The 576,716-nt window shown below is 46.0% G+C and overlaps 1 protein-coding gene across 1 annotated transcript; it reads right to left on the bottom strand.

Annotated features, from left to right (window-relative positions):
- Window positions 1–97,728: 97,728 nt before the first annotated feature.
- Window positions 97,729–350,234, bottom strand: LOC138261651 (zinc finger protein 84-like). Its single transcript, XM_069210820.1, has 6 exons — window positions 349,064–350,234; window positions 297,718–297,765; window positions 212,759–212,885; window positions 202,292–202,390; window positions 135,820–135,939; window positions 97,729–101,096 (listed from the first exon to the last, which is right to left on the bottom strand). Exons 1-6 carry the CDS (start codon window positions 349,739–349,741, stop codon window positions 98,761–98,763), a joined length of 3,408 nt encoding a protein of 1,135 aa, XP_069066921.1. The 5' UTR covers window positions 349,742–350,234; the 3' UTR covers window positions 97,729–98,760.
- Window positions 350,235–576,716: the final 226,482 nt, after the last annotated feature.

Raw genomic sequence — 576,716 nt, 5'->3', positions numbered from 1 at the left:
GGAATTGAAGAGCTTGAACCGTTAGGCTCTTTTTGACAGTCGATGGATGTAACAATTTGTGAAGCAAACCACTCCTACAAAATGGCTCTGGTTTGTATGTTGTTTTTAGGGTGCGTAGGACACGTAGCGTAGAGCGTTTTGCTTCTCCATGTAAAGCCTGCCCTTGACACTGCAGATCGTAGAAATCAACCTTTAGCACAGCTTTGGGCGTGTCGGAGCGAAGCTCGTCTGATAATAGCACAGACTGCCGCAAATCACAACGAAGATGTGAAGAAACTGCCAACCTGGACGATCTGGACTCAGCATACATGTGGGCTCTCACCGCTCGGAGGAACAGCTCATCGCCAAGATGAAATGAGGAGAAGAGGGTTCTTGACTTCAATATTTTTATTAATATTGTAAGTTATTACAATAATCCTCCGAGCGCTCCGACTCAGTCAGGAAAACCGCCCGGCACCCAAAGCGTCCGTTTCACCCTCGCGCTCCCGTTCCAAACCCGATGCTTAGCAACCCCACAAGATCGAACATTCCTCCCACTCCCACCCAACGTAGTGTAAGTATAACACCCTGATTGATTGATAAACCCTGATTTCATTCTAACCATTTTTTGGGTCCTTTGTTGTGAAAAAATTGAAAAAAGAGTGTAACTGTCTACCTTTTCCCAGTGGATGGGCCTCTGCATCAAAATATGTTATGCCTTGGCTAACAAGGATACTGCTGAAGGCCTTAAGCTCATTCCAGTAAAAGACAGAATGTGGCAGTTGATTTAGCTTGTGAGTGTGCTGGCATATATCATCTGTGAGGCAGCCATGTGGGCACTTCTCCTTACTTTCATCAGGCACTAGGGTACTTATTTTCAGATCCACTGAAAGGGCCCTTTTGTTCACTCTGTTCTGTAGGACTTCTGGGCGTAATGTTTGCTTCTCATACCCACCGTGTACAAGGGGGTATTGCTTTGACATCAATTCACAAGTTAACAAATCTGTGATTAGAAGCATCAGTCAGAGGAATAAATTACCTTCAGTAATGATCTTTCTTGTTGATATGATAAGCACAGATTCTTCACTATAAACCTTACTCTCCATTCCTTAACTTTGAAGTAATCAAGGTATGTTTTGCCCACTGTTTTTGTGCTGATCTGCTGAGGTCGTGGGAAAAGTCCTTGATTAAACTGATGCTAGCATGCTGGGGTGGCACGATATGAGGATGAGACTGAGGCCAAAGGCACGAATTTCCAGTGCACAGCAGCTATTGCAGACAAACGTTTCTGGATCTAGCCTGGTGTCTGGGAGGCTTCAAGAGATGAGGAACCTTCAGTTACATTTATCTATCAAAAACAGCTTTCTGGTATCTTGGCATTAATTTAACCCACATAAACTTACTGGCACAAAGCCTAAGGCTTCTACACAATCTAAAGAAGTTCAGTAAATTTTGGAAACAAATGGCCTGTCACTCTCAGAGTTGAAGTGACCAAGATGATAGTATTTCTAAGATGTGTGGATCTGTTTCAGTGTTGCATGCAATACCACTCAAATGCTTTAAACAAATTATTTAATTAATATTGTGGGTGGGAAAATGCAGAGTTCAGTTAAATACACTTAAATTATGTTACACAGGTGGTGGTTAACAGGTGCCTGCGATGTAATTACAATTTGTAGAGGGATGGTTTTCAGAAGTGTGGAGATTAGATAACAATCCTGTGAAAGGCCTGTTTCCTTTTTGGTATGTTATTGGTGTTATTCAGTACCTCTCAGATCAAAAACTGAATACAGTTTTTGATGGTGGAAACTCACTGGGCAAAGAGGTTAGCCATATTAGACAATATCACTGAGTCCTAAGCATCACCAGAGTGCTTATGACTTCTACTCAAAATTAGCCAAATCCTAAACGTTATAGATATTTCACAATTGACTGCTGGTATCTGTATTAACATGGATGGCCTAAGCATTGGGCACAGTTTGTTACAGCTACAGAGGCCCAAGTTATTCATTCACATTACCCTCAAGACAGTTTTACAATATTTAGGGATACATGAAACGAGGGCAAAACATGACAAACTATAGGCTAGCAATGAAGCACTGCATAAGGGAAAAGCCCCAAAGGGGATACATAAGGTGGGAGTAGACAAAGGGAGGCGTAGAGCTAGCAGAAGGGGTGAGAAGCCAGACTATCTGATGTAGGGTTCATTTAAGAAGTGAGCTTTCAGTTTCTTCCAGTTATAAGTGGGTTGCTGCTGTTCTGATGTTGGAAGGGATGGTATTCTAGATCCTATAGAGAATAGACTGAGAAGGATTGCTGTCTCCTTCCTGTAGTGCTTTGTCTCCCATGTGGGGGTGACCTACACCTTTTGTTAGTCTGCCAGCTAGGTAGACCAGAGTCTTGGACTTTTAAGTCAGCTTAAAGATTTTTCAGGCTTGCAGGAGGAGCCAGTGGAAATCCTGTAGTATGCGAGTGACATGTTCAAATATCTTCTGCTTGCTGATGAGCGGTGCAGCTGCACAAAGGATGCCTTTCAGGGGAACAGGAGTGGTCACTAGGACGCTGTTGAGCAGAGGCTTAGTCCATTTAGTTAGGAGAATGAGGCCTTTAAATGCTATTCCCAAGTCTTCTTCAGGAAAATATGTTGTTTCTAGGAGAGTGAGTTCAAACCAAGCTGTTTTGGTCTTTTTGGCAAGGTGAGAGATTCAAATTGAGGATCAATCATGTCATGCCAGTTGAGACGTGAAGCCTCGTAGAATTAAGCTGGAGAGCCATAACTGAATCTGAAAATATTTGGAATTGCTGGTAAGCACGAGGAATTCAATCTTCGTGGGATTTAGCATCAGGTAGTTTGTGGACATCCGGGATTGGATATGTTTGAGACAGTCTTTGAGTCTGTATGTCGCTGTTTGAAGATAACTAGAGACATTTTCCATAAAATAAACCAGAATAGGCAGCCAAAGATGGACTTGAAGCTGCGACTTCCATTCATGTGACCTGGATTTCCTATTGATATAACAATATAGGAAATCTGTGACAGTCCTCTACAAATCACATACTACTTTGTCATGCAAGAGGGCTGTAAAAGCTGGTCTTTAAGACATCTAGCCATATATTCCAGGCTCATAAATAGGTAGCAGACTTTTCGCTGCTGGCAAAAAAAAATAGCTGTTAGTTTTTATGGCAGCAAAGGTACCCAAAATAAGTAGCTGGATTAGAGAAGTATTTAAATGGACAACTGCAGAGAAGGTACACACACAACTATAGAGATTACAAACGGTCTGGTGAGCTAATTATCTAGAAGTCATTTATACAGCAACTGACACACTTAGAGAACAAATACTCTCCAGTGGGTGTAAATGAAAGGGTATAAGAACATATTTCTGATGTTAAGCCAGAAAAAGCACAGCAACTCTTTTTTAATGGCAGAAATATTATCTAATTGATAACATTACAATTTAAATGTAAAGGAAATCAAGTTCTTGGATATTTTTCTGTTACTCAAGTGGATGAGCTATAAGTTAATATTTTGAGTCAAAAAAATAACTGCACGTTAATTATGCCACTTCTGATGGATACTTATACCTGCAAATTCCTCACCTTTTGAATATCCCAGAGGCCAGTTTGGAATAGAAAACTCTTCAATAACTCTTCCATGCCAGTAGGAAGCACAAGCTCCAATATCGGCGCTGCATGCAATTCCTTGTAACATCATTGGCGCTAGAAAACTCCCCCATCAATGTGTACCAATACAGAAATAAGCAACTGAAAGATGACCAGCCAACCGTTGTACAGGGCCTTCCACTGCATATTGCCAAATTTTTTATGCATTTTGAGCTACTTTTTAACATAAATCTGCAGATTACGCAGGGATAATAGATTATATGGCTTTAAAATAAATAAATGTGTGATTCCTCTGGGGGCACAATGACCCTCTCACCGGGGGAAAATACACATTTAAATTAAAAAAAAACAAAAGCTTTTAAAATATGCCACAATCTGTAATTCCTGCATAATCTGTTTAATTATATAAAACAAACGTAGCTCAAACAGATCTACTGTGGTACGACTCATGTATCAAGGGCCAGTCCCCTACCTACTTTTCTGTTACTTCTTTTATTTTGATATGTGTGTTTGCCACCTGAGGGCGCTGACAGAGCCCATGTATTAGGCACAGGGGAGTGGTGTCACAACAGATACTTTAAAAAAAAAAAAGGCATAATGCAAACTACTAGACGTTGAAGTGCCAAGTCTTTACTGCTTTCCTACATTGAAGTAAAGAGGGGATTTTCCACCGGATGCTCATTCCACAGTTTTGCTGTACAGCTGGAGAAAGCCTGACCTCCTGTACAGCATTGAGTGACCGGCGGCAGAACCAGCAATTGTGTGTCAGAGGAGTACAGCAGACAAGATAAATGTTCCTCTTGAATTTATCAGCGAGATAGACCAGGCCCTGAGCAGTCAGGCTTAACTTAGAAGGTAATGTGTAACGTATTTGTGCAATAAATCTTGCAATAACACAGTATAGCACCACAAAAATACACCACACAGTGTTTAGAAAAATATATAATATTTATCTGATCAAATGCAGGTCAAAACGATTAAAACGCAATAAGTATATGTTGAGATATCACTGTGAAAGTGATATAAAATGTCTTTTAAAAGCAAAAAATGTGTCTTTCAAGCACAAAGTACGTGGTTTGCGTTCAAAATCTCCGCAAAGAACCGCAGAGGAGGAGATGCGTGGAAAACAAGGGGGTGTGTGTCAATTTCTCCAGCCGCACACGGTGATGCGCTGTTCAGTTTTCACGCTGGGGCGGCTGTGCGTCGATTTCCGGTGCTAGGTCGTGGATCCTCTTCGGGTTGTGGGGTTTCGGATGCCCCGGGGACGATGCATGGATTTCCGGTGCTGACAGGACGAAGTCACAGGGGCTGCGTCGATCCGGTGGCCGTTGTGTGGAAATTTCTACTGCACGGCAGGCGCTGAGGCAGTTCCTCTCTGGAAGTCGGGCTGCGTCATTCCGGCTCAGCTGTGCGTCGATCCAGTGGGCCATGCGTTGAATTTCTGGTCGCTACGATCTTCTCATTGCGAAGTCAGGCTGAGTCGTTCCGGTCCGGCGTGCAGTGAATTTGGCACCGCGATGCAGGCTGTGCGTTGTTTCTGGCAGGGTGTGCATTGATTTTCACCGTACAAGGCGTCCTTCTTGTAGAGATTAAGTCTTTTTGGTCCTGAGACTTCAGGGAACAGGCGGCAAGCTCTATCCAAGCCCTTGGAGAGCACTTCTCAGCACAGCCAGCGAGTAGTAAGGCAGCAGGGCAACAGCAAGGCAGCAGTCCTTCACAGAAAGCAGTCAGGTGAGTCCTTTGGTCAGCCAGGCAGTTCTCCTGGGCAGGTTGCAGATTCTAGTTCAGGTTCTCTTCTCCAGGAAGAGTTTTTTCAGGTAGCGTGTCTACCTCAGAAGTGTCTAAATTGGTAGGGTCAGAGACCCGGCTTAAATACCCAAATGTGCCTTTGAAGTGGTGGAGATTTCAAAGAGTAGCTTAGAAGTGCACAAGGTCCCCTTTCAGTTCAATCTTGTCTGCCAGGGTCCTAGTAGGGGGTTTGGCAGTCCTTTGTGTGAGGGCAGGCTACCGTTCTTTGACATGTAAGTGTCAGGCACTCCACCCTCCCAGCCCAGGAAGACCCATTCAAAATGCAGATGTATGCAAGTGAGGCTGAGTATCCTGTGTTTGGGGTGTGTCTGAGTGAATGCACAAGGGAGCTGTCAACTAAACCTAGCCAGACATGGATTGGAAGGCACAGAAGGATTTAAGTGTAGAGAAATGCTCACGTTCTAAAAGTAGCATTTCTAAAATAGTAACATAAAATCCAACTTCACCATTAAGCAGGATTTTGTATCACCATTCTGGCCATACTAAATATGACCTGGCTACTCCTTTCAGATCAGGATTTACCACTCGAACTGTATATAAGGGTAGCCCCAATGCTATCCTATGAAAGGAGCAGGCCTCACAGTAGTGCAAAAACAAATTTAGGAGTTTTACACTACCAGGACATATAGAACACACATGTTCATGTCCTGCCTTTTACCTACATAGCGCCCTACCCTATGGGCTATCTAGGGCCTACCCTAGGGGTGACTTATATGTAGAAAAAGGGGAGCTTAAGGCTTGGCAAGTACTTTTAAATGCCAAGTCGAAGTGGCAGTGAAACTGCACAAACAGGCACTGAAGAGGCAGGCTTGAGAAATGGGTAGGGGGCTACTTTTGTGGGTGGCACAACCAGTGCTGCAGCCCACTAGTAGCATTTAATTTACAGGCACTGGGCACATGTAGAGCCCTTTACTAGGGACTTACAAGTACATTAAATAAGCCAATTGGGTATGAACCAATGTCACCATGTTTTAAGGAGAGATCATATGCACTGTAGCACTGATTAGGTAAAGTGTGCAGTCCTAAAGCCAGAAAAAATGTGGTCAGAAAAAGAGAAGGAGGAAAGAAAAAATTCTGGGGGTGACCCTGCAGAAAGGCCATTTCCAACATATCCCCCTTCCAGCCTAAAGCCAGGGTAGACTAATCAACACTCTGATGGACTTCCCTGCTTAAGGCGATAGAACATGGACAACTACGGCAGGGGCACTTGCCAGTTCTATGCTTTTCTGACTCATTGAGGCTCCTCTGTCTATACTTCCTGGGGCCACTCAACCGACCCATGGGGAACCCTTCTCATCACATGAGAACCCCATCTGTGAAGCTCCTAACTTTAATTTGATCACAGAAGCATCCCAGTATGCAGACAGTACCGCCATGGCCAACAAAGTGATGTGGCCCGTTCCATTCCTTGGGACTGACTTCTCTCCCCAACCCAGGGAAAACTCTGTCCACAAGGACAGAAACCAACAGACGCCACTGACAGTTGTCAGTGTCAAGAGCCAGGTCCCAGACCATTCACTGCTATGTGAAGACCCCCGAGTGTGGCCTTTGGATGAGCTTCTCCTCCAGTTGGGGGGCCGGTAGGGAGCTCCCAAGGGGCTCCTGAAGCATTTCAGAATGGGGGGCAGTAGCCCCAGGGGTCTTGCAACCATTCTCCATGCTCATCAGTTCAGGGGTGGGTCCCTGATACTGGCCACACAGCCCAGGGTCTGTACCCTGAAGCTTAACAGGGAACAAGGGTGAGTCCTTCATCACCTTGCCTCCACATCTGGGGTTGTGTACCCTCCTGTGGGGAGTGGTACTGCCAGACAGCTGAACTGTCAGGGCACCCTTAGGTGCCAACCCTCTCAGTTCTCCTGACACTAGGGGTGACTCATTCCTCAGAATGCAGTCAGTGGGCAGCTGGGGACTAACTATGACCCGCCTCTGGGTCACCTCCCCACCCCACTCTAGGGACACCAGGGCCATGGGGCGGAAGAAATCCTCCCCAATGGCTGGAGTCACTCTACACACCTGGCCGGTGTACTGCTCTGGTGACCCTGGTCTGTCCACCATCATGGTAAGACTAGCCCTTGTGTCTCTCAGAGCGGTGACTGGGACCCCATTGACTCCCACCTGGTGGAAGTGATGACTCCCACCCTCAGGGATCACCAGTTTACCCTCTGAGTCCACCTCTCAACTAAAGGAGATGAAGGCATGGTCTACGACCTGCCCCTGGGGACTACTTTCCCCTAAGGCCACATTGTCCACCCCTGTGGAGGTCCCACTAGTGGGTGATTTCTTTGGACAGGCAGAGTCCCCTTTGTTGTGTCCTAGCTGGGAACACTCAAAGCAGCGGGGTTGGGAATGGGATGCTTTGGGCCACCGCCCACCAGAACCACCACCCTGTTTATCAGATGGGGCATGAGGACCCTTTCCTCCCCTCCCTACTCTGGGACTTGTCTGGGTCATCTCTAACCTCCCCCTCACTCTGTCGTGGGGAACCGGAACCACCCTTCTTGGGGTCACTCCAGGTACCTTTTTCAACACACTGGTACCATTCCAGAGGTCGGCCTCCTCAGCAAGCTTCCTGGGATCAGTCAGCTTACTGTCAACCAAGTGCTGGCGCAACTCTGTAGAACAAAGACTGAGCATATGCTCTCTCAGTATTAAACTAAACAACCCTTTGTAATCATCTACTTTGCTGCCCACTCCTATCCATTCAGTGCCTTATTGGGGAAATCAGAACAGTCTACCCAAGTTTGTGTGGAGAGTTTGGTGCTGTCCCTAAACCTCTGACCGTATTTCTCAGGAGTCAGGCCAAATCTGGCAAGTAAAGCAGCTTTCATGGGTGCATATATGTTTTGCTCCCTAGGATCCAGTGTAAGAAGTGTGTCCCTCCCCACAGATGGGACATACCATCACAAGGCCGCCCCATTGCGCTACATGAACCCCATGAGCCCTTAGTGCAACTTCGTAAGCAGACAGCCACTTATCAATGTCATCCCCCACCACATAACTGAGAACAAAATGTTTAGGTATACAAACCTTTCTTTCTCCAGCTGGTTCTGCATGTATGCTGCCACCATTACTGCTGGACTCAAACGGTTTTGCCTTAAGATCCAGCTCCTTGAGACTCAGTTCACGAGCCAACAAAAGTTTCTTTTCAGCCAAGGCTCTCTCAACTGCAGCCTCAGCTCTCCTCTCTTCTGCCACTCTTTGAGCTTTCCTTTCTTCTGCCTCCATGTTTACCTTTGCCATTTGCAGTTGAAATTCTCTCTCCTCCCTTCTTTCCTCTGTGGTCAGGCCACGGTCAGAGACACTGCTCCCTGGTTTACCAGGAGGCACAATTCCAGGGGGAACACCCCCTACTACTGGGGAGAAATCCTCTGAGGTGCCACCCGCTGGACCCTCCTCCTCAACATTCTCCTCAGAATGGGCTTCTGCCCAGGCCCTCAGCGCCTTTTGGAATTCCTCCTTTCTGGAGGCCTTCTGGGTAGGTACATCCATATCCCTGCAGAACCCCTTTAGCTGTTTGACACTATGGGCCTCATTACAACATTGGCGGGCGTGTAACCGCCGTGCGGCCGCACTCCCGCAGTGTCCATTTTGATATCCCCGCTGGGCCGCAACATGGGAGCCGGCTCCAAATGGCGCCGGCGGTGTTGCGGCCGTGCGACGGGTGCAGTTGCACCCGTCGTGCTTTTCACTGTCTGCAGAGTAGACAGTAAAAAGCCGCATGGGGCCCTGTCAGGGGGCCCCTGCACTGCCCATGCCCAGGGGCCCCGCGACTCCCCGTACCGCCAGCCTTTTCCTGGCAGTTCAAACCGCCAGGAAAAGGCTGGCAGTACGGGGACTCATAATCTCCTGGGCAGCGCTGCTAGCAGCCCTGCCCTGGCGGATTACTACCGCCAGGGCCATTGTGGCGGGAAACCGCCAGCCCCGGCGGTGCGACCGCGGCACTTCCGCCGCGGTCGTAATGACCCTGAAAGCATGCCAGCCTGTTGGCGGTGCTTCCGTCATTTCAGCCCTGGCGGTCCTGTACCACCAGGGTTGAAATGACCCCCTATATGTCTTCAGCATGGCTAGGTCAAAATGTTCATCTCCTGCTTGAGACCCACTCAGAGACATGTTGAGTGAGGATTTTAGTTAAACAATGTCAAGCAGAAAAAACGAAGTTGCAGAAAAAAAGATAAAAATCAAGTTAACCTTCAACTGTGGGTAGTTAGTGAACACTTAGCTATTGTATGTCACTGCACAAATACAAGTCCTATCCTCACCGCTGATCACCAATGTTAGAAATGGGGTCTTTGGTTGGCAGTCAGGTTACCTCCTGTCCAGGCAAGGACCCTCACTCTAGTCAGGGTAAGTCACACACAATCCAAATTATCCTGTGCCCCTGCTCTGGTAGGTTTGCAATGAGCAGTCAGGCTTAACTTAGAAGGAAATGTGTAAAGTATTTGCACAATAAATCATGCAATAACACAGTATAGCACCACACAATGTTTAGAAAAATATATAATATTTATCTGAGCAAATGCAGGTCAAAAACAAATAAAATGCAATAAGTATATGACGAGATATCACTGTAAAAGTGATATAAAGTGTCTTTAGTCTTTTAAAAGCAATAAATATCTCTTTCAAGCACAAAGTTCAGTTTTCACACAGGGAAGGCTGTGTGTCGATTTCCGGGCGAGGCCTGTGATCGTGGAGCAGGAATCCACCCACTAGGCACCAGAGATGTTTTTTGTTGATTTTGGGGAGTGACTCCTTAGGCAAGGGTCGCTCCCTGGGGGGGCAATTATCGGTCGGTGTTTTGTCTCCCCAGGGGCTAGATTGGCTGTTTTTTTGGCCAATCTGACCCCCCCCGCCGGGGGGTCAAAAACCACTAGGCACCAGGGATTTATGTTTGTTTTTTTATTTTAGGGCAGCAACCCCTTCGGCAAGGGTCGCTGCCCTTGAGGCAAAATTATTTTCCATGTTTCGGCTCCCCCTGGGGCTAGATGGGCCATTTTTTTGGGCCAATCTACCCCGGAGTGGGGGGTCGAAACCTATTAGGCCCCAGGGATTTCTGTGTGTGTGTGATTTGTGTTTCTTGGGAGCACCCCTTGGGCAAGGGTCCCCCCCCCCCAGGTGGGGGCATACAGCTGTTGGCCATTTCTGCCCCCCTCCCTTGGGGGCAGATCAGCCTATTTTTTGTACACCCATCTGCCCCCACGGGGGCAGAATCCACTTAAGCACAAGGAATCTTGTGTGTATGTTTTGTGTGGGGGGGTGGCCCCTTTGGCAAGGGTCGCCCCCCTAAAGGGGGTACATTACTGAGGGCCTTGGGGGCAGATCAGCCTATTTTTTGTAGGCCCATCTGCCCCCAAGAGGGGGCAGAAACCACTAGACACCAGGGAAAAATTTTAAATGCTTGGTGGCGGGGTGTTTGGCAATTGGCGAAGTATTTGCATTTGTGATTATAACAGTTTATTTCTCCTTTTCATTTTAGTTCAAAGCTTTTGCTTCCTTTGCTATGGCTCCTTGTGGTTCTGGCAGTGGTTGACCTGCAGTTTGCATAGTTTCATGTTTTAGGTAACAAAATTTACTCCAAAAGAGTATTGTTGCCATGGATGAATGACATATTTGTAGGTGGTGTACTAAATGCAGGATTGTGTGTGAAATTGTCCTTAGATTTGTGTACAATTATATTTGTGTTGTAGTATGTCTAATTTGCTTTTCTTTTTAGTGGGATATCATTGGTGATTGCTGTGTCTGTGCAGAGTGGTTGCTGGGGAGTCTAGTCTTTTCAGGTGAGTGGTATGGTTTTTGAGTACATAACTCTGTGATAAAGCCACACTTTATTTATTACTTATTTTAGACAGTGCTGGTTGTTGTTGGCACATTTGTCAATTTACACTTCTTAGAAAGGATCATGGCAAGCCGCAGAGTGACCACTCAACAGGTTGTTGGTATGCCTTTTGAGTCCTCTTCTGATCATGATTATGAGACTGACTTTGCATCTGAGGCAGAGGAGGAAGTGAGAGATTCTGGCAGTGAGTTTTCTGTTCAAGAGGAATCTTCTGATGAGGAAACCACTCTCAGTGCAGTTGAAGGGCCTGTTTTAGAGGACAACACTGATGTGCCAATAGTGCAGCAGCCTGGGGCTGAAAGGTCTCCCATTGGAAGACCTGAACTCTGGGTTGCCCGAAACATGGAGCAGTCACAATTGCCTGCCTTTACTGGTCTCCCAGGGTGTACAGTGAAAACAGAAAACGTTTTGCCTGTCAATTTCTTTCTGTTGTTTATGGACAATGTATTTTTGGAAGAGATTGTTGAGCAGACTAATTTCTACATGGAGCAGTATTTGAGGGACAACGCTGCCAGACTTCGACCTCAGTCTAGAGTTACCCAGTGGATTCCCACAAATCTGGAAGAGTTGAAAAAGTTCTTGGGTTTGACTTTTTTGATGGGGTTGATAAGGAAATTGTCACTGGCTTCTTATTGGTCTACTGCCCCCTTGATGGCAATGGCTATATTTCCTGCAACCATGACTCGTAATCGGTATTTGCTTCTTCTTCGGATTCTGCATTTTGTTGACAATGCTTTAGCCTTGCCACGTGATCACCCTGATCGTGACCGTCTTTCTAAGATTAGGCCTGTCCTTGATCATTTTGTAGATTGGTTTTCAGATGTCTATGTTCCAGGCAAAGAAATATATGTAGATGAGTCTTTGGTCCTGTTCAAGGGGTATTTGTTTTTTTTTTAGCAGTACATTCCTAGCAAGAGGGCACGGTATGGAATTAAGATGTCTATGCTGTCTGAAAGTAGTACAGGATATGTGTATAATTTCCAGGCCTACACACTGTTTGGGATTCCAGTATTGAACCCCCCTGGTTGTCCGCCCAGTTTTGGAGTTAATGAGAAAATGGAGTGGGAACTTGGTAGACAACTGTTTAACAAAGGTCACCATTTGTACATAGATAACTTACACTGGCGTGCAGTTGTTCAAGGAATTGTTCAGAGTGGACACTGTTGCTTGCTGCACAATCCGTTCTAACTGGAAAGGCTATCCAAGGGAGCTTGTCTCTAAAAAAAAAACTAAAAAAAAAAACTTGAAGGGATAGTACAGTGCCTTGCGTAATAATGAGCTGCTAGCTCTGAAATTTGCAGACAGGAGGGATATGTACATGCTGACTACCATCCATGATGAAGGTACTTCCCCTGTGACTGTTTGGGGTCAGGTGGCGGAAGTGCACAAACCTGCGTGCATTTTGGACTACAGTAAGCACATGGGTGGTGTTGATAGAGTAGGTCAGAGATTGGAACCTTACACTGTCGTTTGTAAGTCTTACGTGTGGTGTAAAGAGTTGGCCATCCATTTGTTTCATTTAGCAACTTTTAATGCTTTTATTGTGTTCAAGGATTGTTCCCCTAAGTCAAGGATGAAATTTGTTAAAATTCAGGAGTCCGTGTTAGAGAGCCTTATTGCGGTGGAACAGGTAAGAGTTCATAGAGAAGCAGTGGTGGAGGATGTGGCTAGATTGAAAGATCATCACATTCCTGAACACATTCCTCCCACTCCCAAAAAAGATTTGCCCACTAAGAAATGTAGAGTCTGTGCCCAAAGAGGTATCCGGAGGGAGAGTCAGATGTACTGCCCAGATTGTTCTTCAAAGCCTGGGCTGGGTGTGGCTGGCTGTTTCAGGTGTCACCACACCCAAAAGAATTACTGGGAACTACTGTGAGCGTAAACTACCTGTTTTATATTTTCATATGTTCAGTTTCACGGTTGGCATTACTGTCATGTATTTAGTTAGAGCTTTTGTGTTTGTAGTTTTGTACTTATTTATAATTTGTTAGTGGTTTCTTTGTTGTTTTAAAAAAAAAAAAAAAGTGATGGCGGTGTGCATGGAGTGACGCTTGGCCGTGCAGTGGGCGTGGAGCGGTGCTTGGCCGTGCGGTGTGCGTGGAGTGGCGCTTGGCCGTGCGGTGTAAATAGTGTCTTGCTGTTGGCCACTGCAACACACTGCTAGCCAAACGCCAGTCCACACACTCCCATTATCTGGTGTGATTGCTGCATCAGGCATGCATATGAAAGTGATGGGCCCTTGAATAGCACTGTCTGTTTATGCAAGTGTTGTAATGTGCTGGGCCCGCAGCTGGCAGCATGAATGGTTTTGTGCAAGTCATGTATGAAAGGTGTGTGAATAGACTGTAAAGCGGTTGGTGCCTTGATGCTGCTTAACAGCTCACAAGCTGCGAGTCATTGGTTCAGTTTTTTGGCCTCTTAGTTATAAACAGTGAATTTCATTTTTATGAAATCTCTTGTTAATAAACTTTGATCTACTGAACCATCACTCATCCGTGCGCCAAATCCAACCAGTATGTGTGGTAAAAATGACAAAACCTGCTCCGCTGTAATCAGGCGTCGAAGCACATCCATGTCATGCTAGGTGTCTTGAATGGGACCCCGATGATGAAGCATGCTACCAATTTGGTTGGTGGGTGAGGGGCCTTTTTTCACAAAACCGAAGTGAGTTTCTTTTCACAATTTTAGTGTTTGGAACATCAGAGATGGATTTGGATACATCAAAATGATCTATTACAAAACTATCAGTTTTTACCGGGGGGGGGGCACCTGCAGTTATGGTCCCAGGTGCAGCAGTCATCTAGAGAAACCTACCAAACCTGGACATTTTTTTAAACTAGACACCCGGTGGAGTCCAGGGCGGTGTGGCTTCTGTGGGCCCCCAGCATTATCTTACCCATACTACCTGCAAACCTCAAAATTTGCTTTAAAAAACATATTTTCCTAATTTTTCTGTGTAGGATCACCACACTGGCACAAATTTACTACCACCCAGCATTCACATCAGTCTCCCAAGTAAAATGATACCTCACATGTGTGGATCCCCAAAGCAGAGCCAACCTAAAGATGAATAAAAGAAAAACATTTGCTTCTCAACTCACAGTGCTGTTCTACAAAGAAAAGTGTGGAAAATGTGATTTTGTTTTTAGCTATATTTGAGGTTTGCAGAGGAGTCTAGGTAAGAAAATGTTGGGGGATCCATGCAAGCCACACCTCTGGTCTGGTTTAAAAAAATGTCTGGGTTCGGCAGAACACAGGTGCACCCCAACCCCCACACCCCCCCAAACAGGTAGTTTTGCAATAGATCATTTTGATGTGTTCACATTGACTTTTGGGGCAACAGAATGTGGTGTGAGCCCCACAGGTGACCCCCATTCTGAATTTCCCTTGGTGTCTAGTTTTCAGAAATGTTCAGGTTTGCTAGGTTTTCTCAAGTGCCGGCTGAGCTAGAGACCAAAATCCACCGCTAGACGCTTTGCAAAAAAACAGGTCAGTTTTCTTTGGGAAAATGTGATTTGTTCATGTTGTGTTTTGAGACATTTCCTGTCACGAGCACTAGGCCTACCCACACAAGTGAAGTACCATTTTTAGCAGGAGATTTGGGGAAATGCTGGGTGGAAGGAAATTTGTGACTCCTCTGAGATTCCAGAACTTTCCATCACCGAAATGTGAGGAGAAGGTATATTTTTTGCCAAATGTTGAAGTTTGCAAAGGATTCTGGGTAATAGAACCTGGTGAGACCCACACAAGTCACCTCATTTCTAGATTCCCCCCTAGGTGTTGGCTGAGCTAGAAGCCAAAATCCACAGCTAGGCACTTTGCAAAAAACAGGTCAGTTTTCCCTGGGAAAACATGATGTGTCCATGTTGTGTTTTGGGGCATTTCCTGTCGTGGGCACTAGGCCTACCCACACAAATGAGGTACCATTTTTATCGGGAGACCTGAGGGAATGCTGGGTAGAAGGAAGTTTGTGGCTCCCTTCAGATTCCAGAAATTTCCATCACCGAAATGGGAGGAAAAAGTGTTTATTTTGCCAAATGTTGAGGTTTGCGAAGGATTCCGGGTAACAGAACCTGGTGAGAGCCCAACAAGTCACCCCATCCTGGATTCCCCTGGACTTCTAGTATTAAAAAAAAACAAAGGTCTGGTAGGTTTCCCTAGGTGCCGGCTGAGCTAGAGGCCAAAATCCACAGTTAGGCACTTTCCAAAAAACACGTCATATTTCAATGCGTTTCCTGTCGCGGGCATTAGGCCTACCCACACAAGTAAGGTACCATTTTTATCGGGAGACTTGGGGGAACACAGAATAGAAAAAGAAGTGTTATTGCCCCTTGTCTTTCTCTACATTTTTTTCTTCCAAATTTAAGACAGTGTGAAAAAAAGAAATCTGTTTGAGAAATGCCCCGTAATTCTCATGCTATTATGGGGACCCCGTAATGCAGAGATATGCAAATAACCACTGCTTCAACACCTTATCCTGTGCCCATTTTTGAAATACAAAGGTTTCCTTGATACCTATTTTTGACTTTTTATATTTTACCAAATAAATTGCTGTATACCCAGTATACAATGAAAACCCGTTGCAAGGTGCACCTTATTTCTTGATGAACCTACAAGCCCTATATATCCCCGCAACCGGAAGAATCGGGCAGACGTAAACGTATATTGCATTTGAAGATCCAACATCGCAGGAAAAAGTTACAGTGGAGCGAAATGGCTGTTTTCTTACCTCAATTTCAATTTTTTTTTTATTTCCGCTGTTATTTATATATGAAAATCTTGAAGGATCTACACAATGACCCCTTGCTGAATTCAGAATTGTGTCTGCTTTTCAGAAATGTTAAGCTGTCTGGGATCCAGCATTGGTTTCACATGCTTTTCTGTCACTAACTGGAAGAAGGCTAAAAGCACAAACAAATTGTAAAAATTGGGTATTTCCTAGTAAAATGCCAAAAAATGTGTTGAAAACTGTGGTTTCTGATTCAAGTTTGACTGTTACTGAAAGCTGGGAAGATGGTGATTGTAGCACAGCAAACCTTTTGTTGATGCCATTTTCAGGGAATAAACCACATGCTTTCTTCTGCAGCACTTTTTTACCTGTTTTTTTCAGAAAAACAAATAAACGTTTGCTTCATTTTGGCTAATTTCTTGGTCTCCTCCTGGGGAGCCCACAAACTCTGGGTACCTCTAGAATCCCTAGGATGTTGGAAAAAAAGGATGCAAATTTGGTGTGGGTAGCTTATGTGGACAAAAAGTTATGAGGGCCTAAGCACAAACTGCCCCAAATAGCCAAAAAAAGGCCTGGCACCTGAGGGTGAAAAAGGCCTGGCAGCGAAGGGGTTAATATTTTTTAAAACAAACATATACAGTTAGCAGTTAACAACAAACCTGTGACCATCTGTATTTATAAATTCCTGAGGAAGACAGTTACTTCAAGTTCAAGACAGCATGAGAGGAAGTCAGAGGTTTCACTAGAGGATTGGATAAGCATAATGCATTAGGCAACAAAAGGCTATATTTGCATACAAGGAAACAAAGTGAGTATAGAATTACTCTTTAAATGACACTACACTCCACCTCATGTACCCTGGGACCACAATAAGTGTTTTCCTGGCTGGAACACTGGAATGAAATGGCTAATAACTTATAGTAGTTTTGCAACTGGAAGATTGTTCTGGATTCCAATACTGTGCATTAGCCCACCATCTAGTAATTGGGCCAGGGATTATGTTTGTATTTTTCTTTCTCTGGGTGGGTGTTGTTGAGTACTGCCTACTAACAAATGCTTTATAAAAACAAGCACTACATGTACGACCTACTCACTGGCACACAACCTGACTTGCTCTTCATAAGTGAATTATAGTTGTGAGATGACGTGGCCCAAGTGTTGCATGAAGCTATTCCTCCAGGTTATCAAACTGTCACACAAAATCACATACACAGAAGAGGAGATTGACTAGCTGTTATGGTCAAGGAAGCACCAAAGCGAATGACATTTTCATACATGGTTGTGAGGCCCTCATGACCAGATGCAATCATTTGCCAACTTCTTCCTGTACCTGCCTCCTTCTTTGCAGACCATCATCTAGCAATACAACATTCACAGGCACGTTTCTAGACAGTCTTAAGCCTTATGGCATTACAACACAATTTTTTGCATCCGTAGCAACTTAAACATATGTTTTGACAACCCAAATATGCAGCATCAAAGAATTATCATCACTGGCCTATACACACTGGAACTACATCATATCACCTGCAGACCCACCCACATCGCTGGACACATCCTAGATGTCATCCTTGCAAATCTAGAACTAGTTACCTTTCAATGGATCACTCCATTTACATGGACAGACCACCATCTGGTAGCTTTCTGACTCAAATCACCACAAATCAACATGCCTAAGGCCATAAAACATACATCCACATATCGACCATGGAACAAACTCAATTTTGAACACTTAGAAACACAACTCATTTCCAACACAGATATAGACACACTAAACTCAGTGGCCCAGGAAGCATTTGACATCCTGATACAACTAAGAACAACAAAACATAACATAAGAAAACAAGCACCTTGGATGAATGCAACTAAAAAAATAAAAAACAAACTGAAAAGCTGGAACTCACCTGGCTCAAAACAAATAGCAAATGAGACAAACTATATACACAAACTTAACAGAATATACAAGTCAACAATCAAAAAAAGGTACTATTCAGACAAAATGCTCAATTTGTAAATTAATAATTTTATACATTTCTCACTGAATTTCGTAAACCTATGTGCTCAGAAGGAACTCATCCCATAATTCAAGATTTTAATAACAAACTGACAAATTATACGCAACTAAAGCAGACATGTTGGCCTACACTTATAACAAAGGAAAATCACCAGCAACAACCCATTTCCAAAAATCCCTTCCAACAGCAGGCTAACCCATCCTTTGCATTCCTTCAAACAACTGTCACAAAGTGAATTTAAGGATCTGGCCATAGCAAGCAGGCCAGCCGGCTGCCCTTCCGACCCTCGTCAACCACCAATCTTCAGGAACATTCTTTTAACTTCCTCTGCTGGCACACCAGTATGAAAAATCATCAATACTTATTTAACTACAAGAATTTCTCCAGAAGACTTAAAAAAGGCATACATGCGTCTATTAAAGAAAACAAACTTGGACCCACTTGACCCAAACAACTACAGTTATTACAAATGGACCTTTCCTGGGCAAACTGATAGGAACAGAAGCATTTCCCCAGATGTCACAATTCATTAAAGATAACTCTATACTTTCCAACTTCGAAACAGGATTCTCTCCAGGAAGAGGCACAGAATCTGCCCTTATCGCCATCTGTGGTAGACCGTAGTGGGGTCGCTGCACTACTTCTCTTGGACCTTTCAGCTGCCTTCGACACAGCTGACCATGACACTCTAATCCAAAGACTATGAAGCCGGCATAGAGAGGATTGCGCTCAACTTAATCACATCCTACCTTCAAAAATAGGACAAATGCCATCCACAATCCTCTCTCTCATTCAAACAAAAGCCGGGGCCCCTCAAGGCTCCATCATCTCACCCCTGTTTTTCAGCATCTACATGAAGTCATTGCTGGCAGTGATCAATGAATTTCAGCTCACATGCTATACGTATACAGATGACACATGTAGGAAGTTGGCTCTGTATGTGCTATTTCAAAGTAAGGAATAGCATGCACAGAGTCCAAGGGTTCCCCTTAGAGGTAAAATAGTGGTAAAAATAGATAATACTAATGCTCTATTTTGTGGTAGTGTGGTCGAGCAGTAGGCTTATCCAAGGAGTAGTGTTAAGCATTTGTTGTACATACACATAGACAATAAATGAGGTACACACACTCAGAGACAAATCCAGCCAATAGGTTTTTATATAGAAAAATATCTTTTCTTAGTTTATTTTAAGAACCACAGGTTCAAATTCTACATGTAATATCTCATTCGAAAGGTATTGCAGGTAAGTACTTTAGGAACTTCAAATCATCAAAATTGCATGTATACTTTTCAAGTTATTCACAAATAGCTGTTTTAAAAGTAGACACTTAGTGCAATTTTCACAGTTCCTAGGGGAGGTAAGTATTTGTTAGGTTAACCAGGTAAGTAAGACACTTACAGGGCTCAGTTCTTGGTCCAAGGTAGCCCACCGTTGGGGGTTCAGAGCAACCCCAAAGTCACCACACCAGTAGCTCAGGGCCGGTCAGGTGCAGAGTTCAAAGTGGTGCCCAAAACACATAGGCTAGAATGGAGAGAAGGGGGTGCCCCGGTTCCGGTCTGCTTGCAGGTAAGTACCCGCGTCTTCGGAGGGCAGACCAGGGGGGTTTTGTAGGGCACCGGGGGGGACACAAGTCCACACAGAAATTTCACCCTCAGCAGCGCGGGGGCGGCCGGGTGCAGTGTAGAAACAAGCGTCGGGTTTGTAATGGAAGTCAATGGGAGATCTAGGGATCTCTTCAGCGCTGCAGGCAGGCAAGGGGGGGGTTCCTCGGGGAAACCTCCACTTGGTCAAGGGAGAGGGACTCCTGGGGGTCACTCCTCCAGTGAAAGTCCGGTCCTTCAGGTCCTGGGGGCTGCGGGTGCAGGGTCTCTCCCAGGTGTCGGGACTTAGGATTCAAAGAGTCGCGGTCAGGGGAAGCCTCGGGATTCCCTCTGCAGGCGGCGCTGTGGGGGCTCAGGGGGGACAGGTTTTTGTACTCACAGTCTTAGAGTAGTCCTGGGGTCCCTCCTGAGGTGTTGGATCGCCACCAGCCGAGTCGGAGTCGCCGGGTGCAGTGTTGCAAGTCTCACGCTTCTTGCGGGGAGCTTGCAGGGATCTTTAAAGCTGCTGGAAACAAAGTTGCAGCTTTTCTTGGAGCAGGTCCGCTGTCCTCGGGAGTTTCTTGTCTTTTCGAAGCAGGGGCAGTCCTCAGAGGATGTCGAGGTCGCTGGTCCCTTTGGAAGGCGTCGCTGGAGCAGGATCTTTGGAAGGCAGGAGACAGGCCGGTGAGTTTCTGGAGCCAAGGCAGTTGTCGTCTTCTGGTCTTCCTCTGCAGGGGTTTTCAGCTAGGCAGTCCTTCTTCTTGTAGTTGCAGGAATCTAATTTTCTAGGGTTCAGGGGAGCCCTTAAATACTAAATTTAAGGGCGTGTTTAGGTCTGGGGGGTTAGTAGCCAATGGCTACTAGCCCTGAGGGTGGGTACACCCTCTTTGTGCCTCCTCCCAAGGGGAGGGGGTCACAATCCTAACCCTATTGGGGGAATCCTCCATCTGCAAGATGGAGGATTTCTAAAAGTCAGAGTCACCTCAGCTCAGGACACCTTAGGGGCTGTCCTGACTGGCCAGTGACTCCTCCTTGTTTTTCTCATTATTTTCTCCGGCCTTGCCGCCAAAAGTGGGGCCTGGTCGGAGGGGGCGGGCAACTCCACTAGCTGGAGTGTCCTGCTGGGTTGGCACAAAGGAGGTGAGCCTTTGAGGCTCACCGCCAGGTGTGACAATTCCTGCCTGGGAGAGGTGTTAGCATCTCCACCCAGTGCAGGCTTTGTTACTGGCCTCAGAGTGACAAAGGCACTCTCCCCATGGGGCCAGCAACATGTCTCGGTTTGTGGCAGGCTGCTAAAACTAGTCAGCCTACACAGATAGTCGGTTAAGTTTCAGGGGGCACCTCTAAGGTGCCCTCTGTGGTGTATTTTACAATAAAATGCACACTGGCATCAGTGTGCATTTATTGTGCTGAGAAGTTTGATACCAAACTTCCCAGTTTTCAGTGTAGCCATTATGGTGCTGTGGAGTTCGTGTTTGACAAACTCCCAGACCATATACTCTTATGGCTACCCTGCACTTACAATGTCTAAGGTTTTGTTTAGACACTGTAGGGGTACCATGCTCATGCACTGGTACCCTCACCTATGGTATAGTGCACCCTGCCTTAGGGCTGTAAGGCCTGCTAGAGGGGTGTCTTACCTATACTGCATAGGCAGTGAGAGGCTGGCATGGCACCCTGAGGGGAGTGCCATGTCGACTTACTCGTTTTGTCCTCACTAGCACACACAAGCTGGCAAGCAGTGTGTCTGTGCTGAGTGAGAGGTCTCCAGGGTGGCATAAGACATGCTGCAGCCCTTAGAGACCTTCCTTGGCATCAGGGCCCTTGGTACTAGAAGTACCAGTTACAAGGGACTTATCTGGATGCCAGGGTCTGCCAATTGTGGATACAAAAGTACAGGTTAGGGAAAGAACACTGGTGCTGGGGCCTGGTTAGCAGGCCTCAGCACACTTTCAATTGTAAACATAGCATCAGCAAAGGCAAAAAGTCAGGGGGCAACCATGCCAAGGAGGCATTTCCTTACAACACACAAATACTTCTTAAACTGGAAACCCCCAAAGACATTGGAAACTCAAAAATCTTCAATTGCCTTAGAGCCTTAGATCAGTGGATGATATGGCCCCACCTAAAACTGAATGCTTCCAAAAGTGAAATACTTGGAATTACCATTGATTCCATATTATCAATGAATGCCCAAGTGGACAAGTTAGCAATATCAAGCTTCATTACTATGAAAACTCTGTGACACATCTTCCCCCCATCTAGGCTTTCCACACAAGGTCCAAGCTACTATCTCTCGCTACTATCTCTCTTGTACTGTCTGAACTTGATTATGCCAATGGCCTCTACCATAGATCATCTTTATCAACTATGAAAAAACTACAACGCATTCAGAACTCTCCTACATGTAAAGCTAAAAGCACACATCTTCCCTGCCTTGAGGGCCCTACACTGGCCTACATGTAAAGCTATAAGCACACATCTCCCCTGCCTTGAAGGCCCTACCTTTGTTAACAGTTTCCACAAGATCCACCTTCAAGCTGCTTTGTATCACCCACAAAGCAATACATAGTACAGGACCACTTTTATGAGGAATAAGATCACAAAATACATAAAACAAAGGAACCTCTGCTGAATGGTAATAGTGAACAAATCACTTCCACTTTGCTACATTACAAGCTCTTCAGTGGGTCATCTTGCTTCTTTAAACAATATCCTTACCCTGCTGAGGTAAATTTAAATATCCAAAATGTAAGACCTCAGGAGCCAGCTCGCAAAATTGAGAGATCTGGGATTTGGATGTCTTGCTGCTCCCTGGTTTTTGGGTTAGAAGGTACTGCCAATTAGGAAGTACATGGTGTGGGACTACTTAGAGTTCCAGTAGTGTGGTGAACCATGGTTGCCTGGCCCATGTGGGAGCTATCAAGATGAGAGTTAAAAGACGTCTGCCAAAGTTTACGTATCACAAAGTGAAGCAGTGGGAACAGTGGAAAAGCGTAAGTAAATATCCCTGATTATCTCATCAATAGTGCTTTGCCCATGGACTGAGGGTGTGGGAACCTCGGGAACCTGGAGGCGATGTTTGGCCATTTGGCTTTCTCTGGTGTGGCGAATAGATCTGTGATTGGGTGACCCCACTGTTGGAAGAATGCGTTGAGAATTTGCGAGTTGAGTTTTCACTCGTGGGCTTGTTGTTGTCTCCTGCTGATGAGATCCGCAGGTGTTGTCCATCCCCGATTTGTACTCTGCTAAAAGGTAAATGTTGGTTTTGAGAGCATACCTCTAGATAATCTGGGCTAATTGAGATAGCTGAGGTGACCTTGTACCCTCCCTGTTTTTGCAGATAATACATGATTGTCTGTTTTGTTGAGAACTATCTTGCCCCTGAGATGAGGAAAGAATGCTTTCAGTGCCAGATGACCAGCTAGCAGCTCTCGGAGACTGATACTAAGACTAGCTTGACAATGTCCCAGTAGAGTCAACTCCCGTGAATGAGCTCCCCAGCATGTGAGTGATGCTTGCGTTGTTATGGCTCTCTGTGGAACTGGATCCAGAAAAGGATGCTCCTTGAGAAGATAGTTGGAGTTCTACCATTGCAGTGATTGGTAAGCCTGATGGCAAATCAGCGCTTGAGACCACTGATTCTCTAAGCATTCTTGTAACAGGAGCATACAGAGTCTGGCATGAGGAACTATGGCTATGCAAGATGCCATGATTCCTAGGAGACGCATAACAGTTCTCACTGTTACAGGCTCTTGAGACTGAAACTATGGCATAAGTGTATGGAAGGATTGAATCTTTGCTGTATTTGGGGAAGCCATAACCCTGTGTGAGCAGTGGATAGCTCCCAGATAAGGTGTTTCTGGAGTGGTTGCTGGTGAGATTTGACTGCGCGGATTGTGAAATCTAGCTGGTGAAGTAGGTTTATGGTAGTTTTGAGCGTGTTGGAAACCCTTTTGATGAGTTGTGCTCTTAACAAGCCAATCGCTGAGATGAGAAAAAACATTTATGTTTTCTCTTTGTAGGTGAGTTGCTCTTACTGCTAAGCATTTGGTAAACACCATTGGCGCTGTGGCGACTTCAATCAGGAGCACTTTGAACTGATAGAGCTGTTGTTTAACAGAAACCTGTAATTCTGAGTGTGCTGGGTGAATTGGAATGTGAAAGTAGTGGATCTCCAAAGGTTCTCTAAACTTAATTGTCTCTTGGCTGGATTTTCCTTTGCCTGAAGAGATGTAGCCAGGATGCGACCAGTGTACAGTTGTATTACCAGCTGTTTTTGTCTATAATCAAAATGTTACTGTAACCGTTAACCATACCAACATTTAAAGTCCCAACTAGAATTTTAAAAAAAGACGATGCTCAATGGAGCAGAGGGGCACACTCTGAACCCGACGGCAGAAAAAATACAATCCAACAATGGAGTCAAGGACCATAACTATACCTCATGACTCAAAAGGCTTCTTCAAAGAAAAACAACTTGCACATGTCCAAGCCCAACACTAGATGGCAGACTTATGCTAAGCATGTGTATCTACAGCCACACATGCCATCAAACATACAACTACTATTTGGTGGTATGTCCTTGTACCATGACGTCAGATGTACACTCCAGAAGACACTGTGCATGGTTGCCATCTTCAGATTCTTTATTTCCCCTTGGCAACTTAACCAGTGCCTTGGCTTCCTGCTTTTCCTGTTTCAAGTCCCTCTACCTTTGTAGGAAAATGCAACTGTTGGCATGGTTACCCCCCACTTTTTGCCTAGTTTTGATGCCAACTTTGATTGAAAGTGTGCTGGGACCCTGCTAACCAGCCCCCAGCACCAGTGTTCTTTTCCTAAAACTGTACCTTTGTTCCCACAATCGGCACAGCCCTGGCACACAGTTAAGTCCCTTGTAAAATGTACCCATGGTACCAAGGGCCCTGTGGCCAGGGAAGGTCCCTAAGGGCTGCAGCATGTATTTTGCCACCCTAAGGGACCCCTCACTCAGTACATGTACCCTGCCTTGCAGCTTGTGTGTGCTAGTGGGTAGAAAGACTAAGTCGACATGGCACCCCTCTCAGGGTGCCATGCCCACAAACCACTGCCTGTGGCGAAAGTAAGTCACCCCTCTAGCAGGCCTTACAGTCCTAAGGCTGGGGGCACCATACCACAGGTGAGGGAATAACTGCATGGACAATATGCCCGACAGTGTCTAAGTACATTCATAGACCCTGTAAGTGCAGTGTAGCCATATTAAGTATATGGTCTGGGAGTTTTTCATTATGAACTCCACAGCACCATAATGGCTTCAGTGAATACTGGGAGGTTTGATATCAAACTTCTCAGCACAATAAACCCACACTGATGCCAGTGTGGGATATAATGAAAAATGCACACAGAGAGCATCTGGGAGATGACCCATGTATGTTAGCCCAACTGCTAGTGTAAGACTGACCGGTCAGTGCCAGCCTGCCACTTTCAGACGAATTTCTGACTAAATGGGGTGAGTGCCTTTGTGCACTCTGTGGTCAGGAACAAAGCCTTTCCTGGGTGGAGGTGCTTCACACCGCCCCCTGCAGGAACTGTGACACCTGGAGGTGAGCCTCAAAGGCTCAAACCTCGGATTACAGTGCCCCTCAGGGCACTCCAGCTAGTGGAGATGCCCACCCCCGGACAAAGCCCCACTTTTGGCAGCAAGTCCAGAGGGAACATTAGGAAAAACAAGGAGTCACCACCGCCTCAGCCAGGACCACCCCTAAGGTGTCCAGAGCTGAATTGACTCCCTCATTGAGAAATCCTCTATCTTGCTTTGGATGATTAGGACCAATAGGGTTAGGAATGCGCCACCCTCTCGAAAGGAAGTGGGCAGAAGGAGGGTGTGGCCACCCTCAGGGACAGTAGCCATTGGCTACGGCTCCTTGACCTTAACACGCTCCTAAATTTAGAATTTAAGGGCCTGCCTGAACCCAGCTCACCAAATTCTTGACAACCTCACAAGAAGGAGGACTGCTGCGCTGAAAACCCTGCAGATAAGAGGAGACCACACCTGATTCGGCCCCAGCCCTACTGGCCCGTCTCCTGCTTCAAAAAGCGGCAAAAGAAGAGTGATGCGTTCTACAGGTCCAGTGACCACTAAAAAGCCTCCAGGGGACTGCCTGTATTACAGAGGACCAAGAAACTCCTGTGGACTGTGGACCTGTCCAGCAAGAAAGAAGAAACTGCTTCTAAAGGACTCCCACCTCACTCCAGAAGCGTGAGTCCTAAACCACTCTGCACCCAATGCCCAAGGCCCATGTCCAGGTGGCCCAACTAGCCCGAGAGGATCCCCAGGCGATTCTGACCGAGTGTCCACCCTGGGCTGACCTCTCCACCCCTCCATGATGCTGCCTGCAGAGGGAATCCCGAGGACCCCACTAACCGTGACTGCCCCAGACGAAAATATCTGACACTTGGAGAAGCACTGCACCCACAGCCCCCAGACTCAAGAGAACCTGACCACCGGTGCAGCTACGACCAGCAGGCGGCCCGCCACCCTGTCCAGTCTGTGGCTTGCCTGGGATGCCACCCTGTGCCTTGCCTGCAGCAACTAAGTGACCCCCGAGGTCCTCTCAGAGTTTCATTGGAAACCCGACACCTGTTGGCACTCTGCACCCGGCTGCCCCTGTGTCACTGAAGAAGTGGGATTGGTGCCTACTTGGGGCCCCTCCAGTGCTCCTCTAAACCCCCCCTGGTCTGCCCTCTGACAATGTGGGTGCTTACCTGCAAGCAGACCGGAACCGGAGTATCCCCCTGTCTCCATAGGCACCCACGTTATTTGGGCTCCTGTTTGACCTCTGTACCTAACCGGCCCTTTGTTGCCGGTGTTTGGGGTTATCTTGAACCCCCAACAGTGGGCTACCTATGCTTTAAAGACTGAGTATGTAAGTCAATTACTTACCTCTAAATCTGTACTGTATTTTCCTCCCCCAGGAACTGTTGAAAATTGCAGTGTCCCCTTTTAAAATAGCTTTTTGCCATTTAAAAAAAAACTGTATGTAATGTCGATTTGATTCAAAGTACTGAACTTACCTATGCAAAGTACCTTTCATTTAATGTGCTAAGGTCACAAAGCCTCCCCAGGGGACAGGTGGTGAGACATCCAAGGACAAAACTAAAGAGACTTCTCAAGGGTCCCAAAAACCTGCTCGGAAGGGTGGGCCTGACTCTCTACACAGTCCATAAGTGGGTATAAGGGTAAAAACTTTGATCCCAAGAAGGCCTGGTGTCACAACTGTAAACAGCATGGACAACAAACTGGAGACATGGCCTGTCCCAAAAAGAATCCCACTAACTCTACTCCAGTTATCACCGGAATAGCCAGTCTCCAGGTTGTGTCAACAGTGTGCCCAGAGCAAATGAGGGTTCACACTGAAGCTACTTTAGTCTCTGAGGGTGGGGTGGATATAGCCACACTGGCTGCCTGGCCACCTAACATGCAAAAATACAGGCAGCAGCTCTTGATAAATGGGGCAAAAGTAGAAGCCCTGTGGGATAGAGGTGCCAGTGTCACCATGGTGACATAGAAACTGGTTTCCCCAGGACAGTATTTGGCTGGACAAACCTATCCAGTTACCAATGCTGACAATGTGACTAAAGTCCATCCCATGGCTATAGTGACTTTAGAAAGGGGAGGGGTTACTGGCCTGAAACAGGTAGTGGTCTCTTCTGCAATCCCAGTAGAATGCTTGCTAGGGAATGATTTGGACTCCTCCGCATGAGCTGAGGTAGAACCCATGCAGCCATGCTGGGTGTCCCTGAACTGGTGTGTGTAAAAACAGGAGCAGTGTTGGAGCCTGGAATAATGGCCCAACCTTCCAAGAGAAAATGTAAGAGGACTGGGGGACCAGCCTCTGAACAGCACAAGAAACCAGACCTCTCTTCCCAGGAAGATGTCTTATCTCCTGAGGGAACAGAGTCCATGGAGCTGGAGCCTTACCAGGTAGAGCTCTTGGGCCCAGGGGGACCCTCATAGGAACAGCTGTACCAGGGACAAAAGACTTGTCCCACTCTTGAAGGCTTGAGACAGCAAGCTGCTGAACAGGAGAAGGGAGAAGGCTGTGGCTCCCACAGGGTCTATTGGGACGATGGACTCCTTTACACTGAGGGAAGAGAACCCAAACCTGGTGCCATTAGGAGAGTGGTAGTGCCTCAAGAGTTTAGAGTTTATCTTCACATTGGCCCACGACATCCCCTTAGCTGGGCATTTGGGACAGGCCAAGACGTGGGACATATTAGTGAACCATTTCTATTGGCCCAACGTCCCAGAAAGTAAGGGAGTTCTGTAGCTCCTGTGCCACCTGTCAAGCCAGTGGTAAGACTGGTGGCCATCCAAAGGCACCCCTCATTCCAGTTCCAGGGATAGGGGTCCCCTTTGAAAGGGTTGGTGTAGACATTGTGGGTCCCCTTGAACCTCCCACAGCCTCAGGGAACCAATACATATTGGTAGCAGTGGTTCATGCTACCAGATACCCCGAAGCAATTCCCCTTAGGTCGACTACTGCCCCGGAAGTAGCTAAAGCCCTAATTGGTATTTTTACCAGAGTGGGTTTCCCTAAGGAGGTGGTTTCTGACAAAGGTACAAACTTCATGTCAGCTTACCTCAAACATATGTGGAATGAATGTGGGGTGACTTATAAGTTCACCACATCCTATCATCCACAAACCTATGGTCTTGTTGAAAGGTTTAACAAGACATTGAAGGGCATGATCTTGGGGCTCCCGAAAAAACTCAAAAGGAGATGGGATGTTCTCCTGCCATGCTTGCTTTTCGCCTACAGAGAAGTGCCACTGAAGGGAGTACGGTTTACCACCTTCGATCTTCTGTTTGGCCATCGTGTAAGGGGACAACTGGCACTTGTTAGAGTAGGCTGGGAGAGACCTCTCCATGAGCCTAAACAAGATGTGGTGGACGATGTACTTGGCCTTCGCTCAAGGATGGCTGAGTACATGGAAAAGGCATCCAAAAACCTTGAGGCCAGCCAGCCAACAACCCCAGAAGTCGTGGTATAACCAAAAGGCTGCAATGGTTGAATTCCAGCCAGGGCAGAAAGTCTGGGATCTGGAGCCTGTGGCTCCCAGGGCACCTCAGGACAGATGGAGTGGCCCTTACCCAATTCTTGAGATAAAGAGTCAGGTCACTTATCTGTTGGACCTGGGCACTAGCAGTACACCCAAGAGGGTGATTCATGTTAACCGCCTGAAACTCTGTAATGATAGGGCAGCCATAACCATGCTGATGGTTACTGATGAGGATCAGAAAGCAGAGTGTGACCCTCTCCCTGACCTCCTCTCAACTGACCCTACAAATGGATCAGTAGATGAGTTGTCTACTCAGACACCCTCTCTGCCCAACAGCAAGCTGACTGCAGGCAAGTCCTACAGCAGTATGCTGAGCTCTTCTCTTTGACCCCTGGTCAGGTTCACCTGTGTGCCCATGATGTGGACACAGGAGACTGTATGCCTGTCAAAAACAAAATATACAGACAGTTTGACCAAGTCAAAGAGAGCATCAAGGTGGAAGTCCACAAGATGCTGGAGTTAGGGGAGATAAAGCAAGAGGGAAATGAAGTTCTGCATGGACTACAGAGGACTCAATTCTGTCACTAAGACAGATGCTCACCCCATACCCAGAGCAGATGAACTTATTGACAAATTAGGGGCAGCCAAATTTGTAAGTATCTTTGTCTTAACTGCAGGGTACTGGCAAATTAGGATGCCACCTGCAGCCAAAGAGAAAACAGCATTCTCAACACCTGATGGGCATTATCAGTTCCCTGTTACGCCATTTGGCTTAAAGAACGCCCATGCCCCACCTTCCAAAGGTTGGTGTATCAAGTCCTGGCTGGGTTGGAGCCCTTTAGTTCAGCATATCTAGATTATATTGCAGTCTTTAGTTCCAGCTGGCAGGATCACCTGGACCACCTGGGGAAGGTTTTGCAGGCCCTGCAAGCAGCACACCTCTCTAGCAAAGCATCTAAATGCCAGCTAGGGCAGGGCACAGTTGTATACTTGGGTCACCTTGTCGGTGGAGGCCAAGTACAACCTTTACATCCCAAGATCCAAACAATTCTGCACTGGGAAGTTCCAAAAACCTCAAATCAAGTCAGGGCATTCCTTGGCTTGACTGGGTATTACAGGAGGTTTGTGAAGGGATATGGGTCCATTGTGACTCCCCTCACTGAATTGACCTCCAAGAAAATGTGCAAGGTAAATTGGACCATCGACTGTCAAAAGGCCTTTGACACCCTAAAAGAAGCAATGTGCTCAGCACCAGTTCTAAAAGCTCCGGATCATTCTAAGCTATTTATTGTGAAGATAGATGCCTCTAAACATGGGATAGGAGCAGTCCTGTCTCAAACCAATGATGATGGCCTTGACCAGCCTGTTGCTTTTATTAGCAGTAGGTTACTACCCAGGGAGCAGCGTTGGAGTGCCACTGAGAGGGAGGCCTTTGCTGTGGTTTGGTCACTGAAAAAGCCATACTTGTTTGTCACTCACTTTGTTGTTCAAACTGACCACATACCTCTCAGATGGCTAATGCAAATGAAAGGTGAGAACCCTAAACTTGTGAGGTGGTCCATATCCCTAAAGGGAATGGATTTGGTAGTGGAACACAGACCAGGGACTACCCATGCCAAAGCAGATGGCCTTTCCAGGTTATTCCACTTAGACAATGAAGACTCTCTTGGGAAAGGTTAGTCTCGTGCTCTTTCATTGTGGAGGTGGGGAGGAGGGGGTATAGGAAAATGCCACTGTTGGCATGGTTACCCCTTCACTTTTTGCCTAGTGTTGATGCCAGCTTTGATTGAAAGTGTGCTGGGACCCTGCTAACCAGGCCCCAGCACCAGAGTTCTTTCCCTAAAACTGTACTTTTATTCCCACAATTGGCACAGCCCTAGCACACAGTTAAGTCCCTTGTAAAAGGTACCAATGGTACCAAGGGCCTGTGGCCTGAGAAGGTCTCTAAGAGCTTCAGCAGGTATTATGCCACCCTGGGGAACCCTCACTCAGCACATGCACATTACCTTGCAGCTTGTGTGTGCTGGCGGGGAGAAAAAGGCTAAGTCAACATGGCACCCCTCTCAGGGTGCCATGCCCACAAACCACTGCCTGTGGCATAGTAAGTCACCCTTTTAGCAGGCCTTACAGCCATACGGCAGGGTGCACTATACCTCAGGTGAGGGCATAGCTGCATTAGCAATATGCCCCTACAGTGTCTTAAATCTATTCATAGACATTGTAAGTGCAGTGTAGCCATATTAAGTATATGGTCTGGAAGTTTGTCATTATGAACTCCGCAGCACTGTTATGGCCTCACTGAATACTGGGAAGTTTGGTATCAAACTTCTCAACACAATAAACCCACACTGATGCCAGAATGAGATTTGTTGAAAAATGCACACAGAGGGCATCTTAGAGAGGCCCCCTGTATGTTAGCCCAACTGCTAGTGTAAGACTGACTGGTCTGTGCCAGTCTTACACTTTCAGATGAGTTTCTGACCACATGGGGTGAGTGCCTTTGTGCACTCTGTGGTCAGAAACAAAGTGTGTCACCGGTGAGGGTGCTTCCCCAGCAGGAACTGTAACACCTGGCAGTGAGCCACAAAGGCTCAAGCCTCTGATTACAGTGCCCCCAGAGCACTCCAGCTAGTGGAAATGCCCGCTCCTAAGGACATAGCCCCACTTTTGGCAGCAAGTCCAGAGGGAAAATTAGGAAAAACAAGAAGTCACCCCCTCACCCAGGACCACCCCTAGGGTGTCCAGAGCTGAAGTGGCCCCCTCCTTGAGAAATCCTCCATCTTGCTTTAGAGGATGAGACCAATAGGGATAGGAATGTGCACCTTCCCCAAAGGGAATGGCACAAGGAGGGTGTACCCACCCTCAGGGACAGTAACCACTGGCTACTGCCCCCTGACCCGAACACACCCCTAAATTTAGAATTTAAGGCGCCCCCTGAACCCAGCTCACCTGATGACCTCACAAGAAGGAGGACTGCTGAGCTGAAAATCCCACAGAGAAGAGAAGGCGACAACAACTGACTCTGCTCCAGCCCTACCGGCCCGTCTCCTGCTTCAAAAAGCTGCAAAAGAAGGGTGACGCGTTCTACAGGTACAGCGACCCCTGAAGAGCCTCCAGGGGACTGCCTGCATTACAGAGGACCAAGAAACTCCTGTGGACAGCGGCCCTGTCCAACAAGAAAGAAGAAACTGCTTCTAAAGGACTCCCACCTCACTCCAGAAGCGTGAGTCGTAAACCAGTCAGCACCCGACGCCCATGGCATGTGTCCAGGTGGCCCAACTAGCCCGAGAGGATCCCCAGGCGATTCTGACTGAGTGTCCACCCTTGGCTGACCTCTCCACCCCTCCACGACGAGGCCTGCAGAGGGAATCCCGAGGACCCCCCGACCGCGACTGCCAGGGGACGAAGATATCTAACACCTGGAGAAGCACTGCACCCGCAGCCCCCAGACTTGGAAGGACCTGACTACCAGTCCAGCTACGACCAGCAGGCGGCCCTCCACCCTGTCCAGTCCGTGGCTTGCCCGAGAAGCACCCCTGTGCCTTGCATGCAGCACCTAAGTGACCCCTGGGGTCCACTCAGAGTTGCATTGGAAACCTGACACCCTGTTGGCACTCTGCACCAGGCCGCCCCTGTTCCGCTGAGGGAGTGGGATTGGTGCCTACTTGGGGCCCGTCCAGTGCTCCTCTACATCCCCCTGGTCTGCCCTCTGACAATGCGGGTACTTACCTGCAAGCACACCGGAACCAGAGTACCCCCTGTCTCCATAGAGGCCCATGTTATTTTGGCTCTTGTTTGACCTCTGCACCTAATCGGCCCTGTTACCTTGAACCCTCAACGGTGGGGTACCTGTGCCTCGGAGACTAAACCTGTAAGTTTGTTCCTTACCTCAGAAATGGTACTTTACTTACCTCTCCCAGGGACTGTTGAAAATTGCAGTGTCCACTTTTAAAAGAACTTTTTGACATTTTTAAGAAAACCATGTATTGTCGATTTGATTCAAAGCCCTGAACTTACCTATGCAAAGTACCTTACATTTTATGTACTTACCTGCAAACTGAATCTTGTGGTTCTAGAAATAAATTAAACAATATTTTTCTATATAAAAACCTATTGGTCTTGAGTTAAGTCACTGAGTGTGTGTTTATTCTATTGCTTGTGTGTGTACAACAAATGCTTAACACTACTCTCCGATAAGCCTAACTACTCAACCATAATACAACAAATAGAGCATTATTATTATGCATTATTACCTCCGTCAAGCATCTGGGGAACCCCTGGACGATGTGCACACCATATATCATTGTGACATAGTATATACATAGCCAGCTTCCTACAACCCTTTAAGCTTAAAACCTCAATTCTGGGGAGATGGGAGAGTTTCAAGTGAATCCAGAAAATTCCTCAAGCTGCCAAACTACTTCTGCAGGTAAGTAACTGTTACGTTTTGCAGCATGAATCTGTTCTGGATTCACATGCTGTGCACTAATTTTGTAGTGGTAGCCTTTACCCCTATTAAGCTGGGTTGAACCAGTCTTTGCTAGCAAGCAGGTGTATTAATACCTCTGCCCCGCCTGTGCTTCTCTATTTACTTGAATGTTGACATGTTTGGTGAAGGCACGTATGGATGACCATACAGCTGCCATACATATGATATTAATGAAGAGTCACTAAAAGAGTAAGGATTACCCCCTTCTTCCTCATAGTGTAAGCCATCAGTTTCTCTCTTCTATTACTACTACTTTTTTGTAGCATGGTTGGATTGGCTGTACTATCCATCATCCAATGGTCCCCATGGATATGGGTGAGTCTTTTTTGTGCAAATGAAATGCAGAACTGGCTCCCCTTTCTGACTCATTTGTTTTCCAATAGTAGTACATGACTTCCTCCTTATCAAGGTTGTAATTAGTCATTAGAGAAAGGCTGCTGATAATTAGTGATATACTGGTCTAGACTTACCAAATATCTTGTAAGCCTGCAGCCTAGCTGCATGTCTGTTGCATTAAAGCTGGCTAATACTGCAGGCCTGCACCAAGGTAACCCCCCCAACCCCTCGGTTCCAAGCTGACCTTAGAATCAACATTTGATCTTGTTTAGTAGCCTTGCAAATGCAGATCTGGTGGTCCAAGGTTTCCGGAGATTCTCCAAAGCCGCCAAAGATCTCCTGTGCTAATACGCTTCCAAGGAGGTAGATATAGAAGTGAAGGAAGGCAGTCCATTCTGAACTTCATAAAAGTTACTTTAAACTGAGCTTTAATGGCTTTGCCCAGATGGGCTGGGGAGTTTAATGTAGGATGCCAGTGTGAGCCAGATATGCCATCCCTGTGAGAATGCTGCTTTATCCAAAAGCAGTGAGCTGGATTTAATAGGTTTGATGAACACACTTAGCCTGAGAGTAGTTAGTGAAGGTCTCCCATTGTTCAGTCAAGCCTAGTAAAGCCAGGTAGCTGGTGAGGTAATCTCCGGCCACCGAATAAGCTCTGTCTTTGATTTCTGACCATAGGCAGAAGATTAGTGTTTCACAATTGGCTGGCATTAGCTTATAACAAAGTTTAGCACAAGCTCCCAGCCTAGCAATAATTTGAGTCACCAGGGTGAGTTCAGGATGAAGCTGAGCAGGAGATACATGTACAGGCAGACGAAAAACAGCCTTATACAGTTTAATTATAGCTTATCCAAATGGACAATGTCTCTCCCTCTTAAAAGCTTCACTACTATAGGTGATGGTAGGAATTAACATGGCCTAAATTATTTTTTAACAGTGGTAAAAAAAAAAAGTGAGTGCTCCTGTAGCCGCTTTAATGCAATTGAAGGCGACATTGAGAGTGATAGCCTTCTGGCTCATTGACTCCAGATGAAGTTTAAAGGAGCCCTGGCTATTCACCAGCACGCCCAGGTATTTGTATTCTCCCATCCGCTCAGTTTTGTCCTTGCTTATATACCACTGATATAGACTCTAAGTAGATTTCCCCATAATCATTATTTTTGACTAAGCTAATCTCCGTGGCGTTGCTAACAGAATATTGAACTGTGGCTTTCAGAAGCCTTTGGAGGCTTATTTTAGTTTGGCTGAGTAATACTAGGTCATACACATACATCAAAAACAAAAGTAGAAAATTGTCCATCTTTAGAGCACAAGGCTTGACCTGCGCTAGATAGCAGGGCAAGTCAAATAAAAAAAAACAACAAAAAAAACATTTAAGCGGATCGGTGCTAACACACACCCTTGCCATAACCCTTGGTAGGTTGGGGTCCTTCTAGATAGGTGGGCGCCATCACCCAGCTTGATCCTGACCCAGACATCCATGTGAAGTAGAAATTACGGCTCTCAACAACGAGTTAGGGACATTCCAGTTGGCCAGTTTGGTCCACATCAGCCACCTATCTACTAGATCAAACACAGCTTTGTAATTTACGAATGCAAGACAGAGGGGTTGTTTTGAAGCCCTGCTTTGATCAAATATTAGCAATACTGCCAACAGTTTTTAAATCATGCCCTCGCCTTTAGTGAACCCTGTCTGGTTGTATGGGATAGGGTTGTTCTCAGCTGCCCAAGTCACTAGTTCTTCTAACAGACAACCAGCAAAATATTTAGATTCAGGGCAATAGAGCCAATAAATCACAGGATCAGAGCCAGAACCTCCTTTATAAATAGGGTAAGTGTTGAGCTTCTTTAAGACAACAGAATGGTATTAGAGATGATTAGGCTTTCGTATACAGACTCCAGATGCCTTGCCCAGTATGATTAATCTTATTTGAACAGTGCAGTTGGGATACCATTCTTGCCAGGTGCTCCCGCTCTTAGGCTTCTCACAATCTGCTGCTCAATTGTTGCTGCCAGGAGAGACATGAAGCTGGAGGTCGAAGGTCCTGATAGGGCAGCCTTAGAGAGGGGGGCACCATCACTGGGATGGTGACTGACTCAAGCAGGGTGCGGCTTGAGACCTTGATGGCCAAAATGGTTCGAGAGATACTGGTACCAAGTTTCTTCCGAAATATTAACTGAGATCTGGTTTGTGATAGATCATTTAGGTTGTTTCCAGTTTTCCAAAATTTGTTGTGCCAATTGGACTTGAGATCATACAGAGGTTTCACCAATATTTTGTCAATCACCTCTCTTTTCAAGCCCCAAAGATGCTTTTAATGGGCTAGCCTTGAATTAGCTTTCAGTGTGTCATCACTAGGTTGCTTTTGAAATGCACAAAGGGCTTTGTTTACGCTCAGTTTGAGCTCCTTGATTTTTCTGTTTACAACCAGACAGCTGTCCACAGGCAGAGCAAGAGAACGCTTGCAGCAAGTGGTTGCTTTTATCCCCGGATTTGATTTGAAAGTTTGAGACTGGACGAACTAGTGGGGCAGAGGGCACAGTAAAGTCCATTAATGTGCAGACATTGTGGTTGTGATGAGAAAAGGACGGTTGCTGGTCATTGCAGAAGAAGCCCTTAATTGCACTCTAGTTCTCTGACAAGTTCTCTGCCACTTTTGTCTTGCTTGAATGCCAGGTTTAATACTTAATCTGGAACATGCCAGAAAACATTCTGCCCCATAAGTAGCTCCTCATCCTTGGTAGACCCCAGCAAATTCATGCTAATGTCACCTAGTCATAAGGTGACGGGCTATCCTGCAGGGCAGAAATCTTCCGTATCAGGTGTGCCTTGGCCTCTAGCTTGAATTTCACTTTTGATGGTATATAATGTTCATGAGTGCTAAATAAAGGTTCTAGGGGCTCTGTTTCATGCTAAAAACTACTTGCAGGCCGCCCAAACTGCTGGTTTCAGGGTATGGCTGCCTTGCGGGGCTGCATGGATGAATATTGCTTGCCTGCCACTTGGACATCCCTAAAGTGCTTCTTTTGTGGCCAGGACTGTATAACTGATGTATCCCTGAAAAGTCAGAACTGTATAATTGATGTATCCCTGAAAAGTCAGAACTTTTCTTAGCCCATGTTTCCTGTAGCACAATTGTATTAAAAGGTAAGCAAATAATTGAATGTCTCATTATCTGCAAGTTTATCTAGCACACTTAATGTTCCATGGACAAATCTGAAGATTACCAGTTTGGGTGGCTGGTACTAAGTGCACAGGGCTGGTTCCTGGCTTATTCAGAGCACCTGAAATCCAGATCCAGTCATAGGTGCAAGGGAGGTCTCTTTGTGTGTTCGCTTGCTGCTGCTGGTTTTGCAAGGAGGAAATATTGGTGATTTGCTCCACGCGTTCCTTAGGATGGAAAAAAGGCCGTTGAGGGGAGGAGCAGAGACACTGTCTCCCTTGAGCGGCATCAGAACCTGGGAGTATGCTGGTTCTACATATGGGAAGCATATGTGGTAGCAAAGGCAAGTAGAAGTTATTTTTCTGGAAAGACAAGAGTTTGTAGAAGGAACTCTGCTAATTTCTCCTCGATCTGCAACCTGCACGTGTTTCCTATCCATTTTATTCGTTGTAGACCTCAGGGTCTGGTGGCGAGCTACAAGGGATACAAGAGCACTTCCTCCTATGGAAAGTCAGAGTCTAGGAATTACCAGTCACCTTCTTACGTGCTATGGTCTTCAAAAGTGATGTTTTTGTTTGTTCTCATAGAAAAACTCTTTCTGTTCTTCCACATGTGGCTCAGACATAATCAGATGTCCCAACTCCATATGTATTCTCTCAACTGCTTTTGACACTGTTGGTTTTGTTGGAATTTGAAATATAAAGTTGTTCTTTTCTTTGCAAGAGGGCTGTAATTTCGGCTGAGTTGATGTTTCTTTCACTAGACCTCGCATGTCCGGTTTAGGCTTCCTCTTCAGAGTTAGTGGCTCCCTGCTCCGATCACCTTTTGGCATTGATGCGGGCTCTGAAGGTTTGCCTCCCACAGTGCCCTTAGTCTTAGACCCATGAGGCCTTTTTTAGGTTGAGCGCACAAGCGCTTTCACCTGTTGTAAGTGCTGTGCGCTTTCAACCACGCCCATCACTTTCATTCATTCCTGGGCTTGCTTTTCAAAAATCCCTTGATGTCATTGGTAAATGCTTTAGATTTATCCCGCCTTGAGGCTGTTTTTGTCAAGCCTTGCAGACTGCCCCTGTTACATGGATTTTTGCATGATTGACGATATACTTTGGTGTGAGAGAACTATTTTTTCTTTTGTCTCTTCCCTTCATGCTGTATGGCGGCCACGGCGCCCACAGTGTGAACAATCACAACAGAGTGAACTATCAGCGGTACTGGAGCGCTGGTCACATTGTTCACAGTCACCTATTCAGAACAATTTCTTGTGGATCTCCCCTTAAAACACTTGAAATTGGTAAATGCTTTATGTAGACCAGAAATTCTCAAAGCGAAATCTCCCGGCACAGCAGGAGAGACAATAAGACAATATTCACTGCACTTCTTTTTCTCAACATTTTTGCCCATAACTCAGCCTGTGGTGGCCCTAGGACAAGATGCCCACCATCTAAACGTTCAGCACAATGCACTGTTTAGGTCATGTTTGGGTCCCCACACTAGGTTAGTGGAGGCCCCAAAATAATAACCCCTCCCACCATTCAGTCTCTTGTTAAGCTCTCTTACAGCTGGAACTTTTGTTTGCCAGCTGTGAGTAGTTTATGTTCTGAGGGGCTTAGTATTGCAGTAGGCCTTAACATATATAATGCACTTTGCCCTCTACGGACTAAATATATGGTTGCATTGTATTACTTTCTGTTATTCTGTTTTCATATACTTATGCCCTCCAGGGACTAAATATATGGTTACATGACCAGGTTTCTTACAAATTATATTTTTATTGTGGTGTCCTCTAGGGGCTGTTCTGGGCATTACAGTCAACATACTACAATATTTGCTGCACTCGGTCGTCCCATAATGCTTTGAAGGGCATTCTTTTACAAAACATTTCTCATAACTCAGTCTGTGGTGGTCCTAGGACAATGAGACCACCTTCAAAATACTCACCACAACCTGCATGTTCTGTGAAGACCATTTCTGGGTCCCCACACTAGGTTAGTCAGGATCCCAAAATAATAACCCCTTCCACCATTCAGTGTCTTTTTAACCTCTCTCATGGCTGCAACATTTGTTTTACAGGTGAGAGTAATTTGTGTTTTAAGGGTCTTGTTTGTAATATCAGTGCAGTATACCTGCTAGTCCTGAAAATGTGTAATGCACTATGCTCTCTAGGGGCTAAATATATGGTTACACTGCATTACTTTTGGCTTTTTTCATGTGGTTATGTCCTCTAGGAGCTAATCATTTGGTTACATGACCAGGTTTTTTTTTTTTTTTTTTTAACAAATGCTATTTTCATTGTGGTGTCCTTTAGGGGCTGTTCTGAGTATTACAGTCTAATGCAAAAAGTGTATTTCTGATAAAGATTTTTATTGGGTTTATATGATGATTGTATAAATGTTTTATTAATCTCTCCTTATTGCAGTTATGACCATGATTCAGGCCAACATGACATCCTTATTTCACAATGATTGTTTGAACACTCTTGATGTATTTGGGTGACCATTCTAGTTTCTCTCTCTCATTACTCTGTGGCTGTCTTGTGTTTTTTTGGGAGAATTGCATTAGCTAGCCAGCAACTCTGATGGTGAAAGTGGTATTCCATTTGAATTAGCATGGCAGATTTAAATTAGGATGCTAAATGGTAACATTTTAATTTTTGGCTGCAGATACAGGAAGAAGATAAATGGAAGTACTTTAGTTATATGCAGGGCCACTGGAAATATGTGGCAGGAAAAGACCAATTTATGTGGCACAAAAAGTCCATTTATGAATTTACAACGCCAATAGCTCAAGATTTGCATGGCCCACTGCACTGCAAATGCTTGTTTGCTTTTACCCTTTGATCGTCGAGTGTTTCAAAACCGAGGGGTCCTTTGAAGACTTGGAGGCCAGGTTTGTTGGTCGGCCCCACTGTGTGTCTTGTTACCTGATGCAGTTTCTTCCTCTTTTGAAGCACTCCTCGGTGCTTCCAGCCTCTCAAGGGTTTTAGCTGGAACTCATACAGGGAAAACCAGACCATACAAATAGGTTTTCACAAATGTAAGTTGGAATGCAAGGATTCTGCCATTATCTTTAAAACTTTTAAAATTTGACAAAATGAAAGAACATGGAGAATGCCTCTTCAGTTCTAACAGGCACGGCAAAAACTAAGGAACAAAGTACAACCACCTGCAGTGCAAGATCTCAACTGAAGAATGATGGTCACAAAGTTAAGAACACAAAATAAACCACATCCTGAAGGCTTCATTTTGCTAAGGGTCAGGGTTACATTTTGATTTTATTGAGTGTTAAACATGATCCATTTGGTTTTCTTTTTTTTCCTGAGACCGCAGATACATCTGTCAAAGTTTTGAGAAATGTGCATTTTTGTTGAGGTAATTGTGTACTATTCTAAAGCAAATTTTTAAATGTAAAGCACGTTGTAAATACATTAAAAACATGCATTCTAAAATGTACTACAATTACACTATAAAGTAGGTTTAACAAGACACATATAAAGAACAATGTAACAGTGTTAACTTTTTGTTTATAAAGTTCTGTATTTGCAATGTTTAATTTCAAATACTAGGCAGAAGGGGGTGTTTACTGGTAGATACTTGCATCAAAACGTTAAGTTATGTTTTAACCCCTTCACTGCCAGGCCTTTTCCCCCTCAGGTGGCAAGCCTTTTTTGGATATTTGGAGCAGGTCGCGCTTAGGCCCTCATAACTTTTTGTCCACCGAAGCTACCCATGCCAAATTTGCGTCCTTTTTTCCAACATCCTAGGATTCTAGAGGTACCCAGACTTTGTGGGTTCCCCTGAAGGAGACCAAGAAATTAGCTAAAATACAGCGAAAATTTCGTTTTTGTTTTAAAAATGGGAAAAAAGGCTGCAGAAGGCAGCTTGTGTTTTTTTCCCTGAAAATGGCATCAACAAAGGGTTTGCATTGCTAAAATCACCATCTTCCCAGCTTTCAGGAACAGGCAGACTTGAATCAGAAAACTACATTTTCAGCACAATTTTGGCATTTTACTGGGACATACCCCATTGTTGCTATTTTTTGTACTTTCAGCCTCCTTCCAGTTAGTGACAGAAATGGGTGTGAAACCAATGCTGGATCCCAGAAAGCTGAACATTTCTGAAAAGTAGACAAAAGTCTGAATTAAGCAAATGGTAATTTGTGTAGATCCTACAAGGGTTTCCTACATAAAAGAACAGCTGAAACAAAACAAAAAAATGAAATTGAGGTGAAAAAAACAGAACTTTTTCTCCACATTTTACTCTGTAACCTTTTCCTGCGATGTAAGATTTTTTTAAAGCAATATACTGTTACGTCTGCTAGACTCTTCTGGTTGTGGGGATATACTGGGCTTGTAGGTTCATCAAGACCCCTAGGTACCCAGAGCCAATAAATGAGCTGCACCTTGCAATGGGTTTTCATTCTATACCGGGTATACAACAATTCATTTGCTGAAATATAAAGAGTGAAAAATAGGTATGAAGAAAACCTTTGTATTTCCAAAATGGGCACAAGATAAGGTGTTGAGAAGCAGTGGTTATTTGCACATCTCTGAATTCCGGGGTGCCCATATGTAGGAAGTTGGCTCTGTATGTGCTATTTCAAAGTAAGGAATAGCATGCACAGAGTCCAAGGGTTCCCCTTAGAGGTAAAATAGTGGTAAAAATAGATAATACTAATGCTCTATTTTGTGGTAGTGTGGTCGAGCAGTAGGCTTATCCAAGGAGTAGTGTTAAGCATTTGTTGTACATACACATAGACAATAAATGAGGTACACACACTCAGAGACAAATCCAGCCAATAGGTTTTTATATAGAAAAATATCTTTTCTTAGTTTATTTTAAGAACCACAGGTTCAAATTCTACATGTAATAGCTCATTCGAAAGGTATTGCAGGTAAGTACTTTAGGAACTTCAAATCATCAAAATTGCATGTATACTTTTCAAGTTATTCACAAATAGCTGTTTTAAAAGTGGACACTTAGTGCAATTTTCACAGTTCCTAGGGGAGGTAAGTATTTGTTAGTTTTACCAGGTAAGTAAGACACTTACAGGGTTCAGTTCTTGGTCCAAGGTAGCCCACCGTTGGGGGTTCAGAGCAACCCCAAAGTCACCACACCAGCAGCTCAGGGCCGGTCAGGTGCAGAGTTCAAAGTGGTGCCCAAAACACCTAGGCTAGAATGGAGAGAAGGGGGTGCCCCGGTTCCGGTCTGCTTGCAGGTAAGTACCCGCGTCTTCGGAGGGCAGACCAGGGGGGTTTTGTAGGGCACCGGGGGGGACACAAGTCCACACAGAAATTTCACCCTCAGCGGCGCGGGGGCGGCCGGGTGCAGTGTAGAAACAAGCGTCGGGTTCGCAATGTTAGTCTATGAGAGATCTCGGGATCTCTTCAGCGCTGCAGGCAGGCAAGGGGGGGGTTCCTCGGGGAAACCTCCACTTGGGCAAGGGAGAGGGACTCCTGGGGGTCGCTTCTCCAGTGAAAGTCCGGTCCTTCAGGTCCTGGGGGCTGCGGGTGCAGGGTCTCTCCCAGGCGTCGGGACTTTAGATTCAAAGAGTCGCGGTCAGGGGAAGCCTCGGGATTCCCTCTGCAGGCGGCGCTGTGGGGGCTCAGGGGGGACAGGTTTTGGTACTCACAGTATCAGAGTAGTCCTGGGGTCCCTCCTGAGGTGTTGGATCGCCACCAGCCGAGTCGGGGTCGCCGGGTGCAGTGTTGCAGGTCTCACGCTTCTTGCGGGGAGCTTGCAGAGTTCTTTAAAGCTGCTGGAAACAAAGTTGCAGCTTTTCTTGGAGCAGGTCCGCTGTCCTCGGGAGTTTCTTGTCTTTTCGAAGCAGGGGCAGTCCTCAGAGGATGTCGAGGTCGCTGGTCCCTTTGGAAGGCGTCGCTGGAGCAGGATCTTTGGAAGGCAGGAGACAGGCCGGTGAGTTTCTGGAGCCAAGGCAGTTGTCGTCTTCTGGTCTTCCGCTGCAGGGGTTTCAGCTAGGCAGTCCTTCTTCTTGTAGTTGCAGGAATCTAATTTTCTAGGGTTCAGGGTAGCCCTTAAATACTAAATTTAAGGGCGTGTTTAGGTCTGGGGGGTTAGTAGCCAATGGCTACTAGCCCTGAGGGTGGGTACACCCTCTTTGTGCCTCCTCCCAAGGGGAGGGGGTCACAATCCTAACCCTATTGGGGGAATCCTCCATCTGCAAGATGGAGGATTTCTAAAAGTTAGAGTCACCTCAGCTCAGGACACCTTAGGGGCTGTCCTGACTGGCCAGTGACTCCTCCTTGTTATTCTCATTATTTTCTCCGGCCTTGCCGCCAAAAGTGGGGCCTGGCCGGAGGGGGCGGGCAACTCCACTAGCTGGAGTGTCCTGCTGGGTTGGCACAAAGGAGGTGAGCCTTTGAGGCTCACCGCCAGGTGTGACAATTCCTGCCTGGGAGAGGTGTTAGCATCTCCACCCAGTGCAGGCTTTGTTACTGGCCTCAGAGTGACAAAGGCACTCTCCCCATGGGGCCAGCAACATGTCTCGGTTTGTGGCAGGCTGCTAGAACTAGTCAGCCTACACAGATAGTCGGTTAAGTTTCAGGGGGCACCTCTAAGGTGCCCTCTGTGGTGTATTTTACAATAAAATGTACACTGGCATCAGTGTGCATTTATTGTGCTGAGAAGTTTGATACCAAACTTCCCAGTTTTCAGTGTAGCCATTATGGTGCTGTGGAGTTCGTGTTTGACAGACTCCCAGACCATATACTCTTATGGCTACCCTGCACTTACAATGTCTAAGGTTTTGTTTAGACACTGTAGGGGTACCATGCTCATGCACTGGTACCCTCACCTATGGTATAGTGCACCCTGCCTTAGGGCTGTAAGGCCTGCTAGAGGGGTGTCTTACCTATACTGCATAGGCAGTGAGAGGCTGGCATGGCACCCTGAGGGGAGTGCCATGTCGACTTACTCGTTTTGTCCTCACTAGCACACACAAGCTGGCAAGCGGTGTGTCTGTGCTGAGTGAGAGGTCTCCAGGGTGGCATAAGACATGCTGCATCCCTTAGAGACCTTCCTTGGCATCAGGGCCCTTGGTACTAGAAGTACCAGTTACAAGGGACTTATCTGGATGCCAGGGTCTGCCAATTGTGGATACAAAAGTACAGGTTAGGGAAAGAACACTGGTGCTGGGGCCTGGTTAGCAGGCCTCAGCACACTTTCAATTGTAAACATAGCATCAGCAAAGGCAAAAAGTCAGGGGGCAACCATGCCAAGGAGGCATTTCCTTACACAACCCCCCCCCAAACGAAAGAGGATGAGACTAACCTTTCCCAAGAGAGTCTTCATTTTCTAAGTGGAAGAACCTGGAAAGGCCATCTGCATTGGCATGGGCAGTCCCAGGTCTGTGTTCCACTATAAAGTCCATTCCCTGTAGGGAGATGGACCACCTCAACAGTTTAGGATTTTCACCTTTCATTTGCATCAGCCATTTGAGAGGTCTGTGGTCGGTTTGAACTAGGAAGTGAGTCCCAAAGAGGTATGGTCTCAGCTTCTTCAGGGACCAAACCACAGCAAAGGCCTCCCTCTCAATGGCACTCCAACGCTGCTCCCTGGGGAGTAACCTCCTGCTAATGAAAGCAACAGGCTGGTCAAGGCCATCATCATTTGTTTGGGACAAAACTGCCCCTATCCCATGTTCAGAGGCATCAGTCTGCACAATGAACTGCTTAGAATAATCTGGAGCTTTGAGAACTGGTGCTGAGCACATTGCCTGTTTCAGGGTGTCAAAGGCCTGTTGGCAGTCCACAGTCCAGTTCACTTTCTTGGGCATTTTCTTGGAGGTGAGCTCAGTGAGGGCTGTCACAATGGATCCATATCCCTTCACAAACCTCCTGTAGTACCCAGTCAAGCCAAGGAATGCCCTGACTTGAGTCTGGGTTTTTGGAGCTACCCAGTCCAGAATAGTCTGGATCTTGGGTTGGAGTGGCTGAACTTGGCCTCCACCTACAAGGTGTCCCAAATAAACCACAGTTCCCTGCCCTATCTGGCATTTGGATGCCTTGATAGAGAGGCCTGCAGATTGCAGAGCCTTCAAAACCTTCCTCAGGTGGACCAGGTGATCCTGCCAGGTGGAGCTAAAGACAGCAATATCATCAAGATAAGCTGTGCTAAAGGACTCCAAGCCAGCAAGGACTTGATTCACCAACCTTTGGAAGGTGGCAGGGGCATTCTTTAAACCAAAGGGCATAACAGTAAACTGATAATGCCCATCAGGTGTGGAGAATGCTGTCTTTTCTTTTGCTCCAGGTGCCATTTTTATTTGCCAGTACCCTGCTGTCAAGTCAAAGGTACTTAGGAATTTGGCAGCACCTAATTTATCAATGAGCTCATCAGCTCTTGGAATTGGATGAGCATCTGTCTTGGTGACAGAATTGAGCCCTCTGTAGTCCACACAAAACCTCATCTCTTTCTTTCCATCTGTGGTGTGAGGTTTGGGGACTAAGACCACTGGGCTAGCCCAGGGGCTGTCAGAGCGCTCAATGACTCCCAATTCCAGCATCTTGTGGACTTCCACCTTGATGCTTTCCTTAACATGGTCAGACTGTCTAAAGATTTTGTTCTTGACAGGCATGCTGTCTCCTGTGTCCACATCATGGGTACACAGGTGTGTCTGACCAGGGGTTAAGGAGAAGAGTTCAGGAAACTGTTGTAGGACTCTCCTACAATCAGCTTGCTGTTGGCCAGAGAGGGTGTCTGAGTAGATCACTCCATCTACTGTACCATCTTTTGGGTCTGATGACAGAAGATCAGGGAGAGGTTCACTCTCTGCCTCCTGATCCTCATCTGTTACCATCAACAGATTGACATCAGCCCTGTCGTGGAAGAGCTTAAGGCGGTTTACATGGATCACCCTTTTGGGGCTCCTGCTTGTGCCCAGGTCCACCAAGTAGGTGACCTGACTCTTCCTCTCTAGTACTGGGTAAGGGCCACTCCATTTGTCCTGGAGTGCCCTGGGAGCCACAGGCTCCAGAACCCAGACTTTCTGCCCTGGTTGGAACTCAACCAGTGCAGCCTTTTGGTCATACCAAAACTTCTGGAGCTGTTGGCTGGCCTCAAGGTTTTTGGTTGCCTTTTCCATGTACTCTGCCATTCTAGAGCGAAGGCCAAGTACATAGTCCACTATGTCCTGTTTAGGCTCATGGAGAGGTCTCTCCCAGCCTTCTTTAACAAGGGCAAGTGGTCCCCTTACAGGATGACCAAACAGAAGTTCAAAGGGTGAGAACCCTACTCCCTTCTGTGGTACCTCCCTGTAAGCGAAAAGCAGACATGGCAGGAGGACATCCCATCTCCTTTTGAGTTTTTCTGGGAGCCCCATGATCATGCCTTTTAATGTCTTGTTGAATCTCTCAACTAAGCCATTAGTTTGTGGATGGTAAGGTGTAGTGAATTTATAAGTCACTCCACACTCATTCCACATGTGCTTTAGGTATGCTGACATGAAGTTGGTACCTCTGTCAGACACCACCTCCTTAGGGAAACCCACCCTGGTAAAGATACCAATGAGGGCCTTGGCTACTGCAGGGGCAGTAGTCGACCTAAGGGGAATAGCTTCAGGATACCTGGTAGCATGATCCACTACTACCAGGATATACATATTTCCTGAGGCTGTGGGAGGTTCCAGTGGACCAACTATGTCCACACCCACTCTTTCAAAGGGCACCCCCACCACTGGAAGTGGAATGAGGGGGGCCTTTGGATGCCCACCTGTCTTACCACTGGCTTGACAGGTGGGGCAGGAGAGGCAAAACTCCTTAACCATGTTGGACATATTGGGCCAGTAGAAGTGGTTGACTAACCTCTCCCACGTCTTGGTTTGTCCCAAATGTCCAGCAAGGGGAATGTCATGGGCCAATGTTAGGATGAACTCTCTGAACAGCTGAGGCACTACCACTCTCCTAGTGGCACCAGGTTTGGGGTCTCTGGCCTCAGTGTACAGGAGCCCATCTTCCCAATAGACCCTATGTGTTCCATTTTTCTTGCCTTTGGACTCTTCAGCAGCTTGCTGCCTAAGGCCTTCAAGAGAGGGACAGGTTTCTTGTCCCTTACACAGCTCTTCCCTTGAGGGTCCCCCTGGGCCTAAGAGCTCAACCTGATAAGGTTCAAGCTCCAAAGGCTCAGTTCCCTCAGAGGGCAGAACTTCTTCCTGAGAAGAGAGGTTCCCTTTCTTTTGCTGTGTTGCAGTTGGTTTCCCAACTGACTTTCCTGTTCTCTTGGTAGGCTGGGCCATTTTTCCAGACTCCAGCTCTACTTTTTCACCCTGTGCCTTGCATTGTGCTCTCGTTTTCACACACACCAGTTCAGGGATACCCAGCATTGCTGCATGGGTTTTTAGCTCTACCTCAGCCCATGCTGAGGACTCCAGGTCATTTCCAAGCAGACAGTCCACTGGGATATTTGAGGAGACCACCACCTGTTTCAGGCCATTGACCCCTCCCCATTCTAAAGTAACCATTGCCATGGGATGTACTTTTCTCTGATTGTCAGCGTTGGTGACTGTGTAAGTTTTTCCAGTCAGGTATTGGCCAGGGGAAACCAGTTTCTCTGTCACCATGGTGACACTGGCACCTGTATCCCTCAGGCCCTCTATTCTAGTCCCATTAATTAAGAGTTGCTGTCTGTATTTTTGCATGTTAGGCGGCCAGACAGCTAGTGTGGCTAAATCCACCCCACCCTCAGAAACTAGAGTAGCTTCAGTGTGGACCCTGATTTGCTCTGGGCACACTGTTGATCCCACTTGGAGACTAGCCATACCAGTGTTACCTGGATGGGAGTTTGGAGTGGAACCTTTCTTGGGACAGGCCTTGTCTCCAGTTTGGTGTCCATGCTGTTTACAGCTATGACACCAGGCCTTTTTGGGATCAAAGTTTTTACCCTTGTACCCATTGTTTTGTGAAGAGGCTCTGGGCCCACCCTCCTGTGCAGGTTTTTGGGGGCCTGTAGAAGACTCTTTACTATTTTTAGTTTTGGTTGTCTCATCACCCTTCTGCTGGGGAGTCTTTGTGACCCCTTTCTTTTGGTCACCCCCTGTTGAAGTCTTGGACACCCTTGTCTTGACCCAATGGTCCGCCTTCTTTCCCAATTCTTGGGGAGAAATTGGTCCTAGGTCTACCAGATGCTGATGCAGTTTATCATTGAAACAATTACTTAACAGGTGTTCTTTCACAAATAAATTGTACAGCCCATCATAATTACTTACACCACTGCCTTGAATCCAACCATCTAGTGTTTTCACTGAGTAGTCAACAAAGTCAACCCAGGTCTGGCTCGAGGATTTTTGAGCCCCCCTGAACCTAATCCTGTACTCCTCAGTGGAGAATCCAAAGCCCTCAATCAGGGTACCCTTCATGAGGTCATAAGATTCTGCATCTTGTCCAGAGAGTGTGAGGAGTCTATCCCTACACTTTCCTGTGAACATTTCCCAAAGGAGAGCACCCCAGTGAGATCTGTTCACTTTTCTGGTTACACAAGCCCTCTCAAAAGCTGTGAACCATTTGGTGATGTCATCACCATCTTCATATTTAGTTACAATCCCTTTAGGGATTTTCAACATGTCAGGAGAATCTCTGACCCTATTTAAGTTGCTGCCACCATTGATGGGTCCTAGGCCCATCTCTTGTCTTTCCCTCTCTATGGCTAGGATCTGTCTTTCCAAAGCCAATCTTTTGGCCATCCTGGCTAACTGGATGTCCTCTTCACTGGGGTTATCCTCAGTGATTTCAGAGGTGTTGGTCTCTCCTGTGAGGGAACCAGCATCTCTGACTATTATTTTTGGAGTCAGGGTTTGAGGGACCCTGTTCTCCCTAGATAGGACTGGTAGGGGGGAATTGTCCTCCAAGTCACTATCCTCTTCCTCTGAGTTGCCACCCTCAGAGGGGTTGGCCTTTTCAAACTCTGCCAAAAGCTCCTGGAGCTGTATTTTGGTAGGTTTGGGGCCCATTGTTATTTTCTTTAGTTTACAGAGTGACCTTAGCTCTCTCATCTGTAGATGGAGGTAAGGTGTGGTGTCGAGTTCCACCACATTCACATCTGTGCTAGACATTATGCTTCTAAAAGTTGGAATACTTTTTAAGAAACTAAAACTGATTCTAGAATCTAATTCAAACTTTTAACAGACTTTTAAACTCTAAAAGAAATGCTAAACAGGATCTAACACAAGGCCCTAGCAGGTCTTTTAAGAATTTAGAAAACTTTTCAAATTGCAAAAATCAATTTCTAATGACAATTTTGGAATTTGTCGTGTGATCAGGTATTGGCTGAGTAGTCCAGCAAATGCAAAGTCTTGTACCCCACCGCTGATCCACCAATGTAGGAAGTTGGCTCTGTATGTGCTATTTCAAAGTAAGGAATAGCATGCACAGAGTCCAAGGGTTCCCCTTAGAGGTAAAATAGTGGTAAAAATAGATAATACTAATGCTCTATTTTGTGGTAGTGTGGTCGAGCAGTAGGCTTATCCAAGGAGTAGTGTTAAGCATTTGTTGTACATACACATAGACAATAAATGAGGTACACACACTCAGAGACAAATCCAGCCAATAGGTTTTTATATAGAAAAATATCTTTTCTTAGTTTATTTTAAGAACCACAGGTTCAAATTCTACATGTAATAGCTCATTCGAAAGGTATTGCAGGTAAGTACTTTAGGAACTTCAAATCATCAAAATTGCATGTATACTTTTCAAGTTATTCACAAATAGCTGTTTTAAAAGTGGACACTTAGTGCAATTTTCACAGTTCCTAGGGGAGGTAAGTATTTGTTAGTTTTACCAGGTAAGTAAGACACTTACAGGGTTCAGTTCTTGGTCCAAGGTAGCCCACCGTTGGGGGTTCAGAGCAACCCCAAAGTCACCACACCAGCAGCTCAGGGCCGGTCAGGTGCAGAGTTCAAAGTGGTGCCCAAAACACCTAGGCTAGAATGGAGAGAAGGGGGTGCCCCGGTTCCGGTCTGCTTGCAGGTAAGTACCCGCGTCTTCGGAGGGCAGACCAGGGGGGGTTTTGTAGGGCACCGGGGGGGACACAAGTCCACACAGAAATTTCACCCTCAGCGGCGCGGGGGCGGCCGGGTGCAGTGTAGAAACAAGCGTCGGGTTCGCAATGTTAGTCTATGAGAGATCTCGGGATCTCTTCAGCGCTGCAGGCAGGCAAGGGGGGGGTTCCTCGGGGAAACCTCCACTTGGGCAAGGGAGAGGGACTCCTGGGGGTCGCTTCTCCAGTGAAAGTCCGGTCCTTCAGGTCCTGGGGGCTGCGGGTGCAGGGTCTCTCCCAGGCGTCGGGACTTTAGATTCAAAGAGTCGCGGTCAGGGGAAGCCTCGGGATTCCCTCTGCAGGCGGCGCTGTGGGGGCTCAGGGGGGACAGGTTTTGGTACTCACAGTATCAGAGTAGTCCTGGGGTCCCTCCTGAGGTGTTGGATCGCCACCAGCCGAGTCGGGGTCGCCGGGTGCAGTGTTGCAGGTCTCACGCTTCTTGCGGGGAGCTTGCAGAGTTCTTTAAAGCTGCTGGAAACAAAGTTGCAGCTTTTCTTGGAGCAGGTCCGCTGTCCTCGGGAGTTTCTTGTCTTTTCGAAGCAGGGGCAGTCCTCAGAGGATGTCGAGGTCGCTGGTCCCTTTGGAAGGCGTCGCTGGAGCAGGATCTTTGGAAGGCAGGAGACAGGCCGGTGAGTTTCTGGAGCCAAGGCAGTTGTCGTCTTCTGGTCTTCCGCTGCAGGGGTTTCAGCTAGGCAGTCCTTCTTCTTGTAGTTGCAGGAATCTAATTTTCTAGGGTTCAGGGTAGCCCTTAAATACTAAATTTAAGGGCGTGTTTAGGTCTGGGGGGTTAGTAGCCAATGGCTACTAGCCCTGAGGGTGGGTACACCCTCTTTGTGCCTCCTCCCAAGGGGAGGGGGTCACAATCCTAACCCTATTGGGGGAATCCTCCATCTGCAAGATGGAGGATTTCTAAAAGTTAGAGTCACCTCAGCTCAGGACACCTTAGGGGCTGTCCTGACTGGCCAGTGACTCCTCCTTGTTATTCTCATTATTTTCTCCGGCCTTGCCGCCAAAAGTGGGGCCTGGCCGGAGGGGGCGGGCAACTCCACTAGCTGGAGTGTCCTGCTGGGTTGGCACAAAGGAGGTGAGCCTTTGAGGCTCACCGCCAGGTGTGACAATTCCTGCCTGGGAGAGGTGTTAGCATCTCCACCCAGTGCAGGCTTTGTTACTGGCCTCAGAGTGACAAAGGCACTCTCCCCATGGGGCCAGCAACATGTCTCGGTTTGTGGCAGGCTGCTAGAACTAGTCAGCCTACACAGATAGTCGGTTAAGTTTCAGGGGGCACCTCTAAGGTGCCCTCTGTGGTGTATTTTACAATAAAATGTACACTGGCATCAGTGTGCATTTATTGTGCTGAGAAGTTTGATACCAAACTTCCCAGTTTTCAGTGTAGCCATTATGGTGCTGTGGAGTTCGTGTTTGACAGACTCCCAGACCATATACTCTTATGGCTACCCTGCACTTACAATGTCTAAGGTTTTGTTTAGACACTGTAGGGGTACCATGCTCATGCACTGGTACCCTCACCTATGGTATAGTGCACCCTGCCTTAGGGCTGTAAGGCCTGCTAGAGGGGTGTCTTACCTATACTGCATAGGCAGTGAGAGGCTGGCATGGCACCCTGAGGGGAGTGCCATGTCGACTTACTCGTTTTGTCCTCACTAGCACACACAAGCTGGCAAGCGGTGTGTCTGTGCTGAGTGAGAGGTCTCCAGGGTGGCATAAGACATGCTGCATCCCTTAGAGACCTTCCTTGGCATCAGGGCCCTTGGTACTAGAAGTACCAGTTACAAGGGACTTATCTGGATGCCAGGGTCTGCCAATTGTGGATACAAAAGTACAGGTTAGGGAAAGAACACTGGTGCTGGGGCCTGGTTAGCAGGCCTCAGCACACTTTCAATTGTAAACATAGCATCAGCAAAGGCAAAAAGTCAGGGGGCAACCATGCCAAGGAGGCATTTCCTTACACCATACCAGCATGTGAATTACAGGGCATTTCTCAAATAGACGTCTTTTTTACACAGACTTACATTTGGAAGAAAAAAATGTAGAGGAAGACAAGGGGCAAAAACACTTGTTTTGCTATTCTGTGTTCCCCCAAGTCTCCCGATAAAATTGGTACCTCACTTGTGTGGGTAGGCCTAATGCTCACAACAGCAAACGCAACATGGACACATCACATTTTTACTTTTAAATCTGACAGGTATTTTGCAAAGTGCCTAGCTGTAGAGTTTGGCCTCTAGCTCAGCCGGCACCTAGGGAAACCTACTAAACCTGTGAATTTTTGAAAACTAGACAACTAGGGGAATCCAAGATAGGGTGAGTTGTGGGGCTCTCAACAGGTTCTGTTACCCAGAATCCTTTGCAATCCTCAAAAGTTAGCCAAAAAACACTTTTTCCTCACATTTCGGTGACAGAAAGTTCTGGAATCTGAGAGGAGCCACAAATGTTCTCCCACCCAGCGCTCCAAGTCTCCCGATAAAATGGTACCTCACTTGTTTGGGTAGGCGTAGTGTTCGTGACAGGAAATGCCCCCAAAACACAACATGGACACATCACATTTTCCCAAAGAAAACAGAGCTGTTTTTTGCAAAGTGCCTAGCTGTAGAGTTTGGCCTCTAGCTCAGCCGGCACCTAGGGAAACCTACTAAACCTGTGAATTTTTGAAAACTAGACAACTAGGGGAATCCAAGATAGGGTGAGTTGTGGGGCTCTCAACAGGTTCTGTTACCCAGAATCCTTTGCAATCCTCAAAAGTTAGCCAAAAAACACTTTTTCCTCACATTTCGGTGACAGAAAGTTCTGGAATCTGAGAGGAGCCACAAATGTTCTCCCACCCAGCGCTCCAAGTCTCCCGATAAAATGGTACCTCACTTGTTTGGGTAGGCGTAGTGTTCGTGACAGGAAATGCCCCCAAAACACAACATGGACACATCACATTTTCCCAAAGAAAACAGAGCTGTTTTTTGCAAAGTGCCTAGCTGTGGATTTTGGCCTCTAGCTCAGCTGGCACCTAGAGAAACCTACCAAACCTGTGCATTTTTGAAAACTAGATACCTAGGGTAATCCAAGATGGGGTGACTTGTGGGGCTCTCACCAGGTTCTGTTACACAGAATCCTTTGCAAACCTCAAAATTTGGCCCAAAAAATAATTCTTCCTCGAATTTTGGTGACAGAAGTTCTGGAATCTAAGAGGAGCCACAAATTTCCTTCCACCCAGCGTTCCCCCAAGTCTCCCGATAAAAATGGTACCTCACTTGTGTGGGTAGCCTAATGCCTGTGAAAGGAAATGCCCGAAAACACTTTCTGGGCACATCAAAATTATCAAATACAAAACTACCTATTTTTGCAAGGGGGAGGGGTGGGGGGGCAATAGACTTGTGTGGATCCCCCAAGTGGTTTCTTACTCAGAATCCTCAGCAAACCTCAAATTTAGCTAAAAAAAAAAAAAAAATACATTTTCCCACATTTTGGTGAGGGGATCACCGGGACAAATTTCTCCCACCCAACAGTCCCCTCAGTCTCCCGGGAAAAATGATACCTCACTTGTGTAGGTGGGTCAAGTGCTAGTGACAGGGGAGAGCCAAAAACATGTCCAAATTGAGCACCTGCTTTTTTGGTCCTGGGCTCAGCAGCCATCTAGGGAAACCTACCAAACCCAGACATTTCTGAAAAGTAGACACTCGAGGTAGTCCAGTGAGGTGTGACTTGTGTGGATCCCCCAGTGTTTTCTTACCCAGAATCCTCAACAAACCACAAATTTAGCTAAAAAATAAATAAGCTTATTTTTCCTATATTTCTGTGCGGGATCACCGCACCAGGACAAATATCCTACCACCCAACGTTCATCTCAGTCTCCCAGGTAAACTGATACCTCACATGTGTAGGTGGGCCAAGTGACAGGGAAGAGCCAAAAACATGTCGAAATTGAGGGAGAACCAAAGCAGGTCTAAAAGGGCAGTTTGAAAAAAAAAAAATTTTTAGGCTGACAAGTGCAGCAGAATTTTTATCTGTAAAGATGAGACAATGCTGGGTGGTAGGAATTTTGTGGAATCCTGCAGATTCCGGAAGGTTCCATCACAAAAATGTGGGAAAAAAGTGTGATTTCCAGCAAAGTTTGAGGTTTGCAGGGCATTGTGGGTAAAAAAAAATGGTGCTGGATGCATGTGAAGCACCCCACCCCAGAATCACCCTGTTTAGTTTTCAGATGTGTCTAGGTCTTGTAGATTTTAATACATGGCAGCGTCCCAAAGTCCAAAAAGTACAGCCCTCACCATTCCAAGTGGGGCGATTTTGAGAGTTAGCCAAGCTCTCATGGCCCAAATGTAAAACCAAAACCCCAAATAATCAAATGTCCTCTTGCTTACCGTGGGATAAGATATTTTAGTGTGCCGGGGAGAGCTGAAAGCCTGATAACCCCTTCCGTTGGGGTCGGGGCATAACCAGGCCCATACTGATTGGTAGCCACCACCCCAATATTTTTTTATTTTTTTTAATTCCTTGGCATCTATTAGACTTTCTTGCCCTCCGGCATCTGGATCGGGGGTAAATGCCAGTGGGCAGAACAACTTTGGCCCCATTTATTTGGGGTGGGGGTATGGCCATACCCCCACCCTCTTATTTTGTAAATAAATAGGAGGCTGCCCCCGAACAAAAACACACACACATACCAATCCCTGGTGCCTAAGTGGTTTCTGCCCCTCTGGGGACAGATCGGGCTAATAGAAATAGGCTCCAAGGGAAGAAGAAATGGCCTAAAATACCCCCCCCCGCCAGGGGAGCGACCCTTGCCTAAGGGGTCGCTCCCTTGCATGAAACTAGCACAAAAAAAAATCCCTGGGGGCTAGTGGTTTCTGCCCCCATCGGCCTAATAAAAATAGGCCGATCTGCCCCCAAGGGGGCAGAAATGGGCTAAAATAAATTTGGCCCCCAGGGGAACGACCCTTGTATAAGGGGTCGGTCCCCTTGCATGAAATTGACACAAAATAATTAAAATCCCTGGTGTCTAGTGGTTTCTGCACCCCTTGGGGGCATTTTGGCCTGACAAAAATAGGCCGATCTGCCCCAAGGGGGCAGAAAAAGCTAAATACAATTTGCCCCCGAGGGGAATGACCCTTGCCTAAGGGGTCGCTCCCCATGTGTAAAAAAATCAAAAGTAAACACACAAAAAATATATATCCCTGGTGCCTAGGGGGTTTGGGGCAGATCGGCCTCTTATATTAGGCCGACCTGCCCCCGATGGGGTGGAGGGGGGCATAAATGGCCTAAAAATAATTTTGACTCCTGGGGAGTGGCCCTTGTCCAAGGGGCCGCTACTCACGTCAATTACAAAAAAGCCCAAAAATAACAACAAAAAATAAACTTCCTGGTGTCTAGTGGGCATTTTTGCTGCAGAAATGCTGAGAAAGACATCAAAGGAAAGGCCTTTCCTTTCCTTTGATACTATTCTCGGCCCCTCCACGTGATCGGAGGAGAAATGCAAAAGCATTTCTCATACGATCTGCGCTGGCCTCTGGTATCAACAGATGCCTTGGAGGGGGTGAGGGTACGGGGGATTATGGAAGGGGAAGCGATTCCCCTTCCACCCCTGCAGTGGGGGTGCTGAGCCGGTACCAGGACGTAATTGTTACGTCCTTGGCGCCTCAGCGCCGCAGCCAAGGATGTAACAGTTACATCCTTGGCTCTCAAAGGGTTAAAAAGCCTCCAATACTACAGCAGCTAAAAGAGGATTTTAGGCTTTCTTCCAGAGCACACCCCATAGCTTACTTATCAGTGTTAAGACTTTTCTTTTCCAGCTCGAGGTATGAGACCATACCATACCATGAGAGCAACAGTATAAAACCTGGGTCACTGTGAGGTGTTCTTTACACTAAAATCACTTTTGACAAGGGGAAGCTGTCAGGCAAGCAGTGTCCACAAAGAAAGCTTTGAATAGGGCCATCAACTAAAGCAAACAAATTGTTCTGCTAAACTTCGCTCAGAAAAAATGAAAATGTTAGCTACCTAGTAAGCATCTGTTTGTGACATTCTGTCAGTGACATGAAGTATTGTGGATTCACATACTTAGCATAATCCAGCCATCTAGTGTTGGGCTCCGAAGTGTCTAAGTTGCTTTTCTTCTAAGAAAGTCTTTCGAGTCACACAGTGGAGTGATTCCACCTCTTGCTAGTTAAGCGCATGGGCATCAACTCCTTTGTTAGATGATTTTCCCGCAAGAAAGGTGAGAATGTTCAGAATCCATGGATGTATTTTTATTTTTTGAGTACCAACTCATTTATAGATGATTTTACAATGTAATATGCAAACATTTTTTAAGGAAGAATGATATTAAAAATGTAGTATTTTTTAAGGTACCTTGCAACACATGTAGATTTGTAATACAAGATGAGGAGTGGGAAGGTGATGCACCCAACTTTAAATACTTATGCGGATATGATCACAACGTTTTTTACTCATACCCAAGAGGTCCTTGATAGTAATGACAACTAATAATAATATATAGTATGAAATGCAAATTGAGGAAGTCTCGGATAGTTTTATGGAATTTATGTTTAAATTTAAAAATTGGTGTGAGCATGTATGATGTATTGGTTTTAATTAACTATGCATTTAAATAAACTTGAATGTGAAGTATGGTGTAGTACTGTAAGATGTCCATGCTAAGAATGTGTGATAACTTATAGAAGTAACTAACACAGGTGTACAGGGAGGAGGGTGGCTGCATGTGATTCTACAGCACTAATACCATGAACAGATGCCTTCTTGGTAAGTAACATTTTCTGTTCAAAGCATATTTGGCTGTAGATACACATGCTTAGCACAGACTGAAAAGTAGTCCTCCTCAACAAGCGGTGGCTAACCTGTAGGGGTTTTACTTGTTTGAAATAGTGCACGTAGAACAGCTTGGTCAACATTGGCTTGCCGGTGGGCTAGCAAATCTAAGAAGTAATATTTGGTAACTGTATACGGTGTAGACCATGTAGCTACATTACATTTGTCAACTATAGGTATATTTCTTAAAAAGGCCACTGAAGCTCCTTTTTTCCGAGTGTTGTGAACTCCAGGGGGGATAGGTAAAGTTCTTTTAGCTTTAGCATAGCATGCATGTGACAATCCAAAATGCAATGCCTGATTTTAAATGCATTTGACAAGCCAATGTGCAATGCCATATTAGAAACAACCTTTCCTTTGTGTGGTTTTGAAAAGAAAACAAAGAAGAGGTGTTGTATTTCCCTTAATGACTTGGGTCTATCAATATAATACGCAAGGGCTCGCTTCACATCTACTGTATGTAGAGCCCTTGCAGCAACTGGCTGAGGAAAAAACAATACTGGCAATTCAATAGCTTGATTAAAGGTGGAATTGAGACATCACCTTTGGAAGAAATTTAGGATTGTTACATAGTACCACCATATCCCTATGTAGTTGGAAGAAGGGTTTGTCTAAAGTTAATGTCTGAAGTTCATTGACATGTCTAAGTGAAGTGATGGCAACTAGAAATTATTATTTTAAGGATAAACACTAGCGGGGGCAGTAGTGGAGGGGCTCAAATGGAGGGCCCATTAATCCTATTAGTACAATATTAAGATTCCACGTAGGGGCAGGAGGCACCCTAGGAGGAATAACTCTTAAGACCTTCTAAGAAGGCTTTAATTACAGGAATCCTGAATAGAGAAGTTTGTTGTCTGTTTTGTAGATAAGCGGCCACTGCCACTAGGTGTAGCCTTATGGCTGGAAAAACTAGACCGGCAGTATGTAACCGGTATAAGTAACAATGTCTTGAACATTAAGTTCTAAAGGATCAATTTGTTTGGAATTAAAATAGTGGACACATTTTCTACTTTGCAGCATAACAAGCACGAGTATTTGATCTGCATGCTTCTTTAAAATGTCCATTCATGGTTGTGGCAGGTTCAAATAAACAAACTCTAGGACCTCAGGAGCCAGACTGCAAGGTTGCGGGATCTGGGTCTGATTTCTCCATGGTTCTGCGTGAGAAGGTCCTACCTGTGCGGCAGCACTTTGTGGGAACTATTCAGTGCTAGAAGTGTGGTGAACCATGATTGCTGTGCCAATGTGGGAACTACTAATATGAGTGTGAGAGATGTTTGCTAAAGTCTGCGTGCCACAAAAGGAAGCAGTGGGAGAGGTGGAAAAGCATAAACAAATATCCCTGACCAACTCCTCCATAGTGCGCTGCCCTTTTACTGTGATTTTGGGAATCTAGAAGCAAAGTTTGGGCATTTTGCGTTTTCTGCTGTGGTGAAAAGGTCCATTTCTGGGTGACTCGAACACCAGAAGTATGGTAGGAAGACTTGCGGGTGGAGATCCCATTAGTGTACTCGTTGACGCCTCCTTCTGGAGATCTACAAAGTCATTGTGTGCTCATGGAAGGTACTCCGCTAACAAGTGAATGCTGTATCGGAGAGAGTCCATTTCCAAAGTGTCTGGGATAGGTGAGCGAACTGAGGGTGTTGTGTAGCCAGTTTTGCTATAGCTCCATGACGTTATTTTAACATACTAGGCCTGCCGCTGTGCACTTTAACCTATTTTATTCGGCTTCATTTTATTATTGTTATAATAGCCACTTTTACGGTCTTGTTTTATTTTTCTTTACCTAACTGTTTTTGCCTAGGCCAGCACTCTGTTCTCACACAAGACATTCTTTCTCACTCTGTGCTTCTCCCAAGGCTGCAGTAAGATAGGTTGCCGGTGAATGTGGTATAAATTTTTGTGTCTGAGATTCATAGAAAACACGTCTTTATGTAGGGACATTTTCTTAGAACATCAGCAATTTTATTATAAAAACACTTCCTTGTCCCTCACACGTAAAGGGAGATTCCTGCCAGAGATCCACGACTGTATGCTGATTGCTGAACGCTTCGCTACAGCTGCTTACGCAGACTTCAGACCTTTGCTCAGGTATGGGGGATGATTTCTTCCCAAGGGAAACTGAATGGCAGAATTAGAGCGTAACACGCTGTGCTCTATTATAGGGTAATAGGTAGGAATTAGTCTATTGAATAGTGACAGTATGGTAGCGTTATTTCTATGCTTTACTCTCCTTGTCACAATTCTAATCTTGTCATGCTGTATCGTCCTGGTTATTGCCGCACATGCTTTGCTATCTAAGAAGCAGTCGCTTCATTAAAACATTATTGAAACATATGCTGCCTCTGATTGTCATTGTGTATATGAGACTAATGTGACCAAGATAAACGGATGAGGCCTGAGTGACCACTGTTTCCCTGGGAAATCAATAAATGTCATGTGCTCGGCTGCCCGATCATCCCACCCATGGGTGGAGGTGAAGCACTGCTAGTAAGCCGGAGCAAAACCCAGATTGGTGCGACAGGTGTCCCATGTAGTGGGTCAGACTCAGTCTTCCACACCGCAGGCGATTCTGCCGCTCAAAATCCAGTGGTCTCATTGGAATAATGAGAGCCTACGCGACATGGCGCTGCCAACATTTGGTCAGGATCTAATTTTCGGGTCCTCCTAAGTATCTGTGTCTCACTATATAAAAAAGACACCTCAGTACTATATACGGAGACGTCCGTGGTATTGAGGATTTCCTCCTCAGCTAAACAGGGAACACCTATCTGAAGTTGTCGGTTGTTCAAGCTTAAACTCTAAAAGGAAAAATCCCCATTTGGTGTGCCTTCTCTGAACAACCTTACCACCTACTATGGCGAATCCGCAACAGGTAGCAATTGCAGTCAATATGAGACAACCCCTGACTGCACATTTATTGGCAAATGGCCAAACGCCCAGGGGGGGTCCAGTCACATTTGCGGTGGACGCACTGTGCATTTAGAACAGAACTTTTCTGTTCTTGGGTCACATTTCCAGCAGTTGATGGGAACACAAATACATTTCATCACTATACACTTGCAAACATACCTGGACAATACAGAGCATATGCATATTTAAAAATACCTTTATCTTATCAAGAACATAGTAATTGGCTTGATGGTGCCCTACCCCACACGATTTTACCAGTCATGTTAGGTCTTCTAAGTAATGATAGTCCTACCTGGCCTTTATTGGCCACTTATACACTGCACCATGCAGTAGCAATCTTAGCAGTAGCTGAAATCCATTGCTTATATACTGAGCTGACGGCAATATTTAGACAATTAGTACAGTTTGTAATGCAAACATTGAATACAAACCCAGCACATGTTGCTCCAGTGAAACCACATACAGTGACGCCAGGTATTAACCCTGAAATTGTACATTCGATTATGGGTAAGGTACCCACCAAACGAGAAGAAATTCCGTTTTGGCTAGCTCAATAAATAAATGCACTGGAAGCAGTATTTCCCCATAAGGGACCTCAGGATAAAAATAGTATTCTAACGATGTGTTTGCCATTTGGGATGATACCCACAGTAGATAACTGTAATACATGCGGCACAGATGATGAATTGCTACAACATTTAAGACGGGTAGCCTGCACTGTTGTGGGATTTGCCGAGTTTGGCTACAAATTCAATTTAAAAACAAAACAAAAATAGCCTTCCTCAGCATACTGTTTCTGGGATATGAGCTATCAAGTGAAGGAATGAGCCTAGTGCCATAATTATTAGAAAGATGTGCACAATTACAACCTCCAAATACAATTAAAAAACTCCAATCTCCATTGGGTTTCCTAAATTTTGGCAGAACTTACATTCCAGATTATGCAACACACATAACCTTTATGTGATTTAATACGTCCCAACTTTTCCAGTAACTTTTGGACGGTCGAACACACACGCTTTCTCAGAGACCTGCAGACAGACATGCTTGCAGCACAACATCTACACGCAAGGGACAATAAAACACACTTGGTCATCAGAGTAATTACTGGTGCCATTGGTTTCACCTATGTAACCTTTAATGAGGGTGAGACTGTCCCGATTGCATTCAAATCACACTTGTACTCAGCAGAACAACCCTTTGCTCCGACTGAGAAAATTCTTACTGCTGTTCAGATGGCTGTCATTAAAGAAAGACCTTTAGCCCAGGGCAAACGCATTATAGTAGTTTCTCCCATCCCAGCCCTTGAAGGTGTCACCAAAGCCAGCAAAAGCATTAAATCCATGCTGGATACAGTGGGCCATGTCTTTGACAGCCGCTGATGTAGACTACATTTTTGACCCAAACTTGCAAACTCAAGAATTTTTTGCAATATGAACTAGAATACCCAGTTCTAGCAAACTTACTGCCTATTGAACAATATCAAAGGGTCATGTATACCGATGGCTCTGCACAACCTGCAATTGGCACAAAGCATCAATACTACTTTATCGTGCACCAGTCCCAGTATTGGGAATACACGATACCACAACTGTCATTCTACCAACGTTGGAAGGTGCCAAAGAAAATAGTTTTGTCTCCATCGACAATGTCAAATTACACCATGTGGCCGATCCTGCACAGACGACCAAAAGGAACAGCCAGTAGTTCCCAAATCCCTCTCACTACTGGTCAAGACGTTCCTCTACAAGTTGTAAGCAGCAACACTGACATCTCTCCGAGCTTAGGAAGGGTGGAAAATTATATTGCGTTAGTTCCACTGACATCAAATAATATAGAGATAAGTTATTGATTTGACACAACATCAACACAGACGGATGGTGCCATTTATTGTGTGGCTCCGTGGGAAACACCAACTCCTCCTACAAACACGGCTCCAGTTTTTGCACAAACTGCTTCTGGATACTTTGCAGACATCGACACTTTCTCGGACTCACTCGCCTCTTCAACACCTGAACTGTCAAACACAAGTAAGCTGATAAATTGGTGTAAAACAACTTATTTTATTGTTCCATGGAACTATCTGTGGCTTTCCTTGACTGTACTGGCTTTCCTGCTTTGGATTGGGTTTGCTATAACATTCTTTTTGTTAATACATGGTCATTTTCTTCCTGAAAGGTCAACAGTTGAACTGGTGGATGAGGTCCTAAAAACACATTTTTCTTCTCACAAGGTCTGCAGAGAGTTGTCTTTTGTGAACATTTCCGCCATACCAATTCCTGATGGGATTGTTTGGGATAAAATAACATTCGATATATACGGCCCTACAGAGGTCATTCAAATACCTTATGTGTTTAAACTTTCAATGAAAGACATAATAATACCTGGAGTTGTTTCTGATGGTTGGGATGTGAAAACAGTTGATTCTATGATGACTGAATTGCAGTATTATACTGTTTTTGAAAACAAAGATGTTTATCAATCTAAAGAGAATTATGGTGATATGTTTTACTATACTTATTATGGGCACCATTTCATCCACAGAGTAAGCAGCCCAAAGACTGTTTTAAATTACACGCAATGGGAACATTGTCCACCTCCCCCACAAGGGAGTTCTAAAACATATTCTGAAAAGTTTATATATTTTTTTGGGCAGGATGTTAAGAATGCAGAGTCATATTTTAAATTGCCACCTACAGAAAACATACGCATATTATTAACATACAAAATGTATTTATTAGGAGTCCTTTGTTTCCCGGTTGACTGTAGAAGGCTATGAATACTGGCTGAAGTCGATGGACTTAAAAAGTGTGCGGGGAACTAGAAATTGGCAAATACGGGGGATGGAAGCTTTATTTAAAGCATGCCTGATACCTGTTCAAATTATATATTTAAATCAAACTGTACAACAAATGAGTTGTTTAGGCTTAGCAAAAATTAAGGAATTGAACACGCCCAGTATGCCTGCCCCTGCAAAATTTCATAAATGACAAAAATATATTAATGCAACTGAAGACCAGCTCGATGAATGGGTCAAAAATGGCATGTTTAATGTTTCACTGTCACGTCCTGGCGAGTGGTTATTGTGGCCAGTAGATATGAATGGGTGTCAAACGTTTTATAAACTCCTCTGGGTTTTAGAACTAGTAGGTCAGACCCTCGTTATATAACGTCCAATCATGTGGGTATAGTAACAACATACAGTGTAGGGAAACTATGGCAGCAATCGTTAAAGAGTTCCTCACTAGATGCGGTTAGAGAACACCTCAGTCTCCTGTCTAATAAAACCGACCTACAGGATTTCCTGTTAGACCCCAGAAAACAACGCAGAAAGCACTTCTTATATGAAGTATATAATTAAATATGGACGCTTTCACAACAAGAAGCTGCTGCCCGGTTAAGGCAAATAGACCAGGAAAAATTAAAAAAAAAAAAAAAAAGGCATTAGCTGATGTAGATAATGGGATTAATACCCTGTACGACCGAGTATGTACTTTAAATAACATTATCTCTTCTGCAATAGACATCATACAGACAGATATGTCTTCATTAGACCATGGACAGAGTCAACTAAGGTCCATTATGCAGTTGGGTTGGACACTTCAAACACTGAAGGCGGGTCGTGTTCCCTGGCAACATGTCAGTGCAAGGGAAATATTTTCTACCTTTAATTTAACACGCCAACAACAACTAATGGCTAAGAAAGAAGCGACTTATGTCATGCTAAACATCGTAAAAATTAGAAAAGTTGCCTTTTACTGTGGCTGAGATACCATCTGCTGAGTGGTTAAGTGATGGGGACATTAATCTGCCTGTTTCCACATTACAATTCACGTCCTGTTTAAAACACATTCCGGCAGGCAGATATGAAAGGCTGGGAGATAGTTACATCCACTAGGTGTGGGAGCTGCCCTTCTCATACATATGTCTCAGTGGCATGAAAGAAATCTTTCTTAGCAGTAGTGAATGCAACACTTCTGTCAGCCATTCAATGGTTTGTAAACAGCTGTCCTTGCATGGGGCATGCAACGTGTCTGCAGCAAACTTAGCTTGTTATCTGAAGGAGTTCCAGCTCCCTTAATTAGACCTACGTTCCAGGTGCTTTCAAACAGCAGCTATGTCATCCTCAATGGTGAAGACTGTTGTTGGATGCAGGCCGGAATAGTTTATGTTGTTTCGGTCTCTAAGATTGTTACATGCTGCAGGTACATACTTTTTCCTCCCACTAGAATAAAAGAGGTAGCTGACATTTAGCCTCATATTGCTACTTCTAATGTGAATTTTGACAAGTTGAGCAGACTCAAAGCTTTATTGTTCCAAAAACATGTGGCTCTCACATCTGCAAGCGAGACCTACGCACTTCAGGTGGCAAGATCGTTAGTCGAGAAACAGTCCGTTTTAAATACCAACTTTCCGAGACACTTTGGTGAACTCGTGGGACGGATATTTAATGCGTCCGGTACTACTGGAATCGCAAGTTTCTTTAAGGCTGTTGGTTTTGGTTTCATTCACGCCTTCTCCTCCATATTCGGTTTAATAGCATCAGCCATCCACTCACTTTTCTGCAGTATTTTCAGGGGATTTCCAATAACTTTGGCTATAAAAGTTGTCGTTTTGCTGCTGCTATTTTTTTATGCGCAATGGCTGTCCCGCCGCAACAAGGAGGAATGAAAGCGCTCTCATCAGCATCGTGAATGCATGATGCAGTATTTTGGAGCAACACTTCTGGAGCAATTGGAGTGTGACTGGTCTCTGTCATTCAGACCAGTTTTTCATTGTGTGCAGCCGTGTTTCGGTGCCTCTGGTGCTCTTTCGAACATGCACTGGAGGTTTGTCTTTCTACGCAGCACTCGCTTTCCTTGGAAGCTGATCTGTTGATGTTCTCGCTGGGGTTCATTACCAGTCATATGCGTTGAGGGTGCGTTTGCTACGGGAAGCTGCTTATGAGTTGCCCTTCCTGGAGGATGTGGCTCCTGACTCATTTTTGGGCACACCACAGAATGCCGCCTTGGCTGAGGCTCAGGCCATGGAACACAAATGCTCCTTGGTCCTTCTTGGCGATGCCTTTCCAACTTTAACACCTGCCGAAGTGGAAGACTTCCTGTCCTCCATTGTCCCGGAATTGACTGGAAATACTAAAAGTAACTTTGACTCTTGAAATTCAGTCCCTTTTTATGCCACATTTTAAATTGCCCTTCTATATATTCTTATGTGTCCTTCTAACTTCTTCTTTTTTTTTTACACACACGCATATATATATATATATATATATATATGGAAAATGTCACTTACCCAGTGTACATCTGTTTGTGGCATGTTGCGCTGCAGATTCACATGCTGTGCACTGTTCTTGCCATCTAATGTTGGGCTCGGAGTGTTACAAGTTTTTTTTTTTCGAAGAAGTCTTTTCGAGTCACGGGACCAAGTGGCTCCTCCCTTTCGGCTCCATTGTGCATGGGCATCGACTCCATCTTAGATTGTTTTCCCCGCAGAGGGTGAGGTAGGAGTTGTTAAAGTAAGGATACTAGAGGTGCCCATGCAATGGAGTAAATCTGTATGTACATAGAGTATTAAAGTCAAAATTATTTACATATATACAATTTCAATTAAACTAAAACGGCTACAGGCGCCCGGGGAGGTGGGAGGGCGCATGTGAATCTGCAGCGCAACATGCCACGAACAGATGTACACTGGATAAGTGACATTTTCCGTTCGATGGCATGTGTAGCTGCAGATACACAAGATGTGCATAGACTACAAAGCAGTAATCTCCCCAAAAGCGGTGGTTAGCCTGTAGGAGTTGAAGTTGTCTGAAATAATGTTCTTAGTACAGCCTGTCCTACTGTGGCTTGTTGTGCTGCTAACACATCTACACAGTAATGCTTAGTAAATGTATGAGGCGTAGACCAAGTGGCTGCCTTACAAATTTCTGTCATTGGTATATTACCAAGAAAAGCCATTGTGGCGCATTTCTTTCTAGTGGAGTGTGCCCTTGGAGTAATGGGTAATTCTCTTTTAGCTTTTAGGTAACAGGTTTGTATGCATTTGACAAACCATCCGGCAATGCCCTGTTTGGATGTGGTTACCTGCATGTGGTTTTTGGAAAGCTACGAACAATTGTTTTGTTTTTCGAAATTGTTTTGTTCTGTCAATGTAATACATTAGCGCTCTTTTTATGTCTAACGTATGTAATGACCTTTCTACTACTGAGTCTGGCTGTGGGAAGTAGACTGGGAGTTCTACCGTTTGATTTAGATGAAACGGTGAAATGCCTTTTGGTAAGAATTGTGGATTTGTACGGAAAACCACCTTATGTTTATGTATTTGTATAAAGGGTTCTTGAATAGTAAACGCCTGTTTTTCACTAACACTTCTAAGTGAAGTGATGGCTACTTTCCAAGTTAAAAATTGGATTTGACAAGAATGCATGGGTTCAAATGGTGGGCCCATGAGTCATGTTAACACAATATTAAGATTCCACGAAGGCACTGGTGGTGTCCTTGGGGGTATGATTCTTTTTAGTCCTTCCATAAAGGCTTTAATAACTGGGATTCTAAAAAGCGATTTTGTATGTTTAATCTGCAGATAACCAGATATTGCAGTGAGATGTATTTTAATGGAAGAGAAGGCTAGATTGGACTTTTGTAAGTGTAGTAAATAACTTACAATGTTTTGTGTGGAGGCGTCTAGTGGCGTAATCTGATTAGCCTGGCAGTAACAAACAAATCTTTTCCATTTGTTAGCGTAACAATGTCTGGTTGTGGGTTTTCTTGCTTGTTTAATGACCTCCATACATTCTTTAGAAAGGTTTAGATATCCAAATTCTAAGATTTCAGGAGCCAGATTGCTAGGTTGAGTGATGCTGGATTCAGGTGTCTGATCTGTTGATTGTGTTGTGTTAACAAATCTGGCCTGTTTGGTAGTTTGATGTGGGGTACCACAGATAGGTCCTACAGTGTGGTGTACCACGGTTGGCGAGCAAACGTTGGTGCTATAAGTATTAGTTTGAGTTTGTTTTGACTCAGTTTGTTGACCAGATAAGGAATGAGAGGGGGAAAAGCGTAAGCAAATATCCCTGACCCATAAAGCATTGCCCTTTGGGCTGAGGGTGTGGGTACCTGGACACGAAGTTTTGGGATTTTGCGTTTTCTTTTGTTGCAAAAAGATATATACTTGGTGTCCCCCAGCGGTAGAAGTGGTCTTGTAGAATCTGGGGATGTATTTCCCATTTGTGAGTTTGCTGTTGATCTCGACTGAGATTGTCGGCCAACTGATTTTGAATGCCTGGTATGTATTGTGCTATCAGGCGAATGTAGTTGTGAATTGCCCAATGCCAAATTTTTTGTGCTAAGAGACACAGCTGTGACGAGTGTCCCCCCCCCGTTTGTTTAGATAATACATTGTTGTCATATTGTCTGTTTTGACAAGAATGTCTTTGTGGGCTAGAAGTGTCTGAAACGCTTTTAATGCTAGAAATACCACTAGCAGTTCCAAGTGATTTATGTGAAGTAGTTTTTGTTGATTGTCCCATTTACCTTGTATGCTGTGATTGTTGAGGTGTGCTCCCCACCCAATCATGGAAGCGTCTGTTGTGATAATGACATCAGGCACTGGGTCTTGAAAAGGCCGCCCTTTGTTTAAATTTACAGGGTTCCACCATTGAAGCGAAGAGTGTGTTTGGCGGTCTATCCACACTAGATCTTGGAGTTGACCCTGTGCCTGCGTCCATTGTTTTGCTAGGCACTGCTGTAAGGGCTGCATGTGTAGTCTTGCGTTTGGGACAATAGCTATGCATGAGGACATCATGCCTAGTAGTTTCATCATAAACCTTACTGTGTATTGTTGGTTTGGTTGCATGCTTGATCTTACATTTTGGAACAACTGAACTCTTTGTGGACTTGGAGTGGCAATTGCTTTTTATGTGTTGAGTGTTGCTCCCAATTATTGTTGTATTTGGGATGGTTGTAGATGTGATTTTTGGTAATTTATAGAAAACCCTAGTTTGTGTAGAGTATCTATGACGTATTGCGTTTGAAATTGACATTGCTGCTGAGAACTGGCTTTTATTAGCCAATCATCCACATATGGGAATACGTGCATGTGCTGCCTCCTTATATGAGCTGCTACTACGGCTAGGCATTTTGTAAATACTCTGGGGGCTGTTGTTATTCCGAACTGTAGCACTTTGAATTGATAATGTTTGCCTTGTATTACAAACCTGAGGTATTTCCTGTGAGATGGATGGATGGGTATGTGGAAATATGCATCCTTGAGATCCAGTGTTGTCATGTATTCCCCTTTTTTTAGTAAGGGAACTACGTCCTGAAGTGTTACCATGTGGAAATGATCTGATTTGATGAAGAGATTCAGTGTTCTGAGATCTAAGATAGGCCTTAATGTTTTCTCCTTTTTTGGAATAAGGAAATATAGGGAGTAAACGCCTGTTCCGTTCTGGTGATGGGGTACTAGCTCTATGACTTGTTTTTGTAGCAGTGCTTGGACCTCTATATGTAGTAGGTCTAAGTGTTGTGGAGACTAACCCCCGCACTTGGCCCACTCCAATTATTGTAATTCCCCATATACATTTATGAACAAATTCACAACAGCCAAGTGTGTTAACATTCTGTTGTGGGAATACTGGGCCGCAGTTTTATTACATGCATAGACTCTTGCGACACAACCTTTGACCTCATGACTCACATGTTCAGTTATAAATCACAATGACAAGGCCATAAATTATTACAATGTCATAAATCATTTTAAGTGCCACACATTTCTTTCGTTATGATTGTAAAACCTCATTTGTTTACAGGTCGTAAATCACAGTTGATAGCTCATACGTAAATCATTTCTCCAGGATCATAACTTTGCTGCATGACATCATCTCTGCTATAAATCACTTATGTCCTTGTCATTTGCTTGTCATAATTCTGACACCTATTGTTGTTGAGGCCATCCTCCATGCTGTTTTTGGGGTCATCCATTTTTTGTTGGTTCTTTACTCTGATTGTGAGGGGGGTAGCCTCTTAGTGCTGTTAGGCTCAACTCGCTACCTTGTCTGTCCATTTTGTGCCCTGCCAACCGGCAGGTCTGGGCCGCGAGTGCTGTGCTCCGCTTACTCCCCCATCGGCCTCCTTACCCTGCCGTAAGACATCTCCAGGTAAGTAGCCTTTCTCTGGCACACCGCCAACCGGTGTGGCTCCTTTACCAACCAACGTGCCCCTTTTACTGCCATCCGCTAGCCCTCTCAGCCCTGCGACAATGCTGTTGTTCTGGTGTCGGTGGGTGGGTGGGTTTTGCGCTCCTGCGCGCTGTCCCTCGTGGCCCCCAAAGTGATTTTTGCCTGAGCAGCCACGTCTTTTTAGTCCTTTAGTCCGCCCTCCAAGCTGAGGGCGGGGTCTTTCCATTGGAGGGTTTGTGTGTTTCCTTGCTGTGCCCCCATTGGCCAGATGCCCTTGGGGGCTCCTCCCGTCCTTTGTTGGTTTTGCCGCTATCGCGGCTTTGAAAGTGCCATTTCCGGGTCCCCGGCGGCCGTTAATGCGCCAGCCCCTGATGTCCACTGCGGGGGCGGGCCTTTGCCATAACCCCCGCACTTGGCCCACTCCAATTATTGTAATTCCCCATATACATTTATGAACAAATTCACAACAGCCAAGTGTGTTAACATTCTGTTGTGGGAATACTGGGCCGCAGTTTTATTACATGCATAGACTCTTGCGACACAACCTTTGACCTCATGACTCACATGTTCAGTTATAAAGCACAATGACAAGGCCATAAATTATTACAATGTCATAAATCATTTTGAGTGCCACACATTTCTTTCGTTATGATTGTAAAACCTAATTTGTTTACAGGTCGTAAATCACAGTTGATAGCTCATACATAAATCATTTCTCCAGGATCATAACTTTGCTGCATGACATCATCTCTGCTATAAATCACTCACGTCCTTGTCATTTGCTTGCCATAATTCTGACACCTATTGTTGTTGAGGCCATCCTCCATGCTGTTTTTGGGGTCATCCATTTTTTGTTGATTCTTTACTCTGACTGTGAGGGGGTAGCATCTTAGTGCTGTTAGGCTCAACTCGCTACCTTGTCTGTCCATTTTGTGCCCTGCCAACCGGCGGGTCTGGACCGCGAGTGCTGTGCTCCGCTTACTCCCCCATCGGCCTCCTTACTCTGCCGTAAGGCATCCCCAGGTAAGTAGCCTTTCTCTGGCACACCGCCCACCGGTGTGGCTCCTTTACCAACCAACGTGCCCCTTTTAACGCCACACCGCCTAAGGGGCTTACGTCGCCAGGCGGCTCCCCCCTTTCGTTCATTGGGGTTTGTTCATTTTCATCTTTTCGGTGCCGCCCTTGGTTACCTCTCCGATCTTCACCAGGGCGCCTCAGTGTCCCAGCCGTCAGGCCTCCTAAGGATCACTGATTTTGCCGCACCGTCCTTGTGACAGCCTCCAGGCCACTTTTGATCCTTACTGACGCAGCCTAGATGTGCTGTGTTCGGTTCCGATTAAAGTATGCCTCCTGGATCTTTGGGGATGGGCTACCTTTTTAATCCCCAGCCTCAGAGAGGCTGTTGCGTTGGGTTGTCAGCCGTTACCATTATCATGGGAATGCACTTAATTAAAAACGAGCGCTGGGTTATCCATCTGCTGCGGGAGGTTGAAGTAAGGTGTGTCTCCTCTGAATTCTTCCCCATCGCGCACGCTGCACTCTGCCTCTTCCGCCCTTCTGTATGTCATCTCCCCTCGTAGATACAGTACATGAAACGAAACAAGGAGGGAGGGACACAGATACTCATTATTTACGTGTACAACTCGGTGCATGCCAAGTTCTGTTATACTACGCACTGCAATTTTAGTTCATTTGTGTGTGATAATTATTAACGTCGTGAAAGGTCAAATAGTGAACCTGCTGCCAGTTTTGTTACGCCATCACTGCGTACAATTACTAGTTTTCTTGTTAAGTTTCCCTTGAATCTTGCTATTTGTGATTGATTTTTTTTTTTTCTAATACTTCCCCCCTAAATGTTCCCGATACCTTGACTGGACGTACACCTGCACCCGGAATCGTTCACCTGGCTCAACTTTTCAGATTGTTCCTCCTATTATGTGTGCCGTCCACGTTGGCGCTGTTGCATCTCTGATCAAGTGGTGCTGACCTTCCTCGGGCCAGCATGCTTACATTCCACCTTTGCCCAATGCTTCTGCAACTACTGTGACACTGCTTTTGTAGAGGTGTCGTTAGCCCCATCGAATATTGTAGTAGTGAGGGGTGTGTCGTAAGTAACAATGTCGTCATATGACCCTCTGGGTATTCTTGCACCATAACAATCATGCGTTAACCTCCCCTTGGCCTGATCAGGTTGCTGCTTTAATTAATTTATTTGCTTATCGCAGCTTACCAAATAGCGCAAATGTTGGAGCAGTTACTTGAGGACCCTTGTTACATTCAAAATTGTTCCGCGCCAGGTCACAGGATGTTGTGCCGGAGCCGGGGCTCGAAAAGTGGTTCCCCCCCACCACATAGGCGGCATCATTGGCTGTTATGCCTCGTGACTGCTGCATGTTTTTATTTGTGTGAGTTTTATCTGCCTTTCGTGACCCGAAAAGTTGCACCCGACTTCATTACTCCTTTTGCATGTCATTGTAACCTTCGAATGAACCTCCTCTTTGAGTGATGCTTCCGAAGTTTCTTTTTTTTTAAATCAGCTTTTTCCGTTCTTCCTCTGCCAAGCCCAAAGGCCCAAATGTGATATATTTGTATATATATCATTTTTTTTTTTAATCAGCATTTTATGTTCCTCCTCTGCCAAGCCCAAAGGCCCAAATTTGATATATTTGTATATATATATCAATTATGTTTTTTGGGGGGGGGAGAGATTCTAAAAACGATTTCCTTGGTCAGTCCCGCTGGGCATCCAACCCATGCTACCCGATGCCTAACTCCGGCCTGTTGAGGCACCGTAAACTGAGGGTGCAGGGGGTGGTTTTAACTGGATAGCAAGGGCCTGAGAAGGTTTCAGGGTCATGCTGCCTCAGTATTCTTTGTTCGCTCTTTTAATTGCAGCAGCTGCATGCGCACCACGGGCACGTATTTATTTTCAATTTTGCCCTGCCGCCCCCATTTAGCGGATAACACGCTTCCTACTGCAACCATTGTTTATCCCCGTTCACAACGTGGCGGCCCTTGGGGAAAGTGGCTTTTTTTTTTTTTTGAGCGAGTGCAAGGCACTCCGTCCAGAAAGGGATCTCTATTTTGGCCTTTAAACCGCGCCCGGGCCATGCCGATGTCCCTCATTGGTATCAGGTCCTGCTCCCCAAAACCGCCTACCCTCAGTGAAAGGCATGCCCGCGCCATGCCCCCTCCGGTGCCCAGTCTGCCTAGGTAGCACCGGCAACAACCAAAAACACGCAAAGCTTGAAAACCCTTGAGCCCGGTCCCTGGGCCACCCTATCTGCCAATTACTTCTGCAACGCGGTCGCGCTGGGGTCTGCACTGCGCGGTCACGCTGATTCCTCGGTTTCTGCGCAGTCGCACTGCCTATTTCATAGCGCAAGCACGCTGTGCTTTCCATTCCATTTTTTAAAAAATTTAATGTGTGTCTAGAAACAACCAGGCCAAGAGGCCACCACGCAAACAGTTTGAAACTCGAGCAAACATGAGCCCCGCTGCACTGCAAATGTCCGTCCATGCAGCTATAACCAAGATGGCGGCTGCTGCTCATGTGCAGTTGCGATAGAGGCGCTTCGTGCCCGACCGAAACACCAGAAGGGAAGCACGTCGCCACAGCGTATAAAACGCAACTTTAATTCTCGACGCTGTAACCGCTTACTTTGTGCCTGACAGCTCTCTTTGCCCCCTAAAGCATTGGGTATCCTGCGGCACAACACCGTCCCCCAAGGGGGCACGAAGGAGAAGCGCACACGAGTGCGCAGCCACCTCCCCCCAGGCCTTTATTTATAATTGCCATGAGGCCCAGTGGATTTGGAGGACGTGGCAGTGGCGGGTCACGGAAACTGCCCCCCTCTAGGGAAAGGAAATTCAGGGGGGACGAGCGCACGAAGGAAACAAAACGCTGCATCATTCTTGTACCCGTGGGAGCTATCTTGACTGAGGAGTTACATTGGTTTTAAATACCTGTATTTTCGCCTAAGAAAGCATCTTTGTGTACCTGACTTTATTAGCCGACACGTCTGTTGCTGACCGGTTGAGAAATTTGGCAACATTGGCTGCCAGGTGAGTACATCCTCTAGTACCCCTAACCTTGCCGCGCAGGGAATCAAAGCAGGCAACTCCGTGGACCCAACCCCCGCTGCAACATTCATGTCAGCTCTCCAAAAACCAAAACCACGAAACTGCAGATGAACCAGGAGCCCACCGGAACCCCCAAAAGCGAGACCGCATGCACCAGGCCCCCTCGAGGCGCCGCGTGGCGGCCTAAGAACCAACGCCACGGAGAACCCCCCCCCCCGGCCCCCATTCGGCCACCTCGTGTCAACTAACAATGCTCAGCCGCTGCCACCGGATCAAATGCTTAAAGACCCCTTATGTGGGTGTCACCTCGTGTCAACCAAACCATGCTCAGCCGCTGCCACCGGATCAAATGCTTAAAGACCCCATATGTGAGCGTCACCCGTTACTACCCGCCGCTCCTAAGTTGAAATAGACGTGCTGCATAGCAACCCACGTTGTTGAGCAGAAATCAGGCTCAGTAGAGCCCAATCTACTAGAAGCAGCCCAACAGGCTACCCGGCACCGCCAGAGGCTCGACGGCGTCTCGGGCTGGTGAATGGAGCACCGAGCGTGTTAGCCGTGAGGGAGACGGCCCTAAGGTAAGCGAGACCTCACGGCAGGAAAGCACCCCGACAAGTTGGGGCGCGCAAAGGACACAGAGAACAAAGAGAACAAGGCTCGCATAAAGACACAGAGCACAGCACAACCGCATAAGCAAACCCTATTTAAAACAAAGGGAAATGAAAAATACACTTATCTTGTCTCCTTTTGCACTCCTGCGCGCTGTCCCTTATGGCCCCCAAAGTGATTTCTGCCTGAGCAGCCACGTCTTTTTAGTACTTTAGTCCGCCCTCCAAGCTGAGGGTGGGGCGGTGTCTTTCCATTGGAGGGTTTGTGTGTTTCCTTGCCGTGCCCCCATTGGCCAGATGCCCTTGGGGGCTCCTCCCGTCCTTTGTTGGTTTTGCCGCTATTGCGGCTTTGAAAGTGCCATTTCCGGGTCCCCAGCGGCGGTTAATGCGCCGGCCCCTGATGCCCCCTGTGGGGGCGGGCCATTGCCAAATCTGTGTGGTTTTGATGGAACATCTGGAGGCAATGTTGTGAATTCTATGCAATAACCATGTTGGATAATTGATAGGACCCACCTCATCTTCTTGATCGCGGTATCGACTTCCGGCCCAGACAACTGATGTTGGTTAAACGGCATATTTAGTACCGCTTGTTGTATTTCTGGTTTGAATCCAGAACTTTGCAACCATGCATGCCTTCAAATCGTAACAGCCGTGTTTACAGTCCATGCTGCTGTATCTGCAGAGTCTAATGCAGACCGTATTTGATTGTTTGATATGGCCTGTCCCTCTTCAACTACTTGTTGGGCAAGTTTTTGGTGTTCCTTGGGCAAATGCTGGATCATGTCTTGCATTTCGTCCCAGTGTGCCCTGTCGTAGCGTGCAAGTAGGGCTTGCGAATTTGCAATTCGCCATTGATTGGCTGCTCGTGATGCCACTCTTGCCCGCTGAGTCGAACATTCAACTCCCTTTATCAGGTGGTGGGGCATCCCCTGATGATTGTGAGTTCGCCCTTTTTCTTGCAGCCCCCACAACCACTGAGTCCGGAGTGAGCTGTTGCGTTACAAACACTGGGTCTGACGGGGGTGGTTTATATTTCTTTTCGACCCTCAGCGTGATAGCTCTCCCCTTTACAGGCTCTTGGAAAACCTGTTGTGCGTGCTTAAGCATGCCTGGTAGCATTGGCAGGCTTTGATAGGATGCGTGAGTAGATGCCAGCGTGTTGAAAAGGAAGTCATCCTCTACTGGTTCAGGGTGCATTGTTACACTGTGGAACGTAGCTGCCCTGGCTAGTACTTGCATATATGCTGTACTGTCCTCTGGTGGTGAAGGCTTTGTTGGATAACACTCTGGGGTGTTGTCCGATATAGGTGGATCGTATAGATCCCAGGCATCAGCATCATCTTGGGTCATCCCAGTATGTGTGGGTGACTGCGTTATCGGTGTACCCACTGGTGACAAGTGTGGTGAATGCAGTGGGGATAGTTGTGGTGAGACCTGTGGTGGTGGTGACTTGTCTCTAACCACTTTGGCTTTCGGTTCCATTTCTGATTCTTGAAAGGCTAGTTTTCTTTTAGATTTGAGTGGAGGGATGGTCTGAATCTTCCCTGTATCCTTCTGGATTTGTAATCTTTGTTGCGTTTGGTCAGGTTCTTCTACATCCAGATCTTGCTCAAATCTGTGCCTTTCTTTGAGCTGCATCGAAAGCCCTTGCTCCTCAGTGTATGATGAACGTTTCAGCTCCAAAGCCGTTTTTTTCGGTACCGAAATTCCTAATGTTATTGTCTTTTTCAGTTCTGAGGAGCTTTTTCGAGGCTTGCTTGACGCCGAAATTTTTCAGTGCCGGAATCTCGACCGGAGTCGGAAGTCTTCGGCAAATCTTTGGCCTTTTTCGGTGCTGATGTTATTTGGTCACCTTCCTTTCTGTGGGTTGAACCATGGCCTGCTGGCGGTGGCGTCCCCGTGGCCTTGAATTTTTTGGTGTGACCCTTGGTTTGGGACGGGGCAGGTTTACTCACAGTTTGTTGCACCGTCGAGGGTCGTTCACTGTCGGAATTCATCCGAGTCCGTTTCTTGGAGGGAAATACTTTCTTCCTCGATGAGATCTTGTTTCAGCTTCAACGCCATTTGTTGTCTTCTTGCGCGTCGATCTCTCAAGGTTTTCTTCGATCGAAACGCTTGGAAAGTATCCTCTCTGTGTTCGGCTGACAAACACAGGTTACAGACCCAGTGCTGGTCTGTATAAGGATACTTGGCGTGACACTTAAGACAGAAACGGAAGGGGGTCCGGTCCATTAGTCTTGGACGACCGGTGTGGTCAGGCCGACCAGGCCTCGAAGAGTGGAAGCCCCGAAGGGCCACCGAAGCGATCTTGATGTCGGTGCCGATACACTAAAACTAAACCGGTACCGAACGAGAACAATACACACAAATTTGCGATACTTAGCTAACTTTCCCGATTCAAAATACAGAGCGAAGAGGAACACGTCCGAACCCGATGGCGAAAGAAAACAATCTAAGATGGAGTCGACGCCCATGCGCAATGGAGCCGAAAGGGAGGAGTCACTCGGTCCTGTGACTCGAAAAGACTTCTTCGAAGAAAAACAGCTTGTAACACTCCAAGCCAAACACTAGATGGCAGGAACAGTGCACAGCGTGTATGTATATATATATATATATATATATATAGGCGTGGCCAAGCAGCCAAGATGGCGCACGCTTGAGAACGTGGCTACGGAGGGGCCTACAATTAATCCTTGAAAATAGCCAGGGGTCCAGAGGAACGAGGAGGAGTCTGATCCCGGAGCGTGGGGGCCCCCACTGGAACCACGGCCGCTGGGCTTGCGGCCGTGAAGGGCGGACTCGTCCCGACTTAGCAGAGAACACGCTGCAGGTCATTGGATAAAGCGCCCGTGTGCGCTGGGAGCGCAGTCCGCCAGCGGTAACGGTGCGGGCCCGGCACACATAACGAAGAAGTAACATCCGGGAATTAGGAACGAGGCATGGAGCAGGCCTCCAGGGGACTTGTAGAAGACGTTGAAAGGCGGTCTCCCCCCGGCCTGGCAGAAAATATGCTACAGTGCAACGGACAAAGCGCCCGTATGCACTGATGGCGCGACGGAGTGCGCGATCCGCCGGCGGTGTCAGTGCAGGCCCGGCACCCACAACGAGGAAGCAACGCTGGGGAACAAGGATCGAGGTACGGAGTGCACCACCAGGGGAATCGTAGAGGTCGTTGAAGGGCGGTCTCCCCCCGGACGGGCAGAGAACACGCTGCAGTGCATCGGATAAAGCGCCCGTGTGCACTGGGGGCGCGGCGGAGTGTGCAGTCCGCCGGCGGTGTCGGTGCAGGCCCAGCACCTACAACGAGGAGGCAACGCTGGTGAACAAGGACCGAGGTACGGAGTACAGCCCCGGGGGACTTGTAGAGGACATTAAGGAGCAGCCTCGCCTTGGCCCAACAGAGAACACGCTACAGTACATCGGATAAAGCGCCTGTGTACGCTGAGGGCGCGATGGAGTGAGCGGGCCGCCGGCGATGCCGGCACAGGCCCAGCCCCTACAGCGAGGAAGTAACGCTGGGGAATGAGGAACAAGGCACGGAGCAGGGCCCCAAGGTTGGCCTCCCACCAGCTTGGCGAAGAACACGCTGCAGTGCATTGGATAGAAGTGCCCACATGCGCTGAGGACGCGAAAGAGAGCACGGTCCGCTGGCGGGGTCGATGCGGACCCAACATCCACAATGAGGAAGTAACACTGGTGAACTAGGAGCAAAGCATGAAGTGCACCCCCAGGTGGACTTGCAGAGGACGTTGAAGGGCGGTCTCGCCCCAGCCTGGCAGAAAATATGCTGCAGTGCACCGGATAAAAACACTCGAGGGCGCAACGGAATATGCGGGCCGTCGGCAGTGTTCGTACAGGCCCGACACCCATAACGAGGAAGCAACGCTGGGGAACAAGGACCGAGGTGCTGAGCACAACTCCACGGGACTGGTAGTGGACGTTGAAGGGCGGTCCCGCCTCGGCCTAGCAGAGACCATGCTGCAGTGCAACAGATAAAGTGCCCGTAAACACTGAGGGTATGGTGGAGTACGTGGTCAGCCGGCGGTGTCGGTGCAGACCTAGCGCCCACAACAGGGGAGGGACGCTGGGGAATGAAACACCTTGGTGAGCAGAGCAATCTCACACTACGCACGAACCTTAGACAACAGGAGTGTGCCCAGCTCCCCATAAGAACGTAAAGCAGAAGTGAGGGGGTGAGTCCTACCGAACTTAGCTGGAAGGAGGGAGCGCACTTGGGCTAGGGTGAAGGTACAAATGAGAAGGCCTGTAATAACCGCTGCTGCCCTGGGTAGTGTACTGCACCCGATAGAGGAAACGCTGGAAGTGGAGAGCAGTAAAGACCTGGGCCCGGTGTTTAGGGCAACAATAAGAAGAGTCAGCTGGGCCTTTAGGAGTGAGAGAACCAGGTGAAAGAGGGGGAACACTCTAAGAGAACCACGATACTACTGAGTGGAAGAGCTGAGTTGGACTGCTGGATGTAACTGACTGGCCCAAGATAAGCCTTTGAGCTTACGTGAATGAGTGCAATGTAACAGTCTGGCTCACCTTCCCGTTAACACCGAAGTGAAGCACTGCAAGCCCGATGTCATCCAAAAGCCGCCACAAGACCAAAGCTATGGACGGACCAACACACACTGATCCTAAAGAGGGGGAACCTCTGAACGTCTCGCAGGCTAGAGTGCAGGATACACTAGACAAGATCCTGGGGGCAATCAAAGACACCAAAGCTACACTACAGCAGGATATCAATCAAGTGGCTGTAGAGGTGGGGCTTCTGAGGGCAGACCATTAAAAACTAACTGACAGAGTTAAAGAGGCAGAGACCGCATTGGCGGATATCACTACTAAACAAAGAGACACAACAATTATGGTAGAGAATCTCAACGACAGAGTGAAGCAGCTGAAAACAGAGAGCTGAGGACGCAGAAGGGAGGAACCGAAGGAACAATATCAGAGTGGTAGGCCTGCCGGAGGGAGCGGAAGGGACGAATATGGTGGCATTTCTGGAAAATTGGTTGCGCACGGTTGTAGCAGCAGACAACTTGACTCCTTTTTTTACGCTTGAAGGAGCACACTGAGTGCCCTCGAGACCCCTTGCCCCGGGCAGACCACCCAGAGCGGTGACAGCCAGAGTTCTGCATTACAGAGACAGGGATGCCCTAATCCAGGAGGCCAGGGAGGCAGGCCCCTTCAGAGTTGCGAATGGAGAATGGCGTTATTCCCAGATTTCACCTTTGAGGTCCAGATCAGGCTAAACTCGTACATGGCAGTCGAAAAGGCCCTCAGAGCAGAAGGAATCCAGTATTCGCTTCTCTTCCCGGCTCGCATAAGAGTGACACACGAGGGTAAATCTAAGTTTTTTCAGAACCCCAAGGAGGCCTGGGAATGGTCTGAAGCTCATGGAGGCCAGTCAGTCCAGAGCCCAACAGTTAACGTAAGAGAGACTGGAAAGCGCAGAGTCCTAGGAAGGCGGAGGAACAGGGACTGCTCACATGGGATGCCAACGCAGACACAGAAAGAGCTTGGAAAGAGAGCAGCCCTTGAGGCGGTGGCGTCCATAAGCAGAGAGGCATCTCCCCCGGTAGGTTCCGGGGTAGACTCAGATGGCACGGCCGGCTCCTCCATAGGATGCTCGAGGCCTCGCCGCGGGCTCTGAAGGTGACCACCCCAGACATCAGACGAACTTGTGAAATGGATGTGATACCACTACCCTGGGGCAAAGTGAATTGTATGTACACGTGGCCCCTCCGGACTATGCCCCCCACATGATTTCTCGTCCAACCAATCAGACTGGCGAGAATTTTAGATACTCTGTTGAACATGTTGCACTGTTGCAGTTTATTGGGCAACCTACTGTTTGCGAGGCGCCCTGGGGTTAGGGAGTTTGGTCTTAAAGTTACAACTTTTGCAGGTGCGATGGACAGGGTGGAGAGAAATACTTATGTACACATTCCGAAACACGGGGAGACTGTACCCAGGGTAGGGGTGGGTAACCTGGAATGCTAATAAGACAATCCCATGGCAGAATTTAATATACTAACATGGAATGTACGTGGTATGGGGTCCCCATCCAAACATCACAGAATACTGTCCTTTTTTTAAAAGAAGGGGTGTGCAGGTGGCAATGCTACAAGAGACCCACTTAACCACTGGAGAGGTGGAGAGATTGAGGCGTAGATGGAGAGGGCAGGTGTTTGCCACTGGCTATTCAGCGTATGCGAGGGGCGCCTTGATTTGGATACGCGCGGGGGTTCCCTTTGAGGTCATATCTAAGGACATAGACCATGAGGGTAGGTTTGTGATAGCGGAGGGGAGGCTTCATGTGACTCCAATTGTCCTGGGCAGTGTCTACGCCCCCAACCAAGTCCAGGTCCCCTTTATAACGCAACTGTCGAGTGATCTCCAACGCCAACAAACCGGGGGTATCTTAATCGGGGGAGACTTTAACTGAATATTAGACGTGGACTTAGACCGATTCTCTCCACCGGTTACAGGGGCAGCGACACAGAGTGGCAAAAAATTTAGAGAATGGATGAACGTGGGGCCTAGTGGATGTATGGTGGGTCTAACACCCCACTGAAAGGGACTATTCATTCTATTTGGGACTTCACCAAGTACATACCAGAATAGATAGGGTGGTGTGTACAGCAGATATTGCACAGGGAATGACCCGCACAGAATACCTTGCTCGCACATTATCAGACCATAAGCCCCTACTGGTTACCTGGAAAGCGACAATGGATAGTCCTTCTGTCCCGACATGGAGACTGACCCCCAGCTCGTTAGAGGACCAAGCATATAGAGAATCGCCTACACCTTTCAGACCATATTAAAACTAATAAGGGATCAGCCTCTTCAAGGTCCTTGGAATGGGAGGCCCTCAAGGTGACAAAAATAGGTTTTTGCCTAGGTCAGACAGTTGGAGTGAGACGCACTTTAGAACGTGAATTGAATAGTTTAGAGAGGATAATACACAAAGGGGAACTAGGTGGGGAGAACGGGGATGCAGCACAGGAAAGATATGTCCAGGCACGGAAGTCATATGCCCAGGTGGAAGAGCAGATCCGCTGTCACAGCCTCTGGGAATATCTGGCATCACTCCAGGCTGAGGAGGGCCGATCAGGTAGAATGCTGGCGTGGTTAGTAAGGGCTGAAGGGGACAGTGGACCCATTACAAGTGTCTATGATAAAGGGGGAAACGTCAGTGTATGCTGGGACCCATAAATGACGCCTTCAAAGAGTACTACTCCCATCTCTACGGGGCCCCGGGAGAGCTTAGAGCTGATGACCTTGACAATTTTTTACATCCACTCCCTCTGACCACGCTAGCACCTGAGGAACAGGGTAGTTTAGGAGGCCTGCTGATAGTAGACGAGGTACAGGAAGCTATTGCACAGCTGGCCTCCGGTAAGACCCCAGGGACGGATGGACTTCCCATGGACTTTTACAAAAAATATACTGCACTGTTAGCCCCCCAGTTGGTGGAGATGTACACGGAGGCATTGCAACGCGGAATGCTACCGGACTCACTTAGGGAGGCACTGGTGGTCCATCCGCCCAAAACGAGGTCGAGAGAGGCCTCAGTAACGGACTTTTGACCTCTGTCGATGTTGAATAACGATTTTAAAATCCTTAGTAAAGCCTTAGCCAATAGACTCCTACGCCACATCACTGGGTTAGTGCATACTGATCAAAATGGCTTTGTCCCGAACCGCAGCACCTCTTTGAACTTGAGGCGTTTGTTCACCACCTTGTACATGCCTGAAGAAGAGAGGCCCAGGGCGGGAGTGCTGCTTGCAATAGATTTTGAGAAAGCTTTTGACTCGGTCAGATGGGACTATTTGAGAACAGTGATGCTGCAGATGGGAATGGGAGAAGGCTGGATAAAATGGGTGGACTTACTGTATATGTCCCCGTTAGCGAGGACTGGCAGAATGATATTGGATACTTACCCTATATACCAGGAGACGCGACAAGGGTGCCTGCTATCGCCGCTTCTATTTGCTCTGGCCATAGAGCCACTGGCTGTTGAAATGCGAAGCAAGGGCACTGGCAAGGGAGTAAAATGGGGTCAATCAGAACATATAATTTCACTATATGCTGATGATATACTCATATACCTCAATGATGGAGAGTTGGGTCTACCTTGGGCCTTGCAGATGCTGGACCATTTTGGTGCACTCTCAGGTCTATGCCTCAACAGGAGCAAGACATTCGTTTTTCCCTTAACACAAACCTAAGGGCGACCTGGGAACATAGTTTGGGCTCCATGCACTTTTAAGTATTTGGGTATACAGGTATACCATGAGACTGGGGATCTGCGAGATGGAAACATTGGAAGGGCACTCTGCTCCCTGAGAGCCTCAGTCGGTTTCTGGCGCTCATTAAAACTATCCATCATGGCCAGAATTTCTTTATCTAAAATGATCATGCTCCCCCACCTCCTCTGTTATTTTGCCAACCTACCATTATCGATTCCCTCAGCGTTGTTTTGAGAGCTAAATACTTTAATTAAGGAGCTTATCTGGGATGACGGCTGCAGACGTACAGCACTCCCGACCCTGTGTAGACCAACTTTAGCAGGGGGACTGGGGGTTCCAGATTTTTAGGCCTACTACCTGTCATGCCAACTGCAATGGGTCGCCAGTTGGTTCGTTGGAAAGGGATGCCTGGACAGATGGATTACAGTGGGAGATAGAGGTACGGACCGAATCATAGCGCAATTGATTAATAAGGTGGTGACACGCCAAATGGACAGTCTGATGACGAAAGTAGCCATTCTTTGCTGGAAGAGGTGTGCAAGACAAGTGGGGGTGGGATCCCCTTATTCTCCGGCCTTGCCACTGACCGCCCTAATACTAGATCTAGGGGAGGATGGCTTGGTGGGTACAGGGCTCGGGATTTGGAAAAGGGCGGGAGTAGAGATGGTAAGTGACTTATTCCGGGATGGGGTGTTGAGGCCCTTTACTGATCTAGTGAATGACAGAGGAATCCATCTGGGACAATTCCTTCTGTACCAAAAGTTAACACATAATCTACGGGAACACTGGGAAACAGTGAATGCAGAGCCTGCCACCCATCAGATATTACACCTCTTCCTAACATTGGGGGATGATGCACACCGCATCACAAGACTGTATCGAGCCCAACAGGAAGGAGCCCTTGACCCAATGCAATCCTTACGGGAGAGGTGGGAGAGATCCTTGGAAAATGAAATAACAGACTCAGAGTGGAGTAGAGTGCTAGCGTACCCAAAGGAAGTATTGAGAAACACGAGTCTGAGATATGCTCAATATAATTACATGCACAGGACATACCTCACCCCACACCGCCTATCCTTAATGTACGGGGGTCCCAAGGGCATGCCCCAGGTGCAGTGACATGAACGCAGACTTCAACCACATGGTGTAGAGCTGCCCGGACCTACGTCGGGGCTGGGGCAGTGTGTTGGCGGACCTCTCTAGACTGCTTGAAGGGGATTTAGCCCTATCTCCCAGTGTGCGCCTGTTGGGTCTGGGAACCGGACTCTCACGTGGGAAGGTGAGGGGACGTTTTCTGAACCTTGCTCTGATTTTATACCGGAGACTGATCACGTTGGGGTGGAAATCCCCCAGATGCCCATCACTGATGGAATGGAGACGGGAAGTAGAGAAGTGGGCCAGAGCAGAACTGCAGATACTGAAGAGAGAGGAGGAGCGTGGACTCCGCCAGACCCCTATCGCTCCAGAATGGGAGGAGATACTGACAAAGTGGGAAGGGATGCTGAGGGGTACGGACACAACCACAGAGGGACTGACATAAAAATAAAAACTAAAGGCCCAAGATAGGGATCAGCAGTGACAACTCCTGGGGTAGGGAAGGATAAATCCAGGGTTCAGAACCTAGAAGACACTAGAAGGGAAACGAAGACAGACATGGAATGCACGGCCAAGGGCACAGAAATGACTGAGTGGGGTTAGAGAGGACGGGCATTATTTGAGGGAGTTACCGTCTTGGGATTAAAATAGGGATGGATAACATGAAAAGTGCCCATCCTGCTCCAGGGTAACGGAGAAGAGGTTGACGTCAGACAAAGGAACCACCTGCCCATACAAGTTCCATCACACCATAAACTTGTTTAACTTTAGTTAAAGACTGTTTTAGATGTACAACAATCATATTGATGGCATAGCTCTCAGGCGGTGCACTGACAAATGTACGAGGCTTCAGAATTAGACAATAAACAATTCAAATTGATGTAAAGGCAAAAGAAAGTACGTGATATTTGACCAAAAATATGTAACACCCTGAGCTGCATTGTAAATCTCAACTGCCACACCAAATCATTCGGTATTTGTATAACAGCAAATGACTAAAAAAAAAAATAAAAAAAAATATATATATATATATATATATATGTATATATATATATATATATATATATATATATATCTTATGTTTAGTTTTAGTAGCTTTTATGTATATTTAGGCTTTGAACCACCTTCAGCCGCCAAGGGGAGGGTGTTGTGTAGCCATTTTTGCAATAGTTCAATGCACGTTATTTTAACATACTAGGCCTGCCACTGTGCACTTTAACGTAGATGAGTAAGTTACTTACCTTCGGTAACGCTTTTTCTGGTGGATACACTAGCTACCTATGGATTCCTCACCTAATGAATGCGCGGCTCCGTCTGACGTCATCGTGGCAATAAGAGGTCCCCGCCGGCATGCTGATGTCAGCTTACACCATTTTTGCAAAAATACAGTCAAATATATACAAATACCTATATACATACATACATATATATATATACACACACATATTATATATATATATATATATATATATATATATATATATATATATACATATACACATATATACACACACACACATACATACATACAGCCTCTCATAATTCAGCAACATACAAATATACATATATACACCCAAGGAAATCTCGGTATGACCAGACAGACTACGGGGAGGCGGGTGGGACCGTGAGGAATCCACAGGTAGCTGGTGTATCCACCAGAAAAAGCTGATGGATACAACTACCTGTGGATTCCTCACCTAATGAATAGAGTCCCAAAGCAGTACCGCCTCGGAGGTGGGTGTCTGACTGATCGTACCAAGAAATCCTGCAGCACAGACTGCGCAAAATGGCCATCCATCCTCACCTCAGAGTCCAAGCAATAATGTTTTACAAAGGTGTGGAGGGACACCCAAGTCGCAGCCTTACAAATGTCTGCCACTGGAACACCTCTAGCCAGGACCGACGTGGCCAACTTAGGCCTGGTGGAATGGGCTCTTATACCAACAGGAGTTACTTTCTTTGCTAATGAATAACAGATCTTAATACAAAGAACGACCCACCTGGACAGTGTTCGTTTGTGGACGGCCTTCCCCTTCCTCTTCCTCTTACCCATGTATCCGACAAAGAGTTGGTCGTCCAAGTGGAACTCTCTCGTCCTGTCTATGTAAAAACTCAAAGCCCTCCTTGGGTCCAGTCGATGTAGTCTCTACTCCTTCTTAGATGGATGTGGAGGAGGATAGAATGACGAGAGTGTGATAGATGCACCACCTTGTCCGCATGAAAGGTCGCAAAAGGAGGGTGAACACAAAGAGCTTGAAGCTCACTTACACGCCTAGCAGACGTGATGGCCGTAAGAAAAACAGTCTTTAAGACTAAAAATCTCAAAGGGCAAGAATGTAACGCCTCAAAAGGTGAACCCATTAAAAAGGTTAGAACCAGATTTAAATCCCACTGGGGCATAAGAAACAGAGTGGGAGGAAACCTATTGGTAAGCACCTTCAAAAACCTCAATACTAAAGGGGATTAGAACAAAGAGGGTTGACAAGATAGGCATAAGAAGGCTGAGAGAGCCGAAAGATAGCCTTTGACAGTAGCAATAGCGCAGCCTTGCTGTGCCAAGGACAATGCAAACAACAATATGTCCGACAAATGGCCACTTAAGGGATTAATTTGCCTCTCTCCACACCAAGCAACGAATTTAGCCCATCTGCTCGCTTAGACAGATTTGGTGGCGTGTCGCCTGGCCGATAAAATAACGTCCACCACATCCGGTGGGAGAGAAAAATAACTCAGATTGCCCCGTTCAATCTCCAGTCATGAAAGTGCATGCTCTGGAGTTGGGGGTGTAGAACCTGCCCCTGCGACTGCAAGAGGAGGTCTGTCCTGTAAAGGAGACAGAGCGGAGGGCACAGCGAGAGTTGGAGAAGCTCCATGTACCACACCCTTCTTGGCCAATCCGGAGCTATTAAGATGACTTGGGCCCGGTCTTGGTGAATCTTCCTCAGAACCTGAGGAATCAAGGGTATAGGGGGGGAGGGGGGCAGGGGGGGGGGAGACGACGCGTAAAGCAACTGGCCATTCCGGGACATCTGAAACGCGTCCCCCAACGCTTCCTGCACGGGATTCTGGAGGCTGCAGAACGATGGGCAGTGCGCGTTCTCCCGAGTGGCAAATAGGTCTACCAGGGGAAATCCCCACATCCGAAAGATGTAAACGCCATTCGTGATCAGCTGAGAGGAGCCAACTGAGACTGTCTGCATGCATGTTTTGAACCCCGGCCAGATGGTTTGCCATTAAGCAAATCCAATGGTCCCGTGCCCAGGGCCAGAGCCGCATAGCCTCTCTGTAGACAAGGTACGACCCTACTCCTCCCTGCTTGCTGATGTACCACATCGCGGACGTGTTGTCCGTCAGGACTTGAACCGACTGACCGCGAAGAGAAGGGAGGAAGGCCTTGAGAGCCAAACGTATCACTGAAATTCCAGCAGATTGATATGAAACATCTACTCCACTGGAGACCAATGACCTTTGATCTCCAGGTTCCCCAGATGAGCTCCCCACCCCAGAGTTGAAGAACAAGTAATCACCGTGGCCACTGAAGGTGGTAGTGAAAAAGGCCTTCCTTGAGAAATGTTGCCGTCCACAGACCACCATCGTAGATCCGCTGCAGTGTCTCTGAAGATCTTTATCAACTCGGCGAGATCCCCTTTGTCCTGAAACCACTGCCTGCAGAGGCACCACTGAAGAGCCCTCATGTGCCAGCGTGCACGAGTGACCAACAGAATGCATGAAGCGAACAGACCGAGCAGACGAAGGACCTTGAGAACTGGAACAACCGCTCTACAGAATCATACTGTAGATAAAGCAGCAATCTAGAACTCAACTAACTGCAAGTAGCTACATGTTCCTTAGAGGGAAAATACCACACTCTAAGATGGCATCTTTTGAAAAATCAAAACAGAAATGCGGAGCTCTCAAAGGAAACGAACGATAGCAAGAGATTGTCTGAAGCAAAAGACCTTGTGGGAATCCTTTTGAAGGAAGTGCTCTCTATCTCCCCAACGCCAACTCCCCCTCACGCTCTAAGTACAAGGCTGCACATTGTCGAAACATGTTGTATCTCCAGTGGTGTTTTTTTCAGTGAACAAGGATCACATCGGCATTCAAGCCAAGTTTTCAGTATCCCTCTATGTTCTGTTAACATTTGCTTGGTTTTCCAAACCTTCTCTTGGTGATCTGTCAATAAAACTTTCAGATCCCTCTGGAGGTCCTCCTTTTTGCTTCCAGACAAAGGGGCTAACTACACTAACTTGGCAAGACACACAAGAAGAATTCTGATTTAAACAAGAATGTTGTGCACAGACAACCTCTCATATCATAATACATGTTGCTGAAAGGCTTTGGTGAGACATCCATATACTTTCCCATGCTTGAGAACCACTATGGCTCAATGAGCCACTTCAAGATTGTGAAGATCATAAGTGTTTTGCAAGCCAATTGCATAGGGTTGGAGGAGGGTAACAAGAGTTACCTGCAGCAAAACAATTACTTATAATGCTGTATTAACTGAGTAGAACCTCAGACTGTGGCACTTGGGATCCTGTTCAAAGTTCTAACACCCCTCTGTAACATAGGCTTCTGTTCAACAATAGCATCAATGTCACCTCTCAAGAAATAGAAGATGCAGGTATGAAGAGACAAGAACATAAGTGTACTATATGCTAGTAGACTGTTACAAAAATGAAATGGCCCTGGAAAAGTTAGTCAGAAAGACCTGTTTGGCCTCTGAGAAAAAACACTTATATTAAGAGACAACTGCTTAGGCCCTTTGAAGATGAAGACATAACAGTAGCAGCCTCAAATGCTTATTTTACCCAGAAAAATAGTATATTGGCTGGCATATATTTTTGGAAATAGGACATAAGTTATTTTTCTGCGCTTATGCTTCCTTTGCTTGACAGTACTCATTGCGTCACCAAATGTGTTGCTTAATCGTGCCCCAGACACACTGAAAGCAACCAACGAGGCAAACTGTAGAGTAGACTGTGCACCAAGTCATGTTCTGAGTCAGAGGCACCTGAACCTGTACTTATTTTGGAGGCTTCTGACTCATCCATCAGAGAGAAAAATTTGTGTCTGGGCTCTGGGGAGTCCACCTGCTTAGGTAAAGTGATCGAGTCTGATTCAGAAAAGATCCCACCTCTTCTGTAAAGATTTATCTTTACATTTGAGCTTCAGAGGCTTCTGCCCCTACCCTAGTGTTTTATCCATGCAAGAGAAAGAAAAAGATGTTGTAGGAGAACCATTGTTCAAAATAACATTTCCCACTAACTGCTGACCTTCTGATACCGCTTAAAAATTACTCTTTGAATTTGCCAATACTACAGACAGTACACCCCTGACCCTTCAGTCACCCATATTTGTATTTTTAGACGCTGAACTTGCCAGAGCTCCCTCAGCATTATCCTGACCGCAGTGACTTTCAGCTTTCGTGAACAGTTTGATTCCATCATGCATTCAGATGACCTGTTTCCTTTTCTCTGTGCAACTATATTGCCTTCCAACTGCAACTGTGTCAGAAACTCCTCGACTTGGAGTGTTACTCCTACAGGCTCCACCCTTAAACCCACACAGTCCTTTTAGTCTTCAGTCCGTTCCTTATTGCAGTCGCTTGGAGGCCGCACCATATCCGCACTAGTTTCTTCCATTGCCATGGGAAAATACTCCATGATAGAAGTCTGAGGCTGTTTCAGGGGCATAGACTGTCCTTGCTGTATCTCTGTGCGTCTCACCCCAAGGCAGCAGGCGTTCTTTCCAGGTGGTGCTGGGAGGTGAGCAGTTCTGTCCTTGGAGATGTTCGCTTCGTGTTTTCAAGCCCCTAGAGCACTCCTCTCCATCTTTGGGCATATGTGCCCAGAAGACCACTGCGAGCCCGGCTGTAGGGCTGTTTTTTCATTCCTCTCTCAAGGACATAGTCCTTTTGGCAGCAATAATCCACCCCCAAAGACGATGTAGCAAGATACGGCAAGGAAGACCGGCACTACTCAGTGCAAGTTAAAAGAAAAACGCTTCTGCGACCAGCAAGGTCTGGGATGCTGAACCTCAGGTGTATTGCAAAACATGGCATGACCGTAGATAGAGAGCTGATCGCTGTGACGAGCAACAGGACATCTCCTTTGACCGCCACTGCTGAACCCAGGTTCTCTCTACTCCATCTCCATTCCTTTCCTGTGAAAGAGCGCCAAGAGTGAGGGCGGAGAGCTGCAAGCAGGCATGCTACACAATCCTGTTGAGGAGGAGCCCTCGCTTGGCAAGATCTATAGCTCTTTAAAACAGCTACAAGAGGCAATTCGTACTGAGCGCCGCCTGGCTTGAATGGATTATAAGAAATTACAAGGAGCTATTCGGAAAGTAAACAAAACATGTATAGAAATTGGGGACAGGATAACTTCCATCGAGGAGAGGACTGGACATATGGAGCATGATTTTGGGACATTAAAAGTGCAATCTTCCACCTAGCAACCCCAAATGTCAGACAATGTGTAATATGGAAGATGTTTTAAATAGACAGCGAAGGAACAATTTAAGGTTTCTGGGTCTGGCAGAGGGGTCTGAGGGCAAGGACATCAGGGCTTTTATGGTGAACCTTCTGAGAGGGGCATTTCCTAACTTCACAGCATGGGACTGGGATTTGGAAGTTCAACATGTTCACAGACATCACATTAATGCTAAAAAAAACAACATAATTGTTTAGAAGGTAAACCACATGCTGTTTTGGTTTATTTTGGCAATTTCCTGCTTTGACAGGCACTTTAAAAAAAAGCTTGCTTAGGGGCAAAGCGTTGTGTTGAAGGACATTGCTTCTTTGTTAGACAAGACATTTGCTATAGCAGGGTGGAGCGGAGGTGGTGACTCGGGCAACTTATCAAGCTGTTTCAGGATCAAGGCTGTGCAATATATCTGCTAAACTCCACTAGGCTTAAAGTTATCGGTAATGACCAAACTCTTACATTTACCTCTAAGGTTAAGGCAGAAGAATATCTGAAGGACATTTCTTCAGGTGGTCATCAGCCTACACAGTCAGGATGCTAAGCAGGCCAACTCTTTATGCATAAATGACATAAGATCAGAGGGGTCTATTCTTTCTGGACAGTCACCATTCTGGAAGATTTATGGGCACTTGATGTAAAAATTGTAGCAGGATGCAGGATCGTAGGCCTACCAAGGGGGGAAATTGGGGTGCTTTTTGGAAACTGTAAATGCAGAAGCTTCAGTGTAATCTGCTTAAAGTTATTATTATTTTTTTTTAATATGTTGTTGATTCACGTGGGGGGGCCAAGAAGTTCTCAGATAGCCATCACTCAGGCCATGGGTGGTCTGATTGCCTCAGTGTGGTGGTGGGGGATGGGATGGCTAGGGGTAGGTTGTTAGGGGGAGGGGGCGCGGTTGCTGGAGTGTGCAGGGGAGATGGGTTAGGGACAACACAAGAGGTGGAACCAAGGAAAAGCGGGGCTTAGCCCAGACAAACTGTGAAAAACAGCTATATTAATGTATATTGGGAGTTTTTGGGTCCACTGGTCTTTCCACAGAAAAGCAATGCGTAAGATATGAATAGCTACCATGAATATCTGTGGGCTAAATGACAATCACAAAAGAAGGAAAGTGGCCCTAGATTTGAAGTTATTACAGGCAGATATTCTCTGTCTGCAAGAGATGCATTTTCAAGGGGGTCAAAAGTATTTATTAGAACTATTGGGATTCACGTTTATAGGGTACACATCACAAGGATTTAAGACACGGGGAAGCCATTCTAGCTTGTAAGAACAGCTAGAAGTTTAACCATACCAAAACAGCTAAGACTGGAAGATGGGTAATAACCGAGTGTCACCATTCGAAGGGCATCTTTACGCTCGTTTCGATATAGGGTTCAGGCCAGGATGACCTGGAAACCTTCGACTGGCTAGACCTTGAACTTGCACTCTGGCCGACCCAGATTGTAATATGTAGGGATTTTAATATTAACAAAAGGAGGGGGCAACTACAGGGAGGGGTGAACCTGTATTCGGGATGGAAGCCAAAAGTCTAGAGGTTATTGGTTCGACTAGTATCATGGGCTTATAGATGCCTGGTCAGAATTAAAATTGTCATACTCTGCTTTTACAAATTACTCCTCCCCACATCATGTACACGCTTGGCTAGACTACTTTTTTTATCTCTCAAAACCTGGCAAATGGTTCTGAGATAAAAAAGATTCCCAGAGTAATGTCAGATCATAACCTGGTGATGTTGGGACTAGCAGGGACAAGTTTGAAATCAAATATATACAAGACTGGACTTTCGAACGAACTCTGCTAACTGATGAAGTATATGTTTGAAATATAAGGGGTTGGATCTCTATGTTTATGGAGTTTAACAGGGGGAGTGTGACAGTTAGGGCAGTATGGGATGCCTTTAAGGAAGGAGTGCCGGGAGATGCTTAGTTTTGCGCTAAACCGTCAAAAGAAAGAAAAAGCATATATAAAAGAGCTGTATAAAAGTCTTGCAAAGGCTGAGATGGGGTTAATTTCAGCAGTGACGAGAAGACAGGATATTGAAAAAGTTCAGTACAAGGTTGCATCAATAAAAGTGGAGATATATTAATATATCAGGAAAAAAAAGGCTGCAGAAAGGTTTTTAACATCCAAGAGGGAGTGCTATGAGTATAGTGAGCAAGTGGGGCATCTTCTGGCCATCTGAATTTGACAGAAAACTGTTCAGTCAGAAATAAGATAAGAGATTTTAGAGGAGTTGTAATTTCTGATCCTGAGGAAATTCGAGAAGTATTTCCAGAGTACTATGCGAAACTCTATGGAGCTGGAATAGCTGAGGAGGAAGCGAAGAGAAATTTAGGACAACTTTTAAAATCAGCTCTGTTTGAAAGGTTGACTAGAGGATCGAAATTCGCTGGATGCCCCTCTTTCCTGGGTGGGAACTTCAAATGGCAATAAGAGAATTGCCCTCAGGCAAAGCTGACGGATAGATAAAATCCTGATGGAATTTTAAAAAACTTTCTTTTTGCAGTTAAGTGAAGATCTGTTGCCTTTTGTGAAAATCCAGAAATGGCAGCTCGCTCCTGATTCGTGACGCATGACTCATTTTGTAGTATCTCCAAAAAACAGGCAAACCACCTAAGAGCCAGGGTCTTAAAGGCCGATAATGCTAATTAACAGCGACGCTTAACTATATACAGAAGACAGCATGGGTTTATAGCTGGAAGGGGGAACCACAGATCACATTCATCGTTTTATCACATTGTTTGACATGACATCTGTGGACAAGAGTCCTATGGCCCTGATTTTACTAGATGCCGAAAAGGCGTTTGATAGTTTCTAAGAAATGCCTATGGACCGTGATGGGTCAATCTGGGATAGGGTCAGGATATAGCATGTGCAATAAGGTCATTATATCACAAACCCATGGCCTGTATCCAACTGATGGGTGCGAAGTCTGGGGAAATACAGAGAGGTACCAAGCAAGGGCGCCAATGCTCCCCTTTGCTTTTTGCTTTGTATATCAACCCTCTAATATTGAAATTAGAATTGAACCTCCTGATAATAACGATGGGCCAAAAGGGAATAGATGTTAAAGTATTGGCCTACGTCGACGCTATTGCCATAGTCAAGTCTGGCCCAGAGAGAGATAGAAAAAGAGGCTGAGGAATTTGGGAGCTTTTCTGGGTATTTACTTAATCGCAGTAAAACACAGGTGGTTGTGAACAAATAGTATTCCTATGAAGATGAAATGGTAGTTGATAAGGTTGTTTATATAGGGGTCACTATGGCGACTGAAATGGATTCATTAGTTTAAATTACTTTAGCCCCCATCATTGATAAAGCAAATAAGGAACTCTAGACAATGGATAATTTATATCCATCTATAGTGGGACATTGTAACATCATTGAAATGATAATTTTGCCAAAACGTTTATATTTGTTCTGGGCTATTCCTTTACAATTTTATAATTACTGATTTATGGTTATGAAGAAAACGATTACACACTTTATCTGGGGTTACTCAACTGCTAGGCGGGCACTTAAATGTTTAACTCTTCCAAGAGACAGGGGGGGTGGGCAGTCCCAGATTTGAAACTATTATTGGGCAGTAACCTGCCAGTATAGGTGTACTTTTTTTTAAACCAAAAAACCAAAAGTAGGCTGGAACTGTGTACTTTTGTTTTTTTGGTATTATGATGGGAGTACCGTACACAGGACCAACTTTTCTCTTTTCTCTAAACACTCCCGACATATTAGCCCTTCTTTGTTTGTATTCAATACTTTTTTTTAAAGACAGTATAAACGGGATAAGGCAGTGGATAAGAGTCCTACGATATTTCAACTACTTTTGAGCGAGGAGACCTATGGCTGCTTCTTACAACAGGTAGAACCCAGCTTTTTCAAAAAGGTATGATTTAAGACTTTACAAGGAGCATTCAAGGTATGGCATGCAATACGGAAAAAAAAATAGGGAAAGGGTGAGTTTGTCACTTCACAATGATCTACGGAAACCCAAAGCTTCCGGATATCTTTAGGTGCTTCCCTAGGATGGGTTGGATAGATCTGGGGCTCGGGAGACTCAGTGATTTTTCTTTTTCCTCTTCACAAGGAATAGCTTCTTTTGAGGAAATATGCTCTAATCATGGAATTCCCTAGATACAGGATCTTCAAATTTGGGATTTCCTAGCTAAAAAGGCCAGGGGTCCGCAGGGCTTAGGGAAGGTGGACATGATGGAATGATTAGTGGGGAGCAAATCTTGTACTATAAGTCAAATATATAAAGATATACTCTGTTAGCGAGGGAGTGATATGTAAAAACAAACTGAAAAGTGGCAGGGTAAGCTTGGCTCCCCACACAGTCTCTTCAGGGACCCACTGGAATTAGCACAACCCCCATTAGTTTCAGCCAATCTGTTAGCCCAACATTATAATACCATTTACAACCTGTATATTACACTGGGAAAATAGCCAGATCGGGAGGGTAACCAGCATCTCATGTCCCAGGTGTGAGCATCCTAGGGCAGATATAATCCACATGTTTTGTGATTGCCCGAAGCTGGAATTAATTTGGAGAGATCACAAAATTTCTCGCAATTTCCCTAAAATTCAAAGTTATTCTCTAAACAGCACATCCTGTTTGGGGAACAAGAAGAAGCAGATCTAGGGTTCGCTCAGCGACTCATATTTATTGTTATGGCGGTGGCTCGCTTGTCCATCACTTAAGAAGATAATATCCCCCTGATGGTTCAGTATTGGTTGGCTCGCTTGCGAAATATTTTTAATCTGGAAAAAGCTCTATTTTCAAGGAGAAGCAAGACGGCTTGTATAAAGGGGAAACAGATCTGGGTTCAGGTCATTGAATGATTACGCAACCAAGAACCCGAGTCTAGTCTCTAAGGAACAGTTCTTGATCTATCATTGGGCTATGTGGGGTGATTTATATATCATTTTGTATTATTGGTAGGACATAGGGACGATTTTCTTACGTTAATTGTGTTACTGTGGTGACTTTTGATTGTAATTTGAGGCAATTAACTTGGGATAGTTAGCAGTAAAGATGTTTCGTGGCCAGTTTGTGATAGGTTTTGAGGCAATGCTGGGAAAGCTCCCTCATGTAGTTTTATCATGAGGTTTCGTAATACAAAGCTAAAAATAAAAAGAACCAACAACACAACTTATTTTTAGTCTGGGTAGAAACAGAGTAAACAATCTAGCGATGTAAAGCCAATAGGTATATGGGTGGCTTTAATAAAGTTTTCTAACATGATGGAACAGGTATGCAAAGATAGGATGAAGAAATAATTTAATACTGCCAAACAGGAAACTAGTAGGAGCTAATCTACCATGCACACAATAACACTGGCAATCAGTGTATTTAACAGGGAGGCCACATGATACCCAATATAAATATGTTGATTCAAATTCATAGCCAACACTCTAGACCGCTGTGAACATAATTAGGAAGTCTAGCATAAGCCCAAATGTACTTGCCCAAAGGTAGAATAGTAAAGCGTCAGTTGCCTTCCGTATCACCAAACCTCAGAAGACGCTTTGTTCCAAAATTAAAGTGTATGGCATTCAAAAGGTCCAATGTGAAGACAACAACAAAGAAAAGAAGAATTCCTCAATACCTCTGTCCATCATGCTAGATTCATGGTCTTAGTTTGCTAGATTTTAGATTATTATATTTTTTAAGAATTTGGTCATGTCATGTATATCACATTTACTCCCCGTAATCATCCAGCAAATGGAGCTAACATTTAAGCCCTATGTATCACATTATAGCTTAAGTCAATTACTTGAAAGTCTACTTGGAAATATTTCTTAGAATACGCAAACAAATGTAGAAAGATGGCAGAAGCCGGAAGGACTATGAATTAAATTGGCTTGTTCCAAGTACCTTAAACAGAAAATTACTATTCATAAATTGTAAATCTTTGAGTGAGCTTTTGTTTATACTACGGACAAAGCAAATGAAGCCTACACTGTCTCTGAATCAAAAACACTCAGATGTTACCCACGAAACAACAAAAAAGTGGCATTTGGGAACGCACAATCCGGTATGGTACGTTTAGTACTCAGTATCTTATAATAACTTTTTTTTTTTTTTAAACAAAAGGGTAATTTAAGTTCCTTGGTTCATGAAGGAAAGCATGATCAAGTATACACTTCGAAACAGTTTTACATTTATAGCATTAACTGGTACTGGGGCCATCTGCATCTCGTAGCACACTGAATCAAAACATTCTTAACATGTAGAATATCTTCAACTCTATACCTAACAGATTATTAAGACTATACATTTACATCTATTAAACCCTTAGTTACTGAGGCCTTTACCTCGACAGTGCTAAGACCTACTTTTGCTGTTTGCATTACTTCAAGCATAACCCTTTATAACTTGTTTTTAGGAAAAAGTGTGGTGCTAGAAAGTGTGTTATTTCAGAAAATTGGGCAATATTTCAAATTCAGCAAGATTCCATGTAGATTGCTCAAGGTTTTCCCAAAAAAATGTACTCCCTGAAAATTTTTTTTTTTTAAATAAGTAAGAACAAACAGCAATAGGGGACAATATTCAAATTCAGCAAGATTCCATGTAGATTGCTCATGGTTTTCCCACAAAAATGTATTCCCTGGGGGGGGGGGGGATGAAAATAAGTAAGAACAAACAGCAACAGGGGACAATGTTTTTATCTGTAGTTTTTTTGCCCCAATGGCTGATTTGCAAAAGTAATATACCATTATTTCTGTCAGAACCATTAAGTTGTCAGTTGTCCAAAAACACAGAGAATACCCAAAGCCAACAATTGACCTTCAGTTTTTATTTTTCATTATCTACTGATCGTGCAGCAGTCTAATCTAATGAATGAAAAATGGGTATGAAGGAAGCCTCTGCATTTTGCGAATATTCCTAAGACAACGAATTTAGGAGTAGTGGTTATCCGTCCAAATGTGAATTTTGGGTTACCTATGCTATCCTGGATTTCAAAGGGCATTTAGCAAAATATGTTTCTAGCCTGTACATCGGCTTACATTTGGAAGCCTGAAATTGAGAGATAATAAATTTGAAATAACAAATGTTCTACTATTCGGTGTTGCTATAGTTTTCCTGATAAAGAGGTTCCTCACCTGTGTGGGTGAGTCTAACAACCGTGACAGAAAATTTGCTAGAATGCAAAATGGAGACTTTACATTTTTGCCACGAAGTTGTGCCCATTTTGGAAATGTGGGTAACTGTGGAATTAGAGCGTGGGCTCGGCATCATACCCTGGAAACCTACCAAATTTTGACATTTCAGAAAAATAGACACCCATGGGTATACAGGGTTTGACCAAGGAAATAAGGATGTAAGACGTTCTTCGGTCGCCTCCCAATTTACTTTTTCAAAAAGAAAATGCATCTGGTGCTTGAACCTGACAGATTTTTTTTGTTTAACGTGCTGAACGGCCCATTGATAGTCACTTCTGAGGTAATGTGGTGGACATTAGCATTAAAGAGACTAAATGAAAAAATATTTAAAATGGTTAAAAGGGGACATTCAAAGAACTTGTGTTACTTTTACTGTACACTGCTAAACCATTAGCTTATATGGCGTTTTATTTAATCTTTGGGAGTTTGTTTAAGAAGAACATCTGACAAAATGCTTCAGGAATAAGGCAAGTGAATTGAAAAAGGTTTGACAAACAAGAGAAGCACTTACGAAGAATCTCAGTTTCATTTAGTCCCAATGATCATGGTAATAAACATGGCTATATGAAAGAATCATTATTATAATATATAGAATGCACATTTCATTTGTAGCTCCATAAAGACAAAGGCATCCCTCCACCAAAACCCAAGAGTATATTAACCAATCACAATGAATCAAGGAACTTAAGCATAGTAGATTCACTTAATGATGGGGAAGTTTGTGAAATGAATTAAAGAGACCACCCCTTGCTAATTCCTCCCCTAAATATGATGGACTATGCAGCTGCAGGTGGCAATAACTGATAAATTTTTATAAGTAATTTATGTACGTGTTCTGCTTGTCCCTTCAACTTCTCATCTAAACCCACCTGTAATTGTTTTAGAAACAAATGTAGCAACTGAATTCTAAAAGAATATTAGTTTGCATTATACTCTAATAATATCAGTTCCCCGACATGAAAATGGGTATGTTTTATAGAATCTTAAGTTTAAAGAAAGGGCACACAGCCACTTCCGCCAAGCAGTTTCATTCCATACCACTAATTTCACAGAAATGTTTTCGGATCTAATCTAAATAACAAACGCTTCATGAGCCTGTTCATACAGTATATAATATGCCTGTCTGGATATTAATTTCAAACCTTCTAAGGATCAACAATGTCAATGTACCACAGTCATACATTCCAGTAGGGCTGAGATCAAATAAGACTTTTAGACAAGAAAATACTAAACACAATACCTGTTGTCAATGAGCATTCAGAATTCAAGTGAAAGGGGCACTGCCCACTTTGTGTATTTGTCCCCATATGACTCATGTTTTCTCTAACTTTTATATTAGTATTTTTTTCTCTCCAATCGAGCTAGATGACTTGAACGTTTAGAACATATAGAGGATGCCTACTCTGCAGCAGCATTGGACATGAGGCATGCAACTTCAAAAACACAGGAACTTCAAATGACGATGTTTATTACACTCATAATAAAACATAGAACAGCTGAAACACACAGATGGTCCTCTCCAACCCAGAGGTTAGACTTGAACCAGTGCATCTAAAAAGGGTCCTGCACCCGCACCAATATATACAACACAAACAGTGTGCGCGCACTGGTTCTTAGACATGCATGTATATAAAATGCCCTCTTTCCCACCCAACCCCTAACAGTAAAAGTGGACTTGAACACCCATCCAAGTGAAAAATAAAAGAATATTGAAGTCAATTCAGGTTAATACTACATCAGGCTGTGTATTTCAATTAGTTAATTATCAGCTACTTTGTAAGTAACTAAGATAGACTTGCAAAGAGGGGTCCTTACTCTTGCACCACAAATAGTGCTGGGCTACCTGGTCATCTCACCCTGGTTTCCCAATCTGTATTCTCACCATGACCTTAAAAAGGTTGGATATGTTAAGGTATGTAGTTCTATGGTTGCTGAGAGAACACAAGGTCCACTCTGAAAATGCCACACAAATGGATAAAGTAAAACAAAACCCTTCCCAGAAAAATTCAAGTTCACACTTGTCTGGGGAATATCCTCTGCAGACCTCTCTGAAACTTACAAAGTTTGTCCTTTGGAAGAGATGAGATGAGACTTTAGCCACCATAGGGATATTGTTGTTTACAGTAAGTACTGATTGCATAGCAGCGCTTTCTTCACAGTGCTGTTCCTACCACACTACTCAGTGCCCAGCACCATGTAACCTCAATAGAGACTTGAGAGGATGACGTCCCTCAGCCGCTAATGCTCCATTTAATGGAAGTGAGAATCACTGGCAGTTTCTCCAAACTTCTTCAACATTTAAAAACAATGTTTCTTTTCACATTAAATGTCCTGTTTTGGCGTGAAGGAGCGTCATTGTATTCTGTGCGCAGCTTCAATATATTTTTCACTGCTCTGCCTCCATATTCTCTCCTCTATTGCCAGGCTCCCCATCTATAAGACAAGCCTTCAAATTTTGCACCATAAATCTGTCCTTACCATGTTCATTTATCTAAATCGTGGGTGGCTCGGTGGGCTTGCTGTAGCGACTTCAGATTAAAGCTTCTTTCACATAGATCACATGGATAAGGCTTCTCTGGAGCATGATTTCTTAGGTGAACATTCAGAAGTGAGCTGGTATTGAAGCCTTCTCCACAGTAGTGGCAATGAAATGCCTTCTCACCTGTGTGGATCCTCCTGTGTGCTACCAGAAGTGTCTGGCTGTTGAATCCCTTCTCACAGTAGTCACATTTGTGTGGCCGGTCTTCCATGTGCACCTTCTGGTGCTCTGCTAGAAGTGCTTCTGATTTGAAGGTTTCCTTACATTGTCCACACAGGAAGGTCTTTTCCCCAGTGTGGGTTCTCTGGTGAGATATCAGGAGTGCTTCACCATTGAAACTCTTTTCACACATGGTGCATTGGAAAGGCTTCCCTGTTGAGTGTGTAAGACTGTGTGACACCAGAAGGGACTGGCTGGTGAAGGTCTTCTGACACTTTCCACACTGATAGGGAGATTCACCTGTGTGGGTCTTCAGGTGAACAGTCAAGAGAGACTTGTCATTGAAACTTTTATCACAATACTGGCACTGATGTGGTTTGGGTCCTGTGTGTGTTTGCTGATGAGTGAAAAGGAGTGTTGAATTGGCAAACTGCTCCTTACACTGTGGACACTGGTACGTCCTCACCATGCCCGATACTGGGGATTTCACTATGGGCACAATGGTTCGCATAGGCTCTTGCACTTTTTCCTGTACTTTATCTTGAGGTTTCTCTTTCTCTTTCTCTTTTTTGTGGATTCTCTGGTGAACAATTAGAGCAGACTTGTAACTGAATGTTTGCTGACACTCAGAACACTGATGAGGTTTGTCCCCAGTGTGAATTCGTAGATGTGCAACAAGACCCGTTCTATGAGCAAAGGTCTTCTGACATATGCCACATTCATATTTGGTTCCACCAGGGGTAGCCTGGCCTTCAGATTCCTCACACTGAGTGCAATTATACACTTCCTCATCATTGTCCCCTTTGTGTACAACCATACTTGATTTACTTGTGAAGGTTTCCTTGCATATGTTGCAAGTAAAGGACTTGCGTTCCCGTAGTCTTTGACCCTTACTGCTGTCATTTTCTTTATTTTTTGAGTCATCTACATTTTTGCCTGAGCGTGTTACCCTCTGGCTGGTAGACGCCTCACCTAATGTTTCAACTGTTTCTTCAGCTTCTTTTGGCTCACTACTGTCTGAATCAGCTTTCGATCCTTTCACAGATTCAGAATTTTGGGTCATCTTTTTCATCTCATATCTCTGATGAGCAATAAACTGAGAATAATGGCTAAAGGTTCTTTGACATTTAGAACATCTGTACATTTTCTGTACGGCGAGTGGTACTTGCTCCTCAGGAAGACGGGACTTGAGCGCAGGTCTCTGCACAGATGGGTCACGTGGTTTTCGCCCTCTCTTTCGAGTGCTATCATTTTTAGCAAGGGCATCATCGTTAGATTTCCTCTTTCTTCGAGCTGGAGCAGCCCTCTCACTTCCTGGGTGATCTGACTGGTCTGACTCCTCAGATGTTCCTACCTGGCCAGTAGCAGACTCTGGTTGTTGTCCTTTGATTCGAGTGCTATGACGCCTTGAACTTTCAGAGTCAGAATGTGATCTACTGTCAGATTCAGCATCTTTCTGAAGATACCCTCTTTTCCTTTGGACAGATTGGTGGGATGACGTGGCTGTACTGGTTTGGGAGCTTTCCTCTTGTATTGGAATTGCTTCAGGTTCCTCCTTAATGTCCAAGCCAAAAGGAAGTAACTGCTTTAGCTGAGCATCAACTACAAGTCCCTTTTCTGGATCCTCTTCCTGTTTAATATTAAGAAGCAGAGGGATATGTGCACCAAGGTGAAATTTGTCAACATGTTCAGTGTTATTATTAAATGGTTTTAATTTCTGTTGAACACTGTCTGCCTTTAAATTGGGCCTAGCATCAAAGCCTTTTTCATTCTCCTTTACCATAGCAGAGTAATTATGCCTTTTTGTTTTTCCAAAAAGGCTAGTTTGCTGGTTCGGGTCTGGAGTTATTGCTCGCTGGCATGAAGCAGGACTTGTGCGACCATTGACCCGTACGAAGTTTTCAAATGAGGGTGATAAGCATTTACTTAAGAGTCCTGTTTCAGCAGCAAGGCCTGCATGTTTCTTCTCTCGATCAGGGCCAACAGGCTTGGTAGCAATGCAGTTCACTGTGACATTCCACTGTCTGCCATTCATTGTGATTTCTCGCACAAAAACAGTAGAGTCATCAGACACTCTTTTCTGGGCAATAATTGGACCGTTGGCCATTAGAGGTTCCGGTACTGAAAATGAAAAAGACAATATTAATATACAACATTCTAGAAACAATTCAATACCCCACACTCTCCACATAATAAGCAGATTGACAAATTGCTTAATTTTGTACATTGGCTGTTGTAAACCCATTCTGATATACCACCTCTTGCTCTACTGGTGGCCCAGGTAAGGGTGCTTTGGCCAACCCAGTAGATTCAGAGTCAAATGGACAAATAGAGAAGAATCCTATTTTACCTCTGAGGCAGGGCTCCTATTGATGATTCTTGGTCAGATACCTTTTCAATGCCAGCTGTATCAAAAAGGTTACTTACCTTTAGGAATGGTTTTGCACTTCGAAGACTTTTCTGCATCCACATACTGTGCATTATTATGCTATATAGTGGTTCAGCCCAGAATTATGCACGTTAACACCACCTATTTTTTTTTCTTTTGTGTGTCAACCAGTAGGCGAGTATGGCTATCCCCCCTATGATGTTAGACATATGTTAACAATGCCCCAGTGCATGGTCATTATAATCCCTTTTCCCCTGCTTTATTCAGAAGCCTGGATCACATCTCTAGCTCAGTACATAGAGCAGTCAGCCAAAAATTCTAAAGGGGAGACAAAAAAGTACCAGAAAAAGACGCAATGCATCAACGGCAGTTTGCCTAAAGAGGGCAGAAACTAGTAAACAGAAATAACAGGTTTTTCATTAGGGCTTCCACCATGTGGCCAGAGAACGCTTACTCTTGGGGTGGTGTTTTTATTCAAAGTGCCTCCAAATACTTGCACAAAAGGATAAGCACAGTGTGAAATATTTGCTTACCCATGGAATATAAGACAAAGGGCTGCAAGGTGTGTAAAGAGTGTCTCCGTGTGAGGAAATGGGGTGCAATATATTGTGTGGTTGTGCAATCTCACCGTGAAATACACTTACCAACCCCTTTAAGGCCCTTAGGTTTCATTTTTTTAAACTTTTACTCAACCCTGGGTAGCTGTAGCTTTAAGGCAAGGCTTACCAGAGGAACAATTATAAAACATTTAAAAACCACCAAAACAATTGAAGACATCGACAAGACACTAAAATTCAAAAACAATTTATATAAACATTTTTTTTCTGTATTTTTAGTCGCAGAAATGAAAAAGATCCAACAGAGGGTTCTGGAGATATCGAATTTTCAAGGTATAGCAACTCAAGCCATTTCTTTCAATCACAAACGAGCATTGCAAATTTAACAAATTTAACACTGAGAAACTCTTTCACTAAAATGTTTGGCTAGTTTTAATGTAGTCACTTTAGGTGAGCCACTCCAGTAGGAAACCATTCACGGGGACCTTGGAGGTCTTCAGAAACAGTTAATTCAGTCGGTGAAGCTGTCAGTCCCAGGCTCTTTTATCCTTTCCTGGCAAGGTTTGAAGGCTGCTGAAGAAGCTCAAGAATTCTGTGGATGCAATGCTTTAGACGGGGGACTTGCTGCAACTACTCTCCTTGGTTCACGATGGGTGTGAGGTGATCCTTGTCACAGGGCCTACGACCCTAGACATCAGTGCTTAATCTGTAAATAAAAGGTGCTGGTGCCCAAAGCCCTCATCTTAAACACACGGCTGCTGCAATTAAATATGCGAACACGGAATACTGAGGTAGCGTAATCCTAAAGCCATCGCGGGCCTCTTCAATCCATATAAAAGCCACTCCCTGTCCCTTCGGCTCACTCTCCCAGCTTTCTACTTTCTCCCTATGTGACGCTTTTTCATTTTTCTCTTCCTCCGTCTTTCCCACGTGTGTCTTTTGGTTGCAGCGTATGCTTGAGGCAGAAGAATAAGCCCCAGCCCTGAAAAATAAGTCCCGGTGCTCAGCACCGGAAACAACAAGCACAAGTTAAGCACTGCTCGACATCCTCTGAATACTGGCAGAAATTCAGTTGCCCAGTAGCGAGGTCACAGGCCAATCCTTCCTGGGACTCTGGAGGTTCTAGCTGCACTATGGCGACACTCCCGGGCTCAGCCAACTCAGGTACAAGTTTGATCCCTGGTGCTGCGTGGCGGCGGGTTGAATACTTTGGGCTACTAACTTGCCCCAGCAGGCTTCTTCAGCTGTTATGTCCCTGTGCTGCAAACAGAGGCCAGTTGGCTGGCCCTTGGGAGTCTGAGCTTTGGCTGGGCTCTGGAGACTACTTATGGGAGGTACACCGCAAACAGCCCCACTTCCAAAATGGCAGGACCCCACTCGCAGCGTGTGGGGCTTCCTAGACCAAACCAGAGGCGTGGCTACGAAGGGCGCTACACACCCCTGAAAATACAGTTTGGCAACTAGTTTCCCCTCTGATGACCCTAGTGCCAGCCTGTCTACATGACAATGGAGCAGCTTCTGTCCCAAGTGCTACCCATTGCCCTTCAAAGCCAGCTTCTCCTTGGACGATGCCCTTCCGGCCAACACCTATGTGGTGTCCTGCAGGAGGGAGGTGGCACATTCTCCCACAGTAGGTCCCTATTATATCCTGTCCTGGAAGTCATTAACACATCTCCCCAGGCGGGCAGAAGGCTGTCTCTGACTAGCTCTCATGTGCAACCGATATGGGAAAGACTAAAGGCGTCAAAGTGGCAACTTTGCTAAAGTTGCACACTGCAACTTGTTACATTCTATATCCACCTGGGAATCAAGTCAGACTTAATGTAACAAGTTGTTTGAAACCTTGGATGATCCACTTTGGTTGCACCATTCCAGAGTTAGCACAGCTGAGGGGTCAGTGTATAACTCTGTACTAGCCAACTGGGCAACCAAGCCTTTCCATAGTAAAAGAAAAATGGCAGTTTAGCGTTTTTACCAGCAAAACATGCAAAATTACATGTACTGCCTGTGAGATGTATTGCAACCTGCCTTAGGGCTTGACAGGCTTGCCACAGGGGTGATTTACACATACACGGGGAAAGTGTGGCTTTGCCCTTACTATAAATGACCACGTTGGGCTAGAAGTTTAAACTGCTCTTCCAACCTTGTGTCACACTCAAGGTGGCACAACCAGTACTCCAATCCCTGGGGTAACCCTCTAATTTATATGCTCTGGGTATGATTTACTAGGGACTTACATGTAAGTTAGCTTAGCCAATTCACCATACCCATTTAAAGATAACGGCACAGGAACTGAAGTCTGGTTAGCAGGCCTCAGAGCCCTCTCAGAATCGAAAAACAAGAAGCATGAGCCCAAAAACCTGTGGGTGACCTCCAAAAAAAGAGGCATTTTCTTACAATCCCTGAACATTTTTAGGGGAGAGAAAAAAACAAAGGTGGGTGCACTACACAATCATGCAATGAAAACTAGTCCCCCTTAAGAAGCTCAGATGGTCAAGCAACAAAAAAGTTGTTGAAGAAGCAGAGGAGTCACAGGTAGAGATTTGATTTTGAGGAAATGGAGTACACCATACTACAAGGAGAGGTGTAAGAAAGAACAGTTGAAGGCGCTGAAATTTAAAAATAAATGAGTGCCCATGGTACCACAGCGTTGCAGTGGGGGCAAGCTGATGGTTTCAGATGCAAAGAGCCTGAAACAACCTTCCAGCTGAAACACGCGGTTGTCAAAGGCTAGAAAAAATGTAAGGAACCACCACGGATCCATGACAAAGGATGCCAAAGGGGACAAACCTTCAGACAGATTCAGCTTTCAGAGCGGACTGGGGTAAGGAAAAAGTATCAAAGGGAAGAGACCTGTCAATTCAGAGAAAAAATGACCATCCCTGCTAGATACCAAACATGCGCTTGAAGTCAAGAGGAACAACCCCACTGCTGCAATGTGATTTAGTTGTTTGACGTGTTAATGTTATGGCTTGGATTGTGCTCTGCATTCTTTGGAATGGAATGGCTATAGAATGCAGAGTGCAACTGAGTTGGACTTCAGATGTCTTCACATGAAGGTGGACTGTGCTGATGAAAATAAACCTCTTGAACTTAAAAGTGGATATGTATGTGTTTTAACAATGACGGAGGTACCCTGTCATAGGAAGCAGCACAGGAATGGATCTATCACGGAGATCCAATTTCATCTTAATATTGCATTTTCTATGCATTCTGAAGGATTTACGACTATTACATATTGATTCTTTGGGAATTTTCTCTACTCAAGTACCTTTGGGTAAGTGTTGCTGTGTTTGAGGATTTTTGCCTATTGTGGGATTCATTTTTGGCTGCCCATACCGTGGCCGGTAATCACCAGTCGCTCAGCGATAACCGGTGTGTGCAAACTCAAATACCCTGCTTGAACAATTTCTGGGAGCGAGTCTTACCTTGCACTTACGGGCCGCACCACCGCAGGCAGTTGACTGTGCATCTTGGCAGTGAGGATATTCTGAGGTGCCTGACAAGATTCCCCAGTGCGCCCGCTGAGAGGAGCGTGACTCAGAGCTCGAATGCATACTAGCGCGATTCTGACTATGTTTCCATGGCAATGTACATGATGCTTATTGAGCAAGACAGCACGTGATAGGTCACGAGATACACTGCATCATTGTGTTGTACGTGGCAGCCATTTTTATTTGCAGAAAGTTCGTATGTTCGTACAGGAATGCAAGAAAATGAAAATGTCACTTACCCAGTGTACATCTGTTCGTGGCATCAGTCGCTGAGATTCACATGGTATGCATGAGCTCGCCATCTGGTGTTGGGTCGGAGTGTTACAAGTTGTTTTTCTTCGAAGAAGTGTTTTCGAGTCACGGGACCGAGTGACTCCACCTTCTGTGCTCATTGCGCATGGGCGTCGACTCCATCTTCGATTGTTTTCCCCGCAGAGGGTGAGGTAGGAGTTGTACTATAGTAATAGTGCCCGCGCAATGAAAAATGTAAGTATGTACCTATTAAAGGATTAAGTAATATATATACAAATGTACAAAATTGAAGGTAACTTCTGAACTGCTACAGGCTTCCGGGGAGGTGGGTGGGTCCATGTGAATCTCAGCGACTGATGCCACGAACAGATGTACACTGGGTAAGTGACATTTTCAGTTCGATGGCATCTGTCGCTGTAGATACACATGGTATGCATAGACTAGTAAGCAGTTAGTTCCCCATAAGCGGTGGTTTAGCCTGTAGGAGTAGAAGTTGTCTGAAATAGAGTTCTTAATACAGCTTGACCTACTGTAGCTTGTTGTGCGGATAGCACATCTATACAGTAGTGTTTGGTGAATGTGTGAGGCGTAGACCAAGTGGCTGCCTTACATATTTCTTGCATTGGGATGTTTCCTAAAAAGGCCATTGAAGCACCTTTTTTCCTTGTTGAATGTGCCCTGGGAGTAATGGGCAGTTGTCTTTTTGCTTTAAGGTAGCAGATTTGGATGCATTTAACTATCCATCTGGCTATACCTTGTTTTGATATTGGGTTACCTGCATGAGGTTTTTGGAATGCAATAAATAGCTGTTTAGTTTTTCTGATGTTCTTCGTTCTGTCAATGTAGTACATTAATGCTCTTTTGACATCTAATGTATGTAGTGCTCTTTCAGCCACAGAATCTGGCTGTGGGAAGAATACTGGTAATTCTACCGTTTGATTTAGATGGAATGGAGAAATAACTTTTGGTAAAAATTTTGGATTAGGTCGTAGGACGACCTTATTTTTATGTATTTGTATAAAAGGCTCTTGTGTTGTGAACGCTTGAATTTCACTTACTCTTCTTAGAGATGTAATGGCGATGAGAAAGGCAACTTTCCAGGTGAGGAATTGTATTCCGCAAGAGTGCATGGGTTCGAAGGGTGGGCCCATGAGTCTTGTTAGAACCACGTTTAGGTTCCATGAAGGAACAGGTGGTGTTCTTGGTGGTATAATTCTCTTAAGCCCTTCTATGAATGCTTTGATAACTGGTATCCTATACAAGGAAGTTGAATATGTAGTTTGCAGGTATGCAGATATTGCTGCAAGGTGTATTTTAATAGAAGAGAAGGCTAGCTTTGCTTTTTGTAAATGGAGCAAGTAATCTACTATATGTTTTGGAGTTGCCTCTAGTGGTTGTATCTGATTATGATGGCAGTAACAAACAAATCTTTTCCACTTACTTGCGTAGCAGTGTCTAGTGGATGGCCTTCTGGCCTGCTTTATGACTTCCATACACTCTTGGCTAAGTTGTAAGTGTCCGAATTCTAGGATTTCAGGAGCCAGATTGCTAGATTCAGCGATGCTGGGTCCGGGTGTCTGATCTGTTGGTTGTGTTGCGTTAACAGATCTGGTTTGTTGGGCAGTTTGATGTGTGGTACTACAGACAGATCTAGCAGTGTTGTGTACCAGGGTTGTCTTGCCCACGTTGGTGCTATTAAAATGAGTTTGAGTTTGTTTTGACTCAATTTGTTTACTAGGTAAGGAAGGAGAGGGAGAGGAGGAAAAGCGTAAGCAAATATTCCTGACCAGTTCATCCATAGGGCATTGCCTTGGGATTGCTTGTGTGGGTATCTGGACGCGAAGTTTTGGCATTTTGCGTTCTCTTTTGTTGCAAATAAGTCTATTTGTGGTGTTCCCCAGAGTGTGAAGTAGGTGTTCAGAATTTGTGGGTGGATTTCCCATTCGTGGACTTGCTGGTGATCTCGAGAGAGATTGTCTGCCAGCTGATTCTGGATCCCCGGAATAAACTGTGCTATTAGACCAATTTGATGGTGGATTGCCCACTTCCATATTTTTTGAGCTAACAAGCTTAACTGCGTTGAATGTGTTCCTCCTTGTTTGTTTAGATAATACATCGTTGTCATGTTGTCTGTTTTGACAAGGATGTATTTGTGGGTTATGATTGGTTGGAAAGCTTTTAGTGCTTGAAAAACTGCTAATAATTCTAGATGATTTATATGCAGTTTTGTTTGATGTATGTTCCATTGTCCTCTTATGTTGTGTTGATTGAGATGTGCTCCCCACCCTGTCATGGAAGCATCTGTTGTTATTACGTACTGTGGCACTGGGTCTTGGAAAGGCCGCCCTATGTTTAAATTTATACTGTTCCACCATAGAAGCGATAGGTAAGTTTGGCGGTCTAGCAACACCAGATCTAGAAGGTGACCCTGTGCTTGAGACCACTGTGAGGCTAGGCACTGTTGTAAGGGCCTCATGTGCAGTCTTGCGTTTGGGACAATGGCTATGCATGAGGACATCATGCCTAGGAGCTGTAGTATTGTTCTTGCTTGTATTGTTTGGTTTGGAGACATGTGTTGAATGACCCTGTTGAAATTGTGGATCCTTTGTGGAGTTGGCGTTGCTACTCCTTTTGTCGTGTCTATTATGGCTCCTAGATATTGCTGTACTTTGCTTGGCAGAATGTTTGATTTTGCAAAGTTGACGGTGAACCCTAAATTGTAGAGGGTTTGTATGACTTGATTTGTGTGGTTTGAGCATTGTGTGAGCGAACTGGTTTTGATTAGCCAGTCGTCTAGATACGGGAACACATGTATTTGCTGCCTTCTGATGTGTGCAGCGACTACTGCTAGGCACTTTGTGAATACTCTTGGAGCGGTTGTTAAACCAAAAGGCAATACTTTGAATTGGTAATGTATTCCTTTGAATACAAACCTTAGATATTTCCTGTGTGATTGATGGATTGGTATATGGAAATATGCGTCCTTGAGGTCTAGGGTTGTCATGTAGTCGTGTTTTCTGAGCAATGGTAACACTTCTTGTAGTGTGACCATGTGAAAGTGGTCTGATTTGATGAATGTGTTTACTACCCTGAGGTCTAGAATTGGTCTCAGTGTTTCGTCCTTTTTTGGTATCAAGAAGTACAGTGAATAAACTCCTGTGTTTATTTGTGTGCTTGGTACTAATTCTATTGCATTTTTTTGCAGTAGTGCTTGAACTTCTATCTCTAGAAGTTGTGAATGGTATTTTGATAAATTTTGTGATTTTGGTGGTATGTCTGGAGGGAATTGCATGAATTCTATGCAATAACCATGTTGGATAATTGCTAGGACCCATGTATCTGTAGTTATTTTGTCCCATGCTTCGTAATATTGATGTATCCTCCCCCCCACTGGTGTTGTGTGGGAGGGGTGAGTGACGTGTGAGTCACTGCTTGTTGGTAGTGGTTTTGGGGCTTTGAAATCTTCCTCTATTCCTAGGAAATTGCCCCCCTCTATACTGGCCCCGAAAACCTCCTCTGTACTGTCCCTGGTAGGTGGGCGGTGCGGACTGTGAGGTGCTAGCTTGTGTGGCCTGACCCCGAAACCCTCCTCTAAAAGGTGTTTTGCGGAAGGTGTTATAAGATCCTCTGCTCTGCGGGGAGTAGAGTGCGCCCATGGCCTTGGCAGTGTCAGTGTCCTTCTTGAGCTTTTCTATAGCTGTGTCGACCTCCGGACCGAACAGAAGTTTCTCGTTTACTGGCATGTTAAGCACTGCCTGCTGAATTTCTGGCTTGAATCCAGACGTTCTGAGCCATGCGTGCCTACGGATGGTAACCGACGTATTAATGGTTCTTGCGGCCGTGTCTGCTGCATCCATGGAGGAGCGTATTTGATTGTTGGAAATGTTTTGACCCTCCTCAACAACCTGTTTTGCTCTTTTTTGCAGATCTTTTGGGAGATGTTCAATGAGATGCTGCATCTCATCCCAGTGGGCTCTGTCGTATCGCGCTAGCAGCGCTTGTGAATTTGCGATGCGCCACTGGTTTGCTGCTTGGACAGCAACCCTCTTCCCGGCTGCATCGAACTTCCTACTTTCTTTATCTGGGGGAGGTGCATCCCCAGAAGTGTGTGAGTTTGCCCGTTTATTGGCAGCCCCTACCACCACAGAGTCTGGTGGCAGCTGAGAGGTGATGAAGACAGGGTCCGTAGGAGGCGCCTTATACTTTTTGTCCACCCTAGGCGTCACTGCCCTACTTTTAACTGGCTCCTTGAAAATGTCCTTTGCATGGCGTAGCATGCCTGGGAGCATCGGCAGGCTTTGGTAGGAGCTGTGGGTTGAGGAGAGGGTGTTAAATAAAAAATCATCCTCTACTTGTTCCGAGTGTAGTTCCACATTATGGAATAGAGCTGCTCTAGCCACCACTTGTGAGTAGGCTGTGCTGTCTTCCGGTGGTGATGGCCTAGTTGGGTATGTGTCTGGGCTGTTATCAGACACTGGTGCGTCGTACAAGTCCCACGCATCCTGATCTTGGTCGTCGTGGCTCATGGCGGTGTGAGCTGGCGAATGTGACGGGGTGTAAGTTGGCGAAGCCGGAGTTACAGGTGGAGGCGAGGGAGGAGGTGTTACCTTTTGTGTTGTTTGTTGCTGAGGAGTAAACTGAAGCGTTCTCTTTCGTTTGACAGGTGGAAGGGTACTGATCTTCCCAGTCCCCTGCTGAATAAAGATACGCTTTTGCGTGTGATCCACGTCAGTGGATTGCAGTTCTTGTTCAAATCTATGTTTCTTCATTTGAGAAGACATAGAATGCTCTTCGGTATAGGAGCCAGAAACAGGGTCTGATGTCGCTTTTTTCGGCTCCGAAAGCCCTGTCGATTGTTTTTTCGGCTCCGAGGTAACCTTCCTCTTTTTCTGTGCCGAAAATTCTTGGCCTCTATGGTCTTCGGCGCCACTGTCTCGGCGTCGATCGGTGTCGACACCGAACTCTCGGTGTCGATGCTTCTGTTTAGCACTCTCTCGGTCCCGAGGAGGCTGCGTGCCGGTGTCTCGACCGAAGTCGGACGATCTCGACACTGAATGGGCCTTTTTCGGTGCCGATTGTTGGTCACCGAGAATTTGGGTGGAGCCATGGCCGGTTGGCAGTGGCGTCCCCTGGGCCTTCTTTCCTTTTTTAGGGTTTGATCTCGACGTCTTACTCACAGTTCTTGTAGAGTGTAGCTCGTCGGAGTCTGAATCCTGGATGGAAAAGGATTCCTCCTGTTCTTCTTCTGTCTCGAACTGTCGACGCTCTTTTGGCGTGGACGCCATCTGCAGTCTTCTCGCTCGACGGTCGCGCAGAGTTTTTCGGGACCGGAACGCCCGACAGGCCTCGCAGGATTCTTCACTGTGCTCGGGTGACAGGCACAGATTACAGACCGAGTGCAGGTCCGTATAAGGATATTTGTTGTGGCATTCGGGGCAGAATCGAAACGGGGTCCGATCCATCGGCGTTGTCCTCCACGCGGTCGGGCCGACTAGGCCCCGACGGGGTGCCGAAATCTACCCCGAAGGGCACCGAAGCGCTTCGATGTTCAACGCGTCGTCGTATGTGTCTATCTGTAACCGGATCGCAACGATACCGTCGAAAATCTTCCGTCTTCAGCTATCTTTCCGTTCCGAAACTCGGAGCGACATGAACACGTCCGAACCCGATGGCGGAAAGAAAACAATCGAAGATGGAGTCGACGCCCATGCGCAATGAGCACAGAAGGTGGAGTCACTCGGTCCCGTGACTCGAAAACACTTCTTCGAAGAAAAACAACTTGTAACACTCCGACCCAACACCAGATGGCGAGCTCATGCATACCATGTGTATCTACAGCGACAGATGCCATCGAACACTATGTTTACTGATGCGTTACTTGTCGGATAACCTTCGTTTGTGTTTGTTACTTTTGCAGACATTTGCGTGCTTCCATAGAGTCCGTTTACCAGCCTTTCAGGAATCCAGACTTCAAGCTTTCGAGTATGGTGAGCTGAATTCTTTTCAGGTACTTTTGTGGGGGAAAAAATGCCGCTGTTGAGTGTTTTGAGGAAACTGTGCTGGCGAAAAAAACAATGCATTTTGACCCACCTGCTACATTTTTACAAAGTAAAGGTGAACCTCCAAATTCCTGGACTGAATTTATCACGTACATGAATGCTACTGATGGTGAAAGAATGGGTGCGGAATGGAATACAAATATTCTTCTGGGCTCTGAGGCCAAGTTATTTTTAGAACATTGCCAAAAGTAACACCATCAGATGGTGAAGGAGATATTGATGTGTATGAAAACGCACTGTTGAGAATGGAACTCAGGTTTAAGCTCACCACCAACATCGCATTGAATAGGACAAAATGTTATACGAGGGCGCAAAAGAATGGAGAATCATTTCACAAATTTTTGACAGCTTTGAGAACATTATCGATGACTTGCAATTTCGGTTTTATGACTGGTGAAATGATTAGGGACCAAATTATAGTCCATGTAAAAAAAATAAATAAAAAAAAAAAACCTCAAGAGCAATTGTGGATCGTGGATGATCCGCAAATGGATGTCATGTGTGAAGAGTACTAGTATAAATGTGGGTTCAATTGACGATGCACGTGTTGTAAAACGTCTTGATTAGTGCCAAATGGATGTGGGTAACGTGAGTAGCTTGCACCCACATAAGTGGCAGTTTAAAAAAAATAGAAAAGTCAGAAGGTTAGCACATGCTACAGAGGCGGTAGCAACACAAATATTGTCTCTTGTGCTTGATCTCCTGCCATTAACAAGGAATGCAAAAAATGTGGTTGTGTAGGACACTTTGCATGTGTTTGCAGGGATCTCAAGAAAGGTTCCGGTTAGATACATGGTAAAGTGTCATATGCTGCAGATGGGATGCAGACTAAGTCACTGTGCAAGTGTGGAAAGGTCACAGAGGGCGTAAAGGCGATGGTATTGTCAATTCAAAAGGGAGGAGATGGTGAATCTGACCAAGCAGTGAAACATTCTCCCAAGTGTGTGGTTCACATTTACAGTGTAGAGTTTGAATATATGATGGATTGTGGTTCCCCCTGGCATATGATAACCCAACAATATTTCCAGGAAACGTTTGGTGGTATTATGGACATAAAGCACTGTAAACCTTCTGATATAATTGTTGAGAGCTTTGAGGGTTGTACCATCAATATGGGTGGTTAAGCGAGTGTGAAGTTGGAGTTCAAGTGTAGATGTGCCCAAGTTAAAATCTATAGGGTGGTAAAAGGAGTGGAAGTTCTGGGGTGGAGAGGTCAGTGAATTTTTAGAATAATATTAAATCCCTGATTCAGTGAGACAGTGTTACTGCTTGCTGAAGGAAATAAGGAGCAGGTATTGCGCACTGATGAAGGAAACAGGGAAAAATGGTAAAATAATGTTTTCCCAATGTCTCCAGTGGAAAACAGAAGAATACAAACACAGGATCAGGATAAAAATCAATGCAGTACCAGTAAAAATGTATGGAATATCTTTGTCACAGTTTGTTGGGCAATGGGGTAGTGCCCAAGAAATCCAATGTAGGTGTCATCATTAAAGCAACAGGACCACAAACAAAGAACAACTGCTGTCGTTTAGTGGTATATGTGAGTAATGCAGCAAATGTATGCTAGACTTTGCCATCTAAATGGAGACAATGGAGAACTGATGCACACATTCGAGCACGAATGGGTTCAGCTACCACCTAGAGGAGAAACCTCCACTGTGGAACAAAGGAACGCCTTTGACACAAGCTGAGAACACTGTCCTCTCCGAACCTCTTTACCCCCATAAGGCCCTCTTTCCTGGGCATTGGTAAGTGCCGTTAAACCACCAGACAGGAGGTAAGCCTGTAGAGCCGAGGTGGTACCACGTGCGCTCACCCCTAATAAGTCTAACCAATAGTGACCCTCACTCACAATGGGCCCTCAAAACTGCGACTATCGAATCTCCAACCCTGCCTCGCAGATTGTAAGTTTTATTAGCTGGGCTCTCTGTGGACATGCTTTGCTGTCATACTGTGAAATAAAAGTTATGTGAAAGACAAAAACATTTCTCAAAATATTCATCTCACGGTAAGTAAAGTGAAAGTAAAGCAGCTGGCTATTCCACAGTGAAGCAACGAGAACAAAACGATGGATAAATAGGTGCTCTTCATCTGTGCACAAAACTAAACTTCCCCACAACACCCGCACCTCCCAGTGCTGTGTTCTGTAACACTTGATGCTGCCTTCACCCGCATGTTGTATTGTGGCACCATTGTCTGTGGACAGGAGGGCCATGAGGGGGTGACAGCAGGTCTGCAGCAAAGCATACCCTGATCCAGACAGACAGATTGTCCCACACAAGGCAACTCAAGTTAAGTTTTCGAACACACACGTGGCTTTAACACACTCACTTCTCCACTGCTCCTCACGTGCACGTTACCATGCGAACCACTGAAGTAATCAACAGTGCCCCCACCACACACGCCAAAACTGCCAAGCACAAAAGATGGGGTGTCTGCCTCAACTTTTCCTTTCCTTCTTTCCACTCAGACCAGAAAAGTTTCACTGGTGCAGCCCCACTGCTTCTATCTTCCCCTTGAACGCTAGTAATTTAATTCTCGTAACCTTTGATCCTTGTTCTGCGGTTTTGTGCCTGTGCTCTGAATAAAAAGACAAACTGTGCAGGGGCAAAAAGGGAGGGGGTGTCCAAGTGCGCTTGGAAAAATTCCGTTCTTACCTTTCAGTGATCTTGGTTTAGCTTGCTTGCGGGGAGACATCCTAAAGCAAACAACTGATGATGTTGAAAATTTCAGAAGCCCTTGCAAAAACCAAAACAAGCCCCCCCCCCTTTTTGCTGGTAACGCCACTCATGACTGCAACTGACGCTAAGCTTTACTTGGAGATTCACTCGCCCGATTACCGTGCTGGAGCATTAAGAAGAGAGGGGTGAAATAAAGATCTTGCTTTTAGCAGCCGGAGGAAAAGGCGGAGGTAAGGATGGTTTCCTACTAAAACTGGCGTTGCGGCCTAGTTAAAGCTAGTCTATAGATTAAAAAGCAAGGAGGGGGTAAGTAGCGATGAGTGAGGGGGGCCAGGTTCTCTGAAGTCAAAGAAAGAACAGGCATCCTGATACAGCATCTGACATTCGATCTCAGTCTTTGAACGAACAGCAAATGCGACGAGATCAGAACAAGAATTACACCCCGTTTACAGAGCAGTCCAGTGAGAACAGAGCGCTTGCGTGACGTGCTCAAAGACAAAGAAAAAAGAAGTTCCTAAAGCAGTTGCTAAAATAAGACAAGTGAAAGGCTACAAGTAACGGGTTGCTGCTCTGTGGCAGGGAAGAATCCACGAAAAGGAGGAACAAATAGCAAAGATTATCCACTTGAAAACAAGGCTTTTTAAATAACCCTTTAAATGAAATGCATTCTTCCCAGTGATGTGTAGGAAGTCATTCTTAAATAGGCTCATAAAGAACTTCTTGGGATGTTTCCCATGAAACGTCTAGGGTGTGCATATTTTTGGTGGCCTGGGATGGACAGAATGGTGGACAGGACTGTGAGGGAATGTGAGACGTGGCAGTAGTGAAAAAGTGTTGAAAATAAGTACTGTCCCACTAAAATCAGTACAGTGGCCTGAGTTTCCGTGGCTAAAAGTTGCTTTTGATCTATCTAGCCCATTCAACGCATTGAAAGAAAGGCTGTGGGCATATTGCATAACTCCTCATACTGCTATTAAAGTCAGTCCTTTCAAGCTGTTTAAGGGCAGGAATCCAGTTTCCAGTTTAAGTCCATTGTGGTTCAACATGAAGTGTGGAAGAGTGGGGGAAGGCGTGATGTGAGGGAGGTAGCAATAAGGGTGAAGAGGAAACAGAATAAGTCTAACGAACGGTATGATACTAAATGGAATGCCAAGGATTAGGGTAGGAGATTGGGTTAGAAATTTGGCAAAGCAATGAAAGTAATGGAAGTTTTTACTAATTGTGTGGTCATTCAAGACAGGAAGGAGTGGAATGTGAAGAGAGTGGCCAAGTATACAGGTGTAATGCTTGTTAGTCTTTCCGGTAGAACCAACTGGGACCTTAATCAGGACATGACATCAGTCGTCAGATAAATAGGAAATTAGCAGTGGAGGGATCAATGAGGGGACGCAATGTCTCCCATGTGTGTGCGAGCAAGCGTCTCTCACATTGTTTAACTCAATCATTTTCAAACCTGAGTCCTGATTAAGGTCCTAATTGATTCAATGTAATCATGGCAGGAAAGCCTTCTTGCCCTTGAGAGGGCACATTAAGGGGATATCTCTTCTATATCATTCATTGCAAGTCCTGATGATGGTCTCACTGACATCTGTCATCGAGAACAAAACACTGACTTGCTAACCAACTCATCTTTAAACCTTCAATGTAGAGTCTTGAATCATCATTTTATGAATAACTTCTTTGGATATTTTCACACTGAGTGTGTTATTGTTATATGGACATGTGGTTGAAGAAGAACTTTCATACCACTATATCTACCACGTCTACGTAACTGCACTTTCTTTGGTTTATGTACACCTTCAAATTCATGTTCAATTAATGACACATTGTCATACTGTACAAAATACAAAAGCGTTTGTGGCACTACACCTGTGGTTTCATTCCTTTGTGATGGTTCATATTAAGTGGTTATTGGTTTAACTCCTTAAGGATGCTACTAAGATTTGAACATCTTAAAATCATTAATGATTTACTTTATATTCACTTGTTATAAATAAGTCCGTTGTTGGCACCTTTACTTATTCCAATGAAAAGGAGCGTCTGAGAAAGAGTCAAAGGTGACTTTAGCATCTAGATAGTGAACCCCAAAGAAGACAGGATGATTACTGTAGTCTGGAGGTGGTTGGCGACTGCCTGGGGCGAATCTACCTTCAACAGCCAGCTGTCAAGTTAGATGAGGCAGGATAAGACTGGCACCCTGCCATCACTTTCATGAACAGCTGAGGGAGCACAGTGAACTGAAAATGGCTCTCCCACCACGAAGTACAGGTAGCATCAATGAGCATGCAGGACAGGAATATGAGAGTAGGAGTCCTGAAGGTCCGATACCACCATCCAGTCACCAGGGTCGAAGGCAGACAAGACCTGGGCCAGGGTAAGCATTTTAAATCCCTTGTTCTAGATGAATTTGTTAAGAGGGCGCAAATCTAGAATAGGTTGTAGACATCAGTCTTTCCAGGGCACCAGAAAGTAGCAGGAATAACAACCACGCTATACTTCTGGCAATAGCACTCTCTTGACATCACGTTTAAGCAAAGGGGCTTGCACATCCTGCAGAAAAATGGAAAAATTATTCTCGGTCAGTGGCTGAAGGGATTGTCGAAGATACAGAGGAGAAGACAGAAAGGGCACAGTGTATCCCTTGCAAACAATCTGTAGGACCCACCTGTCTCGCGTGATTGCTTACCAGCATGGTAATCTGTAAATTCTGGCTCCCGCTGGGTGACTGTCCCTGCAAGGGCACGCTAAGGAGGTTTTAAAAGTGGGGCTGCAGGGGTGGCGGTAGGCTGGGAGCACGCTTATCTTGCCATCACAGCCGCTACCTTAGAACTACTGGGTTCCCTGTGGGATTGGATGAGTTGGCGGTAAGGGGCGCCTGGGCAAAGCTACAAAAGTGATGGTAGAACTACTGCGGTTAGCGAGGCAGGCAAAAAGTCAGGGAGAGAGTAGTAGACCTGTCATCCTCAAAGCACTTGAGAACAGAATCAGATTTGTTCCCGAACAGGCGAATCCCATTAAAGGGCACATCCATCAAGGAGGACTGGTCATCACCAGAGAACCCAGTTGATCGCAGCCACACATGGCGATGGATGGCAACACTGGTGTCTATGGCCTGAAAGATAGAAATGGTGGTGTCCAAGCTACAACAAATAGTGAACTTGGCAGCTTAAAGACAGTCTTGAATCACCAGCGAGATTACAGGGTGAAGATCTTTGGGCAAACCAACAAGGACTTGTGCCACCGAATACCAAAGGATGTGTGAGTAGCACTCCAAGAAACAGCTACATTAACAGATCGGAGGGCCAAGCTAGTAGAGGAACACGCATTTGCAGAATATTTCCACTAGCTTAGCGTCCCTATCAGGGTAGTGGTGGGAAATATGTTAGGATTAGAGTGGCTAGTGGAAGCTTGCACCACTCGCATGGGTCGCCAGAAGCAGGGTGATGGTTCCTGGTAATTTGCCTTTTGGCTGTGGGGCCCACAGCAAGGTTTAGCTCTAGCCCTCAATAAAGTATCAGTTAGTGCCTCATTAAACGGATAAAAGGGCTCAGAAAATGATCGCCCCGGATGGAGGAATTCCGTCAAGACGATTGCCTTAGCTTCCATGGTAAAGAGGAGAGGGGTCAAGTACTTTGGATGTCCTATGCATTACCATGGTGTAAGAGGTGGATTCCTTTGTGGCTGGACCAAAGGGAGATATTGTTGTCACTAGTCTCCTGTAATTCGTACCAGTTGTCATCTTGGTAGGGCTGAGCTAATGCATTACCCGGATCACAGTCATTATCTGATTCAGTCCTTAAAGGAGAATGCAAAAATGTAAAGAACGTTGTCCAGCCTATGGTAATTCAAGGAGTGTGGCTAGCGGAGTGATGCCTTAGGTGGATTTGGGCACAACATCTGTAGATGTCAGATCAGCATCAACTTGCTTCAAAGAGAACAACCGGGCCGCTTCATCAGGTGGTGAAGTTGGCATCGACATGCCCAGGGCTGGCGTAGGTCATGGTACCGGCAGTGGAGTCAAGACAAATGCAAAGTGTCCAGTTGGCGCCAAGGGCAAACCTGCTAGTGCTATCCTAGGTGGAAGGCATCTCTGCACCTTCGGCGTGAATGCACGCCATAAGGAGTCAGCACTTAGCCAAACAGCGGGAGCAAGGCTGTGCAAAACTCTTCAATCTGATGTGCTGTGGCCAAAGGCCCCAAAACTTGGGTTGTGCTGGAATCAGCTGTCTGATCAACTCTGAGGTAGGCTGACTTCAGTAGCAAGACCAAGAGGGGTTCCGTGCTTATTCAGGTGAATGTGAGTGGTACGAGGGAGCTGAACCTTGCTTTGACTTCTTATGTTTCTTACCCTTCCCTGAGATCGGAGTGTGATGTAGACCAACTTATGGAAGTGCACCATCAACTCCATGAACGGGACCAAGGTAGATCCTTGGACATGGAGCGGGACCTGAAACGGTCAAGATGTGGAGTCTTATGACTGGGGACGTCAAGTTTTGCCTCATGTTCCCTGATGGCCTTGGAGTCGTAGCTCAACCCCAGGCAAACCTGATAGTTACCTGTCACTCACATTTGTTTGCAACTGTCCCTACAGGGCATAAAACCTGTCATTTTAGAGGACGATATCCCTTGCACACCAGAAAAATGTTGTGAAATATCGAATGAAGTTTCTCCAAGTGACAAGAGGGCGCGCTCAAGACCCATGTCTGGTGATGCGGGAAGAAAGAAACTGAAGCCATTGTGCTGGAGTGGCTTCTATACAAGTCCTGAATGTCCTTTCCAGAGTGGAATGGCATCAGAGTGCGGAGTTGCAAGGCGCTACCTTTTGGCACGGAGAGGGATTCCTGAAAAGTTTCGGATCCCTGCTGACGCATCTGAAGTATTCAAAAGGGGAGGAATCTGCAGCTAGAAGTCTCTATATTTTTATTAAATGAATTTGTTGTAAAGAGGCAAAATACTACTAAAATCTACTTGTGGTGCAAAGAAATCCACTTTCCTTACCGTCTACCTAAATTAATTAGATGGGGGCAGAAAAGACACATTAGTAGGTTTGTTTCGGTGAGACTTATAAACAAATAGAATGCTTGGCAACAATGCTAAAGAGAAATATTTTTACTCCAAAACAGTCCTGCGTTTGAGGAGAAAGGTTAAGTCTGATATTCCAACTGCCAGAACAGGTCAATTTTGTGGGGTTATAGGCAATCAAACACTGCCTTCACAGAACAGGTAGCTTGAGAGAACAAAGACAGATAGGTGAGCTAAAGGGTGGGGGGGGCGGGGTTGGTGATGGATTAGCCCTCCATTCAGGGGAGGTGGGAAGGGGGTTATTTAGAGGTCCCATGTAGCAGACATCAATGTGCTAGTAGAACAAGCAAAGTGTGGTGCCCCACACAGCACGCCTTTAAATTCCCTCTAGGTAAGTTAAGGCCCAGCACCGAAGACAATGGACCAAGCCAGGAAGCAACATACACACACACCTGAACAATATAACACCCATCAGATCCTCATACACCACTGTGCAGTAACCCAGCAAACACTTAGGGGCACCAGGTCATGCACAATAGACAGCTTAACTGGCCTGAACAATCAGCAGTTCATGTTTACAGGAAGGAGCCGGGGGCCTAGGAGGAGGTGTAGCTGCCAGGCAGAAGTGAACAAAGAGCACAAGGCTGTGGCACAAGAAAGCAAGCCTGAGAGCACTAGAGAAGTAAATAGCCACAAGAGAGGCCCAAAGGGCATACTGAAAAATACCAGTGGGAGCACAGAGGAAAGTGGGGGCCAAATGAGTAGAAGCGCACAGAGGGCCAAGAGCTTACAGCAGAACCAAGGGGCACCTTTAAAAGGCACACTTTACTCCTTAGCCTCCAACCACTTACCAAATAGTGCTGTAGCTGTACTGTTGAGGAACTGTACTGTCCTTGTCTCATACTGATCACGTGGCAAGTATTTGGTTAAGTCAGTCTCTGGATGGAAAAACACAAGGGCTATCTGGAAGTGTCTGCCCCAAACCTTGCATCAGGCAGCCAGTCACAGCAATGTGTCTGCCCACTGGCTTTTTCACCAACTTGAAGAAATTCTTTGTATGAGGGGTCCCTCAGTCTCTCCTGGTCTTCATTTCAATCCTGGTCTTCTGGCATATCAAAGACTGTCACATAATTCCCCAGGGTTACTGGATAATATATATGCTGTTCCTTCCTAACATGATTTAATATGTAGTTGTACATCAGACAAACAAGCCAATAAAACGTATTATCCCAAATGGGAATTCACATCCCTCGGGTGATATAAATTCTCCAAATACAGAGTCTTAACATTCTTGTTCAAATTCTATAGTTATTGTTTATTTAAAATTACTATCAATCAAAACTGTAAGGACTGTTGACAGAACTTGTTTTAACAAACTTTGTGAAGTAAAATGTTTTGGGTCGCTTCCTTGTAAGTCACTTGAATTTTAGGAGCGTTTCCATCTAGTCTGGTGGACTTTAAATACGTAAAGCAAAATAAAAAAATAAAAAAAAAAAACACACACAAAAAAAAAAAAAAAGTAACTGCAGCTGCAGTTCAAAATAGATTTTCACACAGAGTCACTTATCTTGTTCCAAACACCTTCTTAGGAACGTTTCACTTAGGACAGGTTGAGGATTTCTGGATACTGGCCTAAGGGCAAAAATACCTGCAGCATCTATTGTAATTCATTCTGCAGGTGTGATGTCAAGGCCTCTAATGTAATAAATCACACATTATTTGTCATAATTTTTTTTTCATTTAAGAAAGCAGTAGATTCACACTTTAGTCAATGCAAACTTGTTAAGGTGAGTAGAAAATGCTATTGCCTACCTGTTCGCTGCTTTAAGTAATAGACTTGCTATAGGCAGAGCCGCATTTCTACAGAGCATGGTCAAGTCACTCAAATGATCTGTTGCACTGTAACCTTACTCACTATTTGCTGCACTTATTGTTGTGTGTGAATTATGTTGTTTACATGGATTGAAAAGTCTCACCCTTGGGCTAATAAAAAAAAAAAAAATATGACAGAGGCAGAAAATGAGATCATCACAAATCAACAGAGAAGCAAGAAGCAGGGCCAGCAATATAATAGTTATCACCAGGGATTAGATTCTGAATACCCTCTTGTGGGAAAATGATGAAAAAAAACCTTGAACCATGACAAAAAAGCTCTCAATTCTATGTATGTGTGTTACTCACTGAAAACGAAAAATGTTCCAGATGTATTTATGTATCTGCAACACACCCACAGAAGATCTAATTCCAGATATGATCAAACTAGCTACCTTCTGATTAAACATAAACTTACTGAAACACATGTAACCAGTTCTAACTTGTAATTATTATTTTTAAGACATTTGAAATATCAAACTGCAAAGCAACATTTTTAATGGATTATGTAGCATCAAATGACTCTTTAAATATTTAGGGACTACTTGATATATTGGAGATATTCATACTCTTTTGCAACGGTGACAAGGTATTCATACTGCCAACATAATGGCCCGCCCATCTGATTTGTGGACAGACCGTACGTTTGACTACGTTGGTGACTACTCTGACACTGCCATAGCCAAACCTCTCCAGCAGCCTTACTGTCAGAGAAATGGCTATACATTTGCCCACTCAATTAGGATGGGTGGATATATAGCCATTTTTTTTTTTTTTACTGTCCTTCACCACCACGCTAAGTCTTGCAGTGAGGGTCAGTAAAATTGTAATGCTCCCCTCGCCATGAGATACGACTCCCATGGTGAAGGGAGTATTACATTTTTTTATTTTAAAAAAGAAAATCCCGTTGCGGGTTCTCTTTTTGTAAATAATATTTTTTTAAAAGGACAATGTTACTTATCCAGTAGACACCTGTTTGTGGCATGTAATGCTGTAGATTCACATGCTTTGCATAAGTCCATCTAGTGTTGGGCTCGGAGTGTTACAAGTTGTTTTTCTTCTAAGAAGGTTTTCGAGTCACAAGATCGAATGACTCCTCCTCTCTAATATTGTGCATGGGTATCGAGTCCTTTGTAAGATTGTTTTCCCGCAGACAGGTGAAGTAAAAGTGTGTACATGTATAAATATAATGAATGAGATGTCCATGCAGGGTATATAAATATTTACAATATGTGGTACCACAACGGCTACTGGCTCCTGAGGAGGAGGGAGGGCACATGTAAATCTACAGTACTACATGCCAGGAACAGATGTCTACTGGGTAAGTAATATTTCCAGTTCAATGCCATGTGTAGCTGTAGAAACACATGCTTTGCACAAACTGTAAAGCAGTCCCCTCCAAAATAAGAGATGGTCAGCCGGTAGGAGTTTAAAATAATGTTCTAAGTACTGCCTGTCCACCATTTGCTTGTTGTCGAGCTAACACATCTACACAACAGTGTTTAGTAAAAGTGTGTGGTGTAGACCACGTAGCAGCTTTACATATGTCTGCTATTGGTATATTGCCTAGGAATGCCATTGAAACTCCTTTCTTTCTGGTGGAATGAGCTTTAGGAGCTACTATTAACTGTATTTTAGCTTTTGTCTGGATACATTTGACTATCCATATAGCTAATCCATTTTCAGAAATGGGATTACCCTTGTGAAAATGCAACAAAAAGCTGTTTTGACTTTCTAAAGTCTTTTGTTCGGTCTATATAGTACATAAAATCTCTTACCATCAAGAGTGTGTAGGGCTCTTTGGAAATAAGACTGGCAAATCCACAGACTGGTTAATATGAAAAGGTGAAACTACCTTTGGTAAGAATGTTAGATTTGTTCTGAGAACTAGTTTGTCTTTAGGAATTTGAAAGAACGGTTCTACCAAAGTAAAAGCTTGAATTTCACTAACTCTTCTTAAAGAAATTATTGCTACTAAGACAACAACCTTATGTGACAAGAATTGCAGAGAAAAAGAATGCATGGGTTCAAATGGTGGGCCCACAAGTCTTGTGAGTACAATGTTTAAGTTCCATGCAGGAGCCAGTGGAACTCTAGGTGGAATTGCTCTGAGTCCTTCCTTAAATGTTTTTATAACAGGAATTCTAAATAGTGAAAGATGTTGTCTGTTTTGAAGATACTCTGCGATAGCTGCTAAATGAAGACTAATGGAGGAGTATGCCAAGTTTGCTTTTTGTAAGTGTAACAAATAGCATACAATATCCTGTACTGAAGCTTTAAGTGGGTTTATGTTTTTAGGCTGGCAATAGAATACAAATCTTTTCAATTTGGCAGCATAACATTGTCTAAATGTGGGTTTGCATGCCTCCTTTAAAATACCCATACATTCAGATGGAAGTTTCAGGTAGCCAAACACTAAGACTTCATGAAACATTTCGCAAGATTGAGTGTGCTGGGATTGGGGTGTCTGATTTGACCTTAGTTCTGGGTCAAGAGATCTGGTCTGTTTGATAGCTTGTGATAAGGCACCACAGACAGATCCAGAGTATTGTGTACCAATGTTGACGCACCCACGTGGAAGCTATGAGAATTAAGGTGTCTGTGGTTTGTCTCATCTTCCTTACCAGCAATGGAATTAGTGGGAGAGGCAGAACAGCGTAAGCAAATATCCCTGACCAGTTAATCCATAGAGCATTGCCCTTGGATTGTGGGTGTGGGTATTTGGATGTGAAGCTTAGGCATTTTGAGTTTTCTTTTGTGGTGAACAGATCTATGTCTGCTGTTCTCCACATTTGAAAGTATTTCCGAATTACTTGGGAGTGAATTTCCCCATTTGTGGACTTTTTGCTGCATCCTGCTTAACAGGTCCCCTAATTGATTGTTCATCCTTCGGAGATATTCTGCTATTATTTGAATGCGGTTGTGAATCGCCCATCTCCAAATTGACTGTGCTAAACTGGATAACTGGGATGAGTGTCCAACCTCCTGTTTTTGCTGATAATACACTGTCATATTTTCTGTGCATATTAACATTACTTTGTAATCTGTGTCAGAAAAGCTTTGAGTGCTAGGAATATTGCAAGTACTTCCAAGCAATGTATGTGGTAGGTGTGTTGGACAGTCACATTGTCCCTGTACGGTAAGGTTGTTGAGCTGAGCTCCCCAACCTGTCTGTGATGCATCTGTTGCGATTGTGGTATGAGGCACAGAGTCATGAAAGGGTCACCTTTTTGATAGGTTGATGTGATTCCACCACTGCATAGAGTTGTAAATCTGGTGGTCCAACAACACTATATCCTGAAGTCGACCTTGTGATTGAGACCACTGTTGAGAGAGCCATTGCTGTAATGGTCACATGTGCAGTCTTGCATTTGTAACTATGGCTATGTAGGAGGCCATCTCTCCTAATAGTTTCATTACTAATTTCACTGTGTAAGTGTGGTTGTGATGCAGGTGAAGTACTAGATCTTGAAATGCTTGAATCCTTACTAGATTTGGGTATGCTAATCCTAAGAGTGTTGATAACTGCTCCCAAATACGGCTGTATTTGTAATGGTTGTAGATGGGATTTGAGATAGTTGATAGTGAATCCCAACTTGTGAAGAAGATCTATTGTGTACTGAGTGTGCTGTTGACATACTTGGCTTGTGTTTGTTTTTATTAGTCAGTCGTCCAGGTATGGGAAGACATGTATGTGTTGTCTTCTGAGGAATGCTAAAACTACTGCTAAACATTCGGTGAACACCCTTGATGTTGTTGTTACTTCGAATGGTAGTACTTTGAATTGGTAGTGCTTTCCTGCGATGACAAATCTTCGGTACTTGCGATGTGCTGGATGTATAGAAATGTGGAAATATGCATCCTTGAGATTTAATGCTGTCATGTAATCTTTTTGCAGTAAGGGTATGACATCTTGTAGAGTGACTATGTGAAAGTGTCCTGAGAGAATGTATAGCTTGAGATGCCGATGATCTAGAATTGGTCGTAATGTGCCACCTTTTTTTGGAATCGGGACGTACAGTGTATATACTCCTGAACCCTGTTGGGATATGTGTACTAGCTCTATGGCTCCTTTGTGTACTAATGACTGTACCTCCTCGTTCAGTACTTTGAGATGGTCCTGAGTAAGTCTGTGTGAACGAGGGGGAATGTTTGGTGGAGTGGTAACGAGTTCCAGACAATAACCATATGTGATAATTGACATAACTCATTGGCCTGTAGTGATGTCCTGCCATTGTGGATAAAAATGTACCAGCCTTCCTGCCACAGGAGATGTGTGTGTTGTGTGGAAGGTGAGTGAGTCACTGTTTGGTTGCAGTGGAGGAAGTTCTGAAAGTGGATGACTTGTCTCTTTCTCTATTATTGGACTCTCTGTATGAGCCTTGAAAGGAACCTCTAAATTAGAATTGTAAGGTTTGTTTCTGTGGGGAAGTGGATGCTGAATCTGCGGCTGCTTGCTTGAAGCCACCTCTAAACTGTGGCCTGCGAAAGGTACCTCCAGCAGGTGTAGTATATAATGCTGTCCATTGCACTGGCTGTTTCAGAATTTTTAACTTTTCTATGGCTGTGTCCACTTCTGGCCCAAACAGATGTTCCGTGTTGAAAGACATGTTTAAAACTGCCAATTGAATTTCAGGTTTCAAACCTGAACATCTGAGCCATGCATGTCTTCTAACAACTATGCTGGTATTTATGCCACTAGCTGCAGTGTCAGGTGAATCTGTAACACACCTAATGGCATTATTTGAGAATGTTGGTTTCTTTAACTATCTGCTGTCCTCGCTTCTGGTGCGCTGGTGGAAGGTATTGGGGTGACTCTTGCATGTCATCCCAGTGGGCCCTGTCAAAGCTAGCTAAAAGAGCTTGAGGGTTGGCTATTCTCCAGTGGTTTGCAGCTTGTGAGGCAACCCTTTTGAATACAGCGCCTAGCTTTTTGTTCTCCTTACCTGGAGGAGGAGCATCCCCGGTTGACTGGCTATTAGACCATTTTCTTGCTGCCCCAACCACTATGGGGTCTGATGGTAACTGAGCTCTTATGAAAACTGGGTCTGATGGAGCTGGTTTATATTTTTGATCCACTCTAGGAGTGATAATCCTGGCCTTCACTGGTTCTTTAAAAACATTTGTTGAGTGCCTGAGCATCCCACGCAGCATTGGGAGACATTGATATGAGTGGATCTGAGAGTATTAAAGAGAAAATCATCTTCTATGTGGTCAGTGTGCACCTGCAAATTATGGTATGCAGCTGCTCTGGCTAGTAATTGGCTGTATGCTGTAGTGCCTTCTGGGGGTGAAGGTCTAGCAGGGTATAAATCTGGTTCATTGAATGTAATAGGATCAGTGTCATGGATATGTGCCCTGTTGAATGTCATTGAAATCATCCCTGTGTGGTGACGCTAAAGATGTCTGCGCAGAGGCCTGCATCTGGTGTGTGGGTGATGGTGGTGTGGAGGGAAAAAGAAGAAGAGAATGTAGTGGTACAAGTTGTTTCTGCTGAATTGTAATTTCTCCCTATTTGTCCTTTGAGACCTTTATTGGTGGAGGTCCAGTACCTAGGGTCTCTTGAAAGGCTAATTGTCTTTTTTATGGTCACTGGAGCAGAGGCAATTATCTTTCCTGTGCCCTTTTGAATTTGTAATTCGCGCTGTCGAGCATTCATAACCTCTAGAATAGGCTGTATTTCTGATGTTTCTTATGTGGGAGCAGTAATTTCCCCACTTGAAGCTTTATGTTCAGAAGTTTTAGGTGGCCGGTGTTTTACTCGGGCCAAAATTATCGGCTCCGAACTCAATGTCTATAATTTTCGGCTCGGCACCGAAACAGCAGGACCAGTCTGTTTTGTCAATGCCTAAAGTACTTTGTTCGTCATTCTCGGTTCCAAACCCGAAGGTTGGTCATCTGGACTTGTTTTTTGGATCTGACCATGGCCCGAAGGCAGTGAAGGAACAACACCAGTGCCAGGAGACTTTCAGTATCTTTGGGTGGTGCGACGGGGAATGTGTACTCATTTATTGCGCCAGAGATATAGGGTGGCTGTCCTCATCGAGTTGTGGTCAGAGTAAGAGTCTCTAATAGGAAGCGCAGTACTTTATTCTTCCTCCTCTTGTGCATGTTCCTGACCGAAAATGTCTGATGTGTCCTCTGTCAACTTGGACGTTATTTCCATTAGATGAGCTCTTCAATTCTGGAGAGCGGTTTTTGATCTAAACGACCTGCAGGCGTTGCAAGTCTCCTCTCGATGGTCAGGAGATAAGCAGAGATTCCACATCAAATCCTGGTTGGTGTACGGGAACTTGGCGTGACACCGAGGGCAGAATCGAAACTAATTCAGTTTATTCAGCCAGATATTGAAGATGGCCCTTAAAGGGCGAGGCCCCTTTTTAAGGGTGGAAATATTCGACCCCAATGGCTTTAATCTGATCAATTGTAGATAGAAATGCGATCGAAACAATACCAATGGTATTATAGAAAGATAGAATAAGTTGAGAAGGCCCGAACTGAGATCTACCGGAGCGAGAGGAAACCCATCCGAACCAGACGGCAGGAAAAAAAAAAGCTAACTAAGGACTTGGTGCCCATGCACAGTATTACAGAGAGGAGGAGACACTTGTGACTCGAAAACCTTCTTCGAAGAAAAACAACTTGTAACACTCCGAGCCCAGCACTAGATGGCGGACTTATGCAAAGCTTGAGTAACTACAGCTACACATGCCATCGAACAAACTGTTTAGTGCAGGGCTGCCTCAACATGAAGCAGCCCTGCCAGCTCCTGCCAATGGATTAAAAGTGACAGCCTGGTTGGTGGTCATTTATATATGTGGCTGGAGGTCTCTTCACCAGGGGGACGGAGTAACAGTCCATCCCCCTGGTGGAACAACTGACTGTCCGCCCACAATTAAATCAGGCCCTTAATGTCTAACATAATAAAAACGTTTTTTTAAAAAAAAGGGCCATGAGCAATGCAGGGTCCCCACTGCAATTCTGTCTTGTCAAAGGTATCCACAAAAGTACTTGTGTATTTTGTATATCCCTATGCCGAGAGCACTTAGGAAAAACCTTTACGGGTCGGTCCATATTTTTTCAAAATTATTCTCAATGATCAACTTAAGGGTAAGCTAGGAGTTTTTGCCCAAGTTTAAGTAACTTAGGCACCAGCACCGACCTTGGTGTTTACACAAGTTGGGCTTCATAGTCTGTTTTTTTCAACAGATTTTATCATCTACTGTACCTGTGGAACTCAGTTTAAAATCACTGACTTTCATCATGAGTGCTGAAGTGCAACAGTTCTGTAAACAGCTCATTTGTGTAAGTCCCCTTTAAACTACGCCCCTCATTTTCTTTCTGGCGGTCAACATTACTGTTTTGCAGCACCTAAGGAGCTGAAAGTCTTGTCAGGTAGCCACGCCTCAAATCAATAGTTGCATTCTTTGTTAAAATTAGTGACAAATTTAAGGTCTTCAACGACATTGTTTACAATAATCGTTGCATTTTTGCTTCAGAAGCAGGCAAAAGAAAATAGAATCAAACTATAGCTAATGTGCTGAGCAACATTGGGGGCGTCAAGCTGAGGTCATCCCTGGCCATACTGACTGACACCTTTTGTCATGCCCAAAAACAAAAATTCTTATAGCAAGATGGTGGAATAATGCAAAGCATGTGAACCTAACTCGTCCACACTGCAAAAAACAGCTTTGTCAAGAATTACTTTACACAAGTCACATAGTAAAACTGAAGTTGTTATCCTTAGACTGGTCATGGAAGCAGTGCAAGTGCATCAAACAGAATGAAATACAGACGATGGGTAGCTTTAATTGAATTTAGAAAAGCTTCAATCTTCACACTAAAATTACATTTTTAGGGTCGAGCATGCATCGCATGCGCTCGCACATGTGTATCGCAGCGAGACGCTTTAGGTATTAGAAAAGGGCTCGCAGCCCTGTCGACGTCACGTCAGTGTTTTTCATTGGTTCGTGGGCTTGCCTATTAAAATCTGCTTGCTTTCATTAGTCGAAGGCATACATACCTCATGCCTTTTCCAGTGGCTAGCCCAATTCGAGCGCATCGACCAAGTACAGAAAACATGCGAGGCTCGCTGTTTTCTGTCTGGCTCGTGGACTATTTTTTCTCTATTTTCCTAGCGCGATTTCGCTTGGCAGAAGTCGAGCGCTTTACACACTTAATTGCACTTTTTCGGGTTACGTATATAAATGCACTTTTGCCGATAGGTGAAAAGTCAGGTAAGGAATTTACAACGCTATCAGCTCTAACATGAGCAAACGCAAGACCCGTTGCATTGCAAATGCTTGTTATAATTGTGAATTAAATAAAAGATTTCATAATTTGTGGATTTGTTTGATAAATGCTTGTTTCTGAATTTTCGTGTGTTGTTTTGTGGTTCAAATCATTACAATTTTTCGCCGGGGTACCCAAATTCAAACAGTGACTTAGTGGAGATCCCCAGATTCCAGTAGTGATTTAGTGGGGGGTTCCTGGATTCCAGTAATGATCAAGCAGGGGTCCACAGAAGTCAAAATGTTAGGAACCACTGTTTTAATGTATTAAAGACAATAGGTATTTGATATCAGAAAGCAGAAACAGTTCCATGAATAAAACAAGCATTTTCAATGCAACGGGTCTCACATTTGTTCGAGTTAGAGCTATTAGCGTTGTAAAGCAAAAAAATGCAGCGCAATCGCAGAAAATAAACAGATAAAGTAGTCTGGACTCCAGGCTGAAAACATCCAGCCTTGTACTTTACTGGTGCTGTGTAGGTGGGCTAAACACTGGAACAGGCATGACATATGCATGCCTTTCACAAATGAAAGCCAGCGGATTTTAAAAGGCAAGCCCACAAACCAATATAAGTGACTGACGTGACATGGGTGTGGTTTCAAGCCCAAAGAGAGATTACAGAATGGACAGAGCACTTTGTGCTCGCCCATAAACAGTGGGAAAGCACGAGCTATCCAATCAAAAGAACGATAAAGAAGCAACAAGCATTGGCATAGCCAATAGGTCTTGCCTTTGGGACCTTATAAGTAAGTATTTAACCATGCAGCACATTAAGCTTTTATCTTGCTCATGTTGCTGCCTTTGGGTGCTGCACGGGCTTCCTGTCTCTTCCCGGTTTCACAGGCAGGGAACAGTGGCAGGGCAGCGGAGTTGACTAACAAGGCCTTAAGTCGTTCATAGCGCACTAGAAAGTCTGGAATTTGTGTATGCCACAAAAATAACAGGCTGTTATAGGATTTATATAAATATTTTAAACCATTTTCGGGCAGTCTTAAACCAGGTTAAACAAATCTATCCCTTCATAGAACGCTGTTTTTTCTACTATGCTGATATGTGTTTTGAATACAATTTTATTAATAGAATATAAATGTTTGATTAACCCTCTGGGAAGATTTTTTTTTTAAATCAAAACTAAATACATATCTATCTTATTTGCATTCTGGAGCTTGTAGTGTGATTCCCTTTATGTAATTAGGACTACAAGTCCTAAGAAGAAAACCTGGACTTGGGTAGCCAGTCATGCACGTACTTAAGCTTGTAGGTAGAATTATGTCATCAGCAGAACGGGCTTAGAGGAGATTCTTTTATGGATACTCGCTCAGTCTGTCACTCATTCCCTGACTGATCAACTCATTTTACTCGAGCGACCCAATCACTCCAATGATACCCCTTACTCGCATGGTTATTAGATCAATTCCATTCCTTTTTACTTGGTCCAATCCGTGTGTTTGGCTGATGGGCCTCCTAGCAACAGTGTGCATGTTTCTAAGACATTCTTGTGAAACTAGGTATGCTTTTCAAGGCTCTCAGCATAACATGAGGCCTACATTGCTTAGAAGACACTGAGACCTTCTGGTCATGGGACTCTCAGGATTGCGAAAACACAGGAGGGTGCTGTCTAACGCCATAAGAAATATTAATTGTTTTGTATCTACATTGCTGGAGTGGGCGGTTTCCTGCCAGAAAGCTGTGCTGAACAAAGCAACTGCTGATTTGCTGCAGAGTCACAGAGCCAGTGACGTCACTCAGTATGGATAACCCCATAATCCAGACATGGCGGATGCGCAAGCAGTGATCACAACTCAGCCCGCTTGTAGGAAGTTGGCTCTGTATGTGCTATTTCAAAGTAAGGAATAGCATGCACAGAGTCCAAGGGTTCCCCTTAGAGGTAAGATAGTGGGAAAAAGAGATAATACTAATGCTCTATTTTGTGGTAGTGTGGTCGAGCAGTAGGCTTATCAAAGGAGTAGTGTTAAGCATTTGTTGTACATACACACAGGCAATAAATGAGGAACACACACTCAGAGACAATTCCAAGCCAATAGGTTTTTGTATAGAAAAATATATTTCCTTAGTTTATTTTAAGAACCACAGGTTCAAATTCTACATGTAATATCTCATTTGAAAGGTATTGCAGGTAAGTACTCTAGGAACTTTGAATTATTACAATAGCATATATACTTGTTACATAAAACACATTTAGCTGTTTTAAAAGTGGACAGTGCAATGTTCACAGTTCCTGGGGGAGGTAAAGTAATGTTAGTTCTTGCAGGTAAGTAAACCACCTATGGGGTTCAAATTGGGGTCCAAGGTAGCCCACCGTTGGGGGTTCAGAGCAACCCCAAAGTCACCACACCAGCAGCTCAGGGCCGGTCAGGTGCAGAGGTCAAAGAGGTGCCCAAAACACATAGGCTTCAATGTAGGTAAGGGGGTGCCTCGGTTCCAGTCTGCCTGCAGGTAAGTACCCGCGTCTTCGGAGGGCAGACCAGGGGGGTTTTGTAGGGCACCGGGGGGACACAAGTCCACACAAAAGGTACAACCTCAGCAGCGCGGGGGTGGCCGGGTGCAGTGTATAAACAAGCGTCGGGTTTCCTGTAGATTTCAATGGGAGACCAAGGGGTCTCTTCAGCGGTGCAGGCAGGCAAGGGGGGGGGGGGGGTCCTCGGGGTAGCCACCACCTGGGCAAGGGAGAGGGCCTCCTGGGGGTCACTCCTGCACTGGAGTTCCGATCCTTCAGGTCCTGGGGGCTGCGGGTGCAGGGTCTTTTCCAGGCATCGGGATTTCAGAGTCAGGCAGTCGCGGTCAGGGGGAGCCTCGGGATTCCCTCTGCAGGCGTCGCTGTGGGGCCTCAGGGGGGACAACTTTGGTTACTCATAGTCTTGGAGTCGCCGGAGGGTCCTCCCTGAGGTATTGTTTCTTCACCAGTCAAGTCGGGGTCGCCGGGTGCAGTGTTGCAAGTCTCACGCTTCTTGCGGATTTAAATCTGCTCCTCTGGATACAAAGTTGCAGTCTTTGTAGAACAGAGCCGCTGTTCTCGGGAGTTTCTTGGAAGCAGGGCAGTCCTCTGAGGATTCAGAGGTCGCTGGTCCTGGGGAAAGCGTCGTTGGAGCAGGTTTCTTTGGAAGGCAGGAGACAGGCCGGTAGGACTGGGGCCAAAGCAGTTGGTGTCTTCTTTCTTCTTCTGCAGGGGTTTTCAGCTCAGCAGTCCTCTTCTTCTGTAAGTTGCAGGAATCTAAATTCTTAGGTTCAGGGGAGCCCTTAAATACTAAATTTAAGGGCGTGTTTAGGTCTGGGGGGGGTTAGTAGCCAATGGCTACTAGCCCTGAGGGTGGGTACACCCTCTTTGTGCCTCCTCCCAAGGGGAGGGGGTCACAATCCTATCCCTATTGGGGGAATCCTCCATCTGCAAGATGGAGGATTTCTAAAAGTTAGAGTCACTTCAGCTCAGGACACCTTAGCGGCTGTCCTGACTGGCCAGTGACTCCTCCTTGTTATTCTCATTATTTCCTCCGGCCTTGCCGCCAAAAGTGGGGCCGTGGCCAGAGGGGACGGGCAACTCCACTAGCTGGAGTGCCCTGCGGTGCTGGAACAAAGGGGGTGAGCCTTTGAGACTCACTGCTAGGTGTTACAGCTCCTGCCTGGGGGAGGTGTTAGCATCTCCACCCAGTGCAGGCTTTGTTACTGGCCTCAGAGTGACAAAGGCACTCTCCCCATGGGGCCAGCAACATGTATCGAGTGTGGCAGGCTGCTAGAACCAGTCAGCCTACACAGGTAGTTGGTTAAAGTTTCAGGGGGCACCTCTAAGGTGCCCTCTGGGGTATATTTTACAATAAAATGTACACTGGCATCAGTGTGCATTTATTGTGCTGGGAAGTTTGATACCAAACTTCCCAGTTTTCAATGTAGCCATTATGGTGCTGTGGAGTTCGTGTTTGACAGACTCCCAGACCATATACTCTTATGGCTACCCTGCACTTACAATGTCTAAGGTTTGGCTTAGACACTGTAGGGGCACAGTGCTCATGCACTGGTGCCCTCACCTATGGTATAGTGCACCCTGCCTTAGGGCTGTAAGGCCTGCTAGAGGGGTGACTTATCTATACTGAATAGGCAGTGTGAGGTTGGCATGGCACCCTGAGGGGAGTGCCATGTCGGCTTACTCGTTTTGTCCTCACCAGCACACACAAGCTGGCAAGCAGTGTGTCTGTGCTGAGTGAGGGGTCCCCAGGGTGGCATAAGATATGCTGCAGCTCTTAGAAACCTTCCCTGGCATCAGGGCCCTTGGTACCAGGGGTACCAGTTACAAGGGACTTACCTGGATGCCAGGGTGTGCCAATTGTGGATACAAAAGTACAGGTTAGGGAAAGAACACTGGTGCTGGGGCCTGGTTAGCAGGCCTCAGCACACTTTCAATTCAAAACATAGCATCAGCAAAGGCAAAAAGTCAGGGGGTAACCATGCCAAGGAGGCATTTCCTTACACCGCTACTGTCACTCAAGGGGATACAGATACCCTCTTGCGAATTGTAAAACAAATTATGACGTTAAGAACAGAGTGTGAATGTTCCACTGCCAAACAAACATTAGCTGCCAGATAACTTATAATTTGTCAGCTTAATGGCTCCTTAATGTGAGAAATGCGTTAAAGGTATGCAAGACCGGGCTAGATGAAGTCACGAAGTCTGAGGCCTGTCGGATTTTGCTTTGTGACACGGTACATATGGCTTGTTAGGCGGTATCAGCGCATCAGAATTCTCCTGTCAAGCTAAGCAAGCTCCTCACTTTTGTGTAACTGATCACTTGAAAAAAGCTGGCACTGCAACTTTAGGACTGAAATAACAGGTTTTGTCCGCAGCTCAGTAGAGCCCTGGAGTGTATTTACAGAAGGCTGCACTTTATCACAATTCTGCCTGGCTGCTGGAGCTTGATGTAGTGTGATAGCCAGCAAATATGTTTCCTGCTGGGATTAAAGGCAAAATTGAAACCAGATGGGAGGTGGGGCCATCACATGCTGTAACAGGAGGAATTGTGATGTTGTGTGATGGTAAACAAAAATGTTCTCTTAGTAAATTTGTCTGGGAGGGAGCTAAGCACACAAAGGAGGGACAATGAAAAAAATGCACCAATAAAAAAAGGAGGCTTTTAAGACCAACATCACAACAAACGAATGGCATGAGTGGGTGTGGTTAAAGCCCATAGACTAAATACAGCGCTTCATGCTGTCTAGACTCGACCTAGAAAGGAAAGAAAGACTTTGAATAAGAAGCAAGCAAATGAGTTGGATGATAAAGCCAACCAATGGTAAGCAAAGGTCTGCAGCAAAGCTCACTGTATGTACTAGTATTGCCACTAGAAGTCTTCAACTAAAGCAGGCTTAAAATGCACTGCAGGCAAAACCAACAAAACAATCTGGACCCAACAGACCTAAACAGTTACCACCCAATGTCAAGAGCAGAAAGTAGAAGAAAGCACCGTCCATAAAATGCAAGCAGATATTTGCATTATGCCAGGTAGAGAAAAAAACTGGAGGGATGCCGACACTGTAGAATAAACAGATAGGTGACGGCGTTCTTTACTAAAAGATTCTGCTAAAGTCTTGCATGTACTAACAGACAATTCATAATTTAGTATCTAAGGTTGGCTCATTCATGTGCATGGTATACCCATCACAAAAAGACAGGCACTGCAAAGAAGTCTGTCAGCAACATGGGGCACATAGCTTTGATATATACTAAGCTGTAGCTTAATTTAACATGTGTAAATATGAAGCCTATCAAATGAAATACTGCAGATTCCAGAAGTGACTGTTGCAAAAGTGCACTGTACTCAAAAGCCAAACATCCACACTGCTACGATTAGTAAAAATCCCAAATTCCCTTTTAACGTTTGTAACCAAATTAAGTTGTTTTAAGTGCTACTGAGCTTTTTTATTTTTTACAGACACCAGCTGAGCTCTTAGACAGATATTCCTCCCTGTACCAATCAATTGTGCTCAGTGATAACAGGGTCCTAACTTCGGCAGATCAAGGATTTGCAGTTTGTGCTGCGAGCAGAAGCACATGTGCTCTTCAGACACATTTGGACTGAACGAAGTTGATGAAATGATCACCATGCTGGTGACCGCTACCAATATGCTCTCTAGAATGCATTGGCCTTTCTGAGGCACCCTTCAGTAACCTTGGAGCAATTTACAAAAAATAAACATGGATTTTATCTTTACTCACAATCTGGAACACTGCCAACACTGTCATCTGTTGAGTCACGATCATCCGCACAATTGGGATCAGAGTCGTAGTCATCATCTGGTATCAACGAAAGGAGGAATGCCTCTGTAATGTCCTCATCTGTGCAACCGAATTAACCAAAGTTAGTTAATTCCATTAAACGGAACCCTGTAGATGTGGTTAGTAATGAGGTTGAACTCACAATATCTTAACAACAATGTAGCAGACACCTGCTTAGTTTCATGCAGAGGTCTCTCATTGCGCCCAATACATGTACATATCAATTGCAAATCACTCCAAACTGCCTTATATCGAAATAAGAACCTAAGTGTATATTTTGATGCAGAATGAGAACAGTGAGATAAGAAATAGGTTGCTATATTTATGTCCTAAGTCTCTGACCACTGTTTACTATATTTTAGCTGGAGCTATGTGTTATAAGCCAGGCTAAACTTATCTGATGCAACTGACTAGCGGTTAGGAACAGAAAAGAACAAATGAACAGGCTAAGAAAAGAAAGGCTTAAATTTTGAAGGTGTTACTGTGTTTCTTCGTGACACAAAAAAACATTTTCAATAACAGATGAAATTCAACAGCTACAAAATTATCCTTTTCTGACAAAGTACATTTCACTTTAAACTGTATCGCATCAGGTGCTCATTATATCCAGTAGCACGTGTAAGGCCACCACATTCTAAATGACTCCAACTGGATAAGCCTTCTATTATCTTGTACCACAAAATCCACTTCACATGGCTCTGAGATGCAAGTAGTATTTCTTTTTAGTGTTTTTTTTTTTTTTTACTCCAAACGCATTTAAGAAGGGTCGGAGTAAGATGTTACCCTACGCTATGGCCTATGTAAAACAAGCACAAGGTTACATACCTGTACTAAAGGTTTTACAGCTTCCTAACACAACATACATAGGCTAGACCCATTGGCTTTGTCAATGTGAGATCTTTTGGTTTTTATTTTTGCAAGTGGAACGTCATGGTGTGGAGTGGGATTGTGGGGAGTAGACTGTGTGGCATGAATTGACACTGTGTGGCGTGGAGTGGCACTGTGTTGAGTAGCACAGTGGCATGGAATTGATCTGTGTAGAATAGTGTGGCTTGGAACGATGTTGAATGGAATTGTGTGGCATGGAGTAGAACTGTGTGGCATCGAATTGCGTGGTGTGGGTAGGAATGGTGTGGCGTGGAAAGGAATTCTGTGGCCTGGAGTAGAACTGTGCAGAGTGGAAGTGAGTGGTATGGAATGGTGTGCCGTGGAGTGGAACTGTGTGGCATGGAATTATATTGTGTGGAGTGGAATTGTGTGGCGTGGAATGCTGTTGAGTGGTATTGTGTGGAGTGGATCTATGTGGCTTGGAGTGAACTGGAACAGTGTGGCATGGAGTGGGCTGGAACTGTGTGGCATGGACTGGAGTGGCATTGTGTGGCGTAGGGTGGTGCTTTGTGCCATGCTGTGGAGTGGAACTGTGTGGAATGGAAAGTTGTCAAGTCGCCACTGAATTGCCCTATAGCTCTTTTAAGCCTTGTGCTACATAAATATAACTATAATCCAATCGGTTGAAATTATCTCACCTACGTTCTTTGTATACATCAGATGCAAGAATGTGTCAGTTATGTAAAACGCTTCTGCAAGAACTGATTTATTTTCTTTTTAAAACAAATAAGTGCATTTTAGACTGGGAGTGGGTAGTTGGAGGGAGAGCAACATATATCAGAAGCACATGCAGCTTATTCCCTCCAGTGCTTTGGTATGTGACTCGAATCAAACTAGCTGAATCCAAGATCCTTTCAAAGCTGTCTTGCGTGAAGAGCAAAATGAAAGCAGCTGCGGCCGATTAATGAAATTAAAAGCAAATGTTTTGCACACTCGAAGGATTGTCTCTTTCAATGAAACCATACCGATTTTTTCTCAATAAAGGTTTTCACAAAGTGATAAGAACCATATAACTGATGTAGGAAGACTAGGAATACATCACATACAAATAAACATAAGTTCCCAAATCCCAATACAAACATTTTAAGCTAGAGATAGTTGTAAACCAATGTAAGTAGTCAAAGGCTTAATACATGACATGTTAAAAAAGAAGGAGGGGTGTGTAAGAAGATTGGATCTTTATATGCCGGCCAATGATGCAGACAATGGGACATTAACTCAGGCCATTCAGACATTGCATGATCTACAAAAGAAAATAATCAATGAGGGTGGTGCCCTTGATGGGTGGTTCGAGGGCTGGATCGAATGGGTGCCGTCCTGGATGTCAGGGTTGTTCAAGGCCTTGTTGCCTTTGATTGTGTTGTTGCTTTTGATGTGTCTTATTTTTCAGGTAATAATAGCATGTTGCAAAAGGATGACAGCTACATTGGGAGGGACAGAGTAGTGGGTATGTAGTGATTCCCCTAGTTTCATTAGTAGACGGGAAGGTTGGAAAAGTAGTTGAATAACCAACTACAGGGGGGAATGATGTAGGAAGAATAGGAATACATCACATACAAATAAACATAAGTTCCCAAATCCCAATACAAACATTTTAAGCTAGAGATAGTTGTAAACCAATGTAAGTAGTCAAAGGCTTAATACATGACATGTTAAAAAAGACAGACTGTGGGTTCAATAGAAATGGCAGGTCATATTTAGGACAAACAAACACTTATTACTCAGGAAACTTATACACATGCTGCATTGTTAAGTTAGCTGTGCAGAAACACACAAGAGGCCCAAGCCACATTAGAATGAGAGTTTTTCTTTAAAGCTGCACCAACTGTTGCTTTCAAAATGTTCACTTAGCACGAACAGGGTGGAATAAAAGGGTGTGTCCTTCCTTAGCACAGAGGTCCTATAAACCACAAGTTCCAAGTTCCACTAATGATAAAGTGGGGGTCCACAGAAGTCAAAAGGTTGGGAACCACTGATCTTTCCCAGCAAGGATCTGAACACTGTGCTTGAAAAGGTCATCTGGCTGTGGTTATTATTTGTTTTAAATCCTTTTAAAAGGACGATCATTTAAGAATAAGCACTTTGAATAATGGTGTAACACCTGTCATCTGTAGGGTTCTCCCAGGGCTCCGCTTTATTTCCTTTGCTGTTTAATGTTTACATGTGCACACTGATCTTAGCCCTGGCTAGTCATGGATGTTGATTCTACAACTAAGCTGATGACTCTCAGCTCATCTTCAGGCTTGAGGGTACTGCCCCATCCGACCAGGAATTTCAATCTACCGTGCAGTTAATTTAGAACTGGATGGGCACTAACTCCCACAAACTAAACTATATTAAGACTGAGCTGGTTATTCTCAAGCACAGGACAGATCTCTTAGCCAAAATAGACTGGCCCTCTGAGCTCGGTGCCTCTCCTGTTGCAGTGGCCTCTGCCAAGAACCTGGGCATCATGGTAGACAATCAACTGTCCATGATCCCCTAGATCAAGGCAGTCATGGCACATTAGGAAGGTCGCTCCTTGTCTGTCACCCGAGGCTTTGAAAGTGGCTATTACAGTGGTAATTGTGTCCTGCTTCGACTATGCAAACATCCTATACTTGGGTTGCTCTGCAAATTCTTTACAAATATTATTCAAAATATAACAGCAAGGATAATCTGTAAACTGCAAAAACATGTGCATATCTCTCCGGCCTTAATGAAGTTTCACTGGCTCCCCATCAAAAAGTTGTTTTTAAAATGGCTTGTATTATTTACAAATCCACTTGTGACGGGGCTCCAGCCTTTGTAGTAAGCAAAATTAAGATGTATGTTCCTCCTCAACCTCTCAGATTCCCTTTTGCCAACCTGTAGAGGACCATTCAGTGCAAGTGACAGAAAGCAGGGGGCAAGAGATTCTCTTTCCTAGCCCCCAATCTTATGGCACTCTTACCCTTCCTCAAGCAGGCTGAAACACAACTTCCTGAAGTTCAGGAAGCTTTTGATGGCCTGGCTGTTTAAGAAAGCTTTTGATTGGCATGAACCCTTTCTAGTCTCCCTCCTTGTTGTCAGAGCTCAAAGAAACCCTTAGGTGTATGTACTCATACGTTTTCCTAGAGTAAAATCAGTGTTCCTTTGCGCACTGTAGGAGTTGACATAATACATTTATGAAAAGTAAAATGAATAGCTCAATGTTCATACACTATTCGGTTTTCTTCACTAAAGCAGGAACTATCACAATAGCCGTATTAGAGGCCTGTAGTGAAGAAAGTCAGATAATGAATGCAGCCGATATTTGGACCCACTATCCACAAGCACAATAGATGTGCCCTGAGGGTCTTTCGAATTTAAGTACATACCTATGCATCTAAGTCCAGTTTCCTCTGGTCTAGTGTAAGATAAAGTCATGTAGCACACTCAAGTAACAAAATGACCAAGTAGTAGAGGTGGGGAGCCATCAGAAGCTCAAGCCAGGCTCGAGCAAAATGCCTGGCTCAGCTCGAGGTCCCATCGGAAGCTTGAGCCCATAACTAGCAGAGCTTTCATGTAGCTTCTGCCTGCCACCCTAGCTCTACCCTCATGCACACAGAGGTAAAAACAAAGCATTAACATCTGAAAGAAAAAGGAGAACCAAACGGATACCAATTTAGTGGCCGATTTGTACAAAGTGAAACCAGAAAACCCTGAATTAATTGTGGCTTTCACACAAATTGAGTGATCTTAGGCATCTTCAAATATGCGTGTTGAGAATCCCAATGTGTTTTATTTAATATAATATAATGCTGCTCTATATGTAAGAATCTGGGCCACGTAGAGGGTTCACATGCCAACTGTCTTGCCTCTCAGTTCACTAATGGTACTGTCACCAGATTAGGGGCAGTAGGGATTTACATTCATGTTTAAAAAGTTGAACTTTTAATAAGTACTTCCCAGGGCAATTTTATAATGTGGCGTATTAATGTCAAAGTTATCGCATGATGAAGAAATGCACTTTTGTTTTTTTTAAATAATTTTGAAGAGATTTTCTTTTATTTACCTGATTTGTGTTGTATGAGTTACATGTCAAACATTTCCAGGGCTTGGCTTATTCATGGGCTCTAAGAGCCAAGCCATACCCTTGGTTTGGAATCCTTGTTAATTTTTCAGCTCGCACAAATCTACCAGGTGAGCACATAACAATAACCAAAGTGAACTGTCTTAACTATGCACATTCCCCTCATGAAAACGAAACAGTGCTGGAATCTAACATGGACCAAGTGTGTCAGACTGATCATGCCAACATAAGTGCTAGCTGCAAACTTGAGTGCTACCTTAGCAATATTCCTGGGGGAAGAAAAATACTCTGAGTACAAATCTGAGAAGACTTGATACATCATACAACTGACACAGTAAGTTCTGGCACTAGCAGTATACAAAGGGATAGGAAGGGCTCAAACAACAAACAAATGCATGTGCTCATGTGAAGAACAGTCCACGAAAGGCTTCTGCCACCCTCTAAACTGTCCATATGTAGAAAACGATTTCATCATTAATAAGGAAAATGTTACCTACCCTGCAAACATCTGTTTGTGGCATGTAGGCTGTAGATCAATGGTTTCCCAACCTTTGGTCCGGGGTCAGAGACTGCTTAGAAAATTAAATAATATTAACAGATTAGGTACCCCAGCTTTCAGTACTGACTCAGTGGGGGGGTGGGGGGTCCCCAGACTCCAATAATGTGTCAGTGGGGGTCCCTGGGATCCAGTAATGATAAAGTGGGTGTCCATAGAAGTCAAAAGGTTGGGAACCACTGCTGTAAATAGATTCACATGCTGTGCGTACTTCTGCCATCTAGTGTTGAGTTTGGGTGTGTACAACTTGTTTTTCTTCGAGGGAAGTCTGAGTCATGGAACATAGTAGCTTCAGCTCTTAGTGGTAATGTGCATGGACATTGGCTTCACTGTTAGATTGTTTTATCCCGCACAGAGGGCAAGACTGGAGATGGAGCATAACGACATATTAAAGATGTCCACACAAGGCAAAGTATTGGAGATAACGAAAAAAAAATAATAATAGAATATATCTGCAACAACTGTAGGCGACGGGAAGGATTGCAGGCGCATGTGAATCTACATCACTACATGCCACAAACAGATGCTTACAATACAAGTAAAACTTTTCGTTGGTGGCATGTGCACATGGATACACATGCTGACGCACAGACTGTAAAGCAGCACTCTTAGAAGTGACAGCTTAGCCAGAGGATGTTGCAGAAGACTGAAAAAGTGTATGTAGGACAGCCTGGCCAATGTTTGCTTGCTGACTGGCCAGGATATCAACACAGTAGTGTTTGTTAAAGGTATGAGGAGTGGACCAAGTAGCTGCTTTACAGATGTCAGCTAGTGGTCTATTGCACAAGAAAGCCATAGACGTCCCCCCTCCCCTCATTTTTTGGGCTAGAATGACGTCAGAGGGTGGCTGGGCAGGGTTTTATCTTTGGCATAACAAATCCATATGCATTTCACCAGCCAACGTGCCACCTCCCTTGGAAATGGCATGCCGCTTGTGTGTCTTGGAATGGGACACCACTAGCTGTTGTGTCTTATGGAAGGATTTTGACCTGTAAATATTATCGAGTTGAGGCCTCTTGACATCTAAAGTATGCAGACAGCGTTCTGCTACAGTCCCTGGGTGCCAAAAGAAAACTGGAGTTCTACTGTCTGATTACGGTGAAAACTGGTGACTACAGTAGGGAGGTATTTGAGATTGGTTCTGTGAACCACCCTATAATGCTGAACTTGGAAGAAAGGGTCTACCAAGGTAAAAGCGTGTATCTCACTGACTTGCCTGAGGGAAGTGATGGCTAAAAGTAAAGCCAGCCTGCAAGAAAGGAACTGTAAAGAGCAAGAGTGAAGTTGTTCAGAAGGCAGGCCCATGGGTCTTGTAACAACTATATTAAGATTCCACACAAAAGCAGGAGTTGTCCAGGGTGGGATAATCTGTTTCAGGCCTTCTATGAAGACCTTAACGACCTGTATGACTTATGATGTCTGTTCTGTAGGTAGTCTGCTACAGGAGCCAGATGTAACCCAATGGAAGTGTTGGCAAGGCCTGACCTTTACAGGTGAAGGAGGCAGGAGAGGATTGATATTTTTAGGGAGTGTAGGTACGAACCATTTCCATTTGGCTGCCTAGCAGGCTCTTAAAGTGGGCCTTCTCGAGAATAGAAACACATTCTTTCAGTAGGTCAAGGTAACCCAAATAGGACAGAATGCATTTTTTTGAGAGGTCTGAGGATGCCATCCTTTTTGGGTGATAAAAGAAATACAGGGAATACACCCCGCTGTCCATGGTGTCATAGTAAAATTGGTTCTATGGACCCCATTGGCAAAGAGGGTTTGTATCGCCTCCTGAAGGTGTAAATTACCAGGGAAATTTAATGTTGGCAGGGGGGATGGGAGGTGGGTTGAGGGGAGAATGTTGGGTGACAGTAGCCCTCTATTATAATGTTTAGAACTCATCGGTCCAAGGTAATTTCTATCCAACGGGACAGAAATCTCTGCAGCCTTCCTCAGACAGGTGTTGTGTGATCAAGGGGAAGTAGAAGAGTCATGTTTTTGGAGGGGTAGCCACTTTGGGTAAGAAAGATGCCCAATGAAGGACCTCGGTGCAAAGTGACATTGTCTGGAGAAGAGGGCTTTGAGGGATACAGATCAGAGTCTGTGTACTGGAGGTGCTGTATCAGCTATCCCAGGGTCTGGACCCTGTGGGCAATATTTAAGTTCATAGAAGAGCAATGATGGTCCCCGAAACCTCAGAGTGTTATGGAACCTTGTAAAGAGGAGAACCCATAGGGGAGGAAGAGGAAAGTCTGGAAAAGGAAGAGAATGACGAAGAGCAGGAGGCAGGTCTGTTGAGGACCTATTCAAAAGACAACTTCCTCTTCTGAGGTACTGTATCTTTTGGCCCTGCGGAGGCTTCGCCATGATTCGACCAGTGCCTAGCTGGATATGAATCTGGCACTGCTTGGTGTTGCGGTGTTCTTGCAGCTGCTGAAGGATTGGTTGTTTGAAATCCTTTGCAGTGGCGGAGGACACAGCTGCAGATGGCAGTCTGGTTAGAGCCAAAGAGGTCAAGACTTCCTGGAGGTGGCAAAGTCGATCTCAGCTTCGAATGCTTTGGGTCATGGTGCCTCACCCCCATATGCTTAGCTCAGAGTGCCACAGCTCTGACTGTTTTCGGGAAGGGTGTTTTGGCTCCAAAGGCTTTGGGTCTACCAGTTTCGATCCCAATGGTGGCCAAGCCTAGGTCTTTGGATCAAGGGCCAAACAAAACAGTGGTCGACATCAACACTCAAAGCTTCAAGGTGGACTTCAGTACAGTGTGGTACGGTTGTCAGGTTCAACTCGGAATAACAGTGTTGATCATGTCCAGAAGGTAGTGGTGCAGTAATGCCTCAGAGGAAGTCTGGGAGGTCAAAGCTGGTGACTCTCTTTGTGGAGTAGAGGAGGCAATAGTACTCCCTGTGGTCTTCTGCAGATGCTGGGACAGTGGAGCCTCTTCTGCTTCGACGTCTGTACCAGAGTCAGAGTTTTCCTGCAAAAAAGACACTTCGATGGCTGGATCATTCAACTGCTCGACATCCAACTTCTCTTTCCCGCTCACTCAGTCCCTCTGAAAAGGCCTGGAGTGTCTTCCACCTGCTTTCTGTGCATCATGGAGGCTGAAGTGAACTGATGAGGAACGGACATGAAGGCCCGGCAAGAACATCAAGCAGCTCTGAATCAGAGCTTACATCGACATGTCTGAGCCAGACAGCGGAGGGAAAAAAAAAATCTAACAGTGGAGCCGATTTCCATGTACATTACCACTAATGGGTGGAGTCACTACGTCCAGTGACATGAAGACATCCCTCAAAGAAAAACAAGATGTACATGTCCAAGCCCAAAGTTAGATGCCTAAGGTATGCACATCATGTGCATCTACAGTCACACATGCCACAAACACATTTTATGTATATTCAGAAATGTGAACTCTTCATGGCTCTGACACAGATAAAGTACAGTTCGCAATAGTATGGTGCCTAGGAAGCTTCTGTGCTTCTGCAGACAAAGGTTGTTAGAGGCGAGTGTAACGTGTGTGTGATGCATGATAAAAAGGCATGGACATTTTCCCGAGTGCCTAACTGCATGTGACAACGGTATTCTGGCCTGCTTTGGCGTCACACTAAACTACTGTGTGCACAGAGGTCAAGGCCTGTCTTCTTACAGAGTGAAGTCCAGGGCCTGTCCTCTAACCAGGAACAGTACACCAAGCAAGCTCTCAGACAATTGACTGTAGCCTTACCTTAGGCACAACATGTAAAGTAGCAGCATATAATGTTTTGTGAATTTATAGCGTGACCAGCCTGTCATAAATATTATATATATATTAGTAAGTGGCATCTGCTTACTAATCAAAGGTGTACACGTATGATTAAATCAAGTTTGCATTCTTTTCATATTGTTCTGTTCTTTCAAATATGATAATTAAGAATTAATTAATATATTCATGGCATTTAACCATTACAGTGAATCATTTAATGTTTCTTCAAAAAACTTCTGACTAATCTTATAGAAACTGCGCATAGACAGATTAGAGTCAGAGAGTACTCTCGCGCTAGGAAAACATAGTTGCGCATCTGCCTTAACTCAAGCTGGGAGGCAATCACCCTTCAGCAGCTGTTTGCCCGGCTGCGTGGTTGGCTGTGCTCATCACACACCAACACAACTGCCTTTGTATTTTGGGAATATAACTTATTGTTTTAGATTCAGCTGTGCAAGTGTGAAGCTACTTTAAAGCTTAGAATTGCGTTTTTATTTACTAATGTACTAGAATGCCAAAGTTAATATAGTGGTTAGAAGTAGTTAATGAGGATGTTAGTGTTGTAAAATACATTGAAATAATGTTGGACTCGTTTTTGTGGTTTACATTGCTCAAACTGCCTTGCTGCTTTAATGTTTACCTTCATTGTGTTAACTCAATGTGTGCAAAAGAGAAGGGTTTTCGTTTTAAAATAAACATTTTCAATGGGTATTCTGTTTTCTAGTTATTCCCGATTGGTTGTGTATTTATGAAAGTGGATTTAGTGTTCCACTAACTGCCCCCGTCATGTCTCATGGAACATAATGTACCTGAAATGCATCTTATGCCAACACTGCTCAGTGGGTTGTCTATGGGTTGCAGTCCAACAGAGTTTTGGATTCAGGTTTTCACGCTGTGTAATTAGTGCCTGGCGGTTGGAAAACCAAACCCCGTGACAAGACAATTCAGGAGACCGTAATCAAGACCTTTTCCTTTTTGTCACCTCCTCTTGGGGGTGGGTAGGTGGTGAAAGAAAAGCAAAAAAGGGGAATGCAAACCACCTACTTTCCTCTAGTGCCACGCCATTCCCATCACGGCCAAGAAACGAGGTACTTTGAGGATTGCTGTGTGATCAGCATTGGTGTCAGCCAGTCAGTAGAGTGAGGGACCATTACCTGAAGCCCCCACCTAGCTGCAAATGGTCTGCAACAGCACTTAGAAAAATGCCACCCTGCTCAGAGAAGAAACAAAAGAGAGTCTGGCCCTATAAGCATGTTCTATTTGCTAAGAGAAGCCAAGCATGTTCCCGAGATGTGAAGCAGCTAACTGCTGAGACGTAGCGAAGTCAATCCTGACATGAAATCTGAAGGGTTCTCTGGTCATCCTTTGCATCTCCCACTGTGACCCTTGTAAAGACGTTTTTACCATGTTGTCATTGTGCAGCACCGTGTTCCCGTCCTCACCCATACGAGTAGCACTGCCTCTTAAGGTGCCCACCCCTGAGGTGATGCACCAGTCTCAAGGGCCACAAGTGCCAAAATAGGGCATCTGCCTGCGCTGACCCGAAGGTCCCAAGAGCTGCAACTACTGAAGATACACGCTGGCTTGTGTAAGCCTGTGACCAAGAATCCCATGGAGTGCATGGCTCAATCCCAGTGATCCTAAAGAAGGCTAGAGAGACATCCGTGGCCCCCCTTCCTGGTGTCAAAGATCAAGACAATGAAGGCTACGATCGCACCAACCCATACAATGTACTCACCAGCAATACTGAGCAGGTAAAGCAGTAGTGTGTCTGCGTGAACTGAGAGATTGTGTAAACTGCTGCTACTAATACTTACCTTTGCTGGCAGACTTGCTGGGCCAAAAGACAACTGATGTGACCCATGCCCAATCTTTGGGGCAATCACTAGTCATCTGCACCTGTGCCTAGCCTTGTACACATATTTCTGTCAGTCAGACAAATAAAACAGAAGCAGGCACCATTGAGTTATCTTTATATCCTGATGGAGTATCAGTTCTGCTGAAACTGAACCACCTTTGAAAAGTTAGTATTTAGTAAGGCTGTGTGATTAAAGTACTTTTTTCACTTAAATGATCAGCACTGGGTTACACAGTATTGTGTCAGATGGTTGACTGCTGAGTTCTGAGCTCTTGCCCTCCCAATTGCTCTCTGAGAATTGTATGTCTGCTTTCCCTTGCTTCCTTTGGAGTCAAGTGTAGAAAGGATGATACTTGACACAGTTTGCAGAGCCACAGCAGAACAGACACCAGTGGCAAATGAACTTAACTAACAAGGTTGAGCCACAGTAACCCGTCTGCCCTAAAGCCAAAATGGGGGTCAGCCAATTGGCAGCAAGTGGTGTGATATCTGTAAATTCCAGTTCCAAATGTCTTGAACAATAGTAAGTACAGCTTAAGCACAGCATTACTTGCCATGAACGATAAAAGGTTAGAGTAGACCTAGTGAAAGAATACTTTACCTTCAGTTCTCTTAGGTTACTTGGCTTCCATTTTGTATGGCTACCATCCATTTTGTTTGAATGTTTAAATGTTTGAATGTTTAAACATGTCTCACTGTTATGCACTGCGTGGGAGGGGTATGGATTTCTGAGAAATGTTTGTGTTCTGCTAAATTCTTGAGAGAGACATGGTATGTACCAGAGATGCCTGTGTTAGCTTCACTCACAACCACTTCTTTTTACATGCTGTTAAGTTATGTGTAGTTGATGTACCGCAAATGTCTCGTTTAAGTTATTTTTCCAATGCTAATCTATATAACCAAGAATATATAAATACCTTGCTGTTGTGTAAAATGGGCAAAGCTACTTGGGAACTGATAGTTCTGTGACTCTCAGCTAGAGTTTAAAAATGCATTTCCACAACTGTACGTTGAACTTGTGCATGTTTCCTTTCTATAGGAAATTATTTTATAACCTTAACACCTTGTCCTTAGATCTGGTTAAAGGATCTGTGCCTGAATAGTTCTGCTCTTTTTCAAAGACAATGTCTATCTTGAATTCACCTTCTTTGGAAAATGTCATATCTTATTTCAAAAGCAATAATTTTCAGCCTTAAAACCAAGCTAAATTGGCCAATGCAATGTATTTATTTAAGCAGCACACACTTTCCACAATTTTTTTTAAGGCAACAAAGTAAATAAGAAAATATAGCACAGCCTTATCTAATGAGGCTTTCACACCCTGGAGTATGGAGTCCCTTGTCTGAGGCAGTTCGAGCTTGAGCTTAAGTTTTCGTAACTTTTTTCACAAAAGGTATCCAGGCAAATTTTACACCCTTTCAGTCCCCCACCCTCTCCAAAGTGTTGTTGACTCTAAAGGTTCCCATGGTTGGTGTATCCTCCTTGAAGGAACAGACAATTTTTTTTTATTTTTTATTTTTTTTAGGGGGGGGCAGTGCTGTGCAAATAAAATGTATTTTTAGTCTAAAAAGGGCATGTTCAAAGGGTTTGCTGTGCTAAAATCATCCTTTCCGGCCGGCTTTCAGGAACAAGCAGATTTGGTAGAAAAATGAAAAACATTTCCTTCAAGTGGCAGTCGAATTTTCTTAATTTATGTGATCTCCATGTACTTAGAGTCCATGGCTTGAACAGGCATGCAATCCAAGGGTTATTTATATTCATCCTTCATAGTCTTCCCAAAGAAACTAATCATTGAAATAAAATAAATTAGGAAAAAATTAAAATAGGCATCAGTCTGAATTTTTTTACCAGTTAAGGGCCATATTACAGAAGTTACTTAATATTACATCTGTCGGTCCCTTCTGGTTGCAGGGATATACAGTGTCTGTTGGTTGCCCAAAAATGTGTGATACTCAAAGCCAACAACAGAGTTGCCGCTTATGGTATTTACTTCTGTAAATGTGAGGACCTAGGCCAAAATTATAAAACCCAACAGACTTCACCGTGCTTAGACCACATGGTGGCATCACTACAGTACATGAATACGCTTTAGAATAATTATAGACTATAGATGGTAATTTGTAGATGGACTAGGAGTGAAAAATAAGTAAAATATGATGTTCTTGTCTCAGCCATTAGAAAGGTTTCTCTAGGTTGTATCTGCACTGTTTTGCTAATGTTGCAGGCTGTACCAGGAAGCTGTTGTTACATATCTAATTAATACACACCTGTTTTCCTTGCTTGAGAACCAAACTGTTGGATACATTTCCACTATTGAAGGACACATCGGTACTTAAAGTGCACGTGTCAGACATCTCAGAAGCATTGGCTCGAGGTGCGACATTCAGCTGAATAAGCTTTGCTCTCAAAGAGCAATTCTGCTATTGAACTTTTTTAGGAACTTAGATAATTATAGGGTAAAAACTAATGCGTGAAAAATGGGTTTGCACTAAACCTATGGACTTTTGAAATCTGCGCAAGACAAAGTCAAGTAACACTGGTTACTTATACAACTCTGAATTTGGGGGTTATCTATAGTATTATGTGATTCAGAGGGCACTTTTCAAAATGAGTTCTTACATATGGAAGCCAACGTCAAACGTTAGCTAAAATCAAGCATTTTACTCACGTTTCTGTGAACGAAAGATCTGGAATCTGTTGAGATCCTCAACGTCTATAACACCTACCGTTCCCACACTTCTCTCAATCTGCAGATTCCCCAACCTGTAGGTAGGTTTCAGACTAGATCCAGAAACTTCTAAGTTCTCACTTCACCTGTTGGGGGAGCTGGCTTCATATAAATGTCAGAAGTGGTGTCAGGTGACATCACTGAAGCCATTTAGTTCCCACCCTGGATGAAACAACATCCAGTTTCCATCCATTTTTATCGAATCTTCGAAGCACGCAGATGAAATGGTATTACCGTTAAGTAGTGCAGTATCAAATTCACTTTTGGGAAATTACCAACTATTGCTATAATACAGCTATCAAACAGGGAGACAGCAGGTCCATGCGGAATCTGGTAAGTAATGTTTGCTTTTTTTCTGATGGATACTTCTACCTGCAGATTCCTCACCTGTAGAATAGATTTCAAAGCAGTCCACTTGCATGGAGAAGGGTTGATTAATGGTCAAATGAGAAAATCTAATAAAATGTATTCTGCATCCTGCACACTTCAGAATCCAAGCAGTAATACTTGGCAAAGGTGTGCAGTGATGTCCACGTTGGTGTTTTGCAGCTCTCCGAGATCGGAACCCTCTAGCACGGGCAGAAAAGTCAATATGGTCCTGGCGGAATGGGCCCGGATTCCTTTCCAGGGTTCCTTCTTGCCAAAGCATAGCAGGTCTTAATGCAGAGGATGATCCATCTGGATTGCCCACTTCTGCACTTTGTTACTTTTCTTGGCACCAGAGTACCCAAACAAACAGCTGATCATCCAGCCATATGTCCTTGGTGCGTTCCAGGTAGTTATTGACTGCCCGTCGCAAATCAAACCTATGAAACTGCTCCTCAATTATGGGGTGGGGCTGGAATAGAAAGACAAAAGGGTGATGGACTGACTCAAATGAAAGGGGGGTCATCCCATTAAGAAAGAAGTTATCTGGAAAAAAACAGGAAGAGAACGGTGGAAGCAAATTCAAGGTCTGCAATTCACAGACCAATCTGGTCCAAGTGACAGCCACCAAAATACTTTCTTGGGCGTCAACATTCTTAACTGGCATCTCTGAAAGGGCCCAATTTGAGTCCCCATCAGAAAAGTCAAAACAATGTTACGGCTCCTCTGAGGTACAACAAAAGGAAGTAGGCGGATACAGATTAGTCAACATGGTCACAATTTGGGATGTGAACAGGGAAGGCTGGGCGGAAGATAAATGCTGCCAATGCTGTCCAAGACTCTTTCATAGTGTTGATTGCACACCCCTCCTGAGTTAGAGAAAGTATGAACTGAAGTATTTGCGACAAACAAGCCTGAAGAGGGTCTGTTCAGTTGTCTGCACACCATAACACAACTGTTTCATTTCAGAGAATGAACCAAATTTGCAGAGGGACGACAGGTTGGCAGGATGACGCTGGCCCCCTCTGAGGTAGCTAAAACCAGCTTACAAGTCCCTATAGAATCTTCAGGCATGAAGGTGGAGGCCTTATAGAGAATTAGGGTGCAGCATCAATCTGGGACAGAAGGTCTGATCTGATTGGCAGTTTGAGAGGGGGGCCACATGGAGAAGCACCAAATGCACATATCCCACACACCCCTTGGCCCTTTGGGGATAATTAAAATGACTTGGGCCTGATCTTGTTGAACTTTCCTCAGAACTTGAGAAATCTAGGGTATGCTCAGGAAACACATAATGCAGCTGAAAGTTCCACCTCAGCTTAAATGGATCCCCAAAAGACTCCTCTCAACAGTTTCGGGCCACATTCTGAGTGGGACCGAAGGCCCATCTCACACTGCAGGTTTGCTTCTCTCCCTTCTCAAACCACATGAGTCCAACATGTCCTCCCTCCCCAATTGCCACTCCCTTTCAGACTGGAACCACTGCCTGCAGAGGCACCAGAGCAGAACTCTCATGTAACAGTATGTGACCAGAAGAATGCAGGAAGTTTGCAGGCATAAGATACTCAGGACAGGAACTCGAGTGCCCTATTGGGAGGATGGCAAGATTGCCTGGGTACAGACAATCATCTGAGGAGGAAAAACACAGAAGGGTAGCATCCAGGATTAACTCTGAAGTGGAGGGCTCGAGGTGAGATCTGGGATCGCTGAAGGAAAGACCATGTTTGAACAGTAGCCAAAATGCTGACTACAAATGACATTCTCATCTCCAGCAAGCAAGCTTTGATTACTTAGTCATCCAGGTAAGGGAAGATTCGAATGCCTAACTTGAGATGGGCTGCAGCCACCGCCATAACCTTGATTAAGACTCTGGCACCAAAGAGGAGTAATGCAAACTAGCAGTGCATAGAGCCCACCACAAAGCGCAAGTACTTACGTTGGAACTTCAGAACTAGAATGTGGAAGTGCATTTCCTGCAGGCTGAGTGAGTGACAAGATCCAGTACCAAGTTTCCAATATTAACAAAACCAGAGTTAGAGTCATCATCTTGAACTTTACCTTCCGGGGAGAGGGGGGGGAGGGAATAATACATAAGACCTTAAGGGCTGGGATCGAACAATCCTTTTTGGGGACAATGAAATGATGGAAGTAACATCACTGACCTATTTCCTGCTTTGGCACTACCTCCCCAGCTCCTTTCAAGAGGAGTTAGGCAACGTCTTGCAGCAAGATGGAGAGATTATCTATTGGCAAGGAGGATGAAAACGGGGAAAAGGAGGGATGAGCATGAAGAAAGGGTAAGGCTACCTAATTTTCTATGACTTGAAAGACCCACTGGTCTGGAGTAATGACCTTCATGGCCGGTACAAAGTAGGCCATCTGCCCTCACAGGCTGTGTGTGAGCATGGAGGTGCAAACTAGACCTGCTTCCCTGGGGGAGCAGAGGAGGAAGAGGGTAGGAGCACTGGTGGAGGGATCCACAGTTTTTGCATCTCACTGTGCCTTGATACTGCATGACCAATAGATTTGGAGCTGCTGGGTCTGGGGTTGAAAGGGCTGGCACTGGAAAAAGGTAAACCATCTTGGGACTCCTCAAGAAAGCAGAATGTGAAATTACTCCCTGGCAGGCAAAGGTTGTTGAAGACCTAAGGATCGTGCTGTGGCACTGCTCGTCTTAAAACCCTCTAGCACAGAATCAGCATAATGCCCAACAATCGTGCTCCATCAAAGTGAAGATCCATCAAGTTGGCTTCAACATCTATGTAAAATCCTTAAGTACAAAGCAGGCATGCTGCCACAGACAGATGGAGGTACCCACTGGGAGCGCCTCAGAGTCAGCAGGGTCCAGGCCGGAATTGATCATGTGACATGATGTATTCTGTCTACCTGAGCCATGTCCCATAATGAATGGGTATATTGCGCCATGAGTCAGCTGGCATTAAGAGACACGAGTGCCATACTGCGAAAAAGTCCCCCACCTACCACCAAGCTTACAGCTGTTTTGCCTCCCTCTAAGAAGGCACTGAAGTGAAGTTGCCTACTAACTGCCCTGCCTGGAGACGGATGTGTAGATGAAGGGGTAACCGTGGTGCTAGACGGTAGGGCCTCGCTAGTAGTCTGTTGCCTGTGCTGAGGAGGGCTTGTCCTAGGCGGTCATTACAGAATCTTGTCCCAGGCTGTCATTACCGGATTCAGCAATGATTTATTAAAGCTCACAAGGGATTCTGATGTGACTGTGGTCGGGAGAAGCACCTCAGAGTACGTTTTCGACCTCCACTGTTGGTAGCGGCAGTTTCAGTACCTCTGCAACTTTCTTGTTCACAAACTGGAAGGACATTACCTCTGAGGTAGAAGGCATTCCAAGTCCATCTCTGGGAAGGCATCCAATCCACCACCACCACTGTAGGAAAGTAGCATCTTTATAGCATAGTTTCTCCAATATTTTGCTTGGTGTCAGTGTGTTTAGACTGTAGTACACTGGGAGCCTGCTACCCAGGACCCCATTGTCAGTGCTCTGACCTCTAAAATTGGTTACATGGTAATGTCTACACCCCACAATTGGTATACTGGTGCAGCCATGTAAGCCCCTAGTATATGGTACTCAGGTACCCAGGGCATTGGTACACCAGTGATCTCCCATGGGCTGCAGCATGTATTGTGCCACCCATGGGAGCCCACGCAAACTAGGTCTGCAGGCCTGCCATTGCAGCCTGTGTGAAATGATGCATGCATCTTTCACTTTAGATATAAAGCTTGCGTTATATCGCGGTTGCTGCACTTGGACACTATAAGTCACCCCTATGGTAGGCCCTTGAGCCCAAGGGCAGGGTGCATAATCCTGAGTGTGAGGGCACCCCTGCATAAGCAGAGGTGCCCCTACAAACTCCATTCCCTGGGCTTTGTAAGTGTGGGGAAGCCATTTTTAAGGTATGTAGTGGACACTGGTCAACACGAGTAGTCCAACTACATAAAGGCTTCTCTGAACATAGGCATGTTTGGTATGAAACATGTTGGAATCATGCAACTACATAGATTCCAGTGTTAGTTGGATGATACCAGGTACTCTGGAGGTTCCTTAGAGGATTCCTCAGATCTGCCTCTACAGCCTTGCAGTTTCTGCATGCCACCCGCACGGCTACCAAACCTAGACCCTGTTCTGCCCTTCTGCTAATGAGCCTAACTCAAGTAGCGGACGGCAGAAAAAAGGATTTCCTGTAGGTCCGAGGTGTAACAACCTCTGTCTTGGAAATTGGTGTCTCTGGGCTGGGGTGGGGTGGGGTGGCCTCAGCGACACCAGACTGCTTTGAAGGAATATCTGGTGCCCTCCTTCTATAAAGCAGGAGCCTCTGGTTCCTGCTCTGGTGCAGAACCACACAAAGGACAGGGGAGTGACCACCTCCCTGTCCAGCTCCTTCCATATGGAGGAGCACGGAGCTCAGCAAGGTGGCCACTTGATTCTGCCATCTTGGAAACAAGATGTGCAGAGGCCCCTGAGAGCATCAGACTAGCTAGACCAGGTGGGTGACGTCCCTGATGCCTTATGATAGGTGGGTCACTGCAGATATTGTCCAACCCCCTTTTGGGTTACTTAAAGGCTCCCCTGAGAATGGGTCTCCAGAGTCATCAAGCTAGACTCCACAATGGAAAACTGCAAAACGTCTGCTCCTGGCCTCCGGAACTGCTGCTGGTCTGCATTAGGAATCGAAACAAGACTGTATCCAGATGGGAGGGCTCCAACTGCAACATTGTTTCTCTGGCTCCTACCAAGAATTCTGCAACACCCATGGCTGTCCATCCTCCAAGGTCACATAGACTCGGTGTGCAAGAAGGAACGTCCCTTGGAGTGAAGGAGTCACTCCCCTGAATCTGCAGGCACCCTAAGATGACAACGACCGGCTAGTGGATCCTGCTGTCTCCTGGACATCAAAAGGTTCTGCAACACAGGTGGTGGTTCTGTGGTCCTCTCTGGGTCCAACTTGTCTTCTGGCCAACTTAGAAAACAGTCAGCCCTTGCTGCAGCCACTGGAATGGAACCCCTGTACACAGCGACTATTGCTCTTGTAAAGGCTTTTTAACTCTTCCTCCGAGAGATCTTCGAACTCCAAGAAGCCCCATACTCCAGCACTCTGCAACTCCTGCGACGTGGGACTCCTCCTTTGTTGTACTGCTGAGGCCTTCCTGCAGCTCCCTGTGCCTGCTGCCAGTGGGTCACTCGTGAGTGCTCAGATTCCTGCTGGCTCTCCTGCGGGCTGACGGTCAGCCCTGACTCGCCGCCAGGGGTCGAGTCTCTTGGACCTTGCTGGTCCCCAAAAACCTGCAAACTTCTCTTGGGTCTGCCAAAGCTTGTTGGTGGTCCTGCTGACCACTGACTCTCCTGAAATCCGGCTACAGACATGGGACAGCTCGTGGGCAACTCCAAGGATCTTCCTGCATCCCCTGGACTACGCAGCAGGACTTCTTCCTTCACCGACCTGCAGAAACCTCACCTTTAGGAAGGTGGGCATTGCCTACCAGCATCACCTCGACATCCCCGAGTGTTCTGGACTATGTCCCCTTCTTTTTCAGTTCCTTCATGTCTGGAATCCGATACAAACAAGGCTCCCATTGACTGCAATGAAGGTTTCCAACATCACCTCACCCGTATGCACATTGGAACTGACACAGCAGAGCTCTTGGGGCAGGGGGAAACTCCAGGGAGGAACTGAGTGTGGAGCAGAAATCCTGCTGTCTCTCGAAGATCTCAGGCAGCAAGTAGCTGCAGAAGCAGAAGGTTGGTCATACCTCAGAAGTTTAGGGAATTCTTATTGACCATTGCTCATGACATTCCCCTTGCAGGACATCTTGGGCAAAGCAAGACCTGGGACAGACTTTTCCCACAATCCCTGGCCTCACATGTCTGAAGACATAAAGGAGTTTTGTTGCTCCAGTGTCACCTGCCAAGCCAGTGACAGATCAGGTAGCGCCACAACGGGCCCCTTAATCCCACTACCAGTGGTTGGGGTTCCCTTTTAAAGGTTAGGGATTGACATTGTTGGTCCCAGTGACCCTCCTACAGCCTCTGTGAACAGATTTATTTTGGTGGTGGTGGACCATGCCACCGGGTATTCAGAAACCATTCCCCTTAGGATCATTACAGCTCCAGCAGTGGCCAAGGCCCTCCTGGGAAACTTTTGTCCGGAGGATGTGTCCGACAGAAGTGCAAACATCATGTCTGGATACCTCAAAGCAAAGTGGAAGGAATGTGGTGTAACCTACAAATTCACCACTCCTTAGCATCCACAAGGAAATAAGCTGGTTAAAAGATTCAACAAAACCCTTAAAAGTATGATCACAGGACTCTCAAATCAACTCAGAAGAGGGGTGCCCTACTACCTTGCCTTCATTTTGCCTACAGGGGGATTCCATACAAGGGAATGGGCTACAGCCCATTTAAACTTCTGTTTGGACATACAGTTAGGGGTCCTCTTTGCCTTGTGAAGGAGGGGTGGGAGCAACCTCTCAAACTCCCCAAACAAGACATTGTTGACCATGTACGAGGCCTGTGGTCCCGCATGGCAGAGTACCTGAAGAAGGCCACCAAAACCAGGAGGCCTGCCAAGAGCTGCAAAATCAATGGAATGACAAAACGGCTATGCTGTCTCTTTACCAGCCAGATTAGAAAAAGTGGGTCCTGGAGCCTGTGGCTCCCAGGGCACTCCAAGACAAATGGAGTGGCCCCCACACAGTTGTGGAGAAGAAAGCTGAGGTCACCTATTTAGCTGACCTGGGCACTCCAAAAAGCCAAGGATTACGCCTCACTTTATTTAACCAGCAGCCAAGCAAACAACTACATTTTCCCATAAACATTTTAGAGAAATCATTAAATTCAAACAGCAAACCAGTAGCCAATCAGCAGTTCGAGTCCTCTTGATAGTCCTATGTCGATGTTGCCACCTCCTCTTTCTTCGCTGCCGCAGCAGCAAAGCTAAGTGTCTTTTCTTATTTATGCGATATTCCTGTACATTTAATCTGCCTTATTAGTGTTCACTCTGTGATTACATGCGCTGCTGTGTACTATTTAACCTTTGCCATATTTTTCCTTCTAGCGCTGCAGCAGGAGTGCTCCTCGCTCCTCCGCGGGCGCTCTTTTTGCGATTAGCTTTGCACCGCTGTACTCAGGGACCGACTCGCTGTGGTCCTCGGCCACTAGAAGACATTAAGTACATTAAGAGGCTGGTGCGGTCTGCCGTGGGCTTCCCAGGCCGGCACGTTACTTCTAGGTGACAACTGTAACTGACACCTGCCCAGGCATGTAGTGCCCTTTGAACACGAACGGGCATCTTCTGGTATCTTGCAGGGACTTACCCTGCGATAGGCCCGCTGGGCTACATAACGTTGTTACACAACAGAACAAGGAAGCCTACAACAACCAACACCAACCACCTCCACTGCATACTCCTCAACACATGCTCCACACGAAAGCACGCCATCGAGCTCTGGGACCTGCTCGACACCACCGCTCCAGACGTAGCCTTCCTGACCGAAACCTGGTGGAACGACTCCTCAGCCCCTGACATCGCCATAGCCATCCCTGATGGCTACAAGATCACCAGAAGAGATCGCACCAACGGAATCGGAGGAGGAATAGCCATCATCCACAAATCCACCCTCAAAATCCACACCCACACGGACGACACCTAAACACCTACACTTCCGGATCCACACGGACCCCAACACCACCCTCAGGGGAACACTCATCTACCGAACCCCAGGACCACGAGCCCCCTTCAGCGACACCATTGCCGACCTCACGAGCACCCACGCCCTCGCCTCTACGGACTACATCCTCCTTGGAGACCTCAATTTCCACCTGGAGAACAACGACGCCAACACCACATCGCTGACCGACAACCTCTCCAACCTCGGACTCAGACAGCTGGTCAACACACCGACCCACATCGCTGGCCACACGCTGGATCCAATCTTCTCAGCAAGCAACCACGTCACCTTCAGCCATACCACCGAACTCCACTGGACCGACCACCATTGCGTCCACTTCGCATTCAAGAAACACACCGAACACCACCGCACCCCACTACCTCCTCACCACCGCTGGAGCAAAGTCACCAAAGACCAACTGACCAGCACCCTCACCCAGAACCCGCCTACCGACTCTGACACTGCCGCCATCAAGTTACAACGGTGGATCCTCGACTGCGCAAATACCCTCGCACCACTCAAGAGGCCCACTGACAACCAAGAAAAGAAAAAAGCAGCCTGGTTCACAGACGAACTCATCACCTCCAAACGCACCTGCCAGAAACTAAAACAGAAATGGCTCCTCGAACGCACACCTGACAGCCTGGCAACCCACAAGTAAGCCACCCGCAAGCACCACCAACTAATCCGACTCACCAAACGTTCCCACTTCACAGAACGCCTAAACAACAACGCACACGACAGCAAAGAACTCTTCTGCATCGTGAAAGAGCTCTCCAACCCCAGCGCCAACGACATCCCACCATCCCAAGAACTCTGCGACGCCCTGTCCACCTTCTTCTACCAGAAGATCGCGGACATCCACGACAGCCTTAACACCACGCCTCCACCAGACCCCACCCCCGAAAACTCCTCCTACGCCAACCGCCTTAGCGCCTGGACCCACGTAGACGACGCCGAAACTTGCAAGATCATGAACTCCATCCACTCAGGATCCCCTTCAGACCCTTGCCCACACCACATCTACAACAAAGCCGACTCTACCATCACCCCCCAACTTCGAAAGGTCATCAACTTATCCTTCGAAACCGCAACTTTCCCAGACAGCTGGAAGCACGCCGAAACCCACGCCTTCCTCAAGAAACCCAAGGCTGACCCCAACGACCTCAAAAACTTCCGCCCGATCTCCCTCCTCCCCTTCCCGGCGAAGGTCATCGAGAAGATCGTCAACGCTCAGCTCACCCACCCACCACCTCGAGGACAACTCCATCCTGGACCCTTCCCAGTCCGGTTTCAGACGCAACCACAGCACCGAGACTGCTCTCCTCGCCGCCACAGATGACCTCAGACTACAAATGGACAACGGCAAAACATCTGCCCTCATCCTCCTGGACCTTTCCGCTGCCTTCGACACGGTCTGCCACCGCACCCTACTAACACGCCTCCACGAAGCCGGAATACAAGAAAAAGCCCTCAACTGGATCTCCTCATTCCTCTCCGGCAGAACCCAGAGAGTCCGGCTCCCACCCTTCCGCTCCGAAGCCACCAACATCATCTGCGGCGTACCCCAAGGCTCCTCACTGAGCCCGACGCTGTTCAACGTCTACATGGCCCCCCTCGCACAACCTCAGCATTCTCTCCTACGCCGACGACACCCAGCTCATCCTCTCCCTCACTAAAGACCCACACACCGCCAAAGCCAACCTCTACGAGGGAATGAAGTCCATTGCCGAGTGGATGAGAAATAGCTGCCTGAAATTGAACTCCGACAAGACGGAAGTCCTCATCCTAGTACGCACCCCCTCGGCCTGGGACGACTCCTGGTGGCCCACCGCGCTGGGACCCCCTCCAACGCCAGCCAACCACGCACGCAACCTTGGCTTCGTCCTCGACTCCACCCTCACCATGTCCAAACAGGTCAACGCAGTTTCCTCCTCCTGCTACAACACCCTCCACATGCTCCGCAAAATCTACTAATGGATCCCGACGGAAATGAGAAAAACGGTGACCCAGGCCCTTGTCAGCAGACTAGACTAGACTACGGCAACGCACTCTACACAGGAATCCCAGCAAAAGACATCCGACGACTCCAACGCATCCAAAACGCCTCCGCCCGACTGGTCCTCGACGTACCCCGCCGCTGCCACATCTCCCACCACCTGAAGGACCTCCACTGGCTCCCCGTGGACAAGAGGATCACCTTCAAGCTCCTCACCCATGCTCACAAGGCACTCTACAACGACAGACCCGCCTACCTGAACAACAGACTCAACTTCTATGTCCCCTCCCGCCAACTCCGCTCTGCCAACCTCTCCCTCGCCATCGTTCACCGCTTCCAACGCAAGACATCCGGCGGTAGATCCTTCTCCTACCTCGCCGCCAAGACCTGGAACTCCCTCCCGACCCCCCTGCGACAGACCCAAGATCTTCTCACCTTCAGGAGACTCCTCAAGACCTGGCTCTTCGACTACTAGCAGCACCCTCCCCCCCCCTTCCCTCCCTCCCTCCCAGAGCGACTTGAAACCCTAACGGGTACGTAGCGCGCTTTATAAATTTTGTGATTGATTGATGGGAGACCCCTTGCTACACCTCTATATCTGCCTGGTGACCCCAGACTCTACTACTTTACACTGGTGACCCCAGTAACTGCTAACCATGCCATAAGTTACGCAGAGGAGATCTGTGCAATGAGGAAAACATAACTTCTCTCCATAGATGACCAATTCTGCAAGATCATGGATGCCTCTATTTGGACAGCGGTTTAGCGGGTGGTGGCTCCCCTGGAGCAGAGACTCCTGCAGGACACAGATTGCTGCAGGAAACTCATTCCAGAGAGGGAAGATACCTTGGGGGATAGCCCCCACTACCTCTGTGGACAACTACCCAACCTGCAGCACCCCCTAAACGTAGAAGAAACCCCAGCTCTGGCGTCGACATGGATGCATTTGACATGCTAAAAAAAGGCCATCATGGCCCAAACCTCTCTCCTGGATGTAGATTCCCCCAGGTCCCTGGCCCCTTTGGGCTCATTACCCAGAACCCCACACCCCCTCCTTGCCAGGCATCCCTTCTCTGGACACAAGACTCTCAACCTGCCTCCGATGGAGAGCAAGAGAGGGGCTCCTGCCCATGGCGTTCCTGTCCCCCAGGTCATAAGACTGAGGCCTTCAATGCAGATGCTTCCCAGGGAATTTCTGACATGTTTGGAACCAGAACAATTGTTGCGCCCTTACTCACCGGAATGGACTCTTGCGACACAGTTGTGACCTACATTGTAGGACGGCTTCACAAACACTGGACAAGGAAGTCTGCAACCACCTATGTGTGGAATGTCCCTGTCCCTCTCTAGTCGATAAGGCAGCCCTGACTCACGAAACTGATGAACGTATGGCCACTTTCCTGGGCAAGTTTATGTCCTACTGGACATTTCTGGCACTCTAGCCAATATCTTGGACAAGGCGGAAGGTGCTAAGACTTCTGGCACCCTTATCTAATCAATCAATCAATCATTTCATTTGTAAAGCGCACTATGTACCCGTCAGGGTTTCGAGGCGCTGGGGGGAGGGGCGAGCTGTTAGCGGTCGAAGAGCCAGGTCTTGAGGAGTCTTCTGAAGGTGAGGAGGTCCTGGGTCTGGCGTAGTGAGGTGGGGAGAGAGTTCCAGGTCTTGGCGGCGAGGAAGGAGAAGGATCTGCCGCCGGAGCTCTTGCGCTGGATCCTGGGGACGATGGCGAGGGCGAGATTGGCAGAGCGGAGTTGCCGAGTGGGGGCGTAAAAGTTGAGTCTGGAGTTGAGGTAGGTAGGTCCGGTGTAGTGTAGAGCCTTGTGAGCGTGGGTGAGGAGTTTAAAGGTGATCCTCTTGTCCACGGGGACCCAGTGGAGGTCCTTCAGGTGAGGGGAGATGTGACATCGGCGGGGTATGTCGAGGATCAGGCGGGCGGATGCATATCTACCCAGATATAGGGTCAGACTGGGCCGAACGGGCCCTTATCTTTTTGGGGAACTGTGCCATATCAGAGAAACGTTCGCTCCTCAACAAAACTGACCACAAATTGGGGGACCTCGCCACATTGGAGGCAGGTCCGGTCACCCAAGGGGGTGGTGTTTGGTGAACCCTTTTTACGTGAGCTGGGATAACTTGTGCGGACCTTCAACTCGTTGGACAAGGCATAGACGACCATTAAGCAAATCTTCACACCCTGGGTAATCTATGGCAGAGGCAGGGGTGCTTGGTCAGCCATTAGCAACTTCCAGTCCTCGGCAGGGGCTATGGTCTGAAACGAAGACGACACCAGGATACTTCTAGGATCAGAACCTTCTACCCTACCAGGTCCTACCCCAGGCACAGGTGATACAGAGGTGGCCACAGCGGTGGCCACAACCACAGTTTCACCCAAGGTGAGTGTTCAATTATTTTCATATCAAAGACTGGGGGGCAGGTTACAGGAGTTCCTTCACAATGGACGTCTCTTACCTCCGATGTGTGGGTACTCCAGACCATACAGGGCTTCCAAATCAAATATTTTGGCTCACCTACTCAAAGGAAACCTCCTATTCTGCTGGTCTTCTCCACCACTGCCACTGAGATGGTGGACCGGAAGCTGTTAGAACGGACACACAATCATGAGGAGCTCTCCTCATCGGGGGAGGTCTCAGAATGTCTTCCTGGTAGACAAGAGGGATGGCGGCCAGTGGCCGGTCATCAACCTAAAGGAGTTCAATGAGTGGTTGATTTACTGCCACTTCAAGATGGAGGGTATCAATTTTTTGTCTGATCTCCTCCAACCGAATGATTGGATGGTGCGTATTTATCTCAAAGACGCCTCCATAACCGTTCCGATCTTTCCTCCTCACCATCGCTTGCTCCAGTTCCAATAGCGGGGGCAGACATTTAAGTTCACAACTCTTCCCTTTGGTCTTTTGTCTGCCCTGTGGTGTTTTACCAAGGTAATGCACTCGGTGGTGGAATTCTTCAGGGCTCGGGTGTCTGACTCATTGTATACCTGGAAGACCTCCTCCTGATGGATCAGGGCCCACAGACCTTGGTGTCACATCTGCAGATGGCTTTCTCGGAGTCTCTCTGCTTCATTAATGGCCTGAAATCGGTCCTTTTCCCTACCCAATTGAGGGCAGGATGTGGGGTCCTCTCCACTGGAGGGCAATGGTCCTCTAAAAAAAATAAAAAAATCTCAATGCACATCAACTGCCTCGAACTCCTAGCAGGCTTGTTTGCAGTCAAGTGTTGGACAAAGAACCAAGCAAAATGCTGTGTCCTGTTAAAGATGGACAATGTTGAGCCGGTGTGGTATATCAACCATCTAGGGGGCTCTTTTGGACCTAGCCAGATCCTTCTTTTGAGTATTGCCTCGCGAACCAGGTCTTGGTAATGGCGGAACATCTCCCAGGAATGTCCAACCAAGTTGCCAATTGGCATTCTCATCACATGAGGAGTATGAGCTTATGGCAACTGTGTCTGACAGTCTTCCCAGCAATGCAGGCCAAATTGGGCCTATTCTCAGTGTTCCTCTTTATGTTGCGTTGCGTCTGGTTCACCAACTTCCCAGATACTTCAGCTGGAGGCCGGACCCCAAGGTGGTCATGGATGCTTTCCTCCAGGATCGGCCTCTGGAACAGGGGTTTGCATTTCTCATATCTGCCATGGTAACACGCCTCTCTGCTCTGGCACTGAGGCAGAGGGGGGACCTGGTGTTATTAACGCAGATCTTGAAATCGCAGCAATCCTGACAGGAATCCTCATCATCTAGTGCTGTAGGGATCGCTATCTCTTATGGCCTGGAGGATTACAGGTAACTCCAGGAAGTCCCAGGGATTCCAAATCACTCTGCGTCCCTCCTCTCCAAGTCCTGGGCAGACAGTACCATTAAACGCTATCAGTCGGCATGGTCTTGATGGCAGGGCTGGTGTCACAGACTGCATCTGGATCCCATGGGGGCCGAAGTTGTCCACATTCTAACTTTTCTGGCCACTTGGCTTATAGGCCGATTAACACCTTTAGATCCGTGATCTCAGCAGGACATTTTCCAGTGGGTGATCATCCAGTGGGGGAACATCCCCTAATGAGGAAATTACTGCTAGGCATTTGTTTGTCCCGTCCCCTTGAGCCTCAATATTCAGCTTTGTGGGACGTTAACAAGGTACTCAACCTATTTCATTCATGGCAAGCCAATAAGTATCTTTTGCGCAAAGCGCCATCAGCCAAATTGGCCACTTTTCTGTGCCTAGTCTCCTGCAGAAAATTATCAGATGTCTGTGCATTAGACATTACAGGTGGAGAATTCACCCCAGACGCGGTTACTTTCCATATTTCTAGAAGTACGAAATGTAATTCTCAGATGGTCTCTTTCCCTTCTTTTATATATATTATATATAAATAAAAAACGGACTAGAGGAGCCAAGCAGTAGGGAGGGGCCCGCCATATTTGAATGAAGTTAGAGATAAGAGAAATAGACCGTTTTTTATTTCGACCATTCACAATAAATGGCCCTTCCAAGATGGCGAACGTCTCTGGACGACGCTACCTATACTCGGTTCTTAACAGATCGGACGCTGTACAGGTAAGAGCACTTTCATACCCACGTCTCCGTCCAACCCCCGGACGGTGATGAGCCCCCCGCCACCCCTACCCCGTCATTTTTCTTTTTACTACTTTCCATCTCCCTAGCGCCCGCAGTTTGCGCGTATTTTAGAGCATTATTTATCTTCAAAGACGGCCGGGCGCTAAAAAGGTTTCACCGCGGGGTCACACTCGGTTTATTCTTATGGAACCTTTTAGAGGTGATCCCCCCTTACATATTCATTTCCCGTTGGGCCGGATTACAGGGGGGGTGATCTCCGTAACTTATAATTCCTAGTCTTTTCACTCATCCTTTGCGCTGGTTCAGTTTTTTTTTTTATTATTGTACAGACACAATTAATATACACATTAGGTGTCCACACATTAAGTCCTCAGTTTGTTTCTCCCATATATATATTTTTCGTATATTTTACAACTGCGGAGCTACATAGCAAGACATATGTTCTCTTTGTATCGTTTAACACTACTCGTACCTTGAGTCCAGCTGTCCACAAATAATATCTGTTTATATGACCTTCCGGCCATTACTCATTGACTTTTCCCTTATATCCCTACCCCCGCCTTTTTTCGTTTCTTACAGACTTACCATGGTCTATTTCATTTGAATGCTATTATTTGTACACCTTGCTGTACAATTCTTGAAATTTTTGGAGTCCTATTCAAATTCAACTTCATAGTTCATATATAGTAAGGTACGCCTTTACACTATTTCCCCTCTTTTCACACGTTCCACTCCCTGGACGCACCCTTCCCTTCTTTACTCTAGTTTTCATTTCTGGTGTTGATTATTGGTTGTAGTACACCATGAATAACATTTCCCCTTTATGCATGGGTCTCTGCAGGGTTCTAGGCATTGATGCTATTTTCTTTTACGCACTTTGGTAGTTGCACATTTCTTCTCTTCCTGTCACCCACTACCGCGTTCTCTCTACATAAGGGTAGATGATGGTACTTTTTTTAAATTTCGTGTTATGACTTGTGATATTGGGCCTCTCATCACAGTTTACTCACTTCAACAATGTTTTTCACAGTTTGAACACTAAATTCCAACATGATTGTGATTCATTATCAAATCTTGTGATACATCCTACTTGTATATGTTTACAGCCTTGAAAAAGTCAAGGATGACGAAACACGTGTCGGCTGTTGTTATACAAACTTGAAGAAAGCACTGTGTTCTCATACCACGTATCTAGTGTGTTTCATCACACCAGAGGATTTCAGCCCTGATTTTTCACCAAGGAATAAAGCATTCTCATTTTGACCCTGTGATGTGCCGTGGTTTTCTTCTTTTCCTACATGGACTGTGACCTTTGTGGTTAACAGCGTACCACACCCTGTGGCTGGGTGTACTACCACTGGAGCACTCTACTCTGTCTTAACTAGACATACCACCATGAACTTCTGATATCCAGGACAATAGTAAATTTGGATGTGCGCACCGCTTATACACAGCCACAATTTGTCTGACACTTTGGAATGAGAAGATATTCGGTTGAAGGAAGAAAGAGGAGGTGGCAACATTAACGTACAACTGTTAAGAGGACTCAGACTGCTCGTTGGCTACTGATTTGCGGTTTGACTTTAGGTTTCTTTTCCAAATTATTATGGGAAATATAATTGTTATTTTCTTGGCTGCTGGTGAAATAAAGTGAAGAATGTGAAGCGTAATCCTCGCCTCCATGTCCTTAATAGAACAGAAACTTTCTGTTACAGTAGCTAGGAATTTTTTTATTCAGGGTAGCAAAGCACTGGTGCCAGGCACTCTAGGAACACTGGGGCTGGCAGCACTGAAGGCAGTATCTGCAAAGATCGAGGGGGCTGGGTCCTCCGGAGTCACTAGTGCAGGACCGCTCAGTGGATTTCCCAGTTCCAATTCCGGTTTTGGGGATGAAGATCCTGTTGGAGATAGAGTGCATCTAGGTGACTTACCTTTTCACAATTGCTGAGTTTCTTCTGTTTACCTGATGAATGCTAGGATGTTGACTTCGATCTCAGCCTCAACAATCGATTGTGCACTCTCATCACATGCCATGAATAACTTGGCCGTAGGCTCCCTGATAGGTTTCAAGTGCATGCTGAGAAAGGAGTCATGGTCAGAGCAGAGACACCAAAGGCAGATGGAATGGGAATCAGTAATAGACCCTGTTGACCTCGAGCTCAGTATCAACCGCCGAGAGCAGTCTGTCATCAAGTGCCACAAATAACTTGGCCTTAAGCTCCTTAATATGCTTCACGTGCATGTTGAGAAAGGAATTGCATGAGTGTGAGTCATGTTTGCAGCCGAGACACCAAAGGCAGATGCAGTGGGAATCAGTAGTAGACACCCCTGTCACCCAACCCAGCAACCCCATCGCCACTCTCCTGGACTCATGACAGCTTTGAAATTTCCAGATCAAGTCTGATGCCTGGGATAATTCTACGGGTGGGGAATATGCAGAAAGAAGTAACCACCAGAAGGACAAGTTACTTACCTTTGGTAACACCTTATTTGGGACAGACTATATCTAGCTGTGAGATTCCTTACCTGCGACGTCTACCCAGGCGTCAGACTGTATCCCCTGCGCATCGGGAAGGTGGCGTTAAACAGCTCTGCGTCAATCGTCTGCGTTGTACACCCCATTGATGTTGCGGTTCCTATATAGGCACCACATCAGTTTCTTTTCACAACTGTCCACACCAGAAGTGTGAAGCCATGAAGAACACTGATCATCGGTGTGTCAAACCTAGGGCCCTGAAATGGAAGTCTCTGTTCCTAGAAATCAGTTTGCAGAGCGGGAATGATGAGTGGGTCGGTAAGGAATCTGCAGCTAAAGTCTTAACCACATAAGGCTTTACCGAAGGTAAGCAACTTGCCCATCTGATAGAGATTTCTACCTGCAGATTCCTGACCTTTGAATAGAGACCCTGAAAGTACTATCCCCGGCGGAGTGTCTGCTAACCAATTTCAAATGAGAAAGCCCTGCAGGACAGAACGGGCAAAGTGTCCATCCCTACAGACCTGACTGTCTAGATGGTAATGTTTGGTAAACGTTTGCAGAGATGCCCACCTTGCTGCCTGACAGATGTCCATGACGGGAACTGTGTGCTAACGCACTGGTGGCAGTTTTAGCTCTGGTAGAATGAGCACACAAACCTTAAAGGAGGTTGTTTCTTGGCCAGTGCATAGCAAATCTTGATGCACAGCATGACCCAAAGAGAGATAGTTTGCTTCTGCACCGCTCAATCTTTCTTCATACCCACATGCCTCAAGAAGAGTTGGTTGTCCACTTGGATCTCACAGGTACAATCAAGGAAGAGCGCCAATGCGCCTTTTGGGTCCAGGTGGTGGATTATCTCCTCTTCCTTAAAAGGTTGTGGAAGTACGTAAAAAGTAGGCAGGTTGACAGACTGGCCTAAATGAAAAAGTGTGACCACTTTTGGTAGAAAAGGGGCTGCTGTGTGAAGCACCACTACCAGGGTACATGGAAAGGTAGAGTGGCTTTGATGATGAGGCATGCAGCTCACTAACTTGGTAGGAGCATTTACCTGCCAGTATCAGAAGCCTGAGGTGACAATTGTGAAGGGGTCTGAAAGGAGCGCACATCAAGAAAGTGAGAACCAAATTAAGATTTCACTGGAGCATAATGAATGGAGCAGAAGGCAACATATGAGTAGGACCCTTGAGTAACCTATGTATAATAGGAGACAAAGAAGGATGGTTGATCAGCCAACCTCCAGAAAGCAGAAACTGCAGATAAATAGCTCTAAAGAGTGCCCAAGGCAAAGCTCTGCGGGGCAAGAGAAAAAATGAAAGTAAAACTTAAGACAAATGTCTTCAGACAGACATCAGGAGAAAGGTCAAAAGCGGTCAACTGCTGCCGTTCAATCGCCAATCAAGAAGGCAGAGAGTGGACAGATTTAGGTGAAGAACCCTCCCCTCCTGCTGCGACAGAAGATCCACTCGAAAGGGCAGTCTGATCGGAGGATCAATGGACATGCTCAGTAGCTCGGGATACCAGACCTCCGTTCCCAGTCCTGGGTGCAAGGATGACTTGGGCCCAGTCATTCCTGATCTTCTTGAGGACTTTGGGAAAGAGTGGTATGGGTGGGAAAGGCGTAGAGGAGGCCTAAGTTCCACTCGAGATGAAAAGTGGCTTGAGCGAGAGCCACCTTGGAAACTCCAGCATGCAAAACTGCTGACATTGCGCATTTTTGGCAGAGACGAACAAATCTAACCAAGGCTCTTCCCACTCCTGAAAAAGCCCTTGCGTGACCTCCGGATTGAAACGCCATTTGTGATCTGTTAGGCATGTGTGGCTGAGTTTGTCTGCTCTGATGATCAGAGAGCCCGCCAGGTGTTGAACCACCAGGGAGATGCCCTGTTGTTCCAGCCACATCCAGGGGTGCAAAGCCCTCTGACAAAGGGCCCAGGAAGTCACCCAGCCCTTTCTATTGCAGTACAACAAGGTGGTGGTGTTGTCCGTGAACACTTGCATCACCCTTTCTTTGATAGATGAAAGAAAGGCTTTAAATGCCAGCCGGATTGCCTGAAGATCCAGCAGATTGATGAGGAGTCTGTATTCTGCTGAAGACCTGACTCCTCTGATCTCCACCTCTCCTAGACTGTCACACATGGCTGAGGAACGGAGAGCGGAGAGGTATCTGCCTCTAACCTAATCGAGGTCTGTTAACTACTACTGCAGATCTTTCGCAGTTCCCTCTGAGATCTGGATCATGTCCGAGCGATTCCCCTGATGCTGCGCCAACTGGAACTTCAGGTCCCACTGCAGAGACCGTATAAGCCATCTGCCATGTGTCACAAGCAAGATGCAGGAGGCAATGAGTCCCAACAGCCTCTGAGTCAGTCTCACCAAAACTCAGGAGAGGTTAAAACAATCTGTATCGCAGCATAAATATCCTGGACCCGCCGCTCAAGAGGATAAGTCTGAAACTACACTGTGTCTAGAACAGCTCTGACGAAAGGAAGTGAACCCTAGTGAATGTAAGAGGTCTGCTGTAGTCAGGAGGTGGGAGATGACAGACTAGGGCGAGCTTGCCTTCAACAGCAGTCGTCAAGATAGGGGAAGACTGACACCCCTGATTTACACAGATGAGCTGCCGCCACCACCATAATCATCATCATCTTGGTGAACACACAAGGGGTGCTGGTAAGGCCAAAGGGGAGCACAGTGAACTGAAAGTGCATGTGGCCTACAGTGAACCACAGGTAACATCTGTAGGCAGGCAGGACAGAAATATGGAAATAAGTGTCCTGAAAGTCCAACGCTGCCATCCAGTCTCCTGGGGCCAGGGAGATTTGAGCCAATGTGGGCATTTGAACTTCTTGAGGAAAAGATCGAGGGCTTGGAGGTCTAAAATAGGGTGAATACCTTTGCCCTTTTAGGGATCAGAAAGTAGTGGGTGTAGAAAAGTGGCCCCTTATTGCAGTTCGCCCCCACTTTTCGTCTGATATTTGATGCCAACTTGTTTGTGCTGGGATCCTGCGAAGCAGGCCCCAGCACCAATGTTCTTTCCCTAACATGGCTAAAATTGGCACACCTCTTACACACAGATAAGTCTCTTGTAAAAGGTAACAGTGGCGCCAAGGGCCCTGTGGCCAGATAGGGTCTCTAAGGGCAGCAGCATATATTGGCCCACCCTCAGAGAACCCTCACCAAACACATTCACACTGTCATTGCAGATTGTGTGTGCTGGTGAGGAGAAAAAGGTAAATTCAACATGTCATCCCTCTTAGGGTATGTAGGAAGCTGGCCTGGTGTTTGGTGGATTCCCAAGGAACTTAAACCTCATACCAGGTCAAGGTATCCCCTCTTAGTGAAGTGTAGGCAGTGTCTAGAAGCCAGGCTCTGTAGAGGAGACTGTGGATGTGCAGCCAAAGGCTTATCTAGGAGACATGCAAATCTCATGCAATACCACTGTAGTCACACAGCACTTACACACATGAATGAAAACACTCAGTTGTACAAAACCAAAGGTACTTTTTTTGGCAAAGATCATCACAAATCACTAGACAGGTGACCCACCCTTAGGAGGTAAGTACACAAAATATATAGATTAGTAATCAAAAATAGGCATAGAAAAGGTTAGAAAACTGTGCAGACAATAATAACTAATAGTGACCGAATGGGGGAGTACAAACCATATACTAAATAAAATGGAATGTGAACAAGGTACCCCCACCTAGGTAAGTAAAATGTGTAGAGGGGAGCTGGGGGTATTAGTACCCACAAAGGTAATAACACAATAGCCCCCAGTGACTAGGAATGCAGGAGTAAAACACTGGATTTTTCCCAAACCACCCAAAAGGAGGCAAAGAAGAAAAAGAAGACAACCAGAAAAGACTGCAAGAAATCCAGCTGTGGGTTCCTGAAGAAAGAAGAGAGGGGACCAAGGCCAAGAGTCACAGTGGAGTCCAGGAGTAGTAGGAGGTAGTACCCACCCAGCTGTGGATGCAGGAGTTGGTCGACAGTTCTGAAGAACAGGTCAGCACTGCAGCCCAGGAGCCGGTGAAGAGTTCCAGATAAATGCAGAAGATGTCCCACACCGGAAGGAAGATTGCAGACGGATGTCGGTGCAGGATTTCCACCAACAGGCCTTGGCAAAGGCAAACACGCGGTTAGTGGAAAAGAGGTGCTGCCGGGCACCAGTAAGGCTCAGGAGGACTCAACCCAGGAGGGGGAGTCACAGGGGACCCTGAGTGTCGCAGAGTTCACAGGAGCAGAGGCAGCACCCACAGGACAGAGCCATAGAAGAAGCCCACGCTGCACTACAAAAGTGGATCCCACGCTGCAGGAGACCCACCCAGGAAGCTGGGATTTGCAGGAAGGAGTGCTGGGGCCTGGAGCTGCATGTCACCTGAAGATCCCTTGGAGGAGACACAAACGAGACGCAGTGCACGGGGATACAGTCCTGCGTGGGAAGGCAAAGGCTAACCTCCACCAAAGTTGGACAGCAGGCAGATGTGCCTGTGGTTGCAGGGAAGTGACTCCTTCACTCCAAGGGAGATTCCTTCTTCTTCTTGTGTAGGATGAAGAGTTGCAGTCTGAGGAGGCACGGCGAGGAAACTGTTGCAAAGCTGGCAGGAACTCTGGATCCAATGTTGCAGAAGAGTCGTACTCGTGGATCTGCAGCTTGTAGGCTCCTGGAGGGTCCAGTTGAGGTTCCGGAGGCCAGAAGTCAAAGTAAAGGTTGCAGAGGTGTCCTGCTGGAATCTTGCAAGCCGAATCTGAGGACCCACCCCAGAGGAAGACCCTAAATAGCCCTGAAAGGGGGACTGGTCACCTAACCAGGTAAGCACCTATCAAGAGGGAGGCTCTGACATCACCTGCCTGGCCTGGCCACTCAGATGCTCCCAGAGTTCCCTGCCCATCTTAGAATCAAGATGGTAGAACCCAGGGACCCTCTGGAGGAGCTCTGAGCACCACCCCTGGGGTGGTGATGGACAGGGGTGTGGTCGCTCCCATTTCCATTGACCAGGTTCACGCCGGAGCAGGGACTGGGGGTCCTGGAACCTGTGTGGACTGGTTTATGCACGGAGGGCAACAAACCAGTGGCTTGGGAAGGCTACCCCTCCCACGCCAGTCACACCTATTTCCAAAGGGAGAGGGTGTAAAAACACTCTTCCAAAGGAAATCCTTTGTTCTGCCTTCCTGAGCTTGAACTTCTCAAGCAGCAGGAGGGCAGAAACCAGTGTGAGGGGTGGCAGCAGCTGGGCTGCCCGGGAAAACCCTGGAAGACTGTCTGATTCCCTGCACTCTGGGGGCTTCTTAGGGGACCCCGAGCATTGCTACCACCAACCAATACTTGCAGAAATATTGGGGTATGATTCTGACATGTTTAACACCAAACATGCCTAGGTTCGGAGTTACCATTATTTAGCTGGATATAGGTAGTGACCTATGCCCAGTACATGCATAAAATGGCGTCCCTGCATTCACAAAGTCCACAAAAATGAGGCTAGAGTTCGTGCTAGTGCAGGGGTGCCCTCACACACAGGTACCTGTATCCTGCTCTCTGGACTAGGAGGACCTGCCATGGGGGTGACTTACAGTGACCTGGTGTAGTAACCTGGTGGTGAATGGGTGCATGCACCCTTTCACGTAGGCTGCATTGGCAGGCCCACAGAATGCTTTACATGGGCTCCCTATGGGTGGCATAATAAATTCTGCCACCCCTAGGGATCCCCTGGTACCCCAATGCCCTGAGAACCTATGTACCATATACTAGGGACTTACATGGGGTTTACCAGTATGCCAAATGTGGAGTGAAAAAGGTCCTGGGAACCAAGTTGGAAGGGAGAGAGCATAAACACATGGGTCCTGGTTAGCAGGATCCCAGTAAACACAGTCATACACACTGACAAACAGGCTAAAATGGTGGGGTGGGGTGTATAGGAAGTTGGCTCTGTATGTGCTATTTCAAAGTAAGGAATAGCATGCACAGAGTCCAAGGGTTCCCCTTAGAGGTAAAATAGTGGTAAAAAGAGATAATACTAATGCTCTATTTTGTGGTAGTGTGGTCGAGCAGTAGGCTTATCCAAGGAGTAGTGTTAAGCATTTGTTGTACATACACATAGACAATAAATGAGGTACACACACTCAGAGACAAATCCAGCCAATAGGTTTTGTATAGAAAAATATCTTTTCTTAGTTTATTTTAAGAACCACAGGTTCAAATTTAACATGTAATATCTTGTTTGAAAGGTATTGCAGGTAAGTACATTAGGAACTTTGAATCATTTCAATTGCATGTATACTTTTCAAGTTATTCACAAATAGCTATTTTAAAAGTGGACACAGTGCAATTTTCACAGTTCCTGTGGGAGGTAAGTTTTTGTTAGTTTTACCAGGTAAGTAAGACACTTACAGGGTTCAGTTCTTGGTCCAAGGTAGCCCACCGTTGGGGGTTCAGAGCAACCCCAAAGTTACCACACCAGCAGCTCAGGGCCGATCAGGTGCAGAGTTCAAAGTGGTGCCCAAAACGCATAGGCTTCAATGGAGAGAAGGGGGTGCCCCGGTTCCAGTCTGCCAGCAGGTAAGTACCCGTGTCTTCGGAGGGCAGACCAGGGGGGTTTTGTAGGGCACCGGGGGGGACACAAGCCCACACAGAAATTTCACCCTCAGCGGCGCGGGGGCGGCCGGGTGCAGTGTTAGAACAAGCGTCGGGTTCGCAATGGAAGTCAATGAGAGATCAAGGGATCTCTTCAGCGCTGCAGGCAGGCAAGGGGGGGCTTCCTCGGGGAAACCTCCACTTGGGCAAGGGAGAGGGACTCCTGGGGGTCACTTCTGCAGTGAAAGTCCGGTCCTTCAGGTCCTGGGGGCTGCGGGTGCAGGGTCTTTTCAAGGCGTCGGGACTTAGGTTTCAGAGAGTCGCGGTCAGGGGAAGCCTCGGGATTCCCTCTGCAGGCGGCGCTGTGGGGGCTCAGGGGGGACAGGTTTTGGTACTCACAATCGTAGAGTAGTCCGGGGGTCCTCCCTGAGGTGTTGGTTCTCCACCAGCCGAGTCGGGGTCGCCGGGTGCAGTGTTGCAAGTCTCACGCTTCTTGCGGGGAGATTGCAGGGTTCTTTAAAGTTGCTCCTTTGGATAAAGTTGCAGTCTTTTTGGAGCAGGTCCGCTGTCCTCGGGAGTTTCTTGTCGTCGTCGAAGCAGGGCAGTCCTCAGAGGGTGCAGAGGTCGCTGGTCCCTTTGGAAGGCGTCGCTGGAGCAGAGTTCTTTGGAAGGCAGGAGACAGGCCGGTGAGTTTCTGGAGCCAAGGCAGTTGTTGTCTTCTGGTCTTCCTCTGCAGGGGTTTTCAGCTAGGCAGTCCTTCTTGTTGTTGTTGCAGGAATCTAGTTTCTAGGTTCAGGGAGAGCCCTTAAATACTAAATCTAAGGGCGTGTTTAGGTCTGGGGGGTTAGTAGCCAATGGCTACTAGCCCTGAGGGTGAGTACACCCTCTTTGTGCCTCCTCCCAAGGGGAGGGGGTCACATCCCTAATCCTATTGGGGGAATCCTCTATCTGCAAGATGGAGGATTTCTAAAAGTTAGAGTCACCTCAGCTCAGGACACCTTAGGGGCTGTCCTGACTGGCCAGTGACTCCTCCTTGTTGCTTTCTTTGTTCCCTCCAGCCTTGCCGCCAAAAGTGGGGGCCGTGGCCGGAGGGGGCGGGCAACTCCACTAAGCTGGAGTGCCCTGCTGGGCTGTGACAAAGGGGTGAGCCTTTGAGGCTCACCGCCAGGTGTTACAGCTCCTGCCTGGGGGAGGTGTTAGCATCTCCACCCAGTGCAGGCTTTGTTACTGGCCTCAGAGTGACAAAGGCACTCTCCCCATGGGGCCAGCAACATGTCTCTAGTGTGGCAGGCTGCTGGAACCAGTCAGCCTACACAGATAGTCGGTTAAGTTTCAGGGGGCACCTCTAAGGTGCCCTCTGTGGTGTATTTTACAATAAAATGTACACTGGCATCAGTGTGCATTTATTGTGCTGAGAAGTTTGATACCAAACTTCCCAGTTTTCAGTGTAGCCATTATGGTGCTGTGGAGTTCGTGTAAAACAGACTCCCAGACCATATACTCTTATGGCTACCCTGCACTTACAATGTCTAAGGTTTTGCTTAGACACTGTAGGGGCACAGTGCTCATGCACTGGTACCCTCACCTATGGTATAGTGCACCCTGCCTTAGGGCTGTAAGGCCTGCTAGAGGGGTGTCTTACCTATACTGCATAGGCAGTGAGAGGCTGGCATGGCACCCTGAGGGGAGTGCCATGTCGACTTACTCATTTTGTTCCCACTAGCACACACAAGCTGGTAAGCAGTGTGTCTGTGCTGAGTGAGGGGTCTCTAGGGTGGCATAATACATGCTGCAGCCCTTAGAGACCTTCCCTGGCATCAGGGCCCTTGGTACCAGAGGTACCAGTTACAAGGGACTTATCTGGATGCCAGGGTGTGCCAATTGTGGAATCAAAAGTACAGGTTAGGGAAAGAACACTGGTGCTGGGGCCTGGTTAGCAGGCCTCAGCACACTTTCAATTCAAAACATAGCATCAGCAAAGGCAAAAAGTCAGGGGGTCACCATGCCAAGGAGGCATTTCCTTACACAACCCCCCCCCCCCCCCCCCCCCCTCCAAACGAAAGAGGATGAGACTAACCTTTCCCAAGAGAGTCTTCATTTTCTAAGTGGAAGAACCTGGAAAGGCCATCTGCATTGGCATGGGCAGTCCCAGGTCTGTGTTCCACTACAAAGTCCATTCCCTGTAGGGAGATGGACCACCTCAACAGTTTTGGATTTTCACCTTTCATTTGCATCAGCCATCTGAGAGGTCTGTGGTCAGTCTGAACTAGGAAGTGAGTACCAAAGAGGTATGGTCTCAACTTCTTCAGGGACCAAACCACAGCAAAGGCCTCCCTCTCAATGGCACTCCAACGCTGCTCCCTGGGGAGTAACCTCCTGCTAATGAAAGCAACAGGCTGGTCAAGGCCATCATCATTTGTTTGGGACAAAACTGCCCCTATCCCATGTTCAGAGGCATCTGTTTGCACAATGAACTGCTTGGAGTAATCTGGAGCTTTTAGAACTGGTGCTGTGCACATAGCTTGTTTCAGGGTGTCAAAGGCCTGTTGGCATTCTACAGTCCAGTTTACTTTCTTGGGCATTTTCTTGGAGGTGAGTTCTGTGAGGGCTGTCACAATGGATCCATATCCCTTCACAAACCTCCTGTAGTACCCAGTCAAGCCAAGGAATGCCCTGACTTGAGTCTGGGTTTTTGGAGCTGCCCAGTCCAGAATAGTCTGGATCTTAGGCTGGAGTGGCTGAACTTGGCCTCCACCTACAAGGTGTCCCAAGTAAACCACAGTTCCCTGCCCTATCTGGCATTTGGATGCCTTGATAGAGAGGCCTGCAGATTGCAGAGCCTTCAAAACCTTCTTCAGGTGGACCAGGTGATCCTGCCAGGTGGAGCTGAAGACAGCAATATCATCAAGATAAGCTGCACTAAAGGATTCCAACCCAGCAAGGACTTGATTCACCAACCTTTGGAAGGTGGCAGGGGCATTCTTTAAACCAAAGGGCATAACAGTGAACTGATAATGCCCATCAGGTGTGGAGAATGCTGTCTTTTCTTTTGCTCCAGGGGCCATTTTGATTTGCCAGTACCCTGCTGTTAAGTCAAAGGTACTTAAGAATTTGGCAGCCCCTAATTTGTCTATTAGCTCATCAGCTCTAGGAATGGGATGAGCATCTGTCTTGGTGACAGAGTTGAGACCTCTGTAGTCCACACAAAACCTCATCTCTCTCTTTCCTTCTTTGGTGTGAGGTTTGGGGACTAAGACCACTGGGCTAGCCCAGGGGCTGTCAGAGTACTCAATTACTCCCAATTCCAGCATCTTGTGGACTTCCACCTTGATGCTTTCCTTAACTTGGTCAGACTGTCTAAATATTTTGTTTTGGACAGGCATGCTGTCTCCTGTGTCCACATCATGGGTACACAGGTGTGTCTGACCAGGGGTTAGGGAAAAGAGTTCAGCAAACTGCTGTAGGACCTTCCTGCAGTCAGACTGCTGTTGGCTAGAGAGGGTGTCTGAGTAGATCACTCCATCTACTGAGCCATCTTTAGGGTCTGATGAGAGGAGATCAGGGAGAGGTTCACTCTCAGCTTCCTGGTCCTCATCTGTTACCATCAACAGATTTACATCAGCCCTGTCATGGAAGAGCTTAAGGCGGTTCACATGGATCACCCTCTTGGGGCTCCTGCTTGTGCCCAGGTCTACCAGGTAGGTGACCTGACTCTTCCTTTCTAGTACTGGGTAAGGGCCACTCCATTTGTCCTGGAGTGCCCTGGGAGCCACAGGCTCCAGAACCCAGACTTTCTGCCCTGGTTGAAATTCAACCAGTGCAGCCTTTTGGTCATACCACAACTTCTGGAGTTGTTGGCTGGCCTCAAGGTTTTTACTTGCCTTTTCCATGTACTCTGCCATCCTTGAGCGGAGGCCAAGTACATAGTCCACTATGTCTTGTTTAGGCTCATGAAGAGGTCTCTCCCAGCCTTCTTTAACAAGAGCAAGTGGTCCCCTTACAGGGTGGCCAAACAGAAGTTCAAAGGGTGAGAATCCTACTCCCTTCTGAGGCACCTCTCTGTAAGCGAAAAGCAGACATGGCAGGAGGACATCCCATCTCCTTTTGAGTTTTTCTGGGAGCCCCATGATCATGCCCTTTAATGTCTTGTTGAATCTCTCAACAAGGCCATTAGTTTGTGGATGATATGGTGTAGTGAATTTATAAGTCACTCCACACTCATTCCACATGTGTTTTAGGTAAGCTGACATGAAGTTGGTACCTCTGTCAGAAACCACCTCCTTAGGGAAACCCACTCTGGTAAAGATACCAATGAGGGCCTTGGCTACTGCAGGGGCAGTAGTCGACCTAAGGGGAATAGCTTCAGGATACCTAGTAGCATGATCCACTACTACTAGGATGTACATATTTCCTGAAGCTGTGGGAGGTTCTAGTGGACCAACTATGTCCACACCCACTCTTTCAAAGGGGACCCCCACCACTGGAAGTGGAATGAGGGGGGCCTTTGGATGCCCACCTGTCTTACCACTGGCTTGACAGGTGGGGCAGGAGACGCAAAACTCCTTAACCTTCTGGGACATATTGGGCCAGCAGAAGTGGTTGACTAACCTCTCCCACGTCTTGGTTTGTCCCAAATGCCCAGCAAGGGGAATATCATGGGCTAAGGTCAGAATAAACTCTCTGAAACCCTGAGGCACTACCACTCTCCTAGTGGCACCAGGTTTGGGATCTCTTGCCTCAGTGTACAGGAGTCCATCTTCCCAATAGACCCTATGTGTTCCATTGTTCTTGCCTTTGGACTCTTCAGCAGCTTGCTGCCTAAGGCCTTCAAGAGAGGGACAGGTTTCTTGTCCCTTACACAACTCTTCCCTTGAGGGTCCCCCTGGGCCCAAGAGCTCAACCTGATAAGGTTCCAGCTCCATAGGCTCAGTTCCCTCAGAGGGCAGAACGTCTTCCTGAGAAGAGAGGTTCTCTTTTTGGTGTTGTGTTGCAGCTGGTTTCCCAGCTGACTTTCCTTTTCTCTTGGTAGGCTGGGCCATTTTTCCAGACTCCAGCTCTACTTTTTCACCCTGTGCCTTGCACTGTGCCCTAGTCTTGACACACACCAGTTCAGGGATACCCAGCATGGCTGCATGGGTTTTCAGTTCTACCTCAGCCCATGCTGAGGACTCCAGGTCATTTCCAAGCAAACAGTCTACTGGGATATTTGAGGAGACCACCACCTGTTTCAGGCCACTGACCCCTCCCCACTCTAAAGTTACCATAGCCATGGGATGTACTTTAGTCTGATTGTCAGCATTGGTGACTGGATAGGTTTGTCCAGTCAGGTATTGGCCAGGGGAAACCAGTTTCTCTGTCACCATGGTGACACTGGCACCTGTATCCCTCAGGCCCTCTACACTTGTCCCATTAATTAAGAGCTGCTGCCTGTATTTTTGCATGTTAGGGGGCCAGGCAGCCAGGGTGGCTAAATCCACCCCACCCTCAGAGACTAATGTAGCTTCAGTGTGACACCTGATTTGCTCTGGGCACACTGTTGATCCCACTTGGAGACTGGCCATTCCAGTTTTAGCTGGATGGGAGTTAGAAGTGGTATCTTTCTTGGGACAGGCCTTGTCTCCAGTTTGGTGTCCAGACTGACTACAGTTTCGACACCAGGCCTTTTTGGGATCAAAGTTTTTACCCTTGTACCCAGGATTGTTTTGTGAAGAGGCTCTGGGCCCACCCTCCTGTGCAGGTTTTTGGGGGCCTGTAGAAGACTCTTTACTATTTTTATTTTTGGCTGTCTCACCACCTTTCCCCTGGGGAGGTTTTGTGACCCCTTTCTTTTGGTCACCCCCTGTGGAAGTTTTTGACACCCTAGTCTTGACCCAATGGTCCGCCTTCTTTCCCAATTCTTGGGGAGAAATTAGTCCTAGGTCCACCAGATGCTGATGCAGTTTATCATTGAAACAATTACTTAATAGGTGTTCTTTCACAAATAAATTGTACAGCCCATCATAATCATTTACACCATTTCCTTGAATCCAACCATCTAGTGTTTTTACTGAGTAGTCTACAAAGTCAACCCAGGTCTGGCTCGAGAATTTTTGAGCCCCCCTGAATCTAATCCTATACTCCTCAGTGGAGAATCCAAAGCCCTCAATCAGGGTACCCTTCATGAGGTCATAAGATTCTGCATCTTTTTTAGAGAGTGTGAGGAGTCTATCCCTACACTTTCCTGTGAACATTTCCCAAAGGAGAGCACCCCAGTGAGATTTGTTCACTTTTCTGGTTTCACAAGCCCTCTCAAAAGCTGTGAACCATTTGGTGATGTCATCACCATCTTCATATTTAGTTACAATCCCTTTGGGGATTTTCAACATGTCAGGAGAATCTCTGACCCTAGTTATGTTGCTGCCACCATTGATGGGTCCTAGCCCCATCTTTTGTCTTTCCCTTTCTATGGCTAGGATCTGTTTTCCCAAAGCCAATCTTTTGGCCATCCTGGCTAACTGGATGTCCTCTTCACTGGAGTTATCCTCAGTGATTTCAGAGAGGCTGGACCCTCCTGTGAGGGAGCCAGCATCTCTGACTATTATTTTTGGAGTCAGGGCTTGAGAGGCCCTGTTCTCCCTAGATAGGACTGGTGGTGGGGAATCAACCTCCAAGTCACTATCATCATCATCTGTGTTGCCACTTACAGATGGGTTGGCTCTATCATACTCTGCCAACAGCTCCTGGAGCTGTGCTTTGGTAGGTCTGGAGCCCATTGTTATTTTTCTTATGTTACAGAGTGACCTTAGCTCTCTCATCTGGAGATGGAGGTAAGGTGTGGTGTCGAGTTCCACCACATTCACATCTGTGCTAGACATTATGCTTCTAAAAGTTGGAATACTTTTTAAGAAACTAAAACTGGTTCTAGAATCTAATTCAAACTTTTAACAAACTTTTAAACTCTAAAAGAAATGCTAACAGGGACTAACACAAGGCCCTAGCAGGACTTTAAAGAATTTAGAAAACTTTTCAAATTGCAAAAATCAATTTCTAATGACAATTTTTGGAATTTGTCATGTGATCAGGTATTGGCTGAGTAGTCCAGAAAATGCAAAGTCTTGTACCCCACCGCTGATCCACCAATGTAGGAAGTTGGCTCTGTATGTGCTATTTCAAAGTAAGGAATAGCATTCACAGAGTCCAAGGGTTCCCCTTAGAGGTAAAATAGTGGTAAAAAGAGATAATACTAATGCTCTATTTTGTGGTAGTGTGGTCGAGCAGTAGGCTTATCCAAGGAGTAGTGTTAAGCATTTGTTGTACATACACATAGACAATAAATGAGGTACACACACTCAGAGACAAATCCAGCCAATAGGTTTTGTATAGAAAAATATCTTTTCTTAGTTTATTTTAAGAACCACAGGTTCAAATTTAACATCTAATATCTTGTTTGAAAGGTATTGCAGGTAAGTACATTACGAACTTTGAATCATTTCAATTGCATGTATACTTTTCAAGTTATTCACAAATAGCTATTTTAAAAGTGGACACTTAGTGCAATTTTCACAGTTCCTGGGGGAGGTAAGTTTTTGTTAGTTTTACCAGGTAAGTAAGACACTTACAGGGTTCAGTTCTTGGTCCAAGGTAGCCCACCGTTGGGGGTTCAGAGCAACCCCAAAGTTACCACACCAGCAGCTCAGGGCCGGTCAGGTGCAGAGTTCAAAGTGGTGCCCAAAACGCATAGGCTTCAATGGAGAGAAGGGGGTGCCCCGGTTCCAGTCTGCCAGCAGGTAAGTACCCGCGTCTTCGGAGGGCAGACCAGGGGGGTTTTGTAGGGCACCGGGGGACACACAAGCCCACACAGAAATTTCACCCTCAGCGGCGCGGGGGCGGCGGGGTGCAGTGTTAGAACAAGCGTCGGGTTCGCAATGGAAGTCAATGAGAGATCAAGGGATCTCTTCAGCGCTGCAGGCAGGCAAGGGGGGGCTTCCTCGGGGAAACCTCCACTTGGGCAAGGGAGAGGGACTCCTGGGGGTCACTTCTGCAGTGAACGTCCGGTCCTTCAGGTCCTGGGGGCTGCGGGTGCAGGGTCTTTTCCAGGCGTCGGGACTTAGGTTTCAGAGAGTCGCGGTCAGGGGAAGCCTCGGGATTCCCTCTGCAGGCGGCGCTGTGGGGGCTCAGGGGGGACAGGTTTTGGTACTCACAATCGTAGAGTAGTCCGGGGGTCCTCCCTGAGGTGTTGGTTCTCCACCAGCCGAGTCGGGGTCGCCGGGTGCAGTGTTGCAAGTCTCACGCTTCTTGCGGGGAGATTGCAGGGTTCTTTAAAGTTGCTCCTTTGGATAAAGTTGCAGTCTTTTTGGAGCAGGTCCGCTGTCCTCGGGAGTTTCTTGTCGTCGTCGAAGCAGGGCAGTCCTCAGAGGGTGCAGAGGTCGCTGGTCCCTTTGGAAGGCGTCGCTGGAGCAGAGTTCTTTGGAAGGCAGGAGACAGGCCGGTGAGTTTCTGGAGCCAAGGCAGTTGTTGTCTTCTGGTCTTCCTCTGCAGGGGTTTTCAGCTAGGCAGTCCTCCTTCTTGTTGTTGCAGGAATCTAGTTTCTAGGTTCAGGGAGAGCCCTTAAATACTAAATTTAAGGGCGTGTTTAGGTCTGGGGGGTTAGTAGCCAATGGCTACTAGCCCTGAGGGTGAGTACACCCTCTTTGTGCCTCCTCCCAAGGGGAGGGGGTCACATCCCTAATCCTATTGGGGGAATCCTCCATCTGCAAGATGGAGGATTTCTAAAAGTTAGAGTCACCTCAGCTCAGGACACCTTAGGGGCTGACCTGACTGGCCAGTGACTCCTCCTTGTTGCTTTCTTTGTTCCCTCCAGCCTTGCCGCCAAAAGTGGGGGCCGTGGCCGGAGGGGGCGGGCAACTCCACTAAGCTGGAGTGCCCTGCTGGGCTGTGACAAAGGGGTGAGCCTTTGAGGCTCACCGCCAGGTGTTACAGCTCCTGCCTGGGGGAGGTGTTAGCATCTCCACCCAGTGCAGGCTTTGTTACTGGCCTCAGAGTGACAAAGGCACTCTCCCCATGGGGCCAGCAACATGTCTCTAGTGTGGCAGGCTGCTGGAACCAGTCAGCCTACACAGATAGTCGGTTAAGTTTCAGGGGGCACCTCTAAGGTGCCCTCTGTGGTGTATTTTACAATAAAATGTACACTGGCATCAGTGTGCATTTATTGTGCTGAGAAGTTTGATACCAAACTTCCCAGTTTTCAGTGTAGCCATTATGGTGCTGTGGAGTTCGTGTAAAACAGACTCCCAGACCATATACTCTTATGGCTACCCTGCACTTACAATGTCTATGGTTTTGCTTAGACACTGTAGGGGCACAGTGCTCATGCACTGGTACCCTCACCTATGGTATAGTGCACCCTGCCTTAGGGCTGTAAGGCCTGCTAGAGGGGTGTCTTACCTATACTGCATAGGCAGTGAGAGGCTGGCATGGCACCCTGAGGGGAGTGCCATGTCGACTTACTCATTTTGTTCCCACTAGCACACACAAGCTGGTAAGCAGTGTGTCTGTGCTGAGTGAGGGGTCTCTAGGGTGGCATAATACATGCTGCAGCCCTTAGAGACCTTCCCTGGCATCAGGGCCCTTGGTACCAGAGGTACCAGTTACAAGGGACTTATCTGGATGCCAGGGTGTGCCAATTGTGGAATCAAAAGTACAGGTTAGGGAAAGAACACTGGTGCTGGGGCCTGGTTAGCAGGCCTCAGCACACTTTCAATTCAAAACATAGCATCAGCAAAGGCAAAAAGTCAGGGGGTAACCATGCCAAGGAGGCATTTCCTTACAGGGTGTGTGTGGGGGGAGGGGGGGGGGGGGGCTTAACCAAGCCAGAATGAGGCTACGTTCCTACTGGGTACCATTCCCACAACCTACTGCCTGCGGCAAAGGTAAGTCACCCCTCTAGCAGGCCTTACAACCCTAAGGCAGGGCGCATTATACCACAGACGAGGGCACAGCTGTATGAGCAATACGCCCCTACAGTGTCGAAGTCCATTCTTAGACATTGTGAGTGCAGTGCGGCCATATTAAATACATGGGCTGGGAGTTTGTCATTATGAACTCAACAGCTCCATGATGGCTTCACCGAAGACTGAGAAGTTTGGTATCAAATTTCTCAGCACAATAAACACACACTGATGCCAGTGTGGGATTTATTGGAAAATGCACACAAGGGGCATCTTAGAGATGCCCCCTGTATTTTACCCAACCCTCTAGTGTAGGGCTGACCGGTCTGTGCCAGCCTGCCACTATCTGACAAGTTTCTGACCCCATGGGGTAAGAGCCTTTGTGCTCTCTGGGGTCAGGAACAAAGCCTGCTTTAAAGTGGAGCTGCTTCATTCCCACTACCCCCCTCTTGCAGGAACAGCAGCACTTAGCGTGTGGAGATGTCCTCCTCCTGGACCAAGCACCACTTATGGCAGCAGGGCCGTTGTGAAAATTAGGAGAAACAAGGAGGAGCAACCACTTCAGCTGAAACTGCCCCTAGGGTGCCCAGAGCCGAAGTGACTGACACCTCCCCCCCCCCCCCCCCCCAACTCAAATGGCTGAATTCACCATCTTGTTCGGAGGGAGTCAGCCAATGGGGTTAGGAATGTGCCCCCTCCCCAGAAGGGACACAGGAAGTGTGTAGCCAACCTCAGGGACAGTAGCCATTGGCTACTGCTCTCTGATCCCTGTAACATCCCTAAATTTAGTATTTAGTGGCACCCCTGAACCTTGCTCATCAGATTCCTGGCGACTTCAAGACAAAAGAGCTGATCCCACCAGGTAAGACTCAAGACGACAACTGTCTTGCCCCCAGCCCTATACCAGCCTGTCTGCAGCCTCAAGATTCCTGCCACAAAAAAGTGATGCATCCTGCAGGACCAGCAGCCTCCACAAGATTCTCACACACACCTACAAAGCGCTTGATTCTAACAACACTGGCATGCCTTTTGCTTTCTAGTTTCTCTACAAGGTATTCCAAAATAGAGATGGAAGTGCTTGTGAAGGAAAGGACTGTGGAAGAGTGTGATAAGTGTCTCAAACTGTTGTCCATTAGCCAAAATCGGTTTTCAGTGATGGGTGCTCTTTTTCAGTCTCCCTTTCCTGGCCAAACACTAACTAGTTTCATACAATTTCATGGCTTGCTACATTGTGTGGAAACCAGCCTTTCACATCCGGACAGATCAGTCTGTTCCCCCCTCCCCCTTGTATCTCAGCTTCCCCCTTCATGGAGTCAGAACAGCTGTAGAAGAGTTGCCAGAGGGCAGCTTGTGGGTGGCCCATGTTCGGCCATAGCACTATTCATGGTGGCTTTCCCCCAAAACTGTGCAGCACAACAGTGAAACAACAAAGAATACCCCTTCAGCTGCTCTGGGACTCCCCGAGGTCCACAGAAGATATCAACTGCCAGGTAGGCAGTGAAATCCTGCCATAATCGTACAAAAAGGCCCAGCCCGAAAGAACTTCCATAGGGAGACAAAAAGGTTTTTTTTGTATGAAAAACCCTCACCCAACCCTCACCCACCAGGGTTACCCCTTGGTGGCATGCTTCATCATTGGGTTTCCTCCCGTTCTGCTACAGAACGATGCCTGCTGTGACCGACGGAATACGTGGGAGCACTGTTGGTTTCAACAGTGTGAATGCTAAAATGGATAGGAGTAGTGGGGTCTTGGTGAGTTAAAAATACCGCCCTCCGGATGATATCACTAATTTAATACGCCTCACAGGGGTGGTATGATTAAAATGGGGTGTTGGGAGGGTGGGTATACTATGTACCTTACCTCCTAAATGGCCTCTATGTTTCAGGGTCTATCCCAGGCTCCTCATCAGGACCAAGGCGAACTCCCTAGTGTCACTCCTTGTGACTAATGAAAGCACTATTACTACATGCTCTGTGGTATGGTTAATATATACAACAAAATTAAATTAAATAATACCCATAGGTATCGTTGTTCTGCTGGGCAATCTTTTAGTGTATGCGCTAATCGCCTCTTAGTTCCTTCGGGAGGGAAGTGTGCTTGTAGTCACACATTCGTCAAAGCGACACCCCTGCTTGCGGCCTAATTCTCACCTCACGGGGGACTGAAAAAAAATTAAATCCTGCCCTCTGACTGCACCAGAGAAATATTTTTTCAGTCCAGTGACGAACTTCGGTTCCATACAACAACAGAAGATGGGTCTAACAGTTCCAACCAATCAAATCCAGTTTCTTTGCGGAGGATTGAGTGGTGGGGATGGAGATAGGGTGGCAGATAACATGATAATTAGATTGTTTAGAGGGGAGCCGATGGCTGGACACAAGACAATTATAACCGTGCTGGCTCAGTCGCCTGTTTCTCGTCTTTTGCCACAACCTGCAATTTGTACTCATCCAGAGCACTTCAGGCCCACGACATGGCGACTGCCACCTTAACGTTCTTCTGACAGGAGAGGTGGCTGTTTTAAGTGTCTGTGCTTTGAGATTTGCACTCTGTGTCGTTCCCAATGATGTCCTAAGCCTCTGCAAGAGGTTAGCAATTCTTTTAAACTAAGGGGACGTAAGGTCTTCATGGTTGGTCATACAGAAGGGGACGCTTACATTTTCCCACAAACCTCATGTGGTTACATCTGCTGTAAAACCCGTATACAGCACCTAACTTAATGTTCTGCAAGGTGGATAAAAAAATTTCCCTGATGGCATGGTTCTGCATCAATGTTCAGAACCTAGATAGTGGAGTATTGCCACAACTGTAGATATCAAAATGCCTTCTCAAACACTATTTCCTGCTGACTGTACATGTCTTTGTTATATTCATTATCATATAAATAGTTTTCCACCATAAAAATTACCCTGCTTATATCAATATCACAGAAATAAAAAGTATAATCAATCGCTATTTGTAGAGCGCAGCACTATCACCTGTGGGGATATCCGGGCGCTGGGTATGAGTTATCCATCGACAAAGACTGGTCTTGAGTTTCTTCCCCGATGTCTGCCAGGGAGGGTGCAGGTCAGAGGTGGGTCGGCAGGCCGTTCCAAGCCGTGGCTGCAACATAGGAGAAAGAGCGACCACCAGTGCAGCTGCGCCGGTTATGGGGGGGTGGGGCGTGTGTGCAAGAGCCAGTGAGGAGTCTGGCGGGTTTGTGAAAGCTCAGTCAGTGGTTGATGTAAGCCAGTCCTTGATTGTGTAGGACTTTGTAGGTGTGTGTGAGAATCTTAGTATCTCTTATAGACAGGGATCCAGTGGAGGTTTCTGAGGTGGAGGGCTGGGGCAGTGATGTGGGCTCATCTGGGGAGGTGCAGGACGAGTCTGGCTGCTACGTTCTGTAAGGTCTGGAGTTTTTTGAGGAGTGCATTACTGTAGTCAAGGCGGCTGGTGACGAGGGCCAGTGTGACTGTTTTCCTGGTGTTGACTGGGATCCATCTGAAGATTCTGCAGAGCATATGGAGGGTGTGGAAGCAGAAGGAGATGACTTCACTGATCTGTAGCTTCATTGTCAGTTTGCTGTCGAGGATGATGCTGAAGTTGCATGAGTGGCCTGTGGGAGTGGGTCCGAGCTCAGCTGGCCACCACACCTGTGGTCTTATACGGATGTGTTTCTCTTAAAGACCAGAACTTCTATTTTGTCGGAGTTGAATTTGAGGCAGTTTGGTACAATGGTCATGGCATTGTGGACATTTGTTCTGTTGGTGGAGAGATCTTCGGTGAGCGAGAGGATGAGCTGTGTATCATCTGCCTAGGAAAGGATGTTGAGACCATGATAATGTATTTGGCTGAAAATACCACCGTATTAAACCTTTATTTAAAAAACCCAAGTAAAGAAAAAATGATGCCTCTAGTAGGCTAGGCTCCTAAGCTATCCCTGGAGCCACCATTTCAGCTCTGACAATCCTCCTCATCATCATCATCCTTTACTACCAAAGTGAAACTGAATTTTCATATCAATTGCATTATGCAGATTTGTAGAACATACTGTGATTCTGGGACGGAGTGGGGAGGAGGGCATTAATTGTATCATGGCGCTCAGCAGGTGTGAGTCAAGGCACACCTTGGGTCTAGTGAGACTACTTGAAAAGCCATGTCTTCAGCTTTTTAGAAGAAATCAAGAAGTGAAGAGGGGGCTCTTATGTATAGTGGCAGGTCGTTTTATGCTTTAGGAAAAGGCTCAGCCACCAGATCTGTTTTTACATATGCGTGTGATATGGTCAAGTATGAGCCCTTCCGAGGGGAGGTGTCAGGAAGGTTTGTGAAAGCAGATGCGATTGTTGAGGTATGCCAGGTCAGTGTTATGTAGCGCCATAAAAGTGCAGTTAAGGAGTCTGAATTGTGCTTTATTATGAATGGGAAGCCAGCGGAGCTCCTTCAGGGGTAGTGTGTAATGGGAGGTTGAGAATGATTCTGGCCACCAAGTTCTGAATGGTCTGCAGCCTTCTGGTGAGTTCTTTGATCATTCCGGCAGGGAGGGAGTTCCCGTAGTCCAGCATGCTTGTGACCAGGGTGTGCGTGACTGTTTTCTGGGTGCTGATTTGGGGACCCCTGAAAATCTTCAACATATTCAGGGAATGGAAGCATGAGGCAGTGACGGCATTGGCTTATGCAGTCATGCAGAGTTTGCTTTTGATGACCCTGAGGTCATGATTTGGGTGGTGTATGTGGGTATCTGTCTCAGCTCTGCTGGCCACCAAACAGAGCCAAGTGTTCTTCCATAAGATTACGATTTGAGTTTTGTTCCGCTTTAGATAGTTGGTCTTCATCCAGTGGGCGATTTCAGAGAATGAGTTGTGTGTCATCTGTGTAGGAGAGGACGCTGCTATCTTGAGAACGGGTGATGCTGGCCAGAGGGATCATGTATGCATTGAAGAGGGACTGGCTTTGTGTAATGCTATCTATATTTAAACACTGGCTCCATCTTGACCACTGACTCCATTTTGTGCTTAACTTCAAACAGTCACATTGGTGGCGCAGGTATTTTATTTCCACGCACAGCTTGTTATCGTGTTTTTTGCTCTTTACTCACCAAGGACTGGAACATAACAGGGAGGAGTAGTAGAGATAATGATGTACCAGGCTGAGAATGTTATGTTAAAGCAGGGTACAGCTCAGTATTGGAAGTACACCTTCATATCTGGCCAGTCTCTAGCATGTTCTTTCAACACTGACCTGATACGGCCTGCTACTGAACAACAACGTACTCAATCAGAGGGGGGTTTCTAGAACCTTTTACATTTGTTTAAAGTATATAAGGTGGGGGATGCTTGACAAGTGGAGGGAGAAGGAACTGAACTGGGAAGGGACGCTTGCCCAGAAAATAAATCCCATTGTGGTTTAGTCTCATTTCTGTTTTCGTTGTCCAGGGTTCCACGACCAGAAGTTGGCAGGCAAAGGGATAAAGTTGGTGTCAAGGCCATGGCGATTAATTTTTTATTCTCATTTTTTGCTTTGCAGTGTGCATCAATGAACACGTAGTCACTATATCTATATATATATATCTATATATATATATCTCTACATATACATATATATATCTACATATATATAGATATATATTCATTGTAGGAGTACTGCACTTTGTTTCTGTGAGCATCATTATTCTACTGCTGTGATTATTTTTAGAATTGCACGTGTTGCTCCATTTGAAATAAAAGCACATTTTATTCTTTTTGTTCATGAAACTTTGGAAGTACCTTAATAAATTACTCAGACTAAGAGTGCTGCATTCTTTGCATTCCTTTCATTTCTTCTCAGTCTGAAGCAGAGCAGAACAGCCAGACTATCTCGCTCCCAATGTTCTATCTAAGCTTTCTCTCTCTGACAGAAAGAGCATTCCCAGGCATGAAGAGTCCTCTAAAACACGATGTCCAAACGAAAGGCATTAGAGACGAGCATTGGCAAAGTCAATAGGTCTCACATGGGGGCAAGCTATTGGCTTTGTCAATCAGGTGGGGTGGAGAATTGGCGGTGAATGGGAGGGAGGATGGATGGATGGATGGATGGATGGATGGATGATGAACTAGAAAGAAGTTGGGGTAGTACTTCCCTTATCTCAAAGAGAGTGCATGCATGTATTAGCCACAGCTTTCCATATGTTTTTGGCAAAGTGCAGAATCTAGTAAGAAGTCTCTTTTCTAGAAGAAGCCGTTTTTAGGCTTCGTCAAAGGATGTGCTGCTAATGAAAGGAGTTTACACTCCAGAAGTAACATCTGATTTTCTGTATTGGTACAGTACATCCACAGACTGTAGGGCGCATCACTTTTCAGTAGTGTCTTTTGAATACTATGCTTGTTTCAGACACTTCTGAAACGCATCTGGACATGTGATGCTTTAGCTCTGTGACCGTCAACCGATCGTCAGAGAAATACACAAGGCTGATATGCAGCTCAGTAACCATCTGACACAGCATGTCGGTGACCAAAAAAATGTGGAAGCCAATCCTTATCTTGTAACTGCCGCCATGTTTGAATTTCTGCCACCCAAATCCAAGTACAGGCAAAAAAATTATTGGAGGAGTGAAGAGAAGAGGAACACAGAAGGGCAACAGGAGGGTCGTGAAAGAAACAGCAAGAAAAAAAGATAAACAGAGTGTCAGAAATGGAGACCTTGCTGCCCCAGAGCCTTTAGCCGGCAACTCCAGAATCAGCAGCACCCGCTAGACGGGATGATGTATGCGCTGTACAACCACCAGGGGGTGGGCTGAGTGAAAACAAGGGCTGCTGGCTCCTGTTAGCACTGCTCTGGAAGAGAGTAGGCACGCTTCTGAATGAAGCAGCTGCTGCTGAAGGTGCACGGCATAACCTTACCTGCAAACAGGAGGCCTGTGGCAGATAAACTCAGAAGTCCATAATGTCCATTTTACTTTGAGCTTGAGCCAGTTCTTATTTTACATGCATTACAGACAAAATAATGTCTGCAGATTGGCATGAATGAGCAGGAGGGGTATTGCTTGTGAGCGACTATGGGTAATGTGGTGTGGTAGGCCTTTGGAATTGTATTGTGAGGGGAACAGACAAAAGGGTGGGGGAGCAAGATGAAGCCAAGACAGGGAAGTGGGGCGTGCAAGTAATAGATGTGGGTGGGGGGGAAACAAGCAATATCTGGGAAAGGGCCTGAAAACAATCATGTGGAGTGCTTAAAGACAAAGAGAAAAGTAGCTCCAAAAACAGGAGCAGCGGATGGACACAAGTACTTGGCCAGTGCTCTGAGGGAGGGAACAAACTCAAGATGAGTACATGACACAGGCATGCTGAGACCAAAAGGAACAACGCAAATGAGTGACACTGAAGCTAGCCAATGGTAAACTAGAAGGGGGCTGTAACCCCACTAATTCTAAACAAAATGTCTTGAAGAGACAGCACATTCACGATCTATGCGAGACTTAAAAACTATCAGCTGTTTGTAAATTTTGGAATGGTGCTTACTGGGATTGTTTTATCAAACAAAGCTATATGGATAGTCTCATGTGTAATTATGTGTGACACAAAGTCTAATGGACTTCTCTTGCGGCTAAAGCACATCCTGAACGGGGAAAAGAGCTACTGTTGCTTCGATGTGAAATGGTCCAATTTCAGACCCAAACATTACTGCATTAACTCTGAACAGACAGGCTAATGAATCAGGTTTCCTTGCGCAATGTATTTGCCATGTGAGTTCGGACTTTGGAACCCCCATTTTGGCTTTTTCATAATGTAGTTTGCTTTTCTATTCAAACGTTCAAACAGTCGAGAAAATACCATGGCAGAGAAGGAAAAGCACCTGTTATGCAATTTTTCACTGAAACTATAAGCATCCACCCCACCCAGGCGTCTGACAAAAAGTCTCTAAACATTGTCATCCTTCTACTGTATTTCCTTCAAATCTAACTGCCTCATTGGCCATGCACTACACGATGGAATAGCTGACAGCTTTTGATTTCCTAAAATGTGCAGAGTCAAGTGCAAACTGTGAGCACAACCGTTTGTCCTTTAGTGGGGGATTTATAAAAGGTTTTCATATACTGTTTTTTCATCCGACGATATTGTAAGATTCCTTGTGAGCTGGTTCACAGTATTTTTTTCAAAATCAAATAGTGTGTAGAGAACGTTGTCTCTTATTGTATGTTATGTACCTGTAAATGTATTCTGGAAAAAATGGTATTCGAGGGATCCTCTAGATTCATAGGTATATTCTACTGTTTACAGATTCAGGTCCTAGGATCAGAAACTATGTTAATAGGTATGAATAAATCCATATTTATTGTTTAGGCCTGCTGGTCTTCCACAAAAGAAGTCCTTCTAAATATTTTAGTTTTCAATCCCATCATTAGAAGTTATCATTCATCAAAACTGAATGTCCATCATTATTTCAAAGAAAAAATCTTGATCAAAACCGAATACATTTAATTCTTCTACCCAAGGCATTTCATGTCTGTTTCATTTGAACTGATGCATAATACACAATAAATAGGTCATGGAAAAGCCAATATTTCTCGCCAATGAGAGCTATTGGCTTTGGCAATCTTTTATAGCACTGCTATTCAGCAGCGTGCATGCTTTACAGTGTGACTGAAACAAATTTTAAGAGCACTATGATGTAGCCAAGGATAATGCAAATTTTTTTTTTTTTTAAGTGCATTAGCGTTAGATACATTGCAAGTCTTTTCTCCAATATTATTTTAGTTATGCTGAGCAGCAGCCGCGCTGCTATACAGCATGGCTACAAACCATTGTCAAAGTTGCCAATGGACAGACTGTACAGCAGAAACAAAAGGCAATGGAAAAGTCAAGGGTCTCCAAAGAAAGGGAAATGCCTACTGGCTTTGCTAAGGCTTGATTTTTGTTTAGACAACAGGCTGTCAAGCGATAGCACGTGCACTACCTACAGGCTCGACAAGTACAATTATATTTGACTGATTTAATAATCAATTATTTCATATAAAATACTGAGAAAGCATATGTGTGCGCTCCATATAGGTTGAACAGTTGTTCTTCCATTTTGTATGCTCGCCACCATTTCATAACGTGCGTTTTGTTTCAACTTAAGTAGATAAATTCATATACACAGATGTGAAATAGGAAAGTTCTGATAAGTGTTCTTGCTTGCTTACAACAAGAGGAAACTCGTAGGAGCATCCACATTTTCTGACCAGAAGTACAAATGTCACTGAAGATGTACGCTTATCTTTCTGAGCTTAAGTGCATAGGTGTCAACTGCTGAAACTTCAGCTGTTAACCGTTTGTGTGCACTGATAATTTTGCTTGCGCCATGCATTATAATGGAAACTGTTTTTGACCCAGATGAAATGGGGTCAACACCTTGGGTAGGAAAGAGGCACGTGTTCTGAGAACCAGCTTGTCTAGGAACATGGTGAGATACGGTGGCTTAGATGAAAGAGCTTGCATCTTACTCACCCTCCTGGCAGATTTTATCACCACTAAGAAGGATGTGTGAGGACTTCGGGAGGAAGGTCAAAGGCTGTCAACTGTCGCCGCTCAATCTCCATGCATGAAGGCGGAGAGTTGACAGGTTTGGGTGGATATTTCCCCTGTTGTTGCAACAGAAGATCCTCCCAAAGGGGCAGCCTGATCGGAGGATCGATGTTCATTTTCAGAAGCTCGGGATACCAGAATCACCGTGCCCAATCTGGAGCCACTAGGATTAATTGGGCCTGATCATTCTTGGTCTTCTTGAAAACTCTGGGCAGAAAGGCGTACAGGAGGCCTGAATTCCACTTGCGATGAAAAGCGATTGCCGCCTTGGAAACTTCAACGCGCAGTACTGCTGAAAGAGTCCTTGCGCCACCCCTGAGTGGAGACACCATTCATGATCCACTAGGCATCGACAGCGGAGTTGGTCTGCCCCAACGATCAGAGAACCTGCCAGGTGTTGAACCACCAGGGTTATGTTCTGCTGATCCAGCCATGTCCAGAGACGCAGGGCCTCTTGACAAAGGATTTGTGTCCCTACACCGCCCTACTTGTTGCAGTATCAACTGATCGCCCGGAGCTCTAGTAAATGGATATGCAGTCTGGATTCTGCCAGAGACCAGAGAACTCTGATCTCCACCTCTCCCAGATGCCCCCCCCCCCCCCAATCCAAGGAGTGACACATCTATCACTACTGTGAGATCTGGCTGGGGAGGGGGAGAGGAGTCTGTCTCTGGCCCAATCACAATTCACTAACCACCACTGCAGGTGTTTTGCAGTTCCCTCTGAAATCTGAAAGGTGTCAGTGAGATTCCCCTGATGCTGTGCCCACTGGGAATTCAGAGCCCTCATATGCCACCTGGCATGCTTGACTAACAGGATGCAGGAGGACATGAGGCTCAGAAGCCTCAGAATCTGTCTCCCCAAAATCCAAGATAGAGGCTGAAACATCGGTATCATAACCGGAATATCCTGGACTCACTGTTCGGGAGGATAAGCTCAAAACTGCACTGTGTCCACAACAGCTCCGATAAAAGGGAGCTTCTGAGAGGGAAGTTCGCCGTAATCTGAAGGTGGGCAATGAGAGTCTAGGGCGTAGGAGCCTTCAACAGCCAGTCGTCGAGGTAGGGGAAGACTGAAATCCCTAACCTGTGCAGATGAGCTGCTACCACCGCAATCACTCTTGTGAACACCCAAGGGGCACTGGTGAGACCGAAGGGAAGCACAGTAAACTGAAAGTGCTTGTGGTCTACCTCGAACCGCAAGTAACGCCTGTGGGCAGGCAGGATGGGGATGTGAAAATACGCACCCTGCAAGTCCAGCGCTACCATTCAGTCTCCTTGGTCTAGGGCAGACAAGACCAGAGCAAGAGTGAGCATCTTGAATTTCTCCTTTTTGAGGAAGAGATTGATGTCCCTTAAATCCATAATGGGGTGAAGACCCTTGTTCTTGTTGGGAATCAGAAAGTAGTGGGAATAACAACCACTGCCTACTTCTGATATCAGGACCCTTTCTACGGATCCCTTGGCCAACAGAGCTGTAACTTCCTTGCGGAGCAAGATTAAATGATCCTCCATCAGCCGTTCTTTTAATGGAGGCATAGAGGGAGGGAAAGACTGAAAGGGGAGGGAATAGCCCTTCTGTATGATCTGTAAGACCCTTTTGTCCGATGGTATGGACAGCCAGTGAGGGAGATGAAATTGAATCCTCCCTCCAACTGGACGTGTGTAGTCTTGCAAAATCATACTAGGAGGACTTGGGTACTGTGGAGGAGGGGGGCTGAGTGGTGAACGACTTCTGGCAGACACTCTGGGTCTGAAGGTACCACGACATCGTCCTCATACAGGATGCTGACCTGACAGAGGATGGTGGATGGCGTGCTACACTGCCTCTTTGAAGCCTAGAAAGGGGCAAAATGAAGACTGCTGGCGAGAAGGCACAGAGAGGCCCAAGGGCCTGGCTGTAGCCCGAGAATCGGTGAAACGATCTAGCGCCGAATTTGCCTTTTCAACAAAGAGGCACGAGCCATTGAAGGGCATGTCCATAAGATTTGCCTGGACATCCCCTAAAAGCCAGATGTACGTAGCCAGGTGTGTCGACGAAGGCCCACTGTCGATGAAATCGCCCTACCCAGAGAGTCAGTTGTGTCCAATCCACACCTTATTGTACACTTCACTGCATCTCTCCTATCTTTAACAGCTTGAGTGAGAGTGTCCCAACGCCCTCCGGGACCAGGGGCAGCACTTGTGCCACCATATCCCATAAAGTATGGGAAAAATGGCTCAATAGGCATGAGATGTTTACAGACCTCAATGCCGTGCTGGAGGAAGAAAACATTGCCTTCCCAAGCTGATGCAGCCTCTTGGATTCCCTATCTGGGGGACCAGAAGGGAAGGCACCATGGGAAATGGAGTTCTGGACCACCAAGCTCTTGTGGGTGGGGTGTTGGGGTAAGGAAACTAGGATCATTTGGAGCTGGGCAATAGGGGGCGCCAAATGTCCTATTTACTGGAGCCCCTGTGCAGGGTTTGGACCATGCCCCCAGCAGAACATCAGTGAGGGCTTCGTTAAAGATTAACATTTATTCCAATGTGGAAACCCCTGGCTGAAGCACCTCAGTCAGGAGGTTAGCCCTGACCGGCATTGCAGGCAAATCCAGGTCCAAGACCTCAGCTGCCCTACGCACCACCATAGCATACGAAGCTCCCTCCTCCGTGGCCACCATAGGAGTTGAGAGAATGCCAGCATCTGGAGAGGTGTCCAGTCTGCTGGCTTCCCCTAGTCCCTAATACCAGTTCATTTGCTCCAAACCATACTCTACAGGATCCTGAGTCCCCTCCCATGTACCTGGTTGCTCATAATAAGACTCAGGCAATGATCTGGCCCCAGTCTGCATCGTACAATGCTATTACGGCTCCAAATCATCAGATATGAGGATGGGGCTTGCACCAAGGGTGGGCACGGGTGGCGCAAGGCAGCGTCAACGTCGGGAACGAGGCTAGAGGAGGCAGTCTGTGTGAACTCTGCATCGTTCCGGATCCAGTATTGGATCGAAGAGATCCCATCGGAGCCAAGGCCAAAGCCGCATGTGTGGAATGGGGATGCGTGGATGGGGCCCCTGCCGATCCCACAGGGCCTGAATGCGCACCAGCGGGGGCAGCCCATTTTAACACGAGATGCATGGCGTGGTAAAACTCTTTGAGTTGAGCTGGGGTCTCTCCAGCATCTGGGAAAGGGGGGGGGAGGCTCGAAGCTGGCCCTGGCATCGGTTCCGCAGAACCGTGCCTGGAGCATAGACTTTCCAGAGTCACCTCTTCAGTCGATGGGCGGGGCGAAGTCGCAGTCCACTTGGACTTCTTCTTGTGCCTCTTCCCTGAGTGCCTGGAGGACCTTGAGTGCGAAGACGAGGACATGGGGCTCCTGGAACGGTCCTGCGACCTCCTCCTCGATTGGGACCATGACCTCCTAGGAGTCACGCCAACCGATGCAGACTGCCCGGCTGCCATGAGCTTCAGAGACCTCTCTCTCAAAGCTTTCGTGGCCAAGGCCGGCAATCAGAACACGGCCGAGTCGTGGTCTCCGTCAAGGCACCAGAGACATACCTGGTGGAGGTCAGTCACCAACATGGCGCAATGTCAGGTGCCACACAGCTTAAACCTAGTCTTCCTTAATGTCATCCTGCAAAGAGCGGACAAAAAGGTTGAAAGAGGCCTGTCAAAAAAGACAGAGGGTAGCTTGATTCCGGATCTGTGCTTAACCGGCGCTGAAGGAAAAGAACTGATGCACGTGTACTGGGGTGGTGCTTTTATAGGCGGCTGTGATGTCACAGACTGCTCTAATGACGATGCGGATCCGAACCACGCCACCTGACCGCACGTGCAGGGTACTGCTCAGCAAAAATTCCGAATTCCAAACTGATGCCAGGAAATTCTAAGGTAAGGAATCCTGTAGCTAGGAGTCTCTATCAGATAACTATAAACACCACAGATTTGTATTTTTAACTGTTCAGTACTTTCCCCACCAGACAGCCATAATAAAACTGACCACTGGTGCAACAAAACTAAGGCCATAAGATTGGAGTTCCTGTCCCTAGATATCAGTTCGCAAAGCGGGGAGAATGGGTGGGTCGGTAATGAATATGCAACTAGATATTGTCTCTTCCAGATAAGGCGTTACTGAAGCTAAGTATCTTGTTCATCTGATAGAGACTTCTAGTTGCAGATTCATTATCTTTTAATAGATACTGAAGCAATACCATCCCTGGAGGAGGGTCTGTGAACAAAGTTCATAGCAGAAAGTCCTGCAGGACCGAATCTGCTCGTCTCTATGGACCCGACTGCCCAGGCAGTAGTGTCTGGTAAAAATGTGCAGAGATGTCCATGTTGCAGCTTGACAGATGTCAAGGACTGGAACTTCACATGGTAACTCAGTGGTTGCAGCTTTAGCTCGGGTAGAATGAGCACTCAAACCCTCAGTGGGGTTGCGTCTTTGCCAGTGCGTAGCAGATCTTAACTTAGAGAATGACCCATCTGGAGATGGTTTGCTTCTGCACTGCCTGACCTTCCTTCCTTCATACCCACATAACAGACAAAGAGTTGATCATCCACCTGGAACACTGAGGTACCATCAGGGTAGTACGCCAACGCTCTTTTTGGGTCCAGGTGGTGGAATCTCTCCTCTTCCTTAGCAGGATGCGGGAGTGCATAAAAATAAGGCAAGGTGATGGATTAGCTTACATGAAAGGGTGTAACCACTTCTGCCAGAAAGGAGGCCTTGGTGCACAGCACCACTTTGTCAGGATACGAGGAGAGGTAGGGCAGCTTAAATGATAATGCTTGCAGCTCACTCACCGTGCGGGCAGATGTAATGCAACAAGAAAGGCTGTTTCAAAGTCAGTAGCCTGAGAGGACAATTGTGAAGCGGCTCAAAAGGAGTGCACATTAGAAAGGTCAACCTCAAATTCAGATCCCATAGGGGCATAATGAATGGGGATCGAGTAAAAAGAGGTTTACAACCTTTAAGGAACCTATGCACAATAGGGGACATAAAGAAGGGGTATCAGGGTACCTCAAAAAAGCAGACACAGGAGACAAAAAAAAGAACTTTCAGAGTGCCCATAGCAGAGTCCTGCTTGGCAAGGGAAAGGATAAAGAACAGGACCTCAGAGAGGGGGATCAACAGATTTGTCTGTGCACCATGGGACACATGTCTTCTAACAGGCGTATACCATTTTGGTGGAGGGATGCCTGGTTGCCAAGATTACATTATAGACTTTGGGCGGAAGGTCAAAAGGTGTCAACTATCGCTGCTCAATCTCCAAGCAAGAAGGCAGAGCGTGGATAGGTTCTGGTGCAGAACCCTCTGCTGCAACAGATGATCCTCCTGAAGCGGTAGTCTGATCAGAGGATCCATGGACATGCTCAGCAGCTTGGGAAACCAGACTCTCTGTGCAGAGATCCAGAGCCACAAGGATTACTTAAGCTTGATAATTCTTGATCTTCTTGAGAACTCTGGCCAGAAGAGATGTGGGCAGAATGGCATACAGGCAGACAGTTCCACTTGAGATGCAATGCCAATCGGTTTCGCCTATGGGCGAGCTTTTGTCTTTGGCAACGGAGTAGGGTGGTGAAGGGAGGTAGGGTGTTTAAGGAGTGCATGATATACAAGTATGGATGGAGCTAGGGGAAGGAGGCAGAGTATGGTCTTGGGCTGCTCATACAAAAATAATGAACTATCTAGTGGTTCCCCGTTTTCTAGATACAAAGACTGAAATATAAAACAATGGACGAGATGCATTTGCCAGTGGAAAAATAAATGCAAAGATAGGGTGTTGCCTGTCCGATGTCTCCCTTGCTGCTGAATTCTATCCCAGTATCCTTGCCAGTAGCACAATACTGTATGCCCAATGAAACCACACAGCAGCACTGTGTGACCAACAGTCAGATGTCTACTTGCATTACACTAAGGACCATACCTAAGGGAGCTGTGCATTGGGCTATGCATAAAGTGCAGCATCCATGTCTTGGTGTGTATTGATTTCCTACCTCCGGGAATGGCTGGAAGGTCACACATTACAACTGAGACATCACAAATCATTTTATCACGTACGCACAATCATTGCCAATTAAAGGTCAGGCTGCCTCCACTATTGTCTAGATCATGTGGAAAAAGTATGTCTGAGTGGCCAGACAGATACCATCGCTGGTTTTGAAGTCAGCGTGTTTAAACAGGTCGCAAAACAGGTAGAAATAATGGAGTACATCACTCCATATTACCATATTGGGAACTTTGTAGACTAAGCAGAAATAAAGATGGAATCAGTATGCAGCTACTCTATCCCATTCATACAAAGGCAAATCAACAAAACATTATTGATACGACTTCATGTTTAAAAGACACCAGATCACCTGTGCATTGGGAGCAATACCGAGGAAGACTAACCAGAAGCATGTTCAAACTCTGTTGGAATTATTTCCAAAATGAGACATGAAACGCAAGCAAGAGTATGCATCAATGACCGTTCCAAAATTACCTTCTGCTAAGAACAAGGACAGAAAAGTACACAAGATGGCTGCACCACCAGTGTGCAGTCTTCTTAGACATTGTCAAAGCTCTGCTCACTGTGCCATGACATGAATGATAAAGACAAACTGATATGCACCACTTGATCAGGGTATTTTGCAGACTTCGGCACAGTCCCATGCACATAGGACACTGTACTTAAGTATGCTTGCTATCTCTCATAGTATCGCATTTCAGAGAAGCAGTAAGAATGAGAAAAACAGCATGAAGAGAAGAATCAGAATGGCAACAGAGAGAAACATAAAAGGGAAAGAAACTGCGAGGAAGAGAAAACGCAGAAAGAAGTAAAGTAGTAAACAAGAATAAAATGAAATGAAGACAGAGCAAGAAGTGCAGAGTAAGAAACAAAGGAGAGAAACAGGGAGCTGAAGAGAGTACAGAATGAAGACAGACACACACACACACACACACACACACACACACACTCTGCTCATGCATAAGCTGTAAACAAACAGCTTAGCTTAGCTGTGCTACTGGGAGAGAAACAGGGAGTCGAATGGAGAGACACAAATGGAGAGACACAAACGTAGACACACAAACACTCTCACACTCAGCAGATGCATAAACCGTAACATCTCAGCACTTCGAATTCACAAGTGTGAGAGGGTGGGGTGGGTAAAGCAGCACAAGGGAGCAGATGAGGGCAGGGAGAGGACAAATGACGACAAATGACAACATTGCAGACACACGGATGACAATGGTGCAGGCACACCAACAGCTGGGAAGAAAGTGAAAAAGAAGTACCTCAGAAGATCGCGGAAGGACAAGGGGGCCAGCTACTGATCGCCAACTGGAAGAAGTACTTCATCAAAGCTCCAGAGAACAGCCAAAGCGCAAAGAAAAGCGAGGAAGTACAACCTGAAGACATGAGGATTCCTGCCGATCAATGAGAAGCAAGGAAAGGCGAGTGACCAGAGAAGCCAGCCAATGGTAAGTAAGGGAAGGCTGTGAGCGCCCTACAAACCTGTGGGCAGGCTGCAAGTTACTTCTCAGATTTTGTTGTTCCTCGAAGACAAAAGATTTCCTGACAGCACAAGCGCTGTGCAGGCAAAACCTAATAAGCAGGTGAGAGAAGGGCTTGCTAGCGAAACACTAGAACACCAACCTCAAAGGAAAATGTGTTATTGTTTGCATATGTGGTAACATTACTTTGAATATGTAGAGTTAGAAATAAAATACTTATTTTTATTATAAAAATAAGTATTAGACTGGATATCAATTTACTGACACTGCTGTGCGCTCTTTGGGATATAAGTTGTGTATTCGGTCATCACCTCTAACCTCCTCACCAAGGGAGCCTTGGACTGCTCGACCATAGCTACTACTGAGCATCAAATGCAGAAGGGGTACTTGGCCAAGCTGCTCAGGATCCACAGTAGGTTGGTCCACAGGACATCAGGAGTAAGAGGCCTCTACCCTCACGGTTGGGCCAGGATCCCACGCGTGCCTTGTGGCTCTCTGAAAGGGGTTGACAATAGTACCTCAATCATGGCACGAGCAGTGGGCGGACACTATTTAAAATGTATCAATCTGTACTTGGTCCATACATCACAGAAAGAAGAGTAAGTGAAGCCTCACGTGCTGCCAAATTACATTGCAGCAAAGAAAAGTGACAATGATGCCAAGAAAATAAAGGCAGGCTAAAAGTCCTACTTTAGGAGGTAAAAAATAAATAAAATAAACAGCAGCTTGTCAAGCAACAGTGCATGTGTTTTGCCTGCATGCTTAACCTAAAAAACATTATGACCTGCAGCTAGGTTAGGTATTGCGCAATTTATGGCAACCAACCAACACTATATATATCCCTGAGATCAGAAAGGATTGGCGGCCATAATGGTATGTTACTTTTGTAAATCTGTCACTGGAGCAAAACACTACGTATTAACACACTGCCATCTATTTTTCCTTTCTACGTATTTTCTTTTTAAAAAAATTTTATTTAACAATTTGTGTAGATCACTTAGGGTTTTCCTGAATAAACTAATACACCCCCCACCCCAGGTGAATTCCAAATATTCTCTACTTCTCAGAAATATTTTGCTTTACCGGATCACCCACAGGTGTCGCACCCGTTTCCACCACAAACTGCAAGACATTACTAGTAAAAAAAAAAAAAAAAAAAACAATTTACCACATTAAAAAATGCTGAACTTTTTTTTTTTTTTTTAAATAACTACCTGTTCCTAAATGCTGCGAATAAGTTGATCTCAGGACATCTAACCTTTTGTTGATTCCATTTTAGAGGGGGGGGGGAACACCAGGGAAGCACAAGGCTTTTTTCTTTAATACTTAAGTTGGTAAACAACTGCTATATTTTGCTATTTTTCTCAGTCCCCACCCGGGAACTACAAGAGCTCTGGGCAACTTTGGAATCACCTAACATGTTTGTGGTGGTGGGGGGGGGGGGGGGGGGGGGGGAGTTATGTTTGTTTATTTGCTTTCTAAATGTGTGTAGGTTCCGTCTCCTTTGAAAGGGGACCCTAATAACCACATCGGTATCTTTCTGCGCTTCCTTCCTTCGGCAGCAAGGCTATAACCACCTAGTGTTTTAACGACTTACTGAATGCTCGTCCCAGTCTCACCCTCTTCCTCCCATACCAGGCTGCATGATGAAGAGTCCAAACAACCACCACCGATGCCTTGCCTTACAAAAAGAGGCACTCCCATAGTATTAGCTTTTGCAGCAGCCTCTTGAGTTGACTTGATCCACAAAGGAAACAAGACAGTAAATATTTTGGTGTAGATTGTGGGTAAACAGTGTGGCAGAACACATAACAGGGGTATTTAGAATAACAGTCCACGACTGAAGGTGAAAAAAAGTGCAGGGTTAGCTACAATGAACACAGAAAAATAACACAGATTTATATATTATGAAGTTACACTAGTTAGCTCCACAAAATGTAGTGCATTCTCTAAAGAGCAGTCAATGAACATACTCACCAATGGGTACAAATGCAGGTGGTACTTCTCTTACAGCACTGCAGAGCATTTTCCCTTCTTCCAGCAAGGCAACAAGTTCGGGCTTTGGAAAATCATACCCTAAGAGAAAGAATTGACATATTAGAGTGCTACACTGTGCATTATGGTACCAACATACATGTACTTAGTACCTAGACCTTACCATTCATTATTTGTATGCAAAAGTGGCTCTCAAGCACCAATAGTCTTAAATCCACAAGCAGTGGCTTACTTCTAACAATTCATAGCTTGTGAATATCGAAAACATTTCAATTGAAGATGGACACCCATGCAGAAGAAAGTTATTGTCATGGTACCTGCTTCTTACGAAGCAAGAATGTTACTAGATAATGGTTCCTAGAAGTTTACCAGAGCTGAGGCAAATGCTGAGTAAGGGACATTAAGACGGGGCAAGTGAATGCAGACTGGGTACAAACATGGACACTCCTCGAGTTTTGTTGGGACAGAAAAGTCGCTCACCTGGTGAGGGATGTGTAAGCATGCTCTGAGTGCAAGAACTGGTATGATGCCAGGATCTCTGGTGCTGATATGACAACGATGTGGGCAAACACGGACCAGCATGTGCGCCATGACATGGGCGATAAACCTGTTTCACAAACTGCAGTCTCTGTGGACCGGGAGGGACGTCCAAAGTGCCACCCTCATAGTGTGAAAGGCTACTGCCTTTGCCAGGAATTAAGCAGCACTGGCACAGTGGTTCCATGCACACCATATAGTGATCAGTGCAAATGAACAGACATTTTTACCTCTGTCACTGGAGTGAGGCCTAAAGGCTCACACATGTAAGATTCAGCTGCTTTGTTCTTAGCTCACCCTTTGTGTACATTAGGTAAACATGTAGTGCTTTTCGGCGTGGGTCTTAAATTCTTGTCCTGGTGTTTGTGTGCCTGTGAATAGTACAATACATGATGATGAACTACTGCGCAGTGCATGCAAGTTATATACAAGTGTGCCTGGGAATGGTACAGTACATGGAAGATGAGGTGCTGTACAGTGCATGTAGGTTATATGCATGTGCTGGGTGTATGTGTGCCTGTCAATGGCACAATACTGGGAGAACTAGGGGAGGAACATAAGAGGGAACCCCATAGACATATTTGTGGATTGCTGCATTCCTGTGAGCTGGGTGGACACGCTGGATGAAGGGAGAGCTAGGATCCTCAGTATACTTTAAAGGGTGATATTTGATTACTAGACATTTCACTGCAAAGGTGCCTGGGAACATCTCAGAAAGGAGATGGGGTTGAAGAGAAAATCACCAGTAGCACATAGGCTGTATGGTAAACTAATGATAAAGGTATCACTGTGGCTGACATCCAGGGGTGAACACTAGTCACTCATGTCCTGTGTTGTGGGGCTATCAGATGTGGAGCCTGTTCTGCTGTGACCAACTGCTTTCTGAAGGAAGGGCAGAGAAGAGGCCACTTCAAATGGAAGCGGACCAACATAAACTTCAAAGACTTAGACTCTAAGGTCCATATTTATACTTTTTTAGCGCCGCATTTGCATAGTTTTTTGACGCAAAATCGGCGCAAACTTACAAAATACCATTGTATTTTGTAAGTTTGCGCCGATTTTGCGTAAAAAATCGACGCAAATGTGGCGCTAAAAAAAGTATAAATATGGGCCTAAATCACATGTGGTGTCTGAAAATGGACTATAAGAAGGGGAGCTTGAGGCTCTCAAAATTGTCAACTGTCAAGCAGCCAGCTGGGAAGTGCGAGAAGAAGTTCTGCAAGACCTTTGCCTGTGACCACAACTGTAGGCTAAGACCTCCTAGTTGGGTGAGAGGGCTTTGTCCGTGGAATACAAGACCACCTACCCCAGAAGCACCAGCGCTTTCCTGCATGCAAAGCCCAATGTGCCCTGTAAGGAAGAAGAGATCGCTGGAGGAAGCGAGGTGTAAGGAGACTCACTTTTGCACCAAATGGCTGTAGCCCATCTGCGAAGTAAACTCGTCACCCTGTGTGCCAGGTAGGGCCACCCTGAAAATTACCCCGTACTGAATTGGACAGAGCTTGCACGCGACGTGAGGATGGTTACCATGTATGCCAGATGGGGCCAATGGGAAAAGACAAAGAGCATGGTCCGGTTGAGACCTTCATCAAGAGAAAGAGGACACCATGGTGATCTGTACAGGTCCAAGTCCTGACCGAAAACCAGAAGTTGGAAATTCCCCATTCTTGCCACCTCATCACCCCACCAACCCCAATAGATAGGGAGGAAACTTACCAGCATCAAAGGAGCGTAGAGGGCCCCTCAGCTGCTGCCCCCGATAGACCCATACAACTTTAGGAAACCTGACAGCTGTCCTGGAAGGCCGTGTAAGAGGGACTCATCGAAGAGAGCCACTCCAGCTTCTGTGCCTGTGATGGGGGCACGCTTAGAGACATCTGTAGTGCAGGTCTTGCTGGTGAGGGTAGGACATTTACAGGCCATAAAGCCCCAGGAAACTAACCTGACCTAAAACACATTTGAGTTTATTAAGAGTGGGAAACGGACTCCTGGTTCTCAGACTACTAACTAGTACTGACCTCATAGGACTGTGCGTATTGTTTGTGAATGTCGTATTTCAATTTGTGTTGGTATACAACTACTCCTTTTTTCATAAAACTGGACAATCATTTATTAATGCTGTTGAACATACTTTGAGTTGTAAGCCTGTACCTCCCCACCCCTGCCGTGTCCACCTTCCTCCATGGAAGCCTTGGACTGCTCTATCCACGCTACCACTGAGAGTCAAGTGCTGGAGGGGTACTTGGCCCAGTTGCTCAGAATCTATACCCCCAGGACGTCAGAAATAAAAAGCCTCAAACCCCCCCCCCCCCATAGTTAAACGTAGTAATTCCTGCTTGTTCCGTGGGCCTCTGAACATAGTGGTGACAGGTGTCAGCACAGTCAGTTCTAAGTTGAGAAAATCAATTAAAGAGTCAGAAGCAAGAGAACAATAGATGAGGAGACATCAGACGAGTCCTCAAGGCATGCTCCAGGCAACCATGGGACAGATTGCTAATCACATCTTAGGTTCCTACTGATAGCTACTGGAATGGTTGTCACTTAGCCTACATGCACTAGCCATGTAGGAAAGTCCCTCTTTTTGGCACGGTTACCCCCCACTTTTTGCATGCTGTCAGTGTTCTTAAGACTGTTTTCACTGGGATCCTGCTAACCAGGACCCCAGTGATTGTGCTCTCTCCTCTACATTTGGTTGCCTTGGTACCCTTTACACCCCAATATTGGCATACTGGTCTATCCCTGTAAGTCCCTAGTGTATGGTACTTAGGTACCCAGGGCACCCAGGGTACCCCCCCATGGGCTGCAGCATATATTATGCCACTCGTGGGAGCCCATGCAAACTGTCTGCAGGCCTGCCATTTGCAGCCTGGGCGAAAAGATGCATGCAACCCTTTTAATGCTGGTCACTACACCAGGTCACTAACTCGCTCCTATGGTAGGCCTTTTCAGCCCCAAGGGCAGGGTGCAGGTCCCTGTGTGTGTGAGCACCCCTACAAACTGCCGTTTCAATTACCTGGACTTCGTCAGGGCAGGGAAGCCATTTTAGCTATGTACAGGCCTTAAGTCACTACCTATGGTCCAGCTCCACAATGGTAACTCTGAACCTAGCTGTTGTATCAAACATGTCTGAATCATACCCCAATACTGATGCCAGTATTGGTGACATGATTCTATGCACTCTGGGTCTCCTGAGAGGACCTCCCAGTATTGCTCCTATCAGTCTTTCAGGGTCTGGGAGCAGCCCATGCTGCTGCAACCCCCTCAGAAAGGATTCTGCCCTCCTGCTGCTTGACCAGCCCAAGCAGGGGAAGGCAGAACAAAGGATTTCATGTGGGAGAGGGGTGCAACCTTCTCTCCCTTGGAAATAAGTTTAATAAGGCTGGGGAGTGGTAGCCTCCCCACGCCACCAGCTTGCTTTGTAGGGCATATTTGGTGCCCTGTTGCATAATCCAGTTTGCACCAGTCCAGGGACCCCCCAGTACCTGCTCTGGTGCAAAACTGCAGAAAGGAAACGGGAGTGACTACTCCCCTGTCCATCACCACCCCAGGGGTGGTGTCCAGAGCTCCTCCAGGTGGCCACTTGATTCTGTCATCTTGAAACCATGATGAGCAGAGGCCCTGGGAGCATCTGACTGGTCAGATTAGGCAGATGATGTCAGTGACTCCCTCTGATAGGAGGTCACCTTGCAAAGTGACAAAGCCCCTTGTTGGTCTATTTGGGGACTCCCTTGTGGGTAGGTTCCTAGATTTGGCATGCAAGCCTCCACTAGGACTCTTCTGCAATGACCTCTTCTTGCTCCTGGCACCCGGAACTGCTGCTGGACTTCACAGGAACCGAACAAGACTGCAACACTGAGACAACCTCACCTTGCACCATTGTTTCCAGGGCTCCGGTCAGCAACTTGCAACATTTCCATGGCTGTGTATCCTCTGGGGTATTTAAGACTTCAGCTGTACCAAAGAAGGAAGAAGGTATCTCCCTTGGAGAGAAGGAGTCAGTCCCCTGCATCTACAGGCACCTGAGGTAATGATGTCCGGCTGCTGAGATCTGCTGTCCGCTTGACCTGTGAAGATTCACCAACACAGGTGGTGGTTCTGAGGGTTCTCTCTGCTTTTTGTCCAATTTGGGAGACTGTGAGCCCTTGCCTCTTCCTCCAGGACAAAATCTCTGTGCACCTCGACTGTTGCAACAACCTAGGCTTGTTGGCTCCTGCTCCAAGGGCTCTTCAGGCCCCAAGAATACATGGTCCCCAGCAATCTACCTCTGCAAGGATAGTTTCCTCTCTGCTTCTCGAGTGATGTAGTACTTTTCTTCAGGTGTACTGCCTGGGCCTCACAGCGACTTACTGTGCCTGCTGCCAGTGGGTTGCTTGTGGGGGCTCCAACTGCTTCTGCTGGCTCTCCGGTCTTCTTAGGGTAAGTCTGGACTCCCCTCCAAGAGTCAAGTCCCCAGGACCTTGCTGGTCCTCCTCAGCTCTACAAATTTCCAGCAGCTCCAGTTGCATTTGCTTGTTGGGAGCCCTCCTGACCACTGACCCGTCTGCAGTCCGGCAACCATCAAGGGGCAGCTGTTGGGCGACTGCAGGGAATCCTCTGCAGCTCCTGGGCTCTGCAGCTGGACTTCATCCACCACCGCAGACCCGGATCTTCACCCACAGAAGGGTGGGCATTGCCTCCTGCCCCACTTGGACACTCCCATGTGGAATGGACTCTGTCCCCTTCTTTTACAGGCCCTCTTCATTCAGAATGCACAGCTGGGTTCCACCGGTCTGGTCCTCTTCTTGCAATATCCCAAGTCCTCATGTTAGCCTATGGAACAACAAGGTAACTTACCTCTGCTCTCCTGGTCGCTGGGGGTCTTCTAGATACTTACCTCTTGGGGTTGCATACTCTCAGCCCTTGGCTAAATATTCCATATCCTTTAGGGGAGGGGGCTATTCTTGTATTCCACTATTTTACTATATGGTTTGGCCCCCCATAGGATCCTTACTATTTCTTGTGTTTTTATGCCAATTACTAGTGCTTACTGGTGTATATTTTGTGTGTACTTATCTCCAAAAAGGTGGGATTGCCTATAGTATTCGAGTTCAGTGCTTTTGTAATAAAGTCCCTGTATTTGTGCAACACTGTGTGGTTCTGTCAGGTGTGATAAGTTACTCTGCGACTACTGTGGTATTGAAAGTGCTTCACACTCCTCCTAGGTAAGCCTTGGCTGCTCACCACAGCTACCACTAGAGAGCCCTTGCTTCCTAGACACTGTAACACTAACTAACAAAGGTTGCCTGGACCTGATAGAATGTGCCAACACCATAGGTGTCCACCACCTACCAGGCCAGCTTCCTACAAGCCAGCCTTGTGAGACAAGAATAGAAAACCTAGCTGTTGAACACAGAACTCAATTGTTCAAATCAGTATGCAGGTGTGTATCTAGTCTGAAACTCATAATAGGCTTTATTTTCTGCTTTGCTGGAATTCTAGAATTAGACCACTGCTCAGACGTAGTATACTAAGGCTGGGTTTGCCATGTATAAATAACAGCAATCATGTTGGGAGTGGTATCCATTTTTCACACTTTTGGTAACAGCTGCTCTTGCATTATCCGACTTCTTTATGGTTACAAGTGATACTGTAGGCACTAGACTAGGATCTAAGGTTTAAAATAAATATTTAACATTTATGCTTTGTGTTATAGTACTTTTGAGTGTTGTATTCTCTAATGAAAGAGGGTTTAAGATATTCAACCTCCGATTCTAAAAATATCTAGAAAATGTGTTAAAGTTGGGAAGGGTTGGAGTAATTTGTGGCTGGATGCCACAAGCTTGCTGGCCTTTGATGCATCCAAGTAGAAGCGCTTCTAGGACAGAAAACAGTACTGTCGAAGCCATTAAATGACTTACAAGCAGGACAAAAGAGAAAAAGAGTGTTTAACATTCCTGTAAGGAAATGCCTCCTTGGCATGGTTGCCCCCTGACTTTTTGCCTTTGCTGATGCTATGTTTACAATTGAAAGTGTGCTGAGGCCTGCTAACCAGGCCCCAGCACCAGTGTTCTTTCCCTAACCTGTACTTTTGTATCCACAATTGGCAGACCCTGGCATCCAGATAAGTCCCTTGTAACTGGTACTTCTAGTACCAAGGGCCCTGATGCCAAGGAAGGTCTCTAAGGGCTGCAGCATGTCTTATGCCACCCTGGAGACCTCTCACTCAGCACAGACACACTGCTTGCCAGCTTGTGTGTGCTAGTGAGGACAAAACGAGTAAGTCGACATGGCACTCCCCTCAGGGTGCCATGCCAGCCTCTCACTGCCTATGCAGTATAGGTAAGACACCCCTCTAGCAGGCCTTACAGCCCTAAGGCAGGGTGCACTATACCATAGGTGAGGGTACCAGTGCATGAGCATGGTACCCCTACAGTGTCTAAACAAAACCTTAGACATTGTAAGTGCAGGGTAGCCATAAGAGTATATGGTCTGGGAGTCTGTCAAACACGAACTCCCCAGCACCATAATGGCTACACTGAAAACTGGGAAGTTTGGTATCAAACTTCTCAGCACAATAAATGCACACTGATGCCAGTGTACATTTTATTGCAAAATACACCCCAGAGGGCACCTTAGAGGTGCCCCCTGAAACTTAACCGACTGTCTGTGTAGGCTGACTAGTTCCAGCAGCCTGCCACACCAGAGACATGTTGCTGGCCCCATGGGGAGAGTGCCTTTGTCACTCTGAGGCCAGTAACAAAGCCTGCACTGGGTGGAGATGCTAACACCTCCCCCAGGCAGGAGCTGTGACACCTGGCGGTGAGCCTCAAAGGCTCACCCCTTTGTCACAGCCCAGCAGGGCACTCCAGCTTAGTGGAGTTGCCCGCCCCCTCCGGCCACGGCCCCCACTTTTGGCGGCAAGGCTGGAGGGAACAAAGAAAGCAACAAGGAGGAGTCACTGGCCAGTCAGGACAGCCCCTAAGGTGTCCTGAGCTGAGGTGACTCTGACTTTTAGAAATCCTCCATCTTGCAGATGGAGGATTCCCCCAATAGGGTTAGGATTGTGACCCCCTCCCCTTGGGAGGAGGCACAAAGAGGGTGTACCCACCCTCAGGGCTAGTAGCCATTGGCTACTAACCCCCCAGACCTAAACACGCCCTTAAATTTAGTATTTAAGGGCTACCCTGAACCCTAGAAAATTAGATTCCTCCAACTACAAGAAGAAGGACTGCCTAGCTGAAAACCCCTGCAGAGGAAGACCAGAAGACGACAACTGCCTTGGCTCCAGAAACTCACCGGCCTGTCTCCTGCCTTCCAAAGATCCTGCTCCAGCGACGCCTTCCAAAGGGACCAGCGACCTCGACATCCTCTGAGGACTGCCCCTGCTTCGAAAAGACAAGAAACTCCCGAGGACAGCGGACCTGCTCCAAGAAAAGCTGCAACTTTGTTTCCAGCAGCTTTAAAGAACCCTGCAAGCTCCCCGCAAGAAGCGTGAGACTTGCAACACTGCACCCGGCGACCCCGACTCGGCTGGTGGCGATCCAACACCTCAGGAGGGACCCCAGGACTACTCTAAGACTGTGAGTACAAAACCCTGTCCCCCCTGAGCCCCCACAGCGCCGCCTGCAGAGGGAATCCCGAGGCTTCCCCTGACCGCGACTCTTTGAATCCTAAGTCCCGACACCTGGGAGAGACCCTGCACCCGCGGCCCCCAGGACCTGAAGGACCGGACTTTCACTGGAGGAGTGACCCCCAGGAGTCCCTCTCCCTTGACCAAGTGGAGGTTTCCCCGAGGAACCCCCCCCCTTGCCTGCCTGCAGCGCTGAAGAGATCCCTAGATCTCCCATTGACTTCCATTACAAACCCGACGCTTGTTTCTACACTGCACCCGGCCGCCCCCGCGCTGCTGAGGGTGAAATTTCTGTGTGGGCTTGTGTCCCCCCCCGGTGCCCTACAAAACCCCCCTGGTCTGCCCTCCTCGGCAAGCAGACCGGAACCGGGGCACCCCTTCTCTCCATTCTAGCCTATGTGTTTTGGGCACCACTTTGAACTCTGCACCTGACCGGCCCTGAGCTGCTGGTGTGGTGACTTTGGGGTTGCTCTGAACCCCCAACGGTGGGCTACCTTGGACCAAGAACTGAACCCTGTAAGTGTCTTACTTACCTGGTAAAACTAACAAATACTTACCTCCCCTAGGAACTGTGAAAATTGCACTAAGTGTCCACTTTTAAAACAGCTATTTGTCAATAACTTGAAAAGTATACATGCAATTTTTATGATTTAAAGTTCCTAATGTACTTACCTGCAATACCTTTCAAACAAGATATTACATGTTAAATTTGAACCTGTGGTTCTTAAAATAAACTAAGAAAATATATTTTTCTATACAAAAACCTATTGGCTGGATTTGTCTCTGAGTGTGTGTACCTCATTTATTGTCTATGTGTATGTACAACAAATGCTTAACACTACTCCTTGGATAAGCCTACTGTTCGACCACACTACCACAAAATAGAGCATTAGTATTATCTATTTTTACCACTATTTTACCTCTAAGGGGAACCCTTGGACTCTGTGCATACTATTCCTTACTTTGAAATAGCACATACAGAGCCAACTTCCTACAATTCCAACAACTCCCTGTCAATTGTATAGTTATTTTTGTCTGAATGGGGCAACAAAAAGAGGCAGCAAAGTACTTAACGTCAGAAACCATGCAACTTATTTCAAAAAAGTTCCCACTGTTCGCATCTGAAGTACTTGAAAGCTCATGTACTATACTAACTATATACTTTGCCATATTCTCAGCAAAAGGGAGTTCCGCCCACAGCATTCAGAAATCTTTGTTCTACTGGCACAGCAATAGCATTTTAATAAGCTAATTGCCACAATGTTGTCTGCAGAACAACCAGTTAAATAGGTCTAAAGCACTGACAGCCCAACAGATGTGTGACTCCTTTCCCAGAATGCCCCAATCTTTTTAAGATAACCTAGGAACAAGAAAAACCTGGATTTTTTGTAAAAACCATGTCTCTTTTAGTTAAAGAAAATAGATTGCATCATAAATAACCTACAAAAAACCCAAATAACTTTGGGATAATGGCTGGCTGACATAAACCCACATAGCATCAGCGGCCAGAAAGCTACTTTGATTTTAAAGTCTTCTTCACAAAATAATTAAAAGCCCACATACCAGAATTGTCTGCGTATATATATGAAGAAAAAAAAAGAAAAATCTAAAAATCATTAGGGTGGGAGCTTCATGCAATTCGTATTTAATTATATGTAATGTACCACAAGGATGCCATAACGTTATTTATTTATAGATTAAGGTAAACATTTTTGTGCTAGTAATCTGCCACTTGAAAAGCCATTGAGGTACAAGTAGCGTCTACATGAGGATGTCTGTCAAAAAGGGGTAAAGCCAACCGGGGAATCTAGCCTTAATGATCGAGAGGCATCCAGTCCCATTTGACTGGGGGGTAGGTTAGGCTGGAGAACAGTTAGTTGTAGCTCAGAGATCTGCCATGCACGGCTTAATCTACCACTGAGTTTTCAAAAGGAACCCACCTTTAAAGGACACCCAATGTACAGTGTACGGCACAGCTATTAGCATAATGCCACACTGAATGTAAAATTATTAACTCTCGAGTTTCAAGTAAACATTGGTGACAGGCTAAGTGCAGATAGGTCCGTTTTTAATTAGAAGCAAAGCATCAGCAGAGAGGATGAGGAGTGCTTTGAGGCAGCAAGGTGGGAACTTCCATCTGTAACTACCTTAGAGCTCCCTCTGATCCACAGAGGTATTACAGTGCAAAGTCAGGCCGTGTGGAGCAGTCGATATCTTTGAACTAATTAAAAAATACCTAGACACAAACAGGGAACGATTAGAGCTCCACCCAAGGTGGCATTTCATTTTAAATTGCTACTCACCCAAAGAAACCAACGTTTTATAATTCTCCTGCATCATATCCTTGTAAAGCTGCTTCTGGTGTTGCTGTAAGGTCTCCCACTCCTTATCGGAAAAAAGGAAGGCAACATCTTCGAAGCACATTGGGATCTGAAAAGAAAAACACTCAGCCTAAGCATCAAAGACAGGTTACCTGGTGGCATTCTAATTTTCTTTTTATAATTTTCCCCTTAAAACTGTTATGCTCAGATTTCCAAACGAAAATAAGACTAATGTATATGGGTTAAACTGTAGCAATGTAAATAAAAAGCTGGGATCCCAAACCAGCTCCTCATGGTTGACTAACATCTTGAAAGTAAAGCATCAAACCCTCCAATTAATCAAGCGTATTTAGTGCCACATACACTTTTGAATGAGCCGGGTCAGAGCTAGGCCAGTACCTTGTACTGAGGAATGGTTAACACACAGGGCTCCTGGTTCATTTATTAAATTGGACCTTTGTAATCAACTAACGAGGGATGCCTACATACCACGGGAATCTCATGCAGTTGCATAATTTTCATTATGCAGTTATTTCCCGGGGATGCAGCATTAGCGCAAACACAGAGGACCCCTTGTTGCAAAGAACTGTAGTTACATTTTGTATTCACTCAAAAAGATAAACAGCAAATTTCAAACAAACTGATTTTGTTAGCTATCCAGTTTCTCCCGCCACCCCTTTCCAAAAGTAATTAGGTAGAAAATGCATTATCATAACTACACTAATACTACTACTACTACTAACAATAAAAGAAAATACCTTAAATCAAGTCCAATTCGCAGATCACATTGGAAAAAATACACATGGACTAATAATGTTGCTGCCATTTAAGCAATGGGAAGTTATATCTTGAGAGACAGTAGATGTTTCTTCAAAATGTTTGTAGACAGTTGTCCCACCCCCACTTATAATATGCTATTCCTATGAGATAACGTTTCCATTAGGAGGGTGAAAAGAAGGTCCTTTAGGTGGCATGTGGGTCAGAAAAGGTCCAATGTAGAACCAGATCAATCAATCTTGTCAGAAAACAATGAGCGCACAGTGCAATACACAAACTCCTCATTGATTACGTTTTTTAAGTCTTTATTTGGCATAAACAAGCTGCACACACACACAACATTTTGAGGTGTGCTGCTTTGAAAGGAGACCTTAAAGACTTAACCACAATAAAGCAATTACTATAAGATTTAGGAATTAAATGACTATTAATGAAAGAACAGAAGACGATGACAGCGTCTTATACTAACCGACATGTATAACTTTGATGGCACATCCAAACACTGTCCAATGGAATTTCTAACTCGTTATCATTTTTGGGCACAAAGTCTTCAAACAGTTGGGTCTCAGACTGGTCTTGTGGCGCATTAGCGTCTTGATAGCTCCTATACATTTGGTGGGGGTGATGGGGGGAGGGGAGAGGGGTGTATGCACGAAGATCTATTTGACAACAGACTAATCAAAACAATGAACAGCGCAAAAAGGAGTTTAAAACAGAGGAAGATGACGAATGAGACTGCTGGACTGGGAAAACTCTTTCCTAACTACCTAAACTATACAATATCTAAAGGGCTCGTTTCAAATATCTACTTGATACCTATGACTATAGGCCCCGAAGTCTAATGGTCACCTCTGTGGTGAGGGCCAAATATTCTGCAGCAAAGTATCCACCAGGGGCAATTGCTAAGGGCCTGATAGATATAGCCTCCATGTGTAAAATTATCCAAAATAGAAATTCTCTTTCTAAGTATTCTCTTTAGAAGTATATGATGTTATGGCATTTTTGACCAAGAGGTTGTAAGAGATGTATCTGCACTTATCCATACCCTCTTCACTACAGTCTAGATAAGAAAGGTGGAGGTGGAGTGCTAAACATATGTGGTGGCCCTGTACCCAACTGAAAATATTTAAGTTATAAATCTTCATTATTTGTGGGCTGGGGGCAATGGGGAGTGCTGCGCTATTCAATACAACCCGACTATGTTTTGCTTTACTGCAGACCAAGAAGAAATGCACAAATACTGAAAGGAATTTGTGGTAAGCAACCCTCTCAGTCCGATAAATAAATTTGTCAAGGCACCTTTGCAAGGTTAGAATAAAAAGGTCAATTATGTACAACACAAGTGCACATTTAAAGAAAGTCACTGCAGTGAAATAAAGGGGTACTGCTGCACTTTAAACGAGAGGAAACACAAATAAAAGGAATTCCACCAATGCAGAGCTCTTAGTCTGGGTAATAGGTTTATTAAAGAACTGTTCCAGGTTCGAATAGAGGAAGCATGTAGGTCAAACACAGCAACACAAATACACTTCCAAAAATAATCAGCCATAGAATAATAATGCTCATAAAAACAAACAATGAAAATACACGACTTAAATCATAGATTATATATCTGCATATACAGTGATTCATTCATCCACAATGCAAAGGTAGAAGTAATAATAAAAAAGAATTCATCACCATGGGGCTCGCTTGCTTCTTCTCCTTGCCAGCAACAGGCCGTGAACCCAGTCGATCGTGAAAAGATAGAACTACCCTCAGGGGAGTGGCGGGGTGCAAAGTCATCCTTTTCCCTTCAGAGTTCAATTTTTTTCCCCAGTCGTCTAGTTTCCACCTATTATATACTTTAAACAAGCCGGAGAGGAGAATTTTAGAAATCCCACTAGTCCCATCCAGGGGTGGTGTTGTTCAAACGCTGACCAAAGCAGATTATTTTTGAGAAGGGTACAATGGTGACTGGCCACATCCCAAGGTGCTCTTCTAAGACCAAACCGTTCCTTGCCATACCATAAACATCATCCTTATCTAACTCACACCCCTCCATGCTAGGTTCTATACCTTGGTGAGAAAGATCACGAAGAGTGAAAACATGAGCGAAAAAGACATTGCTTAACTTGTGCACTGAAAAATGCTTGCACCTCCAATGCGACGGTGGCTTGAGCTAGGCTAAGCACAAAATGGAGGCAGTGGTCAAGATGGAGCAGTGGTTAAATACAGATATCATTACACCCTACTATAATACCTTTACAGAGATGTCCCATGGACTACAAATGGTTTACAAATACTAACTGCAGGATAGTGAACATGATCTTAGCTGTGAAACGATCAACAGCCCAGAAGTGGAAATCTACTGTGGTAACGACAATCCACAAATAGGCAAGTAATCTGTGGTCCTTGATGGTCATGGAACAACTAACATGAGACCTTCACAATACAAGTCATGAATAAACCCTAGAAGGTGTTCTCTGGTACAGTACATGACTGCTTGAAGGGCAATGCTGGGGTGTTTGAGGTGCTTAAGGCCTATGCTGGGGTGTTTGAGGTGCTTAAGGCCTGTGAAGCCGATGGAACAAAAATACTTAAAGAAGGAAGCACTAAGTCAGCAATTGCAAAAGCCTCAAGGCACTGGAAAGATATTCTTGGATTTTGTTTGGTCAATCTGTCTGGGGGGAATATGGTGGGCAGCGGGTTTATTGTTTATCTTTTGTTTTCAAATTTGCACCCAACAAAGGCTCACTGTATTTAGACCTTTCTTGTCAAGAACGTTCCAAAGTTAGATTTAAAAAATTCTTACCATAAAATTAAGACAAGTCCCATCCTCATTAACAAAACGCCATATCTAACAGGGCAGTCTAAGCAAAACTGCATTTAAATATATTCTTAAATAAAAAGGCATCAGTGGTGACACTCAGGCCAGCCAACTCCCTACGGACAAACAGAAATGTAATCACAGTTTGGAAGAAGCACAGACCTTGTAACAGGGAACCACGCAGTGCTCCACTGTTTCTTAAAAGCAGGCCTCAAAAAAATCATATAAATATATTACCAGACCTGCAGGTCTAGTGACTTAAATAATCTACTTGACCTAACTAATGCTCTTGACCCATAAACTGGTTTTAAATTATGTAACCGGGTGAAATATTTTAATTCACATAGACATTAATTTTTTCATTACCACATATGATAGCACTATTAAATGTGTTAGAGCAGCATGTCTGCTGTTTAAAAAAACTTTGGTTTAATAGATTAAATGTTTGTTCTATATATAATACAAATCTTGATGCATATAGGATAACATGACCCCTAACTTGCCGCTTAGTCAGGGCCACTGGAATTATGTGATTGCTTGGCCACTGCGATTTGTGCATATTTTTATGGTCCTATAATCCATTATCTGCTGCATAATCTACATATTTAACAAAAAAAAAAAAAGTTTCTAGTTCAAACAGTTCAAAAGTTACTAAATATATGACAACATGTCTTGCTGTGCAGTAAAAGACCCTTTGCAAAGCTGGACGGGTCACCTTTCTGTTGCTTATTGCTATATTTGGGTGTTAAATTGGTACTAATGAGGTGCAAGCAATGATGCCCAGTTGTGTTGGGAAATTTTAAAATGGCAAAATAATGAAGTAATATTATTACAAAATGTGCACCATTATGCAGCATAATTTGCCATTCCTTGCAACATAATTTACGTAACCCTGCCACATAATTCGGACCTCTACTGCTGCATAATTCCGGAGACCCTGCTTGTAGTTCATTAACAGCAATGTCATCAAGGCAGGGCAAGACTGTTTCTTTAATCATGGTTTAAAACTATCCCTTTTAATGACGTTTTAACTAAAGCATGAAATGAGACCACACAGTAATTTCCAATTAGCACACTTTACATTCAAATAACCACAACATTTCCAAGTGACATGCAGTTGTACTTATACAGTGTACAAACAGCAATGTTTGGCAATAAAGTTTCTGCAAATATTTTGTATTTTGAACATCACCAATAAAGTGTTCTGATTTGTTTTGCTGCTATTTAAATCTTTGCATCACACTTCTGAATTACAAAAAAAAGTGCATTTGTATTTTCTGATATATTTTTCAATATCTGCATTATTTATTCACAAGCTAATTAAACGTGCTATAAAAAAACTGACATCCTAAAGCCTTTTGTTTCACATTGTCAAAAAGCTTACTTTAGAAAAAGCTGTGTAACTGTAGTAAGAAACAAAGAGTAAACACTATGTTTAAGGCTACTGCAAGCAGCACTTATTAAAAAGCCAAACTGACATTTGACCTATGTCCTTCAACAGACAAGAAATGTGTGAAGATAAAACAAGATTTAAAGGCATCTTTATTACTCATTCATTTCCCAATGAACAGAATACCTGTTGCTTTCCAGCTCAAGTTCACTGCCAGAAAGTAGGTCCTGCAAATAGCTCCACCTGATAAATTCACACTCGCCATAGGGAGTGGTCAAATAGATTTTTCGAGGCTTGAAAAGTGTAATTTCCTTCCTTTGCAATACATTTAAGAACTGTTTCATGTGCTTCTTTGCTGCCCTCACTATATGAGAAAAAAACCTCACTGATGCAGAAGAAAAGAAGGTTATATAGCATGGGTACTCACAAACATTTTTCAGAGCGGTCAAAAACTTCAGTCTGTGGTGTAACCGAGGACCACAGTGATGCTAGCAGGGTGGCAGTTGGGGCAGGGGAGGTGTAAGGTGGGCAGAGGGAAGCAACACATGTACACCTAGTGGTTGAATTGCACCGGGGTTCAATCCTGGTTTCCCCACTTGACTAAACTGTGTGATCCTAGGCAACTGATTTATTTCACTTTCCTTCTTTTTTCTTCCATATCAAATAAGAGGACCTTGAAATGTGAATTCATGATGTGCCCTGTACAAAACATTCTCTTGTGTTGATGTAATGAACTATAATCTTGCCCGTATATAATAGCAACCCAGGCTAGCCAGAGGGTGCACATAACAACTGACTTGCCTCTTTGTTCACTATTGGCATTGTTGTCAGGATGGGGGTGGGAGATGAATCTTTTTATATTCAGTATTGAAAACTGTCACTTTAAAAAAAAAAAACACTTTGCAATGAACTCATTTGCATCTGATATGCTAAGGTGAAATGCTTTTTTACAAGTTTGTCGAAATACAGCTTTACAATTATGTTCTTAAAGTTAAGTGATACAGAACATCTGCTCTGTATTTTTGTTGTTATTTTTACTTCAGTTCCCCTGTAAATAAATGCTTACCATACATTTAATATCTACGAATTTTAGTGCTTTGTAAAGAAAACAGCCTAGTGCTGCTGTTCAACTAGGGCCTGCATGTAAAGGTCAGGAGGGCCGCATGTAAAGGTCAGGAGGGCCGCATGTAAAGGTCAGGAGGGCCGCATGTATAGGTCAGGAGGGCCGCATGTATAGGTCAGGAGGGCCGCATGTATAGGTCAGGAGGGCCGCATGTATAGGTCAGGAGGGCCGCATGTATAGGTCAGGAGGGCCGCATGTATAGGTCAGGAGGGCCGCATGTATAGGTCAGGAGGGCCGCATGCAGCCCCCGGGCCATACTTGGAGGATCACTGTTATGTAGAAACAGGCATAACCAACCAGTCGCAGGAACAAAACCAAAGGAGATGTGATCTTAGCGTTTTTTGTTTATGTACTTCTATTGTATTTAATATATTCATATAACTAAGTGCACATTTTTCATTAATAAATGTATGCTGCTTTTAGGATTGATTGCATGGGTACAACATTTGCATTAACAATTCCTATTGATTTGCTAATGTGATAAAATGTGATAGAATTCGGTGACGGTCCAACAGATTTAACATGCTAGTTCTTGAATTTTACATCATCATCACAAGGCTTGGTCTTTTCAACTTAATTAGTAAAGTGTATTTAAGACTGGTCTAGACATGTATGATGCAGAGACGACTCCATCTTGATGGCAGAGTGGGTGATCCTGTGAGGGGAGATGAAAAAGGACTTGTGGGTGAAAATAGAAAAAAACCTAAGTCCAGAATGTGCAAAGGCAATACGTGACAGTGCCTTATAAACTAGCCAATTGGTTTCCCTTCCATGTTTACCATTTTCTATTTTGACTGTGGTTTGTATGTGTGTTCTCAGTGCATAATACCGGTCTGGGAAGGACTCTTCTCATAAAGAGCTAGATCAGTACTGATTTTTATAAGAAAGGTCTTTAATGTAGCACAGAGAATGTAAAATGATAGGTTGGAATGCTACCCCAAGTGATTGCCTTTGGTCACATTTTTTTTTTTTCCAACCATTCCTCCCATCAACTTTTGTGACTGACGTTTCACCCAGGTGGGCATGGGTAAAACCAGACATGGGTCCACGATGTGGAATTCCTATAGACCGACGCTCAGAGCATATTGCTTGGGGTTATGAGCAACAAGGTTTCATGTTTATTTTGGTCGAGGGACAAGTAGGCCCAAACCCCTGCAGCACAAACCCTTTGGCTGTCCGTTTACAGTTCCACAATATGGATCAGGGAAGGACATTGTCTACAGTTAAGGTAACATTTGTGCCCATATGTTAGTTGTGTTCGAACTTGTATCTATGGTTCATTAATGCAAAGTCTTTATTTGTTGGAGAAATAAACTGGAGGCAGGGACAAAGATCAGTAGCAATCACAAGTTTGTTGGAGAATCGTTTAACCAAACAGGCGGAGCAGCTCATGCAGACGTCACCAACAACAGAAGTAACGTCACAGTGAAATATATACGATGGATATGAGAACTTGCACGTACACATGTATATATCGGTGTAGGGTCACGTTATATACAGCTGTGGGAACAAGAACAAAGGCGTAATAAGAGGCATAGCTGGAGAAAGGAGCTACCCTGCTTGGTTTCCCTTGAGCTCAGATTACTGCAGCCTTGAAGCATTACTGATAAACCACATAGCTAGGCCTCACAATGAAGAACAGTTGGGGTACAAGGTCATGTAGTGGAATGGGTAGGGAAGGGGCACACGGAGCAGGAGTGGGATTGCAAGCATGGTAGAGAAAGGTCGCTCACTGGGTATAGGAAAATTAAGCTAAGATTGTCATTCCTTCCACATTATTATTAGGGTGAGCACTCTGGGGAAATGTAAGCTTGGACATCACTGACTAGTTTCAGTCTAAAATATGTGCATACATTTGTAAAGTTTAACAATATAAGGCTACATATACTGCTTCCAGTATGCTCTCTGTTTTTATTTCTTGTGGGAGCTGCCAGACGCTCACAATCATAAATATTGGAAGAAAACAAAAATATTTTTTGGTCGGGCGGAGCTTGCCGGGCAGCAAGATGGCAGCATACCGATCAAGCACCAGCAGCCACCCAACAATCCTAAATTATTCTCAAGCCCTGACCACCAGTCAACCGTGCATTAGGTCACCAGAGCTTCCGCCACAACTTGTGCCCCCGTCTGGAGCATTTAAGAGGCCTCTGTGGGGTTAATTTGATCTCTGAGTGACACAGCTCGCCCAACTCAACGGCGGTCTGGAGGAGGAGCCTGAAACCTCTGCAGTGTGGCCGGGGAGTGGTGGATGCAGGCCCGGCCCAGTGATCGCAATGAGCCACACTGTACCAGGGGCCGACATTGCTGGCTATGTAAGACGCTGCCACAGTGCGGATGAAGTGCGGGGGGTGCCTGGCCTGGCCCAGCCTCGCGGGCTTGGAATAAGGCACAGCCTATTGCCTGCCACGACGGTTTGATGAGGTCGCCGCCGGCCGTCTGGGAAGGAATACGCCTGCAGACCCAAGATGACCTGCTGCCGCTGGACTCCCTGGTGGTCAGCCCCTGGAGTGGCGCCAGCGGCTTCTGGAGTAAGCTGCAGGCGTTCTAGTCAGCCAAGCTTGTGATGGCCGTGGAGACGACAAAGGCCTTGACACAGTGAGTACCACCACAGCCTTTTTTCCAGTCTATATATACTATTTGTGACCGATCTCCTCATTGCGGGGCCCTTTGCCGGTGCATGATACTGCAGTGAGAGTGGGGAGTAAACAGAGACTCTCTTGAGGCCACGTGCAGCTGTGCTGGGCTACCTGTGTGACTCCTCCGGAATTCCCTGCATTTCCAACAGCACTATCGGGGAGTGTTTCCTCTTAGACAACTAGTGTCCCCAGCTGCATTTCTCCCCCGGGACAATGGGTAAAACAGACAAAAGACAGTCAAAGCTGCAGTTCAAGCATCAAGATGGAGCAGCAGGGGACATAGTGACTGCTCTGGGGGATCCCAACTCTGATGGGGAGTCTGACAAAGCATATACTGTCGGCTATGCAGATGAGCCTCGCTATAATAGATGGCAAAACTGACTGTCATTTAGGATGGACAGAATGACTGAAAACCTTGATAAGCATGCAGAGTGCTTAGATGCGCCTGAGCGCAGGATCTCTGATGCTGAGAATGGGCAAGTTACTATGGCAATGGCACAAACTAAGATGGATAAATTGCTTCTTGTGCTACCGGCGAAAATTGAGGACTTGGAGGCCTGCTCGTGCAGGAAAAATAGACACGTATTGGGCATTGTGGAATCTGCAGATATAGACAACATGAAACGCTACATCGAAAGGCTCCTTGTCACACTCCTAGGCCGGGAAACCTTCTCAGAGATGTTCATGGTGGAGTGTGTTCGCTGGTGTCCCAGCCGCCTGCTGGTGCGAATCCTCACCCAGTGACAACGAGACTCAAATTATAGAGATAGAGATGCAGCTCTGAGGAGGGAGCGGGTACTCTGTGACATAAGGGTGCTGAAATCTCCTTGTATCCACATTCCACTCAACAGGTACAGGAGACAAAGTGGTTGTTCCTACCGGCCAAGAAACTATTGCTGGAACTCCATCTAGAATATTGCATGCTATACCCAGTCAAGCTTCCTGTTGTAGTGGATGGAAAACCTTTTCCCTTTAGAGATCATAAACAACTACACCACTTTCTGAAGCACAGAATCTGCCAGTGGCCGGCACGCATCACCCTCATCATTTCCCTTATAGTAGAGTTGCGGTGCTGCCCGCTCATTGGTCTCCATGGTTTTCTCCGTTCCTCACCTTTGACACTTATTTCTCTGGCAACTCCTTAATGACCAGAAGAGCAGTACATGCTATGCTGAGATAAGCGGGTGGGGGCACATGATTTGCTATTCATATTGTATACATGTTGCAGGTAATCATACCTTGGTTGTACCCTTGGGTGAGGTGGCATGGACGAACACACAGGTCTCACTTTGGACATTCTTCTCCCAGATGGTGGGGAAGGCAAGGTGGCCCGGTGTTTCTTTCTATATTGCTAAATTAAGTTTAAATATATGTGATTTTCTCTAACTTCCATTTACAGGTGGCATTATCTTGGAAAGCTGGAATTAATGCCTAGCAACTTCTACCTCCATATATGATCCACATTTTCTTTGGTTACCTTTTGGCAGAAAGGGTACGGGAGGGTTTCTGTACTGACACGCTTGTTGGGGGTGTGCTTGTCATGGGTGGGGGGAGGTTTTGTGGGTTTGTGTTGTTCACTATTTTTACATATCACGCCAGTCACTTTCACACAATGGGGCTGGGGACGCCGAATCATACAACATATTACATGCTATATGTCAAAAGGTAATGTTGGGGCCAGTCTGCCCCCATAACTGCAGGCTCCTGAAATTCCTAACCAAGAACGTCAGGGGACTCAATGATTTTAGAAAAGTCTAAAACGTCATCATGTAGATGTGGCAATATTGCAGAAAACGCATTTAGCCCTGGGCAGCACGACTGACTCCACAAAGGTTACAAGGCCAGTTCTTTGACGCAGGATATACCTTCCATGCACAAGGCGTGTTGGTCTGGGAGACTACGGGATCGGGGTCCGTCTCCAGGGCACAAAGTGAGCTCAGACATCTGGGAAAATGTGCAGTGGCTCGCTCCTATGGTGAAAGTGAACGCCCCAGCTTCACGTTAGCAGCACTCATACGGCCTAACAGGGAGCTGGATGCCATTCTAGACGTACAGGAAAAAGAGGGACAACTTGGCTGTGACCCTAAGCTACTTGAGAATAGGTTTTGCGGTTATTATATGGAACTATACACGTCAAACATTTGTATGATGAACCGATTGGCATGGGCGGGTAAACAACCAAGAGTCCGCTGGGACGTACTTACTTTACAATACAAAATGTGTGTGGGGGGGCAGCTATTATGCAGTGGCGCACAACATATTCGCACACTACTGGCTTCATGGCTCACGGAATCTACCGCACCTATGCATAGAAAGGGATGCCTTGCGACCACATACTCTACCATCTCAACCTTTCCTGACAACCAGGCATCAGTATGGCACTTTCGATTCCCCGAACATTACCACGCATGGCATGGATTTCTAAAAACAGCAGGCACACTCTTTATTATATTCACCACATATAAAGGTGCCTTGGTATGCCTGGTTCCCACTGTATCAGAACAAGGATGCGGTGGAAGTCCTTCATAACCTAGGCATTGATACAATGGTGAATCTTTCACGCAGGCAAAATGTGCCCCTGGGAGGCACTAACGGAACACATGGAGACACCCACTCCCCTCATGAGATACCACTTCTATGGAGTTAAACACGTGCTGCTTAAGGTCATGGGTGGTGACCTCTTAGGAGTTGCCAGAACTATTGGCACTCTCCACCATACTGCCGGACAATGTGCCTAGTAAACTGGTAGCCCGGTTATACACCTCTGCACAGGAGGCACGTGGGCCAGGTTTGACTAAACCTTGCTTGACTGGCACAGGGACCTAGACTTTGCTCGTACTGATTCTCAATGAAAGTATTGTTGTTCCATGGTGCACTCTATCTCCCTTAAAGGAAGACAAAGTCTGATTCACTTTAAGTATCTCAGCCAGGTATACTACACTCCTGCTCCACTTTCACTATGGACTGCATGACACGGCTGACTGCCCGAGGTGTGGGGAGGGAAAATGCAGATTTTCTCCACATGGTTTGGACCTGTCCTGTCATACACCAATTCTGGATAACTGTGCTAAGCGAGCTGGAGCATATTGTTGGGGTTCAGCTGATGGACATGCCATTGTTGGCCCTGCTGTGGTATGACAGGGATGTGGTGCAAGGAGTCAGACGCCTGATAATACTCAAACTTATACATATAACAAGCTGGTCCCCCCCACGGAACCATCCAAAAAATGACTAGGGCCTATACCAGACCTATGTGATGGGTAAGGAAATTGGGGAGGCAGAAGATGGGTCACCACCTACACCGGAGACATGGGTGCGGATGACTCCTCTGACCCTACACACCTTCTTTGACAGAATTGAGATGGGAACAATATTGCTGTGAGTGCACTTATGCATTACAAAGACTATGCACATTTGTGGCAGAGTGGTACGATATTGTATCACAATTCCCTGATGTGTAACGTTTACTTACCTTTTGACCAGGTATGCAGCACTGTGGCTGCCCACGGTCACTTTACTCAAAACAATGTGACAGTGGATTGCAAAGTATGTTCTTTGTTGATTTAATAAAGAAAAACTATATATATATATATATACACACACACACACACACACACACACATATAAGTCTCAAAAAGCACACCTTGCCACTGTAGTTCGGTGCACTGAGCAAAACTACTTTATGTGCCAATATGTTCTTTGTGAAAGAGGAGAATGCTGTCACTCACAGTGATGTCAACCAACAAACAGAGAGAATTTTAATACAAACAAAAGGTATTGTCTAACCAATTAGGGGCCCAATGCTGAAAGAAAAATTACAGAAGTGCACACATAGCATATGTCCTTGCATTAGTGAGGATTTACGGCTAAATTGTACTCCTAGAAAATATTTGTGAACTGCGTTTTAGCACAAGCAAATATGCATGTGTACATTTGCTCACACGAAAATCTGTTGAGTGTTTACAAGTTCACTTCCACTCTGTTAGAAATGGGGTTTCTGGTAGGCTGGGACAGGCACCTCAGCCAGGCAAAAACCACCACTGTAGTCAGGGTGAGTAAGTTACACACCAAAGATAACCTGTGCTCACCCCTGGTAGCTTGGCACAGAGCAATCAGGCGGTCATGTGTAAAGTGTTTGCAAAACACACATACCAGTGACACAATAAATACACCTCAAAAGAGATTCCACAACAAGTTTTATAAAAATAAACTGTAATGCATAAAAATCATTAGACCAAAACATGAATCAGTAATACTGTAACAAACAGGCACTTGTCAGATCATCATCACCATAAATGCCAAATAAGAGACCTTTCCATGTCTCCTGCTGCAGGTAATGCAGCTCCTGAAATGCTAGTTAGCACAGCAGGCAAAATGAAATGGCAAATTTTAGCGTAAACCCCAGCATAAGTAATGAAGAAAACCATCCAATGGGGAAAGGCAACGTGTACAGTGACCAACAAAAACACCTTCTACGTGAAGGTGGTAAATCATCATAAATGTAAAACATTACTATGCATCCTATGCAGCTGACAATGAGTGAGGACACGTCAATCATCATGGGTCACCATAAACGCCCCCATCATGGATACCTAGAATTAGGGGTAGGGCACCAAAACACTCATACGTCTACTTCACTACACAGGAAAATCCACTGGTGAACCAATACCCTTGTAGCAAAAATAGATTTGTTTGACCACTGACTGTGTTTAGCACTGTGCATATTAGTTGTTCAGTGTTCACCAGTTGCAGATTACATTTTGTATTCAGTTTAGCTGCCTATTGGCTTTATCGTGGCGTTAGACATTGCAGTTGAGACATTGCAGATGAGCTGTGTTTTTCCACATGGTAAACTAAGCTTGTTTCTTCGTATTTCTCTCACCGAACACGAACAGTTCATGATGAGAAAGTACATATTTTTTGTTTTCTCAAGTGCAGGGAAAGGAGCTGTTGGTTGTTTAAACTATAAAAGAGGTGGCCCTGCTCAGTAGCGAGGGAATTTCCGAGACCTCGGTCAGGATTGGACATCAAATGCCTGACATTTTCCCGTGAGGGTGAGGATCTTTCTTGCAGTTAAACAGGGGTCGTCTTCTTGCTGGCATGAGAAAGATTAAGAGCTTGGCAGGCCCTACGGTGATGAGTTTTTACTTTATCCTTTGCTTTGCCATTATGCTATAATATAATCACATATATTTGCTGTGTAAATTGCAGTTGAGAATCATTTTGATATATTTTCCATTCATTGCTGTGACTTATTTTAAACATGTGCTTTCGACCTACTAATCTCATTCATTTTTAAGGAACCTCGTGGTAAAGTAATAATAAATGTCTTCTTTAAACTAAGTGTATTCCAGAGATTTTTGTCAGCTCGGTCATTAGTGAAAGCAAAACATTTTGACACAGTCGTCAGTCAAAAAAAAAAAAAAGTGGGCATGATTGGAGGTGCATGATTTAAAAGTGTTAATATTTTTTTGTTTTTTGTTTAGAGAATGAAAAGAGTCACTGCAAACCATGTTTGAAAATGCATGTGAAGTTAAACTGCCTTATGGTGCTGTGACAAACATGTTTTCTTGTTTATCAGGACTTTCTAAGTTTTGGCATGGGTGCTTGGATAAAACTAAAGTGTTTTAATATTTAGGAAAGGTGCTCTTTGAAAGGAATGATGTCTCTTTTGTTCTTGATAGGAAGGTTTGAATACTTTTGTCTGCTTACAGAAAAATGCATGAGAGATGTAAACAGTTAGAACATGAAAATAAGAATTTACGTAAGCAAATTAGCCAGAACAAATTATTGAAAGATAAAACTGAAACTTACAAAGATGTTGCAGGAGCATCTGGCTTTTCGCATTCCAGTAATGAGGAGGTTCCAAAAGGTGGGGGCCAGTGTGAGCCTCATGAGAAGAGCGTAGTTCTCCGTGAACAGAGAAGCCCACAGTTTTTGGCAGGAGTTGAAATGCATTCTTTAAAATATTACACTGAGCAAGAAATTGACCACGTTACAGGTAAATTCAGACCACTTTTGCAGAGTATGATGTGTATAATTAATTCAGACAAGACAAGTACTGTCGCAAAATGTGCAGTTTCTGGGAATTCAGTGGAATCCAGAACATAGAGAGATGTTGTTAGAGGTAAAACAAAGGATTTTGGAGCTTGCTACTATTTGCACTAAGCAAGAGACACAGAGTTTCATGAAATTGTTTGATTTTTGGAAACCGTATGACCCTCATCTGAGTTAAATCTTAACACTTTGGTACAAAGTAACCAGGAAAAAACAGGAGTTTGAATGGAGTGAAGAGCAGCTGTGTGCTTTTGATTTGGCAAATAAAATAAGTCAAACTTTAGACTTGTGTACAGTGCAAGAGGGAAACAATGAGTTACATGTAACTGTTCAGGGACAATATGCAAACTGGAGTATGTGGCAGAAACAGGGGAGGACAAGGGTGCCCCTGGGGCTTTGGAGTAGAAAACGATCTGACTTTGTGGAGTGCTATACTCCTTTTGAAGAACAGCTTTTGACTTGTTATAGGGCTCTAGTGGATACTAAGCAAATCACATTAAGTTATAATGTAATTCTGAAACATCAATCATGTAGTGGGTGATGATTTCACCTAAATCTCACCGTATAGGACATGCACAAGAGGCTAGTATCATACACTGGATCTGGTGCATACAAGACAGGGCTTGAGTAGGACCAGCAGGCACTAGAGCCCTACATGAACAGGTGTCACAAGCCCCTGTACAGGATGAGGAGAGAGTGCAGGAGGTACCACATGTAAAAGTGTCACCACTGAAATGGAGTGCACCATTTGAATTGTTGTCCCCTGAGGATAGGAAGCATGTTTGTTTTACTAATGATTCATTGAAATACGTGGGTACTAAAAGACATTGGAAAGCAGTGTTATACATCCAGTTACTGAAAAGTTGTTGAACACCACAGGAGAAGGAAAAAGTAGCCAATATACCGAGTTGTACAATGTGTGTGAGGTTCTAAAGCAAGAGCTGCTTGAGACTTGTCATTTTTACACTGATTCTTGGTTCACTGCCAATGGATTAGCCGTTTGGCTTTCCACCTGGCTTGCACATAACTGGTTCATTCATGCAAAGGAGATGTGGAGCAAAGAGTTGTGGCAGGAAATTTGGTAAATGTTAAAACAGAGTAATGTTGTAGATGCTCATTGTCCCACTGACTCATTAGAACGCTGGTTCAATTCCCTTGCAGACGTCAAAAACAAATGTTCAGAGACAGAAGTATCAACCCAGAATTCTGACTTGGTGGGGATGGCTAAGTGGGCGCACCAGAAATGTGGACGCCTGGGAGAAAAAGCCACTTGCAGGTGGGCAGAGATTAAAGAGATGCACATTCCCCTAGATTTGATAAAAACTGTAATTTTGCAATGTCCTTTTGTCAGCACACACAACAGAGATCTGTCCCACAAACAGTCAAAGATCAGTTGGGGAGAGGAAAGTTACCAGGACAGATATGGCAAATTGATTACATTGGGCCACTACCAATTAGTTGCGGGTGTCAATACGCCTGTACCGTAGTGGACACTTATTCCGGATACTTGATTGCTATCCCCTGTAAACGTGCTACTAAGCACAATACTATCAGAACTCAGTACTTGTTAATGTTATACTATGGAGTACCACTCCAGATCCAGAGTGATAATAGGTCACACTTCAAAGGCAAATTGGTACAGGACTACTGTTCTCAGCACAATATTGAGTGGATATATCAAATTCCTTACTATCCACAGGCCTCAGGACTGATTGAGAGAATGAATGGTTTATTGAAAGCTCAAATTGCGAAAATTATCGGATGGAACTTTGAAAAACTGGAGAGAGCATTTAATTGAGGCCCATCTAGATTCTGAACAATAGACCAGTAACAAATGCTGAAACACATTTGATGCGAATGTTAACTCCAGCTCTGCAAATACAACCATGTGTGGCCACCAATACCATCACATACTGGGAAATAAAACCTGGAGTGTTAGCTCTTTACAGAGCCATACCCGAATCTGCAGGTTTTGACTTACATTCTTTACAAGCTTACAAACTAAAACTCCTAGACACAGCGTTGTGTGAAACAGGTGTTGGAGTTCAGATTCCCCCAGGGCATTTTGGATGGATTGCTCCCAGATCTGTGTTGGCCCTTAAAGGTATTCAGGTTTTAGGGGGAGTGATTGATGCAGATTACCAAGGAGAAATCAAAGTTATTCCGTTAAATAGTGGAGAAGTTGACTTATTCATACAGATTTGAGACAGAATTGCCCAACTTGACTACCCCAGCCCTTCTGACAGTGCAAGGAAAGGGAAGTGCAGTGGATAAAAACCTCAGTGCTAAGGTGTGGGTTGAATCCCCAAATGGCCCTTAAGAATCCACAGAAATTATAGCAAAGGGCCCCAATAACGTCCTGCTGATTATAAAACAAGGAAAGGAAAAAAAGAGCACATTTGAGATGACAAATGTTATTTGCAAGAAAAGTCATACTTGTTTCTTTTACAGATCCTACTACAACTTGCCACTGACCAGGAGTGTGCTGTGTGGTCTCCCTTCAGGCGTTTGCGTGTGGGGTCGGGGGAGGGACCGCACCCCAAACCTGAACCTGATTGATAACCTTTGTGCAACACTCCTGCTGCTTTTAAAGTACAAAAACCTATGGATCCATTTTGCGCAAACTGCATCTCCGATTCCAGTTCTACATGGGAACAATAGAGTACAATGGATTTTCTGTCAACTTGTTTGAGTAAATTTTTCCACTGGAACTAACTAATGGCTTGTTATCATCTGATGGCTGCTGCCAGTCTCATTAAGCAAAATTGCCAGTTGGCTGGCTGTTTTCGTATAGAAACCTGACTTTCACTTATATTCCAGCAAACCTTTCAGGTGTACCGTGTACCGTTACATGATTAGAACTCATGATGTTTTCATCTAATTCTACACCAACTTGCTATCCTAGAGACACTATTCAACCAGTTATTATCCCAATCAGAATATATATATCTAAGCTTTAGTCTTTTCATTGTAGGTGTGTCTGATTTAAAAGTTTATAAGATCAATAAGTTAATCCTCTTCCATTGCTTTACAGTGATTGCTTTTATCATTGCATTATGTTGCTGCATACAATGCAACCCTAATTTGCTTATGCTGTTTTCTTGTTTTGAAATAAGAGAAAAGTACACAAAGTCATTGATCAGTAGAATATCCTTAGCGCACGTTTCAGAGGGTGGAAATGTAGTAAAAATAGATTTGTTTGACCACTGACTGTGTTCTCCACTGTGCATTATTAGTTGTTCAGTGTTCACCAGTTACAGATTACATTTTGTATTCAATTTAGCTGCCTATTGTCTTTATCGTGGCATTAGACATTGCAGATGAGCTGTGTTTTTCCACATGGTAAACTAAGCTTGTTTCTTTGTATTTCTCTCACCGAACACGAATAGTTCAAGATAAAAAAAGTACATATTTTTTGTTTTCTCCAGTGCAGGGAAAGGTGCGGCCTTGGAAGGAGAGCCTTGAAAGGCTGGCCAGTTTTCAGTGTTTTTCTTCCAACTCTGACCTACAGTAGCCAGCATGTTTGAATATTTCCATCTGAGAGGGGAGGGCCTTTCAGAAGGCTCTTTCCATTTTTGTTTTTATCTATAAAAGAGGTGGCGCTGCTCAGTAGCGAGGGAATTTCAGAGACCTTGGCCAGGATTGGATGTCAAATGCCTGACATTTTCCCGTGAGGGTGGGGGATCTCTTTCTCGCAGTTGAACAGGGGTCGTCTTCTTGCTGGCATGAGAAAGATTAAAAGCTTGGCAGGCCCTACGGTGATTAATTTTTACTTTATCCTTTGCTTTGCAATTATGCTATAATATAATCACATATATTTGCTGTGTGCATTGCAGTTGAGAATCATTTTGATATATTTTCCTTTCATTGCTGTGACTATTTTTAAACATGTGCTTTCGACCTACTAATCTCCCTCATTTTTTAGGAACCTCGTGGTGAAGTAATAATAAATGTCTTCTTTAAACTAAGAAGTGCATTCCAGAGATTTTTGTCAGCTTGGTCATTAGTGAAAGCAAAACAGCCCCTCTCCCCAAGGATGTCTTCAGAGTGGGGTGAGGGTGGCACACACACACTGCCAACTTCGGCGGTGAGGCCTGGCTGGGTCCCCATCTCCACAAACAATAGAGGAGGAATGTCTTCTCAAGCTGCGGGCAGCACAGCAGTGATCCTCAGTTCACTAGCCCTGTCTTGTGCGCCTCCTCAGCATATACCAAGGGGGTTCTCGAGTGACAACAGGTGGAGACAGGGCCTCCGTAACACAGGCAGAGGTCTGTGCGTCAGGACTTCACAAACTCTTCACAGTGCAACCTTCATCGTGGTGGGGCCCACTAGGTGGGATTTCTGGTGGCCCGCAATGCCACTTCCAGGCAGCAAGAGTATGCTTGCAGGGTGGTGTTACTATTCCTCGCTGTATTTCACAGTTGCCCCCTTCCAAGGGGGTGTGCGTTGTAAACACGGTCGGCGCTGCTCTGGAGGCAGAAGGGAGAGCACTGACCATGCGCTAGCCCCAGTGTAGCACTCTTCACGTGCTTGAAGCACATACAGACAAAAAAAAAACTGTGGAGGATGTAACACTCACACTGCGCTACCCATTAGACGACTTGTGGAAGAGAAATAATAGAGCGCTCCCGCACGCGGTTTCAAAGATTAGAAAAGCACCCCTCACGTGCTGGGCCACTTGTAAGGAAGGTGAAAGTAAAGCTCTCTCCACGTGCTAGTTTTTATGACCTATAAGGCGTTACACTTATACTCCAATAACACAAGTCAAAGATCCCAGGTATGCCCCGTGTTGGCTGCAATGAACAGGGGCACGCAGGGGGCCAGAAGCTCCCAAGGATATAAACCCCATGTTCGCCCCTGGGAGAACTCTTTCAGGGGGGTAGGGGCACACAGGGCCAGGCAGCTCAGCACACCAGGGTAAAAGTGGTGGTTCCTCCTGGCAGTCCAGAAGTGCCAGGGAAGTCCAAGTCAAGGAGTACTGGCAGCAGGGCAACAAGCAGAAAAGCAATATTGATTAGTCTTTTGGGCCACCCAGCAGACACCAGAGCAACAAAGAGAAGAGCAGCCCAGAGGAGTCCTTTGTGCAGTCCTTCTGACAGAGGTTCGGTCCCAGTTCCAAAGGTGCTCTGAAAATCAGGAGGCTACAGCCCCTCTACTTGTACTCAGAAATGCCTTTGCTCAGTGGGGAACTTCGAAAGAGCCTTTTCACGTGAAGCACAATACCCTTTCAACCTGGCCCAGTCTCCATACATCAGTAGGGGGTAATCAGTCCATTATGTGAGTGCAGGACACAGCCTATTCACATGTAAGATGAGAACAACCCTCCCTCTCCACAGCTCAGTAAGACTATCAGTATGCAGATGCCTTTTCTGGCACACTCAGCCCCTCCCTGTGCGATGGCTGTCTGGAAAATATGCACCAGGTGGCACTGTCACAGACGTGGATTGTAGTCAGACTGCAAAGCACTAGAGTTATAAGCCCCATCAGAACTGCCCATTTTCTAAAAGTGGCATTTTTACAAAAGTAATAAAAAATCCACCTACACAAATAAGCAAGATTTCTCATTACCATTCCAAACATAGTAAAAATGCCCAAGCTACTCCTCATAGATCAGAAATGGACACTTAGACTAGTGGTTTTCAAACTTGTTAATGCTGTGCGCCCCCCAAACAAAAAAAAAAAAAAAGAGGAAAAATAAATAAATGCCCCCCCCCCCCAGAATTTTTTACAACTATTCTATTAAGTTGGCAATGTTTAAATAAGGATAGACTTATTTAAACATTGTAGTTAATTTCTGTTACCTTTTTACAAATGCAATAAACATTTTTCTGCTTTAAAAAAAGCACTATTGTCTGCATAATCTTTCTTTTGACCAGAGTCCGGAGCCCCCACTGGGATCACTTCAGCGCCCCCACCCAGTTTGAAGACCCCTAACAGTCATATCAGGGCATTTCCAATGCAATCCTATGGGAGAAGCAGCAAACACAGTAGCGAGAAACTAAATAGGCTGTTTGTCACCACTAGAAATGTAACACATACAGACATGTGTCCTAACTTTTACATACACAGCATTCTGCCCATAGGGCTATCTAGGGCCTACCTTAGGGGTGACTTAGATGTAGCAAAAACAGTTTGACTTGCCAAGTCAGTGTGGCAGCAAACTGCGCACACAGGTCCTGCAGTGGTGGGCCTGAGACAGGTTTGAAAGGCTACTTCTGTGGGTGGCGCAATCTGCACTGCAGTAGCATTTAATTTCCAGGCCCTGGGCATATATGGTATACCAATTTACAAGGGACTTACAAGTAAATTAAAAAAAGCCAAACAGGTGTAAGCCAATTATGCCAAGTTTTAGGGGTGTGAGTACATGCACTTTAGCAGTGGTAAAGTGCCCAGAGTCCTAAAGCCAATAAAAAGAGCATCAGAAAAATAGGAGGATAAAGTCAAATGATTTGGGGACAACCCTGCAAAAGAGGCCATTTCCAAAACCCTCTAACCACTTTTTCCTAACCCTGGAGGAAGTTTTAATTCTACCCTTGTCAGGAGTGCATTCCCAACCTTTCTCTGTATGGGGAAAAGATTAGAAAAAAGGTGATGAAAACCCCTAAAACATGCAAGTAAATGAGTTTGCACGGACTCAAAAGGGCATTCCAGCCCTAGCACTATTGCTTACCCCTATCTCCACCCTCAGGATGGAAGTCTGCTGAAAGGTGCCAAAACAAGAAAAATGCTAGTATTAGAACCCTACTTGTAGGGGCCATGGCATAAGAGCCTTATCAGAGCTCTTATATAATAAGACTGCTGCCATAATTTGTCACTGCACTACATGGCGCCAAAGGGACAAGTAGATTTTTGTTTTTTACAGAACAAGTAGATTTATGAAGCAACCTGTCTCATGGACAAGCGGATATTTTATAAATTCCACAACACTGGGATCCTTTCCTCACTGTGCAAGATCTAAGCTATAACTCAATGATGAGTCCCCACAAGGTGGATTCCAGTTTGGGATGGACTGTCCCCATAAAGAGCAGGGTACCTACTGATTTGCATAAAGAAAGCTTTTATCTATAGTGGCACAGTGTGTGAAATATAGGTTGAAATGCTACATTCAGCAATTGCCAGTGGTTAGACTTTTTGCAAGCATTCCTCCCATCACCTTTTGTGTGACTGATGAAACAGAAGGATATACATCAATGGCCTTCAATCCTTACTGCCATGCCCCACACCTCAAGCTTATTTAAAAAAAAAAAAAATCTCTTTGGGACCTCCTAGTACGGTATTTTCCTCAACTGGTCTACACAAACAGCAGCTCTGTACATATTTAACAATTCAAAAATTGCAAGTATGTTCGGTTATTCCTTTTTAAGATGCAGTAAAATATTATTTGCACAAGGCACTAGAAGAGGCAGGCCTCTCCATGTTTTGGGGCACATTTGTTTAGGAAAGGTGCAGCAACAAGAGCAGCATAGGCTTTAGAAGGAGGACATGAATTGGTGGGTGAGAGTAAAATGGTAAGAGGAGCTAAGAGGGCCTGGCCCCTACAAAGGGATGCAGCTTTCTAACATCTACATATTGTGGTTTGGCAGACCTATAATGAGATGGAAGCAATTGTTCCCGGCAATCAACAACACACTAAAGGAGCATGATAGCCCAGATATAATGGTAACAAAACCTGGGAGAATGATTTGGCATCTTTAGTCAGGGGCCAGCTACTGACCCAAATGAAGAAGGATCTAATGATGATAGTAAGGATACACAGGCCCACATCCGTTATACAGTTATCATCATGTTTGACTTGAGGCGTGCCAAAGATCATAACGCAACAGAAAGCTCTAGAAGGAAACATTGTGATGAACAAGTTCTGTAAGTAATAGGCAGGGATTTTATTTGCCATGGTCTGATCCACATGCTGATACTTGGTTCAAATTGTAAGGATGGAGTACACTTGTTGAAAGTAGAAACAAACATGTTCACCCTTAGTGTCACAGGTGACCTATAATAAGCTGTTAGCGTTTAAGTTTTTAGAGATCGCATAGGTGGATACTGCCAAGAGGTGGTAATCCCTGGGCACTGTTGCAGAGGGTGAGTGGATATATTGGTAGAGGAAAAGGGGTGTTTATTGACCTAGTGGACCTTGGGATGCTGGAATTCATGCTCCTTGTGGTGGTGTTGGGTAGGTGGAAAGGGGGGGGGGGTGTTCGTGGGTTGGTGCGGCAACAAAAGTAGGGTTATGACTGTCAGGCATGGCATTTGTAGTCCAGCCACAGCAAAAGCCAGCCACTAAACAGACAAATTATTAGCAAGACTAAGTCTTGCACTTGTGAAACGTGGCTTCCCCCTAAACAAAATCAAGAGATTGATCCTAATTGTGAAATCTGTTGTGATTGCCACCTACAGATGAACGTATTTGTTAATGATTTTTTGATTTAAAAAAAAAAAAAAAAAAAAAAAAAAACATTTTTCCTAGCAAACAACTGTGTATTCTATGGGAGCAAATTTAGCTGGAAGCAAAATGGTGGAGGGCTGAGTGACCACAGTGAGCAGGTTAAAAATTATGAGCTTCCTGGAGAATGAAGGCTGCAAGTTGCGCCACAGTCTGTTTTCTCCAGTATAGAAACTTATTACAGAAAGCGCACAGGAGGACCCCACTTCACCTCCCAAATTCCTCAGTGGAGTAGGTCCACAGCACCCTCGAGCAAAGCTTGGTGCAGTGTGTGGAGGCAATGCAGGGGTTGTCCTCCTATCCAAATTCACTATTAACATTGGCACTAGTGTAACAAAAGGGGGCTTAAGGCTCAGTGTGGGGCTAAAACCCCCCCCAAAAAAAAAAAGTTGGAGTAGTTGTTTTGCTTCACTACAGACCAAGAGGAATACACAAACACTGAAATAAATTTATGAAATATGATACTATTAGTCTGAGAATTGCATTCATTAAGGCACTCTGCAAAGTCCGCAGAAGAAGGTTGAAAGTGTACAACCAAAAGTACACATTCAAAATTAATCACTGCAATGCAATCATGATAATCTTGAAAACGTGCGCTAAGGATATTCTACTTCAATCTAAAAACAGAATATATATATTTCATGCGCAATGCAAAGCTGAAACGAAGTTAAAAATTCATCACCATGGGGCAAACTTGAATTCGCTTCATCTCTTTGCCAGCAGCAACAGGTCGTGAACCCTGTCGGCCGTGAAGAGAGAACTACCCAAATGGGAAAAACAGCAGACACCAGCGTCTCAGTTCTGGTCGAGTTCAATCCGTTCCCGGTCAATCTGGTTTCAGTCTCTTACATACCTTACACAAGCCAGAGAGGAGAATTCTAGAAAACCCTTACCATCATGTGAATTGTTGTTCAAAATGGTGGCTACATCAGGTCAGTTTTAAAAGGAACACGTTGGGCCTTGCCAAGATCCCAAAGCGCTTCTCCAAAACTAAACCATTCCCTGCTGTACCATAAACATCATCCTATTACATCCCTATCTCTCTGACTACCCCATATTATGTCCTAGCCCTTGATGAGAAAGAACACACAGAGTGAAAACATCAGCGAAAAACACATTGTGTAACATGTGCATGGAAAAATACCTGCATGGTGTTTAAACCTCAGTTATGTCTAATCAAAATGGAGCTGGTGGCTAAGCTAAGCGCAAGATAAAGTCAGTCAGTCAAATATAAATATCATTACAGTAGTAGGAACAGGGTACATGTGTTTTGTCAGGAGGTCTTTGTAGAACTCCCAAACATACAATCAAATAAAGGGGAGGGCAGAAGTTATAAGTTTCTTTTAGCAGCACTTCCAAAGAAAACTTTGTGAACAGTAAGACCTCTAGAACAGGGACACCCACCAAAGTGTGTGATTAAACACTATTCTCACATACATTTCACAGTGCTGCCCACTTTGAAAGTTAACTGAAGAAAGTACACCCCTCCCCCCAATTTGCCTATCTATTCACCGGTAAACTCCCAATGCAGAGGTCGGCACTTCACATTAACAAATTACCGAAGTGCTGATTGGATGGACCAGGGCTGTGTGAAACTTTGAAAGTTAACTAAGCAAAGTACACCCCTCACCCCAACTTGCCTATCTATTCACCAGTAAACTGCCAATGCAGTTGTTGATCCGTCACACTAATAAATTACCAAAGGGCCGATTGGATGGGCCATGGCCTTGTGAGTCTCAAAGAACAAGGGCTCTAGGCAAATACAGAAAACCTGAACAAGACAAGATTCAAAGTTCAAAACGTAAAGGTTTATTTACAATGAAGAAGCATTACAGAAAGAAAAAGCATATGCTTTACACAAAGTGAAAACCACGCATTGTTAAAATGTGATACAATGGGTCTGGCTCTTTTCTACGAAAAGATCTTATCCCCTTGCTTGACATTGAATGGGCAGTAAAAAATGTAAATTGCCCAAGATGACCATTTGTTAACTTGATGCTGAGACTGAAGTGCTGTTTTGTACTTTGTTCCTGGGAAAGCAGTTTCACAAATTAAATGGAATCAAAGAAGAATTTTTCAAAAACAAAACATGGAAATATAGTTGAAGAAAAAGAAACCCTTTGAGATGGCTGTCTAAAATAACATTTAATCAAGCATTTGCAATGTAGTGGGTCTTGTGTTTGCTCGTGTTAGAGCTATTACGGTTGGAAATTCCTATTTGGACTTTTCTTGCCACATAAATTGAAAATGAATGGTGAAACAGTTGAAATAAGTGAGCTGATTCAAAGGGCCACGGATGTCATAAGCATGACCACGAAGGAGAGAGACAAACAGAAAAAGAAGTTTGCTCGCAGTCAAATATATCAGCAATCGTGCAATTATCCATGTAATAGGGTTGATGTCCAAGGCGGTAACCAAATTGCCACAAGGAGGGACCAATGTAAAGAATTTATCAATGATAACAAAGGATTTTTGAAAAGCAAACCTATGAACGAGTAATAGTGATGGGCGTGAGGTGTATGTGGCTAAAAGCCCACAGAAAGATTACAACAGGTTACAACGATTGCACGCACAACCTAAAAAACGGGCTACTAATGTTAAACCCTTGTACAGTTACTCCCTCCAGAGCCTTTCTTGCTTTGCTACACACTATTCTACCAGACTCTTTCTGCACCTCAAAGATCCTTACCTTTCTGCCCTAACTAAGTCTACCACTATTGACGTTATTAGTGCTTGAAGGTTACATTGCCAATGTACAAGATGGCTCAGTGGAGTTAAATACATGCTGGTGACATCAACTGTGAAATGTAGGCCACACTTTCGAACACCAACAAAACCAACTTATCCTTCTGACATTGGTAAACTGAGTACCATTAAATTGTGCTGTAATAAAATGTTATTTACTCTGCTTAAAAACAGCAGAAGCGTGATATGAATTGCTCTCTCTTACAGAAACCAAATGTATTCTCATGTTCACACTTTTCGGGCCCTATGGTACCGAATTTCCCGTCTTAAATGAGTAAAACTGCTCAGCAATTTTTTTAACCCTCATCCGATACTCCAAAACACCAGTGGTTTGAGCCAGACTCATATGTAGCCTGGTCAGAGGGAAGACTTTGTGTGGGGAGCCCTCCATTTGCCTGAAGAAATGGAAGGCCCTACTCCATTCTTTGGGTACAGTGAATGGGCAATGCCATTATTTTGAACACTAACAAACTCAGAACTGTGTGGGTATTCACACAAGTATTATATAGCGTTTTTACCGTTGAAATTGGCAGAAATCTATTTCTGCAAAAAGGAAGAAGAAGGTATGCTTTCCCGTTGAGGAAGGGAAGGTGTTCATATTTAATGAGGGTACGAGTGGGGTCTTCCATGAAAAAGGGAGAAAAACATGGGCAGTTCAAATTGACATTCCTACTATAATTACTCGTACAGGCAAGTTAACTGTCTTAAATGAGCACGAACTCAGAAATACATAGAATTTTCACAGATTTCAAAGGTACTTTTTAGATGTTTTGCGAAGTGTACTACTGGAAGGAAGAAAAGGACAATCCAAGCTAAGGACCTCAGAACGTCAAATTGTGTTAGCTTCAAACCTTCATTGGCGGAAGGTGTCACGCATAGGACGGGGGCTTTTGGCCACTTTGGAAATATTGGTCACTGACGCCATTGCTCTCCAGCATGCACGAGAGGCCCTCCTGTTGTAAGAGTCCCCCATATTGGAGTGTCAATGGCACACTCGGCTAACGATGTCTGCAAATTATTTTTGAACTGCTGAATTTCCAAAGAAGGCAGAAGCGGTCTTGTTCTCCTTTCCATGGCAACTGATAGTCGTTCTCTTTGTAAACGCATTAAGAGAAATTGTCCTGTGTTAAAGAGAAAGAAAAAAAGAAGGGGAAAAAAAAAAGACTGCTTCTCGTTTTGTTCAGATTAGAGTGTTGTTTTTGTTTTGTTTCACCAGCCCTCTGACAAGGCGAATTTTAGATTCATTTTGAATGAATGCCTGCCCAGAGCCAAACAAAACAAGGAGCAGAGCAGCCTGAGGAGACTTTTGGCTCCAAAAAGGAGATAAGCAATGCCCTTTGTGTGATGTCGTGAATGCTGGCAGAGAGGGGCCCTGGACAGAGAGAAGCGATGCACGGTCATGTTGTGGCTTTTGTGAGCAGTAAGCTAAATGACCGGGGATTTGTTTTTCAAAATAAGCCTATTCTAGGAGCCAGAGTTAAGAGGACAGCACTGGAATAAAGCCAAAACAAACGTCAGCCACATGGGAGGAAATGGAAGAACGGAATGCTGCAATATAACGCAGGCTACCAGCCTAAAACACCCCAAAGTGCCAGGGGAACACCAAAGAAATAACAAACAAAAAAAGGCCATCACAGCAACAGATAAAGAAACCAAACTGGAATAATACAGTAGCTGGTCTCTGCTCTGAAACAGAAAAAGGAGAGAGAAAAAGGTCAAACTGACCACTAGTGAGCAAGAATTTTTAAAGGACACTGCAACAAACAAATGAGATCGCTTTACGTCCTCAGTGTAAGCATACTTAAATATATTGAACGCTAGACCTAAAAACAGCATAAAAAGGCTCCACAGGGAAAGGCTGCATTTCTCTTTCATATAAAGGCTGTCACTTTGAGGTCAGCAGAAAGCAAAACAAAACAACCAGGCTGCCACAAAAACACAGCTTGACATTTGACCTCAGTCTTTGAACATCCAACAAACATGACTGATAAAAACAAGATTTTAAGGCCTGTTGACAGAAAAGGAGTTTGTGGTAGTATTTAACAGGGTTTTCTCATTGGGCGGGATGAACTGAAAATGGAGAACCTCTAGGCACCAGGGATCATTTTTCTTTTTAAAGAGGTGAGGAGCGACCCCTTAGGCAAGGGTCGCTCCCCTAGGGGACAAATTTATGTTAGGCCATTTCTGCCCCCCTTGGGGGCAGACCATCCTATTTTAATTAGGGGGGCAGAAACCACTAGGCACCGGGAATTATTTTTGTTTTTTGTTTTACAGATGGTGAGCGACCCATTAGGCAAGGGTCGCTCCCCTGGGGGGCAAATTGTATTTAGACCATTTCTGCCCCCCTTGGGGGCAGGTCAGACGATTTTAGGTCAATCTGCCCCAGGGGGGCAGAAACCACTAAGGGTGGGGGGTTTGTCGGGGTGGGGGCACATTTATTTTAGGCCATTTCATTTCTGCCCCTGGGGGGGGGGGGGGGGGGGGGCAGAAACCTCTAGGCACCAGGGATAAAATACATTTTGTGTTTTTTTTTTTTTTTTTTTTTTTTTAGAGATGGGGGGGTCAGACGATTTTAGGTCAATCTGCCCCAGGAGGGCAGAAACCACTAAGGGTGGGGGGTTTGTCGGGGTGGGGGCACATTTATTTTAGGCCATTTCATTTCTGCCCCGGGGAGGGGGGGGGGGGGCAGAAACCTCTAGGCACCAGGGATAAAATACATTTTGTGTTTTTTTTTTTTTTTTTTTTTTTAAAGAGATGGTGAGCGACCCATTAGGCAAGGGTCGCTCCTCTGAGGGGCAAATTGTATTTAGACCATTTCTGCCCCCCTTGGGGGCAATTTGGCCGATTTTAAGGAAACAACTAGGCACCGGGGATCTTTTTTTGCGCCAATGTCACACAGAGGGAGCTTCCCCGTAGGCAAGGGTCGCTCCCCAGGGGGTTTGGGGGGCATATTTATTTTAGGCCATTTCTTCCTTCCAAATATAAGAGAGTGTGTAAAAAAGACGTCTACTTGAGAAATGCCCTGTAATTCACATGCTAGTATGGGCACCCCGGAATTCAGAGTTGTGCAATTAACCACTGCTCCTCAACACCTTATCTTGTGCCCATTTTGGAAATACAAAGGTTTTCTCAATAGCTATTTTTCACCCTTTATATTTCAGCAAATGGATTGCTGTATACCCGGTATAGAATGAAAACCCACTGCAGGGTGCAGCGCATTTATTGGATCTGGGTACCTAGGGTTCTTGATGAACCTACAAGCCCTATATATCCCCGCAACCACAAGAGTCCAGCAGACGTAATGGTATATTGCTTTCAAAAATCTGACATTGCAGGAAAAAGTTAGAGTAAAACGTAGAGAAATTTGCTGTTTTTTTCACCTCAATTACAATATTCTTTTTTTTCAGTTGTTATTTTCTGTAGGAAACCCTTGTAGGATCTACACAAATTACCCCTTGCTGAATTCAGAATTTTGTCTACTTTTCAGAAATGTTTAGGTTTCTGGGATCCAGCATTGGTTTCACGCCCATTTCTGTCACTGACTGGAAGGAGGCTGAAAGCACAAAAAAATTGTAAAAATGGGGTATGTCCCAGTAAAATGCCAAAATTGTGTTGCAAAATTAGGTTTTCTGATTCAAGTCTGCCTGTTCCTGAAAGCTGGGAAGCTAGTGATTTTAGAACCACAAACCCTTTGTTGATGCCATCTTCAGGGAAAAAAAAACACAAGCCTTCTTCTGCAGCCCCTTTTCCCCATTTTGTTTGAGAAAAAAAAACGAAATTTTCACTGTATTTTGGCTCATTTCTTGGCCTCCTTCAGGGGAAACCACAAAGTCTGGGTACCTCTAGAATCCCTAGGATGTTGGAAAAAAAGGACGCAAATTTGGCATGGGTAGCTTATGTAGACAAAGTTGAGGGCCTAAGCGAGAACTATTCCAAATAGGCAAAAAAAGGCCTGGCACAGGAGGGGGAAAAGGCCAGGCAGCGAAGGGGTTAAATAAAAAAAAAAAAAAATTTAAAAAACGGGTCCGTCTTTTGTATTTCGAACAACTCCCTATCTGGTCCTGCTTCCCTGTGCTTCAGCCATAAATGTATGACTTTAGTTGGCTGCACTCAGGCTCAGCCTTAAACAGCCAGTGTTGCCTACTTCAATGGAGCGACAAGCATAGACCTTTGCATTAATTTCATACAGCTGAACAATACAGGCTGGTCCCTTGACTAGATGAAAGTGACTTTTTAACTGCACGTTTTATGGACAGTTTCCTTTCAGGAAATAGTGTCTCACTCGAACCTCGTAAAAATGTATGGGATGGCCTTTGTCATGATTTTAAAGCTCTTCAGATTCAGGTTCTTAGTGGCTACGATATAACGTATATATGTCTTGTGGGTTTGTTTATTGAATTTTTTTAGTGTGCTTTTTTAACTTTATATGTAACTTTGAAAACAAGCTAGATGAAGTGGCCTTTTACCATGGTGTACATCTGCGGTGGCGATACAGCACAGGAAAACGTCTGTGTTACAGCAGTGTGCAAAAGAAAACAAATAAATATTCTTCTCCCTATTTTGCTTCTGACCAGACACAACAAAAAAAACGAATTCCTCTTCCTGAACTCGTCGAGCTTCTAAACATTTTATGACCTCGATCCATCTTTCCCCACCACATCCCCCGCACCCAAATGAATCCGCTCTCCAACTGCACTGTTCTTTAAAGAACAAACAGTCATCGAAGAGGAATGCTGGGAGTGTTGCAAATCACTGCCCAGAAGACATCTGCGATAAGAACAAACGTTTTCTCGCTGGTCACCCCTCGGCGCTCACTCCTCCTTTCCATCCTAGCCCAACAACCTTGAACACTTTCAAATGTAAGATGAAGCTTGAACTTCTGCTGAACACATGCATCCGATTCTGGTTAGCAAAACACTTATTAGTTACGCTACCAACACAAACAAATAGAATCAATGCGATTAAACAAGAGCGTAAATCAAAAGTACTTACATTCTTGAGTCGGCTCTGTACGTTTCAAACCTGAAAAAAATTCAGGTTACACCACTGCTATAAGAACAAACTCGACAAGCTTTTCTTTACCATTGTTTACGAAGGGTGTCCAAACCGCGTACGTAATAAATCTCAATATTCCCCTAAAAGAGAACTAAAAATTGTTAGACGGAGACTAGCAATTAATAGCCAAACTTAAGTATTTTGAGCATGGATATTAAAACAAGCATTAGCAAAGCCAATATGTCTTGCCTATTTAAGAGATATTGGCTCTGGCAATGTTTTTAGCCATGTTGTATACCAGTGTAGCTATACTTCAGCATGGCTGAAACTTAGTGGCTGATGTGTCGTAAAGTGAAGTGTCGTAAAGTGAAGTGTCATAAGGTGGCATAGTGGCGTGCACTGTCATAGAATGGAGTGGTGCAGAGTGGAGTAGAGTGGCGTGGTGTGGAGTGAAGTGAATTAGAGTGGAGTTCTAGAGGGATGTGGATTATAGGATGGGAAAGTTCTCTGCATTGTAAAAGACGTGTACCCCGTGCCAAACTATACTGCTGTCTGGATCCCTAATGCTTATTTTTTTGTCATAGGTGAACGATGATCATGAGAGTGTGCCACAACCTAGGCCTGTCTCTCAGACTGCAGTGCTGTTGGACCGGAAAGAAAGCCCAAAGAGGTACTTTCACAGTGGCACCAATAGAGCCCTCAACCAGTTGTCGGTATTCCACCTGAGCAGATAGGAATCAACATTGTTGGCCCATTTGATGCCCCCTCACAGTCAGGCAACAAGTATATCTTAGTTGTGGTGGATCACACCACTAAGTACCCAGAAGCTGTATCTCCAAGTAGCATGACAGCACAGCTAATACCAAGATTTCTCCTAGGGATTTTTTTCTAGGGTCAGATTTCCAAGTTTGGCAATTTCCGATCGGGGAATTAACATTATCCCTTCTCATTTGAGAGAGATGTTAGAGAAAGCTGTTGTGACATACCATTTCTCCAGGGCATACCACCTACAAACCAATGATTCAGTAAAACAGATTAACAAGCCATTAAAGAACATGATGGGAACTCTACCAGAGAACCTCATGAGGAAATGGGATCTTCTACTGCCATGCCTCTTGTTTGCCTACCAAGAGATTACATAGAAGGGAATAAAGTTCAGTCTCTTTGGACTTCTGCATGGACACCTGGAGTAGGGTGTACTCACCTTAGTAAGAGAAGGGTGGGAAGGAACCTCAGTCTCCATAGAAGGATGTGGTGGACTATGTGATAGGAAGTTGATGGTACAATACGAGTCAATCAAAGGAAATCCTTCAGGGTAGCCAAGAGCTGATGAAGGATGGTATGCCCTGAAAGCTATGCTGACTGGGTATCAGGAAGGCTAGGAGGTGTTAGTAGAAGCCTATTTGTTCCAGGCGTTCGGAAGACAAATGGTGTGGGCCATACAAAGGGCTTCTGAAAGTGACTGAGGTAAACTATTTGGTGGCTACGGGTGCCACAAGGCAACCCTGTAAGGTGTACCATGTGAACAGGTTGAATCCTTAACTCCGGACAGTCTGCACAGTGAATGTCATGACTATGGAGAGGAAGTGGAAAAAGATGGAGCCTCTTCCTGACTTGCTGCAAAATGACATGAAGGATTGCTGGAACATAAATGTGATATTGACCAATTATTCTCCATGTTGTGTTTCCGGGAGATTTCATGAATGTTGCAGCTGTACAAACTCTGGCTTTTGCACACTGAGCAAGGAGGGTAAACGTCCACAAACTATTTATTCTTGTGAGCTCTCCCCCCCTGTTTTCAAGACTTGCAGGATTGGCTAGATAAGAAGATGATAAGAGAGGACAACAAGCAGCAGATGTTTAAACATCACCTTTTCTCAGCACTGTGAGAATGTATTTATGCATCCATAAGATTTCTGTTAGTATTCAGCTTTAGCTTAAATTCCATTATTTGTGCACGTCTCACTCAGCTATGTCAATGACGTTCAAACAATATATAAGCATTGTGCCAGCTGCATCTGGTAGAGTACATTTGAAAGCCTATTGCTTCTTGTCTCTCTAAGCTTAATTGTGTATACCTACACAGCTGTGTTTGATTGCTGTCTGTAACAGACAAGCGGAGATGATTTGTGCTGTAGAAGCTCGATAAATTCAGAGGCAGGAATTCATCAGAAAAGAAAATTTATTAACGTGAAATGGGGAGCTGCCTTAAAAGGTCAAGTCCAAAGTACAAATTGGGGAACTTCGAATACAATCTTATTTCTGCAAACCACACAAGGCGCATAAAGGCGTTTCATTAATTGTTCAATTAAACTTCAGCACATGATAATGTCTTGGACATTACAGTTACCATTCCAGTTAAACTTTCATAACATCCATACATGAGGTCCAATGAAGTGACAGATAAAGTAATTACAAAATAATGGCCCACATAATGACAATAGGACCTTTCAACATGTGAAAAACAGTACATGCACAGGACAACAGATGTCATAATATTTGTTGCTTAAAGTGCAATGGTACATCACGAGTGTGGTCTTCTTGGCAAGCCTTGCATCATATTGCATTCAGAGCATAAAATGAGAAAAAACAATAAACATGGTTTATCAGGGTTATGAACTTCAACAACAGACTTCGCTATCATTGAGTACCACAGAGCCGAGCACAACAAAATGGATTCCATCCCTGACAGAAAGAAATGCAATTCCACAGTGTGTTTACAGAATGGCACTGAGGAAGGGTTTCAGTGAGCTCCAGAGTTAACACCTGAGCAGCAGCGAGAGTGTAGAGAGTTGTTGAGATGGTTTACCAAATGCTCACTGATTTCAGGATTGATACCCGTCTGTGTGTATGACAGACATGGATGACAAATTACCAGTGAAGGACAATGTACAGAATTACTGGGTTCAGGGATGCATTAAGGCGTAAGCTGGCAAATTGTTGGACTTAGGAGTTATTCAGAGATCGTGTAGCTCGGGTCAAGTCCTGTGGTTCCAGCACCAAACCAAGGGTCAACTGAGTTGCGTTGTGCACTACCGAGCCCTCAATGATGTAATCAAAACTAATGCCAATCCAATGCCCAGAGCAGATAAGCTTGTGTACCAGTTGGCTGCGGTAAAGTATTTGAGCACCTTAGATCTGACTAGTGGATACTGGGCAGATCGCAGTGGCTCCAAATGCTAAGGAGAAGACTGCATTTTCTCTGCTAAAGGGGCTGTATCAGTTAAAGGTGATGCCCTGAGGGTGGAAAAACGCTCCTGCCAGTTTTCAGCACCTGATGAACCATGTTCTCGAAGGGCTGCAAGAGCTATATGTGGCCTGTTTGAATATTATTATGGTGGTCAGCAATTCATGGAAGGACCACCTGTGACACCTGGAATAGTGGTGAGCAAGGACAAAGGAGCCAAAACTGGCCATCAAGGCAACTAAGTACCAGGCAGGGTATTCCTCAGTAGTTTACCTAGGGCATGAGGTGGGGAATGAGAAGATTCGCCCGTTAGAAGCCAAGATTCAGTCTGTGATGGAGTGGGAGGTACCTACTACTCAGACTGAAGTGAGGGGCTTTTTTGTTTAGAACTCACTGGTATTACAGGTACTGTGTGTCAAACTTTGAAAGTTAAGTTGCCCCACTGGCTGCTTTGACCACTGGAAAGCAGGCCACAAAGGTAGTATGACTGCAGAGAGGCCTTAACAGAGTCAAAGGTGCGGCGTTGTCTCTGAACTTATCTAGTGTAGTCCGGAAAAACCAGGATCTTTGAATTTTCATACCTGACCTCTCTCATTTTGCGGATTTCCATTAGGATCATATCTCGGTCTTGGTAATTGAGAAAACGGGCTATCACAGGCCTAGGGGGTGCACCAGGCGGAAGCCTCCCCCCCTCCCCCAGCACTCTGTGGGCACGTTCTATTGCAAAGCAGGCAGAGAACTTTTCAGGCGTGAGGACTCTCCTGAGCCACTGCTCCAAAAAGCAATTCATGTCAGTCCCCTCGAGTCCCTCCGCAAAGCCCACAAAGCGGGGATTATTGCGTCGCACTCTGTTTTCAGCATCCTACAGCCGCCACATTTCGTCCTTATTGATGACTTTAATCTCTGCCACCTCTTTCCGAAGGTCCCTGACTGTGTCCTCCATTTCAGATATGCGAGACCCCGCCGACGTGATTCGCTCTGCCGCCTTACGGAGATCCTGTCTGAGCAGGGACACCTCAAAGTGCACCTCACCCATCAGCTCCTCAAGAGCTTCCCTGGATACTTGTATCACCTTGTATCACCGAGAGAAGAGCATTGTTGTCCGGGACCGGTGCGGAGTCCGTCACCAGCACTGGGGGGTCACCACTTTTGTGTATCTATCCATTTTGCCCTGTCCAGGTGGCTTAGGCTCCTTATCTCACGCCATTGGGAGATGTCACTAAGTCTCTTCGGATCACCAGTTTCTCAGTGGCCCCACGACAAGAAGCGGGTCACCGCACCCAACTCTTGCCGAGGCCGACCAGGGGAGGGCCCCCCACCCAAGACCCAGAGGGGGTATGCCCGGTGCCAAACTGATCAGTCCCGCCATTGAGACTCACCTCTGCGCTCCCACGTGTAAATGGCCTCGCTCCCAGCTCTTTCTTCACCTTCAACTGGCCTCTGGTCAGCGTGTAATCTTCCTCTGCGCCTCCCAAACTGGCTGCAACAGACCCCAGACCCCAGACCCCCACTCCCACCCCCAACCCCCCCCCTTCCACACACCAACTTCTTTTCTTTCCAGGGCGCTGTCTGTCCACATGGGAATCGGGGGTGTCGATGCCCCGGTCACCGGCAAGCGCACAGCCCAGGGAGGGGGCACAGGGAGCGCACCCAGTCTCCTGAGGCCTCAGCAGCGTTTCCTCTGGGGACAGCCTTTCTCCAGCACCCCGGTGGTCTCAGAGGCGAGACCCTCCCTCCACGGGCCCTCACCTCTTCTTGAACTGGTCGATATTCAGACACCTGGATACCCTTTGGGGTCCCTTTTCGATAGACCTTTTTGCTTCCAGCCTGGATCATCAACTTCCTCGTTATTTCAGTTGGAGACCGCCCCCCTGGCGATAGCAACGGATGCATTTTTGCAGGACTGGTCGAGGGAACAGGGGTATGCATTTCCCCCCTTCGTGATGATCATGAAATTATCAGCTCATGTCCACCGGCAGAAAGCCAAGGTAGTCCTGATCACTCCTTGTTGGTCGCAAGTTTGGTTTCTGGTTCTTCTGGAACTTTCTTGCGATTCTCCAATCCTTTTACTCCACATTCCGGATCTTCTCCAAGATCCCCTAGGCAATTGTCACCCATTGGTGCTACTAGATCGGAAGCCACTTATGGCCTGGCAGATTTCAGGCAATGCAAGAGAGACCCAGGATTATCGGAGGAGGCTGAAAGAATACTGGCAGCATGTGCAGATGGAACTAACAAATGTTACAAATCAGCATGGTTCAGGTGGGTACGTTGGTGTGTCCAACACAAACACAATCCCATGGGGTGCAAAGTGCTCCCTATCCTGAATTATTTGGCATCCCTAGCAGCTCATGGGCTGGCGTACAGGACCATAAACTCTTATAGGTCGACTATTTCAGCTGGCCATCTTCTTTTGGAAGGCTCCCCGGTAGGGGAGCACCCTCCAGTGTGCAAGCTAATGAGGGGCGTATGCTTGGCATTGCCTCCTGAGCCGCGATACTTGGCTCTTTGGGCTGAGAATCTAGTCCTGAATTGCTTTCTGACTTGGCAACTAAATGGATTCTGGTCACGCAAGGAGCTGTTGGCTAAACTGGCCATGTACTTATGCTTAGACTCATGTCATTGAGTGTAAGACGTGAGGGCTTTGGCTATCCCAGGACAATCTTTCCCTCCAGATGGAAAGACATTCAATATTTCTAGGCAAACTAAAACGAACTCTAAAGTAGGTTCATACCCTGCTTTTTACAGATCCCCAAAATTGTGTGTGGTTCGCTGCCTCAAGGCTTACGAGGAGATGGAGGAATTCCGACCTCCGGGTGGGAGACAATTACTCATTAAGGAAACCTTATAAGGTGGTCTAGTCGCCCACCATTGCGAGATAGATCCGGTGGGTAATGCAAGAAGCTAGGATTAATACCTCGATGCTTGGCACTCACTCAGTGAGGGGAGCAATGGCCTCTAAAGCTTTCCACCTGGAAGCTCGGCTGGAGGACATAATCACTGCAGCGGATTGGTCCTCAGATTCCATGTTCAAGAGTTTTATTTCAAACCAGTGTTGGACACGGCCTCTTTATTAGTGGATAAGCTTAGAATGGGCATAATCCTCGCCTCCGGTCCGGACATAGAATGAAAAATGTCCTAGTAAACATGAAGGACAGTTTAAATTCTATTAAGGGCACGGAGGCGAGGATTAGTCCCACCCAAGGCTTTACCAAGACATTTACCTGACCCTAATATAATTGCCATGCGAACCTTTAAAATGAGAATATCTATGTAAGGTCAAAGTAACATTAGATTTTCCTTCGGCTTTACTGTTCTAAGTATGTTTAAAAGTCATAATGGGGGGGGGGGGGGGGAGGGTGAGAAATGTTCCTCCTGAGCTTAGAAATAGTGGTTTATAAGCTAGTATTTTCTTGAAGAGTTTTATCCAAAGTTTGTTGTTGTGGTAAACAGTACTGGTTTGAAACAGAACCATGATAGAGGATTACCAGGTTATTTCCTTCTCCGTATTCAATAGGGGCAGAAGGATCCAAACAAGAATGAGAGAGGAGGAAGTCATTATATATTGTTGCATTCAAGATAGAGGACGTTACGAGGGGAGCAACCCGGATGAGATAGGACTGGGTTTTGTTCATTGGTTGTTGAGTTGTAGTTTTTCCCAAAGACGCATGGAAAGGTAGTTCATATTCAATTAAAGTTGAAGCTGCTGGAATAAAATACAGAAAGAGAGCAAGGCATAATCCGTGCCTCCGTGACCTTAATAGAATTGAAACTTTCCTTTATGTTTACTCAGAAAATTTTAGAGGCTTGGGAGGTATACAAAGGTTTGACAAAGATTGCAAATTTCCTACGTATACTGTATCATCACAAAGACCTGACGAGAACCAAATTTTACTCAATTAGAGGCTTCCTCTGTATCAAGGGCAATGCTTCACTAGATATTGCCTTCCGTGCTTTTGGAAAGTTATACAATATTAGCAATCGCCCTCACGCTGACAAAGCCTGTTTGAGCAGATGTATTGGGTAACATAAGATGTTTTTTTACAGCAGCGTCACCTAACAATGACAACATGGCATGTTTCATTTGGTTATAAAAAATAAGAAAATCTAATCTGAAAACAGTAGGTTTATTGGGCTATCCCTACTATCTAGGTAAACAAAAAGTTAACTGATAAGCAGAGAAGTTATAGTACTTAACGGAGCATTCACAGCATATGCTATATGTAACTTGTAAAACAAAGGCTCACAAAGCACACCCTGAACTTTCCACATGGTGCACACAGCAACCTAAAACAAAGCATTCCAGGAGTACGCACGAACCTGATACGGTAGAACAAAGAAATACGAACTGAAGACATCACAAACATACACTCAGAACACTGAAATCTCTTACTTAGTTTTAGTAATGACTACCTTAGAAGCACATTACATGTGTACCGTCTTTTTGCAGTGCTAAACTAACAACGGGGCACCGTTTACACATAGAACGCTCAGGTATTTATATTTCTTACGGGAAGGTGTGGATAATCTAACAGTAGGAAGGATACCAGATTGTACTTTGTATACATATTTCAGGCCTATAAAATAGGACTATGAACCTATAACTTGAGGTCCTCTGTTCTCCAACAGCATTGCTAGGTTGTTTGCTACAATATGCGTATTCCTGATGTATACAAATGATTGCCTTAGAAGGCAAAATATGCAGCCATTATTCTGCACTGTTTCCAATTAAAACAGTTCTGCGGAATATTAAAGTACATTTTATATTTATTATGTAAGTGTTTCATTAGCTGGTGCTTTTAAAATAAGGACTTGAGATTTTAAAAGACAAAAATTCTTCTGAACTGAGTGCCCCCAAAAAAGTGCAGCATGATCAGTTAGAAGACTGAAAAAAATGACAAAACTCAATAATTCTATTTTGCTTGAATTACATTTAAGAATTAAATGATTTGGTTTCCTACTTCAAACAAAAACTATAAACCTGAAAAATAACCGAAACAAACTAAAGAGCTTTAATTTAACAAATAACCTTTTCTCTGTGCATGTTTCTGGGCGGCTGTTTGCACGGCTGTGCAATCGTGGGAAGGCCACTCGTTAGTGAATGCTTGCCTTGAATGTTTTGAAGCAGATAAACTGAAGGAGAGGGGAGGCTGTAGTCGTCTCCAGGAGTTTCTGAAATGTACTGGAGCTTTTCTTTCTCTACTCTCATCTGCACAATGTGGGTTATTTTACCTGCATTTAGACGTAAGGGTTTAATGTGGTTGTAGTGGAAGATTCGGATAATGTAGCTGCCATTTTACCGTATGCAATGGTTTTTATTAACTATGCAATAAACTTGAACTGAATTGATTTAATGTGTAAGCTCTCTAACTTTAAACATTTGTGCCAACAATAAGTTATCTGTAAAATGTATAAATATTAGCTCAACAAAACGCATGGTTCGACTCGATACTGGGCTTCTGTTGAGAGCGCCACACCACAATGTTCAATGCTGATAAACGACGCTGAGATTACCTTTAGTGTCTGGTCTGTTTACTGGGTGACCTTATAACTCGGGTACTCAGAGCTACAAACTCCATCAGTTCGAGGACAACCACATTTCACCAAATGGGGACGTTTACACTATCTGAGCAACTTTAATACCTCTTTAAATGGCTAGTTATGGCAAACAATAGGTGAAGACCACCAATTAACTTTCTTGAACTGTTTGACCTGTCAATACTCCTTAAGTGCATCACGTGCAATTAGTTGGGATCCTTCTGATCTATAACAAGCAAATTATGCACACTATATTGTATTACATTGAGAGTACAGCAAATTCATACTTGGGTGGAAAATACCACTGCCACGCAATCAACTTTTTCTAGTGCCTTCCTTACGAACTTTGGGGCGGAAACAGGGGGATGCATAGCTATAATCATACACAGGTGGCATGAAAACAGAGTATTTCAGTTTTTAATGAATTCAGCATGAGCAACTGAATGGCCATCCTGAAGCTGGAGGGTAACAGTAGGGAATGAGAGGAAAATCTTGAGTACCATATGACTACAAATGGTAGTTGAATCGAAGGAAGAAATGATAATGCCAAGGGAATGTGTGTAAAGAGAAGAGTAGAGGGCCCTGGGCTAAGTCTCGTGAAATATCTGCTGGCAAAGACATAGTTGTGGAGCGTGAGAGGCATCTAGGGTCTGAAGAAAGAATGATGGGATGAAGAAAGATAGGATGAATAAGAAAGGGTGAAGAAATGATGTGAACTAGTTGAGTGCAGATTGGATGGTAACCAATGCAATTAGTGGTTTAGACAGTGTGAACCTAAAGACTCTAATATATGCAGTTTAAAGAGGTGAACTCGACAAGAACAATGTCACAATATCCTTTATATATTTAAGCAAGCATTTATTAGACGATAGGTTGATAATTAGTTTACATAATCAATAGACCCATCCTTCATAATATATATTAATTAAATCAAAGCAGAGACTCAAATGCTTACATTGACGGCTGGGGCAGTCTAGATGCCTTAGTCAGGTCCACAACGAGTCTTTCCCATTGTACAGAAAATGCACCCCATATATAAACAAAGTTTACTTCAAACTCCGTTTTTGTTACAGTCGTTTTCTTTAAATGCCACAAATATATATCTACATCTTTTCTTTTGTTATCACTTGTCCCATTCAGGTTGGGGCATCCTTTGGATTCACATATTTGTTTATGACATTGGATTCTGGAAAGCCTTTCAGAATACTTTGATCAAATATGTTCCCTATGCTGGTACAACAGATATATAAGACATACAACACCATGCTACTAGCATTTGGCTCAACATATAATTTCTATACAATTAACTGATTAACATTTAAAAACTCATTACCTAAATGTAGCAGGTAATCTCTACCGCTTACCTTTACACAGACAACACCTACTATGAGGTAAAATCCTAATTAAAATATTATGTTTTTTAAAAGGTTTTATAAAACGCCCCAGTGGGATGGTATCGTTTAAGATCAACATGTTTACCATCAAATATTTTGCTTAATGACAGAGTGGAGTACCATATTTTAGAGATAGGGGTTTTAACATACATTGTTTTTTGCTCATAAAACGAATACAATCCATCACTACAACACTCAACCCTCTCACACTACAATATTCTTCAGTAATCTCTGCCTCAGTTACAGCAAAGAGTACCGTAAAATGGGCAACTGCCATAAAACGCTGCAAAATAATCTACAATTCAGAGATTAAACAAGACTTTGTTGTGATGGACTCAGGTAATGAAACAGCCATACAGAGCGGTTTCGGTGAAAAGCAGGTAAGGAAGGCCACAATGCAAATACTATGTGTGCCATGATTTTTTAGAAAAACGTAAACGGGGGCATTGGGGGGAGCTGATTACAGGGAAAGAATTGCCCGCAGGCAGCCATGCTTGGCATTTTAATAAAGTGCTCACTAGGTAGTAAGGATAGTTTGTCTGGTGTACCAATGAAATTCAAGGTGCCTTCAGAAGCATTAGTACACGTGCTATGAGCGAGGCTTCGATTCAGCACTGGGATTACCAGCAATGACAGGTTTTAACAGCTCTAGCTGTGAAAAGACAGGTACCAATACTGACTGAATTGGGTCCAAACCAATGGCGCAAGTTTAATGTGATGTTACCAACACAGCGCTTAACACATATAAGGAGAAGTTGAAGCCCCATAAGGAAGTCATTAACATGGAAACATCATGGTCTGGTTCAACCGGATTTTGTACACCTGAAGTTTCTTTTCTTCTGGCAAGAAATGACTTGAAAAGGGAAATTAAGGACCTACTTTATCTGAGTAACCAGTAATTCTGGGTATTTTACATGGTAGTAGAAACTTAATAATGAATACTAAAGACTGAAATCCTAAGCCGAAGTGCATGTTTGAAATTCTTTCACTGATTTCCTCAGTTAGGAATAAAAGGTGTAATTGAAAAAAATATCAAAATAAATAGAGGAGGCTTCCTGCCTCACTTACTGAAAAGGTGCACAACATGATGTCTGGTATTTGACCACCTGGGCTTGCTTCAGAATGCCTCCTCCTAACAATAAAATTCAATGCCCCCCTGTTCCACATTTACTCCACATGCATCCTGGACAGTCCTGGTGCAAACAAGAGGCACAAAATACGGGTGTGCACAGAATACCTGTTACCCTACCACAAAGCAGAGAGTATACAGGCTAGCAACTGACAACTGCTAGTAGAACTTTAAATATTTCGTGAAACTAGAGCTCAACAACATAGAAAAGGGAGGTAGCCTGTGGGGAAGGGGCCTGATGAAACAAATTGGCAAGCACAAAAGAAAATTCCAATACACTGCGATCCCCAGAATAAATATGGGCTGATGAGGGCTTGCATCTTCATGGAGATTACTGCATAGCCAAATAATGCATCATAATGTATGTGGTATGGGCTGCATTAAGATAATTTAACAGTTTTTAGGTCGAGAGTAAGCCTTCAACCTTGTGTATACTTTTAGTATATTTATGGCTTGAAGCAATTTCATTTGCTGGTTGCAGTGTCCTTTGGTATGTTAGACTGGTAGCTGCCTGCATTTTATTGCAGCATTCCGTTCATCCCATGTTACTGACATTTGTTTTGGCTTTATTCCAGTGCTGTCCTCGTCTATCTCTGGATCCTAAAATAAGCTTATTTTACATAAGAAACACCTGGTTGTTTAGCTCACTGCTCACGAAAGCCACAATATGCCCTTTCTGATAGAACATAGCTACACCTAGAAGCAGGGATGTGAAACTTGCTTAGCATCATATTGATATATTATTTTATTTTTTTCTCTCTCTCTACTCACAACATTGCACACAGGGCATTGCTTATCTCCTTTACTGGGGCCATAAAGCTTCTCAGGCTGCTCTGCTCCTTGAAAAGAATGCTTGCAAGACTTTTCATTCTGTCAAAATAAAAAGAAAATACTTTTCCAGCCTTATTTTCCAATTTCTATATAGACATTTACACAACGTGAGGTAGTGCAGTCATCTTCTCGTCTCTCCTCACCGGCTTGTGATTTCTTATGTCAGTAGCCGCCACTGACCACCAAAATATGGCAGGAAAAGACAAAACTATGAGACATGGTTGACCAATTTATGTGGCAAGAAAAGTCCAGTTCAGACTTTATAAATGCCAATATCTCTAACTCAAGAAAATGCAAAACCTACTGCATTGCAAATGCTTGTTAGAGTTCTGCATCCTGCCTCTGGGTGACCAGGAGACATACTGCGTCTTCCCTGCTGTTTAGATAAACAACAGGAGAGATGCAAGCTGTAGTAGCAGAGCTGCCTTTCCTCTTCAGTCCTAGTGACCCAATTCTAAGGGTTGAAGTCAACGAAAATAAATTAAATGCAAACCTCAACTGACACACTGAGGTTATCCATGCTCATATGTCAAATGTAGCATTAAAAGAGTGTGATGAGTATTCAATTAGAATTGGACGAATTGAATATTCACACAGTATTTAAATACTAGTCCTAAAGAGTCAAAGTGAAAAGTTAAAGACATGTTAAAACAATAAAATTCTTATTGAATAATAAATGATTTATCTGGGGAAGATCTTTCTATTTTGCATTTAAAGTTACAAACGTCTGCGAACAGCTCAGCATTTTGCTTCATCTGGTAAGTGGACTCAAGAAGATGTTTGCAGATGCATCAACAAATCGGTGAGGCCTCACCCGTCAAGTCATAGTTTACAGACTGGTTATAAAAAAGGTAAACTGCATTTTTCTATGATTTTATTCTATAACTGTTTATATAGGAATATGCTATTATGAATGGTCCTTTACATGTTCCACTACAATTTCAATTTCGTTCTCATGTTAATCAAAGAGCACATTATTCCTAACATGCCTGCGCATGCACTTCTGAAGCACACAAGCTATTCTGTTAGTGTCATACAACTGCACATCTTCTGCATTGTGCAGTAATCATAGCCTTGTTTTAACAAGCATTGGCAATGCAATGGAACTTGCATTTGCTTGAGTTAGAGATATTAGCGTTGTAAATTCCTAACTGGACTTTTCTTGCCACATAAATTGAAAAGTAAAAGTAAAATAGCAAGTCAATTCAGAGCACCACGGCCGCCATCAGCATAAGCACAAACGACAGACACAAGGAAAAATATGTTCGCTCGCAGTCAAACATATCAGCAAACGTGCAATTATCCATGTAACAGGGTCAGTCCCCAAGGCAGTAACAAACCGTCCTAAGGCGGGACAAACACAGCATTTACCAATGCCATCAAAGGGTTTTTGAAAGGCAAGCCCACAAACAGGTGAAAGTGATGGGTGTGATGTGGGGGTGGTTAAAAACCAAAATCATCATACATTCTTGCTTCCATTCATTCACTTGCATTGAGAAAAAGTTCCTAAAAATTTGACGAATGTACCAAGTATAGCATTAAATGCTCCAACCAGATTTTGGGTGGATGCACTGTTCTGTTGAAACAGCAATTATGGGTTGGTTTTGCTTGCCTGAACCAAATCTAGAGCAAATAATAAATGTGCTTACCATATTCTGCTTGCTTGTATGTCCTGTATTGTCTCTGTATTTATCCACAATCTGTTGAAAGTGGATAGACAGATATTCTGTTGGTAGCAGATGATGAATTAATAGACTAGTTAAGCAGGAAGGATTGGGAGGAGCCCAGAGATGAAGAGCATGTGAGCACAAGTATGAAAACCCATGGTTTGGATCAAGTAGGTTCTACAAGCAGAATGGGAATGGGATATATAGGCAAGGGTACCAGGACCTGAAGCACAGACTCTTGAAGGTTTAGGTGTTCGAGAACGATGCCTTCTGATCCAACTGCCCCAGCACCTCTCTGAGCCCTTCTGGGTGTCGAACTGGAGGCATGGCTGAAAGCAAGTGGGACATTGGGCAGTAGTTTAAGATACATTCTCTCCTCCCCTCCATGAAATCGGTAAGATAATGGCATAGAGGTTCCCACAATAATTTTTAGGTTTTCTATTCACCTTTCCTCCAAGGGATAAGATGAGCTGCAAGCACAAAGCCAGCATACCCTCTCCTACTTGTTTGCCTGCACATGACATAAGGAATTAGATGGGAGTAGACAAATCTAAATGAATCCCCAGTGAATGAACTCCTGCCCACACTACGTACCACCCGTATAAAGCCCCTTGCAATTATATGAATGAGTGGGTGGGACACACTAATGAGGATAGGAAGAAGTTCTTTCCTGAAAATTGTATCCTTGATATGGAGAGATTAGGACATTTCCAAGTGAAATTGAAGGATACAAAAAATAAAACAGACTCTGAGCAATGGCTGAACTTGTTGTAATGGCATGTGGAGGTCCACAAACAAACCCACAAATCACAAGTCTGTGGAATGAAAAACAACCAGGAGAAAATAGAACACCAAATAAGTTACCCGAGGGGACTGACTTAGGGTTTCTGCTCCAGGTGCTCAGCCTCTTCCCTATTTATTCCAGCAGATCACTGAACCACAAGAAAGAGGATGAAGGTGAGAACCCGTGTGAGGAGATTTACTGAAGATGTTCTCTGACTGCGGAGATAGGGAATGTAACCACAGACGCACAGAGAGTAGTGCCCGTGGGAGCACCAGTGACATGGCACAAGAATATGATGCACAAGCAAGCTCTGCAAACTGACTGATAGCAAGGCACCTTGTAGATGGGTGCGAGTGACTAAACAAGACACCTAGTCCTCTATTATGGATCGATCTAGAGTGCAAAGATGATCTGGGTGCGCACTGGAAGCAAGGCTGCCCTAACACTATCACAAGGAGCAGATATTGCTGGTCAATCAAAGTTTTATTAAGTTACTCAGAATTCCTTTCCTGAATTTTAGTCTAGTTCAAAAGAGTCAGACTGTATCGCTAACACCCTAAGTCCTGTAAATAATAAAAGTTCCTTTTGTAGATTGCCTTATTAATGATAAACAAACCACTTGCCTCATTGGGTAGGGCACTTGTCGCTCCGATTTAAAAACCTCTGAGTTCCCTTCCTTACCTGTCTCAGGCATGTCCACAGATGCAGTCAGCCCTACCTCATCTGCCAATACGTTAGGACAAGTCATCCTGTGCAAGTTAAAATTCACAGTGTTTTGTACCCAAGATAGAGTCTGTCTAATATACTCCAACAATGAGAAAGTGAACTCATTGCCCTCTCAAAAATGCCAATTGTCAGACACATACGCGTATCCTTGAAATATCTCCAGATTTAACATATTTGCTTTTCCAGGGTTGCTTCCTCATTGTGGTCCCCCAGAGTTGATGACGTGGGGGTCAGCTCATCAGTTAAACAAGTGAAAATCAAGACAGACTCTCAGAAGACGCTACCTAGAGTATCTTATCTATTAAAACCTGAAGCAAAGGCTAGAACCTGCCCTGTGAAAGCTAATACACTTAAGCAAGGTGTTCTAGTATCTATTGTCAGCCAGTGTAATTCCACGATTTTGCTGATAGGAAAAGCATACATATTCATGTAAAATTAATATTTCAGAACAATAAACAATGCAGTTATACCCAGCTTTCCTGTGGTTCCTAACTTTGTCACCATCATTTCCTGTATACCTGCTAATAACAAAAGATTACACTGGTTTATCTCTGTTCAGCCTTCTTTACCATTCCCGTACACAAAGAAAGCCTGTTCCTTTATGTTTTCTCAGCCCATAGGCATCAACATTTGTGGAGGAGGCTCCCACAAGGGTTTCGAGTCCACTTTTCATTTTTTTTTTTTTTTTTTTTTTTTACAAGCTCCGAAGAAGAATCTTGACATGTTGCTTTTTCCCTGGGGATTCTACGTTGGTCCAACGTGGATCATCTGCAGTTGGCTTCTAGATCACGGCAAATTTAACTCATCTACCTCCTCACCAAACTGCCTAAGAGACAAAGCTCCAAAACAAAAACTGCAGTTGTGCCTTTCCTCCAGAATGGTATTTTGGCGGTCACAAGGTCACTGAACACCACAGCCAGACTCGTCCTGGATCTCCCTAGACAAACCCACATCACCCCGAACCTCAGGGAACGCTGCTGGTTCTCTGTTCAGAAAGCATGCCAGTTCAAGCTCCTGATGCATGCATAGAAGGTACTTCATACTCCGGTGAGGTCAGCACAAGAGACCCAGAGAGGGTATTCAGTTTATGAGTGGAAGAGATGTAAATGATCCTGGTGTATAAAGTATTAAAGAAGATACACGAAGTATGCCAATGATATGTGCACTGTGAACTCCGAGCTAATGAGACATGTCAAGGATGCAACGTCGACTGTGGAATAATCCTATCTAGAGCAATAATACATTTAATCTTGAATATTTGGATAGTCTTTGTTTGGACCCAGAATGGATACAGAGTACCCATATTCTGATTCAATGTATGGTAGAGTTTCTATACACATATGGTCCTGAAGACGGGGAATTATTATTTATTATTAATATTATTATTATTATAGTATGAAGCAAGATTGTAAAAAATACATTATAGGTTTCTAAGAAACATATGTATGAATGAGTTCTTTTCATACGTATGTGATTAAGCCAAACTCAAACTGTATGAGAGAAAAATATTTCTTGTGTCATGTTTTGAATAGACGTGGTAGCAAAAGGTATATAAAAGGATGTAAAAATTGCTTATAAATTAAATTGAATTGCTACTTTTGTTTTGTGACATGTGACTGAGATGGATGGTCAAGCCTATAAATAATTAGGATTTAATTGAATGAAAAAGGTGTAAGGTTGAGCAAGAGCATTCAATAATGTTATATGCATACAAGGGCCCACATAACTGCAGGCCTGCTTAGTTGAACCACCGAGTGAACTTCAATCAGCCTCCCAAACAGTTGTTCTGCTTCCCTTTCTCTAATCCTCATCCCAGCTTACTACCTAGCAAAAAAAGACATTAAATGTGCTACCCTTTCATCTTCAGACCACCCATCTCTTCCAGAGTTCTGAAAGTCCCTGAAGACCTGGCTATTTGGCTAATCAACTGGACCCTGCCACCCCTAGAAACCCTCACAGGTGACAAGAAGCATTCTACAAATCTGACTGGTTGATGATTAACACCATCTGTCATGGACCAGAATGAAGGCATTCGTAAGTTGCCCTCAACCTGGACCATATTCCAGGTACATACCTTTCTGAATATAGTGAATACTGTACATCAGGGCTATGACACTACGGAAAATCGAATCCTGAACTCTTGCAGAGGACTAGTGAAGCAAAACATGCATATGCAAAAGTGTAACAAAAATTAGGTTCCATACCCGCTTTGGGACTTCCTACTTATGCTAAGTCTTCTATACGGCACTCTCATGAACACAATGTTTTTATTTGTTCAAGACCAGAAAAAATCTGAATCTTAATATTCTGCAGCTTTGGACCCAAACCGTGCCTATGCTCCCACCCTGCATGTGCACTGTACCTGCAGCTAAAAATCTTGAGGCTTCTGAAAAAATTGTGCTAAGCTTTCACTAGACTGTAACTTTATCTCATGTTGTCATTACCCCCTCCTTACTATGAAAGCCTAACATAGCCAGATTGTCCCGATATCTGATTTAGTTATCTGCCTCTCATGTTACCCTTGTCCATCGCCAGACTCTGATTCCGCCTCCCTTATATCCACCTGCGAGGAGTGGGACTATTTGCTTGGTATTGTCCATCTTACCAAGCCTCATGTTGACTTGACCGATGTTCCAATTCCAGATTGTGAATTGAAGTATTTTGTAGATCAATGTTCAAGACTTTTTAAAACCACTACCAAATTTCTAGAACGAGAAACTTTTGCAAACCACCTAGCTCTAATGGACATGAAGTAGGTGATTTTTTTTTTTGTAGTATAACTAAAGCATCGCGAGTTAGCGCAGTGCAATTTACAGATAGCACATTTTCCATTGAAATGGGCAATACATTTGCACAGACATACAATTTTTTTGATAAACTATTCTACACACAAATAGGGTGTGGAAATCTGGTTTCAGAGAATAGTTATCATTTGTGCGTCACCAAATAAAGTGCTGTGATTTGTCTTGGCCCATTAAAATCTTTCTTTCCATTACACTTCAGAATTAGAAAAAAAATATGCCTCATTAATGTATATTTTTACTGCTGGACGTGTACAGTTCATTAACAGGTATTTACATTTTTCAGTGTGTTACAAAAAACAAAAAAAAACATCCTACAGCCTTTCTTTTTACACTCCCTGTACGCCAGCAAGATTGTCTCATAATTCATTTTAATATTCTGTTAACATTGTTGTAGGTGGTTGCTGCCTCCAAAAAACAGGAAAGGGTTGCATGTCATGTCCTGTGCCCTTTATACAAAATTGTCATGGCTTTTGCGACATATGGCATCCCTTACATACAACAGACCGGGAATCCACGTACATGTCCCCGGTTCATGGCACACAATCACGGTTGGATCTATTTCTGATGGCTCACCCCTTGCATTCCCTTCCTTGTGAGACTTCAATACTAGAGAGAGCACTCTCGGACTACTCACCTATTGCCCTGCAGGTCGATATGGACCTGTCACTGCCAATTCAAAAGCCCTGGCATCTGAATTTTTCCTGCTGCAACCTCCTGGTGGGCAAGAACCAGCTTAAAACCTGCAAGCATACTTACCGGGAGAACAATAATAGTTCAGTTGACTCTGCCTTAACATTGTGGGGAGCGATGAAGGCAACCCTCAGGGGGCACCTGATGAGGGACACAGCCCTAGCCAGCAGGCAGAGCAACTAGAGTCAAAAGGCACTGGAAGCGGATATTGTAAACCTTGCACACGCACGTACATGGCTCACCTTTCCACTATTATCAGGCACAGATTAGAGAAGGTGTGTATGGACCTCAAAGCTCTTTTTTATTTCCAAAGCCGAGTGTGTTCTATAGAGATTGAAATACCAGCACTACGTTCAGGGACAGAAAGCGGGATGGCTACTAGCGGCGCAGCTCAGGCATAGGGAGACGGCATGGCCATTCCCACTATCATCACTGACTCTGGGGCGCTAAAGAGTTTCCCGGCAGAGTTCTACAAATGGACCAAATCTGAGGTGGTGGATCTACTCCATGAGGCCTTCGCGGAGGCAGATCGCACAAGCTCCTTCAGTTTAATGTCCAACAGGGCAGTTATTTCTGTCCTTCCCAAACCAGGAAAAGTCCCACTTCTTTGTGGCAGTTATCGCCCCCATATCCCTGCTCAATGGAGATGTCAAGATACTGACCAGTATTCTAGCTTCTGCCTGAAGCTGGTCCACCCCTCTCTTTTGCACCATTCACAAGTAGGGTTTGTCTCAGGCAACTTATCTCGAAACCATTTCCGTACGTTAGCTCATGTTGCCTGGCTAGCAGCGGTTCTTCCGGATGAGGCCTTGGTGCTGCCGTTGGATTCAGAGAAAGCCTTTGACTGGATAGAATGTGACTACCTGTTTGCCACACTCCAGTAATCTGGCATTGGTGACAACTTCATCTCCAGAGGGACATGGCTTTACAATTCCCCCTCAGCGCAGGTCAATTGTGGGGGCTTTCTTTCTGATCCCTTCCCAGGCTGCAGGGGTACCCGTCAGGGTAGCCTGTAATGCTATTTGTATTTGACTACCGACTCCAGCTTGACCACTGACTCCATTTTGTGCTTTGCTTCAGGTGTCTTCACATCAGTGGCACAGGTATTTTTCCACAAAGCTTGTTTTCTACACGGAGCGTGTTTTTGCTCTTCTCACCAGAGCAGGGAACATATTGTGGGGGTTGCGGAGGTGATAAAAGTGTACCAGGGTGAGAATGTTTTCAACAGAGAAAGGTACAGCCGTGTCGCAGGAATGCGCATTGCCAGTTCTTTTGCGTGTTTTTGACACAGATCAAGTACGGCCAACATTTGAAGTCAATAACCGAAGGGAGAGGTTGATTACTAGAATCTCTCTCTTGAGTTAATTTAAGGTATAAAAAGCAGGGAAAACTTAACACTGACACAGACAAGCTTGTTTTGTGAGTGGACGCATTGCCCAATCAGATCCCATTGGGGAAGATGTCATGTCACAGCCGTTCAGGTTTCCCCGGCTTGATGCTGGCAAGGATGAAGATGGATTCGATCCCCATGGTGATGCATTTTTATTCTTAATTATCCAGCTTGTACTGCACTTTTTCTGTCACTGTTTAACTGCTGTGAGTATTTTGGCATTTACACGTTCAACTGCATTCAAGTTAAATGCTCATGTGCATGTTTTCGTGTGCTTTTTTTGATGCCTGTGAAGTGCCTTCATAAATTCATTTCTCAAATTAAGAGTGCTGCGCTCCTTTGCACTGATTCCTCTCAGTTTAAAGCAAAGCAGAACATTTGGGCGTAGTTTTTTGCAGGATACGAAGTAAAAGTCTTAAAAAGTGAAAATGTTTGGCAAAAAGTCAAAGGCAGTTTCCCAGGTGCCAAATGATGGAGCAGGGTGGGAAAAGGCACCCTCTGATGTTCTTGCGAATTAATAGGCGTGTGGAGCAGGGTTATGAGAAAATTGGGGTGAATGTCTTGTGGAAGCTGAACCAACAAAAGTAATCACTCTTTTGCAGAAAGTGCCAGTAGAGAAAGGACGTGATTTCTCTACAGGGAGTGCAGAATTATTAGGCAAATGAGTATTTTGACCACATCATCCTCTTTATGCATGTTGTCTTACTCCAAGCTGTATAGGCTCGAAAGCCTACTACCAATTAAGCATATTAGGTGATGTGCATCTCTGTAATGAGAAGGGGTGTGGTCTAATGACATCAACACCCTATATCAGGTGTGCATAATTATTAGGCAACTTCCTTTCCTTTGGCAAAATGGGTCAAAAGAAGGACTTGACAGGCTCAGAAAAGTCAAAAATAGTGAGATATCTTGCAGAGGGATGCAGCACTCTTAAAATTGCAAAGCTTCTGAAGCGTGATCATCGAACAATCAAGCGTTTCATTCAAAATAGTCAACAGGGTCGCAAGAAGCGTGTGGAAAAACCAAGGCGCAAAATAACTGCCCATGAACTGAGAAAAGTCAAGCGTGCAGCTGCCACGATGCCACTTGCCACCAGTTTGGCCATATTTCAGAGCTGCAACATCACTGGAGTGCCCAAAAGCACAAGGTGTGCAATACTCAGAGACATGGCCAAGGTAAGAAAGGCTGAAAGACGACCACCACTGAACAAGACACACATGCTGAAACGTCAAGACTGGGCCAAGAAATATCTCAAGACTGATTTTTCTAAGGTTTTATGGACTGATGAAATGAGAGTGAGTCTTGATGGGCCAGATGGATGGGCCCGTGGCTGGATTGGTAAAGGGCAGAGAGCTCCAGTCCGACTCAGACGCCAGCAAGGTGGAGTACTGGTTTGGGCTGGTATCATCAAAGATGAGCTTGTGGGGCCTTTTCGGGTTGAGGATGGAGTCAAGCTCAACTCCCAGTCCTACTGCCAGTTCCTGGAAGACACCTTCTTCAAGCAGTGGTACAGGAAGAAGTCTGCATCCTTCAAGAAAAACATGATTTTCATGCAGGACAATGCTCCATCACACGCGTCCAAGTACTCCACAGCGTGGCTGGCAAAAAAAGGGTATAAAAGAAGGAAATCTAATGACATGGCCTCCTTGTTCACCTGATCTGAACCCCATTGAGAACCTGTGGTCCATCATCAAATGTGAGATTTACAAGGAGGGAAAACAGTACACCTCTCTGAACAGTGTCTGGGAGGCTGTGGTTGCTGCTGCACGCAATGTTGATGGTGAACAGATCAAAACACTGACAGAATCCATGGATGGCAGGCTTTTGAGTGTCCTTGCAAAGAAAGGTGGCTATATTGGTCACTGATTTGTTTTTGTTTTGTTTTTGAATGTCAGAAATGTATATTTGTGAATGTTGAGATGTTATATTGGTTTCACTGGTAATAATAAATAATTGAAATGGGTATATATTTTTTTTTGTTAAGTTGCCTAATAATTATGCACAGTGATAGTCACCTGCACACACAGATATCCCCCTAACATAGCTAAAACTAAAAACAAACTAAAAACTACTTCCAAAAATATTCAGCTTTGATATTAATGAGTTTTTTGGATTCATTGAGAACATGGTTGTTGTTCAATAATAAAATTAATCCTCAAAAATACAACTTGCCTAATAATTCTGCACTCCCTGTATTTTAGGCAGAATGGGCTGGATCCTGTTATCTCCTTATACAAAAGTGCATGAGAAATGTATTTAGATAGAACAAGAAAAATCAGAAATTGGAGAGGTAGCTAGTTGAAGCCAAAAATAAGGTAACCATGCCGTCCTGTCACAACAAATTACTGGAAGATAAATTTGATACTTATCAGTCCGCTGCAGAGAAAGCAGCCGCCTGCGTTGCACAATTTAAAAATAAGACATGCCGGGGAAGACTGAATAAAAGGAAGGTTAATTTAGCCATTGCTAAAGCAGGGCTAAACTGGAATCCTGACGCTTGGCATGCAAATATTTGGAATTCCACAGATTTTTCTGATTCTAGTGAGGAGCTTTGTAAAAAAAAAAAAAAAAAAAATAGTCTCAGAGAGGCAGATGAAGAGAAAATAATTCAGAAGCAGCCCATACGCCAATGAAAGTTGCAGCATGGAACCCAGCACCCTGTTGCTGGGGCTGCTATGGATTCTTTAGAGGATTAAACACAACTGAAAAATAATGATATAATAGACAGATATCTGGGGAAACATTACTTACATGGATTGTGCAATTATTTGATACAGGAGCCTCTGGAGTAATGCCAGATGTAGGAGATGCTCCTAAGTTGTGCACATGTACCACTGATACCACCGTACAGGAGCAGTTTAGGGGCTATTAGGGTAACCAGCAGCTCACCCTACTGTAGCTAGCAGTCATAGGGTGTAACCATAAGTATACTACAGGGGCAGACTGGCCACAAAATAAGCCCTGGTATACATTAGGAGATGCAATGCAGAGAATTAAGGAGGAGAGAATGAAAACTGCTATTTTTCTGGGTGATGCTCACTGTCTATTAGACGGACCACTCTCCATCAGTGCGAAACAAGATCATTTGCTTTGCTTCTCCAGCCTACAAACCTGATACTGACCCTATTAATCAATCAGACAGGTAATCCTTTAAAGGATGTGCTGGAGTCAGTTTGTGAGTTAGGAGAACTTGGGGATTGGATGAAACCTGAGAGATCCTCAAGGTCTGAAGTTTGCACAGATAAGAACAGAGTATCTAAGAGAGATAGGTTTATGGCATTCCCGAAGGATGGTGTCAACAAAGAACAGATTGATGGGATAGATACCAAGAGTCTGTGAGAGGTGTACCACAAGTGAGGGCTGGACAGAAAGGAGGGGAGTAGGAAAGTAAATAAGCAGGAGAACAAACAAGTGAATCAGGTTAAGTGCCAGATGCAGGAGGAAGGAATAGACAAAAATGTTTCTGTGAGGGGGAAGGAGGAGGAAGATTTGAATACTGATTGGTTCACCTGAGGAAAGCAGAGATGGGGAGGAATCTCCTCGCATATATGAGAGCATATATCCAGACTTCACTTGGGCACAAATTGACAGGTTTACATCAGATTAGGAACTAGGCCAAACTCCGGTACAGGGATGGGCTCGCTAACATAACAGACCCCATGTTGATTTAGAGATTCACTAAAAGAATAAAATGTTCAAAACATTCGGGCCTTGGTGAACAGATTGGGGGGGCCTCTTTAATATTTGGAAACCCCAAAAAGTTTACAGGTCAGCACTACACCATCAAAGAGTTGGGTGGATAGCAAATCCCAGCAGTGCAGACTAATTTTAAATGAAAACAGGGAAAATACCTTAAAGAAAATAAACTGCATATACTGGGATTTGACATTTTGAAGGGGATGACTTTATGCTTGGATGGTTATTATCAATCTGGACCAAAGTGATTCACTTCAGTGGCAGCTGTGAGGGTGGGTCATCTAAAGATACTTCCAGTGAAAGTGCCCCCAGTAACCATGGTGGTTCGTTTGAAACAGTACTGAATTTCGGGAGGGGATGAGGAGATAAGTAGGACTATACATGATTTGATGGGGGCAGGTGTGGTGGCCCCAGTCACCAATGAGTGGAACAATCCCTTATGGCCCTGTTGCCAAATTAGATGACAGCTATAGAATGACGATCGATTATCATGAATTGAACAAATATACGCCCCCTCCGACTGCTGCAATCCCTGACACCAGCACTTTGATTTAGAGGATATAAAAACATAGAGACCTGGTATGCAACTATTGATATTACCAATGCTTTCTTTTCCATACCAATGGCCCCTGAGAGTCAGGAGCAATTCTCCTTTTCACATAGCGGAAGACAATTCAAGATGTTAAGGCTCCTTATGGGGTATGTACACAGCCCTACCATCTGTCACCCGCTGGTGGCATAACACCTGGCTGAAGTATCTGTCATTCTAGGGGTGCAGTTGACTCATTACATCAATAATGTGATAATTCCGGGAGAAACACAAGAACAGGTGCAGACTGAGTTGAGGGACAGGGTTGTGGAACTTTTGCAGAGCAAAGGGTGGATGATCAATCCAGCTAAGACGTTTGAACCCTCTCAAAATGTAAAGTTTCTAGGAATTCAACGGAATCGGGACATAGAAAGGTGATGTACTAGGTAAAACAAAATATATTAGAATTTGCCTCACCCCATAATAAGCAGGAGACTCAGTGAATCATTCGATTTTTGGGGGACAGCATATCCCTCACTTGAGTCAGATTTTGGCCCCTTTGTACAAAGAAACTAGAAAAAAGCATGAGTTTGAATGGGGAAAGCAGCAGCAGAGTGCGTTTGAATTGGCAAAGTAGGCGATTCAACAGGCATTAGATTGGCGGCCAGTACAGGAGGAGACATTGACTTACATGTAACCATTCAGGGGCAATATGCAAATTGGACTATATGGCAAAAACAGGGAAGAAAGATGGTGCCATTGGGCTTTTGGACCACAAAGTTACCAGATGCTTAGGAGCGGTATACTCCCTCTAAGAAATAGTTACTAGCGTGTTACTAGGCTCTAGTGGAAACGAAGCAAATGACCTTAGGTGATAATGTAATTTGGAGATCTTAGATTCTAATAATGCAGTGGGTGATGAGCTCACCAAAAACTCCCCAGATAGGACATGCACAAGAAGCAAGCATTATAAGATGGAAATGGTACATACAAGACAGGGCCTGAGTGGGACTAGCAGGGACAGCGGCCCTGCAGGAACAGGTGCCACAGGCCCCCATGAAGTATGATGAAATGGTGAAGGAGGTACCAGAGAAGAGAATCACCCATTAGGTGGGGTGAGCCATTTGAATCCTTGCCCCATGAGGATAGGAAGCATGTATGGTTCACTGATGGTTCAGCCAACTATGTGGGGGCCAAAAGACATTGGAAGGCAGTGTGATCTAACCCAGTCACCAAGAAGCTGCTCTCCACTACAGGAGAGGGGAAGAGTAGTCAATACGCAGAGTTGTACGATGTATATCAAGTGTTATAAACGGGAACTTTCTGGGACATGTCACATTTATACTGATTCTTGGTCCACCGCCAATGGGCTAGCCACCTAGCTTCCCACATGGCATGCATATAACTGGCAAATACATTCCAAAGAGGTGTAGGGCAAAGAATTGTAGCAGAAAATTTGGGAAATGCTAGAGCAAAGTACCGTTCCTGTGTATCAGGTAGATGCCCACTGTCCCACTGAGTCACTAAAAAAGATTTCAATTCCTTGGCAGGCGATACCACCAAAATCTCAGAGGCAGAAGAATGTGGGCACCTCAGAGAGAAGGCTACTAACAAGTGGGTAGCAGGTAGAGGAATGCACATTCCCCTAGACTTGATAAAAACAGTGATCCTACAGTATCTTATTTGTCAACACACACAACAGGGATCTGTCCCGCAAACTGTCAGGTCAGCTGGGGAGAGGAAGTTGCCAGGGCAAATACGGCAAATCGATTACACTGGGCCACTACCGAATACTCACAGGTGTCAATATGCTTACACCGTGGTAGATACTTATTCTGGATATTTGATTGTGTTCCCATGTAAACGCAGTACCGAGTTTAACACCATAAAAACTTTGAACTTGTTAATGTTGTATTGCAGAGTCCCACTGCAAGTCCAAAATGACATTGGGTCACATTTCAAAGGTCAAAGTGTGCAAGATTATTGTTCACAACACAATACTGAATGGATTTATCATATTACCCACAAGCTGCAGGATTGACAGAATGAATGGCTTATTAAAAGAAGAATTACGAAAACTAGCTGACGGTTGTAGGAAAGTACCATCTTGCCTGGCATGTTACCCCCATATTTCACTGTATATATGTAGTTTTAGTGTACGTGTCACAGGGACCCTGTCAGCCAGGGCCCCAGTGCTCATAAGTGTGCCCTGTATGTGTTCCCTATGTGATGACTAACTGTCTCACTGAGGCTCTGCTAACCAGAACCTCACCAAATTGTCACTAACAGGCTAGTGACCAATTTCACCAATTCACATTGGCATACTGGAACACATTTATAATTCCCTAGTATATAGTATTGGGGTTCCAGCAGATCCTTGTGGGCTGAAGCATTTCTTTTGCCACCTATAGGGAGATCTGACAATTCTTACACAGGCCTGCCAGTGCAGCCTGAGTGAAATAACGTACACGTTATTTCACAGCCATTTACCACTGCACTTAAGTAACTTATAAGTCACCTATATGTCTAACCTTCACCTGGTGAAGGTTGGGTGCAAAGTTACTTAGTGTGTGGGCACCCGGGCACTAGCCAAGGTACCCCCACATTGTTCAGGGCAAATTCCCCGGACTTTGTGGAGTGCGGGGACACCATTTCACGCGTGCACTATACATAGGTCACTACCTATGTATAGCGTCACAATGGTAACTCCGAACATGGCCATGTAACATGTCTAAGATCATGGAATTGTCACCCCAATGCCATTCTGGCATTGGGGAGACAATTCCATGATCCCCCGGGTCTCTAGCACAGAACCCGGCTACTGCCAAACTGCCTTTTCAGGGTTTGCACTGCAGCTGCTGCCAACCCCTCAGACAGGTTTCTGCCCCCCTGGGGTCCAGGCAGCCCTGGCCCAGGAGGGCAGAACAAAGGATTTCCTCTGAGAGAGGGTGTGACACCCTCTCCCTTTGGAAATAGGTGTGAAGGCTGGGGAGGAGTAGCCTCCCCCAGCCTCTGGAGATGCTTTGATGGGCACAGCTGCTGCCCATCGCTGCATAAGCCAGTCTACACCGGTTCAGGGATCCCCCAGCCCGGCTCTGGCGCGAAACTGGACAAAGGAAAGGGGAGTGACCACTCCGCTGACCTCCACCTCCCAGGGGAGGTGCCCAGAGCTCCTCCAGTGTGCCCCAGACCTCTGCCACCTTGGAAACAGAGGTGTTGCTGGCACACTGGACTGCTCTGAGTGGCCAGTGCCATCAGGTGACGTCAGAGACTCCTTCTGATAGGCTCTTACCTTTCTTACTAGCCTATCCTCCTTCCTAGGTAGCCTATCCTCCTTCCTAGGTAGCCAAACCTCCCTCTTTCTGGCTATTTAGGGTCTCTGCTTTGGGGAATTCTTCAGATACCGAATGCTAGAGCTCACCAGAGTTCCTCTGCATCTCTCTCTTCACCTTCTGCCAAAGGATCGACCGCTGACTGCTCAGGACGCCTGCAAAACCGCAACAAAGTAACAAAGACGACTACTGCAACCTTTTATCGCTTCATCCTGTCGGCTTTCTCAACTGTTTCCTGGTGGTGCATGCTCTGGGGGTAGCCTGCCTCCTTCTTGCACCAGGAGCTCTGAAGAAATCTCCCATGTGTCGACGGAATCTTCCCCCTGCAACCGCAGGCAACAAAAGACTGCATCACCAGTCCTCTGGGTCCCCTCTCAGCACGACGAGCGTGGTCCCTGGAACTCAGCAACTCTGTCCAAGTGACTCTTCAGTCCAAGTTTGGTGGAGGTAAGTCCTTGCCTCCCCACGCTAGACTGCATTGCTGGGTACCGCATGATTTGCAGCTGCTCCGGCTCCGGTGCACTCTTCCAGGATTTCCTTCGTGCACAGCCAAGCCTGGGTCCCCGGCACTCTAACCTGCAGTGCCCAACCTTCTGAATTGTCCTCCGGTTCACTCCTCTTCCAAGTACCTGTTTTGGTACTTCTGCGGGTGCTGCCTGCTTCTGTGAGGGCTCCCTGACTTGCTGGGCGCCCCCTCTGTCTCCTCATCCAAGTGGTGACATCCTGGTCCCTCCTGGTCCCTCCTGGGCCACAGCAGCACCCAAAAACCCTAACCGCGACCCTTGCAGCTAGCAAGGCTTGTTTGCGGTCTTTCTGCGTGTCCTCTTCGTTCTTGCAGAAATCTACGCTTCTTCCATCCGGTGGCAGCTTCTTTGCACCCTCAGCTGGCATTTCCTGGGCATCTGCCCACTCTCGACATTGTCGCGACTCTTGGACTTGGTCCCCTTGTTTCACAGGTACTCAGGTCCGGAAATCCACTGTTGTTGCTTTGCTGGTGTTGGTCTTCCTTGCAGAATCCACCTATCACGACTTCTGTGCTCTCTGGGGGTTATAGGTGCACTTTACACCTACTTTTCAGGGTCTTGGGGTGGGCTATTTTTCTAACCCTCACTGTTTTCTTACAGTCCCAGCGACCCTCTACAAGCTCACATAGGTTTGGGGTCCATTCGTGATTTGCATTCCACTTTTGGAGTATATGGTTTGTGTTGCCCCTATACCTATGTGCTCCTATTGCAATCTACTGTAACTTTACATTGCTTGCATTACTTCCTTTTGCTATTACTGCATATTTTTGGTATTGTGTACATATATCTTGTATATATTTGGCATCCTCATACTGAGGGTACTCACTGAGATACTTTTGGCATATTGTCATAAAAATAAAGTACCTTTATTTTTAGTATATCTGTGTATTGTGTTTTCTTATGATATTGTGCCTATGACACCAGTGGTATAGTAGGAGCTTTGCATGTCTCCTAGTTCAGCCTAAGCTGCTCTGCTATAGCTACCTTCTATCAGCCTAAGCTGCTAGAAACACCTCTTCTACACTAATAAGGGATAACTGGACCTGGCACAGAGTGTTAGTACCCCTTGGTACCCACTACAAGCCAGGCCAGACTCCTACAACGGTACCCTGAGAAATTGGAGAGATCATTTGAATGAGGACTTGTTGATACTTAATAGACCCTTGACAAATGCAGAAACACCATTAATGAGAATGTTAACTCCAGCATTACAGATACAATCCCATGTTGCAACCAATACTATTAAGTATTGGGAGACAAAAACAGGAGCCTTAGCTCCCTACCAAGCTACACCATAATCTGCAGGTCTTAATTTCCATGCTTTGAACATGTACAGATTGAAAGCAAGAGACACAGCACTTCATGAAACAGGTGTTGGAATATAGATTCCCCAGGAGCACTTTTGATAGATTGCTCCTTGGTCTGGGTTGGCACTCAAAGGTATTCAGGTTTTTAGGGGAGTGATTGATGCAGACTAACAAGGAGAACTCAAAGTTATCCTAATGAACACTGGAGACACTGATTTGATAAAACAACCTGGAGACAGAATTGCTCAGGTCGTTATCATTCCAGTGTATGGAGGAACAGTTAAAAAAGGAGACTGCCCTGGCCGTTCTTACAGGATGTGGGGATGGAGGTTTTGGTTCAACTGCCACAAATTCTGGTGCCAAGGTGTGGGTAGGATCCCAAAATCGTCCTCCTAAGCCAGCAGAAATTATAGCAAAAGGCAAGGACAATGTGCTGTTAGTCATGAAACCAGGACGGGAAAAGTGGGAGCACGTACCAGCTGATAAATGTTATTTGCCAGAATGATCATACTTGTCTCTTTCACAGATCATACTACAAGGTGCATGTGTGCTAGTTGCACTGTCTGGACTCCCTTTGGGTGAGTAAGAGTGGTGTCGGAAGGGACCGAATGCCTCCAACCTGGATGTGATTGACCGACCTCGCCAATCAACACCATTAGTGCACCAAAATGAGAAAGTTTGAATTCATCTGGTACGCACAGTGCTCAACAGATCAGATTTCTGCATGACGAATATAAAAAGTATCGTTAATGTATCTCAATATGTTTAGTCGCCACACCGACTGCTGCCAGCGTTTTGCTGCAAGTCTTTAACGTCACCAACAAAGATGAATCTGTGCAAGAAAGTGTCGTGTTGACACACTTCACACCCTACGAGTACTGTAGGTTTTGCCAAGAGACAATGGATGAAAAATGGGATAATCCAACACAGGTGATTACTTACAATATTAATACCTGTGATGTCTGTTACAGATTAACTTGCAACACTTACAAAATCGGAAAATGTGCTCAAATGCGCCTTGAAGCGACAACGGAGTCTCTTCAAGAGATCCTGTGGCAACGAGTGGAATGTCAACTAAGGAGCAATAAAATGTGTAAAAATGGCACCAAGAGAATGTCTTGTGAACATATTGTGTCTGCCACACGATATGTTCACATCAAGCATGTTAAACTACCCATGGGATGGTTGTTCTCGTGTAAATACCACCCATATGTAAATTCCTGCCAATATAACCGGAGGGCCGTGTGCTTTTGCGCGGTTAGGACTTATGTTTCCATTTCACTTTGTATTACATAATCAACACAAAAGGAAAGCAGTTCAATTAAGAGGAGACTTTGACTCTGAAATTCAGTTATTCTCTAAATCAGAATACGTGAGCTTAAGTACTTCTACAGTAGGAGTTCCAGGATCAGCTGTTTATAATACTCGAGTTACTAACAAATTAGAGGGTTAAAACTATAAACCAAACAACTATTGCTTTAGAAGAGTTATCGCTCGATATACAAGGCACTAAAAAAGCTGCATTGCAAAACAGGGCAGCAATTGACTACTTGCCTCTGAAGCACGACCATGGTTGCTCAGAATTTGAGGGCATATGCTGCTTTAATCTCTCAGACCATTCCAAATCCATCCAGTCCCATATTGAAACTACATGAATTGGTGAAGGAGGTAAAACAAGATGTAGATAAAGGGTGGTGGAATTGGTTATTTAGCTGGCTTCCACATTTAGGCCGACTTAGGTCCATTTTAGGTGGAATACTTGTAGTAATTTGTATTATAATAATGCTATGTTGCTGTATACAATCCACACCTAACCTGATTGCAATGTTTAGACCAAAAGGGTTATTTTTAGACCAGTATGTTATGAGAGTCACTGGTCAAAGGGTGGAGTGTAATGCTATTTGTATTTGACCACCGAATCCATCTTGACCACTAACTCCAGCTTGTGCTTAGATTCAGGTGCTGTCACATCAGTGGTGCAGGTATTTTTCCACAAAGCTTGTTTTCTACACTGAATGTGTTTTTGCTCTTCTCACCAGTGCAGGGAACATATTGTGGGGGATGCGCAGGTGATAAGTGTGTACCAGGGAGAGAATATTTTCAGCAGAGAAAGGTACAGCTCTGTCTCAGGAATGCGCATTGGGTGTTTGGTCAGTTCTTTTACATGTTTTCGACCTAGACCAAGAATATCCAGCATTTGACGTCAATAACCGAAGGGAGGGGGTGATTACTAGGATCTTCCTCAAGTTAAGGTATATAAAGCAGCGAAAACTTAATACTGACCCACAGGAGCTCGTTTTAGGAGTGGACTCAGTGTCAAATCAGATCCCACTGGGGAAGTTTTCACGTCTCAGCCGTTCAGGGCTCCCCGGCTTGATATTGGCAAGGATGATGATGGATTTGACCACCTTGGTGATGCATTTTTATTCTTAATTATCCAGCTTGGCTGTGAACACACACACATATATATATATATATATATATATATATATACACACACACACACACACACATATATACACATAAATATATATATATGTGTATATATTCACTGCATTGTTGACGTATTACACTTTTTCAGACTGTCTTTGTTTAATGTAGTAACACACGTGTAAATGCCAAAATACTCACAGCAGTTAAAGTTAAATGCTCATGCTCATATTTTGCCGTGCTTATATTTAATGTCTGGGAAGTGCCTTAATAAATTAATTACTCAAACTAAGAGTGCTGCATTCCTTGGCACAGTTTCCTCCCAGTTTAAAGCAAAGCAAAACATAGCCCACTCTCCCTGGGCTATTTCTCCTTGCAATTGAGACTTCAACAGTACCTAACCTTTCTCCATCCCCGCGGTGTTAGAGATTATTGATGCTTTTGTTGCAATATCTGGTTACAAAGTGAAAAGGAGAAAGAGTGAGGTTTCCTTGCAGTCGCGAATCGCCACATGTGCAGCCATCGTCGATTATCCATTCCAGTGGAAAAAATCCTGCATTAGTTATCTGGGCACCCTAGTTAACAGAGGCCTGGACTGCATGGTAGCAGATAACCTGGATCCACTTATGAGTGAATGTGAATGGACTTCGCAAAGTGGTCCCACCTGAATGTCCGTCTCGTAGGACAGGCTCAAGCAGTGAAAATAGTTACCCTCCCCCCGAATCATGTACGTTTTGAGCATGCTTCCCCAATTAATACCTCTCTCGATCCTCTATCAGATAGACCAGATCATTAAGGCCTTTTTCTGGGGTTCAGCAAGACTTCCCCCTGGCAATCGGAGGCTTATCGCCCATAGATCAGCAGGAGGACCCCGTTATGGGCTGCGATCGAACGCAGACTCTAGGATACCTCTTTGGGACTACAAGAGGTCTATCTTCCTGGCCAAGCTGCCACTGGATCCCCCACAACTCTATGCTGAAAGACGTGCATGCCACCTGGATGCTCGCTCACAAGCTCTTTTTGGTTGATGCACACCTCCATGTCAAGACTCCCATTTGGAACCATACTAGTACTCGCATGGGGGGGTGGACCATGCTTGACTTGGGCCCCTGGTGCAGAGCTGGGATTCTAACCCTCCCATGCCCTATTTTTGGTGGTGAACCTTTGAGATGTTGGTCAAATTTGGACGGCTGCAAAAGCAACAATGGTGCTGCACAGGACCACGTCATTGTCTGTTGAGAAAACTGGGTTCTCAATCCTGGACCATCCTCTGTTACCCAGTGCACTCTTACCGTAACACTTGGGGTCAGGTTTAAAGGTTTGATGTCAGGGTTCTATAATCTTCTGATTCACCACGTCTACTAATCTCAGCCGCTGCTGGCAGGCCTCAGGATCACCCGGCAGACTCGCCTGCAGGTGGAATATGAGGATGATCGGGTAGAACTCTTGGAAGCCCTGGAATGGGGAGTTTGGTAAGCAAAGATGAAGTTCAGTATATTTAAGATTCTTCAGGGCTGGCACTGGACACCAGCACAGCTTCAAGTTGCAAGGCTGCTCCCTTCCTCTGTGTGCTGGTGATGCGGTCACACACCCAGTGATATAGTTCATATATTACTGGAATGTCTTGCCATTCACCCCTTCTTGACATCGGTTGCATCTACACTCTAGGAATCCATGGATTTGCACCAGCCAATGCCTAACTCCCTAATTCGCCTGTATGACTTATTGGACCTTCCTGAGCTGACCTGCCATTCAACGTCTGCTCGTCACTGCCCTTGCACAACATTGGCGTTTTCCACAACTACCATCACATAAGGAATGGCTCGCGGAAATGTACAAGATGACGTCCTATGAAGAGGTAATTTACAACTTAATGTACAAATTCGATTTTTTTCTCCTCAAGTGGTCTCCCTTTCTGCAGAATGCCCCCCTCAAATTCGCCATGACTGCTGATTCTATATAGTCATTGTTGCTGCACCCGTCCCTCCCCCCTCTAGCATTACTATACTTGGTCTTTGCTAGGTAGTTTCATCTTCCTTCCCTTCTTTTCCTCCGGTCGTTTTTCCTTTTTTTTCCTCTCCATCTGTATCTCATTTTTTCACCCATATCCAGCTTTTTTGTCTTTCGTATATTTGAGTAACATTTGGTATTGCAAACAGCATATCTATCTTAATATGGGTTTAATGCAGGACTTTCATGTCATTAAATTTGTTGATATTTCTTTTTTGGTACTTAACTTATGCAAATAAAATAAATGACACGCCCACATTATAGAAAGCTGTCTTTTACCAAAAGTGAAATCAGCCAAAGTAGCTGAACTTATTCCATTGGCCCATACATGTATTTCAGCCTAAGACAAGACTGACTGTTTACACAGACTCAAAACATGCATTTGGAGTGACACATTACTCTAGGCTTCTATGGATATGGATGCAAAGCGACTTAATATCTACTGAAGTCACAATCAAAACGGTTCAATATGTGCAATGTCCTCTTAACGCTTCACAGACTCCCAAGCAGGAAGTGGTGGTCAAGGGCACCGTCAACTAGCCTCCCCACAATGATGTGGATAAGGAAATGTCCTGCTGTGTCAGCAGCTCAAAAAGCTATCTTGTCTGAACATGCCAAAGTTGCCACTAACATATGTGTTGCACCTTTGCAGAAAGATGCGTTTGTTGTAGATTCAGGCACCTGAAGGTGAGAAACAATATTGGTTCTAGCAAAAACATAAAAGGGACACTGGGGCGTGTGTGGAGAAACGGCGGTGGGCATGTGTTCATACTGAAATTTCTACTCCCTAACGAACGAGTTACTTACCTTCGGTAACGACTTTTCTGGTGGATACATTAGCTACCTGTGGATTCCTCACCTCATGAATACTCCCATGGCGCCAGCCTTCGACGGAAATCTTCTTACTAGTCTCTGCACGTCGACGAGGACGTCACTGTCTCGCACGCGACGCCGTCTGACGTCATACAGGCAATAAGAGGTCCTCGACGACGTGCGGACGTCAGTACCAATCATTTTTTACGTGCATGAGAACAACCAGGCAATGCAATGAAAGAACAAAGCAACATCCATTATATTGTAAAAATACACCACATTGTATGAATAACTGTAAATCTTTTTTTTTTTTTTTTTTTTTTTTTTTTATGTACATATATATATATATATATATAAAACTCTTTCTTTTAAAATATATACACACACCAAGTATATACATAAAGATATATACACCTATACCTATATATATATAAATATATTATATATATACATCTATTGCACCCTCAAAGATCAAGAGGAGCGCACTCAAGGATTACTTGGCAAGACCATAAAGGCAACGGGGAGGCGGGTGGGACCGTGAGGAATCCACAGGTAGCTAATGTATCCACCAGAAAAGTCGTTACCGAAGGTAAGTAACTCGTTCTTCTGATGGATACAACTACCTGTGGATTCCTCACCTCATGAATAGAGTCCCAAAGCAGTACCACGCCCGGCGGTGGGTGCCTAAATGGTCAAACCAAGAAATCCTGCAGCACTGACCGTGCAAAATGGCCGTCCCTTCTAACCTCAGAATCTAAACAGTAATGTTTTGCAAAAGTGTGAAGGGACGACCAAGTTGCGGCCTTGCAGATGTCGACCACAGGAACACCTCTGGCTAAGGCCGAAGTGGCCGACTTAGCTCTGGTGGAATGAGCTCTAATGCCCTCAGGAGGATCCTTCTTTGCCAAAGAGTAACATATTTTAATGCAAAGAACAACCCACCTGGATAGTGTTCTCTTGTGGACTGCCTTTCCTCTCCTCTTGCCCACGTATCCAATAAACAGCTGATCCTCCAGCCTGAAATCCTTTGTTCTATCGATAAAGAAGCTCAACGCTCTCTTTGGATCCAGACGGTGCAGTCTTTCTTCCTCTTTGGAAGGATGAGGCGGAGGATAGAACGTGGACAAAGTAATTGCCTGAGCCAAATGGAAGGGTGAAACAACCTTCGGGAGGAAAGCAGCCTTGGTCCTCAACACCACCTTATCCCCATAAAAAGTTGTATAAGGGGGTTTTACTGATAAGGCCTGCAACTCACTCACTCTCCTTGCTGATGTTATAGCTATCAGGAAGACTGTTTTTAAAAACAAATACCTCAAGGGGCAAGAATGCATAGGTTCAAAAGGGGACCCCATAAGGAAAGTCAGGACTAAGGACAAATCCCATTGCGGCATAACGAATGGCTTTGGAGGATATTGATTTAGAAGACCTTTCAAGAATCTGATAACAATAGGGGATTTAAATAAAGATGGTTGGTCTGGAAGACATATGAAGGCTGACAAGGCCGATAAATAACCTTTAATGGTAGCCACTGCACAACCTTTCTGCGCCAGAGATAGAGCAAAAGACAAAACGTCCGATAGATGAGCTTGTAAAGGATCAATCTGCCTCTCTCCACACCACGCAACAAATTTAGACCACCTATTAGCGTAGATAGATTTAGTGGAGTGTCGCCTGGCCGCTAATATAACATCCACTACCTCAGGCGGGAGAGAGAAGGAACTCAGGTTGCCCCGTTCAATCTCCAGGCATGTAGGTGCAGACTCTGGAGGTTGGGGTGTAGAACCTGCCCCTGCGACTGCGAGAGGAGGTCTGCCCTGAAAGGGAGACGGAGCGGCGGGCACGTTGAGAGTTGGAGAAGGTCGGAGTACCACACCCTCCTTGGCCAATCCGGAGCTATTACGATTACTAGAGCCCGGTCTTGGTGAATCTTCCTCAATACTCGAGGAATCAAGGGTATGGGAGGAAACGCGTAAAGCAACTGGCCGCACCAGGTCATTTGAAACGCGTCCCCCAACGCTTCCTGCATCGGATACTGAAGGCTGCAGAACAACGGACAATGCGCGTTCTCTCGAGTGGCAAACAGATCTACCCGAGGAAACCCCCACTTCTGGAAGATTAAACGGACTTGATCTGGATGGAGACGCCACTCGTGGTCTGCCGAGAAGTGGCGACTGAGACTGTCCGCACGCACGTTCAAGACTCCGGCCAGATGGTTTGCTATCAAGCAAATCCGATGGTCCTTTGCCCAGGACCATAGTCGAAGAGCTTCTCTGCAGAGAAGGTACGACCCCACTCCTCCCTGCTTGTTTATGTACCACATCGTGGTAGTATTGTCCGTTAGGACCTGTACCGACTGACCACGAAGGGAAGGGAGGAAGGCCTTGAGAGCCAGACGTACAGCCCGTAACTCTAACAGATTGATGTGAAAAATCTGTTCCTCTGGAGACCAAAGACCTTTGATCTCCAGATCCCCCAGATGAGCTCCCCACCCTAGAGTGGAAGCATCCGTTATGACTGTGGCCACTGGTGGCGACTGCTGGAACGGTTTTCCTTGTGAAAGATTGTTGCTTGCAATCCACCACTTCAAATCCACAGCAGCATCTCTGGAGATCTTGACAGTACCCTCTAGATCCCCTCTGTGTTGAGACCACTGCCTTCGGAGGCACCACTGAAGAGCCCTCATGTGCCAGCGAGCATGCGTGACCAACAGAATGCAGGAGGCAAAAAGACCGAGCAGACGAAGGACCTTGAGGACTGGAACTACCGCTCCATTTCGAAACATTGGAACCAAATCCTGAATATCTTGAATCCGCTGAGGCGGAGGAAAGGCCCGACCCAATGTCGTATCCAGTACTGCCCCTATGAACAGGAGGCGCTGAGAGGGCTCCAGGTGAGATTTGGGCTCGTTCACCGAAAAGCCCAGGTCGAACAACAACTGGGTTGTTGACTGCAGATGACGCAACACAAGCTCCGGGGACTTGGCTTTGATCAACCAATCGTCCAAGTAAGGGAATACTGCTATCCCCTTCCTTCTGAGCTCTGCCGCAACCACCGACATCACCTTCGTGAAGACTCGAGGTGCTGAAGTAAGACCAAACGGAAGGACCGCAAACTGGTAGTGTTGCGATCCCACCACAAACCGGAGATACTTCCTGTGTGACTTGAGTATCGGGATATGAAAGTAAGCATCCTGCAAGTCGACAGACACCATCCAGTCTTCCATGTTCAACGCCAAAAGCACCTGTGCTAGGGTCAGCATCTTGAACTTTTCCTGCTTGAGGAACCAATTCAAGATCCTCAGGTCCAGAATTGGTCTCAAACGACCATCCTTCTTGGGAATCAGGAAATACCTTGAGTAAACTCCTTGACCCCTTTCCTGCTCCGGGACCAACTCCACCGCGCCCTTTAAAAGGAGGACTTCCACCTCCTGTTCTAGCAACAGGAGGTGTTCTTGTGAACAATACGAAGGGCGGGGCGGGATGAGGGGCGGAAACTCCCGAAAGGGAAGGGTGTAGCCTTTTCCCACAACACTGAGAACCCAAGTGTCCGACGTAACAGTCTCCCATTTGGTGAGAAAATGCTGTAATCTTCCCCCTACAGGAGAGGAGTGAGTGGGAAATGGTGGAAGCCTAAGGCTGCTTCCCCTGCTGCACCCCGCCAGAGGATGAGGAAGAGGCAGAGTGCTGCTGAGAGGCTCCCCTGGTGCGGACCCTACCCCTCCCCCTAAAAGATCTATAGGGATGGGAAGAGGCAGGTTGCTGATATCTTCCCCGAAAGGAAGAGGAGGAAGAGCCACGCCCAAATCCACGAAACCTCCTGAAGAATCTGGAAGAGGCCGTGGAAGAAGGAGCTTGGAGTCCCAACGACTTAGCCGTGGCCCTGCTCTCCTTAAAACGTTCCAAGGCCGAATCAGCCTTAGCCCCAAACAGTTTGTCCCCATCAAACGGGAGATCCAACAATGTGGACTGTACATCTGCCGAAAAGCCCGAGTTACGTAGCCAGGCCTGTCTCCTTTCCACCACAGTTGTGCCCATTGCTCTGGCTACCGAGTCGGTGGTATCCAGTCCCGTCTGGATAATTTGGGTCGCAGCAGCCTGGGTATCAGAGACAAGATCCAAAAGACCCTGGGGAAGCTCTGTAAACGAAGAGGAGATGTCATCCATCAGAGCATGAATATACCTCCCCAGGATACAGGTCGCATTAGTGGCTTTTAACGCCAGACTGCAGGACGAAAAAATCTTCTTCGACTGCGCCTCTAGCTTTTTTGAGTCTCTGTCCCCAGGCACCGTCGGGAAAGAACCAGGCGCTGATTTGGACGAACAGGAGGCCTGCACAACCAAGCTCTCCGGCGTAGGGTGCCTAGATAGGAAACCAGGATCAGTTGGAGCCGTCCGATACCTCCTGGCCACGGCTCTGTGAACTGCTGGGGAAGATGCCGGCTTCTTCCACACCTCTAAAACCGGATCCAGCAGAGCGTCATTAAAAGGTAATAGAGGCTCCGCCGCGGCTGAGGCCGGATGCAACACCTCTGTCAAAAGGTTTTGTTTCGCCTCCACCACCGGCAAAGGCAGGTCCAAAAAACTAGCTGCCTTCCGTACCACTGTATGAAAGGAAGCAGCTTCCTCGGTATATTCCCCCGGGGACGAAAGGTCCCACTCAGGGGAAGTGTCCAGCCCACTGGCCGACTCCAGTCCACGCAGCCCATCACCCGAGTCCTCTAGCTCTCCTTCCTCTAGGGCTCGTTGGTACTCCTGCTCCTCTAGTACCCGGAGAGCACGCCTCCTTGAATGCAGTCGTTGCTCAATCCGCGGAGTCGACAACACCTCCGCCGAAGTCGGAGATCGGCGCCGATCTTCCGAAGCCACCGACGCCGCATCCGGCGCCACAGGTAACTTCGGCGCCGACTGAAGAGCAGATGAAACGGATGGACCCACCGGAGTCACAGGCCGAAATCTCGACGTCGACGGGATGGAAATCCCTGGGGCCAATCCCTCCGAAGCCATCGGAGCGGCCACCGGCGCCGACACTGGCGCCGAGCCCACGTTCCCAAACGGGAGAAAGGGCATAAAGGGTGCCGGCCGAAGAGGCGCAGGATCACCCAAAGAAAAGGCCAAAGGCCCAGCCGGAGCACCCCCTGGAGCCATCTGTTGGAAGATGGCATACATCGCATTCAAGAATGCGGAACTATCGGCTCCAGGGGTGGGAAAAGCCGGATACTGGGGTGCCTGACTCGGAGGCGACCCCGACGCCGGCCTCGGCGTCTGCGCCGGAGAAAACACCTGAGGCTCCAATACCTCAATCACCGACGCCTGTCCAGGCGAAGTTGGAGACGTCGGAGAGAGCAACGGCGTCGAAGGATGCGGCGTCACCGTGGGGCTGACCTCCCATGTCCTCCGGCGCCGATCCGGAGACCTGGAACGAGCCTCCCTTGAATGACGCCGAGATTCTCTACGGCGCCGGGAGTCTCGATGACGCCGATGTCTTGGAGAAGACTTTTTCTTGTGATGCTTCTCCTTTGACTTGGCCATAAACAGCTTCGCCTCGCGTTCTTTAATGGCCTTCGGATTCATGTGCTGACACGAATCACAAGTCGAGACGTCGTGGTCGGAGCTCAAACACCAAAGGCAATCGGAATGAGGATCCGTCACCGACATCTTGCCTCCACACTCACGACAAGGCTTAAATCCAGACTTTCTCTGCGACATTATTTCCACAGAGAAAGAGTACGCAGCAAGATATACACTGTAACCGCAAGAGTAACAGTTGCTCCCTCGAAGATAACCGTTTCGAATGCACGGAAAAAAGGGAACTGACGTCCGCACGTCGTCGAGGACCTCTTATTGCCTGTATGACGTCAGACGGCGTCGCGTGCGAGACAGTGACGTCCTCGTCGACGTGCAGAGACTAGTAAGAAGATTTCCGTCGAAGGCTGGCGCCATGGGAGTATTCATGAGGTGAGGAATCCACAGGTAGTTGTATCCATCAGAACTAGCACAGCTGTATCAAGGGGCTCCCCATGTCAGTAGGGATGGCATTTTGCATCTGTTTGCTCATACCCATCGGTTGATTATGTCCCCATGAATACCAATTCGAAGGACGTAGGAGTGAAATTAAACATATATGAGGAGATTTAAGAGCTTTTGTGAAAAACGTCTTATGTTTGAGAGAAAACTCAAAAAGGGCTGATTGTAAGAATCTATTCTGTATTGCTTCTTTTCTTATAGAGACATTTAGTTTGAGTCCTCTCTCTAAACGCGCTACATATTGCATGTTTAATTTTCTATATTTGTTTAGTAAAAAGCCTGGTCCTACAACGGGCTTGCAGCTGGTTTCTTTCCCTCTCTGGGACACACTAATTATATTTGTGTGGTAAATATAAACTGACTGCCCTTGGCTGTCGTACTCTGGGAAGAGAAAGAATGATAATATACGGCAGGAAGGTCCGAATGGGATATCTGTATCTTTGAACCATGAAATCCTTTGAAATGTTCCAAGAATGTGCAAGGCCAGACAGCTGCAGAAGGGAGTCGAGAACAGAGCAAGGACAGGAACCACAGTGTGAAAACTCATCCCCTCCTTAAATTCCTGTATGACATGTATCATAATTTATTTACTTATTTTATGAATCCTTTGATGTATAAGTATAAATATCGCTCTTAGACACACCATGTTAGCACACTTTACTTCGGGCTGGGGATGCCAGGTGTAAATCTGTTATCTTTGCTGCAGCATAATAAATAAGACCTTGGTCTTGATTCTTCACTCCGACCCTTCGTGTCTAACTCCTTTGTAAGTGCATTTGTAAGTATTTTTGGATCGTGCTTTACAGATCCAGGGAGCTCACAGCGCACAGTTCATTTAAATTATAGTACAGATTTACAAAGCTTTACGGATTGATCAATATTTCCACTCTACATATCACACATGGTCAGTCCGTAAGGCGGAAAAGAATCCCCTCACGAAATAAGATAGCAAAGATATATTCAGAAACACAATTTAAAGGGAAAAATGACCGTCCATAGCTTTATAGTTCCTCTGAGCCATAAGAGATGAGAAAACAAAGCTGAGCCCCTACAAAAGGTTGAAGGGAGTCAAATGATGATGCCATCAAACCCTCCACCGAATGATGATGCTGTCTTGTACTACTGAGATTGCTGATATGATAACTTTGCAATTTTCATTCTCAAGTCTAAGCTGCCTTCTCCAAGTGTGTGATGATATTATTTGTGTGTGATGATATTATTTGTGTTTGACCAATGACTTTGTGTTTCACTACTGTGCATATTAGTTGCTCAATGTTCACCAGTAGCACATTATGGCCCTCATTCTGACCTTGGCGGTCGGCGGAGAGGCGGCGGTTGGACCGCGAACAGACCGGCGGTATTAAAAATGGCATTCTGACCGCGGCGGTCACCGCCGCGACCGACCGCCACTTCCCCACTCCGACAGCCACGGCGGTCATGACCGACGGGCTGGAGTCTGCGCACTCCGGTCCGGCGGTCGACCCAAGACCGCCAACGGTATCATGACCCTGCTCACCGCCGCGGTTTCTGGTGTTCGGGAACCGCCATGCGAACCATGGCGGTAGGCACTATCGGGGCCAGGGAATTCCTTCCCTGGCACTGATAGGGGTCTCCCCCACCCCCCACTGCCCCCCAGAGTCCTCCCCCCACACCCTCCACCCCCCTGCCACCCCCCAGAGGTGGTACGAACCCCCTCCCCACCCCGACATGCACATACACGCACCCCGACATGCACACACCCCCAACATGCACATATACACACCCCCTACACACACACATACACAACGGGGACACATACCCGCACACATACATGCCGACATGCGCACCCGCCGAACTACACACATTGCCCATAGGCACAGCAGCACTCCCCGCCCGCATGCACGCACTCACACACCCCCTCTACACACTCACACGCACACCCCCATGCACGCACACATCACACAACACCCCCCCACCCCCTCCCGGACGATCAACTTACCTTGTGCGTTGGTCCTCCGGGAGGTGACAGGAGCCATGGGGAGGTGACCGCCAACAGAAGACCGCGAACAGAAGACCGCCACACAGAAATGTGGGTCGTAATTCTGTGGGCGGTGTTCTGCTGGCGTGGCGGTGGAGGTTGACCAGTCTCCACTTTCCCGCCGACCGCCAGTGTGGCTGCTGGCGGTTTTCCGGCGGAACGCTCCCAGCGGTCAGAATGCGCACAGCGGCATACCGCCGCGGTCGGCGGTCTTCACCACGGCGGTAACTCAGCGGTCTTGCGAAAAGACCGCCAAGGTCAGAATGAGGGCCTATATGTTTTGTTCAGTTTAGCCGCCTATTGGCTTTGACATGGCATTAGCCCTTACTTTCTGTATTCAGTTCAGCCGCCTATTGGCTTTGACATTGCATTAGCCATTACATTCTGTATTCTGCCTATTGGCTTTGACATGCTGTATTCAGCTCAGCTGCCTATTGGCTTTGACATGATATTAGACATTACATTTTGTATTCAGTTCAGCTGCCTATTGGCTTTGACATGACATTAGACATTACATTTGATATTTAGGTTAGCTGCCTATTGCCTTTAACGTGGAGTTAGACATTGCAGTTGAGAATCCAAGCTGTATTTTTCCAAGCTGTGTTTTTCCACAAGATGAACCAAGCTGTTTTCTTCGCACCAGACTAGACATGATAAGAGAGAGTACATTTGGTGTTTTCCTTTCTGCTCAGGCTTGGGAAGAGGAGAAGTCTAGGAGATCTGGCCAGTCTCCAAAGGCTTGCGTAGTTTTCCCGAGTCTGAGAGGAGGGGGCACGCTTTTGTAACGGATGACTCGGGCTTCAGAGAATTAGATTGAAATCTGCTGGACTTCGGGCTGGAACTTGGTGCCAGTTGCCAGTCTCCTGAGTGGGTAGATAATCTCTTTCTCGCAATTGACCGGAGTCATCAACTTGCAGACCCCAGAAAGATGAAGCTGTAAATAGTTTCTCACACGGTGAAGTATTTGTTTTGCTTTGCATTAAATATATAACCTGCTGTGTACATTGCAAATGAGATATACTTTGTTTTAATGCTGTGACTACTTTTGTGCTTGACATCTATTAATTCGTCCCTCAAGAACTTGTGGGTGGGGAGGAATTAACAACAATAAAGGTCTTCTTTGAACTCAGAAGTGCATTCTTGATATGTTCTGTAAGCTCAGATACGAGATAAATAGGAAAGCAGAACAAAGTGTCAGACTGAAGCCTGCTATTATCTCCAATCTAGAGATTGAGGGGTTTCATTTATAAAGTAAGAGGTTGCTCTTAAACACAACTGGCAAGGTCCATACGAAGACTGTTAGAAATGGGGTCTCTAGATGGCAGTCGGTTTGCACCCTGTCCAAGTAGGGACCCTCACTCTAGTCAGAATAAGGGAGACTCACCCCCTTGGTAGCTTGGCACGAGCAGTCAGGCTTATCTCAGAAACAAAGTGTAAAGCTTTTGCACATAACACACAGTAATAAGGGAAAACACTACAAAAGGACACCACACCAGTTTTAGAAAAATAGCCAATATTTATCTATATAAAACAAGACCAAGGGGGCGTGGCCAAGATGGCGTCGTGAAAGGACGCTCTAAAGTGAGCTCCGTCCACAGCCAGTAAAAAGATCCTGATAAAGCACCAAATTCACAGGCGATGCACATGAAAACTACCAAATATGTGTGCAATATGGATAAAACACTAAGAAAAACCAAACAACGGAAACCAGCGATGCAGCAAGTGCACACCGGATGACCCGCGCTGGAGCAGGAGCGGCGCCCGCGCACGGGCCTACCTGGACCCGAGAAAGTCCCGGCCGGCGGAGCCGTGAGAGGCAGAGGTGAGGGGGACCATGGAACGCATACTGGGGTTCGGACCAGCGCTGCTGCCCACGCGGAGCCAGGCCCGGGCGCTCGGCCGGTGTGGGTGGAGACACTTAGCGACACGGACCGAGGCGCATTTGGGCCTACTCGAACCCAGACAGGCCCGAGGGAGGAAAGTGGAGAAGAGGGCCTGGAGAAATGATTGGCCTGAAACCGGGCTCCGGCCGCTAACCGTGCCGGGACCCGTCGGCGACACTGCCGCCGGTAGAAGTGCACAACAAGTACCGAAGCTTAATTAAGCCCGGCGGGGTGGACTGGGCCCGAGGTGCGGCGCCGCTCAGATACCCCCAGCAGCTGAACATATCCAAAGAACCCTTACAACTCGCACAGAGTAGCCTATCAATGTGAAAGGCGCCGGAGGGTGCAAATTAGATGTCACAGGAAGACTAGGCCGTATGTGGAACCAAGCGACACATAAAGCGACCACTGTAAACACGCGCAAAGTAACTAGACAAGGATCGCGACCCTATTCAACCCTATAAAGCGCCATATCACCGAGCACACGTGCAGATTCATCTGCAAAAGTAGGGCTCCTGGTCGGAATAGCACTGTTGGTCAACGGTCCCGAAGTGAGTTGGTACTGTGGTAGACAAGTAGTATAAACTTATAATCTGATGCGCATGAACTCAAGGTTAATATAAAGATGGTGAAACCGAAAACACAAAGAGCACAAACTGAAACTAGACCCTCATCAGCATCAGAAATGGACAAGGAACACCACTCAAATGCTTTACAAAAAAGTGACAGAGACTCTAGCTGCCCACTCCGCGCAAATGGAAAAAGTACTCCAAACAATACTCGACACCAGAACTTAGTTAGAAGGAAAAATAGACACTGTAGTGGCCGAAGTCAACACGCTACGTATGGAACATCGGAAGCTAGCAGAAAGGGTCGCAACAGCTGAAACAACCCTTAACACAGCACAACCGGACATAGCAGATTTGAAACTCTGGCTCCAACATCAGGAAACCGAAATACTACGCCTAAATAAGCAGGCTGACGAGGCGGAGGGACGCTCTCGCCGTAACAATGTGAGATTCCTCAGTTTTCCAGAGAAGATCGAACTCCCAAACGCAGAAGCATTTCTGGAGCGCTGGCTCAAAGAAAACATATTTACAACCGACCTCCCACAGATATTAATAGTGGAACGCGCACACAGAGTACCAGGGGGCCCTCCCCGTCCGGGAACCCCACCAAGACCACTAATTGCGAGACTTCTTAATTATAGGGACAGGGATCAGATGCTAAGGAACTTCCACATGATAGGCCCAATGGACACAGAAAATGCAAAAATCACAGCCTACCGAGATTACACAGCTGAAGTCCAACGCAAACGTGCCACTTTTAACACAGCAAAGCAAATACTGAGAGAGAAAAACTATTTATATTCCTTGATGTATCCAGCTAAACTGCGGGTGGTGGACGGCGTAAGATCCCACATATTCTCAACATCAGAAGACGCATGGACTTTGATACACGCGAAAGGCCTGATAGACCCTACAGCCGAGACCCGAACACAAAAAGAGTGGCTGACTCCACAACCACGCCGCAAAAAAAAATTCTAAAACACAAGACTGCATTGGGTCCAACGAAATTGCAAGTAAAGGCGGAGCAAGTCCAAGTCTTAAAGGTGGCGAACAGGTTCTCATCCATACAGCCTCGATCCAACCAAGACACGAACAATTCGGACTCCAATTCAACGAACAGCCAACAAGGCCTAATCACGTCGGCACTCACCACGGGACCAACGTTTACTCCACGCTCGCCGGATGACCTTTAGTGCTGAAACAGCAAGACTCTTTACGCGAATTCACGAACTCAAGAAATAAAAGCAGAACAAACATACCACGGACATTCCTTCTCAAAAAACAAGCAAACCCGAAACAAAAAAACAAACAAAAAAAAAGAAGAAAAACAAGCAAGAAACATGCAGAAACTAAACCAGGTACTACACGCGAGCCACAACCACATTTAGCACAAAACGGAACACAAGAAGGGATGCAAATACAACTACACGGGCTCAAAATCGGAGACACTCCGGACAATACATCAACGCCCCTCCTCCCCCCCCCCCCCCAAACACTCCCCTAACCCGACGGGTTACAGAATGGACCTTACAGTAACTAATGTAAACAGTTGCACCAGATGTGCCCCGCAGCCCCCAGTTAGATTAACCAATGTAAGTTTTATTTCCTCTTTTATCTTCATTTACTCCCACAAGATGCTTAATATCCTAACACATAGGAGGCCCTGGGGGGGCTGGTCGAGATGGCGCGAGACCCGGGACACGGGTGACACTACACCAAGCAATCCACACAATATGACGTCATTTAATATAGTAACCTGGAACATTAGGGAACTTGCTAACATGTCCAAAAGACGTAAGATACACTCATACCTTAAACGACACAAAATACACATAGCTATCTTGCAAGAGACGCATGCTACAGCACACGAATTGTGTGAAATAGAAAAAAATTGGTCAGGAATAATGCACAGTACTAAAACCTCGACATATGCGAAGGGTGTATTAATATGGATAGCCCTCGGCGTACCGTACACCGTCAAAAACTTACATACAGATAATAATGGAAGATATACTAGCCTGGACGGGGAGCTAGACGGGAAACAACTAACAATAATTGGACTATACGCACCCAACACAGGACAGGGAGGATTCCTTCGAACCATTACCACACAAATCCCATAAGACCCGACTATACCTACTATATGGGGGGTGGGGGAGATTTCAATAGCGTAATTGAGATGTCGCTAGACAGATCACACCCTCCAACGAGAGACATCCAATGCACGGCATTGTCCTGTGCACTCAACAAATGGCTACAAGAAACAAAATTACAAGACATATGGAGAAGTTTACATCCCATTTATGGAGAATACTCTTTCTACTCACCAGTACACAACTCCATACGAGAATAGACTTATTACTATGCACTAATAGGTTAGCACACATGATACATAATGCAACATACCTGGCCAAAACTCTATCAGACCACTGCCCGTTACTGGTAACATTAAAATGGGGCAGACAGCCAACATGTATTCCAACATGGCGCCTGCAACCCACCCTACTGCGCAACCCACCCTACTGCGCGACCCCCCTTTCCGTGCCAAAATAGCAGAAGAAATAGAAACCTACTTTGCAATCAACACAAAGACAACAACATCACGAGCTATAGAATGGGACGGACACAAAGTAGTTATAAGACGCATATGCATAGCAACGGCAGGCGGGGTACGTCGAGAACTAAGTGCAGAGCTACGTGAAATTGAAGGTAAAATTCGCAACTCAGAACGCGAATTAGCCTTGGGCAGAGGCAATAACAACGAATTAACTAACCTCAAAAACCAATGGAATGCAACCGAGATTCGCTTACGAAAATTTGACTATCGACACTACATAGCACGACTACACGCCGAAGGCGACCGATCTAGCAGGCTACTAGCGTGGCTAGCAAAAGGGACACAGAAAGTCACACCCATAAACGCTATACGCCAAGATACAGGCACAATGGTAAACACACAGCAAGAAATTAATGAGACATTCAAAGAAAACTATAGCACACTGTACGCAACCAAACCCCCCCCCACACCCGCTACAACTGGCAAAGTTCTTTCAACAAGCCCCAATGAAGAGATTACATGCAGAACAAATTATTAACCTTGATAGACCAATCAAAAGTGAAGCGATACTACAGGCATTAAAACAGTTGACACACTAAGACCCCAGGTACAGATGGACTCCCTATTGAGTACTACCAAACTTTCACACCTCAGATAATCGCATCATTCCAAACAATGCTACAAGAAGCATACGAAAGAGGACAACTCACAGAAACACAAAGGGAGGCGACAATTGTAGTCCTACATAAAAAAAGGACGAGTCCCTTTAAACTTCCGCTCGTATAGACCCTTATCCCTATTAAACTCGGAATATAAAATATTAGGGAAAATCCTAGCCAATCACTTCCTGCCACTAATGTCTACCCTGATACACCCAGACCAATCTGGCTTTATACCAGGGCGCAATACCTCTATTAATATCAGAAACTTAATATGCATCATGTCCATGACTCCAGGACTAGTTCACACTAGGGTGGCGGTGTCGCTGGACGTGGAAAAATCCTTTGATACTCTGGGCTGGCCTTTCTTGATGACGACATTACAAAAAATGGGATTTGGCGCTGGCTTTATACGATGGATATCCATTATATACACTAATCCCAAAGCACGGATTAAAACCGGTGCAATTATTTCAGAGAAATTCGACATAGGAAGAGGAACAAGACAAGGTTGTCCATTATCACCACTATTGTTTGCACTTGCAATAGAACCACTTGCGGCAAGACTACGCAAGGAAGCAGCAGAATGGGGTATCCCAGACGGCGAAGAATTACGCATAATTTCACTATATGCAGACGATGCACTAATATACCTACGCAACCATACTGTGTCCCTTCCACACATACTGCAGTTACTTAACACATTTGGAGACCTATCTGGCATGCGGGTTAACTGGTCCAAATCATGCATATTCCCCATGTGTCCATCCCCAGAACCACATACCGAAGCGTCAACTGACAATGTCTTAAAGTGGGAACACACAACTTTTAAATACTTAGGAGTCCATATTTATCACAGCGCCACAGATCTAAAGGAAGGTAACCTAGATAGAGCCATTAGATCAATTAAAAGCTCTATACCCTTCTGGTGCTCACTGCCCCTCTCGCCTATGTGAAGAGTGGCTCTGGCCAAAATGATAGTGCTTCCTCGATTACTTTATTATTTTACAGCACTAACACTAATACTACCAAAAACACTCTTCGTACAATTAACTAAACTGTTGATTGAATTGATATGGGCGAATGGTTGCAGAAGGGTGGCTATTGCTAAACTTTACCTCCCACTAGAAGGGGGGGGGGGGGGGGGGGAAAGGTGATACCTCATCTCGAGCTTTATTATGCAGCAGCACAATTACATCGGATTCTGACTTGGCTACAAGACCCCCCAAACCCAGAGGGACACAAAGTGAGAACGCAAATAGGACGAATAAAGATACTAGATTGGCTCATCGGGGGCACACTCACTTCGCATCATAAAAACGCACTAATGACAGTTGCCGAACGTACCTGGAACCGATATGTATCACAGGGAACTCGTGTACCACTTTATTCACCAAAGATTCCCCTACTAGCCATACCGGGGATACATAAACTACATGATACATTGAACCTAACGACATGGACTGTAAAAGGCTTACAAAAGATCGGCAATGTATATGAAGATGAGCAATATATAACATACACAAAACTAGCAGAGATATACAACCTAGGACCAGGTGAATTCATCACATATGGGGCACTCAAAGGACTGATACATAAAATATGGGGCCAAGGTAACTCAGAACCACCAATAGCACCCACACTACATGAACTACTTGCAGATATTGGCAAGCCATCAAGCATCTCCCGAATATATCAAATACTACAAGCTTACCCTGTAAAAACTCAAACACAAGCTAAATCATACTGGGATAAGACCCTGCAAACACCCCTCACAGAGCAACAATGGACCATGGCCCTCACAACCACGCGGGACATTTCCCGCAATGCCCGCTTCAGACACACTCAACTCAATTATTTACACCAGGCATATTTAACTCCACTTCGCATAAAACGTACGTTTCCACAAGCAATTTCCGAATGTCCACGATGTGGAAACACGGAGGCAGATTTTTACCACATGACCTGGAACTGCCCACCACTACTTCGCACATGGCACACCGTCACACAACAGACAACCGAGTGGTCGGGTCTCATGCTAAATCCCACACCGAATCCTGCATCTTGGGCATACGTCACAGGTGCAACAAGGACAAACAAAAACATAGATGCGCAGACCTAGCGTTCATCATCTTTAAACGACTCATTGCAACACAATGGAAGTCCCCTGGCACCCCAGATATACACAGATGGACTAAAGACCTAATTCACTGGGCCAACGCAGAAAAACATGTATTACACACATTGAGGGACATAGGGATAGTGGTTAAAATTGCGGAGACATGGGACACCTTCCTAGAACAGCTACTTGAAAAAGATGACACCCGCCCGCCCTAGATCACCGGCACAAAGCAGACAATAATTGAAGTAACAAGACACTACAATTGTAAACTCTACTCTAGTACCCGCAGCCTTTCCCTAAAGGAAACACAAGTGACTGTAATATTGAACCCCCAACGCATTCTTGGGCCCCGCCGCTGTAACAAATACGCACAAAGAAGCCGTCAAGCCCTCCAACAGATCATCTCCCCCCGCCAGCATCTTCCCCACCCCCTCAACCTATTATACATAGTTTTGTTTTCGCTATCTCACCACCTGTTTTTCCTTTTGCTCTCCTTTCTTAAGTTTTTTCATTGTTTTTTACAGTGCTCCTTTAACCAAATGTAACAAAGATACTAGCTGTAAAATATATAAAAATTTGCATCATAAGATGATCAGAAGCAAATTGTGGTAAAGGAACGTCATAACTGCATTATAATTAACACTGTTTATTAAATCACTATTACATTTTCCAGTGAACAATTCTTACAAAGAGATTTAAAAAAAAAAAAACAAGACCAAATACGATAAAAATCCAAATTACAGTAAGAAAAATATGAATTCTGCAAGATGCACTCAAAACTACAGTTCCTTGAAGTCGATAGCTCCACCTGGGGCTATAACGGCGTAGTGATCAACAAAACCAACAGTTCAGGCCGGCCGCGGCGTTGCGGGCCAGCTAAGGTGTCGGGAAGATCCGCAAACAGTACCTTGGATTTGCAGGGCGTCGTGATCCTCGCGGTGAGCTCCGAGAGCGGCGTCGCTTCCGGAGTCGGTGCAGGAGTTGTCAGGCCCTTGAGGTCACGCACCTCGGGGATCGAACTCTGGGATGATGAAATCAGGTGCGCTGGTGAGGGCTGCGGTGCAAAGCAGGATGATATGACGTGCGGTGCCCACAGGTCACGGTGCAGGCAGTGGCTTGGTGACGGCGTCCAGCGGCGTCGGTGAGACCAGGGCTGCGGTGTGAAGCGGGGTGGTGCGACGTGCAGTGTCCACAGGTCGCGGTGCGAGCAGCGGCTCTGTGAAGTCATCCGATGACGGCGCCGGTGAGACCAGGGTCATGGTGGAAAGCGGGGCAATACGACTCCGTGTGGCGTCAGCAGGTCACAGTGCAGGCCAGCGGCATCGTTGGCAGCATCGCAGTGGTTTCTCCTCTTTAACAGCACAAAACACACAGTTCCCAGTGCTGCAGGTCGAGGAAACTGAAGTCTTTGATGTCCCTGAGACTTCCAACAGGAGGCAAGCTCTACTCCAAGCCCTTGGAGAATTTTCTCAAGCAGGACACGCAGCAAAGTTCACCCTTTGCACTCTTTTCAGGCAGAAGCAGCAGCTGCAGGCCAGTCCAGCAAAGCAACACAGCAAAGGGACACTACTCCTCCTTCAGCTCTTCTCCTGGGCAGAGGTTCCTCTTGATTCCAGAAAGACTCTAAAAGTCTGGGGTTTTGGGTCTTATTATACCCAGTTCTGCCTTTGAAGTTGGCAAACTTCAAAGCAAAATCTCAAGTGTTTGCAAGGTCCCTTCTTGTCCAGGCCAGGCCCCAGACGCACACCAGGTGGTCGGAGACTGCACTGTGTGAGGGCAGGCACAGTCCTTTCAGGTGTGAACGACCACTCCTCTCTTCCCCTCCAGCACAGATGGATAATCAAGATATGCAGGCTACAGCCCAGCCCCCTTTGTGTCACTGTCTAGAGGAGAGGTGTGAACAGCCCAACTGTTAAACTGACCTAGACGGGGAATTCACAAACAGGCAGAGTCACAGAATGGTATAAGCAAGAAAATGCCTACTTTCTAAAAGTGGTATTTTCAAACAGACAATTTAAAAACCAACTTCACTAAAAGATGTATTTTTAAATTGTGAGTTCAGAGACCCTAAACGCCACATTTTTATCTACTCTCAAAGGGAATCTGCGCTTTAAGGATATTTAAAGGCAGCCCCCCATGTTAACTTATGAGCGAAATAGGCCTTGCACAGTGAAAACCGAATTTGGCAGTATTACACTGTTAGGACATATAAAACACACTAGTATATGCCCTACCTTAAACATACACTGCACCCTGCCCCTGGGGCTACCTAGGGCCTACCTTAGGGGTGTCTTACATGTAGTAAAAGGGAAGGTTGAGCCCTGGTAAGTGGGCACAATTGCCATGTCGAACTGACAGTTTAAAACTGCACACACAGACACTACAATGGCAGGTCTAAGTCATGTTTACAGGGCTACTAATGTGGGTGGCACAACCAGTGCTGCAGGCCCACTAGTAGCATTTGATTCACAGGCCCTGGGCACCTCTAGGGCATGTTACTAGGGACTTATTAGTAAATCAAATATGCCAATTATGGATAAACCAATCCACAGTACAATTTATATGGGGCGCACTTGCACTTTAGCACTGATTAGCAGTGGTAAAGTGCGCAGAGACAATACACCAGCAAAAACAGAGTCCAAAACCAGGAGGTCAGAAGGCAAAAAGACAGGGGAGACACGCCAAAAAGCTACCAGGTCTAACATAGACCTTCACATTAGGAGCCCTCCTGTTAAATGGCAAAGTTTGACAAAATGGACCTAGTCTTCTCAGTGTGAGCAAGCTGCACTACCTAGAGACAACAGCTCTTCTGCATCTGCTTCTGGCACAGGCCCTAGATCCTCCACTGGAGTTACTCCCGCTCCAGTCAATGGGTCAAGCCTCCTGCGCCCACTGTCTTCATCTGCCCCTCCACAGCTGTGCAATTTTCACTGTTAAAACCTCCACCCAAAGTGGGTCTGCCTGCTATTTTCCTGCTGCTGGAGCATCTGGCTGTTGGTGAATACATCACAGCTGTGGACTAGAGAGTTATCAAAAGGCCTAACTTTACTGAACCCGCCCCTTGGATGTTGCAGTCACTTGGTCTATGTAAACAACTTCTATATGATGCTGCTTGAAAAGTACAAGCAACCAATGATCCGTTCTTCTTGTTGGAACTGCACCCACGTGCCTGTTGATGTGGAGGGAAGGGTGTTTTAAGCAGGCACCATATTTAAGTAGATATGAACTATTTGGTAAAGTCTGGAAACATTTAATTCACAATGGATACATTACAGAAAGTCATCAGTGCATTGTGCTTAAAAAATGAGGCTCTCATTTGTCACTAGAATGTTCTTTAAGGCCATTCGAAACTACTTACCAATTTCAGATACCACTCTTGATCCATTTGTTCAGTCTCAGAGAAGTCCTAGAACAAACCCAAAAGGAAGTCAATAACTACCAATATGAGCAGAGTTACAATGGTAAGCTTGAAATTCGAATTATCAATCACAAATGTGTGAATCATTATTACAGAGCAGACAAATTATGGAAAATATAGGTAGGGGAACCAAAACTGAAATCAGGTACAAAGATCTTGGCACCAAAGATGTAAAAGTTAGTAACTCAGAAATAAAGAAATAATCCCTAGCCTATGCTCTAGAAGTAAAACTAAAAAAAAGTGACTTATCTTGAAAATATAGTTTCTCCTTTATCCATCCCATTGATATTGTGCAGATATTTACACTGCAGTGATTACAAAATTATATCAATAAACATACCAAAATGATGCCAGGCAAAAATAGGTTGAAGGTATGATGAGTTCATCTCCACTACTAATAATCACAATTCAATTAATATGTTATCTAACCACTGTCATTATAAAATGGAATCAACCATGTGGAAATCAATTTTGGCCCAACCCAAAAAGACAGTTAAGTCAAACTGCTAGGAGCTGCCCCTCTGCACAGCATCTGAAGCAACTGCATACATATCTCAGCAATGATGGGCTTCATCAGTGAACTGCAGGTGGAGTACCTTTGGCACACCCAGCTATGGAACCCACAACATGGTAAAAACATACAACTTAGAGTCGGCACATATACATGAGAGAGAAAAAACAATGTATGGAATGTTAGTTGGTGTTCTCTCTGGGCACTATTCCATCATTTGTTGATCAAGTGATAATAAATACAACGACCAACCATTTGTTTATTTGTTTATGGGCTCAGCCCCAAAAGGGAGAGTCGAGCCCCAACTGCCTAGCCACTGTCCTTCTGAACGGAACAACAAGCAAGCCTAGACAGCTTAAGCAATGCTGGGCCTTATGAATGAAGAGCAACGTAAGTCTCTTATGGAACAGTGATTTCATTTGGGCAACCTACTGAGAGAAGAATAAAAATGTTAATATTGAAATGCTTAAAATGTATCTAGCTTTTGCCAGTTACTGGAAGCTACATTCCATGTAATCACTGTTTGTGGGTGCTGCTACTGCAAAAAAAAAAAAAAAGAAAAAAAAAAAATGGAATGGGACACATCCATTACTTAACCTGCCCTAGATATTGATATAAACCTTTGCGACATCACCTTTCTTTTCCCTCAGAGAAAAGCTCTAAGTGGTACAGGTATGTCCAGACCTGGGCCACGCAGGCATGTGCACGGTGACTAGAAGATCCAATTTGGATGAAATGAGTCTAGGGTTGCTATTGTTTCCATTTAAACTGGCCAATGCCTAATAGTTTGGGACTGAACTGCACACTCATAATCACATGTTTAAGATGTCTGGAGCACTATGTGTAACATTGTTTCTTTCTACAGCACACATTCTCCGACTGCCAACTCGGAAAGGCTGCTCCCATTACACTTCTCAACCAGGCATGAAAAATTGACCTCTTCTTACTCCCACTCTTTCTTAAGAGTGACCCGTTTCTTACCTTCCGACCTTGCATCCTCTGCAACCTTCTATTTCTGAGAATAGATTCCTTACCATATCATGTGTGCCTGCCTCAATCCTTCATATGGTAGATCTGCAATTGGCTGATACCTCATTTCATATATCAAAACCTCTCCTCTTTAAACCCCATCCCGTAATCTAACATTACCTAAACTCCACCTGTCTATCTCACCAACCATTCACACAAAACCAAATATTCACCACTAGTGGTCACACTTACCTGTTAATAATACCACAGACAAGTCAAGTAAAACACATGCGATTTTTCTTTAGAACACATGACTAATTGCACTGACCAACAATAACTAATCGATCAACAATTAATCTTGCATTCTGGAGTCGCGCACTCTAAGCTGTAAAGCGATTCAACGCCTTGTCAGGGGTAGTAAGCACAATATAAATCCAATTACTACCAGAGATCATTACTATCCGATGTGGAGCATTTCAGAAAACAAGTAGATCTCACAAATAGTAGTAGAAACCCTATGGCAAAACATAAAACAGCACTGCGATAAAAAGGGGGAATAACTAAGCAGTGAGCAAGAAAAGAAGCAGGATTTCAAAGTCTAGGACTTACAAAGAACAGTGATAGTTAGGCAGACAGAAGGGGCATGAGAAATCAGTGGAGTCTCCAGTGAGTGCAACATGCAGGGGAATGATCTGATTAGAAGGGTCTATTGGGTTTTGCTGGTCACTTTAAATCAATGTCTGATTCCCTTTCCAAAAGGACATCAATAAAGGTTTCCTGAAGCAAACCTAAAAGTTCCCTTTTCATTTTCAATCCATTTCTTTAATATCCTGGTATACATTCACTTCTTTCTTTAAACACATACTTGCCTACCTTTACCTTTTGTACGGCTTAATTTTTGTTATCATCAGTGTGTTTGCTTCCAATGCCAAACCAAACATTTTCTATCAATACATACAATTAAGTCAAAGAGGTTCAAGAACATTTAAAGATTAAAGAAGATTTAAAATATGAAATAGTAGGCCACAAATTTAAATCCATGACATTAAGAGGGTTGGAAAATACTTGTTCAGTCACAAGTATTTCACTGCTGTGTTGGCCTCTCCATCACTGGATTTGAATCTGGTGCAACCACATAACGATCTATGATAAAGGCACACTCTACTGGATTATAATTAACTCCTGACATTTATACTTGCCATCATATGCTGCACAAATTACATTGTCTGATTGGTTCCGCATTCCGTCCATCATTTGTGCTTGTTTGCTTTTGTCGGCCTAAGTGTGCTGGGTATGCCCAGACGTGGGTCCCATGCTCACTATGCCACCAGATTCAAGCTAGCCTGGCTGAAGAGGGGTGATACCCCGAAACCGGTCCTAGGATGCTTGTTTCTGGCCCAGGGAGGACTTGGCCTGGCAGTTCGTACTGGACTGTTCCCAGGGTCAAGACTGATTTGCACATGGCTGGGTCCAAACTAGAATTGCATGGTGAGCAAAAAAAAAAAAAAATGATGTATTAAACCCAGATCTATGACTAGGGGTGCATGTTGGATTTGGTCTACATTCTGTCTATCAATTGTTCTTTTTGCATTTATCACACAATGGAGCAGCGCACTCATGCAGAGGAGGTGATATGCAGAGGAGGTCATGTGCAGACTCCCCTGGTGTTAGGGTTGATGTCCCAGGCTAAGGCCCTTGCCCTCTGGTTCAAGTGTCTCCGAACGACCTGGTGCAGAACCTGCACTGGTACCGGTTCTGCCCTGCCAATCAATCACGGACGGACAGGTTTGATGAACTTCTAGGGCAGATTAAGGACGTTAAGGCCACGTTGGATCTCTAGCTGGATGCCATGAAGGTCGAAATGAGTTTGATTAGGGCTGACCAAGCCAAGTTAAGAGATAGGGTGGAATCCAGTGAGTCCGCAGTGGCTGGCCTACACCCTTGATGATAGACATGGAATCTCGATTGAAGGTCCTTCCCGGTAGAATTGACTTTGCTATGCAATCATGCAAACAACACATAGGGTAGGCCAAGGACCAACAATGTCTGCATACTGGTGCTCCCAGAGGGGGCAGAGGGCCTCAACATGGACCTTTTCCTTAAAGACTGGCTGCTTAAAAATATGCTTGATGTTCTGAGGTCCACTTTCTTCTTGGGCACTGTATGCGCACGCTCCACCGACAGGCCACTCCCCCCCGGGTCATCCCCTCGACCGGTGGTGGCATGGCTCTTCAATTATCACAACCGGGAACACATACTACATCTTGCACGTACAAAAGGCCCCTGGAAAGTGGAAAACAGCCCAGCAGATGTGCCATTCCAATTTGACTCCATGCCCATCAAGCACCAGCTTTGCCAAATGGGCATGTGTTACTCCTTGATGTTTCAACCAAGCTGCAAGTCTTGGACTCCGGTACCATCTGTTTCTTCACTTCCCCAACCGAGGCCTGAGAGTGGAGTAGACCGCCAGAGAAGTAGGCAGTAAGGGAGCAGGCCCTGGCTGAACTTTAATATCGCCATAGCCACACCACAGGCTCCCCTGCTCGGTCCGTGTCCTCACTGGAAGGAGAGGAGACATGCGCCTTGGCTGACATTCCTCCTGAGTTACAAACTGGCCCAGCTCTTACCCCAATGACAGCAGACCTAATGATCTGAGTGAAGGTTTTATATCCTTTTGTTGTAATTGTTGGGGTAATGTTTGGCTATGCCCTGTAAAAACTGGGGGTCTGACATAGTTCCAGTGTGCCAGGCAGCCCATGTTAACCACTTTCTCCACAACTGGAACTTACGTCTCCTCAACCTTTTTTACACTTGTGTTCTGTTATGGTTTGTGATCGATCAGGGGCTTGTTTTTGCAGTGACCTGGCAAGGGGAGTTGGGGGCTGACTTTCCAGTTTTTTTTTAACTTGCTTTATTTAATTTTCTTGTCTCCATGAGGTGTAATGCTGGAGGGGGATCGGTTGGGGAGCTGTGAATGGCTTGGGGTTGGGGTGGTAGGTTGAGGGAAATGGATCACTTTAGCGATCCACTGATGGAAACAGGCGTTACTGATTTCCCCCCTTTCACAATTTTCTACCATGGCATGTGTGGTGGTTGAGGACTCTGGGGGAACGGATTCATGTGTATTCTTACCAGAGAGGCAGGCACATTCATACTGCATACCTAAAAAAAAAAGAATTATATATCAGTGGAGTTGCTGCACTTGCGGTACTGTTTACTCAGCGTCTCCGGGGGATGTTGATTTGGGTGACACCCATGGTACCCTTTCAGATTGCAAACCAGAGAGTGGTCCTGGAGGAGTGGCATATGGTAGCTGACAGGCATTCGGACAACGCTACGATTTCTCTTGTGGCACTTTAAGCACCCAACATGGGACAATCTCATTTTTCTGTAAACACTCTCAGCGACACTGCTTCACGAGTTACACACCCAGTGCATTTTGGGGTGGGGGGGTAGGACTTTAACTGTGTGCATGACATCCATATGGCTATGTCCTATCCCCTGCTTTGAGGCATGCAGCAGGCCTGGAGTGCACATCCCTTGATCGGGAATACTCATTTCTTTTCTGACCATCAGCTCCACACAAGCATTGATCACCTTCTAGGAAACCCCAAGATGCTCCCCTTTGTCTGTTCAGCTATTTGGGTCGTACATTAGCTGACCATAGACCTCTACCTGGAGGTGATTTCGCTTTACATGGATGATGCATTAATATTAATAGACAATTATATTGGGGCCTTGGGCCTGCGTCTGAATTGGTCTAAGTCCTGTCTTTTTTATCTCCACGGAATGCTTGTGTTGGAGAGGGAAGGTCCCAGCCACTCCAGCGCTATGGCAGTTTGACACCTTTCATTACCTTGGCATTAATATTTACCATACAGAAAGGGATCTGGTGGATGGCAATATAAGTAGAGCCCTGGCGGGGACACGTCGCTTGCTGACATTTTGGAATATTCTACCTCTCTCCTCAGTGGGCAGGGTGACCATTGCGAAGATGTTGATATTACCTCGGCTGCTTTACCACTTCACTGCCCACCTGTCTCCCTGGCCCTGCGCTTCTGTAGAGACATGAACTAGTTTCTTATTTCCTAAATCTGGGGTCCCCGGAGGAAAAAAGTGGCCTTGCTCTTCTGTAACCTTTTCCCATACTGGGAAAGGTTGAAAATGTACTCTTGACAATGGCAGAAGTACAACCTGAGGGTTGGGGGTCGGGAGTGGTTGGAGAGAAAGTGAACTTGTAAATAATCAACATATTTTAGCATGACCACATCTATACATACTTCAAATATTTTCTAGGAGTATGATTTGTCTACTTCTGTACATTTTTGTGACTTAATGAAATATATTAATCTGCACTAATGCAAAGACATACCATGGGTGCACTTTTGTGACTTTCTTTAACAACTGGGTCCCTAATTAGGTCTAATTCTCTGTCTATCTATCCATCCATCCATCCATCCATCCATCCATCCATCCATCGGCTGGCTTCAATGTGAGTGATAGCAATCTGCTGCTTCACGATAAGCATATTGCCACACAAAGTTTTGTTCAGTGTCAGAAACTACTGAGGCAATGTGTGCTTTTTGAGATCAAAAAATATTTTTATTTTTGCCAATGTTTGTTACAATTGTGAGGGCCTGGCAGCTCCCACAACAATAAAGTTTTACAAGTCATGTCAAAATAAGAGACGTTTTGACAAAGCCAAAAGACTGACCACCAATGTAGGACCTATTGGCTTTGCCAATGCTTATTAATTTTCATGTTTCTCTCAATCTTGTTGAAACTGGTTTCACTTTTTGCATTATGAATATTTATTTTTAAAATACTAGCAGGCTGTCAAAACATTTTACTGAACAATGCTTCAAAGAAATGGTACCTACAATTTCACAGTAATTTAGCAAAACTATTTTTTCATAGTTGCTTTCAAAAATAAAATGTTCACAAAAAAGCAAAGAGTCAATCTTGCTTTCAAGCTTCTGAAAACATTTGCATCTAATTATATAGCATTCTGGGAGCATTCAATGTAGCATCAATATGGTTAAACTTTGCTAACATGTATACACTGTCAGTACTGCAGTGTGAGCTCACAACATGTATTTAGAGCGCTCACCCTAACAATAAAGGCTTTGCTTAATGAACCATAAATACAAGCTCGAACAGCATTAACATATGGATACAAATATTACCTCAATGGTTGACCATTCCCCTCCTGGCTCTGTAATGTGATACAGTAACCTAGCAGCCAAAGGACTTGTGCTGCAGGGGGTTGGGCCAACTTGTCCAAAGGACAAAGTAAACATGAAAACTTGTAGGCCTTGACCCCAAACAATATGTCCTGGTTGTCAGGATACAGGAGTTCCACACCCCAGAATCATCATTTTCTGAAGCAAAATTACTCTTTCTATTCCTCTCTCTCTTATCACCCTACTCTACTACAACATTTCTATCATCACATGGTTTTGCAGATTGCTTCTCATGCAAGGTCGCTTGATTTTCTTCTGCAATTATAACTAAAGCCTCTAACGCAAATGGCTGTTTAAAGCGTAACTATTAGTACAACACTCACTTTAACCAGAATTACTACTGCTAGTACAATTACGATTTTTTATTAATCTGCTCCTGGCAACCTCACCAAAACATGAACCTATCTTTTCCTAAATTCCAATTTGACCCATTAAGTAAATCTCATTCTGAACGTAACGTATGTTTACCAATATATTTGTTAATAATTATGGTAATCTGGAATTTAAGTAAAACAATGTTGACCTTCACCCTTGACAGGCGACTGATTTAGCTAAAAGCATATATAAAGCAAGACAATTCTGGATAACCATTGATCTTATTGTAAATGTCCCTCCATTAATCTTAGTTAAAGTACCTGTTGTGTTTATTGCCAAACACTCCACTAAAAAATAAAATTTTCTAATTTTAGCACAATGTAAAGCTATTCCTGTAGAAGGAATCAAAGAACCAAACACATCTATCAATTGTTGACCTACACACTCACTCTTCCATGACAAGCATCACTCATACTTTTAATATGATAGTATTCTTAGGAAAACTAAAACTAAATAACAAAAACCCTCCCAAACTTGTTGAAGAATAAAATAAGCATTTATGTCGTAAATGTGATAAATGCCTTAAAACGTATTATCAAGACTACCTAGCACAGGAAAACCTATCCATAATATACTTATGGGTACCCACACTATTTCCTATATCAGCAGGATTATGCTTTTTTAATTCATTTTCATCATACACAAACTTCCTTACCTTCTCCTTCCAGATTCTAAGACTAGGATGTATATTTATGAATTCTTCATCACAACCTCTTCTTTCAAAACAAACTTCTTTCTCTGATGCTCTCAACAACCTCTGTCTTGATCCTGTTTTGTGCTCTAATAAAGTCACCTTCAACTTCACTCAATTTACATACATTAGGAATATCAGTACTGCTATTATCAGTATTATTAAACACTATAACTCTTCTATTCAGTTTGGGTGCTTCAAGATTTGCAAGGTAATTTATAAATTGGGAGATTATAAACAATGGTAGTTTCTTTTAAATAACCCTGCTGCATAAACTGACAGAAGATGAAAGGCAAGGCTATTTTAGAGGTGACTGTACATAAGTAACTCCTTAAGAGTATGAAGCCTATTAGTACATAACAATCAGACAAATGAATGTCTTCATAAGTCTTTAGTAAATCTATAAAATTTCGCCCAAACTCTTCAATAGAAGTAGCTTTATTATCTAACCTATGAATATTAGTATCATCATAGAACACCAAGTTATTATTTAGAATTGAAAGATATGTGTCAGAAGGGTACAGATACACCAAATCTATAGAGTAGCTGAAATACAAAAATATATAAATTATTTAGAAAGTTAGGCAATGTCTTGCTTTTCTTGAAGGCTTCTTCTCCAATTCTTTAAAATATGCTGTTACAATACATTTGATGTTTAAAGCCAATCTAGAAAAATAAGTCCCAAGTAAGCACAGAAATCAAAGTAGTGTTGAAGTCATCCAACCCTATCAAACACAAAAATTAAAAGAGAAACTATGGACTTTTGAAATTCAGACCAACAATTCACTTCTTCATCAGGAAACATTCAAAGTTGTCCGTTTCACAGTTCAGCTGTAATTGAATGGTTACTCTTCAAGCAAAATAATTAAGTCTTTCAAGTCAGTGTCTTTCTTTGGTAACATTTTTGTCAGATCCCTTTCAGGAGCTGTTTATTTCTTGTTTGGTACTTTCACTCTTGTTGATCTTCTTGATGCAACATTTATAGTTGAACTCTCAAATGAGAATTCAGGAATGCTTTGTCCATTCATTGACAGAACTCTTACTGTTTTAGCTGATTTTATACTACTTTTCCTTAGTCCTCTTTGCAACACTTGGTATCCTTCTCTCAATCTCCCAGGCAGGCCAGCTTAAATCATGCTTCCATCTTTAGTATAATTTGCTTGATCTGCTTTAGTTTCATCAGTTTCTAGGTTTGCCCATTTAGGAAGTGATGCACTTAGATTTGCCTTCAAAGTTTTTTCCTTCTATTTCAATGCTTTCTTCTCCTACTTCTGGACCCACACAGCGAACTAGAGTTTGGCTTTGAGAGTCAATGGTTTGTGTCAAAGCTTCATCTGAAGCAAAATTCTTTTTGAGTGAGATGTGTGTACCCAATGCAGCAAACCTCCACATTTGAGAGCTGTGTTTGTCATCAGTATCTCCGGATGTGGTAGACTCCAGCAAGATTCGAAGCAACACCTTCTTAAAAGCTTCTTCACAAGAAACCATGCTCCAAGTGTCAATGTTCTGGCAAATGCCAGTACTTGTAAAAGGTGCAGCAAGTTTCACTTAGAAACAAATACAGCATACTGTATCAGCTCAACCTCTGCAATAATTCAAGACCATATTATCAGTAAAAGTTACAATAGCAGCTGATGTAATGCTAGGAATGCTCCTAAGTGCTCTCATGTTCAGATCATGGGAACTAAATCCACTCAATCTACTGTTCTGACTTGGAGTACATCTCAGGCTAAGTAAAACCAAAGGAAGACGATCTGACCATTTCCAGGATTTTGAGGCACACGTCACCCAATTTTCCTCTCATAATGCCATCAACATTTTCCACAACCATCAATGCTTTTGAATGTTAACTGTGGTACACAAGATTGTCATGATTTTACTCTTAAAATGTGTATTCTTTTCTTTCTCAATTGACACTGCAGGCCTCGAAAGACAAGTGCGAATTTATCAGGTCGAGCTGTTGTCAGGACCTAATGGGGAGCGAATTTGAGCTGGAAAGGAACAGGTGTACTGGTCATTCAGCAAGACACATTTCTTGTCTATTCAAGGACAGAGGTAAAATGACAGTTTGTCTTTTTACTAAGTGCTGCTTGTCTTATCCTTTATATTTGTGTTTACTTTTTTCCTCTTACTACAGTTAGACAATTTTGTAAAGTGAGCTTTCTGACGATCGTTGTGAAACAAAAGTCTTTAGGATGTCAGTTTTGTTTTACAACACAAAATTTAAATAGCTTGTAAATAAATAGTGCAACTATTTCAAAATATATCAGAAACTGAATTACAAATGTACTTTTTTGTAATTCAATAGTGTGATGCAAAAATGTAAATAGCAGCAAAACAAATCAGAACACTTTACTTGGTGATGTCCTAATTTCTACCAATTTGTACTCTATTTAGTTTTATCAGTAAAGCTGCCTGTCACTTGGAAATTGTGTGGCTATTTCAATGTAAAATGTGCTACTTAGAAATGAGAGTACACTACCATTTCATGCTTTAGTTACATATTCATTAAAAGTGACAGTTTTGAACCACAATTATAGAAACTCTTGCCCCAATGAAAGTGTTGTTAATTAACTAGGAGCAGGGCCACTGGATTTATGCAGCACTAGAGGTCCAAATTATGTAGCAGAGTTTAGTAAAATATGTGGCAAGAAAAGGCTAATTATGCAGCATATTGTCCCACAATGCGCAATAATATTCTTCATTATTTTGACATTTTTAAGCTTGGTAACACAACTGGGCATTGCATGCACCTCATTCGTACCATTTTAACATTCAAGTATAGCAATAAGCAACAGAAAGATGACCAGTCCAGTTTTTCAAAGGGCCTTTCTTTCACTGCGCGCAAAGACATGTCACAGATTTAGTAACTTTTGAACAGTTTGAACTACAAACAACATTAAAATATGTAGATTATGCTGTAGATTATGTGTCAGGTAGTGGATTATGTGGCAAACGCAGCAAATCTATATTTATGCGAAAATCGCCCTGGCCACATAATCGCATAGTTCCAGTGACCCTGACTAAGAGGCAACTCAGGGGCCATGTGTATCCTATATGTGGCTAGATTTGTATTATATGTGGAAGAAACATTTAGTCTATTAAAAAGGAGTTGTTTGTACAGCAGACATGCTGCACTAACATTTAAATGTGCTGTCATAAGCAATAATGAAGAAACTAGAGGCTCCATGAATTAAAATATTTGCCCAGATTACTTAATATGAAACCAGTTTATGGGTCAAGTGCATTACAGTTGGGTCGAGTAGATTATTTAAGTCACCAGACCTTCAGGTCTAGTAACATTTTTATGATTTTGAGGCCCGCACTGGCAACCCAAACATTGGGACAAACTCCCTCAAAAGGAATTTGACAGTCTGTCAGTGTATCACACCTTTTTGTAAATTCCTCAACACATTTCGAAAACAGGCGATCACTAGAATGTATGTTTACGCAGTTTAAGGTGGCATAACTACAAATTCTCCTGTGGTTTTTTAAAATGACTTGCTGTTTTCCTTACATGACTCATCTTCACAATGGTCCTTTTACCTACGCTGTTTTGTTTGCATTCTATGCATGTTTGACATAAGTTTGTTGCATTATTTAAGAAAATGAGGATCAAACCAATGCATTTTTTAAAGATCCACTGTCTTATCACTTCCTATATGTGTATGGCCAAGCATTAGTCCCGCCATTTGCAGTACCAACGAATCCAGCAAGACAAACCTCCATTCAAATACATTTTCATAATTCTTTTTCACCTTTCTTGCATCCTCCGTTTCCCCATTTTTTTCCCCTCTACTGACCCTTCATTCTGTATGTATTTTATCTCACTTATTCTTTCAATTGGCACTGCGAGAAAAGTATTTAGACTTTCAAACACAGTTTCTGAATTCTTGTTTGTTTTGGCAATGTTGCCAACACCTGTGCACAATAAACTTGGTCTGAGAAAGTATTCCCCAATATAATCATGTAACTTCCAGATTTGTGTGCAGCACATTTGGCAACTGTCTTTTTCCTTTGGTAATTTCAATGCATGTAACAAATCATGAATACAAACTCCATTCTGAATGGAAGTCCCAAGAGACTGCATGAAACCTTGCAATGACTACAACTGGCCAAAATCATTCACCACTCCAAAACAATGCTATCACTAACGACTGTAACACTCAATGACTTGGCTTAGTGCACAATTTTGTTACATGAACGCAGTAATGCTCAAACTAATTTATTTCCTATTCATTTTCATCTCTTGTCAAAGCTAAAAGTGTAGCACCATTCGAAACTACACACCTTTCAAAAAGAAATATTTTTAGCAGCCAGGATAATTTGCTCATACTTAGTTAACTGGCTACTGGTCCAATGCTATGTTCTGGATTTAGTTAAGTGTCTACAATTAATGAGGTGTTAACAAAATAACCATGAAAACCATTACTAAAGTTTCACTCTGCAAAATAGCAGGGGCAGTCACTGGAATAGTTTTCAAACATCCAGGAAATGTTGCTGCAAATGAATCTAATGAGGTCAAAACATATGCAATTAGCCTCTTTGCATTGCTGTGTTGTTGAGTTAGAACAGAAAGTGAGCACCCTTCTTTTTCATGACAGAATACATAACAATCTTGCTCATAGTCAGTAATTCCTAAAGTGAGTGCTGTACATAAAGTGCGTCTCAGCTCCAGGAAGGCTTGCATACGTTCTTCATCCAAAGGCATCAGATCACAGATGTCATTGTGCCTCAGCAACTGTCTAGGCTTCGGAATCAAGGAGAAGCTTGGAATTCACTGGTGGCAGTAGCAAACCATTCTCAAAAACATCTTCACTTCTCTGCTGGTGAGTTCATTCTCAAAATCACAGAAATGTACTCATTAGACACCTTACTCATTGTCTTCTGAATCTCAAGTCACAAATAAATACAATAATGCATTTTTGTAGGAGAAATTGTGTGCCTACTTTCAGCTCAATAAAGCAACAGCTCTGTTTTTGCTGCAATCATCACGTCATCAATGTATTGTACTAACTCAGTCACAAGGCAATTTTTAATATTCTAGATCTTTAGTACCTTGGAGAAGATTTGGGTATGTCGGGCGATTCTAACACAAACTAGTAATCTATTTAGAAATGTAAATACTATAATATACAGGCTACCCTCATGAAGAGGAATGGAAACAAATGTTGATTACACATCAATCTCTGTGAACCAGTGTACATCTGCTGGAATTTGGAACAAAAGTGCTGCTGAATCCCGTACAACATGAACTACTCTCATATTTTTCTTAATTTGTGGACTAACCATAATTTCCATTTTGGCTTGCGCAACCAAAATATAGGGCAGTTATATGGATTCCCCAAAACCTTTTTTAAAATGCTTTTCTGCCCCATATTTTCCATCAAAGGTGTGATGCCTCCCTTAGTTTCACAAGAAAGTCTACATTGAGGAATGCATGGAAACACTGCAATGATTTCACTGTAATTTGTACTTTTAACCAACCCAATTTATTTTCCTGTAAATTTTTAAACCAAACTTCTGTTTTTGCTGTCTTTTGAATCTATAGGCAAGTCCTCATCGGTTAATTTCATTTTGAAATCAACATCAACATTATTTGTTTGAATAAAAACACAATCTCATGTGTAATAAATGACAAATCAACTTACATAACAGATCACAACCATATCAATCTACTGGACATGTCTCACTATTTATAAAAATACAAGCCTATTTGTAGCAGAGTCTATTTTTGGCAACTTAATAGTCACACATTTATTTGAAATGCCTACTACTTAGACTTCTATTCCTGAGTGGGAGAATATTTGGAACTTCCGCTGTTTTAACAGTGGTAACACCTGACCTGTATCAACCTAAAATAATAGGGAATGACCACTCACTTCTCCTTGTATGAATGAGTCCTATTCTGGTCTACCTCTAGGACTCACCTAGTATAGAACCTCCCTCCCCACTCAGGCACCGTCACTGTGCCTGACTCGGTCCATAGGAAACTCAAGAGTATAGCTGCACACTATTGACAATTGTCACTAATTACTGACTGTTTCAAAGTGTTTCCCCAATTACCACACTTGCCACAAATGTGGCAAGTACCAGATTTAACGTGACAACAATTAGCATTATTATGGAAACCTTTACCTCTAGCACGGAAATACATTTCCGCCATGTCCTGAAAGACTATGAAATTGCACTTCAGGAGCTTGAAAAACACTGTGACCACCATTCTTTTCCCTCCTTATCCCACAACTTTCATGTTTTCTTGCTGCAGATCCTTTATTCAATTTGAGCTCAATTTTGAAACTACTTTTTGCTATTGGGTGATTAGATGAGTCAATTTCCTGTGCTAAACCTCTCTACCAAAAGTACTACTTCCTGTTTGACCTCGCATGTCTTCTACCACTTTTATACTTTGGGATTTTCCTTTCAATCTACACACTTTTGTTAGATGATCTTTCTACATCTCCTACAAATTACATTCCTAGCTCCACACATGCGCAGGGCAACCACATAAGCAACAAATGATAGTTCTGCGAATACTTGTGCTGTTTACTGTTTAAAGTATCATGTTTGTCCTCTTTCTGCTTAATCTCTTTTACCTCAACCACCTCATGCCTTTTTAACTCTTATGGTTTCTTTATCCATGTTAATTTCTTTCAACCAAAGTGAAGTATGGTCCATACTTCTTGCAATGTGAATTGACTCTTTCAAATCTTCCAAAAGCATTTTTGAAACAATCAGGATCCTATCCATCCTCCGTGTATCATGTATCCGGTGCCTTCCTAAATTTTGGAAAACCCAAAAATCCTGTCTACTCCAAGTGACTTGTGCGGAAATTCCCTTTCAACAACTTTACTTTCAGAATCACTCATAACTCAGTTCATTTTGTATTTCCATGGCTTTTCAATCCGTCACCTTTGTGGTTTTTCACATTCTCCCATTCCCTAATTAAATCAATAATTTCTCTGAAATTTGTTTGCAATTGTTTTGGCAATTTATATTTTGAAATCCTCATTTTAAAAGATTCTTGGATTATCATTTTAGCCAAACAACTAATTTCCTTCATTCTTTCAAGCTTCTTCAGATGTAGGACAAGCGCACTTCCCTGGTTCCAAATTTAAACAAGTATTTACAATACAATCAATCAATCAGAGAATTTATAAAGCGCACTATGTACCCGTCAGGGTTTCGAGGCGCTGGGGGGGTGCCGCTAGCGTTTGATGAGCCAAGTCTTGAGGAGTCTCCTGAAGGTGAGGAGGTCCTGGGTCTGGCGTAGTGAGGTAGGGAGAGAGTTCCAGGTGGATTCGGGGGACGATGGAGAGGGCGAGGTTGGCAGAGCGGAGTTGACGTGTGGGGGCGTAGAAGTTGAGTCTGGTGTTGAGGTAGGTGGGTCCGGTGTTGTGTAGCGCCTTGTGAGCGTGGGTGAGGAGTTTGAAGGTGATCCTTTTTTCCACGGGGAGCCAGTGGAGGTCCACCAGGTGGGGGGAGATGTGACATCGGCGGGGTATGTCAAGGATCAGGCGGTCGGATGCGTTCTGGATGCGCTGGAGTCGTTTGATGTCTTTCGTTGGGATGCCTGTGTAGAGTGCGTTGCCGTAGTCAAGTCTGCTACTGACGAGGGCTTGAGTAACCGTCTTTCTGGTTCCTGTTGGAATCCACTTGAAGATCCTGCGGAGCATGCGGAGGGTGTTGAAACAGGAGGAGGAGACGGCGTTGACCTGTTTGGACATGGTGAGAGCGGAGTCAAGGATGAAGCTGAGGTTTCTTGCGTGGCTGGCAGGGGTGGGTGGGTCTCGCATTTGCTAGAGTTAATGCTATTAGCATTGTAAACTCCTAACAGGACTTATTTTGCCACATACATTGAAAGGAAAAAATTAGCGCGAGACTGCTATGTAAAACCCATTGCGATGGCACTATGTGGAAAATAAAAATATATAGTGCAGAGAACAGGCTGAAGTCATGGAGCCTCTTATGTTTTCAGAAGTTGGCCGGTGCGCTCGAGGAGGACTGAACACCGGAAAAGGTATGACGTATGCATGCCTTTCACTAATGAAATTCTAAGTGGATTTTAAAAGGCAAGCCCACGAACCAATGAAAGTGACAGGCATGACCTGGGCGTGGTTAAAAGCCCAGAGAGAGATTACAACAGGGATGGAGCTTGTGCACTCAACCCTAAAAATCCCAAATAATCACAACTCTGTGTTTTTTAATTTTTACAATAATAAATATCTGAATATACAAATTCTTTCAAATCTGCTATGATGTGTTGTTTTTCACAATCTTTGACTCGCTTTTTCATGATTTACCAGCCTTTGAATCATCTTCCCGTTCACTTCATTTAACTCAAGTTTTTGAATCTGCCCTTGAGATTTATTAGAAAAAGAAGGTAGTGTTTCACAATCAATAAATCATGCATAAATCCATCTTCTTCCTCAGAATCACTTCCTATTTTTATTCTCTTAATTTGGTTTTATTTTGTTCACTAGCAACTATTTCTAGAGTTTCTTCACGCCATGTTTCTTGTGGTGTTTTTTTTTTTTAGCAGTTTTGCAACCACTCAATTATACACAGCCTTACCAATCTAAGCTTTCAACATTTTGTTATATATTTTCTCATTAGCTACATGGTCCCATTCCTTCAGAACTTCAAACTGTGCAGGTATTTGATGAAGTTTCATTTCAAACAACACATACCTCAAATAACTAAGTTTCTTCACCTCAAACAGCTATCATTTGTAGTATCTGTAGGCCATTCTCTGAGCCATAAGCAAGTATGCAAACCATTATTCAAAAACATCTCATGTGCCGTACTTCCAAGAGGAGGCAGAACTTGCACTTATGACACTGAAGTCCGAGATTTGCTCAAAACGGTGCCCACTATAGATTTAAACACTCTTCACAACACAAATATGTAATCTTAAACAATACATCTTTACCTCAACATCTCAAAACTTGATATTTCAATAGGACAAAACAATAAAACTTGGGTCTGTGTACAAGGTCACGGGATGGGTATCCAACTCACCATGAGAGGGAAGTAGTGTTTCAAAGCACTACCCCATAACACTCAGAGGGCACATGGCCAGCTATAACCTAATTTGGAATAAGTATAGTTTACCTTTGTTCTAAGAATAAACACCACTATTCCTAATTAGTATTCATTCATTGCTAGAAAAAAAATCTCATAACTTATTTTTAAGACTGCTTGCAACCTTTAAACCTTCCACAGACACTTTAGCTCACGTTCACCAAAAACCAAAGCCAAAATTCTTCATACAGAATACACTTCAAGACAAACAAACCAACAATATTTATCAATGCATGCTTAATAATGCACTATCAACAGACCGTAACATTCCATGCATGACAGTATCATAACATGAGAGGCAAGAGGGGTGTGCGTGGCCGAGGCGTCATGGTGGCAGACGCACCATGAATGCTCCGACCCCTCTGACATCCCCCACTTTCCACAGCCCAATGGAAGGAATTTTTTTGGACACCCCTGACTCCCTGGGAACCAGAAGCTGCCGCTGAGCCAATCTGTAGTGGTGAGTGTGTGGTGGTGAGTGAGGGGTGGCGGCGGCGGGCTCGCAGGCGGCTTTCCCTCAATCCGCGGTGCGCCCGAAGACAAAATGGCAGCTGGGATTGAGATGGCCCAGAGGGTCTGACTCAGGGTCGCGGGCGCCGCCGAGGACTGAAGGGGAGGCCGGGGCGACGGCAAGGCCCATGAGAGGAGCCCCAGTGGTGCAGCAGTTAAGTCTCCCCTAGGGGCCCGTAACTGTACCGACCTCTGAAGTTGCAGAGCCCACCCCCACCTTTCCCCATTGCGCGGAGGGGGTTAGACGCGTGGAGAGGCGGCGCACACTGGAATGTGCGGTGCTGGTCCCAGAGCCACACCCTGGACGGCCGAGGCAGCGGATGGCCCAGGCCCTAAGGCCCATAAAGAGGGGCGAGGGGTGCTGGCCCTCGCAGATATGTTCCTGGTGATCAGAAGAGTGGGCCCCAGTATATAGCGATGCCGACCCGGCCTGAAAGATACCAGGCAGACACCAGGAGTATGGACACACTAGAGGAGGTCAGTGAGTGCAGCGAGAGCAACCACGCTGGGCGTGCCTGCAGAGGGCCTGGTCTTACAGGGGGCCCAGTGAAAACAAAAGATTGCAGACTAGTGGGTGAGGAGGCCCAAGAGAAATACGGGTGACTGGGGGGTGCCCCTCTCCACCTCCCGGTTGGAGGCTGACGATGAGGAGGTCCGGGTTTGACGAACTGGCGTTCACCCCGGAGGGGAGCTCCCAAATACACTAAGCCTGGAGCTGCCCCGGAACGACAGGTGTGGTTGAGACTGAGACTTGGGGCAATATCATTACCTCAGGCAATCTAACAGGTGGCAAATATACAACTATTATTTTGGATGGGACCAGCTGGGAGGGCCTGATCATACCTCCTGAAGTGTGACAAACAGGAGCACATCTGGACACTGTGTGCCATTCTTCCTGGGAAACAGGGCACCAGCTTTGTGTTCTGAGCTCAGCTGCTCGTGCTGTCACAGAAAGGTGACAAGCCGGTTGAGCAACTACACTGTGTCTTCAGGGCGACCTCAACACTGGCAAGAACATAACACATCACTCCTCAACCACCCAGATACGTATGGATCAGTTTACTACTGCCGTCTCCACGGGGTAAACAAATCCAGTGGGACGAACTGCCCATCCGAAAAGCTTACTACGATCCTCCAAGCAATCTGGACTTCAGGAGAAGCGGCTGAAAGATTGGAGAGGTTAGAGTGGATGTTGCGCTGGTGCGTCAAGATCTCTGTAATGCTACAGCCAGGCTCACTGAGACTGAAGCAAGACTATCCAATGTTGAAGATGAGGTGAAGAATCTTAAGTCTTAGGTCTCAAATATCCTAGCGCACATCGGAACGCCACTGTGGAGTCGAAGATGCCAAAAAACGGTCAAGACGAAACAATGTACGCATAATTGGCATCCATGAGGGCCTGGAGATGCCCATGACCCGCCTATCACCCTGGTTTGTAACCGAGCGGGCCCACTGGGGGTTGACAAAGCGGCCCCCAACTGGCACCCCACCCAGGCCAGTGATTGTCTGGTTTTTCAAATTTCAGGACAGTAATGCAGTCTTGCAAGAGGCCCTGATCCGAAAAGATCTCCATTGTGGGAATGCTAAAGTCCTGCTTTTACCAGACGACACGAAAGAGGTCCAACAACAGCGCAGGTCATGCTGGGCCTGGCCTACAGACTCTTGTTTCCGGGCTGACTTAGGGTGAATGATGGAGACAAATCATGTTTTTTGAGACACCGATATCCGCATGACAATGGCTTACAGAGAACCATCCGCTGTCCCGCACGGTTGTGCTCTCCTTTGTCCACCGCCATCGACCAAACGTACTCCTACTCCAGGAAACTCACCTCTTGGGAGAGCGGTGCCCCTTTTTGGCTCAGCAAGGTTATGATAGGATCCATCATGCTGGGTTCACGGGGTGTCTAGAGGGGTTGCGATTCTCCTGCAGCGCACCTTTCCCATGGTAGTCGATCAAGTGATGATGGATGTACGATGATGGGACGATTTGTGGCACTCACAGGTACGCTGGAGGGAAGTACAATCAGTCTGATTAGAGCATATCCCCCACCCCCTGCCAGTGGCCCGCCACAGTTTTCTAAAAGAGCTCTCCAAGGTCATAAAAGACCTACTCCGTGGGCTGACATTGATAGGAGGGGATGTAAAGGACACATCGGGCCCCCCCTCTGTATCCAGAGGTGGGGCTGCCAGTCAGCTCTCACACTGGTTGATGTCTATGGGACTGTGTGATATGTAGAGGACCTGGCATCCACACACTAGGCAATTTACCCACACATCAGCTGTGCATCATATATAATCTAGAATAGATTGTATCTTGTTCCCTGCCACAAACCGTGGCAATCTCTCACACATACAAATCCTCCCCAGAGGTATATCCGACCAGGTCCCAATCCTTACAGCTCTTCGGCTTGAACAGGCTTTGACAAAACAACCCTCTGAAACCGCCTTTCGTCAATTGGCACTGCTCTGGGAAATGTGTGTATTTTTTTTTTTTTTTTTATTTATTACTGGAACCATTGTCAGTAGTGCAGCGTGATCTTAAAATGTTTATTTACAGCGATCACCCTAACAATGAAGGCTTTGAATTAATGAACCATAAATACAAGCTTGAACAGCATTAACATATGGACACACATATTACCTCAACTGCAGACAGTTTTCTTCTCTGTAAACTGACAGAGAAAGAGTTTGAGCTGCAGGGGGTTGTACGTACTTGTCCCAAGGACAAAATAAACATGAAAACTTGTTGCCCTTGACCCCAAAACAGTATGTTCCGGGCTTCGGGCGATAGGAATTCCACATCCCAGATATGTCTTGTTTGTTTTTCGTAACCGGATCGGAGTTCAGCTTCAAACCATGGTCTTTGTGGGCAAATGTAACTTGCCTATGGCTTACTCAATAAGGGATGTACTTGTATTGCAACACTGCAAGGCTATGAGCTAACCTGTGTCATTATGAATGTGTAGACGCACATCTTGTTTCCTTGTAGTTTTACAATTACTTCTATGTAAAAAAAGTATATTTTTAAGAGCAAATGAAAATGAAAATGTTTTATTTTTTATTTTTATTATTTGTGATGGCACTGCACGCATATCTTTAGTGCTGTCCATTTGCATAAAGTCATGCTGTGGATTTGTGCGCTCTCTTTGTGCACAGCATTATAAAAGATATGCTTTTTGGGAACAAAACAGACTTTAAATATCTTCTTTTTAGGCTTTCTGTGATTCCTGATTATTTGTATAAGACCTTCCTTTGAGATTTTGCCACCTGTTGCTTAGAGAGGGTTAGATGGATGTGGTCCTTTCTGTAGCTAGGCTAATTTTCTATTATGAATTTGACTAGCTGCCACAAGTGCTATGCTGGTTTAATCTCTTAAAGGCACACTGCATTATTACATTTATTCTGATCTTGGTTTCATGCTAATTCCCTTGACTCTAATGATGTTTGCTTTCTGTAGTGATACTAATTTGTGAATAGATCTACAAATACCAAGAACTGGAAAAGCCTTCTTGTGCAGGTATTCTTAACAGTCTAAACTGGGCGCTAAAGTTCAAGTTCTCCCTTTCCTGCTGATTGAACCTCCTTAATTGATTAGGGGTGGAGTGTCAACATTCTTCTTGGTGCGCTTCCTACACGTCAAACATCAGTACCTCCAAGTTGGCCTGCCAGTGCAAGGTGGTGTTTATGACATGCTAGCTCACCACTAGCAACTCCTCTTAGTCCATCAAAATCCTGATCCTTGTGAAAGCATTAATGTGATACTGACCAAATGTTCTTTCATGTTGTATATTTGCCGTGACCACATGAGCAATAAAGCTGTACAAACCCTGGCCCTGGCTTCTGCACGTAGGCCGGACGAGGGTAAGGTCAGAATTGTTTGCATGTGTCACCTTCCTCTTTGTTGTCAAGAACTGAAGGAACGCATAGATAAGTAGACAAGAAAGATAACAGCAGAAAAACGGCACCTGTCCTCACACTGTGAGAATGTATTCATGGTCTAATAAGATTCACGTTTGCGATTGCTTAGACCTTAACTTATGAAATCAACTGTCAGCACACATCTGACTTTTAATGCATGTCAATGTAGTTGAAACAGTATATAAAGATTGTGCCACCCGCGTCTGGCAGAGCTTACTTGGAACTGGCTAATTTCTATCTCTTAAGCTCAATCTTAATAAACATACTTCCACAACTATGTTTGATTGCTGTCTCTCCTTAATAGACATGTATACCTTATTTGTGCGTTCACATTAAAAAGCAGCATTAGCACTCCAGTGCGTTACCTAGGGCGTTGGAGGACCCACAGCAAAAGATAAGAAGCAAAACTGGTGGGCATCGGTATGGAAGATATGAATCAGTAGAAGATATGAATTAGTACAACCACAAGGAAACCTGGGGTTGAGCATCAGAGACAAGACAGGAAAGCAATGTGGATCAAAGCCACCAGGCAGGGTAACAGACAAAACCAAAGATGTGGAAAGTAGGAATAAATAAAGGCAGCTCAGTCTGATCAAAAGTCACTGATGATGAGAAAGACAGTCCCAATCTGAATCTAAATCAGAAAAAAGGAAAAAAAGAAGAAGTCAGATTCCAATAGGGACACAGAAGATATGAGAGTGTATGTGCCCTCCAAGACGGTGATAAAATATTCTAAAAAAATAAATAGGCGCTTTGGGGAGGCATTGCCGAGAGTCTGATCGGTGGTTTTGTAGCTGGATCTTGCAGAGGGCGCCTTGGGCCTCCTGGACCTCCAGTCATATTATATGGCAGGTCTGCTCCAATATGCCGCACTATGGTGGGAGGACGGCCCAAACTGGGAGAAAAAGTTACTGGAGGGCTCGGTAAGAATAGCTGAGCTTCCAAAATTGCTTATGCGTGGCTCCAGACTCACTGCAGGCACCTACTTCGTCGTTTCACAGGTAGCCCAGAAGTGAGATCAGGCGGCTACCACAGGAGCAATGCCAAGCGCCCTACTTCTCTCAAGTTGTTTGTTGTCTGCACCCCTTAAGCACATAGGAAACTCAACGGATGTCTCAAGCTGGCTGGCAGGTGGCTGTCAACAGACAGGCGACCTGCACCAGAACGGCACCTCTGTATCCATGGAGGAAGCTGAGACACACTTTGGGGTCAACCGGTGACAATTCCTGTAGTATGCCAGCATATCACAAACAGCCCTGAAAATCTGGGTATCCTTCCCAGAGGAACCTGATGAATTCAACCTTTGCAGACATTACTGGACTGACAAACGTGTCATCGACACGCGACGTCTGGGATGCAAACCTTGAAACCCCGCTTTCTGACAGGGAATGGACCAGGGCCCAATTGCTAGTACGGGACGTGTCCAGCAATGCATTTTTAAATTAATAAACTTTTACTGCCTGCATAGGGCGTACCCGACACCCCAACGCCTGCATGGAATCTACTCAACACATCCCAAAACGTGTGCAAGCTGAAATGTGTTTCGTCCTCGTTTGCCATGTAGCATGGGAATGCAGTACGCCTCGGCCCCTCTGAGTCGAGGTAGTACGGGTGGTAAAAAGAATGACAGCAGTTAAGGTGGAGCATGCAGTGCAACACTGCCTGCTAGGACTGCTGCCACTCAAAAAAAAAAAAATACCATATCACTTTGCCCAGTTGGGATTGGCGCTTGCGAGCCATTGCATTGCCATCCACTGGGCCAGTCAAACCCTGCAGTCCCCAACTAAAAGGGGGGGTGATTTACTGGAATGGGCAATGGCTGAGGAGTGCAGACTTCAGAAGCTATAAATTGGGGTAAGAGGGGGGATGGACATAGTAATAGATGCCAGACAGGCCTCCATCCCGCGCAGTCTGGATCGAGCATTCCATCCCCCCCTCCCCCCTCCACAGGACTAATGCTGGAGCTGTTACATGACCTGATAGACAGCAGCTGAAGGAGACAAAGAGGAGAGGTTTCGCTTCACCATGTTCCTATGGCCGGCAGACACCCATAATTCATCTACACCAGCACCGCAACTTGTTTGCATATGGTTGCCTCAACCTCACCCCAACCGCCACCCCCGGGACATCAAGACAGTTGCTCATTCCCTCCCTCCTTGTAGGATGGAATAGGGCGGGGTGCCTGCTTCACTTGTCAATCCACAAACTGAAGTGGGAAATTTGCTGTATTGTTATACATTGCTCTGTCTCTGGTGAGGCTTATGTTGTTTGTACTGATTACTTTGAAATTGAATAAAAAAATATCAAAACAAATATAGGCCCATTACTACTGGTAATGCTGAAGATTCCAGAATCCATCCATGTTTCTGGCAGAGACTTTAATGATATCATGGACATAGAAAATGGCCACTGGATCTAGAACACAGTGACGAGGTGAAATATTCATACATTTTAGGGCACACTTCATAATCTCAAAAGTGCATTACTTACTCATACAGAAGAGTTAACTAGCCATGGTGGTAGGGACTGACTACAGCCAGACGAATCTCAGATGACTCTCTGCTCACAATCATAACAAGAAACAGAAGCACAAATGTGAGAAAGGGATGGAAACTAAATGCCAGGGACAGCAGAGGCAAGCAGAGACGCAGAAGGATGCCATTAAAGTACACTTTGAAGAAAATATGAGAGCAATAATTAGAAACCAGGTCCTCACACAAAGACACTATAAAGACAGGAAAAAGTTGAGGTGGTAGACCTGGAGGAAGTGCGGTGAGAAAAGGAAATGGGAAACCCACCGCAGGAGCTATCTTTATGTAACTTTAAATGCAACCAGACAAAGGCCCTTGTAAGAATCCATTTTGTACTGCTTCTTTCCTGTTGAAATATTTGGTTTGAGTCCTCTCTCTAAACGCACTACATACTGCATGTTTTTACTTATATATTCTTTTAGTAATAAGTCTGGTTCTACAACGGGCCTGCAGCTGGTTTCCTTTGCTTTCATCTAGGGCACATTACTCATTATATTCACGTGGTAAATATAAACTGACTGACCTCGGCTGCTGTACTCTGGGCAGGGAAAGGATGATAATATATGGCAGGAAGGCCTGAATGTGATATCTGTATCCCTGAACCATGAAATCCTTTGAAATATTCCAAGAATGTGCAAAGCCAGACAACTGCAGAAGGGAGTCGAGGCCAGAGCAAGGATGGGAACAAGGGTGTGAAAACTGATTCCTTCCTTAAATTCTGGTATGACATGTATCATTATTCACTTATTTTATGTATCCTTTGATGTATGAGTATAAATATCACTGTTAGAAACACCAAGCTAGAACACTTTACTTCGGGCTAGGGATGCCAGTTGTAAATCTGTTCTCTTTGCTGCAGCATAATAATAAAGACCTTGGTCTTGACTCTCCACTCCGACCCCTTGTGTCTAATTCCTTTGTAAATGCATTTGTAAGTATCTTGGAGTTTCATTTTACACCCTCATTATATCTTTGGCGGTAATAACCACCTACCGTCACCGCGGATACCATCTGTGCGCCAAATTATGACCACAGCCGGATTTACGCCACAAGAAGGGCAGAAATCCGTCTGTGGCCATACCTGCGGATGGTGGTAAGGTGGCGCTGCGACCACCAGCAGCGCCATGCCAGTAGACCACCGCCAGCCATACTCTGACAAATAATACAGCCTGGCGGTGTTCTGCTGGCGGTAGCAGCTCCTGGTCCCATCCCCTGCGGAAGAGCCCCTGGATTCAGGTAAGTCCGGTTTCCGACAGGGGAGGAGGGTGTGGGGTGCTGTGTGTGTGCGCTTGAGTGTGTAGTGTTGTGTGCATGCATGGAAATGTGTGTCTGCATGTCAGTGTGATTGTGTGTGTGTGTATATATATATATATATATACATACACACACACACACATATACACATATACGCGCAGGAGTGGAGTGTGGATAAAGGGGGGGTGAGGGGACCTCCTACCAGTGACAGGAAAAGAATTCCCTGTCACGGATAGGGTCTACCGCCATGGTTTTCGTGGCATTACGAACGCCACGGAAACCATGGCAGTAGGCAAAGTCATGATACTGCTGGTGGTACAATAGCGGCCGCCAAGCTGAAGATCATTATCTTAGAGTAGTACATTGGCAGGTTGGCTTCAGCCAACCCGCCAATGTCATAATGTGCCGGTAAGTACCACCAGCCTGTTGGCGGTACTACTGCCACTTTATCTCTGACCGCCGGGACATAATGACCCTTAAAAAGAAAGCTAGAGCACATGATCTGACTTCTCAGAAGTAGAATGAGTCAGGAAACAAAGTAGATGACTTCTAGCCAGGTTACGCAAGAAAAATGTGGGACATAGATTGGTAATGAAGGAGAAGAAACCAGATTGTGTATTTGCAGAAGAGGTTGACTTAACATAATCCAAACCTCAGCTTTATACAAGAAGAGGGGGTTAAGATGGGGAACACAGCAGTACAAAAATAGGCCTCAAGACTGATCGAGTTTGATAAACCATGGATGACTAAAATTCTTTGTATACTGTTTGCTCTGAGCTAAAATAATGTGGGTCTGCTACAGCTCACAAAAAAACGTTCTCATGTTTTCTGTTGCAAGTTTACCTGAAAGTTCTACTTTGATGGATGGAGAAAAACAGGCATGATTTATATTTACAACCAAACTTAAAAAATATACCATGCAGTGAAGCCCTAAAGAAAAATTGACTGTCATCCTAGTTCCCATCAGAGGGAAGCTTCTTCAGTGAATTTACATTTAAACTGGATTGCTCGCAATGCCTCACTAAAGTAGTTATGGACCAGTGTCAAGGGTGGTTGAAGTCGACCTTATACATATAATGTGGAGGAATGTGTGAACAAAGCTTCCACCTCTAAGCTCAGTAAGCCATTCAGTGATTTCACTGAAAAGCCATTCAGTAAGAGGAGGTGAGGAATGATTATAGGATAGTTTATTCTGCAGGCCAGGATTGCCACCATGGATGGACTCTCAGTATTTAGGGGGGTAACGTCACTCCACATGAAAGCTCAGATTATGGCTTTCAGGGTGCAAAAAAGGTCTAGTGTAATACAGTAGAGGTGATTTTGGACCCTCACCTGCTGAATGTCAAACTCTTGATCCCAAACACACTCCTTCAAGCACTACAAATAGACTCACCTAGCAACTTGAAGAATTTCATTAAATCCCCCAAAGATCACCGGAGTCTCTTTTAGATTCAAGGACGGACAGCACAACAGGATTGTGGAGACACTCTATATTATGGTTGGTAAATGGACTAGGCATGAAACCGGTTTGGTCTACATAAACCAAGGATTGAGTATGATGGTCTGGCATTTGGCTAGGACTTTCACAAGAATACTGACCTTTATAAGGATTAGGTACTTGGCCCTATACGAGACACACAGGTAAGGCATGTTATTATTTTTCAACAGTACCAAAACTGATTCCCTCAAATCAAGGTTCAGGGTCCTAGCCTTCACAGATATTGCAAACATATGCTTTGAAAACAGCATTATTAAGATTTAGTTTGTCTGAGAAATTCCATGGAAACACCATTGGGACAGGTGTTACCAGGTCACAAACTTTGAGATGGCATGCTCAGTCTCTTCTGTGGTAATCTCAAAATCTATTTGCTTGCACCTGCTACAGTTTGTGAAGGGTGTAAAATGTCATTTAAAATCAACACTGGTCAGTAGGGAAAGTTTTTTAAAAAAAAATAAAGATTAGAATAAAAGAAAGCAAGTTCTTGTGCCACTCCATGCCTATCAACTAGGAGGGATTCCTAGATGTCGAGAAAGGACTTCCCTCCAGCAAAAAGCAATGAAGTAGTCTGTCTGCTTTGTCTTGGTACAAGCCGTTTTGTGAAGCCATAGTGCCCTGTCATGCCCAGTAAGTCTGCCTTGCAATATCATATGCTGCATCATTTGTTGCCCTTTTATATTTGCTAGAGTTATCTGTGTTTACGTAACACCGATGTAAGAATACCTTTCATGCTATTGCTGGGCTCTTGCAGGTGTGTCTCCTTTCAAGTGAATTTGCTCACGCTGCTCTAAATATAGAAAACAAGTACTGTCTTAGACAGAAAATTGCAAATTTTGAGGGCAGAAATAGCATGGCTAAGAAAGACTTTCCCTCATTCTTGCGCTACTGCAACAGAATGAAGTTCATACTTTAAATTCATTGTTCGTTTAGCTTGAACTTCCAGAGTGATTCTTGTGAAAAAATACAGAAGGGATGTATCTTGCTCAAATTCCTGATGTCTTTACATTCTTCAAATTGTGTACCTCCATTCTCTGCTCCTCAGTTTTCCTTATTTTATACTGTCACAAATTATTAAGTGAAAAGAGTTATGGCCCTTGTTCTGGCAGAAGTCATAACAATATGCAGAGAAATGACCCCCAGAGACAACTTGATAAATATAGGGGACGTCTGCCACAATGCGCTGCAAAACATCCATACTTAATTTTGTTTTCTCCAGGTTAAACACACTTACTTTCACATATAGGCACAACTGCTTGTCCTCATTCGTCACAATAAGCAGTCAGCCAAGTCATTATGAATATATGTGTAGATAATTTTTAAAACCCTTTCTCCCCTTTCTTTTTCCAGTAATATAGAGTAAAACTGTGTTGAAGCTCAGCGGGTGTCAAGATACTTAAAAAGGTTTCCTGCCCCCTATTTTTCTGCTTGACTGATTCTACTTTTCACTGCCATTGCATCAATCTTGCATGCCTAAGATCTTGTTAATTTTGGCCAGTTTTTTTACTAAAAAGGCTTAACTTAAATAATAATCTTCCTCCATGTCACTCCCAAAGGAACCATGCTGGAGTCCAGAAGTGAATGAACAGTAAAGATGCCCTCACATTTTGTTTTTGTCTTGCCACGTTTGCTGCGCAAAGACAAAGTTTAGATGCCAGGCTCTGTCTTCCCATGAGCTTAGTGTTTACGTTTTTTTTTCTGGCTGCAAATTGAGAGGACTGATGTGCAATCTTGCTTGTTACTGGGATGCGAAAGAAAGAAAAAAAAATTAGATGGCAGTAAATGATCTGAAAAACATATTTCAGAATATATCATAATTAGGAAAGCACAATTTAAACATTTTTTGTAACTCTGAAGTGTGGCGGACACAACATTTTTTTAATATGATCAAAACACTTATGGCCCAATCACGAGTTTGGCACCCACGGTGGTGGTCAGACTTTCTCACTCCTGGAGGTTGGACCGCCACCAGAATCATATATCCCCACAGAGTGGCGGCGGTAAGAAACGTGGCCAGATACAGTGGTGCTGACGTCAGCGCTGCCTTGCTGATCACGAGTCCTCTTTCAACCAACTTTTTCATGGGGAGGTCCCTGCATGAAAAAGGCTGGTGGAAAGGCAGTGCTGGGGGCCACAGGGAAGCCCCTGAAATGCCCAGAGCGTAGGCAGTGCAGAGGCCCCCCTACCAGCACCCTCGAAATGAGCACTGTCTACTAAGCAAACAGTCCGCGTATCGAAGGTGCTGTTGTGCCGCGGCATTGGCCTCAGCTCCCTTAATGGAGTAGGAGCCGAGGCAAATGTCCTGGCACTGTTTTACGAGTCTAACAGGTGAAATTTTGTAATACGACGGGGTTGGGTCTATTTGTGGTTTAAATCCTTAGTGTTGATGATTTCCACAAATCACCACATTATCATTTGTGCACTGTACAGTTTCAGCAGCAAAACAGTATGTCTGCAAATGTAATGGTCATTTCAATTGAAACTGTGTTGTGTGTAACGGCAGGGCGATACCATACCATGCATACTCCATTCTACAACACTCCGCTCCACCCTATGCCGCTCTATCTATGCACTCAACTCTCTTCCTCGCCACTCAACGCTACTCCACTCTATGCCACTCCCCTCTAGTCTACAACACACTTTATGCCCCTCCACTCTACTCCATGCCATTCCCCTTTGACATTCTACAAAACTCATCTGCACTCTATGACAGACACTAAGATCCACTCCAATCTACAACACACTATTTCACTCAAAAACACTCCACCTTGACACACTGCTCCACTATACGCCATACCAGTCCACTCTAGGACACTGTACTTCACAACATTCCCTCCACTGTATGCAACTCCAAACCAGTCCACTATACGCCACTTCACTCTATGACACTCAGTGCCACTCTCCTCTACGACACTGTGCCACACTACTCCAAAACACTCCACTCTATGCCACTCTACAACATTCCACTCAACTCCACTCTCCATCACATCATTAGACATGCTGAACTGCAACAATGCTGGTGTACAACATGGCAAAAAACACATTGGAAAAAACAATACCTCTTGATTAGGCAAGATCTACTGGTTTTGCCAATGCTTGTTTTAGTGAAGAATTCTAGAAGAGAGAGTGCATTTTACAGCAGTCTCTCTTGCATGACTCTCTTCTGCACAGCGATCTGTGTTGCTCTCAAGCAATATGTGCATCCCAGGCTCCACCTTCCCCTGTAAGCTGATCCCACCCCCCGCTCCTGTACTACTGTGGAAACACAATGTACCTTCATGAAGTATAGAACGTGGACAATGAGATAACAGTGAATCACATCCCTAACACATGAATGGGAGGCAGAAACCTAGGTTTCCTCATCTGTTGGTATAGCTGGTTTACTGTGTGTCGATGAGTTCCCTTTGCATCCTGTATGTGTCAGAGAAAGAAGAGCATCAAGGCAGCCAGAGTTCCTTATTCTGTCGAAAGTTAACCTTTGCTTCAAGACACAAGCAGTGCATAGCCTAAAAATGCAGCATGTTATATCTTCTCACTGCTGTTTTATGGCCTAAGCAGAGTTCCTCCACTCCTCTATTCTTAACTCCCCATGATGTCAAGCACAACACCTGACAGCTTCTATGCTGCCAAAATCTGAATTTGCCACATAAAGCATATGATTCTGAACAGTCACTCAGTCCTGATCCTTTCCTTTCCCCAAAAAATGCTTATGTGATGAATTTGTTCTAATTCATTGGTTACGCTCATGCTCGAGACACACATACTCAATCCCATCCCCTTATTTAGGGACACAGTCAGTTTAGTTTACAAACATCAGTCAAAGGTAACCCAAGTGATCTAGGGAAGAACCAGAGAATGGCTTTTGAACCCCTGTGTCGGTCTCCTCCCAGAGTTTGAAACATCTGTGTCCTTTTAAAATGATATTGCTTCAAACCAAATAAATGGTGCTGTTTGACCTCTGCACAGCTGCACCACAGCACGACCAGGATAATGTGTCTTAAGGAGTCTTAAAGCCTTGAATTTCGAGCTCCTAGGCATAGTGGCAACCTGACCTAAGGGATGTGTACCCTCGTAGTCCTGGTCTGCTGCAGATGTGATGACTGCTGCCAGAATACAAGTAGAGGGAACTGGCTCGGCATTAGGATGGTGCATCGCTCATACCCAGTCTAGTTCAAAGGTGTGAAAAAGATTCCAATGCTGGTTTCCTGTAAAGGGTTTCTGCATATAAATGATTGGGTGGAAACACTGTTAGAATTTTCATTAAATTCTCAAGCAGTCCTTTTACACAAGTTAAAACTGGGTACTGTTCTACACCCTCTTTTGAAAATTAGTGTAATAATTCTAAGTTTATGTAAAGTTGTCCTTTCAAGTTGTCATTTCTGGCACTCATCCCCTGTACTTCAATATATCACGTGGTAGTTATGTTTTAATAAGGGCGTGATAACAGTGTGCTTCTAGTATATAAGAAGCAGAAACATGCAACAGGTTTGTTGTATGTTTATTTACTGTAGAAATATAATTCCAATAACTTACTTTGTTTTGGATGGGAGCTCTCGCATAACCACATGGGGGGGTCAGTCCTTGCAGTTTGAACCTCCTGTGTACAGCATATGTTTACTATTTGCCTGTGAACTTTGTGAGGTCCTGGGTGTATAATTGCTTCTCTTGGCAGTGCATGATTGAGATACTTGCCTGCTGAGGTGGGAGGCCCCCGCTTTAACAGCCTCAATTTGGCTACACTGTGACAACTTCAAGTATTTGAAAGCCCCTTGGTATACAAAAGTGTTCTATGCATTTAATGAGGTAGACGTTAGGGTATTGGGAATGAAAAGACATTTGCATTTTAGTGTACATGTACCTCTACGCGATTTCCCTAATGCTGATTTCTGTGTCGTAGGCAAACATGGATCATGCCTGTCTCATGGAATGCAGTCTTGTTTGACCTGGGGGGGGGAGGGTGTGTCCAACAGCCTACCCTCACAGTGGTGAAAGACTTCTGCCTTCACCAGGAGTTGAGCAGCATAAGCATGGTGGTGGCAGCATACCGTGCAGAGATCAGTAGAAGTGAACAGGTCCTTTTTAGGTTCCATGTTCGACATGACGTTCTCTATCTGTGGGCTTTAACCATGCCCACTTCATGCCCATCATTTTCACTCATTCTTTGGCTTGCCTTTCAAACCTCCCTTAAGGATGTTGTTAAATGCCTTAAGTTTGTCTCACCTTAAGGCTGGTTTGTTACCGCCTTGCAGACAGACCCTGTTACAGGGACTATTTCACAATCACCCATATACTTTAGTGCGGGCAAACTACTTTTCTCTCTTCCCTTTGCATCGCATAGCCATGGCAGTTTCAAGCGTGAACTCCATCTCCCGTTCACGTCATGCTCTATGGCGCTTCCAAGTTTCATGCACTGTGAACTCGTGCGGAGTGATTGGAGATGATTGTTTCCAGCTTTATTTGTATCTGTGAGCATGACGTTGTTTGTATACGTCTATTTTCGTCTCTGTGTGTATGTGTGGTGAGTTTATAAACCTTTGTGTCACTCTGAGTAATTTAATGTGTTTGTGCTTTTCTGTATGCTTTACATCTGTACCTGGGCATGTGTCCGTCTGCATGCTTGTGTGTGTTACTTACCAATCTGTCCTCTGAGTGACTGGTTTCTATTTTAGGCTCTGCTCTCCTCCCCTAGTTTAATTACTTGTTCAAACTTGTTATCCTTGAACGGTAGGCAACCAGGACGTAGCACGCGTGAGCGTCCTATGTCACGTGACCACCACAGATGCTTGCACAAAATTGGACCCACACTTGCAGGTCGTACTGTTAAAGTGAACGCATCAAGCAAAAGACAAGCACAAACTCCACCCAAAGGTATTGGAGGCTTTACTTAAATACCATCTACATTACACAAGGGCATATTGTAGGTTCGGTGAGATTGAGTGTTGCTGAGCCAACGCTTTGACTCGAACCCAGGTCCTCAGCTATAGTCATTGTGCCACACCTTCTCCCTGTTCTACTCTTCCATGGTGTGCATGAGGCATTCCAGTTCCCTTCATTGTTACAGCGCAGCACACTGCGCTTTGTTTACTGCCTACATTTTTATTTAATTACTTGTTCAAATCTGTTATTGTTACACAGAAGGGAACAAGGGACTTTGCATGTGTGAACGTCCTATGTCATGTGACCACTACAGATGCTTGCACAAAACTGCACACAAACTCACAGGTCGCACTTTTAGACGCATCAAGCAAAAGACATGCGATTTGGTGTATTAACAGATATAGCGATTGAGACAAATCCATGTGATTCTGAACATGTGATCTTAAAGACACCACCGTTTGTGGAAAATATTTCCGTTTGAAATTAAACCACGTTTGTTGAATAAAATAAAAAAAACAGGCCTTTGTGTGTCTTTCTAGGTCAAATGAGGAGATGGCATGCAAGTTTGTGTGATGGCTAAAAAAGGAATCTCCTAAGTACAATCTTTATCTCGCTGCAAACCGCTGTTGTCAGAGCCTGAGTACGCCTTCAGAGCCTGCACTTCAGCTCTGAAACAGACTGTGACAAACACGTGTTAAGTAAACTTATTGACAGGCCTGCTAGCATCTGCATCCCAGGCAGCAACAAGCTGCTGCCTGCAACATCACTTCAGATTATTACACCTCGGGCGAGGGTCTTCCCAAAGAACATGGGCCCAACTGTCAAGATGTTCCTTTCACTGGCAATCCACGGCCTATTCTGAAACATTTCTTTTCTTTTATGCTTCTTTAGTCATCTTACTGGAACCCGTCTGCTGCTTTAGCGTATGATATCTAATAGACAAAAGTAGCATTCCTTTTATGTTTACGAATAAATGCTGGACAATTATTGTTCTGTTGGAACTGTTACCAAGTAGCATGGCAGATTTAAATTAGGATGCTAAATGGCAACATTTTCATCTTTTCCTGCAGATAAAGGAAGAAGGTAAATGGAAGTGCTTTAGTTATATGCAGGGCCACTGGAATTATGTGACAGGAAAAGACCAAATTATAAGGAAGGGTTGACCAACTTATGCGGCAAAAAAAGTCCAGTTATGAATTTACAACACCAATAGTTCTAACTCAATCAAAAGTGAGACATATTGCATTGAAAATGCTTCTTAGCGTATGTCACATAAGTGACTCCTACAGCCTCACGCAACTTTTTTTTTAAACATTCTGCTGATGTGTGCTTAGCTCAACCCTTGGCCTGCATCATTTTGGTGTGTAGTGTTGTGCAGTGCACGAGTGGTGTATCTTCACTGGGTGTGTGCGCGCGCACCTGGGGATGGTAGAGTACAAAAACTATGCAGTACATACACTGAGCACATGCATTCAGCACGCACACACTGCATAATGTGTGTCTGTGTATAATACAATACAGGATGGATGTCGTGCTGTGCAGTGTGTGCATGCAGATTGCATATGCTGGGTGCTTGTATATTGCATGCTAAATGTATGAGTGGATGTATGTATGTCTACGAGCGTCACAATACAATAAAGAACACAGTGTTGCGCAGTGAGTGCACAGTAAGTGTATGTGCTGGGTATTTGTGTGCCTTTAAGTGGTACAGCACGTTGATGAGACAGCCTGCTAAAAATTTCTCAGAGTGCTGTGCAGTGTGTGCATGCCTTCTACATACACTGGGTGAAGTGTGCCTACAAATGATGCATTGCATAGAGGGCCTTGGGTTCCATTATGAGAGACCCAGGTATGCATGGTGAAAGCATGAGAAGGTAAAGTGATCCTCAGACAGATTTGTGTATTGCTGCATTTCTGAGAGCTGGGTGGGACATACAATGGGGAGGTGAGAGCCAGGTGTCCACTGTACACTTCAAAGGGTGTTCATTCTTTCATTGAGAAATCACAAGGAAGGGGCCTCGGCACATCTCAGAAAGGAGATGTGTCTCACATGAGAATCAATAAGAGTAGGTCTCCGTTGCACATGTAGATGCTGTGCACTTCCTAGTTTCCATTCTGCTGTCATTAGCTTTCCTTCATCTTTCACCCTTTCTCTTCCTGAAAATGTGAATAAATGCATGTCAGAGGGTTTTGGGAACGGGTGATTGGTGAAAGAGGTGAGTGAAAAGATAAGTGTGCTAATGCTGTGATTGCCAGGGCAGGACAGGTCAGGCATTTCCTCTGTAGGCTGGAGTCCTTACAGCCTGGCTTTCAAAAGCCTAGGACTGTTCCTGGTATGTCTTTCACTTACCCCAGCTCCCAGAGATTGATTGTAATAGACATAGGGAGGATTCAAGAAAAGAGAGAAAAAGAGGAGGGAGGTAGAGAGAAAGCAATCAGAGGAAGGAGGGGGAGAGAGAATGTAGGATGGAAAGAGAAAGAACGGGGAGACTAAGGGAGCAGTCTGGTTTGAGCATTTTGTCAGTGCTGCTTTTGGTTCCCCAGTCCAGCCCTGGTAATTGGATTAGAAGGGGTCATGGCTTGCAGCAGGTAAGCATACTTACATGGTGGTCGATTTGTGTTACTGGCAGAACACCATAAAAAAAAACGCAATCCCTGCATACATGTAACAACTTCAAAGTCAGGATTATCGAAATTGCGGTCTTGCTTTACCAGTTTAGCAATTAAAAAAATAACTGGAAAAACAGTGCAATCTGGTATTTTTTTTAACCTTATGAACCTAAAAACCTAAACAAAAAAAATAGCAAATGTGAAGAAATAACTTAAAAGTATTTTATATCTAAATCATATCTAAATGAATATTAAAACAAAAGTATGACTGCCATGGTACAAAAGAATGTTGCGAATTTTACACAAATTTATTTTACATCTAATAGGAATAGACTATTCCAGGACAGCAAAAAATAAACAAACAGCAGGTATTCATTTCTCAGAAAGCTACAACCCTATTTACCAGCGATAGAACTGCACATTTTAAGAATCTAGGGTGGTGTCTCAGTGAACCTAGACCAAATTACACTAAGACATATGTTTGTGCAAGGTCTCCCTGGTGAGGGCAGAAGTCTTGTGGGTGGCTTTGTATAGGAGTATATCTGACCCATAAGCTTTTCTTGGACTGGCTTTGTTTTCCCATGCTCAACTCATCAATCCGCAAGCCTGCTCAAATTTCTCGGAGACTAATCCTACATACACCCTTCCAATTGTTTCCTCACGTGGTTTCATCCAGGTAAAATCTGGTCACAATCATGAAGGCAAATAGCACAGATATTGCCAGTGACAGGTGACCATTTTTCGATTTTGATGAGGCCACTATAAACGGGTACAGGGAAAGGCATAGTGAGCATTTGTTTGGTTTTGCCAATGCTTGTTCTGACTTTGTTATTTTTAGATAACTCACAATCACTGATAAAAGAGAACATTTCTTTCTCAATTTGGACATCATCTACATGGCAGGCTACAGAACACCTCCAGTCACATATCAAAATCAAATTGAGATTCATCTACTTGAACCTCAGTGCATTAGATGGAAATTTTGGGCATGGTCTATTGAATATTTGACAAAATATGTCTTACGCCAATCATTCTTAAAGGCTACTTTAATTTTTTCAGTGAGCAGCTCTCTCTTTAAATTAGAGTTCTGTTGAAGGTAGCAGTACGGTGCACAAATTTAAATCATTTTACAGAGCACCAGTATCATTCTAGGCAAGGTAGATATCTATTCTTTAGGATCTTGCAGAAAATGTGTGCAATGTTCTTTCCTTATCTGTTAATTTATTTGCTGCTGGCTCAAGCAGTACTATTTTCAAGGTTATTCTGCTTTGGTAAACCCAGAGAAGGTATTTTCTTTGTGTTCCCTCGTGCCATTGCAGTTTGTTCCTAATCCTTATAACTTGTTTCATCTTGTAGCAGGAAACAGCTGAAGCAGTAAGATAAAAAAAATAAAAAAAATTCTGAAAGACTGGTTGTGTAATCATCTCTTGTCGCTGCAGCCAAGTACAGCATTGACTTTTATTCCCACAGCACTGCTCTGTCACCATGGCAACCAGGCTCCTAGAACTGTAACAAAGGTACCTGAACAAACTCACAGTGCAAGCCCTGTTAACTATCAGCTAAGCATGGTTGCTAGAGAGCCTCTGCATCAGTTGAACAGCATAAACATGTGCACTTAAAATTGCATACACAAACGGACCAGGCTACACAATTCACTGCCATTATCTTGACAAGGGCAGAGAAATAGAAACAATCAGCAAAACCAATTGGTCTCATCTATGCAAAGGCTTTTGGTTTTACCAATATCTTTTAGCCATGTTTTACAGCAGCACGACTGCTGTGCAGCAGGGTTAAAAGTTGGAAAAAAGCAATATGACGAGGCCAGCGCTGGCCCTGTCCCAGGGTTTTTTTTTTTGTTTTCTTCTTATGGCGGTTGAGGATGGCCAACACTGAAAACAGGAGGAAAAGTGGGAGGGGGCAGGTAACACAAATAAGGAGGGAGGGAATCGGCAACAGAAAAGTTAAAAAATTAACTTAAAAAAAAAAAACGATAGGACACTGCCGGTGCTGCCTGTGTAATAGCATTTTTATTTCTTTGTAGATTTGGTTGGGGGGGGGGGGGGGAGGCAACACAGACAGCAGGAGGGAGGTGGCGTATAAGGGGAAGAAGCAACACAGACAAGGGGGGGGGGCGGTAGGGAGAAGAAGCAACACAGACAAGGGGGGAGGTGGGGGAAGAAGCAACACTGACAAAAGGGGGTCGGGAAGGGGAAGAAACAACACAGATGTGTGTGGAAAGGGAAAAAGCAACACAGACAAGGGAGGATGAGAGGGGAAAAGGCAACACGGACAAGGGGGTGGTAAGGGAAGAAGCAACACTGTCAAGGGGGGGTTAGAAGGGAATAAGCAACATGGACGGGATGGAGGGGGAAGAAGCAATACAGACAAGGGCGCTGGGAGGAGAAGAAGCAACATGGACTGTAAGGGGGGCTATCAGGGGATGAAGCAGAATGGACAACAAGGGTGGGATAGGAAGGAGCAACACGCATAACGGGGAGGGAAGGGGAAGAAGAAACAAGGACAATGTTAAGAAACAACACACAGACAGACAACAGGAGACAAAGAAGTAACGAGGACAGGGAAAGAAGAAATAACAAGCATTTTCAATGCACCGGGTCTCGCATTTGCTCGAGTTAGAGCTATTAGCATTGTAAAGAAAAACAACGCAGCGCGATCGCACTATGTAAAATGCAGTGCGCGATCGCGCTGAGTGGAAAATAAACAGATGAAGTAGTCTGGACACCATTCTGAAAACATCGAGCCTCTTACGTTTTTAGTAGTTTACCGGTGCTGTGTAGGTGGGCTAAACACTGGAAAATGCATGACGCATGCATACCTTTCACAAATGAAAGCAAGCAGATTTTAAAAAGGCAAGCCCACGAACCAATGTAAGTGACTGACGTGACATGGGGGTGGTTCAAAGCCCAAAGAGACATTACAGAATGCGATGCAGTGCTTTGCACTCGCCCATAAAAACAGGACCTCAATTACAGCACAAGAGGTGGAAGGACATTAACCCTGTTGAAGCAATCCGTATTTGGTCCTTACCCCACACAAAAGAAGAGGAAGTGGTCCCATATGTAGTGGCCAATTAGGAGGCAGCAAATAAAAGTAAGAATGAAGTCAACAAATTCTAAGCAATGTACAGGCTCAAAGCCCCTTGCTGTGTACAATTTATCTTGCATGCAACAGCTCATGTGCTTTGTCTTAGGCAAGACGTAAATACTCTACCAATGGAAAAACAAGTCTATTTAAATTAAACTCATACTATATGCATGGGAGAAGTTTTCAATTCAAAAGCTGTATCACAGAGAATCATTAATGCTGCTTAATTTCCCCAAGGGTAACTGCAAGGAGGAAGACAGGTAACTTTAGACACATTAACCACGTACGCAATTGGATTAGTTCTGCTCACTAACTATCCATCTCAAGAATATTCACAACCCTTGTCAGAGGGAACCCTCAAAGTCACTAATTTAACCTGTGCTCAACCACCCTGGTAGCTACGGCAACAAAGCAAACAGGCTGAACTTACGGAAGTATGTCAAGTACTTATGAGGCACAAAACAGCAATAAAGTCAAAATGAAAAACAATAAAAATCCTAAGCTGAACTTAAAAATAAAATATAATAAACAAAATGGAAAAACAAGCAATAAGGGAAACAAGGGGTATACATTTTTAAAGTAGTAAGAATAGTGCCAAGAACCATAAAGTGCCAATGATTGTCAATGGCCGCAGTAGATCAGGATCGAAGCACAATTTGATACAGATCGATGGGGCATGGGTCAGGTAGATCAACCAGGTTTAACCTGATCAAAGATTTTACCTTTTGACTTTTGCCCTTATGTCCCAATCCACCACAGAAGTACACTTTTAAATCCACCAGGACTTCAGGAGAGGCAGTGATTGTACCCCATATATACAGAAAGATGTCTGGTATAAAACAAACATTTGCAATCAAGGGGTCTCGCTTTTGCTCGAGTCAGAGCTATTAGCATTGTAAATTCCTAACTAGACTTTTCTTGCCACTTAAACTGAAAAAGTAAAACAGTTGACATATGCGAGCCAATTCAAAGCACCATGGCTGCCAGGAGCATGAGCGCGAAGGAGGGACACAAAGAAAAAGGAGTTCGCCCGCAGTCAAATGTGTCGGCAATCATGCAATTATCCATATAACAGTGGCAGTCTGCAGTGCGGTAGCAAAACAGCCCACAAAGCACTTACTAATGATAAATGATTTTTGAAAGGCAAGCCCAGGAAGGAGTGAAAGTGATGGGTGTATGGTGGGAGTGATTAAAAGCCCACAATACAGTGCACTCGGTCTAATAAGTAGGGTTTTCCAGGAATCCAGCAATGGATATACAAGAATTGTTTTGGCCTCCTGTTTCCCTTTCTTTCCAGTGCCTCTCCGGTGTTGTATGGAAAGCCTAAAGACAGATGTATGGTCGGACACAGCAGGCCCTTCAGTAACCAAACAGTGGATACACAAGAATTACCCTGGCATCCCGTTCTCTGCCTTTAAAGTGAGTCCCAAAGTGTTGTGTGTAATTCCAGAGGACCTGTCCAGCAGTCTTTGACACACAAGCATCAAGGTAGGTATTTCACACCGATTCTAAAACGCTAAATACTGCCTGAGAGAAATTTGGCGAGCAAACGTAAATTAGCCTCCATGAACTGCAGGCAAGGAAAAGGAAACTTTCTAAAAGTCACTTTTCCTTAAATGTTTCTAAACAAGCCAATTTCACCAATGAACTAGATTTTTAATAACTATTAAAAATAGTCACCAATTGTTTTTCTATCTAGTCTTATTCCCGAGATACAATATTAGCAAGCCACTGGAATAATGAGATTCTGCGGCTGTTGCCTTTTCCGTCTAATTATGGCTTTCCGCATTTGCTACATAACATCATCTGCTGCATAATCTGCATGTTTTAACAAGAAAAAGGGTTAGTGGCTCAAAGAGAACAAAAGTTGATTGAGAAAATCCAGCAACATGTTCACGCGCAGTGGAAGGCCCTAAGCAAATGTTTACTGGTCACCTTTCATTCGCTTATCTCTATATTTAGTGGTTAGCTAACACTAATGAGGTGAACCTTTCCCAGACAGTATTACCATGCCATGAATAAAAACGACAAAATAATTAATACTATCACAAAATGTGCCACATTATTTAGTAATCCCTACCCCATAATTTGGTGCTCCCATGCCACATAATTCCAGTAGCCCGAGTATCGGGATTTAAATCTGTATTCTGCTTTCCTACTTAACACCTAGGCCTGCCACAATGAAAAATAACTTTTAGGTGCTAGTCACTGAAGGACATGTTAAAATTAAATTTCTACACGTCCTACTTTTAAATACCATGCACCCTGCTTTGTTGGCTACAATCCTTACAAAGGGGTGAGTTATAAAAAAAAATCTAGGAAGAGTTTGATACAGCAATGGTTTATTTTGACAGGTCTAATTGAAGAATTTAAACTGCCACAGTCAAGCTACAATGCGAGACCTCACAGCATGTTTGACACTGTCACTGTAGTGGATGGAATAGAAGGTGCTGCAGAGCACGAGTGATATTTAACTTACAGGCTCTATGTACACTTTGTACCATATACTAGGAACTTATAGGCAAGTTAAATGTACCAATTGGGTAAATGCCAATTCAACCATGTTTAAAAGGGGGGGGGGGCACAGGCACTTCACCAATAGTTAGTGGGGTTGAAAAGCACAGAATTAAAAAATCCAGCACAAATATAGGGTCAAGCAAAAGGTGATAATGGCCACACATAAAAGGCGGATTTCCTACACTGCCCATCCTCAATGTGTACTCATCCAGTTAAAAGCTACCTGTGACAAATACTTCTTCATGACCTACTGCCTCACACATGCTGTGTTTCATGGATGGCATCAATTAGATGAGGTGATATCAAAAGGACAGAGAACTTCTTTCTCCAAATGGAAATTGAAAGCCAGAAATAGACAGTAAAAAGGAGAGAAGGGCACAACCAAAAAAAAAAGAAAAAAAAAAAAAAACACACAGGGGGAATCTAAGGGCTACATAGACCATTTGAGCCTTACAAATTAAGCGAAGCACCTGGAAAAAGGACAACGGTAAGAGCGGGCGGGGACAGAGGATGATGATGATAAGGGAAGCTCAAGAAAAACAACAACTGTGGGTAGAGAGGGTGGTGACTAAGCAACGTGGACAGCAGGGAGGGTGGGTCAAAGTAAAGCAATTCAGGGAAGGTGAAGTGATAAGGAAGGAAAGCAACAAAGCAACATTGAGAGGGGAGGGTGCATGCAAAGGAACAGGAGGAGTAGGAGATGGTCTGGAACCACAAACACACTTATGTAGTGCTGCAACCTAAGCAGCTCGAAGACGAAAGAATTAGAAGGGCATTTGGGAAATGTTCTAGGTGAAGGCCAAACACAGGAAGAGAAAGTGAAGTGGACTGTCGCTGCTGAAAGAAGCAAGGAAATAAGGGACATTGAAGCCAACTACTAGTAAGCAAGGACCGGGATCTACACCCCATTCAGGTAAAAAAAAAAATGTGTTGCATGCGACTGCGCATGTGCGGTCTCAGTCGAAAACCAACAAAGCTTTTTCCTCAATAGATTACCTAATATTGGAATGGTTCTTGGTATTACAGGGTTTTGTAAGAAATGTACGCATGCTATAAACTACTACTAAAGACCAACTAACACCACCCGCTTACATGGTTCTTAAACCAGAGTAAGGTCCTCGGGTAGAAGGAGTGTCAATACATAAAGTTGATTTTGGGTGCCTTACGAAAATGCAGATAAGTAGAGTGCCTATTTCAAAAGTGAACAAGAAATAAATTTTGTGTAAAAATAATTTCATATGAAACATGTTTAAAATGGCATAAAAAGATTGACTTACAATACATTAACACAGGACTGTAATCACTACTGTGCCATAGTACAGACGTTTAAACTACACACAACAACGAGAAAGTAAGCTATGTTATTACATTCTCAATGTGAAATAAAATGACAACGGACCAAAATGGAAAACAGTAAATGAATGGGAAACCGATAGCAAGGCTTTAAGATTGATGCTTTTCTGTCCTGGTATGCAGTTTAGTTATACGTATAATCACAGCTGACAGGAAGATTTTTTAAAGTGGGAAACAATGGACAAAGGTTGTTAGATGATCATTCGGATCACCGTACCCTAAACTAACAACGTTACAAGACAAGTTACACTGAACCAATATGCCTCTTGAAAAATGCAGGGCTAGAGTCATATCCAGCCTATCGTCAGTCCATACTCTACATTAGATACAACTCTACGCGCAGTTCACCTCAAGAAACAGACAAGCTGATGGGTGGATAAAGCAGAGCTTTCCTAGAGGGTTAAGTCACTCCCTGCGCTTTCAATCCCTAAAAGGAACTCCAGTATCTGTGTTAAGGCCACAAAGGAATTAAACTTTATTCCATGATCTTACACTGCTTTACACATTATGGAAAGAATCCTTAAGTTCACTGTCATGAACATTCCATACTTGCAGCTAAACACTTTGAACTATAGGTTTCCTGCTCTAAAATGTGCAATACAAGAGCCGGTAAAATACCAAAGTGAATTCCAGGGCTTGAAAAATCTACTAGTTTTATTTTATGAGGTCAAGCTATTTTTAGTTTTCACTTGGCCTTCTGGCAAGCGGACAAAGAACAGGTGTTCTGTTCAGTCAGAAACTGAATTAGCAATTAAGATGCCTTTAAAACGTATTTGTGTGACATTTGCTCTGTGTTCAGAGACAGGGCTCAAAAGTCAGCTTATCTTCTTGAAATACAAATACTTTTCATTGTGAATGCAGAGGTGCAGGATTGTGTAAGGTAAACTGTCTGACCCAAGTGAAATGAAAGGCTTTTGGTATCAGGTTTTTCCTAACACACATTTATTTAACTAAGTCAACTTTACAAACATTTCAAAATATACTTCAGTAGCTGTGAAAAAAAAAAAATTCTACTTCTGTGTGATGATTTTTTTTCATTGAATGAACACTTTACTTTGTGATGTGCAAATGCTAAATGTTTTCTGAACCCCAATTTGCACAGTTTCTTGTTAATACACTATATAGATTTATCTGTAAAGCTGCAAGTTAGTGGGAAGGGTTTTGGACATTTCTTGGAAATTTACTGTCTGTAAATAACAGTGCGCTACCAGATCATGCTTTAGTAATATATATATTAAAAGTGAGTGTTTAAACAAACTGAGAAACACTCCTGCCCAGATGACAAAGCTATTAGTAAACTAAGAGGCAAGTCATGCATGGATCATGTGTACCCTATATGTGGGCTAGATTTATTATACATGGAGCAAATGTTCAGTGTATTTAATCAAACAAAAGAGGATTTTTTTTTTGCAGCAGCAGCAGCAGAAATGCCAAACTCACATATTTGAAGGTGTACTCATATGTGAGAATGAAGAAAAAGGAGACTGTAAAATACAATATTTGCTTATGATCACACAATCTGAGGCCGTTTCCAAGTCAAGTACATTACAGTTATGTCGAGTAGATTATTCAAGCTACTCGACTTGCAGGTCTAGTAACATTTTTATGATTTTTGAAGGCCTGAATTCACAATTAAGAAGCATTGTCAAATGAATATTACTCATCTGATTTCCTATACTGCAAATATTGACACGATTAAAAAAAGAAAGTTATAGATTCTGCAGTAGGTTGCTGTTGCAATCCGCATAAACCATGGTAAGAGTTACTGCAATGCCCTCCCTTTGCTTGTAAAAAGTGTGAAAACAGTGTTTAGCTATTGCTTTTAGTTGGTTGCCATTTTATTATGTGGCTTATTGATTGTATATCACTCAAGTATAAAGTAAATACATTAGAATGAAAGATTGTGATTAGGGTATTCAGTGACTGTTACATGAAAATGTTATATGGCCATAAATGTTTGCTACTGGAGCACTACAAACATGTCAAATGTCTCTAGGTGCACATAACACTAAAGGTAATTCTGCTACAGAAATATCAAAGTAAGATCACAGCTGCAAAATTGTGCAACTGTTATTAAAAGAAATGCAGCAAAGAAGTAAACTGGTGCATCACATTCTGCCATTCTCTAGACCTTTCCTTTCTAAGATGGGGAATAACAATTGCAGTCGTGGCAAAGGGAAATTGATCAAACACTTATGGCGTATGTGGGAAAGGAACAGTGAAAATGAAAGGGAAGAATATGCACCAAAGTATGTCTTTCTAGTGAGGACAGTGTTTTCCATGCAAGGCCAGGCTGGCTCTGAATATAGGTCAAAGGTGAACCCATTAAGAGATTCACCCTTGCTTCAAAAGGTAACAAAGAGAGGTAAAATTAAGTAACAGGCAAATAAGAAAAACACACAAATACTCCAAAACAAGGCCTTAACACACAATGATGGCTATATTTCTGAACCCTACATTCTCTTTGTAGCCTTTTCTAACATTATACTGCACAAAGAAACAAGCCAGTAAAGAATGTGATTTCATAACCCTGAGACACTATTTGGATCGGGCCTAAGAAATTTGCTTTGCATGGATGGAGAAGGAAGAGTAGGCGCCGTACAGTCTTACTTGTACTGTAAAACAAGCCAGGCTAAGCGAAACAGAAAGGTGATGCAATAACGAATACACATGAAGAAATAAAGGGTTATGTTTTTTCCTGGGTTAAGGGTGTGGGGGTTTGCAATTCTTCTGTATTGAGGCAAAGCTGTACACCAGTTTAGAGCAACTGAAAATTGGGTTTTACAAAACGCTTATGAGAGGAGGGCAGAGAAGGTACATGAGAGTGTGGAAAAATGTGTGCATGTGTTGCAAGAGACCTACAGATCTGTTTGTTCCGAAATAGGACTGTCACTTCTGAAACTGCAGAGAAAAGTCTCCCAATTTAGTTTAAGTTAGCCAAATACAAGAGAGTCTGCTATCTTTGGGAAATGTTTGAGTCTCAGTCTATCCTTTAAATGCACTACATTATTTTGAGCTTTTGAAAGGGAATAAGAAATATCAGTTTCTATGGACCAATGACCAAATAACTGTCAAGTGAGTGCTGGAATTTCGATTAGGAAAGAGTGTCTTCCCAGTGGTCCCAGCATGCTAGTTAAACATAAAGTATCCTCACAGCAGATCACGTTAAATTTGTTAAAACCAAATTAAAAAAGCGTTGTCCAATGCCCCAAATACCCACTCCAGTTGAAGCAGAAGAAGGAATTTGCTCAGTTATTTTTGCTTTTTTAGAACAAGACACACTTGTTCACAGTTCTAATATTTGCAACACCCCTATCCCACCTATCAAAAAGTAAAGCAAGGAGATATATCACTTAGTGCAAAATCTGGTAGCTGTAAGTCTAATGGTTGCTCAGTTTATGTGTTATGTTAACAATTTTATAAAACACAACTACTACCCCACAGGGTGTCGCAAATACAGAGACCAAAATATCCTTTATAAAATACACAGCTACCTATGTCATTGTAGTGGCTTTATGTTCTGCATGCATTTACATTACAAGTCATATGTTTGGTTCACATTTGAAAAAGGAAAAAAAAAAAAAAAAAAAAAAAAAAACACACTTGTCCTGACTTATTAAGGGCTATGTAGAATCACCTAGAATGGTCACCTGAGCCAGCAAGAAAGACCGTGTTTCCCCAACATTCCCAAAAGGTTCCATTTTTATTAAATATGTGGACAACCAGACGGTCACAATCACTTCTTTAGACCAAAATAAATAAGATTCATTTTATTTACTCCCTGATTTAGCCAGGGAACGTCACAAAGCCTCCAAGGAGTAGTTGGTTTTCTAGTAGGTCACAACATTTATGCAGGAGAAAGACACTTCTTTATAAATCATATCAAAGCTATTCAAAGTACCACGTTCACTACTCTGTCACAAAAGTGCAGGCTTTCAGAGACGGGGATGGGGGGGGGGGGGGTTAGTTACCATAGATACTAGACCCTCTAAATTACCTCATCACGAAAGACACTCCTGAACTTATCCCTGGTTCAAGAAGTGAGGAGTTCTTGTATTTTTAAAGAGTCATCTTTCTTCAGCCAAAGACCATGATTAGCCAGATTATTCAAAATCTTACACACTGTACTTTCATGAAAGACAACAGTTTTGTCATTGAGTGTCCTCTTAAACACATAGGGACAATAAGAATCCTGTTGCTTACTTGTCTGCTTTCTACTCTGATTCTGTTGGATTGCCTCCATGTTTACCTGTATGCAGGAGCTCCTACTGCCAGTTGGCTGAAAGGTCTGAAAATATTGTGTTGGTTTCTTCACTTATGTATGCTGTTCCTCATTCTGTGGTCGTCCTCTTGCTCACAAATAAGCCTCAAAACGTGTCTATGTAAAGATAGACAATTTTACTTCACATATCAGTTTTGTAAGGTGCTCTGTGTTGAATCCTGTCTCATTTTTTGTCCACCAGACGGTAAGCCACATGATTTGGAATTGATCTTAGAGATACACTGCTACTCAGCTTGGGTACTGCTGTCTATATTGACAACAGGCATGCAAAACCCCTCCCTACCTGCAGTCCTTGAGATTCTTACTCTAAAAAGAATTAGACCACAAAATAGTATACTATAATTACTCAGAAGCAAGAAATGATGGACTGTAAGGCTGAGTAATTATAATGTAAATTCTAAAACTGTACAGTTTTGTCAGGGTGTTATGTTAGTTAAGCCCACCGTCTTGCATCTATGATGTTTGATTTAAAAAAAAAAAAAAAAAAAAAAAAAAAAAAACTCTTCTCTATTGGCCGTTGGAGAGCACCAAATGGCTGGAGCAGCCGACTCAGTTCCAAGTCCTGAAGAAAGTAAATTAAACTTGGAAGGTACATCTTGTCCCTCCCCAGGGTCCTATCTCCAATCCTCTTTTACCCTACTTACTTTCACATCTCTCTTCTTTAGTCCCTGTAGCTGGGATTCACTGCTCTTTTCTTTATGTGTTGCAGTATACACAGAAAAGAATACCACAGCCACTTTCTTTTTTAGTGAAAACATTTTTATGTCTTTTCCATGAAAATCATACTATTTTTGTAGAACTATTTTGTCATTATGTTTTTTTACCAAGGGCAAATTTCGTCAGCCTGGCTTTCTTTATGTTGACATTTCCTCATAATGATCCAATACCCTAGCAGACTACCGTTCTCAAAGGATTCAGTGTAACTCTAAAAGTGTATATATGTTTGAACTATAAGTGATTATCAACCAGATAATAACTTTATAATGAATTGGTTCACAGTTAAAATTGAAAGCTGCATTATTTAGTCAACTTGCAACGTATGAAATATTTACATATTTTTTTCTTTATCTAGTAACCTGGAGTGTCTTTGTACGAGTTGTAATGCCTACTATAAAAGAGCGTTCTCTCCTTTCACTGTTCCTCTGTAAGGGGGGGGGCACTATCATTCGCTCTAAAAACGGTATTTGGGGAGTCATAACATTTCACAATGTTCGTTATTTATAACAGCTGCTTGAAATCTCATTACACCTTTTATCTATGTTAATCTTTCTTTACTTTGAGATAGATAGATATATATAATATTCCAGTCAAAAAATAATTTCAGACATAACGTGCTTCTCAATGAATAGCAATTTACAAGGGTAACAACAACTTATTAGGAAAAAAAAACTACACATTAAAAGATCACATGCATATCATCAAAAACAAATAGGTAAACTCAGGGAAGAAAAATAAATAAATACAGAGGCTCATTTCATATAAGCAAAAAGCTATTCGGTGGAGAAACAAACAGAACTAATTTTTGGTTGAAATTAATAGAAACACAAAAAGAAGAATATATAAGAGAGCGAGAGAGACAAAGATTAAAAAATGCACAAGGATATATCATTTTTGTGCCATGGAAAAGATTTTCTTTTCTTTTTCAAAATGATGGTAAGGAAGGGGGATAGGAGTGAGCGTATGGGGAAAAAGCAGTGATAAGCAGGAAGAAAGGTGGGAAGTTCTAGCATCCTCAGAAAAGCAGTTTTTAAGTGTGGCATTAGCCAAGCCCTTTTGATTTTACTAAAGGTATCCATACTTAATGTACGTAGAGGACTTTAAGTCAGACCTCTTCATCCATTTGTCCCCTTTTGTGTCATTCACATTTTCACCTACCTACTACAACATAGATCATAAGGCAATGGGCAAGCCCACTTCAGCCATTAGTTAACATCACAATGAGCGATGGCGTTCTGCTCTTTAGGAAGGAGACCATCTGTATATAAAGAAATTCACTTTAGTTCCACACACCGCTAAGAAATGTGTGCTTTCTGAGAAAGCTGGTTCAAGACAATTCTTTCTCGAATTGCCGAGTACCCAGCGACTCTAACAATCACACTTTTACAAAAAGCACAACAAAAGAAGCATTGGAAAAGCTCAAAAGTTGGCACCCAATTCTAGAACTACTGGATTTGCCAATGTTTACTTTCAAAAGTGACCCATCACCCAGGGACAAAATGTAGGATGAGAAGCAAAGGACGAGGGGATACATCTTGTAGAAAAATAAACTGAATTAATTCATATTTTAAAGTAAAACCATTTACACCCTAAAAATGGATGTAAAGAATTGTCAAAAAATATGCCACAAATTGTTGTTTTTTAACCACCAAATACCATTCTACATGAAAATTTACACTAAACTGTTTTAAGTAAATGGTTTCTCAGTACCAGTAGTTTCTGAAGCTGATCTCACAAAATTGCACACAACTAGTTTGTATACAAGCCTGCATTACAAATCTATTTTAATATTGTTTTCACCAATTATATAACACTTGTTCATACTCTTTCTAGCTTATTATATTAACAAAGGTCTCTAGTAACCTACAATAATGAGCTGTTCATTTTAATAAACTATAGATCACAAATTAAATACAACCAAAGCTAACAACCTTATACTATAAAGTTAGTTCTTTAATCATATTTCTTTATTGCACACTTTTGTTTGAAAATATTTACATGGTCATTCAAAAATGAAATTGAAATTCTATCAAATTAAGAAATGTATGCATGGCACTAATCTCAAAAGGTCCCTCAAAAACTTATTTGACCTTAGCTTATGTACAAAACTGTACAATCCTAGTTCCAATGTAATGAAAGCAATGTCTTTTAAAGGAGGAAAAATATGTTTGTTCAAAAGCAAAGTTTATTAAAAATGTTTAATCTTTTACAAACCGGTTAGTGGATTTATCTTGTTTTATGAGACATTTTTCAATCTCAGTATCCCTATTCAAGAAAGAAGATCTGAAAGAATATGAGTTCTCCAATATGTTAAGCATCAAAAGGTGATAAGAGACAGTGACCTATAAATAACAAATAGGATTAACATATCACCTGTGGTATCTGTAAATAGGAGTTTCAATGGTTACTTTTCCAGAGGCAATAGTAATGACTCTCCACCATCAACAATAAAGAGCATACAACTTCAATGGTACTGAATGAAGGATTCTGATGTTATTTCAGAAACTGTGTATTAGTGATTAAGAGCACATTGATTTAAAAGTTCATTCTTAGCCTAATATACAAGTTTGACAGCAGTGTTTGTTGACTTAAATTGAAGTAATTATGAAGCATCCAAACTTCAATATAAGATATTATGTTTATACTAGGTGAATACTTAATTCACATGATTGGACGTATTCTAAGAACCTAAAAAACAACAACCTGAATTATGCCCGAGTTGTGAAATGAACAAAATCGAACTATTAAGATTGTCAAATAAATATCATTTTTAAATAGAGTAAATTTTGTGTATATGCTTCAATATTAAGGGTGTTACATTATTAACAAGTGGTTATAAAAATAATTAGATTACTTCATATCAGTAAAACGCAGTATAAAATGTTATGGGTGGCATGAAAATTATATTAAAAAAACTGAACAAATCAGTAAGAAAATACCCTACCATAAAGACTATTTGTATAAGTCAGGCACATTCTTATCACTGCATTACTAAGCAATGTAATTGCTAAACGCACACTATCTGACCCAGTTTTGGTGGCATATAGAAATGTGATAAAACAAAGAAGATACAAAACAAATAACACTTATGATGAAGAAATATGAAGTGACTGTGATGAATTATTGAAACTGAGAATGGGCCTGTCTACAAACAGCACGGAGAATATTCTGTTTTTTTATTAATAAGTGCTGATGTGTCAAAAATAACGAAAGCTAAAAAGGTAGGGTGATCGATATAGATAATAAAAGCTAAAGACAGGGTGACCGATATAGAAAGCATTTTAAAAACATATTTGCATTCACAGTTAAAAGGACAGAAATGTGTGCAATCAATGCCATCAATGTCCTGAGTTGGTGATAACGCAACTTACTACTGTATTTTTTGTATTCACGTTTTCTTTGTCAATAGTTATTTTAGAACATAGAATTTATTCCGTTAAATATTGGCAGACCACACATAGTGAAAGGAGTAGATGGTACCCTGAACACTGGTGCACAGTAAGCATACTCCAGGATTCTGACTTGGCTACTAGAAAGGGTCCTTCTCCTCCTACTTTTGCAAAACACCCTCAAAGCCTAACATTAAGCTGAAATTGGGCATCCACTACTTCACATATGTAAATATGCCCTCTGCAAATTACACATACTAGATTCTGTAAATGTCCTTTCAGTGTTACTTCCACCTCCCTTACAGCTCAGGGTTATGTAAAGCATTCATATATTGCTTTAATAATGTGTAATGCACTGAAACGCTCAAGCTTCTCTATATATATATATATATATATATATATATATATATATATATCTATATCTATCTATATATAAAATCAAAATTTCTGCTCACTTCACACAGCAAACAGTAGGTCGGGTTAGGTGTGATTTAGGAAATGTATTCGACACTTTGCAGATATGATATATTCCTGCCATAAGGCCGCAGAGAAAAGTGGCTCTAGAACTTAACTAGCCTGTTTGTGAAACTGCATCTCTGCAGAGCGAACAATCTTTCGTCCAGTCGTTTTACACTGCAATGTTATTTTTGCTATTGTAGGTGCATTTGTGGAAGTCCCTTCTCGCAAACATATGCATCGTTCATAAATATCACATCTATGAATAAACTGCTGCAGAGTTGTGTGGGAGGGGAGTGGAACTCCAATGATTAATGAGCAGCTACAATGCGTTCACTAGGTACTCGACCACTGTCTGCACTTGTCTCTAGCAAGTTATACTCAGCACATGACACTTACCAGTGCCTCCTCAGTCTCGAGTGAGCTTCCGCTCTCATCGCAGCTCTCAATTGGAGTGGCCACTTCTTCTCTGGCACTGCGCTCGAGCGCCCTGCGTTTCAACCACGGCGGTTTATAATCCATGAATGGACTATCACGGTAGACGTCCTCCAACCGCCCCTGAGTTATCTCGCAGATGCGGGCAATCTCCAAGGCGCGGTTCAAGCAGAGGTGTGGACCCTCGTTGATCATTTTCTGTCGCACCTCCTGCAAATAAACACCGCACACAAGTCGGTCCCGAATCATCTCTTCTGTGTTAACAAAACAGCAGTCCTGGGCCAGCAAACTCATCTCGGCCACGAACTGCTCCAGTGGTTCTCCAGGGCTCTGGCGCCGCTCATAGAACTTTGAGCGGGCATATATGGGGTTCTCCTTCACTTTCACCCACTCATCGAAGCGGATGTAGTAGGTGTCCAGCCTGCTGCGGTCTTCGGCAGGAATACCTACCCAGGTGTTGAAGATGTCACGTCCTTTCTCGCCCACCCATATGAGAAGGTAGCAACACTTCTCATCCTCCTTCGTGGAGCGCAGAGGCCCCTGGAACACGAGCTCCGCATGCTGCTTGAACTTCCGCCACTCCTCGGACAGCGCCGGACTGTCCCAGTTCATCCTGGGCAGTTGCCCCCCTGGAAACTCCATGGCTTGTGCTGCACCTTCCTTTATTAATATTTCAAACCCAGAGCCAGATTTGCAGGGGGACCCTGGCCAATCGTGGCAAGGGGTGCTTGCTGAGAGAAACAAAACAAGACGCTTGGGCCCCAAAGGGATAAATGGTTATAGAAAAAGGACTAGAAAAATGGGAAGGCACGTTCCCGCGAACCCTTTGAATCGGGGTTTTGAGCGCGGCACCCCGACCCTGCTCTAAACTCCCGCGCGGAAGTAGAGTGCACGGGGTGTAGGGGCTGTAAAAGGTGGGAGAAATACGACCTTCCCGTGATCCCTTTCAATCCGGAGGCTGGAACTGCACAATATCAAATCGCCGCCCTCACTGCAGCATTTAGGAAATGAGGTAAGGCCTCACTCGGAGAGATGAGCCGGCAGTGGGCTAGAGCGCCATACACACTCAAGGCATGTATACGAATTTAACAGAGCGCCGCCTCGTGGCTCCCAAAGAGTGCCAACAGTAAACTGAAGAACGCCTGATACCCTTATGGAGGCCTTAGTTGTCTCCTAGGCAGCAAGGCTACAGATTGCGACAGGCGCCTGCGTGTGGGCCATAGAGTCTCGCAAACCCCCGTTTAGCTAGACTGTCTACTGAGAGACAGCAGGGTGCGATACAATAGTGCCGAATGAGGGCTTCCTATTCGCGGTTGAAACATGCGGGCAATTGGAAAAGGGTGCTTTATAATAGATCTACGTTTCTTTGCATTCTGCAAATACGATATTTATGTTGCTGAGATTTGAAAGAAAGGTACCGGATCGATGTTGTGTATACTACGCGTTTTCCGTTATTCTGTAACAGTTTTGGGAATAGAAGGCTGTATTATCCATTATCTTTTTCCTGGTTTATTTTTACACCACACTCAAGGAAAACACTGTGATTCGCACCATCCCGCATTCTGAAGCAGGGAACGTTAACATTAAAAGAAAACACCCATCACTATAAATAGGCGTGTTTTTTGTTGTTGCTTGCGAGTCAAGTTTGTGTCGAGTCTGTGTCCTTTTGCATTTCGATCCTGCTATTTGGTGCTTAGATTGTGCGTGTTAATATCATTTACTGTGATAAGGGTTGATTGGGAATACTATGTGTCTAGTATCTGAGCGTGTGGCGTCACCTTAGACAAGTCATAACTTTGGTTTGTACGGGAAACCGAGACTGCCCCAATTCAGCTACGTCATTTATTTGCTTATACAATTAAAGGCAAAGCTGTGTGGTGAAACAGCCTTGTTCTCAACTGATACATTTTCTTATGTTACAGGGGGCTCCTGCCTATTGGTTACCATTGTTTGGCTTGATTACCACTCATTTAATTGTCTCTCTATGGTCATCACATGCCAGCTTCACTACCTCTTCAAGTATTTGTCCCTCCCCTGGAGCTTGGCCCAAGTACTGCTTCATTGTTCCAGTATCTGTCTTTTCACTGCTCACACTTTCTGTGGTACTTTATTTTCTTTTAGTTGCTTCCCTCGTCATTGTGTATGCTTGCCAAGGTCGCCGCTTGCCCTATTGTCATTGCTTGCCCTGCCCGCCCCGTGTCGTTGCTAGGGTTGCCCCTGTCCAGTTTTATACTAGTACCTCCATTATTTTGATGTCCCAGCTGGTGCAAAAATAAGCAAAACATCCAAGCCTGTAGTTTTAGCCCGTATATACACATATTTCAAACAGGGTATATACATATAAATCACTTTTACAATGTGTTCTAAAGCTGCATTATTGATCCACGACTAATAAAGACTGGCCAGTATTTTTCTCTTGCGAAGGTGGCAACCCTAGTCGTTGCTTGCCCCATCCCTTCCCCTGTTATTGCTTTCCCCGTCTTGCTTTGCCCAGTTGTTGCTTGCCCCAGCCCCCATCAAGAAAAAAAACTATGGCGTGCAGATGCCTATAAAACACTTGACTTCTGTGGTATTTATGCACTCTTTATAAAGCAGCCTCCACACAACGCTGTTAGCGTGCCTGGTCCTTAGTAAGTATACTTACAAGGGGACGCATATAGATCGATGAACCTTTTGGATTGTATGGAGTATCCTAGCAATGAAGTGACCAATGTTATCAATATTCAATATAACCAATCAATAACCATTAAGAGAATCATTAATCATTAGACAATTATATCAGCATTTCATGAAGAACCACAACTCAATATACATTTTAACAATTTTTATTTCTCTATTGGTTACAATTCTAATGCATAAGGTTAACTCCAACTTTATTCAATCAACTCGGAATTAATTCATTAGTGACCACCAATAACATAATCTAATCAGAACTTGTGAAAACATATGCTCTAATGCTTCCACATAAGCCAACAAAGATGAATATATCAACATTAATAGCAGAGTTCAGCATTCAGTTTGTCAGTGATTTGTCACTGTCAATGCCACCCAAAGGAACCTTACCTAACCCAGATTAACATTAGCATGTGGGACTTCATGCGAAAACGATTTAGAACATGAATTTGGAAAGACATCTAACTAAGAGAATTACCTATTTAAACAGTGCAGTTAGTACCTAGAAAAAAAGGCACAAAAGGTCATCAGTCACATTTGTTATAGCTACCTATCCACGGAATGGATCAGCAACAAAGTCAGTCTTTGTCATCAGGTCATCAATCGATCAGCAACGCATCAGGCTCTCAATAGCATGAGGCCAATAACAGAATCTCGAATCTTGTCTTCCGAAATCATCAACTCTCCCCTCACATCTGAAGTTTTTAGCCCCCTGTCATGACATTTTATTAGAGTTTCTCAGTCCATCCCCCAATTCCTAATTGGTCAATTAGTCACCTGTTATTACCCTAACCAATAAGCTTTATTTTACAAATCTATGAATTCTAATATTACGGCGTTCTCAGTTAGTTGATTGGTTCACTGTACGATGTCCTCATCGTCGGCTCATCAGGTATCGAAAATGTTGCATATTCTTCTCCAGTCAGTGTCTCTATTGTTCGAGTCCTGGGAGAGTACATCTTGTCTGTTTTACACCAAATGTGTTACATGCCTAGTTCCATCATCTCCTGTCCGTTAGTTCATTGCAGAAAATTCTAGCTAAGCAGGCTCTTTTACATGAGCAGTTCAAGGGCAGTTTAACATCTCAGCTTCTCTACAGTGCAAGGCTATGTAGCTTCTGCATGAGGCTGGCAAAACTAGGCCACAACGTCGGCTAAGTTAACTCTATAATATAATGCAAGACACACATTATGCATCTAAATATGACATATTATTACCTTATTGTTGCACATTTTCAATATTCCATGCATTTTCAATCATTTTAGTACAACTTCTTATAAACTGGCAGTCACTCTTCGTGGGCAAATTTTCTTACGTGCACATTAATTTTTCTAGATTAATTCTTTTCCACCATTTTCTTGTTAATCAATAACGCATAAGACTTCTTAATAATTTTAATTAGCATATCTGCTTCAACAGTCCCTCCTCTGATGACTAAATATGTCATCACACTATTCTTTATCATCGTTTTCATAGTTCTATCTCTTCAGTGTTTTGTCTCCTTCTCAAATCTTCTCTATAGATTCTTTCTCTGTTTCGTTCTTTCCTCCTCTGATTATTTTTAGACCTTTTCAATTTGATCTTTTGACACAATTTACATGAACCCCATAATCCTAATATGCAAGCCATCACAATTAATATTCAGTGTATAATTTTTAGTAATACCTCATCCCAAATGTTGCTAAGCCAGTTTCCCACTGATGCAAAACCTTTTCCACCTTTTCCCAAACCCCTGATTCCTTCAATTCCTTTAAATCCTTACTTGAGTTAGTTAGGTTAGTGAGTAAGTCTCTTATCTCCTTACTATTGTTAGATATGTAAGAACAACAATGCCTAGAGTTAATCATTTTACAGACTCCACCGTCTTTCGCTAAAAGACTGTCTAAAGCGAGCCGTTTTGAAGCGTCATAGCTCTACCCGCGACTAGTTCAGTATCTATCAGGAGTATTGCCCCGGTAATGTTTGTCAGCATGTTATCCACAATAGAAGACAACTTTCGTATCTTAATCAAATTCAGGATGACTCCCACTGAAGGAATCACGCACCAAATATATCTCCCATTATTGCAGAAGAGGGTTCCCTCCTTTGTCGCTTATGATATAATTCTGTCAATTTCGGAAACTTGTTTAAGTCATCTATCTGATAAATCTTTGGGAAAACTATCCCCAAATAACATGTCCCATACCATCCTTTTGGAAGACAGTAATAAGCATTGAGTCCATAAATATAATAAATCCCAGGAATCACAGGGTCCTGACCATTCAACATAAAAGTCCACTTATTCTGGAACAAAAACACATGCCTACATTCACTCATTCCTACAAACAAAGTGTTGGTGCGTGATTTTGGCCTATACATACACAAAGCTTCCCTACATGTAGTGCATCTAAAGCTAATTTCCCTTGCGTTTTAATTGTAGTATAAGCATAGTTATTCTTGTAAGTACTTTTCTCTAATAATTAAACCTTTTTCTAGTTTTTCTTTCAACGCTTTTCTACTGTCATCAGTATGTCCTATGAAGCTCTTTTCCAAAGGTGTAAGCAAACAGGTGAGGTTGTTCTTATGTGCATATGCTGTTCCAAATGTTAGTGTAGGCTTAAAGAATCCTCTAACTAATACTATATAATGATCCTTAGCTACTCTACTCAGATACCTAATAATAGGAACAAATGAAAACACATCATAATTGGAGTAAAAATACTGTATATATTCTTGGTTATAGAATCTTGTTAGTAGCAGACTACAGCTTATTCCGTATGTTAATGGCAAGCTATGGTACGTAACTCCTTCTTCCACTGACAAAGGAATTCGTGTACACACAAGACAATCCCTCGCATCCATCATTTCAACATACTCACTCAACAAGCGATAACATTTTTTAGAAGAAAGCTCTTCTTGTTCGTTAGTATAATCATGCAAATACTTCTCATCTAGCTTAAACTTCTCCAAAGCCGTTAGTGTAGTAGTCTCAGGAGCAGGAGTATGAACAGCTCCGTTTACATCAAGAACAGACATTCCCCAATCACCACTATAAACAAGATTCAACACATAATCGCCAATCCAACACACACACACACACACACACACATATATATATATATATATATATATATATATATATATATATATATACACATATACAGTGCCGAGCATTTCTACTTTGATTATTTAACTCAGCCTTGATCTGTCAAGAATCAGAAAGCAGAAGTAACTCTTATATAAAGTACAGTAAAAATACAGAAAATTCTTCTCTCGCAGTACAGTGTCACTCTCAGGAACCCTTTTCCTTTGTCAAAATCGATTAGCAGCTTGTCACATCCAGTTTTGTGTCAATCAGGTTATCAATGTCTCTTTTAGTTTATTTTTCAACAGTCTCTTTAAGGTTTCTCAGATTGGTTCAGCAATTCAGCTTCCTGATCACCTTCAAGTTACATCAAAGTACTGACTCAGAACTTCTCTGTCAAAACAAATGGACATAAACTTGTGTTGCCATTCATTAGTAGTTGCATACTCCCATTCAGGACCTGTGTAACCTTGACTTGCTATTCTCTTTCTTTTCAACTTTCGATCACCATTTAGTTCTCCTTCATTCAATCATTCTTCTTTTCTTGTGGTATCTACTTCTTCCTCTATTGTTTCATTTATGACCAATTCCTTTCTCTTCCCTATCTGTGACTCAGGCCAATTATTTGATTTTCTTGATCCTTCTGTCAATATTCTTCTCAGGATTGGACTCTTCACTTTTACATTCCAGGTTTGGTGCACAATTCAGTTACCTCAAGACAATCATGCTCAGTGTCTTCCTCTTTTTCAATTTCAGCAGTATCACTTGGAAGTAATGTTGCCGGGTTCAGCACTGTACATCTTTTCAATGTTACATTTGGAGCATCTGGTATGCTTCTCTCATACCTTGTCAGTATGGCACCAGTCAAATACTGTGTTTTCGTCCTTGTCAGTAAGATCTCTACAGTATGAGGAACCATTACCGTTAGAGGATATCCCATCACTACTTCCTCACATTGAGAAAGGCAACGCAAACAACCTGGTAAGGCAGCTGCAACTGGGTCCAAGGAAGCTGAAAAATAGGCTACTGGGCGATAAGCACCTCCATGGACCTGCGTCAAAACAGACAAAGAACAAGCATCACGTTCATGACAAAACAATGTGAATGGCTTTGTGTATTCAGGCATTCCCAACGCTGGAGCCTTGCACAAACTCTCAATTCAGTAAACGCTTTCATCTGATCCTCGTCTAATGTAATGGGATCTGTAACATCTTTGTGTGTCAGCTGCTGTAATGGTTTGGCAATTTCAGCAAAATTTGGAATCCACGGTCGACAATAACCTTTCCCAGAGGTTTCCCAGAAACATTGTGACATCTCTTTGTGATGTCGGAGGACTTTTCTGCAATATCATTCTAATCCTTTCTCTGGAAATTCTCCTTGACCCCTTCTCAAATTGGTGTCCCAGGAGTTTCACTGATTTCTGACAATACTGCAATTTCGAAGGTGACACCTTATGTCCAGATTTTTGCAAATGATTCAACAGGGCAATTGAGTCATATTTACACTTGTCCCTTGTTTTGGACGCAATCAGTAAGTCATCAATGTACTGCACTAGATTTGATTGGTACAGTAACTACAATGACTCCAGATTTGTCTTCAAAATCTGATTGAACAGAGACAGTGACTCTGTATACCCTTGTGAAAGCCTGCACCAGCTGTAGACTCTGTCTAGGAATTTGAAACTAAAAAGAAACTGACTATCCTCATGAAGAGGCACACAAAAGAAAGCTTGTGACAAATCAACCACTGTGAACCACTTTGTATCACATGGAATCTGGAACAATATTACTGCTGGGTTTGGCACTACAGGACAACACTTAACCACCATGTCATTCACTTTTCGCAAGTCTTGCACAATGCGCACTTTCCCACACGGCTTCTTTAAGCCCATTATCAGTGAATTACATGGACTGCTCAACACTTCTTTCAAAATCCCTTGTTTTAAAAAGTCTCCAATTATTTGTGCCACTTTCATCAGAAAATCCAGTGCCATGTTATACTATAAAAGCTGCGGAAACACTACATTCTGTTTCAAAGTGATCTTAATCAGTTCCACTCCTTTCATCAGACCCACTTCTTTACCTGACAAGTCCCACACATTTTCCTGCACTGTTCCCTGCAAGTCTGCATGTAATTCTTTCACAGTAAACATCAGGAAAAACTCAATTAACGGGTATTCCTCATTAATGGTTTCATTCTCAATTTCAGGTGTCTGTTCTTCCTCATCATCACTATTTGTCTGAACTGCTATTCTAGCAGTTGAACAATGAATCGAACATCGGGTCTTACACAATAAGTCCCTTCCCAGTAGGGATACTCGACTTGAGTCACAAACTACAAACTTATGCAGTCCCTGAAAGTTGCCAATCTCAACCTGTCCTGGATCTGTGGTCGGATTTATCAGCTGTCTATTTACTACTCCTACAACCTGAACTGTTCTGCCTGAAAGACGTAAGTTTGGAACTTCTGCACTTCTCACTGTAGAGCGTGTAGCTCCTGTGTCCACTAAGAATGAAACCCTGTGACCCATCACATTTCCTTTCACAAAGGGTCCTCTTTGATCTACTTCTAATGAACCTGCAAGCATACAAGGCTCTTCATCCAAACTAATACTCCATCCATTCATTGTTTATTTCATTCTCACTATGTAATGGGAATTGGTGCACTGTGTCACTACTTCTGTCTTGTCAGGGGGTGAGCACGGCTTAATTTAGTCTGTGTATCTGACTTGCCCTGACTAGAGTGGTGGGTTCTGCCGGGCTTAGGTGTATACCCTAGCCAACCAGAAACCCCATTTCTAACAGTAGTCCTGTAAACATCTCTCAGACCTCTCACTATTGTGTCTGTGTGTGCAGTTTTAACTGCCATTTCATCCTTACAAGCGCACCCACTTGCCAGGCATAAACCTTCCCTTTTACTACATGTACGTCACCCCTAAGGTAGGCTCAAGGCAGCCCCATGGACAGGGTGCAGTGTAATTTAAAGGCAGGACATGTACTGATGTGTTTTATATGTCCTGATAGTGAAATACTGCTAAATTTGGTTTTCACTGTTGCATGGGGATTGCCTTGGAATATCTTTTAGGTGTAAGAGCTGATAGAGATATGGAGTGATCTCTGAACTCACAATTTAAAAATACACCTTTTGGTAAAGTTGGTTTCTAAATTGTAAGTTTGAAAATGTCAGTTTTATAAAGTGGGTATTTTCTTTCTTAACCATTCTGTGCCGCTGCCTGCTTGTGGAATACACATATGGGTCAGGAAGACAGTTGGGCTGTTTGTGAATTCACTCTAGAGAGTCATGCAAAGGGAGCTGAGGTGTGCCCTGCATATTCTGATGGGTCTTCCTTGGCTAGAGTGGTGGGAGGATCTGACACTTCCACCTGAATAGGGCTGTGTCTGTCCTTACACAAAGCAGTTTCCAACCATCTGGAGTGTGTCTGGGGCCAGGGCAGGAAAGGCAGGTTTCTTGTTCACTTCAAAGACTTTTCTTTGAAGTTTGCCTACTTCAAAGACAGAAATGAGTATAAGTATTGGACCTCTGAGACCACAACTTTAGAATCCTTCTGGACTGAGGACATTCTGCCAGGAAGAAGAGCTGGATGCTGTAGGAGGGACTGCCACTCTGCCTGCTGCTTTGCTGTGCTGGCCTGCTGCTTCTGTCCTAGGAGTGAAAGGACTGGACTTTGCTTTCTACATCCTGTACTCCCAAGATTCTCCAAGGGCTTGGACTGAGCTTGCCTCCCCGTAAGAAGTCTCAGGGACATCAAAGACTTCACCTGCCACCACCTGGGTTCTCTTGCTGAGAGTCCTGACTTGCTAAGTTGTGCCAAATCCAGTTCCTGGGCCCCAGGGTGTGAGTTCTGGTGTAACCAAGAAGAAGCTAAGTACATTGACTTCGGATCCGGCGCCCCCGAACATCTCCAAAGTCCCGCAGCAGCGTGAGTCCAGAGTGCCATGTCATAATGTCCGTGACACCTGACTCCTCCACTGCACCTGTGGCCCATTGGTGTGATCGTGAGTCGACGCCTTGTGTCTTGAGCTGCTGGATTCATCAACCCTGCTGGATTGTAAGGAACCCACGCCTCGCCACTGGTGCCTCATCCCTCCCCTGTCTTGTGGTAAGAATCCTCACCTCCCCAGTAGCAGTAAGGAACTGATACCGCACCAGCTCCAGTGACACCTCACCTCTCCGACTCTGGGCAGCGTCTTTGTTTCCTCTTCGTTTTCAAAGGTACTGTGCTTGAGGTCCGTGCAACTCTCCTACCGGCCTGCACTCCCTTGTGAGTGGCCTCGGACTGTTGGGAAGGACTCTGTCAAGACACCATGATAGTCCAGGTTGGACCTATTGTGTTCTTAAGTGCTTCACTGAGATTAAGGGGGTCATTATGAACACAGCGGAAACAACCGCTGTGTTCATGGCGGTCAAAACACTGACCGCCAGCGACCCCGGAACCCCGCCGGCCCTATTATGAACCTTTCTGAGAGCTGGCGGGCAGAAACATTGTTTCCACCCGTCGGCCCTCAGAAAGGCTCGGCCGGGACATTCAATGCCTCTGTGCGCCAGGTGCAGTTGCACCCGTTGCACAAATTTTCAGGGAGTGACCTGCGCGACGGGGCTCTGCACCAGGGCCCCAGCATTGCCCATGCAAAGTGCATGGGCAGTGCAGGGGCACCCCCTCCGCCAAAGACTGGCGGAAAATTAAACATAATCCGCAGGATAGCGCAGCTACCCTGTCGGATGGTGTTTCATCCCGCCACCAGGTTGCCTGACAGCGGGAGCCTGGTGGTGGGTGACGGCTGCCGCTGGCGGCCATCACCTTCTCCATTATATGGCGGTTTGGCCCGCCATGTTCCAAATGAGTGCCTAAATCTTTAAAAATTCAGATCTTTGCTTGTGTATGTTGGATTTCTGTCATTTCAGTCTTGGTTTACTCAGATAAATATTGGCTATTTTTCTGAACTGGTGTGGAGTACTTGTGTGGTATTTTCACTGTGTTACTGTGTGTGTGTTACAAATACTTTACACATTGCCTCTGAGATAAGCCTGACTGCTTGAGCCAAGCGACCAAGGGGGGTGAGCATGGGTTATCTTAAGTGTGGTGCTCCCTTTCCCTGACTAGAGTGAGGGTTCCTACTTGGACAGGGTGCAAACCACTGCCAACTAGAGACCCCATCTCTAACACAAAACATAATAGATGTGTATTAATCCCTAAATCTTGGAGTATCACACTGTAACCTGCCAGGCTACTACTCCATGCTAGAGGTGTGGCTCTCTTATACTGACAACCTGGGGTGGTGCTCAGAGCTCCTCCAGAGGGTCCCTGGGTTTTGCCATCGTGGATTCAAGGTTGGCAGGGAACTCTGAGAGCATCTGAATGGCCATTGCCAGCAGGTGACATCAGAGCCCTCTCCTCATAGGTGGTCATCCAGCTAGGTGACCAATCCCCATTTCAGGGCTATTTAGGGTCTCTCCTTTGGGTAGTTTCTCAGATTCTGATTGCATAACTCCAGCAGGAATCCTCTTCACCCTCCACTTTGACTTCTGACCAAAGATACTGCATCTGGACTCTTCAGGACCCTACAAGCTACAACAAAGAAGCGAGACACCTTCTGCAACATTGTCTCTCTGGCTCAGCAACTGCAAGATATCCCTGGTCGTGCATCCTCTGAGGACAGCCCGCCTTCAGCCTGCATCAGAAGAAAGAAAGAATCTCTCTTGCAGTGAAGGAGCATGAAAGGAATGCTGGGTTTGCTAAACCTAATCTGCCAATGCCATGTCCATGAGAGGAGCCCCTAACCCTTGTTACCTTGGAATGAGGTCTCAATCTCAGACTCCGCAGGGACACGAAGACTGGGTCAGCGTCAAGACGACTGCAGCATCGATATCAGCGATGGTGGCGATGCCCTCTGGTCGGAATCTCTCTGATTATCTGTCTAAAGTGTGATGTATTTATACAGATCCACAAGGACCCCTGACGTAGGTGTGTTCCCAAACAATAGGTAACAGACATGCTTGGGACGGCAGTTAATATAAACAATCCCTTGAAAGTATAGAGAGGGAAAATCCCTAAGTGTGAACACCTACTGTTTGTTTGTCTTTGGTGCTTGATCTTGACGCCTTAGCGCGGTGACACTGATAATGTAACTCATAACAAGTGGCCTAACTTTAAACAAGGCAGCCATCTTACAAGAATTAAATAATTAAATGGGCTAAGACAGAGCAAGCTAAGTAGGTTAAAAGTCACTAGGTGACGGGGGCACAAGTCTGCAAGCCAGAGGCTAAGCTAACTCCTGTTATCCCATTAAAACAGACTAGGATTCACTACACCCTCCCCATTGCCGTAACAGGTATGAGGAAGGTAAAGGAACCCAAACGCTAAAATTGCTCTGAACTAAAAGCTAAAAGCATAAAAACAAGCCAAAAAATCTTTAAAATGTGTTAAAAAGATATTAAAAACACATACAGAGATGTTAATGTCAACCATGACAAGCACAGTATGCCAAAGCAAGTTAATATAAATGCATAATTTTGAAACAGGAATGGCAAATCAATTCATCAAATTATTTGCTGTACGCATGATCTTGAAGAGTGTCATCAAAGCCACCAACCAAGGAACTCAAAAATTAGTCAAAATTATCTGATGTCAAATCGAGTGCTGGGCGGACAAACGGATCCACAGAGCAGTAGTGAGCAGTATTTCCTGGTGTAACGTTATCCGTTGCAGTGTCCTCATCCGCGGTAGATCTCAAAACGGAAGGCTCATAGGTGGCCTCACGGGGCAACCTCAGTCTCAAGTTGCATGACCGTCTATGAACTCTCGTCAGGGACATCAGCAGTTCGTGGTCCACAGGAGATGTTGGTGCAACAGCAAGACAGACCATAGGCAAATGTTCAAAGAGACACCATATGCAGCAGAAGACTGGTTGTACGCACCAGAGAAGGGGCCGAAATGACAATGTCAGGTCATGCTCCAATTCCACCAGCAAGGGTGTACCGAAGATCCGAACCATGCGCTCACGGCACAGTGGAGTTGGTGGGAGCGGCTCCATTGCTCTGCCTAGCTGGAAAGAAACAACCACTGCGAATCAGAAGAAATAGCAGTAGTAGTCCGCCAATCAAAGCCAAAATAATCAGAAAGCCACCAAACACACTTGAAAAGAGCGAATGGATGGCTGACGGGATGACTCCAAAGACAGTCTGGAAGATGGATACGAAACCAGACCTGACAGCCTTAAAGAAGTAACCAATCCCAGTGGTGCTCGAAGCATTGAGTATTCTGCATACAAGTTCTCCAAAGTGCTTGGGGAAGTTGGTATTTAATAGGGATTGTATCTCGGCTGATGATCTCGCAATCTGGAGAGCATACGTCTCTTTTGCGCATGTCAAGGCGACCTGTTTTTGAAACAATAGCGCCTTTAGCCTGCTCAGCTTGTCATAGTTCACATTATTAGTATCTATATGGGGCCACATGTCAGATACTTTTATCTCTTGTGTGGGGGGAAACAAAACATGTCCACAACACGTAACGACCTTCGAGACGGAGATTGCGTAGGCAATTCCTGGTTGCATGCCGCAACAGCTTTGATCGTTCAGTACCACATAACTTCCATTGGAAAGTACATGAAATACCGGGCGAATCAAAGGGACGGGAGTACCCTTCAACAAACAGGCCAAATTTGCAACCCCGCATTGCAAAGACCGTGAAGAGACACCTGCTTGCATATCATGGAATGACGAACAGCAGTCTCACATTCGCTTCTGCTAAGAAAGACCCCTGTTTCGCCTTTCAGACATTTGTAGTCAAAGGGCAACTCCCACTCTTCCTTAATATAGCTATCTCCTAGTTGCCCCTACCTCCCCACTGCAAGATGTTTCAGGCAGCTCGAGAAACGAAAGGTCGAAATCAGTAAATTAATTATGCCATGTAAAAGCTAGATAGTTGAAGGACTCTCTGCTACCGTGAAGGGCAACTTATCTAGTTTTTCTACGCGAAGCATAGTGAAACTCGCCTCCCTTTAGCCATTGTTTGTTGTTCCTTGGAAAAATTAAAAGCAGTGAAGAATTTACTCCCATCAATATACTTCCATGGAATGCTGCCGTTTTTCAGTGTCTGTAAAGTCCAACCCAGCTGCATGATGGAACGTAGCTGTGTTTGCCCATTATATAACCGGAAGAAGTCTGTCTGAGTGATATCAATAGCAGACAACACTATATTTGACAGTGAATAAATCCTGTTGGACAGTGTATTCATGCCGTTGTCGACAACAGCTAATGCTTTTTCAAAAGTTTATTTATCCAATTGCCTTAAACGCGCAGCAGCCTCAATCTGGGAAAGTTTCAAAATTTTATTGTACATAACATATAAAAACCTTTTTGAGCGCTGTTTCCTAGGACCCAGCAGAAAATCCTGCAAGTCTACATCTTCAGAAAGAGTGTTTAGGTGTTTCTTAACTGCGGCTAACGTGTTGGTCTGTACCCATTGCTGGCACAGCTTACCCACACTGTCGTAACTATACCTGTATGTTGACCCAATACAAAGCAAGGGTCTGGCCTGTTAATTGAAAAAAACCCTGAAGAGTTCAAAAAACGCGCTTGACACTCATTAGTGTCAGTGGGCCATATTAACCACCCGCCGGGACTGGAAAGTGAAGAATTATAAGTACCAGCCTTAACCATTGCATCTAGCTTGTCCTCTGTGACATTGAGGAAGTATTGGAAATCTTTAAACCTTGCCGGAGTGGGAATATTGGGCTTTTCAAGTCTTTAATTTTTGCTAACCCCAGACAGGATGTCTGCTGAATTGTGTCATTTAAGAAAATCATTTGCACAGGAATCAGGCATGCTCGAAATAAAGCCTCCCTACCCTGTATCTGCCAATCTCGTGTTCCCCATACACTTTTCAAATCAATAGTGCTCACCAGTATTCGTAACCTTCAACTGCGAGCCGGGAAACAAAGGGATCTAAATAAATCAGTTTTGTATCAGTTAGTAAAATTTTCCTAATTTGTGCCCAAGGTATTTTAAAATAATATGACTCTGCTTATCTTGTGCCATGGCCAGAAAAGTATGTACATTTATTACTATAGTACTTTGTGCTCCCCACCGGTGGTGTAGAACAGTGTTCCCACTGTGTGTAGTTTAATACTGGCCTGTATCTAGTGGCACGGTGTAGGTAGTAGTGTCCCCAATTGTTATAGCCGAACATTTCCCCATAATTCATTGTATGTTCATATACATCATCACTTTCAAAAGCGGAATAGTCCTTTGTTTCAGTTAGTGTGGAATCAACTGTTTGGACATCCCAATCATCAGAGACAACATCAGGTGTAATTACATCAGTCATTGAAATTTTGAACACATATGGTATTTGAATAATTTCAGTAGGCCTGTATATATAGAATGAAACTTTGTCCCATACAATTCCATCAGAAATCGGTATTGCTGTAATATTTACAGGGAGCAAATCTCTTCGGACCTTATGTGAAGAATAATGTGGAGTTAAAACTTCATCAACAGGCTCCACAGAGGAGCGATCAGGAATATAGTGACCATTTATAAGCAAAAAGAAAACAGTCACAAAACCAATCCCCCAAAAGTAATGCAAAAAATGTCAAACAGAACCATAAATAGTTCCATGGGTATCTCAAATAGTTCTTTACAAGCCATTGATACAGCTTACTTCTTTTTGAAACAGTGGCAATCACAGTAGTGGATGAATCTGAAGAAAAATCATCAATGTCAATGAAATAGCCAGAGGCAGTCTCTGCAAACACGGGAGCCGGTGCACCATCCGTACTTTGGTCCACTTCACGTGGGGGCTCTTGGTAGACAGTGTCATTAGTCTGTGATGTGTTTGTGTAAAAAAACAGCTAGATCTTGAACCGGGCTGGTCACTGAAGTAGTGACTGGAACCAGCAAGAGTTCATTTTCCGCCCTCCCATGGTCAAGGAGGTGTCTGGAACAGCAGTTGACATTGTTGCATAGTCTGTAGTAGTGATGTTCATCCTACTATGTAGATGTATGTCCTGTTGGGTAGTGAGAGGGGATCGGTAACCACCCATGGGACCTCTTGGTCTACTGTGAAGGATCGGCCACATGGTGTAGTTTGATGTCATCAATGGAGATGAATCTGTTCGTCTTAGAAACAGACAGTGGTGGTAAGATGACAGTCCTGGTGCCTTGAATTCCCAAGACTGGTACAGGTGCTCCGTATGATGGACCGAACTCCTTCTTCACTGCGATCTTCTCACAAACCAGATCCCCAATTCCTAAGGTGTGGCAGCACTTGCAGATGATTTATCATCCCAAAATTGCTGAAGCTCCTGTAAAACAGTGAGACCTTCATTTATGTCAAATGGTGTTTCTGCTGCCACCATACCAGGGGCATCAAGATCTGTGACATACATAGGTATCCCAAAGAGAACCTCATATGGAGTGCGTCCCCCCAAGGACCGTCTTGGCAGATTATTCAGTGCTCTCTGGACCCCATATTGGTGATGTAACCAACTGCGGCCTGAACCTAATACTCAAGCTTTTAAGGACTGCTTTAGATCACGATTCCGCCTCTCCACAACTGAATTTCCCTCAGGACGGTATGGTGAGGAGTAATGGAGTTCAACACCCATCGTCCCCATAGTGTCCCTGAATGCCTTAGAGGCAAATGCAGGGCCCTGGTCCGAATTGAATGCTGCAACCGCATATGTACCGATAAAGATCAGGTCTTTCATAACAGTCCAGGCGTCAGCCGACCGCTGTGGCCATAACCACAGGAATCTAGAACAAGAATATACAGCGACTTAAATGTATTTGTATGCACCATCAGGCTGTAAGGGACCACAGTGGTCCAGGTACACACACTGTAGTGGCCTGTTGGACACTAAGAGGGATGTCTGCGGTGGGCGTTTGATATTAGAGCCCTTGATCTGCTGGCAAATGTCACAGCAAAGGACATCCTGTTTTGTTCGTCTGCATAGACCAGGCCACCAGAAGCGTTTCTGTAGGAGTGTTATCATGGCCTGTATACCAGCATGTGCAGAAGCAACACCCTCATGTGCTGCATTAATTAGATCTAATCTCTGGTCTTCATTGGGGATCACTCGATCTCCACCCCCAGGAATTGTTGTTTAAGCAACATTCTGCGCACTGATATGGTAGGTATAGTTTGTAGGGTATCCTTTCAGGAGGGGCTTGCCTGCAGCGGAATCTTTAACGGCAGTCAATATTTCATTATCCAATCTCATCTGAGAACGAGTCACTGCAGCCACAGAAGCCGTAGCTACTGCTGCTTTGCCCGCTTCATCAGCCAATATATTACTGGTAACGTGTACTCCTACACATTGGTATCCCAATGTATGGACTACTTGGACACACAGCAGCTTATCCTTAAGATCAGCTACCCTCCCCCACAGTATTTTGTGTTTAATGGTGTTCCCTTTAGAATTTCTAAACCCGTTCAGTTTCCAATTATTGAGATAGTCATTGTATGACTGGACGCAGTAATAGGAGTCACAGACTATTAAAGTCTGGCATCCTGGCTCAGTCTTTTCGAGCACTAGAATAAGAGCTTTAAGCTCAGCCAGCTGGGCTGTACAGTTCCCTAGGGTCTTCGTGTTGGTATTATGAGGGTGCCATCTTCCATCACTCCACTCACTGCTGCGCAAGCTGCAGAGTATTGATGTTTAGTACCTACAGCCAGATGTGCCGAACCATCAGTGTATATGACAGTATGGTAGTTGTCCAGTGGCAAGATATTTAGAGGAGCGGGGTACTCTTGTTCGTACTGGAGAAACTCTTGTGTCTGAAGTTTTGGATCGAATATATAATCGATATCAGTGGCGGTCAGAGACGTTGCCCATTGAATCCAACATGGATGTAATGCTTTGGTGACAGCCTCTAAGGCGGCACCGGGGAGACAACAATAATTCGTTTCACCTGGGCAAGTGGCCTCTCTTTTACGATGGCCATCTGAACTGCCATCAGAATCTTTTCTGTGGGTGCAAAATGCTGTTCAGCATTGGAGTATAAATGTGATTTATACGCTATTGGTACCGTGTCATCCTCATTGAAGGTGACATAAGTAAAGCTAATAGAACCAGCAATTATTCTGAAGACCAAATTTGTTTTATTGTCACGTGTGTGCAAGTGTTTAGCTTCTAGCATGTCCTGTTGCATCTCCCTAAGGATGCATGTGTGTTCAATTGTCCAGTGTCTGCTAGAAAAATGGGGCTGAACTAAGTCATAAAATGGCTTGATACGTTGTGCATAATCTGGAATGTATGTTCTGCCAAAATTAAAGAAACCTAATAATAACTGGAGTTTCTTAAGCGTGTTAGGAGGGCGCAGTTGAGCACATCTTTCTAGAATGTGCGGGGCCAGGCTCTTTCCCTCGTTTGATAGCTCATATCCCAGGAATAATATGCTAAGAAAGGCTATCTTCCTTTTTTTAAATTGAATTTGTAACCGAGGTCTGCAAATCCCAAAATGATCTCGCAAGATGAACGTCGAGGTCATCGTCTGTGAGATAAATGTCATCCATATAGGATAACGCCTCAGAATCAATATCGTGTAATATTGATGTTACACGGGCTGAAAATAGCCCTGGGCTATTTTTATAGCCTTGAGGTAAACGATAAAAGCGTTCTGAGAGCCAAATGAGAACGCACTCAGATCCCGACTTTCATGAGCTAAATTCTGGCAGAAGAATCCATTAGAATTGTCTAATGTTGTTTTATATTTTTTACGCACTATGGGGGTCATTCTGACCCCGGCGGGCGGCAGTCGCCGCCCGCCTGGAGGGAACCGCCATTTGGCCGCCCGCGGACAAAAGACCGCTGGGGCCATTCTAACTTTCCCGATGGGCCGGCGGGAAAGGGGCCTGCAACACAGAAGCCGGCTCCGAATGGAGCCGGCGGTGTTGCAGGTGTGCGACGGGTGCAGTTACACCCGTCGCGCTTTTCACTGTCTGCTAGGCAGACAGTGAAACGCAGGCTGGGGCCCTGTTAGGGGGCCCCTGCACTGCCCATGCCAGTGGCATGGGCAGTGCAGGGGCCCCCAGGGGCCCCAGGACACCCGTTCCCGCCAGCCTGTTCCTGGCGGTAAAAACCGCCAGAAACAGGCTGGCGGGAAGGGGGTCAGAATCCCCATGGCGGCGCTGCTTGCAGCGCCTCCATGGAGGATTCGCCCAGCCGGGGGAAATCTGGCGGGAAACCGCCAGACCCGGTTTTCCGACCGCGGCTTTACAGCCGCGGTCGGAATGGGCTATGAAGCACCGCCAGCCTGTTGGCGGTGCTTCAGTCATCCGTGGCCCTGGCGGTCTTGTACCGCCAGGGTCATAATGACCCCCTATATTGTTTATTAGTGCCGTGCTGTGTGAATTTTGTATAGCATATGTACGTGTATGACTATTTAAGTGTCTATAATCAATGACTATTCTATATGAATGGTCCGGCTTTGCAGCAGGGAATAATGAATTATTCATGGCAGATGTACAGGGCTCAATCACTCCCTGGTACTCAAGTTGGGCGAGGATCTCCCTCACCTGAGCTTTTGCTTCATGTTTAACAGGATATTGTGGCTGTGGTTGGGGTGTAGACCTAACAAGAATAACATTACAATGAGACTCCTTGTCCCAACCTACATGATTGCGATATAACGCAGTTGCCTGCGTTAAAGCTCATTCAGAAGCATAGGCTTCTTTGTCTGCTTTCGGAACAAGATCGGAGAAAGAAGGCAAAATTACATCTTCCCCATGAGGGAGCTTGCAGACGTGCTCAGGTGGCCGGTCCCTTTCGGCCAATAGGATATCACTAGTAAGTTCATCCCAAAATATCACATTAATACTGCGTTCCACGTCTCCCTCTATCTGAATCTTTAAATCATAAACCCTATCGGGGGAAGAACACAACCGTCCGCTGTTTCAACTGCGATGAAATCGCTAGTTGCTGTCGCATCCAGATGATCTTTCAGACTCTGGTGACATGTCGTGACCTCTGCCGCGCTGTCTAACAGAGTCACTGCCCACGTCTTGTTCCTCAACAGTGTTCTCAAATGTACTGGTATTTTTAGGTGTCAATGCTGCCACCTTCTTCTTTTTAAACTGTGGCTTTTGCTGAGGAGTTTTTTCTTCCTCTTTAATGGCAGACTGTGTCAAGTCTTTCTTTTCTTTCACGTACTCAGGACGTCGATCTTGATGGCCCCCTCTTTCACTACGTCTATCCGGTGCGTCCTGAAAGGAACGAGAGTGACGTGAATCAGTATATCTTTCTGGAGTTTTAATGTTCTCCCTATTTCTGAGATTATGGGGGTCATTCTGACTCCCGCCGGCTGCGGCAACCGCGGTGCCGGCGGGAGCCGCCAGAATACCGCTGCGCGGTCAGAAGACCGCCGCGGTTATTCTGTGTTTCCCGCTGGGCGGGCGGGCGACCGCCAGAAGGCCGCCCGCCCGCCCAGCGGGAAACCCCTTTCCACGAGGATGCCGGCTCCGAATGGAGCCGGCGGAGTGGAAAGGGTGCGACGGGTGCAGTTGCACCCATCGCAAATTTCAGTGTCTGCTATGCTATGTCTGTTACGGGGGCCCCTGCAGTGCCCATGCCATTGGCATGGGCACTGCAGGGGCCCCCAGGGGCCCCACGGCACCCCATACCGCCATCCTGTTCCTGGCGGCCAAAGTCGGAATCCCCATGGTACACCGCCGGTTTTCCGTTTCTGACCGCGGCTGTACCGCCGCGGTCAGAATGCCCTTGGGAGCACCGCCAGCCTGTTGGCGGTGCTCCCGCGGTCCCCGGCCCTGGCAGTCCATGACCGCCAGGGTCGGAATGACCGCCTATATCTCCTTTTGGAGTTCTCCGGGTGTGGAGAATCAGCTCTCTTATTTCTTCTTTCTTTGAAATCTTTTTGTTTGTCCCAGCGCTTCTTAGAGCCCTCTTGTGCCTGCTTTGTACCCTCCTTATGGGCGGTACCCTGTAACTCCAATTTCTTTGGTTTGGCTCTCAAACTATCCCGTTTTATACTAGTGTAGGTATTGGAAATAATTTTCAGTAGCTGTCTCTCTTGTTCCTGATGTGGAGTTTCCCAGAGACGCTGGCGTATCGCCAGTGCTGCCGCTTCCCCTTACTGAGTATTATTGAGGATACGGCGTCAAAGTTACGCATGAATTTCTTCCCCAAATCCAGGGCTGGTGCAGCCCCATGCTCATTTTGTATTTGTATCACTTCCTGTAAATTGGCAAGTGTCGGGGTACCATGTGTGGTAGTAAATATGGCAGCAAAGACTGTACCCCATGTGGCACAGTCATCCACCGAGGGAACCATCCCAAAAGGCAAGCACATAGTGAGAAGTCTTATGTTTTTCCTGTGGTCCCGTATGGGGAAACACAGCTTCCAGCTGATTAGATTTCTGGGCAATACAGAACGGAATTTTTTCCTGCTCCGCGGGCACTTTACCCATAATAGTATGTACTGTTTGTGGATTAATCCCAGTAGCCAATTGATAACTACCAGGTGCTGGACACGCTGGTTTGTGTTCAATGTTCGCATTACGAACTGAACTAATCGTCTATATAATATCACCAATTCATTATATAAATCTTGCAGATCTGCTATTTGCATATTCGGACTGCCAGACAACCAAAGTGGTTGCCACAAAAGACCACCATGTTGGCGGTCTTTCAAACCGCCGTATTATGAGTTACACAGGCAGGACTGGCAAAAGCAAGTAAAAAATCCACACGTCCAGGACCATTGAGGGCGGGAAATAGGCATTCCAACAACCAGTATCGACAGCCTGTCAACCAACCACCAAACGTATTACAAGTGAAAAGTCGCAGTGGCGGACACCCATAGCAGTCCTTCAATGGCAGTCCAAACCACGGCAGTTCACGCTCAACAAAGTAATACACAACACCACATTGGATAGATTTGAAACAAAACAGCTGACACGCATTGCCTCACCTGACACACCTTCAGCACACACCATAAACACGCCCCTTCACAATCCACAATCCTTTGCATCTCCCACACCAAATACTCAAGCTACAGCAAATCAAAAAAATCACCAAACCATAGATTAGACACCCCCACAACTTTCCCTAATCAGATATCCCACACCCTCAACACACACCTATTTCCAATCACATCCATTTGTACTTCCTAACCCCATTAACTAACCATCAGCTGTTCATTTCCCACCACTTATTTTTTTAATCTCCGCCATTTCACCCCAGAAAAATCCCTGTTTCACTGCATATGTGTTAAGAGTCATGGTGGATGAAATCATAAGAGTAGAGCCACATTTATTTGGAACACAAGTCCAGCACACTACTATTGCCAGGAAAATGGAAATGTGGCAAAGGATAGTTGACAGAGTTAATTCTGTGGGCCAGCGCACAAGGGACAACATCAGGTAGAGGTGGAACGACCTCAGGGGGAAGGTACATTCCAGACCATCCAGGCACCAGCTACATGTTCAGAAGACTGGCGGTGGTCCCCCCACCACCTCCCTTACAACTCACATCCTGGGAGGAGAAGGTCTTGGCCATCCTGCATCCTGAGGGCTTGACAGGAATACCTGAGGGAATGGAGTCTGGTAAGTCACAACACAAACATATCACCAAAATATATTGTCATGCATGCTCGCTGATCACCTTTTGCCACCTTCACTGTCACCCCACTCACCAGCGCAGTGTCCACCTGTCGATAGACTCCGGTCTGGCATCCCAAATGTGAAGTGGACTCACCTGGGGAAATAACATTTCTGTATAGTATGTGTAGTGCAGAGATTGACTGCACTACAATTCCCAGCAGGCACTGCCCTACAATCACAAAAACCAGAGCAGTGTATCCTATCCAAAATTATATTGAATGTCAACTCCCCATTGGAGTGTACCCACCTGAGAGGATGACATCTATTTAGTGTGTGTACTACAGGCACTGACAGGGCTGAGAAGGCCAAGAGGCACTGCTGCTATCACTCCACTAAGCCAACACAGTGTCCTCTGCTCCAATGACTCTTGTCCCTGAACTCAACATTGAAGGGTACTCGCCTGGAAGGATGACAACTGTACACTGTGTGTGTAGTATAGGCACTGACAGGACTTAGAAGGCCAGGAGCTACTGGTATTATCACCACAAACACCATAACAGTTTCCCCTTCCCGTAAGACAACAGTATTTCAAATCTCTAATGATGTGTATTCACTGGGGGAGTTGGCATGTCAGGTATTGTAAAGCAGTGGGAGTGACAGGACTGCAACTCACTGCAGGCAATGTTCCTCTAACTGCAAACATCTAAACTGTGTCCTCCCCAAAATACTCCTGTGTACTAAATCATCATTGAAGTGTACTCACTTGGGAGGAAACCATCAGCAAAGTGTGTGTAATACAGGGAGTAAAATGGCTGCAACTCACAGGAGGCTCCTTACTGTCACTCCATACACTAGTCCAGTGTACACGTGATAATATACCCTTATTTGGGACATTACACTTGAAGTGAACACACCTGGGGGGAAGACATATAGCAAGTGCATAAAGTACAGGGAGTGACATGAGTAATAAGAAAAGGAGGCTCTGTCTCCCCAAATCCAAATACAAGTCTAGTGTGCATCTGTCAAAAAATCCTTGTTCTTTAACTTGCAATAGACATGTACTCACCAGAGAGGATGACCTGTGTATACTATGTGTAGTACTTGGCGTAACATGACTATAGATCCCAGGAGGGCCAGTCCCTGTAACTCCAATAACCAGACCAGTGTCCATATGACATTGTGCATCTGTCTGTGAACGCACAAATTAAGGGACCAAGATACAGATCATGGTATACTCTGTGATGGGGCTAACCACCTAGATCCATCCTGAGCAGCTAAGCCAAGATGAAAATATTGTGGACAAGGAAGGACAGCTCAACCAGTGTGCAACAAAGGCCTGAAGATGTATCACCTGAATGGTATTGGCAGCAGACATTCACAATGCACCGACCATACAATGGAAACAATCACATAGAAAGCAAACTCTTGGGTCTGCCTCCGTTACAGTCAACTAGGCCAAAAAATGATCAAAACCACAGTCTGCCCAGCCACGGTTTTGCCTGCTTTGCTGGCAAGATGTAAGTCTATGACTATCCTCCCAAGTGATAGTGAACTCATACATTCTGCAGCTGGTTGACTGAAAAGGAATGGCATGTTATTCAAATTCCAGGTTAATACAATTGATAGATTGTGTACCTGTCACATAAGGGAAACCTGCAAATCCAATGTGTACATGGCTAAACGTCCTTGTAAACTGTTGGAGGTAGATGTCACAATGCAACCTGTAACATTGTATTTCTCACATCAACAGGTCTAGCTACCACTGGGAACACTGAGACCACTGAAGAGACTGCCACTACCCCATAGATAAAGCCGTCAGTGAGGACTACACTCCTGGACCTCTGGATGGCTCTGCCCCTTCAGGGCAACCTGGTCAGATGACACCAGTGAGCCTTACTATGACCACATCAAGTCTTCCCAGCCCGGTTATGTCACCATCGCAGGCAGCCATTCGCACCCCCAACCTGTATCCAGAGGACTGTGACAACCTTTGTGTGCCCACCAGTCCAGTATCCTGAGTCACAGCAACACACCTCCAACAATGATGGTCCTGGAACCAGTGTTAGTGGGAAAGCTGTGCAAAGAGTGCTGGCACGTGGAGATAGGGTGTGTGGGAGGGATGTTGTGGGCCATTGGCATGAGGCTCCTGGGGATGGTCCTGGCCAGCGCACCATCAGCCAAGTCTTGGGAGCCTATCAAAAATCCCAAGATGTTATGGGCCAGGTACTTGCCAATCTCAGGGATGTGAAGCAGTTGCAGAGTGACTTTCATTGTGAGTCTCTGGAAAAGTGGGATGCAACCAATACCATCACAGCCTCCCTATCAGGAGTGTTCAGGGAAATCAGCAGTACCCTGATAAGAGACAGTGAGCAACCCCACACCCCTTCCCTTGGCCAAGCAATACCAGTCCCTTCAATATCTGTGACACCCACTGGAAGAGAGGCCCTGTCAGTGAAGGACCCACCTTCGACACCCCTTCCTCTGTAGCAGCAGAACACCCCACAAGCGGGGACATCTAGCCAAGCGGCCAAGAAGTGCGGTTGGCAAGACATCAACCACTGCCTGCAAGTGACCTCTTCCTGAAGGACATCCTTTGTGTGACACACATTTACTCTGTTGACTGTCCTTTGACCACCTTCAACTTCCTATGGTAGTAGGACTCTAGACTTCAAATGTTGTGGCAGTTACTAATATGATTACATCAACCATGACTGATTCCTCCACTTTACTTTTCTGTTGTATCACTCAATTATTTCCTACACCTGTGTCATTAAACTCACCTATCACTAAAACAATGCCTGCTACCTTCCTTTCCTCATTTTTAAATGTTGAAATGTAAGCCCATGTGATGCACAGGAGGAAGATATACGATGGTAATGGAAGGAGGGACATGTTTCCAGTGGTGTCATGCTGTGGAATACTTGCAACACAATGATTCAACTGTCTGGTCACACCAAACATTGTAGTGTATTGTACAGCACATAGGCAATTGAAATGTCTGGAATGTTGTAGCCAAGAATGGTTGAACCATATTCAGTCAGGCTAGATATCCCAAGACACCGTCCCCCAGACCACAGAAGAAAGGGCTTTGTCAGACCTCGTCCAGTAGAATAGGCTAACAGTTCGGTGGATATTGTCATGAGCCTGAGCCTTATCATATACCAAAACTAGGTCTGCCAACATAACATATGCCATGGCACAGACAGAGGGCAGTACAACAGTCGCTAATCATAGGTCCATCCCATTACAATGAGCAAGCATTTGGTGGTGTGATACAAACCTATGTCAGTGTTGTGGTGCCGGCACTGTGGCCTGCAATGATGAAACATACCTACAGCTACAAAAAGGTTATACTGGAACATTGTCTACACAGTGTGAAGGGAGAATGCAATGCATGGATTGCACTTGATGAGAACATTTTCAATGCTATATGATCACACACATGAGGCAATTGGACCAACACACCACATCAAACCAGTATATTCTCTGCCGTTCAGAATTACACCCACCCCCTGTCCAAGGTGCATTGGCAAGGACTCATACTCCCTAATCTGTGACCAACATTACCTGGATCAATCCATGTTCACTTCATATGTCAGAACAGCAGCAGATACCTGCCAGTGTCAAAACTCTGAAATGCCCACACGAGGATGGCATGGTGAAGGTACCTGAGTAAAAACAATACAAGGAGTTTAGGCAGAAAAGTTGATACCTAGGACTAAAACCTCATATCAAACGTTAGAAGATCCATTTACATTGAAATTAGACTGACACAAACAAAGCAATTACGGTAGTGAAATGTTAAAGTTTGACTTAGCAATCAAACCTTGACTGTATACTTCAAAGCATAGGAACCCCTGTCTTTTGGTAAAAAAAACCCTACTCAACACATCCTGCAAACTACAGTTCCTCACTCAGACACAGTAATCACATAACATTACATACTTACACTCAAGTAAAGTAGTGATTGATGAGATCTGCGTGCAAGACTTCACCTTCCCCTTAATCACTGTCATCCTCACTTGGCATTTCAGGATTTTCACCCAATGGCACTACTAGCTCTCCCTCATCTGGAATGTATGGGATATCCCTCTGCAGGGCAATGTTGTGGAGCATACAGCAGGCCACAATGATCTTACAAATGTTTTTGGGTGAGTAGAGGAGGGCTCCACCTGTCTTGTCCAGACACCTAAATCTGGCCTTCAGGAGCCCAAAAGCCTGCTCTACGACACTCAGGCCCACATTACGAGTTTTTGCGGGTGGAAGACGCCACCCGCCAAACTCAGACCGCCACCTGACTACTAGTGTAGCCAGAACACTGCCGGCCCTATTACAAGTTCACCACAGAGCCAGCGGGAGGAAACAGCATTTCCACCCGCCAGCCATGCGGTAAACAGGGCCTTAACATTTAAGCAGGCTCGAAATTGAGCCGGTGGCAATGTGACAGTGTGGCAGGTGCAGCAGCACCCGTCACCCTTTCCATTGCCTGTAATTCGGGCCATGGAAAGTCTGACAGGGCTGTCTATTGGGGCCCTTGCACTGCCCATGCCAAGTGCAGGGGCACCCATGGGCCCCCTGTTATTCCCTTTCTGCCACCTTTTGCATGGCAGGGCTACCACCATGCAAAGGCTGGGGGAAAGGGGACTTGTAATCCCCAGGACAGCGCTGTAAGCAGCGCTGCCCTGGCGGTGTCGGCAGTCCAACTGTGCTGGCTCGGCCACGGTCGTATTGGGGAGGCTGGACCGCTGCTTTCGTGGCGGTCCGACCTCCACTGCGGCTATGGCGGTCTCATGTCCGCCAGGGTTGTTATGAGTCCATAAGTGTTCTTCCATGGGCATCATTGAAGCAGACTTGCCCTGGCATAGTTGGGTTCCTCACAGGCATCAACAATCATGGGCGGTTTGGGTTTGCAGAGTCCCCTGTTTTGGAATGGGACATATGTGCAATTATGAGTCCCTCTCATCACAATTTTTACAGCACACATTGTACCCAAACAAACAGGACATTTGTGACTTACTAACTAGCCAGGCCCTCTGTGGGTACGGTTGTGACATCAGCTGGGTGATCACACTGTTCCGCATAATGAAGGCATCATGGACTGAACCCTGATAATTGGCACAGACCTGCGAAATGTAGAATTCAGCCAAACAAACAACTTGGACATTGATGGGATACACTTGTTCATTGCCATGCTGTGCGTGTGCTAAACCATAAAACTCAGCCTTCAAATAGGCGATATCCTCACATTGAATAAACCGGATGTAGCTGTCCAGGTGTTTCAACATTGCTAAGAACACATCCTTCAAAACAAGACTGAAAATAGGCTGGGACATCCTAGCAGATAGGGCCACTGTATTCTGGAAGGACCCTGTGGCCAGGAAGTGCAACACTGCCTTGACTTGTGCAATGGGTGGTATGCTATTTGGATGATGAATGGCAGCCATCAGATCTGGCTCCAACTGATAGATCCATGACATATATTCATGATTGTTTGCCGATTCGGATGGTTGATCTGATGGTGTGCCATTCTTCCATGGTCTGAAGGTCTGGAAGTGGACGATAGACAGGAGGTTGTCCGATCCTCACCCTTATTGGGTACCTATGTATGACAAGAAAAGATTTTGGCCACAATTCAATGTGTCCCTTGCAACATACATGATGCATATCAATGACAAACTGTGACAAGGCATGACGTAAGTTGAGGACATGATACACAGTGCACACAGAAGAAACATGGTACCCCCTAGCTTTGCAACACATGTGTACACCTCAGCTATCTGGTAATCAACAATTTGCGCATGAATCTTACCACTTGGACTGTGACTTCATGTCCAAAGCTTTAAAATGACCTTTGTTCTGCAGGGGGACTGTGCCCCAGAGCAAATTACCATATGTTTCTAACAATGTACAAAGGTGGTGTCTGAGTAGTTGAAGCTACATGACAGGAGAAGACAGTGATTGAAAAAACAACTTTTTTGAGTTGTGTTGTATTTTTTCAGAGGCCTTTAAAATGGCGGCTGCCTGACCTACCCCACTGGACATTAGGAACTGCTGTGCCTGCCGGTGGAAGTCGTCATGGTGGTAGGCGGTTGCAACGGAAGCGAACACAGCCATGGGCTAACGTTGCCAGTGGTGGTTGTGGGCCAATGGCTGTGTCCACCAGCGGACACAGCCGCATACATGACGGATGTGACAGCCATGTTCTGCAAAATCCCTCACTTGACTCCTGACACTGCTGCTAGCAAGATCTTCACTATCTGAGCTGCTGTATACCACCTCTGGGAGCAATCATGCCACATCCAGCAGGTGATAGGGCTCCTGCCTTCTCCCTGGAGGAGCTAGAGAGGCTGGTCACAGAGGTCCTACCCCTGTATGAACAGCTCTGTGGTGCACAGAATGAGCAGGGAAGTGCCTCATGTCCATATTTATATTTCTGTACTTTACCATATAATTCCTCCTCGCAGGCTAGATTGTGCCCATGTGTGCCAGAATGTAAAGTCAAGGCCATGGAGGTGCAATCAGTGTGGCATCAATGGGTGGGTCAATGTACATACATCTGTGTTCAGTGTCAGATGTTGTGTCTTAAAACATTGTTGTGTGTGGTTTGAGTGTACCCTGATCTACCTTAAGTTGGTTACACAAAAGTAGGTGAGGTGACATCACAGCCATCCTCATGCATCTCTTAACACATGGATGTTGTCAATGTGAGACAACATGTATTTGCATGACAGCCTGAGCTGTGTATGCATGTTGTATGTGTGAGGTGTGTTTAAAGTGAGCTATATGTGTGTTGCCACAGAGATTTCAAACACCATCTGGTCTTGCTAAAATGTTGTCTTGAGGGCATATTGTAATTAACTCTGCCCTTCAGCTTGTCACATACACAACACATGTTAAGTTGCTGTTGGTACATTATGTTTTATCATGCATGGAAGTGATGAGAATGGAGTTCCATGTACGTTCTGTCTGCTTAGCCTGCAGAGACCTGGGACTGTCAAAAGTATCTCCCAGTATGGGTCCAAATCTAGGCTGGTGTTGAGTCACTTTTGCTATGCAACTGTGGCACTGTGCCCACACCCTGTATCCCAGTTGATTCTGTCATATGGCCAAATCTAGGCTTTGTGCTAATTTGCAACTTATTGAGGCTCTTTCCCAGATGCGTATGAAAAAGTTTTTAGGGGAGAGTTGATGATCTGTGACCAATCTGCACTTGGCATCAATGTCAATGTGTGTTTCTGTCCCCTGGCAGGTCCTTTACTCATACAACCCTGTTGTCAAATTCACACAGGTCAAATTTGCCTGTGCAGGCTTATTTCATAAATGATAGCCATACAGTGCATACAGTGTGTTGATTCCTAGGAAGCCATGATATGTGATTCAGTAGCTTAGTCATATGTCAGTAAATGGACAACGCATGCCTTTGTTTGTTGGATGCCATCTCTGTAGTGTGGTCGTTTAGGTCCAAAAGCATGTTCTGTGGCACAAGTACATGACACAGAACCCCAACCCCGAGGTGGCATGAATATGCTTTTGTAGGTCCACATGTCCACTCATGGACAGGGTAGACAGTTTCTGTAACCACCATGTCAGTCCCCTCATTGTTACCCATATGTAATGTTCAAGTTTGTTTTCTGGCAGTAGCCTGTAGGAACTGTATGCAGAGAATCGATCTCACGGAGTGTGAGTGTTTTAATGCATTCATGCCTAAGAAGTCTAGCTTTTAGAAGCCACAGATGAGTGATATGTCCCATAGTTCCTCAGATGTCAGTCAGATTGCTAGAGCATGTCCCACTAGATTTCAGTTGACCTACCTAGTCAGTGGAGGCCCTGAGCAGTGTGGTGGATTGGTCAGCAGATTGCAAAGTGTTTGTAGTCATGTCCCTATACTCAGTGGCTAGTATGTGCCACACTTGGGCAGTTTGGGCAAAAGGATGTTCCTAGCTTTGTGCACTGACATGTATGTGACTCAGCCATTTAGGATGGGACCTGTAGACATAATTTTGTCTTCTGTCTTTTGTATCCATGCAGGTCAACGCCCATCAGAAGAAAGGGATTTGGAGAGCCATTGCCAATCAGGCTTGGACCCTGGTGTCCACAGCGAAGGAACACCCACTATCACAAGAGGTGAGAGGACCTGAGACACTGAGCCAGGAAGATCGCGGAGGCACAGCTGTGCCTGTCCTCCCATAGTGGGTGGGGTGCCCATCGGACCATGATCCCTCTAATGGCCTGCATTCCGGCGATGGCCTACCCAGAGGTTGATGAGCGTTTGAGGGCAGCACAGCAGCCACAAGGGGGTGAGTACACAGCAAATTCCTGCCTGTCACATTGCCAGGTGATTGAGTGAGGTACTGACTGCTAACCCAGACAATTAGGGATGGGCAACGTATCACACAGTAGATAGGAAATTGTTTGTGTTGAAATGTCATGTGTATCAAACTGGTGTGCCTTGCCTTCTGGACCTGGCACCTAGTACAAAACTCAGGGGAATCCTCAAACCACTTGCTCTGCAGGGAACACAAATGGCTGTATACAGTGAATGTACCATTTGCTGTTGTACTGGGTGTAATTTCTAACCTACAGATCACTACCCCTTAATGTTACAGGCCAAAGGTAAGCAGGTTATGTATGGATCACTGTCCTCTGCCATGTGTCTGGGTCTATGTGCATGTAGACATATGACACCCAGAAGCTAGTTATCTTCAGTATATGATGAGTGCTGGTGCAGTCTGTGATGTGTAGATGTCCATCATACATTTGACAAGGCTTACATGGCAATTGTTTGCAGATGTAGCAATCTACTTTCCCTTTGTAAGTGGGGAAAGTCCATTGACATGAATTATGTCCCATGACTGTTGCCAGCATTCCTTGTGCCTACATGTCAGCTTGTGTCCTTTTCTCTTTAGGAAACATTCTTAATCTGCAGTTTCATGCATGTTCTGCCCATGTTGATAGTATGATGTCTGTATTTCCTCACATATATGTGCATGGAAAGGAATAGTACAGTTACAATGGTGGTGCATTCATGTTGTGCCACAGACAGCAGTGTGTCACCATTGTTTAATGTCTGACAGATGCCTTCATGCCTCATAATATGTCATTTGGTATGTAGAACTGCAGTAACAATGACGGATGTGAAAATTAGGCCCAGATTGTAGAACCACTCTGTGTTTATCTCTGCCCTTGATGTGGATTCATGTGTAAAAGGGCTCTGCACCTGTGTAATGGTTGAGGATTGTGCCTGGCTGTTGGCAGCATCATGGAGTGACTTGCAGTGATATTGACATCACATGTGTTTGGATACAGGCATTCATCTACAGATAGACACCAGGATTGGCATGTCCAAGATGCAGATAGTGATGTTGCTTCTCATTGGGCAACAAGTTGAGATCCTTCCATAAGTCACTGGAAGTTCTGTGTCTCTCCAACATGCAACGGGCAGATGATACTACAGAAATACTCGGATAATGTCATTGTAATGGGTGTCAGACATTAGTGCTGACTATCCTGGGGCTTACCGATTCATTGCTTTGTGTATTTTGGAGACATCTCTCCCTGACATATTGAACCTGACATCAAAAGTGTTCCTTTCAATGGCACATGTGAGGCCTGTCTGAATAACATGGATACCACCCCCTTGGCTCTATTGAGACAGGTGTCACTTGTTGAAGGGTACATTGTTGAAATATTTCCAGTGTGACATGGGTATTTCCATGTCACCTACATGAGGATATTGCACTTCTGTAATCAACATAGCAGGATTTCATGGTATCATTTCTAATTGTTGGTACATTATGTATGTGCCAAATAGATGTGTGCAAGACTCTGTGTAGGAAATGTGGTAATGGAGTTTACAGTGGGATACCATTATTTGCCAAAAGTTAACTTAGGTCTGATCCATGTGGCACAGCTTTGGGGATGAAGAGATCTTCTAGTTGTTGTATGGTTATTGTGGTTGCAAGACTTCAGCCATGCAATTGTAGTTGGCTGAGATCCTGTTTTTCATGTGGGCAACTTTAGTATATCATGTTGTTATTATATATCAATCAATGTTGTTATTGAAGAATTATAATATACATGTTATGACCCTATTTCTTTTTGCAGCATCAGCACAGGCAAGCGAAGGAGATGGGGCTGAGTCAAGTGGGGAAGCATCTGGCCACAGGACCACGGGACAAGAAACCACAGACACAGAGGGACCCAGTGGTTCCGAGGGAGTGCCATGGGGAGACCAGTACATCATCATCATCCTCTATTTCTTCCTCCAGTGGCCACTCCCTAGTGGTGGCAGACCCATCTGAGAATCCCCCTGTGCCACCCTTGTCCGCCACCCTGTTCTCTCCCCACCCTCCCTCTTGCTCCCCACCCAGTTGACCCTGCTCCCTTACTTAAGAGGATGGGTGTCTCCTTTGCCACAGGCACTGCCGCCTCAGCCCCTGTTATCCCTGCTGCCCTCAGTGAGGAGGCTAATGACCTCCTGAGAAGCATCTCTGTGGGTCAGACAGCCATCATGAATGTTGTACAGGGACTGGCAAGTCAGCTACAACAAACGGATGCATTCCTGGAAGGCATTCATGGTGGAATGCCTGGCCTACAGAAATCTTTTCAGGCTCTGGCCTCCACACTGACTTCAGCCAGTCACCCCCCATATTTTGCCCCCTCTCCACCTCCTTCTTCCCAATCCAAATCCAAATCCCTCCTTCCCTTACCAATCCAAAGCACACAAACAGATCTGCAGACATCCACCTCAGCAGACAAATGGAGCCCACACAAAAACAGGCACCACAAGACACACCGGCATGCACACAAACAACATCCACCCACAGACAAAGTAACACTTACAACTTCCCCTGATACCTCCACCACCCCTAACATCACACACACTACAGCAGGCATACCTACAGACACCACAACTACAGTCACTGACAAGGCCAGCGCAAACATCCTACTTGCAGACACCCCCCCAGCAGACCCACCGATCATCACACCCACAGACACCACAACTACAGACACACAAACATCCACCACTTCTAACATACCTTCAGTCACCACCCCAGCAGACACCCACCCACCACAGCATCCACCTGGAACCTCCACCCCCCTAAGCCCAAGGCACATAAACACCCTCATTCACCCACCCAACAGACACCCATCACACAAGCATAGCTCCCATAAGCATGCACCCACGACATCCACACCTACACATCAGACAACCACTCCTTCAACCTCCAAATCCTGACTGCCTTCTGATGACCATCCCTGTGTGTCCAAAACCGTTTTTGTTTGACCTTACCCTTTGCCCTACTTCCCCCATCCGAGACCCAGAAGGACCACACACAGCTCCCAGGCCGTCGCTTCCACCTCCAGTGCCTCACCTGCGCCCCCTACAAGTCCCCATACCTCTCCCGTCCCGAAGAAGAAGCCCATCCCTCTCACAAAGACCACTCCTCCCAAGCCCAAACCTTCCCCTCCCAAATCTTATGCCCTACCCCAAGATAAACCCTAAGGTGCCTGCCTGCCCTTTTGATGCCTCTTCCTCTGGAGGTTCCCTGGTAGTTAGGAGTCAAGGGTTGTTGGCACAATACAGTGCTAATATGGACCATAAAATGTACTGGCCAAAGGTCCTCATTCAAATTCATTTGTTCCTAATAAACCCAAACAGTTGTTATTTTTTTGGTTACACCTTTGTCCTGCAATTCCTTTTCTAACTTAGGCCCTCATTATGACATTGGCGGTAAGTCCCACTTACCGCCATGCTGACTGCCACCAACATACCGCCGGCGCGGCGGATTACCGCTACCCATATTATGACACACACATAGCAATCCGTCACTATACAGCCACACACACAAGCCCGCCAGCTCAAAGGTCAGTGATAAACTGGCGGTACCAAAACCCACACTGTTATGCCAACAGAACTATGCCCACAGCTTTATGGACCACGAATCACCGCGGCGGACATTTCACCGCAGTAAACCATTGGCGGTACATACCACTGTGCTCAAAATACACACACACATACAGAACAACACTACATTGGAAAATTCAAACTACACACACCTTACACACACCACACCCACACCACTGTAAAACACACACCCACACTACCCACACCCCTTTACGACTAACAACAATTGCCAACTGAGAGAGACACCAAGAGCACCCACAGTACCAGAGCCACAGAACACCATCACCCATACACCATCTATGCACCTTACAGCACTCACCCCAACACATCACCCCACACACCCTCACACACACCACTCACACTACACCCATGACACCACAAAGACACCCCAGGCAGTGCTTAATTTGTAGATAAAAAGGTGCCGGTGCTCAAAGCCCTTCTTTTAAACATGCAGCTGCTGCAATGAACTGTGCGAACACGGAATACTGAGGCACCGTAATCCCAAAGCCATCTCGGGCCCCTTTAATCCATTTAAAACCACTCCCTGCCTCTTCAGCTCACTCCTGCAGTTTTCTGCTTTCTCTCATTGTGACACTTTTTTGTTTTTCCCTTCCTCCGGCTTTCCCATATGTGTCTTTTGCTCGCTGCAAATGCTTGAGGCAGAAGACTAAGCCCCGGCCCTCAAAAATAAGTGTCGGTGCTCAGCACCGGAAACAACAAGCACAAATTAAGCACTGACCCCAGGTTCTCAGAGGAGAGCTAAGGGTCATGGTGGAGGAAATAATCCGGGTAGAGCCACAGCTATTCAGATCACAGGTGCAGCAGACATCCATTGCTAGGAAGATGGAGCTATGGCAGAGAATCATGGACAGGTTCAACGCCGTGGGGCAACACCCCAGAACAAGGGATGACATCAGGAAGAGGTGGAATGACCTACAGGGGAATGCATGTTCCGTGGTAGCAAGACACCAGATAGCAGTACAGAGGACTGGCAGTGGACCCCCACCTCCTCCCCCACAACTAACAACATGGGAGGAGCAAGTCTTGGCAGTCATGCATTCTGAGGGCCTGGCAGGAGTAGCAGGAGGACTGGACTCTGGTAAGTTAACTCTTTACAACTTTCATCCCCCCACCTGCATGCCATCACATACCCCCACCCCTACCCTCACCCCCATCACTCCACCACCTCACATACACCCCACCATCACAACCCACCCATCCCAATACCAAGCCCTGCACGTAACACCAATGCATGGACCCCATCACAGACCTGCATGTACACACTTCACTAAAGCATGCACACTAGAGACAATCACCTAGCCCACAAAATGACTACTCACACAAGTCAAAGCTGACAGGGCAATCAAACCATAGAGGGCAACACACCCATGCACAAGATGATACACGCAAGAACAATAACACTGCATTTACATCCCCACAAGTCCCTCACCCAACATCACCAGAGAGGAGGTGCCAGCAACATCCAGTCCCCCCACAGAAGAGGCCTACAGTGATAACAGCAGCTCTGGACGCCTGGATCTGGATGTCCAACCTAGCCCATCAGGGACCTCCGGACAGTCGGTTACCCAGGCACAGTCCCATACCACCACAGAGCCTTCCCCCTCAGGTAACACCAGCACAGCACCCACCCAGCGGGCCCATACCTCTGTCCACAGGACAAGTCAATCAGCAGTGTGTCCACCAATACAGGGACCCCAGGCCACCTCACAGACACAGGATGATCAGGGACCTGGGGTCAGTGGCAGTGGCAGTGGCAGTGGGCACACGGTTCAGGGGACAGTGGCACAGGAAAACAGGGAAGCTGGGAGGACTGCTGTGCGACAGGGGAAGGACAGGCTGAGGGAACCGACCCTCCAGGAGGCACCCACCAACATCCTGGGAGCATACCACCATTCCCAGGAGACGATGGGCAGATACTGGACAAGTTGCAGGAGATCCAGTGGCTGCAGGAGGGACAGTACCTGGGGATCAGGGAGGACCTGGAGGACATTAACACCACCCTGGCCACCATTGCAGGGGTGCTGGCAGACATGGCCAACACCATGAGGGAGGCAGTGGCACCCCACCGGGCCCCTGACTCTAGTCACACCAATAAACAGCCTTCCAACTCTGCTGCCGCTAGTGGGCAGGAGGCCCCGCCACAGGACCAACAGGCCACCAGCACTCCTCCCCCTGCAGAAGGAGAACCACCCCGCAAACGGTCCCTGCGATCCCGGCAGAAGCCAGAGAACATTGCCAAGACCCCCACCAGGAATTGAGACTCTCCTGATTGTCACCCTTGTGTCCCACTCTGTCACCCTGTCCACCTTGAACTGCCATTGCTCCCCTTTCCATGCCCCCTTGGACAATGCACTTGTGATACAAATAGACTGGACTCTAACCTGGACTTTCCTCCATCGTCCCCCCAGCCCATTGCACTTCCCCCTTTTCGTCAGAACACTGCAATAAACACACTTTTTAAAAACACACAAGTATGGAGTATTTCAATTGATTTAAGTCTGTATCCGTTTAACAAGGTTTAAACACTGCAAACAACTGCACAGGAATGTAAACATAAGAATGACCTGTAGTAGGCTGCAGTCAACACACCAGTTGCCAGAGTGGGGCACAGATATCTGAAAATAGAGATGCCAAAGGGTACAGTAAGTGGCCATAGAATTGGGAGAATCTGCCTGCCATGTACAATGTCTAACACAAAACTGCAATGTAAAGTGAGGTTACAGTGTCTTACCTGTGTGTCACTGGAAGTACTGTTGTATTATTGCTGTTCTGTTGTCCTCATCCTCATCCTCTGCCTCCTCATCTTCACTGTCCACAGGGTCCACTGCTGCCACACGCCCATCTCCAGTCTCATTCTCCTGCAGAAAAGGCACCTGGTGTCTCAAGGCAAGGTTATGCAACATGCAGCATACCATGATGATCTGGCAGACCTTCTTGGGTGAGTGGTACAGGGATCCACCAGTTAGCTGGAGGCAACGAAACCTGGCCTTCAGGAGACCAAAGGTCCTCTTGATAATTCTTCTTGTCCGCCCATGTGCCTTATTGTAACGTTCCTCCGCCCTTGTCCTAACATTCCTCACTGGGGTCAGTAGCCATGAGAGGTAGGGGTAGCCAGAGTCACCTGCAAATATCGAGGGACACCTGTTAGACATACACTAGCCCTTATGGCCAACACCGTACCCATATACTAACATCCACTGGGTGGGAACCAGGGCTCACCTATCAGCCACACCCGGTGCCTCTGGAGTTGAGCCATCACATTTGGGATGCTGTTATTCCACAGGATAAAGGCATCATGCACAGACCCAGGATACTTTGCATTGACATGGGAGATTTACTGGTCCGCCAGGCACACTATCTGCACATTCATAGAGTGGAAGCTCTTTCTATTTCTGAACACCTGTTCATTTCTCCGTGGGGGGACAAGTGCAATATGTGTTCCATCAATAGCCCCAATAATGGGGATATGTCCCATTGCATAGAAGTCAGCTTTCACTGTAGCCAAATCCTCCACCTGGGGGAAAACGATGTAGCTGCGCATGTGTTTAAACACGACAGACAACACTCTGGTGGCACTATGGAGAACATTGGCTTTGACATTCCTGCTGCCAAGCCCACTGGCACTTGGAAGGAGCCAGTTGCCAACAAATGGAGCACAGATAGGACTTGCACAAGAGGGGGGATCTCGATGGGGTGACGGATAGCAGATATCAGGTCAGGCTCCAGTTGGGCACACAGCTCCGTGATTGTGGCCCTGTCCAGTCTGTAGCTGAGGATAATGTGCCTTCCTCCATTGTTGCCAAGTCCACCAGGGGTCTGTACACAGGGGGATGACTCCATCTCCTATTCATCTGCAGCAGTTGTAATCTAGGGGGAAAACGGGGAGCAGCTGGTCAGTAGTCCACATTTCCAAACACTACACTGCATTGCATGTTGTGACTGTAACATAATATTATTGGATAGGCCCAAATGGTACATATGTGTATTATGACACAGTTAGGTGCCATGGCCTGCCCCCCCCATCCCCCCCCCGAAATGGCATCTGCCTGTCCTGTATGGAGGGACATGTGGAAATGAGGTAATTCCGCTGACGTTGTGCACCGTTGCGGAAGGCGGTCGAGTACCGCCGTGCAACTCCTCATTGGTTGTCATTGGGCCCTATGGGTTCCAATGGCCAATGGTGATGTACGCTGGCGGTGACGGTACGCACCGGCATGGACATAACCGCCATTTTCTATCTCTTCACTTACTTGCTACCTGACCTTCAACAGGAGAGGACCTACACTGCAAGTGCTGCTGTGACCTGTGTCTGGAACTGGGCAATGTCTGTGCGTAAGGGGATGTGAGGGCTATGGTGGGCCATGAGTGTAACAGGCCCAAAGGTCTGACTGATACCTTTTTCTATGTGTATTTTTCTGCAGGTCAGCGCCCATCAGAAAAAGGGTATATGGTGTGCCATCACCAAGGACATGCGGACCTTGGGGGTCTATGGCAGGCAGACCCACTGTCGCAAACGAAGGGAGGACCTGAGATGCTGGGCAAGGAAGACGGCGGAGGCCCAGCTGGGGATGGCCTCCCAACGAGGAAGGGGTGTCCGTTGAACCCTGACCCCCCTGATGGCCCACATACTGGCAGTGGCCTATCCAGAGCTGGATGGGTGCTTGAGGGCATCACAACAGCCACAAGGGGATGAGTACAGTTTCCCAATATACTACTTGCACGTGGTGGGGTGGTCTCCGGGTGGGGGATGGGGGCCTGTGGGTGCCCCTAGGCCAGGCCAGGCCGGGCATTGCAGGGTAGGTCCCATGTTGGGCCAGGTCAGATGTACACCACCTCATACCAAGCTAGTAGGCATCCACTACTGGGCAGGTGGCTGTGGGTCTCAGGTATGCTGATATTGGCGTTAGGTATTCCTGTCCTTGGCCTGGTGACTAGCATTGTGACTGTTAGTGCATTGCCTAGTGCGTAGGGCTGTTCCCTGTGTGTTTGTGTGTTGTGTACGCCAACTGTGGTGTTGGAGCAGCCATTGACCAAGTGTATCCTTTGTCTCTTCCCCCCTTTTTGTTTTTTCACCCTGTTCTTTTTTGCATTAGCGTCATCTGCTGGAGGAACAGAGGCACCGGCGACGGACAGAGCTGCCTCCCACAGGGCCCGGGATGCCGAATCCATCGACGGTGAGGGCACCAGTAGGACGGAGGGTGAGGGGAGCACCATGGCGGAGACAGCAGGGGACATTTCTGGCAGTGGTACCTCCTCCAATGGAAGCTCCCTGGTGGTGGCGGACACCTCTGTGCCCACCCCAACTACAGGTACAGCTGCCACCCCATACCAGCACCGCCCTCCCAGCAGCCACTCAGCGTGTTTCCAGTGCCCTCTCACCTAGGAGGGTGGGCATCTCCTTCGCCCCAGGCACCTCATGCCCTGCCCCAGTTAGTCCTGCTGCCCTGAGTGAGGAGGCTATTGATCTCCTGCGATCCATCTCTGTTGGGCAGTCAACCATAGTGAATGCCATCCAGGGGCTGGCAGCCCGTTTGCAACAAACAAATGCATTCCTGGAGGGCATTCACTCTGGCATGGCTGCCCAAAAGAGATCAATCCAGGCTCTGGCCTCCTCTCTGATGGCAGTCCCTGTTTCCACCCTCCAACTTCCTCTGCCCAGTCCCATTCTTCTCAACCCCAACCTATCCCAAGCACACAGGCAGACCAGCATGCACACAAGACAACACACAGGAGTGGCTCAGGCAAACACAAGCACCACACATCATCCCACCAGCACTCACACAAGCACCATCCAGAATCAGACATACCAACATCCACTGCCTCCACTGTGTCTCTCTCCTTCTCCTCGTCCACCTTCCTCCCAGTAGCGTCTATACTCACACCTACATGCACTTCATCCTCATCCACTACCTCCATCACTATCAGGCCTATCACTACACGCCCCTCACTGGCATTCACCCTCCCAACAACCATGCACACGTCCTCTGTGTCCTCTCCCTCTGTGTCTGTGCCCTCTCCTCCCAAAGTACACAAATGCAAGCACTCAGACACCCAACAGCCATCCACCTCACAACAGCATCCAGCCCATGCATCTGTGCCCAAAATCAGCAGACACCTCCTACAACCACTTCCTCTTCCTCCACTCCCAAACTTTCACCCTCTTCCCACCCCAATATCCCTAAGATGCTTTTCATCTACACCGTTGACCTCTCCCTACCCCTCCCCCGTCCTTCACGTCAGGCCAGGGTGGTCAGAACCCAGGCGAGCACCTCAGCCACCCAGTCACGGTCACAGTAGTGTCGACAGCTACTGCAGGTGGGAGAGGCTCCAGGGAACCAGGCACCAGCACTGAAAGTGTGCCTGCACCAGGTGCATCAAGGAAGGGCAAGGAGGCACCTCCAGCTGCCAAAGGGAAGGGCAAGGAGGCACCACCAGCTGCCAAAGGGAAGGGCAAGGGGCTTGCACCAGCCGGCAGGAAGGACAGGAGGCCTGGTGCTGGGACTCACTCAGTACCCCAACCACCAACCATGGCAGTTCACCCATCTGAGGCTGCAGGGGAAGGGCTGGAGCCTCGACCCACCACTGAGAGCACCGCCATCAGCACCACTGCCAGCAGCAGCAGCCCCAGTGGGCAGCCGTCCGAGGCTGCAGTGGAAGGGCTGGAGCCTTCCCCCACCACTGTGAGCACCGCCACCAGCACCACTGCAAGCAGCAGCAGCCCCAGTGGTCAGCTGTCCGAGGCTGCAGGGGAAGGGCTGGAGCCTGCCCCCACCCCTGCCAGCCCCAACACCAGCCCCGACACTGCAACCACTGAGCAGCCTTCACCGCCAGCAGCCAGTGTGTAGTCCTGCCTCCATGTGCTGTAGTGCATCCTGGACCCTGCAAATCCGGTATGTGTGACGCCCAGCTGAGAGACTGTAACCTTGCACTCCCCAAGATCTGCATCACAGGGCACAATGCCCCCTCCAGAACCAGGGGAAGAAGCCATTCACCCACCCCCTCCTTGCCAGGATGAAGCACACTGGGCACCAGGCCCCTCCAGAACCAGTGGAGAAGCCATCCACTCACCTCTTCCTTGCCCTTCCTTGCCAGAATGAAGCACACTGGGCACAAGGCCCCCTCCAGAACCAGTGGAAGAAGCCATCCACTCACCCCCTCCTTGCCAGGATGTAGCACACTGGGCACAAGGCCCCCTCCAGAACCAGTGGAAGAAGCCGTCCAATCACCCCCTCCTTACACCGGGCACAAGGCCCCCACCAGAACCAGTGGAGAAGCCGTCTACTCACCCCCTCCTTGCCAGGATGAGGCACACTGGGCACAAGGCCCCCTCCAGAACCAGTGGGCAAGTCACCCACCTGAGAGACTGTGGCCTTGCACTCCCCAGGACCAAGCAGTGGGCACCCACCCACTAGAGAGACTGTAGCCTTGCACTCCCCAGGACCAAGCAGTGGGCAACCCACCCACTAGAGAGACTGTGGCCTTGCATTCCCCAGGATGAAGCAGTGGGCAACCCACCCACTTGAGTGACTGTGGCTTTGCACTCCCCAGGACATCGCACAGGGCATGTAGCCCCCTCCAGGACCAGTGGTGTTGTACCATCTTCTAGCTGAGGTGCCCTCCCATTCCCCGTCCCCCTAAGGTGCCTGTGTATTTTCGACCTGATGCCCCTGCAGTGTTCTCTCCGTGTTGTTGCAGGAGTGAGGTGGGGCCTTGGCCTATGTGTTGTGGCCATGTGGCCCACAGACATTGAGGACTGGGCAGTGTCCCTCCATATGTAAATATGTCTATACGTTTGTAATTTAATGCACTTATTCACGTTCTTTAATCGTATTACACTCACTTTCTTCCAATCATTTTGTCCTTGCATTCTTCTTGAGGGGTACTGGGTAGATATGTAATGTTAGTGCATCTGGTTGTGTGTATGGTGTTGGGGGTGTGTGTGTTGCGTATGTGTGTCACTCGCTTTTTCCTCCCCCCTCCCTTGTGTGCTAGGCGGCAGTACTCACTGTGGTAATCTTTTCCGGCATTGATGTTCGTAATGCAGGAAAAGGTAGCCAAGCATGGGGAAGATGTGCAACTCGGGCTCCATGGCGTCGTGGTTGTTCTCTGAATCTCCAGAGGTGAGTCCTTTGACTTCCGTGTTCTGTTTCTGCAGTGCTTTTGATGTCGTTGGTACCACCCCGGAAAAGGTGGCGGATTAGCCTGTCTTAATGCAGTGGGTGGTACATTGTCTTCCGCCTGGCTGTTGGCGGGTACTGCTGTGGTGCTTGTTGCTACGACCATGGCGGTCGGTGTGTAAAAGTGGCTGTCTGTGTGAGCGGTTTCCACCGTGGTCATGATTCAATTTTTGTTACCGCCGGCCTGTTGGCGGTATTACCGCCGCTTTATCACCGACCGCCAGGGTTGTAATGAGGGCCTTAATGTTGTTCCTGAGTGACTTTGATTGTGTGTCCCCAGTTCTTTGTGTTTGGGCCTGCTTGTTCCTCCATAAGCTGTTGTTAGCAGTATGTGAGTTTGTGTGCAGTGCTGTTGTCCCCAAAGAGAAGTGTATATGGTGTGTGTATATTTATGTGTGTGTAAATGCAATGGTGGTGTAATGGCAGTGTATGCTGTTTTGTATGGTAAGTATTTTTTTTGTGTTGTCCAATGTGTGCAGGTATGGTGTTAGAATTGTCCTCCTGATATGGCTTATATATACATGTGAGGTGTGTCATCTTGAGTTTTGTTTGTTCAGACATGGATTGTGTTAAATTGTGATAGCTGAGTTTGCATTTGCCTGTGTATGTGTCCATTTCTGTGTGTGTCCCTTGCTGCTAGTTCCTGTAGAGGTATGTTCCATGCAGTAGAAGTTGTATGTGCTTTGTTGCCTTGCCCTTCGCCATTGTGCAGATGTGCATGACTAATGTTAGGTCGAGCATAAGCGTTCGACATCATGTATACTTTTAGTATACTTCTTATGGCTTAAAGCAATTTCATTTGTTGATTGCAGTGTCCTTTCAAAATTCTTGTTTGCTAATGGTCAGTTCTGCCTTTTTCTTCCTCCTTTTTCTGTTTCAGAGCAGTGACCAACTACTGTATTATTCCATTTTGGGTTCTTTATCTGTTGCTGTGACAGACTACTTTGTTATTTCTTTGTTACTGCCTTTTCACTGTGGGTGTTCAGGGCTCAAAAAATCCACTTGAACTCTTGCATTGGCGAGTCTTATTTGATCAGGTTGAGCTATTTTTAATACTTACTCACCCCTTCTGGCGAGTTGACACTGAACAGGTGTTAATTTGAAAAGTGGAGGGGCAATAAAAGATGCCTTTAACTCTTGTTCTTATGTCACATTTGCTCTGTGTTCACAGACAGAGGTCAAAAGTCAGTTTTTCTTACAATTAATTTTCCTTCTGACTTCAGAGTTCCAGGACTTTGTAAGGTGAACTGTGTGACTTGCTGCTTAGAATGTAAAATAAAAGGATATAGGTTTTCAGGTTTTTAGAATTTCCGCCATTTTTGTGGCGGGAATCCGGCTGTGGTCATAATATGGCGGACGGCTGGTAGCCGCGGCAACGGTCTTTTGGCGGCCGTCACCGCGGCGGTAGTTGGTTTTTACCGCAAATGTTATAATGAGGGCCTATATAGTTTTATCAGTAAAGCTGCAAGTTAGTGGAGAGGTTTTTGGACATTTCTTGGAAAGTTACTTTGTGTAGATTACAATATTTTACCACATCATGGTTTAGTAATATATTTATCAAAATTGAGTGTTTAAAAAAAAAAGAAACACACCTGCCCTGATGGCAATGTTGTTAGTAAACTAAAAGAAGTCCTAGGTTATGTGGGATAGACCGCATGGTTATGTGGTCTAGATTCTTGTGATGCATGCAGCAAACTTTAGTCTACTTAATCAAACAAAAGAGGTTGTTTTTGTACTGCAGAAATGCTGAGCTCACATATTTGAAGGTGCAATCATATTTGAGAATTAATAAAAAAGGCAACTCTGTAAACTATTTGCCTAGCATCACACAATTTGAGACCAGTTTACGGGTCAAGTACATTACAGTTAGGTCGAGTAGATTATTTAGGGTTACTAGACCTGCAGGTCTAGTAAAATTTTTATGATTTCTCGAGCTCTGGTTTTTTAAGCTGGTAGCTGCCTGCATTTTATTGCAGCATTCCGTTCCTTTCACCTCCTCCTATGTCGCTGACATTTGTTTTGGCTTTATTCCAGTGTTGTCCTTGTTTACCTCTGGCTCCAGGAACATTTGCTCCACCATTAAACCTTTAATAAAAGGTAGCTCCTAAGCTTTGTTTTTTTAATGTTATTTTACCACTGTCCAGTGTCTGTTGATTATTGTTCTTTCAGTACAGCCCAGTGCACGCGCGTTGATTTATCTTGCAGTAAGCTCATTTTTGCACATGTTTATGTAACATTAAAATGAGTTATTTTACAAAAGAAACACCAAGGGCCACATGCACAAAATAATTTTTCTAGTTGCAAACGGGCCATTTCGCAGAATCGCCCTGTTTGTGACTAGAAAAATGCTTTTTGTGATGTACAAAGCCCAAACTGCGATTCAGTAACTTGGGTTTTGCGATTTGGTATTAGGAAGGGGCATGTTCAGGGGGTCCCTTCCTATTACCAAATCTAAATGGTATGTACAATTGTTTTGTGACTGTGAATGCGGTTGCTAAACAATCGCAGTTAGCACCAATTTCAAATTGGTGCTAACCCCTTCGCAAACAGGATGGGGTCCCCTTTGTGAATGCATGCAAAAATGTTTTTAAGAGCAGGCAGTGGTTCCACTGACCACTGCCTACTCTTTCATTCATTTCATTTTTTTTTTTTTAAATGCAGCCTATTTTCCTCTAAGGAAAACGGGCTGCATTTAAAAAAAAGATTGCTTTATTTGAAAGCAATTACAGACATAGTGGTCTGCTGACACCAGCAGGCCACCATCCATGTGATTTTTGCAATTCCCAGTGGGTCGCAAATTGCAACCTTCTTCATTAATATTAATGAGGCAGGTCTATTTGCGACCCACCGTGAATCGCAAAAGAAACTCAGTGGAGTTTCTTACATTCGGAATTGAGATTCCCTAATAGCGATTCACATGGAATCGCAATTAGGAAATCACAATTCCAAATATTCATACATGTGGCCCCAAGTGCCTAAAAGTTTAGCTCACTGCTCAGGAAAGCCACAATATGCCCTTTCTCGTAGAATGTAGCTAAACCTAGAAGCAATGGTGTGAAACTTGCAGAGCCTCGCATCTGGAGTCTCTTTCTCCTGGTCCTCTCCCTGCCAGCCTTCCCAACCACACACAGGGCATTGCTTAGCTCCTTTATTGGGGCCATAAATCTTCTCAGGCTGCTTTGTTATTGTTAACTTCATTAGAGCTTTGTTGAAATGTGAGGTAAGAACACACGATGAAATTATGAGGCAGAGTTGACCAATTTAAGTGGCAAGAAACGTCCAGTTCTGAATTTACAATGCCAATAGCTCTAACTCAAGAAAATGTGAGATCTATTGCATTGCAAATCCTTGTTTTTAGTATTTTTGTCCCTGACATCCATGTATGGCCATTTCCTGTAAACATGGGTTTGTGGGACCTGTTCAACATTTTGTATGTCCCAGTGCAATCTCCTGCAGTACAGCTTAGCCTTCAGTCTCCTTGTGCCTGAGCTGTGTGGCCATGTGTATTTGTGTAGTGTTGCAGTGCAGTGTAAGTGTGCTGGCCAAAGTGTGCATATTGTGACTGTGTTCGTGCCTGTATTGATGTATGTTTATGAGTGTGAATTGTTTGCGACATGCACCTGCTACCCCTAGCGGGCCCCCCATAATGTGTTCGTCAGCGCTACAAGCAATTTTTTTGGTTGGTGAAGGAGGTAGGTGTGTGTACTTAAGGTTATTGGTGTCCATAGCAATGTCAGTTTCGATGTCTTCCAACGATCAGCTGCATGACGTTTGTAAATGGCTTCATGGCAGCTCTGGACGTGTAAGGCTGCCTGCAGGTGAGTGTCTCCCTTTATTCTGTCCGTTTCTGCCTTCCGATATGTGGTGGTTTGACCACCACGGTCACATTGGCAGTGTGCAACCTCGTAATGAGTCCAGCCAAAACACAGTCTTCACCGGCCTGTTTGTGCTTCCTCTTCACCGTGGGGTCTGTGCTGCCTGGCGGTGACGGCGGACCGCTGGCGGTCTTCTGTGGGTACGACCTCCAAATTCGTAATACAGCGGTCAAATCTGCCTAAAAGATGATGATCAAACCGCCACCACCAACTTGGCTTTCCCAGAACCGCCAAACTCGTAATGAGCCCCTAAGTGTCTTAGGGTGAACAGGGGACACAGGTCCTTGAGAATTAACAGAAGTCAGACCCAAGGGTGAACATCATCCTTCGTTGACCTGTAGGTCAGTAGGCAATGAGGATCCCTGAAAATTAGCTGTAGCTTTAGGGTCTAGGAACAGGGGGGTGAGTCAGGGATTGGAGAGTGAGCACAGGCAAAGGGAGATTCATGGACCTGAAGATGAACATGAGATGTGTTAAATAATAGAGTTTTCAGTCCTGTCCATGTTACTGTCCACACAGAATAAAAAAGGTATTACATCTCGCAAAGTTCTCCTAAAATTAGCCCCCGATACTAACCAAGCAGGTCATGATTCACAAATGTGGGGCGCTTTTTTTGTAGTGTTCAGGCCTATTTTTGTTCCCAATCTGACTCTGTCCTTCACCCACAGGGTACTTTGCCGTGCCCCTCTCTGGCCCTCTGGTGATCCATTCCCAGGCATGTCACCTAGTACTTAACTGCACCGGGATGGTGTAGTAACGCCTGTTAGTTATGTGTCTGCTGCTCAGTGTGTCCATGCTTGTTAAATCTCAGTGCTTGGGCCCTTTTGCAGCCCTTCCACTCTTCAAGATTGCTTAGTGTGAAGAACTGGAGTCTCAGAGTAGGGGGCACACACTCGGTCAATACCCCTCCGACAGTGCTACGCACACACTCTCACTGCCCTCTCCTCAATATGTCTCATTGTGGGACACAGAGGTGCTCCTGCCACCTTGTCTTGCAGGCTGCTCCTTTCCCATGAAACCCTAATTATCTTTCATCCCCACATGGCCCTCCAGCAGATTTCACAAACAGTGAGCTCAGCGATGAGTGCGGTGAGTTAAACCCACACACAGGACTGCCTGCCAGTGCTCCCTCTGAGAAGGAGACAAATAGCAGTAGAAACTATCAAGGAAAAGAAAAATCATTAGGAAACCAATAGGCCTTGCCTATGCAAGAGCTGTTTGCTTTGTCAGTGTCTTTTAGTCATGATGTACAGCAGTGTGGCTGCTGTGCAGCATGGCTAATGTTAGAAAAATAATGCTATGACGTCGCCAATGCTGGCTGCGCCGTAGTCCTTTTTTTTGTGATATGCTAAGGGAGGTCTTGAAAAAGTCTGATTCAATATGAAACCATCACTCCCACCAAATTCTCATATTTTGCTCCAAAATTAATCCTTATCGTTAATGTGTAATGTGGAATCTATCCATTTTTCATTTAAATCAATATCCAAAGAAAACAATACACAAACCACCAGCACGTGTTACCAAAATATTTCCTTGTTCTCAAGGCTGTAAATAGACTTAAGAAGTAAAACATTCTATTGATCCTTTTTATCTTGCAGAAGTCCTTTTCTATGTTGCTTGCCAAGTCGTTCCTTGAACCATCCCACCTTCCTCATTTCCCAGTTGTTGCTTGTCCCATCCTCCCTCCTTTTATTCCTCCCACCCGTCCCATCAGAAATAAAAGCATTATGACGTGACTAGGTCTGGCCGCCTCATAGCTATTTTTCCTAACGTCTAGCCATGCTGAACAGCAACCACATTGCTGTACAACATGGCTAAAAGACCCTGACAAAGCCAATAGTTCTTGTATAGGTGAAACCTAGTAGCTTTGTCAATGCTTGTTTGTTTCCCTGTGGCAGCACGCTTTTATAAAGCGTTGTACTAGTAGCAACAGGCTTACGGTTTGAGCCATGAGTTTCAGCTGTTTTAGATATTATGTGGACAATAGGTGGGGAACTCTTTACTGGCTGACATTTATATTTTGTTTGACCTGTGAAATGTTTATTCCTCAAAGTGTCTTTTTTGTCCTGGGAAAAAGAAAAAAAGTTTGAGAGCTATATATATTAAATGTGTCTTTGAATTTTTGAATATCCTTAAAATCAGTAGGAGTGGGTTTGGGGTGGGCTGGGGGCACATAGGTACTTCTTGGCACAAGGCCCCGTCCCTGTAAGGCCTCTTCCCTACTCACATGGTAAGATTTTTATTCGGTTTGGCAGGTCTGAGGACAAGGTACTAGATACTTTGGATCTTATAACCAAGATGCTGTGCTTGGTGAAGCAAGCAAAAACTTCATGTGAAGCTCTGGATCCTAATGTGATGTCTGGTTGGGCTCAGAGAGCAACTTGATTTCTAGGAAAGATTATCCTATGAGAAGCTCGAGAGCTTGTTGTTAAGCATAGACTCAGAAATGGGGGATCTTAACAAGTTCTGATTTGCCAAGTAACAACCATGATTTGGGATGACCTAAAAAAATTGGAAGGTATTTTCAGACTTTCACATCTTTGGAAAATCCCACTCTTCTCTTTTGATGGCTGTCAATCAGCAGTCTGCCGCATTTGATATGGTCAGCCACAACATGCTCCTGACTCGACTTGCTCCAATCAGTGTATGCGGTACTGCATTAAATTGGATGCGCTTCCACTTGTCGGACTGTTGTCAGGCGGTTGCTCTTCCTCTCTGACTTTATGACCATCAAACATGGCGTCCCACCAGGCTCTGCACTATTTTTTTAAATATCTATATAAAGCCTCTAATCATACTCATTAAATCTCATAATGTTAGTCTAATTAACTATGTGCATGACACCCAGCCAATCCTGTCACTCGGAGGGAACCAGCAGGTGACAGTTAACGCCTTTCACAACTGAATGAACGATATCATCAGCTGGCTGAATTCCAACTCTCTCAAATTCAGCGGTGACAGCTATGCAGCAAAAAAATCCCCTGTTCCACTTCCCCATAATCTCTGGCTAGTGCAAACGAATAGAGAAATAACACTATCTGATCGGTCCATAATTTGGGGGTCACATTTGACAAACAAGCTAATTTTAGAGTGTCATGTAAACAAAGTCGCTGGCATCTATTTTTTGCTACACACAGATCTCCAGAAGATTCTTCTGCTGTTGTCCCCTACTGCCAGAATGATGGTTGTACATCATGCCATTTTAAGCAGCCTGGACTTTTGTAACGCCCTGCTGTTAGGAGCACCATAATTTTACGTTCTACATAGAGTCCAAGTCTCATCTGCCAACTAGCATTGAATAGACCCAGAAGGGCATCACCTTCTCAGGCATTGAAGGAACCTTCATTGGTTACCACTGAGACAGAGAATTGCTTTTTAAATCACTACATTGTTTTTAAAGCTCTCCAGGGTCATGGCCAAGTGCCCCTGCAAAACAGAATAAAAAGATACTCCAGAGAAAGGGGCCTTCGCTGCTGAACAGATAATTTTTTCCATGTTGCTAAATTCAGATAAACAAGACAAGGTGGATGAGCTTTTATGATCAGACAGCTCAGCTCTGGAATCAACTACCTGCCTCTCATAGATCTCTGTCTGACCTTTTGCATTTTAAGAAAGCTCTGAAAACTTGACTCTTTCCTAAATAATTCCTGTATCTATCGTAGCACTTTCTGGCTGCAGCAAGTATACATTACCCTTATTCCAGTAGTTTTTTAGCACCAGGATACCGGTTTGGTAGAAGTTCACTCTATAAATGATATAAATAAATAAATTGAACATTTTCAGAAGGGTGTTTTGGAGATCCAGCAATGGTTTGTTTTGCCAGCTGGGCAGCCACTTGCCGACCCTAGTCTGTGAAGCAACAGTTCAGGTACTCTAGGCCCACATTCTTTCTGCAAAGAGGAGAAGGACTCTTCTATGTCAGCAGGGCCATGCAAGGGGATAGGATAGCTCAAGGTAAAAATGCTTTCCTTTCCCCATGTAAAAGAGTCAGATTGGTTCTTTGTGGCAGCTGGTGATATTTGAATGTGGTGGGGTATAAAAGTTATGTATGATTTTTATGTAGCGAGCGAGTATGCTTACATGGCATCCAGTGAGTGGGCGAGTCCTCCTCAAAGGAAAACATGAAAAAAAGATTGGCAAATGATGGATTTTAAAACACATTAATTTAGCGAGAAAGCTAGGTTAATAACACAGTGGGAATGCATATTCTTAAAATATTAAATACCTTAAAAACTGCCCCATATCTTACTGGATTAATATGTTCAACAGTTACTGTAAAATGCAAATTTTACAGAGCAACAACTTCAGACTCTTTAAAGTGTGTGCTGGCATAATTTCTTGCACTGCATATGCCATCAATTTTGGAAGAAAATGCACTGACCAGGCTTTGGGAAGCAACCACATCTGGTGGCTGCAATCTTTCTTATAGAAATATGTGGACAGGTCTTTAAGTGAGATGAAAAGAAGTGTGGGTTCTGTAAAAGGGAACATGTACAATACTTTTCTGTGATTCTCATAGTGTGCCACCTGACCAGTATTTTGGTTTCTCTCTGAGATGTTATTGCATCCAAATATTTAACACAACAACTGATATACATCTAAAACCTGCCAGTACTATTGACTTTGTCAATGGCTCATAGCTGTTTAAGATAAATGAGAAATAGCATTGATTTGTTATAAGTAATGAACATTGGGAATGTTTCAATTCTGAAATTGTATGACTGTGAATTAAATATTTTTGAGGCATGTGGAAGAAGAATTGGCTTTTATTTGTGTGCTCATTATGGTAGACATGTACCTCTTTTTTTCTGCACATCTCATCCATCTGTACGTCGTCCTTCTCATCTCTTTCCTCTTCAGCACATTCTTTTCACTCTCCTCCGAATGCACTTCCTTGCATCTTCCCCACTTCACTGCCCCAAGAACACTGCACTCACTCATATTTAAACACTATTTTCTTTTGATTTTGCCTTGTAAATATTTTGACATCATAGTACCCCCTTTACACACACATATACACAGAATTTCAATTGCAACTGGAATACATGACCATTATACTGTATACTCTGCAGACAAGCCAACCCACTGACAGGCACATTGCTTTGCCTTCAGTCTCAGTGCCAGAGCTCTCAATCAAAATTCCCTCATAAATACCTGGCACACATCAAAGTATGCACTAAACAAGAGTAATAAGAGGCACAAAAAAAATGCAGAAACACAACATGATGAAATAGCTAATATTCTTGGGGGATGCAAGATTAGGTAAAATGTGAAATAAAAGATAAAACGTGAAATAAAAGAGGAACTAAATCGCAGACATGCATTACCTTAACCTTTTTAACGTTCATTGTTCATAAATCAAACTATGTTTTTGCCATAAATGTTAAAGGTATGACAATAGGGTCTGTTTTAACACCATACAGCATGAAACTGTCTTTTCTATAAGCCCATATTTCTCCCTTTGTGCTTGACTCTGATATTTGAATCAACTTCACAAGGGAACAAAAACCCTGCTCGTCTTTTGGATCAATTTAGTATGAGAACAAATACAGCAGCTCCACTTCGAAAGGGGCCAGCGACCTGCAGCAGGGCATGTGGTGTCACAGTGGGGAATGTTAATGTGACAAGGGGTCTCAGCACAATATTCATAATACAGATTAGCATGATAGCACTTACTGTTACCATGTAATGTGACGAATGGGAAAGGATGGGATATATGCCTGTGAATGACCAACGTCTGGACTCACACAGGGAATCACAAAACAATGAGGCTGACAGCACCACTTGCCTACAGTGGATACTGTTAGGACTACAATGGCAATAAAGGGCTTTAGAAAGGTAAGGCCTATGGCGTGCATCACACTGTAGAAAGTTGAATTACTGCTTGGCTTCTGTCTACTGCTTCAGAGAGAGGCGGGCAGGCAGCCTGGGATAGACAGTCTAGACTTAAATCTATTGTTTGTTTAGAGATACGATTGTATCTTAACTAAATTGATCTATTTCATATATCTTGAGGTAAATGTGTAGGAATTTGAGAGGGGAGCAACTTCAGCCCTAGCGCAGAAACCCCCCTGTTGGTTCAGTTAGCACATTGTCTGATGTGCCCATGGATCACTTGCATTCACATCCCAACAGTTTGGGGTGTAATGCTACCCTGGTTCAGGTAAAAGCCTAATGCCTATGCAGTTTGCTCAGGAGGGCAAGTGTTTGGTTGCAGGCGAGGTTCAGGAACTGTTCTGTAAAAGGCAGTAGAGCCTTGTATGCTGCACCCAGAAGGCTTAGTAAGTAATGTTTTCCTCATATAGAAGAACAAAAAATTAAGCCAGGTAATACATTTGAGAGACTTGAATTATTATGTTTATTTACCAGTATTTGAAGATGACAACTATGGTAGTCTAAGGAATATTTTACTTCGAGGTGATTGAATGCTGTGTCTGAATTTAAAAGATGCTTACTTGACCATGCCAATATTCCAGCACCACAGAAAATACCTGCAATTTATGTGGCAGGCCTTAGGGATCACTTCAGTTCCTTTCAACCTGTCCTCTACAATTTGGTGTTTCATAAAGCTTCTAAAGCCTGTGACAGCAACTCTCAGAGTGCAGAGACTGAGGATGATGATCATTTATCTAGACAATATGCTTTTCTCTGTTCTTTTGCTCAAAATCTGTCTATTGAATTTTTAGCTACATTAAGGACAAATACCCGTCAGATAAAGTTTACAGAATAATTCGCATAAGGAGCCCATGTAAATGGACCACAGTACAGTACAAGCGAGCTAGAAGAGAGGAACCAAAAAAAAAGAAAAATAATAGCCATCTGGAGAGATCAAAGGCAAAGAGTCAATACAATCCAGACATGTAATTTAAGCAAAATCAGTATGGCTCACTTCATATTTTTACACCAAAGTCTCATCATATGTCAACCTTAGCTAAACAACAATGATGCAGAATGTAATGTCCCCATGAGGTGTACATCTGGAAATAGAGACATCTGGCTTAAAATATATAGCAAGCAATCCTGTATTAAACTGGGCATGTGCAAGTGACTGTGTCCGTGTTATTTCTATGATAATGCTCCAGATCAATACTGTTGCAAATAAATTGAAACTATCACAAACCCAACAAAGAACGGGAGGAATAATCTGCTGCTGCTGAATCTAGAGGGGTGACTTCACTTTCAGTTGTAAAAGAATCAGAGGCAAAGCTAAGTATGGGGAGCTGAGGCCACAGGGGAGAGTGGCTATAGTGTGGGGATATCGGGAATGGGAATAGAGGTCTCTGTCAATAGGGAGAGCAGAGAGCAACAAGTAAGAGTGGCTAGTGTACCAGAGGATCATTCAGAGAGTTGAAGTGTGTGCAGCTTAGGTGGCTGAAAGCAAAGGTAATTGTGAGAAATATTCAAGGAGGGGTTGCAAAAGTTGCAGGAATTTCTCATCTGTGAAGTAGAGATTAAGCGATAAGTTATCTAGTGCCATTGCGGATGCATTTTTCATCCTTCACAGGAATCAAATGCACATTGATGTCGACGAACCTTTGGCCCCAGAAAGACGTGTGGTGAACCAGCAACAATTACTTCAACACCACCCCAATAATTTAGACACCATGACCAATGTGGCAAGGAAGGAAAACTCCTAACAGGAATATAGTTCAAAGCTTTATTACAAATGCAAGTTCAAAATCAAATGGACAGTGCCCAAAACCAAGTTATAGAGATACATAATCACCAAGGGTTGCCCAAGGTGATGAAACAAATTCAGGCGTACTAACATCAATAAAACTAAGCATTCAAGAAGAATTATACAGAAAGTCAATAGAAAAATCTGAGACACGGAAATCATGCGGGCTCAGATTGCACAATCATTTAGTCAATTCAAATTCAATTAAGTCAATAATCATTGACTGGGCATAAGTCAAACCTACGGCTAAGCAAATTTGGGAAATACATATGTTGGGAGAGACACATGTGGGCAAAATACAAAAAGGGCAAAAATAATTTGGAAAAGAAAAACAAAATAAGAAGTGTCAGCATAGTGGGGTTTCTAATCTAAAGGGCATTTCAATGGGCATTGGCAAAAGGCTGAGAGGAAGATACCTCTCCAAGGAACACAGCATTCAGGGAATCTTCATCAGCAAAGCATCTGGTCAGCAAGCCATCTACAAGCATCAGGAAAGTATCTGTCTCAGATCAAGACAGGACTGCTCTGGACTCCTCTCTGAGCAAAGTTCGATCATCCAACAGTATATTAATCCACATAAAATGTTACAGTTGGTCTTTAGTGTCAGTTCATGTTACACTAAAGGGGCATTATCCGATCACAAATTATCGCCAGACTTCAGATTACAACAGTTCATCCTCCCAGGCCTGTGATGAGAACATCTTCTTTCCCATGTGACTCCAATGGGTTGTAACATTTGTATATGACTTCAGTCATGTTCCTGCATTACAAAACTTTCAAGCACAATTAAGTACAGTTCTCTTTTAGTTAAACAATAGACTTTTTACAAGTGTGACTTTGCTTCTCTGGGGATCCAAAGCTGAAAGAAGACTTCATGTTGTGAAAAAACAATTCAGCAAGTTTACTTGACTGCAAAATGCAAGCTCTGTAGGCCTCAGTTATGCACAAGAAATCTGAATTAGTTTCTATATTAGCTATTAGTTTAGCATCTAAATTATATTTTAACATCAACTTTAATCTTCTACCATGTGATCTAATAATAAATGTACCTATATCGAACTGTGAAACACAAGCAAATTACACACTTAAAATGTGTATCAGTGCAGCTTTCTAGGTTATTTTTTCTCTCATTTACGTTTATGAGCTTAAACTTGTCACAGTCTGCTGACTTCAGTAACATGAGGGAGAGAGCTAAAATGTACTCTTGTCGCGTAGACTGTCATTATTCTAATGAGTCTACTGGATTTTGAGCGGCAGAATCACCCCCGGTGTGGGAAACTGAGTCTAACCCACTGCAGATGACACCTGTCATTCCAACACGGAGTTTGCTCTGACCAAATAGCAGTGCCTCATCTCCACCCACGGGCAGGGATGACTGGGCAGCCGAGCGCATTACATAATTGGTTTCTTAGGGAAGCCGTGGTCACTCAGGTCTCATCCGTTTCTCTCAGTTACCTTAGTCTCATATATAAATGACAAACGGGCAGTATATGTTTGAATAATTATTTTAATAAAATGACTGCATCTTAGATAGCAAAGAATGAGCTGCAATAACCAGGACGACACAGCATGGCAATATTAAAATGGTAACAAGGAGAGTGAAGCATAGAAATAATGCTATCATATTGTTGCTACAGTTGATAGACTAATTACTACCTTAGCTATAATAGAGCACAGCATATTAAGCTCTAATTCTGCCCTTCAGGTTCCCCTGGGAAGACATCATCCCCATACCTGAGCAAAGGCCTGCAGTCTGCGTTAGCACGTGTAGCGAAGCATTCAGCAGTCAGCATACAGTCGTGGTTCCCTGGCTGGAATCTCCCTCTAACGTGTTAAGGGGCAAAGAAGTGTTTTTATAATAAAACAGCTGATGTTCTGAGAAAATGTCCCTACGTAAGGATGTGTATTTTCTACGAATATCGGAGATTAAACTTATACCACGTTCACCGGCAATGTACCGTGCTGTAGCCTTGGAAGAAGCACAGAGTGAGCAAGAATGTCTTGTTTGAGAACATTGTGCTGGCTTAGGAAAACAAGTAGATAAACCGAAAATAAAACAAGACCGTAAAAGTGGCTATTGTAACAATAAAATGAAGCAGAATAAAATATATCTAGGTTAGAGTGCACAGCGGCTTGGACTAGTGTGTTAAAATAACGTGCTATAGCTAAATTGGCTACACTACACTCTCACCATCGTTTTCCAAAGAATAGTGAACCAAGACGCTATAGGACGGGGAGCAGGGTACTTCATGGCCAGGGCAATCAATTGTTTGTCATGTGACGGATTAGGTACCAATCAGCATGAGTTAGTTCCTCGAGCGTGGTTTAGCGTAGGCCTAAAATAATTGTGCAATAGTCTGCCGTGATTGGGAGCTCCAGGGTGCTTTTAATATGGCTTAAGACTTCAGAAAATAGTGAGTTGTGTTCATGCCCACCAAATGTGTTTAAAGATACCATCTTGTGCCCCACATCTCCAGTAAGGAGTAGGAGCTGTGGGGAACATTGAATGCAGGCGAACAGAAATGTAATACCACTGGAGCATTAGCATGAAGGCTGGTTCCTGGTGTAAAATGCTACGATGTAAAATGGGCAGATCTCCTATCAAGCGCAGGTCCCATACCAAATTAAAATCACCTCCCAGTACTACCTGACACCAGGCCAGGCTAAGTTGGTCCTTAAGTATTCTACGAAGAAGAGAGCCTTGGGACTGGTTTGGGGCATACAAGTTAAGGAAAGACAGGGTAGTGTGTCCCTTTTTGATTATCACCAGCAAAAAGCATTCCCATGGGTCTCTGACTACCCATTTCAATGTAGTTACAAAACCCTGTCTGAACAGGATGCCCACTCCTAATATTTTAGTCTTAGTGTGTGCCCAATATTGGGATGAGTATCTGGGGTGGGAAGTGCAGTGATAATCCTCTCTTTAATAGGTCTCCTAAAAAAGATTATGGGCCTCATTATGAGTCTGGCGGTCTTCAGACTCCAGCGCTGCCCTGAGGATTACGAGTCCCTATACCAACAGCCTTTCCATGGTGGTTGCACTTAACATGGGCAGTGCAGGGGCCCCCATGCACAGCCCCGTTGTGCATGGCACTGTCCGAATTACGGGCAGTGGAATGCGTGATGGGTGCTGCTGCACCCGCTACACCGCCACATTGGCACCGGCTCCATTAGGAGTTGGCATTAGTGTTAAGGCCCTGTTCACCGCAGGGCTGGCGGGCAGAAATGCTGTTTCCGCACGCCGGCCCTGCGGTGAACTCTTAATAGGGCCGATGAGGAATGAGTTTGAGGCTCTATGTCTGGATCTTGTTATAGGAGATAGCACCATACCTGTTTGCTCTTATTGGTGGAATTAAGTCCCTTCATGTTAGGGAAAGGAGGTTCATCCTAGTCGGGGTCCCCATGTGTTAGTCAGTAAGGAAAGAGAAGGGGGAGATGCATCAGTATCAGGGCAGCAGTTGTCTCACAGCGATCAAACGGGACCAACATGATGAGGCTCTCCATCCTTGGACTGAGGAATGTATTCTCGAAGTCCACAGAGGTGTTTGCATTGGGAAGAAAAACACCCCAGCAAGGGGAGAGAGACCAGGCAGGAGATCAAGAGCAAATGAACCAAAATGTGAGTCTAGCAAAATAGTTCAACTGTACAGTCCAAAATAACACAAAAAGTAACACATGGAAGTCCAGCTCAGAGACCTCGAGCCCTGCTCAAGAAAAAAAAGGGAAAAGAAAAATAAGAGAACAACATGATACAGTGCTCCGGTTAGCAAGTGCAGGTCTGACAGCCCACGTAAGAAGCAGTCAAGTGTCTGAGCCAGTTTGTTGGGAAGATTCCTGCTTTATGTTCTGTAGGTGGGAGATAATGTCATTGCCTTGCGTAGGGCCTTCGCCTTAGCCTGATGATCCCTATCTCTTCTGCCCACTGTGTTTCAAGTCAGATGAGATTGATCACCATCTTCCGAGGGTGCAAAATGAGATCCCCGATGCGGAGATCCCTCCGGTAGACTCAGTAGGTGCTTGACATCAGTTAATGAATGAAGATGACGTTTGCCATTCAACTGAAAAAGCAGAATGAAAGGATGGGTCCACTTGTATCTGATATTCATCTCCCAGAGTTTCTCTGTTACCAGCCGGAAGTCTCTTCATTTTTTGTTAGAGTTGCTGGTGAGAGGTCTTGAAAGATCTGCAGAGCATGGCCCCTGAAGATTAAGTCAGCTTTGTTCCGGGCCGCTCTCAAGAGTGCCTCCTTATCTTGGAAAAAATGCACTCTTGTTAAGATGTCAGGGGTGCCATCAGGTCTGCCCACCATGGCAGAGCCACAATGGGCACGGTCCACAGACAGTGGGCGGTCCCCTTCAAGCCCTCAAATAGCTTGGAGCAGTTCTCTCGTAAAGGCAATAATATTGTCTCCCTCTAGACCCGAGGGGATACACCGGATGCAATTAATATTTCTGCAACTGCTATTTTCTAAGTCTTCTTGTTGAGCTTGTAGCTCAATCTATTGGTCTTCCAAGGTGATGACACAGCGCATTTGCATTTCTTGATCTTCTGTACGAGAGTCCATTGTGTGCTGTAGACCATCGACACGTGTGCCCACCTCCACTACATCCCTGCAAAGGTCCTGTATGCAGGTTTTGAAGTCTGCCTTTAAGGAGCCAGTTTCTTGCTTAATGTCATTGAGGAATTGGGCCATGTAGTACTGAGTGATCGGTGGAGCCACAGGGGTTTCAGAGGTTTCTGAGGGAGGGTCACCTTTGTTGGCCATGTTCAACAAAGAAGATTTGAACCACAAGGAGACCACTGAGCTGTCTCTAGAAGATTTATCTCTTGCCTTAATATTGTGAGGTCATGCAACTGATAAATGTCACTGGAAGGCTGAAGAATCCAGTACTAAGCAAATGACCACAGCCAAAGCTGGTCCAGAGGAGGTTGTGTGCAGAGGCGTCCGAGGTATTAGAGGGGACCCAAAAAGTGTGGCAATCCAGCGTCGGGTCAGAGAAGGGTGCCACTGCACCCTGAGGAAGAAGCCTAGTGATTCATGCCAAAAGTATGACGAACAGGAGGCACACCAGGGAGGATGTCCAGGGTCCCTTGCAGGATATACTCACAGAGCGCAGCAGGATTTGCGGTACAGAGATGGCTCACCCCGAGGTCGGCAGGAGTCTCAAACCAAGCATACCTCTCACACTGGTTAGAAGTGAAGCTGCTAACCTAAGCAATCTTGTCCTTATATGTAGGCTTTTGCCGCTGAGTCAGTCTGCGGCACAGCACTCTGCTAGGCCCCAGGAGCACAGCAGGCCTCACTCATCTCTGTAGGGACCCAGACACCTCAAAAGAGAACAGCGCACATCATTTGGGACCCCATGGTGGCAGATCAATTCAGAATCACTTCATGGCAAGCTGAGGTACGGGTCCCAATCACCCACAGCAGGGCATCCAGCAGCAGAAATGCGCACTCACTTGTGGGAGCTTCAGCGTTGGTCCTGTCAGCCCAACAGTGCAGGCAGGGATAACCTGAGGCCCGTGGCCTGTAATTGAGGATGCCAGACCTGACAGGGGGTTTTAGGCTCAGGAGAGGCAGCAGAGGTGCCATGGCAGCACAATTAGGCTGCGCCCCGGGGTACGGTGCAGTGCATGCCACTGGAGCATTCATGGCCAGTAAGTAAGGTGCTGGCATAGGAGGCTGCAACTCCGTCTGGGGATCCTGCCGGGGGCTGCCTCATCTATTACTGCACTCCCCCACCCCATGCAGCACACAGGAGACACCAACCTCTGCCGGGAATCAGGCTCTGATCCCATACCACGCAGTAGAATGAGGCTCAGTGCTGCCGCAACTCCCAGCACGAGTTGGCGAGTGCTCCTTGGTTGCAGGAGTGGGGGCGATCACCTCCACCTCACGGTGAAATCTGGGTCCAGGGGTGTCAGCAAGCAAGCAACCGATCTGAGGTTGTCAGTGGATCAACCCGGCCAGATTAGGGCAAAGCTGGAGCCATGATGCAGCCAGATGACCGCTTACGGGCCTGCGGTAGTTCAGAGTGAGAACAACGGTGTCCTACTCCATTCTCTGCCAGGCCACGCCACCCAAATCGATGTTCTTAAAAGCCGATGCATGTAGCTGTGGATGTGATACAGGATTTGGGGGTTGTAGTAAACAAAGAGAAGCTTGATCTTGTTCCGTCAAAGTAGATGAAGCTTTGGAGGTTCCTAGACTCTGGGAAGAAAGTTCTTTCTCCTCCAGAGGCAAAATTGAAGTCAATCAAGACAGCTGAGAATGAAGCTAACTCAGCAGTGAACTCTCGGCAGCAGAGTGATGAGGTGATTTTCCTTTGTCCTCTTTTTTTTTAAAAACTTTATTTATTACTTTTATAATAACAACACAGAAACTGCCTTGTTCATAAGATACACAGCAGCATCACAGCATTACAGTCCAAACTGACAATCATGATGTCTGCATGAAGTCTCCAGCAAGAACTGTGGTGGTACATGAAGTGATACCCATACATAAGACAAAAGATCAGACTGATCGATGTGCCTGCAAAAGCAATTGCAGCCAGACAAGCACCACCTGGACAAAGGAATGATATCTACCAAGCACCACATGCCCTGTAACATGGACGACGTTTCAGAAACAAACCAGTGTGTAATACCGTCTCTGAGTTAGTGTGAACTTCTGAGTCAGAAGGGAGTGTGCAGACCTGGGCCAGACCCGCCGTCAAAACACACCATGGGGGAGAAATCCAGCCCTGCAACATCTCTGAGCATCCCATACAGGTTCTGCCATGCAGGGAAGGGACGGACATCCACCCCCCAGAGACAACCCATCCGCAGAGAAGGGGGGAGGAGGGGGAGTTGGGGGTGGGGCAAGGGCCCCCCACCAACTCATCAGAGTCCTCTAATAGGGAATCAATCATACCCCTCCATCTCTCCAGGTCTCACTCAGCAAACTCATCTAAACGCACTTTATGAAGCCGCAGTCGCCCACTCAACAAGATCAGCTAACCAAGCGTCATGCAGGGGTGGGACGGGCTTGTCCAGTGTATCGCAATGCGCCGTTTGGCAAGGATGAGTCCCAACTGAGCAAATCTGTAAGTCATTTTACGACCTTTTTTAGGGCAGGGGATTAGACTCAGTAGGCAGTGTTTCCTAGTCACCCCCACGTCAATCGCTGACACTTCCCTCAGTGTTCGCACTATTTGGGTCCAAAAGGGTTGAATCATACTACATACCCATGTCATACGGTGAAAATTAGCAAAAGCCCCACCACAGTGAGCGCATCTATCTGGGCGTGCTGGGAATATCCTATGTAGGCGGTGCGGTGTCAGGTAAGCCCGGTGGACGTAATAAAAGTGTATCAATTTAAACCATGCATTGCTGGTCACATCCCGTACCAGGGAACAAGTTCTAGACCATTCATCATCTGTAAGTGGACCATCCAGAACAGCATCCCAACCATCTCTAACCCCTGCTATGCTTATCTGTCTGTCCTGCTTTAGAGCCTTACAGAGCCGGGAGATGAGACCACGGATGCCACCAGAGTCAACAAGGGTAGCTGTAAGGTGGGATTCAATTGGCTCTGTAGCAAAAGAGGTCCAAACCTCACGTGCCGTATCCGAGAGGCCCGCGTATTGCAAAAATTGACCCTGGTCAATGTCAAAGAGGGCCTGCGCTTCCTCCTGAGTAATAAACGCATTGTTTTGGTAAAGATCGCCAGCAGTATTACAGCCGTTTTCCAAAGTCCAGCGTTTCTGCAACACAGGCGAAGAGGCGCAGCCACAAAAGCGGAAGTAAGCGAGCATACGCGCCCTATGCAACACCCTCACAAGGTCAGCTCCCAGACCCGCGACACCTTCGCAAATAGGAAGGGGGTCCTCGGTGGTGACCTAGAGCCACCCATCAACAAGCACGGTAAATGCAACAACTAAACAGAGCCTTCCAACAGTTCTTTCTCCCAATTAGAGCCATCGTCGCACCACAAAGCCGCATATTGCAGCCAGCACGCTGCATAGTAGAGGAACAAATCGAGCAGGCCCAGTCCACCGTCGACCAGGTCCAGCTTCAGCACATCCATGCATACTCTGAGCCGCTTACCTGCCCATACTAGAGACAGAAGTAATTTATCGAGCTGCTGAAGAAGAAGGGTTGGCATTTCACAGAACGAGTTCTGTAAAATGTACAGACATCTCGGGAGAAGAATCATCTTGCAGAGCGCGACTGCCCATAACTGACAGTGGGAGGGAGGTCCAAAAGTGGACCGAGGCACGGAGGCTATCTATCACACTACCCATATTTAAGGCATATTGTAGGTGAGGGAAGTGTGTCACCCGCATACCCAGATACTGAAACGACTCCGTCTCTCACTCCAGATCCATCCGTGGCAACTCAGATACAGCCACTGACGACAGACCCGCCATAGGGAACAATACAGTCCGTCGATTTATACGGAGTCCTGACACCCTACCGAAATCATCCATCTGCTGCAATAAGAGAGGGACTGAGCTCTCCGGATCGGTAACATACACCAGGGCATCATCAGCATATAATGATATAGGGGGTCATTACAACATTGGCGGTAAAAGCCGATTACCGCCGTGCAGAAGACCGCCAACACACCGCCGCGGAATACCGCCACTGCCATTATGACCCACAGCTCGGAATCCACCAAAATCTAGACACCCACACAAGTCCGCCACACCAAAGGTCAGTGATAAACTGGCGATAACAAAACCTCCACAGTCACACCAACAGGAATACGCCCACACTATCACAACCCACGAATCCAGGCGGCGGTCTTTCAACCGCGGTATTCCATTGGCGGTATACACCGCCGCGCTCAAAATACACATTCACTTAGAAACACAACCACATTGGACAATTAGAAATACACACACCTGATACACATACACACACCACTCCCACACACTCAATACACTATAAAACATACACCCACATCACCCACAAACCCTTTCCACAACAATTGCGACAGAAGGCCAGAGAGAGACACCACCAGAAAGAACAATAGCATCCACAGGCACTCAACACCATCACTCATCCAACATCCACGCACCTCACACATCACACCTCTAAATATCACCCCACACATTTTAACACACATCACCCACCCCACCGCATGGCACCGTAAAGACACCTCAGGTTTTCTGAGGAGGAGCTCAGGGTCATGGTGGAGGAAATCATCCGGGTAGAGCCACAGCTTATCGGATCACATGTGCAGCACACCACCATAGCTAGGAAGATGGAGCTATGGCGAAGAATCATGGACAGGGTCAATGCAGTGGGACAGCACCCAAGAACTAGGGATGACATCAGGAAGAGGTGGAACGACCTACGGGGGAAGGTGCGTTCTGTGGTCTCAAGACACCACATTGCGGTTCAGAGGACTGGTGGCGGACTCCCACCTCCTCCCCCAGAACTTACTACATGGGAGGAGCAGGTCTTGGCTATACTGCATCCTGAGGGCCTCACAGGAGTAGCTGGAGGAATGGACTCTGGTAAGTCAAACCTTTAACTACTTCATCCCCCACCCACCTGCATGCTATCACATACCCCCACCCTCACCCCCATCACTCCAACTCCTCACATATGTCCCAGTATCACAAACCACACATCCCAAACCCAAGCCCTGCATGTAACACCAAAGCATAGACACCCATCACCAAAGCATGTCCACTGCACATACCCATACCCATACACCCCCTAAACCATTATCACACAAGGTCCCACACAAGAATGCAAGCACTGGGCTACAGGGTCACCTACCCATTGCACACCATGGCAGACACAGATGCAATAATCATGCTTTTACACCCCTGCAGGACCCCTACCCAACATCACCGGACAGGAGGGTCCAGACATGTCCACTCCACCCACAGAAGAGGCACACAGTGATGACATCAGCTCTGTCCAACTGGATCTAGATGACCAGCCCGGCCCATCTGGGACCTCGGGACACTCGGTTCCCGTCACACTGGCATAATCCACAACAGAGCCTCCCCCCTCTGGAAACACCAGCACAGCACCCAACACAGCGGGCCCATCCCTCTGTCCCCAGGACATGTCAAGCAGCAGTGTGTCCACCACTACAGGGAACCCAGGCTAACCAACCACCCCAACAACACCAGGGACCTGGGGGCAGTGGTAGTGGGCACACGGTTTAGGGGACAGAGGCCCAGGGAAACAGGGGAACTGGGAGGGCTGCTGTGCTACAGGGGGAGGACAGGCCCAGGGAACCCACTCTCCACGAGGCCCTCTCTGACATCATGGGGGCCTACCACCATTCCTAGGAGACGATGGCAACGGTACTGGCCAAGTTTCAGGAGACCCAGCGGCTGCAGGAGGAACAGTATTTGGGGTTCAGGTTTCAAATCCATCAATTCCACCCTGGGCACCATTGTAGGGGTGCTGAAGGAACTCAACACCAGGAGGGACACTGTGGCACAACAAGGGGCCCCTGACACTAGCCTGGACGATGATCTGCCCACCACCTCCGCCGGCAGTAGTGGACAGGAGGCACCACCACAGGACCACGACACCAGCACCCCACCCCCTGCAGATGGAGAATCACCCCGCAAGCGGTCCTTGAGATCCAGGGCGAAGACAGGGAACAATGCCAGGACCCCGCCAAGAAATTAGACCACCCTGATTGTCATCCTTCTGTCCCACTTTGTCACCCTGTCCATCCATCAACTGCCCCAGCTCCACTTCCTATGCCCCTTTGGACAATGCACCTGTGAGACTAATAGACTGGACTCTGCCATGGACATTCCTCCACCATCACCCCTGACCATTTTACAACCCCCTCCACTATTTTGCAATTAAATAAACACCCTTAAATCACAAAACAATCTGGAGTCAGTCTGTCTGTGCTCTCGAAAATGTGTATTAGCAATAACAGTGGCAAAATGTAATGTCAACATACCTATGTCACACAGCTCTAGTCCATGCGGAAACAAAGCAGAGGTCACACAGTGGGACCCACATCTGTGAAATCGAAAGGGAAAGTGACAACTCAGTGTCCATACACTGGGTGAAAATGACAGACAGATGAGAGGTAGAAGAATTAAATCAGATGTAGCAGGCAGTGTTGTCTTCTGACCTGTGTCTCACTGGAAGTATTGCTGGATCACCGTGTTCCTGTTGTCTATGTCCTCTTCTTCTGCTTCCTCATCTTCACTGTCTACAGGCTCCACAGCTGCCACAACACCTCCATCTGGACCACCCTCCTTCAGAAAAGGCACCTGTCGTCGCAGAGCCAAGTTGTGAAGCATACAACAGGCCACAATGATCTGGCACACCTTCTTTGATGAGTAGAATAGGGAACCACCTGTCATATGGAGGCACCGGAACCTGGCCTTCAGGAGGCCGAAGGTCTCTCTATAATCCTCCTAGTCTGCCCATGGGCCTCATTGTAGAGTTCCTCTGCCCTTGTCCTGGGATTCCTCACTGGGGTCAGTAGCCATGACAGGTTGGGGTAACCAGAGTCACCTGCAAATGTAGAGGGACAACTGTTAGACACACACTAACTCTTAGGGACATCCCCAGACCCAGACACCTAGTCACACTGTATTGGGTCCATGTCCTCACCTAATAGCCACACACTGTGCCTCTGGAGTTGACCCATCACATAAAGGATGCTGCTATTCCGCAGAATGTAAGCGTCATGCACTGAGCCAGGAAATTTGGCATTCACATGGGAGATGTACTGGTCTGCCAAACACACCATGTGCACATTCATAGAATGATAACTCTTCCGGTTTCTGTACACCTGTTCACTCCTGCGGGGGGGGGGTACCAAGGCCACATGTGTCCCATCAATGGCACCTGTGATGTTGGGGATATGTCCCAGGGCATAGAAGTCACCTTTCACTGTAGGCAAATCCTCTACCTGAGGGAAAACGATGTAGCTCCGCATGTGTTTCAGCAGGACAGACAACACTCTGGACAACACGTTGGAAAACATAGGCTGGGACATCCCTGATGCCATGGCCACTGTTGTTTGAAATGACCCACTTGCAAGGAAATGGAGTACTGACAACACCTGCACTAGAGGGGGATTCCTGTGGGATGGCGGATAGCTGACATCAGGTCTGGCTCCAACTGGGCACACAGTTCCAGGATTGTGGTACGATCAAGTCTGTATGTGATAATTACATGTCGCTCCTCCATTGTCGACAGGTTCACCAGCGGTCTGTACACCGGAGGATGCCGCCATCTCCTCACCTGCCCCAGCGGACGTGCTCTATGGAGGAGAACAGCGAGCAGAGAGTCAACCAACACTGAGGTACGTAAACACAACTTAATCGGAAAATGTTTTAAAATCGACATATGGCTGTATTAGTGTTCAAGCAAGGCCTAGATATGTGTGACGCAGTCAAAAATAATGCCATGTGGCCCCCTGAAATGGCAGTTGCCTGACCTGTAATGTGGGACAAGGGGATATGAGGTAACTGCGCTGGCGTTGTACACCAACGCAGTAGGCTGTTGAAGACCGCAGCGCAATCCTGCATTGGTTAACATTGGACCCTATGGGTCCCAGGAGCCAATGACGATGTACACTGGCGGTGACGGTACACACCGCTGTGGACGTCACCGCCATTTTCTGTCTGTTCAATCACTTGCTACCTGATCTTCGACAGGAGAGGACCTACACTGCAAGTGCTGCTGTGAACTCAGTCTGGAAGAGACAATGGCTCGTGTGTCTGGGGAAAGTGCCCCTGCCTTCAGCATGGAGGAGTTGGATAAACTAGTGGATGGGGTCCTCCCCCAGTACACGCTACTCTACGGTCCTCCAGATAAACCGGTGAGTACACTGTGAGCATGCTGTATGGGCAATGCCTGTTTGGAGTGGTGTGGATGAAAGATAGGGAGGGGGGAGAATGAGGCTTTCATGAAACGACGGTGAGTGCATGTGCGTCATGGCAAGGGTAGGGATGCGGGCCAATGACTGTGACGGTGCGGACGGTTATATCTTATCCTTTTCCCCTGTACTATTCCTGTAGGTCAGCGCCCACCAGAAGAAGGATATTTGGCGTGCCATCACCAAGGTAGTCTGGACCCTGGGGGTCTACCACAGACGGAGCACCCACTGCCAGAAAAGATGGGAGGACATTCGCCGCTGGAGCAAGAAGACGGCGGAGGCCCAGCTGGGGATGGCCTTCCAATGTGGGAGGGGTGCCCCTCGCACCATGACCCCCCTGATGTTCCGGATCCTGGCGGTGGCGTACCCAGAGTTGGATGGGCGCTTGAGGGCATCACAGCAGCCACAAGGGGGTGAGTACACTCTCATTCTGCTGATTCAGCGCGCATTGGAGGTGTCTGGGTAGGGGAGGTGGGCTGTTGGTTCCCCTAGGCCAGGGCGAGTTTAGTAGGCAAGGACCCTTCTTAAGGCAGGCCCTGTGGCACTCCACTCTACCTGTGTACAGTGCCAACTACACCTAGTCAGGCTCCTGTGACTTCCATGTGTGCAGCAATCAGGCATAGCCTTGTAACCCATGTCCCTGTGATTGATTAGGGAACTCCAAGTGCACGGCGTAGTGCAGGGGGCTTCTGTGTCTGTCAACGGTAGCGGTATTGGATGCACTCAACATGTCTTTCTTCTGTCTCCCCCCCCTTTTTGTGGTCTCCCTGTGCTTGTGTGCGTTAGCATCATCAGGCGGAGGAGCAGTGGCACCGGAGCAGGAGGGAGCTGCATCCCACATGGCCCTGGAGGGCAACACATCGGAGTCAGAAGCCACCAGTGGGACGGAGGGCGAAGGGAGCTCCACGGCGGGGACAGGAGCTGAGAGCAGCGACCCGGACTCCTCCTCTGATGGAGCTCCCTTGCGGTGGCGGGCCCCTCTGCGCCCCCCCACATCTACAGGTACAGCTGCCACCCCCCCTACTAGCACCGCCCTCCCAGCAGCCCCTCAGCGTTTGCCCCGTGGCCGCTCACCCAGGAGGGTGGGCATCTCCTTCGCCCCAGGCACCTCAGGCCCTGCCCCAGTCAGCCCTGCTGCCCTCAGTGAGGAGGCCATTGACCTTCTCAGGTCCCTCACTTTTGGGCAGTCTACCATTTTGAATGCCAACCACGGTGTAGAGAGGCAGTTGCAACAGACCAATGCATACCTGGAGGGCATTAATTCTAGTCAGGCAGCCCATCAGCAAGCTTTTCAGACTCTTGCCTCAGCACTGATGGCAGCCATTGTCCCTATCTCTAGCCTCCCCCCTTGAACATCCTCCTCCCAGACCCAAACCCCTGTACTTCAGCCTATCCCAAGCAAACCATCAGACCATCATGCACACACGTCAACACACAAGGGAAGCTCAGGCAAACATAAGCACCACACATCCCAAAGGCACTCACGCAAGCATCATACACATGCAGACATACCAACAGCCACTGCCTCCACTGTGTCCCCCTCCTCCTCGTCTCCCTCCTCCCTCCCAGTCTCGTCTCCACTCACACCTGCATGCACTACATCATCAGCCACTACCTCCATCACCAGCACACCCCGCTCACGTGCAGTCACCACCCCTACTACCATTCACACATCCCCTAGGTCCTCTCCCAGTGTGTCTGTGAGCCCACCTCCCAAGGTACACAAACGCAGCCACACACCCACCCAACAGCCATCCACCTCAGGACAGCCTCCAGCCCATGCACCTTCACCCAAAGTCACCAAACGTACACACCCTACAACCACTCCCTCTTCCTCCACTCCCAAACCCCCTCCATCTACCCGTCCCTGTGTGTCCCAAAAACTTTTCCTGTCCAACCTTGACCTCTTCCCCTCACCTCCCCCACCCCTTCAGTCTCCTAGGGCCCGCCTCTCCAGGTCCCAACCCAGCGCCTCAGCCACAACATCAGCGGGAACAGTGGTGCCAGTAGTTAACGGCTTCTGGAGTGCGCCAGGGAGAAGGACAGCCAGTGTGCCAAGGAGCCAGAGCACGGACAGTCCCCCACCTCAAAAGCACAGAAAGTTGGCCAGTGCCCGGCGGGAGAGAGGAAAAAAATCTTCCACCAAAGCCTCTCCCAGGGGTACAGTTGGGAGTGTGGACACAGCTGCGCCACCATCCAAGGTGGTGCGAGGGGCACAGTAAAACAGGCAAGTCTGGGAAAGCCTGCACGGCCACAAGCACCGCTGCTAAGGACACCGCCGCCACAAGCACAGCTGCCAAGGACACCACCAGCACCGCTGCCAAGGACACGCCCGCCACAAGCACCGCTGCCAAGGACACCGCTGCCAAGGACACCGCCGCCACAAGCACCGCTGCCAAGGACACCTGCCGCCACCAGCACCGCTGAACAGGACACCGCCGCCACCAGCACTACTGAACAGGACACCACTGCCACCAGCACCGCTGAACAGGACACAGACGCCACCAGCACCGCTGAACGGGACACCGCCGCAACAAGCACCGCAGGCCAGTGGGCGCCAAAGATTCTGACGCTACTAAGGCCGCCACGCACAGGATGAAGCACTCTGGGCACAAAGCCCCCTCCAGAACCAGTGGAGATTCACATCCACTACCTCAGTCCTTGGCAGGATGAAGCACTCTGGGCACAAAGCCCCCTCCAGAACCAGTGAAGATTCACATCCACTACCTCAGTCCTTGGCAGGATGAAGCACTCTGGGCACAAAGCACCCTCCAGAACCAGTGGAGAAAGGCATCCACTATCAATCAATCTTTCTTTATTTCGGCTGTAAGCCATAAAAGTAGACAAAACAAAACATAACATGATTAAGAAACATAGCACTGGAAAATTTTTAAAAATGTGTAGATAATATTGTTTTTAAACATTTTTGTTTTTACAAAATCTCAAGACATATAAAAATATTAGATCGTTAGAATTTGGCTTCAATCAATTAAAATTTATCAGACTAATTAATTATAATCTAAAACCAAATTATTAAAAGCACGTGATTATCAAAGTTTTAGTTCATGTCTCCTATATTTTTTACAAAACCCTCGCCGCTAGAGGATCAATTTTTCATTTATCTCTTTTTTTAAAACCCCTAAATAATGTTATGGTCACAGATTTATAAAACATGCAAATCATCATTATTCTTTAACTAAAAGTCCAGACCATTAAGGCTATAGCTTCATCCAATTAAGAACTGATATATTAAATGAATATAGTCTAAAACCAATGTGTTGGAATTACACATTTATAATAGTTCTTTTGTTCTTATTGACCATGCACTTCGTAGGTATCCCACCACAGAAAAAACTATTTTATCACTTGTATCAGTTGTTAGGAGTCGTAATGCCGTATTCCATTCCCTTATTCCAATTTCCCTACATAAGGGAGCAATCCACTTTTTCCTGGGTACCAGATATCTAGGGCAGAAAAACATAAAGTGCGCAAGTGACTCTTTTGTCTTTTGACAGTGATGGCAGTATATTGAATTGCAGTCCTCCGATCTCCATTGCGCTGTAAATGACTTAAGCGGAAGAGTCCCTAGTCTAAACTTAATGAATAGTGTTTTGGTATATGGAGGATTTACATTATCCATGTAAGCCTCAAACTTGGGACTGCATTTGTGGTCTAAGAAGTGCAAAGTCAGACTGCCATGGTTTTTTAACCAAGTTTGGGTCAAAATGTTCTCCCAGTAGCACTTTTTTACACATTCCTTTATTTCCTTTACCAAATTGTGAGGAGCACTCCACACCTCCTCCATTTTGAGAAATTTACACGTGTCTCTGATGTATCTAAACCAAGGGATCTTTAGTACACTGTTATTTGCGAGAAATTCGTCTAGTGCTGCATGGAGAGTATGCCGGTCCTCTGAGGTCCAAAGATTAATCCAATACATTAGGGGTCTTAGTGCAATTTCATTGTGTATTTCATTTAGGGCTAAATCAAATCTGAGCGGAGTGAGAGGGGTGCTCATCGGCAACTTTAGGAAGTTTCGAATAAACCGGTTTTCTACAGTGGTCAGACATCTAGAATTAGTATGACCCCAAAGCTCGGCACCATAAGTTGAGGCCGCTACTGCCACTGCTTTATAAACGGTGATGGCAGGTGTTATCTCCCCCTCGTAGGTATTAGCTATTTTTTTGGCTATCACTATAGCCCTTTGCCTAAGTATTGTCAGACTCTTCTTGATCTGTGCCGACCAACGTTGGTCGTCGCTTAGCCTGATCCCCAAGTAGTCAAATTGTCTGACTCTCTCCACTAATTGGCCTGCTATCGTCATTTTTCCCCTAAATAATTTGTGTGGGTTAAAGGCCATAAACTTGGATTTTGTTAGATTAATTTCAAGTCCTCTGTTGGAGCAAAAATTATAAAAGGTATCCAGTTCGTTTTGCAAACCCAAAGGTGTTCTTGAAATTAATAAGGTGTCATCGGCAAACATTAAAATAGGGACCGGAGTTCCAGCTAGTCTAGGGGCATCATGATTACAGTGTAGCAATTGGTCCACAGCACCATTTATATAAAGATTAAATAGTGTTGGTGCCAAGATGCAACCCTGCCTAACCCCTCTATTGACGGGTATGGCTTCCGTTAGGTCACCACTATCTGACCAACGAACATGAGCATAAGTCCCTTCATAGAGGTATCTAATCAGTCTTAGTAGTTCGCTATGTGGGTGATAACTCTCCATAACTTCCCATAGTGTATCCCGAGGGACCGTGTCAAAAGCAGCTTTTAAATCGATAAAAGCTACATACAATTGGCTTTTATTGAGTGACAGGTATTTCCAGCAAAGGAGGTTGAACCTAAATGCCTGGTCTATTGTACTCACTCCTCTTCTGAAGCCTCCCTGGAATTCGGAGAGAATTTGGGAATCCTCTATCCATGTCTGTAGTCTGTTAAGCACTTGCTTAGCGAAGATTTTTTGACTAACATCAATAAGACTGATAGGCCTATAATTGTCAGGTTGATCCCTTGGCCCTTTCTTATAGATAGGGACTATGACTGCTCCTTGCCATGTGATAGGGAGTCCTCCCCCCCTCAATATCTCGTTACTAAGTGCGTTTAGATACAATGACCACGTTGTCAGACGAGAAAGATATAGATCTCCTGGGATGCCGTCAAGACCAGGGGCCTTTCCCTTGCGTGTAGATTTGAGAGCCTCTGTTGTTTCTTTTAGGGAAAATAGGTCCAGATCAAATTTGGGTGGTGTTATACTCTCCCACATTAAGATATTGCCAACAGAATCATTAGGTTTTAGTAGGGGTGTAATAGTACTGTTGATATGTGATTTCCTATATATATTTGAAAAGTGCGTCATCCAGATTTCTGGCTGGATAACAGGGTAGCTTCCCATTTCTTGGGGGCTACTCTTATCTGACACTAGTTTCCAGAATAGGTTAAGATCCATCTCCTGGAGCGCCACAACCATCTTATTCCAATTCCTATTCGTCCATTCTTTTTTTGCATTTTTAAGTGTGTCTTTGTATACGGACCTATTCTTCCTTATCTCTCTTGGGTTCCCTTCCTTAAGTGCTACCAATAACTGCGTCTTAGCTTGACGGCAGGGATTGGAGAACCACCTAGAGGTTTTAATCACAGTCTCTGTCCGCCTCCTTACCGTCTGGAAGTGTGGTTTTAGTCGGGTGACCAAGGTGTTATGAAGATAGACCAAGTCTACCAATTTGATGTTTGTATGTTTCAAGGGAGAGAGTGTTGTTGCGAGCGATCTATAGATCGCTAGCTGAAAATTCGCATCACTTTCAACCCGATCCCATTTCACATTTTTACGATCATTGGTCCTAGTGAGGACACTATTTGAAGTCCACGTTGACAGTGTCTTGGAACTAAATAAAATAGTGGAAAAGGAGGTGCTTAAGGCTAGATGGTCACTGTCCATACGAGGGAGAACTATCATGTCGGTTAGGGATTTCCAGAGGGCGTCATTTACTAAAACATAGTCCAGATGACTAGTGTATACGCCTCTCCTATATGTAGGTGACGCCGGGTTATCTGATCTGGTATTCCCATTGACTATTCTTAATCCCTTTATTTTTATTAGGTCTTCCAATAGTTCTGATACTCCTCCTTCTTTCTTAGATGTAATTTGCACCGGCCCTGATCTATCCCATGAATCTGTGAGCTGGGATCCCTCTTGCTGATTACCATCTCTGCAATTCAATTGCATATTGAAGTCACCCGCGGCCATTATACCCCGCCCATTAGGTAGGCAGTTAAAAAAATCTACTATTGAACTCATCTGAATGGTCTGGGTCCTTTGGGTGCCAGGTCTGATATATAAATTTACAATTATTATATTAACTGGACCTTTAACGGTACTGATTTCAATCGCAACAGCTAGTAGATCCCTCGTAGGGGATACTATCTCTTTGACTTTTGGGAACAGGTCGTGTTTTAACCAAATTATCAGGCCGCCTGAAGCCCTACCTGATGGTGATGGTAATGCCGCCTTCTGAAAGGTCCAATAGCCTTCTCTATTTACTACAGATGACGCCCATGTCTCCTGCAGTAAAATAATGTGGTGTTGATCTATAAATCTGCACCAGTCAGGATTATCTATTTTCTGAGTCAGGCCTGCCACATTCCAGGATAGGATCTTGATCGGTAAGTCATGGTCTTGCCCATTTTCTGATAGATTTTCCCTAGTCTCATATATACAAATTATTTCTTGCTGGGGCTTCTCCTTTGGCGAGCCACTGGAATATATTTTGGGCTCTGCTCCCAGAATATTAGATAGGTCATTTTTTGTGTTATAAGAGTCAGGCTGAGTTATGCAATCACTCCCAACTTCAGCGGCGGAAACTTCAGCGGCAAAGGCTTCACGTCAATCTATGTAAGAGATATGGCTTTGCTTTCGATCCCTACTCTGCGGGCAAGGATACTGGGCCATTATAGTGTTGTTTCTCTCTTGTGGGAACCGGTTTAGTTGGGGAAGTTTATGGACAAATGTCATTTGGGAGAAGGTACCCGGTCTCATTCTTTCCTCAAGTGCCATAAGACCCTTAGCTAGATTCTGACTCATCACTTTTATCCCTATGAGATCTGATGTTGAGCCTATTTTTGTGAGTCTCTGTGCGATGACTATATCGTCCCTTATAATGGATCTACATTTCTTTGTCTTTCTTATCCAATGTATAACTTTGTTTTTAAGAGAATCCCCTTGCTCAATTTGATCTTTACTTAACTTGGGGACGTTTGTTATATAAATATCATAAATATTATGTCTAGGCTGACTTTGGAAGTTATTTCCCAAGGGGTGTTTGGGGCTTTTATCTAGATGTCCTTCTCTGTGCATCTTCCAATTGTTCCCTGTATCCAAGGGTGGGTTATAGTTATTACGAACACGCGCTACAGGAGGTGCGTTATTGCCCCCCTGGGTAGTCTGTGTTACCATTTCGACCCTTTGGCCCCTACACCTTTGTGGGATAGATGTTTCCGATGTTTCAACTAACTTTGGCAGAATATTAGGATCTGATTTTTGTGGTGTCTTCCTTATATCCCCAATTACTGCAGATATGCTATCCAGCTTCTCATATATCATATGGGTAAAAGATGTAAGATGTTCTCTAAGGCATCCACTACCTCAGTCCTTGGCAGGGTGAAGCACTCTGGGCAAAAAGTCCCCTCCAGAACCAGTGGAGATTCACATCCACTACCTCAGTCATTGGTAGGATGAAGCAATCTGGGCACAAAGCCCCCTCCAGAACCAGTGGAGAAAGGCATCCACTTGAGAGACTGTGGCTTTGCACTCCCCAGGATAAAGCAGAGGGCAAACCACCCACTGGAGAAACTTGAGAAACTGTGGCTTTGCACTCCCCAGGATAAAGCAGTGGGGAAACCACCCACTGGAGAGACTTGAGAGACTGTGGCTTTGCACTCCCCAGGATGCAGCAGTGGGCAAACCACCCACTTGAGAGACTTGAGAGACTGTGGCTTTGCACTCCCCAGGATCCAGCAGTGGGCAAACCACCCATTTGAGAGACTTGAGAGACTGTGGCTTTGCACTCCCCAGGATACATCAATGGGCATGGAGCCCCCTCGTGGATCTGGCGTCGTGCACTCATCCGGCTGAGGTGCCCCCCTTCCCTTCCCACTGAGGTGCCTGTTGTATTTCTATCTGATGCCCCAGCAATGTTCTCTCCATTTTGATCGGGTACTGAGTGCGGGCCTCGCCCATGCATTTTGGGCCCAGTGGTCCACGGACTATGATAGTGGAATACCTTGTACTTGTATTCTTGGTGTATATATTTGTTTCTAGTGTAAATATATGTATATGAATGTATATATTTTTGATTACTGTTTTTGAATATAGTACAAACGTTCAACTCATTTCCTTTTGTCCTTGCATTCTTCCAGGGGGAGTTGGGGGTTGTTAATGTAATGTATCAACATGTACTTGTGTGTGTGTTGTAGTGAGTGAGGTTGGGGGTGGGAGTGTTGCATGTTGCGTATGTGTGTCACTCTTTTTTCCCTCTCCTGTGTCATAGGTGCAGTACTCACCTTGGTCTTCGCCGCCGTCTTTGTTGTTCCTGGTAGAGAAACAGGAAGATAAAGGCTGGCCGTATCTGGAGCTTGGGTTCCATGGCGTCCTGATTCCTCGTGGGTGTGTAGAGGTGAGCGTTTTCTCTTCCAAGTCCTGTTTCCGCAGTGTTTTTGTTGGCGGTGAATCTGCCCCGGAAAAGGTGGCGGATTGGACTGTTGTAATACAGTTGGCAGAACCTTGACTTCCGCCTGTCTATTGGCGGTTACTGCTGCAGTGTTTGTTTGTACCACCTTGGCGGTCGGAGTGTTAAAGTGGATGTCTGTGTTGGCGGTTTCCGCCACGGTCGTGATTCAATTTTTTTTACCGCCGGCCTGTTGGCGGTTTTACCGCCGCTTTAGCACCGACTGCCAGGGTTGTAATGACAACCATAGTGTGTGTCACTGCCTCAATTCCGCAGGCGTTTTTGCAACTGTATAGCTAGGGGTTCCATGGCTAGAGCGAACAGTAGCGGAGATTAGGGGCAGCCCTGTTGGGTGCCCTGCTGTATAGCAAACGCCTCGGACGCAAGTGCCCCAGTGCAGACCCGAGCCCGCGGGGACTAGTAGAGCAGATGTACCCATGACAAAAAGGACTGTCCCAGGCCCATCCTATCTAGGACGGCCCATAGGTATTCCCAGGACAGAGTGTCAAAAGCCTTTTCTATGTCCAAGGCAACCAGCGCATCATGGTCAGGGAGTCTACGCGTCTCGTGCATCACGTGATTATCTCCACAGGTTCATGTGGGTCCCTCTTCCAGAAATAAACCCACACTGGTCCTGCCCCACTAATGAAGTCACCACCCGTCCCAATTGCATTGCGAGGACCTTGGTGAGGAGTTTCACATCCACATTTAACATAGAAAGTGGCCTACATGAGCTCGGGTCCGCAGGATCCCTCCCAGCTGTAGGTAGCATCACAATCAATGTCTCCCTCATCTGCTGTGGCAACAGGCCCCCTTCACGTGACCCCTGAAGTATTTCCAGAAGCCTGGGGAGCAGTGTAATGGAGTATGTGCGATAAACCTCGACTGGGAGGCCGTCGGGACCCAGAGCCCTCCCGGAGCCATGTCACCCAGGGCACCCTGAAGGTCTTCCAGGGACAGTTCAGCCTCCAACTCCACCGCCTGAGCGTCTGTGAGTCTAGGTAATTGGAGGCCATCCAGGTATTCTCGTGTCTGAGAGCTCACATCGCACCACGGAGAAGAGTAGATGGCCTCGAGGTGCTCCCGTAAATGGGCATTCATGCAAGTTTGACCTAAAATGCTATCACCAGTTGGACCCCGAAGAGATAGAATTATGGGGGTAGGGCACTCACAGCGGAGCAGCCAGGCGAGCAAGCACCCAGATCGATCCCCTTCACAATGCAATCGCTGTCGGAAATCTTTACGAACATAAGTATCCAGTCTACTCCACAGGGCACCTATGCGACCACGCACCACTCGACTCTCGTTCTCCAGTGCGTCCCCATTGTCAATTTGACATTGTAAGGCATTTAAGGCGTCCTCCTGCTGCACCAATACCTGATCTAGTTTCTTCTGAATACTGTATGTTTTAGCAAGGCTTTCGCTTCTTATAACAACTTTAAGTGCCTCATATTCTAAGCCGCGAATCTGGACTATAGTCTATTTTTCGCTAAAATATCCAGTCAGTGCCTCCTGAATATCACGCCTATACTCACAGTCACCCAGTAATTCCAGCTTCATGCGGGAATGAGGGGGATCACCGACTTAGGTGTGTGGGTACCACATTCAGGGGGTCTTTACAACCCTGGCGGACGGTGTTAAAGCTGTAGTAATACCGCAAACAGGCCGGCGGACAAAAAAAGGGAATTATGACCGTGGCGGAAACTGCCAACAAAGACAGCCACTTTAACACTCCGACCGCCATGGCGGTATAGACAAGCAGCGCGGCAGTCACCGCCAACAGACAGGCGCAACACAATGTACCGTCCATAGTATCACAACCCGTCAATCCGCCACCTTTTCCGGGGCGGATTCACAGTGGATAAAAACAAGGCGGAAACTGTTTCTGCAATGGGAAAACGCTCACCTTAACACATCCCACGAGGAAGGAGGACACCATGGAGCCGGAATTACAAATCCTACCTGCCCTTCTCTTCCTACTCATTTACGAAGACCAGCGCCGGCGGTGGCGAAGACAACGGTGAGTACTGCACCTACGACATAGGGGAGGGGGGAGGCAAAAGTCAGGGACACACACACGCAACACCCCCACCCTCGCATATTACAACACACACACCAATGCATTTACAAACATCACAGTAACATCCCACAACCCCCCCGGAAGAATGCAAAGACAAAACGAAATCAGTACAAACATTGTAATGTATCAATATACATGTGTCAATTATATACAGATATATATAAACTCATACAAAGGTATATACAGTACGAGAAGTAGTGCAGATATGCACATCTCAATGTCCGTGCACCACTAGGCCAAAAATGCATGGGCGAGGCCCACACAAGATACCTGTCCACAAACGGAGAGAACACTGCCGGGGCATCAGAGAGAAAAACAACAGGCACCTCAGGGGGAAGGGAAGGGGGGGGCACCTCAGCCGGATTACAGCACCACGCCACATCCACGACCGGGCTCCATGCCCATTGATGTATCCTGGGGAGTGCAAAGCCACAGTCTCACAAGTCTCTACAGTGGGTGGTTTGTCCACTGTTCCATCCTGGGGAGTGCAAAGCCACAGTCTCACAAGTCTCTACAGTGGGTGGTTTGCCCACTGTTCCATCCTGGGGAGTGCAAAGCCACAGTCTCACAAGTCTCTACAGTGGGTGGTTTGCCCACTGCTGCATCCTGGGGAGTGCAAAGCCACAGTCTCACAAGTCTCTACAGTGGGTGGTTTGCCCACTGTTCCATCCTGGGGAGTGCAAAGCCACAGTCTCACAAGTCTCTACAGTGGGTGGTTTGCCCACTGTTCCATCCTGGGTAGTGCAAAGCCACAGTCTCACAAGTACATAACAGCCTCCACTGGTTCTGGAGGGGGACTGGTGCCCAGAGTGCTTCATCCTGTGAAGGAGTGAGGTAGTGGATGCATGTATCCACTGGTTCTGAAGGGGGACTGGTGCCCAGAGTGCTTCATCCTGTGAATGAGTGAGGTAGAGGATGCATGTCTCCACTGGTTCTGGAGGGGGACTGGTGCACAGACTGGATTAGTCTCCCTGTGACAGTTCCTGTCCCGTCACAGTCCCAGCTGCACATGGGATAACGATGCTTGATGTGGCGGTCTTTTCCTCCTTCTGCGGTGCATGCCCTGTTCAGTGGTGCTTTGCCATGGCGGTCTCTGGACTGTTCAGTGGTGCTTTGCCATGACAGTCTCTGGACTGTTCAGTGGTGTTTTGCCATGGCGGGCTCGGGACTGTTCAGCGGTGCTTTGCCATGGCGGGCTCTGGACTGGGCATGGGTGTGTGGCATGACGGTCCCTCATTGCCCAGCGGGGTTGTGGCTGCCGGGGCCCTCCTGGGCAATGCCTATGGCGGTGGTCTCCTGACCAGAGACGATACTTGGGCCCTCCTGGGCAATGACCCTGGCGGTGGTCTCCTGACCAGTGACAATACTTGGGCCCTCCTGGGCAATGACTCTGGCGGTGGTCTCCTGACCAGTGACGATACTTGGGCCCTCCTGGGCAATGACTCTGGCGGTGGTCTGCTGACGAGTGACGATATTTGTGCCCTCCTGGGCAATGACTCTGGCGGTGGTCTGCTGACGAGTGACGATACTTGTGCCCTCCTGGGCAATGACTCTGGCGGTGGTCTCCTGACCAGTGACGACGGTGCTGGCGGTGGTTTCCCGGCCGCCGGCAAGGATGCCGCCCTTCTCTGCAGTGATGCTCACACCAGGCTGTGCAGACTTCTTCTGGCCCTTCCCCACCTTTGGAGGAGTCACAGCTGACTCTGCAATCCCCCTGGGACCCCTGTGAGTTGTTTTGCCTCCAGGAGTCTTCAGCCGGTCCCGTTGGCCACTTTCCAACTTCAGAGCCTTTACAGGGGGTGGACTGGCAGTGCCTTGGCTCCGTGTCACACTGCCTGTCCTGGTGGCCGGTGCACTCCACACACCTTGAACAATCACCACTGGCACTGGAGGCTTTTTGGCTGAGGCGCTACGACGGGACTGATGAATTGGAGGGGTGAGGGCAAAAAGGTCAACTTTGCAGAGGGACAGTTTCTGACGAACACTGGGATGGGTAGCTGGAGGGGGTCTGGGAGTGCAGGAAGAGGAGGTGGTTGTAGGAGGTGTCACTTTAGGTGTTTTGGGTGCAGGTGCAGGTACTGGAGGCTGTCGTGAGGTGGATGGATGTTGGGTGTGTGGGTGCCTGCGTTTGTGTACTTTGGGAGGGGGTGTCACAGACACACTGGGAGAGGACACAGGGGACGTGTAAATGGGAGTGGGGGTGGTGAGTGCAGGTGAGCGGGGTGTGGTGCTGGGTGTTCTGGTGCGAGTCCTAGTGCCTGTAGATGTAGAGCATGCAGGTGAGAGTGCAGACAACACTGGGATGGAGGAGGGAGACGATGAGGAGGGGGACACAGTGGAGGCAGTGGATGTTACTGTGTCTGTATGTGTGTGATGCTTGTGTGAGTGCCTGTGGGATGTGTGGTGCCTATGTTTGCCTGAGCTACTTTTGCGTGTTGAGGTGTGTGCATGCTGGTCTGATGGTGTGCTTGGGATGGGCTGGGGTACAGGGGATTGGGTCTGGGTGGAGGAAGTTGGAGGGGGGAGGCTAGACACAGGGACAATGGCTGCCATCAGTGCTGAGGCCAGAGATTGCAGGGTTCGCTGAAGGGCAGCCTGACCAGAATGAATGCCCTCCAGGAATGCATTACCGTGTTGCAGCTCCCTTTCTACACCCTGGATGGCATTCACAATGGTAGACTGCCCAACAGTGAGTGACCTGAGGAGGTCAATGGCCTCCTCACTGAGGGCAGCAGGGGTGACTGGGGCAGGGTCTGAGGTGCCTGGGGCGAAGGTGATGCCCACCCTCCTGGGTGAGCGGGCACGGGGGGAATGCTGAGGGGCTGCTGGGAGGGCGGTGCTGGTAGGGGAGGTGGCGGCTGTACCTGTAGAAGTGGGGGCACAGATGGTGCTGCCACCACAAGGGAGCTCCCATCGGCGGACGAGTCCGTGTCGCTGGTTGGTGATCCGGTGGCCGACGTGAAGCTCCCCTCGCCCTCTGTCCCACTGGTGCATTCTGAGTCCGTGGTGTGGCCCTCCATGGCCATGTGGGATGCAGCTCCCTCGTGCTCCGGTGCCACTGTACCTCCGCCTGATGATGCTGATGCACAAAAGAACAGGGAGAGCACAAAAAGTGGGAGGGACGACAGAAGAAAGACAGGTTGAGTGCATGGCATACCGCTACCGTTGGCGGACAATACAGACACAGCAGCCCCCTGCACTACGCCGTGCTCCTGGCCTCTACAGGTGCAATTCCTGGGATTTGGCCTACATGGCTGTGGTGGACATCTGCACTCATGGATGCCACAGGGGCATGTATACCTGTACTTGGCACTCTACTGCGGTGGGGTGGAGTGCCACATGGCCTACATTACGGAGGGACCTAGCCTATGGAAGTCGCCATGGCCTAGGGAAACCCACAGCCCTCCTCCCACACCTAGACCCCTCAACTGCGCGCAAAGTCACCAGAATGATAGTGTACTCACCACCTTGTGTCTGCTTTGATGCCCTCAAGCGCCCATCCAACTCAGGATAGGCCACCGCCAGGATCCGGAACATCAGGGGGGTCATGGTGCGACGGGCACCACTCCCACGTTGGGAGGCCATCCCCAGCTGAGCCTCCGCCGTCTTCTTGCTGCAGCGGCGAATGTCCTCCCATCTTTTCCGGCAGTGTGTGCCCCGTCTCTGGTGGGCCCCAAGGGTCTGGACTTCCTTGGCGATGGCACGCCAAATGTCCTTCTTCTGGTGGGCGCTGACCTACATGACATGCACAAGGGAAGAAGAGAAGTCATTACCAACTGCACCGTCGATATAAGTGTCCCCCCTCCCTACCCTTACCATGTGGCACATGCATTCACAGTCCTTCATGTTCCCTGAACTCTGCCCTCTTCCCTCTTACAACCAGCCCTCTCCACCCAGGCCTAGCCCATACAACGTGCTCCCTGTGTACTTACCTGTTGGTCTGGAGGACCATAGAGTAGCGTGTCCTGTGGGAGGACCCCATCTACTAGTTTCTCCAACTCCTGAGCAGTGAAGGCAGGGGCCCTTTCCCCAGACGCAGCACGTCGCTTCCAGACCGAGGTCACAGCAGCACTTGCAGTGTAGGTCCTCTCCTGTCGAAGGTCAGGTATCGAGTGATTGAATAGATAGAAAATGGCGGTGACGTCCGCGGCGGTGCGTATTGTCAACGCCGGCGCACTTGTTCATTGGCTCCTGGGACCCATAGGGTCCAATGTTAACCAATGCTGCATTGCGCCGCGGTCTACCACCGCCTACCGTGACGGTGTGCAACGCCAGCGCAGTTACCTCACAATACCATTGTCCCAGTTTAGAGGTCAGGCAGCCGCCATTTCAGGGGCCCACATGGCTTCATTTACTTCTGTGTCACACATAGCTAGGCCTACAGTCAACACACATACAGGAATGGTTTTGTGTTTGGTGTCGTGTTCTGTGTATCTGTGGGTACATACCTGGAAATTTGTTGACTCTGTGGTCGCTGTTGTCCTTCCTAGGCACCGTCATATGGGAAAATTGAGAAGATGACGGAATCCTCCGTTGTACCGACCGCTGTTGGACCTGTTGACAATGGTGGAGCGACATTTAATCATCACCTATAGGTTTGACCGGGCCACTATCCAGGAACTATGTACCCAGTTGGAGCCAGACCTGATGTCACCAATCCACCATCCCACTGGAATCCCGCCTGACGTTCAGGTGCTGTCAGTGCTCCATTTCCTTGCAAGTGGGTCTTTTCAGACAACAGTGGCCATGGCATCAGGGATGTCCCAGCCTATGTTTTCCAACGTGTTGTCCAGAGTGTTGGCTGCCCTGCTGAAACACGTAAGGAGATACATCATTTTCCCTGAGGTGGAGGATTTGCCTACAGTGAAAGGTGACTTCTATGCCTTTGGACATATCCCCAACATCATAGGTGCTATTGATGGGACCCATGTAGCTCTGGTCCCCCCCCCACAGGAGTGAACAGGTGTACAGGAACCGGAAGAGTTATCATTCTATGAATGTACAGATGGTATGTTTGACAGACCAGTACATCTCCCAGGTAAATGCTATGTTCCCTGGCTCAGTGCATGACGCCTACATCCTGCGGAATAGCAGCGTCCCTTATATGATGGGTCAACTCCAGAGGCACCTTGTGTGGCTATTAGGGGACTCTGGTTACCCCAACCTGTCCTGGCTTCTGACCCCAGTGAGGAATCCCAGGACTAGGGCAGAGGAACGCTATAATGAGGCCCATGGGCGGACTAGGAGGGTGATCGAACGCACCTTCGGCCTCCTGAAGGCCAGGTTCAGGTGCCTCCATATGACAGGTTGGTCCCTATTCTACTTACCGAAGGAGGTGTGCCATATCATCATCGCCTGCTCGATGCTTCACAATCTTGCTTTGCGACGCCAGGTGCCTTTTCTGCAGGAGGATGGTCCAGATGACGGTGTTGTGGCAGCTGTGGAGCCTGTGGACAGTGATGAGGAGGAAGCTGAGGAAGAAGACAACGACAACAGGGAGTCAGTCATACAGCAATATTTCCAGTGACACACAGGTGAGAACATTTTCATTTTTACCATTACATTCACTGTCACACGTCTTCCTCTATCCTGTGTGTAATTTCATTGCATTATTTGGTAACTGAGTTGTACCTTTCCATTACGGTTTCACAGGTGTGGTTACCAACGTGTGTTATCTGCTTGCATCCTTCAAGGACTTGTGATGTGTGACATAGGTATGTTGGCTTTACAACTAGAAACGCATTTTGACACTGTCATTGATAATACATTTTACCAAATCACAGACTGACTCCAGATTTTTTTGTGGTTCAAGGGTGTTTATTTAAGTGCTCAAAAATGGAGGGGGGTTGTACTATGGTGATGGGGGACGGTGGAGGAATGTCCATGGCAGAGTCCAGTCCATTGGCCACACAGGTGCACTGGCCATATGGGCAAAGGAAGTGGAGCTGGGGCAGTTAAAGTATGGACAGGGTAACAAAGTGGGACAGTGAGAGGACAATCAGGGTGGTCTCATTTCCTGGCTAGGGTCTTGCCATCTTGCTCTGTCCTGTTCCTGGATCTCAGGGACCGCTTGCGGGGTGGTTCTCTGTCTGCAGGGGGTGGGGTGCTGGTGTGGTGGTCCTGTGGCAGGGCTTCCTGTCCACTTGCTCCGGCGGAGGTGGTGGGCAGTTCATCGTCCTGGCTAGTGTCAGGGGCCCCTTGGAGTGCCACGGTGTCCCTCAAGGTCTGCTGTATGTCCTTCAGCACCCCTACGATGGTGCCCAGGGCGGAGCTGATGGTCCTGAGCTCCTCCCTGAACCCCAAATACTATTCCTCCTGCAGGCGCTGGGTGTCCTGAAACTTGGCCAGGACCATCGCCATGGTCTCCTGGGAGTGGTGGTAAGCTCCCATGATGGAGGATAGAGCCTCGTGGAGAGTGGGTTCCCTTGGCCTGTCCGCCCCCTGTCGCACAGCAGCCCTCCCAGTTCCCCTGTGTTCCTGTGCCTCCGTCCCCTGGACCATGTGCCCACTACCACTGCCCCCAGGTCCCTGTTGTTGTTGGGGTGGTGGGTTATCCTGGGTTCCCTGTAGTGGTGGACACACCACTGATTGACGTGTCCTGGGTAGGGAGGTATGGGCCCGCTGGGTGGGTGCTGTGCTGGTGTTACCAGAGGGTGGAAGGTCAGTGTTGGGCTGTGCCTGTGCAAGGGGAACCGACTGTCCCGAGCCCCACGATGGTCCGGGCTGGTCATCAGGATCCAGTAGGGCAGAGCTGCTATTGTCACTGTGGGCCTCTTCTGTGGGTGGAGTGGAGTTGTCTGGACCCTCCGGTGTGGTGACGGTCCTTCGTGATCCTGCAGGGGCATAAGTGCATGATTATTGCATGTGTATGTGTCATGGTGTGCAATGGGTGGCTCACAGTGTACACCAGTGCAAGCATTCCTGTGGGGGGGCTTGTGTGATGATGGTTGGGGGGGGTGTTCTGGGTATGTGCAGTGAGCATGCTTTGGTGAGGGGTGATCATGCTTAGTTGTGTCATTGAGGGCTTGGTGTTGGGATGTGTGGTTTGTGTTGTTAGTACATTAGTGAGGAGTTGTAGTGATAGGGGAGGGTGTGAGGGTGGGGGTGTGTGATATCATGCAGGTAGGGTGGGGGATATGATAGTTAAGATTTGACTTACCAGTGTCCATTTCTCCACCGACTCCTCCGAGGCCCTCTGGATGCATGATGGTCAAGACTTGCTCCTCCCATGTTGTTAGTTGTGGGGGAGGAGGTGGGGGTCCGCCGCCGGTCCGCTGAACCGCGATGTTGTTCCTGGAGACCGCTGAACGCACCTTCCCCCTTAGGTCGTTCCACCTCTTCCTGATGTCCTCCCGATTTCTTGGATGCTGTCCCACAGCGTTGACCCTGTCCACGATTCTGCGCCATAGCTCCATCTTCCTGGCTATGGATGTGTGCTGCACCTGTGAGCCAAATAGCTGTGGCTCTATCCGTAGGATTTCCTCCACCATGACCCTGAGCTCCTCCTCGGAAAACCGGGGGTGTCTTTGGCGTGACATGGGGTGGTGTTGGTGATGTGTGGGGTGGTGTATGTGTTGATGAGTGTGGTGATGTGTAGTGGTGTGTGGTGTTTTGTGCGTGGATGTTGTGTGGGTGATGGTGTTGTGTGCCTCTGTGTGGTGGGGTTGTCTATTCTGTGCTCTCTCTCTGGCCTTCGTCTCTATTTTTTGGTCATAGGGGTTTGTGGGTGATGTGGGTGTGTGTTTTATATTGTGTTGGGTGTGTGGGAGTGTTGTTTGTATGTGTATCAGGTGTGTGTATTTGTAATTGTCCAATGTGGCGGTGTTTTGGAGATGTGTGTGTATTTTGAGCGTGGCGGTGTGTACCGCCAATGGAATACCGCAGCTGAAAGACCGCCGCGTGGATTCGTGGGTCGTAATAGCATGGGCGTGTTTCTGTTGCCGTGGAGGTGGAGGTTTTGTTTTCGCCAGTTTAACACTGACCTTTGTTGTGGCGGACTTGTGTGGGTGTCTGAATTTGGTGGGATTCTGCGGTCGCAGCGGTGTATTGGCGGTCTTCTGCACAGCGGTAAGTGCCTTTTACCGCCAATGTTGTAATGACCCCCTCAGTGTTACCGTCCGCTGGCCCAGCTGAAAAGTCACATCAAAATTGCTGCTGGCTCGTAATAGAGCTGGCGGCAATGCTGATGTGCGAAATTCGGGCAGTGAAATGCACGATGGGACTTTCCGTGGGGGCCCCTGCACTTCCCATGCCAAGTGCATGGGCAGTGCAGGGGCCCCCAGGGGCACCCCGAGTCCCCTTACTTCCAGCCTTTCCATGGCGGTGTCTACCACCATAGACAGGCTGGCAGTAAGGGGAGTCGAAATCCCCAGGGCAGCGCTGCTTGCAGCGCTGCCCTGGTGGATTACGACCGCCGGGACCGCCGGGACCGCCGGGACCGCCGTGGCAGTATACCGCCGGTCCCAGCGGTGTTACCGCGGCGGTACTGCAGCAGTCAAAATATGGTGTCCTGTACCGCCAGCCTGTTGGCGGTACGAATGTCACCATAGCCCTGGCGGTCACTGACCGCCAGGGTTATAATGAGGGCCATAATGCTATGTAGTGCTCCTTTCGCGCTACCTCCAATCCTTAAAATATCCGCCCTCCCCGGGCCCAGCATGCTAGGGGTTCCAGGGCTTGTGCAGATAGCAGGGGTGCTAGGGGACACCCCTGCCTGGTTCCTCTCTCTACGAGCTGCGGATGTATGTCGCCCTGCAAGGACTCTAGCTGTTGGGTTCATATAAAGCAAGTGGGTCCAGGTAATAAATGCCTCGCCCAGCCCCATTTGGTCCATCACGATATATAAGAAAGGCCACTCCAGACTATCAAAGGCCTTCTCAGTGTCAACTGCTAGAAATGCTGCCTCCTGTTTACCAGTTGAGTCGGCCCTCAAAATTGCGCAAAGGCTCTGTATGTTATGTGTGGTGCTTCTTCCTGGGATAAATCCTGATTGATCTACGTTGATCAACATAGCCATGTGTGGCAACAGGCGCATTGCTAGTATCCTAATGATTTTTTTATTATCCATATTTAGCATTGATAACGGTCAGTATGCTCGCTTGTCATGGCGTTTTTGCCTGGTTTTAGCAAAGGTATGATTAGGGCATCTTTGGATGACTGAGGGAGTATACCAAGGGTCTTAGCCATATTAAGCATGGTGGTCAACCTAGGAGCTAGGGTTTCTTTATAATGATCACAAAACTCAACAGGGAGCCCATCAGTACCTGGCATCTTATTTCGGGCCATGAGTTTAATTGCCTCCCGTACTTCTTGTACTGTAATTTCTCCACCCAGTGCCTCTCCTTGCTCTGGAGGTAATTGTGGCAAGTGTAGGACGTCTAGTAACTCCCTCAGTTCCGTCATTGGGAGTTCTGCACATGTTCCGTATAGCTGGGCGTAGTATTCATTAACTATTGTATTAATCTCTTCCTGCTTGTACCGCCTCAAGCCATCCTCTGCCTCCAATTCTACAATAATCTACCCTCTTTTAGTGGGATTTGCCAACCAGGATAGGATCTCTATCCGCATGGGCTCGCACCATATAGTTTCGATAGTCAAAGCAACATAACTTTTTGACTTTGGTATCTACCACTTCCTTGGCCGCAAGCAGCTCCCTAAGAAATGTCTCTGCCTCGGGAACCTCCTGAAGTGATGTTCTCCAGATCCCTACGGCTTCTGATATACAACTCACTCTAATCACTGCCTTGGATGCATCCCATTCCACTAATGGGGAATCGTCGAAATAGTGATTAATAGCCGTGCTTATTTTGATCCGCAAGGTTGGATTCTCTAAGTTCTCAGGACGCAAGCGCCATGTCGGGATACTGGGTCGCTCCTGCCCCATCTGAGTTCATGTAATAGTAGATTGTGGTCCGAAATGGTGCGAGTCAGATACTCTGTTGCATGTACCTGAGCATGCATAGCTGGGGAAAATAATATAATATCCAAGCAGATATGTAAGTCGTAAACACCGGAATGATAAGAATAATCTCTGTCTCCGGGGTGTTGCTGCCTCCAGGAGTCTATTAGTCCCCACTCTGTTTGCCATCTTGCAAAAGCACGGGCCACCCTCTCATTCTGTGTTCCTAGAAGGGGTGGATGTGATTTATCTTAGACGGAGTCCACTCCACAGTTGTAATCCTCCCCCATTAGTACTGGTCCCGTTAGGAAGGGGGCCAACACCCCGGATATGCTGTCATAGAATTGCGTTTGGTCTACATTAGGACCATAGATACTCCCTAGTGTAACGCTTCAGCCATCTAATCTGCCCTGTATTACCACATATCTGCCCTCTGTGTCAATCTGGTTTCTCAGGCATTAAAACGGCACCCCGTCCCAAAACCAGATCAAGGCCCCTCGTGCCTATGCAGAGTACGTTGTATAATATAGCCGTCGCCATCTGTGCTTCAAGTGCTAGTCCTTCCGTACTCGTCGGGTGCTTTTCTTGTAAAAGGACGATCTGTACTCCCCTCCGCTGCAGGTAGGAGTGAACTTTATAGCACTTTGCCATGGTATGCATCCCTCTTATATTCCAAGTAATTATCTTATATGTTTTGGTGTCTGCCAGGTGTAGTATTTCCCTCCCAGATGCTAATTCTACCTGTCCCTGCCCATCGCACTCTCTGCAATTCTTTGCCTAGCTGCAGTTTGATTTGTGTGGTGATGTGACTCTGGACCCCCTATGCCCCAAACCAAACTAACCGTAAACAATCCCCGCAACTCCCCATCCCCAGGACAATTAGGTCCTCCTTCCTCATCCAAACCATAACATACAACAGAACATTGGCAGGGATTTCCACCAAACAACACAGTGGGGCGTATGCCATCAGCAGGCAGCATCCCGCCTGACTCCTCTCCACTCCCCTTCGAGGTCTTCAAATATGTACCCCATTGTTCGTGCCCCCATGCACAGTCATCTGAGCATGAGTAGTCAGCTCTTAGGTCCTTCTTGCCAGGCCCTCGAGCTTCAGGTCTGGTGGGCTTGCCCATTGTATGTTTTGAGTTCTGGTGTCAGTCCCTATTCTGGGCTTGCAATGTGTATGAGGTGCCTCTCCTCCTCCTATGGGTGTCACAACCCTCTGTATGCATATTGCCCAGGTTCAAAAACAATCATCCGCTGTGTGGGGGGTAATTTTAGGCAGTTCATCCTCAGACTGTTCAGTAGAATCGTCGCCGTTGAGCGATCGAGACCTCACTATTTATGTCCGTCCCCCTTGGCAATCACCTTCTCCCTTTTCTGGCTCAGTTCAGCTACTGTTTCCACTGCTCTTTGCTGTCTTCTCCATGCCTCAGTTTTAGTTGGTGTGCCTCCCAAGCGGTTTTGCCTCTTCTTTCTGATGGTCTTCTTCTATACAGTTTTATCTGTTGGCATGGGGTGGCTAGGACCAGGACACTCTAGGACATCCAGCCAGTCCCATACGGCTTGAGGTGTGTGAAACAATTGCGTTCCTTCAGCAGTAGAGATTCGGAAGCGAGCAGGAATCGTTGAGGCATACTTTAAATGTCTTAGTCTTGCTTTAGCCTCCGTGAACGTTGCTCTTTGCTTCTGTATGGCCTTGATGAAGTCAGGGAAGATCATCACTTTATGATTATGTATCGTTATTTCTCGTTTCTTTCTTGCCTTTGCTAGGATATGGTCTCAATCCCGGTAGTGTAAGAGACGAACAACAATCGGTCTAGGCAGCATGCCAGATTGCGGGAGCTTCGCTGGGACCCTATGTGTCCTTTCCAAGGCATAGAAGGCAGAGAGTCCATCTGGTGCTATCTCTTCTTGCAGCCACTTCTCCAAGTAAGGTTTCGCGTTTCTCCCCTCTATTTTTTCGGGGATCCCCACAATTCTGATGTTATTCCTCAGGGATCTGTTTTCGCTGTCTTCTGCTTGGAGTTCTAGGGTGCAGACTTTCGTCTCCATGTCTGCAAGCCAGAATTGTATTGTGCCCTCCTTAGGGTTAAGCTCTGACATTGTTTTCTCCATTGCCATCACACTTTCAGCCCGTTTCCGGTGGTCTTCTTTTAAAAGACTCAGGTCCACTCCCAGCGCATCTATCTTGGTTTCAAGCGATTCTCTTGTGGTGGTGATGGCTTGCAAAATATCCATCAACATGGGGTCTCGTTGGGGCATCTCCGTAGCAGTCTTCTGGTTGTCTGGGAGTGCTTCATTGCTCTCCTCTGGCACCCCTGCTCTGTCCTTCTACTTAGTCGCTTTGCCCATAGTTGTCAAGTGCGGGGGTCACTGGTCACTTCCTTTATGTTCTATGTCGACTGCCTGCCACCACATGTGCTTCAACCTTCTCGTCCAGCGCCCCTCGGGGTGCCCCTTGCGCAAGGTTTAGTGCTGTATCACTAGCTCTCAGTCGTTAATATCTCAGTAGCAGGGCCCAGTCTCCTACGGCCGCAGAGTTAATAAATTAGTTGTTGTCGATTGTGTTATGGGCACTCCTGGATGTCCAGTACACCATTCCTCCATCTCCCCATGTGGCCAGGTCTTAGATGCTCGCAACTAGGTCTTCCCTCGGCGATAGCCCTGATATTGTGCCAGCGGCAGCATAGTACTGCTTGATATTAGGTATTGTTCTTCTTATGTCCCTTGTTTGATGGCCATAGGGCCCTCACTCTTTTCGTGGCAGCCCTCACAGTTAGTAGTTCTCCATCCCTCTCTGTGCAGCTGGTGCTTCTGTCTTGTGCTTTCGTCTCAGTGCCTTTTTATTCAATTATCTTGGCGCCCCTTGAAAACACTATTCTAATGTCGAACACACTGCAGCCTCCTCCACTTTGCTGCCGCTTATGGCCACTGGGACATCGTTCTGGGCTAACTGTTCTGGGTAAAGTTCTTCTATTCAATCGCGGGGCCTCCAATGTATCACAGGCCATTTTATCATGCTCTGGGCGCTGTTCCGTTCCTCCAGTCCCCTCGCAGCTGCCTGGGGCACCACTTACAGAGATTACGACAGTGTTCTTGCCTCTCTCACAGCCGCTCACATCACCAGCCTGGGTCCACTGCAGGGGAACCACCCATAGATCCTGCCCGAAGGCCTCGCATCGCGCCAGCACCTCCCCTCCTTACTTCAGACTCTCCGTCTTGTTGTGGAGGCGCTGCCCGCTACGGACTCTGTGATCGCTCCGCAGTATTCTGCACTGCTGTCAGGTCAGTCATCAGCGTCTTGGGGCCCCAAGGATCTCTCGCAGGCCCCCACTCACTCTTTAGGCTGTTTCTCCATGCTCCGGGTCGGGCACCGCCATTTTGTCTCTGCTTACACTCGGCGGCCCGACTGCCGCACTGTCGCCATTTCTGGTTCAGTTTTTCAGTATTTCAGGTTCTCCATCATTGCACAGGTAGCTGGAGACAAGGGGTTTTGGTGGCCCCTATTTCGTTAGGCCCCCCTGGGTAGACAGGATCTTTAGGGATATTGGGTCACTGGACGGGAGCTCTGCAGCTCACGTCCTACTCCATCTGCCCCTGGCCGCACCACTCTTCCTTTATTGATGACTGTGCCACATGCGGTACAGTCTTCGCTGCAATATATATCATAACTCATGGTACACCATCACTTGCAGTTTTGCCAGATGTGCTACAACAGGTTCAAAATGAATTCAGGGCTGCCCCTGCCCTGAACCTGGGGATTAAATTAATAGGCAACTTTGCCACAGTCTCCTCAATTATTTTAGGAAATATTAAAGGGGAAGCAGCAGCACTGGCAATATGTAAGAGACTGGTGCAGGTCGCGGTAGCAGCCCAAGAGCACGAGTTAACAAAAATTATTTCAGGCACCTATACATCTATAGGGCGTGATAATTTCGGGGCCAGACGAAATAAGCCACATCGTAAGGGTAGTTGTGACAAGAAAATACCAAGAAAGCACCAGAGTTTTCTAATAAATGCTGGGATAAACAAAAAAATAAAGATAAAGTAAAATCAGGGGGAGAATCTCTGCAAACGGAGACCTCTGACAAACATTCTGAGATGACCCTCCTGGACCAGAGGATGGAACAAACCTCTGCAGCCCTTCGGGATTTCTGGTCTACACTGAAGTGCTATTAGGTCCTCACATGATAACTCTAATAGACTTCGGAGCCATACTTGCGATCCCCATATGGGTGATACCAGGATAAGGTCCGCTGTCTGTCATCTCCTTTGTTCTAAGGCTGTCATGGCAAACAGGGGCAAGGTATAATTCTGAGTTCCTGACCAGGCCTGCAGGAAAGCATCCACTGCTGTTGAGCCTGGATCTGGTCTCAAGATGAACTAGTCTGAAAGCTAATTATTGGTCCTGGAGGGCAAAGAGGTCCATCTAGCATGGTCCTATCTAGTAGTTAGTGTTTCAAAGACCTTGTGGTTTAGTTTCCAGTCGCTGGAGTCGCATCTGAATCTGGTGTTACAATAGCCTAACAGACTCCATTGTAACTAATATTTGTGTTTACAGGCAGAATTGAAAGCCAGAAATCCTTCCCCAGTTCTACCATGTTAATGGATCTTGTATCTTTCAAACAACTGATATATCTCACCGCTGGCACATTGTCCATCTCCAGGAGTACAGAAGAAGACACCTAGGGTCAGATGTAGCAACATTTAGAATTGCGACCCGCAAATTGCGAGTCAGAGTTTGCGAGTCGCAATTCTGAATATTGAATGGTGTCCCTGACACATCTGCGATTTGCAAGGGGGTCGCAAAAGCCCACTTCATGAATAATCATGAGGTGGGTCGCAATTTGCAACCCCCTTGTGAATGGAGACCCTCACAGGGATGGTGGCCTGCTGCGGACAGCAGACCACCATGTCTGTGAGTGCCTTTTAATAAAACAGGTTTTTTTTTTTTGTAATGCAGCCCGTTTTCCTTAAAGGAAAACGAGATGCATTACGAAAACAAAAAATGAAACTTTCGACTCCGCCACCTACCCAGACCCCTGGAAGCACACGGAAATCACTGCTCTCCTAAAATAAAACAAAACCGACCCAGAGATCCTCTCCAACTATCGCCCCATCTCCCTCCTCCCTTTCCCCGCCAAGGTTGCTGAGAAACTAGTCAACGCCCGCCTATCCCACTTCCTTGAAGCAAACAACACTCTTGACCCCTCACAATCCGGGTTCCGCAAGAACCACGGCATGGAAACCGCCCTCATCGCATGCACTGACGACATCAGGACCAAAGTCGAAAAAGGCGAGACCGTCGCACTCATCCTCCTAGACCTCTCCGCAGCCTTTGACACCGTCTGCCACCACACACTCCGCACACGCCTCCACAACATAGAAATTCGCCACAAAGCCTTAGACCGGCTCACCTCCTTCCTCACCGACCGGACCCAGAGAGTCTGCCTTCCACCTTACCATCTGCGATTCGCAAGGGTGTCGCAAAAGTCCACTTTATGAATAATCATGAGGTAGGTCGCAATTTGCGACCTCCTTGTGAATGGAGACCCTCACAGGGATGGTAGCCTGCTGCGGACAGCAGACCACCATGTCTGTGAGCGCCTTTTAATAAAGCAGGTTTTTTTTTTTTTGTAATGCAGCCCGTTTTCCTTAAAGGAAAACGAGATGCATTACAAAAACAAAAAATGAAACGTTTTTGTTTCATTTTTTCAGAGCAGGCAGTGGTCCATAGGACCACTGCCTGCTATGAAAAAATGTTTACATTGCCATTCACAACGGGTAAGGGGTCCAATGGAGCCCCTTCCCTTTTGCAAATGAGTTACCACCCGTTTGAAAAGGGCGCAAATTGCGATTGGTTTGCGACCGCGTTCGCGGTCACAAACCAATCCTGCATTGCACTGCGACTCGCAATTAGGAAGGGAACACCCCTTCCTATTTGAAACTCGCAAACCCGTTTTGCGATTCGGTAACCAGGTTTCCGAATCGCAAAATGAGTTTTGTGCATTGCGAAATTCGCTGTTTGTGACGTGCAAACTGCTTGCTACACCTGGCCCCTTGTCCTTTGTAAGTGATTAGATGGCAAACAATCCTGCTAGCAGCTCCAGGCAGTTTATGTGGAACTGTAGCTCATCCTCTATCCATCTCATCCCCCACCCCCGTTGAGATGTCCCTATATCTGGCTACCCATTCCCATCAGCTGGTGTCTACCTCTATGAACATGTCTGGGGAGGGCCAGAAAATCACTCTCCCATTCCATGGTATTCTATAATAAAGCGACCTTTCAAATCCGTTCTTGCTTCCGTGGATATTTGGATAAGCCCTGAGTACTTCACACCCTTCCTGACTTAGGGCCTGATTATGACCTTGAGGGAGGGGATTACTCCGTCACAAAGCTGACAGATATCCTGTCCGCTTTAATACAAGTTCTATAGGATATATCATAGACTCCTCACACACACAGCCCCTATGTGACGCCCTCTTCAACCACTTCCACCACAAAATCCTGGATATCCACAACAGCTTCATACCACACACACCCACCACACACTCACCCAACCCAACGCCCACTCTTGACCCCCCCACCACACTCGCCATCTGGGCCCCCACCACATACGATTAAACCGAAAAAAACATGAACTCCATCCACTCCGGATCCCCCTCTGACCCCTATCCACATCATATCTACAACAAAGCCAGCCCAACCATCACCCCCATACTCCGCGACATAATCAATTCCTCTTTCGACTCCGCCACCTACCCAGACCCCTGGAAGCATGTGGAAATCACCGCTCTCCTAAAAAAAAACAAAGCCGACCCAGGGATCCTCTCCAACTATCGCCATATCTCCCTCCTCCCTTTCCCCGCCAAGGTTGCAGAGAAACTAGTCAACGCCTGCCTATCCCACTTCCTCGAAGCAAACAACACTCTTGACCCCTCACAATCCGGGTTCCGCAAGAACCACAGCACGGAAACTGCCCTCATCGCATGCACTAACGACATCAGTACCAAACTCGACAAAGGCAAGACCGTCGCACTCATCCTCCTAGACCTCTCCGCAGCCTTTGACACCGTCTGCCACCACACACTCCGCACATGCCTCCACAACATAGGAATTTGCCACAAAGCCTTAGACTGGCTCACCTCCTTCCTCACTGACCAGACCCAGAGAGTCCGCCTTCCACCTTTCCATTCCACCGCTACCAAGATCATCTGCGGAGTCCCCCAAGGGTCCTCCCTCAGCCCCACACTATTCAACATCTACATGATCCCCCTAGCCAACATCCTCCGAGCACATGGAATCTCTATCCTCTCCTATGCAGATGACACCCAACTCTCCGTCACCCGCAACCCCACCTCCGCCAAAACCAACCTACACGCTGCTCTCCTCGACACCGCCAACTGGATGACTACTAACCACCTCAAGCTTAACTCCAACAAAACAGAGATCATCATCTTTGGCCCCAACAAAACCACATGGGACGACTCCTGGTGGCTCACCGCCCTAGGACCCGCACCCACCCCCGCAACCTCGGCATCATCCTGGATCCCTCCCTCTCCATGACACAGCAAATCAATGCTCTAATCTCCTCCTGCTTCCACACACTCCTTTACTCTAAAAAAATCCTTCAAATGGCTTCCCCCAGAGACCAGGAAGACAGTCACCCATGCACTCATCAGCAGCAGACTAGACTACGGAAACGCCCTCTACGCCGGTACCACACTCAAACTCAAACACAAACTCCAGAGAATCCAGAACACAGCCGCACGCCTCGTCCTTGGCCTCCCCCGCCACGAACGAATCTCACCACACCTCAAATCCCTTCACTGGCTCCCCATAGACAAGAGAATCACATTCAAGATCCTCATCCACACGCACAAATCTCTCCACAACACCAGCCAAACCTACCTCAACGAAAGAGTGAACTTCCACACTCCCACACGCAACCTCCAATCAGCCAACCTCGCCCTAGCCACAGTCCCCTGCATCCAACGCACCACCACAGGAGGCAGGTCCTTCTCCTACCTCGCCCCCAAGACCTGGAACTCCCTCCCCACCAACCTTCGCAAAACCAAAGACCTCCTACTCTTCAGAAAGAACCTCAAGACATGGTTGTTCGAACAGTGACCCTCACTGCCCCCTGCAACCCCCCTCCCTGTGCCTTGAGACCCTCACGGGTGAGTAGCGCGCTCTATACATTTTTTTGATTGATTGATACAAGTTCTATAGGATATAATGGAACTTGTAATACAGTGGCCAGGATATCCATCATGTTTGTGACAGAGTAATCCCTCCACCAAGGTCGTAATCAGGCCCATAGTTCACCCTCAGTATCTAAACAGCTCTGTAGTGAAGGGTCCCTGGAAAAATGGCCTGAGTGGACGATGATAGACATGCTACCACTCTGACCAGTTGTCTAAGAGACACTCTGTTTATTTGCAGGTCAGTTTGCAGTTCATTCTTGATGGCCATCATTTTCTTCTCGAAAAGGCTGAGGGTAGCCTTCACTGAGTCTTTGCAAATCATGGGAATCATATTAAGTGGCTTGGGTATACTTCCAATTTCTCCTGGTTGATGATAGATTCCAGATCTGGTTATACCACAAAGGTCATGTTAAAGATGGCACACAGCTGGTGTCAGGATAGATACATTACCAGTATGTTGAGATATATAATCGGTCTGATGTTCCTCGTTTTCAAGGGTTCTGCAACCAGGCACAGAAGTTGGTGAAGCACCATGGGGCTAAAGATAGTCCAAAAGGTAGTGCTTGATACTTGAATACCTGATTCCGCCACATGAACTGCTGAAATCTTTTGTGTGGAGGAAAAATAGGAACCTTAAGGTTTGGGTCCTTCAGGGATTCTTCCAGTCAAACCTGACCATCCAGTCTCCCATTAGAAGCAAATCCCTCAAGACATGGAGTCCTTCCATTTTGCTGAACTCATTTAGGTTTATCACCAGTCACAACCAGGAAAATATTGCTTAGGAAACCCCTAGGACGCAATACCAGCCTGAAAATTGAGCATTAGGTCGCTATCTCTGTCACCTCTTTGCCTATAAGGATTTCTCCCTACTCTGAAAACCTCATAGGATGGGGACAGGAAGTCTGAATTAGGGTCTCATTAAATTCTATTTGGAGGCCTAAAACCTTTTTCCAGAACACAAGGGTCGTTCGGCAATATTCCCTTTTTGTTTCTGAACCATCTCAGCTGCCCCCTTAGCTGGCAAATTGGCTCCTCCCCTGAAAGTTCATCTGCCTCTCCTGCCACTTGAGTATATTGCAAAGCAAGAATGTCCCTTATTAGTGTGTCTCTTGCCAACAATTGTTTCTGTTCTCTATGTGGGGAAACTGGCACCCTGTTGCAGTACCCCCACTTTGTGCCTGGTTTCTGATCTTGGACTGAAGTGGACTGGGATCCCGCTAACCAGGTTCCCCATGCCAGTGTTATTTCTCTAAAATTGCAAAAATATTGATACAATTGGCAACACCTTTAGCTGCCACCTGGTAAAAAGTAGTTAGCTATCCAGGGCATGGGGAACTAAGGGTAGGCCCCTGAGGGCGGCAGCATAGATTGTGCTTCCCTCAAGGACCATGCATCCAAGTGCACCCCAGCACTGCTATTGCAGGCTGAGTGTCCTGATGCAATCCTAAAATGCAGGATTGACATGGCACACAGTCTGTGTGAACTGTCCACTGCATGCAATATAGGCAAGCCACCCCTCTGGCAGGCCTTCCGGCCCTAAGGCAGGGTGCCCTATAATGCATGTGTGGGCAAAGATGCAGGAGCAATATGCCCCTACAGTGTCCATCCCAAACCTGGGACATAGTAAGTGAACAGAGCAGCCATTTTAAATGCATGTGCTGGACACTGGTCAGTATGAGTTTTACAGCTCCATGATGGCCACTCTGAACCCTAGATTTTTTGGTATCAAACAACCCAGAACAATAAATCCAAACTACTACCAGTATTGGATTTATCACAAAATATGCCTTTGAAACTCGACCCCCAGCCCTGCTGCTAGCAGTAGATGTCCACCCCCGTTGCAAACCCCTTCTTTTTGCAAGAGCAATGGCAGGAAAATGCACAAAGGACAGAAAGAGTGGTCACCTCCATCTTGCACCACTCCTAATGTGTTGCATGCGAGGTGATCCCTTAATTTCATTTTCATCCATCTTGCATGGTAGGAAAATAGCCAGTCAAGGATAGGGAAGTAACCTCTGCCCACATGAAGTGTTCACATAGTGGGTGTAGCCACCCTAAGGTAGATGAAGGGACTTGCCTAAACACTCACTAAATGTAGTATTTAGGTTTTTAGGTGCCAAGATGGCAGACAAATAGGGTGGATTCCTGTGCCTCTCTCCTGACCTACTGATGGCAGATAAAGGCCAGCGCTCAAGGAGGGAACTAATGCTACTTAGTATGGACTCAGAGAAAGAGTTTGATTGCGTCTACTGGCCATACCTCCAGGCTATGCTGGAGCATTTTGTCATGGGACCCTGATTCTGAGCCTGGATAGCAAGTGCGTATAGCTACCAGAGGGCCTCAGTCAGGGTCAACGGTGAGAATTCCGCCCCAATCCAGGCGGCTGCAGAATCTGTCAGAAGTGTCTGCTTTCCCCTCTCCTGTTCGCCCTTTACATGGAGCCTTTCGCCCGAAGGATGAGGGACAGCCTAGAGATAACCGGGGTGGTCTTTGGGGGGAAAGAACACACCATTGCACTATATGCGGATGACGTGGTGGTCGTGTTAGATGATCCGACGGGGGCCCTCCCGGCCTTTTTGAAGGAGGCGGAAGCCTTTAGGGAGGTGCCCGGATTCCGAATGAACCTTTCAAAGTCCCAGGCCCTCAATCTCACACGCCCCCTTAGACTCGGTATCCCACAGTACCCCTTCCAGTGGCTGACGCACTCTATTCCCTTCTTAGCCATCCAAATTTCTAGAACAGTCCCAGAGACAGCAAAGAGGAACTACAAGCTCCTTCTGGAGGGTGTCAAAAAAACCCTGACGCAATGGCAATGGTACCTAAAGACCATACACTCACTGCCAGATACTGAGAGGATCCACTATCTACAGATTCATAATTGGATGCTACAGCCCATGAATCAGAAACAGGGAGGTAGACCCCTCACACAATACGAAAAATGGCTACTGAAGAAAATAACAGACTAGCACATAATATCGGACCTTCATGATTTACTTCAAAAAGTGACTCCAACATCTAGGGCTCCAAGCCAGGCTCGATGGGAGGCAGAACTGGGTAGACCACTGATACCCTGGGACTGGGAGGCGATCTGCTACAGGACAAGACATACAGCATACAGTACAAGCAGCATTGAGACGGCAATGCAGACTACTACCTATTGATACCTTACCCCAACTCGACTGCACGAGAGGGACAGGTCTCGACCTTCCCAGTGCTGGAGGGGATGTGTAGCCTTGGGCACGCTGACCCACCTACTGTGGGAGTGCCTGCAGCTGGCGTCCTATTGGGAAGATATTTAAGCCAAACATTGACCGACACTTAGGCCCTCATTCTGAACATGGTGGTGCAGACCACACCGCCGGTGGTGGCGGTAATTACTGCCCACGTCATGACGGTTCAGACCACCATATAATGAAATGAGTAGTGAACAGGCTGCAAAGCTGCCAGTTCACTACTACCCAATGCCAGGCCAGATTCGACCGCCGGGCCGACGGTAGCCACTTTTGACCCGGCAGTGGAGGCCAGACCCCCGGTGGGATACAGTCCCCATTTCCACCAGGGATTTCTTGGTGGGATACCCCGCCGTGCTATCCCTGGCTGTAGGAGGCTGGCCTGGCTTATAGTGGGTACCTTGTGGTACTTACACCTTGTACAAGGTACAGTTATCCCTTATTAGTAGATTAGAGGTGTTCTAGCAGCTTAGGATAATAGAGATAGCTATAGCAGAGCAGCTTAGGCTGAACTAGGAGACATGCAAAGCTCCTACTATACCACTTATATCACTTAGAACTATATCATAAGAATCACAATACTCAGAGTTACTAAAAATAAAGGTACTTTATTTTAGTGACAATGTGCCAAAAGTATCTCAGAGGATATACTCCCTTAGGAGGTAAGTACTATGCACAGAATATACACACACAAACCAAAATCAGGTAAGTAACAGTTAGAAAAGCAGTGCAAACACTGTAAAACACAATAGAATGCAGTAGGGAAAAATAGGCCTAGGGGCAACACAAACCATATACTCCAAAAGTGGAATGTGAACCACTAATGGACCCCAGGCCTAGTGTAGTGTGTAGAGGGTCACTGGGAGTGTAAGAAAACAACAAGATACCCCACCCCAAGACCCTGAAAAGTAGGAGTAAAGTTACCCTACTACCCCAGAAAGACAGTAAAGTCGAGATAGGGGATTCTGCAAGAACAACAACTGACTGCAAAGCACTGAAGACGGATTCCTGTACCTGAGGACCTGTAAAGGAAGGGGACCAAGTCCAATGGTCACGCAAGTGTCCAGTGTGGGCAGGAGATCAACAAACCCCGGATGAAGGTGCAAAATGGCTGCCTCCCGGTGGAAGAAGCCAAAGATTCTGCAACAACGGAAGGTGGCAGGAACTTCTCCTTTGGTCAGAAGGTGTACCATGGCGTGCTGGAGGATGCAGAGTTGTTTCCACGCAGAAAGGCCACAAACAAGCCTTGCTAGCTGCAAGAGTCACGGTTGAAGGTTGTGGGTGCTGCCAGGGCCCTGGAAGGACCAGAAGGTCGCCCCTTGGAGGAGGAGACAGAGGGGGCACTCAGCAACACGGAGAGCCCACACAGAAGCAGGCAGCACCCGCAGAAGCACCTGAACAGGCGCTTAGAAGATCTGAGGACAGCGGACGACTCAGCACAACAAAAGGGGGTCCCACGAAGTCGGAGTCCAACTCAGTGAGTTGGGCAATGCAGGACGGAGTGCTGGGGACCTGGGCTAAGCTGTGCATGAAGGAAGTCTTGTAAGAGTGCACAGAAGTCCTAGCATCTGCAGTTCACACAGTACACAGGATTACTGTCTGGCGTGGGGAGGCAAGGACTTACCTCCACCAAATTTGGATAGAAGGGCCACTGGACTGTCGGGGACACTTGGACCCAGCTCCTGTGTTCCAGGGACCACGCTCGTCAGGATGAGAGGGGACCCAGATGACCGGTGATGCAGACGTTTCGTGCCTGCGTTGGCAGGGGGAAGTTTCCGTCGACCCACGGGAGATTTCTTCTTGGCTTCCAGTGCAGGGTGAAGGCAGACAGCCCTCACAGCATACACCACCAGGAAACAATCGGGAAACCCGGCAGGATGAGGCGCTACAATGTTTCTGATAGTCTTCTTGCTACTTTGTTGCGGTTTTGCAGGTGTCCTGGAGCAGTCAGCAGTCGATCCTTGGCACAAGTCGAAGAGGGAAGTGCAGAGGAACTCTGGTGAGCTCTTGCATTTGTTATCTGGTGAGATACCCACAGGAGAGACCCTAAATATCCCTCAGAGGAGGACTGGCTACAGAGAAAGGTAAGCACCTATCAGGAGGGGTCTCTGACGTCACCTGCTGGCACTGGCCACTCAGAGCTGTCCCCTGTGCCCTCACACCTCTGCATCCAAGATGGCAGAGGTCTGGGACACACTGGAGGAGCTCTCTGCACCCCCCCTGGGAGGTGCTGGTCAGGGTAGTAGTCACTCCCCTTTCCTTTGTCCAGTTTCGCACCAGAGCAGGGCTGGGGGGATCCCTGAACCGGTGTAGACTGGCTTAAGCAAGGAGGGCACCATCTGTGCCCTTCAAAGCATTTCCAGAGGCCCAGAGAGGCTACTCCTCCCAGGCCCTTCACACGTATTTCCAAAGGGAGAGGGTGAAATACCCTCTCTCAGAGGAAATCCTTTGTTCTGCCTTCCTGGGACTGGGCTGCCCAGGCCCCAGGGGTGCAGAAACCTGTCTGAGGGTTGGCAGCAGCAGTAGCTGCAGAGAAAACCCCGGGAAGTTAGTTTGGCAGTACCCAGGCTCTATGCTGGAGACCCGGGGATGCATGGAATTGTCCCCCCAATACCATAATGGTATTGGGGAGACAATTACATGATCCTAGACATGTTACATGGCCATGTTCGGAGTTACCATTGTGACGCTACATATAGGTGTTAACCTATATGTAGTGCACGCGTGTAATGGTGTCCCCGTACTCACAAGGTCCGGGGAATTTGCCCTGAACAATGTGGGGGCACCTTGGCTAGTGCCAGGGTGCCCACACACTAGGTAACTTTGCACCTAACCTTCACTAAGTGAGGGTTAGACATATAGGTGACTTATAAGTTACTTAAGTGCAGTGTAAAATGGCTGTGAAATAACATGGGCGTTATTTCACTCAGGCTGCAGTGGCAGTCCTGTGTAAGAATTGTCTGAGCTCCTGATGGGTGGCAAAAGAAATGCTGCAGCCCATAGGGATCTCCTGGAACCCCAATACCCTGGGTACCCAGGTGCCATATACTAGGGAATTATAAGGGTGTTCCAGTGTGTCAATCAGAACTGGTAAAATTAGTCACTAGCCTGCAGTGAAGTGACAATTTTAAAAGCAGAGAGAGCATAAACACTGAGGTTCTGGTTAGCAGAGCCTCAGTGATACAGTTAGGCACCACACAGGGAACACATACAGGGCATACTTTATGAGCACTGGGGTCCTGGCTAGCAGGATCCCAGTGACACAGGCAAAAACAAACATACATACAGTAAAAATGGGGGTAACATGCCAGGCAAGATGCTACTTTCCTACACTGGCTGAAAGCATTCAGGTGACAGGAATTCTCAATCCTGTCACCTGTATGTGACACACCAGGCCCCCCCTTGCCACAACCCCCACCCACCCCCACAAGCCCCTAGACCCACCCTAACCCCTACCGAACCCTAAAATTCGACCCCCCATCTGTCCAATCTCTGTGTTGGCCCTCCCCAACCCCCCTCACCATCCCCCACCCACCCCACCTCTGTTCAGGTCCCCCCAGCCCCCACATACACATGCACCCATATTTCAACATACACACACACATTCATACACGCAGACCCACCCTTCACAAACACACACGCACATCCCCATGCACGCACTCAATCACTCAACATACACCCCCCTCGCCCCCTTCCCTCTCGCCAGCCTTTACCTGTTACGTGGCGCTGCTCCAGGAGGGAACGGGCTGCTAGGATGCTGCTCCGCCATCATTGCTGCGTCTCCATACACCGCCACGCCTATGTCTTCATCATAATAGGTGTGGTGGTGTCTGGACTGACGTGGTGGTGAGGTCGAGCAGCATCCGCCCCCGCCACCGACCGCCAGCATCGCGCCTGGCGGCCCTCACTGCCATCAATGGTGGTGTGCCACAGGCATCATTATCTGGAGGGATGCCTGCCGCCACCACTGGCGGTCTTCTGTTGACTGTCAACATGGTTGGCAGTGGGCTATCCTGCCAAATACGAAATGAGGGCCTTAGACACTCAAACCCCACAATTCCCGGCCTACATCATACTAGAGCTACCAAACCCCCTGACATTTCCGCTGAAGTCAATAAGAGGTCGGCAGATCAGCCTAGCTTCAGGATCAGCCTACAAAACATATTGACCCACAGGTGTACCACACATATCCCCACACAGCTCGGTTGGCTACATCCGCTATGGCAGATCCTGGGAATGGAAAAGATCACATTCACCCTTACGACACAAGGGCAATCATTTAGAGAGATATGACACTGTTTTATCTCCCTTCTTTCCGGAGAGTTCCGGGGGCTGACCTGTCCCAAATATCTGTGACTCCTGCGACTGCTAGAAGGGGATGACACCTAGAGGCCCTGACAGGGTGAGGGACCACTAAGGAAGCTGAGAGTCTCAAACTCATAACTGGATGGCTAATTGTGCACCTTGGGGTTGGGAAAAGGGGAAATGGTGGAGGGGCGAAATAGGGGAGGTTGGTTGGTTGTATGTTCTCGTCAGTTTAAGGGTGCTCTGCCACCCTCTGTTTTGCCATATTTGAAAACAATACAGAAATTTGAGCAATAAATGCAGTATTTAGTGGGCACCCCTAGACCTGCAGATCAGATTCCAAGGACACAAGTAGGCCTGCAACAAAGAAGACCCAAGGCTCGAGAACTGCATTCCTGCTGCACAAAGAAAAAGGTGCCAAACCCTGTCTGCTGCACCCAGGACTCAACAAGCGTCGCTGAGGAGTTTCATGGACATCAGAAGGACTCTACAAAACCCGAGACTACCTCAACCCTTCTGAAAATTACCAAAGATCTCCCTTCACAGTGAAGGTATCATCCATGCAACAAAGAAGCAAAAGGCCAGTGAAGTCCAGTTCACTGACCGGCCTCTGACCCAGCAGCCAGAACAAATTCCACTTGACTGCCCCAGAGGACAAATCCTGCAAGTGTGCCAAGTTTGGTAGCACATTGCAACCACCAGTGGATGATCTGTGCAAAAGCTCGGGGTACTGGACACCCAACATCAGACATCAAGAAGAAAAGTCCACTCTGGGCTCCCAAAGGACCAGGAGCAAGCCCCAGTCGAGGGAATTCAGGACATATAAGAATCACCCGCTAGAGTGGCCCTGCTGGCCTGCAATCGGCCCATACAGTGACCTGTCTCCTGCTTCCAAGGGCACCTTTGTGCACAGCTCCTGGTTCACCAATCAGTTCTGCACCTGGCCTCCCTGGTCCCTCCACCAGACAATCAGCTGTGCTCTATGGGTCCCCACCCCTTGTGACCTCTACACTCCAAGGGGACCGACCTTGAAGTCCACCCGTGCATTTCTTTTCCAAGTGGTCTCCCGCAGTGGTCTTGCAACACATTCAAGGGCACTTTTAAGCAGCTGCTCCCATTGAAACCGGGAGCCACCCGAACTTCCCCGGCTGGACCACAGGACATCTCCAGGACCTAGACCTATAAACAAAAGGAGACATGGGTAAACCCATTGCCTGATTTTATATACATTTTTAAGCTTTGTTTTCTTTGATTCCTATGGTGCTTCATTACGCACAAAAATACTATTTTTGCTAAACTTTGAAAAAGCATAACTTAAAAAGTACTCACCTGCTTTTGATGATCTTGGTCTTTAAAAAATTATAAAAATCTGAAGTATGTTTGTAAATTGGTCTTGAGTTATTCTTTGAGTGTGTGTCCACATTTATTGAATCTATGAGTACAACAAATGCATAGCACGTCTCCAAGATTGGCCTAACTGCTCGACCAAATTACCATAAAAATTAAAGCATTAGGTAGTCTTGGTTTCACATCCGTAAGCCAAGGTGGGTTGCTTGAACTCTCTGCACAGTGCACATCATTTTTGCACACTTTATAGAGAGCCAGCCTTGTATACTTTAAAATGAATGGGTGGCCAGGGTAGCACCCCCTGCCTCTTTTGGTCACAGAGAAAACCCTTCCTGGGAAAGTCCTTTTGATGGACAATTGGGGTTTAACCAGGGCTGACAACGTTGCTGCAAACTTCCCCAATTATTTGATGAAAGGTCTCTGTAGAGATTCCCTTGGGTGATTGATTCTCTGGCAGATGTGACCAGATCACCAAGTTTAGAGTCAATTTGAATAAGTAGGGACCTATGTCTTTCCACAGACAGTACACAGTTGGCATTTCCCAGCATGCATACTTCCTTTTGAGCCTAGCCAGAGCCTACTTCAATGGACATACTAGTGCCCTGGTGTCCTCCATCAACTACAAGATCTTGGTCAGGGGACCTACCACATCTAGTACCTCGTCCTAGCAGGCTCTCCAGAAACGGGTAGTACTCTTTTTTGGATCCTGCACTTATTTTGAGAGAAAAGTGCACATCTTTGTGTCAGTTTCTTGAGTCTGGGTCACCTGGCCCTCCAAAAGACAGTCTAGGGTATTCTGCCCTCACCTCAGACCTGAGCTCTTCATCCAGTGACTGTCTTGTTTTTCTAGCAACATAGTCTGCCATTTTTGTGGTCTGTACCCTTTACGCTGATCTACAGTGATAGATCTATTTAGTTTCAAACATGTCCAATGTATTTGGTTCATTGTCTATCCCTCTATCCCCGTAGATGATCCCAGCTAACAGGGTCTGCTACCTTCCTTGTTGTTCATTATCAGATCAATCAATAACTGTGCTTCCCTACCCCTTTTGTGGGGGACCCCGTGTCATGGTTGGATTATGGGGCAATATTGTTGCCATTGTCCCAAGGAAATACAGCCTCCAGGGTGGAGTGTAACTGTGTAAGCATGCATGGTCTCTTACAGAAGGATTCCCTTAGCTTGTTGATTCCATCTAGGTGCCCCATGTCCTGCTTCTTAGTAGTTTTGGCATGTCATTAAGTGCAGCTACACCTAGGTTTCTCCTGTTATGTCCCTGAAGATCACTCCCTCTACTTGAGGGCTCAGATGATCGAGCCACCATCAGTAAAAGTTGATTATTGATGGTCCTCAGCGTCTGTGATACCGCCTGAGAAAGTGTCATACCAAAATCATCAGGGAGGCCCTTACCCATTGAGTGTCATTCCTCTTTCCCGCCCCTATAGAATTGGGGCTGTTCATGGTCATGAAAGGTTTCCACGCTCAGAAGACATCTCTGAAAGGTGTAATATCAGCCTGAAGGTAATTAAAAGGGGCATTTGTACCTAAAATAAAAACAGACTTATGACCGAACATCCTACAAAATGCAGTCACCATGCACCACCAGAACATCAAAGCCACCAAAAAAGCCACCTTTCAAGCAAGCTTCAAGACCAGCGCTTACAAAAGCAAAGACCTCTTCGCCATCGTCAAAGAGTTTACGAACCCAGGGACAGACACCTCATCCATTCCACCCTCCCAAGACCTCTGCAACGACGTTGCCACCTTCTTCCACTTTAAAATCAAGAACAACTACGAAGGCTTCAGGAACCAAATACCGCCAGAACTGCTCACCGCCACGGACCTACCACCTCACTAGAAACTGAACTCCTGGACCCCCATCACTATAGAGGACACCCAAAGACTGATAAACTCCATCCACTTGGAGCACCCTCAGATCCATGCCCTCGTAAAATCCTCAACCTAGCCAGTGCCACCATAGCACCGGAGCGCTGCAGAACCATCAACCACTCCCTCGAGACCACCACATTCCCCTCAGACTGGGAGCACGCTGAAATCAGCCTGCTAATCAAGAAACCCACCGCTGTCCCTAGGGAGCTAAAGAACTTCAGACCCATCTCTCTGTTCCCTTTCCCAGCCAAGGTAACGGAGAAGGCCCTCAACCAGCAACTCACTAAATTCCTCGAGACACACCGTATCCTAGACCCATCCTAGTCCAGATTCAGAAGCAACCACAGCACAGAAACCGCACTCTTAGCAGCCATCTATGACATACTCACCATACTGGACTGCGGAGGCACTGCCGCACTCATCCTCCTGGACCTCTGTTGCATTTGACACCGTCTCCCACTCCACCATCTGCGACAGACTACACGATGCCGGCATCCGAGTTAAAGCACTGAATTGGATCAGGTCCTTCATCACCGGAAGAACACAGAGTGTTAGACTACCGCCGTTCAACTCAGAACCTAAAGACACTTGCTGCAGAGTGCCCCAAGGATCTTCACTCAGTCCGATGCTTTTCAACATCTACATAGCCCCGCTTGCCAAGATCACCAAACAACACAGGCTAAACATAGTCTCCTACGTTGACGACACCCAACTGATCCTCTCCCTGTCCGAGGACTCTGCTCGAGCCAAGAGGAATTTCCACAACGCGCAGAGAGTAGTCTCCACCTGGATGGAGTCCAGCTTCCTCAAGATCAACTCGGACAAGACTGACATCCTTGTGATCAGCTCCACCCCTTCTGCCTTGAACGACTCCTGGTGGCCCACTGCTCTGGGCAATGCCCCTGCCCCCACAGACCATGTGTGCAACCTGGACATCATCATGGACTCCTCTCTATTGATGACCCGCCAGGTCAACGCAGTCTCTTTGTCATGCTTTCACACCCTCCGACTCCTGTGGAAGATTTTCAAGTGGATTACCCCAGACACGAGGAAGACAGTCACCCATGCACTCATCACTAGCAAACTGGACTATGTCAACGCACTCTATGCCGGCATTACCAAGAAATCTCAATCAAGACTACAAAGAGTCCAGAATGCAGCAGCCAGACTCATCTTGGACATCCCCCGACACAGCCGCACCTCCCAACTCAGAGACCTACACTGGCTCCCAGTCAAGAAGCGCATCACATACAAACTCCTGATCCACACCTACGGGGCACTACATAGGACCGGCATACCTCAACCACTGCCTCACCTTCTATGTACCCAACAGATGTCTCTGATCCTTCTCCTACCTAGCATCCCAGACATGGAACGTGACACCTCTCAAGCTCAGGCAGACCGCATCACTGAAACAGTGCAGGAAGGACCTCAAGACCTGGCTCTTCAACTAAGCAACACACCCACATACAGCACCTTGAGACCCTATCGGTGATTAGCCGCACTTTACAAATCCTTGATTGATTGATAATATAATGGGCTGCCCTGCTTGCCGGTGCAGCCCTTCTCTCCAGTGTAGCTTGATCTGTTTTTCTTTTTAGAAAATACAGCGCAAAGGGGTCTTGCTTATGCTACTGCAGTGCTAAATGAGCTGGGGGGAAAGGTGATTAGAGACAGGTGGCCTCAAGTTGGTCTGTGTAGAAAATGTGTCTTTTCTGCGTTGCCATCCTGGATTTTTTGCCTTTTGAAGATTGTATGACACTGTGCATATTGCCCCTGCTAATCAGTGATAAAGGATTTGTATTCCTCCTTTCAACATGGTAAAATCCTGATACTCCTCATTGGCTTATTTATTTTACCTATAAATCCCTAGTAAATGGGACAAAGTATACCCAAGGAGGCCTGTTAGTTAAATGTCACAGGTGGACAGCAGAACCCATCATGCCATCCACTATAGTGACAGTATAAACAAGGCTTTAGGCCTACCCTCTGTAATCTGTGTGTGCAGTTTTAAACTACAAATTCAGCCTGTCAAAATAATCCATTTTGGTAGCCTAAATCTTCCCTTTAAATATAATTTATAAGTCACCCCTGAGTAGGCTTTATCTCCTACAAGGCAGGGTACATAGTAATTCAAGGGAAAATATGTAAAAGTTCAATATTACACAAACACATGTCCTTACAGTGAAAAGGCCACAAAAGCTCCTGCCAGCTGTGTGGTTTTGCCCTCCCTATTGTATGATTTCACCCTCTACCTATATGCTCAGGTCCTACACCACTAGAACTGCTTGTGCATGTTTGGTCTGTGCCACACCTATGATTCACCAGTCTTTATTATCTGTAAGGTTGCTAAAATCTTAAAATAAAGTTTAAAAAGGCCACTTAAGTTATTTTCACTGTATCAAGGCTAGCTGTGCCATTGAAAAACACTGGGATGCAATATTAAACACTAATACTACATCTTGGGAATGGAACTAGCCAAAATATAATTAACAATAATTTTTAATGGTGATTAAAAATTAAATTTGATTTTGAAGTTGGATTTTTACTAAATATTAAGGAAAATAATTTATAAAGTTATCTTTCACATGTCTGAATTTCCTGGAGGCTAATCTGCATTTCCTGTCCCAGGTCTGTTAATAAGTAACTTGCATTTAAGTAGTCCTGTTAATGATGTGAAAATGTGCTCCGAGCGTTGGGACAAAGGCCTTGGGTGTGGGGAAGTGTGCCCTTGAAAGAATGGACTGTTGGCTGGGCCCAGGAACTTGATTAGCTTCACTGAGTCCTACCCTGTCAGAAGCAGATGCAGCTAACCCCTTCCCTTGGCCTCCCAGCCAGGCAGGCTCCAATCACAGGGGATCTCTTTTTAACATTACAGAGTCAAACCCTGCTGGAGTGTCAAAATCTGCTTAACAGGTCTGTTGGGGTTTCACATATAACACCTCAGGCACACTGTATCATAGTTAATGCATTTTCATTACCGGGCTTCAGGAGTGCCCTGAAGCTCATCTTATTCACTTCCACAGAGAAACCATGATTTCCAATTATAACAGAAATCACAGCCGTCCATACAAAGGGGAAGATGGAAATTGTAAGAAAAATCTAAATACTGATGAATACAGAGCCTCATAACATTCAAATCATATGTAGTCCTTTTACCTAATTACTTCAAGTAACAAGTCCTCTAACCCAGTCCTTTCCTCTCTAAAATGTATTGCAATTTCTCCATAGGAAATATAAAAAAGCAATGATTATCATTTATTCTCTATAAGAATTATTGCAGTGTAGTCTTTGTGATGACTCTTATGGACTTAATTGAGAGTTCAATGCACCTAAGTTCAGAATGACTCCCAGTCTTGTAAACCTGGGAAAAAAATGACAATATTTACAATGCGATGATGAAACAGAGGTGACACGAAGTGCCAAAATAAGAACGTGCCCAAAAAAAAAAACATGATAGAAAATTGTATGCACACAGAATAAGTACTTATATACACGTCTTGAAAATGGTATGATTGTGAAAACTACCTGAGTGTCAAGATAGTGCAAAAGGTAAAAAGGCAAAAGTTCCAATCTGACACTCCTAACAGAAAACACTGGCTCCAGAATGATCCTGCGACAAATGCCAAACACAAACTGCTGTGGGTACTGGTAAGACTCAAACTCCAAGATGGCTGCCGCATGTAAAATCCCGCTTCTGTGAGATTCAAGTTAGTTTTGTTTTTATTGCAACATTTACCTCTTCATATGCCAGCTTTCCTCTGGACTTGAGTATCCATATTTCTAGCTCTCAAATTACTGCAAGCCTGTAACAAAAATCATTCGGACTTGTTATTACCTGTAACTTGGCAATCATTAACACTTCTACATTATGAATTATGGCACACTTCAAAAGCTGAGAGTAGGATAACACAACAATTCTCATGTGTCCACTGTTTGGATGCTGGAAAACTCAACTTTTGTTCTACTAGATGTCTGTCTTTGAGTTTGTTGTGGGCAAAGAACCTGCTTCAAACTGGATTTTTATGGTAAATGTGAGAGGACATAAGGATTACAAAAGTACACTCCCCACTCACAGCCCCAACACTCAGAGCCCAAGTTTAGTGTGGCTAAATACTTTCACCATCTTGAAAGTGCCCAAAGTGGATAGGGTAAGGGCCTTTCAGGCTCTTTCCGACTCTTTTTGCCAGAGTGAAATGGATACAACGAGAATTTCCAACTTCCCTACAGGTCAAGCAGGCTAATTATTGACCCATCGGGATAAAGGGACGAAAAAGATGAGCACCAGACTGTCACTTCAGGACTTCTGAGTAGTAGACTTTTTAGAGCATTTATAAAATAAACAGGAATCATAAATGGAAGCTGGCTATGTTAAGGAAAGACAAATTCTTAAATTACATTATGTCCCTTCCTCCTTTTGTTAGGTGTACTGATATTTCCAAGCGTACATTCGCTATATCTAAAAGGACAAGAACTACATATGGAAACTCCTAGTAACCCAGCAATGTATACATATATAGGTGCTTATATGCTGACCTGAGCTCTCTAGCACATACTATGTTTTCAAATCAGTGGTGAATTCTTGCTTTTTAATGGTTCGCAAGATGCTGACATCAAATAACAAACAGTAATCTCCTTCTGGAGTATATAAAGGCTCCACAAATAAATCCTTTGTGGAATCTCTAACTAAAGTTACAATCCAAATCCAAGAGTTTTTTGAAAAATGAACAGTTTTCTTCATGTCAGTCTTTCAGCACATTCATATTACACCCTTTAATACTAAACACTAGTCATTTGTTATTTTTCTTAGGCTTACTGCAGCACGATTCATCAAACAAATTCCATCCAGCAAGTCCATCAGGCAAGTATCTTATATAGTATTTTACAAGCACTAATAGCATTTTGCCAAAGTTGAAGAGTTTGCAACTTTACAAAGTTGTTTTTGGTTTTGTCTTTCAAGGCACAGCAGCTTACCAGTAAAATCCATGAAGAGGAATAAGCCCGATAGACCCCGCACCTACAGGGATGGACCCAATGCCAAAAACTGCAAATAACAGGGAATGCTGAAACCGCTGAAGCAGCAGGACACTGGTGTACTCACCCCCTTGTTGCTGCTGTGGTGCCCTCAAGCTCCCATCCAACTCCGGGTACGCCACCGCCAGGATCCTGAATATCAGGGGGGTCATGGTGCGACAGGCACCCCTCCCACATTGGGAGGCCATCCCCAGCTGGGCCCCCACCGTCTTCTTGCTCCAGCGGCGAATGTCCTCCCATCTCTTACGGCAGTGGGTGCTCCGTCTGGGATAGACCCCCAGGGTCCAGACGTCCTTGGCGATGGCACGCCAAATATCCTTCTTCTGGTGGGCGCTGACCTACAGGAATTGTACAGGGGAAAAAGAGAAGTTATTACCAACTGCACCATCACAGTCATTGGCCTGCATCCCTACCCTTGCCATGTGGCACATGCACTCACCGTCGTTTCATGCACGCCTCATTCTCCCCCCCATCCTTCATCCACCCCACTCCACACAGGCATAGCCCATACAGCATGCTCCCAGTGTATTTACCTGTTTGTCTGGAGGACCGTAGAGTAGCGTGTACTGGGGGAGGACCCCATCCACGAGTTTCTCCAACTCCTCCGATGTGAAGGCAGGGGCCCTTTCCCCAGACGCACGAGCCATTGTCTCTTCCAGACTGAGGTCACAGCAGTACTTGCAGTGTAGGTCCTCTCCTGTCGAAGATCAGGTATTGAGTGATTGAACAGATTGAAAATGGCGGTCACGTCCGCGGCAGTGCGTACCGTGACGGCCAGCGTACATTGTCATTGGCTCCTGGGAGCCATAGGGTCCAATGTTAACCAATGCAGAATTGCGCTGCGGTCTTCGATCGCCTACCGCGACGGTGTACAACGCCAGCGCAGTTACCTCATATCCCATTGTCCCACTTTATAGGTCAGGCAGCCGCCATTTCAGGGGCCCACATGGCTCTATTTTTAACTGCATCACACATACCTAGGCCTTGCCTCAACACTCATACATGCTAATTTCAGATTATGTATCGTGTTCTGGGTAAGCTGTGTGTACGTACCTCTGAGTTGGTTGACTCTGTGCTCGCTGTTGTCCTTCCCATGATGTTGGAGAGGGCCTCGTGGAGAGTGGGTTCCCTGGGCCTGTCCTCCCCCTGTCGCACAGCAGCCCTCCCAGTTCCCCTGTGTTCCTGGGCCTCTTTCCCCTGAACGGTGTGCCCACTGCCCCCAGGTCCCTGTTGTTGTTGGGGTGGTGGGTTAGCTTGGGTTCCCTGTAGTGGTGGACACACTTCGGATTGATGTGTCCTGGGGACAGAGGTATGGGCCTGCTGGGTGGGTGCTGTACTGGTGTTTCCAGAGGGGGGAAGCTCTGTGGTGGCCTGTGACTGTGTGAGGGGAACCGACTGCCCCGAGGTCCCAGATGGGCCGGGCTGGTCATCTAGATCCAGTTGGACAGAGCTGCTGTCATCACTGTGGGCCTCTTCTGTTGGTGGTGTGGACATGTGTAGACCCTCCTGTGCAGTGATGTTGGGTAGGGGTCCTGCAGGGGTGTAAAAGCATGATTATTGCATCTGTGTGTACCATGGTGTGCAATGGGTGGGTGACCGTGTACCACAGTGCTTGCATTCCTGTGTGGGACCTTGTGTGATGATAGCTTAGGGGGGTGTATGGGTATTTGCCATGGCCATGCATTGGTGATGGGTGTCCATGCTTTGTTGTTGCATGCAGGGTTTGGTGTTGGGATGTGTGGTTTGTGATAGTGGAACATGTGTGAGGAGTTGGAGTGATTGGGGTGAGGGCGAGGGTGGGGGTATGTGATAGCATGCAGGTAGGGTGGGGGATAAGGTAGTTAAGGTTTGACTTACCAGAGTCCATTCCTCCAGCTACTCCTTCGAGGCCCTCAGGATGCAGAATCGCCAAGACCTGCTCCTCCCACGTTGTTAGTTGTGGGGGAGGAGGTGGGGGTCCGCCGCCAGTCCTCTGGACCACGATGTGGTATCTGGATACCACGGAACGCACCTTCCCCCATAGGTCGTTCCACCTCTTCCTGATGTCATCCCTATTTCTTGGGTGCTGTCCCACTGCATTGACCCTGTCCACTATTCTGCGCCATAGCTCCATCTTCCTAGCAATGGAGGTGTGCTGCACCTGTGATCCGAATAGCTGTGGCTCCACTTGGATGATTTCCTCCACCATGACCCTTAGCTCCTCCTCAAAGAACCTGGGGTGTCTTTGCTGTGCAATGGGGTGGTGTGGGTGATGTGTGGGGAAAGTGTGTTGTGATATGTGGGGTGATATTTAGTGGTGTGTTGTGTGGGGTGCGTGGATGTTATGTGGGTGATGGCGTTGTGTGCCTGTGGATGCTTGTTTGTAGATTGTAGTGTCTCTCTCTGGCCTTCTTTCGGGATTTTGGTCGTAGGGGTTTGTGGGTGATGTGGGTGTGTGTTTTATATTGTATTGGGTGTGTGGGAGTGGTGTGTGTATGTGTATCAGGTGTGTGTATTTTGAATTGTCCAATGTGGCTGTGTTTTGTAAATGTGTGTGTATTTTGAGCGCGGCGGTGTGTACCGCCAATGGAATACCACGGTTGAAAGACCGCGTGTGGATTTGAGGGTCGTGATAGTGTGGGCGTATTCCTGTTGGCGTGAAGGTGTCGGTTTTGTTATCGCCAGTTTATCACTGACCTTTGGTGTGGCGGACTTGTGTGGGTGTCTGGATTTTGGCGGATTCCGAGCTGTGGGTCATAATGACCGTGGCGGAATTCCGTGGTGGTATGTTGACGGTCTTCTGCACGGCAGTAAGCAGCTTTTACCGCCAATGTTGTAATGACCCCCACTGTCTGTAAAGGGAATAGGAGAGTAAGTAATGCCTTCAGTTACTGAAGCAGGCAGCTAAGTCAAGACATAACTGTCTTTGCCACCTATCACATTGGTGTACTCATAAAGCAGCCTAAAATATCAGTTTATTGAAACATCACCCTTGATGCATGTTTGTGTAAAAGTCAAAACTTGTTCATCTTCTAAAGGGAAAGTTTAGCCTAGGTAGATCTAATGACACCAGTGTCTATGGATGAGCTTAATCATATCAGTAAAACAGTCATGCAAATGATGAAAACAATCATCAGTACTACAACTATTACTACTCCACATTGGCTCTTAGTGAGGGCATCTGCAGTCTCTACAATCAGACCTTAAGGGTAGAATAGCAGCAAGCACATTTATAGATTCTCTAAGGTTTCTACTTTTGCAAAATAGCAATGCTGTTTAGTTATCACATTATTCAATTAACTTATGTACAGCAGTCTTCCACAGACATCCCTAGCCCTACTCCACTTAATTTTCACCTATAATGACAACTCTATTTTTCTACCACAAATGTGGTCGGAAGGCATCTTCAGTATTCAATGAAAGCAAAGTTCAACACAGTTCAGTTCATAGGCACGGTTTGTTATGACTATTTTAATCAATCCAGGAGATCATACACTTTGCTGTGTTGTGACTCACGGGCACTCTGTTGGCATTGCTCTCAGATCATCCAACTCATAGATGATTGGGTCAAATTCACTGTTAGTATAGTCATTCCATTCAGGGGCAGAGTCCTGTCAACAGGACACAATTGCTCTTTTCGATTTCGATCTCTTGAGTACTGGCTGTTTGTCTTTGCTGTCACTCAGTCCACTGGACTCAGTCTCATCAGTGACAGTTTTGTGGAATGCGTTCAACTGACAGGCTCGATCTCAGTCCCTCTCGCTTCACTGGCCACTCTTTTCTTCTGCAGCTGCTCCTGGTCACAATGCTCAGCTCTCTGCCAGGATCAGCGTCACCAACTACCTTGCAATATGGCTATTCCTGATTCACCCACTGCAGACTCAGGACCTGCATCAAATCCTACTTTGAGTTATATCCAGAACTTGGGCAACAGGTTGACTCTGAGGCTTTTGAATGCTCCCTTCACCTCCCTCTGCTCCGTCTGGATAAACACAGGATTTTAGATGTGAATCAGTGGCAGACGTTACCACTTCTTTGTTCGGGCATCTCACTCGCTGGGTGTGCAAGGCATGTATTCAGTTCAGCAGCCTACCACATTTGACAGCTATATTAGTCCCTAAATTGACCTCGGAATAACATTTCTACTGAGGTTCCAAGCACATCTTCCAAACATGCTTTTTCACCAAGACCCAATCCTCCGGATTGAGTGATGGTACTGCTTCTGATGTGGGGGAACAGTTGCAACTTCACCTGGGCGAGTGACAGAATCCTCCACATCAGCCAGTCCTTTGCTCTTAAGCGCATTTTCGGGCATAGCAGGTAATCTCATGGTTCTCCCCATGAGAGAACCATTGAGCAAAATTCAAGGGTACTTCAGAAACTCATCAACACCAAAAGCAAAGCACCGATCCACTTCAGAGAGGTGCATATTTTCTCCAACCAGGACTTTAACGTCCCTTTCACCTGTTCCAATATGCTATAAGCTTCAGATAAATAACTTCAATGCAGTCTCTTTTCAAACTGCAAGGCCACACTCAGCATTTTCAGGACTTCATTATTAAAATGAGTTCTTCCATCTGACTCCAGAGAAACTGAAAACCCGAATCAGAGAATTCATTCATGCAGCAACAACTTCGCTTCGTTGAGGCTGTCATTCCTCCGAGTCACGTAAACTTCTATGCAACGGGAGAAAATGCACTCTATAACTAGAACTTATCTTAGCATGTTCTACACAGGCATCTCAATGAAGCCTAGTTGTGTTCTGTTAAAGGGATCTCGTGACGTCCAAGGTGACTCATGGTTACTGGGGTTCTCTTCCCTACAACAATTTGATGGAAGACTACACAACAGTGGCATAAATTGTAAGTTAGTATCCTGAATCAGGGGTTAAACTGGTTCTGTCTGATCAGCTTCAGCATTGAATCCCCCCCTATTTGTGGGGGACCATGGAAATATTTGGCCATTGTGGACAATAAACTGTCTGACAACACAGGTCTTCCATCAACTGAAACCCAAATCTCATTCTCATTCTTCACCCAACCCGCTCCGACTCAACCTTGCTGTTCAAATGGCACCCCTTCTTGCAATCTCTTAATTTCCTTCCAGATATTCGCAACAGACAACACCATGTTGAAATTTATCTTATTTTCAGGTTTACTTGAATATTTGCCATTCAGTGTACAGGATCCATGAGTGTAATATCGGGTGACCTCATTCGCATACCAGTTACCAGTTGTTACATAATCAACCCTCTCCTGTGTGCTCGGCAATTTCTCAGGACATCTGCAATGTCTAAAGAAGTTTGATTACATATTACCCATTTCTAATAGGGAATCCAGATGATATAATGAATCCTCTTTGCAACCACAACTGTCCAAAATCATGAACAGCATGAAACCCATACTGACTATCAGTGACAAAGGTAATGCTCAATTTTTCTGAGACGTAGCAAGTTCTAGTAGGATTGACCAATTCAGCAACTTAGTCAGAAGGCTTGCGCTTCACTTTGAACTGCACTGACGGCATAGGCAGCTCTCAAATTTCTCCCATCATCTCTTAAGAAAGAGCTGTCTAAAAGCAATACATAATTGGGCTCTGCAAGGGGTTCAACTTTAATATCATGTCTTAGCTTGGTGACATAGAAACAGTCATGCTCATCCCCCCCCCTCAGTTTCAGTCTTGGGAGGGGTACCAGTGTGGCAGGATTGAGGCTGCAACATTGCTTCAAAGTTATGTTTTCAGCAGCAAGAATGATCTGTTTCTAACTTGTGAGCCTACTTCTGGTCACGTGCTGGGTCTTAGTACGAGTAAGGATTATCTCCACAGAGTGAAGGACCATCCCTATAAGACGATAGCCCATAACTACATTCTCACTCTATATGATGTTGACACCTACCGCCACAATAACTTTAAGGTAGCCGGGCAGTACTGTGGCTACAGGGTCAAGTGTACCCAAAAAGTATAGAATATGTGTTTAGAAATCACCTTGCTTTTTAGTAAGCACTGATAAAGTACACCTCTCTCTCTCTTACTGCTCAGCAGCACACACTATTTGCTGCAATCAGGCATTCCAAGAGTTGATGCATGACAGAGATTTTCTTTCAACTCTTCGAAGTCATTCATCCATCATTGTCCCGTGGTATCAGATCAGACACATCCTTGTGTGTCAACTCCTATAAAGGTTTAGATACTAGGGAAATGTTGGGTATCCACTGATAACAGTAGCCCCCCATTCCCAGAAACATCCTGACTTCGCTCTGCATAGTAAGGGGAAGTAATTTTCAAAATGGCAAAGATTCTGTATTGAGACACCTCTTTTGCTCCTTTCACACCTTGTGTCTGTTCTCAGCCAAATGATTCAATAGGGCAATGGTGTTTTGCATGCCTCTTGTGACAGCAACACTATCCCCAGATTGTCAATGTAATGAACAAGGACTGAATTACACAGTAATGTCAGAGACTCCACATTTTTTTTCAAGATCTGGTCAGATATTGAGGTTCTTTCTGTATACTCTTGTGAAACTCTGCACCTTGACAAAATTCTCTTTTGGAACCTAAACACAAAGAGAAACTGACTCTCTTTGTGATGTGGGGCAGAAAAGAATGCTTCACACAAATCAACAACTGTGAACCATTTGGCCATTTGCCATTTGGAACAATATCACAGCAGGGTATGTTACCACAGGACAAAATAGAATAACAATGTTATTAATCCTTTTCAGGTCGCAGACAATATGGTACTTGCCACTTGGTTTCTGTAGGCCCATAATGGGAGAGTTACATGGGCTCCCCATAATCTCTTTCAATATCCTTTGTTGTATCATGGACTCAATCACTGGAGCAATTCCAGCTATAGTTTCTGGTGTGAGCTTATACTGCGGTGTTTGAGGATATTCAGTATTAGGTCTCATTGTAATTCAAACAGGTTCTATGCCATTAATCAGTCTGATATCTTTGCCTAAACTCCCAGACTTTGGGCCTCATAGTGTCTTTGCGATCAAGAGGCAAGTCTTCCACAGCCATCAGGGGAAATAACCCAACAACTGTCCCTTGTTTGGCTATTTTGAAATCAACATCTTCATCATGATTCTGGAACAAGAGATGGTGTAATTCAGCGTGCACAACAGGTTCATGTCCTAACAGGTTGAATAGACTTGAATTGCATATCACAAATTGGTGGTCTTCATCAAAAGAATCTATATTGACTGGGAATTTCTCTGACACTGGGTTTGTAATCTACTTATTTGCAATGCCTACAACTGCAATTTGCTTTTCTGAGAGGGGGTAGGTTTGGTACATCTGCTGTTCTAACAGTAGAACAGTTTGCAGCACCAGCGTTGGTTTCAAAGGACACTTGATGGCCATTCACTTCACCTGCTATGAATGGACCATTCTAGTCTACTTCTAAGACTCCACTAAGCATGCATTCTTCCTCCCCTCTCAAGCACCGTCATTGTGATTGATCAGAGCTGTGACCATCAGAGACATGATAGACTGGAAACTGCTGGAACATGGCATGATTCTCAAGAGGTTTAAGGTTAGCTCTAGGACCCTGATTTGCATTGAACCTTAGGTTCAGGGCCTGAAGAACTTGCATCACTGGGGCTTGTGATATGTTGGGATTGTGAGGTCTCTGCATTGGTACATTTTGCATCTGCATGGAGTTAAGCTTTTGTATTTGACCAACACCAGCCATTCGCTTAGGGTTTATCTGACATTTCTTCTTCCATTGGTCCAACTTGTTACAATAGTGACATGGATTAGACCATTTAAATGTTGCCACTCCTGTCCCTGTGCTTGGATAAATTGGAACACCAAAACCTCTACCTTCGTTGTGTAGCCATTTTATTTATAGCTCCAGACACGTTATTTTAGAATACTAGGCCTTCCGTTGTGCACTTTAACCTAGATATATTTTATTCAGCTTTGTTTATTATTTTAACAATAGCCACATTTGCGGTCTTGTTTTATTTCTTTCTATCTAGCTGTTCTTTGCTTAGGCCAGCACTGTGTTCTTAAACAAGCACTCTGTGCTTCTCTGAAGGCTACAATAAGATAGGTTGCCGGTAAAACGTGGTAATGCTTTGTCTCTGGTATTCATAGAAACATACACATCCTTATGTAGGGACATTTTATCAGAATATCAGCTGTGTTATTATAAAAACATTTACCTGTCCCATACACGTTAGAGGGAGATTCAAGGCAGAAGACTACGACTGTATGTTGATTGCTGAGCGCTTCGCTACAGCTGCTTATGCAGACTTCCGGCCTTTGCTCTGGTATGGGGGATGATGTCTTCCCTGGGGAACCTGAAGGGCAGAACTAGAGCTTAACATGCTGTGCTCTATACTAGCCTAGGTAGGAATTAGTCTATCGACTCTAGTGACAATATAGTAGCGTTATTTCTGTGCTTCACTCTCCTTGTCACAATTTTAATCCTGTCATGCTTTATCGTCCTGGTTATTGCAGTACATGCTTTATTATCTAGGATGCAGTTGCTTCATTAAAACCTTATTGAAACATATACTGCCTCTGTTTGTCATTGTATATGTGAGACTAATGTAACTGAGAGAAACGGATGAGATCTGAGTGACCCCGATTTCCCTGAGGAGTCAATTGTGTCATGCGCTCGGCTGCCCAATCATCCCTGCTCTTGGGTAGAGATGAGGCACTGCTAGTTGGCCGGAGCAAAACCCGGATTGGGGTGACAGGTGTCACATGTAGTGGGTTAAGACTCAGGGCCTCATTATGACCCTGGCGGCCAGCGGTAAGCTGGCGGTAACATCGCCAACATGCTGGCGGTGTTACTCCAGCTATTATGACCGTGGCGCAATAGCCATGGCCATACCGCCGGCCCCTCCACTATACCACCAGGCTTTCGCCTGGCGGTCATAATCCCCAGGGCAGCGGTGGGTATTATGAGTCCCCAACCGCCAGCCTGGCCACGGTGGTAAGCATCGCCATGGAAAGGCTGGCGGTAAGGGGGACTTGGGGTGCCCCTGGGGGCCCCTGCACTGCCCATGCACTTGGCATGAGCAGTGCAGGGGCCCCCAGGCATAGCCCTGTCACGCATTTCACTGCCCGTATTTCAGGCAGTGAAATGCGTGACAGGTGCTACTGCACCCGCTGCACATCAGCATTGCCGCCGGCTCTATTACGAGCCGGCAGCAATGTTGATGTGACTTTTCCATTGGGCCAGCAGCCGGTAACACTGTTACCGTCCGCTGGCCTAGTGGAAAAGTCATAATAGGGAGCCAGAAATACTGCCGACACTGGCGGTATTCTGTCTCCCGCAGCCTCAGTGGTCTTTTTGAAAGACCGCTGAGGTTGTAATGAGGGCCTCAATCTCCCATACCGCAGGTGATTCTGCTGCTCAAATCCAGTAGTCTCATTAGAATAATGAGAGCCTCGCGACATGGTGCCTCCAATGTTTGGTCAGGCTCTAATTTTCGGGTCCTCCTGAGTATCTTTGTCTCACTACATACAAAGACCCCTCAGTACTATATATGGAGATGTCCGTGGTATTGAGGAATTTCCTCCTCAGCTAAGTAGGGAGTACCTAACTAACTCTGTAGGATGTTCAAGCTTGAACTCTAAAAGGATAATCCCCATTTGGTGTGCCACTTTTTGAACAAATTTACCATTCATTATGGCGAATCCACAACAGGTAGCAATTGCAGTCAATATGCGACCACCCCTTACTGCCCATGTACTGGCACTTGGCCTAACGGCCCAGGGGGGGTCCAGTCACATTTGTTGTTGAGGCTCATGCAGCCTATAGAACAGAACTTTTTTATTCTTGGGTCACATTTCCAGCAGTTGATGGGAACACAAATACATTTCATCACTACACAACTGTAAACGTACCAGCACAATACAGAGCATATGCATATCTAGAAATACCTCTATCTTATCAAGAACATAATAATTGGCTTGATGGCGCCCTACCCCCATACAATTTTACACAATAGGTTAGGTCCTCTGAGTAATGATGGTCCTACCTATTGGCCATTTATACACCTCACCCTGCTGCAGCAAACCTAATGGTAGGTGAAGTCCGCCACTTATACGCTGAGCTGACGGAAATATATAGTTGATTAGTACAGTTTGTAATGCAAACATTAAACACAAACCCAGCACGTGCTGCACCAGCGCAACCACATGCAGTAACGCCAGGCATAAACCCTGAGACTGTACATTCGATTGTGGGTAAAGTACCCACCAAACTAGAAGAAATTCAGTTTTGGTTAGCTCAAAATATAAACACACTGGAAGCAGTATTTCCCCATATAGGACCTCAGGATAAGCATTGAATATTAACTATGTGCTTGCCGTTTGGGGTGGTTCCCACTGTAGATAACTGTAATACATGGGGCACGGTATTTGCTATGCTCTATACAACCGCACATGGTACATCGATACTTGCCAACTTACTGGCAGTGTTGAAACAAATTCAAGATGAAAACGGGGCTGCCCCCAGCCCTGGACATCGGGATGCAACTAATGGGCAACTTTGCCACAGTATCGTCAATAATATTAAATAACCTTAAAGGGGAAGCGGTCGCACTAGCAGTGCTCATGCGGCTCCAGGACGTTTCTCCACAGGATGAAGAACGCAAGCTGCCAAAGATTATCGTAGTGAGATAGTCTCAGGGCCAGACCAACAAAACGACAATTTCAAGGTAAATCTAATAAAAATTCTACCTAGCAAGCACCTGAAGCTACTAAGAAAAGCTGGGATAAAAAACAACAAACTCCTAAAAAAGAAAGGGGAGAATCTCCCCATATGGATACCCCACAGAATAGATACAATCTCAGAAATAGCGATGACATAAAAACGCTGGACAGATATCAATATACTGATACACGCCAATCTCGTTCCTTTCAAGACTCATCGGAAAAACGCAGTGAGAGAGGTGGGCGGTCAGAGTGAAGAACTGAGTATATGAAACCGAGACAGGAATCACAACACTCAACAGAAGTTTCTGTTAAAAAAGAAGAGAAACTTCCCCAACAGAAACCACAATTCAAAAAGAAAAAGGTGTCAGCAGTTGCAGTTCGACATGCCACTCAAGAAGAGGGCTCTCTTGAAGAACAAGAAGTGGCCACTAGCGCTATTAGACAGTGCGGCAGAGGTCACAATAGTTTGCTGGATCTTCAAGAGCATCTGTAGGTGAAAGAAACTGATGACTTCCTACAAGTAGAAACAGCGGACATGCGTGTCTCCACACCTGATAGGGTGTACAAAGTAACGCTACAGTTAGAAGGGGAACACCATTTCCACCCTGCGCTATCTGTCCTCCACTGTAAAATACAACACTTAGCACTCCACCACTACCATTTCCTGCGTAGGGGCTGTTCTGAAATCCCTTCTGTGCAAGATTAGTCTAAGCTAGCATAAATTTCTCCTTAAGCCTTTTCTGTTTTATTTCCTGCTCATCGTTGGAATACTTTGCATATGGAAGTATTTCAACCAAAGGTTTTTTTTGCCAACAGGTCACATTCTGCTGAATATGCAGGCTAGTCTCCAGATGCAACCAAAAAACAAATTGTGATGCAAACTGACTCATATCTCCCCTTGCTGGTTTATAGACACAGCAATGTTGATGAAACACCTGCAACAAACTCTCATAGTAAGCATGCACTGACTCTGTCAAAAAATCTACTGTCTCACTTGCTATGGTGAGTGAGATTTTATCAGGCCGGGTTATTTATACGACCTACTGGTCCCCTCTGGCAATGAACTAGAGCTGGAAGAAACAATCTTGTTTTAGCTTGCAACATCTGCTGAGGACAGAGGTCAAATGTCAGTTTGTCTTTTTGCTAAGTGCTATTTATCTTATCCTGAAAAACGGTGTTTACATTTTTTCTCTTACTACAGTTAGAGTATTGTGTAAAGTGAGCTGTCTGGCAATCTTTGTGAAACAAAAGGCTGTAGGATGTCCCTTTTTTCTAACACACATTTAAATAGTATGTAAATAAATAGTAAAAATATTTTAAAATATGTCAGGAAATACAAATGCCCTTTTTTGTAATTCAGAAGTGTGATGCAAAGATTTAAATAGGAGTAAAACAAATCAGAACACTTTACTTTGTGATGTTCAAATGACATATTTTTGCAGAAACTCAATTTCCAAACATTACTATTTGTACACTATATAGTTTTATCAGTAAATCCACGTCACTTGGAAATTTTGTGGCTATTTCCATGTACAATGTGCTGAGTGGAAATGACAGTATGCTAACACTTCATGCTTTAGTTACATATTCATTAAAAGCAATAGTTTTCCACCCTGATTAGAGAAACATTTTTTCCCTGCCCCGATAACAGTGTTGTTAATCAACTAAGAGCTGGGCCACTGGACTTATGCAGTAGGAGTGTTCCAAATTATGTGGCAGTGTTGAGTAAATTATGCAGTAAAACAAATTATGTGGCATAATGAGCACATTTTACTATAATATTAGTTCATTCTTTTTTCAATTTTAAACTTGGAAACACTCTTTGGACATTGCGTACACCTCATTGGTGTCAATTCAACACCCAAATATTGCAATAAGCAACAGAAAGATGAATAGTTCAGCTTTGCAAAGGGCCTTTCATTGCGCAGCAAAACTTTGAACCATTTGAAATATAAACAGTTTTTTTTGTTAAAATCTGCAGATTACTCAATGTCTAATGTCTATGGTGAGGGGCTAATTTATTGCTATTGCAGCTCGATTTAACACGATTAGGCATGACAAGCGCCTTCGACTGGAAGACAGAGTGAAAGAACTTGAAGGTTTGCACAGACTTATGGGATATCTGGCAACGAGACGACACCTTACTGCCACTCGTAAACAACTAAGGGCATTGGACATAGACAGGACGAATTATGCGCTACTGCGGACTAAGCAAAAGTACTTTGCTAGGGGAAACAAGGCAGAGCGCCTCCTGGCCCACCGTCTCGCTCCCAAGCGGTGCAACGGAGGGTGAACGAGCTAAAACTGCCGGACCGCACCTTGATTAGCACCGAAGACTTGATTCTTAGAGAATTCTTGACCTTCTATGCAGCCCTCTACACCACAGAGGGGCTAGAGACAGTTGCAATAAAGGCAAACTTGGAATCGGTTTTGCTAATACAACTTTCCCAGGCGACCAGCACTGCTCTAGACAAAGATATTACCACTACTGACGTTTTGTCGGCCAGTCAGCGACTCCCTCTGGGTAAAGCGCTGGGGCAATACGTTGTGGGGTGAAATTCTATAAAAATATAAAAACTTTGGAATGCTTTTGGCTCCCATATCTCATGGTTATATAATGACTTCAGTGTCGTCAGTGTCACTAGTTCCCTCACCCCCGCTATGCAACTAGGCACGATCACGGTTATCCCCAATCCCAGGAAGGAGCCCCGACTTCGCTCTTCCTATCGACTTATTACGCTGTTAAATGTGGATGCTAAGATTTTCACAGGCATACTGGCTAATAGGTTGAAACCATATATGCAAAGCCTGGTGGACCCTGACCAGTCAGTTTTACCCCTAAAAGAACATGCACGGATACCACTAAACGACTTTGCCATCTGTTGGATGAGACCCAACGCACCCAGCTGCCTGCTCTGCTTCTCTCTATCGATGCAGAGAAAGCTTTCGATCGGGTGAACTGGCAGTTCTTGCAGGCAGTCCTGCCTTCCTATGGACTGGGTCCACGATTTTGTAAATGGATCCAAAGTAACTATTGCTCCGCCGGCTACGGTAAGGGTTAATGGCTCTCTGTCTAGGCACTTTCCTATCTCCAGAGGCATGCGACAGGGCTGCCCCCTGTCACTTTGGAGGTATGGCCTATATATGGAGCTTTTTGCTGAACACATTTGTCGTCATCTGCATATACATGGTATCCAGATGGGGGCCGGTTCCATAAACTGGCACTATGGGCCTCATTATGACCCTGGCGGGCGGCGGAGGCCGCCCGCCAGGATCCCGCCCTCCAAATTACTGCGCCGCGGTCAAAAGACCGCGGCGGGTATTACGAGTTTTCCCCTGGGCTGGCGGGCGGTTCCAGTAAAACCGCCCGCCAGCCCAGGGGAAAACGACCTTCCCACGAGGATGCCGGCTCGTAATCGAGCCGGCGGAGTGGGAAGGTGCGACGGGTGCAGTGGCACCCGTCGCGTATTTCAGTGTCTGCAAGGCAGACACTGAAATACTTTTCGGGGCCCTCTTACGGGGGCCCCTGCCGTGCCCATGCCATTGGCATGGGCACGGCAGGGGCCCCCAGGGGCCCCGCGACCCCCCCTACCGCCATCCTGTTCATGGCGGCTTTCCCGCCATGAACTGGATGGCGGTAGGGGGGGTCAGAATCCTCATGGCTGCGGAGCGCGCTCCGCAGCCATGGAGGATTCCAAAGAGCAGCGGAAAGTCAGCGGGAGACCGCTGACTTTCCGCTTCTGACCGCGGCTGAACCGCCGCGGTCAGAATGCTCATTGGAGCACCGCCAGCCTGTTGGCGGTGCTCCCGTGGTCGGTGGCCCTGGCGGCCACCGGCCGCCAGGGTCAGAATGACCCTCTATATGCGGATGGTGTACTGCTGTCACTTTCCCATCCACAACACTCACTTTCAGCAGTTATGGAGGAACCGGAAACCTTTGGAAAGGTCTCTGGAACGCCATCTTGCATAAATCCTCCATTCTGAACCTCACGATCCCAGAGATAGACAGGGTGCAGGTGGAAGATGCTTTGCCCTTCACGTGGGCCAAGCTCGGATTAAATATGTAGGCTTACAAATACACTCCAAATCTCTCTCCAGTGCTGAGTGCAATTATGCTGAACTATTGGGTGAGACACGCACTGACCTGGTCAGATGGAAGAGATATGGCATTTTCTTATTAGGCTGCTTAGCGCGGTTAAGAAGACGCTCCTGCTTAAAGTGATCTATGGTATGTAATCTCTCCCACTGCAACCCCCGCCCAGGTTATTAGACAATTTACAAAATCTTCTCTGGAAATTTTTATGGCCTGGGAAAAAGGCGAGAATGGTGAAGGCACAGGCCTACCTGCTGCTGGCTGAAGGAGGACTGAGTGTCCCCCATCTGTTAAGCTACTATCAAGCCACACAACTGTGCTATATGGTAGAATGGGCACGTACATGAACCGAGAAGCACTGGTGGTTAACAGACCAAGGAGTAGCAGGACTGCATGTTTCGAAAATACCACGGTTGCCCCGGGCGCACCGCCACCTGGGATGTACCTCTCCCCAGTCTTGCATGCCACACTGGACGTCTGCCACAAAGTGCAGACGTAGAAGGGCTTGCCTGCACCCATATCACCGCAAACCCCTATTATTGGGAATCCAGACTTTCCGCCTGCACTCGCCGGGCCTTCCTTCCGGGTGTGGCAGGAAGCCAATTGCAAGAGAATTGGTGATCTTTTTTATTTTAAAGTATTTATGAATTTTCACCAGCTTCAAGAAGGTTATGGCCTCCCTGCAGAGGCATATTGGCAATATTTAGCTGTCCGCCACTGGGTGTTCCTGCCCACAATTCACCCCCATGCGGGTAGGCCCCTTACTCCCTTTGAGAGATGGCTGCTTACTCGCACATCTGACAGGAGACTCATTTCTGATATATATATGCTTTTCTGGTTACGCTCTCGCTTCTTACCAGGACCCCGGAGGGACGCAGGTGGGAGGCGGAGTGCGACCGCACCTTCTCTGATAGGCAGTGCCAAGATGTCTTGCACAGTGCCTGGTGACGGCCCGCAACACAAACACCAAGGAGCTCTTCTTAATAATAGCTCGATATTACACCCCTGAGAAAGTGGCTGGCTGGAGAGCAGGGACGGATGGTAACTGTTGGTGACAGTGTGGTCGGCCTGGAACATTAACCCGTATACTGTGGCACTGTCCTGAGATTGCTCCTTTTTGGGACACTGTCTTGAAAGCGTTTGATAAAATTTATGGTACCCTCCATCCAGCGCTTCCCCAGCTACGTTCCGTTGGGGTCACCAAACTAACAAACATACCCTCTCAAATCCCTGAAAGGCCGTGCCATTACAATAGTACTTGGTGCCGCTAAACAATTGCTTCTGGCCTGTTGGGGCTCAGACAAAATTCCAACATATACGGATTGGTTGCACAAGCTGTGGGACATACTGAGGATGGAAAAGTTGACAGCAGCAGCCACAGAGTTGCTGCCAGTGTTCAAGAAGACCTGGGGACCTTGCTTTCAGTATCTTTCAGACGAGTTTAGGGACTTGACATGCCCTCTGTACTTATGTATACTTCGCTTGCCCTCCCCTGACACAAACCCCAAATGGATGACTACTACTGAATGAGGGCCGCTACTTTAGTTCATAGACTGCCCCTCTTCTTCAGTCCTGTTGGATGGCAAACCACCATGCACAGTCATCACAAAATGTTTTACCCTCATCTCTCTGTTTCTTCCCGTTCCTCCTTCTCCTCCACTGTATGTCGTGGTGGGTGATGTTGTATCTTTGTTTCTAGATGTTTAAAATCAATGAAAGAGATCTGAATCCTAAAATCTGCAGATTATGCAGGAGATGATGGATTATGTGCAAATGTGGCAATCTATAATTATGTGAAAGTCGCTGCGGCCGCACAATGGCATAATTCCAGTGGCCTTGACTAAGGGGCAAGCCAGAGGTCAAGTGTATCCTATATGCGTCTAGCTTTGTATTATATATGGAGCAGGAATGTAGTCAATTAACCAAGAGTGTTTTGTACAGCAGGCCTACTGCACTAACATATTTAAAGGTGCTATCATATGTGATAATGAAGAAAATGGCAGCTCAGTGAATTAAAATATGTGTCTAGGATTACATAATTTGAAATCAGTTTGTGGGTCAAGAGCATTCCAGTTAGGTTGAGTAGATTATTTAAGTAATTAGATCTGCAAGTCTGGTAACATTTTTATGATTTGTTGAGGCCTGCATTCTCATTTTGTGGGACCTTTCCTGTCAAGAAATTAATGACTTGGTCATACATCTGCATCACTAGAGGAGACACCACATTCTTTTGAGCCACCCTCTGTGGCTCAGGTTTGGGCCACTGTACCAACACCTTACATTCAGCTCACTGGTCACTAGGAACCACTATTTCAAAGAAGGTATTCAAATCTTCCCACAAGACATTCAAAATCTTTACCAATCAATCAACCTGAGTATAGCACAAGTTGAGAGTCTCTCTCAATTTTGGGAAACAATTGATCACCTTAACTCTAGGCACATACCCTACTCCATGCATCTCCCTCGGGTGGAAGGTCAGTGTCATAGCGCCACTGTGGAGTGCTGAAGTTATCCCTGTCTTACCCCAGTATCTTCCCTTTTCTTTCTTTTTGTCTCTTTTCCTAGCACACTTTTTCCTTACCTAATCCAGGTTGCCCCACTTGTGTATACTGACAATTTGGTCACCAATATGTGTTTTCATCCCAGAAGACCTCATATTGACAATTGTCTTTTCATCTACGTATGCTCTAAAACTCCTCTGGAGAGCAAAGCCCTAGGATATATCCAGATTTATAGCAATTTCCAGAGTCTGTCATTTTCTGATGTACTTGCATAGCCACGATGACTGATCTCTTTACTTAATTATATGAGGTAATTTTCTCGATACTTATTTACATCTTGTGAATCAAAATTTCCTTTATGAGTTCTTCCAATTCCACAGTCAACCTTGGGTCATCTAGGGTTCTTAGATTTGGCTGAGTCACAGTGTCATCATCCATCTTCTCAGTGTTTCCACTTTCTGCAGACCCTCCAGGTATTTGAGGTCCTCTATCCTAGATCTAAAAGTCCAGCAGCGTCTTGTGCAATTGGGGGTCATAAACACAAAAGTTCTGTCTGAGCCAAAGGCTCCTGTAAATTGGTTGTGGTTGCAAATGACTATCTGTGAAGTTTGTGTCATGGGGACAATACTTGCAGTGGGTAGTCCAGCAGTGGCTCCCAAAACTATAGGTATCCGAGCCACATGCATTGAGGCACTTGCAGTGGGCACAGTCTTTGGCAGGGCTGTAGGGTGGAGTTTCCATTCATATAAAACTTGTCTCAGATTTTCAGTTATGATAATATTAATAGTGCCATATTTGGAAAAACTGCAAGGACCCTTCTTTATCAGTGATCTTCCTTCATTGATTAGGCCAAATACATGTGTGGACCCCAATATTTATGGCCATATAATGACCTGTCATATCTTCAGGAGGAACGTCCTCACCCTCTCAGATAGAAACCATCACATCCGCCCTCACTAAATCTCTCAAGACTCTGAAGCATTTCATTTTTGTAGTGATTTTCTATAATGCAGATTAAAACAGTCCAGAAATAAATAATCAGTGTTTTCCACCAAATCACAGGGTAACACGTAATAGCACTAGTGTCCAATCTCAACGCTGCAACCTCTATGCAGACCTGTCACTGCGCAGCACCTGATGAAGCAAAAACCACCACCAGCACAGCATCCACACTACCCTACCAGTACAAGTGTTGCACAAATAGCATGGATTACAGCACCTGACAGCATCTGTCCCTCCTTCACAATTTTTTCATGGAAGTGAACTTTTACAAAAACCGAACAAGCACTATTAACAAGTAACTCTTGCCTGTTCCACTAGAGAAGTTTAAAGTAATCGCTTATTCATGGTGATAGTTGGGGAATAGTGCTTCACAATGTTTACACACACACACACACACACACACACACACAGCTGCACACCCCCACACACAAACACACACACACACACACATGAAATCTTGACCAGCAGGAACTCCCCCTGACAAATGTGGCTTCTTCTCTGTGTAACATGATTTATCAGGACCAATTACTATTAGTACATTCACAGCAACAGATTACAAGTCCCTTTCTTAATTGTACGGCCAATGCACCTGATGGACCAACACCACAAATTTTAGCAGACAAGTTATACCACAATATACTTATTATCAATCTCGAAATCTTGGACTGCGACAAGTCTGATAACAACTTAAGCTGCTCAACAATAAGCGCATATACATTTACACAGTTAAGTGATATCCATCACTAAAAAGCAGGACACAGAATATCGACACAACACCACAAGTTTGACATACGTGATTTGCAATGCACAACCAAATTTCACTCACTCCAGAGGACAGAGAGGGAAAACCAGATGCCAACCATGTTTTTATGTGGCTGTGTAGCCCCCAGGTAGCCACACCTCTTGGGTGGTCTACCCAGCTCCACACATGAAAGAAGAGTTGATCCATGTTGGGAGTGGGCAGGATAATGCACTCTGGGACATCTAAATGCCACACATTGCAGGAAGTCATCATCAGATGAAAAGGGACCTGTTAACCTATTGGCTAGTCACAGCTGCATCTCGGGATGGCACTTTCTGGGCATAAATATAGAACCCCTGGCTCCCAGGCCTCAGATCACACCTGAACTGGAGAGAGGATTGAAGGAGGACTGCCCAACTGTTCCCTGGGCCTGAAAAGAGAGACTGCACCAACCTCTGTAGAATATCTAATTATACTTGGTCTAGCGTGGAGAGAACTGTGCCTGTGGTGCCTGGCTTGTGGGAAAGTTGCTCCTGAGCCACAGACAGAAGAGTGTAACTCCAACAGTCAGTTGGCTAGCTTTCTGTTACAGCACCAGGGCCACAAAAGCTGACACTCAAACGTTGCACCCTCATCAGCTAGACCTGGGAGAGTCATCGGAGTGCAGTTTGGTCGCCAAGACCCAAGGCTCTGACACTATCCTTCACCAAAGGCAACAACTGGTTTCTCTGTGATCAATACTAATTGTCCAGTGGCAACTGGACTTTTGCTAGATCAAAGAGAGCTTTGAGGGACATATACCTCAAAATTGACCCATCTGGACTCTGGACTGAGGAGTAACCCCTGGAAGTCCAACTCCATAACTGCATACCATCCTCAGCATCTTCAGCATCATGTATCCCTTGCATCAGGACCCTATACATTGAAGTCTTTACAGGTCACCCACAGAGCCTGGAACTGGAAGTGAGACAGCCTTGGAAAAAGGATAACAGTCTTACTACTCATTATTGCCCCCCTGACCTCCTCTCTGTTGGAGTTGGTCACCGAACACTGGACAGCATAGCCGAACACAGCTCTTTTAAAGTTTTACAAAGTTTCCAAGCTTTACAGTTACCAATGCTTTTTAGAATTTTGCATTGATTTATGATTTACTTAAAAATCTATATCTTCAGAGCCCTCTGATGCATTCTGTTCATTTTAATGTCTAAATATTCATAAAAGTAAGATCTATTTTTATAAATTGCTGTTGGAATTCTTCTGTGCTGTGTGACTTTTCTTTTTCGTTAATTTGGTACTTCTAAATGCTCAAAGCCACTGCTATCCAGGGTTGAGCTAAACGTTTTAGAATTATCCTGACTCGATCCAAGATGGTAGAGTGAGTGTATTACAAGGTGAGGTCCAACAATTTCACCATATAATACAGCACCTTTCCTCACAGGATGTCAGTTTCCTGTACCAAAATCCCTGGGACACTTTCTTTCTTCCCTGCTTCTGCCACAGACTCCATGCTGCAACATCATCCTATGTCATTAACACTAGCTCAAATGGATCCCCCCCTGTGATATGACCTAAGGCAAAATCATTTTTGATGCATCTTTTGCTCCTTCCAAGTCTTCCTGTTGTCCTGGACCCCTCTGAAAGATGTGTTTCTTCCTTGTTATTTAGTACAGTGGTTAAATATTCATCCTAAATGAGGAATGTGATGTATCCAAAACCCCATTAACCGAATTAAGTTCTGGGCTTCTGCTGTTTTTGTAGGTACCTTCACTTGCTGCACCATATCAATCCCTTCTTGTGTGTTATTTTTGTTCTTTTCACTGCTCCTGACCAGACAGAACCCTAGAGTTTCTTGTGCAGGACCCTGTACCTTTATGTAGTTAAGGGCCCACCCCCTCTGCTGTAAATAATCAATCATTCCCTCTAATGTCTCAGTGATCTGTTCCATAGTATCACCAGGTATCATGATGTCAACACTCTAATGTAGAGGTTTGGGTTTCACCCACTGAAAAGTTATCCATGTCTCTGGCTATTATTCCATGACACAAGATAGGACTATGCATATACCCCATTGGCAGTTTCCGAAATGTGTACAGTCTATCACCAAAAGTAAGGGCAAAGTGATCCTGGCTCAACTCATCAATATCACTGGAGAAGCAAGCATTCACTAAATCAATACCTGCATACCATCCCCCCATTTCTTTACTAAAATTTTCAACCAGTGTTACAATATCAGGAACAGCTGTTGTCAAATGAGCTGCTACCTTAATTAGCTGGTTATAACCAAGAGTCAATCTGTTGGAATTGCTTGGCTTGCCCAAGGGCCATAAAAGGCCTCATGGCTGGTTGAGGCCACCCACCTCCCACAATCCCTGGATAGTCTCAGAAATCTCCTTGTGGGCTCCAAGAATGCAGTACTGCTTGATACAAACTGGGGAGGTGGAGGGGGCACTTTCAAGGGGCTGCCTTTAGCATACCCAACTAAAACCTTCTCAGGTTTCTTTATGTGGATGTTCCTAACACCAAATGTAAATCCCCCCAACTCTGTCTCAACAATTGTACCTAATAGAAAGTAAATATATTTGTGCACTTTAGCTACTCACATGTGAGCTTTAAATGGGGATCCTTTGCCTTTGGACAGTTTCATCTTAGCAGGGTTAACTTTGGTTTCAGCACCCCCATAACAAATAACAATGACACTTTTCCCAAGTAAGTTAGGGGGGTTACAAATTATCAATGATACTTCTGCCCCCATAACATTCAATGCAATCACACGTTTGTAGGAGGCTGGTCTGGCTTATAGTGGGTACCTGATGCTACTTACACCTTGTGGCAGGTCCAGTTATCCCTTATTAGTAGATTAGTAGTGTTCTAGCAGCTTAGTCTGATAGAGGTAGCTATAGCAGAGCAGCTTAGGCTGAACTAGGAGACATGCAAAGCTCCTACCATACCACTTATAACATATAGCACTATATCATAAGAATCACAATACTCAGATTTACTAAAAATAAAGGTACTTTATTTTAGTGACAATGTGCCAAAATTATCTCAGAGGATATACTCCCTTAGGAGGTAAGTAAAATACACAAAATATGCACACAAACCAAAATCAGGTAAGTAAACAGTTAGAAAAGTAGTGCAAACACTGTAGAATACAATTGGATGCAATAGGCCTAGGGGCAACACAAACCATATACTAAGAAAGTGGAATGCAAACCACTTAGGGACCCCTGGCCTTGTGTAGTGTGTAAAGGGTCACTGAGAGTGTAAGACAACACTAAGGGTGTCCAAGATACCCCACCCGAGACCCTGAAAAGTAAGGGTAAAGTGACCCTACTTCCCCAGAAACACACTAAAGTCATGATAGGAGATTCTGCAAAGTCCACACAGACTGCAAAGCACTGAAGACAGATTACTGGATCTGAGGACCTGCAAACAAAGGGGACCAAGTCCAAGAGTCACGAAAGTGTCCAGGTGGGACAGGAGCCCACTAAACCCGAGATGAAGGTGCAAAATGGCTGCCTCCGGGTGGAAGAAGCTAAAGATTCTGCAACAACGAAAGTTGCTAGGAACTTCTCCTTTGTGCAGAAGATGTCGCACGGAGTGCTGGAGGATGCAGCGTTGTTTCCTTGGAGAAAGACCGCAAACAAGCCTTGCTAGCTGCAAAGGTTGTGGTTGAAGAAAATACGGGTGCTGCCCGGGCCCAGGAAGGATCAGGAGGTCTCCACTTGGAAGAAGAGACAGAGGGGGCCCTCAGCAACATAGAGAGCCCACGCAGAAGAAGGCAGCACCCGCAGAAGTACTTGAACACGGGTTCAAGGAATCTGAGCACAGCGGTTGTCTCAACACTACAAAAGAGGGTCCCACAAAGCCGGTGGTCAACTCAGCGAGTTGGGCAATGCAGGTCGGAGTGCTGGGGACCTAGGCTAGGCTGTGCACGAAGGATTCCTTGCAAAAGTGCACAGCAGCCCTAACAGCTGCAGTTCACGCAGTACACAGGATTACTGTCTGGAGAGAAGAGGCAAGGACTTACCTCCTCCAAATTTGGACAGTTGGACCACTGGACAGTCTGGGTCACTTGAGTCCACCACCTGTGTTCCAGGGGCCACGCTCGTCAGGATGAGGGGGGATCCAGCATACTGGTGACGCTGAAGTTTGGTGCCTATTGGAGCAGGGGGAAGATTTAGTCGACCCACTGGAGATTTCTTCTTGGCTTCCAGTGCAGGGTGAAGGCAGACAGCCCCCAGAGCATGCACCACCAAGAAACAGTCGAGAAAGCCAGCAGGATTAGGCGCTACAATGTCGCTGGTAGTTTCCTTGCTACTTTGTTGCAGTTTTGCAGGCGTCCTGGAGCAGTCAGCGGTCGATCCTTGGCAGAAGTCGAAGAGGGAGCTGCAGAGGAACTCTGGTGATTTCTTGCAAGTTGTTATCTGCGGAAAAACCCAGAGGAGAGACCCTAAATAGCCCTCAGAGGAGGATTGGCCACCTAGTGAGGTAAGCACCTATCAGAAGGGGTCTCTGATGTCACCTGCTGGCACTGGCCACTCAGAGGCCTCCACTGTGCCCTCACACCTCTGGATTCAAGATGGCAGAGGTCTGGGACACACTGGAGGAGCTCCTGGCACCACCCCTGGGGTGGTGATGGACAGGGGAGTAGTCACTCCCCTTTCCTTTGTCAAGTTTTATGCCAGAGCAGGGACTGGGGGTTCCCTGAACCAGTGTAGACTGGTTAATGCAAGAGGGCACCATCTGTGCCCTTCAAAGCATTTCCAGAGGATGGGAGAGGCTACTCCTCTTCAGCCCTTAACACCTATTTCCAAAGGGAGAGGGTGTGACACCCTCTCTCAGAGGAAATCCTTTGTTCTGCCTTCCTGGGACTGGGCTGCCCAGACCCTAGGAGGGCAGAACCCTGTCTGTGGGTTGGCAGCATCAGTAGCTGCAGTGAAAACCCCAGAGAGCTGGTTTGGCTGTACCTGGGGTCCATGGTGGACTCCCGGGGATGCATGGGATTGGCACCCCAATACCAGATTTGGCATGGGGGCACAATTCCATGATCTTAGACATGTTACATGGCCATATTCGGAGTTACCATTGTGAAGCTACATATAGGTTTCGACCTATATTTAGTGCACACGTGTAATGGTGTCCCCGCACTCACAAAGTCTGGGGATATTGCCCTGAACTATGTGGGGGCACCTTGGCTAGTGCCAGGGTGCCCTCACACTTAGTAACTTTGCACCTAACATTCACCAAGTGAGGTTTAGACATATAGGTGACTTATAAGTTACTTAAGTGCAGTGTAAAATGGCTGTGAAATAACGTGGACATTATTTCACTCAGGCTGCAGTGGCAGTTCTGTATAAGATTTGTCTGAGCTCCTTATGGGTGGCAAAAGAAATGCTGCAGCCCATAGGGATCTCCTGGAACCCCAGTACCCTGGATACCTAGGTATCCTATAGTAGGGAATTATAAGGGTGTTCCAGTGTTCCAATTATAATTGGTGAAAATAGTCACTAGCCTATAGTGACAATTTTAAAGGCAGAGAGGGCATAAGCACTGAGGTTCTGATTAGCAGAGCTTCAGTGACACAGTTTGTCACTACACAGGGACACATATTCAGGCCACAAACCATGAGCACTGGCGTCCTGGCTAGCAGGATCCCAGTGAGACAGGCAAAAGCAAACTGACAAACATGTAAAAATGGGGGTAACATGCCAGGCAAGATGGTACTTTCCTACAATGTTGTACTCCATTTTGATGATAAATAGCAAGAGGTACATTTGACTTCCTGTCTACGGATCTTACCTCTCGTACTGGGATTTGGCTGGACCCATATAATGTCTCAGGAACTTCCCAGCCATCGGTGGGCAAGTCTGGGTACAACTTTGGAATGATTGCTTTACCCCCTTTTTTGTTTGCTCCAGTATTTCTCCCCCCTTCTCCTCTGCGAGAGGTGCAGAGGACTGCTCCCTACTGGAATTATTTTTTATCATTTTGTCTATGCTGTAGTGCTCTCCATTAACTGAATGAAGAGCTAGTTGGTTTCCGATCTATTTCCCCCTTCTTTTCCATGGACTGTCTCGCTCCTGCGCTCTGGCTGCTTTCTGCCTATCCAACACTCCAAGCTGTGACATCAATAATACCATTTCTCTCACAGCCTGTCCCTGAAAACTCTTTTCATGTGTGGGGGAGCATTCCTAATCAGGTTTGCTCACATCCCAGAAATCACTGGATCCATATCACGCCCTGCAATTTATTGAGAATAGATTACAGTCTGCATTCCCATCTTTCTTAACTGCTTGTTTGCGTCTGTAGTGGTTGGCCAGGGTCCCCAATTTCCCTCAACATCCATGTAATTTGGGTACAGCTGTATCAATCCCTCTGTTAACCATCCCATCAACGAATTTGCTTGCTGCACCTGCAAACCTTTTAACGTTGCCCCAAAATGGCATATGTTGTAATGAATCCCATTTTAGAAGTACTTCAGGTGTTAAAAATGTTCCCTATGCAACTATATCACATAACCAAACTAACCATTTAAACAAGGGCTCTCCAGCCTTAAGGTGTGTTAATTCCAACTTATTATGTGTATAATCCCTTATCGAGTGGTATTCTGCACTTATCCTCCAACCACGTCCTTTCGGCTTGTTTTGAATAAGAGGGTGAGTCTCTATAACTGCTTTTTTTTACCCTTGTCCCTTCATACATCTTCTGCACACTTCATCTTCATTATGATAGTCCCACTTATTGGAGACTGTTCCATTCCATGTACTGGGTTCCCAATCATCTTTTTTTAAATAAATATTTTTATTAGATTTTGAAGAAACAGCACAAACCTTCACAAACCGGTGTCAGTGGGTGGTAAACAAACATTGCAGGTAGGAATAATTCAGACACCAATTTTACATCTCTCCACATTATTACAGTAGGAGTGGATATATGGTATAGATAAGTTTGGTTGCTACAATCCATACAACTTGGGCAAGCAGTTATCTTATATCGATAAGGACTCCGGCTCCTCCTCCGGGTCATCAAGGCAATGGTATGAAATCCACCTATTCCAGACCTTATGGAACTTACGTGGACACCCTCTGGTTGTGTAGGTGACCTTTTCAACAGCCATTCAGAGGTCCAGCCCCTTCCTCCATTTCATCATGGTTGGTGGCTCGGGGACTCTCCAGTACTTTGCCACATCTCTTTTATGTACTACCAAACCCAAGTTATAGAAGAGTAGCTTTGTTTGGGGAACGTCAAAGTCAGTAGGTATCCCCAAAATAATATATTTGGGGTCATCAGGGAGCATACCTGCCAACTTCGTCAAGAATCACACTGTGTGAGGAGGAGGTGGGGCCTTGAAGAGGCTGGGGCATAGTGCCTAGGGGCCTAGTGCCTAGAAACACCTAAAAAGCACTTTTGACCCCTAGTCCGACCCCAAGCCTCCTCCTCTAAAACAGAAACAAAAGGTTACTGAGGCTCTTGCGATGTCCTCAGGTGTTTTCCCACCCATTGAAGGACGTCTGAGTTTGAAATCCTCCGAAAACGGGCTAAAAACCACTGTTTACAGTTGTTTTCAGCTTTCTTTACATGCCACCGTGTGATATTGGCTCCTCACGGGGTGATGGGAGATAATATTGTTTGTCACACGGTGGCACTGTGTGAGTTGGCAGGTCTGAGGGAGTGTTAGCCCTACCACCCCACTCAGCTTGTGCAACACCTTTCCCCCAATAAGCATGCATAATTGTGAAAGGCCACAGAATATGTAAAAACATCCTCTCTCAGTCCCCTACATCTCAAACACTCTGGGGGTCCAGCCCTTCCAATTATATGCAGTCATGCGCAATCAAAATAGACCTTGTGTCGAATTGTGAGCTGAATTAGCTGCAGTCGTCACTTGATCACCACTAAACTCGGGTGCATAAGGGCCACCTCTCAGTCCGAGGTATCTAGTTCTCCCAGTTCCTATTCCCACCCAGTTCTCAATTTCTCCAGGCCAGTCGGTGCATTGTTATTGGTGGTTTTATATACCCAAAATACGTCTTTTTTTGTCAGTTCACCCATTAGTATCCTACCTTCTAGGGGGGCGTATTTCACTATGTCATAGTCTATAGCTCTGCTCTCCGTGCATGCCGAAGTTGCAAATATCGGTAATGTTGTGTATCGTGTTGCTGATAGTCTCTCTGGAGTGTCTGAAAGGAGATAAAATCCCCACCCTAAATAATGTCCCCCACAGTGGAAATGCCAATTAGGTCCCAGGTCTGGAACTCTCAGAGTTTCCCCAGTTCTAAGGTGTGTCCCCATCCATAATGGAGTCACCTGTGTGATCCTGTGTTCCCATCCAATAAATCTGTTTGTCTGAGCCCAGGACTTGAGGACTATCCATGTTGCAGGGAGCAGCCCACCCACCACTCTCCTCCCATAGAGGTGATGATGGAAGGGATGTTTGTGGAATTGGACTCGCTCTAACGCATAAATCGGGTGGTCCACCGGGGTGTGGCACCAATCGTTAATGACCTGGAGGTGTGATGTCCAATAATAGGCTCGGACATCTGTGAGAGTGATTCCTCCATTGTACCGATTCCTTTGTAATGTCTTAAGTATTATTCTAGGATGACCCTCATCCCATAGTAGTTTTTCAAGCTCCTCAACGATCTTCGTGAGGACCTCCTCCGGTGTGGCGTAGTATGTGTTCTGGAGAGTGTACAGGTATTTTGGGAGTGTGATTATCTTGAACATGGCTGCTCTTCCCAGTATTGCTAGGGACAGTTTCTGCCAATGCTCTGCGTCCATCTTGAACACCCTCTGTTTTTTTAGAAGGTTCACTCTAAAGCTCTCTCTCTATTCAGGGTCACATAAATGAGACTTTTCTTCCATGATAGGTGACCTTGGCACTTGAAATCCTCTAATATTCTGTTGTGTTCAAACCAGGCAGGCTAAGGGTTCCAATACTAGAGCAAAAAATGAGAGAGACAAGGGGCAGCCTTGTTGGGTCCCTCTCTCTATGTGGAAGTCCGAGGACAGTACCCCATCCACATGCATGGCTGCTATGGGGGCTCGGTATGGGAGCATTACTCAGTTTAGAAAATTCAGACCGAACCCTATTCTCTGTAGGGTTTGCATCAGAAAGGGCCATTGAACTGCGTCAAATGCTTTTTTTGGTGTCTAGGAAGATGAAGATGCATGGACCTGGGTGTAACCGCATCTCCTCCAACCAGTATCTAGTTGAAGCCAGATTGGCTTCTATTAATGAGGGTTATAACACTAATTAGCCTTGTATCCAGTACAGTGGCCAGAATTTTAGTTTCTATACTTAATAACAAGATAGGACAATATAAGTGACATATGGAGGCTGGTTTCCCAGCTTTTGGTATAACCTCCATTGTGGCTTTATGGAGATCTGGTGGAAGGATTCCTTTTAGTTGGGCCCTCGGATATATTTGGAGTAAATGAGGGGCAAGCACAGTCACATTTTTCTTAAAGAACTCCACTGGGATACTGTTGGATCCCAGAGTATTCTCCGGTTTCAGTTTGGTTGTAGCCATCCGTATCTCGGCAACAGAGATTTCCTCTTCGAGGGCCACATTTGATTCTCAAGCTTTAAGGACAGTACTGTCCCTTCTTGTAAATATGCCTCTATTTTTGGCTCTGGTGACTGTGTATCTACCCTGTATATGGCCTCATAGAAGGCAGCAAAAGCCTCTGCTATGTCTTTATCATTCATATAGGTGTGGCCATCTGTTCGACTTGGCATCTTTTGGCGTGGTCTCCCATAACTTTTTGCCTCTGTTTCCCAGGTTGTTGATCTGTGCTGGACTCTGTTTTTGCTGTTTTTGTTACTCTGGGCACTTCACCAGTGCTAAAGTGCAAGTGCTCCTGTGTAAAATGTATGTGTATTTGGATTTCCATGATTGCCATATTTTATTTACCGGTAAGTCCCTAGTACAGTGCACTAGAGGTGCCTGTAAATCAAATGCTACTAGTGGGCTTGCAGCTCTGGTTGTGCCACCCACATCAGTAGCCCTGTAATCATGCCTCAGACCTGCCACTGCAGTGACTGTGTGTGGCCCCTCCCGTGCTGTTGACTCTAAAGGGACTCCAAGTCCCAGGATTCCTGTTTGCCGCTGCTGCCTGTGGGGGACCGCCTCACTATTGCGGGCGCTTCAAAGCGCGCCGCACACCGCCAGGAATTGTTGCCCCCTCCCGTGCTGTTGACTCTAAAGGGACTCCAAGTCCCAGGATTCCTGGTTGCCGCTGCTGCCTGTGGGGGACCGCCTCACTATCGCGGGCGCTTCAAAGCGCGCCGCGCACCGCCAGGAATTGTTGCCCCCTCCCGTGCTGTTGACTCTAAAGGGACTCCAAGTCCCAGGATTCCTGGTTGCCGCTGCTGCCTGTAGGGGACCGCCTCACTATCGCGGGCGCTTCAAAGCGCGCCGCGCACCACCAGCAATTGTTGCCCCCTCCCGTGCTGTTGACTTTAAAGGGACTCCAAGTCCCAGGATTCCTGGTTGCCGCTGCTGCCTGTGGGGAACCGCCTCACTATCGCGGCCGCTTCAAAGCGCGCCGCACACCGCCAGCAATTGTTGCCCCCTCCCGTGCTGTTGACTCTAAAGGGACTCCAAGTTCCAGGATTCCTGGTTGCCGCTGCTGCCTGTGCGAGACCGCCTCACTATCGCAGGCGCTTCAAAGCACGCCGCGCACCGCGCACCGCCAGCAATTTTTGCCCCATCCCGTGCTGTTGACTATAAAGGGACTCCAAGTCCCAGGATTCCTGGTTGCCGCTGCTGCCAGTGGGGGACCGCCTCACTATCGAGGGCGCTTCAAAGCACGCCGCGCACCGCGCACTGCCAGCAATTGGTGCCCCTCCCGTGCTGTTGACTATAAAGGGACTCCAAGTCCCAGGATTCCTGTTTGCCGCTGCTGCCTGCACGGGACCGCCTCACTATCGCTGGCGATTCAAAGCGCACCGCGCACCGCCAGCAATTGTTGCCCCCTCCCGTGCTGTTGACTCTTAAGGGACTCCAAGTCCCAGGATTCCTGGTTGCCACTGCTGCCTGTGGGGGACCGCCTCACTATCGCGGGCGCTTCAAAGCGCGCCGCACACCGCCAGGAATTGTTGCCCCCTCCCGTGCTGTTGACTCGAAAGGGACTCCAAGTCCCAGGATTCCTGGTTGCCGCTGCTGCCTGTAGGGGACCGCCTCACTATCGCGGGCGCTTCAAAGCGCACCGCGCACCACCAGCAATTGTTGCCCCCTCCCGTGCTGTTGACTTTAAAGGGACTCCAAGTCCTAGGATTCCTGGTTGCCGCTGCTGCCTGTGGGGGACCGCCTCACTATCGCGGCCGCTTCAAAGCGTGCCGCACACCGCCAGCAATTGTTGCCCCCTCCCGTGCTGTTGACTCTAAAGGGACTCCAAGTTCCAGGATTCCTGGTTGCCGCTGCTGCCTGTGGGGGACCGCCTCACTATCGCGGGCGCTTCAAAGCACGCCGCGCATCGCGCACCGCCAGCAATTGTTGCCCCCTCCCGTGCTGTTGACTATAAATGGACTCCAAGTCCCAGGATTCCTGGTTGCCGCTGCTGCCAGTGGGGGACCGCCTCACTATCGAGGGCGCTTCAAAGCGTGCTGCATACTGCCGCTGTGCGGGCCGCCCCCGGGCAAAGCCTGAGCCAAGGGCAGGCCCGTCTGCACCCGTCAGCGATCGTAAGAGGTCAGGTCGGGCCACCCCCATTTAATTTATGTCAAGAGGCCCTAGTGACTCAGGCAAATCAGTGAACCTGTGCAGTCTGAAGATTTGAGATCACTGAAGGTGAGATAAGTGGTGAGAGCTTGAAGTGTCCTTGTGAGCTCCCAGCAGTTATTCTAGAGGAGGTAGGGGAAGAGTACACAGCGAGGAAAGCACACAGAAGTGAGAAGAGAAAGAGTACAAGGGTGAGAGATGGGTAGACGGAAGGGGGCGGTATTTCAAGACAATCTTAAAACTAATAAAACTCAAGATGGTTTTTTACAAAAGGCAGTTGGTGCCTTGGACAAAGAGATTGAGTTGGTTGAGCGTTGTTTATCCATCTCAGCATTCCCAGCGTCCCCAGTCTCCACCCCCTTGTCTCCACTTTTCTTACAAACACGTTCACAGTCCCCGCACCTCCAGCACTCTCAAGACACGTACCCAGCTATGGCATCTCCCCCAGCTGCTCATCAAAAAAATGTCCGGGAGACTACCCCAGTGACCTTGGACAAGGCTACTATAGCAGATTCTGCCCAGTTGACTCCGACTCTTTCAGCTGGAGCACTAGCATTTGATCCAGAGCCTAACCCAAAAGGGACTAGAAAGCGTGGGGAGGCTAATCTAAGGAACAAACAAGCTCGTACCATGAGTACCAATAACCCGGGATCTGAAGCTGGGAATGATAGGTTTATAATACCAACACACTTGAAGAGAGTATAAGGGAGAAGGAGGGACGTTTTAGAAGGAACCCAACTGTACTTAGCTCCCTCTTTCTATAACCCAAAGCACACAAATAAGTACCGGGTTCTATAGAGAAGACGTTAAGGGCACAATTGTTGCCCTTGCTTGTACGTGTTCCTATTTGGATAGGTAAGGTCAGTGAGAGGTGGGGGCGTGGCCACGGAGCCGAGCATGGTGCACGCTTAGCTGATCGGCTCCGGAGGGGCCGACTTTAAATCGGTGCCTGGACGCGATGAAGCGGGCGGTCCGGTGCCCAAAGTGGAGTGGGTCGACTGCTGCGGACGGGGGGACCGAGGAGGTGCGGTCTCGCCCTCCTGGAGCGGGCCCCGAGTGACTGGGGCTGATCGGAGCTACGGGGAGGTCGCGGCCCAACCGGCGGGCGGGGCCGAGACGCGCTGTGCCGGGGGGCTCCCCGTGTTGGAGGATAGCAGGTGAGCGGCCGACGCTGCCGGGGCGGCTTGGGTGCAGCCGCGGCCCCGGGGGCGGCCTCCGGCGGGCTCGTGCGCCCCGGTGCAGGCCTGGGACCGCGTGGGTCACCGCTGGATTGCGGCCGCGGCCCCGGACCGAGCGGTACGCTGCGCCCGGCGCTGGCCTTGAATGCGGGCCCGCCCTGAAGGAGGGGTGCAGACCGGAGCGCCTGGTGGGGGCACATACCGGTGGCGAGTCGGCCTCCAGCTCGGGAGGCGGAGCCTGATGCTCCCTGGCTGAGGGACTACGCACAGCGGAGAGACGCGGAGGCGGGGGGCCTCCCGGGGCTGCCCGGTGAGGGCCCCGCTTTGGGTGCACCCCCCTGGTGAACGCACGACCGGATCTTTGGTGTTTGCTGCCCGGGAGCCCCCGAATGCCGACGACGGGACTTACTGCACCCAGAGCCGTCCAAGATGAGTACTGTCTGTCCTTTATGGGGCGGGACAGCGTGGAATCGCCTTGTGCCATCTGCCGTCATCTACCAGTGTTGGGGGCCGGATGCCCTTGTTCCCGGGTGCGGAGCCCCCTTTGGTTGACCGGACCAACCCAGACCGGAAGGCCTTGCTACACCAATCGCTTAAACGCACAACAACGCAAAGCTACGAAAGCATACTAGCCCCGGCTTAGCCAAAAACTGGCTTCTTGCCTATGGAGTAGATATGACGCGACCGGGGGACTGAGCGCGGCGTATTCACGATCGCTCGGTCCGCGGGGGGCCACTGGTGGACCTGGGCCTGAGCGCACTGGGCGCTAGCCTCATTGAGTCGCCCCGACCTGCCTGTCCAATGCCCCCCAAGGGCAAACATAAGAGCAAAACCATAGACCCTCTGGCACATACAATACTGGGGGAGAATGAACCGACCACGCAAAGCCAGCCGCAAAGCAAAATGCAAGACACTCTAGACAAAATACTGGGTGCCATTGAGGACACCAAATCCACTTTACAGCGCAACATCAATCAGGTGGCGATAGAGGTGGGCCTCCTGAGAGCTGATCATCACAAATTGGCTGACAGAGTAAAAGAAGCGGAGGCAACGCTAGCGGAAGTAGTCCCAAAACAAGATGATGTATCAGCGGCAATGACCTCCTTGGCTGGCAGAGTGGCAAAGCTTGAACAGCGAGCTGAAGACGCAGAAGGCAGAAATAGGAGGAATAACATTCGCGTGGTGGGCCTCCCTGAAGGGGCCGAGGGGCCGAATATGGTGGAGTTTCTGGAGGAATGGCTAAGCACAGTTGTCGCACCAGGATGTCTGACCCCCTTCTACTCACTGGAGCGAGCACACCGTGTACCAGCTAGACCACTAGCTCCTGGCAGGCCTCCACGGGCAGTAATAGCTAGACTCCTGCACTACAGGGACAGAGACATCCTATTGCAGAAAGCCAGGGAAATGGGCCCATTTAAAGTAGCCAATGGTGAAGCAACATTGTTCCCTGACTTCACCTTAGAGGTCCAAAACAAGCGCGCCTCCTTCCTAGCCGTTAAAAGAACCTTGCGAGAATAGGGGATACAGTACTCGCTACTCTACCCAGCAAGACTACGAGTGATTGCGGAGGGGAAAACCACGTTCTTCCAAACCCCACAGGAGGCATGGGAGTGGCTTGAAAGATCGGGGACACAGCCGACACGACCAGTATCGGAAAACCGCGGGGCGGGCGGGACCCGGCGGGCCTCGAAGGGGAAAAGACTCAGAGACCGCCGGAGACTAGCACCAACGCGGACACAGAGGGAAACTGGCAAGAGAGAGGCCCTGGAGGCGGCGGCCAAGGTGGGTGGAGAGTCGTCGCCCCGGGGGATCTCCGAAGAAGAATCAGATAGTACGGGTGTGTCCTCGCCCGATGGCTCTAGGGACTCGACTTACACACCAAGAGTGACCCCGCAGACCGCTGACGAACTTACATAGATCGTACCCGCGCCGGCGCTGAAAGGCAAGACAAGATAGGAAGCAAAATGGCCCCTCCGGACCTGGCCGCTCCCCCGGACCTGACTCTTGCCTGTCAGTCCTGACTGGCGAGTATTGCGGTGATGTGTTTGAATAATTTGCAGTGTTGCAGAACTTATTGGGCAGCCTACAGTTCCGGAGGTGCCCTGGGGATGGGGAGTTGGGGTTTGCAGTTACTAGTTATATCGGCTACACGTGCGAAATGGTACGAGCATGAGGAAGGTACAAACTTGTGGGGGAATCGATCGGGGCCTTGGGCGTGCGACCCTTCATACAACAGGCCTTGAGAATAGGATGGCAGACTACAATATCATAACTTGGAATGTCAGGGGGATGGGTACTCCTGCTAAGAGACATAGAATCCTTTCCTTTCTAAAAAGGAGAGGGGCGCAGATAGCTATGCTACAGGAAACCCATCTCGCACCCGGAGAGGGAGAGAAACTAAGGCGGAGATGTAGGGGACAGGTGTTTGCCACAGAATATTCAGCTTACGCAAGGGGAGTCCTGATTTGGATTAGGGCGGGGGTCCCCTTCACGATCGATTCCTCCAACATAGACAATGAGGGAAGGTTTGTCATATTGGAAGGGAAATTACAGGGGCTCCAGTTGACCCTGAGTTGTATATACACCCCCAACCAGGACCAAACAACATTTATGACGACCCTGTCTAGGCACCTTACACGTCATCGCACAGGGGAATTACTAGTAGGTGGAGACTTCAACGCAGTGCTCGACACTGACCTAGATAGATCTACCCCCCCACTACAGGGAGCAACATCAACCAAAACAGCAAAAAAATTAGTTGGGTGGCTAGACGCCTGGGGGCTGGTAGATGCTTGGCGGTTACAACACCCAGCGACCAGGGATTATTAGTTTTATTCGGGTCTTCACCAGGTACACACCAGAATCGATAGGATAGTTTGCACTGCGGGACTGGCTCGTAGAGTGACCCATGCTGAATACCTTGCCCGCACAATATCAGATCACAACCCTCTATTACTGACACTGAGAGTATCACAGGAAAGACCCCCCATACCGTCATGGAGAATGCTCCCGACAGCGCTTGAAGATCAGGCATACAGGGAGGAATTAAGATGCTTCCTAACAGAACATATAGAAACTAACCAGGGATCCACTTCCGCCAGAGGCATAGAGTGGGAAACTCTCAAGGTGGGGGTGCGGGGTCACTGCCTTGGACAGTCAGTAGGGATAAAACGTACGCTTGAGAGAGAATTAAACGCGCTGGAGAGGGTCATACATGAGGGGGAGCTGAGACAGGGCCCTGCAGGGCAAGTGGATGTAGAGTACGATCGTGCACGTAGAGAGCACTCCCAGGCTGAAGAGCGACTAAGATGCCATAGTATGCAAAGATACCTGGCATCCATACAGTCAGAGGAGGGACGATCTGGTAGACTATTGGCATGGTTGGTGCGACCGAACAGAGATAGCGACCCTATTGCAAGTGTACTAGACAGGGGGGGAACACGCAGACTTAGCCCAGACTCCATTAATGACGCATTTAGAGATTACTACACACACCTATATAGGAGGCCCGCAGACATAGAGTGGGGGACCCTTGACAATTTCCTAACTCGGATACCTTTACCGGTAATGAGCCCAGAGGACAGGGTCGGCTTGGGGGGCCCAGTGACTGCGGATGAGACGATCGAGGCAATAGCACAGTTGGCCCCTGGGAAGACCCCCGGAACAGATGGTCTTCCTATGGACTTTTATAAAAAGTATAAAACCTTACTAGTCCCCAGGCTGATAGAAATGTATACGGAATCGGCAAAGAACGGAGAACTCCCACGTACATTGCGTGAGGCACTGGTAGTGCCACTTCCTAAAACAAACAGCAAAGAGGCATCAGTGACAGACCATCGCCCACTATCAATGCTAAATAGTGACTTTAAGATTCTCAGTAAGATCCTGGCCAACCGGCTGTTGCCTCTTATGCCCACCTTGATACATCCTGACCAGAACGGCTTCATACCTGGTCGCAGCACCTCCCTAAACCTTAGGCATATTTTCTCTATCATACACATGCCCAGTGAATCGAAGCCACCAACTGGGGCGCTGCTAGCAGTGGACTTTGAAAAGGCCTTCGATTCAATTAGGTGGGACTACCTGAGGGCGACAATGCTAAAGATGGGCCTGGGTGAGGGCTGGGCCGACTGGGTGGACCTGTTATATTCATCCCCACTGGCAAGGGTCAAGACAGGTAGGACAGTCTCTGGTACCTACCCAGTACACCGAGGAACCAGACAGGGATGCCCCCTATCCCCATTGTTGTTCGCACTGGCGATGGAGCCCCTGGCGGCCTGGGTGCGAGGGGAGGGAGCGGCCAGTGGGATTCAGTGGGGACCAACTGATCACATTATATCGCTATATGCAGATGACATCTTGATCTATCTTAGAGATGGGGCGAGTGGTCTCCCCTGGGCCCTGAACGCCCTGGAGGAATTTGGAGAAGTGTCAGGATTACGACTAAACCGCAATAAAACATATGTGTTCCCCCTGGTGCCTGGATATAGTTGTCCTGCAACTTGCCCAGCAGACCTGAAATGGGCCCCACGGACATTTAGATACCTGGGGATCCAGATCTATCATGACGTGGGAGACTTAAGAGAGGGCAACCTTGGTATCGCTCTCCGATCCTTGAGATCCTCTGTAGAATTTTGGCGCTCTCTGAGGCTGTCGGTGATGGCCAGGGTGTTGCTCTCCAAGATGATCATGCTCCCCCGACTTCTCTACTACTTTGCCAACTTGCCACTGCTAATACCCCGAACCTGGTTCCGCGATCTGAACGCATTACTCAGAGAACTAATATGGGAAAATGGGCGCAGGCGAACTACACTTGCAACTATCTGCAGACCACCCAACGCGGGTGGCCTGGGAGCCCCCGACTTTGAGGCATACTATTTGGCATCCCAATTACAGTGGATTCCTGGCTGGCTTGCGGGCCAGGGACAACTGGATTTATATACAGCCCAAGGAGCAATAGACACGGCGTGGATTGTGACATGCATGACAAACAGAAAGATAACCCCCCCTGGGAACAATATAATGATAAAAGTGGCGCTGGCATGCTGGAAAAGATGCATGAAGAGGGTGGGAGTGGGCCCTCCATATTCCCCAGCTTTGCCACTGGCGGTGCTTGCCATAGAACCCAGGGGGAAAGGGCCGGGAAACACCGGACTTGGCTCCTGGTTGTCATCTGGAATAGAAGTAGTAGGAGGACTCTTCAGGGAGGGAGTGTTGAGGGAATTTACTGAATTAACTGAAGAAGGGGTTCCCAGGGGGCAGTTCCTGCTTTATAGGAAGCTAGTACATACTCTTAAGACCCACTGGGGCACGGTGAACGCAGAGCCTACCACACACGAGGTCCTGAACTCGCTGTTGACATTAGGGGAAGAATCACATCTGATCACTAAAATATATCGGGCCCAAGTTGAGGCAGCCTTGGATCCACTACGGTCGCTGAGAGGACGGTGGGAGGGCACAATTGGGCGGGAACTCACTGAATCAGAATGGAGGAGAACACTGACGTACCCCCGAAAAATATCACGTAATACACGGCTAAGATACATTCAGTATAATTACTTGCACAGAACCTACCTCACGCCTCACAGACTGTTCCGTATATATGGAGGGGCCTTGGGGAATTGCCCGAGATGTGGAGGAGGAGGGGCAGATTTTGAGCACATGGTTTGGACTTGCTCGGCGATCCAGGCGGGCTGGAGGGAAATATTGCCCACCCTGTCTGAGTTGATTGAGTCTGAGTTAAGACCCACCCCTGAGCTGTGCCTGCTGGGCCTCAGACCAGCTGCGCTCTGCGGAAAAGTGGAGGGGCGCTTTCTGGACCTTTCCCTTGCTCTTTATAAGAGACTAATCTCAAGGGGCTGGAAGGCCACAGATCACCCCCTACTGTCTGACTGGAAAAGGGATATATTGACATGGACTAGAGCTGAACTACAGGTCCTAAAAGCAGAGGAAGCCAGAAATATTCGCCAGGTTCCTATAGCCCCGGGGTGGGAGAATTTAATGACGAGCTGGGAGAGTATAAATAAGAGGCTGGCAAGCCCAGTAGGACAAACCAGTGCAACTCAATCCACACCGAGGATGGAACCAAATGGTGGAAGCACATAGACAGGCACCCAAGAACAGACCCTAGCCACACACAGATCGCACCAAGAGTAAAGGTGGGAGGACAGTTGGACCTCTGACTCCTGATCCACTGACAATAATAGTAAGCAACGTGAGTGTCACACCACCTCCACGATGCGTCGGTGCGCCCTGGATTACCATCTTCCCTCACTCAAACATGGGCACATAATAGTATCTTCAAGCTAGCAATCACAAAAGCCATTTGTACGAAGCCGTAAAGTTGACCGTTTGGGGTCATTTGAATTTCTTTTTTCTCCCCTTCCTCCTTTCCCTACCTCCAACTAACTCAAAACGATTGCCAATAGAAATTGTACATCGCATACCTCGGGTTCTCCCTCCCCCTCACCTTCCTCTTCCCCTCCCACCACCCTTACCTTCCTGTATCCAACCCCGAGCACCACCCTCCCAAGTTACAAGGAAGAAGGGGTCCAAGTTTGTTGTTTGATTGTTTACTACACAGAATAACGAATTGCAGAAAGGAAATATACTTTAACAAGTAAATGTGCATAATTTATTGAATAAAAAATGTTAAGACCAACGATAATAAAGAGTGCAAACATTGAGCAAAAAGAAGAATACAACAGTATAAGCAAAAAATGCATGTAAAAGGAACAAATATGAAACTGTGTAAAAACAAAATGTTAATAAAAATATATTTAAAAAAAAAGGTCAGTGAGAGGTCAGTAAGTAGCTGCAAGGTGTGGGGGGAGGAAACTGGGGAATTCCCTTTACGGACTAGGTAGTCTCACACACTATATAGTGTTATGCTTCATCATTTGATCACCTAGCCCCACCCAGGTAGGACAGTGCCACCTGGGCAGACTCAACCTCGCTGTTACAGGAACAGGAGGGAGTGCGCAAATAAACTTTTGTTCTGGAAAGATCGGGATCCAGCTAATCTAGTGAAAAATTAAAAACACCTAAGCAGACACCTGTAAGAAGTGACAATTTTAATGATGGTGTCTGATTGGTGTGGTTAAAACAAGGGTTGGGACACCTCTGTGAGAACAAGGACTCACAGGGTCACCTAACTATCAAACAGTAGCCAACATGTTTCTGCCCTAAGGAGTAAGCCAAGGAAGGTCTCAGCAATTCATCAGGGCCTAGGATCCCTAAACCTCACGTTGGAGGAGGAAAACTCTACTTAAATATTAAGAGGTGTAATGTAAAAGGTCTACCTTACACAAGGGATTACCTTGATGCGGCCTGTAGAGAATAAACAGATAATTAGAACAATCGTGACACACGACACTGCAAAATCAAACCTACCACACACGTGTCATGGGGATGCACTCATGCACAAAATACATATGCTCATGGTAGCCAATATTCATGCACAAAGTGAAAAAGTAGGTAAATAAATCTAAAGAGGCAGGTAGGCAGTCCTACCACTGCAGGGAATTACATAGTCTTACCCTTTCCCTAGAGGCTACTGGCCTCTGGTATCCAGGAGGGGGAGTGTCCCCTTATAGTCAAACACTAAGGAAAAATGCGGAAGGCAACAGACAGGGAGGAAAGGTGAGGAATGTCATATATGGGGGGAGTATAACCCAAGGGTAGGGTAGATAAAAAGAGGACAAGAGACAATAAGAGAGGTTCTCAGTAGGAACCCACCATCAATAATAAATAGATAAAGAGATACTCCATTGTGAGGATGGCAGTCACAAGAGATGGATACAATTAGTTGTAAAAACAGATAATAAATATAAAGGAAACGGGGAGGTGGAGAAGAAGAATCTTATCTGTGCTGCCTGTGGTCCATTCAGTCACTCACTACATCAAAGGGGGCGCTCGCCGTGTGCCTATGCCGTCCTCTCCTTGGACCACTTGGTAGAAGTGGTCGAAGGGAGACGGTCTTTTTATGGCGGCTCGGTATGTGAGGCGCGCGTAATTAGCGCGGTAATTGAAAATCGCTGTGTCTCAGGTGGAAAGGATCACCGCCGCAGGCCCGCGGTGCGTTTCTGGCCTTGGTATGGTTGTCGGGGACGTGTGTGCCCCAGCAGGGGGAAAGCGCTGGCTGAGGGCAAGCGCATGCCTGGGGAAGCCGGGGCAGGAAGCCTCCAGCCGTAGTGTGGAGCCCGGAAGCCTCGCGTGCCACCCGGGGCCGCTAGGAAACGTAGTTTCTAGCGGTCTCATTTCGCAATGCAGTAAAGAGAAGAAACAAGGCAGAGAGGGGGGGAGGGGGTTGGGAGACGTTGAGGAGGGCGAGGTGGGGGGGAAGGGGGTGTTTATAATACCACAAGAAGGTGCCCCTGGACAATTGGTGCTCGAACGCATAATGGAACACATAAGGGAGGAGCTCATTAAGAGACTGCATCCTATTGAAACCTGCCTTCAAGCCATTAAGGAGAAATTAGGAGGGCTTATCAAGCCTCACACACCTGATATTCCCCTGCAAGGTGACACACAACCCCATTGCCATCCCCTTACTCTGGGTCATTCCCTCGGCACTAACGATAGGACCCCCTCAAATTTAGGTGAGGGCCCTTCGTCATTCAAGGATCGCTGTGACTACCCTCATCAATTAGAGATGGGTCGGATCGCCAGGTTGTATACCAATCCAGACGACAACCGCCTTAAGGCAACAGCCACGATTTCTAGGGGAATTGGAGGAGCAGTTCCAATTATCAATACAGTGATTAAATCTAGCATTGGCTCTAATGTTTGTGAACGTCAAAAACAAGGCTCACCGCCGCAGGCCCGCAGTGCATTTCTGGCCTCGGTATGGTTGTCGTGGACGTGTGTGCCCCAGCAGGGGGATAGGGCCCTTCGTCATTCAAGGATCGCTGTGACTACCCTCATCAATAAGAGATGGGTCGGATCGCCAGGTTGTATACCAACCCAGACGACAACCGCCTTAAGGCAACAGCCACGATTTCTAGGGGAATTGGAGGAGCAGATCCAATTATCAATACAGTGATTAAATCTAGCATTGGCTCTAATGTTTGTGAACGTCAACAACAAGGCTCCATAGAGATGGACCTGGAGCCTGGTAGAACCAGCTCTAACAATCTTGGGGGTCAGCCTAGAGTTCTACATCTGCCCCCGGAATCCTCTCCATATGTCCTTGTCATTACTAATGTTCCTAGACTCCAATCAAATAGTCTGGAAACTTATAGTGAGTTGAAAAACAAGGTCACACATTGGTTGCATGTTAATGCTCATTTTATTTTTTGCATGGTACCCGCGATACTAATGGTGATGAGGGTGGGGTGGGTGGGCCCGATAAGACTGGAACGGGGATTGCATTGTTATTAATTTTGACTCACCCGCTCTGGTTCAACAGCTTTTTTTAAACTCATGTAGAACTGGCCCTTCAGTAGGAGGTGCCTCTTTGTGCAGACTTGCAGCTTTTTATCCCCCAGTAGCCAGATGTGCCCCAAGTGGGTCAATACCTGATCTTAGAGGCCCTCTTTACCCCCAAATGCAATATACTTACCAGTTTGGAAGCAGGTATCCATTATCCACTCTTTCAGACGTGGATTGACATAAAGCCAGTGCTATACAGGACACCCCAGAGATCCTGAGGCCCGGATTAACTATTAGGGAATGTATTACTTCAAGTGATAATGAGCAAGGAAGATCCACCAGAGTAGGCAGCTTAGACGGAACTCCGATTTTAAATGCGGATTCTAGGGGCCCCACCCAAACAACAATGGCAATCCAGAACGACATAAGGTCTCCAGTAGTTAGACGGAATATAATCAATCTTGAACCTACTGGGGTAAGCGATACTATTGGAGACAAAGAAGCTGGGGGACTAATTGAGAGTAGTCCATTTATTGTTGTAATGTATAACACAAATCCTACGAGTAACTCACCTATTACTTCTCAAATTTTGACTGACGTACTACAAGTCCGAGAAGATACTTCAGCAAAAATTATTTGCTGAAATATAGCCGGGCTTGAGCACAAAATGCAAATCCCTGATTGGGGCCATTTCATAGATGAGCACAAGATATGCCTATTCCAAGAGAAATGGGCTGGTTTCAAAAGTCATTGGGTCCCAGCCTGCAAGGTGACTTCTGGGAGACCTTCGGGTGGTTTACTTATTTGGGTCAGTTGTTCCCTTAAGTGTCGGGTTGAATAAATGGATATGGGCAGCGTCGACCTGCAAGGTTTAATATTATCGACCCATAAGGAAAAAACCCTATTACTAGTAAACATATATAGCAGGAATGTGGGCAACAATTGCGAGTCTTATGCTTTGACTGTATTAGACAATATTTTAGCTAGCAAATCAACCACTCACCATATTATAATTGCAGGGGATTTTAATGCGACTTTCGAACCCTACTCAGTGGCCCAAGAACTCTATGAAGAAGAGGACATTCACAGGGGTATTCCGCATTTAACACCAAATAAAAGTTTCAGAATGAGTAGAACAGCCGACCAAATTGTTGACATCACACTTGCATACGGTCTTCATGCCTGTAACGGCCGTTCCTGCTCAAATGCTAAACCCCGCCCCACCTTTAGGCGAGGAACTTACAGGAGCCATATTGACTATTTTTTATTGGATATTTGTTTGTGGGAACATATGGTGGTAACGGAACACGAAGAAAGAGATCACGAACCACTAGTTTTCTGCACTAGGAGTCTGTTGCTTATATTAGAAGCCTCCGACCCTAAGGATTCTGTACAGCAGCTTGCCATGACCAATAACAAGCGTAATATTAAGTGGAATGCTGTTAGTTCTTCAATGGGTTCCCTCACATCAATATTAGCAGAACGAATGGAGCATATGCTCCGTCTACCTGAGGATGGGGATAGGCTTATGGCAGCACATTCAGAATTATTCAATTCTCGTAAAAAATATTTTTTTAAAGAAACGGCTGCTAAACCAAGGAATAAGTGCAGTGAGAGGTGGTTTAATCATTCATGCAGGGAAGCAAAGCTCAAGTTATTGAGGGATTTGAGAAGGGGGGTCAGAGAGCCCATAAGACAGTCAAGAGTGAGTTACAAACAGGAACTTATCAAGGCCCATAGGAGCTGGGAGGAAGCGAGGTGGGCTGCCCTTCTGGATTCCGCAAGAGCTAATGACACCTCCAAGTTCTGGAAGTTGATTTCAAGCGATAGTGGTGACTCACAGCCTTTGCCTGGTACTTCAATCCTCCCTGTAACATGGGTTAAACATTTTGGGTCTATTTACACAGAAGCAGATACACCAAATCTCAGGGAATTGGTTGAAACCAGGAGATCTGATCTACCCCCAATTAAATTTACCTTGGCAGAAACCAAGGCAGCAATAACCTCTTTGAAGTGGGGGAAGGCTCCTGGTCTCGACAAAATCCCTGGTGATCTTTATAAATCGAACCATGAAATCTGGGCTCCTCATCTGAACCTGGTCTGTAATGCAGTTGCCGCAGGAGCATCCATCCCTTGGACATTTAAGGGAGCCGAGATAGTTCCCCTCTTCAAAAAAGGCAGCACTAGTGTGCCTTCTAATTATCGCCCAATATGCCTACTCGACAATCTCCAGAAACTCTTTTCAAAGCAGATCTTGTTTCACGTAGATGAGTGGATAATAGAGAATGGAGCTATCTCTGATTTACAGGCAGGGTTCAGACCTGCGGTCAGCACAATAGACCAGGTCCTGAGGTTTTTAGCAATCAAATGGAAGACAGTGGACGTTGGAGGTGGGAATCTATATGTGGCCTTTGTCGATCTTAAAGCGGCTTTTGACCTGGTACCCAGGAATAAACTTTGGTCGACACTAACCAATATGGGTGTCCCTAAAGGTCTTCTAAACCTTATAGTTCGACTTCATGAAAGTATTTTTGCCCAAATCAGGAGTGGCAAGGACGGCGAATTATCTGATCCAGTCGCTATTGATAGAGGAGTTAGGCAAGGCTGCGTTTTAGCACCCACCCTCTTTCTTCTACACATAAACAACTGTATCAAATATTTAACCAATTGCAATAATGACTCACCCAAGTAGGCAGGCAAGAAAACCCCAGGTCTACTTTATGCGGATGATACCATCCTATTAGCTAAAACTCCCATGGGATCGCAAAATTTGGCTGATCAATTCTGCTTGTTCTGTAAAGACTTTGGCTTGGAAGTTAACGTTAAGAAAACCAAGCTTTGATATGTAGTTCTAGGAAAATAAAAGTAAAAGCGACCATTTCAATGAACTCCATTCCTTTGGAAAGGGTCACTGAGTATGATTATTTGGGGATCAGATTAATGGATTTGGGTAGCTGGGCTGCAGCTATCAGAAAAGGGGCCCATATCAGATGCCAAAGAGAGGTGGCCCTAGGACGCAAAGCTAGGACTGTAGCTAGTCCACCTTTAATCCTATTCTGGAAATATATAAAGTCCAAATTTGAGGTGCTGCATTGTATGGGGCTGAGTTATGGGGTTCTCAAAGGCAGTTGGATGTCCTTCAAATTAAAGAGAATCACTTTTTTAGGTACATAACTAGGTTGGGGAAGGCTACACCGATGATCCCTCTCAGACTTGATCTCGGAACAAATAGTATCAAAGATGTATCGGGTCTGAGACCTCTCTTATATTGGATCCGCTTATGGAAAATGGAAGAACTGGAACCTTTCCGAGAGGCAATAAAAGATCTTATAAATACCGAGCACAACTGGAAAAAGATCAGCTGGTTGAGGGAGATGGAATTGGCCTGGGACGAATTGGCTTTCTCCCACTTTTGGGAGAGACCAGAGTCAATTCCCTCTAATGCTATTTCATTGGTTAAACAAAGATATTGGGAGAAGGCCAATGCGGAGATCCTCCACAGTAATGGGGTAGGTCGACTAACTTGTGAGTTCCTGCTTGTAAAACAAGAACCATGGCCTGAGCAATTTTTTGATCTCCCAAAACCGGCTTATGCCCGTGTCTTATTTCTTAAGTTCAGATATGGAACTTTTCCAGTCAACAGTTTTACTGCTCGATGGACGAAGAATAGTTCTGAGGCAAATAAGTGTTTAAAATGTAATACACTGGAGGAATCAATTAAACACCTTTTGTTTTTTTTGCCCTCTATATAAGAGTCCCAGGGAAAAATGGATCATCCCATTGTGCAAAGTTTTGCTATTATATGATCGAGCTAACGCCTATAGAATTTGTAAATATGATTCATCTACATTGGTTGTAAGCGAGGTCACTAAATGTTTGACAACAGCTTGGTCCATTCGTTACAGGGCCACTCTTAGTGTATGATTTCTAATGTTGAGTCACATAGCAGGAATAATGGGGAACAATAGTTGGTTATGATTTTCGAATGGTCCTTCCCTTTTTTCCTGTTTATATTTATTGGTTATAGAGATGAAACTCTTTCATCCAATTTTATTATAATTTATAGTGATAACATTATGATAGCAAAAGTACTTGTTCTTATTATTTTTAGCTCTTAAGGTCAATGGTTGAAATAAAGCACTTATTTATCAATCTATTTACTGTATAACAGCATATTGCACTTTAGACTGTTATGACTGGATTAGTTCCTATGATTTATGGCTGAGATATAGTATTCATTTATAGATTTACTTATTGTATGATAGTGCACTGTACCTTGGACTGCTCGTACTAGAATTTTTTAATATGAACGGTTTTGGTTACAAAATTTATCTCTCTTTAGGATAGTGGTATATTGAACCCTAGATTAGTAGACCCAAAATTATTCTTACATTGAAGCTTTGATTTTATTATGCTTTTATATATATATTAATAGTTTAAAATACAACCCATTTTAATAGATGCGAATGGGAATCCAATAGCATCGAGTAGGAGTTTGCTATAATGTGCTGTTGATTGTTTTTTAAGCGGGCAAGAAGGTTTCTTGTTATCTTTCGTAGATCATAAAGAAGTCAATGGTTGTCCCTTCTTTTAGTATTGATTGAGAGTTTTTATCATTCATTTTTATATATTTTTTCTTTCTATGTACTAATGTATGGATGATTGTACTCTAATGGTCCAAATTTTGACCGAACAAAGAGAATTGATTGATTGATTGACTGTGTGTGCAATTTTAAACTGCAAATTCAACTTGGCAGGTGTACCCACTAACCAGGCATAAACCTTCCCTTTTCTTACATGTAAGACACCCCTAAGGTAGGCCCTAGGTAGCCCCATGGACAGGGTGCAGTGCATGGTCAAGGTAGGACATATACTAATGTGTTTTATATGTCCTGACAGTGAAATACTGCCAAATTCGGTTTTCACTGTTGTAAGGCCTATCTCTCTCACAGGTTAACATGGGTGCTGCCTTTAAATATGATTAAAGCATAGATTCCCTTTGGGAGCAAATAGACGTATGGAGTTTGGGATCTCTGAACTCACAATTTAAAAATACATCTTTTAGTGATGTTGGTTTTGAGATTGTGTGTTTGAAAATGCCACTTTTAGAAAGTGGGCATTTTCTTGCTTGAACCATTCTGCGACTCTGCCTTTTTGTGGATTCCCTATCTGGGTCAGTTTGACAGTGGGGCTGTTTGCACCTCTCTCTAGACAGTGACACAAACGGAGCTGGGGTGTAGCCTGCATATCCTGATGAGCCATCTGTGCTAGGAGGGAGGGGAGGAGTGGTCACTTACACCTGAAAGGGCTGTGCCTGCCCTCACACAATGCAGTCTCCAACCCCCTGGTGTGTGTCTGGGGCCTGGCCTGGGCAAGGCAGGATCTCACAAACAAGAGCCTTTCCGAGAGGCAATAAAAGATCTTATAAATACCGAGCACAACTGGAAAAAGATCAGCTGGTTGAGGGAGATGGAATTGGCCTGGGACGAATTGGCTTTCTCCCACTTTTGGGAGAGACCAGAGTCAATTCCCTCTAATGCTATTTCATTGGTTAAACAAAGATATTGGTAGAAGGCCAATGCGGAGATCCTCCACAGTAATGGGGTAGGTCGACTAACTTGTGAGTTCCTGCTTGTAAAACAAGAACCATGGCCTGAGCAATTTTTTGATCTCCCAAAACCGGCTTATGCCCGTGTCTTATTTCTTAAGTTCAGATATGGAACTTTTCCAGTCAACAGTTTTACTGCTCGATGGACGAAGAATAGTTCTGAGGCAAATAAGTGTTTAAAATGTAATACACTGGAGGAATCAATTAAACACCTTTTGTTTTTTTTGCCCTCTATATAAGAGTCCCAGGGAAAAATGGATCATCCCATTGTGCAAAGTTTTGCTATTATATGATCGAGCTAACGCCTATAGAATTTGTAAATATGATTCATCTACATTGGTTGTAAGCGAGGTCACTAAATGTTTGACAACAGCTTGGTCCATTCGTTACAGGGCCACTCTTAGTGTATGATTTCTAATGTTGAGTCACATAGCAGGAATAATGGGGAACAATAGTTGGTTATGATTTTCGAATGGTCCTTCCCTTTTTTCCTGTTTATATTTATTGGTTATAGAGATGAAACTCTTTCATCCAATTTTATTATAATTTATAGTGATAACATTATGATAGCAAAAGTACTTGTTCTTATTATTTTTAGCTCTTAAGGTCAATGGTTGAAATAAAGCACTTATTTATCAATCTATTTACTGTATAACAGCATATTGCACTTTAGACTGTTATGACTGGATTAGTTCCTATGATTTATGGCTGAGATATAGTATTCATTTATAGATTTACTTATTGTATGATAGTGCACTGTACCTTGGACTGCTCATACTAGAATTTTTTAATATGAACGGTTTTGGTTACAAAATTTATCTCTCTTTAGGAAAGTGGTATATTGAACCCTAGATTAGTAGACCCAAAATTATTCTTACATTGAAGCTTTGATTTTATTATGCTTTTATATATATATTAATAGTTTAAAATACAACCCATTTTAATAGATGCGAATGGGAATCCAATAGCATCGAGTAGGAGTTTGCTATAATGTGCTGTTGATTGTTTTTTAAGCGGGCAAGAAGGTTTCTTGTTATCTTTCGTAGATCATAAAGAAGTCAATGGTTGTCCCTTCTTTTAGTATTGATTGAGAGTTTTTATCATTCATTTTTATATATTTTTTCTTTCTATGTACTAATGTATGGATGATTGTACTCTAATGGTCCAAATTTTGACCGAACAAAGAGAATTGATTGATTGATTGACTGTGTGTGCAATTTTAAACTGCAAATTCAACTTGGCAGGTGTACCCACTAACCAGGCATAAACCTTCCCTTTTCTTACATGTAAGACACCCCTAAGGTAGGCCCTAGGTAGCCCCATGGACAGGGTGCAGTGCATGGTCAAGGTAGGACATATACTAATGTGTTTTATATGTCCTGACAGTGAAATACTGCCAAATTCGGTTTTCACTGTTGTAAGGCCTATCTCTCTCACAGGTTAACATGGGTGCTGCCTTTAAATATGATTAAAGCATAGATTCCCTTTGGGAGCAAATAGACGTGTGGAGTTTGGGATCTCTGAACTCACAATTTAAAAATACATCTTTTAGTGATGTTGGTTTTGAGATTGTGTGTTTGAAAATGCCACTTTTAGAAAGTGGGCATTTTCTTGCTTGAACCATTCTGCGACTCTGCCTTTTTGTGGATTCCCTATCTGGGTCAGTTTGACAGTGGGGCTGTTTGCACCTCTCTCTAGACAGTGACACAAACGGAGCTGGGGTGTAGCCTGCATATCCTGATGAGCCATCTGTGCTAGGAGGGAGGGGAGGAGTGGTCACTTACACCTGAAAGGGCTGTGCCTGCCCTCACACAATGCAGTCTCCAACCCCCTGGTGTGTGTCTGGGGCCTGGCCTGGGCAAGGCAGAATCTCACAAACAAGAGAGACTTTCCTTTGAAGTAGGCTTACTTCAAAGGCAGAACTTGGTATAAGAAGGGCACCCAAACCACTGAAAATTAGATCACTTCTGGAAATCAAGAGGAACCTCTGCCTGGAGAAGAGCTGAGGAGAAGTGCTGCCTAGCCTGTGCCTGTGCTTTGTGGAGCTATCCTGCAGTTGCTGCTTCTGCCTGTGCAAGGGGACAAAGACTGGACTTTGGCCCTCATTATGAACATTGGTGGCTGAGACCGCCATGCTGGTGGCAGCGGTAATGACCACCACCGGCATGGCGGTCTCAGCTGCCAAATAATGAAGGCTGTGGTGACCGCTACAGTCGGCCTTCCATCAACGCCAGGTTACCGCCGACAGGCAGCCTGACAATGGCGGAAATCATTATCCGACAGGGCAGCACTGATACCTGATCCCTTTTCCTCCAGCCTTTCCCTGGCGAAGGAATCTGCTAGGGAATCTGCTAGGGAAAGGCTGGCGGAAGGGGTGCTCTGAGGTCTCTCTGGGGACCCCTGCACTACCCATGCACTTGGCATGGGCAGTGCTGGGGCCCCCGTGCAGTGCCCTGTTACACAGGTCACTGCCGATTTATGGCCACCACCATATATGGTAAACACCGCTGTGTTCATAATAACCCCCTTTGTTATGCATTCCTGCTTGTGAAGAAATCTCCAAGGGCTTGACCTGAGCTTGCCTCCTGTTGTTGAAGTCTCAGGGCCATCAAAGACTTCCCCTGTCAGCACCTGGACTTTCTGCTGAGACTCCTGCCCTGCCACGTGGTGCCCTATCAAGTTCCTGGGGCCTTGAAAGGTGAAGCTGGGAGACCAAGACTGAAAGTCCATGCACAGACCGCCGTGCAGGGAACTTTTTGACACACCTTCCGAGACGCGGCTGAGAAACGACGTGCTGCCGGCTTCGCAGCTACAATCTACGCTCCACCTGCATTGCAGATGGAAGACTGACACACGTGGCTGGGGAAACGACACACAACACCCGCTGACGGAGGCTGATAACGCCGCAACCAACACAGCGTGGTTTTCTGATACCGTGCAGCAGGATTTTTGATGCAACATTGCTGGGTGCAGAAAAATGCCCAGACACGAGGTGCTTGTCTGGATCGATGCATCCTTCTCCTGCAGAGAGGAAAAATGACGCCTGCCGACCCGTCCGGAGGAGGAACGACGCACAGTCTCGCTTGGCAGTGAGAAATTGACGCATCGCTGACCTTTTCCATTGCACACTCGCCCGTGCTGTGTTATTTTGATGCAACCCAGGTACTTTTTCACGCTAACAGAGTTAGCACTGTTTTCTAAAGGATTTAAGACTCTTTTTGCTTTTTAATTCATAACTTGATTTGTGTATGTTGGATTTTTGTCATTTTGGTCATATTTTGTTTAGATAAATATTACCTATCTTTCTAAATCTGTGTTGTGTCATTTGTTATGTTTTTACTGAGTTACTGTGTGTGTTGGTACAAATTCTTTACACCTGGACTCTGAAGTTAAGCCTGCCAGCTTGTGCCAAGCTACCAAGGGGGTGAGCGGGGGTTGACTGAGGGTGATTCTCCTTTACCCTGACTAGAGTTAGGGTCCTTGCTTGGACAGGGGGTAACCTGACTACAAACCAAAGACCCCATTTCTAACAACATCCACCACTTCTATATGATGCACCCATCTTACCTCAATCTCTAAGGCGACCTAACCACGCCAGCAGTTTCCCTGCTTTATCTCCAGCACCATATAATCGGTGCTGGATGGCTAGGAATTGTGGAGCAGTGCTTTATATTCAGCACGTAGAGCTTCCATCTGTGTCAATTGGATGGGGTCTGGGGGAACTGTGGCCTTCATTTTAAGCTTGCTTAAGGTTAGTGTCCAGTGCCTCCACTTCTTCCACAATCTTTTTTCTTTTGTGTGCAATCATATTTTGGGCTCTATCCCACATCACTGTTTTGTATGCATCCACAGAATCAACGCTGATGTCACTGAGCTGTCATTTTCGGAGGAATAGAGCTCAGTTTCTGAACAAAGGGCACACACTAAGTTTTCATCCTGTAATTCCCACACATTTAACTTCCATCACAGTCCATTACCCCAATGTTTCTGACCTAGAGTGAGACAGAGAAGGGCATGCTCAGACACTTCTCTTGCAAGGTACTCCACATTAGAGTAGTTCCTAATTTGCCCGCTGGGGCTAACACATAGTCCAGTCGGGATGACAATCCCTGGTCGTCAGATGGTATTGACACCATAAATCAGTGAGCCCCAGAGTTTTGGCCAAAGCGGGCTACTGGTGTTGCCCTGGTGATGAGTAAGGAGGGCCCATACCTACCCATCTCAACTGACATAACGCCGTTAAAGTCTCCTCCAATAATATGGAACGAAGAGACTGTCTATAGCAATATGCATGCTACATTATCAAGTATTGTCTGTTGGAGTTGAGAGAGTGCATAAACACATGTAAGCGTTAGATCTTGTTTACCCCATATACCATATAAATCCTGTTCGGGTCCACCCATGATTTTTGCACACTAAATGTTAAGCCATTAATGGAGTTTGACCAATGACTTTGTGTTTCACCACTGCGCATATTAGTTGCTCAATGTTCACCAGCACATGGTATGCTGTATCCAGTCTAGCCGCCTATGGGCTTTGACATTGCATTAGCCATTACATTTTGTATTCTGCCTATTGGCTTTGACATGATATTAGACATTGCATTTTGTATCCAGCTTAGCTGCCTATTGGCTTTGACATGATATTATACATTGCATTTTGTATTCAGCTCAGCTGCCTATTGGCTTTGACATGATATTATACATTGCATTTTGTATTCAGCTCAGCTGCCTATTGGCTTTGATATGACATTAGACATTGCATTTGGTATTTAGGTTAGCTGCCTATTGCCTTTAACGTGAAGTTAGACATTGCAGTTGAGAATCCAAGCTGTATTTTTCCAAGCTGTGTTTTTGCACAAGATGAACCAAGCTGTTTTCTTCTCACAGTAGACTAGACCTGATAAGAGAGCGTACACTGGGTGTTTTTCTCTCCGCTTGAGCTTGGGAAGAGGAGCAGTCTAGGAGATCTGGCCAGTCTCCAAAGGCTTGCGTAGTTTTCTCGAGTCTGAGAGGAGGGGGCACACCTTTGTAACGGATGTCACAGGCTTCAGAGAATTAGATTCAAATCTGCCTGACTTCGTGCTGGAGCTTGGCGCCAGTTGCCAGCATCCCGTGTGGGTAGATAAATCTCTTTCTCGCAGCTGACAAGGAGTCATCAGCTTGCAGACCCTAGAAAGATGAAGCTGTAAATAGTTTCTCACACGGTGAAGTATTTGTTTTGCTTTGCATTCAATATCTTATAAATATAACCTGCTGTGTATATTGCAAACTGTGCATTAACGTGTGCTTGAAATCTACTGATGCGTCATTTACGAAATAGCGGTTGGGGAAGAATTAACAACAATAAAAGTCTTCTTTGAACTCAGAAGTGCATTCCTGATATGTTATGTAAGTGCTGAAAACGAGATAAGTAGTGAAGCACTACATTTGGTACCAGGAGTGGGGCCGTTAAGAGGTGGTTAAGAGGCGGTTAAGAGGCGGTTAAGGTTTTGACGAATTAGTAGACTTCTACGTGCACACTTTAAAAGTGTAATTGTTTTTGTTGTTTGGAGAATTACAGAAATTGTTTTCTGTTTGGAAAATCACAGAAGCACGGCAGACCATGTTTGAAAATGCATGTGTTGTTAATCTGCCCGATGGTGCTATGAAAAACTGTGAATTGATTTCTGTTGTTTGGAGAATTACAGAAGCACGGCAGACCATGTTTGAAAATGCATGTGTAGCTAAACTGCCTGATAGTGCTTTGAGAAATAGTTTTTATTGTGATAAAGCATATTTAGAAAATGTGCCTTTTGGAAGCAATGATGACAGAAAGGTTTGGATACCTTTATCTGCTTACAGAGAAATGCAGGAGAAATGTAGGCAGTTGGAACATGAAAATTAGAATTTACGTGAGCAAATTAGCCAGAATACATTAATTCAAGATAATGCTGAAAGTTATAAAAATGCTGTTTTAGAAGAATCTTTCTTTTCCCATTCCAGTAATGAGGGGGTTAAGACAGCTTCCAGCTGCTTTGAGCCTTCGTGTGAGCCAGGGTTTTTAGCAGCCAAAATGCATTCCTTAACTGATAACACGGACGAGAACGAGAGAGCTCAGAATGTGATTTACGAGTTACCGTTGCAGAATGAAGTAAAAAGAAAGATTTTAGGGTTGTTTACTGTTTGCACTAAGCAAGAGACACCGAGTTTCATTAGCTTGTTTGATTCTTGGAAACAGAATAGCCCTCATTTGAGTGAAATCCTAACACTTTTGTATATGGTCACTGGGAAAAATTATATGCAGCTGCGCGCTTGTGATGTGGCAAATGAAATAATGCAGACTTTAGGTTTCTGCGCAGTGCAAGAGGAAAATACTGATGTACATGTAATTCAAGAACAAGGAAAGAAAATAGTGCCCCTAGCTAGGATCATACACTGGATCTGGTACTTGCAAGACAGGGCTAGAATACCACAGGTAAAAGAGTCACTAGTGAAATTGTGTGCACCATTTGAATTCGTGTCCACTGAAGATAAAAAGCATGTTTGTTTTACTAATGATTCATTGACTGAAATTTTGTTTTATGGCACAGGAGAAGGAACAGTGTTGTACAATGTGTGTCAGATTTTAAAGCAAGAGCTACGTGAGATGTGTCATTTTTACGCTGATTCTTGGTTCATTGCTAATGTTTTAGCTGTTTGTTTTTCCACATGGCTTGCAACTAACTGGTTCAATTACCTTGCAGATGTTAATGAGAAAAATTCAGAGAGAGAAGTGTACACCCAGAATTCTGCCTTAGTGGGGATGGCTAAGTGGGTGCCCCAGAAATGTGAACAGCTGAGAGAAAAAGCCACTTACAGGTGGGCAGAGATGAGAGAGATGCACATTCCCCTAGATTTGATAAAAACTGTGCAGCAGGCACAAAAGCAATCTGTCATGCAAGCAGTCATAGAGCAGTTGGGGAGAGGAAAGTTACCAGGACAGAAATGGCAAATTGATCAGGTTTTAGGGAGAGTGATTGCTGCAAATTACCAAGGAAAAATCGAAATTATGCTGATAACTAGAAAATAATCTGATTTATTCATACAAATTGGAGACAGAATGGCCCAAATTGGCAAAAATACAGTGAATGGAGGTTTGGTAAAGAAGGAGTCTGCCCCAGCCCTTCTGACAGTGCAAGAAAAGGGAAGCTGTGGTGTAGGAAAGTACCATCTTGCCTGGCATGTTACCCCCATTTTTCACTGTATATATGTTGTTTTAGTTGTATGTGTCACTGGGACCCTGGTAACCCAGGGCCCCAGTGCTCATAAGTGTGCCTGAATGTGTTACCTGTGTAGTGACTAACTGTCTCACTGAGGCTCTGCTAATCAGAACCTCAGTGGTTATGCTCTCTCATTTCTTTCCAAATTGTCACTAACAGGCTAGTGACCATTTTTACCAATTTACATTGGCTTACTGGAACACCCTTATAATTCCCTAGTATATGGTACTGAGGTACCCAGGGTATTGGGGTTCCAGGAGATCCCTATGGGCTGCAGCATTTCTTTTGCCACCCATAGGGAGCTCTGACAATTCTTACACAGGCCTGCCACTGCAGCCTGAGTGAAATAACGTCCACGTTATTTCACAGCCATTTTACACTGCACTTAAGTAACTTATAAGTCACCTATATGTCTAACCTTTACCTGGTAAAGGTTAGGTGCAAAGTTACTTAGTGTGAGGGCACCCTGGCACTAGCCAAGGTGCCCCCACATTGTTCAGAGCCAATTCCCTGAACTTTGTGAGTGCGGGGACACTATTACACGCGTGCACTACATATAGGTCACTACCTATATATAGCTTCACAATGGTAACTCCGAATATGGCCATGTAACATGTCTATGATCATGGAATTGCCCCCTCTATGCCATCCTGGCATAGTTGGCACAATCCCATGATCCCAGTGGTCTGTAGCACAGACCATGGTACTGCCAAACTGCCCTTCCTGGGGTTTCACTGCAGCTGCTGCTGCTGCCAACCCCTCAGACAGGCATCTGCCCTCCTGGGGTCCAGCCAGGCCTGGCCCAGGATGGCAGAACAAAGAACTTCCTCTGAGAGAGGGTGTGACACCCTCTCCCTTTGGAAAATGGTGTGAAGGCAGGGGAGGAGTAGCCTCCCCCAGCCTCTGGAAATGCTTTCTTGGGCACAGATGTGCCCAATTCTGCATAAGCCAGTCTACACCGGTTCAGGGACCCCTTAGCCCCTGCTCTGGCGCGAAACTGGACAAAGGAAAGGGGAGTGACCACTCCCCTGACCTGCACCTCCCCTGGGAGGTGTCCAGAGCTCCTCCAGTGTGCTCCAGACCTCTGCCATCTTGGAAACAGAGGTGCTGCTGGCACACTGGACTGCTCTGAGTGGCCAGTGCCACCAGGTGACGTCAGAGACTCCTGCTGATAGGCTCCTTCAGGTGTTAGTAGCCTATCCTCTCTCCTAGGTAGCCAAACCCTCTTTTCTGGCTATTTAGGGTCTCTGTCTCTGGGGAAACTTTAGATAACGAATGCATGAGCTCAGCCGAGTTCCTCTGCATCTCTCTCTTCACCTTCTGATAAGGAATCGACCGCTGACCGCGCTGGAAGCCTGCAAACCTGCAACATAGTAGCAAAGACGACTACTGCAACTCTGTAACGCTGATCCTGCCGCCTTCTCGACTGTTTTCCTGCTTGTGCATGCTGTGGGGGTAGTCTGCCTCCTCTCTGCACCAGAAGCTCCGAAGAAATCTCCCGTGGGTCGACGGAATCTTCCCCCTGCAACCGCAGGCACCAAAAAGCTGCATTACCGGTCCCTTGGGTCTCCTCTCAGCACGACGAGCGAGGTCCCTCGAATCCAGCGACTCTGTCCAAGTGACCCCCATGGTCCAGTGACTCTTCAGTCCAAGTTTGGTGGAGGTAAGTCCTTGCCTCACCTCGCTGGGCTGCATTGCTGGGAACCGCGACTTTGCAGCTACTCCGGCCCCTGTGCACTTCCGGCGGAAATCCTTTGTGCACAGCCAAGCCTGGGTCCACGGCACTCTAACCTGCATTGCACGACTTTCTAAGTTGGTCTCCGGCGACGTGGGACTCCTTTGTGCAACTTCGGCGAGCACTGTTTCACGCATCCTCGTAGTGCCTGTTTCTGGCACTTCTCCGGGTGCTACCTGCTTCAGTGAGGACTCTTTGTCTTGCTCGACGTCCCCTCTCTCTTCAGGTCCAATTTGCGACCTCCTGGGCCCTCCTGGGCCCCAGCAGTGTCCAAAAACGCCAAACGCACGATTTGCAGCTAGCAAGGCTTGTTGGCGTTCTTTCGGCGGGAAAACACTTCTGCACGACTCTCCACGGCAAGAGGGATCCGTCCACCAAAGGGAAAGTCTCTAGCCCTTTTCGTTCCTGCAGAAGCCTCAGCTTCTTCTGTCCAGTAGAAGCTTCTTTGCACCCGCAGCTGGCATTTCCTGGGCATCTGCCCATCTCCGACTTGCTTGTGACTTTTGGACTTGGTCCCCTTGTTCCACAGGTACCCTAGATTGGAAATCCACAGTTGTTGCATTGCTGGTTTGTGTCTTTCCTGCATTATTCCTCTAACACGACTTCTTTGTCCTTAGGGGAACTTTAGTGCACTTTGCACTCACTTTTCAGGGTCTTGGGGAGGGTTATTTTTCTAACTCTCACTATTTTCTAATAGTCCCAGCGACCCTCTACAAGGTCACATAGGTTTGGGGTCCATTCGTGGTTCGCATTCCACTTTTGAAGTATATGGTTTGTGTTGCCCCTATCCCTATGTTTTCCCATTGCATCCTATTGTAACTATACATTGTTTGCACTGTTTTCTAAGACTATACTGCATATTTTTGCTATTGTGTATATATATCTTGTGTATATTTCCTATCCTCTCACTGAGGGTACACTCTAAGATACTTTGGCATATTGTCATAAAAATAAAGTACCTTTATTTTTAGTATAACTGTGTATTGTGTTTTCTTATGATATTGTGCATATGACACTAAGTGGTACTGTAGTAGCTTCACACGTCTCCTAGTTCAGCCTAAGCTGCTCTGCTAAGCTACCATTATCTATCAGCCTAAGCTGCTAGACACCCTATACACTAATAAGGGATAACTGGGCCTGGTGCAAGGTGCAAGTACCCCTTGGTACTCACTACAAGCCAGTCCAGCCTCCTACATGTGGCGCAGCAGATAAAAACCTCAGTGCGGAGGTGTGGGTTGAAGCCCCAAGTGACCCTCCAGAATCTGCAGAAATTCTAACAAAGGGCCCCAAAAACGTCCTGCTGATTATAAAACAGGGAAAGAAAGAGGAAGGGTGCAGTTTAAATGACAAATGTTATTTGCAAGAAAAGCCATACTTGTTTCTTTTGCAGATCCTACCACGTCTCGCCACTGTCCCTGAGTGTGCTGTGTGGTCCCCCTTCCGGTGTGTGCGTGCGGGGTCGGGGAAGGGACCGAACCCCCAACCTGAACCTGGCTGAGTAAAGTGCCAGCACCATGGATCCATTTTGCGCAAGTGGCGCCTTCAGTTCAAGTTCAACTTGTTTGATTGCATTCTTCCACTGGAACTAAGCAGCTAACTGTCTGTTTTTTCGTATGGAACTCTGACTTTCACTTATCTTCCAGCAAACCTTTCAGGTGGACCGTGCACCTTTACATGAGTAGAACTCATGCCACATCAAATTGCTAACACTGTTGAATTAGAGACACTATAATCTCATTCAGAGTACAAATTGCTCAGTCTTTTCTATGTAGATGTATCTGATGTGAAAGGTTATGAGATCAATGTGTTAATTCACTTTCATTGCTTTACAGGGATTGTTTTGATCATTCAAATCTGACTTGCTGATAATGTTTTTTTTTGTGCTAATGTTTTTTAGATTTTTTTGTTTTTGTTTGAAACAAGAGATATGTGAAACAAAAATTCATTGGTCAAAGGGCGGAATGTTATGCCATTAATGGAGTTTGACCAATGACTTTGTGTTTCACCACTGCGCATATTAGTTGCTCAATGTTCACCAGTAGCACATGGTATGCTGTATCCAGTCTAGCCGCCTATGGGCTTTGACATTGCATTAGCCATTACATTCTGTATTCTGCCTATTGGCTTTGACATGATATTAGACATTGCATTTTGTATCCAGCTTAGCTGCCTATTGGCTTTGACATGATATTATACATTGCATTTTGTATTCAGCTCAGCTGCCTATTGGCTTTGACATGATATTATACATTGCATTTTGTATTCAGCTCAGCTGCCTATTGGCTTTGATATGACATTAGACATTGCATTTGATATTTAGGTTAGCTGCCTATTGCCTTTAACGTGAAGTTAGACATTGCAGTTGAGAATCCAAGCTGTATTTTCCAAGCTGTGTTTTTGCACAAGATGAACCAAGCTGTTTTCTTCTCACAGTAGACTAGACCTGATAAGAGAGCGCACACTGGGTGTTTTTCTCTCCGCTTGAGCTTGGGAAGAGGAGCAGTCTAGGAGATCTGGCCAGTCTCCAAAGGCTTGCGCAGTTTTCCCGAGTCTGAGAGGAGGGGGCACACCTTTGTAACGGATGTCACAGGCTTCAGAGAATTAGATTCGAATCTGCCTGACTTCGTGCTGGAGCTTGGCGCCAGTTGCCAGCATCCCGTGTGGGTAGATAAATCTCTTTCTCGCAGCTGACAAGGAGTCATCAGCTTGCAGACCCTAGAAAGATGAAGCTGTAAATAGTTTCTCACACGGTGAAGTATTTGTTTTGCTTTGCATTCAATATCTTATAAATATAACCTGCTGTGTATATTGCAAACTGTGCATTAACGTGTGCTTGAAATCTACTGATTCGTCATTTACGAAATAGCGGTTGGGGAAGAATTAACAACAATAAAAGTCTTCTTTGAATTCAGAAGTGCATTCCTGATATGTTATGTAAGTGCTGAAAATGAGATAAGTAGTGAAGCACTACACTAAATCTGGGGAGATTTCTGGAATAGAATTGCCCCTCCCCGCAACCCAGAGGTGAAGCCCGCGTGAGCCAGTGTGGTGTATGCACCTCAGGCCTTGAAAAGACACTGGGTCCCTCTCAAATGCAACAAGACTATGGGCCAGATGTATGAAAGCATTTTGCATTCGCAAACGGTGCGAATGCCCGTTTGCGAATGCAAATTTCCATTTCGGAATGTATGAAATACATTCTGAATGCAATTTTAAGGAATCGCTAAAATAGCGATTCCTTAAAATTGCGACCCTGTTTAGAGAGTTTTCAACACTCCGTCCATTATTTTATTTTGTGGCGGGCCGACCAAACAGACATGCTCACTTTCCATTTCTCCACCCGGCTGTATTGAACAGCTGGGTAGAGAAAGTGCACAGGCTCCCACTCCTTTTGTGAGCGCCGAAGCAGGGCACTCACACTGATCATGATGCTACTGTCATACAGGTGACAGGAGCGTCATGATTGGCTTGGAGACTGTGTGCTACCGGGAAGGAGGAGATGCAAACACAGTTTGGTAAAAAAAGGTAACTTTTGTAAAATAAATTAATTATTTTTTTATTACCCCCTGCCCCGTGACCCCCGTTCAGTGGCAGCATTTGGGAAATTTGCCTCTCTCTCTGTTTGTCTTACTGTTGTTACTGAAATGGAAATAAGTTTTTTTTAGAAAATAAACTCTCTCAGTTTAATAGAAGAATTGTCCGCTTCTTAACGGAGAAATATTTGAGTCTTTTTTCCTCTGCGTACTTTTCTTTTCCTTTGCTCAAGAATGTTTCTCTCTCTCTCTCTCTCTCTCTATATATATATATATATATATATTTTATATGTATATATATATGTATATATATATGTATATATATACACATACACAGTTCGGGCAAAGAGGAATGAGCTTTTAGTTAACTGTCTCTTATTAGCTTCCTCATAAGCGTAAATAAGCGTAAATATTGTCTGTATAGCTTTTCTTGTGTTTAGTTCGTTATGTCAAGCATGCTATATTATTTGAGTTGTTAATATATTTATATTCTCTAAATGCTCTTTGAATTGTCGTATATTTTCTTACCACAGAATTTTCATAAACCTTCAGTGAAGTTTGTTTTCAGAATTTGGCTCCTGGGTTTTCGCTGCAATGCTTGTGTTTTCTTTCTTTATCAAGATATTTGCAAAGACTAATTTTCAGAGAATGTTTCTTCACAGGCGCGCTCTCTCTCTCTCCGAACACCTGACTCCTGTCAAAGCGCAGTTGAAGTGCGAAGCTCTCAGGCTTCACGCGCGTATCCTAGCAACTGGACTAATGCAACACTAGAGCAGCAACTTCACTGTCTGCCTAATCTTGGATTCCTGTTCTCGACCTCCTTTCTGTAAAAGGTGCAACACGACTTGGCAGATCTTCCTCCAGCCTGGACGACGCTGTCTCCACTGAGGAAACTTCTTCATCTGCATTCTGATTACTTTTCTGGCACCTTTTGCAGTTATGGCATGACAGGTTTGAAGGGTCTTGACAGAGGTGTTTGCGTGATGCTCTGGCATCTGTGTGCTCTTCTCTATCGGTCCGCCGGCTCAGCTCTGGTGTTTTTAGCCATTTTCTGTACTGGCCTAGGGCATCAGGGTGCCATTGGAGTTCCGTTGCGGTTTTCTCTCATTAAGATCTCGGGGTCTGTCCAAGCCCCACAGGCTGCCGCGTCCCACCAGTCCTCCGCCACCCAGCAGCCACCTTTTCACTGCAGACATCGGGAAGTCATCTTTGGCCCAAAATCGTTGGCCTCCTGCAGCTGCATGGAAATGCTTCCCAAATGCCTCCGGGCATTTGGGAAGCATTTCTTATGTTTGTGCTTGTAGGCCGCAGGGTCTGCTCCAGTTGCTGCGGCCTGCAGATCCGCACGGGGGTGTCACAGAGGTGAGGGGTGGGGGGAGATTGGCATCTACCCAGCAACACCACCACCACCCACTGCACTGCCTCCTCGACTTGTTACTGGCACATTTGGTACACCTAATCAAAAGCCGGATGAGGCAGCCGCCATTTTTAGGGTAGGAGACCGCTCACCTCGCTGGCTATGCAACTTCACTCCAGTCTGCTCTGGGGAGTCTAAATCGCTGGTCGAGATGTTGCTTTCTACCCTGCGCACCTGGCCCTATTATAGGTACAGAGAGGGTGTTGGGATGTCAGGGAGCAGGATTACCACAGGATTAAATTAGGCCCTGCTTGAGCTCAGTTTGAGTGCGTTCACTCTGGCATCTTGCTGGCCACGCCCCCTCCCAATCATCTTTGCGCACCAACCCTCTCACTTCCACCACTAAGGGTGCCCTAGGTTTGCCCTTGTTTCGCTGACAAGTTACCTGCAATGATAACAGTGTATCTCGCCTCCATTTGATCTCCTCTTACCACTGCACTCTCCACAGTCTCTCTCATAATAAGCTATTTTCCTGCAATTCAGCTAGCTCATCCTGCAGTTTCCTTATTTCAGTATCTTGGATTAATGTTTGTCTGAGCGCAGACAGCAAAAGCCATCCCACTTGTCTGGCTGCTTTCTGCTCCAACTTCCCCCTTTTTAGTTTACTCTTGCCAATGCATTTCCCATTAGAAGAGGAGTCGCTCTTTCATCTAACTCTTCCCATAGAACTTCTGTCTCCCACCCGTTCAGGATTTATGCTACACCAGATAACAGGTCTGTGGGCCACCCCCTGGGAATGGATCTGGACTCTGCACCCTTCTGCCCTTCTCCATCTGCTTTATCTCCTTAGCATTCAAAGAGGGGCATTATTGATGGGTATCCTGGAAACTGAGGCACTTGTGTTGGACTGGTTGCTTACAACCACCCCAAACTAAGGGGCATATTTACAAGCAGCTTGCGCTGTCAGCTTTTTTTTAAAGCACCGGTGGTGCAGGCTGCAAGCATATATCTACAAGGCACGCAAATTCATTTTGCGTGGCTTTACATGGCCTTGTAAATATGAAGTAAGGCATTGCAGCGCAAGTCCCAGCATTTCCTTACTCTGCATCAAAGGAACATTCCATAGGCTTTGTGGTGGGGGGCGTTCCTGTGCAACACCCATGGATTTTAACACATTTCCCAGATTTACAAGGATTTGTAAACCTGTGAAGGCCTCAAAAGCCTACGCCTCCCCAGTGAAGGTATAACAAGGAGAAATAACTGTATTTCTCCACGTTTTTTCCTCTTTCAATGTGTGCTACATTCTGCATATGGCGGGTTTCCATTCGCCGCCGGCGGCGGAATTCTGTTCACCGCCGCCATGGCGGTTGGCGGTCTTTACTGCCATGTTCATAATGACCGCCTGAGTATTGTCTTTTATTGTGTACTGTGTAAGTATAGTGGTATTGCAGGAGCTTTGCATGTCTCCTAGTTCAGCCTAAGCTCCTCTGCTACAGCTACCTCTATTAGCCTAAGCTGCTAGAACACTACTACATTTCACTAATAAGGGATAACTGAGCCTGGTATAAGGAGTTAATACCCAAGGTACCTACTACAAACCAGGCCAGCCTCCTACACATTATAGTCAGGTTCACATTTTAACCCGCACAAAACCATAGAAATTCATTAGTTATTGTTGTACTTATAGATATGCTTATGTTAAGAAATAATAACTTGTGGCCTAAAGATACTTAACAGTACAAGATATAGGCCCTCATTATGACCTTGGTGGTGGGTGATAAAGTGGCGGTAATACCGCCAACAGGCTGGCGATAATTACCGCCAAATTATGACCATGGCGGTGATACCTCCAATATACAGCCAATGTACCACACCAACCGCCAGGGCCGAAGCAACAGCCACCACGGTGGTAGCCGGCAACAACCAGGCAAAGTACCGCCCACCATATTTTGGCACAGGAAACCGCCACCTTTTCCAGGGCGGTACCAACGCCAACAAAAGCGCGGCGGAAACAGAGCTCAAAAGTGAAAGGACTCACCATTGGAGACACAGGGAAGAACCATGCCGCCATGGAACCCGAACTGCAAGTCTTCCCCATGATCTTTTACGTTATGCTCCACCTGGAACACCAATGCTGATGAAGACGACAATGGTGAGTACAGCCGCCTAGCACACAAGGGAGAATGGGAGGAAAACGAGAGTGACACATACATGCACAACACACACCCGACACACACACACACACCATACACACAACCAGCTGCACAAGAAAAACAATTTGTCCCTGAAAATCGGCAGAATAATGCAAGGACAACAGGAATTGACGAAAGTGATTGTAATCAGATCAACAACAAAATTAATAATTTGATTTGGTAATGAAACAGATATGTACACATGTACAAAAAGGGACAGTGCTCAGTCCAAAGTTCAAAGGGCCCACATGGCCACAGGACACAGTATAATGCCCAACTCGAATCCTGAGCACATCCAGATAGAACACTGCAGGGTTTTGGAGGGGGCAACATGGTCATTGCTTTGTCCTGGGGAGTGCAAGGCCACAGTCTCTGGAGTGGGTGTCTTCCCCACTGATTCTGGAGGTAGCAACATGCTCATTGCTTTGTCCTAGGGAGTGCAAGGTCACAGTCTCTGGAGTGGGTGTCTTCCCCACTGCTTCTGGAGGGGGCAACATGCCCATTGCTTTATCCTGGGGAGTGCAAGGCCAGACTCTCTCGAGGGATGTCTTCCCCACTATTTCTGGAGGGGGCAGCCCGCACAGTAGCCCCTGGAGGGTGGACTACATGGCGTCCACCAGAAGTGATAGCTGCATGGTGGTGGTGGTTGGGGGAGGCTCCTGGGCAGCCCCTGCACTCAGCGATGGCTGCATGGTGGTGTTGTTTGGGGGAATCTCCTGGGCAGGCCTACACTCACTGATGGCTGCACATCCACCACTGGCGGTGGGGGCCCCGTGAGAGCTGGAGGTGGTGGCGGTGTTAGCCTGACAGCTTCCGCTGGCGTAGAGTGCCTCTTCTCCTCTGTTCATGGTTTGGGGATCCCTTTCCCTTCCTAGCAGGGGTGGATAGACTCTTCCCCTTTCTGCCTGGTGGTACTGGTACAGGCTCCTTCCTCATCCTCACAGCTGGAGCAGGACTCTTCCCTTTCATCCCTGGTGGTGCTGGCTCCTTCCCCTCCAGTGTTGTAGGTCCGGTATCCTTACCACCACGAGTAGGTGGTGCTACCGCTGTCCCTGTGGACTGTTTGGCTGAGGTGCTGGGCTGTGTCCTTGGTACCCTGCCCATATGTGCAGGACGGTGGGAGGGTAGGGAAGAGGTCAAGTTGGACAAGGAAAAGCCTTTTAGGGACATTGGGGTGGGAGGAGTAATGGGAGTGGAGGATGAGGGAGTGGTTGTCAGAGGTGTATGTCTGCTGGATTTGGGTGCAGGTGCATGGGCTGAATGCTGATGTGAGGTGGATGGCTGTTGGGTGTCTGAGTGCTTGTGTTTGTGTCCTTTAGGAAGGGGGGACAGACACAGTGGGAGAGGACATAGGGGACGCGTGCATGAATGTTGTTGCGGTGTCTGCCAGTGAGGTGTGTGTTCGGCTTGGTGTGGTGATGCTGGTAGTGGATGTTGATGTAGTGCATGCAGGTGTGAGTGTGGACGTAACTGGGAGGGGGGTGGAGGAGGAGGGGGGGAGACAGTGGAGGCTATGGATTTTGTAGTGTCTGCAACGGTATGTTGTTTGTGTAAGTGCCTGTGGGATGAAGTGTGGTGCTTGTGTTTGCCTGTGCCACTCTTGGGTGTTGCCTTGTGTGCATGCTTGTCTGTTTGTGTGCTTGGGATGGGTTGGGGTTGAGGAGAATGGGACTGGGAAGTGGGAATTGGAGGGGGCGGTTGAAACAGGGACAAAGCTGCCATCAGAGAGGAGGCCAGAACCTGAATCGATCTCTGTTGGGCCGCCAAAACACCATGAATGCCCTCCAGGAATGCATTGCAGTGCTGCATCTGGGATGCCAGCCCCTGGATGGCATTCACAATGATTGACTGCCCTACAGAGATGGATCTCAGGAGGTCAATAGCCTCCTCACTCAGGGCAGCAGGGCTCACTGGGGCAGGGCTTGAGGTGTCTGGAGCGAAGGAGATTCCCACCCTCCTGGGTGAGCGGGCACGGGCAACAGGGAGCTCCCATTGGAGGCGGTATCTGAGTCTGTGTTGTCCCTTCCAGTCTCCGCCGTGGTGCTCCCCTCGCACTCCATCTCGTAAATTCCCTCAGCATCGGTGGACTCTGCCTCCAGGGTCTGTGGGATGCAGCTCCCTCTGTCGTCCGTGCCTCTGCTCCTCCGCCAGATGATGCTAATGCATACAAGGACAGGGTGACAAAACAAGAAAGGGGGGAGAGAGACAAAGGATACACTAGGTCAATGACTGCACCAGCACCACCGTTGGCGTACACAGCACCCTCACACACAGTGAACAGGCCTATGCACTATGCATTGCACTACCAGTGATATGGCTAGCCACCAAGTCATGAGGAGGAGCACACACCGCCAACTGCAGCACACGTAGGACCCACGCAGCCCTGTCTAGAAGTGAATATTAACAAGCTAGGTCACCTGTATTTGCCTTACCCTTCAGAGGACCTACGCTGCTATGTCTGGCCTGGCCTTAGGAGCACCCACTAACACACAACCACCACCCGGATACCACCCCACCAGCCATAAGTTGTAACTATTCCCACTGTACTCACCCCTTGTGGCTCCTGTGATGCCCTCAAGTGCCCATCCAGCTCTTGATAGGCCACCGCTAGTATGCAGGCCATCAGGGGGTCAGGGTCCGACAGGCACCCCTTCCTCGTTGGGAGGCAATCCCCAGCTGGGCCTCCGTGGTCTTCCATGTCTAGCGTCTCAGGTCCTCCCACCATTTCCGACAGTGGGTGCTCCACCTGCCATAGACCCCCAGGGTCCGCACATCCTTGGCAATGGCACGCCATGATCCCTTCTTTTGATGGGCGTTGACCTGCAGAGGTAATACATACAGGAGAACTCTATTAAACAAACAGTCCAGCCTGTCACACACATGGCCCACCATGCCCGATCCCATCAGTATTGCAAAACACACAGGGCAGCTCACAACATGTACACCGCCAAGAGAAAATCCCCCCTACTCCAACCCACGATGCCTTCACACACATCTCCATGTGTTCATGCCACATGCATCGTGCCCACGGTGTACTCACCTGTTGGTCAGGAGGCCCATATAGCAGTCAGTACTGGTGTAGGACTCCATCCACCAGTCGCTCCAACTCCTCAGAAGTGAATGCTGAGGCCCTTTCCCCGGTCACACGGGCCATGGTAGGTTCCAGACACAGGTCACAGCAGCACATGCAGTGTAGGTCTTCTCCTGTAGAAGGTTAGAAAACAAGTGAGGAATGAGATTTAAAATGGCAGTCACGTCCGCGGCGGTGTATACCGTCACTGCCGGCATACATCCCCATTGGCCACTGTTCCCCATAGGGCACAATTCTATCCAATGAAGAACTGCATGATGGTTCGCGTCTGCCACGGCGCACAATATTGGCGGATTTACCTCACTTCCACCTGTCCCTCCACACAAGACAGGCAGTCGCCATTTCAGGGGGGGAACAGGCCTATTGATAATATCTGCGTCATAGGATAAAAAGTACATACTTTTAAATTCCACTGTCCCAAAACATGCTTGCACGATGTGGACTGCTGTTGTGGTATAGTTGTTAAAATTTTAATAGCCTACTGACTCTTGTGTTCCTTAGATACCTACCACTGCGGATGAATAGGAGATGGAGACATACCCCGTGTACCGACCCCTGGTGAACTTAGCTACACTGGAGGACAGGCACATCATACTCACCTATAGACTGGGCAGGGCCACTATCAGAGTTGTGTGCCCAGTTGGAGCCTGACCTGATATCAGCTATCCGTCATCCGACTGGTATCCCCCCTCTTGTACAAATTCTATCAGTGCTCCATTTCCTGGCAACTGGTTCCTTCCAAGTGACAGCGGGCTTGGTAGCAGAAATGTCACAGCTGGGTTTTATGCAATGGGACATATCCCCAATATAAATGTGGCGATTGACGGTACACATATTGCGCTTGTCCCCCCCCTGCCAGAATGAACAGGTGTACAGGAATCGTACAAGTTTCCACTCCATGATTGTGCAGATGGTGTACCTGGCGGACCAGTACATCTCCACGTCAATGCTAAGTATCCTGAGTCGGTGCATCATGCCTCTGTCCTGAGCAATAGCAGCATCCCAAATGTGGTGGCCCAACTACAGAGGCACAGGGTGTGGCTTATAGGTGAGCCTTGGTCCCCACCCAGTGTAGGTTGGTGTATGCCTATGCTGTTGGTCAAATAGGATAGTGTGTGGCTAAATGTTGTCCCTCAATATTTGCTGGTGACTCTGGTTACCCAAACCTATCATGGCTGCTGACCCCTGTGAGGAATGCCAGGAAAAGGGCTGAAGAACATTATAATGAGGTACATGGGCGAAGAATAATTGAGAGAACCTTCGGCCTCCTGAAGGCCAGGTTCAGGTGCCTCCATCTGACAGGTGGATCCCTGTGCTACTCACCCGAGAAGGTCTGCCAGATAGTAGTGGCATGCTGCATGATGCACAACCTGGCCCTCAGACGCCATGTACCTTTTCTGCAGGAGGAGGAGACTGGAGATGCCTCTGTGGCAACAGTGGACCCTGAGGACAGTGAGGATAAGGAGGCAGAGGATGAGGATGTGGACAACAAAACATTAATGATCCGTCAGTACTTCCAATGACACACCGGTGAGACAGTGAAACTTCACATTTCCATGACTATTGTATTCTGTGTGGCATTAGCATGCAGGCATTACCCACTTGTTTCCTCTACTTACTGTTACCTATGGATTGTCATTTTACAGATTTTGGTGCTGTGACAACAATGTCCTGATGTGATCACAATAGCCAGAAACAGGTAATTCATTCTATGCTCTCACTATGTACAGTTCATTTGAAATGGATGTAGGTGTTGCAATCAATGCAAATTTTCAAAACATGAAATACTAGTAGTCAAGGTTTGTCCAAGGGTGTTTATTGTAGTGCTAATACATTGAGGGTAAAGTGCAATGGAATGGGGTGAGGATGGAGGACAGTCCAGGGTATTGTTCTAGTCTGTTTGTAGCACAGGTGCAATGTCCAAGGGGGACATAGGAAGGGGAGCTATGGCAGTTCAAAGTAGACAAGGTGACAGTGTGGGACACAAGGGGGACAAGCAGGAGAGTCTCATTTCCTGGTGGTGGTCTTGGCAGGTGTCTCTGGCTTCTGTCTGGGTCACAGGGAACATTTGCGGGGTGGTTCACCTTGTGCAGGGGGAGGGGTGCTGGTGGCTTCTGGGTCCTGTGGCGGGGCCTCCTGCCCACTAGCCGCAGCAGAAGTGGAGGCTGGTCGATGGACTGGCTAGTGTTAGAGGCCCACTGTGTGCTGTTGCCTCCCTCATGATGTTGGCCATGTCTGCCAGCACCCCTGCTATGGAGATTAGGGTGTTGTTGATGGCCTGCAAGTCCTCCCTAATCCCCCTATACTGTCCCTCCTGCAGCCGCCTGTTCTCCTGTAAGTTGTCAAGGATCTGGCCCATCGTGTCCTGGGAATGTTGGTAGGCTCCCAGGATCTCGGAGAGTGCCTCCTGGAGAGTCGGTTCCCTGGCCCTGTCCTCCCCCTGGGCACAGTTCTCCCAGTGTCCCTGTTGGCCTGTGCCTCTGTCCCCTGAACGGTGTGCCCACTGCCACTAACCCCAGGTCCCTGATTGTCTTGTGGGCGAGGTGTAGTCTGGGGTCCCTGTACAGGTGGGTACACTGCTGATTGATGTGTCCTGGGGACAAAGGTGTGGGTATGCTGGGTGGGTGCTATGATGTTGGATCCTGATGGGGGAGGCTCTGTGATGGTCTGTGAGTAGGCTTGGGTGACCGACTGTCCAGTGGCCCCTGATGGGCCATGTAGGTCCTCCAGATCCTGAAGTCCAGAGTTACTGTCATCACTGGGGGGGGTCTTCTGTTGGGGACTGGATAGTGGTGGCACCTCCTCTCCACTGACATTGGCTGGGGTACCTGTGGGGATGTAAATGATGTATTATGCTTCATGTGTCTGACATTTGTAATTCCCTAGCTTCCCCTCTATGGTTGGTGTTACCCTGACAGCTTTTGCTTGTGTATGGTGATGTATTGTGGGTATGTTAGTTTCCTTATGCTGTGCATGCTTTAGTGATGGGTGTCCATGCAGGGCTGGGAGGGGTGTCCATGCATTGGTATGGCATGCAGGGCTTGGCATTGGGGTTAGTCAGATGTGAGGGTGCAGTGTGTGGGGTGGTGTGGACTGATGGAGGTGAGGGTGTGGGTGTGAGATGACATGCAGGTACTGGGTGGGGGGGGGTGATAGGTGGTAAATATTGACTTACCAGTGTCCAGTCCTCCGGCAACTCCAGTGAGTCCCTCAGGATGCAGTATTGCCAGTACCTGCTCCTCCCATGCTGTGAGCTGTGGGGGAGGAGGTGGGGTCCACCGCCAGTCCTCTGTATGGCAAGCTGGTGTCTTGTTGCAATGGAACGTACCTTCCCCCGTAGGTCGTTCCACCTCTTTGTGATGTCGTCCCTTGTTCTTGGGTGCTGTCCCATGGCGTTGACCCTGTCGATGATTCTCTGCCATAGCTCCCTCTTCCTTGCAATGGATAGTTGCTGTGCCTGTGCTCCAAATAGCCTTGGCTCTGCTCTGACAATTTCCTCCACCATAACCCTTAACTCCTCCTCAGTGAAACGGGGGTGCCTTTGTGGGGCCATGGGTGTTATGTGATGTGTGTTGGTGAGGGTGTGTTGGGTAATGTGGTGGGACGTGTGATGTGAAGTGTGTGAGGGGTGTATGGGTGTAAGTGGTGTGTGTGTCTAGTTGTCTCTGTGCAGTTCTTCTCAGTCTCCTGGTGGCAATTGGTGTTTGTAAAGGGTTGTGTGTAATGTGGGTGTGTGTTTTATAGTCGTGTGGGTGTTTGGGTGTGGTGTGTGTATGGGTGTCAGGTGTGTGTTTTTGGTAGTAGCCAATGTACTGTTGTTTTGTATGTGGGTGTCCATTCTGAGCGCAGTGGTATGTACCGCCAATGGTTTACTGCCAGTGAATGTCCGCTGTGGTGATTCCTGGGCCATAATGTGGTGGGCGTTGTTTTGTTGGTGTAACGGTATGAGTTTTGGGACCGCCACTTTATCACTGACCTTTGGTCTGGCGTATTTGTGAATGTGGCGGTATTCTGTTGGCTTGGTGTGTGTGTATGGTGAACGGATATCTGCCACTGCGGCAGCAAGTTGGCTGCCGCCAGCGTGGCGGTAAGCGGGATTTAACGCCAATGTCATAATGAGGGCCATAGTTTTTTCACATAAGTATAACCCACTGCATGCCTTCAACCCCACGCTGTGCACAGTCTTTGGCTGTGCGTGACAGGGGTTTGGTGTGTGAGTGGGTCGCACTGAGCTCCTCAGTGGATCCGTGGATTAGCCAAAAAATGTTTTTACCCAATTTCGTGCCCATGAGGGTTCCCCCAAGGACCCCTTTATGTGTCCTATTGTGTCAGCATACCTCTATCCTGACCCCTTCTCTGTTTTCCTACTTTATTCTTCCCTTCTCTGGACCAGGCGCGAAAGAAATTGGCAGCTGCAACTTTCCTTTCAAGTTGTGGCCAGCCAATCAGGGCTTTGCTTTCCCCTCTAATCCACCGATCCGCCGGGTCCCTGGATAGCTATGTATTATTTCCTTTAATTACTCCGAAACTACTGAACAGATTTACACCAAATTACAAACAAGCATTTGCAATGCAATGGTTCTTGTGTTTGCTCGAGTTAGAGCAATTGGCGCAATAAATTAGTTACTGGAGTTTTCTTGCCACATAAATTGAAAATAAGAAGTAAAACAGTTGACATAAGCGAGCTGATACAAAGTGCCACGGCCTCCATGAACATGAGCGTGAAGGAGAGACACAAAAGGAAAAAGAAGTTCACTTGCAGTCAAACGTATCGGCAAAAGTGCAATTTGCCATGTAACAGGGTCAGTGGCCAAGGCGGTAACAAAACCGCCCCAAGGAGTGACAAATGAAAAGCATTTACCAATGATAACAAAGGATTTTTGAAGGGCAAGCCCATGAATGAGTGATAGTGATGGGTGTGCGGTGGTTGTGATTAAAAGCCCACAGATCGATTGCAACAAGCCAGAGCGCTTGCACGCGCGACCTAAAAATTGCTTTTTCTAGACCGATCAAGCTTTCTACCAAATTTGGTGTAAATCCTTTCAGCACTGCAGTCAGTAGCTGTGTCTAAAAATGGCAAAATACCAATAGACATTGCATTGGGAAAAAGTGTTTTGGGACCCCCTTTTTCTTGGCCCCTGCTTGACGAATCACCCTGAAGCTTTGAAAAGTTTGTCTAGATTCATCAAACAACACCAAAGTTATTAGCAAAACAAAAAATGCTTCATCTATGGGAAAAGTTGATCATAACGATAGCTACCTACTGGCTGTTGGCAACAGGTAATATATATCTATTTCGGTGCCAGGGGATCAGGTACAGCTCCCACATACATATACATGAAAAACTCCAACCCAAGCCGAAGGGAAGCCTGCATTTCAGGATGACAAGGGTTTTTGTGTGTTTCTTAAAGGGCATGGAGCTTGTTTTGCACTGTGACTGTGTAGGAGGCTGGCCTGATTTGGAGTGGGTTCCTAAGGTACTTACACCTTATAACAGGTCCAGTTATCCCTTATTAGTGAAATGTAGGCAGTGTTCTAGCAGCTTAGGCCGTCAAGAGATAGCTGTAGCAGAGCAACTTAAGCTGAACTAGGAGACATGTAAAGCTCCTCCAAAAGCACTATAGTTACACAGTACTTATACACAATAGAACACAATACTCAGTGTTACCAGTGTTATTTTAGTGACACAAAGCCAAAAATATCTTAGAGGCAATACTCCTTCTGGAAGTAAGGATTATACACAATATATACACCAGTTACCAAAATCAGGTAAGTAAACAGTCATAGAATAGTGCAAACACTAGACAATACAATAGATTGCAATGGGCCTTGAGGTAACACAAACCATATACTAAAATAGTGGAATGCGAATCAGGAATCCCCCCCAGGCAAGTGTAGTGTGTAGAGGGGGCTGGGAGTGTAGGAAAACACCAAAGGTAAGTAAAGTACCCGACCCCAGAGTCCAGGAAAGCAGGAGTAAAGTACAGCAAGTTTCCTCAGGACACACTACAAGTTGTGATAAGAGATTTTGCAGGAACCAAGCAAGACTGCAAGCAATAAATGATGGATTCCTGGACCTGAAGACCTGTGGAGAGAGGAGATCAAGTCCAGAAGTCGAAGAAGAATCCAGGGAGGACAGGAGCCCCTGCGAACCTAGAAGATGGTGCAAAAGTGGATTCTCCGGTAAGAAGAAAAGTAAAGAAGGGCACCAAAGAAGATAGCTGCGGGTTCCACTTGGTGAAGGTGATGACCCACGTCGAGTTGTTGGTTGCAGGCTGTTTGCGTCGCTGGATTCCTCCAACAAGCCTTGGTTAAAGCAAGTACCTGATTTCTGTCAAAAAGGAGCTGCCTGGACCCAGGAGGGACCTGGGGGTCTCAACTCAGACTGAGGAGACAGAGGGGGCTCTCAGCACTTCAGAGAGCCATCAGAAGACCAGGCAGCACCCACGGAAGTCCCAGAACACGGGGACAAAGAAGATGCAAAGTGCGGTTGTCACAGCACTACACAGGAAGGTCCTACACCGCCAGAGAACAACACAGGGAGCTGTGCGTTGCAGGATGGAGTGCTGAGAACCTGGGCTACATTGTGCATGAAGGATTCTTGGAAGCAGTGCACAGAAGCCCAAGGAGATGCAGAAGACGCAGTGCACAAGGGTACTGTCGCAGCACGGGGAGGCAAGCTCTTACCTCCACCAAATTTGGACAGCTGGACCTCTGGACAGTCTGGGTCACTTTGGTCCAGCACCTGTGTTCCAGGGAGTACGCTTGTCATCTGGAGAGGAGTCCCAGAGTACCAGTCGTCATCGCAGAAGGGTGTCTGCAGAAGCAAGGAAGTGACTCCATCACTCCACAGGAGACTCCTTTGGTTCTTCTGGTGGAGGGTGAAGACAGGGAATCCTCAGAGCGTGTACACCTTGGAAAATGTTGCAAATGCTGGCTGGAGCGTAAATTTCAGGTCACAGGAGTTGTCCTGGATACTTTGTTGCAGTTACAGCGGTTCCTGGAGCATTCTGCGGTTGATCTGACGGTCAGAAGCTGAAGCAGAGGATGCAGAGGATTCCTGGAGGAGTCTTGCAAGCTGAATCTGAGGAAATGCCCAGAGAAGAGACCCTAAATAGCCCTGAGAGGGGGATTGGCTACCTACCCAGGTATGCACCCATCAGGAGGGGTCTCTGACGTTACCTGCCGGCACTGGCCACTCAGGGGTCTCCACAGGGTCCCCACACCTTGGAATACAAAATGGCTAACGCCAGGGACACTCTGGAGGAGCTCTGGGCACCACCCCTGGGGTGATGATGGACAGGGAAGTGGTCACTCCCCTTTCCTTTGTCCAGTTTCACGCCAGAGCAGGCACTGGGGGTCCCTGAACTGGTTTTGACTGGCTTATGCAAGGAGGGCACCATCTGTGCCCTTCAAAGCATTTCCAGAGGCTCTGGGAGGCTACCCCTCCCAAGCCTGTAACACATATTTCCAAAGGGTGAGGGTGTAACACCCTCCTCCTAAATTAAATGCATTTTTCTGCCTTCCTGGCATTGAGCTGCTCAGTCCCCAAGAGGGCAGAAACTTGTCTGTGAGGTGGCAGCAGCTGGGGCTGCAGTAGAAACCTCAGAGAGCTGGTTTTGCAGTACTGGGGGTCCATGGTGGAGCCCCCAGGGTGCATGGGATTGGCCCCCCAATACCAGATTTGGAATGGGGGGACAATTCCATGATCTTAGCCACCTCACATGGCCATATTCGGAGTTACCAGTATTTACCTATATGTAGTGCAAGCGTGTGATGGCATCCCCGACTCACAAAGTCTGGGGAATGTGGGGGCATCTTTGCTAGTGGAAGGGTGCCCTCACACACAGTAACTTTGCACCTAGCCTTCAATAAATGAAGGTTGGACATATAGGTGACTTATAATTTACTTAAGTGCAGTGAAAATGGCTGTGAAATAGTGTGTGCACTATTTCACTCAGGCTGCAGTGGCAGTCCTGAAGAGAGGTTTGTCTGAGCTCCTTGTGGGTGGCAAAAGAAATGCTGCAGCCCACAAGGAACTCCTGCAACTCCAATACCCTGGGTACCTAGGCACCCTATACTAGGGACTTATAAGGGGGGGGCAGTGTGCCAATCAGAATTGGAATATGGAGTCACTAAAGTGTAGTGACAAATTTGACAAGTAGAGAGAGCATAATCACTAGAGTTCTGGTTAGCAGAACTTCAGTGACACAGTTAAGCATACTGACAACACACACATAGGCCACAAACTATGAGCACTGGGGTCCTGGCTAGCAGGATCCCAGTGAGACAGGCAAAACACTCTGGCAAACACTCACAAACAGGCCACAAATGGGGGTAACAATGCTAGGAACAGGCTACTTTCTCACAGACTGTCTCTGAAGAAGACCGTGAGGTTGATACTCATGAGCCTAATAAACTACATTGTAACGCAATATCCTGGAGTGTGGGCTTCCCTTCAACTTAGTATGGAGTTTTCCATATATATATTTATATATATATTACCTAGTGGTGGTCAACAACTAGGTAGTTGTTGTTAGGACCTAGTTTATAGAGTTTTTTTTACTTTCCTTATATCTTTGGCTCTGCTTGACAAAACTTCAAAAAAGGTTCCAAACAAATTTTGCTAGTCCCATCAGCTGCTGCTTGGAAAGTTTGAGGGTGATCCGTCCAGGGGGGGCGTGAAAAAGGGGGGGGGGGTCCCAAAATATGTTTTCCACATTCATTTTTCCATAGGGATTTTGAACAGCAATAGAGCAAAAACTACTGGACAGAATTACACCAAATGTTGCAGGAAGATAGGTCCAGAAAGAGTGCTTTTTTGTTTTGGCGTAATTCTACCCAGTAGTTTTTGAGAAATTAATGGGAAAACAAATTTGTATATCTAGGGACGCGAAGGATTCGTGACCCCTCCAGATCTCGTGCAGAGATCTGATTGACTAATAACACTTCAACAACAGAAGCCATTGAAGTGTTGTCAGCCATCTTGGGACCACCACCCCGTGGGGCAAAATGCAATTTATTTGCAGGGGGCCATGTGGCCCCTCCAGGCCCTGGGGACCATCATCCCCACAGGGCAATTTTTTAAAAAAAGAAATGGGTCCCTATGGGACCCCCAAGCCTTGGTGGCGCCCCACAGGGCTATGCCTATGTTGGAGGGGTGCCATGTTGCTCCCCATGAGGAGCCACAGATGGCCCTGGGGACTACAGCCCTCCAGGGCTGGGTCTTGCAATATCCCAGGGTGCCCACCTCCAGGACCCAGCTGTTTGCTGCAGGCTGGCTGCAGCTCTGCCTCTGCAGCCAAGTCTCAGCAAACACTTCAGTTTTTGACAGCGGCACCTGTAAAGCAGGTCCTGTTGCCAAAAACTGAAGCTTTCATCTCTGTTCCCCTCACACGTGCAGGGAACAGAGATGAAATACTTCAGCAAGCAGGGAGCTGCTGTCAAAGTAGCTCCCTGCTTGCTGAAGCAATGACACTGCAAGAGAAGCCTCTAGGCTTTTGATTAATTTTTTAAGTTAAATATATAAAATAAAAATATATGTAGGGGCTGCGAGGGAGCCCTTGAGGGTTCCCTTGGGGCCCCAGAAAGCCCATAAAGGGCTAAAAAAAAATTTTTTAAAAGGTAAACCCCCATAGCTCAGCTTTGTGGGTTCGAGTCTGGCTGGACTCATTTCCCTCTTTTTTTTATAAAAAAAAGATTATTGTTTTAAAAAAAATAATAAATGCATTTTTTATTTTAAATTGAACACACATATCTCATTCTAAATATATAAGATATTAAAGCCTAAAAATACTGTTTCTTTCTCTCTTTCAATCAATTTCTCCCACTCACACACCCACTCAGGCACTTACACACCCACTCACTGACCCACTCAGACACTCACACATCCACTCACAGACCCACTCAGACACTCAGTCACCCACTCACAGACCCTCTGACACCCTAATGCACCCATTCACAGACCCGCACACACACTGACGCACCCATTAAAACACTGATGTACGCACTTTCACATTACACCCAGACAGACAATCTGACAGACACTCTCACCCCCAGATACACCCTCAAACACCTATTCTTACACCCAGAGAAGCCACAGCCAACTCCCGTCACTTGCGTCCAAAAAGTTAAGCGCAGGTTGGTTTGGGTGGTTAGGGGATATTGGCCGCAGTGTCTGGCTGCAGGCCAGGTTTTGTGGGCAACGACCACTGCGCACCTGGTGAAGGGCATGCACGGTGCAAGGTTGGGTGCTTATATGGGGGTTGCCCTCATGGCCTGTCCTGGTCTACTTTTGCTGCGCACGGCCAAAGCATGTGCACGGTGGTGACTGGATTAACGTATAGTAATGAAAATTACTTTATGTTAAAAAAAACATAGAAATTTACTGAAAAAGCCAAAGGTTACCGGGATGTCATTGTTAGGCTCACATTTTAAACGTACCAAACCATAAAAATTCACCAGTTATATTCAGAGTTACCTCAATTAACTATAACTCATGCCCCAAAGTGACTATGGCCCTCATTATGACATTGGCGGTAAATTCCACTTACCGCCATGCCAACTGCCGCAAACATATTGCGGCGGCGGCGGATATCCACTAACCATATTATGACACACACACACCAATCTGTCACTAATCAGACACACACACAAATCCCCCAGCCCAAAGCTCAGTGATAAACTGGTGGTAGCAAAACCCACACTGTTACGCCAACAGAACTACGCCCACAACATTATGACCCACGAATCACCACGGTGGACATTCAATGGCAGTACACCATTGGCGGTATATACCGCCGCGCTCAAAATACACACACTCAAACAAAACAATACCACATTGGAAAATTCAAACTACACACACCTGACACACATACACACACCACACCCACACACACACCACTATAAAACACACACTCACATTACCCACAACCCTTTACGAATACAAACAATTGCCACCAGAGAGAGACAGCAAGGGCACTCACACAACCAGAGCCATATACCACCATTGCCTATACACCACCCATGCATCTTACATCACACACCCCAATACACCACCCTACACACCCTCACACACCACTCACACTACACTCATGGCACCACAACGACACCCCAGGTTCTCTGAGGAGGAGCTAAGGGTCATGGTGGAGAAAATCATCCGGGTAGAGCCACAGCTATTTGGTTCACAAGTGCAGCAGATGTCAAACTGTAAATGAAATGTGAAATAATCATGTCTTACCTGTGTGTCATTGGAAGTATTGACAAATGACTGCACTTCTGATGTCCTCATCCTCATCCTCAGCCTCATCTTCACTGCCACAGGGTCCTTTGCTCCCACACGGCCATCTCCAGCCTCCTCCTCCTGCAGAAAAGGCACATGGCGGCACAAGGCAAGGTTCTACAACAAACAGCATGCCACGATGATCTGGCAGACCTTCTTGGGTGAGTAGCACATGAATCCACCTGTTAGAAGGAGGCCAACTGTCATTTCTATTTACCTTCTTGTTTACCCATGTGCCTCATTGTAACGTTCCTCTGCCCTTGTCCTGGGATTCCTCACAGGGGTCAGTAGCCATGATAGGTTGGGGTAACCAGAGTCATCTGCAAATATCGAGGGACAGCTGTTAGCCACACACACCCTTAGGGCCCACAACACACCCATATACGAACATCCCCTGGGTGGGGACCATGGCTCACCTATTAGCCACACCCTGTGCCTCTGTAGTTGGGCCAGCACAATTGGGATGTTGCTATTCCTCAGGATAAAGGCATCATGCACAGACCCAGGATACTTTGCATTGACGTGGGAGATGCACTGGTCCGCCAGGCACACCATCTGGACATTCATGGAGTGAAAACTCTTTCGATTTATGAACACCTGTTCATTCTGCTGGGGGGTGGGGGACAAATGCAATATGTGTTCCATCAATTGCCCAATGATGTTGGGGATTTGTCCCATTGCATAGAAGTCAGCTTTCACTGTGGCCAAATCCTCCACCTGGGAGAAAACGATGTAGCTGCACATGTGTTTAATCAGGGCAGACAACATTCTGGTCAGCACTATTGAGAACATTGGCTGTGACATTCCTGCTGCCAAGCCCACTGTCACTTGGAAAGAACCAGTTGTCAGGAATTAGAGCACAGATAGGACTTGCACAGGAGGGAGGATCCAGTGAGGTGACGGATAGCAGATATTAGGTCAGGCTCCAATTGGGCACACAGCTCTGTGATTGTGTTCCTGTCAAGTCTATAGGTGAGGATAATGTGCCTGTCCTCCATTGTTGCCATATCCACCAGGGATCTGTTCACGGGGATGTCTTCATCTCCTATTCATTCGCAGTGGTAAATAAAATTAGATCACAACCATGGCGAAACCGCCAACATAGACAGCCACTTTAACACTCCGACCACCACGGCGATAGAAACAAACACCGTGGCGGCAACTGCCAACAGACAGGCGGAAGACAAGGGTCTGCCCACTGTATTACAAGAGGCCTATCCGCCACCTTTACCGGGGCGGTACCAACGCCATCAAAAGCACGGCAGAAACAGTCTGTGGAACAGAAACCACTCACTTTTCAACACCCAACGAGGACCTAGGACGCCAGGGAGCCCGAGTTACAGGTCCTGCCCATGTTACTTTACCTCCTCTTGTATCAGGAGCAGCAAAGACGCCGGCGACGACCACGGTGAGTACTGCACCTAGCACACAGGGGAGGGGGGAGGGAAAAGAGAGTGACACACAAACGCAGCACGCAACACCCCCACCCTCCCCACAACACCATACACACAAATACATGCAGCAACATTACATATACACCCCGTAACCCCCTGGAAGAACGCAAGGACAAAAGGAAATGATTGTAACAAGTGTAATCATTGAAAATTCAGATAGGCCAAATTAAAATATCAGTATATACAAATATGTACACCAACTATACAAGTCTGGATATGAATGAAGTCATTGTCCGTGGATCAGTGTCCCAAAATGCATGGGCGAAGCCCACACATGATACCTGACTCGAAACGGAGAGAACACTGCAGAGGCATCAGATGAAAAATAAACAGGCACCTCAGGGAGAGGGGGAGAGGGGGGCACCTCAGGGAGAGGGGGAGAGGGGGGGCACCTCAACTGGATGAATGGACGACACCACTGCTCCACGAGGGGGCTCCATGCCCACAGTTTGGTCCTGGGGCGTGCAAAGCCACAGTCTCTCAAGTCTCTCCAGTGGGTGGTTTGCCCACTGCTTTATCCTGGGGAGTGCAAAGCCACAGTCTCTCAAGTCTCTCAAGTGGGTGGTTTGCCCACTGCTGTATCCTGGGGAGTGCAAAGCCACAGTCTCTCAAGTCTCTCCAGTGGGTGGTCGGCCCACTGTTTTATCATTCGGAGTGCAAAGCCACAGTCTCTCAAGTCTCTCCAGTGGGTGGTTTGCCCACTGCTTTATCCTGGGGAGTGCAAAGCCACAGTCTCTCAAGTCTCTACAGTGGGTGGTTTGCCCACTGCTATATCCTGGGGGTGCAAAGCCACAGTCTCTCAAGTCTCTCCAGTGGGTGTTTTGCCCACTGCTTTTTCCTGGGGAGTGCAAAGCCACAGTCTCTCAAGTCTCTCAAGTGGGTGGTTTGCCCACTGCTTTATCCTGGGGAGTGCAAAGCCACAGTCTCTCAAGTGGATGTGATTCTCCACTGGTTCTGGAGGGGGCATTGTGCCCAGAGTGCTTCATCCTGCCAAGGACTCAGGTAGTGGATGTGAATCTACACTGGTTCTGGAGGGGGCATTGTGCCCAGAGTGCTTCATCCTGCCAAGGACTGAGGTAGTGGATGTGAATCTCCACTGGTTCTGGAGGGGGCATTGTGCCCAGAGTGCTTTGCATGCAGTGTGGCAGGTCCCATTCTCTCACCTGGGTGTGTGTGCCACGAGATTGCCTGGAAACAGATAGCATGATACTCCATGGAGGCAGAGACACACTCCACCCTGATGCGACTTTGCCTGCCACATGCAGGTACAAACAGTGCTGGGTATCGTGCTTCATGTGAGCTGTGCAGGGTCCAGGACGTCTCCTGCAGCCTTGGACTGCTGCCCACTGGGGATGATAGCCATGTCAGCTGTGGTGGCACTGTCTGAGCACATCGCGGGGCTGGTGGTGGTGGTTGCGGCGGTGTTTGTGGCGGAGGTGCTGGCGGTGGTGCATGTGTCAGCACCTGTGGAGGGACACAGCAGGACATCTGCAGCCTCGGATGGCTGCCCACTGGAAATTATGCTGGGGACTGTTGTTGAGGCAGCAGACGTGCAGGTGGCAGTGCAGGTGGCGGTGTCCACCGCCGTAAAGGTTGATGTTCTGGTTGACAGAAGGGGTGACTCTGGTCCCTCAGCCTGAGCCTCCGTGCCCTGTCCTGACTTGCTGTTCGCCTTGTGTCCCTTCCCCACCTTTGATGTCGCTGCTGGTCCCTTGGCACTGTCCCCTTTTGGCTTGGAGGAGCCCTTGCCTGGTGGTTGGTGCGGCTTCTCCCTCTGGCATGTGGGCACCTCCTTCACCTTGGCAGGTGGCGGAATGGCCTGCTCCTTGGCCTCGCTAGGTGGCACACTGGCAGCCCTGATGGGTGCTGCCCGCGATGTGACGGGACTTGCTGAGACCACTGTGCTGGATGATTTGGTGGCTGAGGTACTGGGCTGGGACCTGGACAGCCTGGCCCTAGGGGAAGGACGGCGGAGGAGGTGTAGGGAAGAGGTCAATGTTAGCCAGGAAGAGTTTCTTAGACACACTGGGACGAGAAGATGGAGGGGGTTTAGGAGTGGAGGAAGAGGTAGTGGTTGTAGGAGGTGTACGTCTGCTGAATTTGGGTGAAGGTGCATGGGCCGGAGGCTGTTGTGAGGTGGATGGCTGTTGGGTGGGTGTGTGCCGGCGTTTGTGTACTTTGGGAGGAGGGCTCACAGACACACTGGGAGAGGACACAGGGGACGTGTGCATGGTAGTGGGGGTGGTGATTGCATATGAGTGGTGTGTGGTGATGGTGTGCTGGTGATGGAGGTAGTGGATGAAGATGTAGTGCATGCAGGTGTGACTGGAGACGAGACAGGGAGGGAGGAGGAGGACATGGAGGAGGGGGACACAGTGGAGGCAGTGGATGTTGGTGTGTCTGCATGGGGATGGTGCTTGTGTGAGCGCCTATGGGATGTGTGGTGCTTATGTTTGCCATGTCAACTCTTGTGTGTTGATGAGTGTGCATGCTGGTCTGATGGTGTGCTTGGGATAGGCTGAGATACAGGGGATTGGGTCTGGGTAGAGGAAGTTGGAGGGGGGGAGGCTGGACACAGGGACAATGGCTGCCATCAGTGCTGAGGCCAGAGCCTGAAATGCTCTCTGTTGGGCTGCCACACCAGAATGAATGTCCCCCAGGTATGCATTTGTTTGTTGCAAATGCCTCTCAGCACCCTGAATGACATTCAAAATGGTTGATTGCCCAACAGTGAAGGATCTCAGGAGGTCAGGGCCTGAGGTGCCTGGGGTGAAGGAGATGCCCACCCTCCTGGGTGAGCGGGCACGGGAAACTCGATGAGGGGCTGCTGGGAGGGCGGTGCTGGTAGGTGAGGTGGCAGCTGTACCTGTTGATGCGGTGGGTACAGAGGTGCGCCCACAAGGGAGCTCCCATCAGAGGAGAAGTCTCTGTTGCTGGTGTCTCCTCCTGTCCTCGTTGTGGAGCTCCCCTCGCCCTCCGTCCCACTGGTGCCTTCGGACTCCGTTACTTCACCCTCCAGGGCCATGTGGGATGCAGCTCCCTCCTGCTCCGGTACCACTGCTCCTCCGCCAGATGATGCTAATGCACACAAGGACAGGGTGACAAAAAAAAAGGGGGGGGAAGACAGAGGAGACACATGGTCAATGCCTGCAACACCACTACCGTTGGAGGAGACAACACACAGGGAACAGCCCTATGCACTAAGCCATGCACTAACAGGGCAGGGGAAAAGCACATGCCCATGGGAGACTCTGTCAAGACCCATTTCATGCACATCTGGAACCCAAAGGAGCCTGACTAGGTGTAGAGGGCAAGTACCACCTTTGGGGTTGGAGTGGGAATGAGCCTGCAAATCAATGGATCTACCTTTGCACATCTGCCCTGGCCTAGGGGAACTCACAGCCCACCTCCCCCACCCAGACACCTCATCAAGCGCGCAGAGTCAGCTGAATGAGATTGTACTCACCCCCTTGTGGCTGCTGTGATGCCCTCAAGCGCCCATCCAACTCAGGATATGCCACCGCCAGCATCTGGTACATCAGGTGGGTCTTGGTGCGACGGGCACCCCTTCCACGTTGGGAGGCCATCTCCAGCTGGGCCTCCGCCTTCTTCTTGCTCCAGCAGCGCAGGTCCTCCCATCTTTTCAAGCAGTGAGTGCTCCGTCTGTGGTAGACCCCCAGGGTCCGCACTTCCTTGGTGATGGCACGCCAAATACCCTTCTTCTGGTGGGCGCTGATCTAGAGGAATAGTGAAGTGAAAATGAATGTTACCCCCCGTACAGTTCTTCTCCCACATTGGCCACAAACCTCCCACCCTGGCCCAGAAAAACATACACACACCATCCTCACATGCTGGCCTGTCCCCCCCTGTCTCTTCCATCCACGACACTCCATACAATCATGTGCCATCCACCATGCACACAGTTTACTCACCTGTTTGTCTGGAGGACCGTAGAGCTGTGTGTACTGGAGGAGGACCCCATCGACCAGTTTCTCCAACTCTTCCGCAGTTTCCCCAGACATTGTAGCCATTGTCTTCCAGATGTAGGTCACAGCAGCACTTGCAGTGTAGGTCCTCTCCTGTTGAAGATCAGGTATCAAGTGAGGGAACAGATAGAAAATGGAGGTCACGTCCGCAATGGTGCGTACCGTCACCGCCGGCGTACATCGTCATTGGCTTCTGGAACCAGTAGGGCCCAATGATAACCAATGCTGAATTGCGCAGCGGTCTTCGACCGCCTTCCGTGGCGCTGCACAACGCTAGTGCAGTTACCTCATTTCCCCTTGTCCCACCTTACAGGTCAGGCAGCCGCCATTTCAGGGGGCCACATGGCAGGGCAGCTAACTGCGTCACACCTATTTAGGCCAGGAATACGGAAAGACAAAGGCACATAGGGAAAATTTAATGATTGTGCTAAACAGCCTTGTGAAACCTATGTGGTGTATGACCCTCTGCTCACCGTTCTCCTCCATAGGGCACGTCCACTGGGGCAGGTGATGAGATGGCGGCATCCTCCGGTGTACAGCCCCTGGTGGACCTGTCGACAATGGAAGACAGACACATCATTATCACTTACAGACTTGATCGTGCAACAATCCAGGAACTGTGTGCCCAGTTGGAGCCAGACCTGATGTCAGCTATCCGCCATCCTACAGGAATCCCGCCTCTAGTGCAGGTCCTGTCAGTACTCCATTTCCTGGCCGGTGGTTCCTTTCAAACAACAGTGGCCATGGCATCAGGGATGTCACAGCCAATGTTCCCTAACGTGTTGTCCAGAGTGTTATCTGCCCTGCTGAAACACATGCACAGCTACATCGTTTTCCCTCAGGTGGAGGATCTGCCCACAGTGAAAGGTGACTTTTATGTTTATGCCTTGGGACATATCCCCAGCGTCATTGTTGCCATTGGTGGTACACATGTGGCATTTGTCCCTCCCCCCGCAGGAATGAACAGGTGTACAGAAACCGGAAAAGCTACCATTCAATGAATGTGTAGATGGTGTGTTTGGCAGACCAGTACATCTCCCATGTGAATGCCAAGTGTCCAGCCTCTGTGCATGACACTTACATTTTGAGGAATAGCAGCATCCCTTATGTGATGGGGCAACTCCAGAGGCACCATGTGTGGCTAATAGGTGATCCCAAGGTCCCCACACAGTTTAATTTGGTGTCTGGGTATGGGAGATTCCCTAATGTTTGGAGGATGTCTAACAGTTGTCCCTCGATATTTGCAGGTGAATCTGGTTACCCCAACCTGTCATGGCTACTGACCCCAGTGAGGAATCCCAAGACAAGGGCTGAGGAACGCTACAATGAGGCACATGGGCGAACTAGGGGGATAATAGAGCGCACCTTCAGCCTCCTGAAGGCCAGATTCCGGTGCCTCCAAATGACAGGTGGATCCCTATACTACTCACCGAAGAAGGTGTGCCAGATCATCGTGGCCTGCTGTATGTTGCACAACATGGCTTTGCAACGCCAGGTGCCTTTCCTGCAGGAGGATGGGCCTGATGGTGGTCTTGTGGCAGCTGTGGAGCCTGTGGACCGTGAAGAAGAGGAGGCAGAAGAAGAAGATGTAGACAATCGTGACAACATCATCATGCAATACTTTCAGTGAGACACAGGTAAGAGGATGGCACTACTTCCCACATCTCATACTATTGTAGGACCTTGTATAAATCTGCCTTTTTACCTTTGTGTATGGACCCTGACTTGTCACTTTGGCTTTCCATTTCACAGATCTGGGTCCCACTTTGTGCCCTCTGCTATGTTTACTGCTGGCCAACAACTGTGTAACATTGGTATGTGAACAAGTACATTGACATTTCTATATTTCAGAGAGGTTGCAATTACACATTTATGAAAGCACAGACTGACTCCAGATTGATTTGCGATTCAAGGGTGTTTATTTCTGTGCTAATAAGTGGAGGGTGTGTGCAATGGGCTGGGGTAATTGTGGAGGAATGTCCATGGTAGAGTCCAGTCTCTTGGTCTCACAGGTGCATTGTCCAATGGGGCATAGGAAGGGGAGCAATGGCAGTTTAAGGTGGACAGGGTGACAAAGTGGGATAGAAGGGTGACATTCAGGAGGGTTTTATTTCCTGGCAGGGGTCTTGGCAATGTTCTCTGTCTTGTTTCTGGATCTCAGGGACCGCTTGCGGGGTGGTTCTCCTTCTGCAGGGGTTGAGGTGCTGGTGGCCTGTTGTACCTGTGGCGGTGCCTCCTGTCCACTAGCGCCGGCGGAGGTGGAGGGCTGCTCATCGTCCAGGCTAGTGTCAGGGGCCCGTTTGTGTGCCACTGTGTCCCTCATGGTTTTGACCAGGTCTGCCAGCACCCCTGCAATGGTGACCAGGGTGGTGTTAATGGACTTCAAGTCCTCCCTGATCCCAAGGTAGTGTTCCTCCTGCAGCCGCTGAGTCTCCTGAAACTTGACCAGTACCGTGCACAGGGCCTCCTGGGAATGGTGGTATGCTCCCATGATGTTGGAGAGTGCCTCGTGGAGGGTCGGTTCCCTGGGCCTGTCCTTCCCCTGTCGCACAGCAGTCCTCCCAGCTTCCCTGTTATCCTGTGCCTCTGTCCCCTGAACCGTGTGCGCACTGCCACTGACCCCAGGTCCCTGATTGTCTTGGGTTGGTGGGTTTGCCTGGGGTCCCTGTAGTGGTGGACACACTGCTGATTGACGTGTCCTGACGACACTGGCATGGGCCCGCTGGGTGGGTGCTGTGGTGGTGTTTCCTGAGGGGGGAGGGTCTGTGGTGGCTTGTGACAGTGGCAGGGGAACGACTGTCCAGAGGTCCCTGATGAGCCGGGCTGGTCATCTTGATCCAGGCGTGCAGAACTGCTGTCATCACTGTGGGCCTCTTCTGTGGGGGGGACTGGATATGTCTGGCACCTCCTGTCGGGTGACATAGGGTATGGGCCCTGTTGCGGTGTAAACGCATAGTTTTAATATCTGTGTGTGCCATCTTGTGCTTTGGGTGAGGTACCCTCTACTCCTGTGCTTGCATTATTGTGTTTTCCCTTTTGTGATAGTTGGTTTGGGGTCTGTGTGGGTATCTGTACTGGACATGCTTTGGTGATGGGGGTCCATGCATAGGTGTTGCATGCAGGGTCTTGGTATTGGGATGGCTGGGTTGTGATAGTGGGGCATATGTGAGGTGTTGGAGTGATGGGGGTGAGGGTGGGGGGATGAGATGGCATGCAGGTGGGGTGGGAGGATATGGTAAATAAGATATGACTTACCAGAGTCCAGTCCTCCTGCTACTCCTGCGAGGCCCTCAGGATGCAGTATTGCCAGGACTTGCTCCTCCCATGTTGTTAGTTGTCGGGGGGGGAGGAGGGGGTCCATCGCCAGTCCTCTGTACAACAATCTGGTGTCTGGATACCACTGAACGCACCTTTCCCCATAGGTCATTCCACCTCTTCCTGATGTCATCTCGTGTTCTTGGATGCTGTCCCACTGCGTTGACCCTGCCGACGATTCTCCGCCATAGCTCCATCTTCCTAGCAATGGAGGTGTGCTGCACTGAAAAGCTGTGGCTCTACCCGGATGATTTCCTCCACCATGACCCTGAGCTCCTCCTCTGAGAACCTGGGGTGTCTTTGAGGTGCCATGATGTTGTGTGGGTGATGTGTGAGGTGCTGTTTACTGTGCTGTGTGATGTGTTGTGTTGGGGTGTGTTGTTTGAGGTGCGTGGATGTTGTATGAGTGATGGTGTTGTGTGCCTGTGGATGCTGGTGTTGTGTTTGCTATTCTCTCACTCTCAGCTTTTTCAAAAAGAATTTGTTGTAAGGGTTTGTGGGTAATGTGGGTGTATGTTTTATAGTGGTGTGAGTGTGTGGGTGTTGTGTGTGTATGTGTATCAGGTGTGTGTATTTCGAATTGTCCAATGTGGTTGTGTTCTGTAAATGTGTGTGTATTTTGAGCGCGGCAGTGCGTACCGCCAATGGATTACCGCGGTTGTAAGACCGCTGCGTTGATTCGTGGGTCGTGATAGTGTGGGCGTATTCTTGTTGGCGTGACGGTGTAGGTTTTGCTATCGCCAGTTTATCACTGACATTTGCTCATTGGTGTGGCGGACTTGTGTGGGTGTCTGTATTGTGGTGGATTCCGAGATGTGGGTCGTAATACCTGTAGCGGAATTCCGTCGCCGCCACGGTATGTTGGCGGCCTTCAGCACGGCGGAAAGCGGGATTTACCACCAAGGTTGTAATGAGGGCCTCTGTGCCTTACGAGGAGAGACTGCAACAAAATAACAATAACAGCAAACATGAGCACATCAGTCCTGTAATACCCTCTTGTTAGTGGCCACTTTGAGTGAACAATGAAGTGAAGTGAAGACGATCGAATCTGCCCCATCTGGGCAAACCCGCTCTGAAGGGAATCAGCTAACAGAGCCATCTCAATGCATTTCAATCCTGCATATTGACCTATTACTTTTAATCAGGTACAGCCAATAAAGTGTTCCCTTCATGCACCTGTGGATGCTTGAATTAATTTCAGCCACTGCAAATCGCTTGGGCCACATACCACTCCATCGTTTTTCACCCACCATGCGACCTCAATTTGGACCCAGCAATTTGCAAAGCAATCTTGACTCTTCTCCAGTGTAAAATGCCCAGCCCGAGCTGCTAGGTTGGGTCATCCCTGAACCAGAACACAAGTTACCCAGGACCAATTAGGCCCACTGAGCCTTATAACCAGTTAAGCTTGGTTCCAATAGCACAGTGAGCACAGGAGCCATGTCTGGGCATACCTGTTGCATTAGGGTGTCAAATGCAACAACAACAATGTTTACCCTGTTTAGGGCTCACCCACCAGGCATAGCTTGGTTCCAGTGGCACAGTGAGCTTGGGACCCATGACTCAGCATACCCGTTGCACTTAGGACATCAACAACAAGATGATTAATGGAATGCTTGAACTAATGTCAGACACTGGCAATCATTCCAGGTGCATCTGAGTTTATCATTTCTCACTCAACATGTCACCTCAGATTCGGCCCAGCCATATGACTAGTTCCAGTGGCACAGTGAGCACAGGACCCGCATCCGTATCTGCCCATCACACTTAGGGCATCAACTACAACAAGAACATTGTGATGGGTGAATTGCTTGAGTGAATCTTAGCCAGTGGCATGTGCTCGGGGTGCATGCCAGTCACTCATTTTTCACTCTGCTCCAGTCGGAACAGTGCAGTCTGAACTGCCTGGTCAGGTTCTCACTAAACCAGAACATAATCAACCCCAGAACAATTTTGCCCTGATTAGGGCTTATCAGCCAGCCACTGCTTGGTCCCAGTGTTTCAGTGAGCACGAGGCCCACATCTGAGTATAGCCATTGCATTTGAGGCATCAACTACAAGAACAATTAGGTGATGACTGGAATGTTGAATTAATCTCAGTCACTGGCAATCGTCCAGGGCCGCATCCCAGTCCATTGTTTTACCACCACAATGTCACCTTAGTTTGAACCCAGCCATATACAATTCAGCCTTGACCCTTCTACAGTGGGAACAGTCCAGCCTGAACTGCAACACGACTAGCACCGGTTTTTCCCTGATTAGGGCTTATCAGCCAGGTGTAGCTTGGTTCCAGAGGCTCTGTAAGCACAGGACACACACGCCTGGACATACCTGTCACACTTAGGGAATCAACTGCAACAACAACAAGGTGATGGAGGATGTGTTGAATTAATATCAGCCACTAGCAATTGTCCTGGACTACATTGCAAGACCGTTTTCCCCCAATGCCGGTTTCACCATGATTAGGGCTTATCAGCCAGGCATAGCTTGGTTCCAGTGGCACAGTGAGCACAGAGCCCATGTCTGGGCATACCTGTCATACTTGAAACGTCAACTGCAACAACAAGATGATTTCTGGAATGCTTGAATTAATCTCACCCACTGGCAATCACTTCTAACACATCTTGAGTTCATTGTTTTTCTTCCATCATGTCACCTCAGGTTTAACCCAGCCATATGCAAATAGGTCTCGTCTGTGCTCCAATAGGAAGAATCCTGCCTGAAATGCCAAGCTACGTTGTCTGTGAACTGGAACACAAGCAACCCAGGATCAATTTCATCCTGGTTAGGACTCATCAGTTATAGCCTGGTTCCGGTGACACAGTGAGCATGGGACCCACATCTGGGAATACCCGTCACACTTAGGGTGTTGACTACAACAACAACATTGTGATGGATGCAATGCCTGAATTAATCTTAGACATTGGCAATTGCTTGGGACTGCTTCCCAGTCACTTGTTTCCCAGTTACTTGTCTTTTGCCCACCATACCCCCTCAGTTTGGACCAAGCTATATGTAAATCAGTCTTATCCCTCCTCCAGTGGAAACAGTCCAGTGTGAACTGCCAGGTCAGGTCCTTGTGACAAAGAACACAAGCTACTAAGGACAGATTTCGCCCTGCCTATGGCTCAATAGCCAGTCATAGCTTGGTCCCAGTGGCTCAGTGAGCACAACACACACATCTGGGCATACCAGTTGCATTGGGGCATCAACTACAATAACAGGGTGATCGACGTAATGTTTGAATTCATCTCAGCCACTGCCAATCACTCAGGGCCGCATCTCAGTCGATCCTTTTTACCCCACCATGGCACCTCAGATTGGACCCAGCTACATGCAAATCAGTCTTGACCCTTCTCTAATGAGTACAGTCCAAAACGAACTGCCAAGACAGGTCCTCCTTGATCTTGAACGCATGCAACTCAGGACTAGATTTGCCCTGACTAGGACTCATTTGACTGGAGTAGCTTTGTTCCACTGACCTAGTAAATACAGGACCCATGCCTGGGCATACCTGTAATACTTAGGACATCAACTGCAATAACAGCAAGGTGATAGATGGATGGACTGTTGAACTATTCTCATTCACTGGTAATCGCCCAGGGCTGTGTCCCAGTCTATACATTTTTCCCCACCATGCCACATCAGTTTTGACCCAGCCGTATGGAAATCGGTCTTGACCCTCCTGCAATAGGAACAGTCCAGCCTGAACTCCAGGCTACATCATCCCAGAACTGGAACACAAGAAACACAGGACCAGGTTCACCCTGATTAGGGCTCACCCACCAGGCATAGCTTGGTTCAAGCTGCATAGTGAGCATGGGACCCATGCCTCAGCATACCCGTTGCCCTTAGGACATCAACGACAAGATGATTGATGGAATGCTTGAATGAATGTCAGCCACTGGTAATCATTCCAGGTGCATCTGAGTTCATCATTTCTCACTCACCATGTCACCTCAGATTCGGCCCAGCCATATGACTGGTTCCAGTGGCACAGTGAGCACAAGACCCACATCTGTATCTACCCATCACACTTAGGGCATCAACTACAACAAGAACATTGTGATGGGAGAAATGCTTGAGTTAATCTTAGCCAGTGGCATTTGCTTGGGGTGAATCCCAGTCACTCATTTTTCACCTACCATGCCCCATTAGTTTGGAGCCAGCTATATGTAGATCAGTCTCGACCCTGCTCCAGTCGGAACAGTGCAGTCCGAACTGCCTGGTCAGGTTCTCACTAAACCAGAACATAATCAACCCCAGAACAATTTTGTCCTGATTAGGGCTCATCAGCCAGTCACTGCTTGGCCCCAGTGTTCCAGTGAGCACAAGGCCCAAGTCTGGGTATAGCCATTGCATTTGAGGCAAAAACTACAAGAACAATAAGGTGATGGATGGAATGCTAATCTCAGCCACTGGTATCTGTTCAGGCCACATCACATTCCCTTTTTTTTTGACCCACCATGTCACATTAGTTTCCATCCAGCCACATGCACAGTAAGCATGAGATCCACATCTGGGCATACCAGTTGCATACTGGGCATCAACCCTAACAACAAGAAAATGGATGTAAAATTTTAATAAATCTCAGCCAGTGCCAATCACTCTGAGCCACACCCCTGTCCATTGTTTTTTCCCCACTATGTGACCTCAATTTGGACCCAGCAATATGCAAATCAGCCTTGAACCTGCTGCAGTGGGGACAGTCCAGCCTGAACTGTCAGGCTAAGACCTCCCTGATTTCAAACACACACAAACCAAGTCTGGATTTGCCCTGATTAGTGCTCATAAGCCAGGTGTAGCTTGGTTCCAGAGCCATTGTGAGCACAGGCCTCACATTTGGCCATACTTGTTGCAATTAAGGCGTCAACTGCAACAGCAACAATATGTTGGATGGAATGCTGTATTAATCTCAGTCACTGGAAATGGCTTGGGGCTGCATCCAAGTCCATCATATTTTGCCAACCATATCACATCAGTTTTGACCCAGCCATATGCAAATCTGTCTTTAATTAATCTCAGCCACTGGCAATCATTCAGCACACATCTGCATTCATTGTCTTTTGCCCACCATGTCACCTCAGGTTCAGCCCAGCCACATGCAAATCAGTCTTGTCTGTGCTCCATTCAGAACAGTTGTGCCCGAAACTGTAAGTCTAGATCGTCCCTGAACCAGAATTCAAGCAACCCAGTAATGGTTTCACCCTGTTTAGGACTCATCAACCAGATATAGCTTGGTTCAGGTGGCACAGTGAACATGGGACCCACATCTGGGTATACCAGTCACACTTAGGGTGTCAACAACAACATTGTGATGGATGAAATGTTTGAATTAATCTTAGCTATTGCCAGTTGATTGGGCTGCATCCCAGTCACTTGTTTTTTCACCTACCATGCCCCCTCAGTTTTGATTCAGCTATATTTAGATCAGTCTTGACCCTGCTCCATCCGGAGCAGTCCAGTCATAACTACCAGGTCGGAGCATCACTAAACCAGAACACAAGCAACCCAGGACCGATTTGGCCCAGATTAGGGCTAATCAGCTAGTTATAGCTTGGCCCCAGTGGCACAGTGAGCACACAACCCACATCAGGGCATACCCATTGCATTTGGGGCGTCAACTACAAGAACAATAAGGTAATGGATGGAATGCTTTAGTTAATCTCAGCCACTGGTGACTGCTGGACCGCATCCCATTCCCTCGTTTTTTGTCGATCATGTCACATCAGCTTCAAACCAGCCATATTGAAATCAGTCTTGTCCTTGCTCCAATGGGGACAGTCCTTTTCGAACTGCTGGGCTAGATCTTCCCTAAACTGGAACACAAGCAACCCAAGGTCGTTATTACCCTGATTATGGATCATCAGCCACATATAGATTTGTTCTAGTGGCACGGTGAGCAAGGGACCCATCATATATATAGGGCATCAGATACAATAACATCATTGTGGTGGATGGGATGCTTGAAATAATCTTAGCCATTGACAATTGTTCTGACCTGCGAGTAACTTATTTTTTGCCCACCATGACCCCTAAGTTTCGACCAAGCCATAAGTAAATCAGTCTTGACTCTGCTCCATTGGTAACAGTCCAGTCCGAACTGCCAAATCAGTTCCTCCCTCAACCAGAACACAAGCTACCAATAACTTTTTTGGCCCTGACTACGTCTCATCAGCCAGTCATAACTTGGTCCCATTGGCACATTGAGCAGGAGACCCACATCTTTGGCATTCCAGTTGCATTTGGGGCATCAACCACAACAACAACAAGGTGATAGATGTAATGTTTGAATTAATTTCAGCCACTGCCAATCTCTCAGGGCTGCGTCCCAGTCCATTTTTTTTCCCACCATGTCATGTTTGGACATGGTCATATGCAAATCAGCCTTGACCCTGCTCCAGTGGTGACAGTCCAACCCGAACTGCCAGGCCAGGTCCTCACTGATCTCGTAAAACACACAACCCAGGACTGGATTCTCCATGATTAGGGCTCATTAGCCAGGTGTATCTTGGTTCCAGTGACACAGTGAGCACAGGGCCCCTATCTGGGCATACCTGTCACACTTAGGGAAGCAACTGCAACAACAACAAGGTGATGGATGGAATGTTGAATTAATCTCAGCCACACCGCCATATAATGAACAGGGTGACGTCCGCCAGTGGCAGCCGTCACCCACCGCCAGGCTCCTGCCGTCAGGCAGCCTTGCGGCAGGATGAAACACCATCCGCCAGGGTAACGGCGCTACCCTGCGGATAATGTTTCATTTCCCGCCAGCCTTTTCCTGGCGGGATATCCTGCCAGGAAAAGGCTGGTGGAGGGGGTGCCCCTGCACTGCCCATGCACTTTGCATAAGCAGTGCAGGGGCCGCGGTGCAGTGCCCTGTCGCGGAGGTCTCTGCCTGATTTTCGGGCAGTGATTTGCGCGATGGCTGCAACTGCACCTGCTGCACAGAGGCATTGATGGCGGCTCCATGTAGAGCCGCCGTCAATGTCCCGGCCGAGTCTTTCTGAGAGCCGGCGGGTGGAAACAATGTTTCCGCCCACCGGCTCTCAGACAGGTTCATAATCTAGCCAGCGGGGTTCCGGGGTCACTGGCGGTCAGTGTTTTGACCGCCAGCATGAACACAGCGGTTTTTTCCGCCGTGTTCATAATGACCCCCTAAGTGTGTAATACGTGTAAGACTGACTTTCTCAGGAGGAGAACACTGGAGACACTGACTGGAGTAGAAGCTGCAACAATATTGTTACCTGACAAGCCCGATGATGAGGACATTGAAAGGAAAGCTAATCAGCAACATGTGAATGGAGTAATGGTAGAATTCATAGATTTGGAGTTTTAGTTTTATTGGACAAAGTGTGAACATGCGATCCCTTGATCAATAGGGATTTGGGAAATAGAGTTAGTGAATTCAACTTAACGAGACTGCATCGTGGGAAGACAGGCTTTTGCGCATTTCCTTGCTGGCTGAAAGGTCAATATTTTCTTGTGCGTCTTGACAAGAGACATGCTTGACTTTTATGCTTATAGGCTTTGTGTTTTCTGAACTTTGATGCTGAATCCTGATGCCTTGCTTATCGATTGATGTCCTGATGACGAAGACTATCTTGTGTTGCCGATCCAATTGAGGAGAGGTATAGCTCATATTTATGTGTCTGTTATGTATATTTGCTTTTTCTTTCTAGGTACCAACCACACTGTTTTGATAGAGCCATAGTTAGATGTTTTTCCAAATTCGTGTTGCTAAATTGTTTTGCATGAAGCTCAACATGCTGATGCTAATCTGGTGTTAGTTAAGGATCCTTACTAATGGAAATCGGCTAATAAGGAATGGTGCTTGATACATTTTTGTGCAGAATTTAGTTATATGTGATCACGTTGACAAAATTGTCCTTGTTATTAATTTGCACTATACTCTTAGAATGTGTCATAGTACAAACTTTGATTAGATTGCGTTTCTTCTGTTGCTTTGGACAGCCAGTATTGTTTCTGTATGTGTTTCATTTTATTTTGAGATTAATTTACATTACTTTAGCATTGTTCATAGGGAAATAAATATTTTGGGGGTTATTACAACATTGGCGGTAAAAGCCGCTTACCGCCGCGCAGAAGACCGCCAATACACCGCCGCGGCTGCCGAATTCCGCCACAGCTATTATGACCCACATCTCGGAATCCGCCAAAATTCAGACACCAACACAAGTCCGCCACACCAAAGGTCAGTGATAAACTGGCGAAAACAAAACCTCCACCGTCACGGCAACAGAAACACGCCCATTCTATCACGACCCACGAATCCACGTGGCGGTCTTTCAACCGTGGTATTCCATTGGTGGTACACACCGCCGCGCTCAAAATACACACACATCTCCAAAACACCGCCACATTGGACAATTCGAAATACACACACCTGATACAAATACACACACCACTCCCACACAATCAATACTATATAAAACACCCACCCACATCACCCACAAACCCCTACTACCAAAAATGTTGATGCAGGCCAGAGAGACAGCACAGCATAGACAACCCCACCACACAGAGGCACACAACACCATCACCCACACTAAATCCACGCACAAAACACCACACACCACTACATATCACCACACTCATAACCACATTCACCACCCCACACATCCCCGACACCACCTCATGGCACGGCAAAGACACCCCAGGTTCTCGGAGGAGGAGCTCAGGGTCATGGTGGAGGAAATCGTACAGGTATAGCCACAGCTATTTGGATCACAGGTGCAGCACATCTCCATAGCTAGGAAGATGGAGCTATGGCAACAAAGTCGACAGGGTAAACGCAGTGGGACAGCACCCAAGAAATCGGGATGACCTTAGGAAGAGGTGGAATGACCTACGGGGGAAGGTGCGTTCCGTGGTCTCCAGGCACAACATCGCGGTACAGCGGACTGGCGGCGACCCCTACCTCCTCCCCCACAACTAACAACATGGGAGGAGCAGGTCTTGACCATTATGCATCCTGAGGGCCTCAGAGGAGTCGGTGGAGGAATGGACTCTGGTAAGTCAAATCTTAACTATCATATCCCCCACCCTACCTGCATGCTATCACAGACCCCCACCCTCACCCCCTCCCCTATCACTCCAACTCCTCACATATGTACTACTAACACAAACCACCCATCCCAACACCAAGCCCTGCATGACACAACAAAGCATGGACACCTCTCACTAAAGCATGCCCACTGCACATACCCATAACACCCCCCCAACCATCATCACACAAGCCCCCACACAGGAATGCTAGCACTGGGGTACACGCTCACCCACCCATTGCACACCATGACACACACAGATGCAATAATCATGCTTTTACACCCCTGCAGGACCACTACCCAACGTCACCAGACAGGAGGGTCCAGACATCTCTACCCCACCCACAGAAGAGGCCCACAGTGATGACAGCAGCTCTGGCCAACTGGATCCAGATGACCAGCCCCGACCATCGTGGGCCTCGGGACAGTCGGTTCCCCACATCCAGTCGCTGGCCACCACAGACCTTCCACCCTCTGGTAACACCAGCACAGCACCCACCCAGCGGGCCCATACCTCCGTACCCAGGATACGTCAATCAGCTGTGTGTCCACCACTACAGGGAACCCAGGATAACCCACCACCCCAACAACAACAGGGACCTGGGGGCAGTGGTAGTGGGCACACGGTCCAGGGGACGGAGGCCCAGGAACACAGGGGAACTGGGAGGGCTGCTGTGCGACAGGGGGCGGACAGGCCAAGGTAACCCACTCTCCACAAGGCCCTCTCCTCCATCATGGGAGCATACCACCACTCCCAGGAGATGATGGCAACGGTACTGGCCAAGTTTCAGGAGACCCAGCGCCTGCAGGAGGAACAGTATTTGGGCTTCAGGGAGGAACTCAGAACCATCAGCACCGCCCTTGGCACCATCGTAGGGGTGCTGAAGGAGATACTGAACACCAGGAGGGACACCGTGGCACTCCAAGGGGCCCCTGACACTAGCATGGCCGAAGAACTGCCCAACACCTCCGCCGGCGCTAGTGGACAGGAGGCACCACCACAGGATCACCACACCAGCACCCCACCCCCTGCATACGGAGAACCACCCCGCAAGTGGTCCCTGAGATCCAGGAACAGGACAGAGCACGATGCCAAGACCCCCGCCAAGAAATGAGACCACCCTGACTGTCATCCCACTGTCCCACTTTGTAACCCTGTCCATATTGGAACTGCCCCAGCTCCACTTCCTATGCCCATATGGGCAGTGCACCTGTGAGACTAATAGACTGGACTCTGCCATGGACATTCCTCCACCATAACCCCTCACTATTTTACCACCCCCCTCCAATATTTAGCACTTCAATAAACACCCTTGAAGCACAAAACAATCTGGAGTCAGTCTGTGATTTTGAAAATGTGTATTAGCAATGACAGTGACAAAATCCGTTCTCAAATGTAATGTCAACATACCTATGTCACACATCTCAAGTCCATGAGGAATGTAAGCAGATGACACACGTTGGTAACCACACCTGTGAAACCGTAATGGAAATGTACAACTCAGTTACCATATACTGGTTGAAATCGACAGACAGGATAGAGGTAGAAGTGGGAAAGTACTTGTAGTAGGCAGGAATGTGTACTCACCTGTGTGTCACTGGAAATATTGCTGGATAACTGAGTCCCTGTTGTCAATGTCTTCTTCCTCTGCTTCCTCCTCATCACTGTCCACAGGCTCCACAGCTTCCACAACACCGTCATCTGGACCATCCTCCTGCAGAAAAGGCACCTGATGTCACAAAGCCAGATTGTGAAGCATACAGCAGGCGATGATGATCTGGCACACCTTCCTTGGTGAGTAGAATAGGGAACCACCTGTCATATGGAGGCACCTGAACCTGGCCTTCAGGAGGCCGAAGGTGCGTTCGATCACCCTCCTAGTCTGCCCATGGTCCTCATTGTAGCGTTCCTCTGCCCTTGTCCTGGGATTCCTCACTGGGGTCAGTAGCCATGACAGGTTGGGGTAACCAGAGTCCCCTAATAGCCACACACTGTGCCTCTGGAGTTGACCCATCACATAAGGGATGCTGCTATTCCGCAGGATGTAGGCGTCTTGCACAGAGCCAGGGAACATAGCATTTACCTGGGAGATGTACTAGTCTGCCAAACATACCATCTGTACATTCATCGAATGATAACTCTTCCGGTTCCTGTACACCTGTTCACTCCTGTGGGGGGGGACCAGAGCTACATGGGTCCCATCAATGGCACCTATGATGTTAGGGATATGTCCAAGGGCATAGAAGTCACCTTTAACTGTAGCCAAATCCTCCACCTGAGGAAAAACGATGAGGCTCTGCATGTGTTTCAACACGTTGGAAAACATAGGCTGGGACATCCCTGATGCCATGGCCACTGTTGTTTGAAATGACCAACTTGCAAGGAAATGGAGCACTGATAGCACCTGGTCTTGAGGGGGGATCCCTGTGGGATGGCGGATTGCCGACATCAGGTCAGGGTCCAACTGGGTACACAGTTCCTGGATTGTGGCACAGTCAAACCTGTAGGTGATGATTTAATGTCGCTCCTCCATTGTCAACAGGTCCACCAGCGGTCGGTACACCGGAGGATTCTGCCATCTCCTCACATGTCCCAGCGGACGGTGCCTAGGAAGGACAACAGCGACCAGAGTCAAACAACTCAGAGGTATGTACCCACAGTCTACACAGAACACGAAACATGATCCCAAAAGTTGTCTGTATGTGTGTTGAGTCTAGGTCTAGGTACGTGTGACGCAGTTGAAAATGAAGCCATGTGGGCCCCTGAAATGGCGGCTGCCTGACCTCTAAACTGGGACAATGGGATGTGAGGTAACTGCGCTGGCGTTGTACACCGTCGCGGTAGGCGGCCGAAGACCGTGGCGCAATGCTGCATTTGTTAACATTGGACCCTATGGGTCCCAGGAGCCAATGACGAAGTGCGCCGGCGGTGATGATACGCACCGCCGTGGACGTCACCACCGCGGACGTGACCGCCATTTTCTATCTGTTCAATCACTCGATACCTGATCTTCGACAGGAGAGGACCTACACTGCAAATGCTGCTGTGACCTCGGTCTGGAAGAGACAAAGGCCCCTGCCTTCACTGCACAGGAGTTGGAGAAGCTCGTGGACAGGGTCCTCCCCCAGTACACGCTACTCTACCGTCCTCCAGACCAACAGGTAAGTACATAGGGAGCAAGTTGTATGGGCTATGCCTGTGTGGAGAGGGCTGGTTGTAATAAGGAAGGGCCCACAGTTCTGCATACATGAAGGACTGTGAATGCATGTGCCACATGGCAAGGGTAGGGATGTGGGCCACTCACTTTGACGGTGCAGTTGTTAATGACTTCCCCTGTACATGTCATGTAGGTCAGTGCCCACCAGAAAAAGGATATTTGGTGTGCCATCGCCAAGGACGTCCGGACCCTGGGGGTCCACCACAGACGGAGCACCCACTGCCGGAAAAGATGGGAGGACATTCGCCGCTGGAGCAAGAAGACGGGGAAGGCTCAGCTGGGGATGGCCTCCCAACGTGGGAGGGGTGCCCGTCGCACGATGACCCCTCTGATGTTCGGGATCCTGGCGGTGGCCTACCCTGAGTTGGATGAGCGCTTGAGGGCATCACAGCAGACACAAGGGGGTGAGTACAACATCATTCTGCGGACTTTCCGCGCAGTGAAGGTGTCTGGGTGGGGGAGGAGGGCTGTGGGTTCCCCTAGGCCAAAGCGAGTTCCGTAGGCTAGGCCCCTCCGTAATGCAGGCCATGTGGCACTCCACCCCACCTCTGTAGAGTGGCAAGTTGTAGTGCTTTCCTCTTATCTAGTTTCTAAGCACTAACATAACACAACAGAAATGCACTTCTGAGGTCAAAGAAGACTTTTATTGTTGTTAATTCTTCCCCAACCACAATATTTATGAATGACGAATTAGTAGCTTTCAAGTCCGCGTTAATCAAACAAAATATATCAGTTTGCAATATACACAGCAGGTTATATTTATAAGATATTGAATGCAAAGCAAAACAAATACTTCACCGTGTGGGAACTATCTACAGCTTCATCTTTCTAAGGTCTGCAAGCTGATGACCCCTGTCAGCCGCGAGAAAGAGAGACTCATCTACCCACACGGGATTGCTGGCAGCTGGCGCCAAGCTCCAGCACGAGGTCCGGCAGATTCGAATCTGACCCTCTGCAGCCTGTTACATTCGTTACAAAGGTGTGCCCAATCCTCTCAGACCAGGGAAACTGAGCAAGCCTTTTGGAGACTGGCCAGGTCTCCAAGACTACTCCTGTTCCCAAGCTCAAGCAGAGAGAACAACACCCTGTACCCTCTCTTATCAGGTCTAGTCTACTGTGAGAAAAACATCTTGGTTCAAAAACACAGCTTGGAAAAATACAGCTTGGATTCTCAACTGCAATGTCTAACTCCACGTTAAAGGCAATGGGCAGCTAACCTAAATATCAAATGCAATGTCTAGTGTCATGTCAAAGCCAATAAGCATCTGAGCTGAATATAAAATGTAATATATGATATCATGTCAAAGCCAATAGGCAGCGGAGCTGAATACAAAATGTAATGTATAATATCATGTCAAAGCCCATAGGCAGAATATCTAATAGCATGTCAAAGTCAATAGGCAGCTAAACTGAATACATCATGTCAAAGCCAATAGGAATGCAATGTCAAAGCCAATAGGCGGCTAGACTGGATATAGCATGTCAAAGCCAATAGGCAGAATACAGAATGTAATGGCTAATGCAATGTCAAAGCCCATAGGCGGCTAAACTGAATACAGAAAGTAATGGCTAATGCCATGTCAAAGCCAATAGGCAGAATACAGAATGTAATGACTAATGCAATGTCAAAGCCCATAGGCGGCTAAACTGAACAAAACATACCATGTGCTACTGGTGAACATTGAGCAACTAATATGCGCAGTGGTGAAACACAAAGTCATTGGTCAAACCAAAATTTAACAAATGGCAGTACATTCCGCCCTTTGACCAATGAATTTTTGTTTCACATATCTCTTGTTTCAAACAAAAACAAAAAAACATCAGCACAAAAAAAAACATTATATCAAAGCAATCCCTGTAAAGCAATAGAAGTGAATTAACACATTGATCTCATAACCTTTCACATCAGATACATCTACACAGAAAAGACTGAGCAATTTTTTTTTTTCTCTGAATGAGTCTCTAATTCAACAGTGTTAGCAATTTGATGTGGCATGAGTTCTACTCATGTAAAGAGGCACGGTCCACCTGAAAGGTTTGCTGGAAGGTAAGCAAAAGTCAGAGTTCCATACGAGAGGAAAAAAAAAAAAAGAAAAAAAAAAAAAAACAAATCACAGCTTAGTTCCAGTGGAAGAATGCAATCAAACAAGTTGAACTTGAACTGAAGGCGCAGTTTGCGCAAAATGGATCCATGGTGCTGGCACTTTACTCAGCCAGGTTCAGGTTGGGGATTCGGTCCCTTCCCCGACCCCACACGCACACACCGGAAGGGGGACCACACAGCACACTCAGGGACAGTGGCGAAACGTGGTAGGATCTGCAAAAGAAACAAGTATGACTTTTCTTGCAAATAACATTTTTCATTTAAACTGCACCCTTCCTCTTTCTTTCCCTGTTTTATAATCAGCAGGACGTTTTTGAGGCCCTTTGTTATATTTTCTGCAGGTTCTGGAGGGTCACTTGGGGCTTCAGCCCACACATCAGCACTGAGGTTTTTATCTGCTGCGCCACAGCTTCCCTTTTCTTGCACTGTCAGAAGGGCTGGGGCAGACTCCTTCTTTACCAAACCTCCATTCACTGCACTTTTGTCAATTTGGGCCATTCTGTCTCCAATTTGTATGAATGAATCAGATTCTTTTCTAGGTATCAGCATAATTTCGATTTTTCCTTGGTAATTTGCAGCAATCACTCTCCCTAAAACCTGATCAATTTGCCATTTCTGTCCTGGTAACTTTCCTCTCCCCAACTGCTCTGTGACTGCTTGCATGACAGATTGCTTTTGTGCGTGCTGCACAGTTTTTATCAAATCTAGGGGAATGTGCATCTCTCTCATCTCTGCCCACCTGTAAGTGGCTTTTTCTCTCAGCTGTTCACATTTCTGGGGCACCCACTTAGCCATCCCCACTAAGGCAGAATTCTGGGTGAACACTTCTCTCTCTGAATTTTTCTCATTAACATCTGCAAGGTAATTGAACCAGTTAGGTGCTAAAACATTAGCAATGAACCAAAAATCAGCGTAAAAATGACACATCTCACGTAGCTCTTGCTTTAAAATCTGACACACATTATACAACTCCATTCCTTCTACGGTGCCAGAAAACAACATTTCAGTCAATGAATCATTAGTAAAACAAACATGCTTTTTATCTTCAGTGGACACGAATTCAAATGGTGCACACAATTTCATTGGTAATTCTTTTATCTGTGGTACTCTAGCCCTGTCTTGCAAGTACCAGATCCAGTGTATAATCCTAGCTAGGGGCACTATTTTCTTCCCTTGTTCTTGATTTAAATGTACATCAGTTTTTTCTTCTTGCACTGCGCAGAAACCTAAAGTCTGCATTATTTCATTTGCCAAATCACAAGCGCGCAGCTGCATATTATTTTTCACAGTGACCATATACAAAAGTGTTAGGATTTCTCTCAAATGAGGGCTATTCTTTTTCCAAAAATCAAACAAGCTAATGAAACTCGGCTCTTGCTCTAAAATCTTTCGTTTTACTTGTGCATTTTGCAACGGTAACTCGTAAATCACATTCTGGTCTCTCTCGTCCGTGTTATCAGTTAAGGAATGCATTTTGGCTGCCAAAAACCCTGGCTCACACGAAAACTCAAAGCAGCTCGGAGCTGTCTTAACCCCCTCATTACTGGAATGGGACAAGAAAGATTCTTCAAAAACAGCAGTTTTATAACTTTCAGTCGGGCTAATTTGCTCACGTAAATTCCTATTTTCATGTTCCAACTGCCTACATTTCTCCTGCATTTCTCTGTAAGCAGATAAAGGTATCCAGACCTTTCTGTCATCATTACTTCCAAAAGACACGTTTTCTACATATGTACAACAGGAATTATTTCTCAAAACACTATCAGGCCTTTTAGCTACACATGCATTTTCTTCTGTAATTCCCCAAACAGAAAACAATTCACAGTTTTTCTTAGCACCATCAGGCAGTTTACCAATACATGCATTCCCAGACATGGTCTGCCGTGCTACTGTGATTCTCCAAAAAAAACAATTTCTGTAATTCTCCAAACAACAAAAACAATTACACTTTTAAAGTGTGCACTTAGAAATCTACCAACTCGTCAAACCCCTTCTTAATCACCTCTTAATGACCGACCCCACGCCTTCTGGTACCAATTGTAGTGCTTTCCTCTTATCTAGTTTCTAAGCACTAACATAACACAACAGAAATGCACTTCTGAGGTCAAAGAAGACTTTTATTGTTGTTAATTCTTCCCCAACCACAATATTTATGAATGACGAATTAGTAGCTTTCAAGTCCACGTTAATCAAACAAAATATATCAGTTTGCAATATACACAGCAGGTTATATTTATAAGATATTGAATGCAAAGCAAAACAAATACTTCACCGTGTGGGAACTATCTACAGCTTCATCTTTCTAAGGTCTGCAAGCTGATGACCCCTGTCAGCCGCGAGAAAGAGAGACTCATCTACCCACACGGGATTGCTGGCAGCTGGCGCCAAGCTCCAGCACGAGGTCCGGCAGATTCGAATCTGACCCTCTGCAGCCTGTTACATTCGTTACAAAGGTGTGCCCCCTCCTCTCAGACCCGGGAAACTGAGCAAGCCTTTTGGAGACTGGCCAGGTCTCCAAGACTACTCCTGTTCCCAAGCTCAAGCAGAGAGAACAACACCCTGTACCCTCTCTTATCAGGTCTAGTCTACTGTGAGAAAAACATCTTGGTTCAAAAACACAGCTTGGAAAAATACAGCTTGGATTCTCAACTGCAATGTCTAACTCCACGTTAAAGGCAATGGGCAGCTAACCTAAATATCAAATGCAATGTCTAGTGTCATGTCAAAGCCAATAAGCATCTGAGCTGAATATAAAATGTAATATATGATATCATGTCAAAGCCAATAGGCAGCGGAGCTGAATACAAAATGTAATGTATAATATCATGTCAAAGCCCATAGGCAGAATATCTAATAGCATGTCAAAGTCAATAGGCAGCTAAACTGAATACATCATGTCAAAGCCAATAGGAATGCAATGTCAAAGCCAATAGGCGGCTAGATTGGATACAGCATGTCAAAGCCAATAGGCAGAATACAGAATGTAATGGCTAATGCAATGTCAAAGCCCATAGGCGGCTAAACTGAATACAGAAAGTAATGGCTAATGCCATGTCAAAGCCAATAGGCAGAATACAGAATGTAATGACTAATGCAATGTCAAAGCCCATAGGCGGCTAAACTGAACAAAACATACCATGTGCTACTGGTGAACATTGAGCAACTAATATGCGCAGTGGTGAAACACAAAGTCATTGGTCAAACCAAAATTTAACAAATGGCAGTACACAAGTACAGGTATACATGCCACTGTGTCATCTATGTGTGCTGATGTCCACCATAGCCATGTAGGCCATATCCCAGGAACTGCATCTGTAGAGACCAACAGCGCGGCGTAGTGCAGGGGGCTGCTGTGTCTGTATTGTCCGCCAATGGTAGCGTAAGCCATGTACTCAACCTGTCTTTCTTCTGTTGCCCCCCCCCCCCTTTTTGTGGTCTCCCTGTTCTTGTGTGCATCAGCATCATCAGGCGGAGGTACAGTGGCACCGGAGCACGAGGGAGCTGCATCCCACATGGCCATGGAGGGCCACACCACGGACTCGGAATACACCAGTGGGACAGAGGGCGAGGGGAGCTTCATGGCGGTCACAGGATCATCAACCAGCGACACGGACTCGTCCTCCGATGGGAGCTCCCTTGTGGTGGCGGCAAAATCTGTGCCCCCCACTTCTACAGGTACAGCCGCCACCCCCCCTACCAGCACCGCCCTCCCAGCAGTCCCTCAGTCTTCGCCCTGTGCCCGCTCACCCAGGAGGGTAGGCATCACCTTCGCCCCAGGCACCTCAGCCCCTGCCCCTGTCACCTCAGCTGCCCTCAGTGAGGAGGCCATTGACCTCCTCAGGTCCCTCACTGTTGGGCAGTCTACCATTTTGAATGCCATCCAGGGTGTAGAAAGGGAATTGCAACACACAAATGCATTCCTGGAGGGCATTCATTCTGGTCAGGCTGCCCTTCATCGAACCCTGCAAACTCTGACCTCAGCACTGATGGCAGCCATTGTCCCTGTCTCTAGCCTCCCCCCTCCAACTTCCTCCACCCAGACCCAATCCCCTGTACCCCAGCCTATCCCAAGCACACCATCAGACCAGCCTGCACACACCTCAACACACAAGGGAAGCTCAGGCAAACATAAGCACCACACATCCCACAGGCACTCACGCAAGCATCACACATATACAGACACAGCAACATCCACTGCCTCCACTGTGTCCCCCTCCTCGTCGTCTCCCTCCTCCCTCCCAGTGTTGTCTTCACTCTCACCTGCATGCACTACTACTACAGCCACTAGATCCAGCACACCCACCACCACACCCGCTCACCTGCACTCACCACCCCCACTACCATTTACACGTCCCCTGTGTCCTCTCCTAGTGTGTCTGTGACGCCCCCTCCCAAAGTACACAAACGCAGGCACACACCCACCCAACATACATCCACCTCACGACAGCCTCCAGCGCATGCACCTGCACCCAAAGCCACAAAAGTTACACCTCCTACATCCACCTCCTCTTCCTCCACTCCCAGACCCCCTCCAGCTACCCGTCCCAGTGTTCCTAAGAAACGTTTCCTGACCAAGCTTGACCTCTTTCCCACCCCCTCTCCAATTAATAGGTCCCGTACTAGCACCTCAGCCAAAAAATCGCCGGTACCAGTGGTGCCTGTTAGAGGTATGTGGAGTGCACCGGGCACCAGGGCAGCCAGTGTGACACAGAGCCACAGCACAGCCAGTCCCCCCCGTGAAGCACCAGAAGTTGGACAGTGCCCGGTGGGAGTGGGGGAAGGCCCAGCCAGCAAAGCCGCTCACAAGGGTCCCGGGGGGAGTGTCCACTCAGCTGTGACTCCTCCCAAGGTGGGGAAGGGGCAGAAGAAATTGCCAAAGTCTGGGAAGAGCAGCACGGCGGAGAAGACCGCCATCAGCCCTGCTGCCCAGGAGGCCACCGCCAGCCCCATCGTCACTGGCCAGGAGGCCACCCCCAGAGTCAGTGCCAAGGAGGGCAGCCCCATTGTCACTGGCCAGGAGGCCACCACCAGAGTCAGTGCCCAGGAGGGCAGGCCCATCGTCACTGGCCAGGAGGCCACCGCCAGAGTCAGTGCCCAGGAGGGCAGGCCCATCGTCACTGGCCAGGAGGCCACCGCCAGAGTCAGTGCCCAGGAGGGCAGGCCCATCATCACTGGCCAGGAGGCCACCGCCAGAGTCAGTGCCCAGGAGGGCAGCCCCATTGTTACTGGCCAGGAGGCCACCGCCAGCCACAGCCCAGCTGCCCAGGAGGACCCCGGCAGCCACAGCCCAGCTGCCCAATGAAGGACCGCCAGCCCCAGCCCAGCTGGGCAATGAAGGACCGCCATGGCAAGCACCGATGAACAGGGCAAGCACCGCTGAACAGGGCAAAGACCTCTGAACAGGCCAAAGACCGACATGGCAAGCACCCCTGAACAGGCCAAAGACCGCCATGGCAAGCACCGCTGAACAGGTCAGAAACTGAAAAGTCAAGCACCGCTGAACAGGGCAAAGACCACCATGGCAAGCACCACTGAACAGGTCAGAAACTGCAAAGTCAAGCACCGCTGAACAGGGCAAGCACCGCTGAACAGGGCAAAGACCGCTGAACAGGCCAAAGACCGCCATGGCAAGCACCGCTGAACAGGTCAGAAACTGCAAAGTCAAGCACCGCTGAACAGGTCAGAAACTGCAAAGTCAAGCACTGCTGAACAGGGCAAAGACCGCCATGGCAAGCACCACTGAACAGGGCAAAGACCGCTGAACAGGGAAAGGACTGCCATCTCAAGCACCGCTAGCCCCTGTGCGGCAGGGACGGAACTGGGACCGTCACGGGGAGAGTGATGCACTCTGGGCACCAGTCCCCCTCCAGAACAAGTGGAGACATGCATCCACTCCGTCTGTCCTTAACAGGATGAAGCACTCTGGGCACCAGTCCCCCTCCAGAACCTGTGGAGACATGCATCCACTCCGTCTGGCCTTAACAGGATGAAGCACTCTGGGCACCAGTCCCCCTCCTGAACCAGTGGAGACTGTTATCCACTTGAGAGACTGTGGCTTTGCACTCCCCAGGATGGTACAGTGGGCAACTCACCCACTGTAGAGACTTGAGAGACTGTGGCTTTGCACTCCCCAGGATGGTACAGTGGGCAACCCACCCACTGTAGAGACTTGAGAGACTGTGGCTTTGCACTCCCCAGGATGGTACAGTGGGCAACCCACCCACTGTATAACTTGAGAGACTGTGGCTTTGCACTCCCCAGGATGGTACAGTCGGCAACCCACCCACTGTAGAGACTTGAGAGTCTGTGGCTTTGCACTCCCCAGGATGGTACAGTGGGCAACCCACCCACTGTAGAGACTTGAGAGACTGTGGCTTTGCACTCCCCAGGTTACATCAATGGGCATGGAGCCCCCTCGTGGATCTGGCGTGGTGCACTCATCTGGCTGAGGTGCCCCCCCTTCCCTTCCCCCTGAGGTGCCTGTTGTATTTCTATCTGATGCCCCGGTAGTGTTCTCTCCGTTTTGATCAGGTATCTGATGTGGGCCTCGCCCATGCATTTTGGGCCCAGTGGTCCACGGACAAAAAATGGTGCATTACCTGCACTACTAATCGTGATGTATATTTTGTTAAATGTGTATATATATCTGTATATATTTGGTTACTGTATTTTGATATATTACAATGGTTGAACATATTTCCTTGCATTCTTCTGGGGGGGTTGGGGGTTGTTACTGTAATGTTTGGATATACATTGGTGTGTGTGTTGTAGTGGGTGAGGGTCGGGGTGGGGGTGTTGCGTGTGTGTGTCCCTGACTTTTGCCTCCCCCTCCCCTCTGTCGTAGGTGCAGTACTCACTGTTGTCTTCGGCGCCGGCGTTGATGATGGTCGTATAGGAGCAGGAAGACTTTCGCAGGGAGAATTTGGAGTTCCAGTTCCATGGTGTCCTCCTTCCTCGTGGAGTGTGTTGAGCTGAGCGTTTTCCCTTTGAAATGGCTGTTTCCGCCGTGTTTTTTATCCATGGTGAATCTGCCCCGGAAAAGGTGGCGGATTGGTAGGTTGTGATACTGTGGGCGGTACATTGTCTTCCGCCTGTCTGTTGGCGGTGACCGCCAAGCTGTTTGTTTGTACCGCCGTGGCGGTCGGAGTGTTAAAGTGGCTGTCTTTGTTGGCGGTTTCCGCCATGGTCATAATTCCCATTTTTTTACCACAAGCCTGTTTGCAGTCTTACCGCTGCTTTAACACCGTCCGCCAGGGATGTAATGACCCCCTTTAACTTTTACTAAAGGTGTGATTTTTCATGGCTGAAAGGTCATGGTGCGTGACAATTACTGACTCTATTAATTCTTAATGTTATTGATTATTGTTGATTATTGATATTCTGTGTTGGTTATTGATTATTGATCTGCATGTACTGGAATCATGGTGGGAACATCTTAATTGCGAGTCAAAACGTTCATCAGCCTTATCGCGTCCCCTTGTAAGTTTACTTATTAAGTTCAGACGCGCTAACAGGGGCGACTGTCATGAATCCCATGGCCTAACCACTGTTCTCGCCAGTGCGCATCTGAATGTCAGCACCTACTAATAGGGCCCCTGTTGTATTTTATCTGTCTGAGCAATAGTGCATTGTATGCTATGTAATATATGTAAATAATGTTTTTTCTAGTGTTCCCTGTTGGCAGTGGTAAGCAATATACCGTGTTTGATAAGCATGTGCATCCTTGAACAATTTGCTATGAATTTACAGTGTTTCTTGTTTTCTAGCGGCATAAAAGAACTCGTGGCAAACAATGTGTTCACTCAAATGGAGCAAACTGCTAATTTCAAATGGCATAGAGGAACTTGTGCCAAACATTGGGTTCACACAACACATGTGAACCTCTTATTTTAATGAAGCATGTGGCTGGATCCCTGCTGGGAAACCATTATCGTTGCACGCGTGCCAGGAACACCTGCCTCTCCAAGTGGCTACTTAAACCACTTGCACACTATGTTACACGTTAAGCCTCAATGCTTGATATTCACTCACCTGCTCCTCAGATTCAGCTTCCGCTGCACGTCTACTGCAATCCTGGACTCACAACGCTTCAATATCTTGGTGTCTTCTGGCTCCAGTGTGCTTCGCTTCCTCTGCGTGCAGTCTGAATGCTGGGTTTCCAGAGTGACGCTTCCTTCAAAAGTAAACCAAATAGAGTAAAAGGACTCAAAAAGCATTCAGCAAAGGTATAAGGACTCTGAGTGATTCATTCATGAGTACAGCCATGGAGACAAGGTAACAGCACTTTTAAAGAGTTGACTTTATGAGGGACACAAACTCTTGTGCAACGCTGTATTAGAACTTTGCCAAACGTTATGTGTTTTACTTAATACTGAAAAGACAATACCTTGCCTATAAAACCAGAGTGGAACAATGGAAACTTATTCTTGGGATTTGAATGCTTAAATCAGTATACACTCTGTGACTATTGAACTTTTGACCTCTTACATATTGTGACTAGTGATGTTGAAGTTGCCAATCTCCAGAGGTCTTTGCAACGTATGATGGAATATGTTGTTTTCATGATTGTTTCTGGAACGATATGGCTTGTAAATCATGATATGAACATAACTGACACAACATTTGATATCTTGTATGCTATGTTCCAGAATTTCTAGACCAGCTGGTAATCCTTGTCTATTCACTGCAGGAATTGCTTTTTGTAAACTCTTAAATATTTGATAACCCAAGCTGCTGCACATCCTCAGAAGAAAGTTCATCCTGAAAACTCTTGAATACCTGATACCCGAGCTGCTGCACGTCCTCAGAAGGCAGTCCATCCTGAACCTTGTGATGTAGATCTGACCCAGAGAACCATCAGTTTTTTTCGATGTTTATGCCCAAACCCACTTCCCCATGAGGACTACTGTTAGTGAGGTGTCACTCAGAAATTTCTACCTCAGTTAGTCCTCAGGAGGATCCGAGGAATATTGTCACCCCATTAGATTCACCTGGAGTTCAAGTAGGTGGCTTGCAATATAGGGCCTGAGTTAGAGTATGGCGGACGGGTTACCCATGCACCGTAATATGATCTCCATAGGATATTATGGGATCGGCATACAGTGGATGGGTTATCTGTCATGTCTGTGATGGAGTAACCACCTCCACCAAACTCTAAATCAGGCCCTCAGTCTCTTTTTCAAAAGTTCAAATTATTTACAAAACATTTCCTTGATCTTCCGGAAAGTTCATTGTATTTCTACTAAGAGTTCAAACAGTCTCTAATAAATGTTTAAATATCTCTAATAAAAGCACAACTCGTAATCACTAATAATTACTTCCAGAATATAGGTGGACATTACAACCTTGGCGGTCTTTTTACAAGACCGCTGAGGGACCGCCGTGCTCGGCGCATTATTACAGCCTGCAGCCCTCCGTCCTTCTCCAGATGGAGAACCGCCAGCAGCCATACTGGCGGTCGGTTGGGAAGTGGAGGTTGCTCCACCTCCACCGCCCCGTCAACAGAACACCGCCCACCGAATCACTTTCTGTGATTCGTCGTGGTGGTGTTCTGTTGACGGGCTGCTGGCGGCGGAGCTGCCCCCATGGATCCCGTCCCCTCCCGGAGGATCAACGGACCAGGTAAGTTGATCGTCAGTTAGGGGAGGGGGGTAGGGGGGTGTTGAGTGTTGTGTGCGTGCATGGGGGTGCGTGTGTGTATGTAGAGGGGGTGTGTGAGTGCGTGTATGCATGCGGGGTGTGGTGTGTTTGGAAATGAGTGCATGTCTGTCTGTATGTATGTCTGTATGGATGTGTGCGTGTATGTCTGAATGTGGGTGTGTGCGTATGACTGTGTGTGTGGCTGTTGGCATGTTTGTTGGTGTGTGTGCGGGTATGTGAGTTGGTGGTGCCTGCGTGCGTGTCAGGTGTGAATGTGTAATGTAATGTTGGGGGTAGGGGTGGGGAGGGGGGTCCTGCCACCTTTGGGGGTGGCAGTGGTGGTGGCGGGTGTCGGGGAAGGACTCGGGGTGGGGGTGGGGGAGACCCCTATCAGTGCCAGGGAAGGAATTCCCTGGCACTGATAGTGCTCACCGCCATGGCTTTCATGGTGGTCCCTAACCCCATGAAATCCATGGCGGTCAGCCGTGTCATGATACCGCCGGCGGTAATGAGATGACCGCCGGGCTGGAGACCCAGGTCTCCAGCCCAGTGGTCGTCTCCGCCTTGGCGGTCTGATCGGAGAAGTGGCGGATGACCATGGCGGTAACCGCAATGGTCATAATTCCAAAATTGTTACCGCCAGCCTGTTGGCGGTAAGACCGCCGCTTCTCCGCCAACCGCCAGGGTTGTAATGAGGGCCATAATGTCTTTGGTCATCAAGTGGTAATGAGATTTCAAAGTTCAGTTCCACCGCAATCACAAACTCAAGAATGCTGAGCTGGAATCGTATTGTTAAAGCAAAAGGTTGCAAACTCCTCCCATTCATTTTCTGCAAGGTATATCCATTCAGGTGCTGAGTATTTTCAACAGGATATTCACCTTCTTTTAGATCTTCAAATTACCCAGCCCTCAGCATCACTGTCACTTTGACTTGACTCCTTGGTTTCTTCAGCAATCAGTGGGGTCACTTATACAGCCGGCAGTTTGCTCATTTGGCCAATTATCTCTTGCAACAGCATCTGGTCCTTCGCCACAGCATCTGAGCTTTGGTGAGCCAACTGATTCTGTCCCGACCCTTCTTTACCAACCAATACTGTTGACTCGCTCAGACCTCCCTCAGACTGCATTTGTGCTGTATCAGCCACTTTGGTATCCTGAACAGCTTGACTAACCTGAGCCCTCTGACTCACTAACTGACCCTTCAGGGACAGGTTCTGTATTATCTAGGGGACTTGGAACTTCACGAGTGTGACTTGCATGTACCCAGTTAAGGAGACCAGCTCACTTCACTGCTGTTGTAGTGACGAACACTACCTGGTGGGGTCCCTTCCAGCATGTTTCCAAGCAGTATTTCCTCACGTGCTTTTTCACCATGACCCAGTCCCAAGGACACAAGTCATGGCAAAGCTCCTGCTGTGGTTGTGCGGTGGCTACTCAAACCTGATGAAACACCGGGCAAACTATGTCAGCTACTCCTTTGCGATAATCCAGTACCAAGTCACCGGTAATATTTATAAGTGCATTTGCAGGTACAGTTGGCAATATCATGGCTCTCCCCATGATGATCTCATGAGGTGACAAACAGGTCTTTCTGTCAGGACTACTGCGCATACTCATCAAAACAAGATGCAATGCATCTGGCCATTTCAAAATGGTGGATGCACATACTTTTGCCAGTGTGGACTTCAAAGTTCTGTTAACTTGCTCCACTAATCTAGAAGCCTCAGGTCTGTAACTACAATGTAGTCAGTGCTCAACTTGTAATGCCGCACATAATAATTTTAGGACCTCACTAATGAAGCCAAGAATCCGAAACGTGGTCTCAACTCTCTCATTAACAGCTTTGCTACTGTGAGGCTATCATTTCTCCTGGTTGGGTAAGCTTCAACTCAATGAGAGAAAACACACACAATAACCAAAATATATCTCAGTTCATTGCATATGGGTAGCTCAATAAATTCCAATGGCATTCTGTTGAATGGTCTTCCTGATCTACCTTTTTGACATTCAATTGCTGGCATTTGACACACCTGTGACACACAGCCTCTGCTATCAATCTGAATCTGGCGTTAAAGCATGTCTGCCGAAATGAGTTAATTATTGCATTATGACCTACATGAGCCTGTCCATGATAATGTCTAGCCATGGGTAGTAACAGACTGTTTGGTAACACAGCTCTTCCATCACTTGAAACCCAAATATTATCTTCATCTCTTTTGACACATCCTACTCTAATCCAAATCTGCTGTTCCTTCTCTGTTACTTCTTCCTGCAATCTTGTAACTTCCTCCCTTGTATCGACAGCAGATAAGAGGAAATTTTGACTTGTCTCATCGTTTGATTCTTTGCACCATTCTCCATTAAAGGAAGTGCAGCTTAGGACACAATACCTCACCACTTTGTCTGCAAACAAATTTCCCAATGTTACATAATCAGTGGACTTGCGATGTGCAGCACACTTCACAACTGCAATTCAAGCAGGCAACTGTAATGCATTCAACAAGTTGTAAACTTTGTCCCCGTTTCTGATGGGTGATGCAGAAGAGGTCATAAAGCCCCTCTGGGACCACAACTGACCGAAGTCATGAACAACACCACAGCCATATTGACTATCAGTGAAAATTGTCACTTTCAGCTGTTTGGAACACAGCATGCTCTCCTAAGAGCAACTAATTCAGCTACGATATAGAAGACTCCTTGAAGCCAGGAGGCTTTGATCACGCCTAAGACTGTGCAAACTGCATAATCTACTCTCAGGGTCCTGTCTTTGTCTCTTAAACAGGAGCCATGAACCAACAAGGTATAATCATTTTCAGTAAGTGGATTATCTTGAATGCCATGTCTCGGCTTGGAGCATAGTTCAGTAACATAGAGACAGTCATGCTCAACCTTATCAGTACAATCATTTATATTTTCAACAGGAACCATCAATAAATTGACAGGATTCAACACAGTACAATGCTTTAGAATAATATTGGGTGCAGCGAGAATAACGTGTTCATACCGGACCAAATGCGTGCTTGTAAGATGCTTTGTTTTGGTTTGGGTCAACAAAATTTCCTCCAAATGGGGTGCAAAAACATTCAGGGTATGACCGATAACAACGCTTTTGCACTGTTCTATGCTGACCCTCAGAGCAGCAACGACTTTAAGACAGCTAGGCAATGCCAAAGCCACAGTATCAAGAGTGGCAGAAAAAAAAGCCATGCAACTGAGTCAAAACTGAGACAGCGCATCCCTCCTTCTCAATGCAATGAAAAGAAAAGCATTTATTATAAGCAGGCATTCCTGGAGCAGGGGCATGACAGAGATTTACTCTCAGCTATGTGAAGGCACGTTTGCAGTTGTCATCCAGTGGTACCAGATCAGACACATCCTTATGTGTCTGCCTCTGTAAAGGCTTGACCAAAAGGGAAAAGTTTGGCATCCATTGACAACAGTAGCCAACCATTCCTAGGAACATTCTGACTTCTTTCTGAGTAGTAGGGAGATTCATTTTAAAAATTGCTTAGAGTCTTTCTTGTGACACCTTTCTTACACCTTTTTCAATGTGGTAACCTAAGTAGAAAACCTCATTATTACAATACCTTAATTTGGTCGGGGAAACGTTATTTCCATTCTCTCCTAAATGGTTCAATAGAGCAATTGTCTCTCTCCTACAATCTTCTTGAGTATGTAATGCCACTAACAGATCATCAGTGTACTGGACCAAACGGAATGGTAGGGCATTTTAAGTGATTCCAGATTATTTTTCAAGATCTGGTTAAAAATCGTTGGACTCTCTGCATACCCTTGAGGGGACTCTAAACCATGCCAAAACAAGACTGCCAAAATGAAACATGAAGGGAAACTGGCTCTCCTCATGCACAGGTATGGAAAAGAATGCTTGGCGCAGGTCAATCACAGTGAACCACTCTGCTTCACAGGTAGTTTGGAATAAAATTACTATTGGATTTGGTACTCCGAGACAACATAGAACAACAATTGTGTTAATCTTTTGAAGATCCTGGACAATCTGGTACTTTCCATTGGGCTTCCGCAGTCCCATTGTCGCGTAGGCTCTCAATATTCTAGTGAGACTCTTTGATTTGAGCAGCAGATTCACATGCACTACAGGTGACACCTGTTGACCTAATTGGGGTTTTACTCCGGCTAACTAGCAATCCTCATTTCTTCCCTAGAGCAGGGATGATTGGGCAGCCAAGCACATGACACAGCTGACTCCCCAGGGAAATTGTGATCACTCAGATCGCATCCGTTTCTCTCATTTATATTAGTCTCACATTTGCACAGACAGTCAGAGGCAGTATATATTTCAATAAGGTTTTAATGAAGCCACTGCATTTTGGATAATAAAGCATGTACTGAAATAACCAGGACGATGAAGCATGACAGGATTAAAATTGTGACAAGAAGAGTAAAGCATAAAAAAAACGGTACCATGTTGTCACTAGAATCAGTAAAGTAATCCTATCTAGGCTATATTAGAGCACAGCATGTTAAGCTCTAGTTCTGCCCTTCAGGATCCCCTGGGATGACATCCCTCATACCTGAGAAAGAGGCCTGACGTCTGCATAAGCAGCTTTAGCGAAGCGTTCAGCAATCAGCATACAGTTGTGGCTGGAATCTCCTTCTAATGTGTATGGGGCAGTGAAGTGTTTTTATAATAAAACAGCTGGTATTCTGAGAAAATGTCCCTACATAAGGATGTGTATGCTTCTATGAATACCAGAGACAAAGCGTTACCACGTTTACCGGCAACCTATCTTACTGCAGCCTTGAGAATAGCACAGAGTGAAAGAAATGTCTTGTTTAAGAACGCAGTGCTGGCCTAGGCAAAGAACAGCTAGATAGGGAGAAATAAAACAAGACCGCAAATGTGGCTAATGTTAAAATAATAAACAAAGCTGAATAAAATATATCTAGGTATAAGTGCACAGTGGTAGGCCTAGTGTGCTCAAATAACGTGCATGGAGCACCCTCCCATGCCGGTTCAAAGGTGGTTCGAATCCTAATTATATATAAAAGATACAAATTAAAAATGTTAACTTGTGGCATAAAAAAAAAAAGGCCGAATTTCAAGATTCAGAGTCATTTTGGAAGTTGCCAATCAAATCTGGGATAATTGAAGATAGGAAATGTTCCACTTCGGCAGGTGGTAAAGTAGGAAACTCATCGCCAAGAAGAACCAAGGAGCATTCGTGTTTCAAAGCCTGAGTGTCAGCCAAGGCAGCAGCATTCTGTGGTGTACCCAATAATGAGTTCAGAGCTTCATCCTCCCTGAAGGGCAACTCATAAGCAGCTTCCTGTAGCAAACGCACCCTCAATGCGCATGTCTGGTAGTGAGCCCTCAGCGAGAACATCAACAGATCGGCGTCCAATGAAAGCAAGCGCTGCGTAGAAAGACAAACTTTCAGTGGATGTTCGAATGCGCACCAGAGGCACCGAAATACGGGCTGCACACAATGCAAACCTGGAGTGTTGCTCCGAAGTACTGCATCATGCGTTCACGACACAGCTGCGCTGGTTGGAGAACTTTCATTCCTCCTTGTTGTGGCGGGACAGCCATTGCGCAGAAAAAGTAGCAATAGCAAATGCCACCTATTATAGCCAAGTTTATCGTAAATCCCTCGAAAATACTGGAGAATATCGAGTGGATGGCTGATGGTATTAAACCGAATATAGAGGAGAAGGTGTGAATGAAACCAGAACCAACAGCCATAAAGAAATTTGCGATTCCAGTAGTACTGGATGCATTAAGTATTCGTCCCACGAGCTCACCAAAGTGTCTCGGAAAGTTAGTACTTAAAAGGGACTGTATCTCCTCTGATGACGCTGCCACCTGAAGTGCGTAGGTCTCGCGTGCAGATGTGAGCGCCATATATTTTTGGAACAATAAAGCCTTGAGTCTGCTCAACTTGTCAAAATTCATATTAGAACTAGCAATGCGGGG

The sequence above is a fragment of the Pleurodeles waltl genome, chromosome 10 (assembly GCF_031143425.1).
Source record: "Pleurodeles waltl isolate 20211129_DDA chromosome 10, aPleWal1.hap1.20221129, whole genome shotgun sequence".
NCBI classification, from domain to species: domain Eukaryota; kingdom Metazoa; phylum Chordata; class Amphibia; order Caudata; family Salamandridae; genus Pleurodeles; species Pleurodeles waltl.
Note: the sequence above shows the minus strand (reverse complement) of the source record. Positions and strands in the feature narration are given on the sequence as shown.

Excerpts from the sequence above, each read along its gene's own strand:
- LOC138261651 (XM_069210820.1), bottom strand. The coding sequence starts at position 349,741 with ATGGAGTTTCCAGGGGGGCAACTGCCCAGGATGAACTGGGACAGTCCG. Across the intron at positions 202,391-212,758 it reads TAAAACGTTGGTTTCTTTGG|GGTATGATTTTCCAAAGCCC; the intron begins GTGAGTAGCAAT and ends TCTTTCTCTTAG. Across the intron at positions 101,097-135,819 it reads TGTTGGCAGTGTTCCAGATT|TACCGGAACCTCTAATGGCC; the intron begins GTGAGTAAAGAT and ends TTTCATTTTCAG.